Source organism: Hemitrygon akajei, chromosome 7 (genome assembly GCF_048418815.1).
Source record: "Hemitrygon akajei chromosome 7, sHemAka1.3, whole genome shotgun sequence".
Taxonomy (NCBI): Eukaryota; Metazoa; Chordata; class Chondrichthyes; order Myliobatiformes; family Dasyatidae; genus Hemitrygon; species Hemitrygon akajei.
In genome coordinates, this window is record NC_133130.1 from 14123840 (window position 1) to 14700555 (window position 576716).

General features: G+C 43.7%; 2 protein-coding genes across 4 annotated transcripts; one reads left to right on the forward strand and one right to left on the reverse strand.

Moving 5' to 3' along the window:
* Positions 1–3066: 3066 nt before the first annotated feature.
* On the reverse strand, positions 3067–62608 carry LOC140730241 (myc target protein 1 homolog). Its single transcript, XM_073050419.1, has 2 exons — positions 62358–62608; positions 3067–4284 (listed from the first exon to the last, which is right to left on the reverse strand). The coding sequence occupies exons 1-2, from the start codon at positions 62551–62553 to the stop codon at positions 3767–3769; spliced, it is 714 nt and encodes a 237-aa protein (XP_072906520.1). The 5' UTR covers positions 62554–62608; the 3' UTR covers positions 3067–3766.
* Positions 62609–101649: 39041 nt separating this feature from the next.
* On the forward strand, positions 101650–468804 carry col12a1a (collagen, type XII, alpha 1a). 3 transcript variants are annotated; one of them, XM_073050421.1, is made up of 65 exons: positions 101650–101824; positions 117041–117148; positions 127074–127190; positions 138849–138992; positions 141181–141237; positions 143930–144193; positions 147932–148096; positions 151375–151548; positions 154224–154514; positions 156146–156748; positions 158806–159078; positions 168433–168705; positions 185728–185997; positions 192074–192340; positions 195918–196110; positions 200605–200729; positions 208545–208694; positions 209295–209414; positions 211147–211311; positions 214128–214274; positions 221818–221957; positions 225218–225347; positions 227472–227617; positions 241609–241738; positions 245228–245367; positions 247354–247483; positions 250385–250524; positions 254513–254645; positions 256816–256842; positions 261603–261745; positions 274062–274191; positions 278925–279067; positions 290208–290337; positions 297819–297961; positions 299198–299327; positions 307329–307471; positions 310884–311013; positions 318329–318448; positions 321775–321921; positions 327033–327149; positions 336303–336455; positions 344176–344250; positions 345481–345620; positions 348606–348729; positions 352829–352972; positions 360398–360562; positions 361069–361107; positions 364436–364574; positions 373610–373752; positions 374119–374228; positions 405287–405445; positions 409063–409140; positions 410229–410315; positions 410786–410839; positions 415899–415994; positions 422403–422456; positions 423055–423108; positions 424878–424931; positions 428552–428623; positions 430307–430342; positions 439103–439169; positions 442254–442442; positions 444836–444913; positions 452474–452638; positions 465377–468804. In XM_073050421.1, exons 2-65 carry the CDS (start codon positions 117076–117078, stop codon positions 465385–465387), a joined length of 8949 nt encoding a protein of 2982 aa, XP_072906522.1. In that variant the 5' UTR covers positions 101650–101824; positions 117041–117075; the 3' UTR covers positions 465388–468804. The 3 variants fall into 3 exon arrangements, with proteins under 3 accessions (XP_072906522.1, XP_072906521.1, XP_072906523.1); XM_073050420.1 differs by having other exon boundaries at positions 467145–468804; XM_073050422.1 differs by lacking the exons at positions 127074–127190; positions 138849–138992; positions 141181–141237; ... (9 more) ...; positions 195918–196110; positions 200605–200729 and having other exon boundaries at positions 101669–101824; positions 467145–468804.
* Positions 468805–576716: the final 107912 nt, after the last annotated feature.

The following is a 576716-nucleotide window of genomic DNA, read 5'->3' on the forward strand; positions in this document are numbered from 1 at the left end:
AGAACTTCAATTTCCTTTACCTACAGAGCAATGGGAGAAAATTTTAGAGTTAGTAAACTTCTTTTCTATATGTGCCAAGCATGCCCTAATACAATTCAAGGTGCTACATAGGGTCCATATGTCCAAGGACAAACTTGCTCGATTTTATTCCCACGTTAATTCCAATCTGTGATAGATGCCATTCTGAAGTAGCCTCTTTGACTCACATGTTTTGGTCTTGCCCTTGCTTGCAAAAATACTGGAAAGATATTTTTGGTATAATTTCAACAGTTTTGAGTATTAATTTGCAACCTCAAGCAATTTCTGGCTTAGCAATGGTGGATAACAGTTATTTATCCCCTTCAGCTTGGCGGATGATTGCATTTGTTACATTAGTGGCTAGAAGATCCATTCTATTGAACTGGAAAGAAATTAGTCCCCCAAATACATTTCAATGGTTTTCAAAAACTGTATCTTGTCTGAGTTTAGAAAAAATCAGAAGTGTCATTTTTGACCCTTCGGTCAAATTTGAAGAAACCTGGAGACCATTTATTCAACATTTTCATACGAGTTAAATTGACCTTTCCCAAACCTTTTTCTTATCACCTTTAGTTATTTGGATAGAGGTGTAGAGTTATTGACACTACTGTGTATACCTGATATGATACAATAGCCCATGTCGGTTGGGTTAGCTGTTGTTTTTATTTGGGGGTTTTATTTTTGTAAATACAGTATGAGTCTGGGACGTTATTATATCTGATTTATTAACTTTTTGTATTTGCATTCCAACCTTATTAAATATGTACTCTCAAGCTCTCTGTATTTGTTGTTTTTTTCTTATGTTTTGTCTGAAAATTAATAAAAAGATTTAAAAAGAAAATGAAGTGAATTGGTTCAACTGGGACACACTATAAATGTCGCCTGCACCTGGGTGAATTTCACCTGGACCAGCATCCAGAATGGGTACAGGTTGAACCACAGGGAAAGTCAAGAATTATTTCCCTGCATATCACTTCCTTGGTGAAATTGTCTCAACTGCCAGCTGTTGAATATATACAATACAGTTCAGGGTGAGAGGTTCTGTTTTAGATCTGAGACCAACAAATGAGACCCCACTGGCATTACAACAATAAGACCATAACATATAGGAGCAGAATCAGGCCATTTGGCCCATTGAGCCTGCTCTGCCATTTCTGCATGGCTGATCCAATTTTCCTCACAGCCCCAATCTCCTGCTTTCTCCCCGTAACTCTTCATGCCCTGACCAATTAAGAATCTATCAACCTCCGCCTTAAATATACATAAAGACCCGGTCTCCACAGCTGCCTGTTAAAGAAATTGCTCCTTATCTCTGTTCTAAATGGATGCTCCTCTATCTGAGGCTGTATCCTCTGGTCTTAGACTCTCCTACCAGAGGAAACATCCTCTCCACATCCAGTCTATCAAGGCCTTTCACCATTTAATAGGTTATGTGAATTAGGTCACATCTCATCCTTATGAATTCTAGTGAATACAGGCCCAGAGCCATCAAACTCTCTTCATATTTTTAAAATTATTCAGTTATGGGTTGTGGGCATCACATACATTGCCCCTCCCTCGTTGCCCTTGAGAAGGTGGTGATGAGCTGCCTTCGTGAACCGCTGCAGTCCCTGAGATGTAGGTACACCCACAGTGCTGTTAGGGAGGGAATTCCATGATTTTGACCCAGCAACAATGAAGGAACAGCAATACGTTTCCAAGTCAGGATGGTGAGAGGATTTCCAAGTGGTGGTGTTCCCAGGTATCTGCTGTTCTCGTCGATCTAGATGATAGTGGTCGTGGGTCTAGAAGGTGTTGCCTTAGGAACTTTGATGTGTTGTTGCAGTGCATCCTGTAGATACTGTAAATGTTTGTCAGTGGTGGAGGGGATTGAATGCTTGTGGAAGGGGTACCAATCAAATGGGCTGCCTTGTACTGGATGGTGTCAAGCTTCCTGAGTGTTGATGGAGATGCACTCATTCAGGATTCCATTACACTCCTGACCTGAGCTCGTAGTTGGTGGACAGGCTTTTGAGAGTCAAGTGGTGAGTTACTTGCCACAGGATTCCTAGCCTTTGACCTGCTCTAGTAGCCACAGTGTTTATATGGCTAGACCAGTTCGGTTTCCTGTCAATGGCAACCCCTAGGATGTTGATAGTAGGGAACTGAGTGATAGTGATGCTACTGAATGTCAAGGGACAATGGTTAGAGCCTCTCTTGTTGGAGATGGTCATTGCCTGGCACTTGTGTGGCTCAAATGTTACTTGCCACTTGTCAGCCCAAGCCTGGATATTGTAAGGTCCTGTTGCATTTGGGTATAAACTGCTTCACTATCTGAGGAGTCAAGAATGGTGCAGAACATTGTGGAGTCATCTGTGAACATCCCCACTTCTGACCTTATGATGGAAGAAAGGTCATTGATGAAACAGTTGAAGATGGTTAATTCTAGGTCAAGCTATTCAATCCTGGATTCATTTTCTTTGAACTTTCTCCAGTTTCTGCACATCCTTTCTAAGATAAGGGACCAAAACCTTCTCACAGTACTCCAAGAAACAGAGTCAGCTAGTGGAAGACCCCAGAGGTCTTGCCATTTTACATCGGAGATGGAAAATGGAGGTCCCACTATTAAGCAGAGCTTACTTGGCTTGGGGATGAAGGGAAAGGAAGCTATCATGGAGTCCTGGCAAAATCTCACCCATCAGGATCCTGTAATGTGTTGGATTGTTCCTAGTTTTTCTCGGCATTTTCTGTATTTATTGTCTTGAATTTGTTGATCTTTTGTTATGTATTTTTGACAATATTTTTGTGTTAACCATCTGGTCCTGTTTTGCCACAAGGAACCACCTGATCTGGGGATAATAATAGTAATTATTATTTTTATTATTATTAATTTTTTCTCTTTCATTTGTACTTGCACAGGTTTTTTTTGCGTATTGGTTGTTGTTGGTCTTTCATTGATTCAATTGTCTTTCTCATATTTACTGTAAATGCCCACAAGAAAATTAGTCTCAGGGTTGTCCCTGGTGGCATACATGTAGTCTGAAAATAAATTTACTTTGAACTTTGACCTTTGAACATATTAGTGATGCTTTATTCACAATCCTTCTGTGGTACATTCTGACCAGACTAATTGAGTAGAACATCTACAATCTAATGAGAAATACTGTGGCTATACTTCATTAAGCATTTAATGAAACTGGGTATATCACTAAAGACTTGCAAATGTGCTGAGGTACCATGGAGAGCATTCTAACTGGTTGCATCACCATCTGGTATGGAGGGGCCACTGCAAAGAACTGGGAAAAAACTGCAGTAGGTTGCAAACTCAGCCTGCTCTAGACTCCCCAGCATCCAGGACAGCTTCAAAAGGCGATGCCTTAAAAAGGTGGCATCCATCACCCAGGATGTGTCCTCTCTTTAATGAGGTGGTCCAGGAGCCTGAAGACACACATTTAACATTTTATGAACAGCTTCTTCCCCGCTGCCATCAGATTTCCGAATGGACAATGAACAGATGTATGCTACCTCTCTATGTTTTTCTTTATTTGCTCTTTCCTTTTAGCACTACTTAGTTAATTTAATTATATATATATTTCTTATTGCAATTTATAGTTTTTTATGTATTGAAATGCACTGCTGTCAAAGAGTAACAAATTTCACAGCATAAGCCTGTCGTATTAAACCTGATTCTGATTCTGATTCCTAACGTTCAACGTCAGGGCACTGGGGGGCAACTGTGGTTGCTCATTCCTTGCTAGCTGAGAAGGTGTTACGCTAGGGTCCTCTTGGATGGCTCCACGACAAACTTGTAGGCAGGTGGCGGGGTCTGTGAGGAATGGCAACCATAGCTGCGGCCTTCCGAGCAGTGGTGTTCCTGTGGGCTGAAGCTGCAGTTCAGGCTGGAAGAGGTGTCGGTGCAGAGCAGGGCGGACGAGGATGGAATCCCGTCCAGCGGATCCTGGGCGAACGGGTGGAAAGTGGAGGCTCGGAAGTTCTGCTTCCTGTCATAGCTGTCGGCCTGGTCCTGGGACCACTGACGTTGGAAGGTGAGAGTGCTCGCCAAGGGCAGGTTGCTGTCTCCGTGCCTGTCGTAGCTGTTGGTGCGGTAGAAGCTGCTCCGAGTCAGCACCGCGTTGTGAGGAGACGTCCGGGAACGGCGGCTTGTGGTCTGGGAGATGGTGGCGCTCGCCTGCTTCTGGCAGGACAGGACTGCCAACAAGATCCAGATGAAGACGCCAATTACAATCCCGATCACCACCGACACCCAGAAGTACAGGATAATCCCATCTGAGTGAAAGAAGGACAAGACAACACCGTTATGAAAAAGACATGAGTCACTTCCTGCACTTTCCACAAAACAATCCATCTTTCACAGTGATCCCCAGCATTCCCTCCCTCCACATGTTCCGTTTCCCCTTCCCCCTACAGTCCGGCATAGTAGTGTAGCAGTTAGTGCAATGCTTTACAGTGCTGGTGATCAGGGTTCAATTCACACTGATGCCTCTAAGAAGTTTGTGCATTCTTCCTGTGACCTCTTCTGAGTGTTCCTCTTCCCTCCCACAATCCAAAGACGCACACGTTACTAGGTTAAGTGGTCACATCGTTGTAATTGAGCAGTGTGGGCTCGTTGTGCCAAAGGGCTTAGCACCACATCGTATCTCTAAATAAACAACTAAAACAAATAAATAGAATTCCCTCTTTTGCGGCGATCTCCACTCTTCCCTCCCTCCACGTGGTCCATTCCTCCCTCTCCCTACAGGGCAGTACTGCAGTGTAGCTTTACAGTGCCAGCCACAGAGCTTCAACTCCCACAGCTGTTTGTATGTTCTTGCCATTACTCCCCGCGTTTCCTCCAGTTGCTACGGTTTCCTCCCACATTCCAAAGACGCAGAGGCTAATTGGTTAGTGAGTTGTGGGCATTCTATCTTGGCGCTACAGGTGTGGTGATGATTGCAGGCTTCCCACAGCACAACCTTTTATTGTGTTGGTTGTTGATGCCATGAGATGCATTTCACCGTATATTTCGATATTTCAATGTACAGTGGGGACTCTAGAATTTTATTTCTGGTTTCAGATACTATGGTGGACCCAGATCCCTAATCTGAACATCTTCGAGGCTCTCTGGGATTACATGGAGTGACAGAAGCAAACGAGACAACCAAGGTCAGCAGAAGATCTGTGGCAAATTTTCCTAGATGTTTGAAACAACCTACCAGCCGATTTTCTTATAAAACTGCATGACTGTGTACTTAAGAGAATTAATACAGTTCTGAAGGCAAAGAAGGTGGCCACATCAAATATTGATAAGATTCAGTTTTTTTACTGTTTACTGCTCTTTATAATATTTTATTTTGATATTTAGGTAAATTTCAATCCATTATTTTTGACAGCACCTTCACTTGGCAAAATTTTTTTTTACATGTGCCTAAGGCTTTTGCATGGCACTGTACGTGGGATAATTAAAGGCAATCTGTAATCTTTAATCTTTCTTCATCATTTACTCTTCATTCCAGTGTTGGTTTGTTGCTGACATTCCCAATAATTTAGTACCTAGCAGTCAGGGTTCCTGGTTTTCACCCCGGTGGCCTCAGTCCAAGGCCTGGTATGGGAAAGGGGTGGGTTGGTAGCGTGATGATTAGAATAATGCAATTACAGCACCAGTGACCCAGATTCCATTCCGCCACAGTCCGTAAGGAGCTTGTAAGGATGCAGAGGTCCATAGGTTAATTGGCCCACATGGGTGTAATTGGACGGGTGCGGGAAGCATGACGACACTGGCGAGCTGCCCCAGCGCACCCTCGGACAGTGGTATTCAGTGACGTAAGCGCAGCATTTCACTGTATGTTTCAATGTTATGATGTGCACGTGACAAACAAAGCTAATCTCGAATGTTCAAGCTTCCTTTATTACTTAGTCTCCATGTAAAGTTTGGATTGGTGCCTGACATTACCAGTAATCCTAAAAATCCCAATAATTTACCATCTAACGTCATGGGTAGCTTTACACTATTGCAGTGCATGTGATCTGGATTCAATCCCTGCCACAGTTTGGAAGGAGATTTTATGTTCTCCCCACGACCGCATGGGTCACCTCTGGGTGCATTGAAAAGTGTGAATATAAGACTGAAGGTGTTATATTTGAATATCCTCAGTATACAGAATAAGGTAGAGAAATTGTAGCACAGTTACAGTTTGACATTTATGATGTTGTGGGCATCACTGCATTGTGGCTTAAAGACTAAAGCTGGGAGCTTAACAACCAAAGGCACACATTGTATCAAAAGGACAGGCAGGTAGACAGAGGGGGTGGCATGGCTTTGTTGGTAAAGAATGAAATCAAATCATTAGAGAGAGGAGACACAAGGTTGGTCGGTGTTGCATCATTGTGGGTAGAGCTAAGGAACTCCAAGGACAAAAAGGCCCTGAAAGGAGTATATACAGACCCCAAAACAGTACAAGGGACATGGTCTACAAGTTACAAAAGGAGATGGGAAATGCATGTCAAAAAGGCAATACTACAATAGTCATGGGGATCTCAGTATGTAGGTAGATTATGAAAATCAGAATAGGGCTGGAGCCCAAGAGGTGGGAGTTTCTAGAATGCCTACAAGATGGCTTTTTAGGACTGCTCATGGTTGATCCCACTAGGGAATCAACAATTCTAGATTGGGTGCTGTACAATGAATTACAGTTGATTAGAGAGATTAAGGAAAAGAAACACTTAGGTAGAGTGATCATAATATGATCAAATTCACCCTGAAATTTGAGAAGGAGAAGCTAAAGTCAGATGTACCAATATTACAATGGAGAAAAGGGAATTACAGAAGCATGAGAGAGGAATTGGCCAGAATTGGTTGGAAAAGAACATAAGCAGGGGAGACAGCAGAGCAGCAACAGCTGAGTTTCAGGAAACAATTCAGAAGACACAGGATATATACATCCTAAAGAGGAAGAGGTATTCTAAAGGCTAACAAGAGAAGTCAAAGCCAACATAAAAACCAAGGAGAGGGCATATAATAGAGCAAAGATTAGTGGGAAGCTTTTAAGAACCAACACAAGGCAACTAAAAAAGTAACTAAGCAGGAAAAGATGGGATACAAAGGTAAGTTAGCCAATAATATTAAAGAGGATACCAAAAGTTTCATCAGGTTCATAAAGTGTAAAAGCAATGTGTAAGTGGATATTAGACTGCTGGAAAATGATGCTAGAGAGGTAGTGATGGGGGTCAAGGAAATGGTGGCCTAACTGTAAAAATATTTTGCATCAGTCATCACTGTGGAAGATATTAACAGTATACCAGAAGTTTGAGAGTGCCAGGGGGCAAAAGTATGTGAATTTTCCATTACAAAGAAGGTTCTTTGGAAACTGAAAGGTCTAAAGGAAGCCAGGTCAACTGGACCAGATGGTGTACACCCTAGGGTTCAGAAAAAAAGTGGCTGAAGAGACTGTAGGGGCATTGGAAATGATCTTGCAAGAATCAATTAAATCTGGCATGATTATGGAGGAATGGAAAATTGCATATGTTACTCCACTCTTTAAGAAGGGAGAGAGGCAGTAGAAAGGAGATTATAGGCCTATTAGTCTGAACTCAGTGGTTGAGAAGATGTTGGAGTCAACTGTTAAGGATGTGGTTTCTGTGTACTTGGAGGCACATGATAAAGTAGGCCATAGTCAGCATGGTTTCCTCAAGGGAGAATCCTACCTGACAAATCTGTTGGAATTCTTTGAGGAAATAACAAGCGAGATAGACACAGAAGAGGCAGTGGATGTTGTGTACTTGGATTTTCAGAAGGCCTTTGACAAGGTGCCACACATGTTTAGAGCTCATGATATTACAGGAGAGATTCTAGCATGGATAATGCATTAGATGACTGGCAGGAGGCAAAGAGTGAGAATAAAGGGAGCCTTTTCTGACTGGCTGCCAGTGACTAGTGCAGACTGTTGGAAGAAATGTAAGTTTGTTACAGCAGGTGCTTTTAGCTTTCCATATATTGACTGGGACTCCTGTACAATAAAAGGGCTAGATGGGATAGGGCTTGTCAAATATATTTAGGAAAATTTTCTTCATCAGTACATATAATCCCAACTAAAGAGTGTGTCATACTTGACTTGCAATTAGGGAATGAGACAGGGCAGATAACAAAATTTGTGTAGTGGAACAATTTAAGTCTGGTAATCATAATGCCATTAGTTTCAAGTTAATATGGAAAATAATTGGTCTAGTCTGTAGGTTGAGGTGCTAAATGGAAGAAAGGCCAATTTTGATGATATCAGAAATGATCTGGCAAGTGTGAATTGGGGACAGGCTGTTTTCTGGCAAAGGTGTACCTGATAAGTGGGAGACCTTCAGTGAAATTTTGAGAGTACAAAGCTTGTGTGTGCCTGTAAAAACAGCAGTTTTAGAGAAGTTTGGTTTTCGTGTGATATTGATGCCCTGGTTAGATAAAAAGGGAGGTCCGTAGCAGGTATAGGCAGCTGGGTCAAATGAAGTACTTATGGCGTATAAGAAATGCAAACGAAAGAAATCAGGAAGGATAAAAGGAAGCATGAAGTTGCTCTAGCAGACAAGCTGATGGAGAATCCTAAAGGATTCTACAGACAGCTTAAGGGCAAATAATTGCAAGGGACAAAATTGGTCCTCTGGAAGATGAGAATGGTAATCCATGCATGGAGTCAGAAAAAATGGGGGAGACCTTAAATGGATTTTTTTGCATCAGAATTTACTCAGGAGATGGACACAGAGTCTATAAAAGTGAGGCAAATCAGCAGCGTGGTCATAGACTCATGTTCAGATTACAGAGGAGGAGGGATTTGCTGTCTTGAAGCAGATTAGGGTGGGTAAATCCCCAGGGCCTGACAAGGTTTTCCCTTGGACCATAAGGGTGCAAAGTACAGAAATTTCCAGGGCCCTAGCAAAGATATTTAAATTATCCTTAGTGATAGGTGAGATATTGGAAGATTAGAGGATAGTTAATATTGTTCCGCTATTTAAGAAAGGCTCTAAAATTAAAACAGGAATTTATAGTCTGGTGAGCCCGACATCAGTTGTGAGAAAGTTATTGAAAGGTATTCTAAGGGACAGGAGATGAAAGTATTTGGATAGACAGGGACTGATTAGGGATAGTCAGCATGACTTGGTGTGTGGTAGATCATGTCTGACCAATCTTATAGTTTTTTGAGGAAGTTAACAGGAAAGTGGATGAAGGGAAGGTGTGGCTGTTATCTATAGGAAAGACTACATGGAAAATTTACAAGGATGTTGCTGGGACTGCAGGGCCTCAATTATCCAGGAGAATTGATACTTAGAAGATTGAGGGGAGATTTGCTAGGGGTGTGATAAAGTATAAGGGGTATAGATAGGGTAAATGCAAAACTGCTTCGAGTTTCTGGGCATCATCCTCTGCCACTAAACCACAGCTGAATAATTTTTCGCTTTCCACCCTCTCCCTTACTTTCTCCTTGTAATCTTTAACAACCTGACTAATCAAAAATTTATTAATCTCTGCTTTAAATACATAAAGTGACTTGTGCCAATGAATTCCACAGATTCACCACTACCTGGCTGAAGAAATTCTACCATAATGATACAATGCAGATGATACAAAGATAGGTGGAGGGGCAGGTAGTTTTGAGGAAGTGCAGAGGCTACAGAAGAAATTATACAGATTAGGAGAAAGGTTAAAGAAATGGCAGATGGAATACAATGTAGAGAAATGTATGTTCATGCACTTTGGTAGATGAAATGAAATGGTTGACTATTTTCTAAATGGAGAGAAAATACAAACATTTGAGGTGCAAGGGGACTTGCAAGTTCTTGTGGAGGATTCCTGAAAGGTTAATTTACAGGATGAGTCTGTGTTGAGGAAGGCAAATGAGATGCTACCATTTATTTCAAGAGGACTAGAATATAAAAGCAAGGATGTAATATTGAGGCTTTATAAAGCACTGGTGAGACCTCCTTGGAGTATTGTGAGTAGATTTGGGCCCCTTATCTTAGAGAGGATGTGCTGAAAGTGGAGAGGTTTCAAAGGAAATTATTCTAAGATTAAACAGCTTGTCATATGAAGAGCGTTTGATGGCTCTGGGTCTGTATTCACTGGAATTCAGAAGAGTGAGTTGTGACCTAATTGAAACCTATTGAGTGGTGAAAGGCCTTGATAGAGTTGATGTGGAGAGGATATTTCTTATGGTGGGAGAGTCTAAGACCAGAGGACACAGCCTCAGAATAGAGGGGTGACCTTTTAGGACAGAGATTTCATCAGCCAGAGAGTGTGAATTTGTGGAATTCATTGCCACAGACAGCTGTGTGGGCCAAGTCATTGGGTATGTTTAAGACAGAGGTTGATAGATTCTTGATTGGTCACAGCATGAAAGGATATAGGGAGAAGGCAGGAGATTGGTGCTGAGACGGGAAAAGGGTCAGTCATGATGAAAAGGCAGAGCAGACTCAATGGACCAAATGGCCCAATGTGCTCCTATATTTTAACCATCTTATGGTCCTATAATAAAGATAATATTGAAATATCTTTCACCACGTACTTTATATTCGTAATAATAAACCTGATTCTGATTTTGATCTTTTCACGGGCATTTTGCAATTGGTAGCGGAGAGAGCCAGCAACTTTAATTTTCTGGGCGCTAACAACATTGGATGACCTGTCCAGGGCCCAGCTGATAGATGCAATTATCGGCAAAGCACGTTAGCATCTTAGATTTCTGGGGTTGTACAGCTTGTCACTGAACACACTAACAAACTTCTACTGTTGGAAGAGTCCTGACTGGTTTCATCGTGGTCTGGTACAACAATCACAATGCATAGGGACTTGTAAAGCTGCAGAGAGTACTGGTCAGTGTACAGTCTATCCAAGCTGACCACAGTGTCTTTTCTTATCCAGTCCCATTTGACGATGACTATCTATGACTGTAAACTGTGCAATTTGGTAAGGTTGTTCAGAAGGTGTATGGTGTGTTGTCGGGAGATTGAGTTCCAGAGCCCTGAGGTAAAGCTGCAACTCTATAAAAACCTGGTTAGCCAACACTGTGTTCATTTCCAGTGACTTCATTACAGGACAGGTGTGGTCACTTTAGATAGGGGCCAGAGGAGATTTACTAGGATGCTGCCTGGATTAGAGAGCATGTCCTATGAGGATAAGACCTAATAGAGTAAGCTGACTTGACAGAGGCATAGACCGAGTGGACAGCCACTTATTTCCCGGGGTGGAAATAGCTAATATGAGTGGGGATATTTTTGAGGAGATTGAAGTAAAGTATGGGGAAGTATGTCAGAGGTAAGTTTTTTTACGCAGGGAGTGGTGAGTGCATGGAACAGCCTGCCAGGAGTGATGATAGAGGCAGATACATTAGGGCCTCTTAGATAGGGTTAGGGATGAAAGAAAGATCAAGGGTCATGTAGGAAGGAAGTGTTAGAATAACTTCAGAGCAGGTTAAAAAGTCAACACAACATTGTGAGCAGAAGGATCGGTACTGTTCAATGTTCAGTGATTTATGATTCAGCACAATACACCACAGGCACATCCCTTCCTACCATCAGTAATATCTACATCAGGAAGGCAACATTCACGATCAGAAATTCCCACCATCTGGGCCATGCCATCTTCTTGGAGTTACTGAGGGGCAGGAGGTACAGAAGCCTGAAGTCCCACACCAGCTGGTTCAGGGACAACTGCTTGCTGTCAACCATTCAGTTATTGGATCAATTAGAAAACAGAAATCACTAGAGTTCAGCAACACTATAAACACAAGAGATTCTGCAGGTGAGAGGGAAGGTGGGTGGGTGGGGGAGGGGAATGAATTAAGAAACTGGAAGGTGATAAGAGATGATACCTCTTTCATCTATCATCTTTATCCCCTCTTTCCCACCCACCCATCTCCCCCCTCACTCAGTCTCAGCCATCACCAGCCAGCTTGCTCTCCTTCCTATTCCCAACCAATAAATTCTGGCTTCGACCCCCTTCTCTTCCAATCCTGATAAGGGGTTTTAGCCCGTGCTTTATTCCCCTCCAGAGATGCTGCCTGAGCTGTAGAGTTCCTCCAGCATTTTGTGTGACCACTATGACCACTCTGTACCAAAAAAATTAATAAAAAATCTCAATATTTTATAAAATTCTTTATTTGTCATGTTATTGTTGTATGTTATTGTTTTTTGTTGCATGTCACACCCTGACCAGCACACCACAGCAAGCTTCTAACACATGAAAATGAAAATAGCAAATACATTTGATACCCCATAAGGGCTATGGTTGAGGTGTAGGTCAATTGGACTAGGCAGAATAAAAGTTCAGTGCAGACTAGATGGGCCGAAGGGTCTGTTTCTGTGCAGTAGTGCTCTATGACTTTAATGTCATATTGACTAAGTTGGACTGGAACACATCATTATTCAGCCAAGAGACACTTGCTTCCCTGACTCCATGAGTGTTGCAGTCTTTGTGACACCAGTGAGTACGTATTCTTTTTCAGCCAGATCTTCCTGGAGCAGTTTTAAATCTTGTAGTTGAATAAAAATGCTCTGGTCAGTCTCAGTTTGTTCCAAAGCTATACAGATTGACACATTTGTGCTCAGCACAAACTGTCCTGGCCATTGCCCAGGAAGATTAAAGACCGTCTTTATTTGCACATCAAAACATACAGTGAAATGTGTTGTTTATAACAAGGACCAACACAGTCTCAGGATGAGCTGGGCTGGGTGCAGCCCGTACATGTTGCCATGCTTCTGGTGTCAATATAGCATCCCCGCAAATTACTGACCCAAACCCGTGCATCTTTAGTTAGTGTTTAACAGTGTAAACTTTCAATGTTACCTAATTATTGTAAGTGCTGGCATGGGATCTTGGTAATAGTCACTGTGAAAATGATTCTGTTAGCCCACGGTTTACCAACCTGTAAGTCTGAGGAATGTGGGAGGAAACTACAGCACCCAGAGGAAACCCACATGGTCATGGACAGAACATACAAACTCCTTCCAGAGAGTGGTGGCAATAAAACCAGGATTGTTAATGTTGTAAAGCATTATGCTAAGTGCTATGCTAGAGGTTATCTTGAATCCAGTTTCAGGATACTGAGGGCTACATGCCCAAGGGTTTTATAAGGCATTGGTCAGACTGCACTTGGAGTATTGTGAACAGTTTTGGGCCCCTTATCTAATAATAGATGAGCTGGCATCGGAGAGAGTCCAAGAATGATTCTGGAAATGAAAAATTACTGAATGAGCGAGTTTAATGGCTCTGGGTCTGTGCTCGCTGGAGTTTAAAAGAATGAAGGGGTATCTCTTGAAACCTATCGAATATTGAAAGGCCTAAATAGAGTGAATGTGCAAATCATGTTTCCTACAGTCAGTAAGTATAGGACCAGTGGGCACAGCCTCAGAATAGAAGGAGCAGAGATGAGGAGGAATTTCTTTAGGCAGAAGGTAGTGGAATTCATTGTCACAGATGGCTGGGGAGGGTATATTTAAGGCAGAGGTTAATAGATTCTTAAGGAAAGGTTATGGGGAGAAGGCATGGAAGTACAGTTGAGATGGATATAGATCAGCCATGATGGAATGGTGGAGGAGACCCAATTGGGCTGAATTGCCTAATTCTGCTCCTATATCTTATGTTCTTAAGAGGGTGAACATGACAACACCTGACACAAACCATGCCTCTTACCCATCTTGCACAGGATACCTAAGGACTCTGAACATTTAAGTAGCTAACAAACGATGTGAAACCTCAATGTAAGTGTGTAAGCACATTCCATCACATCCAAATTATTTAAATTAGTATAAATTGAAACGTGGCAAAATAGAGCCAGGGTAGCAGGGTGGAAATAGGTCTCAAACAAAAGACGTGTAAGGTGCTCCTTCCTCCGCTAGCCTGTAGGTCACCCTTGGGCAAGGTGTAGCACCTACTTAGCCACCTGATCAAAGTCACATGAATCCATGGGAGCAGGTGGGAATGGTCATATAAGCAGCTGGTGCATATCACAAGTCTCAGTTATGTGAGCATTGACACTAGGCAGGCAATATCTTAACAATACTGATAAAGGTTGGGGTCACCCACCCATCTGCCCAGATGAAGTCAATGGCAAACCACTTCTTTAGAAAGATTGGTGAAGAACAAATATGTTCATGGAAAGACCATGATCGTCTGCATCATATGACATGGGACATAAGGAATGAAATTAGAGCCAACTATAAATACACCGTTTGATTTGATTATATACGAACATAGGTAGAAGATTGGTCAACTGACAGGAGGCAAAGAATAAAAGGGTCCTTTTCCGGTTGGCTGCTGGGACTCAGTGTTCCGCAGGGATTCATTCTGGGATTGCTTCCTTTCATACTACATGTCAATGATTTGGATGACGGAATCGATGGCTGACAGAATTAGCCATGATAGAATAATGGGGCAGACTCGATGGGCCAGATAGCTTAATTATGCTCCTATGTCTTATGGTCACATGACTTTAGATTTAGAGATCCAACATGGTAACAGGCTCTGCGAGCCCAGTGAGTCTACTGTGCCCAGTTACACCCAGGTGGCCAATTAACTGACTAACTGGTATGTCTTTGGAATGTGAGAGGAAACTAGACCCCCCCCCCAGAGGAAAACCAGATGATCACAGCGAGAATGTACAAACTACTCATAGATGGTGGCAGATTTGAACCCAAGTCAAAGGTGCTTTAATAGTGTTACGTTAACATCTATGCCACTCCTTTGTTTATGGGAGTTGGTTATGACAAGGTGCTCCAGATGAGACAGTTGTGTAGCTGAGGAGCCAGATGTGAAGTTCATCCTGTCCATGGTGAAAACCTGGATAGCATGGATTCAGTGCAGAATAGGGAAGTGGGCCTGCATCGTGTATGATGCTAATGGTTTATAACATCATGAGGGGTAGAGCCAAGATGGACAGTCACAGTCTTACCCTGCATACTGGAGGCTAAAGTGAGAGGGGATAAGTAGTACAGTGGTTAGTGCAACGTTTTACGGCACTGACTGTAAGATCAGGGTTCAATTCTCTTCGCCATCTCTATGGAGTTTGTACGTTCTCCCTGTGACTGTGTAGGTTTCCTCTGGGTGCTCCGGTTTCCTCCCACAAATCAAAGACATACAAGTTAGAAACATAGAAAACCTACAGCACAATACAGGCCCTTCGGCCCACAAAGCTGTGCCGGACATGTCCTTACACATTTTGTAAGTTGTGGGCATGCTATATTGACAGGGAAAGTGTAGTGACACTTGAAGACTTACCTGAGCACATCCTTGCACTGCATTGGTTATTGACATAGAAGATGTGTTTATTGTAGATGTGATAAATAAAGTGAATTAATCTTTAATTGTTACATTTGGACTTGAATCACCAAGGTACTACAGAACTTTGGTGGGTAAATAGTTTTAGAACATAGTACAGCACAGTAGAGGCCCTTCAGTCCATGATGTTGTACTGACTGGTATAAACCTACTCCACAATTAATCTAGACCTTCCCTCATTCAGAGCCAATAAACCTCCATTTTTCATGCATACAGGTGCCTATCAAAGAGACTCCTAAATGTCCCTAATATACGGTATCGGCCTCTACCACCATCCTCAGCAATGTGTCCCTGACAGCCACCACTCTCTATGTAAAAAACACCAGCCTCTGACACCGCCCGATACTCTCCTCACTCACCTCAAATGGAGAACCCCTGGGATTGGTTATTGCGGTAACGGCAGGATTCTCAGCAGTGCCACAGACAGTATGCTTGAGGAACTCAGCAGGTCAGGAAGCATCTGAGAAGGTTGCCCTTGGTGGGATCATGCAGAAAGCCATGAAGCGTGAGATCCACAGAGACAAGGCTGCATGGATTTGGAAATGGCTCACTCACAGAAGGCCGAGGGTGGACATAAATGGAGTATATTCTACATGGAGGGTGGCAATGTTGCTCCATTGTTCAAGAAGATAATAGGAATAATAGGTAACACACACAAAATGCTGGTGGAACACAGCAGGCCAGGCAGCATCTATAGAAAGAAGCACTGTTGACATTTTGGGCTGAGACCCTTCGTCAGGACTAACTGAAAGAAAAGATAGTAAGAGATTTGAAAGTAGAAGGGGGAGGGGGAACTCCGAAATGATAGGAGAAGACAGGAGGGGGAGGGGTGAAGCTAAGAGCTGGAAAGGTGATTGGCAACAGGGATATAGAGCTGGAGAAGGGAAAGGAGCATGGGACGGCAGGCCTAGGGAGAAAGAAAGGGGGAGGGGAGAACCAGAGGGAGATAGAGAGCAGGCAAGGAGTGATTGTGAGAGGGGCAGAGAGAGAAAACAAAAAGGAGAGGGGGGAGAAATAAATAAATAAGGGATGGGGAAAGAAAGAGAGGAGGGGCATTAATGGAAGTTAGTGAAATCAGTGTTCATGCCAACAGGTTGGAGGCTACCCAGACGGAATATAAGGTGTTGTTCCTCCAAATAATAATAATATTATATTATATTAGGAATACTAGGTAGCTGGTTGTATTCCATTGAGATCCCTCCTGGAACCCCTGCTCTCTGTGGCTTTTAAAGATGATTGAGGAAAAAGAAGGGTGGGTCAGTAAGTTTGCAGCTGACGTGAAGCTTGGTGGATTTGAAATTGTCTTAAGTTGTTATAGATCACAATGGGATATAGTCCCATTTTAACCTATGACAACATGGGACAACCATAGCTGACATGGGAGCTGCGTAGCCTTGGTTGCAATGAGAACAAGGCCACAAGCCTCGGGCTTGCCTGCCACTGCACAGCAGGTGAGAGACGTGGAAGTTGAACAACATAGTTGAGCTTGGCTGGGGCTCGGCCTATCCTATCCTTTGGTGCTGCCCTCCTGTGTTCGAGCAGTGTAATGACAGGCTGAATTGCATGCATTTGTACACTGCCGGGAGACCGTACCATCAATTGCCGGACAATGTCGCTCAGGGCTCAGGGTCTTGGACAATATATATGCATTCTTTTATAAAATGAATATGCTTCTTTGAATTTGTTGCTCGCTTTTTTTTGAATGTTCACTTGCTACTTTTGTATGTTTAGCACCTTGGCCCCAGAGGAGCACTGTCTCATTCAGCTGTATCTACGTATGGCTTGAATGATAATTGAACTTGATTTGATTACTCAGGATGCAAAGCTGGGCTGAGAAGTGGCCGATGGAGGTCAATCTGGATAAGTACAAGGTGATACACTTTGGATGACCAGACATGAATGTAGGGTACAGGGTTAAGGGCAGGATTCTGCTCAGTAGCATACATAAGGTTTTGGAGGATTTCAACACATCTGGCAGCATCATTGGAGGGGACTGAAGAGTCAAAGCTTTGAGCTGATACCCTTCAATGGACCGGATGCAAAAGGGAGCATCTCCCTTTCAAAGTAAGTTGCAGGAACTTGCCAAATTAGTCAGCACCATCATGAGTACTAGTCTCCATAATATCCAAGATATCTTCAAGGAGTGGTGCCTTAGGAAGGCAGTGTCCATTATTAAGGACCCCTTCTCTCAGGACATTCCCCCTTCTCTTTGCTACCATCAGAAAAGAGATACAGAAGCCTGAAGGTACACGCTCGGCGATTCAGGACAGCTTCTTCCCCTCTGCCATCCAGTTTCTAAATGGAAATCGAACACTTCTTATTTTAACTACAATAGACAAACATATACAGTACTTACTGTATTTCCACTTTTTTCCTCTATTTTATTTATTATGAATTTATAAATAATAAATTTGTTAAGTTAACAAATTTCATCACAAATGCCGGTGATATTAAACCTGATTCTGACTCTGATTCCTTTGCAGGTGAAAATATCAAGGGGAAGTTCACCAGTGAATACTTAGCAGAACAAAGGTCTTCATAACCTGCAGAGGGATCCTTCCCTTTACTTGATGAACTAATACTAGGTCATTGAGTAGAAGTTTCCAATTGAGGAATAGGTGTAGGAACTGTAGGGAATGACTGAGCATGGAATGTTTAGTCTATTTGTATCTTTAAGGAGAGTTGGCCCAGTTTTGGATTAGACCATACAACCCTAGGACATAGGAGCAGAATTAGGCTATTGGGCCCATTAAGTTTCCTCTACCATCATCATGGCTGATGTATTGTCACTCTGAACCCCACCCACGGTAGCATAGTGGTTAGAGTGATGCATCAGGGTTCATTTCTGATGTTATCTGTAAGGAGTCTGTATGTTCTCCCTGAAGAACGTGTGGGTTTTCTTCCGGTACTTCGTTTTCCTTCCTCTGTCCAAAGAGTAGATTCATTGGGCATTGTAAATTGTCCTGGGATTAGGCTGGGGTTAAATCAGGGGTTTCTGGACGGTGTGGTTTGGAGGGCCAGAAGGATATATTCCATGCTATATCTCAAAAAAATAAATATTTAAATTCTCCTGCCTTCTCCCCATGACCTTTGATGCCTTAGCTAATTAGGAACCTATAAAGCTCCACTTCAAATATACACCATAACTTGGCCTCCACAGCCATCTGTGGCAACAAATTCCAAAGATTCACCACCACTCCCCAGACTAGGGTCTCTCAGGCTGGCCCATTGCCTCTTGAGTCCTTGGAGTGTCCCTTTTCCTCCAAACCTACCTTCTCTGAATACCCCAGCCCTCCCCCTCCTCTAACACCACCAACTCTTTCTCCTGTGATCCCAGTCCAATCCCTGCCATGTCTTCACCATTCTCTCTTACCTTCCCCTCTCTGAGGTGAAACGTTCTGTCCTCAGCAAGGGCCTTACCTTTGTCCCCTTTGCCTGCACCTCAGTGAGTTCCACGACCGCCATGACACTGAGCTCTTCTTCCATTGCCTCTGGCTCTGAAACCATTGGCAAAAACTCTCCAGCCCTCACTGATGAACCTTTCTCCGTCCCTCTTAGACACCTCACTCTGGAGGTGGCAGCATTTCTCTGCTTGGCTCTATATCTTTTCACCTCTACTTGCCAATGAGACATCAACCATCTTGAATTCAGCACTCCTCTCTCCTCTTTGAAACTTACCTCCTCTGAACAGACTGTTTTCCACTCTGTCCTCAACAATGCCAATATCAAACCCTCAGACACAGGGAGTGCTGTTGTAGTGCGGTGGACTGACCTCTACCTTGCTGGCCTCTTGGAAAGGACTCCATTCAGAACCATCACGACATTGTCTCTGACAACATCTTCAACCTCATAATTTCCGGAAATCTTTCATCCATAGCCACCAGACTCATTTCCCTACTTATTTCTACCTCCTACCCAAGATCCACATCCTAACTATCCAAGTAGGGCCATTATTTCAGTTTGCTCCTGCTCCTCTGAACTCGTGTCCTTATACCTCAACTCCATTTTATCCTCCTTGGTTCAGTGCTTTCCCACCTACATCTGTGACACTTCACATTCTCTCAATCTCCTCAACAACTTTCACTTCCTTCACCCTGATTGCTTCAGTTTTCATCAAGAGTGACCAGTCTCTATACACTTCTAATCTTATCAAGAAGGCCTTAAAACTTTTCTCTTCTTTCTTGACTAGTTTCCCTCCACCGCCACCCTCCTTTGTCTGGAAAGTCTGGTCTTAACCCTCAACAATTTCTCTTTCAGCATCTTCCACTTTCTCCAAACTCAAGGGGTAACCATGGGCACCCACATGGGCTCCAGCTATACCTGCCTTTTTATTGGCTACATGGAACAGTCCACATTCCCTGGTAATGCTCCCCAACTCTTTCTGTGCTGCATTGATGACTGCATTGGTGCTACTTAATGCACCGATGGCTTCAGTTTCATTAACTTTGCCTCCATCTTCAACCCAGCCCTTAAATTTACTTTGTCCATTATTGACACTTCTCTCCCGTTCCTTGATCTCTCTGCCTCCATCACTGGAGGCAAATCTTTTCTCACCCTGTCCCCTGTGAAAATACCATTCCACTTTCACAGTTCCTTCGTATCTGTTTCCAGGATGAGGCTTTCCTTTCCAGGACATCAGGGATAACCACCTTCTTCAAAGAAAAGGGTTTCCCTTCCTTATCCATTGATTTATCCCTCACCCACATCTCCTCCCTTTCCTAGACATCTTCCCTCACCCCATCATCCTGCCACCTGAACAGGGATTGAGTTTCTCTTGTCCTCACCTACCAACCCACCAGCCTGCACATCAAACACATCATTCTTCACAACTTCTGCCATTTTCAACAGGATCCTACCACCAGATACATCTTTACTCACTCCCTCTCGGACTTTCTGCTTTCCACAGGGATCGTTGCCTCTGTGATATCCTTGTTCGCTCAGACCTACCCCCCTCCCCCACTTAATCTCCCTCATACTACTTATCCCAGCAAGTGGCAGAAGTGTTACCCCTCCCCATCCACATCCTCCCTCACCTCCATTCAGGGCCCCAAACAATCCCTCCATATGAGGCAACAATTCAGCTACAAATCTACCAGGGTCTTTTATTGTGCCCCCTCTACATTGGCAACCTGATATAAATTGGGGAACTGCTTCGTCGAGCACTTTTCCTCCATCCACCAAAAACTTAACTCCCTGGTGGTCAAACATTTTAATAATGATTCCCATTCCTGTTCCAACATGTTGGCCCATGACCTCCTCTTGTGCAAAGAAAAGACCACCCTCGGGTGAAGAGGCGACACCTTATGCTCTACTTGGGCTACCTCCAACCTCATGGCATGAATATCGATTTCTCCTTCCAGTAAGAACTAATTCTTTCTCTCTCCCCTCTTCCTCTATTTCATGCTCTGACATTTTACATCTTCTCACCTGCCTATCACTTCTCCCAGCACTCTTCCTCCTTCCCTTTTTCCCGTGCTGCATTCTCCTCTCTGATCAGATTCCTTCTTCTCCAGCCCTTTATCTTTCTCACCCACCCATCTGGCTTCACGGGTCACCTACCAGCCAGCCTCCTTCCCCTCCTTCCACCTTTTTATTCAGGCATCATCCCCCTTCCTTCTCAGCCCTTATTACTTTCTTAACTTGCCGAGTTCCTCCATCAGTTTATGCGTTGCTTTGGATTTGCAGATTTTCTCAGGTTTATGATATGCAAGATCTCTTGTGTTTAAGAGTCATCACCTTCTTGCTAAATAAATTCCTTCTCCTCTCCATTCTAAATGGACATCCACCTATTCTGAGACTGTGCCTCTGGTCCTAGACTCTCACTCTGTAAAAAAACATCCTCGACACATCCACTCTATCCTGGCCTTTCAGTATTAGACAGGTTTCAATGAAATGCCCCCCCCCCCCTCCCCATCCGTCTAAACTCCAGTGAGTACAACCCGGAGCCATCAAACGCTCCTTATACATTAACGCTTTCATTCCTGTGAACACTTTCTGGAACCATCTCCAATATCAGCACATTGTTTCTTAGGTTAGGGGCTGAAAACAGCTCACAATTCCCCAAGAGCTCTCCGACCAATGTCCTATTAAGACTCAGCATTACTTCCTTAGCTATATGGCTGTGGAGGTACAGCTGGTAGTGATAGAATTTGAATGAACGAAGTACCATTAATAATACAGAACGTCCTTGCTCTACTCTGTACTTCATATCTGCACATTAAGTAATAAAAGCAGTAAAGTGGCTTTTGGATATAATTTAAACCACGTGATTTAATAACATTTTTACTAATCAAATGACTGAAAAGGAAATGATTTTAAAAAATTGGTACAATCACCATCATACTAGCAATTTCAACACAGTACTTTTTGTAGAAATTCCTGTAGACAGTCTTCCAAAAAATGACTTTCATATTTCTTAGACTTAATTGCAGGGCAAAAATTGGATAATTTTGATGAATTACCAAAATACTTGCAAATTGTTTTGGCTACTGTGAAATCAGAGACCAGCACTCTAACAAACCTTTCCCAACAGGCCTCTCTATAATTTGTTGCACAAATCAGGATTAGATCCAATTTGTTCATCCCTCCTATTGTTGGTGTTTATCTTTGGATTATGCTCTGAATAAAACTTAGAACACCAGAAAATTTGGCCCACAATGTTGTGCTGACATTTCAATCTACAGTAAGGTCGACTTAATCCTTCCCTCCCACTTAGCTCTCCACTTCCTGTCATCCATGTGCCTATCTACGAGTCTCTTAAATGTCCCTGAGGTATCTGTATTGACCATCATCCTTTGCAGTGTGTTCCATGCACTCACTGTTCTCTGTGTAAAAAACTTACTTCTGACATCCCCCCTATACTTTCTTCCAATCACAATAGTGTAAGGATTAGTGTAATAATATAGCAACACTGGTAACCTGTGTTGAATTCCTGCTGCTGTCTATGAGGAGTTTGCATGTTCTCCCTGTGACCATGTGGATTTTCTCCGGGTGCTCCGGTTTCCTGCCACTTTCAGTAAACGTACGGGTCAGTAGGTAAATTGGCCACGTGGGGAAAAGAAGTCTGTGCTGGAAGCAAGTGAGGTCAGCTGACACAGCACACTATTCCAGAAGTTCACCAAGAGATTAAGGTGAGAGACACCGAAAATCCCCTTAATGGATACCCTAAATCCTCCAGCACTAATGCAATTTACTGGCAATTTAACAGGTAACTGGAAATGCTTCAAACAGTGAATCAATATATATTTAGCAGCAAGCACAGCTGGACGGGTGGAGGAAAATTGGAAGTGTCTATCTTCCTACACGTAATTGGTGAAGATGCTTTGGACATCTACAGCTGCTTTCAATATTGATGAAACAGCCACTACATTGGACACTCCGATGACAACATTTGAGGAGTATCTTGTCCCAAGTAAAAATGTCATGTTTGAGAGATGCAAGTTCTTATCCTGTGACCAGAAACAAGGTGTTAACTTTGACCAATACTTAGCTGAGCTTCTCACTCTAAGTCCTGTGAGGTTGGAGACTTGAGAGACATACTAGTCAGATACGAACAGTTTGTGGAATTCTAGTACTGGGCTCAGAGAAAGCTTGCTCCATAAAAAAAATGCTAGAAAAGGCAGTGAATACAAGGGAACATGAACCAATCCTTATAGAGGGATCAAGAGTGGAGAGAGAGAGCGAGCAATTCTAAGTTTATGGGTGTCAAGATCTCTGAGGATCGAACCTTGTCCCAACATATCAATGCAGCTATAAAGAAGGCAGGACAGCAGCTATATGTCATTAGGATTTTAAGAGATTTGGTTTGTCAACTAAAACAGCACCAATTCAACGTAGACCAACAGGAGGAGTTGTTATCTATGGTATGCTGCCAACAGTGGGAGCTCTCTGAACTGAGACAAACTCATGTGGAACTTGTGCAAAGATCACATGGATGTAGTCCAGGGCCCCACGGAGTAAATAATGGCCACACAGCAAGAACAATAACTGAGACTGACCAATAGCAGACCAAAGGGGATCATTAAACCACCGAAGAGGTGGATTGAAAGTAGGTGAGTGAATAGTGACTGCTGAATTTACACATTACAATAGAAGTTCATGTAAACATCTTTGCTGGAAAGCATTTTTGTGTCTTGCAGTTTTATGTGGACATACTATTATGTCTGTTTTCATTAAAGGGGAAGATGTGTTACTATGTCTGTACATAATAAAGAATTTGAGTTCCCGGTGTGTAATGCAGGTGGTTCACCCAGAACTGGAAGTAGCTTTGGTGAACAGGAGACATGCTCTTGGCGAGCCAAAGTGTGTCCAGAGTAAAATGTGGTTGAGCTAAAGCCACTCTGTTAATCTGTAAGTAAAACAGTCCGTGTTTTTACCCATGCAAGTTTGTCTTTGTTAAAGAACACACATAACAAATGTCAGAGATAGTCTTCTTTGCACAAAATGTGATGGATACATAGATAACACTGCCTGGAGTGGTGATAGAGTGGATATTAAGAAACCCTTACATGTACACTTGACTGATAGAAAAACACAGTGTTGTTCTGCATTTTTAGATTGTTTCAGTTTGTACTACCTCAACGTTGTAATGAGTTTATCAGTCTGAACAGTACACAAGACAAGTTTTTCACTATATCTTGGGATATGTAACAACCATAAACCAATTTTCCAATTTAAATTTACCAATTTACCCTGAGAAAAAACATTGTCCATTTTCAAGACCATGTCAGTGGTGATTTTTTATTTTATTTTATTTATTTATTTATTTATTTTTACACAGGAAAGCACTACCAGGAGTGGTGGTAGAGAGATACTTTCATCATCATCTTCATTATGTGTCCTGTCATATGGTGGTTTGCCGACTCCAGCCATTGTTAATACTCTTCAGAGATTGTCGGCCTGGTGTCAATGGTTGCGTAACCAGGACTTGTGATATGCCCCCGCTGCTCATCACCTGCTCCCTTGGATCCATGTGACCATGATCGGGTGAGGGCAAGGGGATAAGCAGGAGCTACTCCTTGCCCAAGGGTGACCTGCAAGCTAGCGGAGGGAAGGAGCGCCTTATACTGTCATGGTCCGGTCCGTAAACTACTCATTTCAGTTAATTTCCCTTTCCCGTGTTCCTCTGGGCTCCCTGATTAGGGCACCTGATCTTCATTCGAACCGGCAGCATATAAACTCCGGCTGTCATCTACTCACTGCTGGTTTGTCATCTCAGCAGAGCAGCTTTGCTCATTCCAAGCTGCCGAGAATGGGTCGAATTGAGAGCCTGTTATCCGCAGTTCCTGGGTTGAGTTGAGAGCCTGCTGTTCGCAGTTCCTGGGTCGAGTCGCGTGCCTGTCATCCAGCTGAGTTTTGCCGGCCATTTGCCACTTCCTGTGCCACCCAGAGTCGAGATACAAATGAATCTTTGTTGTTTGTTCCTGTCGGCTTGTGTCTGGCTGAGTATTGCAAGCCATTTGCTGCTGCTCCGAGCCGCGATACATATTGTCTATCGTTTGTTCGTTCCCAGCTGAGTAGGTCCGGCCATTTGCCGCTACTCGGAGCTGGGAATTCTGTCTCTTCGTGTCTAGCTGGGGATTGCTGGCTGTTTGCCGCTCCTCCGAGCAAGATACAAATCGTCTGACTTTGTTTGGTGTTGCCGTCTCTGGGTTCCAGTCAAGTCCAAGACCAGGCTCCGAATCTGAGTTCCAGTTCCCGGCTCTGTGTTCTGAGTCCCGGCTCGGAGTCCAAGTCAAGTTCGAGTCCCGGCTCGGAGTCCAAGTCAAGTCCGAGACCCGGCTCGGAGTCCAAGTCAAGTCCAAATCCATCTCCATGTCAAGTCTCTGTGCCTGTGTCCCGCACTTGGGTCCGCTTCCCACTGCTCCCTACGCTCCATTGTAACATACACCTCCTTAGGTGGAGACGTATCTCCACCCCACCACCCAGGCCAATACATTAAGGACATTAAAAACATTAATAAGAATAGATACCTTAGGAGATGAATATGTAGCTGAGGAAGTGGTGCAGGGGACAGCTCATCAGATTCCTGCATCACTGGGATCTCTTCTGGGGAAGGTATGACCTGTACAAAAGGGATGGATTATACCTGAACCCGAGGGGGATCAATATCCTTGTGGGCAGGTTTCCCAGAGCTGTTGGTGATGGTTTAAACTAATTTGACAGGAGATGGGAACCAGATTGATAGGGCTGAGGGGTGGGGCATTTAGTCTACAAGCAGATGCAACATGTAGTGAGACTGAGAAATAACAGGCAGATCACAAACAAGAGAAAATCTGCAGATGTTGGAAATCAAAGCAACACACACGCTCCCTACGCAATTCCCTTGCCCATTTGCCCCTCCCCACTGATCTCCCTCTTGGCATATATCCTTGTAAGTGGAACAAGTGCTAAACCTACACACCCTCCATCACGACCACTTGGGGCCCCAAACAGTCCTTCCAGGTGAGGCGACACATCACCCTGAGAGTCTGTTAGGGTCATATACTGTGTCCGGTGCTCCCAATGTGGCGTCCTGAACATCGGTTAGACAGAACGTAGATTGGGAGATGGCTTCACCGAGCACCTGCCTCCTGTCTGCTGGAAGAGGCAGGATCTCCCAGTGGCCACCCATTTTAATTCCACTTCCCATTCCCATTCCGATATATCTATCCATGGCCTCCTCTACTGTCGTGATGAGGCCACGCTCAGGTTGGAGGACAGGACCTTGTAATCCATCTGGGTAGCCTCCAACCGGATGGCATGAACATCGATTTCTTGAACTCCTGATAATGCACCCTCCCACTCCCCTTCACCATTCCCCATCCTCTTTCCCCTCTCTCACCTTATCTCCTTGCCTGTGCATCGCCTCCTTCTGGTACTCCTTCTCCCTTTTTATTCTCTTTGGTCTTCTGTCCTCTCCTGTCAGACTCTCCCTTCTCCAGCCCTGTACCTCTTTCACCAGTCAGCTTCCCAGCTCTTTACTTCATCCCTCCCCCTCCTGGTTCCACCTATCACCTCGTGTTTCTCTCTCCTCTCCCCACCTTTAAAATCTACTCCTCATCTTTTTTTCTTCAGTCCTACCAAAGGGTCTCGGCCTGAAACATCAACTGTACATTTTTCCACAGATGCTGCCTGGCCTGCTGAGTTCCTCCAGTGTTTTGAATGACAGGCAGATGATAGGGCAAAATTGAAGTTAGTACCGAGAAGCTGCTTAGCAGGCTGAAAAGTCTGAATGTCATAAAGGGGGCGTTGGGAACGGACCCAAATGCAAGACACAGACACTGAACCATGAGGGTCAGGACTAGGCATGAGAAGGAAGCAAGGGGAGTGAGGAAGAAAGGACAGTGGACATGACACAGGCCCCTAGACAAGACAAGGATTCCAGGCCTGGGCTAGGACTTGACAAGGATAGGGAACCAGGACATGGAACTGGGAACTAGAAGCCTGGGCTTGGACTCTGAGCCAGAGAATGGACAAGGACCCAGAACCTGGTTCTTGACTTGGGCTCGGACCCCAGAACTAGGCAAGGACAAGATGAGGCTACAGGATAAGGAGAGGCATAGGACTGGATGAAAGACTCCTGGACAGGACAAGGGAACCCCAGCACCCAGCTGGGCAAGGTACTCCTGGGCTGGGTGAGGCACATGGACAAGACGAGAACAGGAGAATGAGAAATGGCTTGGACAGGACAATGTTCTTGGACATGGCTAGGACTGGACGAGACCCTGAAGCCTTGACTTAGTCGAGGAAGAGACAGGAACGCAGATCCTTGGTCAAGGGAGAGACAGGAACGCAGAGCCTTGGTTGAGGGAGAGACAGGAACATGGAACGCAAAGTCAGGACCCCTCCTTGGAAACAGGACATAGGGGCGGGACTCATTACACAGAACACAGAGCCGGGACGCTTCATTGGGTACAGGACATAGGGCCAGGACTCATTACACAGAACACTGAGCTGGGACGCTTCATTGGGTACAGGACATAGGGCCGGGACTCATTACACAGAATGCAGAATACAACAAGACTGTTCCCAACACAAGGTAGCAGCAGACAGCCAGACCTACCTAGCAAAGGCGTGGACACAGAGACAGTTCAAAACAATGAAAGACAGTTCCTTATCTTGCTTCAGTGGTAGAACTCAACAGCGGTGAAGGCAAGGCTCCAGGCGAGGCTCCAGGCACAAGGCACGAGGCGAGGCAAGGCTCCAGGAGGAAGGTGAAGGGAAGGGATACAGACAGGGAGTTAGGCCAGGAACAATCCAGCAGCCAGAAGCTGAATCCTGAAGCTATTTATGAAGCCAGTTGAAACAAGAATCAGCTGGCTCAACAGAAACTGGAGAAACCTGGAAAACCTGGAATAAAGAGCATGGACCAGACTGTGAACTGGAATGTGGATTTTACGGACCGGACCATGACACTGAAGGCAGATAGGTCACCAGGACCATATGGACTACACTTCAGGGTTCTGATTGAGGTAGCTGGAGAGTTTGTGGAGGCATTAGAAAAGATCTTTTAAGAATCAATCATTTCTGGTATAGTTTTAGAGGAATGGAAAATTGCAGATATCAACTCCATTCTTTTGTAGGCAGAATAAAGGAAATTATAGGCCAGTTAACCTGACCTCCATTGTTGGGAAAATGTTGGAGTCAATTGTTAAGGATGTGGCTTCAGCGTATTTGGAGGCACATGATAAAAAATGCCAAGATCAGCATGGTTTCCTTCAGGGGAAATCTTTCCTGACAAATCTGCAGGAATTCTTTGAGAAAATAACTAGTAGGACAGACAAAAGAACATCTGTGAATGCTGTGTACTTCAATATTCAAAAGACCTTTGACAAGGTGTCACACATGAGGCTGCTTAACAAAATAAGAGCCCATGGTATCACAAGAAAGATACTAGCACGGTTTGGGGATTAGCTGATTGTCAGGAGGCAAAGAATAGGAATAAAAGGAGCCTTTTATGATTGGCTACCGCCGACTAGTGGTGTTCTGCAAGGGTTGGTGTTATATGTCAATTTTATGTTGTATGTCAATGATTTGGATGACAGAATTGATGGTTTTGTGGCCAAGTTAGTGGACAATATGAAAGTAGGTGTAGTTTTGAGGAAGCAGGGAGGCTACAGAATGATTCAGACAGATTAGGAGAGTGAGCAATGAATTAGCAGATGGAATACAGTGTCAGAAAGTCACCAGCTGAGATTCTACCTTTGGACAGAAATGTGAGGGAATTAGAGAACCGGCCGGAGTCTTAAATCTCTGTCCTCATGTCCAAGGCCAGTGAAGCAGACAGTGGACATTCACAAGCCAGGCCTGGATGTCCAGCCAGATGTTGGTTCAGCATAGATAAAAGCTGGTGGCTCCGTCAGTGTCAGAGAGTTGTTGAATGGTTCTGGAGTCGGTGTTCTGTGCAGGCATTCTGAACGAGGTCCATTCACCTCCTTGGGGTTCATGAATTGGAGGAACTGTAGCTCAAGACCTAGTGTTCAGGGTACTGCCATCGGGGCTCTGGAGCTTGAGATCTGATGTTCAGTGAGGTCGAGGATCGAGGCCTGGGTGGTCAAATTGGAAGTCCAGAAGTTGTGGCCATTTTGCCAAATACGAGGTCTGCAAATCTCTGCAAGACAACCGGGGTAGTTGGAGGCCCAATGTTTCTGTGTCCTTTGGAGGCTGGAGGCCCAAGAAGACGGCCTGTGGTGGGGTTAGAGGACTGGGTGGGCAGGAGGAATGGTGGAATTTTCCTGTTGCTTGTTGTGCTCTCTGTTGTTCTGCAGAGCATTATGGATATGCTGTATTGTTGATGGAATGTGTGGCAACACCTGTAGCTACCCCCCAGCACATCAAAGGCTGTGTTGGTTGTTAACGCAAATGACACATTTTGCTGTATTTTTTGATGTACACCTGATAAATAAACTCGAATCTTGAATCTTGAATTACGTTATTGCTATCATAAGACCATTCATTCCATCGAGCCTGCTCCACGATTCCATCATGGCTGATTTACTATCACCGTCAACCACATTCTCCTGCCTTCCCCTCATAAATTTTGATGCCATGACTAATCAAGAACCTATCAAGCTCCGCTTTAAATATACCCAATGACGCAACCTCTGCAACTGTCTGTGGCAATGAATTCTATAGATTCATCACCCTCTGGCTAAAGAAATTCCTCCTCATCTCTGTTCTAAATGGACATCCCTCTATGCTGAGGCTGTGCTCCTAAACTCCCCACTATAGGAGTTATCCTCTCCACTTCCACTCTACCTAGACCTTTCAATATTCAATTGGTTTCAATCAGATCACCCCTCATTCTTTCAAACTCCACCAAGTACAGGCACATAGCCATCGATCACTCCTCATATCCTTACCCCTTCATTCCCAGAATCATTCTTGTGAACTTCCTCTGGACCCTTTCCAATGTCAGCACGTTTTTTCTTGGATAAGAGGCCCAAATCGGCTCACAATACTCTGTGGAGTCTGACCACTGCCTCAGCATCACACCTTTGCTCTTATTTTCTAGTGCTATTGTGGTGAACTACAAATACCTGTCTGGACACCCCCCCCCGCTGACTGCTCCTGTGGCTCCTCCCACAGACCCCTGCTGACTCCTCCTGTGGCTCCTACCACAGACCCCTGCTGACTGCTCCTGTGGCTCCTCCCACTGACCCCCGCTGACTGCTCCTGTGGCTCCTCCCACAGACCCCCTGCTGACTGCTCCTGTGGCTCCTCCCACAGACCCCTGCTGACTGCTCCTGTGGCTCCTCCCACTGACCCCTGCTGACTGCTCCTGTGGCTCCTCCCACAGACCCCCTGCTGACTGCCCCTGTGGCTCCTCCCACTGACCCCTGCTGACTGCTCCTGTGGCTCCTCCCACAGACCCCCTGCTGACTGCCCCTGTGGCTCCTCCCACAGACCCCCTGCTGACTGCCCCTGTGGCTCCTCCCACAGACCCCCGCTGACTGCTCCTGTGGCTCCTCCCACAGACCCCCTGCTGACTCCTCCTGTGGCTCCTCCCACAGACCCCCGCTGACTGCTCCTGTGACTCCTCCCACAGACCCCTGCTGACTGCCCCTGTGGCTCCTCCCACAGACCCCCGCTGACTGCTCCTGTGGCTCCTCCCACAGACCCCTGCTGACTGCTCCTGTGGCTCCTCCCACAGACCCCTGCTGACTGCTCCTGTGGCTCCTCCCACAGACCCCTGCTGACTGCCCCTGTGGCTCCTCCCACAGACCCCCGCTGACTGCTCCTGTGGCTCCTCCCACAGACCCCTGCTGACTGCTCCTGTGGCTCCTCCCACAGACCCCCGCTGACTGCTCCTGAGGCTCCTCCCACAGACCCCCGCTGACTGCTCCTGTGGCTCCTCCCACAGACCCCTGCTGACTCCTCCTGTGGCTCCTCCCACAGACCCCCGCTGACTGCTCCTGTGACTCCTCCCACAGACCCCCTGCTGACTGCTCCTGTGGCTCCTCCCACAGACCCTGCTGACTCCTCCTGTGGCTCCTCCCACAGACCCCCTGCTGACTGCTCCTGTGGCTCCTCCCACAGACCCCTGCTGACTGCTCCTGTGGCTCCTCCCACAGACCCCCCGCTGACTGCTCCTGTGGCTCCTCCCACAGACCCCCCGCTGACTGCTCCTGTGGCTCCTCCCACAGACCCCTGCTGACTCCTCCTGTGGCTCCTCCCACAGACCCCCTGCTGACTGCTCCTGTGGCTCCTCCCACAGACCCCCTGCTGACTGCTCCTGTGGCTCCTCCCACAGACCCCTGCTGACAGCTCCTGTGGCTCCTCCCACAGACCCCCTGCTGACTCCTCCCACAGACCCCCGCTGACTGCTCCTGTGGCTCCTCCCACAGACCCCTGCTGACCCCTCCCACAGACCCCCGCTGACTGCTCCTGTGGCTCCTCCCACAGACCCCCGCTGACTGCTCCTGTGGCTCCTCCCACTGACCCCTGCTGACTGCTCCTGTGGCTCCTCCCACAGACCCCCTGCTGACTGCTCCTGTGGCTCCTCCCACAGACCCCCTGCTGACTGCTCCTGTGGCTCCTCCCACAGACCCCCGCTGACTCCTCCTGTGGCTCCTCCCACATACCCCCCTGCTGACTCCTCCTGTGGCTCCTCCCACAGACCCCCTGCTGACTGCTCCTGTGACTCCTCCCACAGACCCCCTGCTGACTCCTCCTGTGGCTCCTCCCACAGACCCCCTGCTGACTGCTCCTGTGGCTCCTCCCACAGACCCCCGCTGACTCCTCCTGTGACTCCTCCCACAGACCCCCTGCTGACTCCTCCTGTGGCTCCTCCCACAGACCCCCTGCTGACTGCTCCTGTGGCTCCTCCCACAGACCCCCTGCTGACTGCTCCTGTGACTCCTCCCACAGACCCCCTGCTGACTGCTCCTGTGACTCCTCCCACAGACCCCCTGCTGACTCCTCCTGTGGCTCCTCCCACAGACCCCCTGCTGACTGCTCCTGTGGCTCCTCCCACAGACCCCCGCTGACTCCTCCTGTGACTCCTCCCACAGACCCCCTGCTGACTCCTCCTGTGGCTCCTCCCACAGACCCCCTGCTGACTGCTCCTGTGGCTCCTCCCACAGACCCCCTGCTGACTGCTCCTGTGACTCCTCCCACAGACCCCCTGCTGACTGCTCCTGTGGCTCCTCCCACAGACCCCCTGCTGACTGCTCCTGTGGCTCCTCCAACAGACCCACTGCTGACTCCTCCTGTGACTCCTCCCACAGACCCCCTGCTGACTCCTCCTGTGGCCCCTCCCACAGACCCCTGCTGACTCCTCCTGTGGCTCCTCCCACAGACCCCCTGCTGACTGCTCCTGTGGCTCCTCCCACAGACCCCCTGCTGACTCCTCCTGTGACTCCTCCCACAGACCCCCTGCTGACTCCTCCTGTGGCCCCTCCCACAGACCCCTGCTGACTCCTCCTGTGGCTCCTCCCACAGACCCCCCGCTGACTGCTCCTGTGGCTCCTCCCACAGACCCCCCGCTGACTGCTCCTGTGGCTCCTCCCACAGACCCCTGCTGACTGCTCCTGTGGCTCCTCCAACAGACCCCTGCTGACTGCTCCTGTGGCTCCTCCCACAGACCCACTGCTCCTGTGGCTCCTCCCACAGACCCCTGCTGACTGCTCCTGTGGCTCCTCCCACAGACCCCTGCTGACTCCTCCTGTGGCTCCTCCCACTGACCCCTGCTGACTGCTCCTGTGGCTCCTCCCACAGACCCCCTGCTGACTGCCCCTGTGGCTCCTCCCACAGACCCCCTGCTGACTCCTCCTGTGGCTCCTCCCACAGACCCCCGCTGACTGCTCCTGTGACTCCTCCCACAGACCCCTGCTGACTGCCCCTGTGGCTCCTCCCACAGACCCCCGCTGACTGCTCCTGTGGCTCCTCCCACAGACCCCTGCTGACTGCTCCTGTGGCTCCTCCCACAGACCCCTGCTGACTGCTCCTGTGGCTCCTCCCACAGACCCCTGCTGACTGCCCCTGTGGCTCCTCCCACAGACCCCCGCTGACTGCTCCTGTGGCCCCTCCCACAGACCCCCCGCTGACTGCTCCTGTGGCTCCTCCCACAGACCCCCCACTGACTGCTCCTGTGGCTCCTCCCACAGACCCCCTGCTGACTGCTCCTGTGGCTCCTCCCACAGACCCCCTGCTGACTCCTCCTGTGGCTCCTCCCACAGACCCCCTGCTGACTCCTCCTGTGGCTCCTCCCACAGACCCCTGCTGACTGCTCCTGTGGCTCCTCCCACAGACCCCCCGCTGACTGCTCCTGTGGCTCCTCCCACAGACCCCCCGCTGACTGCTCCTGTGGCTCCTCCCACAGACCCCCTGCTGACTCCTCCTGTGGCTCCTCCCACAGACCCCCTGCTGACTGCTCCTGTGGCTCCTCCCACAGACCCCCTGCTGACTGCTCCTGTGGCTCCTCCCACAGACCCCTGCTGACAGCTCCTGTGGCTCCTCCCACAGACCCCCTGCTGACTCCTCCCACAGACCCCCGCTGACTGCTCCTGTGGCTCCTCCCACAGACCCCTGCTGACTGCTCCTGTGGCTCCTCCCACAGACCCCCTGCTGACTCCTCCCACAGACCCCCGCTGACTGCTCCTGTGGCTCCTCCCACAGACCCCTGCTGACTCCTCCCACAGACCCCCTGCTGACTGCTCCTGTGGCTCCTCCCACTGACCCCCTGCTGACTGCTCCTGTGGCTCCTCCCACTGACCCCCTGCTGACTGCTCCTGTGGCTCCTCCCACAGACCCCCTGCTGACTGCTCCTGTGGCTCCTCCCACAGACCCCGCCCCCCGCTGACTGCTCCTGTGGCTCCTCCCACAGACCCCTGCTGACTGCTCCTGTGGCTCCTCCCACAGACCCCGCCCCCCGCTGACTGCTCCTGTGGCTCCTCCCACAGACCCCTGCTGACTGCTCCTGTGGCTCCTCCCACAGACCCCGCCCCCCGCTGACTGCTCCTGTGACTCCTCCCACAGACCCCTGCTGAGTGCTCCTGTGGCTCCTCCCACAGACCCCTGCTGACTGCTCCTGTGGCTCCTCCCACAGACCCCCGCTGACTGCTCCTGTGGCTCCTCCCACAGACCCCTGCTGACTGCTCCTGTGGCTCCTCCCACAGACCCCTGCTGACAGCTCCTGTGGCTCCTCCCACAGACCCCCTGCTGACTCCTCCCACAGACCCCCGCTGACTGCTCCTGTGGCTCCTCCCACAGACCCCTGCTGACTGCTCCTGTGGCTCCTCCCACAGACCCCCTGCTGACTCCTCCCACAGACCCCCGCTGACTGCTCCTGTGGCTCCTCCCACTGACCCCCTGCTGACTGCTCCTGTGGCTCCTCCCACTGACCCCCTGCTGACTGCTCCTGTGGCTCCTCCCACTGACCCCCTGCTGACTGCTCCTGTGGCTCCTCCCACAGACCCCCTGCTGACTGCTCCTGTGGCTCCTCCCACAGACCCCGCCCCCCGCTGACTGCTCCTGTGGCTCCTCCCACAGACCCCTGCTGACTGCTCCTGTGGCTCCTCCCACAGACCCCGCCCCCCGCTGACTGCTCCTGTGGCTCCTCCCACAGACCCCTGCTGACTGCTCCTGTGGCTCCTCCCACAGACCCCGCCCCCCGCTGACTGCTCCTGTGACTCCTCCCACAGACCCCTGCTGAGTGCTCCTGTGGCTCCTCCCACAGACCCCTGCTGACTGCTCCTGTGGCTCCTCCAACAGACCCCTGCTGACTGCTCCTGTGGCTCCTCCCACAGACCCCTGCCGACTCCTCCTGTGGCTCCTCCCACAGACCCCCTGCTGACAGCTCCTGTGGCCCCTCCCACAGACCCCCTGCTGACTGCTCCTGTGGCTCCTCCCACAGACCCCTGCTGACTCCTCCTGTGGCTCCTCCCACAGACCCCCTGCTGACTGCTCCTGTGGCTCCTCCCACAGACCCCTGCTGACTGCTCCTGTGGCTCCTCCCACAGACCCCCTGCTGACTGCTCCTGTGGCTCCTCCCACTGACCCCCTGCTGACTGCTCCTGTGGCTCCTCCCACAGACCCCCCCCCCGCTGACTGCTCCTGTGGCCCCTCCCACAGACCCCCGCTGACTGCTCCTGTGGCTCCTCCCACAGACCCCCTGCTGACTGCTCCTGTGGCTCCTCCCACAGACCCCCTGCTGACTGCTCCTGTGGCTCCTCCCACAGACCCCCTGCTGACTGCTCCTGTGACTCCTCCCACAGACCCCTGCTAACTCCTCCCACAGACCCCTGCTGACTCCTCCCACAGACCCCTGCTAACTCCTCCCACAGACCCCTGCTGACTGCTCCTGTGGCTCCTCCCACTGACCCCCTGCTGGCTCCTCCCACAGACCCCCTGCTGACTGCTCCTGTGGCTCCTCCCACAGACCCCGCCCCCCGCTGACTGCTCCTGTGGCTCCTCCCACAGACCCCTGCTGACTGCTCCTGTGGCTCCTCCCACAGACCCCGCCCCCCGCTGACTGCTCCTGTGGCTCCTCCCACAGACCCCTGCTGACTGCTCCTGTGGCTCCTCCCACAGACCCCGCCCCCCGCTGACTGCTCCTGTGACTCCTCCCACAGACCCCTGCTGAGTGCTCCTGTGGCTCCTCCCACAGACCCCTGCTGACTGCTCCTGTGGCTCCTCCCACAGACCCCTGCCGACTCCTCCTGTGGCTCCTCCCACAGACCCCCTGCTGACTGCTCCTGTGGCTCCTCCCACAGACCCCTGCCGACTCCTCCTGTGGCTCCTCCCACAGACCCCCTGCTGACAGCTCCTGTGGCCCCTCCCACAGACCCCCTGCTGACTGCTCCTGTGGCTCCTCCCACAGACCCCTGCTGACTGCTCCTGTGGCTCCTCCCACAGACCCCTGCTGACTCCTCCTGTGGCTCCTCCCACAGACCCCCTGCTGACTGCTCCTGTGGCCCCTCCCACAGACCCCCGCTGACTGCTCCTGTGGCTCCTCCCACAGACCCCCTGCTGACTGCTCCTGTGGCTCCTCCCACAGACCCCCTGCTGACTGCTCCTGTGGCTCCTCCCACAGACCCCCTGCTGACTGCTCCTGTGACTCCTCCCACAGACCCCTGCTAACTCCTCCCACAGACCCCTGCTGACTCCTCCCACAGACCCCTGCTAACTCCTCCCACAGACCCCTGCTGACTGCTCCTGTGGCTCCTCCCACTGACCCCCTGCTGACTCCTCCCACAGACCCCCTGCTGACTGCTCCTGTGGCTCCTCCCACAGACCCCTGCTGACTGCTCCTGTGGCTCCTCCCACAGACCCCTGCTGACTGCTCCTGTGGCCCCTCCCACTGACCCCTGCTGACTGCTCCTGTGGCTCCTCCCACAGACCCCTGCTGACAGCTCCTGTGGCTCCTCCCACAGACCCCCCCCCCCTGCTGACTGCTCCTGTGGCCCCTCCCACAGACCCCTGCTGACTCCTCCTGTGGCTCCTCCCACAGACCCCCTGCTGACTGCTCCTGTGACTCCTCCCACAGACCCCTGCTAACTCCTCCCACAGACCCCTGCTAACTCCTCCCACAGACCCCTGCTAACTCCTCCCACAGACCCCTGCTGACTCCTCCCACAGACCCCTGCTAACTCCTCCCACAGACCCCTGCTAACTCCTCCCACAGACCCCTGCTGACTCCTCCCACAGACCCCTGCTAACTCCTCCCACAGACCCCTGCTGACTGCTCCTGTGGCTCCTCCCACTGACCCCTGCTGACTGCTCCTGTGGCCCCTCCCACTGACCCCTGCTGACTGCTCCTGTGGCCCCTCCCACAGACCCCCTGCTGACTGCTCCTGTGGCTCCTCCCACAGACCCCCTGCTGACTGCTCCTGTGGCTCCGCCCACAGACCCCTGCTGACTGCTCCTGTGGCTCCTCCCACAGACCCCCGCTGACTGCTCCTGTGGCTCCTCCCACAGACCCCTGTATAAAGGCGATTGGAGACACTGCTCCTCCCTCAGTCTCCAGGATGTCGTGTGGGGATCTCTTGCTGCTGACTGCTCTCTTCCAGCGAATAAAAGCTTATATCTCGCCTCACATCTCCGAGAGTTATTGATGGTGCATCAATTTTATTCGCTGGAAGTTTTAAAACATGGAGAGTATTTTACGTCTGGAAAAATTGGACTTGGACCCCCAAGCTCCAGAAGCAGCTCTTGCCTTTGAACTTTGGTTTGCATGCTTCCAATCATACTTGGAAGAGATTCCCGTGACTGAGCCTGCCACAATGCACAAAATCCTCCTTTCCAGAGTCAGTCCGAGGGTATTATCCCTTATCAGGAATCTGCCGACCTACCAAGGGGCACTGGACGCCCTCAAAAGACAGTACCTGCGGCCGGTGAACACCGTCTACGCAAGACATCACTTAGCAATGTGGCGGCAGCGGGCGGGAGAGTCGAGCGCTGGGTTTGCCCAGGCCCTACAGACACTCACGACTGCAAGGGACTGACGGCGGAACAGCATGCGGAGCTCCTGGTACGAGACACCTTCGTTACGGGGATCAGGTCAGTGTACGTGCACCAGCGGCTGCTGGAAAATGCTGATCTTACCTTACGCTCAGCGATCGAGCTGGCCGACACGCTGGAGGCTGCTCTGCACAACATTGACGCTGTCCAGCCGCGCGATCTCCCGCCGGTCCCATGGACACTGCAGACCCCGCCACCCGCCGGCAAATCGACCACGGCTGCTGCCAGTCGCAAGCCCGCGCAGTGTTACTTCTGCGGACTCGAAAAACACCCCCGAAAACGCTGCCCAGCCCGAGAAGCTACCTGCTCCAGCTGCAGAAAGAAGGGCCATTTCGCTAAGGTCTGTAAGTCTGAACCACGAGCGGGGTCAAGCAGTGCCGCGTGTGAGGCATGGGGGCTGCCATCTTAGTCGCCGCCATCTTGCCTGCCCACCGCGTGCGAGGCATGGGGCGGCCATCTTTGTCGGCGCCACCTCGCCCCGCCCCCGACCCACGGGTGCTTACCGGGCACCAAGATGGCGTTTCAACTCTGGCCTCCATGACCCTCGACCAAAGCGCCCCACACCAGCTTGCAAGGTCAATGATGGGCATCCTGGTGGAGGGGCACAGGACGAGCTGCCTGTTTGACATGGGCAGCACTGAGAGTTTTATTCACCTGGACACGGTGCAACGCTGTGGACTCGTGACACGGCCGGTAAGCCAGAGGGTCACCATGGCTTCTGGGTCGCATTCCACAGACATCCGGGGGGGTTGTGTAGCGACATTGATGGTGTAGGGCACAGAATATCGGAACTTTGCGCTACTGGTCATGCCTCAACTGTGCGCGTCTGTGCTTTTGGGGCTGGACTTCCAGAGCCACCTAAAAAGTGTGACAATGGCGTATGACGGGCCCCTCCCACCACTCACTGTCAGGAATCCTCAGTTTTGTGGGACTTCGTCATATACCCCGCTACTGACCACACACACACACTGACCCCCACATCCCACCCAGCACCATGCCGACAGCTGCGCTACTGACACCACTTGCAGCCTCTCCACCCTCAAGATCCCTCCCCCACCGCTGTTCGCCAACCTGACCCCCGACTGTAAACCTGTGGCAACTAAAAGCAGGAGGTACAGCGCGGGGGACAGGGCCTTCATTCAGTCGGAGGTGCAGTGGCTGCTCAGGGAAGGGATCATACCAATGCCACCCCTCATGAGCACCTCTTCTTTTCCCAGGAAGTCTGCCACTGGGACCACCCTACCGGCTTGGCTGACGTCCCCAGGGCCAGTGCTGCTCCGGAAACATGCGAGCAGCAATAACTACTCCCTGATGGTCGAGACGGTTCACCTACTACATGCGAACCCCCAGTATGCCTACGTGGTCTTACCTGATGGGCAGGAGGACACGGTCTCCATCCGCGACCTGGCGCCCGCAGGAGCACCAGACCCCTACCCCGAACACTCCACGGTGACTATGAACCCCGTACCCACCGAGGTGTATACCCACGAGACACCGTGCACACCAAGCCCTACACAGACTCCTCACGACACTCCCATACCGGGCGCCACGCACACGCATGAGGGATTACTGATGCCTAATGGGCTGGCACCTCAAGTCAGGCCGGAGCCAGCACAACCACCGGCACCTGTGCAATCACAGCCGGTGCTACGTAGATCGCAGCGACAGATTCGACCACCTGATAGACTTAACCTGTAAATATACTTGTAAGAAACTTCGCCCCATGTGGACTCTCTTTTAAAACAAAAGGGGGGGGTGAATGTGGTGAACTACATATACCTGTCTGGACACGCACCCCCCCCCCCGCTGACTGCTCCTGTGGCTCCTCCCACTGACCCCGGTATAAAGGTGATTGGAGACACTGCTCCTCCCTCAGTCTCCAGGATGTCGTATGGTGATCTCTTGCCGCTAACTGCTCTCTTTCAGCGAATAAAAGCCTATATCTCTCCTCACATCTCCGAGAGTTATTGATGGTGCATCAGCTATATGTGGTAACTAGAACTGCACGTGTGTAGTCTCACCAACAACCTGTACAGATATGCCTGATGTTCCAACTCAATATTCCGACTAATGAAGGTAAGCCTTTCTTATGCCTGTCTATCTATGTTGCCACGTTCAGAGCACAATGTCCATTTACCCACAAGAGACTCTGTAGATGCTGGAAATGCAGAGAAACACGCATAAAATGCTGAAGGAACTCAGCAAGTCAGGCAGCATCTATAGTGGAGAATAATTTTTCATTTCCAAGCAAGAGTTAGCAGATGATCGGCAGATTAGAGTTGCTTGCTTGTTGCAACTTGAGAAGAAAAGTCAGAAATACTGCAGAGTCTGCTTTTTATTTGAGTTGATTTAGTTCGAGATGATTTGAAAAGAGGATCAGACAAGTGGCTTCCTTTCAAATCTGGCCTTGTTTTAACAGCAGTGAGCAGTTCTTTTATTGAGGATCAATTTCCATAAATGCACACACCGTCACACCTTCTCCATTGCATAATGCGAACAAGATGCAACTATTCAGTATTTTTTTCTGCAAAGCTGAAGACAGACATGTCTCTGCACCCTGGTTTTCATTGAGGCAAAGGTACATAGCAACATAATGATTAATCATGGACTTTCAGTGTTGTGTGACATCGCCGTTTTGCTAATGTGGGTAAACCAGAACAGAAAGAAGGCAATAGAATGAGAGACTATAAGATACAGGAGTGGAATTATGTCACTCAGTCCATCCAGTCTGATCCGACTTTACATCGTGGCCAATTTACCTTCCCCCTCAACCCCATTCACCTGCCTTCTGCCTGTTACAATTGGAATTTAATAGAACTTAAGTCCATTAGACCTAGGAGAAGAATTAAGCCATTCAGCCCTTCGAGTCTGCTCTACCATTCAAACATGACTGATTTATTTTCCCTCTCAGCCCCACTCTCCTGCCTTTGCCCATAACCGTTGACACCCTGACTACTTAAGGATCTATCAACCTCTGCTTTAAATAAACCCAGATGCAAAGAGCGATGTGATATGGACCATACAAACATGTAGGGTAAACTGGCATTGAGGTTGGCATTGATATTGTAGGCCGAAGGGCCTGTTCCTGTGTTACACTGTCCGATGAAGTCATAACAAGTGAGGACATATTTGCTATTGGTGTATTTTAATTTGTTATTGTTACGTGTATCAAGATGCCATCCTAACCATCATTCCAGACATAATGATACCAAGGTAGCCAAAAGACATCAGAGTACATAGTGAAGTGTTACAGTTACAGAGAAAGTGAAGAGCAGAGAGACAATAAGGTGCAATGGGCATGATAAGGTTTGAGAGATACAGGTTTCACCTTTCGCATATGAGAGATCCATTCGAGAGTTAGAAAGCCCTCCCTACTGTTGAGCAGACCTGCATGGAGAACTGCCAGAAGAAAGCAAAATCCATCATCAAGGATGGTTTCCCACCATTCAGGCCGTGCACTCCTCTCTAAGGAGGTACAGAAGCCTTAGGTCCCACACCGCTAGCTTCAGGAACAGTCACCACCCTCCAACAATCAGGTGTTGGAATCAGTGTGGATAATTTCACTCACCTGATCTCTGAATTGATTCCACAGCCTGTGGGCTCACTTTCAAGCACTTAACTACAGGTACTCATGTTCTCAGCATTATTTCATTATTTATTTGCACAATTTGCCTTTTTTGCACATCGGTTGTTTGTCGGTCTTTGTTTATGTATAGCTTTTCATAACTTCGATTGCATTTCTGTATTTGGTTGTGAGTGCCCACAAGAAAAATGAAACTCAATGTAGTATATGGTACACACACTTTGACAATGACGTTCCTTTCACTTTGACTTGACTTTATATCCTGAGCATCGCTGGAGCACAATAAGTCCAGACAGAGCCACAGGACCAAGATGCAAATGATGACAGAATTAGCCCATCGAGTCTACTCTGCCATTCTATCATGGCTGATCCAGTATATGTAACCTGTGACACTCTAACTAATCAAGAACCTCTCAACTCCCTTTTAAATATAATCAAGGACTTCACCTCTACAGCTGTCCATGGCAACAAATTCGATAGATTCACCTCAACAAATTACTCTTCATCTCCGTTCTAAATGGAGGTCCTCTGTACTGAGGCTGTGACCTCTGGTCCTAGACTCCCCCACTATGGGGAGCATCCTCTCCACTTTCAGTCTATCTCGACCTTCCAATATTTGATAGGTTTCAAAGAGATCCCGCCTCATTCTCCTAAACTGCAGTGAGTACAGACCCAGATCCATCAAACATTCCTCATATAATAAAAGACTTTTAATCCCAGGATAATTATTGTGAAGCACCTTTGAACCCTCTGCAACGTCAGCACATCCTTTCTTAAATAAGGGCGCCAAAACTGCTCACAATATTCCCAGTAAAAATATATATATGAAATGAGACCTCACCAGTGCCTTTTAAATCCTCAACGTACGGTATAGCCTTGCTTTTACGTTGTTGTGAACCTCCTCTGGACCCTATCCAATGCCAGAAAATACTTGGTCAGATCAGAGGCCCAAGATGATGTGGAGGATGTCACACCCATTCCTGAAAGCAATCACGGCCATTCCTGAACGATAGACACATGAGAGCTCCAGTGTGATACAACTGGGAAGACCAGACCTGAGGCTCAGGCTGTGCAGAGGCAGATAGCCGTCATGGAACAGCACAAATGGAAGTACTACGATAGAACAGTACAGCACAGGAACAGGCCCTTCGGTCCACAATTCAACCATCTAGTTCAAGTTGACAGGAAAAATCTGACAAAGTCCATCACCGAGGACATGCCCTCTTCTTATTGCTGCGATCAGGGAGGAGGTGCAGGAGCCTGAAGGCACACACACAGTGATTCAGGAACAGCTTCTTGCCCCTCCACCCCTGACATCAGATTTCTGAATGGACATTGAAGCCATGAACACTCCCTCACTACTTCTTTTTCTCTTTTTCCACTCATTTAATTTGTTTTTTAATATATATCTCGTTTCTTGGGTGGCGGGGTGGAGACGCTCCTTTCCTCGGCTACCCTGCAGATGACCCTTGGGCAATGTGTAGCACCAGTCAGGGGCAGGTGAAGTCATGGGAGAACCTGTGGATGGTCGTATGAGCCACTGGTACATATCACAAGTCCATAAGACTATAAGGCATAGGAGCAGAATCTGGCCATTGGGCCCATCAAGCCTGCTCTGCACCCATTGAGACCTAGCAATGTGACCACTGATGCCAGGCTGATGGTCTCTGAAGAGTATTGATAATGGTTGAGGTCACCCGTCTGGTAAAGGCATGCCCGGAAGGCGTCAATGGCAAACCAGTTTAGTAGAAAACTTTGCCAAGAACAATCATGGTCATGAGGCCATCATCCGCTCTGTCATCCAACACAGCACATCATCGTGATGATGATACCTCTTACTGTAATTTACAATAATAATGATGTTTTTTATTATTATGTGTTGCAGGGTTCTGCTGCTGTAAAATAACAGCTTTCATGTCATATGGCAATGATATTAAACTTATTCTGATGCTGATTCAAGATTGAGATTTACTTATCACACGTGCATCAAGACACAGAGTAAAATGCATTGCTTGCGTTAACAACCAACACACCCAAGCTGTCCCAAGCACATTCTTGGGTGGCGTTGGTTGCTGATTGAAACCCATTGGTTGGTGAAAGTCCTTGATAGAGTGAATGTGGAGAGGATGTTTCTATGGTGGGGGAGTCCAAGACCAGAGGACACAGCCTCAACATGGAGGGGCATTCTTTTAGAATGAAGATGAGGAGGAATTTCTTTAGCCAGAGAGTGCTGAATCTGTGAAATTCTTTGCCACAGGTGGCTGTGGAGGCCAAGTCTTTATGTATGTTTAAAGCAGAGGTTAATAGATTCTTGATTGGTCAGGGCATGAAGGGATGTGGGGAGAAGGCAGGAAATTGGGCCTGAGAAGGAAAATGGATCAGCTATGATAAAATGGCAGAGCAGATTCGATGGGCCAAATGGCCTCATTCTGTTCCTATATCTTATGGTCTTAATGCAAGCAACACATTTTACTGTATGTTTTAATGTACGCGCGATAAATCAACCTGCATCTGGTTTGTTATTGTCACAAGTACAGCGAAAAATTTGTGTTTGCGTGCCACCCAGACAGATCATTCCATTCATGAGAACACCGAGGTAATACAAAAAGAAAAATGCATAGAAATGAGTTGGACTCTGAGATAATAGCCCCAGGAAACACATCTACTCCCTGTGAATCCTGTCTGAATTGCGTTGAATAAACACGATGCAAACAGAAGATTTGGACATAGATGGAGCCACTGCCTTATGGTAACGAAAGAAGATTGTTTGCTCAAACCAGGAAGAAGGGAAGTTAACAGTACAATATACTGAGAAAATGATTTGGTCGTATGGGGTTTTATCTGGAGAAGAATACTATATCAGGTGGAATCCAGGTCAAAGTCAAGTTACATAGAATATAAGACAAATGAGTAGAATTAGTCCATTTGGCCCATCGAGTCTAGTCCACCATTCCATCATGGCTGATCCATTTCTCTCCCTCAGCTTCATTGTCTTGCCTTCTCTTTTTACACCCTGGCTAGTCATGAACCCATCAACCTCAGCCTTATATGCATCCAGTGACTTGGCTTCCACAGTCAACTGTGGCAATGAACTCCACATATTCACCACTCTCTAGTTAAAGAAATTCCACCTCATCTCCGTTCTAAATGGACTCTGCTCTATTCTGAGGCTGTGCCCTCTAGTCTTTGACTTCCCCACCTTAGGATGCATCCTTTCCACATCCACTACATCCACCTTTCAACATTCGATCGATGTCAATGAGATCCCCCCCCCCCCCCATTCTTCTGAATCCAGCGAGTACAGACCGATAGCTATCAATTCGCTGCTCATATGGTAACCCTTTCATTCCCAGTAACATGTTTGTGAGCCTCCTCTGAACGGTCTCCAATGCACATCTTTTCTGAAACAAGGGGCCCAGAACTGCTCACAATACTCCAAGTTATGCCTCACCAGTGCCTTATACAGGAACATAGAGTACTACAGTGCAGTACAGGCCCTTCAGCCCATTATGTCTGTGCCTAATACGATGGCATATTAAGATAGTCTCTTCTATATGCACATAGAACATACAACAAAGAATATTACAGCACAATCAGACAACGGCCCTACAGACAACAATCCTGTGTCCTTTTAACCTACTCGAAGATCAATCTGACACTCTGCTCCTACATAGCCTTCCATTTGTTTATCATCCATGTGCCTATCTAAGAGCCTCTGAGATGCCTCTCATAAATCCTTCTGTACCACCGCCCACAGCAGGGTGTTACACACACCCGCCACTCTCTATGTCTCTACGTAGACTCTCTACATCCGACATGGAGTCTAAAGTGGACAATGTTTTCTTCCAGGGCAAGTTGATAAATCTATCATGTTATTGTCACACGTACTGAGGCACAGTGCAAAACTTGCTGTTCATGCCGTTCATACCGATCAATTCATTACAACAGTCCCGGGACGCCACTAAGAAGGCAGTATGTGCGAGCAACTCAAATCAGAATCATCAGATATTCACGTTTTAGACCACTGCAGTTGAAATCCGCAGCTACAGCCATGGACAATACAGTGAGTAAGATTTACCAAAAACTGACGATTCAGCACTTCTTTTAATCCGGATGAAATTACGTGGCCAAGTAATTGCCCACTTTTCATGAAACGTCTCTTGGATGAGGTGAATGCTGGCAATTCTGTACAGACATTTATTAAAGTATTTAACATGACGGATGTTCTTTAGTGTATTGCTCAAGGGTGGGAGAAGGTAGAACCTTCAACACCAAAGAACGGCTGGCATAAGTTATGGCCTGCCTTGATGTTTGATCATGCACTCAAAGAAAAGCTTGACGATAATTGTACAGGATTCCGTGTACCAAAGGAAAAAGTAGTTGTTCATGATTTGCTTGTGTGTGCAAAAAGTGTTAGAGGACTTGCTTTCAAAGGTAGAGTAAGTAGTTGTAATGAAGGAAATCTACAGGAGTGGATGATTGTCAACGATGAAACACCAGCTGTGCATCACCTTACAGACCCAGAAATGACGGACAATGATGAAGATGGCAGTGATGATGATGGAACGGATGAAACTGAAAGATTGACAAGCTAATTGAGTTGCTGGGTGATTTAATCAAAGGGTTAGGGAAATGTATCTTCATGACGGAACAAGAACTAATGAATTTTTATTTGATGCAAGAGAAGTTACACAGGGAGATTTCAAAACACATGAAACAATTTCGCCTGGGTGGAATGTTTAAAAAGATAACTGAGAAGCAACATTCTTTGTGAGCACAGTAATTACTAAACACAGTAATTACTAAATTTACATTTAATGTTTTTTTAGTTAATGATCTTTTTTAAGCTTCTGCAGTCCACTTTTGCCATTATTATTGCGTGACCTCTTTTAACCCAGCAAAAACATTAATCCAGCAAGGCTCAGGAACCCAGGCTGCCAGAAAATTGGTGGACAACCTGTATATACTTACTGTCATTCACAGATTTTATTAGTATGTATTGTAATGTTAAGCTGCCACAGAACAACATATTGCATGACATATACCGGTGATATTAGACCTGATTCTGGTCCAGATAATAGCAAAGTGTAAAATGAAGTGTGAGAGCGTGATGTAGAGGGGTAATAGATAGAGGGGGTGGTGCTAACTAGAAAGGTGTGAGATTAACCATCTACAGGAATAAATGTCTATTTATTTATTTGTTTGTTTATTAATTATGCATTTTTACAATGCATCAAAACAAAAAACAATAAAGAAAAAGAGGTTTATACAGTGCAAAACAAACATATCAAAGTACAATTCATAACAATTAAGCAAAGCACCCACAGTAGAATCCTGTAAAGTTAGTTACCACCCCACCCTCCCACTACCCAACTCCAAGCCAACCTTACAATATATGAAAAAGTTGATCAGAACTATATCACCACAGGGCTGTATTTATAAAAAGGTGTATTGCCTACTACCTAAAAAACTCTAATATGTTTACACATCAAAAAACCCCATAAATCTTAACAGTAAGATGTATTTAATAAACCGTAAATTTTATTTATTTATTGAGATACAGTGTGGAATAGGCCCTTCCAGCCCTTCCAGCCTCTCCGTGGAGCAATTTCCTAATTTAACCCCAACCTAATCATGGGATAATTTACAATGACCAATTAGCCTACCAATTGGTATGTGTTTGGACTGTGAGAGGAATTCGATCACAGCAAGAACATACAAACTCCTTACAGGCCGTGGCGGGAACTGAACCCGAGTCACTGGTAAAGCATTGTGCTAGCCACTACGCCATCGCGTCATGCAGATGGTGTGAAGTTTTTGTTTTAATAGTTGAGTAGCATTTTCCAGAAGTGAGCTTTTAGAAAAGGTAGTGTTCAGGGTGGGTGTGTCCACAATGATTTTCTCTGCCTTCTTCTTTGCTCTGGACCTGAGGTGATGGTAGAAGGCAGCTAATGCCCGTTCCCAAAGAGCCAACAGTTCACTGTAGTTTTTATACATAGTAGGGGGATACTGTGCCAAATCAGACAGTAATGGCTGATCTGATCCAACAGGCCTGTTCCTCTCCTATACCATCTCATGATTCTGTGACTTCTATCACTAACTCTCTACATTTTACCCACCATTCTCAACACGCTGTGGCGCTCCTGCGCCTCCCTTCAAACTGCCTCTGGAGTGCAGGTTTTCAGCATGCCTGGAAGGGCATTCCAGTCCCCATCACTCTATTAAACCGCAAAGTTCCTGACAGCAAAACAGCTGTAGAATGAGTTCCTTGAACGGCACACCCGAGTTGATTTTGTGTTTTAAGGTGGGGTCAAGTGTTGAGCATTGAAATCTTCAGAACTCACATTTTTGTGGTTTTCAAAACAAGGAAATAAATGATAAAGATCAGAAATGTAACCAGGACTGTTCTGTCTGACTTATGAAATCAGTTACTTTCCCATTCTATTGGAGATGAACTTGCTAATAAGCCCCAAGGTTTATTTCTACACACTGAGTCTGTTCTCCTGTAATTTAAGAGGTCCCACCTTCTTTGTACTTGGAGGGGGGGGGGGGGCTGTTATTATAGCTTGATGTATTTTCAATAGTTGAAGACAAGTTGGAAGCACTTCCATGCAAAAGCACATTTTTTTGACATAAACTGTGTCACTGTTGATATACAATGGAGTACACAGAAAATTTGGGTAGTAATCTCGGGATTACTGCCTGTGCCACGCGACAGTGAGTATTGGAACAGAGTGAGGTGGAGGATAAATGCATGGCTGAGGGATTGGAGCAGGGGGCAGGGATTCAGATTTCTGGATCATTGGGACCTCTTTTGGGACAGGTGTGACCTGTACAAAAAGGACGGGTTGCACTTGAATCCAAGGGGAACCAATACCCTGGCAGGGAGGTTTGCTAAGGCTATTGGGGAGAGTTTAAACTAGACTTGCTGGGGGGTGGGAACCAAACTGAAGTGACGGAGGAAGGGGCAGTTGGCTCACAAATAGAGAAAGCTTGGAGACAGTGCGAGAGGGAGGATGGGCAGGTGATAGAGAAGGGATACACTCAGACCGATGGTTTGAGATGTGTCTATTTTAATGCAAGGAGTATAGCGAACAAAGCGGATGAGCTTAGAGCGTGGATCAGTACTTGGAGCTATGATGTTGTGGCCATTACAGAGACTTGGATGGCTCAGGGACAGCAATGGCTACTTTGAGTACCAGGTATTAGATGTCTCAGAAAGGACAGGGAGGGAGGCAAGAGGTGGGGGCTTGACACTGCTGATCAGTGATAGTGTCGCAGCTGTAGAAAAGAAGGAAGTCATGGAGGGATTGTCTACGGTGTCCCTGTGGGTGGAAGTTAGAAGCAGGAAGGGATCCATAACTTTATTGGATGTTTTTTATAGACCACCCAATAGTAACAGGGACATCGAGGAGCAGATAGGGAGACAGATTCTGGAACAGTGCAGTAATAACAGGGTTGTTGTAATGGGAGATTTTAATTTCCCCAATATTGATTGGCATCTCACTAGAGCAAGGGGTTTAGATGGGGTGGAGTTTGTGAGGTGTGTTCAGGAAGGTTTCCTGACACAGTATGTAGATAAACCTACAAGAGGAGAGGCTGTACTTGATCTGGTATTGGGAAATGAAGCTGGTCAGGTGTCAGATCTCTCAGTGGGAAAGTATTTTGGAGATAGTGATCATAATTCTATCTCCTTTGTTATAGCATTGGAGAGGGATAGGAAAGACGAGTTAGGGAAACATTTAGTTGGAGTAAGGGAAAATATGAGGTTATCAGGCAGAAACTTGGAAGCATAAATTGGGAGCAGATGTTCTCAGGGAAAGGTATGGCAGGAATGTGGCAAATGTTCAGGGGATATTTGCATGGCATTCTGCATAGGTAGGTTCCAATGAGACTGGGAAAGGATGGTAGGGTACAGGAACCATGGTGTACAAAGGCTGTTGTAAATTGAGTCAAGAAGAAAATAAGAGCTTACAAAAGGTTCAATAAGACTAAGTAATGGTTGGGATCTTGAAAATTATAAGGCTAGTAGAAAGGAGCTTAAGAATGAAATGAGGAGAGCCAGAAGAGGCCATGAGAAGGCCTTGGTGAGCAGGATTAAGGCATTCTACAAGTATCTGAAGAACAAAAGGATAAGACATGAGAGAATAGGACCAATCAAGTGTGACAGTGGAAAAAATATGTACGGAACAGGAGAAGATAGCGGAGGTACTTAATGAATACTGTGCTTCAGTATTCATTATGGAAGATAACCCTGGTGATTGTAGGGATGACTTACAACGGACTGAAAAGCTTGAGCATATAGACATTAAGAAAGAAGATGCGCTGGAGCTTTTGGAAAGCATCTAATTGAACAAGTCTCCTGGACCAGATGAGATATACTCCAGGCTACTGTGGCAGGCGAGGGAGGAGATTGCTAAGCCTCTGGCAATGATCTTTGCATCATCAATGGGGATAGGAGAGGTTCCAGAGGATTGGAGGGTTGCGGATGTTGTTCCCTTATTCAAGAAAGGGAGTAGGGAAAGCTCAGGAAATTATAGACCAGTGAGTCTTCCTTCAGTAAGTTGATGGAGAAGATCCTGACAGGCAGGATTTATGAACATTTGGAAAGGCATAATATGATTGGGAATAGTCAGCATGGCTTTGTCAAGGGCAGGTCGTGCCTTACGAGCCTGACTGAATTTTTTTGAGGATGTGACTAAACACATTGATGAAGGTAGAGTAGTAGATGTAGTGTATATGGATTTCAGCAAGGTATTTGATAAGGTACCCCATGCAAGGCTTATTGAGAAAGTCAGGAGGCATGGGATCCAAGGGGATCTTGCTTTGTGGATCCATAATTGACTTGCCCACAGAAGGCAAAGAGTGGTTGTAGATGGGTCATATTTTGCATGGAGGTTGGTGACCAGTGGTGTCCCTCAGGGATCTGTTCTGGGACCCCTTCTCTTTGTGATCTTTCTAAATGGCTTTAAGTGGAGGGACGGGTTAGTAAATGTGCCGATGACACAAAGGTTGGGGGTGTTGTGGATAGTGTGGAGGGTTGCTGAGGTTACAACAGGACATTGATAGGATGCAAAACTTGGTTGAGAAGTGACAGATGGAGTTCAAGCCAGATAAGTGTGAGGTGGTTCATTTTGGTAGGTCAAATATGATGGCAGAATTTAATATTAATGATAAGACTCTTGGCAGTGTGGAGGATCAGAGGGATCTTGGGGTGAGAGTTGATAGGACACTCAAAGTTGCTACGCAAGTTGACTGTATGATTAAGAAGGCATACGATGCATTGGCTTTCATCAACTGTGGGATTGAGTTTCGGAGCCGCGAGGTAATGTTCCATCTATATCAGACCCTGATCAGACCATACTTGAAGTACTGTGCTCAGTTATGGTCGCCTTCTACAAGAAGGATGTGGAAACTATAGAAAGGGTGCAGAAGAGATTTGCAAGGATGTTGCCTGGATTGGGGAGCATGCCTTATGAGAATAGGTTGAGTAAACTTGGCCTTATCTCCTTAGAGGATGAGAGGTGTCCTGATAGAGGTGTATAAGATGATGAGAGGCATTAATTGTGTGGATAGTTGGGGGCTTTTCCCCGGGGCTGAAATGACTAACATGAGAGGGCACAATTTTAAAGTGCTTGGAAGTAGGTACAGAGGAGATGTCAGGGGTAGTTTTTTTAATGCAAAGTGGTGAGCGCATGGAATGGGCTGCCGGCGACGGTGGTAGAGGCAGATACGATAGGGTCTTTTAAGAGACTCCTGGATAGGTACATGGAGCTTCCAAAACAGAGGGTTATGGGTAACCTGAGGTAATTTCTAAAGTAAGTACATGTTTGGCACAGCATTGTGGGCTGAAGGGCCTGTATTGCGCTGTAGATTTTCTATGTTTCTAAAATAAAGAACAACTTAGGGATAGAGCATTCATCCCTTCACGCCTGTGTCAATCATGAGGCTATATTAATCTAATCCCATCTGCCTACTCATACCCTTCCATCTATGTTTTTTTAAGGATCAGCTTTACTTGCCAGATATCTTCACGTGTATAGGAATTTGCTGTGGTGTGTTGGCACAGCATACAACAAAAAATAACATTCAACAATTATAAAGAGTAACAAATTATAGAGAAATAAAAAAAATGTATGTTTCCAAGTGCCTCAGACATTGCTAACGTGGACTCACTGGTCACTTTATTAGGTACCTCCAGTACCTAATGAGCTGGCCATGGGGTGTATGCTAATGGTCTTCTGCTACTGCACCCCATCTACCTCAAAGCGATGCTCTTCTACACATCATGGTTTAAAGTGTGGTTAGTTCAATAACCATTGCTTCCTGTCAGCTTGAACCAGTCTGGCCATTCTCCTCTGACCTCTCTCATTAACAAGGCGTTTTTGCCCACACAGCTGCCATCCACTGGATGGTTTTTGTTTTTCCACACCTTCTCTGTAAACTCTACAGACTGTTGTGCATGATAATCCCAAGAATTCAGCAGTTTCTAAGATACCCAAACCACCCTGTCTGGCACCATCAATCATTCCATGGTCAAAGTCACTCAGATCACATTTCTTCCCCATTCTGATCAACAACTGAACCTCTTGACCATGACTGCATGCTCTTACGCATTGAGCTGCTGCCACTTGATTGGCTGATCAGATATTTGCATTAATGAGCAGGCTTACCTGGTAAAGTGGTCACTGGGTTAATGTTAAAAAAACAGAACGGCATAGAAAAAGTACATAACTGTGTCAGTCATGAGGCTACATTAATCCAATGACATCTGCCGTTCATGGACCAAATGGATTCAAATGGTTTATGGATTAGGAACCAAAGATTAACTTTATTCATCATATACACTTACACGTATTAGGAATTTGATGTGTGTTAGCATGACATTCAACGATTATAGAGAATAAACAATTTCATAGAAACAAAAATGTACCTGTCTAAATTTCTCTAAATCACTGCTAGACAATCCACCTTCCACAGAACCCCAGACCTCACATTGCAGGCACCCACCACTCTGTGTAAAATAATCCAATATTCAACGTAATTCATTATCAAAGTACATAGATGTCACCATATACAGCCCTGAGATTCACTTAATTATGAGCATTCGCAGTAAGTGCAAAGAAACAACAAAAAAAGCAAACAAAATAATAATAATAAATAAATAAACAATAAATATTGAGAACATGAGATGAGGAGTCCTTGAAAGTGTGTCCGTGAGTTATGGGAACAGTTCAGTGATGGGGCGAGTGAAGTTATCCCCTCTGGTTCGAAAGCCTGATGATTAATGGGTAGTAACAGTTCCTCAAACTGGTGATGTGGGTCCTGTGGTACCTCCTTCCTGATGGCAGCAGCGAGAAGAGAGCTTGGCCTGACATGGTGGGGGTCTTTGCTGATGGATGCTGCTGTCCAGTGACAGTCCTCTGTGTAGATGTGCTCAATGCTGGGGAGGGCTTTACCTGTGAAGGACTGGGCTGAATCCACAAATTTCTGCTTCTTGTCTTAAACCCAGACTCTGGTGTTTATATTATGTTCTATGTTCTGTGATAAAGGGCATAGATAGTATGGTGAGGAGGGCATGGCTGATATATTTTTTCCACAGTTGAATTATCTATTGCAAGAGGGCATGTATTTAAGGTGAGAGGGGTAAAGTTCAAAGGAAACGTCTGGGGCAAGTTGCTTTTTTTTTTAACAGAGAGTGGCAGGTGCCTGGAACCCGCAGTCAGGGATGCCGAGAGAGGCAGATATGATAGAGGTGCTTAAGAAACTCTTAAATAGACCCATGGGAGGTATCTGGAGCACCTAGAGGAAACCCACATGCACACATGAAGGACGTATAAACTCCTTGCAGAGGACACCAAATTCCAACGCCCCGACCTATAATAGCATAACACTAACTACTAGGTCACAGCAGTTCCCTATGTTGCATGTTCTATAATACAAGCATAACACTCTGCGTCTGTGGAGCCAGAAAATGAGCTAATATTTCAGGTCCAAGGTTTATATTTTGAGGCTTGAGGTTTAAATTGGAGCTCTGGAAGTCAAGGCCCATTGGCTGGAGCTTGGAATCTGTTTATCTCTGAATCTCTGTGAGTCTGAGGTGGTGAATCTGTGGAATTCATTGTCACAGGCAGCTGTGGAGGTCAAGTCATTGAGTATATTTAAAGCGGAGTTTGATAGGTTCTTGATCAGTCAGGGTGTCAAAGGTTACAAGGAGATGGCTAAGAATGGGGTTGAGAGGGATAATAAATCAGCCATGATGGACTGACGGGGCAGATTCAAAGGGGTTAATCGTCTAATTCTCCTCCTATGTCTTATGGTTTTAAGGAAGTTAATAGCTAAATGTCTGTGAGCCTGAGTCCACTGGAAAATGGAGGCCTGTCCTAGGGCTGGAAGTGTGTGTGTGTGTGTGTGTGTGTGTGTGTGTGTGTGTGTGTGTGTGTGTGTGTGTGTGTGTGTGTGTGTGTGTGTGTGTGTGTGTGTGTGTGTGTGTGTGTGTGTGTGTGTGTGTGTGTGTGTGTGTGTGTGTGTGTGTGTGTGTGTGTGTGTGTGAGAGAGAGAGAGAGAGAGGGAGAGAGAGACAGAGAAAGTAGAGGAAAGGAGATTATTTTGTGGTTTTGTTGTGTTGGTGCGTGGCCAAGTGGTTAAGACATTGATCTAGTGATCTGAAGGTCGCTAGTTCGAGCCTTGGCTGAGGCTGTGTGAGTGTCCATGATCAAGGCACTTCCATGATCAGGTCCATGATCAGTTGCCCTCCCCTTGGGCAAAATCGGTGGTGTGGAGAGGGGAGACTTGCAGCAAGGGCAACTGCCGGTCTCCCATACAACCCTGCCCAGGTCTGCGCCCTTTCAAGGTGCAAATCCATGGTCTCTTGAGACTAACGGATGCCTATTGTTGCTTATTGTGTTCAGTGTTGTTCTGACGAGCATTATGGACAGGCTGCGTGGCAACACTTGCGGGCTGCCCCCAGCACATCTGTTGTTTGTTGATGCAAGTGACTTATTTCACTGTATGTTTTGATGTACGTGTGATAGATAAACTTGTATCTTGAGTCTTGGAGCCCAAGGTTGAAAGCCCTTCAGTCGCACTGGAGTAGTACCGTTTACCCTCCATACTGGCTTTCCATAACTAGTGTTAAGAGCACCCAGGACTCTGAACAACAGTACTTCCTAGTTTTTCATTATTAGAACATTCAGCATTTTCTCTTTTTTCCCTACCAATTTGTTGGTCAGTCTGTTTATGTATGCTTTCTCAAAAATGGTATTTATTTATTTAGAGATGTAGTCTAGGCACTTCTGGTCATTCACACTGCGTCGACAGCAATCCACTGATTTAACACTAACCTAATCACGGGACAATTTACAATAACCAATTACCTACTAACTGGGACATCTTTGCATGATGGGAGGACCTGAAGGAAAGCCACACACACACGGAGAGAATGTACAAATTTGCCTACAGAGGACAACATAATAGAGCTCCAGGCTCTGACACCCTGAGCTGTAATAGAGTCGCACTAATCTTGATGCTATCATTGCTCCAAATTACTAATGCCTTTCTTTCGCTATGGTTTGCATATGTCCCACTTTAATCTCTAACAGCCCTCCACACTATCCACAACACCGCCAATCTATGTGTCATCAGCAAACTTACTAACCCATCCCTCCACTTCCTCATCCAGATCATTTATAAAAATCATGAGAAGGGGTGCAAGAACAGATCCCTGAGGCACACCACTGGTCACCAACCTCCATGCAGAATATGACCCATCTACAACCACTCTTTGCCTTCTGTGGCCAAACCAGTTCTGGATCCACAAAGCAATGTCCCCTTGGATCTCATGCCTCCTTACTTTCTCAATAAGCCTGGCATGGGGTACCTTATCAAATGCCTTGCTGAAATCCATACACACTACATCTACTGCTCTTCCTTCATCAATGTGTTTAGTCACATCCTCAAAAAATTCAGTCAGACACGTAAGGCATGACCTGCCTTTGACAAAGCCATGCTGACTATTCCTAATCATATTATGCCTTTCCAAATGTTCATAAATCCTGCCTCTCAGGATCTCCTCCATCAACTTACCAACCACTAAAGTAAGACTCACTTGTCTATAATTTCCTGGGCTTTCTTTACCCCCTTTCTTGATTAAGGGAACAACACCCACAACTCTCCAATCCTCTGGAACCTCTCCCATCCCTACTGATGATGCAAAGGTCATTTCTAGAGGCTCAGCAATCTCCTCCCTCGCTTCCTACAGTAGCCTAGGGTACATCTCGACCGGTCGCGGTAACTTATCTAACTTGATGCTTTCCAAAAGCTTCAGCACATCCTCTTTCTTAATGTCTATATGGTCAAGCTTTTCAGTCTGCTGTAAGTCATCCCTTCAATCACCTACATCCTGTTCTGTAGTGAATACTGAAGCAAAGTACTCATTAAGTACCTCTGCTACCTCCTCCAGTTTCATACACACTTTTCCACTGTTACACTTGATTGGTCCTTTTCTCTCACTTCTTATCCTCTAGCTCCTCACATAATTGTAGAATGCCTTGGGGTCTTCCTTAATTCTGCTCGCTAAGGCATCCTCATGGCCCCTTCTGGCTCTCCTAATTTCATTCTTAAGCTCCTTCCTCCTAACCTTATAATTTTCTGAATCTCTGTCATTACCTAGTTTTTTGAACCTTTCATGAGCCTTTCTTTTCTTCTTGACTAGATTTACAACTGCCTTTGTACACTACAGTTTCTGTACCCTACCATCCTTTCCATCTCATTGGAACGTACCTACGCAGAATGCCACGCAAATATCTCCTGAATATTTGCCACACTTCTGCCGTACATTTCCCTGAGAACATCTGTTCCCAATTTATGCTTCCAAGTTCCTGCCTGATAGCCTCATATTTCCCCTTACTCCAATTAAACAATTTCCTAACTTGTCTGTTCCTATCCCTCTCCAAAGCTATGGTAAAGGAGATAGAATTGTGATCATTATCTCCAAAGTGCTCTCCCACTGAGAGATCTGACACTGACCAGGTTCATTTCCCAAAACCAGATCAAGTACAGCCTCTCCTCTTGTCTACATACTGTGTCAGGAAACCTTCCTGAACACACCTCACAAATTCCACCCCATCTGAACCCCTTGCTCTAGTGAAATGCCAATCAATATTGGGGAAATTAAAATCTCCCATTACAACAACCCTGTTATGACTGCACTGTTCCAGAATCTGTCTCCCTATCTGCTCCTCGATGTCCCTGTTACTATTGGCTGGTCTATAAAAAACACCCAGTAGAGTTATGGATCCCTTCCTGCTTCTAACTTCCACCCACAGAGACTCCATAGACAATCCCTCCATGACTTCCTTCTTTTCTACAGCTGCGACACTATCACTGATCAGCAGTGTCAAGCCCCCACCTCTTGCCTCCCTCCCTGTCCTTTCTGAAACATCTAAGTTGTCATTGCTGCCCCTGAGCATCCAAGTCTCTGTAATGGCCACAACATCATAGCTCCAAGTACTGATCCACGCTCTAAGCTCATCTGCTTTGTTCATGATGCTTCTTGCATTAAAATAGACACATCTCAAATGATCTCTTCAAGAGCGTATCTCCTCTCTATCACCTGCCTATCCTCCCTCTCTCTCTCTACAAGCTTTCTCTATTTGTGAGCCAACCACACCTTCCTCTGTCTCTTCAGTTCAGTTCCCACTCCCCAGCAATTCTAGTTTATATTCCCCGCCAGGATATTAGTCCCCCTCGGATTCAAGGGCAACCAGTCCTTTTTGTACAAACCACTGCCCCAAAAGAGGTCCCAATGATCCAGAAATCTGAATCCCTGACCCCTACTCCAATCCCTCAGCCACGCATTTATCCTCCACCTCACTCTATTCCTATACTCACTGTCACGTGGCACTGGCAGTAATCCCGAGATTACTACCTTTGAGGTCCTGCTTCTCAACTCCCTTCCTAACTCCCTGTAGTCTGTTTTCAGGACTTCTTTCCTTTCCCTGCCTCTGTCATTGGTACCAATATGTACCACGACCTCTGGCTGTTCTTCTTCCCACTTCAGGATATTGTGGATGCAATCAGAAACATCCCAGACCCTGGCAGCTGGGAAGCAAACTACCATCCGTGCTTCTTTCCGGCTTCCACAGAATCGTCTGTCTGACCCCCCTAACTGTAGAGTCCCCTATCACTACTGCCACCCTCTTCCTTTCCCTACCCTTCTGATCCACAGGGCCAGACTCTGTGCCAGAGGTGCAGCCACTGTTGCTTCCCTCAGGTAGGCTGCTCTCCCCCAACAATACTCAAACAGGAGTACTTACTGTTAAGGGGGACAGCCACAGGGGTGCTCTCTGGCCTCTGACTCCTGCCCTTCCCTCTCCTGACTGTTACCCACTTACCCGTCCTCCCGAGGCCCCGGTGTGACTACTTACCTATCGCTCCTCTCTAACACCTCCTCACTCTCCCTGACCAGACGAAGGTCATCGAGCTTCATCTCTAGTTCCCTAACCCTGTCCCTAAGGAGTTGCATCTAAATGTATGTGGTGTAGGTGTGGCTGTCCGGGAGGTTGTGAGTCTCCTGGACATCCCATGTCCAACACCCAGTACAGAACACTGGCCTCATAAACGTACTTCCTATTCCTATTCTTCACAAGTAACCTACCTGGCCTCGACCCATTATCACCAAAGCCCTCCTACTCTGACTCCCTCTACTCTGATGCCTGCTCCTCCAATGTCTGCTCTATAAAGCTGTCTTCCTTTTAAATGCTTCCCACTGGTCTAACTCTCTGACGTTCACGTGCCTGCACAGTTGTCCCTCCATCAAACCGCTGAAGAAAAACTGCTCTCCTTTCAAATTCTTCCTGCCAGTCTAACTCACTGGCTCCCACGCGCCTGCGCAGTCGTGCCTTGAACTAGATAACCTCAAGCTAGGTTCTGTCTGCCACATCATTATCCTGTGTGCATCCCATGAAGCCACTCACATAACAAGTTAGTTTCATAACATCAGCAATTTCAAGATCCCGGGTGTTAATCTCTCTGAGGATCTAACCTGGTCCCAGCATATCAATGCAACTATAAAGAAAGCAAGACATCAGCTATATTTCATTAGGACTTTGAAGAGATTTGGTATGTCACCAAAAACACTCACAACTTTCTGCATATGTACTGACGAGCGCCTTCTGACCGGCTCAACCTCTCTCTGGTATGGGAGACGAACGCACAGGATAGAAGCAAGCTGCAGAGAGCGGTAAGCTCAGTCAACTCTATCATGGGTACTAGCCTCCATAGTACCATAAGATATAGGAGCAGAAGTGGGCCATTCGGTCCATCGCGTCTGCTCCGCCATTCCATCATGGGCTGATCCAATTCTTCCAGTCATCCCCACTCCCCTGACTTCACCCCATACCCTTTGATGCCCTGGTTAATCAAGAACCTACCCATCTCTGCCTTAAATGCACCCAATGATTTGGCCTCCACAGCCACTCGTAGCAACAAATTCCACAGATTTACCACCCTCTGACTAAAGTAATTTCTCTGCATCTCAGTTCTAAATGGATGTCTTTCAATCCTGAAGTCGTGCCCTCTTGTCCTGGACTACCCTAACATGGGAAATAGCTTTACAATATTTAATTGGTTCAGGCTTCTTAACATTCGGAATGTTTCTGTGAGATCCCCCCTCATTTTCCTGAACTCCAGGGAATACAACCCAAGAGCTGCCAGACGTTCTTCATACGGTAACCCTTTCATTCCTGGAATCATTCTCGTGAATCTTCTCTGAACCCTCTCCAATGTCAGTACATCCTTTCTAAAGTAAGGAGTCAAAACTGCACACAATACTCCAAGTGTGGTCTCACGAGTGCCTTATAGAGCCTCAACATCACATCCCTGCTCTTATATTCTATACCTCTAGAAACGAATGCCAACATTGCATATGCCTTCTTCACAAGCAACTTAACCTGGAGGTTAAGCTTTAGGGTATCTTGCACAAGGACAACCTGGAGGTTAAGCTTTAGGGTATCTTGCACAAGGACTTCCAAGTCCCTTTGCATCTCTGCTTTTTGAATTCTTTCCCTATCTAAATAATAGTCTGCCCATTTATTTCTTCCACCAAAGTGCATGACCATACACTTTCCTACATTATATTTTGTTTGCCACTTCTTTGTCCATTCCCCTACACTGTCTAAGTCTCTCTGTAGGATCTCTGTTTCCTCAACACTACCTGCTCCTTTGTATCATTGGCAAATTTAGCCACAAATCCATTAATACCATAGTCCAAATCATTGACACGTGTGCATCCAGGATGCCTTCAGGGAGTGGTGGCTCAGAAAGGCGACATCCAACATTAAGGACTCCCATCATCCAGGGCATGCCCTCTTCTCATTGATACCATCAGGAGTGATGTAAAGAAGCCTAAAGGTACACACTCAATGAACTGGGGACAGCTTCTTCCACTTTGCCATCTGATTTCTGAATGGACATTGGACCCATGAACACTTCCTCACTACTTTTTATTATTTCCTTTCTTATGCACTACCTATTTAACTATTTAATAAATATATATATTTACAGTAATTCACAGTTTTCATTTTTTCTCTATTATCAGGCATTGCATTGTACTGCTGCCACAAAGTTAACAAATTTCACGACACTTTCATGGTGAATTGAGCCTGATTCTGAAACTCTAAACCTGACTTACAAAAGAGATGATCATAGATTGATCATATGAAGTTAGTTTATGGATCTATATTTTGCCACTATAGGTACTGAATTTGTATCCCCTACTTTATGGGAAGAGAGAGGAAGGAATATCTGGGGTCATGGAGATAAAGTAGGGGTTGTAACTGCGTCCCAAGCAATAGAGTAGAACTTAATTTCCACAAGGGCCTCACAAATAACTTCCAGCTTCTCACTACAACTCCCTTCCCCATCCACCCAGCTTCCCATTCGTGTTTCTTCAAATATCACTTGCCAGCTTGTACTCCTTCCCCTCCCCCATCTTCTTATTCCGGCTCCTTCACAATTCCTTTCCAGTCCTGATGAAGGGGGCCCCAGCCCAGAATGTCAACTGCTTATTCCCCTCCATCAATGCTGTCAAACCTGCTGAGGTCCTCCAGCATTTTGTGTCCGATTCCCAGTAATTTCATTTCTTTTCTCTCCGTCTAGAGGGCAGAGGTTCAAGGCAATGGGTAGGAGGTTTAGAGGGGATTTGAGGAAGGTTTTTTTTTTAAATCTAGAGGGTGGTTGAGCCTGTAGGGGTGGCAGAGCAGGGACTCACATGCCCAGTCATTCATGTGTAAAGCTGTCCCAAATATTGAGCACACCTACAAGGGACACTGCCACAGGATAGCAGCATCCCACAACATCCAGGCCATGCTCTCTTTTCACTGCTGCCATCAGGAAGGAGGTACAGGAGCCTCAGGTCCCACTCCACCAGCTTCAGGAACAGTTGTTACTCTTCATCCATCAGGCTCCTGAGCCAGGGTGGAAAACTGCACACACTCATCACACTACAAAACTGATTCCACAGCCTACAGATTGGCTTTCAAGGTCTCAACAGCCGATATTCTCATTGTTTAGCTTTGTTGTTAATATTTTGTTTTACTTTTGCATTTGCACAATTTGCACATTGGCTGTTTGCCCGTCTCTGTCGTGTGCTGCTTTTCATCGATTCTGTTGTGCTTCTTTATATTTACTGTGAATGCCCACAAGAAAATGAATCTCAGGGTTGTATATGGTGACATAGATGTTCTTTGATAATGAATTTACTTCGAGATCTTTGAACTTTTAACGGTTTAGATAAGATCTTGAAATGCAATGACATTGAGGGCTATGGACAGAGTGCTGAAAATGGGATTCATATGGGTAGGCGGTTGATGGCTAGTGTAGATAGGATGGACTGAAGCACTAGATTCCATGCTGTAGGATCGTAGGACTCCAGGGCTCTATACAATTGAGGGATGCATGCAAGAAGCATAGAACCTATGGATATTCAAGAAACTCGAAACTCATTTCAAACTTCAGTCATTCTCGATTGAATTCTGAAACATCTATCAAAGCTTTCAATAAAGAACAGAGCATCTGAGAGAAAGAGGGAGAGAGAGAGGCAGAGAATGGAAAAGAGAGGGGGCAGAAGATGAGGGAAGAGAGAAAAGAGAGAGGGGGAGAGAGAAAGAGAGAGGAGGGGAGAGAAGGAGGAGAGGGGAGAAATAAAGGAGAGTTAGAGAGTAAGGGGAGAGGAAGAAAGAGAGAGAGAGAAAGAAAGAGGGAGACAGAAAGAGGGGAAATGGAAAAGAGAGAGGCAGAGGGGAGGGAAGAAAGAAAAAAGGAAAAATAGAAAGAAACAGAGAGGGGGTGAAGGGGGAGGGAGAGACAGACAGACAAAGAGTGAGAGAGAGAGATAGAGTAAGTGAGAGAGAAAGAGTGGGGGTAGAGGCGAGAGGGGGTTGATTGTGGTGTATGAGAGAGAGATAGAGAGAGGGGAGACAGAGAGAGAGAAACAGAGAGTGGGAGACAGACAGAGAGGGAGGGGAGGAGAGTGAGAGAGAGAGGGGGGAGATTGAAAGACAGGGGAAATGGAAAAGAAAGATGTAGAAGGGAAGGGAATAAAGAAAAAGAAAGGAAGAGAGTGAGGGAAAGGACAGGAGAGGAGGAAGGAGGGGAGGAAGAGAGAAAGAAAGGAAACAGAGAGGGGGAAAGAGGGGGGAGGGAGAGAGATGGGGGAGGGACAGAAGACAGAAAGCGAGAAGGGGACAGAGGGGGAAGGGGAGAGAGAGAGCGTGGGGAGGGAGGGACAGAAGACAGAAAGAGAGAAGGGGACAGGGAAGGGAGGGAGAGAGAGGGTAGAGAGTGTGTGTGAGAGAGAGGGGGAGAGAGGGGGAGGGAGAGAGAGAGGGTAGAGAGTGTATGTGAGAGAGGGGGAGGGAGAGAGAGAGAGGGTAGAGAGTGTGTGAGAGAGAGAGAGGGAGAGAGAGGGGGAGGGAGAGAGAGAGGGGGTAGAGAGTGTGTGTGAGAGAGAGGGGGGAGTGAGAGGGCAAGACTGTGGAGGATTACAAGAAAGACAGAAATAGAGATTGAGAGAGCGGGGAGACGGGGTGGGGGGGGAGAGTGGGAAAGGACATTGGACAAGAAATTCAGAAAGAAAAGTGAGCAGAGAAGTGAGAGATCCACCACAAGACAGAAAATGAAGCAGAGAGATCAAGGATAAGAGTGAGAGGAGTGAGCTGGAAACAGAGCAAATGTGGAATTTGACGAGAAGTGAGAGGAAGAGGGAGAGGTGAATGGGCAGCCAGAGAGTTAGTGTAAAATGACAGCGTAGGACTGAAGAGGGGAGAATGTGTGTGAGAGAACAGGAGGATGAATGAAAGAACAGGATAGAATGATAAACAGTGTCAGGGTATAGAGTAAATAAGGACAAAAGAGAAATAGAGGAAAGGGTCTTCACAATACAGCTGAAACTCTTGAATCAAAACGATAAAACAAGATTATTTCTCATCCCTTCAGCCTACTCATAAAGATAAAATGTGTGCATCTTACCCATGAGAGCGTTACGTAGCTCCTGGATCTGTAAGATGGCTGTAGTATTGTTGTAAACCATTGTTAACTTAACGGAGACGGTCCCTCCAAGTAGCTCGAGGACTGAGCACAAGACAAGCAGCCGTGAGGTGGTCACCCCTCTCTCTCCCTTTCTCACAGAATAAAATGTTTCTTTTTGAAAATTCCCTTGCACCATTCAGTGAAGTGGAAACGGTTCTGTGTCAGACTTCCTGCTTTTGTACTTCAGTTTGTATCTGGCTCCTTATCAGCACACAACACCAATGTCAGTGAATGAAGCTGTTTCCTCACCACCATTTCCTAGAATAGAAATGCAGACAGGATGGATGGAAAGGGATAAAATATCGAGGTGAAGTGGCTTTTTCCACCAACTGTTCAGTAAACAGGCCAAGCATGTGCATGGGGTATTAGTATCAATACTCAGGTGGCTACAACTGACCATGAATTTCCCAGTCAGATGGCATCTTGGGAGAGTTCCACCCTTAGCCATTGTGAGAGCTAAGAATAGCGGAGAAAATTAAATGAATGGGAAATAGAAAATGAAGATCGATACCGGGACTGAATAAATAGGATTAAAGTCAAATTTATTATCAAAGTGTGTATATGTTACCATATACTACCTTGAGAGTCATTTTCTTGAAGGTATTTGTAGAAAAACAAAGAAATACAGTAGATTTTATGAAAAACTATAATAAAAGCTGAAAACAACTGACATGCAAAACAAGATAAATTGTGCAAATAAAATAAATAAATAAGGAATACTGAGAACACGAGTTGCAGAGACCTTGAAAGTGAGTCTGCAGGTTGTGGAATCAGTTCAGTGTTGAAGTGAGTGAAGTTATCCACACTGGTTCAGGAGTCTCATGGTTTTAGGGTAATAATTGCTCCTGAACCTGGTAGTGTGGGTCCTGAGGCTCATGTACCTCCTTCCTGATGGCAGCAGTGAGAAGAGAGCACGGCCTGGGTGGTGGGGGTCTTTGGCGATGGATGCTGCTTTCCCGCAGCAGCTCTTCTTGTAAATGTGCTCAATTGTGGCAATAGTTTTGCCCGTGATGGACTGGGCTGTATTTTTGTGTTTCCATACCAGGCCATGTCACAACCGGTCAGGATACTCTCCACTGTGCATCTATAGAAGTTTGTCAAAGTTTTACAAGACATGGCAAATCTGCACTAACCTTGAAGAAAATAGAGGCACTGTTGTGCCTTCTTTTTAATGGCACTTATGTGCTGGTCCAAGGACACCTCTGATATAACAACACCAAGGAATTTAAAGTCACTGACCCTCTCCACCTCCAGACCCCTAACGAGGCCTGATTCATGGACCCCAGCTTTCTTCTTCTGGAGGTTAATACTCAGCTCTTGGTTTTGCTGACGTTGAGTAAGAGGTTGTTGCTGTAGCACCATTCAACCAGATTTTCAATCTTGTTTCTATATGTTGATTCATCACCAACTTTTCACACAATAATACAACAGTTAGACAATAAGGTATAGGAACAGAATTAGGCCATTCGGCCCATTGAATCTGCTCTGCTGTTTCATTGTGACTGATCAATTTCCCTCTCAACCCCATTCTCCTGACTTCTCCCCACAACCTTTCACACCCTGACTAATCAAGAACCTATCAACCTCCACCTTAACTACACCTGGCCTTCACAACTACTTGAGGCAACAAATTCCACAGATTCACCACCCTCTGACTAAACCAATTCCTCCTCATCTCTGTTCTAAATGGACTTCCTTCTATTTTGAGGTTGTGTCCTAGACACTCCTACAAAAGGAAACATTCTCTTCGCTTTCACTCTGTCTTGGCCTTTCCACATCCGATAGGTTTCCGTGAGATCCCCACTCATTCTTCTAAATTCCACCGTACAGGCCCAGAGCTCTATCGCTGCTCGTTTATTAACCCTGTCATTCCTGAAATAATTCTCGTGAACCTGCTCTGAACCCTTTGCCAATGTCAGCACATTTATTCTTAAATAAGGGGCCCAAGGCTGCTCACGGAAACACCAGATGAGTCCTCCAGTGACATGGGAGTGTGCTGAAATTGGGTGGAGTTTTGTACATTCTAGCTGTGACCCTATGGGTTTCCCCGGCTCTCTCCTGTTTCCTCTTCATTCTCCAGTCATGCTGGGAAATTATGTGTCACTACAAAGCTGCTACCTCACACCTTCAGTGACCGTGAGATCTGGTGTCTGCCGTGTGTAGTTTGAGTGTTCTTGACAGGAGTCCAGTGATGGTCTATATGTGGAGAGAGAGAGAGAGAGAGTTAGTGAGAGAGTGAGCAGGAGCGAGAGGGAGAGAGAATTAATGAGAGAGAGAGAGAGAGAGAGAGAGAGAGAAAGTGAGTGAGAAGGAGAGGGAGAGAGAATTAGTGAGAGAGAGAGAAAGTGAGTGAGAAGGAGAGGGAGAGAGAGTGAGTGAGAGAGATAGAGAGAGAGAGAGATATATAGAGAGAGTGAGCAAGAGGGAGAGGGAGAGAGAATTAGTGAGAGAGTGAGTGAGAAGGAGAGGGAGAGAGAGTGAGTGAGAGATAGAGAGATATAGACAGAGAGTGAGCAAGAGGGAGAGGGAGAGAGAGATGGAGAAAGAGTGAGTGAGAGTTAGTGAGAGAGATAGAGAGAAAGAGTGAGAGAGAGGGTGAGACTGAAAGAGAGAGAGAGAGAGAGAGAGAGAAATATATTTATATTTTTATATATATATAAAACTAAAGCCTGTCGTGGAGTCTGGCGGTGCCTGTTCCATTGTCAGTGTGGCTCACATATCCTGCTCTCAGAGGCCGGAAGACAGGAAACCCACAAACTGATAACTTGCAACATTCCTCAGGCCTTCATTGCCCGGACTCCAACTGGGTTTGCCCACTGACCAAAATCAGTATTAAAGTTTCAAAGTAAATTTTATTATCAAAGTACAGAATTGTCACCATATACTACCCTAAGATTCATTTTCCTACAAGAGTACTCAGCAAATCAGAGCAGTGGATAGCCAGAGGCTATTGCGTCCCAGCTGTCTATGTGATACGCAAGCCAGGTCAGTCCGATACGGAGAGCAAGCTGTTGCCCATGTAGCAAGCTCCCCCTCTCCACACAGCTGATGAACCCAAAGGAACGGCAGAGAATAATATGGTTTGGTACCAGCAGCGTCGTGGGAGTTGCCAGTCAGCATTGAAATTCAATGTAGGACCGCGTTAGGGACTACAATTCCAGATTTTTCCCTTGGGGTTTACTCTCGATGCCTTCTCCGTGGGTGAGTATTGGCACAAGGCAGTAAACGTTTGAGATCAGTTTTCCTTCTCCTAGATGAGCTGTCAACCATGGATGATGACTGATTTTAAAGCACCAGTAACCCGCCTTTGCCACTTCTCCTGTCGGTAGAAACAGTTCTGCCAGGCTTGGTCACTAAGCCACACGTGAAGGCCAGGAGCTGGACTTGGTCATCAGAGGCTGTTTGAGGCACACGCTGCTGGGAGCTTATGACCAATACCACCCTGGCAATAACGACTTAAAGGAACCATGATGCATGAAGTTACAATATAACAGAGTCCTTAAATGAGGGTAGTTATCCCCTTTTGTTTAGGAGCCTGAGAGCTGAGTGGTGGTAACTGGTGCTCTGAATCCTAAAGCGTGTTTTACTTTCTACCTGACAGCAGCAGTAAGAAACATGGCCTGGGTGGTGAGGATCTTTGATGATGCATGCTGCTTTGTACTCAGTGCTTGGGAGGGCCTCACACTTCACACAGGTCAAATCCACTACCTTTTGTAGGATTTTCTATGCAACGGCATTGGTGTTTCCATACCAAGCTGTGTGCAGTATGCAGACGACTGTGCTCTTGTGGCCCAAACTCCAGAGGATCTTCAGACTGTCCTTGTTGTGGCGGTGAGAGCGTACAGCAGGATGGGGCTGACCGTCAATACCACCATGACAGAAGTGGTTTGCCAGTGGAGTACCAGTGTCCCACCCACCCTACCTGCCTTCACTGTTGGTGATGAAAGGCTGTCTGTCGTGCCACCTTTCAAATATCTGGGGAGCATTCTCTCTGAGGATAGCGGCATTGACAGTAACATCCAGAGCCGCATTAAACAGGCATCAGCTGCCTTTGGGAGACTTCGGTGTAGAGTCTTTCAGAACAGGAGCCTTCGTCCCTCCACAAAGGTCGCTGTAGACCAGGCAGTCTGTGTCACCACCCTCCTTTATAGCTGTGAAGCTTGGGTAGCCTACAGCCGTCACATCAAGTCCTTGGAGCACTTCCACATAAGCTGCCTTCAGCGCATCCTGGGAATTACTTGGCGTGAGCGGGTGCCTCACACTGAAATACTTGTAAAGACCAACTGCAGTAGTATTGAGGCCATGATCACCCAGCGTCAGCTGCAATGGCTGGGGCACGTGATAAGGATGCCCCCATGTCGGCTACCCCGCAGAGTGTTATACGGCCAGCTACATCATGGTCAACGCTCAGCTGGAGAGCCAAAGAAGTGCTATAAGGATCAGATGAAGAATGCTTTAAGGAAGTGCAAGATCAGACCCGAGGACATGGAGGATGTTGCTGCTGACCGTAACACTTGGCGACAGCTGTGTAGGGATGGGGTTCGTATTCTGGAGATGGAAAGAACAACTAGAAGACAGCAGAAGAGAGCCAGGAGAAATGCAGCCATGGTTGCCATCACTACCACATATACATGTCCCACCTGCAGTAGAGCTTGTGGGTCCAGGATAGGTCTGTATAGTCATCAAAGATCTCACCGTTAAAGGAGTGGACGCTGTCATCGGATTCCGATGGACAACCGAGGAAGAAAAGAGAGTGATGCAACCAGTCAAAACATTCCTAAAACTAACGCCGTCACTGTGACTCAAAAGCAGTAAGCTGAGACTAAATTAATACCGTCCTTGGACAGAGTCTGTCTGAACCACTAACCTCTGTTCCCGGAACGTGGACCGAGGGAACCAGGGAGCGTTGTCACTGTTCTGCTTCGATGAAGACTTGACAACACTGAAGCAAAAGGAAGGGAGTTACAGTGAATAAAGTCATAAAGAAACCCTGATTGGCTGGAATATGTGCACTCTCACGTGTGTGATTACTGTGTTCTTTCAGCTGCCCGCCTGCGTGAGCCCAGGTTGTGGCCATACTTATGGTTCTTCATCAGCTACTCCAGCTTCCAGCCACACCCCAAGTACAACACTGTGCGAAAGGCTTAGGTACATGTACATAGATAGGATGCCTCAGACTTCAGCACAGATCCAGAGTAATTCTATCTTTTGCACTGTAGTACTGCCACAAAAAAATACAAATGTCATGACACATGAGAGTGATGATAAACCTGATTCTGATACAGGTCTCTAGCGTGGACTGAGAGGGAAAGGGACAAGGGAGAGGGGAGGCACTAGAGACATACGTATTCTATAATGATCAATAAAACTATTGATTGAAATCAAATGATTTTGCTTGGGTGTCACCACAACTGCATCACCCTCCACCCCTGGCACCCCTCACCTTCACCTACCCACACATGGTGCTCTACCTTCACCATTCCCAACATCCTTTGCTCCCACCAGATTTACAAACTCATTCTCTGCTTCACTTTGACAAATACAGTACTGTGTAGAAGTCTGAGGCACCCTAACTATATATATGTGCCTAAGACTTTTGCATGTGTGGGTTGATAGGATTGTAGGTGAAATGAAACTTCGTTTAGGCCACACTTGGAGTACTGTGTGCAGTTCTGTTTGCCCCATTACAGGAAAGATGAGCAGGCTTTGGACGTTTTAGGAACAGTTTTCTTCCCTCCACCATCAGATTTCTGAATGGACAATGAACCCATGTTCACTACCTCACTATTTTTTCCTCTCTTTTTGCACAACTTGTTATTTCTTCCTGTATTCCTGATTATAATTTATACCGCATTTTATGTAGTTCTCTGCCTGGCTGCCGCAAAATTCTGCTATGGTGAGATGGACTGTTGGCCTCACTTCTTTATGATCTTGCACCTTACTGGCTGTCTACAAAGGTCAAGGATGTCTGTTTGTAACAGAGATGAGGAGGAATTTCCTTAGCAGAGGGCGGTGAATCTTTGGAATTAATTGCCACAGACAGCTGTGGAGGCCAAGTCATTGGGTATATTTAAAGTTGAAGTTGATAGTTTCTTGATCAGTCAGGGTGTCAAATGTTATGGGAAGAGGGCAGGAGATTGGGTTTGAGAAGGATATAAATCAGCTGGGGTGGAATGGCACATCAGACTCAATGGGCTAAATCTGCTAAATGTCTTCTGGTTTTATGTTCTATGTTCTTAACTTACCAACCTCCCTTCAATGCCATTGCAATTTTCCAACAGTCTCCCTGCTGGATTCTGTCGAGGCAGGTCTCAATACAGCTTCAGCTACAATTTTGTGGTGCAGATATGCATCGTGGACTAAGCTAACTGTTCTGTAAGCTGTCCAGACAGTGAAGGATTTATGCATTATCTTGGTGTATATCCAACTGCAGTGAGCTGGCTGCCTTCCGCGCACACAGACCGGAGCTTCTCTCCGAGACACCTGTCAGATCGCTGCATGCTACTACCTGCTGGTTTGTGTTTGCCTCTTCTCCTCTGACTTTGACATCCTGAATATCACAGTCTGGGTTTTTCATTATGGCCAGCCGCTGTCTGAACCACAGCATAACGCGGCTAGTCTACTCACTCAATTCAGTCATTATTACTTTGCTAGAATCTCCCCATTAACGACTGAACTGACCAGGGGTAGTGAAAGATAAAGGGGGTGATCTGCCTGAAGTGCTTCAAATAATGAATGTTTTGTTGGAGTTGGTGTAGAGAGATCTTCCAGCTACTGGAAGACAGAATAGGGTCTGTCCGTATAAGACAATTTCCCAGAACTCCAACAGGGAGTTATTTTTATTTTATTTATTAATTTTAGGCCGTAAGACATAGGAGCAGAACTAGGCCATCTGGCCAATTGAGTCTGCTCCGTCCTGGCTAGCTTATTTAGGTAAAGGTATAACAGACCCTTCCGGCCAAAAGAGCCATGCTGTCCAGAAGCCCACTTATTTACCAGGACAAAACAGAGTGTCCAATCACCGGACAATAGACAGTGACCAATTGTATGCCTTTGGACTGTGGGAGGAAACTGGAGCACTCGGAGGAAATCCACATGATTCCCAGGGAGATCATCCAAACTTGGCATTAAATATACCCAATCACTGGCCTCCACAGCCATCAGCAGCAATAAACTTCACAGGTTCACCACACTCTGACTAAAGAAATTCCTCGTCATCTCTGCTATAAATGGATGTCCCTCTATCCTGAGGCTGTGCTCTCTGGTCCTGGACTGCTGCAGCATAGGAAACATCCTCTCCATATCTACTCTATCCAGGCCTTTCAAAATGAGATAGGATTCAATGAAATGCCCTCAACACACAAGTTAACCTTTATGGAATCCTGCACAAGGGCTCCCAAGTCCCTTTGTGCCTCTGATTTCTGAATTTTCTCCCCGTTTAGAAACTAGTCACACCTTTATTCCTTCTAGCAAAATGCATAACTTCCCTGCACAATTTTCCATCTGCCACTTTTTTGACCTTTCTCCTAATCTGTCTAAGTCCTTCTGCAGACTTCCTGCTTCCTCAGCCTTACCTGCCCCTCCACATATGTTTGTATCATCTGCAAACTCGGCTAATGAACTTTCACATTCCAGCTATATAAAGCCTTGTTTAGGTCGCACTGGGAGCATTGTGTGTCGTTCTGATTGCCCCATTACAGGAAGGGCATTGAGAATGTAGAGAGGGTGCAGATGAGGTTCACCAGGATGCTGCCTGGATTAGACGGTCTGAACTATATAAGAAAAGGTTGGAGAAGCTTGGGTTGTTTTCGGCCGGCTGAGAGGAGACTTAGTTTTTCAAAAGATAAAAATTAGCTTTAATTGTCACATGTACAGCGAAACATTGAAACATACAGTGAAATGCATCAAATCAAATCGGCAAGGATTGTACTGGGCAGCCTGCAATGTTGCCACGCTTCTGATGGCAACATAACATGCCGACAACTGACTAACCCTAACCCAAGCAACACACACAAAATGCTGGTGGAACGCAGCAGGCCAGGCAGCATCTATAGGGAGAAGCACAGTCAATGTTTTGGGCCGAGACCCGAAACGTTGACTGTACTTCTCCCTATAGATGCTGCCTGGCCTGCTGCATTCCACCAGCGTTTTGTGTGTGTTGCTTTAATTTCCAGTATCTGCAGATTTCCTCGTGTTAACCCTAACCCAGACGTCTTTGGACTGTGGGAGGAAACCAGAGCACCCAGAGGAAATCCGCGCGGCCACAGGGAAAACGCACAAACTCCTTACTGACAGCGGCAGAAATCAAGGCCCAATCGATGATCACTGGTGATGTAATAGCGTTACGCTACCTTTTTGCAAAACTTAACCGATGGGAGGCATGGTAGTGTTGTGGTTAGCACTACGCTTTACAGTTCCAGCGAGCCGGGCTCAACTCCCGCAGCTGCCTGCTTGTACATTTGCCCCCTGACCATGTCGGTTTCCTCCCACAGTCCAAAGGCGTCCAGGTTGGTAGGTTAATTGGTCGCTGTAAGTCATCCCGTGATTAGGCTAGGGTTAAATCGGGAGTTACCGGGCAGCACGGCACGAAGGGTTGGAAGGAACTGTTCCACACTGTATCTCAATAAACGCAAATGTAAAATGAAATGAAATGATGAGAGGGTAGACAGTCAGAATCTCTTTCTCAGCGTAGAAATGTCAAATATTAGAGGACCTGCATAAGACATGGGAGTAGAATTTGGACATTCAGCCCATCGAGTCTGTTCCACCATTCTATCTTGGTTGATTTATTATCCCTTTCAATCCTATTCTCCTGCCCTTTCTCTGTAGCCTTTGACACTCTTCCAAATCAAGAACCTATCAAGCTCCACTTTAAACATGCCAGATGACTGAGCCTCCACAGCTCTCTGTGGTAATGAATTCCACAGATTTACCACAGTCTGGCATATGAGGTGAGAGTAGTAAAATCCAAAGGGGACGTGCGGAGCAAAATTTTTACCCAGAGTGGTGGGTGCCTGGAACAGACTGTCGGGGCTGGTGGTGCAGGCATACACGATAGAGGTGCTTAAGAGGCTGTTAGACAAGCGGGTGAATACGCAGGGAATGGAACATGTACGGACAAGAACAAATTAGTTTAATTCAGCATTGTGTTCAAGGGGCATCAGGCTGTCCCTGTGCTGTACTGTTCTGTGTTCTATGTTCTAGGGTGCACTTAGTCCACCTGATGGAATCTCCACATACCATCTCACAAATTGCCCGCCGTTGTTGTAATTGTTAAATTATGGATGCCACGGTAGAATAGCGGTTAGCGGGATGTTATTGCAGCTCAGTGCATTCCAGAGTTCTAAGTTCAATTCCAGCGCTGATCTATAAGGAGTCTTTGTGTATCCTTCCTGTGGAAGGTCTGGGTTTTCCCTGGGTGCTCTGGTTTCCTCCCGCAGATCCAAACACGCTGGGTGTTTGTTGATATATTGACATACAGCATGGAATAGGCTCTTCCAGCTCTCTGAGCTGCGTCACCCAGCAATCTCCCTCCCCCACAGCTAACAACATAAGAACATACAAAATAGTAACAGGAGTCCAACATCTGGTTTGTCGAGCCTGCTCCAACATTCAATAAGATCATGGCTGATCTGGCCATGGACTCATCTCCACCTACCTGCCTTCTCCTCATAACCCGTAATTTCCCCTACTTTGCAAAAATCTATCCAACCTTGTCTTAAATATATTTACCAGGTAGCCTCCACAGAGAATTCCATGGAATCACCATTCTCTGGGAAAAGCAGTTCCTCCTCATCTCTGTCCTAAACCTACTACCCCAGATCTTGAGGTTATGTCCTCTAGTTCTAGTCTCATCTATCAACAGAAACAACTTTCTTGCCTCTATCTTATCTATCCTTTTCAAAATTTTATATGTTTCTATAAGATCTCCTCTCATCCTTCTGAATTCCAGCGAATACAGTCCCAGACAACTCAATCTCTCCTCATAGTCTAACCCCCTCATCTCTGGAATCAACCTGGTGACCCTCCTCTGCACCGCCTCCAAAGCCAGTATATCCTTCCTCAAGTAAGGACTGGAACTGCGTGCAGTGCCCCCACCCTAGCCTAATCATGACACGACTTACAATGACCAACTAACCTACCAACTATTATGTCTTTGGTCTGTGGGAGGAAACCAGAGCACCTGTTCATGGGGAGAATGTACAAACTCCTTGCAGGTAGCAGCGAGAATTGAACCCCGTTTGCTGGTACTGTAAAGCATTGTCCTAACCACACATTACCGTGCCGCCCTAGGTTGTAAATTGTTAGGGTTAAATGGGGTTCAGGGGTTGCTGGGGTGGGACGGCCCAAAGGGCCAGAAAGGCCTACTCTGCACTGTATCGCGAAATAAAATGAAATAAATAAAAACATATTTTATTTAATTATGCAAAGCAACAATTATTAAAGGAATTCTACACGGACCAATTAAACATTTCAGCCGGAGCTTTTTAAGCCTCTGAACTTTACATATCTGTTCTGCTTGTCTCTGTGAGAGACTTCTCCCTTTCCTTGGCACGGAGGCTTCAATATATCTCCGGGCTATTTATAATTCCCCGTGATTAGACGCAGCTCACTCCTCCCTTACCTGCCCAAACAACAGCCCTAAATACTGGTCCTCCTAGGCTGGCGGCTACAAGTAGTTATATGTGTGATTAATTATCATGTCTATTTCTTTTTGAAGATTTCAACATGGAGTGGGAAAAGACCTGTGTTTCTTGAGCGGTTCTTACCGTCAATCTTACAGTTCCGGTGTTGGCCAACCTTGGTGATTATCAGACGTACGGTACATAGAACATTGAACGCGGACTATTACCGCACAATACAGGTCCCTTCGGCCCACGATGTGCTGACCTCGTAATCTACTCAAAGGTCACCCTAACACTTCCCGCCTACATCCACATGCATATCAATGACTCTCCAAAATGTCCCTTATGCATCTGTCTCTACCACCACCGTTGGGTTTTGGCAGATGGAGCGGAGGTGCTCGACGAAGCAGTCCCCCCATTGACGACGGGTTTCTCCAATGTCAAGGAGGCCACACCGGGAGCTCTGGACACAGGAGACAACCCCAGCGGATTTGCAGGTGAAGTGTTGCCTCACCCAGAAGGTCTGTTTGTGGCCCAGGATGGAGATAAGGGAGGAGCTGAATGGGCAGGTGTAGCACTTCGGCTACCTGCAGGGATAAATGCCGGGAGAGAGATTCATGGGAAGGGAAGAACATAGGATATAGAACAGTACAGTATAATACATCTCTCATCCACGTGCCTATGTAATATGTCCCTAATGTATCTGCCTCTAGCACCATACCTATAAGCTGATTCCATGCACCCACCACTCTCTATATAAAAAACCTACATCTAGCATCTCCCCCTATCTCCTCTTTCAATCACCTTATAAAATTATGACCTTTTGTATTAGCCATTTCAACCCAGAGGAAAAGTGTCTGACTGTCCACTCAGTCTATACTTCATATCATCTTATAAGACCATAAGATATAGGAGCAGAAGTAGGCCATTCCACCCATTGAGTCTCCTCCGCCACTCAATCATGGGCTGATCCAATTCTTCCAGTCATCCCCACTCCCCTCCGTTCACCCCACACCCTTTGATGCCCTGGCTAATCAAGAACAAATACACCTCTATCAAGTCCTCTCTCATCCTCCTTTGCTCTAAAGACCCGTTTGTTTCTTAAAAGTCCCTGATGCATCTGCCTCCACCACCACCCCAGACGGTGTTCCAGGTGCCCATCGCTGTCTGTGTAAAAAAACTTAAGAGATTTACAGATTAGCAGGCTGTTTCCTCAACACTGCCCGCTCCTCCACCTATCTCTGTATCGTCGGCAAATTTAATCACAAATCCATTAATCCCGTAGTCCAAATCATTGACATACATCATAAAAAGCAGCGGTCCCAACACCGATCCCTGTGGAACTCCACTGGTAACCGGCAGCCAGCCAGAATAGGATCCCTTTAGTCCCACTCTCTGTTTTCTGCTGGTCAGCCAATGCTCCACCCATGCTAGCAACTCCCCTGTAATTCCATGGGATCTTATCTTGCTAAGCAGCCTCATCTGCGGCACCTTGTTAAAGGCCTTCTGAAAATCCAAGTACACTATGTCTACTGCATCTCCTTTGACTACCCTGCTTCTCATTTGCTCAAAAATGGCAGTAGGTTTGTCAGGCAGGATTTTCCTTTCAGGAAGCCATGCTGGCTTTGGCCTATCTTGTCATGTGCCTCCAGGTACTCCGTAATTTCATCCCTAACAATCGAATCCAACAACTTCCCAACCACTGATGTCAGGCCAACAGGTCTTTAGTTTCCTTTTTGCTGCCTCCCATTCTTCTTAAATAGTGGAGTAACATTTGCAATTTTCCAGTCATCAATTACAATGCCAGAATCGATTGATTCTTGAAAGATCATTGTTAATGTCTCCGCAATCTCTCCAGCTGCTTCCTTCAGAACACAAGGGTGTATTCCATCAGCTCCAGGATATTTATCCATCCTCAGATCATTAAGCTTCCTGAGCACCTTCTCAGTCATAATTTTCATACTTCCCTGACACTCTTGAATGTCCAGTGTACTGCAGACATCTTCCACTGTGAAGATTGATGCAAAATATGCATTCAGTTCCTCTGCCATCTCTGCATCTCTCACTACAATATCTCCAGCATCAGTTTGTATTGGTCGTATATCTACCCTCGACTCTCTTTTACCCTTTATATACTTAAAAAAAAGCTTTAAGTATCTTCTTTGATATTAGTTGCCAGCTTCCTTTCATTATTCATCTTTTCCTTCCTAATGACCTTCATAGTTTCCTTCTGCAAGTTGTTAAAAGCTTCCCAATCCCCTATCTTCCCACCAGCTTTGGCTTCCTTGAATGCCCTCTCTTTTGCTTTTACTTTGGCTCTGACTTCACTTGTCAGCCATTGTAGTGTCCTTCTTCCATTCAAAAATTTCTTCTTATTTGGAATATACTGTATCTGTTTTGCGCTTCCCTCATTTTTGATTTTTTAATCTTTTTATTGATTTCCAGTAAAAAAAATATACAAATCAGAGAAGTTTAGCAAACAGATAATACAAAAGACATATAAACAGCAATAAAGAAAAGAATATATTGTCAAAATCAAATAGGTATAATGTTATGCTTATACAAATATATATATATATATATATAATCAAAAAAACCACAACTCCTCTTAACAAATCATTAAAAAAATTGGAAAATTTTATTTATATAAAGGGAAAAAAACCCTAAATTGGAACAAAAAAAAAGAAAAGAAGGATTGGGCAGTCCATTTGAGGATAAAATTAGAAGAAAAAAGAAAGAGAAAAAAAAACATCCTTCCAGTCACCTCCAAACCTTCATGGATAAGGATTTTCCCCAAAGAGAATAAAGAAAAATAAATAAATAAAAATAAGTTAAGTCATCTGAAAATATTGAATAAAGGGTTGTCAGACTTGCTCAAAATTAAAAGATGCATCAAATGTCCGGCTTCTAATTTTCTCCAAGCTTAGACATGACATAATGGAGGAGAGCCAATAGAAAACAGTAGGTGGGTTAGATTCTTTCCAGTGTAACAAGATGGCTCTCCTGGCCAGTAAAGTTGAAAAGGCTGTCACATGTTGAGCGGAAGCAGATACTCTACCTACTTCCTCTGGAATAATCCCAAAAAATGCTGTAAGTGAATTGGGTTGAACATCCACATCTATAACTTTAGATAGTATTCTAAACACATCCCTCCAAAAATTATTTAAGCTTACACAAGACCAAAACATATGAGTTAGAGTAGCCACCTCTACTTTACATCTGTCACAAATAGGGCTTATATTAGGAAGTATATGCGCCAATTTATCTTTAGACTTAAGACTTTATGTACTATCTTAAACTGAATTAAGGAATGACGTGCACAGATAGATGAATTATTAACTAGATAATAAACTTTACTCCATTGATCATCTGAAAGTGAATGTTGAAGTTCTACTTCCCAAGTGCATTTTAAGTTTAAGAGAAACCGTAACAACTCACTTTACTGTCAACCGAACACAAAACATGAGGCATGGTAAAAGCTCCACATCACTACCTCATCACATCAGACTCGCCCTTTAAAGTGAAGTCCAACTCATGCATACGTTGCCACCCATTACACTACCCTGCACATTACAGTCACAGAGGAGGTACAGGAGCCCGAAGACACACCCTTCATGTTTTAGGAACAGTTTCTTCTCCTCCATCATCAGATTTCTGAATGGACAATCAACCCACTCACACTACCGCAGTATTTTTTCTCTTTTATTGCACTGCTTATTTAATATATACTGTATATTCTTATTTATTCCGATAACCACCACAGTAGCGTAGCACTCAGTGTGATGCTATAGCATTTCGGGGCTTTCCGGAGTTCTGAGTTCATCTCCGGTGCTGTTCCATAAGGAATCCCTGTACCTACTCCCCGTGGAATGCCTGAGTTTTCCCCAGCTGCTCTGGCTTCCTCCCACAGTCCAGCCAGTGGATATTGTAGGTTAATTGGTCATTGTAAATCGTCTCGGATTAGATCAGGGTTAATTGGGGTTGTGGGTTTGCTGGGGTGGCGCAGATCGAAGGGTGTACCTGTATGGTGTATTGCTTAGTAAAAATAAAAATAAATTAGATATTTGATTTGTATATAATGCCCTGGTTCACATCTTTACTGTTATGCTGCAGGTATCTCATTCTGTGCAGCTCTGTCAGAGCAGTTTGTTCTGCATTCAACCTGTTTGGGTTATTGTTGAAGATGAGGGATGGTGTGGAATGTGTGCCATCCAATTAGTGGGAGGTTTTTCTTGATGAGGGACAATAAGGTTGGTCTTGGGCTTGTGTTTGGGGGGAGATGAAGAGAGAAGTGCTGGGGGAGAACCGGTCGTAGCGTACGATCCGGTGGGAGACCTGTTAGTTCGAGATGGATTGCGATCAACGTTCGGAGGGCGGTGTGTGCTTTCACGTTGACCAGCGCGTGAGTGACAGAGAAGTTCAAGATGAGCCCCAACTTGTGCACATTTGACTGTTTAATTAGAATGGGTCCTTTTCTTTTTGTTATTCTTTACCAACCCTTCAGTTAAGATTCATAAATATAATTCCTTCAATCGTACGCACTGTACTGTCTGTTATTTCGTGGCATTAATTTGTAACGGGGTAGCAAAACACACAGCATCCACACAAACCGAGGTTTTGTGAGGGGGCAAAGATATAAAATAAGTTATATGTTTCTTATTATAATTTATTGTATATTTTATGTATTGCACTGTACTGCTTCTGCAAATACTTGAGGCTTCAGTGATAATAAACCTGATTCTGATTAGAAGTTGAGGGAAGGGTGTAATGCTGAATCTTTATAAGGTTTTATGGTCAGACCGCTTTTGGAGTATTGTGAGCATTTTTGTTCTCTTTATCTAAGACAGGATGTGCTGGCATTGGAGAGGGTCCAGAGGAGGTTTACGGAGATCCTACTGGGAATGATCGGGTTAAGTATGCCACCCAGCTTTCGGTACTGATTGTGGAGAGTAGACACACCCCTTGGCCAGGAGCACAGGAACTGGGTGGATCGTACTTCCTCACAACACTCGGAATGAGCTGGATCAGAAATGCATCCATCCCAGTCAGCAGCTCCGGAACGGAAACTTGCAGAGAGCAAGGGGAAATTGAGTGTCCTGGAGTTCCCAGTCCCATCAAGTGTCATTCTTGGAAAATCACTTTCATTGGCATAGAGTGGCAGAACATAGGGCATAGAAAATGAAGCATAGAACAGAGAACATAGAACAGTAAAGCTGAGTACAGACCACTCAGACCTTTTTATCCACTCTAAGGTCAATCTTACCCTTCCCTCTCTAATAGCCCTCCATTTTTATATCATCCACATGCCTATGTAAAAATTTCTTAAATGTCCCCAGTGTACCTGCCTCTAGCTTAATACCATAAGACCATAAGATATAGGAGCAAAATTAGGCCTTTTGGCCCATCGAGTCTACTCCACCATTTCATCATGGCTGATCCAATTTTCCTCTCAGCCCCAATCCATATCCGTATATCTCAGCCTTTTATCCGTATCCCTTCATGCCCTGACCAATCAAGAATCTATCAACCTCTGTCTTAAATATATATAAAGACTTGGCCTTCACAGCTGCCTGTGACAAAGAATTCCACAGATTTACCATTCTTTGGCAAAAGAAATCCCTTCTCATCTCCATTCTAAAAGGAAACCCGTCTCTTCTGAAGCTGTGTCCTCTAGTCTCAGAATCTGCCACCATAGGAAACATTCTTTCCACATCCACTCTGACAAGGCCCTTCACCATTCCATAGGTTTCAATGAGGTTACCACTCATTCTTCTGAATTCTAGTGAGTACAGGCAAACGCTCTTCATATGACATGTAATTCAATCCTGGAATTATTTTCATGAACCTCCTTTGAACCTTCTCCAGTTTCAACACATCCTTTCTAAGATAAATGGCCTAAACCTGCTCACAATCCTCCAAATGATGCCTCACCAGTGCTTTATGTAATAAATGTTTAATTAATGTTTCAACATCACATCCTTGTTTTTATATTCTAGTCGTCTTGAAATGAATGATAACATTGGATTTGCCTTCCTCACAACAGATTCAACCTGCAAATTAACCTCTAGGGAATCCTGAGCAAGGACTCCCAAGTCCCCTTGTACCTCAGTTTCTTGTATTTTCTCTCCACTTAGAAAATTATCACTCTTTCATTTCCTCAAAGTGCATGACCATACACTTCCCAACGCTGTATTTCATTTGACATTTTTTTGCCCATTCTCCTAATCTGTCTAAATCCTTCTGTAAACTCTCAACTTCCTCAAAACTACCTGCCGCTCCACCTATCTTCACATCGTACAAGTGACAAATAAAGCTAACCTTTATCACCCCTAGGTAAGTTTTAGACAGGTTGTCGAAGAAGGCAAGAATGCTTTTGCACTCTGGCCTTCTTCAGACAGTGCAATCTGAAGAGAGGTTGGGATGTTATATTGCAATATTTCAATTATACTATACATTAGTGAGACCATTCGTAGAGTATCATGTACAGTTTTGGTCGCTGGCTTATAGGAAAGATTACTAGTCAGAAAAGAATGCAATGGAATCAGGGTCTGGGGTATAGGGAGGGGTTGGGCAGGCTAAGACTTTAACCCTTGAAACGTATGCGAATGAGGGGTGACCATACAGAGTCGTATAAAACCATGAGGATAGAGAAAGGGATCTGACTCTGCAGCTGTGGCCTGCCTTCATCAGCACTCGCCTCAGCGCTAAACTGACTCTGTGGCCATTGGGCTACTGGACTGGCTTCACTCTCAGGTTCATGTTCCCTTTGATATTGGTTTGCTTTTCGTTCTTTGCACGATTAGTTCTTTTTTTCCCCACACACTGGGCATTTGACAGTCTTTGTTGTTTGGGTTTCTAGTGGGCTCTGTTGTGTTTTGCTGTTTTGTGGCTGCCTGTAAGCAGATGTCTGTGTACAGTATACATACTTCGTTAATTGTACTTTGAAAGCCCACGTGTTTTTTTTCCCAGAAGGTGGGAACTAAAGAGGGCAGGGATGGGAGATGAAACATTTAAAATGGACCCAAGGGGCAAATGCTCTGGGAAAGGGTGGGGAGGGGCGGAGTGAGGAGTGAGCTGCCAGAGGAAGAGATTGAGGCAGGTACAATAATTATATCGTGGGGAACAAGTGGCGTAGCGGATAGCGTCACGCTACTACAGGAACTGCACCTCAAGCTCATTTCCCGCTACTGTCTGTAAGGAGCTTGGACGTTCTCCTTGTGACCATGTGGATTTCCTCCGGGTGCTCCGGTTTCCTCCCACAGTCCAAAGACGTTCTGGTTAGCAGATCACCTGGGTGTAATTGAGCAGCTTTGGGCTGGAAGGGCTTGTTAACGTGCTGTATCTCTAAGTAAATAAATCCATACACACTGTATATACACATAGGTACAATAAAATTAGAAGTCGAACCTTCAAACCTACGTTTGATTTTGAGAAAAGATGGGGTTCATCTGCTCGTTACTACCATTTGAGTTCATTGATGGATTTTCTCCCGGGTCTAATTGTAAATTTTGGTATAATTTTTTTTGCTGGCGGTTTGATGTTACAAGGATTACATTCCTTGACTTCTCTAGTGCCTTTAACACCATCCAGCCCAAGATCTTAAAGCACAAACTAACGGAGATGGGAGTAGACTCTCACATGGTGGATTGGATAGTGGACTACTTGACAGATAGACCTCAGTATGTGCGGTTGGGAGACTGTAGGTCTGACACAGTGGTCAGCAGCACAGGAGCGCCACAGGGAACCGTACTCTCTCCGGTCCTGTTCACCCTGTACACATCTGACTTCCAATATAACTCGGAGTCCTGCCATGTGCAGAAGTTCGCTGATGACACGGCCATAGTGGGGTGTGTCAGGAATGGACAGGAGGAGGAGTATAGGAAACTGATACAGGACTTTGTGATATGGTGCAACTCAAACTACCTGCGTCTCAATGTCACCAAGACCAAGGAGATGGTGGTGGACTTTAGGAGATCTAGGCCTCATATGGAGCCAGTGATCATTAATGGAGAATGTGTGGAGCAGGTTAAGACCTACAAGTATCTGGGAGTACAGTTGGACGAGAAGCTAGACTGGACTGCCAACACAGATGCCTTGTGCAGGAAGGCACAGAGTCGACTGTACTTCCTTAGAAGGTTGGCGTCATTCAATGTCTGCAGTGAGATGCTGATGATGTTCTATAGGTCAGTTGTTGAGAGCGCCCTCTTCTTTGTGGTGGCGTGTTGGGGAGGAAGCATTAAGAAGAAGGACGCCTCACGTCTTAATAAGCTGATAAGGAAGGCGGGCTCTGTCGTGGGCAAAGTACTGGAGAGTTTAACATCGGTAGCTGAGCGAAGGGCGCTGAGTAGGCTACGGTCAATTATGGAAAACCCTGAACATCCTCTACATAGCACCATCCAGAGACAGAGAAGCAGTTTCAGCGACAGGTTACTGTCGATGCAATGCTCCTCAGACAGGATGAAGAGGTCAATACTCCCCAATGCCATTAGGCTTTACAATTCAACTGCCAGGACTTAAGAACTTTTTTTTTTTTTAAAGCTATTATTAATGCTTTTTGAGTTAGTGATTTAGATGCATATCATATTATTACTGAGTTAAGTATTGTATGTAAGGAGTTTTTGCTACAACAAGTGTATGGGACATTGGAAAAAATGTTGAATTTCCCCATGGGGATGAATAAAGTATCTATCTATCTATCTATCTATCTTTAGAAGCTTTTTGTGTGACACACGGCTCCGGGGTTGAACACCTAATGGGTTCTTTTTTTCTCTCACTTTGCTTTAGTAGGGTTTTTTCTTTTTTTTTGTGTCACCATATTTTTCAATCCTTAATATTGTTTTTTTTTCCCTTTGAGACATTGTAAGTGTTACCTACTTCGATGTACTCTTGTTATTTTGGTTAATAATAATAATAATAAAAAAGATTTGAAAAGAAAAGAATATACATAGGTACAGTATATACATACATACATACTATACATGCATACATATAGTACATACATACATAGGGCACAAAGATACATACATACTGTACGTACATACATCTCTTCTCCTTAAGCCCACAGGGGTCTTGGTCGCCAACAGCAGCTCACCAGAGTGCTGGGCCGGTCTTTCAAGTTGTTCCCAAGTGTAGCCCATCTTGGAAGATCCCTTCTCTCCCAGGGATGAGGTTATTTGGAGCTTCTGTTGCTGTTTCTGTAGAACTGGGCTTTTACAGGATGGGGTTGCTAGTCCCATGCCCAACCCTCTTCGTTTTGTAGCTGAGCTTGGGACTGTCCGTGGCAGAGTCACATACATACACACACAAATAAATAACAGATCGATAAATAGATAAAGGTAGAAGAAGGCAGGCAAAATTAAGATGGCGCTAAACGGCGACACCTTTGCTTGCTTCTTTGGAAACAGCTTTATTTCTTTCTTTGTTACATTTTTTTCCCTTTTCAGGGTGTGGTGTGGGGGGGGGTTCTTTTGAAGACCCCGACCTGGAGTTACACTCTGACTTGGGTTCTTTGTGGGAATGGGACCCGCTGTCAGGGGCCTCACGACCGGCTGCTTTTTGATATCCCAAGGACCCGGCCTGGAAGACTCGTGCACCCTCGGGGTTCCAGGATCTCTGTGACTCTGGGGACGTGCTGATTCTAGGCCGGTGCCCCTGACTGAAGCGCCGCGGGAGAACACGGAACAACAGGAGCAGCAGGCTAGCTGCCGTGGGCTGAGTGTCCAGAGTGCTACACCTTTTTTGGTGCCAACTCTCTGGGCGCAGAGTTCGGAAAAAATGACACGAGACTTTTAACATCGTAAATCAGTGAGTTGTTTGTTACGTCTCCCATCTCGCTGTGAAACGAGGACATGTCTTTATTAGGGAGAGAGAGCCTGTGGTATGTCGAACACCAGGTGAATGAGTAGTCTTTGGGGTACTGCAAGTCTATGTCTTTATTGATGCTTTGCTGCATGCTTGAGTGCTCGGTGGGGGGTGCTGATGCTTTTTTTTGCTGGTGGGGGTTGGGGGGTCATTGTTCTACTGCTGCTTGTGTGTGGGGGAGCTGGGGGGTTATGGGGTTCTAATGTTTAACTATCACTCTTTTTTTGGGGCACTTCTCTGTTTTCATGGATGTCTGCGAAGAAGAAGAATATCAGGATATATATTGTATACAGTTCTCTGACATTAAATGCACCCATTAAACCTATTGAAATAGATAGATAGGTAGAATATAAATAAATACAAATTAAAAGACATCTGGCGAAGTAAAGTTCAAAGTAAATTTATTATCAAAGTATGTATATATCACCATATACAACCCTGAGATCCAGTTCCTTCTGGGCATACTCAATAAAGTTATAGAATAATAACCATAACAGAATCAATGAAAGACCGCCCAAATAGGCTGTTCAACCAGTGTGCGGAAGACAACAAACTATGCAATATAAAAAGAGATATTAGTAATAAATAAATAAGCAATAAATATCGAGAACATGAGATGAAGAATCCTTGAAAGTGAGTCCACAGGTTGTCAGAACATTTAGAGATGGGAAAAAGCGAATGTGAGTGCAGTTATGAACATGGGTAGGAGGGGTTCGGAGGGAAATGCAGACAGGGTAGTCTAAAATGGTGAACACCTTGTGGGCGTGGATCAGTTAGACCCGCTTCTATATTGTATGCCTCTATGGCAATAACTTCTAATTTTTTATAGGAATTCCTCTCATCTTCTTTCCTTTACTTGCAGTTCATCCTGTGGCCCATAGATGGAGCCCCTAGCCTGTGGTATTCCTCACGGAAACCAGGCGTCCAACTGTTGGCCAGCTCTCCATGACTTGGAAAGGGGCTCACTGAGGACAAGCTGTTCCTCATTACCTGCGGTGCAGCAGCACCGAATCCAACAGAGTTAGAGGTGATCGGGACACCCCCTCGTCACCAAGTACCTGTTCTGTCTCTGGCAGAACTCTAGTTCTGTTTCTGGTTCATGAATTGCCCGAGTGGTGGTGAATAAGATGTCTGGACGGTGTTAGGAAATGAATAACTCAGACTGCTGATCTCCTGTGATTTTCATGCACAGCAGTTTACTGAGAATGCTGTGAAAAACAAACAAAAATATCCAGCGAGCAGCAGTTCTGTAGACAAAAACTCCTTGTTCGAGAGAATGGCCAGACTGATTCAAGCTGACAGGAAGGTGACAGCGACTCAAATAGCCGTGTGTTACAATGGTGGTGTGCAGAGGAGCACCTCTGAACGCATGACGTGTCAAGCCTGGAGGTGGATGGGCTACAGCAACAGAAGATCATGAATTGGCCACTTTATTAGGTACAGGAGGTAGCTAAGTGGCCACTGCATGTATAAAATAGCCCGATTCAAGTGTTGTGGCACCTGCTGCAGGAAAACTATGAAACTTCTACAAAAATGCAGGATCAGTTATATTCCATCACGGCTGACTTACTAACCCTCTCAAGCCTATTCTCCTGCCTTCTCTCTGTAATCCTAGACACCCCAGCTGATCCAAAACCTATCAATTCCCGCTGTAAATATACCCATAATGTGACTCCCAGCATCCCAAAGATAGACAGTTAACCTGTGAGTTAACACAGTCAGAGAATCATAGAAAACTACAGCATAGAAACATGTCCTTCAACCCGTCTGGTGTGTGCTGAACCATTAAACTGTCTAGTTCTATTAAACTGCACCCAGACCATAGCCTTCCTTAACTACATCGATTTACCTACCCAGGCTTCTTTCAATACTCTCACCATCCTCTAAGTAAAGAAGTTTCTCCTTATGTTCCTGTTAAACATTTCACCTTTCACCCTTAACCCATGACCTCTAGCTCTGATCTCACCCAAACCCTGTGCTAAAAGCCTGCTTGCATTTACTCTATCTATACCCTAGGGAATAAAGATTTTTAAAATTTTATTTTATTGAGACACAGCCTGGAATAGGGCATTCTGGCCCTTTGAACTGTGCTGCTCAGCAACCCCCGATTTAACCCTAGCCTAATCACAGGACCAATTAACCTTCCAACCGATGCGTCTTTGGACTGTGGGAGGAAACTGGAGCATCTGGAGGAAACCCATGAAGTTATGGGGAGAACATACAAACTCCTTACAGGCAGCAACAGGAATTGAACCCAGGCCTCCTGTACTGTAAAGTGTTGTGCTAACCACTACGCTACTGTGCGGCTCTAGGTTAATTGGTCATTGTCGAGTTCTAACCTATTGAATCTTTCCTTATAACTCAGCTCCTCCAATCCCGGCAACATCCTCGTAAATTTTCTCTGTACTCTTTCAATCTTGTTAGCATCTTTCCTGTAGAAAATTGCACATAATACTCCAAATTAGATCTCACCAATGCCTTACACAACTTCAACATAACATCCCAACTCTTGTATTCAATACTTTGATCTATGAAAGATAATGTGCCAAAATCTTTCTTAATTAACCTATCTACCTGTGATACCACTTTCAATGAATTATGGTCTTGTATTCCCAGATCCCTACACACTCCCCACTGCCTCCTGCTCACCTTGTATGACCTAACCTGGTTTCTCCTACCAAAGTGCAACACCTCACAATTGGTAGCATTAAATTCCATCTGCCATTTTCAGCCCATTTTCCCAACTGGTCCAGATCGTTTTGCAATCTTTGATCATTTTCCTTGCTGTTGACTACACCCCCCCCCCCCCCACCGACCTTGGTGTCACCTGCAAATTTGCTGATGGAATTAACCACATTCTCATCCAGACTGTTGGTACAGATGACGAACACAATGGATCCGGCACCGATGCAAGCGTCACTCCTCTAGTCACAGGCTTCCAAGCAGAGAGACACCACCTATTACCACTCTCCTGCAAAGACAATGTCTAATCCAATTTACTACCTTATGTCTGAGAGAACACCATGTCAGGCCCTGGGGATTTGTCCACTCTGTTTTGCAACCCCTCCTCCACTGTAATCTGTACAAGATCTATGACCTCGTAGATGCTCAGTCTCACTTCTATGTCTCCCGAGAAAATACAGAAAAACATACTTTCTAGATCTCCTTCATCTCCTGTGGCTCCACGCATAGATCACCATTCTGATCTTCCAGAGGGCCCACTTTGTCCCCTGCAATCCCTTTCCTTTTAACATTCCTGTAGAATCCCTTAGGATTCTCCTTCACCTTGTCTGCGAGAGCAAATCCACGCCTTCTTTAAGCCCTCCAAATTTCCTTCTTAACCCTTCTCTTACATTTCTTACACTCCTCAAGAACCTCAATTGTTCCTACCTGCCTATACCTGTTATACACATTTTTGAAACCAGAGCCTCGATATCTCTAGAAAACCACGGCTCATAAAACTGTCATGCTTCCTCTTTTTTTCTGACAGGCACGTACAAGCTTTGTACTCACAAAATTTCACTTTAGAAAGCCTCCCACTTGCCAAGTACACCCTTTGCCAGAAAACAGCCTGCTGCGATCCACACTTGGCAGATCATTTCTGATACCATCAAAATTGGCCTTTCTCCAATTCAGAGTCTGAACCCAAGGACCAGACCTGTCCTTTTCCATAATCACCTTGAAGCTAATGGCATTGTGACCACAAGCAGTAAAATGTTCCCCTACACAAACTTCTGTCCTGCCCTGTCTCATTCCCTAATAGCAGCTCAAGAATCACACAATCTCTCATTGGGACTTCTAGAACACACTTGACAAACTCTCTCTTATTTACACAAAATGCTGGTGGAACACAGCAGGCCAGGCAGCATCTATAGGGAGAAGCGCTGTCCTTGAGTTTGCTCTCTCCTATTTAGTCCTTTTACAGTATGGGAGTGCCAGTCAATGTGTGGAAAGTTAAAATCACCAGCTATCGGAACCGTCTGTTTCTTGCAACGGTCTGCGGTCTCTTTACAAATTTGTTCCTCTAAGTTCCATGAACTATTGGGTGGTCTACAATATAGCCTCATTTACATGGTCATAACTTTGTTATTCTTCACTTTCACACATAAAGCCTCACTAGACGAGTTCTCCAGCCTGTCCTGACGGAGCACTGCTGTGACATTTTCCCTGATTAGTAACACCACCCCTTCTCCTTTAATCCCTCCTGCTCTGACACATTTAAAACAACAGAGCCCCAGAATAATGAGCTGCAAGTCTAGCTGCTCTCCAACCAAATCTCACTAATCAGAATTAGAATCACCGGCATACGTTGTGAAATTTGTTAACATTGTGGCAGCAGCACAATGCAACACATGATAAATATTGAAAAAAATTGAATTACAGTGAATGTATATATGTATATTAAACAGTTAATTTAAAATAAGTAATGCGAAAACAGAAATGAACTTAAAGCAAGTAGTGAGGAAGTGTTCGTGTGTTCAATGTCCATTCAGAATTTGTATGGCAGAGGGGAAGAAGCTGTTCCTGAATCGCTGAGTGTGTGCCTTCAGGCTCCTGTACCTCTTTCGACACAGTAACAATGAGAAGAGGGCATGCCCTTGGCGGTCGGTGCCCTGAGGCATCGCTCCTTGAAGATGTGTTTTTTTTTATTAAGTGCAATTGTGAACAATAGCCAGATCAGAAATGCTGATCAAGTCAACTAGTCCCCAAAGAGAAGTCTGATAGGCCAATCAGATGGTTCACGTTACTCAGCAATAGAACATAAAAAAATCATATGTACAATTAAGAAACATTAAAAAATAGTAGAAATACTGGAGTCATGATGATCATGATGAAGTCTGCTGGAGAGAGACATTTATACACATGCTGTCCTCCATAATTCAGAGAGATTGAAGGAGAAGGTTACAGGGTGACAAAACTAAAAACTATAAAGCACTTGGAACTAAAATCTAATCCCTACCGGGAGAAAGCAGCTCCTGATCTTCCCGCAGTATTCCCCAGCAGTTTAAGAGCACTTAACTGACCTTTCTCCAATTCAGAGTCTGAACCCAAGGACCAGACCTGTCCTTTTCCATATGTCTCCACAACCACTCTACCATCTGTTGTGGCACACTGGTTCCCATCTCCCGCAACTCTCACTTAACCCCCTCATGTGCAGTACTAGCAAACTTCCCACGAGGATATTAGTCCCCCTCCAGCTTAGGTGCAAACCTTCTCTTCTGAACAATTTCAGCCTTCCCTGGAATCCAATGATCCAAACATTTGAAGCTTCCCCTCCTACACCAACTCCTTAGCCATATGTTAAACTCTACGATCTTCATAGTTCTAGCATCACTAGCGCATGCCATGGGTGGCAATCCTGAGATCACAACCCTGGAAGCCCTGCCCTTTAACTAAGCACCTAACTCTCTGAGCAACACACACAAAATGCTGGTGGAACACAGCAGGCCAGGCAGCATCTATAGGGAGAAGCACTGTCGACGTTTCGGGCCGGGACCCTTTGTCAGGACACGAAACAGGGTCTCAGCCCAAAACGTCGACAGTGCTTCTCCTTATAGATGCTGCCTGGTTTGGTGTGTTCCACCAGCATTTTGTGTGTGTTGCTTGAATTTCCAGCATCTGTAGATTTTGCTTTACCTAACTCTCTGAGCTCACTTTGCAGATGCTCATCCTTCTTCCTTCACGTGCATGTGATTGGTATCCATATGGACCACGACCTCTAGGTGCTCACCTTCCTACCCAAGAATGCTGTGGACGCAGTCTGAGATGTCCTGGACCATCAGTCCATTGATTCAATCACAAGGAAGGCATGCCAGTAGCTCTACTTCATTAGGACTTTGGTAAGTGGCCAAAGACTCTTGCGACTTTCTACAGATCTACTGTGAAGATTGTGGTGACTGGTTCCATTACCAGTGTGGATGCACCAATGTGCAAGGTTACACGGGGATGCAGAGGGTTGTAGACTCAGCCGTTCCATCAGGTGTGCAGCCCTCCTGACCATCGAGGACATCTTCGAAAAGTGTTGCCTCGACAAGTGGCCACCATTATTAAAGACCTTACCATCCAAGACAAGCCCTCGTCTCATAAGGGAGGGGGTACAGGAGGCTGATGGCATACACTCAGAGTCTCAGCTTTTTCTCCTCCGCTATCAGATACCTGAACAGTCAATGAACATTACCCCAATCTTTTTGCACTTCCTATTTTTTAATTTCCTATTGTAACTGATATTTTTATATATTGCAGTGATCTACAGCCAGAAAACAAGTCCAAGACATGTCAGTGATATAAACCCGATTCTGATTTTAGTCATTAAATGCGTAACAAAACTAATCCCTTCTGCCTGCTCAATATCCATGCCCCTCCGTTCTCTGTAATTTCATATGCTTATCAAATAGCCTCTGAAACACCTCTATCGTATTTGTCTCCAACACCATCCCTGGCAGCATGTTCCAGGCACCCATCTCCTTCTGTGTAAAATAACTTAGCCCACACATCCTCTTTAAACTTATTCCCGTTCACCTTAAATGCATGACCTCTTGTATTAGACATTTCGTCCCCAGGGAAAAAGATACCAGTTATATACTCTGCAGTACTGTGTCTCTCATAATCTTATAAGTTTCTGCCAAGTTTCCTTTTAGCCTTCATCACTCAGGAGAAAATAACCCTGAGTGTCTAACCTCTCTGTATAGCTCATATCCTCAAATCCAGGCAGCATCCTGGTGAACCTCCTCTGCGCCCTCAACAAAACCTTATCTGGTACATCATCTCTGGACATCGTCTGGAAATAGTGATGTCACTCTGATCCAGTTACATCGTCCAGAGATAGTGATGTCATCATCTGCAGCCAGTAATGTCACTTAGACCCAATGACATAATCTTAACCCAGTGATGCCATCCGACTCTGTATCCAATGGCAATACTTGGACCCAGTGACATTGTCTGGAGCCAATAATATCATTCTGACTCAGTGACATCATATGGAGACAGTGATGTCACTAGGATCAGGTGAAATAACTCCAACCAGGTGATGCCATAACTCCCACACCCCATGTCTGATCACATCTCGTAGACAGTCTGTATTGTATCGGACAGGAAGTTTTACCAGCAAAATTATTAACTTAAGTTAACCAAATTAAGTTTAAATGATAAAATGCAGATGGTCTAATCATTTTTGTAGTCCATTCAAGTTTTAAATAACATCAGCCAAAACACCAGATCGGGTTAAAAGTCTCAAGCATCTGTTTTGTCTTCCACCAGCAGATGGTGCTGTCGGTCAACAAATAGCCTCTGACGGTCAGACAGTCTTCAACAGGTAGGACAGGGACCCAGTACTAAAATGCTGAAGGAATCATTCATAATCCAACAAAGCAACTTCTAGTAATTGAAATAATTGGAAAATACTGTACTTGGTTTCCTTAGTTTTCATTTTATAAAGGGCCAGTTTAATTACAATGGAAATAAATTACTGAAAATTCCACCATGATAGACAAGAAGCTATTCTGTGTATTGTGTGAAGTACCCAGCTTTGCTGTGAAGTATTTTATTTTGTTGTCATGGTGCAACGTAGAAAGTGCGCCACTGAACAGGTGCACAGCGAGCTGCCGCAAAGACACCTGGGATAGGTTGACCAGGTGATCTGTTTTCGTGGCATTGATAATGGATTACCAGTCACACAATATCCACATCCCTCCATTCTCTTTAAATCCACTTGGTTATCAAATAGCTTCTAAAACACCTCTGTCATATCTGTCTCCACTGGCAGCACTACCCTCTGCGTAAAACAACTTAGCCCACACATCTTCTCTAAACTTATCTACTTTCACCTTGCTAACTCTGACCTATTTTGCCATGAGTCCTCAAGTACCCAGGAAACATTTTTAATAACGGACTCCAACATCTTCCCAACTACTGAAGTCAGGTTAACTGGTCTATAACTTCCTTTCTTAAGAACTGGAGTGACATTTGCAATTTTCCAGTCCTCCAGAACCACTTGGAATCTAGTGATTCTTATAATATCATTAATAACCCTCAACAATCTCTTCAGCTGCGTCTTTCAGAACCCCGGGGTGTAGTCTATCTAGTCCAGGTGACCTATCTACCTTCAGACCTTCCAGCTTCCCAAGCACCTTCTCCTTAGTAATAGCAACTACACTCAATTCTGCCCCCGACATTCTTGAATTTCTGGTGTATTCCACAAGTAATGACGGGTAAAATACTCACTGAGTTTACCCACCATTTCTTTGTCCCCATTATACCTCTCCTGCATCATTTTCCTGCAGTCTGATATCCACTCTCACCTCTCCTTTACTCTTTAGACAACCTTTGTATCCTCTTTATATTATTACCTAACTTACCTTCATGTCTCATCTTTTCCTTCCTTGTGGTTTTTTTTAGTCACCTTCTATTGGATTTTAAAAGCTTCCCACTCCTCTAACCACTCACTAATTTTTTTCTCTGTTTCACTTTTTCATTTATGTTGCTGTTGACTTCGTTTGTCAACCGTAGTTGCATCATTCTCACTTGAGAATATTGCTTCATCTTTGGGATATATCTATCCTGCACCTTCTGAATTGCCCCCAGAAACTCCAGCCATTGCCCTGCTAGAGCCCCCTTCCAATGAGCTCCTCTCTCAGGCCTCTGAAATTCCCTTTACATCACTGTAATACCGACAAATCTGGGTTTAGCTTCTCCTTCTCATACTCCAAGGTAAATTCTGTCATATTATGATCACTACCTCCTAAGAGTTCCTTTACCTTAAGCTCTCCAATCAATTCTGGTTAATTGTACAAGAGCCAATCCAGAATTGCCTTTTCCCTAGTGTACTCATCCAGAAGCTGCTTTAACAGGCCATCCGATAGACATTCTCCAAATCCCCTGTCTTGGGATCCAGCGCCAACCTGATTTTCCCAATCTACCTGCATATTGAAATTCCCCGTGACAATCATAACATTCCATTTTTACATGCCTTTTCTACCTCCTATCATAATTTGTGGCCCACATCTTGGCTACTGTTCATGCCTCTCATATTTTAAAAACTTATTTCAGGTTTAACCCTTCACTCTGTCTCAAGAGAATGGAGAATAACCATGGGAGAATAAGGCATAGCCTGCTCTGGGTGTTTGCAACGTTGGAGTCTTTAGGTGGACCACTACAGAATACTTAGAGAATGCATCCATATTTATGTTCATTTTCTCTGGCACGTTGGTTGTTTGTCAGTCTTTGTACTTAGTTTTTTCATTGATTTTATTGTATTTCTTTGTTCTACTGTTAATGCCTGCAAGAAAATGAATCTCAGAATCAGAATCAGGTTTAATTTCACAGGAATATATCATAGAATTTGCTGTTGTTTGTCAGAAGCAGTAGAGGGCAATACATAATAATTAAATAAATAAAATTATAAACTACAATAAGTATACGTATATGCTGGGTGCATGTTCAGGAGCCAATGCAAGTCCCTCTTGTTTGATCCAACATCCCACAAAGTGCCTTTAAACTACTGAATGAAGCTGTCAGTGCCTCCCAGGCAATGAAGCTATGAATAAAGGGTGTTTTCCTGCCACTCAGCCAGCCTTTCCTTGTGATCCTTCTCCGAAGGGGATGTGTAACATTTCTATAAGACTAGAAGGTACGATCAGTAAGCATGTTACACTAACGTAAATTTTTTCAAAATGGCAGCAGACACTGAAAACCTAAAATAAAGAGAGCAATAGAAGGGTATTTGGTGATACATGCATACTTTGATCATAAATTTACCTTGAACTTTGATATGGGAGGTTAAAAGAGGGATGAGCTTATTTTCAAATGAAAGAACAGGAACAGCTTCTATCCCACTGCTGGGAGACTCTTACTTAAAGATTAGCTTTATTTGTCGCACACATTGAAATGTCAAAACGTACAGGGAAGCGTGTCATTTGCATCAACGCCCAACACAGTCTGAGGATTTGTTGGGGGCAACCCGCAAGGTTTATAATATCATGAGGGTCTTAGTTAAGGTGAATAGTCACAGTCTTTCACCCAGGGTCGGGAAGACTAAAGCTAGAGGTTTGAGGTGAGAGCATAAAGATTTAAAAGGGTCTTGAGGTCAACTTTTGCACTCAGAGTCCAGTGAATATATGGAACGAGTTAGAAGAAACTTTAAAGATAGCTACAATTACAACATTTAAAAGAGACTTGGGAAGACACATCTGTTTTTAAACTGCTATTTTTAATATTTCCTGTTGTACTCAATGGTTTGGAGGGTTTTACCTGTGACGGGCTGGGCTGCTCCCGTGCTTTTTACAGGATTTTCCAACCAAAACCCTTGAATGGAAAATTCCACAAAATATATTGGTTACAGCTCAGTCCATCATGGAAAAAGCCCTTCTAACTGTTGAGCTCCTCTGTTCTATGTTCTATATGGATGGGAGGGGTATGGAGGTCTATGGTTCAGGAGAGGGTCGATGGGACTAGGCAGAATAATAGTTCAGAATGGACTGGATGGGCCAAAGGGTCTGTTTCTGGGCTGTAGTACTCTATGAACAGTTTGCAAGATAAGCTTTTCACCATATCTTGGTACATGTGACAATAATAAACCAATACTATTACTAAGTATCAGTACATTCCTGCTTCGGAGAGCTTGCCATACACAGACTGACTGCCATGTTCTGATTGTAATTGCACTGACAACATTTCAGACATCCCTCCTCTGAAGTGCTTTGGAGCCGGTACTGATCATGCTGGCCGCTATAGAAATCCAGATTCCTCCATCCCTTCCTGCCAGACAAGAACCCAGAGGGATTAAAAAAGCAGTTGGAGATGAAAACCAATGGGGAGCAGGGTTACAAACTACTTTTGTTCCCAAGTTGTGTTTTTTAAAAGGAGCTTTGTTGATTTGTTTTTTTTTAAAAAACTATGGGAACACTTGGTTAGGTTTTAATGGAACCTCATGTCTTTAAGAGGGAGGTTGGAAAGGTTAAATATTAAAAATAAGTGCAGAGAGCAATCTGGATTCTTACAACAAACAGCATGAGTGTATAACTTCATCTCCTCTCATTGTCATCCAACTAAGGAACAAAGGTCAGCAGTTATTTTTCATCAGGAGTTCGAGGAGGTTGGTATGTCACCAAAAAACCCTGGCAAATTTTTACAGATGTTCCGTGGAGAGCACTCTGATGGGATGCTTGACCATCTCGTATTGTGGGGGCTGCTCCACAGGATCGGAAAAGGCTGCAGGGAGTTGTAAACTCAGCCAGCTCCATCGTGGACACTAGCCTGCCCAGCTCTGAGGACATCTTCTGAATGTGATGGTTCCTGAAGGTGCTATCCATAATGAAGGACCCCCGTCACCCAGAACATGCCCTCTTCTCATTGCCACCATCAGGGAGGAGGTACAGGAGCCAGAAGGCACACACCGTACACTTTAGGAACATCTTCCCCACCACCATCAGATTAAATGGTCCTCATTATTTTTCTCTATTTTTCCACTACTTTTTTATATTTCTTATTGTATTTACAGTGTTTTTTATGTCTTGCACTGTACTGCGGCCACGTTTCACAACATGTCACATGCCAGTGATAATAAACCTGAATCGGATTCTGACGCTGATTAACGATGAGCTTGTTTGGAGCAACAGGATCATAGAACCGAACTCTAATGTGTCTCTTTCGGTTGTCTGTGATGTTTTTGCTGTGGACGAGCCTGAATTTTTGTAGAGCAAATAAAATTGATCAGAGTTTGTGAGTTCGAGTCCCGACTTGGTGCTTCCAACAATTAGAATTAGAGCTAGAGTCATGGAACAATGTAGCACAGAAACAGGCCCTTCAGCCCATCTAGTCCATGCTGAAATGTTGTTCTGCCTAGTCCCATCGACATGCACCTGGACCATAATCCTCCATACCCCTTCCATCTTTGTACTTGTCCAAATTTCTCTTAATTGCCGAAATCGAACCCACTTTCACCACTTCCACTGGCAGCTCATTCCACACTCACACTGCCCTCTGAGTGTAGAAGGTGTCCCTCATATTCTTCTTAAATGTTTCATCTTTCAGCCTTTAACATATCACCTCTAGTCCTGATCTCACACAACCACAATGGAAGACACCTGCTTGCATTTACCCCTCATAGTTTTGTATGCCTCTATCAAATCTCCCCTCAGTCTCCTACGTTCCAGGAAATAAAGTCCTAATCTATTCAACCTTTCCCTATAACTCAGGTCCTCAAGTCCCAGTAACATTCTTGTAAATTTTCCCTGCACTCTTTCAATCTTGTTGATATCTTTCCTGATGATAGGTGACCAGATCTGCACACGATAGTCCAAATTAGGCCTCGGTGAGCTCTTATACCAGCTTCAACACAACATCTTTGGGAGGTGGGAAGAAACCAGACTACTCCAAATTTGGCCTCACTAACATCTTATGCAACTTCAACATGATATCTCAGTTTTTACAAAGTAGTGGAGGAACCCAACAGGTCAGCAGCATCTTTGGAAGGAAATAAGGAGCTGAAGTCAAACCGTCAGAAATTTATTCCTCTCCATAGATGCTGCCTGACCTGCTGAGTTCCTCCAGCATTTTGTGTGTGTTACTCTACATTTCCAGCATTTACAATGTTCTAATATTCTAGCATTCTCAGCTCAAAAAGCATTAGTTCTGAGAGCATCTATACAGTGTGGGAGAAGGCCCTTCATTCACAGCCACCATTAGGTCAGTCCCATTTCCCCATTTATGTGTTCAATACTATACAAAAGTCTTAGGCACATACAGGTTATATACTGTAGCTAGGGTGCCTAGGACTACTGTACAGTACTGTACTTGTCGACGTGGGGCAAAGGAAGAGGGCCAGGGGCGGGGGCAGGGGTGGTGCAGGTGCAGACGTGGGACACCAGGCAAGGTCATTTGATTCCAAACAAATGGTTTACTGATCATTACAGAATGTCTCTCTGGTGCTTCCCCTCTCCCAGCCCCCTTCCAATTCCCAGTCCACGATAGAGACCTATATTAGAATCAGGTTTATCATCACTCACATACGGTATGTCATGACATTTGTTTTTTGCAGCAGCGGTACAGTGCAATGCATAAAATTTCTACAGTACCGTGCAAAATGTCTGAGGCACCCTAAGCACTGTGTGTGTGTGTGTGTGTGTGTGTGTGTGTGTGTGTGTGTGTGTGTGTGTGTGTGTGTGTGTGTGTGTGTGTGTGTGCATGCGAGTGCGACTGTGTGTGTGTGTGTGTGTGTGCATGTGTGTGTGTGCGTGTGAGTGTGTGTGTGTGTGAGTGTGAGTGTGAGTGAGTGAGGGTGCGTGTGTGTGTGAGTGTGTGTGTGAGTGTGACTGTGTGTATGAGTGTGTGTGTGTGAGTGTGTGTGTGTGAGTGTGTGAGTGTGTGTGTGTGTGTGTGTGTGTGTGTGTGTGTGTGCGCGCCTAACACATTGCACAGTACTGTATATCAGCATACACTACCTTAAGATTCATTTTCTTGTCAGCATTTACAGGAAGATCAAGAAATACAGTAGAATTTATCAAAAATTATGCATAATCCTTACACCAGAAACAGTCACAGTCCCTTCAGAACGTTGAAATCAGAGGACGGGGCCAACATCTGGTGGTGACAACTCTAGGGAGGTGCCAGTGACCCTGGCGAGTGATTGATAAACACACACTCGTTAGTGGGCGGGTGCTATAATGAGAGTTTGGACAAACTTCACTTGTTTTCTCCAGAGCAGCGGAGGCTGAGGAAAGATCTGACAGAGGTTTACAAGATTATTAGAGGCATAGATAGACAGAGTAGAGAATGGAATGGAATCCTCCCCAGAAACAAAGTGGGGAGCCATACTAGCCATACTATCTGTGGCGTTCCCATCCTCACCAACTTATCCATTCAAAATAATGCCATGGAGTCTGTTATCTTAACAACCTTCTGTCATTTCCCTTAAACTGATACCAGTTCCACCAGCCTAACGTCCTTGTCTTCTCTCGTGTTTCCATGAATAGCATTTCCTGCCCTTTCATCCTTGGGGGCCATTCTAGAAAAGGGGAGTTTTGGGAGGCTACACTACATCACAAAAACAGGACCTTTGACTCATCCAGCCCATACTGAACTATTAATCTGTCTAGACCCAACAACCCACACTCAGACATTAACCCTTCATACCCCTCCCATCCATGTAGCTATCCAAATTTCTCTTAAATGTTGAAATCAAACCCGCATCTAAAGTCGCATTTCTTCACTCCGCTTGTACCTTGGGTTCCACGTGGCAGTCGATTTTCCTTCATGCCTTTTACTGCAAAGTGTCAGGCAATTGTCAGTCTCCAGCCAGCTAATAGTATTTACCTGCCGCTCACTCCAGACTCATCACCTGCAGCCTATTTAACTCTGGACTCATCCGCAGTCCTTGCTCGCTCAGCGGAGCAGATGCCCTCGACCAGTTGCCCCTAGCTCTCACTGTCACTGTCATAGTTTACATTGTTGCCCATTGTGGCTAGATTCTGTTCTCTCTCTCTCGTTTTGTTGCCCCTCTTGGCTTGATCTTTTGTGGTCTCTTACTGAGGCTATTGTTGATCACTGAAGCATCTCTGCTGATCTGCATTTGGGTCAAGCCTCCTGCACGTTCCCTGACACAAAGTGACAAAATAATTGTTTGGCCTTCAGATCACTATTTCCCCAGTATTGCCTTGACAATATTCTACAAATTTTAGGGTCGTAGTCATAGAGACCCAGAACACTATAGCTCAGCACAGGCATTTCAGCCCATGCCATTGTGCTGGCCCTTTAACCTACTCCAATCTATCCCTTCCCTCCCACCAAGCCCTTCAGTTTTTTTTATCATCCATGTGCCCATCTAAGAGTTTCTTAAATGTCCCTAATGTATCTGCCTCTACCTAAACCCTGGTAAGGGTTTCAAAGCACCTACCCACTCTCTGTATAAAATAATTTACCTCTGACATCCCCCTGTACACTTGACGCTTACTTGGTGTCCTAAATGCACCTCATGCTAAACGCCAATGCTCAGGGATATATTTTGTATATTAATTTACTAGTGGTGATATTACTTGATGTGTGGTTTGAGAGTTATATGTCCGGTGTTGTGCAGCTTGGTCTGGAGGATTGTTGTTTCGTGTGGTGGTATACTCCTGTGCGGCTGAATGACAATAAACTTCAACTACCCTATTTCTCCCCATTTGGAATGGCCCCCTTCTGTTAGCCATTTTTTGCCCTAGGGAAAAAGTATCTGGCTATCCACTCAATCAACGTCACTTATCATCTTGTCTACCTCCGTCAAATCACCATTCATGCTCCTTTGTTCCAAAGAGAAAACCCACAGTTCACTCAATCTTTCCTGATAGGGCATGCTCTCTAATCCAGACAGCATCCTGGTAAGTCTCCTCTGCACCCTCTCTAAAGCTTCCACGCTCTTCCTTTAATGAGAACTAAGCACAATCCTCCAAGAGTGGTCCAACCAGAGCTTTACAGATCTGCAACATTACGTCACAGCACTTGAACTCAATCCCTCATGTTTCAGCACAGAATCAGACCCTCCTGCCAAATTCCATGTCAAAGTTCATGCTCTGATTTATCTTAATAATTTCAACCAATACTGGGAATGCAAGGTATCCGACGGCAAGACGCTCCAGAGGATTCTGAGGGATGTTGGGAGGACCATTGGGGGCTTCTCTTCCACCCATCAGAGTTATTGATCAGGAGCGCCGCATACACAGGGTCCTTAGCATTGTTCCCGTGTATCCAACAATCCCTGTGCCATCAGGCAGCTGCTGAAATAAGGACAAGAACTGTTCGGATGGAAAGCAGCTTCCTCCCCCGAGATGTGTAGCTACTGAATTCCCTGCCAGCACCATGTATGAAGCACCAGGGGCGTAATACTATTTACCTTTTAACTTATAACCATATAACAATTACAGCAGGGAAACAGGCCATCTCGGCCCTTCTAGTCGGTGCCAAACCCTTACTTGTGTCCTAAATGCACCTCATGCTAAATGCCAATGTTCAGGGATATATTTTGTATATTAATTTACTAGTGGTGATATTACTTGATGTGTGGTTTGAGAGTTATATGTCCGGTGTTGTGCAGCTTGGTCTGGAGGATTGTTGTTTCGTGTGGTGGTATACTCCTGTGCGGCTGAATGACAATAAACTTCAACTATCCTATTTCTCCCTGTTTGTGTCAAATATTAGATCACGAAATCTGCTGGTTACTTTTCCAAAACTCTTCAATTTCCTACAACTTTTGTGGGCTACATAATTGCCTCCTTTATTTATCTTTAATTACTCCGGTTATGGGATGCCCAGTGAGGGGTAGCACCTCTGGTGAAGTCTTTAACTTCGGATTGCGCCGGACACTCAGCTCTCACCTCTGGCTCCAAGTGGCTGTTTGCTTGCGACGTCAGCTGAACCGTGACACTGTACACCACTAGGACAGGCGAGCTAAAACGGGGGGTACCCCGGTGGGACAGGGTCACGCCTGCCCTCGCATGTGAAGTCATTTCCGGTAGATCGGCCGGCTGAGATCTCATCGCCAGAGGAAGGCGGTTCTGCAAGGCCTCAAGGGGGAAGCAGTCGTGGTCATCCACTACAAAACGGCAGACCCCACTTTGTGATGACTATTCGCATCACTGGATCTGGATTTCCGAGTTCGAGAGAGTCCGACAGCCCCCGTACCACTTTATAAATTCTCCCGCAAATGACTCCTGACGTTGTTGGATAAAACAGACAACCAACCTTCCAGTTATCCGTGGCCAGATTATTCTCTTTTTTTAAAAATCTATAAAAATGTGTTCTCATTGCGTTAGAAATTGTTTCATTAAACACATGCCGTTTAATGAAATAGGTTTCGTCAATCATATCAATTTCCCAACCCACCTACCTTGGTTAGATTGGCTCTTTTACCTGTGCCATGCTTAAACGTACCTGGATTAGAAAGTATATCTTTTGGTGATAGGTTGAGCAAGCTCTCTCTCTGGAGAGGAGGAGGATGAACGGTGACTTGAGAAGTACAAGATGATAAGAGGCTTTGAAAGAAGGAACAGGCGGGGACTTTTTCCCACGGCAGAAATGCCTAATGCGGGGTGGGGGGGGGGATAAGGTGATTAGAGGAAAGTATCGGGGGGGGGGGGGTGGTGACAAGAGTAAGTTTTTTACACAGATGCATAGAACGCCTTGCCAGGGGTGGTAGTAGAGGCAGATGCATTAGGGGCATTTAGTTAGGAACGTGGATGTTAGGAAAACGGAGGGCTCTGTAGGGTTAGATTGATTAAAAGGTTGGCACCACATGGCGGGCTGAAAGACTTGTGCTGTGTTTAATGTTTTGTATTTCGTGTTAATATCCTGATAGAGAGATGAAAAACTCCTCATTAAAACAGCCCCTAGGTGAGAAGTTGATTCAAGCTAACAGTAAACCGTAAGTTATGAAATATTCTTAAAACTGAGGTTTTAAAAATTACAAATTCCGAGAAAAGTTTTTAAATTCTCAGCTTCCGGTGGAAATCTGTGTAAGTGGACTACTTATGAAGTTATAAAACAATAATTTTACATTAAGTTTGACAGCAAGCCACCTCGCCGTTTAAGAGAAAAACCTCCGTTCGCTTTCTCCCTCTGCGGACTTCCTCCTCACAGAATGTATAATATTAGATTAACAATAGAAGAAACTATCTTTCACCCCCTCCCTAAAAAAAAATCAGGTGGGAAAAATAGGCGGGGAAGATGCGCGTTAAACCGACCTACTGTTCGGTAGCGCGAATGCCCCCCCGGATACACACAGATTGAATTATCCCGATTAACTGCCTTTAGACTTTTAAACTTTCTCCAATCTTGCTTCATTCTCCAACAGCCTTGTCTCGCCAGGGATGGAACATGAGAAAGACATTCAAGGCTATTGCGGCTTAGAAAAGAATGCGTCGAACATAATTTCAGTAGAGCCACTGTGCTAACAGTTCCCCTGACAGATGACCCCACGAAAACCTCCGAGCCTCCTGACCGACTGTGATTAATGTCCAGTCCTGCGTGCTCAGCGTTGAACTCTGACCAAGCAGTTCATCCAGGCAGACGCACTAACACATGCTCCGAGACTGGCAGCTTCCAACTCGGGCAATTCGTACAAAATGTCTTAACGTCGGCCAGAGAGAAATAAGGAAGGGGTGTGTGTGTGTGTGGGGGGGGGGGGGTGGTGGGCAGAATTCACATTTTTCCCCCTTCCACTTTTACACAAGGGCGAACGGTGTAGGGCGAATTTGGTTCAAACCGGACGGAAGACACCATCGCGCACAAAAGGGCGCTAAGTTCCTTCAAAGAGAAAGGGGGGCTGTTAAAATGAATTCTGATCCCGTCGCCCGGTCAGGCGTCCCCGGAGAGGTTAACTCCGGTTTCCCCGACGGAATAAAGCGCCCAGTAATAGAGAGGCGGCTGGGAAAGACAACAAAGAGCGTTCGCGCTCTCTCCTGCCCCACCAGGTGACACCCGTTCTAACCCAGGATGCTCCCGACGTCTTTAGCGTTAACCCGAGCTGTGACTTTGGAGTATGAGATTTCTTTGTTCCCAGAGGAGTGAGTGAATATAATGATCTTATGAGAAATGGAATGTGGTTACGTTAGACAAAAATGCTGGTGCTGGCAGTGATCGCTCTCAAATGAGATATTACATGTGTCACATCATGACATTAATTTCCCTCTTTCCGTCCACCCCCCCCACTCCTCCCTCCCTCCCTCCACTAGACCCATGTCGTAACACCTTACGAAAGCTGCATTTTTTTGCTATTACACGGGCTGCGGAATAGGTCGGTATTAAGCTGGGCTTTCCTAGTTAGGATCGCCCCACTCTCACGGAGAGAGAGAGAGAGAGCGGACTTCGGAACAATTTAACTAGCACTGGGATACCCCCCCAAAGACCAGAGACTCAGTCACTTCCCAGCGCGGCAGGATTCCCCTCTCAGCGCAGGTTTGCACTCAACGTCTTTTCACTCCGGACTTGTACTGTAATCGAATTTCTCTTTCGTAAGGTTTAACGCGAAAACCTTAGACTATTTTCCACAGAATATCGTTGCATTGTTCATTTTGATATACACTTTAACAGAAGCTCGGTGAGTGCCCTTGTTACTCTGAGTGCTTTTAATGCACCCGTGCGTTTGCTTTTATTTTGGAAAATAGTGACAACCGAGGTAGGGTTGTAATTAGTGAAGTACTCAAAGTTCAAAGTCAATTTATGTCAATAGTCGATTGTCCCGATGTCTTGTCCCGTGTTAGCTTAAATTTAGCCCGTGCACATTCGTGGCTTTGAGAGAAACTCGTTGCGTTTGTTCAGCTGCTCGGGGCGCGCAGTTTAATTTTCCGTGGAGTTGCGAACCAGTTGCAGACGCATTGTTTGGGATAAAGACTTCCTGGGGATATTCCCAGGTGAGGACTGGTGTGGAACGTAGCGTGCGGAGAACCAATGCTGTCCCGCGGTGACATCTCAGCAAAGTGAGTGCGGCAGAGGGCGCGGGGACGTGATGAGTGTTACACCTCGGCGGGGTGGGCTGGCGGGACGGCGAGGCAGAACTCGGCTCAAAGCTCAATAGCGTGTGTAAGGCACGCCGGCGTCTATATTCGTGTGCAGGTGGTGACCAAAGCCCCGCAGACGTAGGGTAGGGCTATCCGACACAGGCACACGCGCTCCCCGCAGAGCAGGTGCGCACACGCACATACTCAAACACTTATCCAAACACAAGCCCACAGCGGCATACACGCCGGCATTTACATTTCTTGGCAGAAATACACACACAGTCGCGGGTGGACTCCTGTCTAATGAGAAATATATTCTATTCCCATGTAAAACCATCTAAATATATACTTTAGTACGTTAGCAGTTAGCGCAACGCCACACCAACTCGGGGCGTTGGAGTTTTAAGTTCCGTCCCGGTTTCCAATGTAAGAAGATGGTAATACGTGGGTTTGCTCCCGGCGCTCGGGTTTCCTCGCACAACACAAAGGCGTGCCGATTAGCAGGGTAATCGGTCATTGCAAAGTGTCCCGTGATTAGGATAGGGTTAAATCGGTGGGTGGGTGGGTTTCTGACAGCGCGGATCCAAACGCCTGTCCCGCGCTGTATTTATAAAATAAGTAAATGAAAAAGAGCAAGAGCTAAAATTAATACTTTTCAAAAGTTCTTCGAAATCTGCAAAAGCAGAATGAAGTGGATTGCCTTAAAATGCCTTGTTGAGGGGAGACTGTACCTTGTGGGGGAGAGATAGTTATTTAAATGGATCTCCGGTTCCGCCTGGTGTTGCGGGCTGCGGGGAGTGCAGTACTTGGGGCTGCACACAAGGGTTGTAGACACGCTATCAGACCGCCAGGCGGCGGTCTAGCTCCATTTTGGACTTCGCCTCAGGCTGTACTCTCTTAGTTTCGAGGGTTTTTTTTCACGTGCACCCTCTAACATAGCGAAAACACAGCGCCGACTTTCACCGGGCAAAGAGGAATTCTGTTTAGTTTGCTATTTCCATTGTTTAAATATTTCTTGAAGTAATTATCTAACGAGGAAAGAAATATTTTATTTCTAACGCAGTGCGTGCAACAGTGTGTAATGGAAAGAGGCAGATTCAACCGCCGCGAGAAGAATACCTGGAGAGTGCGGTGTGGGCGGGGGAATGGGCTAGGTGGAACCGACTGGCCGAATGGGTTCCTTGGGTATCTGTTCCCCTCCTAAATACAAGAGTAACACACACAAAATGCTGCAGGAACTCAACGGGCCGGGCAGCGTCCATGGAGAGGAATAAAGAGTTGATGTTTCGGGCTAATACCCTTCAGCAGGACCGGAAAGGAAGGGGCAAGAAAAGAAGCCCGCCGTGATGAAGGGTCTCGGCCCAAAATATCGAATTGAGCCAAAATCAAGCTAAAGATTAGCTTTATTTATCACGTGTGCATCGAAGCAAGTCCCGATGAAGGGTCTCGGCCCGAAAGGTCGACTGTTGACGCTGCCTGGCCTGCTGAGTTTCTCCAGCATTTTTGCGTGTGTTACTTGGATTTCCAGCATCTGCAGATTTTCTCTTTCAGCGAACTAACCGTTTTGCGTCAACGACTAACGCAATCCAAGGGTGGGGGGGTGGGGGGGGGGCAGCCCGCAAGATCCACCATGCTTCTGGCGCCAACGCAGTAACCCAGACAATAAGTAGTTACCAACCTACTGACCGTAGGGCTTTGAAATGTGGGAGGAAAACGGGAGCCCCCGGAGGAAACCCACGCGGACGCGAGGAGACTGGGGCGGGAATCGAACCCCATCTCTGATCGCTGGCCCCGCTAAGGGTCGATTCCGCGCTGCAGCTCAATAAATGTAAAAATAAATAATTAATAAACTGGATCGTTGTAGACTCGTTCGTGGCGTTGCGTCCGTTTGTGCGTGGTGGAAGAGCGTGGGGTCGCGCCACGCAGCATTGAGAGGCTGTTCGGGCCATTGGACCCGACCGAACATCAGTTCACTCTAACATCGAAGGCCACGGATATTGCGGTCTCGCTGTCTAGGAAAGTCAGGGCAAACCGTTGCCTGTGTAACAGGCACCCCCTCTCCACGCAGCTGAGAGTTACCAGTCAGCATGGAACTCACCGTACGGACTCCAGCTCCGGAGTGTCCTCGGGGTTCACACCTGAAGCCTTCTCCATGCGCGGGGTACGGCCGCAAGGCAGGGGAGGTTTAAGACCAAACATGGCCTTCTCCTTGATGAACTGCCAACCACGGCTGGCGAGCCCCATCCGCCCGGAAGATGATCCTCAGATCCCCTCGATACCTCTCCCCTTGTCCTAAATCTACGCCTTCTCGGGTGGGTGCGGGGGTGGACTCGGTTTCTGGCGGCGCTGGATGTAGCAGCCGGCCGGTGTTTGAGCGCCATTCCCCCAGGGTGTTGTATTGCGGAATTCAATACAACACGCAAATGATTGCACCTTCTGATTTCAGACCCCAGTCGCGATGAAGGGTCTTAGCCCGAAACGTCGACTGCTTATTCCCCTCTTTAAATGCTGCCTGCCCTGCTGAGTTCCTCGGGCATTTTGTGTGCGTTACTGTGGATTTCCAGCATCAGCAGAATTGTTTGTATTGATGACTGAATGATTGCAGGGAGTCCCGGGAGAGGTGAGGTGGGGGGGGGGGGGGGGGGAAGCAAATTAGATACTAGCAGATTTATTTAGCTATGTACAGTATACCTTTGGGGCGCAACGGCAGCATAGCGGTTAGCCCCACGCTATTACAGCCGGAATTCTAGCCCTGTCCTTCCCCGTGAACCGCATGGGTTTCCTCCGGATGCTCCGGTTTCCCCTCACACCGGTTAATTGGTCATTGTAAATTGTCTCGTGATTGGGCTAGGGTTAATCGTTGGGCCGGGAGGGACTGGTCCGCGCGGTATCTCTAAATAAATAAATATCTATATATTTGAAACGACCACGAAGAGGAGAATTTAGCACTTGATTTCAACTTTGACGAATGGATCTTGCCGAAAGATATCGATATCTCCTGTGATGAGGCCGCGGTTAGCGGTCCGCCCCGTCATCTCGGCGCATATTTCTGTTTAACCCGCAGGAAAGAACAGATACTTAACCGAAATACTGTGTGGATCTGGCTTGCCGCAGTGTGTAAGAGAGGGACCGCGAGTGTTGAAGGATTCGGCCGTCTCCGCTTGCAGGACATTTTATATTCTGGTCCTGATATGTTCTAGGCTGCACTTGGAGTGATTTGGCCGCTTACCCAAAAAGGGATGTGCTGGTATTGGAGAGGATGCGAAGGAGGTTCACGAGAATGATCCCGCGAATAAAAGGGTTCACGTATGAAGAGCGTGTACTCGCTCGAGTTCAGGAGATCTCATTGAAACCTACCGAATATTTAAAGACCGAGACAGAGCGGATGTTTCCTGCAGTGGGGGAGCCTCAGAATAGTCGGACTTCCATTTAGAAGAGAGACGATGAGGAATCTGCAGAACTCATCACCATAGACGGCTGTGGAGGCTGTCGTTGAAGCGGAGGTTCTTGATCATTCAGTGTCAAAGGTCACTGGGAGAAGGCAGAAGAATGGGGTTGAGGGGGATAATAAATCAGCCACGATGGAATAGCAGAGCAGACGCGACGGGCCGAATGGTCTGCTCGTGCTCTCCTATGTCTTAGGGTCTTATGGACGTGGGTGAGTCACTGACTCCACGAGAGCGGACGCCGAAATCCGCTCCGCTGGCCGATCCCCGGAGGACCATAACCAGAGAGCTGATGAGACGAGGGTCACTTCGGGCAGACACGAGACTGGGACCGCGTCGGAAGCAGAAATTCCTGCCGAACTGATCGAAGACATTTCCCGTGACCGCATGTGTCTGGTCAACACGCACGTGCACCCAGATCCATAGCGCCGTTTAATATATATAATATATTTGCTTGTTACCTTATGCACTATCTTATTAAACACAAATGACGTATATGTAGATATTAAAATCGAGTTTAATATCACTGGGGTATGCCGTTGTTTATACATTGCTGTTTATAGTTTTATTGTGTATTATAATAAGTACGGTACATAAAAATCAAAGTAAATATGTAGTGCAGAAAAGAGAGGGAAACATTAGTGAGATGGTGTTCGTGGATTTATTCCCCATTCTGAAATCTGCTGGCGGAGGCGAGGAACCTTTTCCTGAAACGTTGAGCGTGTGCCTTTCAGGCTGCTGTACCTCCTCCCTGACGGGAGCAATGAGAAGAGGGTGATGGGGGTAATTAGTGATGGATGCCGCCGTTTTGAGGCATCGCCTTTTGAAGATGTCCTCAGCGCTGGGGAGGTTAGAGCTCATGATGCAGCTGGCTGCGTTTGCAGATTCCTGTAGTTCTTTTTTCCGATCCTGTGCGGCGGCCCCTCCGAACCAGACGATGATGTCAGCGATTAGAACGATCTTCGCTCTATAGATAGTTGTGGTGATTGCACTGCGTTGCTGCCGCAAAACCACACATTCCACGACCTGTGGGTCGACCATTGTGTCCCAGCTGCCTAGATACATAGGCCTGGGCAGTCCGATACGGAGAGCGAGCTGTTGCCCATGTAGCAAGCTCCCCCTCTCCACGCACCTGATGAACCCAAAGGAGCGGCAGAGACCGATACAGTTTGGTACTAGCGGCGTCACAGGAGTTGCCAGTCAGTGTCTAACCCAGCCTTATAGACTCCAGCTCCGGATTTTCCCCGGGGATTTCTCCCGAAGCCTTCCCTGTGAGTGGGTATAGAGTGCTCCTTCTCCTAGATGAGCTGCCAGACGAGACTCGTCCACCCGAAGCGACTGGCTAAAAGGCGCCAGTGATCCGCCTTTGCCCCGTTCTCCTGTCCGTAGAAACGGTTCTGCTACGTTTAGTAGCTAAGCCATACACGAAAGCCAGAGAGCATGACATGGTTACAGAGGCTATTTGAGATGCACGCCATTGGGAGCATTTAATAGGTGGTGGGAGCTTGTCCCCATTACCACCCCCGGCTATAACAACCTGACGGAACCATTTCACTACGTGTATCAACGAGAATCAAACCGATACTGGTTTTGATTTTGTTTCAGGTCCCAGCGCGCCGTGTTGCGCACTGGCGGTTCAACATGGTTCATTTGAAGAAAAGGGCATACCAGAAGCCTCGCAAGGCATTTCTGGAAACATCCCCAGTTTCCTTCACCTTACTGACTATTAACCCCACCTCTGCCCCCTTTCCACCCAAAGCCCCCGAAAATCCGATTCATGGCGTCGTAGAGCGCCTCAGCGCAGAAACAGGCCCGTCCTTTTAATACTATCCCGCACCGGTCGCATTTATTTCCAGAATTCATCTGCGCACTGATAGTTTGCGTTCTAAGTGCAGATGAGGCGGCATTGAAACATCGGCTCCGAGGAGACAGCCAGCCCATTCAGACCAAGGGGGCCGCGCTCATCGCTCTCGCCAAAACTAGGCAAGGTTTCGATTTCAGACAACCTGCCCTGGCGACAGATCAAAACGGCCGCGTTTTGGGGGAATGATGTTAATTTATAAAGACAGCAAAAGTTAGGGGATTTTCCGCATAACGATACTTGAACCAAGACCGCCCACCCCACCCCTCCGTATAAGTTTCAAGCTAATTACACTCGGTGTCCTCTTTATTAGGCACCTCCTGTCCTTAGAGAAGTGGACACTGAGTGTATGTTCATGGTCTTCTGCTGCTGTAGCCCGTCCACTTCAAGGTCCCACGTGTTGTGCGTTCAGAGATGCGCTTCTGCAAACCAGCGTTGTAACTGTGATTATTTGAATTACGGCTACCTTCCTGTCCGCTTGAACCACTCTGGCCATTCTCCTCTGACCTCTCTCGTTAACGAGGTGATTTTGCCCGCGAAACTGCCACACACTTGAAGTCTTTTTTTTAAATTTTGTTTTTTCACACTGTTTTTTGTAAGCTCTAGGTTTGCGTGAGAATCCCAGGAGATCAGCAATTCCTGATTTATCTGTACCACCCCATTTGGCATCAACAGTCATTCCACGGTCACATTTCTCCCCCCTTCTGATGTTTGGTCCGAACAGGTGAACCTCTGGACCATGTCTGCATATGCACTGAGTCGTTGCCACGTGATTGGTCGATTAGATATTTGAATTAACGAGCAGGTGGACAGGTGTACCTAATAAAGTGGCCATATGTTACACCGTGAGGGAAGTTCCGCTGATGAAGGAAGATTTCTCTCCTTCCGTTTAAAAAAAAGGCCTGGACAAATCCCACTCCTCGGGTGTCCCTGAAGGAATTGTTCCCTTAAAAGCTCCGCCCCCATTTCTCCAGAACCCGATATGGCCAATTCCCCATACACTCTTGTCCACCCTCCACTCGACCTCTAACAGTTTTTTTTTCTAAATTCTGTACCCTCTGGTTGTGTAGCCCCCACTCCTCTCCAGCGGACGGTGGGGGCAAAGAGCGGGGGGGGGGGGTTGAGAGTGGAGCTGGGACACTGGGAATTCACGTCTGGCTCTGGGCTTAACTTAAACAGGCGCCTGTCTACCGCTGACATTTAAAATATTATTTAAATAAGATTTAAACGCATTTAAAATCTTACTTATACGATTCGCTTTTTTGGTGCACAGTCTGTGAAAGTTTGCAGAGTCTCGGCACGAAACGCCGACTGTACTCTTTCCCATAGATGCTGCCTGGCCTGCTGAGCTCCTCCAGCATTTTGTGTGTGTGTTGCTTGGATTTCCAGCATCTGTAGATTTTTTCTTGTTTGTGTCTGTAAGTTTCCTTCTGGGTTACAATGAACCTGGTTTGGGTTTAAAGACGAAGGCGGAATGAACTGGGAACAGGCTACGCAGGCTGTTATTTCTCATGGAGAGGGGATTCAGGCTGGTGACGGACTTAGTTCCTACGGCCTCTTCAGAAGCAGGCTACATATCGGATACTGAATATTTAATATCTTTTCGCGACTATGCCACGACAATTGTCTATTCGGAAATCTGATGGCGGAGGGGAAGAAGCTGTTATTGAAATGTTGAGTTTGTGTCTTCAGGCTCCTGTACCTTCCCCTTGGTGGTGGCAACGAGAGGAGGGCATGTCCTGTTTGATGGGGGTCCTTAATGATGCGAGTTTTCTTCTGCACCGTTCCATTCTTTCGGTGGAAATTTCCGGAAAGCTACGGGTTCGTGTCCCACCACGGGGACCTGAGCGTGTCCTCTCGGCCTACTCTTCCAGTGCGGGAATGAGGGGAGACGCCAGGGTCAGTGGCGCGCGAAACCCAAATTCCATTGCTCCGGGACCATTTGAAACTACACAGGACATAGAGCAAAGCTTCACAGTACAGCCCCTTCGGCCCGCAATGTTGTGCTACCTTTTTAACCTACTCTACCATCGATCTGACCCTTCCCTCCTACACAGCCCGTTACACCCTCCCCGCTGATGAAAAATCTCCCCCTTCCATTAAAAAAATGGGTATGTCTCACTATTCCAATGTCCCTAAAGAAATTGTCCCCTTAACTGCTCCGCCCCTTTCCCACCCCACTTTGCAACCCTTCATGGCCCTTTCAAGATTGTTGAATGGCATTTCCCGTACACAAGTGTAAAGGGGAATGAAAGAATAGTTACTCCCAATCCGATGCAGCACAAGAAAACACAATAAGTAAAGAACTCAATACTTAAAAAAAACCCAATAAATATAAATCCGCAAGTTAGCTTATATACGTAGATTGTTTGTATGTCCATAAAGTGACGCTAGGCACGGGCTGACAGGAAGTGATTAAGCGGTGGTGGGAGTGTGTTGAGGTGAGTTAGTGGTGCAGGTGTTGATCAGCCTTAACTGTTTTTGAGCCTGGTGGTCCTGGTGCGGATGCTAGGTAGCCTCCTCCCCGATGGGAGTGGGATAAACAGTTCCCGAGCAGAGTCGGTGTGATCGTTCATGGTGTTACTGGCCTTTTTCTGGCACCTTCCTTTATGTATATAACATGCAAAGAGCAAAGGTCTCTACATCAAAGTGCTCATCTCAATCAGCTGCTATCGCGGCCCACTCTGGCAATGAATCCCAGGCTCCAGAGTGCGGGGATCTGTGTAAAAACACTTACCTCTAACATTCCCCTAACTTCCTCCACTCACCTTTAACGGATGTTCAGATGAATTCTGATGTCCGGGATGAGTGGTCACCAGGCCATCCTGCTACCGTAACGCTGTTGTTCGTGGAATCTTGCTGTGCTTAAATGGGTCTCTGTGCTTCCGATGTTGCCGTAGTGACTGCGCTCTGGAATTGGCTGCGGCGCCTCTTAGCCTGGAAGAAAGTAATATAACCGCAATTGTTAGTAATTAGCATGTAAACTAGGCACTCTCAAAGTGTCCCAGATCTCCGAACAGGTCTGGGAACGAGAAGGGTGAGGACTGGGCAGGGGTTTGGGGGGAAAGTTGCTGTTCCTGATCGGGAATTCAGATGGCTGTCTGTTAAACGCGTGTGCTGGGGTCCTTGCAAAGTAAGTGTGTGTGTGTGTGTGTGTGTGTGTGTGTGTGTGTGTGTGTGTGTGTGTGTGTGTGTGTGTGTGTGTGTGTGTGTGTGTGTGTGTGTGTGTGTGTGTGTGTGTGTGTGTGTGTGTGTGTGTGTGTGGCGGGGGGGAGAGGGTCTGTGTGTTGTTAGGGGTTTGTGTCTGCGTGTACGTGGGCTGTGTATCTGTGTGTAAATGTAGGTGTGTACCTGTGTGTAATCAGATACTGTAGGCTTTCATCTGGAGGTATGTTAGCTTGAAAGTTGGAGCTGTGTTTGTACATATTCAGACATGTATGAATGTGACATTTTGTGAATGTGTGTGAGTATATGGATCACATTTCCTCTTCTTCCCTCCCACATTCCCTCTCACCAGTCTGCATTCCCTCTCACCTGTCCATGATCTCTATCAGCTCCCCTCTCAACCGTCCGTATTCTCTCACACCTCTCCACATTCCCTCTCACCTGTCAGCATAACCCCTCACCTGTCCACATTCCCTCTTACCTGTCAATATAACCCCTCACCTGTACAATTCTATCTCACCTGTCAGCATAACCCCTCACCTGTTCACATTCTCTCTCACCTGTCAGCATTCACTCTCTAATTCTCTGATTCTGATTCAAATTCCAATTCCAGTTCCAATTCTAATTCTCAGAGTGACAGCCTCCTGTAATGGTAATGATAATTGAAGTCCTGCCTTGCTATAGTTCCTTGCTCTATTTTGAGGTCCCAAAAGGTTTTACAGAAATGGAGAACAATCCCGACCTGCTCAGACTCATGCCCTGGAGCCCCAGTAACATCCTCTCATACTGGGATGCGGCCTGGATTAGTAGCGGTTGTCTGCTGAGTGTGACGACGTGCGGGACAGTTTTTCTTTAAAGTGGAAAAGCCACTAGAGTGCGGCAGTTTCACTCTCTCGACCTCAGAAGTCTGGGTCCAGTGGTACGAACAAGTGCATCAAACTGGGACTTTCCTTGGTCACGGTGGATGACCATGCTGTGCCTTGTCATTTCCATCACTCTCCATGGAGCACGGCAGAACCACCTTCCTGGCCGTTGGATCTCACTGTAGATCTCATGTGCCTCGTCCACCGGAGCTGAATTCACATGCTAGGACAGGCATGTTCCTAACTCGTCGGGGTAGGAGGCCACCAGCTACCCTCTCCTGGTTTAGCCTGGTGTGGCTGCTGTTGCATGGAAACAACTACTTTGAAACCATAGAGGGAACTGTGTCGGTGGAGAGCAAAAGTGAGTGAGCTGCACCAGAACAGACATGACAGGCCTTCACTAGAGGTGCTACCCCTCCCTGGACACCACATACACCCCACCTATTTTAGAGAGCATGTCTTATGAGGATAGGTTGAATGAGCTAGGACTTTCCTCTTTGGAGTGAAGGAAGGTGAGAAGTGATTTAATAGAGGTGAACAAGATGATAAGAGGCATAGATCAAGTGGATATCCAGAGAATGTTTTTCCCCATGTTGGAATTGGCTAATATAAAAGGGATGATTTTAAGGTGATTGGAGGAAGGTAGAGAGAGAATGTCAGATGTGAGTGGTGGGTGCGTGGAGTGCTCTGCCAGAGGTAGTGGTAGAGGCAGATGCATTAGGACATTAATGAGACTCTTAGATATGCACATGGATGAAAGAGAAATGGAGAGCTACAGTATGTCTTAGAGTAAAAGTTACGCATAACATCGTGGGCCGAAGGATCTCTATTGTGCTGCAATGTGCTATATTCTATTTTCTAAATCTTCTCTGCAATCTTTACAGCTTAGTGACATCTTTCCTATAGCAGGTAACCAAAACTGTAAGAGAATATCTCTTATTACTGTTTTTTTTCCTTTCCATATTATGCACCACGGTGCAAAGAGTAGAATCTAATGGATTTGCACCGGAGGTAGACTCCTGCCAATGTATTAGGGTTGCTTCACATTCCTTGGTATAAGACCATAAAACACATGAGCAGAATTAGGCCGTTTAGGCCATTGAGTCTGCTTTTCCATTCCATCATGGATGATGAATTATCCCTCTCAACCCCATTCTCCTGCCTTCTTCCTTTGACACCCTTAATGATCAAGAACCTATGACATCCGCTTTAAATATATCCAATGACAAATGACTCCCCAGCCATCTATGGCAATGAATTCCACAGATTTGCCATCCTCTGGCTAAAATTCTGTATCTCCTTTCTAAAGGCACATCATATTCTGAGGCTGTGTTCCCTGATCATGAAAGGAAATGTCCTCTCCATCACCACTCTATCTACGCCTTTCAATATTTGACAGGTTTCTATGAGATCCTCCATTATTCTTTTAAATACCAGTGAGTACAGGCCCAGAGCCATCAAATGCTCCTCACACGTTAACCATGTCATTCCCGGGATCATTCTCATGTTTGTGGTGGTGATGCTGTTCATGTTGGCCTCGTCCAGGTGTTAGGGCATCTATCCTTCCAGTGATCCTTAAAAGATTTGAGTCATACAGCATAGAAACAGGCCCTTTGGCCCAACAGGTCCATGCTAACCTAGATGCCCCTTCCAAAATCAATCTATCTGGCCCATAGCCTTCTACACCTTTCTAATCCATGCAGTTTTCCAACTGTTTTCTAAGAACTCTTCCCAGTTGCATAGCAACCATGCCGCAGAGATTAATTTATGGTGGCTCCAGTACAAATGAGAGGAGCTGGCAGTTCATATATAGTGTGTAGCTGCCAGCTGGAACATGCTGAAACTCCCCAATCTTGTGATATAGACAGAAACCTCTCTGAGACAGACAGCCATTGACCAGAGAGCTAACCTATTTTGGTGACATTGCTTGTTCAGAATAGAAGGATGTCCCTTTAGAACAGAAATGACGAATTGGACAGAGGGAGGTGAATCTGAGGAATTCATTGCTACAAACAGTTCTGGAGGCCAAGACATTGGATTCATTTAAAGTGGAGGTTGATAGGCTCATGATTAGTCAGGCCATCAATGGTTATGGGGGGGGGGGATTGCGGGAGGTTGAGAGGGATAATAAATCAGCTGTGATGGAGTAGCAGAGAAGACTCGAAGGGCCAAATGGCCTAATTCTGCTCCTATGTCTTATGGTCTTATGGCAATTGTTAGCGGTGATTGTGGGCATGCTATGTTGGCACCAGAAATGGCTGCCCCCATCCAGCATAATCCTCAGCAATCTGATTTGATGCAAAAGTAATTTTATGTTTTGATGATTCAATCTGTATCAACAAAATACAAGACAAGGTTTCACTGTATCTCAGTGTATGTGACAATAATAAGCCAATTCCAATTTTTTGCCAGTTTGCCTGCTGGCTGGGCTTGGGCTGATGTCGGAGGTTCTTCCAGATGTCCTGACCCATCCTACTACAGACCAGATGTTGTGCCCCTCTGTTCCCACCCACAGGCTGGATCCTGATGAAATGAACCCCTTCCCACGCCAGAAATTACAATTGGTATTGGAACTGGTACAGAGATGCTGTGGAAAGCTTTGGTTTGTCTGCTATCCAGGCAGAACATTCCATACATTGAGGTTGTGTTTGCTGAGGAAGCCCGTCAATTGTTGTAGGAATGTATTGCTGCAGGGAGCCACACGAGTGGTAACAATGTTCAAACGCGAGGAAATCTGCAGATGCTGGAAATTCAAACAACGCCCACAAAATGCTGGTGGAACACAGCAGGCCAGGCAGCCCCTATAGGGAGAAGCACTGTCGACGTTTTGGGCCAAGACCCTTCATCAGGACTAACCGAAAGGAAAGATAGTAAGAGATTTGAAAGTAGGAGGGGGAAGGGGAAATACAAAATGATAGGAGTAGACCGGAGGGGGTGGGATGAAGCTAAGAGCTGGAAAGGTGATTGGCAACAGGGATATAGAGCTGGAGAAGGGAAAGGATCATGGGACGGGAGGCTTCGGGAGAAAGAAAGGGGGAGGGGAGCACCAGAGGGAGATGGAGAACAGGCAGGGTGATGGGCAGAGAGATTTGCTTTAAGAAATGAAATTGAACATTATTTGCACTGAAATGGCTAGTATGAGCTGCCTGTTTTAAGGTGATCGGAGAAAAGTATAGGGGTTGTCAGAGGTATTTTACACTGAGAGTGGTGACTACATGGAACGTGCTGCCCTGAGGGAGGTAGATGTGGATACTGAGAAAGCCGCCTCCTTATTGCCTTACACCGTAGTCTACCAGCATCAGAATCAGGTTTGTGTTCACAGACACCTAGGACCATCAAACCGTAAGATATTGGGGCAGAGCAAGGCCATTGGGCCCATTGAGTCTGCTCTGCCATTTCATCATGACTGACTTATTAAACTTCTCAACCGTATTCTCCTGCCTCTCCCAGTAGCCTTTGACACTCTTACTATTCAAGAACATATCAAGCCTCCACTTTAAATATACCCAGTGACCTGGCCCCCACAGCTGTTTGGCATTGAATTCCACAGATTCAGCACCCTTTGGGTAAAATTCCTCATCTCTGTTCTAGAGGGCCCCCCGCTGTTCTAAGGCTGCTTTCAGCAAGCCACGTTCAACTTCTTCGGGCTGGTTTTGATGTTTTCATCAGTCACTGGGGGAGGGGATAGGGCTTTAACCTTTTAATGACCCGAATGTTGCGATGCCGCAGTTATTCGAGGGACGGTTAAAAGTATTACAGCGGAGAGCGCAGCTGATACGAGTTTCCCTCACGCCCAAACCAATTCTGGTCATTGAAAATTCCCTCAACCTTTAAGTTTTCCAGTACAAAATCCCACAGTCTGCGGTGGAACTCAGTAATCCAGACACCACCCATGAAAAAGAGTAAACAAGGTACGTTTCGGCCCGTGACCCTCCATCAGGCCTGAAGAAGGGTTCCGGAGGGAAACGTCGTCTGTTTTCTCTTTTCCATAGACGCTGCCCGACCTGCTGAGTTCCTCCAGCATTGTGTGTGCTGCTCTGGATTTCCAGCACCTGCAGATTTTCACCCGTTTGCCCCACAGACTCCGGACATTGGGCCGCTGACCCCAACACTCGGGTCTGTAGTTCGAACTTTCGGGGGCTTGAAGTAATATGGTTTATATATTGTTCCATCCAACTCTCTCCTCTCTAAGAGGCTTTGTGCTTGGTGGGGTGGGGGGTGGTTTAAAATGGGGAAGGCAGGTCAGTTAGCATCTATGGTGGGAGGAGCGGTGCCGACGTTAAAGGTCGGTGACTTTCACTGGGACATATTTAGGGTGTACATCTGTAATAGTGACTGGAGGCTAATCTGTAGTTTGAATGGCTGTTCCATTGGGGCGTGCCGGTATTTGCACGTTTGTTTGTGAGAGAATGTGTGTGTGTGTGTGTGTGTGTGTGTGTGTGTGTGTGTGTGTGTGTGTGTGTGTGTGTGTGTGTGTGTGTGTGTGTGTGTGTGTGTGTGTGTGTGTGTGTGTGTATGGAGTACTCGAGTGCGCGCCTCTTTGTTTATATCAGAGCTACCTCAAACATAAAACGAGCTGCTGACGGAGATCAGTGGGTCAGTCGCGTTTCGGGTCGAGGCCCTTCATCTGAGCAATCTATGAACAGATCTGGTTGTACAGTATATGCGGGCGCGCGTGTGTGTACCTATTTATTTATTGAGATACAGCGCAGAATGGGCCGCTCTGACCCCTCAGGCGGCGCGGCTCGCAATCCCCCGACTTAATCCTCGCCTAATCAGGGGACAATTCACAATGACCAATTACCCTACCTTTGGATTGTTGAAGAAAACCGGAGCACTCGGCGGAAACTAACGCGGTCACTGGGAGAATGTAAAAACTTCTTACAGGCAATGGTGGGGATTGACCCCGGATCTCTGGTACTGTAAAGCGCTGTGCTAACCACCGTTATATATCTGCGTGATTAATGTGCGTGTGAATATGTTGTGTTCCTCTATGCGTGACTGTGTGTATGAATGTGTTCTGTGTATGGGTGTGTGTACCTGAATGGGCCCTGTATATAAACAGTACGCCTGTGTGCATGTGCGTGTCGTATATGTCGAATATGTTATATGGTGTTGTGTATGAATGTTACGTGTGTTGTATGCATGTTATCGGTGTGAATGTGTTAAGTTTGTGTTATATGTGTGCTTTGTTGAGTGTGTTGCGTGTAGATGTTATATGTGTTTGTATACTGTGTGTGTGTGTGTGTGAAGTTCACTTTGACCCCTCACCCCTAAGGCTGCTCCTCTATCCGGCTGCCTCTAACCCGTCGCTGATACGATTCCTCTTCTCTTTTCAGAGATATTCATGCTCCCGTGAGCGCTGCGGGCGAAGATGAAGAGCAGGCTGTGCCTAGCGATCGCTGCCGTCCTGGCAGCTCTGTTTGCCGTGTCCGTGGACGCTCAAGGTAAAACTTTCTGCCCCAGCTCGTCACTCCCGACGGAGATGGCGCGGGACCGCTGCTGTTGGCGAGTCAACGCCTCCCGCACACCTGGCGTCATCTCTTTCCGGAGGGGCAGCTGATTAACCTTTCTTTCGATAGGTACAAGGAACGTGTATCTTAATACCTGAACAATTTAACTGAATTGCTTATCTTTCCGCTGTTGGTTGAACTTTGATGACGATACAATTATTCCTAGCAGGATGTTAATCTCCAGTTCATCGATACCATCGCGTTAATACTACTTAATACTTCCTAACAGTGGCCCCCGCTGAGAAAGCCGCAACTTCAGTCTTTCCGCTCCCACATACAGCGGTTCATCTCAGAATTACATTCAAAAGATGTTTTGGTGACTTGCAATTTATTTCCTCTCCATTTTATCACAGGGATTCCACAGGAGCAGGCAGCAGTCGAACTCGACGAAATTATTCTAACGCTTTTTTTTTTACCTTTGCAAAGTTTCTGGAAGCACCGTAGACGGAAATCGGAGGCATTGTTGCGGTGTAAAACTATTCAAATTGATCACAGTTTAGTCATCATTTCCGAATCAGAATATGGTTTAATATCACCGGCATAAGTCTTGAAATTTTTCAACTTTACGGTAGCAGTGTGATGAAAAACATGATAAATAAATACAGTGAGAAAAAATGAGATACATTATAGTTCAGTTAGTAGTGAAAAAATACAGAAATAATAGAAAAGTAGTGAAGTAGTGCTCACTGTGGGCTCACTGTCCATTCAGAAATCAGATGGCAGAGGGGAAGGAACTGTTCCTGAATCGGATTTCACGATGCATTTCAACTCTGCATAGAATACCGAGCATGAGATGCACACAAATATGACCGAAATACACGCATTTTTAGAAAATTAAATCCGAATAGTGATAGAAACGTTCAGCAGGTCAGGCAGCATCTGCGGGAAAAGGAACTGAGCTCAATGACACTTCAAATATATATTCCTTTGGTATAATGAATGTTCTTTAAATATAATTAATGACATTAAAGTGGCAGTTTCCGTTTCCTAGATATGAAACGCAGAGTGTTAGTCTGAAATGAGTTCATCTGGAGAGCAGGTTTGACCAATCCCGAACATGGGGAACCCGACATTTTGTTCTCCGTCTGCGTTCTGTGGCTGGGAGACGGAAACGGAAAACGCCTCTCTATTTTCGTTAATAATAAGTCACCCTGACCCAAGGACTGTGAGGTGCGACCCCTGCGCCCAGCCAGTGACCCAGGGAGCAAAGTCCTTGCTTGTTACGGGGAAATAGGTGAAGTCAAAACTTCATCTGGTTCTTAGATTGCATCTGATTGGATTAGTTTTTAAAACACCATTCTGTTTTGAGCGACGTATCTTTTGGCTTTCTATTGCATAGGGACCACTAACAATTACATGTTGCGTTAGTCTCGACATATATTAAATAGTCCCACGGGAGTGCAGTAGTGCTGTCGTCCAGCCGATCCGGTGACCCGGGTTTCATACTGATTTCGGGCGCTCTCTGTACGTTCTCCTGGAACGGTACGTTTCAGATTTCAAATACTTCCTTCGTTTAAAAAAAACCCCATCTTCCTCAATCCTCTCTGAACCTCCTGCCCTTTAAGCACGTGCCCTAGTTCGAAGTAAATGTATTATGATTATCTTCGGTTATTAACACTATTTCCCCTATAGAGTCCAAGCTGCCAATGCTGAACAAGTTTGCCACCCAGCAAGACCCAAATCCCTGCATTCAACCCAAATTCCTCTAAGTCCTCACCCCCCTCCATGTACCTGATCAAGTACTTCCTTCCTCCAGCAGCTCGTTCCAAATACACACCACCCTCGAAAAACGCGCGGAAAATGCCTCTCAGATCACTTTGAAATCTTTTCCCCTTCATCCTAAATCTATGCCCCCCCCCCTTAGTTTTGGACTCTTTTATCCTATGTTACCTTATCCACCCCATTCGTAATTTTATAAACCTATGTAAGGTCCCCTCAGTCTGGTCAATCCCTCTCTATAACTCAGGGACACCCGTCCAGGCAACATCCACGGAACTCTTCCCGGTTTAGCCGGGTCTTTCTTATAACAGGGCGACCAGAACTGTGCACGGTACTCCAAATGCGGCCTCACCAATGGGCGTCACGGTAGCGCAAGCAGTTAGCGCGATGCCATTACAGGTCGGGATGTCGGAGTTCCGAGTTCAATTCCGACGCTCTCTGTGAGCAGTTTCTGCCTCCTTCCAGTGGCTTCGTGGGTTTCTTCCGGATGCTCCGGTTTCCTCCCACGCTGGTAGGTAAATTGTCCTATGATTAAGTTAGGGTTAAATAGAGGTTTGCAGGGCATACGGCTGGTTCAGCCGGTAGGACCTGTTCCGCGCAGTATCTGTAAGTATATATAAAAAAACAAATAAAAATTATAAGGGCCGGCAAGGCCCTTATGATTTTGCAACATAGGGTCCTTTGATAGCCCTTATAATAGACCCTCTCCTTCTCCTACGTCCCAACAAAACCAATCTTCTCCCCAGTCCCTTATGACAGCTGACGCGTTAAACCCCAGGGAACATCCCAGCGGAATGTTCACCAGTCAGTCCATCCCAGCACGATGTACTGACTGGTGGGTTAATCAGGTAATCCACGTACTCTGGTGATTTTAGTGGTTCCTATACAATCGGATCTTTTATAAAATATTTGCGTTTTGTACAGGTGGCTGGTTGGTGCAATCACCCGGTAACTTCCACAATGCAAAAGTAAAATATACTAGACGTTATATAAATAGGCTAGGGGAGGGGGAGAGGAAGAGTCAGATGGGAAAGTGTGTGTTTATTTGTGTGCGTGAGAGGGACAGAGGAGTGTGAGGGGGGAGTGAGAGTGATAGAGAGGGAGAGCACGATAGAGTGAAAGTGAAAGAGGGAGAGAGAGAACTCCAGAAGTAGGTCGGACAATAAGCTTTGTTGACTCTGAGAGCCAAGCGGCCTGTTTCTCTATAGGAGAAAATATTTTAAAAATACATTTCACAGCGCACAGGACATTTGCTTATTGTGCCCGGTCAGCTTTTGAAGCCTTTTTTTGTGTGAAATTTTCCTATTTCACGTATTGCTATCGAGCCTTGTTTCCACGCCCCTCCCAAAACAATGCAAAGTCAGATCACTACAAACTACCCGGCCGGCTGCTTTGCACCCTGTGTCCTCCTGTTACTGACCATCCCGCTGGACCGAAGCCGAGAACACGTTTTCCCTTATTTACTCTTTGATCTCCCCAACAAAGTAAACAAAGTAACAGCTCGGAGGCCGAAGTCGAACCCAGTGAGGCAGCAGGAAAATTTGGAGGACAATTCTGTTTACCAAGAGTTTGGAGAGTAGCTGCAATTTCCTTCCCCCTTATAAAACACAGGTTAATTTTCTGTAAGAGTCCCAGAATAGGATTACAAACAGAAGAGATTCTGCAGATGCTGGAAATCCAGAGCAACACACACACACACAATGCTGGACGATCTCAACAGGTCAGGCAGCATCTATGGAGGAAAACAAACCGTCGACGTTTCGGGCCAAGACCCTACATCAGGGCTGGGAGTTATTGTCACAGAGAGCTGCGGGAGCTAAGTCGTTGGGTATAATTAAAGCGGAGGATGTGAAAGCTCTTGATTAGAAAAGGCATCACGAGTTACCTCGAGAAGACCTAACATGTCCTCCACCAGTGTCGCGCGGAATCGAAACCACCGCCATCTGTGGCTGCGGAGGTGAACAGCACCCCCTCGAAAAAAGTGTCTGAGCTAGTAGGGTGTGTGGGAGGGAGGGAGGCAGAGAGTCAGAGGATTGGTCCAAAAAAAATTTCCGAAGAAGCACCGAATAAGATGCTGGATGAACTCGGCGGGTCCGGCAGCATCTGTGGAGGGAAATGGCCAGGGTGCAGCATCTGCACCTGAAACGTTCAGTCCATTTTTGCTCTGCATAAGCTGCCCGACCCACTGAGCTCCCCAGCATCTTGTTTCTTGCTCTAGATTCCGGCATCTGCACGTCTCCCGTGTTTCTAACGTAGCGCCTCTTAGACCAGGGGTTCCCAACCTGGGGTCCACCGAGCCTGAGCTAATGGCTGCAAAGAGGCTGGGCAGCTCCGGCTTAGAGTGAAATAAAAGCCACGGCATGTGTAGTGTGGCGGCAATGAATAGCCCAAATCAGGCGGATGATTAGTTGGATTTTCGCAGCCGTGAGCTCCTTATTTTTTAAAAAAGAGCAGTTAGGCGCTGAGTTGGTAGAATCGGAATCAGTCTTAATATCATTGGCACATGTCGTGAAATGCATTTTCTATTGCGGTGGTAGAACAGTATAAATATAATAATTAAAAAATCTACACATTCCAATAAAATGTGCTGTATATATTAAAATAAATAAGTAGTGCAAAAAGAGCAAAATAAACAGCGAGGTAGTGTTGCTGGATTCATTGTCCGTTCAGAAGTCTGATGTCGGTGGGGAAGAAGTTCTTCTAAAGCGTTTGGTGTGTGTTTTCAAGCTCCATTTATACGTACGGGAAGAGGGCATGTGATGGGTGATGGGGGGTCCCGCATGACGGGTGCTGCCTCTTTAAGGCATCGCCTTTTGAAGGTGTCCCCGATGGAGGGGAGGCTGACCGAGTTTGCAACTCTCTGCAGCTTTTTCCCCGATCCTGTTCAGTAGCCCCCTCCAAACCAGACAGTGATGCAACCAGTCAGTACGCTCTCCATAATACATCTGGAGAAGTCTTGTGGAAAATCGTACGTCTGCTCAGGGGCCATCCCGGCAGAAAACTCCGAACCTGTCACGAGTATTCCAAGTGTGAATTCACGCACGGATCGACGCGCAGCAACAGTATGAAGTCAGTAGTAGAAGAAACAATCTCCTGCAACAGCAATTCAATTATTTATTTTTCTCTAGAGCGCACTCAACACACTAATTATTTGCTTGATTCGTTAAAAAAAAATACAAGTGACACGAATCTTCAGGGAGACATCCGCAAGCCAAGTTGCCCTGATTTTTTTTTCAAGGGGGCGTTTAGTTATCAGAAGTGCGTGTGTGTGTGTGTGTGTGTGTGTGTGTGTGTGTGTGTGTGTGTGTGTGTGTGTGTGTGTGTGTGTGTGTGTGTGTGTGTGTGTGTGTGTGTGTGTGTGTGTGTTATATGGGGTGGGTGACGGGGCGAATCGAACAGCGATCTTACCCAGCACAAAACATCCGCCGGATTTTCCTTCGCTCCGGGGAACGCAGACTCACTCACTCCGCTCCATCGCCGGGAAACTCGAAAGGTCTTCGGCAGGACTGACACTGGCCGGGCTGAGGGCGACCAGCTCTCTTTCCGGTCAACGACAGGACTCGGTGAAAATTCGGATACACTGACTGACTCTCGTCCCTTTCTACGACACATTTCCCCCAATTTAATACCAAAAAAAAACCCAGGTTGGTAATAATCCTTTTTTTCCACCTAACGATATCTTAACCAAACAAAAAATGCTAATCAAAAATAAAATATACACCTGCTCAATGTGTGCGACTTTGCATTAAATTTGTCCAGATCTTGGAAACAAGAAGAATATTTTACAATGGTATTCTACTTTCCTTAGAGCCGACACACTAACGCAAGAATGGATTTGCAAGTGACATTTATTTAGATAACCTAAGATTTTAACCCGGTCTCACTCGTGCATGATGCTTGGAACGAATTTTCCCGCTCAGAGTTCGCAACGCCGTCAGAAGTGCACTCCGCGCCTTCAAGTTGCATGTTAACTTGTCACTAAGAAGGAAATAACAGAATTACTTATCAAGCTTATTTATATTTATCAAGCTTTTAAAAAAAAATTAAAATAACATTAGAACCGTTGAACTAAAACCGAACACGCGTATTTTGAAGCTAACAACCGCAGTCAACTGAGACAGTTGAAGGGCCACACACCACGCATGCGCACTAAGCACGAGAATATCATTATAAAATATGGCGAAGAAGTCTTTTGTGTCGAAGCTTTCAATGTGCGAGGGTGGAAACTCGGGTTGCTCCAACTCAGTTTCGATCTGCATGAATATGTGAGGCACTAATTACTGTGACCGATCATCCCTCTAAGGTCAGAACGTTTTACTCCTGTATATTTTGTCACTGTGCTCCTGTATGTAAAGGGAAGCCTGTATTTTATGAGTGTGGGTTGGATTACCTCGGGGGAATGGTTCGGCACTGTGGGCAATTTGAACTAATTTTATCTCCACCCCCTTCCTTTTACATTCCCATCAACCCCCCCCCCCCCGCCCCCGCCGCCAGAATCAACCACTCACCGACATTCAAGATGGTCAATTTGCTCCCTACGGGTTGCTGTTTATCCCGGGAGTAAGGCCAGTTCCATTTACCCTCCGTTTATCGTAATGTTTCCATCTGTAATGCCTTCATCATTAAACGTCTTGAATAATAGTGGATTAGAGAAATACAGCATAGAAGCAGACCCTTCGGCCCACATCGTCCATGCTAGCCAAGATATCTAGGCAACTAACTTTATGAGGGGTATGGATAAATGCAAGCAGGCTTTTCCCATTGAGGTTGGCTGAGACTAGAACTAGAGGTCGTGGGTTAAGGGTGTACGGTGAAATGTTTAAGCGGAACATGAGGGGAAACTTCTTCACTCAAAAGGTGGCAGAGTAATGTGCAACCAGCGCAAGTGGTGAATGCGGGTTGGATTTCAAGAGCAAATTGGATAGGTACATGGTGGGAAAGGAGGCGGGGTGGAGTTACGTCTCTATCAAAGGAGGCGTAAGGTGCTCCTTCCCTCTGCTAGCCTGCAGGTCACCCTTGGGCAAAGGTATAACACCTGACTAACCCCTGATCAGGGTCACGTGGGAGCAGCTGATGGATGATCCTATGAGCAGCTCCTGGTTATGTGACCACTGACGCCAGGCAGACAATCTCTGAAGAGTATTGAGAATGGCTGGGGTCACCCGTCTTGTAAAGACACTGCCCCGAAGGCGGCAATATAGAAAACAATTACCAATACCAATCATGGTCATGGAAAGACCACGATCGCCCATGTCGCATATGACACATAACGGACGAAGGAATATGGATGGAGGGCTGGGGTCTGGAGGACCACGGTCTAGGTGCGGGTCAATGGGACCAGGTAGAATAATAGTTTGGCATGGATTAAATGGGCCAAATGGCCTGTTTATGAGATGTAGTATTCTGTGACTCTATCCGAGCTGATCACATTTTCCCGTGTTTGTCCCGTGTCCCTCTAAATCTTTCCTATCCACGTATATTTTAAAAGTTGTAATTGTCCAGACGTGGACCGCTGCCCATCGCAACTTGTCCGTAAACACAGCATCCTCTGTGTGAAAAGTTGTCCATCAGGCCCCTTTCAATTCTTTCTCCTTTCATCTTAAATTTATACCGTCTTGTTATAGATTTCCCTATCCCGGGGCGATGAATCATGACCATCGTGACTCGTGATTTTATGAATTTTTAACATAAAACCATTGGAGCAGAATTAGGCCATTTCGCCATTTATATCATGGCTGATTTATTATCCCTCTCGAACCCTATTCTATAAGAATTGTTCGCTCCACTCTGCTGTTTGCTCAAGCCCTCTAGACCCGGTAATATTTTCGAGAGTTTCTTTATTTTTTTTAAAACATTTACTGATACAGCACAGTAACAGGCTCCTCCAGCCCAACGAGCCCGCGCTCCCCCAATTACACTCATGCCACTAACCACTAAGTCTTGGAAATATTGGAGGAAACCGAAGGCCGGGAGGAAACCCACGGGGGCAAGGGGAGAACGGACACACTCCTTACAGGCAGCGACAGGAATTGAACCCATGTTGCTGACGCTACGATAGCGTTACACCAACCGTGCCGCTGTAATCTCTTTAGCTTGACGACAGTCCCAGAGATATTGCGCGATAATTTCCCTGTCACTCTCACACCTTCCCTTGAGGTCACCCAGTTGAGCGTCAACGCCTTACATCAATTCCCATGAGTTTTCATGGAGCCAGCCAATCTGGGGTGGCACGACACAGGTACAGTGAAATACAGGTGGATTCTGACTATTATACAGGAGCACGTTTGCTAGTAACACTTGCCGTTTCTCTGTGAAGGTCCCGTGAACGTCTTGCACTGTCTCTACCTGTGGCGTTGACAATGAACTTGTTCGTTAAGATGTTGTGACTGTTACAGTAACTCCAGCTGGGATCTTACGCAAACACCAGTGCGTGTTTTGAAGATCGCCCAGAGTGACCTGGTGTGCAGATTAACCAAATCATTGCCGTGATTTGTTTCAATACAGAAGCTATCGCAAATTATCAGATGACCACGCGGTCCTGTTCCGATCTTTTACGCAGCGTTTTCTTCAAGGTCTTCCTGCCGGTTTAGCACAGAGGCCAATTTCTGTTGGTTGGTTAGCGAATCACATTTTTTTAATCAATGGGTTAAATTTTATATTTCATTTTTCTACGACGTTAAAAGGTAGTTTTTAAAAAAATGTTCCAGCTTAAAGCCAGACCTAAAATGCCAACACACTTTATTACATGTTTACTACATTTATATAAACATTTATATAAACATCTATAAAACCAGAAGACATAGGAGTAGAATTAGGCCGTTCAGCCCATCGGATCTGTTCCACCATTCCATCGTGGCTGATTTATTATCCCTCTCAACCCCATTCTCCCGCCTTTTCCCCATGACATTTGACAGCCTGACTAATTAAGAAATTATCAATCTTCACTTTAAATAGAGTATACCCAATGACTTGGCCTGTGCCAATTAATTCCATAGATTAACTACCACTTGGCTAAGGCAATTCCTGTTTATCTCTGTTCTAAATGGACATCCCTCTATTCTGAGGCTGTGCCTTCTGGTCCTCGACTCCTCCACTATAGGAAACATTCTCTCCAAGTTCGCTCCATGTCGGCCTATCAATATTTGATAGGTTTCTATGAGATCCCCTCCTCATTCTTCCAAACTCCAACGAGTACAGACATCTAACACTCCTCATAACCCTTTAATTCCTGGGATCATTCTCATGAACCTCCTTTGAATCCTCTCCAGTGCCAGCACATTAATTCTTAGATAAAGGTCCCAAGACAGCTCACAATATTCTAGGCATGGCGGACTTGGGTCGGAGAACCTGTTCCCGCGCTGGGTAAATCGATGTCTTGTATATGAAAACTATACGGACGAATTCCACCGCCGCTAATTTTTAAGTCCTTGATATTTTAAAATGACTTTTTCCACTTCTGCTGAAAAATAAGTAATTCCAAAACATTTTAAAACGAAATTAAACACAGATATTTTATTGATAATTCACAATTTTATCACATGCGATAAAATAAGCTTTTGTTTTTTTAATTGACCTCTTTTTTGCTCGGGCCACGATTTCCCCTCTCCACCCGAATTGACACAGCGACATGCAATGTGCAGCGTGAGTCTTGTAACGAAGGAGAGTAATTTGACCGGCTTTGTGTATTGAGTGACAACAGCATGCGATGTAATCAGAACCCGTCTTCACTGTGAGATGTTTGGTCTGTGTATCCGCTCCTGGTTTGTTGTTCATCGTGTTTGACCTTTTGTTTATCGCTGTGCACTGACCAGACGGCGGAAAGTCCAGCGTGTGTGTTAGCCATGTGCTCTTAATTTACCCTCGTCATGATTTCTCTGTGTTCCCGCCAGCTTCTCACACGTGTTTATGGTTGTTCCCACTTGCTAACAATAGACATCAAACCTCAAAATGTCTATTGTTGAAAGCAAATTTATGCAAAGATTCTGTGTGGATCTCCAAACGCTTAGCTGATTCGACTCCTTCTTGCTTTTAACTATTGCGGCGTGAACAAACTTTACCGCAAAATATTTTTTTAAAAAAATTCACAAACGGGGATCCGGGCCGAGACTAACGTCCTTTTCGCAAACTTATCTCTCCGCAGTGGAGTCTCCCTCACAGCTCAAGTTTAAAATTTTAACGGAAAACAGTGTTCAAATGTCATGGAAGCGTTCGCGAGGCAGAATCGAAGGCTACAAATTGACAGTAACACCCACAACTGGTGAGTATAGTTTACAGTGTCTGGTTTACAGCAGAACAAAGACACACGCCAGAAGGCCCTTGGTTGATTCAACATAGAATCAGATTTAAAAGTTCGAAGTAAATATATTATCTAAATACATATATGTTGCCTAATACAACCCCGAGATTTATTTTCTTGGGGGAATTTACAGTAAGTAGAAAGAAACACCACACACAACAGGACAGACAGATAACCAATGTGCAAAAGCTGCGCGAAAACAGTACAGAATTCCTGTAGTTGGGGCTACAACTAGCGGTCATGAGATAAGGGTGCAATGAGAAAAGTTTAAGGGGAACATTTGGGGAGAATACTTTACCCAGAGGGTCCTGAAAGCGTGGACTGAGTTGCCAGTTCAAGTGGATCCATGCCAGAATTCAACATTTAGAACATGTATGGATAGGAACCATGGGCATGGAAGGCTAAGGTCCTGGTGCAGGTCAATGGGAGATGGCAGATTAAATGGCTCTGCATGAATTAGATGGGCTGAAGGGCCTGTTTCACTTCTGTATTTTTCTATGACTATAAAATGAAAACCAACAACAACAACAACAACAACAACAATAATAATAATAAATAACATGAGATGAAGAGTCCTTGAAAGCGAGTCCATAGTTTGTAGGAATCATTCAGTGTTGGTTTGTGTGAAGTTGAATGAAGTTATCCCCTCTGTTTCAAGAGTCTGATGGCTGCGAGGTAATAACTGTTCCTGAACCTGGTGGTCTGAGTCCTGAGGCTCTTTTAGCTCCTTTCTGATGGCAACAGTGAGAACCAATCATATCCTGGAAGGTGGGAGTCTGTGATGATGGATGCTGCTTTCCCGTGACAATGCTCCATGTAGACGTGCTGATTGGTGGGGAGGGCTTTACCCGTGAGAATGGGCAGCTTGGGTTATTTTCTCTGAAGCAGTGACAGATGTTTATAGGATTATAAGAGGCATAGATCGAGAAGCCAGACTGTATGTTTCTCCCCAGGATTGAAATATTTAATATCAAAGGGCATACTTTAAAGATGGTGGGGCGGGGCGGGGGGTAGCTTCAAAGATGATGTGTGGGGTGGTACTGCCAGGGGTGGTGGTGAAGGCAGATATTGTAGAGACATTCAAGAGGCTCTTGAATAGGCACGTTAATGTGTCAGAAATGGAGGGTGTGGACATTGTGTAGGCAGTGTGCAGAATCAGAATCAAGTCTGTTATACACGCATTGTGAAATTTGTTTTATGGAAGCAGTATAGCGTAATACAAAAACTATGCTATAGAAGAGCTATATAAGTAAGAGAAAATAAGCATCACAAAAAGATCAAAAATAGTGAAGTAGTGTCCATGGGTCTGTTCAGAATTCTGTCGATAAGGGGAAGATGCTGTTCCTAAGCATTGAGTGTGTGTCTTGCAACTCCTCCACCTCCTCCCTATCTGTAGTAATGAGAAGAAGGCATGTCCTGGGTGTTGGAGGTCCATAGTGATGGATGCCGCCTTCTGGTTGGGCATTTGATTGCTAATTTAATTAGCGTGGCATGTGGTACTATTCTGTGTTCTCTCAACACTATCTTTCCACTGTCTTCCTGTGGCCTTTGATGCCCTGGAGGAGGGTTGAGGGCCTCCCGTTGTGGGGCAGGAGATGTCTGACAGGAAGGGTAGGTGATGTAGCCTTCTGTTGCTAATGCAGGGGCCCTCTGTGCTGCTGATGCAGGGACTTGCGATGCACATGTTGTGCACAGCCACTGCTCTGATTGACTTTATAGTTAACTCACAGAAGAGCAGGGACCAACAGGCAGACATCTTCGGCTTGTTTAGTTGGTATGCTCAAGGGAAGGTGTGCAGTGGAAAATATTTCTTTTTTTTACAGCACAGTAACAGGCCCTTCCAGCGCAATCAGCCTGTGCTGCCTAATTACACCCATGTGACCAATTAATCTACTAATCTGAATGTCTTTGGGATGTGGGAGGAAACCTACATGGTCACTGGGAAGATGTATTGCCACCCTGTCTCTTGACATATTCAGTATTCAACAAGCAGAGTTCTGCTGGTTCCTGAGGGAAAACCGAGCACCTTCAGATATCTCCTATTATCATTTAATCATATATGAATACAACCAAATGAAAGAGCATTCCTCCGGGGCAAAGGTGCAAAAATATACACAGCACATTCAAGATAGCGAGCAAGCACAGAGCCACACAATGTTGCCCAAGTCCCTGAGTGGCATGTCCCACAAGTTAATGATGCCGTTCTCAGCAGTCCGCAGACGAATTCATGCATGCAATCCAATTATCATTCATTCCACTGTTAAGTTTAGCTTATCTTACGTACAGTAAATGCAGCCACACTCAACGATTACTTGCGTAGACTGTTTTATAGGATTGCTTTTATGTTTATGTTGGTTGTGTTCATTATGCCTATTGTGTGTTTTTTTTCTACTGCATTGTATCTGGAGTAACAATCATTTCATTTTCCAGTACACTCGTGTACTGAAGTATGACAATAAACAATCTTGAATCTTGAAACTCCGTTATATCCTTAATGTTCCATGAAAATCCTGAGGATGGAATAGTAATCCAAGCCTTTCTGTGTAAAAAAAACACAGCAGCATTTTTCTGCTAATGAGAGATGTGGAACAATGTATTGCTTGTCTATATTAACTTCCATGCTATTTAAATACAGGTGTTAAAATGATTAATTTGGGCCGACAACCCCTAACTTAAAAAAATATGTCAAGCAAATCGACTTAGTGCACAGCTGTTGTTATCATTGGCAGTTCTTTTCCTCAGGAGTGGCCGCTGGTGGCAGAGGAAGATACATTAGGGGCATTTCAGAAACTTTTAAAGTAGGTACATGAATGATTAGAAAAATGGAAGGCTATGTAGGAGGGAAAAGTAAATTGATCTTGGAGTAGGTTAAAAGCTTAGCGCAATATTGTGGGCCAAAAGGCCTGCACAGTGTTTTACTGTTCTTTGTTCTATGTTCTGTATTCATCACAGCTACTTCTCAGTTGAAGTCGCATTGGCCGTAAGTTAAAATGTTCGACCTTCCTAACCTTATTTCAATATTAAAAATCGCATCCCATTCATTGTATATAACCAGTTCCTTTTCATAGCCCTCAAATAGTGGAGGAACCCAGCAGGTCAGGCAGCATCTGTGGAGAGGAATGAATAGGCAACATTTGGGCTGAGACCCTTCATCTACAATGCTCCTGGCAAATGTCACAAATAGGGGAGAGGGCGACCCTGGTGATCCTCTTGACATCTTTTACAAGAGGGCACCCAACTTGGAGGTATGTGCGGGGGGTGGGGAGTGACAGAGGTAGGTTTTTTACACAGAAAATGGTGGGTACGTGGTGGTGCTAGAGGCAGGTACACTGGGGACACTTAAGAAACTCCTAGATATGCACATGGATGAAGATCAAATGGAGGGCGATGCTGGAGAGAAGGGTTGGATTCATCAGAGTAAATTAAAAGGCTAGTGCAACAGTGTGAAATGAAGACCCTCACTGTGCTGTTGTGTCCTGTGTACTCAAGGGAAGCCCTGGTGTTCACAGAGAGTGGTGGGTGCCTGGAATGTGCTGTCAGGGTGGTGGTGAGGCAAATGTGATAGAGGTGCTCAAGAGACTCTTAGATAGCCACACAAATGCGAAGGAAATGGAAGGATGTGGACATCGTTTTGGCAGAGGGATCAGAAGCAACGAATCATAGAGACACAAACCAGAAACAGGCCCTTCAGCCCATCTAGTTCATGCCAAACCTTTTATACTGCTTACTCGCATCGACCTGCATAGGGACCATAGCCATCCATGCCCCTACCATCCATGTACCTCTCCAAACTTCTCTTAAGCATTGAAATCGAGCTTACATTTATCACTTGTGATGGCAGCTTGGTCCACACACCGTCCTCTGAGTGAAGAAGATTGCCTTCACGCTCCCCTTAAACTTTTCACCTTTCACCCTTAACCCATGAACTCTAGTTGTAGTCCCACCCAATCTCAGTGGGAAAAGCTTGCTTGCATTTACTGTATCCATAACCCTCATTATTTTATTATTTAATTGGTTTGCTCAGCACTGTGGTCCAGAAGGCCTTTTCCTGTGCTGTACTGTTCTATGTTCTAAAATTCTAGCATTCTCAGCTCAGAAAGTATTAACTCAGAGAGCATATATAGAGTAATGCAGTTTGGAAGAAGGGCCTTCGTTCACGGCAACTATTAGGTTAGTCCCATTTTCCCATTTATATGCACAGTACTGATCAAAAGTCAGGCCCATGCAGGTTATATACTGTAACCAGGGTGCCTCAGACTCCAGCACAGTATCGTACTTGTCAATGTGGAGCGGAGAGCGGGTTTGTAAATCTGGTGGGAGCAAAGAATGGTGAGAGTGGGCCATCAATGGAGCAGCCTGGGATAGGTGGCAGAGGAGGAGTGCCAGCCCCGAAATGCCAGGCAAGGTCATTTGATTCCAAACAACTGGTTTACTGAACATTGCGGTGCTTCTCACATCCCCCTCTCTCCCCCTTTTTCCAACTCTGCCCCCTTCCCACTCTCAGTTCACAATGGAGAGCCATATCAGAATCATTTTTATCATCGCTCACGTGTCATGAGATTTGTTTTTCTTTTGCAGCAGCACCAGTACAATACAAAACATAAAATTAGTATGGTACTGTGCAAAAATCTTAGACACCTTAGCTCTATATATATGCCTAAGACTTTTGCATGGTACCGTATATGTGGAAAGTGCTTTGGAGAAAATCTTTGGAAGCATCTGTATTTCTTAGAATGATCTGTCATTAAAGCAGGGAAGAACAAGAGGCAGATAGAGTCGAGATTGTCTGTCCTAGAATGGTCAGTTCATATATGTGTCAACGTCCATCTGCAGAGTAGTAACGGTACAGTGCAATAGATAAAATTACTACAGTACTGTGCAAAAGTTTTAGGCTCAAAATTGCACACAATATTCTGAAATGTTAACAAAAGCTTAACAAAATGTGAAGATCTTGTCTTTAAGTTCCATGGGGATCATCACAATATGGATGTAATAGTTTAGAAAGATCATTTCTAACTCAACATTGGACAGAGTCAGAATCAAGTTTATTGTCACTGGCATATGTCATGAAATGTGTTATTTTGTGGCACCAGTACAGTGCAACACATAAAATATTATTATAAGTTACAATAAGAAATATAAAAAATAAAAAAGTAGTGTAAGAAGAGAGCAAATAGTGAGGTAGTGTTTATGGGTTTATGGACTGTTCAGAAATCTGATGGTGGGTGGGAAGGAGCTGTTCCTAAAATGTTGAGTGTGTGTCTTCAGCCTCTTGTACCTCTTTCCGGATCGTAGCAATGAGAAGAGAGTACGCCCTGGCTGATGTGAGTTCATAATGATGGAGTCTGCCGTTTTGAGGCACCACCTTTTGAACACACCTTTGATGGAGACTAGTTCCCATGATGGAAATCAGTGAGTTTACTGAAAACTCCTGCAATCCTGTACACTGGGCCTTGATGCAACCTGTCAGAATGCTCTCCGTGGTACATCTGTACCAATATGTTGGAGTCTTTGGAGACATACCAAATCTCCTCAAACTCCTTTACTGCATGACATAGAAACATAGGATTTAAATTATTGATGGGAAAGTTACAGGGAAATAGAAAATTCGATGCATATAATCCCATAATTATAAATAGAACATTGAAGGTAAGACAGTACAACACAGTATAGGCGATTCATCTCCTGATGTTGTGCCGACCTTTTAATCTCCTCTAAGGTCAATCTAACCCTTCCCTCTGACATAGCTCTCCATTTTTCTATCATTCACACACCTACCAAAGAGTCTTTTAAATGTTCCTAATATATCAGCTTCTACCACAACCCCTGGTAGTGGGTTCCATGCACCCACCACTCCCTGTGTATAAAACCTAATTCTGACCACCCCCCCCATACTTTCCTCCAATCACTTTAAAATTATACTCGTAGCCATTTCTGCCCTGGAAGCAGACTCTGGTTGTCCAGTTGATCTAGGCCTCTTATCATCTTGTACACCTCCGTCAAGTTGCCTCTCATCTTCCTTCTCTCCAAAGAGACACTCCTTAGCTCGGTCAACCTTTCTTCATGAGACATATTGAGGTTACACCTCAAACAGCACCCAAAACCCAAGACCAACTCCCTTCTTCTGAAGCTAAAGTTGGGATTGCCCGCATGTGAAGCACTTGGCAATGCCTCTGAAACAGGAGGACTCCCTCTGCATATCAGTGCCCAGGCGTGGGGTGAGTTGCCAGCTCTCGGTGCCAACATTTCCCATGCTCTGCCTGGTCTGAAAGTGGGAGGGGGGAGTAAAATTGCCGAAATCATCAATCATGTCTAAGCCTGAAACAGCCACCGGTGGAGCCAGGACTGCCAATGTCTAGACAGACTTCAGGGGATGATCATCCTCTGGAAAAATACTTTGCAGGCCATATCCTGGTAATCACCACTGACGCGAGATCTGCGATGTACTGAGGGACCTGCTTCTTTTCATGGCTGCCTTACATGTGGTCTCCAGCGAGGATCCGCGTGAGCCTTGAGAAGTAATGGAATTTTGGCAGCGTTCCGTCATCGCCCTTCCTAATGCATATTCCTTACAGCACTATGCTGCCTTGTTGGTTGGGGGTGGAGATGAGGGAAGGTACTAATCCTTTCCAGATGTTACTTTTTCCACTGCATTGGCAAAAAAAACACTGAAAGGTCTTCATCGTGAAATGTAGTCAGATGCAAAAGAAAATGATGAGAGAAGCTGTTTGGCCTTTGAATCTCACTGCTCCACGTCAACTCCCTTAATATTTGCACTGTTAGATTTGGAATATTGTGTGTAGCTCTGGTCACCTACCTACAGGAAAGATACCAGTAAGATTGAAAGAGTGCAGAGAATATTTACAAGGATGTAGCCAAGCCTTGAATACCTGAGTTATTTATTTTTTAAAAAATTATTTAGAGATGCAGCATGATAACTAACCCTTCTGGCCTAATGAGTCTGCGATACCCAATTATACCCATGTGACCTATTAACCTACTAGCCTGTACGTCATTGGAATGTGAGATGAAACACACATGGTCACAGGGAGAACATACAACTCCTTATAGACAGCGGTGGGAGCTTAACCCAGATCGCTAGAGGGCAATAGAATTACACTAACTGGTGTGTTACTGGGCAGCCCAAAGTTAATAGGGATAGTTTGGATAGGTTAGGATGTAAAAAGCAGTGACACAGGTAGATAGGGTTGTAAAGAGAGCTTTTGACACATTGGCCTTCATGAATCAAAGTACTGAGTACAGGAGTTGGGATGTTATGTCGAAGCGGTTTAAGGCTGCAGCTCTGCTCAGCTACCTACAGGAAAGATGTAAATAAGATTGGAAGAGTATAGAGAAAATTTGCAAGGATGCTGCTGGGACTTGAGGACCTGAGTTACAGAGAAAGGTTGAATAGGTTTGGACTTTATTCTCTAGAATGTAGAAGACTGAGGGGAGGTTTGATAGAGGTATACAAAATTATGAGGGGTATAGATCAGTAAATGCAGGCATTTTTCCACTGAGGTTCGTTGAGTCTAGAACTAGTCTTAGGTTAAGGGTAAAAGGTATATTATTTAAGGAGAACCTGAAGGTGAAGTTCACTCAGAGGGTGGTGAGAGTGTGGACGATCTATTCATTTCCATAGATGCTGCCTGACCTGCTGAGTTCTTCCAGCATTTATTATGTTGTTCTAGATTCGATGCATACAATGCAGATTGTAGCATTCATAGAGCAGAGTGCATAGACTATAGCAGCACTGGATAAGGCGTTTGGCCCATGACGTTCTGAATCAGAATTTGAATCAGGTTTATCATCACTAAACACGTGTCGTGAAATTTGTTGTTTTGTGGTAGCAGTACAGTTCAATGAATAAAAGATTCCTATGATTTGCCATGGTTGCAATTGGTCATGTGGGTGTAATTAGGTGGTGTGGGCTTGTTGGGCTGGAGGGGCCTGTTATTGTGCTGTATCTCTAATAATAACATGATTAAAATACATAAATTCTGCAAAAGGGGAATAATGAGAAAGTGTTCACGAATTCACAGACACTCTGAAATCTGATGGCAGATCTTGATGCCAATTTATACTAAATATCCTCCTCCTGTGTCTCACCTGTACCGCTCCATTCCCTTCAGATTCATGTGTCTGTCTAAAAGCCTCTTCAACTCCACCAGACTGTCTGATTCCACTACTACCCCTGGTAAGGCATTCCAAGTACCCTCCACTCTCTGCATAATTAAACTTGCCCCTTCCCTTACTTTTAAACTCTCCCCCCCACCCCAAACTTGAAAGCATGTCCTGTGGTAATTGACATTTCTAACACTGAGGTGAAGATTCTGAGTTTTACTGTTAGGTCTCTCCTCAGCCGCTGATGGTCTAGGGAGAACAACCCATGTTTTTCCAACTTCTCCTGATGGCTCATACCCTCTAATCAAAGCAGCACCATCTCTGTCCAGTGTCTGGTTGGCATTAGGCTTCAGCAAGGTCTGAAATGTCTAGAGCCTGGTTGCCATTATGTTCAACAAGGTCCAATTAGACAGAGATGTCCAGCATCTGGTTCCAACAAGGTCTGATTGGTCAGAAATGTCTGGTTGCCATAATGCTTCAGCTTACACAAGTGTTTCTTCAGTTACCTGGCCAGCCTAGACTTTCCCGTCTCAGCTCATAAGTAGTTTGGGGAGCCAACGCTGTCGGGAAACTTCTGGTGTAAGCCGGCTAGCATTTACTGATTGCTTATGGAGTGCTACAAAACAAAAGCTTTCAAATTTCTCCTGCTGGCTTCTGCCATACAAGGGATACCCATACTGAGAAAATTGGCCTTAATCACTCTCCCTTCTTAAATGGGAGGGTGAGCAGCCAGAGGTCATGGTCCCTGTCGTGCTAGTGACATAAGGGTAGCCGTGTGGTCACTCGAGTTGAGTATGATGTTCTCCTAAGCGGTTTTCTACTGGTGGTTCCTCAGGTGGCTGGAGAGATTGAGCTGGGATATACATAGTCTGATAGAGTGTGGGCGAGGGTAAGTGGTGGCTGTGGTGAGTGGTCGGGTCTTTTGGTTGTTCCATCTCTCCTTTCACAGCTGCCACTGTTCTCTGTAGCACAGTACAGATCATTCTCTTGTAGCCCAGTTCCCTCTCAAACAGAGTTCCTTCAGATGCAATGACTTTGTAACTTTTAGGTGTACTGTTGAATCAGGTTGATTTTGATATTATCTTTAATAACCATGTTTTAACCAACGACATAGGCAGGATGGGCTAGGGTCCAGGTGCAGGTTGATGGGGCGCAGAATCAGAATCTGGTTTATTATCACTGACTTGTCATGAAATTGGTTGTCTTGCAGTGCAGTGTAAGACTTAAAGTCGATGATAAATAGGTAGTGCAAAAATAGTGAGAGTAGTGAGGTACTGTTCAACAGTGAGGTAGGTGACTAGGTAGAATGATAGTCTGGCACGGACTAGATACAGTAGGTCAAAGGACTCTGGTGCTCTGTGACTCTATGACCCTATAATAGACCTCAAAGTGGACAGAGGATGAAGTGGATTTGTGCAACACAGGCAGGAGGCTGGGCTGTTGTATCACTGTGACTACTTTGAGTCTACGCAGCTGGATTTTACAAGTTCAAGTTTATTGCCATTCAACCATGGACATGTATATGGCTAAATGAAACATTGTTCCCCTGGGACCGAGGTGCAAAACCCAGAACGTACAGTACACACAGCACATATAGTTACAACTCAGTGCATACAGTCGCAAAATAATATTAGCACAAGTCCCTGATTGGCATGGCCTGAGGATGGTTGGGATGACATAAAGTGCGTGGTGCACGTTCATCTAAGACAGTATGATGTTACTGACATTATCACAATAAAACTAGCAGTTGTATAAATATGTGACACAGCAGCAATAAAAGATGAAGAGTGACCAGTGCAGGATGAGAGTGTGTCCATGAGTTGGGGAGTGATGAAGGGGTGGGGTGATAGCTGGGCATTCAGGCAGGGAGTACATATGTGCTGGGTGTAATTATTCTACAATAGGTGACTGATAATGAACATTCGTTGTGTTATTCTCTCTGTGTTGAAAGCTTGGGTCATTTAAACACAATTCAGCCACTAGAAAGCTGCTAATCTCTCAATAGTTTGACCTTCTACCTCCTCCTACTTCGGGTATGTCATCCAGTGAGGAAGAAACTCTATCCCCTCAATCAACACACACAAAATTCTGGAGGAACTCAGCAGGTCAGGCAGCATTAATGGAGGGGAATAAATGTTGACGTTTCAAGCTGAGACCCTTCATCAGGACTGGAGAGGAATTGGGAAGAAGCCAGAATAAGAAGATGAGGGAATGGGAAGAGTACAAGCAGACAGGTGGGTGGGTGAGGGAGAGGGGATGATAGGTCGGAAAGATAAGGAACTGAAAAGGAAGGAATCTGATCAGAGAGGAGAGTGGACCATGGGAGAAAGGGAAGGAGGAGGGGCACCAGAGGGAGGTGATGGCAGATGATGCAAAGAGAAGTGGAACCAGAATGGAGAAAGGAAAAAGGGGGAAAGGGATGGGGCAAGATTACCAAAAGTTGGAATGTGTGGTTCTGGTAACCCACTACAAGATTGAAACAGTACAGAGAAAATTTACAATGATGTTGCCAGGACTTGTGTGGTCGTCCATCTTTTCTGACAATGACCAAAACCTGTGCGGGAGGAGTTTTACAATGAAAAAGCTGTTGCACTGGGGCAGTTCCACTCTCTCGGCCTCAAAAGTCTTGGTCAAGTGGTATGAAAAATCATCACATCTGGAGACTTCCTTGGCTGTAGTGGATAGCCGTGACGCCTTCTGTGTCTTGTCACGCCCTTCGCTCTCCACGAAGCGTTGCAACATTGCCTTCTTGGCCGTTGGATCTTGTAGTTAATCTCATTAAACCCAGTCCGCCGGAACTTGCTTCTCGTGCTGGTGTAGGCATGTCCTTATCTCACTGGGGTTGGAGGCCCCTGGTTATCCTCACCTGGTTTATTCTGCCTCTTGAAGCAGTGTAGTAGGGTGTCGCATGCAAACAGTTACTTGGAGACACAGGTGAGAGCTGGGTGGCAGGTGGGGCAAATGTGGACTAGCTTCCCCTGGGTGGAGCACGGCAAGCCCACCAGCAGAGGTGCTGCCCTTCCCTGGACACCTCAGGGCGTCAGGACTTGAGGGCCTGAGTTATAGGAAAGGGTTGGATAGGTTAGGACTTAGAAAGTGGTGTCACAGGTAGGTGGAGTCAAAAAGAGAGCATTCTGCATATTGGCCTTCATACTGAGTACAGGAGTTCCCATGTCAGGCTGGAGAAATCGGTGTTGAAGCTGTCAGTTTGAAGGCTACCCATGAGGAGTTGCTCATCCAACCTGAGTCTGGCCTCAAAGTGCCAGCAGAGGAGGCCATGGACCAACATGTCGGAATGGGAATGAGAAGAAGAATTAAAATGGGTGCTCGCTGGAAGATCCCACTTGTTGTGGCAGACAGAGCGAAGGTGCTTGACAAAGCACTTTCCTTTGCGTGCATAGGTTAAACTAACCAGTGAAGTTTGGTGCTTAAGTATCAATTGCAGGGAGCTTTACTTTTGAACATGCTTTCTGATTGTCTTCTGTTCTACTCCAGGAGGACCTGTTAAGGAAAGTGTATTGCCCCGAGGTGCAAGCAAAACAACATTAACGGACCTCAGTCCCAATGTAGAATACAGCGTAACGTTGATTGCCTTTTACGGCTCATCGGAGAGTGACGCAGTTTCTGGTAAAATCACGAGTAAGTATGGGCTGCATTCTGAAAGCTTCCACTCGTTCCTCATTCACACTTTATTTACCTGTGCACAAGGAGCGCTACACAAGGTAATAGACCATAAGATATAGGAACCGAATTAGGTCATTTGGCCCATTGAGTTTACTCTGTCATTTCATCATGGCTGATCCGAATACTTTCTTAGCTCCAATCTCCTGCCTCCCCCTGTGTATCGCTCATGCATTGACCAATCAAAAATCTAGCAGCCTCTGCCTTAAATATACATACAGACATAGCCTCCATAGCTGCCTGATTCACCACTCTCTGGCTAAAGAAATTCCTCCTCATCTCCATTCTAAAACAGTGCCCCTTTATTCTGAAGTAGTGTCCTCTGGTCTTAGAATAGGAAGAGGAGAAGGCCAGTCGGTCCTTCAGGCCAGTCCTACCGTTCCACATGACCCATAGTAAATCTGCCTTGGGTTCAAATCCATTTCTGTACCAATTATTAAAATTAGAATCAGGCTGAATATCACTGACATACAGTATGCCGTGCAATTTGTTGTTTTGCGGCAGCGGTACAGTGCAATACAGCACATAAATACTATAAATACCAAAAGAATAACAGAATTTACAAGAAGTGCATATATATCAATTAAAATAAATTATGTAAGCAGTGGGAAAGAGAACAAAAATAGTGAGGGTGTTCATGGGTTGGTTCATTGTCCATTCAGAAGTCTGATGATGGAGGGGCAGAATCTGTTTCTAAAATGTCGAGTGTGTGTCTTCAGGCTCTTGTACCTCCTCTCTGATGGTAGCAATGAGGAGAGGGCATGTCCTGGGCGATCGGGGTCCTTAATGATGGATGCCATCTTTTTGAGGCATCTCTTTCTGAAGGTGTCCTCGATGCCGAGGAGACTAGTGCCCATGAAGGAGCTCGCTGAGTTTACTACTTTCTGCAGCTTTTTCCAATCCTGTGCGGTGGCCTCTCCAGAGACAATGATGGAACCAGCCGTGGTATACTTGCAGAAATTTGCAAGAGACAGCAAGATCATTGCTTGTATTCTTCAGTGAACTTTGCAGAGATGACTCGATGGGCTGAATGGCCCTATGCTCCTATGTCTTATGGTCTTAGTCTTTGGCATAGAGTCAATATTGGCATATTTGAAGTAATTAAGTCTGGGCTGGTGCTACAACAAAACAAAAGACCTTGTATCTAACTAATGTAAAAATCTTCCCTTCTTCAGAAGTATTTTTAGCCAACCCAGACTGTCACTTGTAAGGACACCATTCCCCTTATTCAGTTCCTCCGTCTCCTTTAGATCTGTTCTCCATAAGGCATAACACACAGAAACAGATTTAAGCTTTCTGTCCCATCAAGCTGCTCTGCCATTCCATCATGGCTAATTTATTATCCCTCTCAACCCCATTCCCCTGCCTTCCGCTTGTAACCTTTGACGCCCTGACCAGTCAAGAAACTATCAACTTCCTCTTTAAATCTACTTCATGATTTGGCCTCAGATTATCCACAGATTATCTACCCTTTGGTTAAAGAAATTCCTGCTTACCTCTGTTCTAAATGGACGACTCTCTATTCTGTGGCTGTGCCCTCTGATCCTAGACCATGCCCCCCCCCCCACCGAATTATAGGGAACATCCTCTCCAAGTTCACTGTATCTAAGCCTTTCAATATTCGACAGGTTTCAATGAGATACCCTCTCATTCCTCTAAGCTTCATTGAGGACAGGCCCAGAGTCATCATAAGAACCTCAGGTGTTAACCTTCGAGTCTTCTCTCCCATTTAGTAAGATCATAAGACATAGGAGCAGAATTAGGCCATTCATCTCATCGAGTCTACTCTGCCATTCCATCATGGCTGATTTATTTTCCCTCTCAATCCCACATGCTTCTCCAGGGCATTCAACATGTCCTCCTTTTGTAGAAATCTGTTCAACTCCAGTTTACAGCACCTACAGTTTCTTTTAAGTTGCTGTTATAAAACCCTGCCTGATGTCCTCATCTCCCTCAGAAAACAAGGTGGTGGTCCTGAATAATTCTTGCAGTGTCAGTGTACTTGCTAATTGCCACCCATTCAGTTCTTTCTAATCCCTTCATTCATTCTCTTAAAGTGCGCTATTTCATGCCCCTCTGCAGTGGCTCAACGATTGAAATCATAATGAACTTATTTGCTGATGCACTTTTTCTATTTCCTTCCCAGTCCAGTCAGCCCGCATACCAACAGTCAGGCCAGAGAGAGTCGAGAAACCTTCCCAGAGTAAGTGTGATATGTTTAAGTCTTCTCACTTCCTTGTCTGCTTGAAGTATAGATAAATCAGTGTTACAATCAGGTTTAATATCACCAGCATATGACATGAAATTTGATGTCTTTGCGGCAGCAGTACTATGTATTACATATAGAAAAAAACTGTGTTTGTACGTATATATAGTGAGATAGTGTTCATAGGTTCAATGCCCATTCAGAAATCATGGCGGAGGGGAAGAAGCTGTTCCTGAATTATTCAGTGTGTGCCTTCAGGCTTCTTTACTTCCTTCCTGATGGCAGCAATGAGGGTAAGGCATGACCTGGGTGATGAAAGTCCTTAATAGTGGATGGCACCTTTTTGAGGCATCACTCCTTGACAATGTCCTGGATACTACGGAGGCTGGTGCCTATGATGGAGCTGAGTTAGTTCACAACTCTCCACAGTGTGCCGTGCTCCACCCCCTGCACATACCTGATGGTGTTGCAGAGAGCTAGAATACTCTCCTTGGTCCATATGTAGAAATTTCCGAGTGGCAACAACAATTTGAAATAACGCCCAGTCGATTGACCCTTCATCAATCTTCCTGTTTGCTGGAGGTCAAAGTCAGCCTGTTCTGGGGGGGGTTTGAGAACTGTGTATGTGCCCGTTGGAAGGAGGAGCAGGGCTTGTTTTGCTGCTGTTGGTTCATTGCTTGTTGTGTAGTGTTTTGTTGTTCTGCCGAGCATTGCGGGCACGTTATGCTGGCGCCAGAAGATGTGGTGAAACTTGTGGGCTGCCCCCCTCCACAGCATATACTTGGGTGTGTTAGTTGTTAATGCAAACGACTAGCATTTCGTCTAATGTCTCGATGTGCATGTGATTAATCTGTATCTGACTCTGATCCTGTTGGAGACAAGTTGATAATGAAATCACTTGGGAATTTAAGCTCTACATGATCTGATAGCGATAGGAGAAATCAGTGGCAAAATTGGGATTGATCAGTGAGCTAGCATGGGCTCAATGGACCAAGTGGCTTTTATTGTAGAGGTTAGATTTATATGTCACATGTACATCGAAGCGTAGAGTGAAACGCGGTGTTTGCGTCAATGACCAACACAATCTAAGATGTGCTGGGGGCAGCCCTTGAGTTTTGTTAGTTTTCTGGTGCCCACACAGCATGTCCACAACTCACTGACCCTGACCCTTATGTCTTTGGAATGGGGGAGGGAACTGGAGCATCTGGAGGAAACCCACACGGTCATGGGGAGAACATACAAACTGTTTACAGCCATCATCAGGAATGGAACCCCTGATCTGTGATTGCCTATGCCATAAAGCATTATGCTAACTGGTATGCCACCTAGCTGTCTGTGTTGTGAGGAATAATGGAAGAAATAAGGAAAATTCCAGTGAGTACACTCCCAGAGCCATCAAATGCTCCTCATATGACAAGCCTTTCAATCCTGGAATCTTGGAATCCTTCTTGTGAACATTCTTTAAACCCTCTCCAATGATAGCATATCCTTTCTAAAATAAGTGGCCCCAAACTACTGACAATACTCCAAATGAGGCCTCACCAGTTCTTTATGAAGGCTCAACATTACATCCTTCAATGGGTGTGCTCATGGGACTATGTTATAGGGAGAGGTTGAGCAGGCTAGGACTTCATTCCCTGGAGTGTAGGAGATTGAGAGGTGGTCTGATGGAGATGTACAGCATGTGAGGCATGGATAAGGTGGACACAAGATTCTACAGACGCTGGAAATCCAGAGTAACGCTTAGAAAATGCTAGAGGAACTCAGCATCTATGGGAAGGAATCAACAGTCAATGTTTTGGGCCGAGACCCTTCATCAGGACTGGGTGAATGAATAGGTTGAGTGCCTTTCTTCCCAGGGTTGGAGAATCAAAAGCTAGAGAGCATAGGTATAAAGCAGGGGTTCCCAACCTGTGGTCCAGGACCCCTTGCTTAATGGTATTGGTCCATGGCATAGAAGAAGTTCAGGAATCCTGGTTTAAAGTGAGAGGGGAGAGATTTAACAGGAAACTGAGGGGTGAGGAGTGATCAGCATATCGAATGAGCTGCCAGAGGAAGTGTTTGAGGCAGGTACTTTAACAATATTTAAAAGTTACTTGGCTGGGTACATAAATGGGAAGTGTTTAGAGGGATATGGCCCAAATGTGGGTGAATTGGGCTTGCTTGGATGGGAATATTGGTCAGCATGGATGAGATAGGCTGAAGGGCCATTTCTATACTGTCTGACTATGACTCTGTGAGTCTCTAATTAAGCTAACAGCGACAGTGTTCCACCCCTTTAAAGATTAGCTTCATTTGTCACAGGTATGTAGAAACTTACAGTGAAATGCATTGTTAGTGTCAAATCCATTCAGTGGAGATTGTGCTGGAGCAGCCTACAAGTTTTACCATGCTTCTGGCATCAATAGATCAGGCTAACAATTTGCTAATCCTAACCTGTACGTTGTTGGAATGTGGGAGGAATCTGGAGCACTTGGAGGAAACCCACTTCGTCACAGACAGAACGTATACATTCCTTACAGACAGTCGTGGGAATTGAATCCGTATCTTATAGCCAGTGCTGTGAAGTCTTGTGCTAACTATGCTGCCCTATGTATCATATGTATCTGCTGTGTGTGCTTGCTGTTTGACGTCCTGTTGTCAATCCACATTATTTCCAGCTGTTAATGACCTCGCTTTGTCCTTCCAGAATGTTCCGCTATTGCTGTGGCTGATTTGGTTTTCCTGGTTGATGGATCATGGAGTGTGGGGAGAGCCAATTTCAATAGGATCAGGGAATTCATCTACTCCCTCGTATCTGCATTCGAGATCGGAGACGACAAGACGAGAGTTGGAATTGTGCAATATAGTTCAGACACAAGAACAGAGTTCAACTTGAACACATACAGTCAGAAGTTGGATGTACTCAACGCTGTGATTGGTCTTCCCTACAAAGGAGGAAATACCATGACTGGTAGGTGAATCCAATCCTCTTCTGCTTCCAGACTGCTTCATGTCTGTTTCACACTGAGAACAGTCAGGTGATTGATGAAGGTAGAACCGTAGATGTTGTCTGCGTGGATTTTAATAAGACGTTTCACAAGGTCCCTCATGGGAAGCTCATCCAGAAGATTAAGATAATGGGATCCATGGTGAGGTGGCCATTTTGATCACCCATAGAAGGCAGAGGGTGGTGGTTGAAAGACTGATTCTAGCTGGAGTCTGCCGTTAGTGCTGTTTTGCAGGGCTCTATACTGTACCTCAGCTGTTTACAATGTATATAAATGACCTGGATGAAAATGTAGATGAGTGGATTATAAATATGCAGATGATATGAATATTGGTGGTGTTATGATTAGCATACTACAGATGACTGGCAAAGAATACAGTGCAATGTAGATCAGTTGCAGATGTGGGCAGAGAAATGGCAGATGGATGTGGAATGTTGCGCCTTGGTAGGTGAAATGCAAAGAGATAGTACGTTGTTAAGGGCAAGACCCTTAACAGTGTTGATGAGTAGAGGGATCTTGGGGTCCAAGTTCATAGCTCCTTGAAAGGGGCTACACAGGTTGATCGGGTATTTCAGAAGGCCTATGGCATGTCTGCCTTTATTAGTTGAGGGACTGAGTTCAAAAGTCTGGAAGTTCTGTTGCAGCTTTATAAAACTCTGTTTAGGCCGCACCTGATGTATTGCAAACAGTTCTGTCCACTAATTATAGGAAGGATGTCAAGGTTTTTTAGAAGGTGCAGAAGAGGCTTACCGAGATACCTCCTGGATTCGAGGGCATGTGCTATCACAAGAGGTTGGACAAACTTGGGCTGTTTTCCCTGGAGTGGCGGAACCTGGGGGAAGATCTGATAGAGGTTTATTAAGATTATGAGAGGCATAGAGAGAGAGTAAACTGACTCTTTTCCCAGGTTTGAAATGTGTAATACCAGAGCATATGCATTTAAGGTGAGAGAGGATAAGTTCAAAGGAGATGTGGGGGGCAAGTTTTTTACACAGAGACTGGTGGGTGCTAGGATGGTGGTATAGGCAGATAGACGGGAGACTTTTCAGAGGCATTTAGATAGGCACATGAATGTGAGGAAAATGGAGGTATATGGACATTGTGTAGGTTGAGGGGATTAGTTTAGTTGGCCATTTGATTACTAATTTAAATGGTTCCTGTCAGCAAGGACCTGCTTCTGTGCTATGGGTTTTTATCGTCACCTGTATGGAGGGAGGGTGAAGTAAGAAGCTGGGAGGTGATAGGTGGAAGAGGTAAAAGACTGAAGAAGAAGGAATCTGATAGGAGAGGAGGTGGACCATGAGAGGAAGAGATGGAGGAGGAGAATCAGAGTGAGATGATTGGCAAGTGAGGAGAAGACAATGGGTAAGAAGGGAGTCAGAATGATGAATGGAACTGGAGAGAAGGGGGAAGGGGGAGAAGTTACCTAAAATTAGAGAAATCAATGTTATGCCATCAGGTTGGAGGCTACCCAGATGAGATATGAGTGAGGCCATGATGACAGAATATGAGATGTTGCTCCTCCAACCTGAGTGTGGCCTTATTATGGCAGTAGGGGAGGCCATGGACAGTCACGTTGGAATGGGAATGCAAAGCGGAATTAAAAGTGGCAGCCTTTGGGAAATCCCCCCCAGCCCCCCCAGCTGTGGTGGAAAAAGCGAAGGTGCTCAACGAATTACCCCTCCCAAGCAGAATAAAGAGTCATGGAGAAAGTGCAGTGCAGACAGACAGTCAGGTCCAAGGTAGACTGTGAGGTCAAGAATCCACCTTATTCTACCAGGGAACTGTTCAATAGTCTTAGAGCGCTGTCCTTGAGCCTGCATTCATTCAGGCTTTTAATATCTTCTTCCCAGTGGGAGAGGGGAGAAGAGAGAACATCCGGGCTACTAGCTGCTTTACTGAGGCAGCGAGAAGTGTAGGTAGAGTCCATGATGTGCTGAGCTGTGTCCATAAGCTCTGCAGTTTTGACAGTTCAAGGCAGAACAGTTGCCGTACCAAGGCGTGATGCACCATTTGAAGTTATCTCCAGTATGCCTGCTAAATATGAAATGGATTTCAGACACAGAGTAACGGTACTGCTGTATTTTATGTTCAGTGCTACTGGCTGGGTGTGTTCAAGTGGAAGTTACAGGAGCAGCTTGAGAATATAATGAAAACTGGGAGGGAGGGAGGTGAGGGGTTACAAGCTGAAATTGAAGCAGGAATCAGAATCAGGTTTAATATCTCCGGCATATGTCGTGAAATTCATTGTTATGTGGCAGCAGTACAGTGCAATACATAACGATAATACTTGCAATTGGCAGTAAGTGTGTGTGTGTTTATACACATATATTTAAAAAGTTAATTAAGTTAATTAATTAAGTAATGCAAAATCAGGAAGAAGAAATAGTAAGGTAGTGTTGAACGTCCATTCAGAAAATGGATGGCAGAGGGAAAGAAGCTGTTTCTGAATTGTTGAGTGTGTGCCTTCAGGCTCCCGTACCTCCTACCTGATGGTAACAGTGAGAAGCGGGCATGTCCTGAGGGATGGATGCCGCCTTTTTGAGGCATTGCTCCTTGAAGCTGTCTTGGACGCTGGGGAGGCTGGTGCCTATAATGAAGTTGATTGAGTTCACAACTTGCTGCAGTTTATCGCGATTCTGTGCAGTTCGCCCCTTCCCCCCACCTGAGGACAAAGGATCAACTTCACTCTCCGTACGCATTTCTATGTATTAGGGATTTGCTGTGCTGTGTGGGTCAGGTTTAAGGTTTAAAGTAAGTTTATATTCAAAGTGCATAGCTGGAGGGAGAGAGTGTGGAGGAAGCAGAGTGGCTGCAGAAGGACAGAGTAGGAGAATGGCGGATGGAGGGATGTTGATTTAGAACAGGCATGAGGAGGAATCCCGTTAGCCAAAGTGTGGTAAATCTATGCAATTCATTGCCACATACGGCTGCGAAGGCCAAGTCACTTGGTTACATTTAAAGTGGAGGTTTATTTGTCATAATATTATATGTTACTGAGAGATCTTTGATGCCCTGATGGAGAGAAGGTAGGAAAATGGGTTTCAGAAGGATAATAAATCAGCTATGTTGGCTTGGTGGAGCAGGCCCAATGGGCCAAAAGGCCTAATTGTGCTCCTGTGTTACGGTCTTGACTAGTAGTGGTCATAGTTTCATGGACCATTCTGAAATCTGATGGTAGAGGAGAAGAAGCTGTTCTTGAATCATTGAGTGTATGTCTTCATGTTCCTGGAATTTCCTTGATGTAGGAATGAGAATAGGGCATGTTCTGGATAGCGAGGGTCTACAATGATTTTGCCACTTTCTTTAAGGCACTGCCATTCTCCGTAAACTCTAGAGACTGTTGTCTGTGAAAATCCCAGGAGATCAGCAGTTTCTGAGATAGTCAAACCACCCATCTGGCATAAACAATCATTCCACGGTGAAAGTCACTCGGATCATATTTCTTCCCCATTCTGAAGTTTGGTCTGAACAACAGTGGAACCTTTCAATCATCTGCATGCCTTTGTGCATTGAGTTGCTGCCACATGATTGGCTGATTTAGTATTTGATTAATGAACAGGTGCAGAGGTGCACCTAACAACATAGCCACCAAGTTCATAAGGAACAGTTGGAAAAGTAGGAAGATATAAATGTCTCATCAGTTTGATTAACCATTGTTCAAATAAATGAATTGAAATTGATTTATTTTCTTTCCAAAGGTGATGCCATTGATTTCCTGATAAAGAATACCTTCACTGAAGATGCTGGAGCAAGGAAATCCTACCCAAAAATAGCAATAATAATCACCGATGGAAAATCCCAGGATCCAGTGTCAGAAAATGCTGAAATCCTTCGCAACATTGGCGTTGAAGTGTTTACTTTGGGTGCGTTACTCTCAATCGAAGCTCTTGCTTTTTTAATGAACAAAAATGCACGTGCTCTCCTCTAAGTGGTTCAGTGGCCTAAGCCTCATAAAGAAGGTGGTTCACCACTATCCTTTCAAGGACAAATCTGTTTGTGAAATTACTTTTGGCTTTAGAAATGATGCTAATGAGGAGTAAAGCAAAATTCTCATTATTTATGGGAGGATAAGATCTATCTGTCTGGTCCTACCAGCATTCTCGTCCATCTTATCCTCGAGATGGCACATTTAGTGTTGTGGTTAACGTAATACTATTATGACACCAGCTGTAAGTTTGGGATTTGATTACCGCTGCTGTCTGTAAGGAGTTTTACATTCTCCACATGACCCTCTTGAGTTTCCTCCAGATGCTCCGGTTTCCTCCCACATTCCAAAGATGTACAGATTAGGTTGAGTATGTTGTGGGCATGCTCTGCTAGTGCTAGAGCCGTGACAACACTAATGGGCTGCCCGGCTCATTTGATTTGACACAAACGTCACATTTTGCTGATGTACTCTTGACAAGTAAATCTTCAATCTATTTCCTTTCCAAACTCAAACCAAAATACACTCAGTGTCCTGTGTGGAAAAAAATTCTGCAATGTGTATCTCACTTCTGGCCTCAGCAAAGAGACCAAGATGTACCTTTAGTCTTAGCTTCAAGAGCTGGCATTTATCTATAATGTCCAAACCTATGCAAGAATGGAATACATCTGAGGAGAACTTCTGGCATGGCGTTCTTCCTCACATCTGGTCAGAATGATTTTCTTCTTATTTGAAGACTTCTTTTTCCCTGCAGCCTCGATCATTTCTCTCTCTCTAATAGAGTCATAGAGAAGTACAGCACAGATATTGGCCCATCTCATCTAAGCCGAACTGTTTAAACTGCCTGCTCCCATTGATATGCACTGGGGCCATAGCCCTCCATACCCCTACCATTCATATATCTATATATCTATACACAGAAGATCCTGGCAATTCTGAACAATGTTTCTCACCCTCTGTATGCCACCTTGGCTGAACACAGGAGCACTTTTAGTAACAACTGCACTGCTCCAAAGAGTGCTATATGAGGTCATTCTTACCCTTGGCCATTAGACTCTATAATGAGTCAACCTATAGCCGGGGAAGTGATGACCTGCTCCTGTTAGACTGTTTGTAGTAACTTATTTTTTATTCTTCCTTACTTCTCTTCTAATATTTATGTCTGTGCACTTGTAATGCTACTGTGACACTGCAATTTCCTTTGGGATCAATAATGTATCTATCCATCTATTTATCTATCTATATATCTATCCAAACTTCTCTTAAATTTGGAAATCAAGCTTGCATGCACCACTTATGTTGGCAGCTTGTTCCACACTCTCATGACCCTTTGAGTGAAGGCATTTCCCCTCATGTTCCCCATAAATATTTCACCTCTCACTTTTAATCCATGACCTCTGTTTGTAATCCCACACAACCTTTGTGAAAAACGTCTGCTTGCATTTACCCTATCTATTACGCTCATAATTTTGTATACCTCTAACAAATCTCCCATCAGTCTATGTTCCAAGCAGTAAAGTCCTAACTTATTCGACCTTTTCTTATAACTCAGGTCCCCTAGTCCCGACAAATTCCTTGTAAATTTTCTCTGTGCTCTTTCAAACTTATTTACATCTTTCTTGTAAGTAGGTGACCAAAACTACACACAATATTCCAAATTAGGCCTCACCAACGTCTAAAACACCTTTAACATAACATCCCACCTCCTGTACTCAATATTTGGAGTTATGGAGGCCAGTGTGCCAAAAGCTTTATTTTCGAGCCTGTGACATCATTTCCAATGAATTATGGACCTGTATTCCTAAATCCCTTTATTCTACCATATTCCTCAGTGCCCTGCCATTCACCATGTAAAAGACTGCTACTCCCGTTTATTCTAACTCCAGATATAACATCTATACTTTGGTTTTTCATGCTTCTCTATGTGAAATTGTCCTATCACAGAAGTAGTATGTGGTGAAACTCCCAAATCTTACTTCCAGAGCAATGCACACAAAACGGTGAAGGAAGTCAGCAGGTTAGGCACACTCCACTCCAGCCCTCACACTCCAATCCTCTCACCTTGCTCCGCCTAGTTTACACTTTCTTTCCCCTCTCTCTTTCGCCCGAAACCAGACACTAGCACTGCGGCGCGCAAGGCAACCAATGGGAAAGGGCGGCTGCATCTTTTGAATGAGCCAATTGCAAACTGGGGTGGCAGAAGCATCTTTTGACCCACAAGAAAATTAACTCTTTGCATTATACCACTGCCCCCTATACTGGTCATCTCATCTCGCCAATCTCCCTCCTGATGCAGTGTTTCCTTCCCCCCAGCAAATGCTGTTTGACCTGTTGACTACATCTAGCGGATCAGTTGTTGCTCCATGTTCCAGCATCTGCAGGCTCTTGTGTCTCAACTATAAGTTTTCAGTAATTTATTTATGCTTGTATTTTTACTTAGAGATGCAGTGTGGAAAAGGCTTTTCTGGCGCTTCAAGCTGCATTGCCAGCAACTCACCAATTTAACCCTAACATAATCACAGGGCAATTCAAAATGACCAATTAACCTACTAACCAGTCCATCTTTGGACTGTGGGAGGAAACTGGAGCATTTGTTCATGATGTGCTGTGACATGGGCGATCATGTTATTTCCATGACCATGATTGTTCCTGGCAAATTTTTCCGCAGAAGTGGTTTGCCATTGCCGCCTTCTAGGCAGTGTCTTTACAAGACTGGTGATGCCAGCAAATATCAGTACTCTTCAGAGATTGTCTACCTGGTGTCAGTGGTCACATATAACCAGAACTTGTGATATGAACCAGCTGCTCCGATGGCTTCATGTAACCCTGTTTGGGGGGGGGGGGGTGTGGTTTGGGCAAAGCAGGTGCTCCAACTTACCCAAAGGTGACCAGCAGGCAGGCGGATTGAAGGAGTGTCTTGCACCTCCCTTGGTAGAGACGTCTCTCCGACCTGCCACCCAGGAAGCTGGAACATCCAGAGAAAATACACCCAGTCATAGGAAGAAAGCACAAACTCTCTTACAGAGGATGCCAGAATTAAACTCTGAACTGTGACGCCCTGAGCTGTGATAATGTCGTGCTAACTGCTGTGCTACATTGAAGAGGCTGCACCTGCAGTACTGTGCACACTTTTGGTCGCCCTGTTATAGCAAAAATGTGGTTAAACTGGAAAGAGTGCAGAGAAGAGTTCAGTAAAGTTTGCATTTCTTTCCTCAGGTATAAAGGGAGCAGAATTAGAAGAATTACAAGCCATTGCCTCCCCTCCTTTGGAGAAGCATGTTTTCAAAGTGGCAGACTTCGACAGGATTCAAGATGTCCAGAATGAGATAATAGGCCGGGTGTGCTCCGGTGTTGAGGAACAACTTAGTGAAATAGTCAGCGGAGAGGAAGGTGAGAACTTTTTTAACAGGATCATAAGAATCAGAATCAGGATTAATATCACCGGCATATTTTGGGAAAATTGTTGGTATGTGCCAACAGTTCAATGCAATACATAATAATTTTAAAAATGTATAGTAATAATGATGTTCTTGCACTACCTATTTAATTTTGTTTTATTAATTTTAGTTCTATAAAAAACTAAATTAAATAAGTAGTGCACGAAGAGTAAAAAAAAAAAGAAGCAACATGTTATTCATGGGTTTAATGTCCATTCAGAAATCTTTTGTCGGGGGGAAGAAGCTGTTGCTGAATTGCTGAGTGTGTGCCTTTAGGCTTCTGTATCTCCTTCCTGATGGTAGCAATGAGAAGAGGGCATGTCCTGGGTGATGGGTGGTGTCCTTAACGATGGATGCCTGCTTCTCGGGACATCGCTTGTTGAAGATGCCCTAGATGTTGTGGAGGCTGGTGCTGACTGAGATGACAAATTTCTGCAGCTTATTTCGATCCTGTGCCGTGCTCCCACCCCTCCCATCCCCAAACCAGTTAGAATGGTCTCCATGGTACATCTGTAGGAAGGCATCTTCCCAGTCATAATTAATATCCCTTGCCAATTCTTTAATGGACGTTTTGCCAGGAACTTATTTACAATCAAGGGTTGGTGGATTGTGCTCTCAAAAAAAGTTGAGAGGAGATTTGATTAGCAATGCACAAGGTCATGGTGAATCCAGGAAACCAATTCTCATTTATGAATGAATCAAGGAGTGGAATACATTGGTTCAAAGTGAATTGGAATTGGAATTCAAAGTTCAAAATAAATTCATTATCAAATTACTTATATGTCACCATATACAACCCTGAGATTCATTTTCTTGTGGGTGTTCCAGCAAATACAAAGAAACACTACAGAATCAATAAAAAACTGCACACAACAAAGACGAACAAACAGCCAATGTGCAATGATAACAACTTATGCAAATACACACAAAAAGGAGAAAAACAAATAAATAAATCATACATCGACAACCTGAATGTTAGAGTCCTTGAGAGGGATTCCATAGGTCTCAATTATCAATAATATTAATTGATTTATGATTGCTACATGTACGGAGATGCTAAAAAATGTTGTTTTGCATTTTTCAGTATTTATGGAACATAGAACATTGAACAGTACAGCACAGTACAGGCCCTTCAGTCCACAACACTGTGCTTAAGAGTTAAATGCCCCCAATATATCTGCCTCTACCACTGACCTGGGCAGTGCTTTCCAAGCACACACCACTCTCAGTGTTAAACAAAAACTTCCTCTGACATAACCCCCCCCTCCACTCACCTTTAAATTATGCCCCCTCATATTAGCCATTTACAGAAACATTACAGAGACATTAGGGACATTTAAGAACTCTTAATAGGTGCATAGATAATAGCTAAACAGAGGGCTATGTAGGAAGGAAGAGTTAAATTGATCTTAGAGTAGGTAAAATTGTTGGCACAACATCGTGGTCCGAAGGGCCATTACGGTGCTGTTCTGTCTTCAATCATGGATAAATAATTTCTGCTGACAAAACGGTCAATTAATTCAAAGTTCAAAGTTCAAAATAGATTTACCATCAAAGTACGTACATTTTATTGTAGGTATACTCAATAAATCAAATAACCATGATAGAATTAATGAAAGACCACACCAACAGGGCGGACTACCAGAGCAAATGACAACAAACTGTGCAAATACAGAAAGAGAGAAAATAATAATAAATAAATAAGCAATAAATATCGAGAACGTGAGATGAGGTGCCCTTGAAAGTGCATCCATAGGTTGTGGGAACATTTCACTGTTGGGGCAAATGAGGTTGAGTGAAGTTATCACATCAGGTTCAAGAGCCTAATGACAGATGATCAAGGTCACTGATGACAGATGATGCTTTCCTGCGGCAGTGTTCTTTGGAGATGTGCTCGATGTGAGGAGTGCTTTTCACATGATGAATGGGTCCATATCCACTACGTGGTCCCAGAACATATTCAAGAAAGCTCATCACTGCCTCTACATTATGAGGAGGCTGAAAATAATTGAACTAAGCACATTTATAGTCATTTCATTCTATAGATGCACAGTAGAGAGCATCATAACTTTCTGCATCACTACTCGGTACAGAAACTGCACTGTGCCAGACAGGACGCATCTACAACAGGTAGTCAGAACTGGCCAATGCATCACCAGCACCAGCCTACCCACCATCAAGGACAATATATACATCATAAGTGTTCCCATCCACTCTGCTTATGGACAGTTTGCCCCATTCACATCAGGGAGGAGATTATGTCACATCCACACCAGGACCACCGGACTCAAAAACAGCTACTTTCCCCAAGCAGTGAGGCTGATCAACACCTCCACCCACTAACCCACCCGTCCACACCCCCAACCACCACTACTTTATCATTTCCTGTCAGAATCACCTGATGTAGACACCCCTGTGCCTGGAGGCATTTTATGGACATACAATCAATCTACGTATATAAACTCCCTTATGTGTTTTTTATTGTTGTGCTCTTTACCTTATTGTATTTTTCTGCTGCGTTGGATTGAGAGTAACAATTATTTTGTCTCAATTACACTTGTGTACTGGAAATGACCGTAAACAATCCTGAATCTTGATCCTGTGGCTTGTTCTTTCCCCAAATCACAGTGGTTGAACCTCCTTCCAACATGCAAGTCTTGGAGGTTGCGTCAAATTCCATGAAGATCATTTGGGATTCATCGGTTGGCCAGATCACCGGCTATAGGCTCCACCTTGTTCCCATGGTGGCTGGCATCAAAGAGCAGAGTGTCAATGTTGATGCTGGCACCAGGATGGTGACTGTCAAAGACCTCACCCCTGCCACAGAGTACCAGATTAAACTTTACGCCATGCGAGGGCTGACGTCCAGTGATCCGGTGATGCTTATGGACAAGACGAAGCCCACGGAGGTGACAGTTGGTAAGTTGGTATCAGTGCTCTGCTTGTTCCAATATGTACAGAGCTCAAACGGCAAGTAATACAGGTCACAGTATAGCACAAGAGCAGGCCATTCAGCCCATTAATGCCTGTGATGAACATGCTGCCAAATTAAACTAAACCCTTCTGCCTGCACATGATCCACACCCATCCATTCATGGGCCTATTTAACGGCCTCTTAATGCCCCTACCACACCTGTCTCCACCACAGCCCCTGGGAGCACGTCACAGGCTCCCACTACTCTCGGACCAGACGGCACAACCTTCAGAATAGAGAGGCATCCATTTAGAACAGAAGTGAGGAGGAATTTCTTTCACCAGTGGGTAGTGAACCTGTGGAATTCATTGCCACAGGCGGCTCTGGAGGCCAGGTCACTGAGTATATTTAAAGCAGAGGTTGATAGATTCTTGAGCATGTGAAAGGTTACGGGGAGAAGGCAGGAGAATGCGGTTAAGAGGAAAATGGATCAGCCACAATGAAATAGCGGAGCAGACTCAATGAGCCAGACGGTCTAATTTTGCTCCAATGTCTTAAGGTCTTCTGGTCTAGAACATAGTATATAGAACACTACAGCACGATATTGTGCCATCCTTTTAATCTTCTCTAAGATCATATAACCCTTCCCTCCTACAAAGCCCTCCATTTTAGAATAAAGAGATTCATTGATAGGCACATGGGTGAAAGAACAATGGAGGGAAGGGTTAGGTTGGACCTGGAGTAGGTGAAAAGGAGGGTCCAGCATTGTGGGCGAAAGGATGCTGAACCTGAATGAAGCTGAGAAAGGAAGGGGATGGAAGTCAGAATAAAAAGATGGGTGGGGGAAATGACAAGCTGGCAGGTGATAAGTGTGACCAAGAGAGGTGGATGGGTGGGACCTCTAAATCTCTTGGGATGTTATGTTGAAGTTGTACAAGATGTTGATAAGGCCTATATGGAGTACTGTGCATTTCAAGTCACCTACCCTCAGGAAATATATTAATAAGATTGAAAGAACAGAGAGACAATTAACAAGGATGTAGCAAGGATTGGAGGACCAGAGTTATAGGGTAAGGGTAGGACTTTATTCCCTGGAGCCTAGGAGAATGAGGGGAGAATCTATAGAGGTCTACAAAATTATGAGGTGTATAGATTGGGGGTAAATGCAAAGAGGCTTTTTTCCATTGGGGTTGGGTAAGACTAGAACTAGAGTTCATAGTTAAGAGTGAAAGGTGAAATATTTATGGGAATCTGAGGGAGAACTTCTTCACTCAGGCTAGTGAAAGTGTGGAAAGAGCTGCCAGTGGAAGTGGTAGATATGGATTCGAGTTTAACAGTTTATGAGAAATTTTGGTAAGTACATGGATGGGAGAGGTACGGAGAGTTATGGTCCTGGTGCAGGTTGAGGGACCAGGCAGAACATCCATTTGACATGCACTAGGTGGGCTGAAGTGCCTGTTTCTATGCTGTAATGGTCTGACTTTGTGATGGTAAAGGGTAGTCAATAACTTATTCTGTTAATCTGACAGTTCACTGTAGGCTTTGTATATTGTGAGAGGATGCTGCAGCAAATCAGGTCAATGAAGCTGTTGTTTTAAAAGGTGACGATATATTTGATCTCTTTTGACTCCTATAGAATGTACCCTGGACGACAATGCGCAGGCTGATGTTGTCCTCTTGGTTGACGGCTCCTACAGCATTGGCCTGAGCAACTTCGCAAAGGTGAAAGATTTCCTGAAGACCTTGGTTAAGACCTTCCAAGTTGGTCCGAACCGTATCCAGATTGGACTGGTGCAGTACAGCCGGGACGCAGTGACGGAGTTCACCCTGAACAGGCACTCATCGCTCCAGGCTGTGCTGGAAGCCATCCGCAACTTCCCCTACCGCGGCGGCTCAACCAACACAGGCCGGGCCATGACCTACGTGAGGGAGAGGGTCTTCGTCAAGGAGAAGGGCGCCAGGACCAAAGTGCCACGGGTGATGGTGCTAATCACTGACGGCAAATCCTCTGATGCCTTCAAGCTCCCAGCTGAGAGGTTGCGAGAATTCGGCGTGGAGATCTTTGCCGTGGGTGTCAAGGATGCAGTGTTCAGCGAGCTGGTGGCCATTGCCACGGAACCCGAGAAAACTCACGTGTATCAGGTGGACGACTTTGATTCCTTCCAGAGGGTATCGACGAAGCTCACGCAGACGCTGTGCCTCAGGATTGAGGAGGAGGTGAAAGCTATCCGAAGCCGGAGTGAGTAAGACGAGGCTAGGGACTTTCAACACATATGCACTTTCAATTCCAAATGGAAGCTTAGAGCTTAGAATTGGAGAGGGTCCAGAGAAGGTTTACCAAAATGATCCAGTGTATGAAAAGATTAACATATGAGGTGTGTTTTCGCTGAAGTTTAGAAGAATGAGGGGAGATCCCATTGAAACCTATCAAATATTGTAAGGCCTAGATAGGGTGGATGCAGAGAGGGTATTTTCAATAGTGAGAAGGTCTGAGACCAGAGGGCACAGCCTCAGAATAGGAGGACACCCCTTTAGTACAGAGATGAAGAATTTATTTAGCCAGAGAGTGGTGAATCTGTGGAATTCATTGCCACAGACAGCTGTGGAGGCCAGATCATTGGGCGTATATTTAAAGTGGAGGTTGACAGCTCCTTGAAGGGCATCAAAGTTACAGGGGAAGCAGGAGAATGGGGTTGAGAGGGGAAATAAATCTTCCTTGATGGAATGACAGTGCAGGCTCAATGGGCCAAATGGCCTAATTCTGCTCCAATGCTTTTATGAATTCGAAATCAGGCAACGAGGCATTCTCCCCCTGACCACAAGACCTCCCTCATCCCAATGAGGGGCTAATGAGTTATCTGGGGACTGTAATGTATGTATTTTATTTATCCGGAGGACAGTGTGGTACAGGCCCTTCCAGCCCACAGAGTCACGCCGCCCAGCCCAGCAACCCACCGACTTCACTCTAATCACAGGGCAATTTACAATGACCAATCAACCTACTAACCAGTATGTCTGTGGACTGTGGGAGGAGACCGAGGCACCCGGAGGAAACCCACATTCACACGGGAAGAAATGTACAAACTTGCTTACAGAGGATGCCGGAATTGAACTCTGAACCCCAGCACACTGAGCAGTAACAGCATCGTGCCAACCACTACGCTGCTGTGGCACCCTATTAATTCCTCAGTGTCGGATCAAAAGTGGAGGGGGGTGGGGGCTTGATGGACGTGTGAGACTGACTATTCTGGAGTGCTACACGAGAGATTGGGACTGATGGCGTAGTTCTCATTGGAGCTGTCATTAGACCAATGGGTTTTAAAGTCACTTAAACCGGACAGTTGGCTTTCTATTGTTACATGCACCGAGGTCAAGTGATAAAACTTCATTTTGCACAGCCATCCACACAGATCATTTCATCACATCAGTGCATTGAGGTGATAAGAAGAGAGAACAGAATGTGGAACAAAGTATTGCAATTGCTGTGCAAGCAGGCAATGAGATACAAGGCTGTGCTGAGGTAGATTGTGAGATCACAAGTCCATCTTATCAGACAAGAGGTCTGTTCAGAAGTCTGAAAACAGCGAGCTAGAAGCTGTCCTTGAGTATGGTGGTACGGGCTTTCAGGATTTTGTATCTTCTGCCTGACGGTAGGGGCGTGATGGGAGAATGTCTGGGTATACCGTATTAAAATCAATTGTGAATAGGTGGAAGGGTTGCACATGGCCAGTTGATCACGCCTTGAATCAATTGGGCCTCTTATGCATGCAGAGCTCTCTCTTTTGGTGTGGGCTTTCATCTCGGCAGTTGTCCGGTGTGTACCTTTGCTAACATGACTCAGTTAAAACATTTACTCCTTTTCTCCTACGGCCTACTCTCCTCTCCAATCAGATTCTTTCTTCTCCACCCCTTGACCTTCTCCACCCACCTGGCTTCACCTATCACCTTCCAGCTAACTTCTTTCCCCTCGCCTCACCTTTTTATTCTGGTGTATTCCCCCTTCCTTCTCAGTCTGAACGAGTGTCTCAGCCTGAAACGTCGACTGTTTACTCTTCTCCGTGGAGGCTGTCTGACCTGCTGGGTTTCTCCAGTGTTCTGTGCACATCGCTTTTAATCCACCTACCCTGTCATTCTTGCTGGCTGCTTTCTCAAAACTGTATTAAATGTAGATGGAGTCAGAGGAGGGAGGCTCGTTTTCCTGATAGACTGGATTATGTTAAGGTATTTAAAAGAGGAAACTTGGTTGCCTGGCCCAGAAGAATTTCTGATAATCAGTGTCCATTTTCCTGACCACAGCCTTTTCCTCGATCAAGGACCTGACAACATCCGAAGTGACCTCTCGTAGTTTCCGGGTGAGCTGGACAGCTGCTAGCCCAGACGTCATCTCCTATCTACTGAGCTACAGGATGGAAGCTGGGGGTGACATCATGTCCATACGGATGCCTGGCGACCAGACAACCAGAGTACTAACCGACCTCCTGCCAGATACACCCTACCGCGTCACTGTGGTCGCAGAGTATGTTGATGGGCAAAGTATGCCTATGCATGGAAGCAATACCACCCTTGAAGGTATTGTATCATGGTGGGTTATGCTGGACCTGTGGTTGCCTCACTGGTTACCCATCCGAAAGTGAATATCGAATGTAGAAAATTACAGCACTCTGCAAGCCTTTGGCACGTGATCTTGTGCCGACCTTTCAACCTATTCTATGATCATTCTAACTCATCCCCCCCATGCATGTAGATCTCCATTTTTCTACTATCCATGTTCCTATCTATGAGTTTCTTAACTGTATCCTCCTCTACCACCAACCCCGGGCTGGTGTAACGCACAACCACCTTCTCTGACATCTCCCCTATACTTTCCTTCAATCACCCCTTGACCCCTTGTTTTTAGCCATTTCTGCCTTGGGGAAAATGTCTCTGGCTGTCCACTCGATCTCTGCCTTTTATCATCTTGTACACCTCTATCAAGTCACCTCTGATCCTCCTTCGCTCCAAAGAGAAAAGCCATTCAACCTATGCTCTCCAACCCAGGCAGCATGCTGGTAAATCTCCTCTGCACCCTCTCTTAAGCTTTTACATCCTTCCTGTAATGAGGCAACCAGAACGGAACAATATTTAACAATATTTCCTAATTGTTGCATCCATATTAGAAGGAATAAAGGCATAGACTATTTTCTAAATGGGGGAGAAAATTCAAAAATCAGAGGTGCAAGGGGACTTGGGAGTCCTCATGGAGGATTTCCTAAAAGCTAACTTGCAGGTTGAGTCGGTGCTGAGGAAGGCAAATGCAATATTCGTATTCATTTTGAGAGGAGCGGAACATAAGAGCAAGGGTGCAGTGCTGAGGCTTTATATGGCATTGGTCAGGCCACGCTTGGAGTATCGTGAATGGTCTTGGGCCCCTTAACTAAGAAAGAATGGCACATATCTGGTATTAGAGAGGATTTAGAGTGGGTTAAAAGGTTAATCTTAGGAGCATTTGATGGCTCTGGGCCTGTACTTGCTGGATTCTGTAAGAATGAGGGGGGTGGATCTCATTTGAACCTATCAGATATTGAAAGGCCAAAATAGAATGGATGTGGAGAAGATTTTTCCAAAGGTGGGCTAGTTTGGACCAGAGGTCACAGCATCCGATTAGAGAGATGTCCTTTGAGAAGGACAAATCATAGACATTATTTAAAGTCGAGGATGATAGATTCTTGATTTGTAAGGGTTTCAAAGGTTATGGAAAGAAGGCAGGAAAATGGGGTTGAGAGGGACGGTAAGTCAGCTGTGATAGTGTGGCAGAGCAGACTCAATGGGCCAAATGGCCTAAATCTGCACCTATGTCTTATGGTCATTAAGGTCCTCTGCATTAGTCAGCAGGTATACAGTGGGTGCTTTCAGTAAGTGGTGACTAGTGTTCAAATCAAAGAACCAAGCAATCTCTCAAGCTCTTGAATGTCATCTCGAGAAGCCTTTACAGAAATTGTGTGTGTGTGTGTGTGTGTGTGTGTGTGTGTGTGTGTATATATTTATGTATTTGTGTGTGTGTGGGTGGTTTGTGTCTCTATTTTATTCTTCAATCTCAGTTCAGGATTTGAAGTGCTTTTAGAAGTTATGAGGGGTAGAGCCAGGGTAAACCAAACTGCACACTGATGATGGCTTCTTGATTGGAAACGTCTGCAAACATTTTGCCAAGCTCAGCAATCAACCAAACTTCAAACAGTCAACCCGAGCTACCAATATACTGCAAAATTTCAAGCAGGCTTTTTCCATTGATGTTGGGTGAGACTAGAACTAGAGGTCATGGGTTAAGGATGAAAGGTGAAATATTTAAGGAGAACCCGAGGGGCAACTTCACTCAGAGGGTGGTGCGACTGTGGAACAAGCTGCCAGAGGAAGTGGTGGATGTGGATTCAGTTGCATCATTTAGAAGTTTGGATAATCTAGAAAAATATCTTGCACTGGCATCTTATCAATGAGTCATTTCAGTATTTATTCCATGATGAGTAATTACAGCTTGTGAGACACAGACTGTCTGTCTCTCCTTTGTTACTCCGCAGTCGGTTTGTAAAAGTCAGTGTGGTGTGTTACATGGACTCTACCAATCAACTCTGTACTGAAGTGTAGGGCTGTTGGTTTGCCCACACCAAGAAGGTGGTATTTGAAGTGGGTGTTGCCTCAAGAGAAGCAAGCTGGTGAAATTAAAGTTTATTTTCTGCAGCTGCCTGGCAAAAGAGAAAGATGACACATTGGAGAATAATCTGTAGCTAGTCAGCAGAGCTTCTGTTGGATGTTGGCTCTGGTATAGTATTGCTAAACCACACAGCCACTAGATTTCACCTACCACCTGCTGGCTTCTGCTCCTTCATCTCCACCATCTCCCCACACCATCTCATTCTGGCTTCTGCCCCCTTCCTTTCCAGTCCTGATGAAATGTCGTGGCCCAAAACATTGTCTGCCTATTCCTCTTCATGGATGCTGCCTGATCTGTTGAGTTCCTGCAGCATTTTAGAAAGAGGTGACATAGGATCGGAAGGTGTAAGATTGTTATGGGTAGTGCTAAGAATCTGCAAGTGTAAAAAGACCCTGATGGGAGTTATATCCAGACCTCCAAATGGTAACAAGGAAGTGGTCTACAAGTTACAGCAGGAGATGGAAAATGCATGTCAAAAGGGCGATGTTACGATTGTCATGAGGGTTTTCAATATGCAGGTAGATTGGGATATTCAGGTTGGTGTTGGATCCTAAGAGGGGGAATTTGTAGAATGCCTATGAGATGACTTTTTAGAGCAGTTTGTGGTTGAGCCCACAAGGGGATCAGCTATTCTGGATTGGGTGTGGTGCAATGAAACAGAATTGATTTGAGCGCTTAAGGTAAATGAACCCTCAGAGAGCAGGGATCATATTATGATAGAATTCACACTGCAATTTGAAAAGGAGGAGCTCAAGTCAGATGTATTCATGTTACAGTGGAGTAAAGTGAATTACAAAGGGATGAGAGAAGGGCTGGCCAAAATTAATTAGAAGGGGACACTAGCAGCAATGACATCAGAACCGCAAAGGCTGGAGTTTCTGGGAGTAATTTGGAAGGCACAGGATAGAAGAGAAAGTATTCTAAAGGCAGGATAGATAGATAGATAGATAGATACTTTATTCATCCCCATGGGGAAATTCAACTTTTTTCCAATGTCCCATACACTTGTTGTAGCAAAACTAATAACATACAATACTTAACTCAGTAAAAAATATGATATGCATCTAAATCACTCTCTCAAAAAGCATTAATAATAGCTTTTAAAAAGTTCTTAAGTCCTGGCGGTTGAATTGTAAAGCCTAAGGGCATTGGGGAGTATTGACCTCTTCATCCTGTCTGAGGAGCATTGCATCGATAGTAACCTGTCGCTGAAACTGTTTCTCTGTCTCTGGATGGTGCTATGTAGAGGATGTTCAGAGTTATCCATAATTGACCGTAGCCTACTCAGTGCCCTTTGCTCAGCTACCGATGTTAAACTCTCCAGTACTTTGCCCACGACAGAGCCCGCCTTCCTTACCAGCTTATTAAGACGTGAGGCGTCCCTCTTCTTAATGCTTCCTCCCCAACACGCCACCACAAAGAAGAGGGCGCTCTCCACAACTGACCTATAGAACATCTTCAGCATCTCACTACAGACATTGAATGACGCCAACCTTCTAAAGAAGTACAGTCGACTGATTCAATCGTGGCTGACAAGAGAAGTCAAGACCAGCACAAAGGCCAAAAAGAGGGCATACAATAGAACAAAAATTCATGAGAAGTTACAGGATTGGGAAGCTATTAAAAATCAGCAGAAAGCAACTAAAAGAAGTCATAAAGAAAGAAAAGATGAAATATGAAGATGCTAGCCAAGAATATTAAAGATGATCCCAAAGGTTTCTTCAGATATATAAAGTGTAAAAGAGAGGCAAGAGTAGATATCGGACCACTGGAAAATGAGGATAGTAATGGGGATAAAGATGAACTAAGTAAGTATTTTCTGTCATTCTTCACTGTGGAAGACACTAGCAGTATGCTGGACGTTCGAGATTGTCAGGGGGGCAGAAGTGAGTTTAGTTGACATTACAAGAAAGAAGGTTCTCGTGAAACTGAAAGTTCTGATGGTAGGTAAGTCACCTGGAACAGATGGTGTACACTCCAGGGTTCTGAAAGAGGTGGCTGAAGAGATTGTAGAAGCATTAGTAATGATCTTTCAAAAATCAGTTGATTCTGGCATGGTTCCAGAGGAGCGGAAAATGGAGAATGTCACTGCACTCGTCAAGAAGGGAGAGAGGCAGAAGAAAGGAAATTATAGGGCAGTTAGTCTGACCTCAGTGGTTGGGAAGATGTTGGAGTTGATTGTTAAGGATGTGATTTCAGGTTACTAGGAGGCACATGATAAAATAAGCTGAAGTCAGCATGATTTCTTCAAAGGGAAAATCTTGCCTGACAAATCTGTTGGAATTCTTTGAAGAAATAATGAGCAGGAGAATTGGTGGATGTTGTGTACTTGGATTTTCAGATGGTCTTTGACGAAGTGCCACACATGAGGCTGCTTAACAGGATCAGAGTCCGTGGTGTTATGGGGAAGATAATAGCACAGATAGAGGATAAGTTGATTGGCAGGAGGCAAAGAGAGGGAATGAAGAGAGACTTTTCTGATTGGCTGCCAGTCACTAGTGGTGTTCCATAGGGGTCTGTGTTGGGACTGCTTCTTCTATGTTATATGTCAATAAATTTGATGATGGAATCGATGTCTTTGTGGGCAAATCTGCAGACGAAACAAAGATGGGTGGAGGTGCAGATAGTTTTGAGGAAGAAGAGAGGCTACAGAAGAACTTAGACAGATTGGAGAATGGATAATAAAGTGGAAGATGGAATACAGTGTTGGGAAATATATGGTCATGGCACTTTGGTAGAAAAAAATAAATGTGTAGACTACTTCTAAATGGAAAGAAAATTCAAATATCTGAGGTGCAAAGGGACTTTGGAGACCTTGTGTAGGGTTCTCTGAAGGTTAATTTGCAGGTTGAGGTTGTGGTGAGGAAGACAAAGGCGATGCTGGCAGTAATTTAGCAAGGACTAGAAAAAAAGCAAGGATGTAATGTCGAAGCCTTATAAAGCAGTGGCAAGGCCTCATTTGGAGTATTGTGAGCAGGTTTGGCCCCCTTATCAAAGAAAGGATGTGCTAACATTGGAGAGGGTTCAAAGGAGGTTCATGAAAAAGATTCCAGGATTGAAAGGCTTGTCATCTGAGCAGCATTTGATGGCTCTGGGCCTGTGCTCACTGGAATTCTCTGAGCATTTCCAGCTACCTTCTTCTTCGTCCTTCTGGCTCCATCTGCTTATTCCTCTGACCTTTCTTCATCACCATAAACTACATCAGGGTGTCCTTCCTGTTGGGAGGAGTCTCCAGTGTTTGGCCACTGAGTGGGCACCATGGTGGCATAGTGGTTAGCGTGATGCGATTACAGCTTGGGGCATTCTGGAGTTCAGAATTCAATTCCAGCGCCGTTCTACAAGTTATCTCTGCAAATTCTCCCTGTGGAATGTGTAGCTTTTTTCCGAGTGCTCCAGATTCCTCCCACAGACCAAAGACGTACCAAGTAGTTTAATTGGTCATTGTAAATTGTTCTGTGATGAGTTTGTAGAATGCAGAGTGAGCTTCTAAATCTGCTGGGAGCAAAGCATGTTGGGAATGGCAAGGGTGGAGTGCTGTGGGAGGAGTGTGGGACCGATGGCAGAGAAGGAGTGCTGGGGCGGGGAGTGGTGCTACTGTAGACAGGCAAGGTCATTTGATTCCAAACAACTGGTTTATTGATCATTACAGAATGTCTCTCTGGTGTTTCCCACTCCCTCCCTTCTCCCTTCCCCTTTTCCCAACCATGATTCCCCTCTCCCTGCCCCCTTCCCACTCCCACTCCCACAATAGAGACCCATATCAGAATCAGGTTTATGGCCACTCACATATGTCATAAAATTTGTTTGTTTTTGCATCAGTAGTACAGTGCAATACATAAAATTACGTGTTGTCTATACAAGCATACAACACACACACACACACACACACACACACACACACACACACACACACACACACACACACACACACACACACACACACACACACACACACACACACACACACACACACACACACACACACACACACTTACTTTCCAGCTGGAACCTATTAAATATTGACCAACAATAGGAAGCTAATGAGTTACTGTGTTTCCATGGCTACCCTGAGATGTCAAGACCAATTTTAATGCTCATAACCAACTTGAGTGAGATATTTATACACTAAGGTATAAATAAAACCATCAACTTTATCTAATCTGTGTATCTCATCAGCAATCCAGTGTTCATAGGCTATTGCAGAAAGGGTTCATTGTTACTATCTCTGTTGTTGGTTTCTTTAACTGTCAATTTTGGCACCAACTTAAACTTGGTGTCTAGGGGACCATTGGATTTTGCTCTGTCAGGTCTCCTGGGTCTCCTGCAATCATCTCTTGGCAGCCTGTGATAGGTAGCATTGACCTGTACAATTACAGTAACACATTTTCTGGAATCTGCCCCTGTGCCCAAGACACATGAATCTCTTATTTTTGGAAATGTGGATGAAGTTTGCAAATGAAGTGAGGTCAGGCATGCGGTTGGGGAAAGAATTGATGTAAATTCTCTCATCATCAGAAGTGTGAAGTGATCTACTTTGAAAGGTAAAATTTGAAGTTCAAGTTGAAGTTTAATTGTCATTCAACCATATATGAACACCCATGAATACAGCCAAATGAAACAGTGTTCCTACGAGGCCAAGGTACAGAACACAGCACCAACAGCACACGGCATATAGTACATATAACTACAATAGCAGTAAACATGCACTCACACCAAAAAAATATATAATATAACCCAAGTCCCTGAGTCCATGGATGTTGTTGGCAAAAGCAAGCCCATTGTAATCAAGCTCGTCTTCCATTTAGCAAACACTGGAGGGCAGCATTGAAGGGAGGGGCTACCTCCCAATCCAGTACGAACGGCGCACCACTTTGCCTCTGTACTACAACTAAGGCCACATGGTTCCCCACCATTGGCCTTGCTCTAACTCAGTCTATTGGGCCTGCAGTATTCTACATTACTAATGTCCAACATGCGATACTCTTCTATCTTCCATGTTCTATAAATTTATCAGATATCGGAGCAACTTACACATGGCTTGTGGATTTCTCCAATCAGCTATCCACACTGCTGTGTCACCTGCCTTGCTGAATTTTTTTATTGATCCCACAACCATTGTTTTAGATGACAGCATTACAATGAATCACCTAAGGCCTGAAGTTGGAAGCCCAACTGAATGCACATATCATTCTGCGGAAACAGCCTGTCCATCAGAGCACAAGTTTATAAGACGCAGGAGCAGAATTCGGGCCATCGAGTCTGCTCCGCCATTTCCATCATGGCTGATTTATTATCCCTGTCAACCCTAATCTCCTGTCTTTGACATAACCTTTGCCACACTTACTAATCAAGAACCACCAATCTCTTTTTAAATATACCCAATGACCTGGCACAGACTCACTGCCCTCTGGTTAAACAGATTCCTTCTCACCCCCATTTGAAATGGACGTCCCTCTATTCTGAGGCTGTGCCGTCTGGTCCTAGATTCCACCCACTCACTCTAGGAAACATCCTCTCTACACAACCACTCAATTTAGGCCTTTCAATATTCAATATTTTAATGAGATCCCCCCCTCATTCTTCTAAACTTCAGTGAGTATAGATCTAGAGAGCCTCAGAATTTAACCCTTTCATTCCTGGGATTATTCTCATAAATCTTCTCTGGAAATTTATACAAAGGTATCGCAGTTCATTACAAACCCGAATCTACCCAGTTAATTCAGTTTCTTGCAAACCCATTTGTAGAGAGAGGAAAACAAAACCCAATAGAGTCTCTTTTTGTTTTTTAATAGAGAAATATGTTAAAGTACTTATTGCTGCTGGCTCTTGCACAAGTAACATTAACTTGGCTCCAGTTTTAGGTATCTTGGGGGTCTGCAAAATATTTTTGCCAAATGTATCATGAGATGTATCACACATAAATCATGAAGCAGTCAGTGATTGAGCACCGGAATGTGTACCTTGACACAAGGGCAAAACTGTTCAATGTATTTTTCCGACAAAATTTAGCTCTGGGGTACTCTTAAGGCCTTAGGGGAAAAGTTGTCAAGCACATTGCCAGCATCAGAAGTATAATGTAATGTCCTAAGATCATAACTGAGGCCTCCATCTATGGATGCTTCTTAGTTCTTACTTCATCCCCACTCCCTCATCCACCCCTCAGCTGGTCTCACCTATCATCTACCAGCTTGTATATCTCCTTCTCCTTCACCCACTTTCTTATCCTGGCTTCTTCTTCCTTCCTTTCCAGTCCTGATGAAGGGTCTCTGCCAACAACATCAAATATTTATTCCACTCCATAGATCAGGGGTTTTTAACCTGGAGTCCATGGACTCTTTGCTTAATGGTATTGGTCCATGGCATAAAAAAAGGTTGGGAACCCCTACCATAGATACTGCCTGACCTGTTATATTCCTCCAGCATTTTGTGTTTGTTGCTCAATGTTTCCAGCATCTACAGATCCTCTATGTTTATGATTATCTAAGTGGAAAGCTGAGACAGTGAAATGTTCAGGAGTGTTTCTGAGTATATCGACCATATTTTCTTCTAGGTAATTGAAGGAATAATTGGCAATGTCTTGGAAGCAACGATTTTCTTTGAATATATTTGAAAGTCTATTTGAATGCTTTGAGATCTGTGAATTGAGGTAATTGGATTGGGCAGTCAGGGGATCTTTCCTGAAGTCTCATGTTTGAGTATCTTGAGTGGGAAACAGTCATACAGAATTACAGCTAAGTAGCATTCAACTGAAAATAGAAACGCTTACCTGTTATTAAAGTTCTGCCTCTTTGCTCCATCTGGAACATCGTAAAACATAAGTAATTGTTTTTGGTTTTATATCAGAGCTTAAGTTCTCAGTCTGTGAATATTTTATGTATTGAGATAGCGCACAGAATTGGCCCTTCCAGCCCTTTGAGCTGCACCATCCAGCAATTTCCGATTTAACCCTAGGCTAATTCCAGGTTAATTTACAATGACAAATTAACCCTCAAACTGGTATGTCTATAGACTGCATGAGGAATCCGGACAAAATGGAGAAAACCCATGCATTCCTCGAGGAGGACATACATACTCCTTACAGATGATGTTGCAATTGAACTCTGAACTCTGACTTCCTGAACCGTAGTAGCAACACGCTGATTGTGACACTACGGTGACACCCAGAGGACATTATTCTTTGGTTTCAAGTTTTGTTTCCAGTGTAGCTAATAACAGTACATTTGCTTGTCCCCCCGCAGAATCTGGGTCACCAAGTAACCTGGAGATATTTGATGAAACGGCGGACAGCTTCAGGGTCAGCTGGTCACCGGCGCCTGGTAACGTTCTTCAGTATAGGCTGCTGTATGTGCCAGAACTTGGCGGGGAGATCAGAGAAATAAGCGTCGATGGAAGGGTGACACAAACAGTCCTTCAGAACCTGCTCCCAAACACCAAGTACTCTGTGAAGGTTCTGCCGCAGTATCGAACACTGATTGGTCAACCATTGGTTGGAGAAGGCACAACCAAAGAAGGTAATATTTGCACCTTAGAAGGTAATATTGATAAACTAGTTCAGAACTGTTCAGTAATCCTGTTATAATACCACTGAGTAATCCCACAAACGTCACATTCCATACAATATTAGGTAATGTTGCAGCTCTTTCAGACCTGGGTTACAACACACTTGGAGTATTATGTTCAGTTCTGGTCGCCTCATTATAGGAAGGATGTGGAAGCTTTAGAGAGGGTTCAGAGGAGATTTATCAGGATGCTGCCTAGTTCCTGAAAAATGTTGTCTTGTTTTTACTGTGTACTGTACCAGCAGTTATGGTCGAAATGACAATAAAAAGTGACGACTTGACTTGATTAGAGGGCATATCTTATGAGGACGAGTTGAGCGAGCTAGTGCTTTTTTCTTTGGAACAAAAGAGAATGAAAGTTGACTTGATAGAGCCATAGAGTGGATAGCCAGATTCATTTTCAATTTGCATAAATGCTAATACAAGGGGGAATAAACTTAAGGGGATTGGAAGAAAGTATGGGAAGATGTCAGATGTAATTTCTTTACACAGAGAGTGGTGGGTCTCTTATGAGGAAAGGTTGAATGAGATAGGACTTTTCTCTTTGGAGCCCAACATGGAACTGATTCAACAACCCATTGCATGGACTCACTTTCAATAACTCTACAACTCATGTTCTCAATATTTAATGTTTATTTATAAATTATTATTATTATTTTGTTTAATTTTGTATTTGCACAATTTGCTGTATTTGCACACTTATTGTTCGTCCATCTTAATTCTTGCAAAAAATGCCCACATAAAAATAACCGTCACGGTAGTATATGGTGACATGCATGTTCTTTGAGAATAAGTTTGCTTTGAACTTTGAAAATCTGGAAAATCTTGTCCTGCAGTCAGCTGCTCAAAGAGAAAATGAAGCAGAATGTCTGGCAGTGCATCTCGCGCTAGACCACAAAGTTTTCATCCTCACCTTTCAATGCCTAGGAAAATAGGCATGATAATGGGTCATTGAAGATCCCTAGAGAATACTAGCTCAAGACTATTCAGGCAGCTGAATCAGGATCTCATGATGATTGAAACAGTGCCATGGGAAATAAAGAACAACTAATTTATTCTACCCACATCCAGCAGGATTTTCCTGTGACAACCTGTTTTAATTCTTCTTCCTATTCTTATTTCGGCATGTCTCTCTATGGCCTCCTCTAGGATCACGATGAGGCCACTCTCAGGCTGGAGGAGCAAAACCTCATATTCTGCCTGGTTAGCCTCCAACCTGATAGCACGAGTGTTGATTTCTCTAACTTTCAGTAATTTCACCATCCTCCCCCTTCTCTCTTTTTCTATTCCCCACTCTGGTTCCCATCTTAGTCCTTTCCTTCTACTCACCTGCCCATCACCTCCCTCTGGTGCCCCTCTTCCTTCCATTTCTCCCATAGTCCAGTTTCCTCTCCTATCAGATTCCTTCTTCTTCAACCCTTTACCTTTTTCACCTGTCACCTTCCAGCTTCTTACTTCATCCCCTCTCCTTCACCCAACCAACTTCACCCTCAACTGGTACCTGCCAGCTTGTACTCCTTCCCCTCCCCTTCTCCCCACCGCCTTATCCTGGTTTCTTCCAACTTTCTTTCCAGTCCTGATGAAGGGTCTGAGCCTGGAATGCCGACTGCTTATTCCTGTTCCAAGATGCCACCTAACCTGCTGAGTTCCTCCAGCACTCTCTGTATGTTGCTTTGCATTTCCAGCAACTGCAGAGTCTCATGTGTTTACAAAATTATTTCTAGACTGTTTTCTCATCCCTGGACATTACACACCACTTAAATTACATTCCTGCCCCTTCTGACAACAAATACACATCCAAATTAAAAATCCTGCACTCGAATCATCCCCTGGATCCAGTGATTATCTGTCAGTATGTAACGTGTGTGCAGGAAAGACGTCTGTTTGCAGTGAGTAAATCCAACAGATTCTACAGATGCTGGAAATCCTGAGTAACACATACAAAATCTTGGAGGAGCTCAGCAGGTCAGGTGGCATCTATGGAAAGGAATAAAGAGTTGATGTTTCGGGCCTTATGGTCTTAGATTAATCATTCCTTTCCGTGAGTGCTGCCTCATCTGCTGAGTTCCTCAGCATGTAGTGTTGTTTGAGATGAGTGCCTGTTTCAAGTGATGTGCAGAGATTTTTGCCTAATTCCAGGGACTTTAAACCTTTTTCTCTCTCAAGAGATGCATTTTCATCACTGAGGAGCAGGCTGCAAGTTTCAGAATGTGAATGTGGACAATGATATCAGGGAAGAAAAGAATTACATCAGGGCAGATGGTCTTGACCTGAATTGTGACTGTCCATTTCCTTCCCAAGATGCGGCCCGACCCTTGGAGTTCCTCCAGGAACACACACAAAATGTTGGAGGAACTTATGAGTTTAATGCATGAGGAACATTTAATGGCTCTGGGCTTGTACTTGCTGGAGTTTAGACGAATGAAGAGGGATCTCTCTAAACCTTTCGAATATGGAAAGGTATAGATAGAGTGGATGTGGAGAGGATATTTCCTGTAGTGGGGGAGTCTAGGACCAGAGGGCACAGCCTCAGGATAGAGGGACATCTTTTTAGAACAGAGATGAGGAGGAATTTCTTTAGCCGGGGATAGTGAATCTGTGGAATTCCTTTAAAGCAGTGGTTGATAGATTCTTGATTAGTCAAGGCATCAAAGGGATGAAGACAGGAGAACGGGGTGGAGCAGGCTTGATGGGTCAAATGGCCTAATTCTGCTCCAATGTCTTTGAGTCTTACGGTCATGCAGCACTTATGGAGAGGGCAGAAGAATTTTGATTCTTTATTCCTCTACCTCGAGTGAAATGCATTAACAACCAACACACCCAAAAAAATGAGAATCAGGTTTACTATCACTGGCATATTTGTGAAATTTATTGTATGTGGCAACAGTACATCGTAGTATACAATAACATCCGTAAATTACAGTATGAAGTGTATGTATTTAAGAAGTTAAACAAGCAGTGATAAAAGTAGTAAGGTAGTGTTTGTGGATTCAAGAAACACACACAAAATGCTGGAGAAACTTGACAGGCCCTTTCACTGGTCATTTAGAAATCTGTTGGCAGAGGGGAAGAAGCTGTTCCTGAATCATGAGTGTGTGTCTTCTGGCTCCCCTACCTCCTCCTTGATAGTAGGAATGAGAAGAGGGCATATCCTGGGTGATGGGGCTCTTTAAGGATGGATGCCACCTTTTTGAGGCGTTGCTCCTTGAAGACTGCTGCCCAGGATTGGTGATGTAGCCAGTTAGAATGCTCTCCAAGGTACATCTGTAGAATGTGGGATGGGTAGGGGGCAGTCTGCAAGTGTCATTGCATGTTCTGGTGTGGACATGGTGTACCCATGGTGCTCAGCAGAACAACACAGAACCACAGAACACAACAAAGCAGAACGTACCCAGCAAAAGAACAAAAACAGTGAAAGAAACCTTGTTTCTCCATTCCACCCGCTCACCCACCCACATACACAGTCCACTAATCCTAGGCAGGGAAAACTTTTCAGCCTCCAGTGAACTCGCGGATTCACAGGCACTAGGTCTTAACTTCCCAGAAGACTCGAGGAGTTTCACAGACCCAAGCTCTGGCCATTGGGCTTTGACTCCCGATCGACCTTCAGTCTTCGATCTGGATCTCCAATCTACCTTCAGTCTTCGATCTGGATCTCCAATCTACCTTCAGTCTTCGATCTGAATCTCCAATCTACCTTCAGTCTTCGATCTGGATCTCCAATCTACCTTCAGTCTTCGATCTGAATCTCCAATCTACCTTCAGTCTTCGATCTGGATCTCCAATCTACCTTCAGTCTTCGATCTGGATCTCCAATCTACCTTCAGTCTTCGATCTGAATCTCCAATCTACCTTCAGACTTCGATCTGGATCTCCAATCTACCTTCAGACTTCGATCTGGATCTCCAATCTACCTTCAGTCTTTAATCTGAATCTCCAATCTACCTTCAGTCTTTGATCTGGATCTCCAATCTACCTTCAGTCTTCGATCTGAATCTCCAATCTACCTTCAGTCTTCGATCTGGATCTCCAATCTACCTTCAGTCTTCGATCTGGATCTCCAATCTACCTTCAGTCTTCGATCTGGATCTCCAATCTACCTTCAGTCTTTGATCTGGATCTCCAATCTACCTTCAGACTTCGATCTGGATCTCCAATCTACCTTCAGTCTTTGATCTGGACCTCTGATTAAACTTTGGGATTTGATCCAGATCTCTGATTGACCATTTGGGCTTCAATCTGGACTTCTGGTTGACCTTCTGGCTTTGATCTGGATCTCCATCGACCTTCAGTTCTGATCTGGACCTCTGATCAAAATAAGCTTTGATCCAGATCTCCAATTGACTATTGGGCTTCAATCTGAATTTCCAATCAGCTTTCAGGCTTCGATCTGATCAGATTTTTGATCGACCATCAGGCTTTGATCTGGATCTCTGATCGACTTTTGGGCTTCGATCTGGATCTGCAATTGATCTTTGGGCTTCGATCTAGATTTCAGTCTCCTATTAGGACTTCCGAATGAACTTCAGTCTCTGATTCATCATTGGGCTTTGATCTATAATCTTTATTAATTTGTCATGGTCTTTAATGCATTGCCTGAACTCAGAGGTGGACATGTTTCCTGTTGAGTTACATGTGACATCATTTTAGTGTTATCATTGTACTGTTGTTTAAATAATACATCTGTTAATTGGCTGTGCAAGTGACTGAACAGAGGGGACGGTAAACTGAATATGTCGGTGCCAGGGTTACTCTACCCTGCTATCGTGGCCCATTGCAATTAGAATTACTGCAGGAGATGCAATCAGGGCTCAAAGAGACTGTGACCAAAAAAAAAATTTCAACCGAAATTTTATCTTTAGTGAAAGCTGGGCAAGTGAAGCTGCATGCTTTGTGCATATTCCACTGATCAGAAGGGTATATAAATCTCCAGGAATCAATAAATATCTCTGGTCTTGTCACACGGGTATGTTGTATGCGGGGAGTTTGTATTCTCATGCCAAAATTCGTCCTTTGAAAGCATACTCCTGGGGATCATCACAACTTTGCTGGGAAGTCAGTGAATGTCTGAATGGAAAGTGCCTGGGGAACACTGAACACATAATGAGCTCAACAGATTACAACAGTGTGAAAGTAGAGACTGACCTCCGTACCAAGTGGATTCTCTGCTTACTCTTGCCTGGCAAACAGCACTGTGCAAATATCTTAGGCACGTTTACCTAGCTAGAGCGCCAAAGAGTTTTGCGCAGTACTGTATTTGTCAACATGGAAGGGAGAGCAAGTGTGTAAGTTTGGCAGGAGCAAAGGATGTTGAGAATGGTGAGGGTGGGGCACTGTGGGAGGGGTGTGGGACAGGTGGCAGAGAAGGAGTGCCAGGGGCGGGGGAGGGCAGTGGTGTGAGTGCAGACACACCCAGCCCTAGGACACTAGGCAAGGTCATTTGGATACAATAGGTTGTTTTAAGAGACTCTTAGATAGGTACACAGACCTTAGAAAAATAGAGGGCTATGCAGTAGGTTAATTCTAAGCAGTTTCTAGAGTAGATTACATGGTCGGCACAACATTGTAAGCCAAAGGGCCTGTAATGTGCTATAGATTTCTATGTTCTATGCCCGTTTGTTTATTGATCAATTGGTTTATAGATCATTACAAAATACCTCTCTGGAACTTCCTACTCCCTCCCCTCTCCCTCCACTTTTCCCAGCCATGGTTCCCCTCTCCTGCCTTCTTCCCCCTCTCAGTCCACGATAGAGACTCAAATCAGAACCAGGTTTATTGTCTCTCACATATGTTATCAAATATGTCTTTTTGTAGCAGCAGTACATTGTAATACATAAAATTACAATAAAAATATAAATCCATTTATATATTTATTCAGATACAGTGCTGAACAGGCATTTATGGCCCTTTGAGCTGCACTACCCAGCAACCCCCAATTTAACCCTTCCTTCATCACGGAGAGTTTACAATGACCAATTTTGGAGATAGAGATCACAATTCTATCTCCTTTACCATAGCATTGGAGAGGGATAGGGACAGACAAGTTAGAAAAGTGTTTAATTGGAGTAAGGGGAAATATGAGGCTATCAGGCAGGAATTTGGAAGCATAAATTGGGAACAGATGTTCTCAGAGAAATGTACGGCAGAAATGTGGCAAATGTTCAGGGGGTAATTGCATGGCATTCTGCATAGGTATGTTTGAATGAGACGGAAAGAATGGTAGGGTGCAAGAACTGTGGTGGACAAAGGCTGTTGAAAATCTAATCAAGAAGAAAAGAAAAGGATAAGAATACGAAAAAAAGAAATAAGAAAAAAGAGAAGAATAAGGCTTCATGGGAGAAGTCAGAGAGTGGTAGTGGAGGATTGCTACTCTGAGCGGAGGACTGTGACTAGCAGTGGGCCACAGGGATCAGTGGATCAGTGCTGGGTCCATTGTAATTCGTCAGCTATATCAATGATCTGGATGATAATGTGGTAAATTGGATCAGCAAATTTGATGATGAGGTGTAGTGGACAGTGAGGAAGGTTTTCAAAGCTTGCAGAGGGATTTGGACCAGCTGGAAAAATGGGCTGAAAAATGGCAGATGGAGTTTAGTACAGACAAGTGTGAGGTATTGCACTTTGGAAGGAAAAACCAAGGTAGAACATACAAGGTAAATGGTAGGACACTGAGGAGTGCAGTAGAACAGAGGGATCTAGGAATACAGATACAAAATTCCTTAAAAGTGGTGTCACAGGTAGATAGGGTAGTAAAGAGAGTTTTTGGTACATTGGCCTTTATAAATCAAAGTATTGAGTATAAGAGTTGGAGTGTTATGGTGAGGTTGTATAAGACATTGGTGAGGCTGAATTTGGAGTATTGTGTGCAGTTTTGGTCACCGAATTACAGGAAGGATATTAATAAAGTTGAAATAGTGTAGAGAAGGTTTACAAGGATGCTGCCAGGACTTGAGAAACTGAGTTACAGAGAAAGGTTGAATAGGTTAGGACTTTATTCCCTGGAGTGTAGAAGAATGAGGGGAGATTTGATAGAGGTATATAAAATTATGATGGGTACAGATAGAGTGAATACAAGCAGGCTTTTTCCACTGAGGCCAGGTGAGAAAAAAACCAGAGGACATGGATTAAGGGTGAAGGGGGAAAAATTTAAAAGGAACATTGAGGGGGCTTCTTCAAATCTGAGTTTTCCTCCTCCTAGATGAGCTGCCCACCACAGTTGACGAGCCCCATCTGCCCCAAGCAACTGATTTTAAGGTGCCAGTAACCTGCCTTTACCCCTTTTCGTGTCAGTAGAAACTGTTCACCCCGGCTTAGTAGCTGAGCCACATGTGAATGTCATGAGCTGGATTTTGTTGCCAGAGGCTATTTGAGATGCTTGCTATTGGTGGCATTAAAAAGGTAGTGGGAGCTTATTCCCCACTCCTGCCCCTGGCTATAACAATGTTCACATAGGCTATCATGGTCTCATGACCGTGATTGTTCTTAGCAAATTTATCTACAGAAGTGGTTTGCCATTGCCTCCTTCTGGGCAGTGCTTTTACAAGATGGGTGAGCCCCACCATTATCAGTACTCTTCAGAGACTGTCTGCCTGCCGTCATTGGTCGCATAACCAGGACTTGTGATATGCACCGGCTGCTCATACGACCATCCACCACCTGCTCCCATGGCTTCATGTGATCCTGATCTGGGGGTAAGCAGGTGCTACACCTTGCCCAAGGGTGACCGGCAGGCTAGCAGAGGGAAGGAGCACCTTACACCTCCTTTGGTAGAGATGCATCTCCACTCCACCACCCAACCTTAAGGAACCTAACTGATCTAAATCAACCAAGGAATTTCTGCACCGGTAACTTCCAAGGAGTACTCACAGAACACAAGATTATAACACTGCTCAGATTCCCTTTAATACAGAGCTGTTTGCTCCTGTGTCAGACTGCAGGTGGCCTGGAGACCACAATGCTGTAACCGTGGGGTCCAACGTCTGTCCCAAATACATTCTTTGCGTATTCTGTTTATCGCTCTTTGGGAGTGGTGGCTGTTAGGTGGGAGGCAGTTGACACATCTTTAGGGCGGAAAATTCGGCTGTGGACTGCGACACAATCTTACAATTTGCTTGCTCCACACTATTGTCTTTAGGAGGTCTTTGTTTTGACTGATGATACTGCAATAGTCCAGTAAATGGATTTTACAGGTTCTTTTCTCATCTCTCGAGAAGACGTTCTGAAGGTTTTGGCTGCTGTTCTGGTTGCTCACAACCCTGATCTCATTTCCTCCTCTCGGCCCCCCACCGTGCCACCTACCCACAGCTGCCATTCCAGTCCTTCTGACGGACAGATGCGTGGCTAAGAATTTCCAAATCCTCTTTTTCCTTTGTTCGGGGAGGTTGGTGGTGAGCTACGTCAGGAAAACAAAAACCCTGTACAGCCCCCGGGGATGGAATGTACTCAATCGCACATGGGGGAGTCTAAGGTCAAGACTCCAACAAGTAGCAGCAGTCATGCGACCTGCTTCTCCCCCACCCTCTTCCTCTGTTTCTCTCATCTTCTGCTGGCAGATGTTGGCCCCAGGGAGGAAGCTCCATGGGACTCTTCTCTCTTTCTTTTAAACCATGTAGCAGAGCAGATAATTGGAGGGGGAGTAAATTGGATCTCACAGTTCATCCTCCCCCACCATCCTGCTATGTCCCAAGGACATTGGCCATGTAGTGTTAAATTAAATTCAGAGCAAGCCTCACTGGTGAATCAGATTCAGAACCAGGTTCATTAATTTACCACATGTACATTAAAACATACAAAGAAATGCGTCTTTTGCAACACAACCTAAGGATGTGGAGCTTGAGGCCTGTTGTTCAGGGTCCCATCATTGCAGAGCCTGGGGTTCAAGGCCTGGTGTTTGGTAATCAGTGGTTCCTGGGGTCAATGCCAAGGTTCGAGGCCCAAGGGACGAAGTGGACGTCTGGAAGCTGAGGTCTGTTGTCTGGAGCCACGAGTCTGCGAATTTCTGAGTCTGCTGAGAAAATCAAAAGCTGCATGTCTGGGAGTCCTTGTCCAATTCTGAGTCGTCTGTGCACCAGAGGCCAAAAAATGCGGCCTGTCTTGGGGGTCAGAGGACTGTGTGTCCGTGGGTGGGAGGGGGGATCGGGGCTGGTCTTGCTGTTGTTGCTTGCAGTGTTCTGTGTTGTTCCACTGAACAATTGTGGAGATGCTGTGCTGGCACCAGAATGTGTAGCAATATTTACGGGCAGCCCCTGTACATCCTTTGGTTGTGATGGCTGTTAACGTAAACGACGCATTTCACTGTATGCTTACCGATAGATAAACGTGAATCTTGAATCTTTTATCATAAATCTTGTGCTGGGGTCAGCCAACAAAAATGTTGCCACACATTCTAGAGCCAAAGTAGCACGCCCACAGTGTTCACAGAATAACACAAACAACAACGACAATAGATCAACAGCAATAAAGCAGCAACAGTGAAACAAGCCCCATTTTGAGTCCTCTAAACCCGGGTCAGGCCTACAGCCTCAAGTGGACTTGTGGTCTTGCAGACTCAGGCCTCCAGCCATCGGGCCTCAGCTCCCGATTGACCTTCGGACTTCAATCTTTAGTGTCAACCCAGGACTAGCCCATGACAACGAATGAGGACCAAGAACTCCAGGCTTCGAATATAGGGGGCTCTCCGATAACCATGGCCCTGAACATTAGGCCTTGAACTCCAGCCTTCTCTGACTTGCATACCTAGGGGTTCACTGGCCCTCGTTCATCCTGTCTTCATGGAATTCTGGTACCAGAAACCACTGATGATCAGACTCTGTACTCAGTTTATATCTAATCCAGTTAGTTCCAAGCCAGGGTCCCTGACCTTTCCAAACAGTTCCATCTACTTTTAGCCGTGGAACAAGACACAAAAAGCTGGTGAAGTATTCAAGGGGAACATGAAGGGGAATTTCTTTACTCAGAGGGTGGTGAGAGTGTAGAACAAGCTACCAGTGCAAGTAGTGGATATGGGTTTGATTTCAACATTTAAGAGTAGTGGACATGGATGAGAGGGGTATGGAGGGCAATGGTCTGGGTGCAGGTAGATGGGACTAGGCAGATTAAGAGTTCAACACAAACTAGATGGGCCAAAGGACCTTTTTCTGTGCTGTAGTGTTCTATGACTCTATAACTCGGAAGACTTAGTGGGCCAGGCTGCATCTGTGGAGGAAAATGGATTGTCGATAATTTCATTAAGAAATGTCTGTATTCCTGAAAAAGGGCCTCAGCCTGAAATGTTGACTGTTTATTCCTCTCCATAGATCTTGCCTGATCTGCTGAGTTCCTCCAGCATTTGGTGTGTGTTGCTCTGGATATCCAGCATCTGCAGAATCTCTTGTGTATCCTGTTTTAGTCTTGATTGTCCTTACAGCAGTGACTAGGATATCAGTTGAAAATATATCAGCCAGGAATTAAAATGTTGGACCTTCCCGATGTTTGTAGCTTATTCCAGTATTAAAAATTGCATTCCAATCCGTCTCATTTTGTGGCACAAAAGCAGTTTGTTTTCATAATCTCAAAATGCCGGAGGAATTCAGAAGGCCAAGCTGAGAAAGAGGAATAAACAGCTGATGTTTCAAGCTGAGACATTTCATCAGGACTGGAAAGGCAGGGGACAGGAGCAGGAATAAGAAGTTGGGGGAGGGGAAGGAGGACAAGTTAGCAGGTGACAGGTGAGACTAGGTGAGGTGGAAGGTGGTTGGGTGGGGTTGGGGGAATTTCAGAGGCAGAAGAGGAAGAAGGAAATCTTCCCGAACTATCCTGCTACCAATACTGGACAGTCAGAAATTTCCTACTGAGTCCCTGAAATGTTATTCCTTTCCATAGATGCTGCCTGATTAGCTGAGTTTGCTGCAGCATTTTGTGCGTCTAACTCTGGACTTCCAGAATTTGCATAATCTCTTGTGTTTATCTTCTCATATCCCCTTTAGTTTTGAAACGAGTTATGCTAAAACTATCTTCCTTGGTAGCTTATCAGGGAATAAAATTGCTCCATATTTATTCTATCAAAGCCATATATTATTTTGAGAACCTCTGAGAGCAATTCCATAAGATCGTAAGACACAAGAACAGAATTAGACCATTCAGCCCGTCAAACTATTGCACCGTTCGATCACGATTAACTTAATATCTTTCTCAACCTCATTATCCTGCCTTCTCCCCATATACTTTGACACCCTTAGTAATCATGAACCTATCAACCTCTGCTTTTAATATACCCAGTGAACTGGCCTCCACAGTTGTACGTGGCAACGAATTCCACAGATTCACCACCCTCTGGCTAATGAAATTCCTCCTCATCTCTGTTCTAAAGGGACATCCTTTATTCTGAGGTTTTACCTTCAGGTCTTAGACTCCTCCATTACTGGAAACATCCACTCAGTCCAGGCCATTGTTTGATAGGTTTTAATGAGATTCTTCTAAACTCCAGTGAGTACAGGCCCAGAGCCATCAAGTGCTCCTCATATGTAAACCAGTTCATACCTGTGAACCTCCCCTGGATCCTCTCCAATACCAGCACATCTTTTCTTAGATAAGTCTGACCAATGCTTTATAAAGCCTTAGCATCATATCTTGCTTTTATATTCCAGTCCTCGCACAATGATTGTTATCATTGCATTTGCCTTCCTCACATCTGACTCAACCTGCAAACTAACCACTAGGGAATTCTGCATGAGGACTCCCGAATCCCTTTGCACCTCTGATTTTTGAATTTTCTACTTGTGAATCTGATTGATTCCATTTGGACTCTCTGGCCGATCATTCCCAGTCTCCTAACCAAGGAGGTACTAGCCAAACATCAGCTTCTGCCCATATAGATGAAGATGCTCATCTTTGGTCTGTCAAAGGCCTTGATATCCTTCCAGCTGAGGTTTTGTAAGTGATTTATATCAGCGCCAAAAATATTAGCTGAAGAACTTCAGAACTGCTTTATTCAATAAACTGCTGTTTCCATCTCATAACCGAGGGCTAAAAAATTCTAGAGCATTCATATCTCATATTGTGCAGATACTCTGAAGGGAATTGAAGGGGAAGTGGGAAGAATAAATAAGGGACTAGACTAAAATTATTGTATACACTCTGTGGCCATGTTATTAGTTATCTGTTGTACCTAATCAGGGAACACTGAGTGTATGTTTGTGGTCTTCTGCTGTAGCCCAACCACTTCAAGGTTCGACATGTTATGTGTTCAGAGATGCTCTTCTGCACACCTCTGTTGTAACACATGGTTATTTAAGTTACTATCACCTTCCTGTCAGCTTGAACCAGTCTGGCCATTCTCCTCTGACCTCTCATTAACAAAGTGTTTTCACACACAGAACTGCCGATCACTGTTCTTTTTGTTTTTCACACCATTCTCTGTAAACTCTGTTGTGTGCGCGAAATTTCCAGGAGATCAGCAGTTTCTGAGATACTCAAACCACCCCGTTTGGCACCAACAATCATTCCGTGGTCAAAGTCACTGAGGTCACATTTCTTCCCATTCTGATGTTTGGTCTGAACAACAACTGAACCTTATGACCATGTCTGCATGCTTTGATGCATCGAGTTGTTGTCGCATGTTTGGCTGATTAGATATTTGCCTGAGCATACAGGTTAATTAACTAATACTATCTGTAAGACTGCCTAATTTAACTGTGCTAAGTTAGCTGTGGCTAATAAAGTGGACACTGAGTGTACGTGCGTGAGAAGGTAAGCATGAGTTAGAATGGCCAAAGGATCTGCTTGTGTGTGGTGCAACTCTGTGACTGTAAGTGGTTGCTTTCGATTTTAGAGCATAGAATATAGAACAGTGCAGCATAGTACAGGCCATTCTGCCCACAATGTTGTGCCGTCTCCTTAGCCTACTCTATGACCAATCTTACCCTGCTGTCCCACATAGTCCTCTAGTTTTTCTCATCATTCATGTGCTTATCTGAGAATTTCTGAAATGTCCCTAATATATTGAATTATTACAATACATTGGCAAGGCCTAATTTGGAGTGTTATGTGCAGGTTTGGTCAGCTACCTGCAGGACAGATGTAAATACATTTGAAAGAGTGCAGAGAAAGTTTACAATGATATTGCTGAGTCTGGAGGATCTGAGTTACAAGGACAGATTGAAAAGGTTAGGACTTCATTTCTTGGAATGTAGAAGAATGAGGTGAGTTTTGATAGAGGTATACAAAATTATCAGGGGTATAGAGAGGGTAAATGAAAGCAGGCTTTTTCCACTGAGGTTGGGTGGGACCAGAGGTCATGGGTTAAGGGTGAATGATGAAAAGTTTCAGGGGAACATGAGGGGAAACTTCTTCACTCGGAGTGTTATGAGAGTGTGCAGCGAGCTGCCAGCGCAAGTGGTACAGGCAAATCAATTTCAATGTTTAAGGGAAGTTTGGATCGGTACGTGGATGGTAGGGGTATGGAGGGTTATGGTCCCGGTGCAAGTCAATGGGAGTAGGTAGTTTAAATCTTTCAGCATAGGCTAGATGGGCCAAAGGGCCTGTTCTATGCTGTACTTTTCTATGACTCTATGACTATCTGTGTCTGCCACCACCCCTGACAGGGCGTTCCATACATCCACCATTTTGTGCATCTCTGACATCCCCCCTGTGCTTTTATCCAAATACCTTTAACTTACGTCTCTTCGTATTAGTATTAGTTTTATTCTGGACTAAGCTAGTTTACAATCTCTGACAAAAAGCAGTTTTATGAGATTGAATTCCTGGGCTACTGAGATTATATCAGTAACTGAAATATTACTTGGCTGCCTTTTTTTGTCAAATAAATCAAAAATCAGCCAGTAGCCCATTTTCCAGAACATTCCTGGATCATTATTTAAAGAAAAGAAAGCCTATCTTTTATCCTGGCTCTGACATAATGTTGGCAAGGACAAATGATGCATTTAAAAATTGACATGGGTTCGAGCAGGGTCGGAACTGATATAGAGCACTGCTCATCAGCTTTACTGGAGTAGACATGATACTGCTGGCATTTAGTGGTGCAGTGAAAGATAGCCCAGGGTTACCCCCCTGATGCCCCTCTTCCTTTCCTTTATCCTGTGGTCCACAACCCTCTCCTATCAGACTCCTCCTTCTTCAGCCTTTCATCTTTTCCACCTATCACCACCAAGCTTCTTACATCATTCCCCCCCCCCCCCCCCCACCCAGCTGGTCTCACCTATCACCTTCTAGCTTTTACCTCTTCCGTCCTCTGCCACCTTATTCTGGCTTCTGTCCTCTTCCTCTCCAGTCCTGATGAAGGTTCTTGTCCTGAAATGTTGACTATACATTCATTTCCACAGATGCTGCCTGACCTGCTGAGTTCCCCCAGCATTGTGTGTGTGTTCCAGCATCTGTTGAAACTCTTGTGTTTATGATTTACCATGAGGCTGCTGTGTTGTGGGATTTCAGTCATAGATTCATATTCATTTATTTATCATAGGTACATCAAAGTGTACAGTGAAATACGGCATTTGCGTTAACAACCAACAGAGCTTAAGGATGTGCTGGGGTCAGTCTGCAAGAGTCGCCACACATTCCAGCACCAACAGAGCATGTCCCACAATGCACAGCAGAACAACACAAACAACAAGATGCTGTCTGGATTAGAGAGCACGTCTTACGAGAGCAGGCTGAGTGAGCCAGGGCTCTTCTCTTTAGGAATGAAGGAAAATGAGAGGTGATTTGAAGATGATTGGGTGGATGGCCAGAAACATTTTCCTGGCATGGAAATGGCTAATACAAGAGGGCATAATTAAAATGCAATTGGAGGAAAGTATGTTAGAGGAAGTTTTTTTACATGGAGAGCGGTCAGTGTGTGGAACACCCTGCCAGTGGTAGTGATAGAGGCAGATACCTGAGGGCATTTAACGGACTTTCGGTAGGCACATGAATGGCAGAAAAATGGAGGGTTATGTGGGAGGGTCGGTTAGATTGATCCAAGAGTCGGCTAAAATTTGGCCCAGCATCATAGGCTGAAGGGTCTATGTTCTAACATCAGCAGGAAAGAAAGAGCAACAGCAAACCAAGATGCTTTCCTCCATAACACTGAGTCCACACAGACATGAAGTGACCAACGACACTAAATCTCACTTTGCCTGCATTTGTCCTTACCCCAGCTCCCCATTGCCAATGTTTCAGAGGTGCTCGGATGGGCACTTCGGAATCAGAAGTAGGTTTAATCACAGCGACATATGTCATGAAATTTGATGTCTTTGGGGTAGCGGTACAATGCAAACATAATATTAGAGAAAAAACTGTGAATTACAGTAAGTATAATGTGTAATAGTTAAATCTAAAATGTGGTGCAAAAAATTAGAAATAAAAATGTAGTGAGGTGGTCATGGGTTCATGGTTCTTTCAGAAATCAGATAGCAGATGGAACAAGCTGTTCCTGAATCGTTGAGCGTGTACCTTCAGGGTTCTGTACCTCCTTCCTGATGTTAGTGATGAGAAGGAGGCCTGGCCTGGGTAGTGGGGATCCTTAATGGTGGACGCTGCCTTTATGAATGATCGCTCCTGGTGAGGCTAGTGTCCATGATGGAGCTGACAGAGTTCAAACTCTCTGCAGCTTATTTTGATGCTGTGCAGTGCACGCCCCCCCCCACCCACCATACTAGGCGGTGAATGCTAGCCACAGTATATCTGTAGAAATTTGTGAGAGTCTTTGGTGACATGCGCCGGCTGGTGGCGTAGTGGCATCAGCGTCGGACTTTGGAGCAAAGGCTCCTGAGTTCGAATCCCGCCTTCACTTCAAAGAGAAAAACCTTGGCTTGCACAGTCGATCCCCATGAGACATGCTTTCTAATCCAGGCAGCATCCTGGTAAATCTCCTGTGCACCGTCCCTAATGCTGTCACCTCCTTCCTACAATGAGATGACCAGAACTGAACACAATACAAGTGTGGTCCAATTGGGCTTTTGTAGATTTTTCATGAAAGTGAATGTAATGGCAATAGAAGAAGTTGGTTCAGAGTGAGACTGAATCACGATAGAGTACAACTGCTGTCTATCTCACTCAACCTTTCCTAATATGATGTGGTTTGGCATGAGCTGCATGGGATGAAGGGGTTGTGTCTATGCTGCCATGCTCTATAACTCTATAACTTTATGATATGAGATCCCAGTAGAAGATTAGGCCATAAGACCCTAAGACAAAGGAGCAGAATTAGGCTATTTGGAAAATCGACCCTGTTTTACCATTTCATCGTGGCTGATTTATTTTCACTTCTAATCCCATTCTCCTGCCTTTTCCAGTAACATTTGATGTCCTGACTAACCAATATACCCAGTAACTTGACCTCCACAGTTCTCTGTGGCAATTATTTTGCTGAGCCTGTGCTCTCTGGTCCTAGACCACCCCCCCCCCCCCAACTATAGCAAATATCCTCTCTGTGTCTACTAGGTGTGGCCAAGTGGTTAAGGTATTGGTCTAGTGATCTGAAGGTCGCTGGTTCGAGCCTCAGCTGAGGCAGCGTGTTGTGTCCTTGAGCAAGGCACTTAACCACACATTGCTCTGCGACGACACTGGTGCCAAGTTGTATGGGTCCTAATGCCCTTCCCTTGGACAACATCGGTGGCGTGGAGAGGGGAGACTTGCAGCATAGGCAACTGCTGGTCTTCCATACAACCTTGCCCAGGGCTCAGTCATCATCGAAAATCGATGGAAGATCTAGGCCTTTTAATATTCAATAGATTTCAGTGAGATCCCCCATCATTCTTTTAAACTCCAGCGAGGACAGGCCCAGAGCTGTCAAACGCTCCTCGTATGTTAACCCTATCATTCCTGGGAGCATTCTCATTTATCTCCTTTGGACACTCCAATAACAGTGCATCCTTTCTTAGATAAGGGCCCGAAACTGCTCAAAACATTCCGAGTGCTGTCTGACCAATGCCTTATAAAGTTACAAAAGACCGACGAACTGAAAGCCTCCAATTACTCTGTTCTTCCTGTTGCCAGAACGTGGTTCTCCTCGTGACCTTGTGACCAAAAATATCACACCCACCACAATCGATGCTTCGTGGACACCAGCCCCGGGCAACGTCCGGAGTTACCGCATCACCTGGAAGTCGCTCTTTGATGATGACAGAGGAGAGAAGATGGTCTATGGCTACACCCCGTATACAACGCTGGACAACCTGCAGCCAGAAACTAGATACCAAATCCTTGTCTATGCCACTTACGATAGTGGGGAAGGAGCTCCACTGGAAGGAGAGCAGATCACTGAAGGTAATGTACTGATGGCATGAACAGTCATTTCTCCCCCTCTCGTTTTTCACTTTTTCCATTCTCCATTCTGGTTACCTCTTTACCCCCTGTCTTCTCCTCACCTGCCCATCACATCCCTTTGGTTCCCTTCCTCCTTCCCGTTCTTCCACGGGCTACTCTCCTCTCCTCTTTGGCCTCTTCCACCCATCACTTCCCAGCTACTCACTTCAACCCCTCTCCCCCACCCTCCCATTTCCCCCCCTCACCTGATGGCTTTGTTGCAAGGTTTACAGACAATATGAAGATAGGTGGAGGTCCAGGTCATTTTGAGGAAGTAGAGAAGGACTTAGACAAATTAGTAAAATGGGTCAAGAAGTGGCAGAGGCCAAATCTGTAAGTATATTTAAGACAGATGTTAATAGATTCTTGATTGGTCAGGGCATGAAGGGATACAGGAGGAAGGCAGGAGATTGGAGCTGAGAAAGAAAATGGATTGGCCATGATGAAATGGCAAAGCAGGCTCAATGGAGCACATGCCTAATTCTGCTCCTATGTCTTATGGTCTATTGTCTTATTGTGCCAGGTCTGATTATTTTAATATTTAAATTTTAACTCTGCTTCTCCTCCCTGTGGAATATTTCAGGCATTACCTGTTTTTACTTACAATTTCCAAAAGCTGCAGATTTTTCCAATCCTTCAGTTCTTTCATTTTTACTTAGTGATACAGCACAGTAACAGGCCAATGAGCCTGAACTGCCCAACTACACCCATGTGACCAATTAACCTATTAATCTCGTACATCTTTGCAATCTGGGAGTAAACCAGAGCCCACCCAAAGGAAATTCACGGGGAGAACGTACAAACTCTGTACAGACAGCTGTGGGATTTGAAACCAGGGTACTGGCGCTGAAATAGTGTTACACTACCAAGTCACAGTTATTTTCCCCACGTTCCTACCAACTTCCCCAACTAGACTCAAGCACCCCCTCCCACACTTGGGACAGTTTACAGTGGCCAATGACCAAAGTAACCATTAATTAACCAACTGACCCGTGTGTCATTGGAATGTGGGAGGAGTACAGAGGAAAGTGAGGTGGTCACGGGGAGAACATAAATCTCCTTACAAACAGTGCTGGGAATTGAACCCGGGTACGCTAACCACTGCACTACTCAGCCATTCCTTTATATTATTCCATGTCAAGAATAAAATCCAATTATCAACCAGTCACTAAGCCTCATCACTCAAGGTACAGTTCTTCTGGCCCAATGAACCTGCACCACTGAATTACACCCGGAGGAATCCTATGTGGTCACAGGGAGAATGTGCAAACTCCTTACAGACAGTGGTGGAACTGAATCCAGGTCACTGGTGCTGTAAAGTGTTGTGCTAATTCATTTGACTCCCAATTGGTGATAGTTAGATAATCCAACCAGTTGATCCTTGTGGATTCTGAGTGCTCTGTGCAGCTAGAGCAGGGGTTCTCAATCTTTTTAATGGCGTGGACCCCTTACCGTTGATTGAGGGGTCAGCGGACCCCAGGATGGGAACATCTGAGTTAGAGATTGACAGGTATGACCTTATGGGTCTGAGTCATGATTGAATGAAGGTCATAGTCGGGAGCTTATCAAAAGTTCAGGCAGGTAGGCAGAGGGGATGGGGTGTTTCTAATGGTATAGAAAGTTCTTAGAAACAGGCGACATAAGATCAGAAGATGTAAAATTCTTGAGGGTAAGAAGACCATTATGGGAGTTAAATACAGGTCTCTAAACAATAGCCAAATGTGGGGTACAAATTACAACAGGAGATAGAAAATTCACCTAAAAATTGCAATGTTATGTATATCATGGAGGATTTTAATATGTAGGTAGATTGGGAAAATCAGGTTGGTGCTGGATCCCAAGAAAGTGAATTTGTAGAATGTTTATGAGCTGGCTTTTAGAGCAGCTTGCGGTTGAGCCCACATGGGGAATTGCAATTCTGGATTGGGTGTTAGATGTGATTAGAGAGCTTAAGGTAAAGGAACACTTAGGATACAGTGATCATAATCTGATAGAATTCACCCTGCAGTTTGAGAAGGACAAGCTAAAATCAGGTGTAACAGTGTTACAGTGGAACAAAGGGAATTACAGAGGCATGAGGGAGGAGCCCGCCAAACTTGATTGGAAGGAGACACTGGCAGGAGTGACGGCAGAACAGTAATGGTTGGTGGTTCGAGGGGAAATACAGAAGGTACTAGAAAGATACAACATCCCAAAGTTGAAGCAGTATTGTAAAGGAAGAATGATGCAACCATGTTGACAAGGGAAGTCAATGACAGCACAAAAGCAAATGAGAAAGTATATAAAAGTGCCGATGAATGGGAAGTTAGAGGATTGGGAAGCTTTCAAAAGTCCAACAAAAGGCACTGAAAAAAGCCACAGAGGTAAGATGAAATATGAAAATAAGTTAGCCAATAATATAAAAGAGGACCGGAAAATTGAAAACGACACTCCACTCTTTAAGAAGGGAGGGGGCCAGAAGAAATGAAATTATAGGCCAGTTAGCCTGACTTCAGTGTTTGGAAAAGTGCTGCAGTCCATTATTAAGGATGAAGTTTCAGGGTACTTGGAGGCACATGATAAAATAGGCCAAAGTCAGCATGTTTCCTTAAGGGGAAACCTTGCCTGACAATTCTATTGGAATTCTTTGAGGAAATAGCAGACAGGATAGACAAAGGGCAACTGGTTGAAGTTGTGTACTTGGATTTTCAGAAGACCTTTGAGAGTCAGTGGATGAGGTAGATGCAAGGAAGTTATAAGCCATTTAGCTTTGCTTCGGTGGTTGGCAAGACATTGGAGTTTATTACTACGGATAAGGTTTTGGAATACTTGGATGCACATGATAAAATAGCCCAAGTCATTATGGTTTTTTAAAAGGGAAATCTTGCCTGCTAAATCTGTTAGAATTGCTAATGGAAGTACCAGGCAGATAAGAGCCCATGGTATTACAGAAAAGATACCAGCATGAACCATAAGATTGGTTGACTGGCAGGAGACGAAGAATTAGAATAAAGGGGACCTTTTTCTGATTAGTTGCCAGTGACAAGTGGTCTGCAATAGGGGTCGGTGTTGGGACCTCTTCTTTTCAAGTTATATATCAATGATTTGGATGAGGGAATTGATGGCTTTGTGGCCAGCTTTTTCGGGTGGATATGAAGATAGATGAGTGCAGGTAGGATTGAGGAATCAGGGAGGTTGATGTAGGACTTAGAATGGGGGAAAGGCCAAAGAAGTGGCAGGTGGAATATAGTGTAGGGAAGTGCATGATTATGCACTTTGGCAGATGGAATAAAGGTGTAGACTTTTACCTAAGTGGGGAGAACATTCAAAATTCAGAGGTGCAAAGGGTCTTGGGGGTCCTCGTGCAGGATTCTCTAAAGGCAAATGCAATGTTACCGTTTATTTTGAGAGGACTAAAAGACAAAAGCAAGGATGTAATGCTGGGGCCTTGTACAGCATATGTCAGACTGCGCTTGAAATATTGTGAGCAGTTTTGAGCCTCTTATCTAAGAAACAATGTGCTGGCACTGGAGGAGGTCCAGAGGGGTTCACGAGAGTAATTACAGGAATGAAAGTGTTAACATGAGCATTTGTTGGCTCTGTACTCACTGGAGTCTAGAAGATTGTGGTGGTGGGGGGGCATCTCTTTGCAATCTATTGAATAGAATATTGAAAGGCTTAGATAGAGTAGACGTGGGTTGGATGGTTCCGATAGTGGGAGAGTCTCTGATCAGAGGGCACAGCCTCAGAATTGAGGGACATCATTTAGAAAGAAGATGAGGAAAAAAATTGTTTAGCCAGAGCAAGCATGGTGAATCTGTGGAATTCATTGTCACACATGGCTGTGCAGTTCAAGTCTTTGCGCATATTTAAGGTGGAGGTTGGGAGGTGTTTGCTTAATCAGGGTGTCAAAGGTTACAGGGAGAAGGCAGGAGCATGGAGTTGAGAGGGATAATAAGTCAGCCATGATGGTTTGGTAGAGTAGATTTAAGGGGCTGGATGGTCCAGATCTGCTCCTATGTCTTATGGTCTTATTGTCCAATGTTCTCATAGAAGTCAGAAAAGAGGCATAAAACTTGTTACTTTGTGATTGTTTTATTAAGAGTTGATAGAACAAAGAGAGATTGAAACTCAGAGTGATGGAAGTCAACTAGTTAATGAAAAGAAAGCAACTAAAGATGGCACCTGGCACAAAGAGCTATTTTTATACTACCAAGATAAGAAAAATTCCATTCAAATCTGCAGATTAAGAGACAACCATTTAGACAGTAGTCATTCAAATACTGCAGTGCCAAGTTAACCAATGAGAAAGCACTTGTTCACTTAATGCAGAATAGAGAAATTCCCAGAGTTTTCCAGAATTATATTTTGTATAACCACTAGAGCCATATTAACCTATTATGTACAGACTCTAGCTACTAGGAATCATAATAAGCAGTATACTTGTATACAAGTAATTATGTAAACTACAAGCACATAATTAATTGTTAAACTGGAAAGAAAAGAATAATTAAATAGTTGAATCTAAAAATTAAACAGTTGGATCCAACAGCAAGTTGTACAGCTGAGTTGCTGCTTTTTCTCTGCTTTGCAGAAGTGGGTTGGAACAGTAGTGTGATGGTTAGTGTAACGTGATCAGGGTTCAATTCCCACTGCTGTCTGTAAGGAGTTTGTACATTCTCCACTTGACCTTGTGGATTTCCTCCAGGTGCTCTGGTTACCTTCCGCATTCCAAAAATGTATAGGTTAGGGTAAATGATTTGTGGGCCTCAGAAACAGAATCAGGGTTAACATCACTGACATCTGTCATGACATTCATTGTTTTGTGGCAGATTTAGAGTGCAGTATAAAAATACTATCTATTACAATTACGTCTACACAATACTGTACATGTACTGTATATGTAGCTAGGGTGCCTGAGACCTTTGCTCAGTGCTGTAGTAATTTTATGTATTGCAATATACTGCGAATGCAGTAAAAACAAATGTCATGACATATGTGAGTGATGTTGAGTTGAGAGTTAAGGGGAAGAAGTTTAGGTGTAACACGAAGGGGAACTTCTTTACTCAGAGAGTGGTAGCTGTGTGGAACGAGCTTCCCATAGAACTGGTAGAGGCAGGTTCAGTATTGTCATTAAAAAAAAAATTGGATAGATATATGGACAGGAAAGGAATGGAGGGTTCTGGGCTGAGTGCAGGTCGGTGGGATTAGGTGAGAGTAAGTGTTCGGCACGGACTAGGAGGGCCGAGAAGGCCTGTTTCTGTGCTGTAATTGTTATATGGTTATGTGATAAACCTGATTCTGATATGGGTCTCTATTGTGAACTGAGAGTGGGAAGGGGGCAGGAAGAGGGGAATCATGGTTGGGAAAAGAGGAAGAGAGAGGAGAGGGAGCAGGGAGCACCAGAGAGACATTCTGCACTAATCAATAAATCAGTTGTTTGGGATCAAATGACCTTGCCTAGTGTCCCAGAGCTGGGGGGTCTCCATCCACACCACCCTTTGCCCCAGCGGTACTTCTCTGTCACCTGTCCAACACCCCTCCCACGGTGGTCCACCCTCACCATTCCCAACATCCTTTGCACCCACCAGATTTACAAACTTGCTGCTTGCTCCACGTTGACAAATACAGTACTGTGCAAAAGTTTTAGGCACCCTAGCTGTATGTATATATGTGCCCAAGACTTTTGCACAGTACTCCATATATTTTTTTCTTCGTCCATCATCCCTTTTGGGGCATAAGTGCCTACAGCGGCCCAAGAGTTTTACACAGTACTGTACCTATAAATTAAACTAAATAAGTAATGCAAAAAGAGAGCACAAATAGTGAAAAGATGTTCATGGGTTGGTTCATTGTCTGTTGTGTAGCATGTCATGTTGGGTCTGGAAGCGTGGTGGCACTTGTGGGCCACATCCTTAGACTGTTGGTCATCGATGCAAATAACACATTTGACTGTGTGTTCTAACGTTTGGGTGTACATTTGACAAGCTAATCTAATCTACTCAAAGTTGTCAAGGAAGGGGAAGAAAAACTATTGTTCTCTCCCGTTGTTGTGCAGCTACCCCAGAGGGCAAGGAACTGGTCGTAAGGGATAAAAAACTCAACAGTTTCCGAGTGCATTGGAAGCCCGCTCCAGGCAAAGTACTGAACTACCGCCTCACTTACAGGCCCACAACTGGAGGTCGACAAATTACCACCAAGATACCAGGTCATCTGACCAGCACTGTCCTCCGACGGCTCAGTCCCCAGACGACGTACAATGTCTCTGTCATTCCCTTTTACAGAAAAGGTGAAGGCAAAGTAAGATGGGGACTAGGAACTACAGGTAAGGTTATGATACTTGTGAAACATTTGCTGAGATTTCAATGTTTCTTATTCTTAATCAAAGCATAAGTCTCTTCTGTTTTGCTGTTTCATCGAGTTTTAAAGTGTAAAATACACTGTGTGTATGCTCATGGTCTTCTGCTTCTGTAGCCCACCCACTTCAAATTTCAACATGTTGTGCATTCAGAGATGCTCTTCTACACACCACTGTTGTAACGTGTGGTTATTTGAGTTATTGTCGCCTTCCTGTCAGCTTGGCCATTCCCTTCTACACTCTCTCATTAACAACGTGTTTTCACCCACTGAACTGTCACTTACTGGCTATCTTTTGTCTTTCATACCATTCTCTGTAAACTCCAGAGATTGTTGTGCGTGAAAATCTCAGGAGGTCATCAGTTTCTGAGATACCGCTCTGCCTGGCGTCAGTGACCATTCCGTAGTCAAACTAATTGAGCTCACATTTCTACCCCATTCTCATGTTTGTTCTGAACAACAACTGAACCTCTTGACCACGTCTGCATGCTTTTATGCATTGAGTTGCTGCCACATGATTGGCTGATTAGATATTAGCATTAATGAGCAGGTGTACAGGTGTTCAGGTGTGCTTATTAAAGTGACCAGTGCACTTAATAATAATAATAATAATAATAATAATAATAATAATTATTATTATTATTATTATTATATAGACATAGAAAACCTACAGCACAATACAGGCACTTTGGCCCACAATGCTATGCTGAACATGTCCTTACTTTAGAAATTACCTAGGGTAACTCATAGCCCTCTATTTTTCTAAGCAACATGTATCTATCCAGGAATCTCTTAAAAGTCCCTATTGTATCTGCCTCCAGCACTGTTGCCCGCAGCCCATTCCACACACTCACCACTCTCTGCGTAAAAAAACTTACCCCTGACATCTCTCTGTACCTACTTCCAAGCACCTTAAAACTGTGCCCTCTGGTATTAGCCATCTCAGCCATTTCATATCATATCATATAGAGGTGGTGAGATGCACAGCAGGTAGAATGGCTGTCCAAAGTTCAAAGTTCAAAAGTTCAACATAAATTTATTATCAAGGCACACATGCAGTTTGATGCCATATACTACCATAAATATAGAATGTCAAGCATTACAGCAGAGTGCATGATGCTGTGAAAATCTTTTAATATTAATATAAATATCAATAATATATAATATAATATCTCCAATATTAATCTCGCTCTTCCCTCCAACACAACTCTCCATTTTTCCATCATCCTTGTTCCTCTATAAGAGTCCCTTAAATGTCCCTAATGTATCTGCCTCTCCCACTGCCCCTGGCAGGGCATTCCATGCACCCACCACACTCTGGAAAAAACATATCTCTGATATCCTCACTATACTTTCCTCCAGTCACCGTAAAATTATGCTGCTTTGTGTCAGCAACTCTTGCCCTGGAGAAATGTCTCCGACTGTCCTCTCTGTCTATTGTTCTTATCATCTTGAGCACCTCTATCAAGTCACCTCTCATCCTGCTGCATTCCAAACAGAAAAGCCCTGGTCGCTCAACCTCTCCTCATAAGACGTGCTCTCTATAATCCAGAGAATGTGCTGGTAGATCTCCTTTGCACCATCTCTAAAGCTTCCACAAGCTTTCTGTAATGAGGCATCCAAAACTGAACATAATACTGGATTTGCATACCATTATAAGAACTTAAGACCATAAGACATAGGAGCAGAATTAGGCTATTTGACTATGATTGCACATTGCACATTGCACATTTAGATGGAGATGTAACGTAAAGAATTTTACTCCTCAGGTATGTGAAGGATGTAAGAAATAAAGGCAATTCAGTTCATTGAGTCTGTTCTGCCATTCCATCATGGCTGATTTATTAGTCATCTCAACCCCATTCTCCTGCCTTCTCCCAGTAATCTTTGATGCCCCGACTAATCAAGAACCTATCAACATCAGTTTTAAATATACCCAATGACTTGGCCTCCACTGCTGTCTGTGGCAATGAATTGCACAGATTCACCAATCTGAGCTGCAAGAAAATGCAATGCCAGTTGAGTGGGTAACCCCAGATGACAGCTCAGTGCAGTTTTGTGGACATGATGCCTAATCAGAAGTGCCCGCTTTCAAATAAGCTATTAATCTGACATACAGACTTGGCTCTCCAGGGTTGTTTCAACAGACCCAATGGTACCATTTGGAAGGGAAATGGGAGAGCTCTCCCCAGGTACTTATTTACTTAAGCCCATCACCCTTACTGGGGCATAGGCTGCCAACAGCAGCTCACCAGAGATCTCTGCCCTGGGCCAATCTATCAAGCTGCCCCCAGTTGATTTCAACTTCGAAAATCTTTCCTCTCCCAGGAGTGAGGGCTATGGAGCTTCTCTTTGCGTTTCTCTGTCTCTGGGTTTTTACAGGATGGGATTGCTAGCCTCATGCCCGATCCTCCTCCTTCACAGCCAGGCTTGGGACTATCCATGGTGGAGTTTCCCCATGTTATAGCCAATATTTAATCACCAGCCACCCCGGTCATCTCTCATCTCCCCTGTCCCTTTGGACAGAAGGCACAAACATTGGTCTCCCTGTCTTGCCATGGGAACTTCCTTCAATCAGAGTGTTTTTGGAAATGATTTTGAAGAATTTCAGGATGTGTATTGTGTACATTTCTCTGACACTAAATGCACCTATTGAAACCTATGGATGAGGGGTATAGATTGGGTAAATGCAAGCAGGTTTTTTCCACAGAGTTTGGGTGAGACAGGTTAAGGGTGAAAAGCAAGATATTTAAGGTGGGGGAAACATCTTCACTCAAATGGAGGTGAGAGTGAGGAATGAGCTGCCAGCAGAAGTGGTGAATGCAGGGTCAGTTGCAAGATTTAAGAGAAGTTTGGATAAATACATGGATGTGAGGGGTATAGAGGGCTCTGGTCCAGCTGCAGATCAATGGGACTTGGTAGAATAATGGTTCAGCATGAACTAGATGGACTAAAGTTTCTATTTCTGTGCCGTGGTGCCCTATGAGTGTAATGTATTACAGAAATTCATTTTTTCCTTATGCTAGCAGCCAATGCATTAATATAACACACACAAAATTCTGGAGGAACTCAGCAGCTCAGGCAGCATCTATGAAAATGAATGAACAGTCGAGGTTTCGGGCTGAGACCCTTTAATGGTTCTTTATCTTACTTGAGTTTGGAGAACTGCCACAATCTGTTGATAATTTGCCTGCATAACTCGCCCATTACTGTTTCTGAAGACAGTGAACTGTGACCAGGTCACTGTCCACACTGGAAAACTACGAAGCTGAAGTCTTAACAGTTGTAGATAGCTCAGCCACATATTGGCGCAGTCATAATTAATTGATGTTGGATTCTGCTTGTTTCTCTATTGTTCCGGATCGTGTGGTTTTAGGATGAACAAGGAACATCTGTGTTGTGTTCATTAGATGTCCCAGCCATGTGGAGCCAATGTAATGTTATTAGTTGAATGATAAACTACTTCTTACCTGTATTTATATCTGCATTCATGGATGTTCATGTGTTGAAGACTCAGCTGGGATATTTCTGTTCTTCCCCACCAGTTTCACCATATAAACCTCCCCAAAACTTAACAACCTCTGATGCCGCAAAAACAAGTTTCAGAGTGACGTGGGAGCCTTCCCCCGGGGAGGTAACAGGATATAAAGTCATCTACCATCCAAGAGGAAGAGAAGAACAACAGGGAGAATTGGTAGTAGGTCCGTATGATACTACCGTGGTCCTGGAAGAGCTGAGGTAAAGTGCTAAGCATTGAACTGGATAATATTACGTTCTTATCGGGGGAGTGAGAAATATGAGTTTGAACAAATCTGATTGACTTTTCGTTCAGGAGACTGGTTCGTGTTCTTCAGATAACCGTCCCTACCTGGCCTTTTACATTTTGGAAACTTTCAAAGTTCAAAGTAAATTTACACCAAAGTACACGTAGACTCAATAACCACTTTATTAGGTACCTCCTTACTTAATAAAGTGGACACCGAGTGCATGTCACCATATAATGTCCTAAGATTCATATTCTTGTGGGCATTCATAGTAGACATCAATGAATCAATGAAAATCTACACACAAAAAGTGACAAACAGCCAATGTGCAAAAGAAGGCAAACTGTGCAAATCCAAAAGAAGATATCTAAATAGGTCAGTAAATGATACTGAGAACATGAGTTGTAGAGTCCTTGAAAGTTAGACCATAGTGTTGAAGTGAGTAAAGTTATCATTAATAAACATTGGTCATAGTCAGCTAAGGATGGTCAATCTTCTTTCTTGATGAGAAGCTTTGACTTCCCAACTCCGTAGTGACACATTTTGAATCAGGAGATTTATGGATTGAAATCATGTGCCACCATAAGAGCGTATGACATAGGAGCAGAATAAGGCCATTTGGACCATTGGGTCTGTTCTGCCATTCCATCATGGCTTTTATTATTGCTCTAAACCCCATTCTCCTGTCTTCTCCTCGTAACCTTCAATACCTTTGCTAATCAAGAAACTTTGCTTTAAAAATATCCAATGTCTTGGCCTGCACAGCCATCCATGGCAGTGATTTCTTCAGATTCACCACCCTCTGGCTAAAGAAAGTCCTGATTTCTATTCTAAAAGGATGTCCCTCTATTCTGAAGTTGTGCCCTCTGATCCAAGACTCTCCCACCATAGGAAACATTCTCCCCATATTCACTCTACTTAGGCCTTTCAATATTTGTGGCTCAAAGGTAGATTCTATCCGGGTCAGTGGAAGACAAACGGCCAAAGTAAATTTCTTATCAAAGGACATAAGCAGTATGTCATCATATACTACCCTGAGATTCATTTCCCTGCAGACAGTCACAGCAGAACAGAAAGTACAATAGAATGAAGGAAAAACAATAGAATAAATGATTATCTGCTGAGAGAGGCACAGAATCTGTGGAAAAGCAGTGTAAGCTCTGCTTGTTTTATTCTTCCAAGATTTCCTCCACTTTCTGCTGTAGGGAATGATTGGGGGAAATGCCTAAATATGCTGGATTTATTTTTCCATTTTCATGATCAATTCCTGTTCCTAGAATTTATAATGTAAACTGTCCATGTAAACATGTCACACGGAAACTGCACTCATCTGTTAGTCCTGAGCATTCGAAACTCAGTTCCAAACATCTATTGTCGGAATCTTAAATAAATCATCTGAACTCCTTGACTGGATTCCAACTACCTCACTCCTCAGTGTCTACTACTCCATTTAAAACATTTGAATCCCTCAGTTAGTTTCTTGGTTGCCATATTCCCTGGTGTCCAATGTGATACAGATCCATTATTCTCCATATAAATCATTTGAATACAATCTCATTCCAGTCTGTAACTTACTCCAGGGAATCCATTATTCCACATTTAGCCTACTTGAAACAAGGTTTTCTAGCACCTTATTTCCCAGTCTCAATGGAACAAGTTTTGGAAGTTGATTCTGATATGGGAAAAAACAGGTTTCCTCCCTCAACTGCGAACTGATACGTTGATTTGTCTTAATAAAAATGGTTGACTTTTTGCCCTGGATTCTACTGACTTCTGTTTACTTAAGCAAGTCTTTGAACCTCTGAGCCTTTTGCTTTCCAAATTCTTCCAAAAGTCTGTGAAGTCTGTCATCATAAAAAAAAATGGAACTGCTATAATTTTCTTGAGAAAAATGTAGTTATTGTGGAGAAAGTTATGTCTAAGGCCAAGGATTGCAATGGAGCAAGCTTGGGTGGGTGGTAGTTTAAGGACAAACTTGGGTGAGGTTGGAAAGGAATGATTAGACAGAGGATGGGAGATAGCAGTTAACAGAAAAGGCTCAGTGGGGGATGTACTTGGGTCAGTTGGTAAAATTTTATCTTCCCCAGAGCATACTGGGGCAATTCTACACTGCCATCATAGAGAACACCCTCACCTCTGCCATTACTGTCTGGTTTGGTGCAGCTTCCTCTCAAAATATACAAAAACTATCAGATCAGCAGAAAAGGTCATTGGCTGCAGTCCATCAGCACTGCAGGACAAAGTGTCCAGGACAAAGAAATGGACAGGAGAAAACATTCTGGACACTACTTGTCCAGCAAACTGCCCTTTCTTCAAGCTCCCTACTGGAGAGCACTATAGGGGTATTGAAACAAAATCTTTACACCATCTTACATGTTTCTTCCCACAGACAGATAATCTAATCAACTATTCTAGATATGGTTGACATCCACATTCTAGACATCCACATCTCTCTCTCTCTCTCTATTACCCGTTACTGTAAACCACTTTTCATAATGTTGAAGTACAGTACACGCTGGTATTTATATATTTAAGCACATTTTATTCCATGTCCTTACTTTAACCTCAGACTTTATTTTTATATAATTCTTTATTTGTTGTAACTCTTGAAAGTTGTTTTTCATTGCATGCCAACACATCAGAGCAAATTCCTAATACTAGTAAACGTATATGGTGGATAAAATTGATCCTTAATTCTTGAAGGACATCAAGCTTGGGTGAGATTGAAAGAGCAAAAGCCAAAGGTTTTGGGACTTGAGGACCAGAAGACATTGGAACAAATTAGCCATTCAGCAGATCGAGTCTGCTCCGCCTTTCCATCGTCTGATTTGTTGTCCCTCTCAACCCCATTCTCTTGCCTTCTCCCCATAACCTTTGACGTTCTGACTAATTAAGAAGCTATCAACCTCCGTTTAAAATATACCCAATGATTTGGCCTATACAGGCACCTAAAAAAAATTTCCTCTTCACCTTTGATCTAAAAAGGTGTCTTGTATTCTGATGCTGTGCCCTCTGGTCCTAGTCTCTCCCACTGTAGGAAATATCCTCTCCACATCCACTCTGTCTAGGCCTTTCAACATCCAGTGAGATCTCCCCTCATTCTTCTAAACTCCAGTGAGTACAGGCCCAGAGTCATCAAATGCTGCGGATACGTTAACCCTTTCATTCCTGGGATCATTCTCATTCACCTCCTCTGGACTTTCTCCAATGTCAGCACATCTTTTCTGAGAAAAGGGGCGAAAGGCTGCTGACCATGTGTTCACAATGATTTCCATGAAGAAAGTAATTTTCCTGAGCAGTTGGTGTGTTGATGTTGGGGAAAAACACCAAATATTCAAGTAAAATTAGGAAGTTTTGGAAGAGTTAATTTTTTGATGGTAAATTAGCAACAACAGAATCCAATCAGAAACGTCATCAGTGCTTAGAGTGGAGTCAGTGTGATTACAGGCCAGTCTGGGGTTTGCAGTGGCTGCTTTGCGTTACTTACTCTGCAGGCACATCTTCTTCTCATTACAATCTGATCGACTGAGAGGCCCCTCAGCTAGACATTTGTTGTCAGTCCACCTGCCCACGAGTGCCCAGTATTTCCCTGCATTGGCTGTCTGAGCCCAACTCAGACTGAAGCTCAAGGATTACCATCTGATGTAGTTTCCTTCTGCTTGAATCGGAAGGAAATCTCTGCAGATTGCTTTATCTGTTGCCTATTAAGCCATGACGAGACTGTTTATTATGAGGAATGTTTGATGGCTCTGGGCCTGCACTCACTGGAATTCAGAAGAATGAGCAGTGACCTTATTGAAACCTACTGAATATTGAAAGGCCTCAATAGAGTGGATGTGGAGAGGATGTTTCACATGGTGGGAGAGTGCAAGACCAGAGGACACAGCCTCAGTATAGGGGAGGGGGTGTCCTTTTAGAACAGAGATGAGGAAGAATTTCTTTAGCCAGAGTGGCAAATCTGTGGAATTCATTGCCACAGGCATCTGTGGATGCCAAGACTTTGGGCATATTTAAGGTGGAAGTTGACAGATTCTTGATTAGTCAGGGCATGAAAGGTTATGGGGTGAAGGCAGGAGACTGGGGCCATGATGAAATGGCGGAGCATTCTCAATAGGCAAGTGGCCTAATTCTGTTCCTGTATCTTACGGTCTTCTGGTCTTATAGATGACAGAAAAGTGGAGGACTTTGTAGGAGGGAAGGGTTAGATTGACTCTTAGGTGGGCACATGGATAACAGAAAGTTGGAAGTCTGTGTAGGAGGGAAAGGTTTCATTGACCTTGGAGGGGGTTAAGTTGCATTGATTTCAGTGGATGTAGGTGAGAATATTGAGCAGCTGATGCTTTCATCTCACGGGGCAAATGATAAATTTCTCCCCCATTAATGTCATTTCACAATAAAGAAGCTGCATCCTTCATTTTGATTTTTATTTTGTCTAATGATGATGTCACTGTGCTTTTTCATCTTTCAGGGCTGGCACCACCTACAAAGTGGCTGTGTCTGGGATGTTTGAAGATGGTGAAAGTGTGCCGTTGCTGGGAGAGGAACAAACAACTCTGCATGACGTTAATCCAGTGTTGCCTTCGGGATCTCCAGGTAACCAGTCCATTGGCTAATCAGTGTTGAGCAGGATGTGTTTTCTCTCCAGCCAGTGACATATTAGACATTGGTGTTTACAGCAAAATAGAGATAGAGATTATCACAGCATAGATAGAGAAGCTTACAGAATCAAAGAAGGATACAAGAGCAACATAGAAGGTACAGTTGATCACAACGTGGGAGCAAGAGTTTATAGCTACGTAGAGGTAGAGCTTACTGCAACAGACAAGGAAGAAGATAGAACTGGGACACAAAAAATGTACAGCACAGCAGAGGTCCTTAAATCCAGGATGTTGTGCCAATCTTTCTACCTACTCTAAGATCTATTTAATCCTTCCCTTCTGTATAGCCCTCAGTGGCTATCTATTAAATGTCCTTAATATACCTGACTTTACCATTACTTCTGGTAGCATGCTTCATGCAACACTACTCTGTGAAAATACCTATGTCTGACATCCCCCCCCCCCCCCCATACTTTCCTCCAATCACCTTAAAACTATGCCCCTTGTATTAGCCTCTTCCACCATGGAAAAAGTCTCTGACTGTCCAGTCGGTCTATTCCACTTGTCATCTTGTACACATCCATCGTGTTACATATCATCCACCATTGCTTCAAAGAGATAAGCCCTAGCTCGCTCAGCCTATCCTCATAAGACACGAAGAGCTGTGAAGACCTGAAGACATAGAAGAAGGAGTTTATCACGACCTACAGCAGGAAGAGCTTACAGCAATATGGAAAATAAAGAGATTATATCAATTATAGGAGGAAGTGCTTACAGTAACGTAGAAGGCAGAGATAACAGCAATGTAGAATTTACAGATAACAGCAACATAAAAGGCTGAGAGTACACCAACGGAGAATTTAGAGATAACAGCAATGTAGAATTTAGAGATAACAGCAATGTAGAATTTACAGATAACGGCAACATTACAGAAACGTGAAATTTAGAGATTATAGCAATGTCGAAGGTAGAGATAACAGCAACGTAGATGGAATTGCTTATAGGAACAGATTGTAGAAGGAAATGCTCTAAGCACATAGAAAAGAACACTCAGTCTTTGAAACCTGTCACATACTCATTTATACTCGCATTCAGTTAAATTGTCTGATTTGTAGCATATCTTTGTTACCTTAAAACCCTGAACAAGCAAAACAGATTTTCAAATAATGCCCTGCCTTAGCAACATTAATAATTGCCTGCATTAGACTTATTCCTGTAAATGACTACCTTTCAATGCCTGTCACAATGGTTCTATTTCCTACCAGTCCGTTTATCTGTAGCTAACATTGATGTTAGAATAAATTAAATGTTGTCTTTTTATTTATTTAGAGATACAGTGTGGAACAAACCCTATTGACCCAACGAGCCAGAATGCCTAATGACTCACGTACTTAACCCTTATGTTAACAGGACAATTTACAATGACCAATTAACCTACTAACCAGTACGTCTTTGGATGTCTTTTCTGTCCCCCAACTCTCTTGAGGGTGTTCAGACAGTGGCAGCATGTCAGAGGCTCTACATTGACTGTAGGATTTGTATTGGCTGTTTATAGGAGCATTCCAGCTTGTTTCAATCTCTCCACCCCTTCCCAATGTCTCTGTAAATTCTTCCCTTTCACATTACCTATTCAGATTTCCTAGATCACTACAGTGAAATCTGCCTCCGCTACATCGATGGAAGAATTATCAGACCCTTCCAGACCCTAAACAGTCACCGCATTAAATATTTTTTCCTGTTGTAATTCTTGATCGACTCTGTACTTATTGCCCAAGCACTTAATTAAATTAAAATCAAAACATTAAATGCTGGGAACTGCCAGCAGGTGAGGGAGCACCTGTGGGAAGAGAATATTTCGGGCTGAAAGGCTTTGGATCAAATACTAAACTGTTTGCATCCTTGTCATTAAGTTCTGGGATTTAACCCTTCAATCTTACTGTCTTTCACAATACTTTTGAAGTAAGTCTATAATGCCTAAATCAGAATCAGGTATATCATGAAATAATTTCACCAGTAAATGTCATGAAATTTGTTGTTTTACAGCAGAAGGCATTGCAATACATAATAATTTTAAAAACTATAAATTACAATTAGAATTTTTTTAAAAATTAAATTAAAATTCAATTAAATAAGTAGTACAAAAATAAAGAAAAGTAGTGAGGTAGTGAAAATGGGTTCATTGTCCATTCAGAAATTTGATGACTGAGGTGAAGAGGCTGATCCTAAAACATTGAGTGTGAGTCTTCAGGCTCCTGTACCTGTTCCCTGATGGTAGCAATGAGAAGAGGGCATGTCCTGGGTGATGGGGTCCTTAATGATGGATGCTGCCTTTGTGAGGCATTGCATTTCGAAGATGTCCCGGATGTCGGGGAGGCTAGTGCCCATGATGGGACTGACTGAGTTTGCGAACTTCTCCAGCTTTTTCCAGTCTGTGTCCTTCCATAACAGATGGTGTGCAACCTGTAAGTTTGGAAACACTATCGAATGAGATTGCTAGACGTGACTTCAGTCCTTATCTGGTTCCAAAAATTTAACACGTTTGTTTTGACTCTGAGGGACTGTGGAAAGAGAGCAAAAGGCATCATTGAGCAGTTTCCTCGCAGAAATTACCATCTCCTCTCTGATAATCCAGGGAGGTAAGAACACAAGTACCTAAGAAATTGAAGCAGGAGTAGCCATTGGGCCTGTTGAACTTGCTCCACCATTCAATAAGATGATGGCTGATCTGGCCGAAACTCAGTTTATGTTAATTCTAGTAAATGAAAAGCCATAATTTAAAAGGAAATATTGTGGTTGGAAAATAGTTTTGGTGCAGTTGCAAAATTGTGTCACTGACTGGCATCTTAAAATTATTTCTAAAATAATTTTGTTACCGAGTCATGGAGCATAGAAACCGGCCATTCGGCCCACTATGTCCATACCAGCTAGTGGGCTCCTCTGAAATAGTTTATCAAGAACATTCTAAACTACTATATATATTTTTTATTTTATTGACACATAATGTGGAATAGGCCCTTCTGGCCAATTGAACCATGCCACAATCCCCTAATGTAAACCTAGCCAAATCACAGGACAATTACAATAACCAAATAACCTAACAAACGGTATGTCTGTTGACTGGGAGAGGAAATAGGAGCACCCGGAGGAAACCCATGTGGTCACGGGGAGAACATACAAACTCCTTACAGGCAGTGGTGGGAATTGAACCCAGATCGCTGGTACAATAAAGCATTGTGCTAACCACTACACTATCATGCTACCTTCTATACCAGAGACCTCAGAACTCAGAGCAGGAGTCTTAATTTTAAGATTCCTAAGAACTACGAACTAAATTCTTAGTTACTTATCATCTGGCCCACTGAGCTTGCTCTGCCATTCAATAAGATCATGGCTGCACTAGCCACACGGACAACAACAATTGATGAGGATTGTGGCCATGCGATGTTTGTGCATGGCAGGTATGCTATGTTGGCGCTGGAATGTGTGGCTACACTTGCGGGCAGTCCTCATACCTCTTGGGTTGTGTTGGTTGCTCACACAAGTGACACATTTCACTATGTTGCAACATACATGTGATAAATAAATCTGAAACTGCGTTTGAAGAATAGCAGAGGGATTATATTACAATAGTCGTAAGAGCAATGTGGATCTATTTGAGAATATAGCACCAAGTAGCTAGAATAGAGAAATGTAGCGAAGGACGAGCAGCATAGGCTGTTTGACTCTTTATACAGCACGATTGAACCCCCGGCACAATGCCTTATTCCGATAGCCTTCCAATTACCCATCAAATCCAACTTTCCCTTTTCTCTTCCAAAGTGGATAACATCACGATTGTCCCTGTCTGTCTTTCTTTCTTCCTTCTTTTCTTGCTTCTTTCTTTCTTTTTTCTTTTTCATTCTTTTTCTCTCTTTATTTTTTCCTTTCTTTCTTTGCCTTCTTTCCCCCTTTCCTTCTTTCCTCCTTCCTTCCTTCCCCTTTTAACCCACCGAGTCGTGCCACCCAGCAGCCCCCAATTTAACCTTTAGCCTAACAATAGGACAATTTACAATGACCAATTAACCTACTAACCAGTATGTCTTTGGACTGAGAGGAAACGCATGCATTGATGTATTCAGCCTTGCTATTTTGTCTAAAAGCCTCTTTGCATCTCCTCACAACTCACAAGGTGGTGAGCCAGTTTCATAATGTCAGCAAATTAGAATCATTACAGAAACATCGACTCAGCCCTAATGAAGGGTCTTAGCATGAAATGTCAGCTCTTTACTCTTCTCCAGCATTTTGTGTGTGTTTCTCTGGATTTCCAGTATCTGCAGATTATTTTGTGTCCATGTCCCTCCACAGATGCTGCCTGAACTGTTGAGTTTCTCCAGCAATACTCCCTCATCCAAGTCATTGGTCTAAACTACAAATAACTAGAGCCCGGCACTGATCACTGTGCTACCTGCCCGGCTGTCTGGCTCCTGTGTATTCCTGTTTTCAGTTTCCTGTCTATTAACCGATTTTTAATCCATACCAGAATAGTGCTCCTAATCTCAAGGTGTGCCACAGTAATGTAGTTAGCCTGACTAACTTCCGGAGTGCTGAGTTCAATTCCAGTGGCATCTGTAAGGAGCTTAAATGTTCTCCCCGTCACTGCACGGGTTTCCTCCCACATTGCAGAGACATACCGTTTAACCGGTTAAGGTTGATTGGTGATTGCAAATTGTCCTGTGATTAGGCTAGAGTTAAATAGGTGGGTTACTGGGCGGTTCGGCTCAGTGAGCCATAGGGGATTGTTCTGCACTGCATCTCTAAATAAAATAAGTCCCTTTATGCACTGTAGTAGTGCCTAACGTCAGACAATATCAAATGTTTTCTGAAAATCCTAGTGCACCACATCCATTGGCTCTCACTTATCTGTTCCACAAGAAAACCCAGGTTGGTTTCTTAAGCATGATTCCCCTTTTGTAAATCTGTCCCTGACTAATCAAGAATCTATCAACCTCTGCTTTAAATATACCCAGTGACTTGGCCTCAAGCTGTCAGTGGCAATAACTTCCACGGATTCACTACTCTCTGGGTAAAGAAAGAAATTCCTCCACCTCTCTGTCTATAGGGACATCCTTTTTTCCTGAGGCTGTGCTCTCTGCTACCAGATTCACTAGGAAACATCCTCTCTACGTCCAGTCAGTCCAGGCCTTTCAGTATTCTATAGGTTTCAATGAGATTCCCTCATTTTTCTAAGCTCCAGCGAGCACAGACACAGAGCCATCAAACACTCCTCTCAAATTAACCCCTTCTTTCCTGGAATTGTTTTCATGAACATCCCCCGGACCCTTTCCAATGTCAGCACATCCTTTCATGGATAAGGGTTGTTTCTGTAACCACTTGCCTTACATGTAGATTTGAATCAGTTTAAACATTGTCAGTGAATGGAAGCAAGACTAATTGGAATATTTGTTGTAAAGTACTCTTTTCCGGCTTCAAGTGTTCCATTTACATGTCTGCATTGAGCCCATCTATTTGAATGAGTTTAAACAGGTCAGACAGAACTGGGCGCACTTAGTGTTCATTTGAGTGGCATCAAGTGTTCCATTTATATGCCTGCATTGAGCCCATCTATTTGAATGAGTTTAAACAGGTCAGAGAGATCTGAGTGTGTTAAGTGTTCATTTGAGATCTTCAATTGCACTGTCACTGGGTTTAAGTGCAGTTATTTTCCTGTTCCCTGCATGCACTTTTTTAAGGATGCCCGCTGTTGATTCAAATGTTGAATTTTGCATTTGTGGTCATAAGTAGCACTTAATTATGTATAAAGCTTAATGATTATTGATTATGAGTCATATGTCTGTTTGCCTCAAATATCAATTTTGGTTATTTATAGAGAGCAACACATACACACACACACGCACACACAAAATACTGGAGAAAGTCAACGTGTCAGGCAGCATCTATGGAGATGAATAAACGGTTGATGTTTCTGGCTGAGACCCTTCATTTCTCTCCATTGATACTACCTGACTTGCTGATTTCCTCCAGATATTTTGTGTGTGTTTGTGTGTGTTGCTCTGGATTTCTAGCATCTGCAGAATCTCGTGTTAATATGGAAGAAGCTTTCCATTCTCCTCCACCCCCCTCCCTCATGTTTTACTCTGCTGCATTCAGAACTGTATGCCTGCTTAATGTCTTTTGCCCATTTAAAGCAGGCGCCTTAACAAGCACGGGAAAAACACACCAAAGGACTCCTCTGGAAATCACCAAAGAGTCATGGCTTGGTACAAAGCCAGCATCTGCGTGGATTTTCATGAGATCTGCAAAAATAAAAAATCAGTTATGTTCAGACAGACGCAAGCACTCTGCACGTTTAAATAAAGAATCTTTTCAAGTCTTGCCCGTGTACTGTGGTCTTTGGCATTTCAGATATTTGTGCGGTGTGGTCTTCCACAGTTTGGTGCTATAGGAGTTTGTACAATATTTTTACATAGGTAGATTGAGAAGTATCAGTGCAATATTTTCAGTTTATAACTCAACCGTGGAATGTTTGTGTGATGATGTTGAGTTGATGCTTGATTGACCAGTGTTGAAAGTATGGCGTCTCAGCCATCACTCTTCCAGGCTTCTTCTCCAGAGTCCTCACATTTCATTTGGTATTGGATGTCTGAATTTGAAGGATCTTCAGAAATGTTGGGCTCTTTAGAAAATAAATGATGCCGAATCCTGACAAAAGTAAAGCACTTAATCCAGAATGACTTGGCAAATGACAATCCAAGTGTATTTATCTTAAACTTCTTTGAATCATAAGTATGCACTTCAGACAAGAGGAAACCCAGGCTTGATGGTAATTTGTTTATCTGACAATATTCCTGTTCTTTTGTGGTCATAATTCTTTTCCTAATTAATCAACTAAATTAATTATTAATATTAGAATGCACTGTTATAACTAAATGCTTGATCTTGCTTTATCCAGCATTAAGAAGGAACAAACTTCATCTAAATCGCTGTTGCCAAACTTTTCTTTTTGCTTCTGTAGCAATAACTGACGTAGAGTATTATTGTTAATGTACCGTAGTACAAATTGGTTTAAAAAACAATTTACCTATTTAAAGGTAGTAAGCTATGTGGAAAGATATTGTTATCATCTACAAGAGGTATCTTTGTTACCTTTTACAAAGATATCTTGAACATCACATCATCCAAATAAAAAAGTGTGCAGGAAACAAAAAGTCCTTTCTGACTTTTCTCCCTCGAACTAAAAGAGAAGTTTGGTCAAACAACCACTGTTCCTTTAAGTTGATAAGGTTTTATATTATGTCTCCAAACACAGAGAAATGCTTCAGGTGCTGAGTTTAAAATATTGTTGATATAGTGATTTGTGTCTCAGCAACTGGTGAGAGTCAGACGAGCAAAATAAATGGGCGTAAAATGAAAGACAATAGAGGCATGAGGTTAAATTGGACTCAGAGACATACAATTGGCTCAATTTTGTTTCTGCTCAGCATAAGTAAAGACATTTGTAAGAAACCATTGTCTCTTATCATACTGTGTGCAATTTCATCTCCTTCACCTTTCCTGTGATGAAGTTGCATGAATACCCTTTGAGTTTAGTGATACTTTTCTGCAGGGTTACTACCTCAGGAAGGTCACATAGGTGAGTATTACAGGGAGGCTTCAAAGTTCATTTTATTCTAGAACAAATTATGTTTTTTTCCATCGTTAAATAATTGTAACTTCAGTTGCTCCTTAACGCACAGGGCTCCTTCATGAAAGTATGCATGAGGTTTGTTTGAAGGTCTGGTCCTCCACACTGACTGTTTTCTGATCGTGGCAGGGCTGCAGTGTACCACAACGGCAGCTGCAGACATCGTGCTGCTGGTAGATGGCTCCTGGAGCATTGGGAGGCTAAACTTCCGCCAGATCAGAAGCTTCATCGGCAAGTTGATCCAGGTGTTTGAGATTGGCCCGCGAAGAGTGCAATTCGGTGAGTTTTAGTGATATGTGGTGAGGCTTCAGTGGCTTTATTTACTCCTTCATTTTTGCTGCGATAATGAAGCCATCCTCAGGTAGGAGGAGTAACACCTCCTATTTTGTTTTCCCTAACATCCGATAATTTCTCTCTTTTCTTCCCTTCCCCACTCTCGCTCCCCTCTTACCCCTTCTTTTCTCCTCACCTAACTATCACCTCCCTCTGAAGCCTCTCCTCCTCTTTTTCCCATGGTCCACTCTCCTCACCTATCAGATTCCTCCTTCTTCATCCCTTTACCTCTTCCACCTATCACTTCCCAGCTTCTTAACTCATCCATCCACTCCCACTCACCCACCTTCCACTCACCTGGTCTTACCTATCACCTGCCAACTTGTACTCATGCCCCTCCCCTCTAATTCAGGCTTCTGCCCCATCCTTCCCAGTCCTGATGAAGACTCTTGGCCCAAAACGTCGACTCTCCATTGATGCTGTCTGATCTATTGAGTTCCTACAGTATTTTGCATGTGATTTCCAGCATCTGCAGAATCTCTTGTGCTGTTGTTTAATTTTCCTAGCTTCTGTTGTTACTTACTCATTGGTTTTTCGGTTGTTAAGGTCTGGCACAGTACAGTGGCGACCCAAGGACCGAGTGGAACCTTAATCAATACAAGGACAAGAAGAGCCTACTGGATGCTGTGTCTTCCTTACCTTACAAGGGTGGCAACACTTTAACAGGTAAGGTATTTTACCTGCTGTATCAGACTAGGTCATGCAGTTCCCTCAACCTCAAACTCAAAAGTCAAAGATCCAACGTTAATATCAAAATTCAAAGGTCGAGGTCAGATTCAGAATCAGGATTACTTTATTGCCAGTATGTGAAAAGAATTGATTGAGGTTTGGTGCCAAGCATAAAACAGGACAATACCATTACAGACAACACGACAGCAACCAACAATTTACAAGACAACAGTACAAACAGCCATGAGCAATCAACAATTAGCAGAATGGTCACATGCATAAATGTCAATAATCATACTTAAATAAATGTGAACACATGAACAGACTCTGTCAAACTGGATTAACCCTAATCTAAATCACGGGACAACATACAATGACCATTTTTGGACTGTGGGCATAAGCTGGAGGACCCAGAGAAAACACACATGTTCCACGGGGAGGACTAACAGAACAGCACCGGAATTGAACTCCCTGAGCTATAATCGTGGCATGCTAACCATTACACATACTGCATTATGAAGGATTCCACCCACATTGCTCATGGACTGTTTGTCCCACTCCTATCGGTGAGGAGCCTAGGTAGCATCCACACCAGGACCAGCAGGCTCAGAAACAGTTACTTTCCCCAAGCAATATGGCTGATCAACACCTCCACCCAACTAACTCCACCCCTCCTACTTATCATTTCCTGTCAGAGTCACTTTACATACAAACACTCCTGTGCATAGTCACTTTATACAATCAATCAATATATATATTATCTTATGCATTTAATTTATTGTATTTTTTATTAATGTGGTTTTATCTTCTTGCATTTTTGTGCTGCTTTGTATCTGAAGTAACAATTATTTCATTCTCCTCTACACTTGTGTACTGGGAATGAAATGTGAAGTGCATAGTTGAAATTTTGAAGTCTGACAATACAACCAAGGAGTGGGTAGTTCCAATGGTTTTCTGTTGCCTCTATTTTGTTATATTTTAGTTGTATCTTCTCCAAGGTTGGATGCAACAATAAGGAATCTGATCATTTGAGATTGCTATTGAGTAACCAAAAAGATTGGTTGCTCAAAGTCAACTGAGCCCTGCTGTCTGTATGAGAGGCCAACCACTCCATTAGGTCAAGTCTTAATACGAAACTCTTATCAGAAGCCCAATTCCAAGTTTATGTCACCATTAAAGAGGAGAGAACCAATTAGACATTTAAGTCAATCAGACACTTTAATTGAAGATTGTCCATCACAGCTGATGATTGTGATGATGATTGATCATCACAACTGATGAGTGTGTTTGTTGACACATCATGCCAATTGATACTTATGATTAATCATCCACAAATAGTGGTTGTGATTGATAATTGATGATCAACAATTGGTGATTGTGGATCATGACTGATTATCAACAATATAGCCAGTTGTAATCAATTGGAGGAAATGTTGATTGTGAATAGATCCTATCCCCACCCTACCCTGCCCCGCCCCACCCCAATCTCCTGCATGAGACGCTTTGGGCATTACTGCAGCTCTTCTGCCAGTTCTATCCCCCATCTTGTGGTCACTCCATTTGGATGAGTTCCCCACTGAGTGTAGGTTTTAGATTGGGTGGGGAGGTTGGGATTGGATGATTTGGAATATAACCAAGAACTTTCTCTCCTGTTACTAACTTTATCTCCCAAGGAAATTGTCTTTGGTAACTAATCTGTTAAATTTCTTTTTCCCACTGTAATTCAAAGGCATGGCTCTCAACTACATTTTGCAAAACAACTTCAAGGACGACGCTGGCGCCCGGCCAAATGCACGCAAGATTGGCGTCCTCATCACTGACGGGAAATCGCAAGATGATGTCATTAGTCCTTCGGAGACGCTGCGTAACATTGGGGTGGAGCTCTATGCTGTTGGTAGGTTGATTTGGCAAGTGAAACTGAGCCATTGAGAAATTAGAAAAGGTATTGTAAATACATACTGGTTCGCTTTATTAGGTATAGGAGTGGGGCCCAATGTGGCCTTTCAATACCGTGGTCCATCTTCCTCAAGGTTTGATGTGTTTTACATTTAGAGATGCTCTTCTGCACACCAGTGCTGTAACATCTGGTTTTTTGAGTTACTCTTACCTTCCTGACAACTCGAACCAGTCTGATCATTCTCCCCTCATTAACAAGGCATTTTTACCCACAGAACTGCTGCTCACTGGATGTTTTTTTTTCTTTGCACCATCTCTGTAAATTCTAGAGACTATTTTGTGTGAAAATCCCAAGAAATCAGTTGTTCCTGAGATACTCAAACCACTCTGCCTAGATCCGACAATCATTCCATGGTCAAAGTCAGTTAGGTCCCATTTCTTTCCCATTCTGATATTTGATTTGAATAACAACTGAACCTCCTCCTCTTCTTCTATTTCCAGCAGTTTAGAGACAGCTAGGTGTATTACTGCCCTCTGCAGGATGTACAATTAATTATAGAATTTCATGAAACTCAAATTCTCAAATATAAACTAGTTGCACGCAGAAACAGAATAGTAAACTTTTCAATCAGATGGTGGTTCTCTTGGTGGCCAAACAAACATTTAATAGAAAAACAAAATATATTTAAGACTGAACCTGTGGCTGTGTGTTTTTATGCATTGAGCTGCTGCCACATGACTGGCTGATTAGATATTTGTGTTAATGAGCAGGTGTACCTAATAAAGTGGCCACTGAGTGTAGACTGGGTACTCAAGGAAATTGAGCCTTGCAGTTTGTATGAGTGGCCAACCATTCCATAAGGACAGCTATTAATGTGAAATTTTTGTCACAAGACCAATTCCAAATTAATGTAATCACGTAAGATTAGCAAATCTGTTAGAAATTTAAGTCTATTAGTTGTGACTTTTCATTCCCATTTTTGTAAAACTGAATACAAATTTCCTAATGGAGGAAAGTATAGAGTGGATGTCAGAGTTAAATCCTTTACATGGAGAGTAGTGGGTGCATGGAATGCCCTGTGAGGGGTTGGTGGTAGAGGCAGATACGTTAGGGACGTTTGAGAGGCTCTTTTGAATGATGATATCATCACATGGATGATATGAAAATGGAGGGCTATGCAGGAAGGAAGAGTTAGATTGATCTTAGAGTAGATTGAAAGGTCAGTAGACAATTGTGGGCCGAATGGCCTGCAGTCGGCCATAATATTAATTGGACATCCCTTTAGGATAGAGATGAGGAAGAATTTCTTTAACCAGAGGGCCGTGAATCTATGCAGTTCCTTGCTATAGACGGCTGTGGAGGCCAATTCATTGGGTATATTTAAAGCAGTGATTGTTAGGTTCCTGATTAGTCAATGCTTCAAAGGCTACAGGGAGAAGGCGGGAGAATGAGGATGGGGCTCACAGGGGAGATAAGTCAGCCATGAAGGAATGGTGGAGCAGAGTCGATGGGCCTCGGGGCCTAATTCTGCTCCTGTGGCTCATGCGTGTTGGAGTATGCTGAAGGAAATCAGTAGGTCAGGTTGCATCAGTGGAGGGAAATAAACAGTCAACCTTTTCACCCGAGACCTTTCGTCAGGATGCCTCGGTCAGAAATGTTGACTCTTCAAAGGAGATGCATGGAGCAATTTATTTTTTTTTTTTTTGCAGAGTCCCTGGAAAGTTCAAAATGTTGTGTTGGTAGAGGCAAATATAGAGGTTTTTTTTAGAAGATTCTTGGGTCAGAGAATGGAGGGATGTGGCTTTTTTTGTTGTTGAAGGGATTAGTTTAGTTTGCCATTAATTATTAGTGAAATAATTCAGCCACAACAAAATGTGCTTCAGGGCCTGCTGCTGTTCTTTACTGTTTTTCACTCTATGCAGGCAAATGGAGAGATATAATTGCAAGACACGGGGAGAGCTGGATTGGACAGAGCTGCAGGTTTTATAGAACTGAAAGATAATAGAGGAGTTCTTGGTGAGAAAGGACGATTCAAGTTTATTGCCAGTCAACCACACACATGTATACAGCTAAATGAAACATCGTTCCCCTAGGGCCAAGGTGCAAAACACAGAACATAGTCACACACAGCACACATCGTTACGATCCTGTGCGTACAGTCACAACAATTAATGAGCTAATTATTATTAATTGCTGCAAGTCCCCGATTGGCGTGACCTGGTTGGCATAAAGTGTGAGGTGCATGTATATGTGAGACAGTATAATGTTACCGACACTGTTATAATACAAAAAGCAGTCGTGTAAATATGTGGGACAGCAGCAATAAGAGATGGAAAGTGACCAGTGCAGGTTGAGAGTGTGTCTGAGTTGGTGGGAGGGGGAGGCAGAGTGTACACGTGTGCTGGGTGTTAAGAAGTTTGATATCTGGGGGAGCAAGCTGTTGCCCAGCCTGTAAGTTCTTGCACTGTGGTACCTTCTGCCTGATGGCAGGACGTCAAGGAGATTGTGGGAAGGATAATACTGGAAACACTGTGAATACAGCACTTTTGAGTAGGGGTGGGGTAGAGAGACCCTGATGACGCTTTAACTTGCCCTCAGGATCCAGAATCAGGTTTAATATCACTGGCATATGTTGTGAAATTTGTTGGCACGTTGCAGCAGTCTATTGCAATACGGATAATAAAAACGGTAAACAATATGTAATATGTGTATAATAAAAAGGTTACGTGGCAGCAGTCCATTGCAGGGTCTTGCCAATTGGTTGGATTTTCCGGTATATGCTGATTCTTGTCAATTCTGATGGTTTTTTTTAGGTATTAAGAATGCGGATGAAACCGAATTGAAACAGATCGCCTCCGACCCAGACAGCATTCACATGTACAACGTGGCTGATTTCTCCCTGCTGTCCGAAATCGTTGATGACCTCAGCATAAACCTTTGCAACAGCGTGAAAGGACCAAGTACGAAACACTCTTCAGTCTCTTCTTTAATTAGCACTGCACATTGGAGCAGTATCAAGGACGCCTATTAACAATGGGTCACTAGCTTAGCAGTTCAGGATCCGAATCGGGTCCAATGTCACTGGGATATGTCAAGAAACTTTTTGTGGCAGCAGAACATTGCAATCCATAATACTAATAAACTATAAATGGCCAGAAGTATATATATATATATATAACAGAAAATTAAATTAAATAAGCAATGCAAAAACAGAGGAAAATACTGATGTAGTGTTCATGGATTCAATGTCCATTCAGAAATCTGATGACGGAGGGGAAGAAGCTGTTCCTGAAATGTTGAATGTGTCCCCTCAGGCTCCTGTACCTCCTCCCTGATTGTAGCAATGAGAAAAGAGCACGTCATTCTCCTTCCTTGTCCTCATAACCATTAACACCCTTACTAATGAAGGACATATCAACCTCCTTTTTATATACCGAATGACTTGGCCCCCACAGCTGTCTGTGGCAATGAATTCCACAGATTCATCACCTAGCAGAAGAAATTCCTCCTCATCTCTTTCCAAAATGAATGCCCTTCTATTCTGAAACTCTGCATTCTAGCCCTAAAATTCCTCACTGTAGGAAACATTCTCTCCACATCCACTCTATCTAGGGTAGAGTGGATTCATTATTTTTCTAAACTGCAGTAAGTCCAGGCCCAGAGCCATCAAACACTTTTCATCTGTTAACCCTTCTATTCCTGAGATTCTCACAAACCTCCTTAGACCATCTCCAATGCCAGCACACCCTTTCTTAGATGGGGGATAAAAATGATTCACAATAGCCCAAGAACAGCCTGACCTCAGCCTTACATCCTTGTTTTTATATTCTAATCCTCTCAAAAATGAATGCTTACATTGCATTTGTTCTCCTTATCGTCGACTCAACCTGTAAGTTATCCTTTAGGGAATTCTGCACGAGGACTCCCAGATCTGTTTGCACCTCTGTCTGAGCTGTCCCATACCTGGCCTGATCCTCAAATGGTACTTGGACCCAGAGGCAAAGCTGCTGGACTTTACAGTGTTTGCTTTATTTCTGTCTGCAATGCTTTCATTTGCCATAGGACCCTCTGTTGGTTGGGATTGACCATTGCATCCTATCTGTCAATCTTAATGATATGTATGTACGATATGGAGAGCAAGCCGTTGCCCCTGCAGCAGGCTCCCCTCTCCATGCGGCGGAAGAATCCAAAGGAACGGCAGAGACCGATAGAGTGTGGCACTAGCGGCATCGCAAGGGTTGCCCGTCAACATTGAACTCAACGTAGCGCTGCCTTAGATACTCTAGCTTTGGGTTTTTCCTTGGGGTTTACTCCCGTGGCCTTTCCCATGACTTAGTGTGGCCACAAGGCAGCAGAGGTATGAAATGAGAGCTTTCCTCCTCCTACATGAGCTGCCAATCATGACTGATGAGCCTCATCTGGCTGGAGAGGCTGGTTTAAGCTGCCAGTAACCTGCTTTTGCCCCGTCTGTCAGTTGAAATGGTTCCATCAGGCTTGGTGGCTAAGCCCATTTGAAGACCAGGAGCTGGACTTGTTTATCAGAGGCTTTGAGATGTGCCCCATTTAATGGGTAATGGGCATATCACCACTAAACCCCACCTCTGGTTATGGCAACCTTATAGAACCCATTAGACTTAGATGTTGAGGAAATGCTATGTCCGTTTTTCAGAAACAGTAGTTGCACTGTCTTGTACTCTATTCCAACTGATACACCCATGAAAAAAGATCTATTTTGCATTTAGAACCTCCCTCAGCATTCTAGGCTGTTATCCATGTTGTGGCTGCATCTATCTGGCTTAGAATTCTTCTGCTGTAATCCCAGGAGAGGAGACTGCGATGGGAAAACAGTATCTTGTTACTTCACGTACTTTCCAAGAGCAGGATTTATAGTTTGTCTCAGGTTACCCAGCATTAAAACTGGTCTGCAGCCTGGACTCAATCAGTGGTCCCTGCATGACCGCAGACCGCTGCTTCCTCTGGGAAGGCCGGTGGGGGGGTGTGGAGGAGGACAGGAAAATAGTTAGTTGCCAGAACACACACCTGTGTTCTTCAAGTGGGGGCCATTTTGTTTTAACGAGAGCCAATTCATTGGCTTTCTGCTTTTTATAAATTTTTTGATTCTCAGCTCACAGCCTCTGCGGTCAGAATCTTTCCAAGCAGCATTTTCTAAATCGGAGAATTATGTGTTTCTGTGGCAATGGGAAACACGATGAATGCCCCACGTGAAATTTGACCACTTAGTTTCTGCCTCAGGACAAGGTGGATGTGTAGAGAATGCTTCCTCGTGTGGAAGGGTCACTATCAGGAAGGGGGTCACTTTATTATCAAATGTTCACAACTGTGGCAATGTGCTTCATAATAGGGGCTCGTGAGTTGGGGCAGCACAGTGGCATAGTGGTTAGCACAATGCGTTACAGCACCAGTGATGGGTTCAATTCCCGTCGCTGTCTGTAAGGAATTTGTACATTCTCCCTGTAATTGCATGGGTTTCCTCTAGGTGCTGCAGTTTCCTTCCACAATCCAAAGAACGTACTGGTTAGTGGGTTAATTGGTCCGTAAAGATTGTCCTGTGATTAGGCTGGAGTTCAATGGGAGTGTTCCTGGGTGGCACAGCTCATTGGGCCGGAAAAGCCTGTTCCACACTGTATTTCTAAATAGGTAAATAACTAGAAAGCACTACCCTCATTTGTCCATATCCCACTAAACCTTTTCTTATCCATGCACTGCACCTGTCCAAGTGTTTCATAAATGTTGCTGCTGCAGTCACCTCAACCACATCTTCTGGCGGCAAATTCAGTTTAGTGATCAACTTCTGGGTATTGGGAAATGAACCTGGTCAGGTGTCAGATCTCTCAGTGGGAGAGCATTTTTGGAGATAGTGATCATAATTCTATTTCCTTTACCATAGCATTGGAGAGAGATAGGAACAGACAGGTTAGAAAAGTGATTAATTGGAGTAAGGGGAATTATGAGGCTACCAGGCAGGAAATTGGAAGCTTAAATTGGGAACAGATGTCCTCGGAAAAGTATGGAAGAAATGTGGCAAATGTGCAAGAATATTTGGAGTTCGGCATAGGTACATTCCAAGGAGACAGGGAAGTTATGGTAGGGTACAGGAACTGTAGTGTACAAAGGCTGTAATAAATCTAGTCAAGAAGAAAAGAAAAGCTTACAAAAGTTCAGAGAGCTAGGTAATGTTAGGGATCTAGAAGATTATAAGGCTAACAGGAGGGAGCTTAAAAAGGAAATTAGGGGAGCCAGAAGGGGCCATGCGAAGGCCTTGGTGAGCAGGATTAAGGAAAACCCCAAAGCATTCTACAAATATGTGAAGAGCAGAAGGATAAGACGTGAAAGAATAGGACCTATCAAGTGTGACAGTGGAAAAGTGTGTATGGAACTTGAGGAAATAGCAGAGGTACTTAATGAATACTTCAGTATTCACTATGGGAAAGGATCTTGGTAATTGTAGTGATGACTTGCAGTGGACTGAAAAGCTTGAGCATGTAGATATTAAGAAAGAGGATGTGCTGGAGCTTTTGAAAAGCATCAAGTTGGATAAGTCACTGGGACCGGATGAGATGTACCCCAAGCTACTGTGGGAGGTGAGGGAGGAGATTGCTGAGCCTCTGGCAACGATCTTTGCATCATCAATGGGGACGGGAGAGGTTCCGGAGGATTGGAGGGTTGTGGATGTTGTTCCTTCTTTCAAGAAAGGGAGTAGAGATAGCCCAGGAAAGTATAGACCTGTGAGTCTTATTTCAGTGGTTGGTAAGTTGATAGAGAAGATCCTGAGAGGCAGTATTTATGAACATTTGGAGAAGTATAATATGATTTGGAATAGTCAGCATGGCTTTGTCAAAGGTAGGTCGTGCCTTATGAGCCTGATTGAATTTTTTTTGAGGATGTGACTAAACACATTGATGAAGAAAGAACAGTAGATGTAGTGTATATGGATTTCAGCAAGGCATTTGATAAGGTACCCCTTGCAAGGTTTATTGAGAAAGTATGGAGGCTGGGATCCAAGGGGGCATTGCTTTGTGGATCCAGAATTGGCTTTCCCACAGAAGGCAAAGAGTGGTTGTAGACGGGTCATATTCTGCATGGAGGTCAGTGACCAGTGGTGTGTCTCAGGGATCTGTTCTGGGACCCTTACTCTTTGTGATTGTTATAAATGATCTGGATGAGGAAGTGGAGGGATAGGTTAGTAAGTTTGCTGATGACACAAAGGTTGAAGGTGTGGATAGTGTGGAGGGCTGTCAGAGGTTACAGCAGGACATTGATAGGATGCAAAGCTGGGCTGAGAAGTGGCAGATGGAGTTCAACCCAGATAAGTGTGAAGTGGTTCATTTTGGTAGGTCAAATATGATGGCAGAATATAGTATTAATGGTAAGACTCTTGGCAGTGTGGAGGATCAGAGGGATCTTGGGGTCCGAGTCCATGGGATGCTAAAAGTAGCTGCACAGTTTGACTATATGGTTAAGAAGGCATATGGTGTATTGTCCTTCATTAATCGTGGAATTGAACTTAGGAGCCGAGAGGTAATGTTGCAGCTATATCGGACCCTGGTCAGACCCCACTTGGAGTACTGTGCTCAGTTCTGGTCATCTCACTACAGGAAGGATGTGGAAACCATAGAAAGGGTGCAGAGGAGATTTATAAGGATGTTGACTGGATTGGGGAGCATGACTTATGAAAACAAGTTGAGCGAACACGGCCTTTTCTCCTTGCAGTGATGGAGGATGAGAGGTGACCTGATAGAGGTGTATAAGATGATGAGAGGCATTGATCGTGTGGATAGTCAGAGGCTTTTTCCCAGGGCTGAAATGGTTGTCACAAGATGACAGGTTTAAGGTGCTGGGGAGTAGGTACAAAGGGGATGTCGGGGTAAGCTTTTTAATCAGAGTGGTGAATGTGTGGAATGGGCTGCTGGCAACAGTGGTGGAGGCAGGGGTCTTTTAAGAGACTTTTGGATAGGTACATGAAGCTTAGAAAAATAGATGGCTATGGGGAAGACTAGTAATTTCTAAGGTAGGGACATGTCCAGCACAACTTTGTGGGCTGAAGGGCCCGTATTGTGCTGTAGGTTTTCTATTTTTTTTTCTGTGTTTTTTATTCTATGTAATGGCACCCTACATTCTCCTATGCTGCATTCAATAAAATCCCAACTGCTTAGCAACTCAATCACTTAAGACCAGCAACAGCCTTGTAAATCTGCTCTGCACTCTTTCCAGTTCAATGGAGTCTTCCCTATGGCAGGGCAAACAAAAATGAACCTCAGGTGTGACCTCTTCAACATCTTGTACAACTGCAACATAATGCTCCAACTTTTAGAACATAGAACACTACAGCACAGTACAGGCCCTTCAGCCCTCTGTGTTGTGCTGACCCACATAATCCTTAAAAAAAAGTACTAAACCCAAACTACCCCATAACCCCCCATTTTTCTTTCATCCATGTGCCTGTCCAAGAGGCTCTTAAATACTCCTAATGTTTTAGCCTCTACCACCATCCCTGGCAAGTCATTCCAGGCACTCACAACCCTCTGTTTAAAAAAAAACTTACCCCTGATGTTTTCCCTAAACTTCCCTCCCTTAATTTTGTACATATGCCCTCTGGTGTTTGCTGTTGGTGCCCTGGGAAACAGGTACTGACTATCCACCATATCTATGCCTCTCATAATCTTGTAGACCTCTATCAAGTCCCCTCTCATTCTTCGACACTCCAAAGAGAAAAGTCCCAGCTCTGCTAACCTTGCTTCATATGACTTGGTCTCCAAACCAGGCAACATCCTGGTAAATCTCCTCTGCACCCTCACCATAGCTTCCACATCCTTCCTGTAATGAGGTGACCAGAATTGAACACAATACTCTAAGTGCGGTCTCTTTGTACTCAATGAATTAAACATAATTTAATATTTTAAACTAATTGACTCTCCGCTCCCCTCAAAAAATTATGAAGTGTACAGATAGAGAATGGATACAGATTTTTTTCCCCCTCTGGTTGGTAAGACTAGAACTAGAGGTTGTAGGTTGAAGGTGAAAGGTGAAATGTTCAAGGGGAACCTGAGGGGGGACTAATTCACTCTGAAGGTGGTGACAATTTGGAATGTATGAGCTGCCAAAGAAATGGTAGATGCAATTGTAACATTTACGAGAAGTTTGGATAAGTACATGGATGGGAGGGGTATGGCGAGTTATGGTCTGGATGTAGGTTGAGGGGACTAGGCTGGAAAATAGGCCAGCACAGTTTGAACGGGCCAAAAGGCCTGTTTCTGTACCGTAGTTTTCTAGGACTATGAGAAATAATGCAAGGGTGACTGAGAATTTGTGTTAAGTGGTTTGTAAAATGCTAGAGGTGAGCACTGAGAATTTCCCCTGATGTGATGTCTGGAATGACCTATTACGAGGTTTTGAGACATAACCTGCAAAAGTCAAGTGAGAAATATTTAAAGATCTGTCCTATTATGTAGCCATAACCCTTAAATATTATTTTGATCAAAATTATCCATTTAAAAGTATCTAGGGAATTTAACACCGAGCCCTGAGACACCAAACCAAGGTCATTTGATTCCAAACGATTGGTTTATTGCTCATTACAAAATGTCCCTCTGGTGCTTCCCAAGTCCTGCTCCAACCCCTCTCGCTTCCCACTCTAAGTCCACAATAGGGAATCGGATTAGAATCATATATGTCATGAAATTTGTGTTGTTATTTTATCTCCAGTGCAATACATAAAATTACTACAGTACTGTGCAAAAGTCTTGGGTACCCTTGATACATGTGCATAAGGCTTTTGCATGCTACTGAATGTGTGGGAAGCGCTTTGGAAAAACTTTCCAAGCATCCATGATTCTTGGAATGATTCCTCATCGGGGGGGGGGGAGTGGGAGAACAAGAGGCAGATAGAAACAAGAGTGACATTCCAGAGTGGTCAGTTCATACGTCTTGAGCTGTGTCTTCCTCTGTGCTCAGAGTAAAGTCTACAGAGTGTGGTGGACACGACCCAGTACATGATAGGCAAAGCCCTCCTCACCACTGAGCACATTAACAGGGAGAGCTGCTGCCACAAGGAAGCAGCATCCATCATCAAAGACCTCCATCATCCAGGCCCTGCTCTCTTCTCACTACCACCATTGGGCAGGAGGTGTAGGAGCCTTGGGTCTCACACCATCAGGTTCAGGAACAGTTATTATTCCTCATCCATCAGGCTCCTGATCCAGCATGGATAATTTCACTCATCTCCCTGACTCTACAACCTACTGACACACTTACAAGGACTCTACAACTTCTACATATCATCAGTATTTTTTTTTTGGACAATTTGTTTTCTTTGGCAGATACGTTGTGTGTCAATTTTTCTTTATATATAGTCTTTCCCAAATTCTGTTGTATTTCTTTATTTCCTGTGGATGCCTGCAAGAAAGTGAATCTCAGGGTAATATGTGGTGATGTATCAGTACTTGGATAATAAATTTACGATGATCTTTGACTTTGTTGCTGTAGCTGGAGTGGATCCTCCAAGAAACCTAGTGACCTCTGAGGCCACCCATAACTCCTTCCGTGTGACGTGGGAGCACTCGGACTCGAGCGTGGATCGGTACAGAGTGGAGTACCATCCTGTGGGCGGAAGCAGGACAGAAGAGGTGAGTGGCTTCCTTCTGTCTCCATTGTGTGGGCTTCTTGGCATCATGATTAGCTTGCCTAAGAAGTAACTAGAGGCAGGGTGTCATTGATCTAAAGAATCCCACCAAAGTACGAAGCAAACTTAATCTGATTTCATGTTGTTGAAAAGAAAAGACCTACTAGATGTAACTGTGTTTCTGTCTTTATTTTGGGAGGCTTGTATGTGACTCCAGATCTACATTCAAGTCGCTGTCTAAAATAGCCCATCAACTTCCCAAATCTTAACCTGCATTATAGTATAATAATGGAACTACACTTGGTGGTTACTGTATTAAACACCTCCTGTACCTAACAAAGTGGCCACTGAGTGTACGTTCATGGTCTTCTGCTGCTGTAGCCCATCCACTTCAAGGTTCAATGTGTTGAGATGTTCTTCTGCACATCACTGTTGTAACACGTAGTTATTTGAGTTACTGTCACCTTCCTGCCAGCTTGAACCAGTCTGGCCAGTCTCCTCTGAGCTCTCTCATTAACAAGGCACTTTCACATACAGAACTGCCATCCACTGGATTTTTTTTTGTTCTTCACACCACTTTGACTCTGAGTGTGAAAATCCCAGGAGATCAGCAGTTTCTGTGATACTCGAACCACCCCGTCAATGGTCAAAATCACTTAGAATGGGAAAGAGATGCGATCTAATATTTGGTCTGAACAACAACTGAACCTCATCTGCATGCTTTTATCCATTGAATTGCTGTCACATGATTGGCTGATTAGATATTTGCATAAGTGTGCTGATATAGCTAATAAATTGGCCACTGTGTGTAGAACAGTATAGCATAAGAACAGGCCCTTCGGCCCATCGAACTGTGCCAAACTAATTTAATTAACAATTAAACACCCTCCTGCCTACACTATGTTGGTTATCCTTACATTCCCTGCATATTTATGAGCCTCTCTCATACTTAGCTGTAGCACCACTCCTGGCAGGACGTTCCAGATACCCACTGCTCTGTGTAAAGTAACTAGGCCCACACGATACACTGCTTTTCTTTTTATCCGTCAAGGTGGATTATCTCCCAGATTATTTTTTTGTGATACAACGTGGAGTAGGCCTTTCCGGCCCTTTGAATCACGCTGCCCCAGTAACCCCCGACAGCCCCAAGTTTAACCCTAAACTAATCACTGAACAATTTTCAATTAACTTACCCGGTGTGTTTTTTGGACTGTGGGAGGAAACCGGAGCTACTGGGGAGAATCCACGCAAGCCTCAGGGAAGACATACAGACTCCTCATAGACAGTGCCGGAATTTAACTGGGAACTCCAACGCCCCAATCTGTAAGAGTTGTGCTACTGTGGTGTCCTTCATGTCCACTCAGTCTGTCTACACACCTTTGCAGATGTTTTGGCTCCCCGTCACAACTTAAGGTCCCATCAGCCCTGTGTGCTGCCTGAGACCTACCAAACACAATCTACGTGTGACAATAAGCCAATAGCACTCACTGTTAAGAAGATTAAAAATAAATCCTGAAAGCAGGTACACCAGGTTCAAGGGCAGTTTCTACCCCTCTCTTATTAGAGAGTAGAACAGACCTCTTTTACGTTAAGATGGTCTCTAGGGTTCCTAATCTACCTCATGTATACCAACTGGTAAAACCCAAATCATTACAGTTTAGAAACACTATTGATTACTTTGAGTACTTTGCACTAAAATCGACTTCCTTTTTATCTACTTGTTTTTTCTTTTTAAAAAATTGTGCATTTGTTTTTCTCATAAATGCTGCTTACCTGATGCTACGTGCCTGGGATGCTGTGGCAAGTAAGTTTTTCATTGCACCTATGACATGCGGTCCGACGAACACCTCATAAAGCCTCAGCATTACACTCCTGGTTTTATGCCCTGGTCCTCTGGAAATGCTAATTAAATAAATGAATCTTCAGCGGTTGATTTTACATTAGGTCATTGGTAATGGATACACCAGACATTTGTCTCAAATTTCATTGAAGTCATTCAAATGGTTTCTTAACAAGCTGCACACTCTGTTGAAGAGGTGTATTGGCTATCTACATTCTACTGGTAAAAGTGTTTTGAGTGGCGGTGGGGTGGGAGGAGGATGAATTATACCCTGTCTATGCATTATTCAGTTCCTTTAGGACTATTATTTCTACAGTACATCTGTTAAGCAACCTTCCTATCATCTCCCCCTGGGTCCCCTCCCCCTTCCCTTTCTCCGATCGCCCGCTCTCCTCTCCTATCAGATTCCTCCACCTCCACTTAGCTGGCTTCACCTATCACTTTCTAGCTTGTTCTCCTTCCCCTCCCCCTGCCTTTTATATTCTAGCATCTTCCCCTTTCCTTTCCAGCGCTGGTGAAGGGTCTCCGCCTGAGACGTCAACTCTTTATTTCCTTCCATACATGCTGTCTAACCTGTTGAGTTCTTCCAGTATTTTGTGTCTGTTAATCTTATTTAGATGTGGCCACGTTCAACATTCGCTTGTAGATTGTGTTTTATAGGATTGCTTTTATATTTATTATGTTTTTTATTGTGTGCTTTTTTTTGCTGCATTGGACCCACAAAAGAACTTTTGTTCTCTTTTACTCTTGTGTACTGAAGACTGACAATAATCAGTCTGAATCTTGAATTTTGAACCACCACCTATGTGAAGAAAATCTCTCTTGGATTCCCTCAAAAGCTCCCATTTCGCACCTTCTACTACGCACCCTTCTTTTCCTCAGAACCTACTCCACTCCGGGTAAAACAAGCTCAGCCTGTCCAGTGTCTCTTTATAACTGTAATGTCCTGCTGTATGCAGCCTTGTGGTGAACCTTCTCTGCAACCTCACCAGTGCAACCTCATCTTGATTTATGTGGCGACCAGGGCTGTGCACTACGCTCCAGTGTCTGGTTTAGTTTCAGACTCCCATTCAGGTTCATTTATCACATAAACATGGAAGCATACAGTGAAAAGTGTCACCTGATAACAACAGCAAAACAAGCCCCTTTCCTCCGTCCCAACCACCCCCATGCACACATGGACATGAACAGTCCTCCAGACCTCCTAGTGATAACGTTGTGGACAAGTCGATGTACAGTATATAAGCTAATCTTGTGTGTTTGCTAAGTGTTTATTGTTATTTATGCTGGTTGTGATTTGTGCTCAATCAGATCGGGAGTAACAATCACTTCGTTCTCCTTTACTCTCGTGCACCGAAGAATGGCAATAAACTATCTTCAGCCATGAATCTTGATACTATAATTGTGCCGACGTGCTGTTGCAGGTTCTTGTAAGTGGGAGAACAAGGACTGCGGTGCTGACGAACCTGCAACCTAACACGGAGTATGTGGTTAGAGTGTACGGACTGCTGGAGGGTGAAATCAGCGAACCACTGGAAGGGGTGGAAACCACTCGTGAGTCACCTACTCTCTTCTTTCTTGTACAGAAACATAGTCATACAGCACAGAAACAGGCCCTTCGGCCCTACTTCTCCATACTGACTGTGTTCCCAGAGAGCCGACCCATTTAATCACGTCTGACCCACAGCACCCTCAACCCCTCTTGTCCACATAACGAGTGCTTCTTCAACGATTGGGGGCACCACGACAGTGTAGCGGTTGGCACGATGCTGTTACAGCTCAGAGTGCTAGGGTTCAGAGTTCAATTCCAGCATCCTCTGTACAAATTTGTACATTCCTTCCCGTGTGAATGTGGGTTTCCTCCGGGTGCCTCGGTCTGCTCCCACAGCCCAAAGATGCAGTGGTTGTTAGGTTAATTGGTCATTGTGACCAGTTCTGATTCTGGTCAGAATAAGAATCAGAATTAGGTTTAATATCACCAGCATATGTTGTGAAACTTATTAATTTTGTGGCAGCTGTACAATGCAATACATAATAATAGAGAAAAAAATGGAATTACAATAGGTATATGTATGTATATATTAAATAGTTAAATAAGTAGTGCAAAGATTAAAAATAAAAAATGTAGTGTAGTGGTGTTCATGGGTTCAATGTCCATTCAGAAATCAGATGGCAGAGGGGAAGTAGCTGTTCCAGAATTAAGTGTGTGGCTTCAGGCTCCTGTATCTCCTCCCTCATGGCAGCAATGAAAACAAGGCATGACGTGGGTGATGGGGGTCCTTAATGATGGATGCCAGCTTTTTGAAGCATTGCTCCTTGAAGATGTCCTGGATACTATGTGGGCTAGTGCCCCTGATGGAGCTGACTAAGTTTCCCTCTCTCTGCAGCTTGATTCGATCCTGCGCAGTGCCCCCACCCCCAATACCAGATGGTGATGCAGCCAGTTTGAATGTTTTGCATGGTACATCTGTAGAAATTTGTGTGTGTCTTTGGTGGCATACAAGATCTCCTCAAACTCCCGTGATTAGGCAAGAGTTAAATCGGTGGGTCGCTGGGTGGTGCAGCTTGTTTGGCCAGAAGGGCCTGTCCTGCAACAATATAAAGACAGCTAGCTCAACCACTTCCTCTGGCAATTTGGTCCATGTACCCCCCCCCCCCACCCCCCCCAACACCACCATCTGCTTTTTCAAACAAAAAAGGAAAAAAAGATTGCTTCACATTTCATTCATTGATTGTAATTTATTTTTCATATGTAACATACCATAAAGTACAGCCAGAACAACCTGAGGATGTGCTGTGAGGGAAATTAACTGTTGCATGCCTACAATGCTCAGCAGAACAACACGGAACACAACTAGTGACTCAATAATAAGAGCAAAAGAAGCCCCCTGTTCCTCCCCCCGCCACCCACCTACATGCATACTTGGTCCTCCACCCCAGGACAGGCTGTCTGTGGCCTCAGGCTCTGACCCACACTTGGCCTCCAGCTCCTTTTAAATCTTTCTGCTCTCCCCCTAAACCTATGTGTTCAAGTTTTAGACTTCATTCCCTCGAAGAAAGAAAAACTGTCACCATCCACCTTAAGCACAGGAGATTCTGCAGATGTTTGAAACCCAGAGTTACACACACACGATGCTGGTGGGGAGGGTTGGGTCAGGAAGTTGGGCAGCATCTATAGAATGAATAAACAGTCCATATTTCGGACCTAGACATTTTTTGTGCATGTTACCCTCCACCTTATCTAAGCCTGTGCTAATTTAAAATTCTTTGCTAAGGTTGTCCCTCATTCTCCTGTGTTTCAAGGGGGGAAAAAAGGTCCTGATCTGACCAACCTCTCCCTTTCGCTCAGCCCCACTAGGCCTGGCAACATTCTTTATCGTGACTGTGAGTTCATGGATCAACAGACCAGTATCACTCCTTGTACCTGTTGGGTGACTCATGGCGTCTCTTCAGTTTATTCCGGAGAGATTATATTTTTTTAAATATATTTATTGTAACTGAAGACCATAAGATATAGGAGCATAATTAGGCCATTCAGCCCATCATATCTGCTCTATCATTCTATCATGGGTGATTTATTAACCCTCTCAACCCTTCACTTTGTTGACCAGAAAACTGAAAGTAGTTGTTTACAGATCTGTTGTTTGATTATAATTTTCGATGATTTTCTTTTGGCAGTCCCCATCCCTTCTGTCAGGAACATGAATACTTATGCCATTACTCCAACCACGATGAACGTCAGATGGGAACCAGCCAGCGGAGCCTCAGGATATATGTTACTGTATGCACCAATTAATGCCACCACACCTGCTGCAGAGAAAGAGGTAATGGGAAGCATATTTCATTTTTGCATGTCATTATGAGAATTAAAGACACACAGGGTGGAGGAGCAACACTTTCAACCTGATGGCATGAACATCGATTTCTCTTTTCTGTCATATTTTTTCCATTACTCTCCCCTCTTCAGTTCTCCACTCTAGCCCCCCTCTTATCTCATCTCTTTTTTCCTTTCTCCTATGGTCCACTTTCCTCTCCAGCTCTTTACCTTTCCACCTACCTGGTTTCATCTATCGCCTTCTAGCTATCTTCCTCCCAGGCCCCCCACCCAACCTCCTTTTTATTCTCGCAAACGCGAGGAAATCTGCAGATGTTGGAAATTCAAGCAACACACACAAAATGCTGGTGGAACGCAGCAGGCCAGGCAGCATCTATAGGAAGAAGTACAGTCGATGTTTCGGGCCGAGATCCTTTGTCAGGACAGAAGGGTCTTGGCCCGAAACGTCGACTATACCTCTTCTTATAGATGCTGCCTGGCCTGCTGCGTTCCACCAGCATTTTGTGTGTGTTGCTTTTTATTCTGGTGTCTTCCCCCTTCCTTTCCAGTCCTGAAGAAGGATCATCTCTGAAAGGTCAACTGTTTATTCATATCCATAGATGCCGCCTGACCGGCATTTTATATGTGTTGCTCTGGATTTCCAGCATCTGCAGAATCTCCTGGGTTTACAAAATTATTGCCAGACTATTTTCTCATCCCTGGACATTACAAAACATTTCAATTGGCTTCCTATTCCTTTAGACAACAAATCAACTTCCGCATTAACATTAAAAATTAGGCTTAAAGATCTATGATTGGTTAAATTTATTAATTTTAAGATTATTGAAAATGAGTTTAACATTATTTTTTCACTGATTCTCCAAATCATAGAACATAGAACAGGAGAGCACAGTCCATGCCCTTTGCTTCATGACATTATGCTGAACTTTTCATGCTGAGTTGGCTGTCCATGATGAAGAGCCTGGTTATTGTTGCTTCCCAAAATGTCATCACTAAGGGCAAGACCAATATGTGTTGCCTGTGCCCTGACTGATGTAGTGATATTGGGTGGTGAGAAATTTTCATGGAATTTACAAGGACATTGTTAAGATTTAAGTTATAGGGAAAGTTTGAATATGTTAGGGCTTTATTCCCTGGAGGGGAGTTTTGATAGAGGTATACAAAATGATGAGAGATATAGATGGGGTAAGTGCAAGCAGGCTTTCTTCTGAGGTTGGTTGAGACTAGAACTAGAAGTCATGTGTTAAGGATGAAAGATGAAATGTTTAATGGGAGCCTGAGGGGATTTTCTTCACTCAGGAAGGTGAGAGTGTGGAATGAGCTACCAGTAGAAGTGGTGGATGCAAGTATGATTGCAACACTCGAAAGAAGTTTGGATAAGTACATGGATGTGAGAGGCCTAAGAGATAGGAGTAGAATTAGGCCACTTGGCCCATCAAGTTTGTTCTACCATTCCATCATGGCTGATTTATTATCCCTCTCAAGCCCATTCTCCTGCCTTCTCCCCATAACCTTTGATGTCCTTACTAATCAAGAACCTATCAACCTCCACTTTTAATATAGTCAATGCCTTGGCCTCTGCAGCCATCTGTTACAATGAATTCCACAGATTCTCCAACCTCTGGCTAAAGAAATTCCTGCTCATCTCTGTTGTAAATGGATGTCCCAATATTCTGAGGTTGTGTCCTCTGGTTCTAGACTCTGCCACCTCTCCACATCCACTCTATTGTGGCCTTTCAATATTCGATAGGCTTCAATGAGATCCCCTTCTTGTTTTTCTAAGCTCCAGCAAGCTCCGGCCCAGAGCCATCACACACTCCTCATACATTAACCTTTTCCTTCTCAGATTCATTCTTGTCGCCATTCTCTGGAGCCTCTCCAATGCCAGCAGATCTTTGGCCCATCGAATCTGCTCTGCCATTTCATCATGGCTGATTCATTTTCCCTCTCAACCCCATTCTCCTGCCTTTTCCCCATATCTCTTCATGTTCTGACTAGTCTGACATGCTCTAGATAGAGTTGACGTGGATAGGCTTTTTCCATTGAGAGTAGGGGAGATTCAAACAAGAGGACATGAGTTGAGACTTGGGGGGCAAATTTTAAGGGTAACATGAGGGGGAATTTCTTTACTGAGAGAGTGGTAGCTGTGTGGAATGAGCTTCCAGTAGAAGTGGTAGAGGCAGGTTCAGTATTGTCATTTAAAGCAAAATTGGATAGGTATATGGACAGGAAAGGAATGGAGTTTTATGGGCTGAGTGCGGGTCAGTGGGATTAGGTGAGAGTAAGCGTTCGGCATGGACTAGAAGGGCCAAGATGGCCTGTTTCTGTGCTGTAATTGTTATATGGTTATAGTCAAGAATCTATCAACTTCTGCCTTAAAGATGCCCAATGATTCGGTCTTCACAACTGCCTGTGGCAAAAAATGTCACAGATTCACCACTCTTTGGCTGAAGAAATTCCTGCTCAGCTCTGTTCTAAGTGGATGTCCCTCTGTTCTGAGGCTGTGCCCTCTGATCTTAGACTCCTTCAATCTAGGAAATATCCCCTTGATACCCACTCTAGGCTTTTCAATGTTCGATAGGGTTCAATGGGATATCTCTCCCCACCCCCCCGCCACATTCTTCTAAAATCGAGTGAATACAGGTCCAGAGCCAACTCCTCATACGTTAACCCTTTCATTCCTGGAAACATTCAGCATTGAGTCTGCCAATTAAGGAACAGACTAGGTCTTGATAACAATAACATGATTATCCACAGGTCCAACAGTAAATCCAGTTTTGTATTACAAAAGTGGGTGCACACTATAATTAATGAAGTTCCTGAAATTCGGGTGTTATCACTGCTGTATTCCATTTCTCCATTTTGAGGCTTTGTCTGCAGCTCCCATCTTACCACATTAGCACAATCCACCCGTTACTACCACTCACCATCCTTTCCTTCTGTAACAGGGAGGCAGTGACATATTAATCACATCGGTGTGTGACCTGGGTCACTTATAAGGCAGGCCAATTGTGTAAGAATGTCAGATTTCTTTCCCCGGAGGAGCTCATAGAACCAGATGAATTTTACAACCCACTGGCAGCTTCCAGACTGTGTAAACCAAATTCAGTCCGCAATGGAATGTTGGAATTTCATCAGTGTATTGGTTTGGGCTTCTGGGTCACAAGCTGAATAATGTAATCATTAACACACACAAGATGCTGGAGGAACTCAGCAGGACAGGCAGCATTTGCGGAGAGTAATAAAGAGTTGGTCTGAGAACCGTTGTCAGGACTGGAGAGGAAGCAGGCAAAAGTCAAAACAAGAAGGTGGAGGGAGAGTAAGGTGCAGAATGAGACTGAAAATCACTGGCATATGTCATGGAATGTGTTGTTCTGTGGTAGTGATATATTGCAGTACATCAGAAGTTCAAAGTAAATTTATTATCAAAGTACATATTGTCATCAAGGGTTTCAAAGGTACATTTAATGTCAGATAAATGTATACAATATACATCTTGAAATGCTTTTCTTTGTAAACATCCATGAAAACAGGAATGTTGCAAAGAATGAACGACAGTTAAATGTTAGAACCCCACCAGCTCATCTCCCTCCTGCACGTAAGCGGCAGCCAGCAACGATCTCTACAGTAAAAACACAGACTTGCAGTTACCCCAAAGACTATATTGTTTATACAGCATTCAACATACCACAGGCACTCTCTCGTCATCATTATGTGCCATGTCGTATAATGTGGGTATCATGGTCCCATGACCATGATTGCTTTTGGCAAGTTTTTCTACAAAAGTGGTTTGGCATTGCCTTCTACTGGGCAGTGTCTTTACCAGACGGGTGACCCCAGCCATTATCAATACTGTTCAGAGATTGTCTGCCTGCTGTCAGTGGTCGAATAACCAGTACTTGTGATATGCATCAGCTGATCATACGACCATCCACCACCTGCGCCCTGATCAGAGGAGGCTAAGCAGGTACTACACCTTACCCAATGGTGACCTGCAGGCTAGCGGAGGGAAGGAGCACCTTACACCTCCTTTGGTAGAGACGCATCTCCATCCCACTGCCCAAAATGTACACGTGCGTCACCATATGCAACCCTGAGATTTTCTTGCAGGCATTCACAGTGAATACAAGAAACACTATCGAATTAGTGAAATTCCACACCCAACATGACAGACATACAACAAAGGTGCAAAAACCCCCAGCAAACTGTACAAAAAGTGGAAAAAGTAATAATTTTTAAATCTTTAAATTACATTAAGATATACATGTTAAAAATAAGTAAGAAGTGCAGAAAGAGAGTGGAGAAAAAAACAATGAGTTAGTGTCCATGGGTTGCTTGTCCATTCAGAAATGTGTTGCCGGAGGTGAAGAAGCTGTTGCTGAAATGTGCATGCTGACATGCACAAAGCCACTCAATTATTTCTTGTCTTATCTCTGTGGTTGTTTATTTTTATTAGACCTAGCTGTTGCAGTTTTGAAAATAAATCTTAGAGAGTTACTTATTTTTCTGAAGTGTTAAGATTTCTGTATAATTGGCTGGGTTTCGCCTGATCTGTTGATTGAAAACTTCAGCTTGTGTTTAAATGGGCTTGACAAATGAAGACTCTCGGATGGACTGAGACGCTGGAGACTCCTTGTGTTATTTATTTCTGTGTATGCAACCAGTGCCAAAAGATTTCCAAAGGGTGACACTGATTCTGGGCTTGTCACCAATAAATATTAGTCAGCAGAATGTTGCTGGCACACATGGACAACAGCATTGCATTAACACTCAGTGGTTAAACAAGATTATAATCAGCAGGCAGCCTCAAAGACCATCCTTTAGAACACAGAACATTATAGCATAGTACAGGCCCTTTGGCCCGCAATGGTGTGCCGACCTTTTGAGCTTCTCATAGATCATTCTAACCCTCACTCAATCTACCCTCATAAGATGTGCTCTCTAGTCCAGAAAGCATCCTGGTAAACCTCCTCTGCACCCTCTTTAAAGATTCCACTTCCTTCCTTTAATGAAGTGACTAGAACTGAACACAATACTCAAAGTGTGAGTATTGAGTGAGCTAGGCTTTTTCTCTTTGGAGAGAAGGATGATGAGAGGTGACTTGATGGAGCGGTATAAGATGATGAGAGCCATAGACAGAGTGGACTTTTTCCAAGACTTTTTCAGTACCAGAACGAAATCTGCTTCAGATGAGTGGGACAAAGTTTAAGGAATATGTGAGAGGCAGGATTTTTTACACAGGGAATGGTGGTTTTCAGGGGTGGTGGTAGAGTCTGATACAATCGGGACATTTACAAGGCTCTTAGATAGGTACATGGATGAAAGAAAAATTGAGGGTTGTGGGCCATTTAGGAGGGAAGGGTTAGATTGATCATGATTTATAATGGTTAGACTAATAGGTTGAAGGGTCCATACTGTACAGAAACCCCTCTATATTCTATGTATCTGCAATCTTTCTTGTGTCGACTGTTATAGGGGAGTCACTTGCTTCAGCATCAGCACTGACCATACTTGGCGATAGAGTCGCACATCACAGACCTCTGTGCTGTCCACCAAGGATCCCCAGAAACTATTCGTGAAATGTTGAGTGTGTGTCTTTAGGCTCCTGTACCACCTCCTTGAGAGTAGGCATGTCCTGGATGATGGGAGTCCTTAATGACGGATGTCACCTTTTGAAGGTGCCCTCGATGCTGTGGACGTTGGTGCCCATGATGAAGCTGGTTAACTTTGCAAACTTCTGCCCTTTTTCTCAATCCTGTGTAGTGGCCCTTCCATACCGGATAGTGATGCAACCAGTCAGATTACTCTCCATGGTATATCTATAGAAATTAGTGAGTGTCATTCCTACACACACCCCATTTTATCACTTTCAATAACTTCTCTGGTTCTGCCCTTCTTGGGGCTTGCTGACCCATGAGAAACAAAAGCAATAAAAAATGACAGTAGGAATAGGGCATTCCACCCTTCAGCTCTGCTACACCACCCAATATGTTGATGAGCAGCCCTTTATTTTAGTGCAGTATTCCATTACACTCCTTGTACTTCCAGGGAAAGATGTGCTGGCATTGGCTAGGATCCAGAGGATATTCACGAGAATGATTCCAGGAATTAAAGGGTTAATGTACAAGGAGCATTTGATGGTTCTAAGTCTGTACTCAGTGGAGTTTAGAAGAATCTCACTGAAGCCTATTGAATATTGAAAGGTGTGGATAGTGGATGTAGAGGGGACATTTCCTCAAAATCACTGGCATATGTCATGAAATGTGTTGTTTTGTGGTAGCGATACATTGCAATACATCAAAAGTTCAAAGTAAATTTATTATCAAAGTACATATTGTTATCGAAGGTTTCAAAGGTACATTTAATGTCAGATAAATGTAAACATTATACATCCTGAGATGCTTTTCTTCATTTCAACCATCCATGAAAACAGGAATGCAGCAAAGAATGAACGACAGTTAAATGGTCAGAACCCAAAGTCCCCCCCCCCCCCCAGTTCCTCCCTCCCGTGCGTAAGCGGCAGCCAGCAAGTGGGGGACTCCAGGACCAGAGAGTACAGCCTCAGAATAGAAGGACTTCCCTCTAGAAGAAAGATGAGGAAGAATTATTTAGCCAGAAGGGTGGTGAATCTGTGGAATTCATTGCCATGGACTGCTGTTGAGGCCAAGTCATTGGGTACATTTAAAGTAGAAGTTGATAGTTGAGGAATTAAATGTTTAAGGGAGAAGGCAGGAGAATGGGTTTGAGAGGGATAAGAAATCAACCATGATGGAAAGATGGAGCAGACTCGATGGGTTGAATGGCTTTATTCTGCTCCCATATCTTAGGGTCTTGTACTCTATGATGCCTTTTGAAAAGGACAAAAGAAATGTTATTCATTGCTGTCCATAACTCAAGAAAAGCTGTAGAAGGCATTCACAGAGGTCTTCTGAAAAGGATATTCAAAAGACTAGTAGACTGAATCAAACCTCAGATTTGCTATCTATTGCAAAGCCAAAGTAAATTTATTATCCCAGGTGTGTATATGTCACCATATACTACCCTGAGATTCATTTTCTTGCAGGCATTTACAGGAAAATAAAGCAATACTATGGAGTTTATGAAAAACTACACTTAAACTAAGACTGACAAACAATCCATGTGCAGAAGAAGACAAATTGCGCAACAGAGTCATAGAGCTATAGAACAATACAGGACAGCAGCAGGCCCTTTGGCCCATCTAGTCCATTCCAAACTATTACTCTGCTTTGTCCCATCAACTTGCACCCGGCCCATAGCCTTTTCACATTCAATCCTACAGAACCCCAGAATATTGAGCTGCCAGTCCCGCATCCTCCTGCAACCAAGTCTCACTCATGGTGACAGTGTCATAATTCTTTGTGCTGATCCATAGCTTAAGCTCATCTGCCTTTCCTATAATACTCCTTTCATTGACATATACACAGCTCAGAATGTTAGTCCCACCCTGCTCACCGTTTCAATTCCTGACTTTGTATGTAGATAGATAATACTGAGGAAATGAGTTGTTGCGTCTTTGGGAGTGAGTCTGTTGGGTCTGGAATCGGTTCAGCATTGAGGTCAAGCTGAACCAACAACTTAGCTCTTTTCCCAAGTATGTTGATTTAGTGGGCTCTTCAGCTCTGTTCACATCCATTCATAAATAAAGTGCACTTGAAGTGGCTCATTTAAGCTGTGGAATCCACAAAGGAAAGCCCTATTTAAGGATCTTTTTCTGCTTTCAAACTCAGTGATGTGATACAAACCCACGGTATCTGTCAGGAAATGTGGAGAGTCAGGTTAGAAGTTGTTTACTAATGAGCCTGTAATTAGATATCTGTGAGGACCTCCATTGGTCTGGATTGGCCATGGATGTTGTGTCCCAGCTGTCTATGTGATATGAAGCCAGGATCCAGACCCAGGCAGGATGATATGGAGAGCAGCAGACTCCCCCTCTCCACACGGCTGATGAATCCCATGGAACGGCAGTTTGGCATCAGGAGTTGCCAGTCCGCTTTGAACTCAGTGAGGGACTCCACCTCTGGCTGAAGTATAGAGATAGTGAATGCATGCAGGCTTTTCTCCCCTTGGCCTGGGTAAGACTGAAATGGGGTATTGGCTGAGGGTGAAAGGTGAAATGTTCAAGAGGAACTTGAGGGAGAAACTCCTTCACACAGAGGATTGTGCGAGTGTGGAATGAATGAACTGCCAGAGAAATGGTAGACTCAATTGTAACTTTTAAGAGAAGTTTGGGTAAGTACATGGATGGGAGGGGTATGGAGGGCTATGGTCTGAGTGTAGGTCGAGGGGACTAGGCAGGAAAATAGGCCAGCACAGACTGAATGGGCTGAAAGGCCTGTTTCTGTGCTATAATTTTTTAAGACTCCTTGAGGCATAACCCAGGGTGACTGAGAATTTGTATGGAGTTGTTCGTAAACTGCTAGAGGTGAGCACTGAGAATTTCCCCCGATGTGATCTCTGGAATGAACTACAAGGAGATTTTGAGAGACATAACCTGCAAATGTCAAGTGAGAAATATTTATGGGTCTATCCCGTTATGTAGCCATAACCCTAATCAAAATGATCAGTTTAAAAGTCACCAGGCCAAGGTCATCTGATCCCAAGCAATTGGTTTATTGCTCATTACAGAATCCGACTCCTCTCTCTTCCCCTTTTCCCAGCCATGATTCTCCTCTCCTTGCCCCCTTCCCGTTCTCAGTCAGAGACTCGTATCCCAATCAGTATTATCATTACTCATACGTCATGACATTTGTGTTGTTATTTTTTTGCAGGAGTACAGTGCAATACATAAAATTACTACAGTAATGTGCAAAAGTCTTGGATACCCTTGCTATATAAATGCATGAAGCCTTTGTATGGTAGTGAATGTGTGGGAAATGCTGTGAAAAATAGAGGAGATATTAGATCAGAGTTTTCCTTCTCCTAGATGAGTTGCCAACCACGGCTGTTGACTTCCATCTGCCCAAAGAAATCATTCTAGTGGTTGCCAATACCAATACTATTAAATTTCACACACGTTCATTCTCATATGCGATAACTGTTTGATATACATTTAATTTTGTAATTAACAATAGTTGAAATAGGTTGGAATTTGTAAAAATGTGCAAAACAAACAGAGACTAATCCATTGTAATGCAAGAAATGGTCTGTAGTGTTCCATTGCTGAGGTAGGGTTGGGTTATGCAATTTGGTTTGAGAAACTAGTGGCTGTGGGAACGTAGCTGTTCCTGAACTTGGTGCTGTGGGACTTCAGACTTCTGTATCTCATGCCTGATGTCAGCAGAGAGAAGAGGCTATGATCTGGATGGTGGGGATTTTTGACAATAGACAGATAACCATCACCTTCTTGAGGCAGTGTCTCCTCTGGATGGTAGAGATGGCAGTGCCCATGATGGGCCAGGCTGTGTCCAGTACTCTTTGGCCTCTTGCATTCCTATGCATTGGAACTGCCATGCCAGACTGTGGTGCAACCAGTCGGGATACTTGGTCAAGTATTTGGTGACACGCCAAATCTCTTTCAGATTCTAGAGGGTTTGTACATTCTCCTGATCATGTGGGTTTTCTCTTGGTGGCCTTGTTTCCTCCTATACTCCAAAGTCAAACAATTAGGGATAGTAATTTGTGTGCTTGTTTTATTTGCAACAGAGGTCAGTATCACTTGAACCAGATGGATTATATCCCAGGGTTCTGAAAGAGGTAGCCACAGATATTGTTGAGCATCTTTCAGGAATCACTAGATTCTGAAATGGTTGTGGAGGACTCAAAAATTGCAAATGTCACTGTACTCTTCAAGAAGAGGAGGAGGCTGAAGAAAGGAAATCATAGCCAGTTAGTCTGACCTCAGTGGGTGGGAAGATTTTGGAGTCAATTATTTAGGATGAGGTTTTGGAGTACTTTGATAAAATAGGCCATATTCAGCATGGTTTCCTCAAGGGGAAATCTTGTCTGAGAAATCTGTTGGAATTCTTTTTGGAACTAACGGGCAGGGTAGACAAAGTAGATGTTGTTTGCTTGGATTTTCAGAAAGCCATTGACAAAGAACTGCACGTTGAGGCTGCTTAAAAAGGTAAGAGCCCATGGTATTACAGGAAAGATACTAGTATGGATAGAAAATTGGCTGACTGGCAGGAGGCAGGAAATGGGAATAAAGGGAGATTTTTTTTTGTCAGCTTCCAGTAAATTGTGGCATTCTGCAGGGGTTGGAATTGGGACATTCTGCAGGGGTTGGAATTGGGGCATTCTGCAGGGGTTGGAATTGGGGCATTCTGCAGGGGTTGGAATTGGGGCATTCTGCAGGGGTTGGAATTGGGGCATTCTGCAGGGGTTGGAATTGGGGCATTCTGCAGGGGTTGGAATTGGGACATTCTGCAGGGGTTGGAATTGGGACATTCTGCAGGGGTTGGAATTGGGACATTCTGCAGGGGTTGGAATTGGGGCATTCTGCAGTGGTTGGAATTGGGGCATTCTGCAGGGGTTGGAATTGGGGCATTCTGCAGGGGTTGGAATTGGGGCATTCTGCGGGGTTGGAATTGGGACATTCTGCGGGGTTGGAATTGGGACATTCTGCAGGGGTTGGAATTGGGACATTCTGCAGGGGTTGGAATTGGGACATTCTGCAGGGGTTGGAATTGGGGCATTCTGCAGGGGTTGGAATTGGGGCATTCTGCAGGGGTTGGAATTGGGGCATTCTGCAGGGGTTGGAATTGGGACATTCTGCAGGGGTTGGAATTGGGGCATTCTGCAGTGGTTGGAATTGGGGCATTCTGCAGGGGTTGGAATTGGGGCATTCTGCAGGGGTTGGAATTGGGGCATTCTGCGGGGTTGGAATTGGGACATTCTGCGGGGGTTGGAATTGGGGCATTCTGCGGGGTTGGAATTGGGACATTCTGCGGGGTTGGAATTGGGGCATTCTGCAGGGGTTGGAATTGGGGCATTCTGCAGGGGTTGGAATTGGGGCATTCTGCAGGGGTTGGAATTGGGGCATTCTGCAGGGTTTGGAATTGGGACATTCTGCAGGGGTTGGAATTGGGACTGCTTCTTTTCACGTCTATGTCAATGATTTGGGTGACAGAATTGATGGTTTTGTGGCCATTTTGCAGATGATAAGGTTAGGGGGAGGGGCAGGTAGTGTTGACGAAACAGGGAGTCTGCAGAAGGACTTAGATTGGGAGAATGGGCAAAGAAAAGACAGATTGAATATAGTGTAAAGAATGTATGGTCATGCACTTTGGTAGAAGAAATAAAGGCATAGACTACTTTCCAAAGGAGGAGAAAATTCAAAATCAGTAGTGCAAAGGGATTTGGGTGTCCTTGTGTGGGTTCCCTGCAGGTTGAGTTTGTGGTAAGGAAGGCAAATGCAATGTTCACATTCATTTTGAGAGGACTAGAATAGAAGACAGAGATGTAATATTGAGGCTTTATAAGGCATTGGTCAGACCACACTTGGAGTATTGTCAGCAGTTTTGGGCCCCTTATCTGAGCAAAGATGTGCTGGCATTGGAGAGGGTCCTGAGGAGGTTCATTAGAATGATTCTGTGAATTGAATGGTTAATATATGAGGAGCATTTGATGGCTCTGGGCTTGTTCTCTCTGAAGAATGAGTGAAACCCATGTTACCTTGAAAGCCCTAGTGGATGTGGAGAGGATGTTTCTGATAGTGGGTGAGTTTAGGACCAGAGGGCATGGCCTCAGAATAGAGGGACTTCTACTTAGAACAGAGATGAGGAAGAATTTCCTTAGAAAGGGGGTGGTGAATTGGTGGAATTCTTTGCCACGGACAGCTGTTGCGGCCACATCTTTAAAGCAGAAGTAGATAATTTTTTGATTAGTTGGAGTGTCAAAGGTTATGGGGAGAAGGCAGGAGAATGGGGTTGAGAGGGACAATAAATCAGCCATGATGGAATGGCAGAGCAGGCTCAATGGACCAAATGGCCTAATTATGTTCCTATGTCTTAATGTCTTCTGGTCTTATGGAAGTTTGGTAACACTTGTAGGTTGTCTCAAGCACAAACTTTGCTGATTTGATTTGATACAAACAACATATTTCACTGTATGTTTTGATACGCATGTAACAAATAAAACTAATCTTTAATCTTTAAAAAGGCCAAATGTAATGAAAGGTGAGCTCAGAGATGAGCTGTCTATTGTGTCATTCTGTTTTACCTTCTGCATTGTCTGCTTTATAGCTCTGTCACAGAGTGTTAACACCCATACTTCCCCAGAGTTTTATGCCACAGTGAAGGGCCAGAGGGACCTACTCTGCACTGTATCGCTAAATAAAATAAGAATAAAGTAAATAAATACTTTGTAGCTGTATCATTCTCTTTGCTTGTAAATTGTGGAAAAAATATAGAAATCATGTTAACTCACTAAATCTGCACCAAAACATTGAAAATCAAAATGGCTGTGCCTTCTGAGACATGCCCTCTTCTCACTGCTACCATCAGATGCACACTCAATAATTCACGAATAGCTTCTTCCTCTATCCCATCACTTTTCTGTCTGGTTCATAAATCCATAAATTCAATCATATTATTGCTTTCCTTTGCACTATTTATTTAACTTTGCTATTTATAAATCATTTAAAGGTGTGTTGGTGAGGGGAAGAAGTTGTTCCTAAAATGCTGAGTGTGTCTTCAGGTTCAGATACCATGTCCCCAATGGCAGTAAGGGGAACAGAGCATGTCCTGGTTGGTGAAGGTCCTCAATAATGGGTGCTGTTTCTTGAGGCATTGCCTCTTAAAGATGTCCTCGATGATGGTGAGGATTCTGCCCACGATGGAGCCAGCTGAGTCTATAACCCTCTGCAGCCTCTTTTGATCTTGTGTATTGGCACCTCTGTGCCAGACGGTGAAGCAACTAGTCAGAATGATTTCTATCGTACATTTGTAGACATTTCCAAGAGTCTTTGGTGATATACTAAATCTTCTCAAACTCCTAATGAAGCATGGCTGCTGGAGAAATACAGGGGCAAAGTTTTGGTCCATTGATCTACAAATGGATTTATCAGCATTAGAGACTGTCCAAAGGAGATCTAGCCAGTCAGTCCCTGAGATTTGATGGTTGCCAAACCAGGAGAGGCTGGACAGTCTGGGCCTGTGTTCCTAGAAGTTTAGCAGAATGAGGGATCAGCTTACTTAGATATACAAGTCAGAAGGGGACCTGACTGGGTAGATGCCAGGGGAGTGTTACAAACTTGGGAACATATTTACAAAATAATGCTGGTCATTTAAAATGGAGGTGTCCGGAAAGATATACGACCAGGATTAGATCAATTAACTTGTCAGTTCTGCTTCAACATTTTAATGTGGCTGATTTCTTTCAACCCCAATCTGTTGCTACTGTCTTGGAACTCTTAACCCACCCATCCTCTCTGTAGCAATCAAGAAACTATCAATATCGGCCTTAAAAACACCCATTTACACTTTGATTTCTGGCAGGGTGGGGTAGAGCTTAACGCAGCCACTTTACAGCACTGTAACAGCGAGGATTGCGCTGGGCAGCCCGTATGTGTTGCCAGGCTTCCGGTGCCAGCGTAGCAAGCCCACAACTTACTAACCCTGAGCCATACGTTGTTTGGAACGTAGGAGTAAACCAGAGCACCCGGAGGAAACCCATGCGGTCACGGGGAGAACGTATAAGCTCCTTACTGACAGAGGTGGGAGTTGAACCCTGATCACTGACACTGTAAAGTGTTGTGCTAAACACGAAGCCACCGTACTGCTTGCATGAGAAAGAAGCAGGGTTAATGTTTTAAGTAGGGCACCCTTTATCAGAACTTACTTTTCTTTTGACAAGTGTCGTTGGGGGTCGAGGTAAGTATTTCTTACAAGCACATGTAATTCTTCACAACGAGACCAACGTAGATAAAGATTTGACTCTGATCTGTTTCATTGTATAATTGTCGTGATATTTGCAGCGCAACGGTTCACTTTTACTTACAGACGTTTCTTTTTCTTTCAGGTGAAGGTTAACGCAGACGTTACTGATGTAAAGCTGACTGAATTATCTCCAAATACTGAATACACGCTTTCAGTCCATGCCTTGTATGGTGATGTCCCGAGTGATCCACTGAGCATGCAACAAGTTACCCGTAAGAAACTTTCTCAATACTTCCAGAATTATTCACTTTCATACTCATCTCTGAACTTTGCTGAGGGGAAGTGTGAGATCAAAGGGGTTGAATCTGTCTTGACAGCTTTAATTTATTTTGAGATAAAGTGTGGAACAGCTCCTTCTGGACCAATGAACTGCACCACCCAGCAAGTCCCCAATTTAACCCTAGCCTAATCACAGGACCATTTACAATCACCAATTAACCTACTAACCAGTATATTTTAGGAGTGTGGGAGGAAACCAATGCAGTCACAGGGAGAACGTACAACCTCATATGGACGTCACAACTCCCCGAGCTGTAGTAGTGTCACTCTCACAATTACATCACCATTGCACCCCTTAGAACAAGTTCACAATAAGTGGGTGAATTGAAATTAAGTAAAAAAAGGCCTGGCAGGAAATGATCTTCTCCGCCAAGGGGAATGCTTGCTGCAACCTGGACTTGGAGAGGGAGGAGGCAGCAGGAAACCAAATGGTGAGAGACATGGTCACAACACGCCTAGTGATAGCTGAGTAAAAATTCAGCAGGACACTGTATGCCCTGAGATATCGTGCAGGTAGACAATAAGTAGTGAGGGTCACGACGAGGTGGATTGTGAGGTCAGTCACTTGCAGGTTGTGGCAAAGAGCCAGTGGATGTTTGCTCTGAATGTAAAAGAGTGTTGAGAGGTGAAGCTGAAGGTCGACTAATGGCTAATATGAGGGGGCATAATTTTAATGTGACAGTAGGGAAGTATAGAGGTAAACTTTCTTCTATGCACAAAGCGGTGGGTGTGTGGAATGCCCAGCCAGGGGTGGTGGTAGAGGCAGATACATTAGGGGCATTTAAGAGATTCTTAGAAAGGCATGTGATTGATAGGACAATGGAAAATCACGTGGGAGGGAAGGGTTTTAGATTGATCTTGGAGGTTCAGGAACAGTTATTACAGAAATTATTAAATATGATTACTATTATAAAGAAATAAAATTTTGAAAAGGCCAAAGCAGATTCCTGTGGGAAGAATCGCACTGTGGAAAAAAAAGATAATTTCATTGTTATCCTGGAGTTTTTAAAGCTGGATTCAAGATTCAGGATTGTTTAATGTCCATTCCAGTATAAAAGCGAGAATGAAATAATTGTTACTCTAGTTCCAATGCAGCATAAAAATCACAATAAGATAAAGGACATAATAATAATAATAATAAAGGCACAATAAGTATAAATACATGTGATAGTGTATATTCATAGATTAATTGTACGTCTATAAAGTGACACCAGGCACAGGGGTGTACATAGGGCGACTCTGCCAGGAAATGATAAAGTAGTAAACATGAGGAAATCTGCAGATGCTGGAAATTCAAACAACAACACACACAAAATGCTGGTGGAACACAGCAGGCCAGGCAGCATCTATAGGAGAAGTACTGTCGACGTTTCGGGTCGAGACCCTTCGTCAGGACTAACCGAAAGGAAAGATAGTAAGAGACTTGAAAGTAGTGGGGGCGGGAGGGGGAAATGCAAAATGATTGGAGAAGACCGGAGGGGGTGGGATAAAGCTAAGAGCTGGAAAGGTGATTGGCGAAAGTGATACAGAGATGGAGAAGGGAAAGGATCATGGGACGGGAGGCCTCGGGAGAAAGAAAGGAGGGGGGAGGGAGCACCAGAGGGAGATGGAGAACAGGCAAACAATTAAATATGTCAGGGATGGTGTAAGAAGGGGAGGAGGGGAATTAACGGAAGTTAGAGAAGTCAATGTTCATGCCATCAGGTTGGAGGCTACCCAGCCGGTATATAAGGTGTTGTTCCTCCAACCTGAGTTTGGATTCATCTTGACAGTAGAGGAGGCCATGGATAGACATATCAGAATGGAATTGGGACGCGGAATTAAAATGTGTGGCCATTGGGAGATCCTGCTTTCTCTGGTGGACCGAGTGTAGGTGTTCAGCGAAACGGTCTCCCAGTCTGTGTCGGGTCTCACCAATATATAAAAGGCCACACCGGGAGCACCGGACGCAGTATACCACACCAGCCGACTCACAGGTGAAGTGTCGCCTCACCTGGAGGGACTGTCTGGGGCCCTGAATGGTGGTGAGGGAGGAAGTGTAAAGGCAGGTGTAGCTCTTGTTCCGTTTACAAGGATAAGTGCCAGGAGGGAGATCGGTGGGAAGGGATGGGGGGGATGAGTGGACAAAGGAGTTGCGTAGGGAGCAATCCCTGCGAAAAGCAGAAAGGGGGGGAGGGAAAGATGTGTTTAGTAGTGGGATCCCGTTGGAGGTGGCGAAAGTTATGGAGAATTATACGTTGGACCTGGAGGCTGGTGGGGTGGTAGGTAAGGACAAGGGGAACCCTATCCCGAGTGGGGTGGTGGGTGGATGGGGTGTGGGCAGATGTGCGGGAAATGGGAGAGATAAAGTAGTGGTGGTTGGGAATGTGGGGGGATGGGTTAGTGGGTCAAGATGTTGATCAGCCATACTGCTTGGGGAAAGTATCAGTTTTTGGGTCTAGTGGTTCTGGAGTGGATGCTATGTAGCCTCCTTCCTGATGGGAGTGGGACAAACAGTCTGTGAGCAAGGTCGGTGGGATCCTTCATGAAGTTACTGGCCCTTTTCCAACAACTTTCTTATGTATGTCCTTGATGGTGGGTAGGCTGGTGCCAGTGGTGCATCAGACAGCTTTGACAACCAGTTGTAGAGCCTTCCGATCTGCCACAGTGCAGCGATACAGCGTGTTTGGATGCTCTCTACTGCATATCTGTAGAGGGATGTGAGTATAAATCTGCGTAGTCCAGCTCCCTTGAGCCTCCCCTAACAGTAGAGGCATTGGTGAGTTTCCCTGACTGTGTAAGATATGTTCTGGGACCACGATAGGTTGTACGAGATGTGCACTCCCAGGAGATATTCAGACCAATGATAGATCACAACGAGCATCACTTTCAAATTTCATTTCACATGGAAACCTGCAGCATATTATAGACCATTCAGCCCACAGTGTTGTGCTGACCATGTAACCTCCTATAGAAACTGCCTAGAATTTTCCTACTGCATAGTTCTCTATTTTTCTCAGCTCTGTGTACCTATCTAAGAATCTCTTAAAAGACCCGATTGTATCTGCCTCTACCGCCATTGCTGGCATTCCATGCACCCACCACTCACTGTGTGAAACTCTTACCCAGACATCCTCCTTGTACCTACTTCCACGAACCTTAAAACTATGCCCCATCATGTTAGCCACTTCAGCCCTGGGAAAAAGCCTCTGACTATCCACGTGATCAATGCCTCTCATCATCTTATACACCTCTATCAGGTCACCTCTCATCCTCCATCACTGCAAGGAGAAAAGGCCGAGTTCACTCAACCTATTGTCGTAAGGCATGCACTCCAATCCAGGCAACATCCTTGTAAATCTTCTCCTCACAACTTAATTAATGGAGTTTATTTTGCACCTGTGTCTCTTAGTTGAGCTCTTTTGTTCCATTCTGTTGGACAGTGCCTCTGCGTGGACCCAGGAATATCCGTTTCTCCGATCTCACTCACAGCAGCATGAGGACTCACTGGGATCGAGCTCCAGGCAGGGTCCTGAAGTACGTCATCCGCTACGCTGAAGTGGGAGATGAGATCACCAAGGAGGTGAGCTTACTTGTCCATTGCGGAGTGAGAAACGTGACCTAGTCCTCATTTTCAGCACCTGTTAATGAGTAAGTTTCACGGAGTATGAACCAAACTGAGCGACTCATTCAGCTCTTTCATGAAGCAGTCACATTGGCTTTGAAAGACCTAAACTGTTGTAAATGCAGCCAGCTCCATCATAGGTCCTAGAATCCACGCCATATGGCATCAGAGCAGAATTAGGCTTTTCAGCCCATCAAGTTTGCCCCAGCATTATATCATAGCTGATTTATTAACCCTCTCAACCCCATTCCCCTGCCTTCACCTGTAACCTTTGATACCCTTATTAATCAAGAACCTATCAATCACAACTTTAATTACACCCAGTGGCTTGGGCTGCACAACTATCCCTGGCAATGAATTTCACATGTTCATCATCCTCTGGCTGAAGAAATTCCTCCTCATCCCTGTCTGAAATGGATGTACACTGAGGTTGTGCCCTCTGGTCCTCGTCTCACCCACTATAGGAAACATCCTCTCCTGTCTAGTAGCTTAATTGGTCACTGTAAATCGTCCTGTGATGGGCAGGGGTTACTGGCCAATTAAAAATATTTTAAAACAGTGCTGTTACCAGAAGGTTGAGCATCAAAGGCTTGGATCATCTTTCTCAGAACATTTACTCTTGCAGCATCCGCACTAGATTCAAAAACAGTTACTTCCTTCAAGCTGTTAGGCAGATTAACACCTCCAGCCATTAACCCACTCCACACATCACCCAGCATCACTTTATGTATATACAATCGGCCTCAGTTACTTGTACATTCTGTCTTATAGAAATGCTTTTATATTTGAGTCATAGAATCAGAAAACTACAGCACAGAAACGAGCCCTTCAGCCCATCCAGTTCGTGCTGAACCAATTAATCTGCCTAGTCCCATTGAGTAGCATGCAGACCATAGCCTTCCATACTCCTCCCATCTATGTACCTGTCCAAACTTATCATAAGCGTTGAAATTGCATCCACCAGTTGAGCTGGCAGCTCATTCCATTCTCTCACTATCCTCTGAGTGAAGAGGTTTCCCCTCAGGTTCCCATTAAACATTTCACCTTTCACCCTTAACCCATGACCTCTAGTTGTGGTCCCACCCAATCTCAGTGGAAAAAGTTTGCTTACATTTACCCTATCTATACCCCTCAGAATTTTGTATACCTCCTTCAAATCTGCCCTCAGTCCACTGTTCCTGGCAACATCCTTGTAAATTTTCTCTGGCCTCTTTCAATCCTATTGACATCTTTTGTTATTGTGCTGCTGCAGATCTGGAGTAACAATCATTTTGTTGTGTAATGATGAATGGCAATAGAATGGTAAGACCATAGGACATAGGAGCAGAATTAGACCATTCTGATCTGCTCTGCCATTCCATTCAGGCTGAACTTTTATCCCTTTCCTACTCATTCTCCTCCTCCTCTCTGTCATCTTATGAATCAAGAACCCCTCAACCTCCAAGTTAAATACACTCAATGACTAGGTCTCTATTGCCATCTTCCATCCATGCTAGTATCTTTCCTGGAATACGATGGGCTTTTGTCTTGTTTAGCAACCTCATGAGGGGCACCAAGTGAAGGCCTTCTGAAAATCCAAGTAAACAATATCCACAGATTCTCCTTTGTCTATCCTGCCTGAAATTTCTCCGAAGCAATCCAAGAGATTTGTCAGGCAAGATTTCTCCTTAAGGAAACCATGGTGACTGTGCCCTGCTCATCATGTGCCTCCAAGTACCCTGAAACCTCAACCTTAATAATGGATTCCAGCGTCTTCCCAACAAAGTCAAGCCAGCTGGCCTATAATTTCCTGTCTTTTGCCTCTCTCTCCTTTAAAGAATGGAGTGATATTTGCAAATTTCCAGGCCTCTGGAACCATTCCAGAATCTTTACTCTTACTATTATAGTTTAGAAGAAATATACTTCATTATCCATACAAACTGTACTTTTTTTCTAACTTGACAGCTGGAAGTGTCTGGCAGCGAAACCTCGGTGCCCCTCACAGGGCTGGTGTCCCAGACAGAGTATGATGTTTCAGTGTCAGCAGTGTACGACGAAGGGGCATCCACTCCTCTGACTGGCCGGGAAAGCACCAGTAAGTAGGATGTTTCATCTTGTGTTCACCGCTTCACTTTTGCGTGTCACCCAACCTCAAAACCGTGGTAATGTGGAGAGATTGCAGAGTCCGGAGTAATAATGGGGCAAAGGGAAGAAGTGAAGTGCTGTCTGCTTGCCCTCAATGGGCAAAATGGCCCCCTTCTGTACTGTAACGTTCCATGATTTCTGTGCAGGGGCAGCATGGAACTAGATGTAGAGTCGTAATAAGATATAATATGGAATTGATAGTACAATCTGGCCTACTGTCAGTACCTCAGGACGCTGGAGCAGGGATCCAATCACAGACCCAGTACTGTGCACACAGTGATATTAATTGAGTAACAAATCCCGACGTGCAAACAAAGTTGATGTCGAAGTTCAGTCAGAGATCAAAACATCCAGAGAAATCCAAAAACCGGAATCGGGAAACAGGCAGAGTCGATATTCTGACGGGCAGAGTACAGATATGAATGCTGGAAAGGCTCAGGAAAATTCACGGGCACAATCTGGCAACAAACAGGTGAAAACACAGGACTGAGATACACTGAGCAATAAACAGAGAGGCAGATGATAGGTGGAGCACAATGAGACACGGGTGGCAGCAAAACAGGTAATAATGAGAAACAGGTGAGAGACGGAGTACTCAGTGATACAGGGGTCGGAGTAGAGCAGGAGTGGGGACAGGAGCACATGGCAATACAAAACCACAGACTGACAGCTAGGGGAAAACACAGAAAAAGACAGAGTTCAACTGCAGGTACTGACACACTTTCTATACAGTTTTTCAGAAATGTTATTGTATTTCTTTGTTCTACTTAGAATCTATAAACTAAACCTTAGGGTAGTATATATGTTCTTTGACAATAAACTTACTTTGAACTTAGGTTGATTTGCTCCTTCCCTTTCTCCCATGGTCTACAGTCCTCTCTTTTGGGATTCCTTCTTCTTCAGCCCCTTACCTTTTCTCAGCTCCATCCCATCTCCGCCACCCACCCATCTTCCCCCTCAGCTGGTCTCACCCATCACCTACCAGCTTTTTCTCCTTCCCCACCCCCTTCTTCTTACATCTTCCCCTTTCCCTTCCAGTCCCAATGAAGGGACTCGGCCCACAACATCCCCTCCGTAGATGCTACCTGACTTGTTCAGTTCCTCCAGCATTTTGTGTGTCATTGTTCAATGTTTCCAGCATGTCTGGTGTTTTTTTTAAAAAAGAGAATTATTATACTCGGCTCTCTTTTCAATTGCATTTAACGGCATACCTTTTGAGAGTTACTGATTCTGTGATCTGCCTCACTGACTCAGCAGGTAATATTCTGTGCAGGTTGGTGCAGCACAGCGAGTTTCAAACCACATCTGTACTCCATCTCAGAGCCAAAAGAAATACACACGGTTTAAATTAGGTGCTTGGAATGTCTAACGATTCCATTTTCCTGTTTCAGCCATCATTTCTTTCGAATTATGCAAAATAAACGCTGAGATGACAGTGCTTTCAGGAAAAATAATTCCCTGCTTTAAGCAAACATGTAGATTTTCCCAACAGAGATTGGAAAATATTCGGAGCAAAGAGGTGCAGAGTAACTGTATGATGTGTGTGACATTGTGTCTATCCCTGAAGGGCAGTAAAAGCAATAAAGATGCCCATTAAAGCTTTTGGTATTCATCCAGATATGTGGTGATATCAGATTCAGTACAGCTAGGAAATAAAGTGTAAGATGGAGACCGGAACCAGACCCCTAAAAAGCTTGCCAGACGGTCTGCTAAGAGTCAAGGCAAGAGATGAAACACAGTGTTTAATTGCTTCTGATGTCTTGCGGACCAGCTAAGAGAGGATAGTGTAGCCTTTCCTGCAGAGATTAAGAGTTGCTTCAGATGGCTCAGCGATGCACAATTATAAATCATTTTGATCAAATGGCACATGTATGAAAAAAAAATGGAGGGCTATGTAGTAAGGAAGTGTTATATTTTACTCCAGTGAGTACAGGCTCCGAGCCATCTAACACTCTTAATACAATAACCGTTTTGTTCCTGGACTCGTTCTCATTAACCTCCTCTGTCCCCTCTCCAGCGACAGCAAGTCTTTTCTTAGATATGGGGCCCAAAATATTTCACTTTACACAATTCTCAAAATGGCAGTGATCTGGACATTGAAATCTGGGGGTTCTGATAAGAGGCCTGTTCTTTCCAATGGAACTTGCTGTTAGTCTGGGAAAAGCCTGCTCATCCAACCCAGGCACAGTCAGTGACTTCAGAAAAAGTGCTCTGCACAACAATCATCTGGGACGTGGGAAGAAAGATCACTTAGAGTTCCTCATTCTGATACTTCTCTTATGCTCAGGGTTGTATATAAGACATCAGAGCAGAATTTGGCCATTTGGCCCATCGAGTCTGCTCTGCCATTTAATCATGCCTGATCCACTTTTCCTCCCTACTGTTCTGCCTTCTCCCCATATCTCTTCATGCCCTGACTAATCAAGAATCTATTAACCTCTACCCTAAATATATATAAAAAGACTTGGCCTCCACGGCCTCTTGTGGAAATTAGTTCCGCAGATTCACCACTCCCTGGCTAAAGAAATTCCTCCTCATCTCTGTTCTAAAAGGGTACTCCACTCTTTTGAGGTTGTGTCCTCTGGTTCCAGACTCCCCCACCATAGGAAACATCCTCTACACATGCACTCTATTGAAGCCTTTCAATATTTGGTTGGTTTCAATGAGGTCACTCCTCATTCCTCTGAACTCCAATGAGTGCAGGCCCAGAGCCATCAAGCACTCCTCATATGTCAACTGGATTAGGTATCTGTCTGAGATTTGCCCCACTATTTCTTCAGGGCTGTGTGCTGTGGTGTTAATGACATTGTGTTTTTGTGTAGCTTCATTCTGCCTCTTCCTCCTTCTGCAGAGGTGGTCCCAGCACCAACTAATCTTCGCTTCTCGGACGTCGGGGAGATGCAGTTCCGCGTTCACTGGAGCCACGGAGCACAAGATGTGGCCCTCTACAGACTGACCTGGGTTCCGTCGGGTAGAGGCAACAAGGAGGAGGTAGAGGAAACAATTCTGTTGTGACCTCAACTGCAGTTTTAATTCTTGTAAAAAGAGCATGTGAGGTGTCATTGTCAAACTGTCCTGCCTATACGGAATCTGATCTTTCCTTTGTCTTCCAATTCAGTTGTCATCCCTTCCACCTCTTGCTGACGTTGCTAATTCATCCACTTAAATAGATATTATAATGTATGCATTGAATCAATATATTTGAATGAATTTTCCACTTTGAGTCCACATCCATAGATTTCTAACAGTATTAAGAATGGGCAATCCCTCCTCTCTCTGATGAATGGCAGTAGCCATTCTCTGAGATTAGCTGGTATCTGGCAGAGGCCAAGATCGGTTTCTGGTGTACACGGAATCTCACTGGAGCTTTGGGAAAAAGCCAGTGGCTTTTATTTTTAAACCATCATAGCTTTTCAGATGATATTAGACAATAGAACAGCACAGGAACAATCAAATTCAAGTTGGTTGTCAGATTCAGAATCGTTTTCAGCTTTATTTATTATATAGGGTGGCAGGTTGGAGATGTGTCTCTATCAAAGGAGGTGTAAGGTGCTTTTACCCTCCAGTAACCTCTGGGTCACCCTTGGGCAAGGTTAACCCACTCAGTAAGGGTCACATGAAGGTGGTGGATGGTAGTGAATATTACAAGTCCTGGTTATGTGACTACTGATGTCAGGCAGACAATATATGAAGAGTATTGACAATGGGTGGAGTCACCCATCTTGTAAAGACACTGCCCCGAAGAAGGCAATGGCAAACCACTTCTGTAGAAAAATTTGCCAAGAACAATCAAAGTCATGAAAAAACCCATGATTGCTCATGTCAAATGATACGGCACATCATGATGATGACAATGACATTGAAATGTCCAGTGAGATGAGTCTGGCCGAACAACACAAAGCATGATGAAATAGAACACAACACAGTACACAATGAACAAGACCCTTCCCCCCCCCCCCCCCCCCACACTCACACTCACACTCATTCACTCACTCCTCCAACCCAGATATCTGCCATCGTTGGCCCACAGGGTCTTGTAGATTCACGGACATTCTGTTTCAGCTTCCCCAGTGCACTCACAGAAACTCATAGAGCCGTGCTTCTGCGGACATCCAAACAATGGAATTTAAGCAGACAAATTTTTATTTACAATTGAGGCTATATGCCAGATGAAAGATGATACTTACAAACTCCTCAACTGGGTCTCCGACTGTTGGAGCGTATACAATCCTGTACTGTTGGACCGGCCCTTCCGCGTGGTCCCAGCTCACACTCAGAGTGTTGGTGGTCGCATCGTACACCCTCATGTTTCGTGGCCCACTCCGGCTCACTGCAGAGAAATAAATATATTCAGAATACATCGAAGCAGAATTAGACCATTGGGACTATCGAGTCTGTCCACCGTTCCATCTTTTATCCCCTTCAACTCCATTCTCCTGTGCTCTCTCTGTAACTTCTGATGCCCTGACTAACCTCTGCTCTAAATATACCCATTGCCTTGGCCAGCACGACTGTCCGTGACAATGAATTCCACAGACTCACTACCCTATCAGCAAGGGGTTAGAGGCAGCTGGATAGAGGAGCAGCCTTAGGGGTGAGGGGTCAAAGTAACCCTCTAATCCCAGCAATGCCCTGGTGAACTCCCTCCAAAGTCTCTGCATGCTTTTCTTGTAATGGGGAAGTCAGAACTACACAGACAACTCCAAATAGGGGCTAACCAAGATGGTAAAACATGATGAGTAGTTTTAAGAGCCAATGTTTTTGCTGTAGACGTTCTAATTATGATGAAGTCCACCGTCTCTCCTCCACCTCACCCTTAGCTTCTCCTCCCTCAAGGAAAAGTGCTTCGTCCAAATAGTAGGGCGTATGTCTGGCATAACCTCCCCTGTAGGTATATGGTAGATGTTGATTAAAGTACTTATTCAGTTCAGAGTAGTTATGAGTGAAGTTATCCATGCCAGTTCAGGAGCCTGATAACTGTTCCTCAACCTGGTGGTGTGGGACCTAAGGCTCTGGACCTCCTGCATAAATGGCAGCAGTGAGAAGAAAGATGGTGGGGGGTTCTGTTTGTTAGTGGCAGTGCTCCCTGTAAATGTCCCAGTGGTGGGGAGGACTTTGCCTGTGAAGGGCTGGGCTGTATCCTCCACTTTCAGTAGCCTTTTCCATTCCTGGGCATTGGTGTTTCCATACCAGGTCATGATACAACCAGTCAGGATCATCTCCGACTCATCTGTAGAAGTTTGTCAAAGTTTTAGGTGAAGTGCTGAATCTGTGCAAGTCTCTAAGAAATTAGAGGTGCTGTTGTGCCTTTGTGATGGCACTTGGCAATTCAAACACATGGTATTGAGCTGCCAGGATTAATTAATTAACCCAATTAAAACACAATACCTGCTTTTCCAAAACAGAGGAAGAACATAGAACAGTACAGCACAGGAACAGGCCCTTGGGCCCACAGTACTGTGCAGAATCAATTAAATTAGTAATCAAATGGCCAACTAAGTTAATAGCCTACACAATGTTGATATACTTCCATTTTCCTCACATTCATGTGCCTATCTGAACGTCCCTTAACAGTGCTTAATTTTTCTGCTGTTACCACCATTCCAGTCAGTGCAATCCTGACACCCACAACCTTGTGTAAAAAGAAACTTGCCCATCACATCTCCTTTGAAATTAACCCCTCTCAATTTAACTGTGTGCTCTCTGGTATTGTACATTTCAACACCTGGGAGAAAAAGTCTATTCTGTAATCTTATAAACCTCTATCAGATCTCCCCTTCAGCCTCCTCTGCTCCAGAGAAAACAGCCCAAGTTTGTCATTGTAGCACATGCCTTCCAATCCAGGCAAAGAGTAAACCTCTTTGCACCTCCTTCAAAGCCTTGCATCCTTCCTATAATGACAGTCAATCACGATTGGACAGCTTTTGTTAAATTTACTGCAGAAACATTCAACGTGGGCACCGAGAAATGACACAAGCAAGTGTGATAAGCTAGCCAGTGTTGAATTTGTGGGATTGAGTTTTCTTGTGTTGGATTTTGTTTTTATATAAAGTTCTTTAAGGAATCAGGAAATAGGCATAAAACTTGTTGCTTCATGATGGTTTTATTAAGTGTTGATAGAAGAGAGTAAAGTTGAATAGACAGTGATAGAGAAATCTACGATTAAAGAACTAAGAAGATTACGATGGTGCTATTTTATACCCACAGCGATATGGAAAAACTCCATTCAAATCTATGGAATGCAGAACACAGAAGCTTCCAGAGCTTTCCAAAATTATACCCTATAATCACTAGAGACATATTAAACTTGCATGAAAAGCAAGTGGATAATTAATTGTTGAACTGCAAAGAAAATAACAATTTAACAGTCAGATTAGCACGTAGACCATAAGATATAGGAGCAGAATTAAGCCATTTGGCCCATACTCTCTGCTCCACCATTTCATCATGGCTGATCCAATTTTCCTCTCAGCCCCAATCTCCTGCCTTTTCCCGGAGCCCTTCATGGCCTGACCAACCAAGAATCTATCACCCTCTGCCTTAAATTTGCTTAAAGACTTGGCCTCCACAGCTACCTGTGGTAAAGAGTTCCACAGAGTCAGCACTCTCTGGCTGAAGAAATTCCTGTTCATCTCTGTTCTAAAAGGATGCCCCTCTATTCTGAATTGTGTTTTCTGGTCTCAGACTCTCCCATGAGAGGAAACGTCCTCCCCACATCCACTCTATCAATAGGTTTCAATGAGGTCACCCTCATTCTTCTGAATTCCAGTAAATACAGGCCTAGAGCTATCAAACTCTCTTCGTATGACAAGCCATTTAATCTTGGAATCATTTTTGTGCAAACACTTGTTTCATGCCAATTGCTCACTATATTGTTCAAGATTTACAATTTGCTTAGATAATGTTTTTATTTAAGAATACAGTCCGATTTCAGGCACTGACCCCTCTTTGACCATAGCTTTATGCGTATTCTACTCAGATGATCTTAAATGGCCAAGATACCAACCATCTGTTAGAGGGCCTGAACCCTGACACTGTTTACGATGTATCTGTGACGGCCATTTATCCAGATGAAATGGAAAGCGAAGATCTCTTCGGTTCCCAGCGAACATGTGAGTGTATATTTGCTTCATTCCATCAATCTTTTCTTTCCCAATGCAAACTCCATTGTCTTTAAACATTGAAAGATTGCTGAAATCCAGTGAACAACTTACATTCTGAATATGCAGAGGATTTGTGTGTCCTTCTGAGGACAGGGTCTTGGGGACTTTCCAATGTTGTACTATTTCAAGATGTAATTTTAACTGGGTCTGTATTGGACAACAAGATCAAATAAGGCATCAGACATAGGAGCAGTCTGACTAAGCAAGGACCTGCCCGAGCTCTGCTTTAAATATAACTAATGACTTGGCCTCTACAGCTGTCGTAGCAATAAATTCCACATATTCACCACCCTCTGACTAAAGAAATTTCTCTTCATCTCTGTTCTAAAGGGACATCCTTGCATTTTGAGGCTGTGAGACTGCCCCACGACAGAAAACATCCTCTCCATGTCCTTGCTAATTGGCCCTTTCAATACTCTGTAGATTTAATTGAGATACCCACTCATTCTTCTACACGGAACTGACAATATTATGCTGGTGTAGGGGATGCCATTCACACCTGTTTTGTAAAATGCCTGCAATAGAAATGAAATTGACTAAATAATGGAACCTCTCTCATAGGCAGTGCAGTATGCATGCTGATTATTGAACTAAGTCTAATGAATTTTTTATTCTTAAATATTGAAGAATATACTAAAATAAGGTCATCAGAAGCGATAAGAATCATAGAGTTTTTGGATCACATCTGACAGAACCCAAGGACCAGGAACACGATTTGACCATCTGGCCCATTGAACCAGGCCCACCACTCATAAGATCATGACTGATATGGCCATGGACTCAATTCTACCTATTTACTATTTCCCCATAGCTCCTAATTCCTCTACTATGCAAAAACCTATCTAACCATGTCCTAAATATATTTGATTTGCTGCTCTCTGGGAAAAGCAGGTTCTCCTTATCTCTATCCTAAATCTACTCCCACAATTCCTGAGGCTTTGTCCCTTAGTTCCAGTCTCACATACCAGTGGAAACAATTTTCCAGCCTCTATATTATCTACCCTTTTCATAGTTTTAAATTTCTTATTAAGGCAAGAAATTGCTGGGAACACTCAGCTGGTCAGTCAGCATCCATGGTGAGAGAAACAGATAAGGGTTCAAGCTGAAGACTCTGTTTCTCTCTCCAGAGCTGCTTCCTAATAAAACTGATAAGTTTTTTCAGCAACTTCTTAAATTGCTAAACTTCTTTGAAACTTTGTGTACCCACTGAATCACAGAATCTCCCCTCAAACCTGTGTATCAACTGGTCATTTACGTTCCTGGTTCAAAATCTACAGCTTGATCAAGTTTTTACCCTATCTTTGTTGGGGATGAATGTTGAATCAATCCTTGTCTCAACAACAGAAGTTCACTCCAAGTCAAAAGTCAAGTTCAAGTTTATTGTCATTTAACCAATATACATGTATACCACCAAGCGAGACAACGTTCCTCTGGGTGAAGGTGCACACCACAGTACATATAACTTACATACAACACATAAAGTAACATTACCACAAATAAATTAACAAATAACAAAGTGCAAGTCAAAAAGTAAACAGTCTATCACGGGTAAAGCTGTCCCCACCATTGAGCGCATCTACATGAAACAGTCGCAGAAAACCAGCATCCATTATCACGGACTCCCACCACCCAGAACATGCTCTGTTCTCGCTGATGGCTTCAATAAGAAGGTACAGGACTCATACCACCAGGTTCAGGAACACTAATTACCCCTGAAAAATCAGGCTCTTGAATCAAAGGGCATAACTTCACTCATCTTCACTCACCCCATCACTGAAATGTTCCCACAACCCATGGACTCTTCATCTTATGTTCTCTGTATTTATTGCTTATATTTTATTATTTCTTTCTTTTTGTGGTTGCGTAGTTTGTTGTCCTTTGCACACTGGTTGAGCTCCCAAGTTGGTGTGGTCTTTAATTGACTTTATTTTGGTAATTATTCTATAGACTTATTGAGCATGTCCAGAAGAAAATGAATCTCAGGGTTGCATATGGTGATATGTATGTACTTATATAATAAATTTACTTTCAACTTTGTATATCCATGAATTTGAGTCTGTGAAGGAATCCATTTTAGTCAATCTTCTATGCTAATGCTTCTTTTGTTTTAATTTTCCAGTGGTCAAGGTAGTTTCGACCACTCCAGGTAAGCATATGCTTCTGATATTCCTTGTGGGATATCCCTACTCCTAAGTAAATAGGGTCAGACTTCGCTGTTTCCAATGTTTATGCGTATTGCTGTAAGGAACATAGAACATGGAAAATTACAGCGCACCGTGGCCTATGATGTTGTGCTGTCCTTTTAACCTATTCTGAGATTAATCCAACCTTTATCTCCCATATAACTCTCTATTTTTCTATCATCCATGTGCTTATCTCTTAAATGTCCCTACTGTATCTACCTTTACCACTGCCCCTGTCAGGGTATTCTAGGCACCCACCACTCTCTGTATACCTCTGACCTACCCCTATTCTTTCTCTGAATTTTGAGTGCCTTTTTGGGTTCACCCTGGACGGCAGTTAGCGTCACCCTAGTACAACGCCAGCGACCCATCTTCAATTCCCGCCTCTGTCTAAAGAGTCTAACTCACTTTCAAAATATATATTATTTCTGATTTTTGCATGATTTTAATCTATTCAATACATGCATACTGTAATTTATTTATTATTGTTTTCTTCTATATGCATTATGTATTGCATTGAACAGTTGCTGCTAAGTAAACAAATTTCATGGCAGTGATAATAAACTGGATTCTGATGTTCTCCCCACGACCGTGTGAGTTTCCTCCGCGTGCTTTGGTTTCAAAGGCATACCAGTTAGTAGTTAATTAGTGTAATTGGGCAGTGTGGGCCGGGTGGGCCTGATACCGTGCTCTATCTCAGAACAAAACTTAGCTTCACCCTTTGACTGAATGTGTTGATCAAAAGAAGCCTTTCTCAAAATGGAGGCTCTGACGTTGTGCAAAAGTATTTGCAACCTTTCCTTTACAAAATGATGGAACTGCCAGTGAGAGGGAATAACCAACAACTGTGGAAAATTTCTCCTGTTATACGTGGAGGGTATTCTGACTGGTTACATCACTGCCTGGTATACATTCTCCAATATGCAGCATCGGAAAAATCTGCAAGCTCAATCAGCTCCATCATGGCACTAGCTTCCCCACCACCAGGAACACCTTCAAAAGCAGTGAGTGCTTCATAAAGGAAGCATCCACATTAAGGACCCTTGCCATCTGGGACATGCCCTCCTGATCCTTTGAGCTCCACCCCACCCATTCCTGATTTAACCCTAGCCTACTCACAGGGCAGTAGACAGTAGCCAATTAACCTATCTACCGGTACATTTTTGGACTGTGGGAGGAACCCGGGGCACCTGGAAGAAACCCACATGGTGACGGGGACAATGTACAAACTCCTTACAGACAGCAGCAGGAATTGAACCTGGGTCGCTGGCACGGTAAGGTGTTGTGCTAACCACTACGCTATCATACCGCCCGATTGCTACCATCAAGGAGGACATACAGAAGCCTGAAGATGCACAGTCAAAGTTTTAGGAACAACTTTTTCCCTTCTGCTGTCAGATTTCTGAATGGTCCATGGACAGTAATACATTTTTGCTCCTCTAGCTATCAAGTATTATTATTGCAATTTATAGTTATTTTATTGCACTGTACTGCTCCTACAAAACAACAAATTTCACAACATACTCTATGTCACTAATAATAAATCTGATTCTAAAGTCATGGACATTTGGAGCATTATTTGGATTATTTTGCCTTCATCAGCTGTTTCAAAGACCTTTGTAAGATGTTCCCATTTCTGTATTTGTCTGTATATAACTTTCAATGTTCTATCCTTTAGATATTTAGGCAATTTAAAGGTGCATAAAATATTCTAGCAAAATAACAAAGTTGTCTTAACAGCTCAAAGAGCCTCTACCTATTTGTTTTGAGCTCAGTGTATCACATTTGGGTGGAGGGGTGGAGATACATCACTATCAAAGGAGGTTTCAGGCATTCCTCTGTCCGCTAGCCAGCAGGTTACCCTTGGGCAAGGTGTAGCCCCTGCTTAGCCCCTCAATCAGAGCCATGTGAAGCCATGGGAGCAGCTGGTGGACGGTCTTATGAGCAGCTGGTGTATGTCACAATTCCTGGTTTTGCGACCACTGCTGCCTGGCAGAAAATCTCGGAAGAGTATTAATAATGGCTGGGGTGACCCGTCTTGTAAAGATGCTGCCTAGAAGGAGGCAAAGACAAACCACTTCTATAGAAACATTTGCCATGAACATTCGTGGTCATGGAAAGACCATGATTGCCAATGTCATACAATGTGGCACGCAATGAGTGAACGAACGATATCACATTGGCCTTCCAGAACCAAAATTAAACATTTATCAAGTTGCCCTCCATGAATTTAAATATTCAAATCTCTCAGATGCTCTTAATAAGGTTATTGCTGAAATTTTATTACTAGTGGTCGCTAAGGGAGGGAATGGTTTGATGGGTTGAGAGGTAGCCAGGGATCTGTTGGATGAGAAAGGCTAACGCAAATAAGTTCAACTGGCTGCAGTCCTGTTACCAATGAGCACGATCCCCTTGCATAATAAATCCTTTTAGACAGACAGACAGACATACTTTATTGATCCCGAGGGAAACCGGCACAAAATTCAGCTACAGACTATTGGAGATGCCGCAGAGACGGGTGGAGTGCTATGATGGCACAACGGAGAAACTGCTGATGACCCGTGGAAACTAACAGCTGTGTATGGGAACTGCCATCGTGGAGCACCACCCCTAGAGTGGTGTTAATAAAGCCATGGATTGAGGGAAATCTGTTAGTGATAACACTGTCCAATGGAATGAGGGAGCTCTGACCGTCAGTGAGGACATTGTGCAATGGAATGAGGGAGCTCTGACCGTCAGTGAGGACATTGTGCAATGGAATGAGGGAGCTCTGACCGTCAGTGATGACATTGTGCAATGGAATGAGGGAGCTCTGACCGTCAGTGATGACATTGTGCAATGGAATGAGGGAGCTCTGACCGTCAGTGAGGACATTGTGCAATGGAATGAGGGAGCTCTGACCGTCAGTGATGACATTGTGCAATGGAATGAGGGAGCTCTGACCGTCAGTGAGGACATTGTGCAATGGAATGAGGGAGCTCTGACCATCAGTGAGGACACCGTCCACTGGAATGAGGGAGCTCTGACCGTCAGTGATGACATTGTGCAATGGAATGAGGGAGCTCTGACCGTCAGTGAGGACATTGTGCAATGGAATGAGGGAGCTCTGACCATCAGTGAGGACACCGTCCACTGGAATGAGGGAGCTCTGACCGTCAGTGGTGACATTGTGCAATGGAATGAGGGAGCTCTGACCGTCAGTGAGGACATTGTGCAATGGAATGAGGGAGCTCTGACCGTCAGTGATGACATTGTGCAATGGAATGAGGGAGCTCTGACCGTCAGTGATGACATTGTGCAATGGAATGAGGGAGCTCTGACCGTCAGTGAGGACATTGTGCAATGGAATGAGGGAGCTCTGACCGTCAGTGATGACATTGTGCAATGGAATGAGGGAGCTCTGACCGTCAGTGAGGACATTGTGCAATGGAATGAGGGAGCTCTGACCGTCAGTGAGGACATTGTGCAATGGAATGAGGGAGCTCTTAACATCAGTGATGACACCGTCCACTGGAATGAGGGAGCTCTGACCGTCAGTGAGGACACCGTCCACTGGAATGAGGGAGCTCTGACCGTCAGTGAGGACACCGTCCACTGGAATGAGGGAGCTCTGACCGTCAGTGAGGACACCGTCCACTGGAATGAGGGAGCTCTGACCGTCAGTGAGGACACCGTCCACTGGAATGAGGGAGCTCTGACCGTCAGTGAGGACACCGTCCACTGGAATGAGGGAGCTCTGACCGTCAGTGAGGACATTGTGCAATGGAAGGAGGGAGCTCTGACTGTCTGGTGAATGATGCTGCTTAAGGAGGCATAAGACTTTGCATGGATCAGTCTTGAGGTGATCATGGAGCCATAGAGCCCTACATTACAGAAAAGGCCTTTCGGCCCATCTATTCATTGCTGAGCTATTATTTCACTCAGTCCCATCGACCTGCACTTGGACCTAAGTACTGTATGGCCCTACCATCCAGGGTAGGTAGATCAGATGTTATCTCTTCCGTGTCCCCATGACAGTGGCAGAATGGAAAAACTGCTGATGAGGCCTGGCTTGAGACAGAGCTGGCAATGAGAAACAGTGCTTCATCACAGAGCCCTTAATCCAACTGACGTTAACAATACAACCAGAATGAAGGAGCACTGCACTGTAGAAGTGTTAATATTGTCGCTTTTCCTATAAGTCAGGTCCTCAAATCCTGGCAACGTCCCTGTAAAATATCTGTGCACTTTTTCAGTCTTGTTGACATCTTTCCTGTTGGTTGGCGATCAGGACTGCAGTGGTGATTGGGCTTACTGTCTCTGACATGTGTTGTAAAATTTATTGTTTTGCAGCAGCAGTACAGAGCAAGACATAAAAATTACTCCAAAGTTACAAAAATAAGCTAGAGTGCGAGAATAAATAACAACATGATATTTGTAGGTTCACGGACCATTTAGTAATCTGATGGTGGGAGGGGAGGGGGGGAAGAAGCTGCTCCTAAATGTTGAGCTTGGGTCTTCAGGTTCCTGTAGCCCTCCCCAATGGCAGTAATGAGAGGAGAGTGTATCCAGGATAGTGAGGGTCCTCAGTGATGGATGCTGCCTTCTTGAGGCATTGCCTTTTGAAATGGTAATGATGTTCCGATCCTTAAGCAAGAGATATAATATAGAAGCGGAATCTTTCTTTCTGTGCATGCCTCATTAGAAGGAAATGGCTCTTCTGATAATGTTCTTTAATCTTCAGTTCCCTTGACGCCTCCTCGCAACCTCCAAGTGTACAACGCCACCTCACACAGCCTGACTGTGAAATGGGATCCGGCCAGTGGTCGTGTCCGAGGATACAGGGTTATCTATGCTCCAATGACTGGGGACCCCATCGAAGAAACGGTAATCTAAATTATTTTGAAGCCACCGTGTTATCTTGTACTGTTGTACATATTTAATAGAAGCCAGTGTCCAGATCTGTTTTCTTTAGAACGTTTAGCAAATTCTGACTCCACGCGGCCAAGTTTCCCTGCATCCAGTGCCTCTTGATTTTCTGAATGGTCCTACCATGGGGAATCTTAACACATGGCTAATGAAAATCCATATACACCACATCCACAGCTTTACCCTCATCAGTGTGATTAGTCGCAACATTGATGTCTCATTTTAAAATATTTTAACCTGCTTATTGGGTGTGCACCGATAAAAGTTACCAAGATCAAGGATTGGGGTCGTTTGCAATATGTGATATCTGTAAGCGCCAATGAGAAACAAGAGGTGTACATCCCAACTAGACACTTGGCCTGGCTCCACTATAGAATAGCTCAGACAGGTGGATACACAGAGATGCTGGAGGAACTCAGCAAGTCCATAAGACCATAAGATAGGAGCAGAATCAGGCCATTCAGCCCATTGAGTCCTGCTGATTTGTATTCCCTCCTAAACCCATTCTCTTGCTTTCTCTCTGCAATGTTTAAAGCCCTTTCTGATCAAGAATCTATCAGGCTCCACTTTAAGTGTACCCAAGTCAGGCAGCATCTATGGAGGGGAATAAACAGTCAACTGAGACCCTTCTCCAGGACTTGAAAGAAAGGAAGGAAGAGCCAGATATTCAATGTGAGAGAGGGGGAAGAGTACAAGATGGCAGGTGATAGCTGAGATCAGGTGAGGCAGAAGGTGAGTGGGGCGCAATGAAATAAGAGGTTGGGAGGGGATAGCTGGAAGAGGTAAAGGGCAGAAGAAAGAATGTGTTGGGAGAGGAACGTGGATCATGGAAGAAAGGGAAGGAGGAGACCATTTCTCCAGCCACCTCTCTTAAGTTATACGGCTTTGTGGGAGATAAAAACAGCTTCAAGATATCCAGCGGATGTCAAATAAAGAGTTGTAGATTTAAAAGATGAGCTTTATTTTTCACAAGTACATCGAAATGTACAGTGAAATGTGCGGTTTGCGTTAATGACGAACACAGTCTGAAGATGTGCTGGGGGTAGCCTTCAAGTATCTCCATACTTCTAGCACCAACACACTAACCCTAAGCTATACACCTTTTTGGGAATGCGATAGGAAGCCAGAGCGCCCGGAGGAAACCCATATGATCACGGGGAGAACAGTGACAGGAGTGAAACCCTGGATGGTTATCACTGGCTGTATAAAGCCATTGTACTTTAAATCTACCCGGTGACTTGGCCTCCACAACCATCTGTAGCAATGAATTCCACAGATTTACCACCCTCCTGCTGAAGAAATTCCTCCTCATCTTTGTTCTAATGATACGTCCTGTTCTGAGGCTGTGCCTTCGAGTCCTGGTCTCTCGCACAGTAAAGCTCGCTCCCCAACACTCTCTCCTACTTTTCTGTTTTAGTTTTTTTCAGTTGGCAGACCAGTAGATCTATATCATCAAAAGATCCGAGCATTTCTGCACGGAATCATCACTGGATAGAGAGGTGAGCTGCAGAATTTCTTTTAAAGTAATATCAGAAAAATTGTGACAAACTTCAGGCAGCTTCTGTGGAGAGAGAAACAGGGTTATTAACCTTTCCACAGAACGATTCTGATGACAGCTCAGTACTTCTTCAGAGGAGCACGCACAAAATACTGGAGGAACTTAGCAGATCAGGCAGCGACTACGGAGGGGAATAAACGGATGATATTTTGGGCTGAGACCCTTCATCAGATATTACCTGACCTGCTGAGTTCCTCCAGCATTTTATGCGACTTGCTCTGGATTTCCAGCATCTGCAAAGTCTTTTGCTCTCATCGTTATAAACACAGCCTCTCCCTCCCCAGATGCTGCCTGACCTGCTGACTATTTTCAGCATTTCCTTAGTTAACTACAGATTTCAACATCTGTACCTTTTTGATCACAATATTTTGTTAGTTGGTGGTGAGAACTGGTTGGATAGGAAGATAGAAAAAATTAGCTCCATTCTTAAGGTCTGGGTTCATTTCCCACTGCTGTATGTAAAGAATTTGTATGTAGGATTGTAGTCATAGAAAAGTACAGCACAGGAACAGGCCACTCGGCCCATCCCATGCGTGCTGAAGCAAATAAATTGCCTAGTTCCATTGACCTGCCGTCCAACACCTCTACCATCCATGTTCCTGTACAAACTTCTCTTAAACGCTGAAATCAGGCTCGCATGCATCATTTGTGCTGGCAGCTTGTTCCATCCTCTCCTGACCCACTAAGTGATGAAGTTTTTCCTCATGTTCTGCTTAAACATTTCACCATTCACCCTTAACCCATAACCTCTGATGGTAGTCCCACCCCACTTCAGTGGAAAAAGCCTGCTTGCATTTACCCTATCTATAACCCTCATAATTTTGTATACCTCTATCAAATCTCCTCTCAAAATTCTACTGTTCAAGGAATAAAGTTTAAGCCTATTCATTCTTTCCTTGTAACTCTGGTCCTCCAATATCCTTGTAAATTTTCTCTGTACTCTCCTAAACTTATTTACATCTTTCTTGTAGGTAGGTGACCAGAACTGCACATGATAATCCAAGTTAGGCCTCTCAAATATCTTGTACGTCTTCAACATAACATCCCGTCTCCTGCACTCAGTATTTTGATTGATGAAACCCAACGTGGCAAAAGCTTTCTTTTCATGACCCTGTGGATTTCCTCCAGGCGTGCTGGTTTCCTCCCACATTTCGAAGGTGTACAGGTCAGGGTTAGTGAGTAGTGGGCGTGCTAGGTTGGTGCTGGAAGTGCAGGCTGCCCCCAGCACAACCTCGGACCACGTTGGTCGTTGATACAACAAAGTGTTCCACTGTACGTTTCGATGTGTGTGTAACAAGTAAAGCCAACCTTAAAAAAAAAGCCATAACTTGTAATTCTACATCCACTGGGTATCTTGATGTTGTTATTATCCCCCACAAAGCCATATAAATTAAGAGAGGTGGCTGGAAATGCAGTCTGTCAAATCGACTCTCATGCAACATGCTTACAGCAACCTTTTCTGTTTTGTTAACCGAGACAGGAACATCTGTGAAAATAGAGAAACCTGATGCAGATGTGTTAAGTATCCACTCAACAATAGTGCCAACAGTTTTGCTTTGAATATTTTTGAGTAATTATATTGAAACCTTATATTTGCAGACCATTAACAAACTCCGGAATTTCACAATGAGGTCTGTACTGAAGGTCAGGTTAAAAATTCCGAGCAGCGGCAGGAGTTGTTTTTTGAACGTTAAAGCAGCTGCAGATAGTTTTGAGAGTGAAACTGTTTCCATGAGTCTAATGTCCTCACCTCCATTCACACACGCACTCGTGCCCTGTGGGGATATTTGAATGAGGGGGTATCTGACTGCAAGCTTTAACTCTTTGCTGCCAGAACACATTTCAAATCAGACTGCAAACATCCAGCTGGATCCTGCTTCAGTACATCATTCTCCATTATCCAGCCCCCGCCGTCACAATCCCAGTAGCTATAAATCCAGTGGCCACACGTTTTAACTCCGCTTCCCATTCCCATTCCAATATGTCCATCCATGGCCTCCTCCACTGTCGTGATGAGGTCACACCATTTGACAAGCCACTCACCCTCGTCTCTGTATGCCGACTCGTCGTTGTTGCTGATGAGGCCGACCACTGTAGTGTCATCAGCAAACTTGATGATGAGGCTTGAGTTGGATCTGGCTGTGCAGTCGCGAGTCAGCAGCGGGCTGAGCACGCAGCCCTGAGGTGGGTGCCAGTGCTCGGCGTGATGGAGCTTGAGATGTTGCTGCCAACTCGGACTAACTGGGTCTTTCCATCAAGAAGCCCAGTATCCAGCTTTAGAGAGGGGGTGCTGAATCAGAACGAGGATAGTTGACCCATCTGCCTCTGAGGGATGGTCGCATTAAATGCTGAGCTGAAGTTGACGAACAGCATTCTGGGTGTGAGGCACTGTTTTCTAGGTGGAACAGGATGGAGTGAAGGACTGAAACTATTGCAATATCAATGGCCTGGCTTGAATGTTAGGTAAACTGGAAGGGATCCAATATGGTTGGAAAGTGTGCTTTTTTTGCTATCCATTACAGTACAGAGAAGAAATTTGTAGAGATGTTACAAGGCAAAGATCGAGTAAACAACCAGAGACTTTTTTCCCGGGGCAGAAATGGCTAACACCAGTGGACATAATTTTTAAGTGATTGGAGGCAAGTATGGGGGGGGGGGTGCAATGTCAGAGGTATTTTTGTCAGAGGTATGTTCTTTACGCAGAGAGTGGTGGGTGCCAGGGGTGATGGTACATTAGAAACTCTTAGATACGCACATGGATGGTGGACAAATGGAGAGCTATTTGGAAGGCAGGAGTTAGATGGATTTTAGAGTTGGTTCAAAGTTTGGCACAACATTGTGGGCTGAAGGGCCTGTACTGTGCTGTATTGCTCTATGTTCTAACATTTAAAAATTGCATTTCTTGGTTGCAGTTTAAGTTGGGTCACGCTGTAAGAATACAAAACACCTGCTGCCTGCCAATAAAATGTTTTTGATTAAATTAAATAATTGTTCCTTTGCTGTGGTCGACCCTTTTGGCAAGTTTCTTTAACCAGCGCCTAATCCGTGAAGACGAATGAAGACGTTTTTATTGATCCTTTGTCCTGGTTTCTGTTACTTTATCAGAAGCAGACTTTTTTTGTTGTAAACAAAGTCATCCAAAAATTTTGTAATCGTCAATTTCTATAAAAATGATTAATATATATATGCACAGCTTATTGGAAAAAGTTATTTCTTTGAAAATATTTACAATGTACTTTTATTGTATTCTGCTGTTGTTGGTGAAAATTTAATGTGGAATGTATTCCACACATTTAGGACAAAGGAGGAACATTTTGAGCTGCATTTAAACATATCCTTTCTGTGGAGGAGCTGGCGCCTCCGTCGGTTAGGGTTGACTGTAGATGTTGAGTCCAAGCTGTCTAGATATGCAAGCCAGGGCAGTACAATAGATAGATAGATAGATAGATAGATAGATACTTTATTCATCCCCATGGGGAAATTCAACATTTTTTCCAATGTCCCATACACTTGTTGTAGCAAAAACTCATTACATACAATACTTAACTCAGTAAAAAATATGATATGCATCTAAATCACTAACTCAAAAAGCATTAATAATAGCTTTAAAAAAGTTCTTAAGTCCTGGCGGTAGAATTGTAAAGCCTAATGGCATTGGGGAGTATTGACCTCTTCATCCTGTCTGAGGAGCATTGCATCGACAGTAACCTGTCGCTGAAACTGCTTCTCTGTCTCTGGATGGTGCTATGTAGAGGATGTTCAGGGTTTTCCATAATTGACCGTAGCCTACTCAGCGCCCTTCGCTCAGCTACCGATGTTAAACTCTCCAGTACTTTGCCCACGACAGAGCCCGCCTTCCTTATCAGCTTATTAAGACGTGAGGCGTCCTTCTTCTTAATGCTTCCTCCCCAACACGCCACCACAAAGAAGAGGGCGCTCTCAACAACTGACCTATAGAACATCTTCAGCATCTCACTGCAGACATTGAATGACGCCAACCTTCTAAGGAAGTACAGTATGCAATATGGAGAGCAAGCTCCCCCTCTCTACACGTCTGAAGAACCCAGAGAGACTGATGAGAGGTTATAGCTGCAAGGCGGCAGAGGTTTGAGATAAAAGTTTTCCTTCTCCTAGATAAGGCGCCACAGTTAAAAGTATACAAAGAAAGTTCAGGTGACATAGTACCATAGTGGTAATGCCATTACATCACCAGAAAACTGGGCTCAGTTGTGCTACCATCTGTAAAGAGTGTACGTTCTCCCCTGAACAAGGGTTTCCTCTGGGTGCTCCGGTTTGTTCCCATTGTGCAATTAGTTTAATTAGTCACAGGGATGTAACTGGGTTGCGAAGGCTCATTGGGCCGGCAGGACTTTCTACAGTGCTGTATCTCTAAATAAAAGTTATAAATTGGAAGCAGACTCCTTTTGTCGGAAGTAAACCCATCCAACATAATTGTTTAAAGTCTTCTGTAATCACTAATTGCCATAAAAATGATTAATATATTTCCGCACAGCCTTTGGAAAAACTAATTTCTCCAAAATATTTACGATGTAGTTATGTTAAATAAATATAAAAGCAAAACATTGCTGGCAATCTGAGATGAAGCAAAGATGGCTGTAGGTACTAAAGCCACATCTGTCAAGAGAAGTAGAGAGTTCACACGCCAGGATGGTGAGCTGCAACTGAACTGAAAAATGAAGAATACGAATGATTTCAGTGTTAATATTGCAATGGATAGTCCTCAGGTCAGATCTTAGCTCAAATTTTCTTTAGAGGTACAGCGGGGTAACAGGTCCTTCCGGCCTAACAAGCCTGCACTACCCAATGACACACGTGACCAATTAAAGATCTTTAAAGCTTAGCTTTATTTGTCAATGTTGAAGCTTAATGAGGCACTGAGGAGGCCTCACTTGGAGTACTGTGAATCGTTTTGGGCCCCTTATCTAAGAACGGATGTGCTGACATTGGAAAGGCTTCAAAAAAGGTTCATGAAAATGATTCCAGGATTGAAAGGCTTGTCATATGAGGATCGTTTGATGGCTCGGGGTTGGGGGGGGGGTGATTCCTGTGGTGGGGGGAGTCCAAGACCAGCGGACACAGCCTCAGAGAAGAGATTTATATAGAACGAAGGCGAGGAGGAATTTCTTGCACCAGGGAGTGGAGAATCTGTGGAGTTCATCGCCACAGGCGGCTGAGTCATTGGGTATGTTTTAGCAGAGGTTGATAGGTTCTTGATTGTCAGGGCATAAAGGGTTATGGAAGAATATAGGAGACTGGGGCTGAGAGGGAAGTGGATCAGCCATGATGAAATGGTGAAGCAGACTCAATGGGCCAAATGGCCTAATTCTGCTCCTATATCTTAGCATCTGATGGTCAGATGTGGCTTGACCAGCGGAGTGCTTTATCTCAGAGTGCAAGGATTGTGCTGAGGGCAGATCACAGGTGCTGCCATGCCTCCGACAGCAACATGGCGCGCCCACAACTCACTGACAATGTCCCATATGACTTTGGACTGTGTGTGGAAACCAGAGCAAGTGGAGGAAACCCACACGGTCATGGGGAGAATGTACAAAGTCCGCTCAGACTGTGACAGGGATTGAACCCATATGTTCTAATCAGTGGCACTGTAAAGTGTTACATGAGCTGGTACATCTTTGGAATGTGGGAGGAAACTGGAGCACCCGAGGAAACCCACGTGGTCATAGGGAGAATGTACAAACTCCTTACACGCAACAGCGGAAGTAAACCCAGGTCGCTGGTGTTGTAATAGCATTATGTTAGGTGCTATGCTGCAATCCCACCCTAAATACTTTTGCCCCTGAGTTTTTGCCTTCATATTCTATTTCATCAAAAACCATTTACGACCTTTCACTTGTCCCTTATCCCGGGAATGAAAGGTTAACGTATCAGGAGTATTTGATGGTGCTGGGCCTGTATTCACTGTTGAGATGAATGAAAGGGGGTCTCATTGAAACCTACCAAGTACTGAAAGGCATCAATAGAGAGGATGTGGAGAGGATGTTTCCTAAAGTGGGAGACTCTAGAACCAGAGGGCACTGCTCAGAATAGGATGTCCCTTCAGAACAGAGATGAGGAAATTTTTTAGCCAGAGGATTGTGAATCTGTGGAATTCATTGCCATAGACAACTGTGGCGGCCAAGTCAATCTAATCAAAGAACCCTTCTTCCTATGGTTACTCTGATATCCTCCCAAGTTTGGTTTAATAAGACGTAGAAGCATAGACATTGATCATGGCTGATTTATTAACCCCCTCAACCCCATTCTCCTGTTTTCTCGATGTAATGTTTGATGCCCTTATTGACCAAAACCCTATCAATCTCTGCTTTAAATATACTCAATCACTTGGCCTCCACAGCTGTGTCAATAAATTCCACAGTTTCTCCACTCTCCGGCTGAAGAAATTTCTCCTCGTCTCTGTTCTGAAGGGATGTCTTCTATTCTGAGGCTGTCTGAGAGTCCCCCATTATCAGAAGCATCCTTTCCACTTCCGCTCTATTTAGGCCTTTCAATATTTGATGGATTTCATTGGGATCCTCTTCCTCATTCTTCTAAACTCCAGTGAGTACACGCCTAGGGCCATCAAATGTTCCTTGTACATTAACCCTTCCATTCTGCAAGTTGCCCTTCATATATTTGGATGATCAGGGAGAGCTGATAGGCACATGAGAGAGATCATGTAAAATAGTGTGGGATGCTAGGGAATACCCTCAGAGCATTAATAGGCCAAGTAGTCATCTTCTGCACCTTGAAATGTAGACTTCAGCTTTTGCTTCCAGAGGGGCTGCCTGCCCCACTGAGTTCTTGCAGTATTTTGTTTAGCTCTGTAGATTCCAGATGGTGAGGTCGAGATATGCCTCTACCAAGGGGGATGTAAGGTGCTTCTTCCCTCTACTAGCCTCTCATCATCATCAGGTGCCATGGCCAGTTTGAGCTTTGACTGCCATGGCCCACACACTCCTGTTTCGGGTCAAGTGGATCAATTCATTGGTATTCATTGCCAGTTCTCTGGCTGCTGTCTCCATCATCATTTGTCTTTGCCCTCCTCTTGCTTTCTCCCCTTCAATCTTTCCCATAATCACCGTGCATTCTATCTCCTCTTTCCTAATCACATGTCCGATGAAGTCACGTTGCCTTTCCATGATCTCAGACATTATTTCTCTTTTTGTGCTTGCTCCGTTCATGACATCCTTGTTAGATATTCGTTTTGTCGATGATGTTCTTTGCATCCTCAAAAAACACATCTCTGCTGCTTCAGTTCATTTCCTCGTGTTACTAGATATTGTCCATATAACATAACTGGATAAACGTAACGTTTCAGTACTCTGAGGCGGGTTGACATGCCTAGTTTAGTGTTGGTCAGTATACACTTCATTCTTGTAAAGGAGCCTTTGGCCATCCCTATTCTTCTTTTGATGTCCATGTCGTACCTGCCATCTGATGTCACCCAGCTTCCTGAGCAGCAAAAGTTCTGTACTTGTTTTATGTCTTCCTCGTTTATTCTCAGCCTGTAGATAGGATTCTCCTTTTTGGATATCACCATACATTCTGTCTCTTTGCAATTGATAGACAGACCCATTTTTGCACTTTCTTCAACAACTGTATCGATTAAGTTTTGTAGTTCTTCCTCCGTACTTGAAATTAACACAGTTTCATCCGCATATCTGAAATTATTGATGTTTTCATCGCCAACTTTGATTCCCAGGATGTCTCTTATTTTTTGTAATATTGTTTCACTGTACACATTAAACAAATCGGGAGAAAACACACCCTTGTCTAACGCCTCTCTTGGTTTTCGTAAACTGACTCACTTCTCCATCTATTCTTACAGGGGCAGTTTGTTCCCAGTACAGATTTCTCATTAGGTGGAGGTCTTTTGAATCTAGATCTAGAGTTTCCTGTAATGTTTCAAATAAGTTATTGTGCTTCACTTTATCAAATGTTTTTGTGTAGTCGATAAAACAAACAAATCTTTTTGCACTTGAATAGCTCGCTCTGATAGTAGACTTAACATCAATATCACATTTCTTGTACCTTCATCTTTCACAAAACCACATTATTCTTTACCTATTTCAGCTTGTATTTTACTTTTAGCTTGTGTCATCAAAGTTCTTAGAAGTATCTTGGTGATATGACTCATTAAACTCATGGTCCTATGTAATTCACATTCTGTTGCTCCAGGTTCCTTAGGAAGAGTGATAAATACTGATTTTTAAAAAAAATCTCTTCTGGTATTATTCCAGTCTCATAAATGTCATTGATTAAATCAGTAAGTTTTCAATTCCATAATTTTCAAGGGTGATAATTTGTTCTATCACTAATTCATCAGGACCTGCTGCCTTTCCTTCATCTTATTTATTGCATTACCAACTTCAGATTTTAAAATACTTGGACCTTCAATGTTCTTCTTAATTTCTGGTTTATCGCTTCTATCGTCTTCAAACAATTCCTGAACATACTCAGTCCATCTGTTCATAATCTCATCTTTTTCCATGATAATGGTGCCGTCCTTTGTTTTCAAACATCCACCTGAAGAACAGAGGAGCTTTTTACCAGTGATATTCTTAATTTGTTGATGTAACCTTTTTGGATCAGTAATAGGGATTCTTTCTCAATGCTCACATTCCTGGTTTAATCATTCTTTGGCTTTTTGACATAAGCTTTTAACTTTTTTATCTAAGGACTTGTATTCTATAGGATTTGCTTTCTTCTGTCTCCTTTCTTCCATTAGATTTTTGATTTTATCTGTCATCCATTTATTCTTTGTGCTTTTTCTTTTCCTATTAGCCTCTGGGCCACCCTTAGGCAAGGTGTAGCACCTACTTAGCTCCCTCCTACTTAGCTTCAGGGTCACGTGAATCCAAGGGAGCAGGTGGTGGATGGTCGTACAAGCAGCCAGTGCATATCACAAGTTCTGGTTATGTGACCACTAATGCCAGGCAGACAAGCTCTGAAGAGTATTGATAATGGCTGGGGTCACCCATCTTGTAAAGACACGGCCCAGAAGAAGGCAATGGCAAGCTACTTCTGTCGAAAAATTTGCCATGGTCAATCATGGTTAAAGACCAGGATTGCCTGCTTCATACGGCACAGCACATAATGATCATGTCATATGACAGGGCACATAATGATGATCTCATATGACAAGGCACATAATGAAGATGATTCCTGCATCTACTGTCACGAGTTCTTCTCTTCAGCATTCTCCGAAGTCCTAAGTGAATATGGGTAGTGCAAGGCAGTCTTTGCAACCCACAACAGAAGAGCAGGCGATTATCGCATGCATTCTGGTCCATACTCAGCTTATATGCGACATGGTAGCGCAGTGATTAAAGTAATGCTTTACACCACCATCAATTAGTTCTCCGTTCAAAATAAATTTATTATCAAAGTACGTTTATGTACCCTGAGATTCATTTTCTTGCCGGCATTTAGAGTAGAACAAAGAGGTACAGTAGAATCAATGAAAAAATGCACACAAAGATGGACAGCCAATGTGTAAAAGAAGACAAAATGTGAAAATACAAAAAAAAGAATAATCATCATAATAAATCAACAAGTAAATAAACAATAAGAAGAACATGAGTTAAAACGTGAGTCTATAGGTTGTGGAATCAGTTTGGAGTTGAGGTGAGTCAATACTTGTTCAGAAGCCTGTTGGTTGAAAGCAAATAAAGTTCCTGAGGGTTCAGTTACTGTGGCTGTGTGGAGGGAGTTCTCGCCCTGCCCACGCGCTTTGCTTCGTCCCACATTCCAAAGACTTGCAGGTTAAGTTGAGTAAGTTGTGAACGTTGTACATTGGTGCCAGAGGCATGACAACATTTGTGAGCATCCCTCAGGACAATAATTGGACTGTGTTGATTCAGATGACACATTTCACTGATTTTTAATGTACAAATGAAACTAGTATATTAAAGAAAAATCAGCCACCAAATTTCTTCCACTCCAACCAACTCTTCCTTGTGGAATAACAAATGCTATGCACTTTCAGACGCAGACAAAATATATTTCTTGAGGATTATCAATCATTTTGTTATGATTAACTGATCACTTTGCTCTTGTTGTGAGCTTTCCCAGTCAATTTACTCTGTTTCTGACATCACATCTGTAGTAAGTCTCCAAAGTCACTTTATCAGCTATAAAGTTGTGAATTGACTCAATAGGCTAAATGGCTTAATTCTGTTCCTATCTCTAATGGTCTTACTAGGTTCTTGATTGGTAAGGGTGAGGAGGTTACAGGGAGAAGTCAGAATAGGGTTGAGAGGGATAATAAATCAGCCATTATGGAAAGGAAGAGCAGACTTGATGGGCTGAATGGCCTATCTCTGCTACCATGGGCACTATGGTAGTATAGCGATTGACGCAATGCTATTATAATGAGGGACATCAGAGTTTGGAGTTCAATTCCGATATAATCTATATGTCTTCCCGTGGTACGCATGGGTTTCCTCTGGGTGTTCTGGTTTTTGCCCAAAGTCTAAAAATGTGCCGTCAATGTTTCAATGTACCCATGATTCAGTGGGATTGCTGAACTGCACAGCTCAAAGGGCTGGAAGGGCCTACTCATGCCGTATCTCAATAAATAAATGTCTTGTAGGTTTATATCAATAGGGAAAGTATCGATGCTCTGGAAATACAAATCCTTATTTGGTTCGGTACACCTATTACTTAACAAAATGCTCTTTTTTTCTCTTCAAGGTCACAGTGGGTGCAAGAATGAACAGTGTGGTGTTGCAGAAGCTGGATCCCGATACTCCGTACTCAATCAGAGTTGTGTCCGTTTCCAGAACCGGAGATGGGGGACAGATAACTGGCAATGGCAGAACAAGTAGGTTTGATGTCCTATTCTCTTTTTGTTAATGCTGTTATTGTGATTGTGGAGCATTACAGTAGAGTAGCGGTGAGGGCGATGCTATTACAGGTCGGGGTGGTGGGCTTTGGAGTTCAGTCCTGGCGTTGTCTGTAAAGAGTCCGTACGTCCTCCCGGTGGAATGAGTGGGCTTCCTTCCACAGTGCAAGGACATACCAGTTGGTAGGTTAATTGGTCATGGCAAATTGTGCTAGGGCTAAATTGGTAGGTTGCTGGAAGGTTTGGAATGGCCTACTCCATGCTGTATCTCTAAATGAATAAATTCTGAATGACATGGTCAACTAGTTTATTATTGTTGCGTACCAATTACAGTCAAAAGCACCTTTCATTCCTTTTAAACTGATCAGTTCATTACAGTGGTGCATTGAGGTAGTACAACAAAATTAAAACAGTAACAATGCAGAATAAAGTGTCACAGTTACAGAGAAATGTAGAGCAGTTGGATGCAAGATCATTATGAGGTAGATTTGAAGTCAAAGTCCATCTTACAGGGAGCCATTCAATAATCTTGTAAGTGTCTTAAAGCTTAAAAGGCTGGTGTTCCATGCTCTGAGACTTTTGTATCTTCAGCCTGATGGGAGAAGAGAGCACCTTGGGGGTGGGTGGGGTTGTTGACTATGCCAGCTGTTTTACTGAGGCAGTGAGAAGTGTAGACAGAGTCCGCAGGGGAGGCTGGTTTCCATGTCACGCTGGGCTGTGTTCACGATTCTCCTGCAGTGGTCTAGACACGGAAGTCATACAAGCTGTCAGTTCCACTCCACCTCTTTGTTAGCCTTGGTAATCATTTCAAGACTCTTGGCCTCACATAATAGCCCTAAAGATGTACTAAATGCCCCTGACTATGGAATCAGAATCAGCTTTATCATCCCTAACACATATCGCGTCTCTTTGTAATAGCAGTATAATGTAATAAATAAAAATGCTATAAGTTATGAAAATAAATAAGCAGTGCAAAAATACAGCAAATTAGTGATGTAGTGTCGATGTGTTCATGTCCGTTCTGATATCTGAAGAGATGTTCCTAAAATGTTGAGTGTGTGTCTTTAGTTTCCCCCATCTCCTCCCTATGCTGAGGCCTTCCGTTGGTTGGGGCTGACCACGGATGTTGTGTCCTAGCAGTATATACAAGATACAAGCCAGGGCAGTATGATATGTTGGGCAAGCTGTTGCCGATGAAACAGGCTCCCCCTCTCCATGCATCTGATGAACCCAAAGGAATGGCAGAGACCGATACGGTTTGGCACCAGCGGCATCGCAGGAGTCACCAGTCAGCGTTGAACTCATTGAAGAACTGCCTTTGGGACTCCAGCTCCAGATTTTTCCCTCTGGTTTACTCCGACGCCTTCCCCATGAGTGTGTAGAGCCACAAGGCAGCGGAGGTTTGAGATCAGAGTTTTCCTTCTCCTAGATGAGCTGCCAACCACAGCTGACGAGCTCATCTGCCCGAAGCGAGTGGTTTTTAAGGTGCTAGTAACCCACCTTTGCCCATTTTCCTGTCAATCGAAACTTCCACTGGGCTTAGTAGCTAAGCCGCATGTGAAGGTCAGGAGCTGGACTTGGTTGTCAGAGACTATATCAGATGCATGTCATTGGGAGCATTCAGCAGTAGTGGGAGCTTATCCGCACTACCGGCCCTGGTTATAACAACCTTATGGAACCTCCTCTGAGGTAGTGATGAGAAGAGGGCATGTCTCAATTGATGATGAATGCTGCCTTTTTGAGGCTGTGCCTTTTGAAGATATTCTGATGGTGGGGAACATTCTTGCCATGATGGAACTGGCCAGGTCTACAACCCTCTGCAGCTGTTTTTGTTCAGTTTATTCTGCATTCTGTTATTGTTTTCCCTTGTGCTACATCAATGTACGGTGGAATGACATTATCTGTATGGAATGCATGCATGATAAATTTCATTGTACCTTGGTATTTGCGGCCAGAATAAACCAATGTGTCAATTTACCTTTAACCCAATGTTAATGGAGCCCATTCAATTTGGTTTGGACCTATTGAGTGTTTCCAACAATATCTATTTTAGCTTTTAGTTCAATGTGGGCTGGCAAAATGCAATTCCCCTTTCTCTATTGTCTGCCAGCGCACTGAGTTTGGAACTGTTGAAATATACTTCCAATAGGGTGGAAATCCATCATACAATTATTAATTTGGCCTGAACATCTCGACCTCCTTCAAAGAGACAACAGGAAAATAATTTGTTTGAAAAATGTAGAACTGATTAGCTAGGGAGCAAGAAGGAAAATAAAAGAAAAACAGAATGTACTTTGAAAAGTTCAGTGGTTGAGTGAACTGATTGGGAAAGGGGTTCAAGGATTATTGTGGAAAGGGCTTTGAAATCGCTCCCTTGCCGCTCGGTTGCTTTCAGACAGGAGAAAAACAACATTCCTCAACAGTATCACGGCTTAAGGAAAACATAAGACAGGAGCAGAATTAGGCAATGCAGTCTATCAGTCTGCTCCACCATTCTATCATGGCTGATTTATTATCTCCTCAACTCCATTCACCTTCCTTCCCCCCCCCTCCATAAATTTTGATGCCCTTATTAATCAACCCATGCTTTAATGACTTTGCCTGCACAGCCATCTATGGGAAAGAATTCTGCAGCTTCATCACCCTCTGGCTAAAGAAATTTCTCCTCATCTCTGTTCTAAAGGAACATTCCTCTTTCCTGAGGCTGTGCCCTCTGGTCCTAGACTTTCCCACTATTGGAAGCACACATTTCACATCCACTTTATCTAGGCCTTTCAAAATTCAGTAGGTTTCAATGAGATCTTCCATCATTCTTCTAAGATCCAGTGAGTACAGGCCACAAGACATATGCAGTAACGCTCCTTATACATTAACACTTTCATTCCCTGGATCATTCTTGTGATCCTCCTCTGGACCCTTTTCAATCCCAACACGTCCTTTCTTAGATATGGTCCTACAACTACTCACAATACTCTTAGTACAGTCTGACCAACAATGCTCCCTTAAATTTGTAATGACCAGTTTGCAGAAAATCTTGTGCTGTGCAGATTTTTGCCCAGTGACAGCAACGTGTGCACTGAATAATTTTTCAATAAAACAGTATAAATAAGCCAGTTCCAAAATCTGAAGACAAATCTTTACAAACAATGTCAACACTGCATCAGAAATCAGAAAAGGAAATGTAATTGTTTACAGTCATGAAATATACTTAACATGTCAACAAGGAAGGGGTTGACAACCTTTTGTGCGCAGTTTAAATTCATTTGTGTGCTAATAGCAAAAGATGTGTGCATGAATACACACGTATTAGAGGGAACATTGCCTTATAAAGCCTCAGCATCACATCCCTGCTCTTACATTCCAGTCCTCTTGAAATGAATGCTAACTTTGCATTTGCCTTCCTTACTCAACATGTAAATTAACATTTAGGGAATCCTGCATGAGGACTCCCAAGTCCCTTTCCAACTCAGATTTCTGAATTTCCTCCCCATTTATAAAATAGTCTATGCCTTCATTCCTTCTAGCAAGGTGAATAACTATGCATTTCCCGACACTGTATTCCATCTGTCACTTCTTTGCCCATTCTCCTAATCTTTCTGCACACACTTTGTTTCCTCAACACTACCTGTCCCTCTACCCATTTTCATATCATCTGCAAAAGTGGCCACAAAGCTATCAATTCCATCATTCAAATCGTTGACAAAAATGTAAAAAGAATTGGACCCAACAGTGACCCCTGTAGAACACCCTGGCAGCCAATCAGAAAAAGCTCCTTTTATTCCCCATTCTTTGCCTCCTGCCAATCAGCTGATGTTCTATCCATGCTAGCATCTTTCCTGTAATACCATGGGCTTTTACCTTGCTAAGCAACCTTGTGGCACCTTGTCAAAAGCCTTTAGAAAATCTAGGTTGTTTACCTGACTCTCCTTTGTCTCTATCCTGCCTGTTATTTTCTCAAATAGTTCCAACAGCTTTGTCAGGGAAGATTTCTCCTTAAGCAAGTCATCCTGACTTTGGCCTATTCTACCATGTGCCTCCAAGTACCCCAAAATCTCATCCTTAATAATAGATTCCAACATCTTCCCAACCATTGAGGTCTGACTAACTGGCCTATAATGTCTTGTCTATTATCTCCTTCTCTTCTTAAGGAGTGGAGTGACAAATACCTAATCAGCCAATCATGTGACAGCAACTCAGTGCATAAAAGCATACAAACATGGTCAAGAGATTCAGTTGCTGTTCAGACCAAACATCAAAATGGAAAAGAAATGTGATCTAAGCAACTTTGACCATGGAATTATTGTTGGTGGTTTGAGTGTCTCAGAAACTGCTGATCTCCTGGAATTTTTATGCAAAACTAGAGTTTACAGAGAATATGGTGAGAAATGAAAAGAAATGTCTAATGAGTCACAGTTCTATGGTGTTATTGAGGGAGGTCAGAGGGGAACGGACAGACTGGTTTAAGCTGACAGGAAGGTGACAATAACTCAGATAACTATGTGTTACAACAGTGGTGTGCAGAAGAGCATCTCAGACCTTGAAGGAGATGGTCTACAGCAGCAGAAGACCATGAATGTACACTCAGTGGTAAAAAAATCCTGATTCAGAGGGTAAAGCTGGGTTAGGAAAATGCACGAACTGGTCAGAAGTTGAGCCTTCATGGCGACCTCTGAGAGGGCATTTAATAGAACTATCTGCTTTTTGTCTTCCAGAGCCGCTTGCTTCAGTCCGCAACCTAAGAGTGTACAACCCAACAACTAGTTCACTGACTGTGAGCTGGGATCCCGCCGAAGGTGTGGTACGACGCTATAGGATTCGTTACGTTCCATCCACAGGGCCTGGAAATGAGGAAGAGGTGAGTTCTCCTGCATTTGCTCCTGAAGGAAATCCCGTGTTACCTGAGGTTTGGTGCAGTGGGAGCCAACAACAGCAGCTTGTGGTTATGCAGCGACGTCCCAAGGAATGTGCGCAAAAAACGCAAAGCTAGGAGCAGGCCATTTGGCTCAACAAGCCTGCCTTACCGTTTCATCTTGTCATGGGTGATCTGCTGTGGGTCTCATCTCAATGTACCTTTCAAAGTTCAAACCATATTTTGTGTGTGTTCCTCTGGATTTCCAACATCTGCAGAATTTCTTGTGTTCAGTAAATAGAAATGTGGATTTTTTTGTCATTTAAAAAAGAGTTGGATAGGTATATGGACAGGAAAGGAATGGAGGGTTATGGGCTGAGTGCAGGTAGGTGGGACTAGGTAAGAGTAAGCGTTTGGCACGGACCAGAAGGGCCGAGATGGCTTGTTTCCATGCTGTAATTGTTATATGGTTATATGATTTTGGAACTGCAGTCAAAGCCTAGACGTAGAGTCATGGAATGCTGCAGAAAGAATTCCCAAGGACATAGAACACGTGATGATTATGAGTAGTCATCGCATACTACCCTGAGATTCACTTTCTTGTGGGCATTCGCTGTAAATACAAAGAAGTACAATAGAGTTAATGAGAAACCACACTGCAAAAGGCAGCAAGCTGTGCAAATACAAAATGAAAAAAAGAAATAATAATAAATATATAAGCAATAAATATCGAGACCATGAGTTGTCAAATCCTTGAAAGTGAATCCATAGGCAGTGGGAGCAAGTCGTTTGGGGTGAGTTAAATTATCTTCTTCGGTTCGAGAGCTTGATGATTGAAAGGTAATAATTGTTCCTAAACTTGGTGGTGGGTGTCCCATGGGTCCTGCACCTCCTTCCTGATAGCAGCAGCTAGAAGAGAGCCTGGCCTGGATGGTAGGGGTCCTCGATGACAGATGTTGCTTTCTGATGACTGCGCTCCATACAGATGTATTCACTGGTGGGGAGGGCTTTTTGTGTCGTGGTCCACTACTTTTTGTAAATATCTCTTCTGTGCCAGTTCTTTGTGGGACCAAACTAAACGATCACACAGAGTTGGTGTTCAAAATGGAGGGCAGTTTATTCAAAAACTGTCACACACCAGGAGAACAGCAAAATCTGATCTACCTGAGCATGAATTTGGTACAGCCTTTACAGTCTCAGTTGATGAACTTTGTTTTCAGAAAGACTTAATTTAGTAAAGGACTAGGTCTAACAGCAAATCCGATTTTCCATTACAACAGTGGGTGCATGCTAAAACATAAAGAAGTTACTGAAATGTGGACATTTCTTATAAGGACAGATAGAGTGAGCCAGGGCTTTTCGCTTTGGACTGAAGTTGGGCGAGAGGTGACTTGATGAAGGTTGCTATGATGATCAGAGGCATAGATCGAGTGGACAGGCAGAGGCCTTTTCCTAGGATGGAAATGGCAAATACCAGGAGGCATAATTTTAAGGTCATTGAAGAAGCATATGGGGGATGGGGAATGTCAGAGGTTGGTTTTTTATACAGAGAAAGGTGGGTGCATAGAACATCCTGCCAGGGGTGGTGGTAGAGGCAGATACATTAGGGGGATTTAAGAAACTTTTAGTTAGGCACATTGGAGGATAGAAAAATTGGGGGCTAGGTAGGAGGGAAGGGTTAGATTAGGTTAAAAGTTTGGCACAGCACTGCTGGCAGAGGGGCCTGTACTGTATTGTAGTGTTCAATGTTCTGTGCTCTTGGGAACGGTTGCTGCTGCATTCCATTTCTCCACTTCTAGCCTTCGACCGCAGTTCCAAAATCCACATTCCCATTTATTGAACACAAGGTTCTGCAGATGTTGGAAATCCGGAGGAACACAAACGGACTGCTGGAGGAACTCAGCAGGCCAGGCAGCATCTATGGAAAAGAGTAAACAGTTGACATTCCGTGCCAAAACCCTTCATCAGGACTACTTACTAGTTCTATCCACTCCCTATTTATCACGTACTAGCCTTCACTATAGTTACCCTACAAAAACATGTTCAAAGTAAATTTATTATCAAAGTACGCATATATCACCTTATACAACCCTGAGATTGATTTTTTGCAGGCATACTCAATAAATCCAGAATAGAATCAGTGAAAGATCACACTAAACTGGGTGTTCAACCAGTGTGCAAACACACACACACAGAAAGAAAGAAATAATAATAATAAATGAGTAAGCAATAAATATCGAGAATATGAGATGAAGATTCTTTGAAAGGGAGTTTGCAGGCTGCAGGGACACCCCAATGATGGGGCAAGTGAAGCTGAGTGAAATTATCCATTTCCAGATCTTTCAAAGATGTTTCTACCTCCTCATTAAATACCCCCCAACCTCTGGGGTAGAGACTTCCTGAGATGCCCCTACACACTTCATTTTTAAAAGGACAGTCCCTACAGCTGTGTCTCCTTGTTTGAGACCCTCTCACTAGTGGACAGATCACAACATCTACTCTCCTGTGTCCCTGAGGATCTCATGTTTTTTTTTGACATCACCCCCATTCTTTTATACCCCAAAGAATAGAATTCCAGCACCCTGTCGGTGTGGAGATACTTAAAGAGCTTTGGGGAGGCGATTAAAATGTGGGAAAGTGGTCATTTTTAGGGGTTGCCCTGAAGCGGAAGGAAAATGTATAGAAACAGGGAAGTTTTACCTCCCTTCCACTCTCTCCACTTTCCACAGGGATTGCTCTGTCTGTGATTCTCTTGTCCACTCATCCTTCCCCACTAATCTCCCACCTACCTCTTATCCCGGCAGGTCGAAGAAGTCCTACACTTGCCCATTCACCTCCTCCCTCACCTCTATTCAAGTCTTTCTGAGTGAGGCAAAACTTCACTGTGAGACTGTTGGGGGTCACCTTCTATATCCAGTGCTTCCGATGCAACCTCCTCTACATTGGTGAGACCTGATGTAGATTAGGGGATTTTCGCTCTGTCTGCAACCAGCAGGATTTCCTGGTGGCCAGCCAACCATTTTAATTCCAATCTCCATTCCCATTCAGACATGTCAGTCCATGGTGTCTTCTGCAGCCATGATAAGGCTACTTGGATGAGCAACACTTCATATTCCGTCTGGGTAGCCTTCAACCTGATGGCATGAATATCGATTTCTTAGTATTTTTCCCCCTTCCCCTTTCCTTTTCTTCCATTTCCCACCCTGCCTCGACTTTTACCTCTTCTCTTCTAACCAGATGCCTGTCACCTCCCCCTGGTACCCTTCCTCCTTTCCTTTCTCTCATGATCCATTCTCTGCTCCAATCAGATTCCTTTTTCTTCAGCCTTTTACCGTTTCCACTTATCACCTCCCAGCTTCTTGCGTCATACCCCTCCCCCACCAACCTGACTTCACCTACTGCCCTCCTACCCCTCCCCCAGCCTTCTCATTCAGGCTTCTGCTCCCTTTCTGGTCCTGATGAAGAGTCTCGACCGCCCAAGACATTGACTGTGTCTTCCCCTGCAGAGAAGCCCAAGTTGCTCAGTTGCTCCAGCGTTCTGTGTGTGTTTCCATCAGGGTTTAGGAGGGAACTTAAAACTCAGCGTTAAGTTGATTGAAGGCGCATCACCAACAACACTGTGTTAATTTAAAAAAAACAATTGGGTTGGAGCAAGAATATCTAATATCAGCTGAATAGAAATTGCGGTTGAGGTTTCTACCTGTGACTTAAGCCTACCCTTGTGCCAATAATTGAGAGCTGCAAAGAAATAAACCAGTAGGCAATGAGAAATAGCTCACTACTGCCCGCGGCATAAGTGAATTAAGTCATCATTACTCCGACAGCATGGGCTTCCCCGGGTAATTAATGCTAATGTGATGCAGAAAACATTCAAGATGAATTATGCCCCGCAAGTTTTGATTCACAGAAGTAAGGTCGAAGAAACTTACTGTCTTGTACGAAAGAAGCTACGGGTGGCAAAGTAGCGTTACGGTTAACATAACGCTATTACAGCACCAGTGACCCAGGTTCAATTCCTGCTGCAGTCTGTGAGGAGATTGTGGGGTTTCCCCGCGACCACATGGTCTTCCTCGCACATTCCAAAGACATGCAGGATTGGTCGGTTAATTGGTCACAAGGGTGTAATTGGGCAGCACAGGCTCACTGGGCCGGAAGGGCCTGTTATTCTGCTGGATCTCTAAATAAACAGTAACAAAATCCTTTTGTGTTGTCTGGAAGTGAAACCCTGCTGCTTTCCTTGGCTGCACAAGCCTGGGGAAGACTCCAGTCCCGTCAAACCGACGAGAGTGAGACGGCTCTCCCACCCCAAACCCTGGTTTGTGTGGATGCCGTGTAATTTGCAACCCTGTTACAAGTCATGGAACAACAGATGGTGCACTGCATCCGATTAGAGGAATTATATTTATGAATCTTCGCTAAAGGGTTAGTAAAGAAAAAGGGCCCATTATAGTTAAACAGTCCAATGTACACCGGTTGGAGCTCAATTCACCGCTCCTCAGTCGATTTCGCCGTCGACTCACGATGCCTCCACCGGGTCGTATCTTACAACTGGTTCTCTGTCCATCTCACACCAAACTAAAGACCCAGCTCACATTCCAAAGCACCCGTTACCTCTGACCACTGCTCCTACAGAAAGACCATGACATTGGCAGTGAAGCCCTTCCCTGGGTGTTGCAAAAGGAAAGGTTAGTGATGAGGGTGGAAGGGGCCACAGTGGGCTTACAACACACAAATAGGTAAAAGATTGAATTGACTTATTTATTGAGAAGCAGTGTGGGTTAGGTCCTTCTGGCCCTTCAAGCTGCACCACCCAGCGGTTACCCCCCCCCCCCCCCGATTTAATCCTGGCCTAATCACGGGACAATTTACAAAGACCAATTAACCCACCAACTGGTATGTCTTTGGACTGTGGGAGGAAGCCAGACCAGCCGGAGAAACCCACGCAGTCATGGGGAGAGCGTACAAACTCCTTACAGATAGTGGTGGGAAATGAACCTGGTCTCTGGTTCTGTAAGGCACTGTGCTAACCACTACACTACTGTGCAGTATCTAAATCAAAGGACAGGGATGTGGCGAAGTGGAAGAATGCATGCTTTGCATGTCTGGTCTTAGAGTTGTAGACCCTTATAGCTTTTTGATCCATCCAGTCAGTTCGAAATTATTACTTTTCTGACCCACACCTGCACCATAGCCCTCCATATCCCTCCCATCCATGTACCTATCCAAGCTTCTCTTAAAGGGTGCAGTCAACCCCGCGTCCACCACTTCTGCTGGTGGCTCGTTCCACACTCGCACCAGCCTTTGAGTGAAAAATTCACCCCCCCTCCCAAGTTCCCCTTAAATATTTCATCTTTCACCCTTAACCTATGACTTCTGGTGCTCATTTCACCCATCCGTGGGGGTAAAAGCCATGTTTCAGTCTTTCAGTGTGCACATTAAAATATCGAAACATGCAGTGTGATGTGCCATTGGTGTCAAATGCAACCAACGGAGGTATCCAATAAAGTGGCTGAGTGAATTTCATCGGCTAGGGCTTGTGTGACCGACTGGGTGAATGTGGGATCTATACATCCTGCGGCCTTTGTTGCCATGGCAGCCAGTGTGTTTGTTGTTGCTGTGGATAATGTCCTTTTAAGGACCAATGCCTTCTCTGAATGTTACCGAGCAAAGGATTCAGAGATGTGTGGAACAGCTTCAACTGTTTGATGGCCATATAAAGCCATGATTTAATCTACCAAAATCGATGCAATCCAATTGCTGGACATCTGTTTCACATGAACTAGTGCAGTATAATCTCTCAATATATCCACGTTTAACTTTGTCTCACAATTCTTCCTTCTTTCAATATGCGCAATGCATCACTGGCACCAGCCTCCACAGCATCAAGGACAAATGTAAGCTGCTGGAGAGGGGCCAGTGATGACATGAAGGATCCTATGCACGTTTTGGATGTTTTGTCCCATTCCCATCAGAGAGGAAGTTACGTAGCATCCACAGCAGGACCATCAAACCTAAAGCCAATTACTTTCCTCAAGAAGTACGGCTGATCAACACCTCCAGCCAGTAACGCACCCCTCCACACCCCCAGCCACTACTATTTCATCATTTCCTGTCAGTCACCTTATGTACAGACATCCCTGAGCCTAGCGTCAATTTATGGATATATAGTCAGTCTATGTATTTTAGCTACCTTATGTAGTTACATTGATAGAATTTTTTTTATTGTGTTTTTATCTTATTGTGTTTTTTTGTGCTGCATCAGATCTGGAGTAACAATTATTTCGTTCTCCTTCACTCTTGTGTACTGGAAATTACATGAAATAATCCTGAACCTCCTGAATGTTGAATGCAGGCCCTTTCATGTTCCCAACTGCATTCGATCTGCCACCTTGCTCACTTGCTCAACCTGTTTACTTTATTTGAAAGCTCTTTTCTATCAGAAAGGCTTGCTTTCCACGTGGCACTGCACCTATCACTGGAGAGGCTGATATTTAATTTTGATTCTGAACAATGGAGCTGGTTGCTAAGCTACCTTAGAGAATAATTAAGAATCAAACAAGATGACAGGAGTTACATCTGAAGACTGTGACCCAACAGGTATAAGCAAACCTTTTGGTCTATAGAGCAGCCATTCTTCCTGTGTTACTGTATGGAACTGAATCATGGACCACCTACAACAGACACCTAAAAGCCCCAGAAAAATAACACCAAAGAATCTTATGAAAGACTTTGAAGATCAGCTGGAAGGAGAGATGCACTAACACCAGCATACCGGATGAGACCAACATGAAAAGCATCTCCACCATGATAAAGCAACACCAACGTCGATGGAGAGGTCATTTCAGCCGGATGCTTAACGCACATCTCGCTAAACAAATCCTTCACTCCCAGTTGAAGAAAGGTCATTCAGACTCTACAGCAGAAAAGAAGTGGCTCAAAGAAAACATCAAAATCAGCCTGAAGAAATTCAACAGGACTTGTAAAAACTGGGAAGACATTGCACTCAATAGATACGCCTGGAGGAAATCTGTTCAATTTGGAGCTGCGTTGCATGAGAGTGACTTCCGCTTCACTGCAGAAAACAAGCAGCAGCTGCAAAGGGAGAGACTGAACAACCAAAAGGCCCGACCACTAACCATAGCCACCACTTACTCGTGCCCACATTGCAGCAGAATATGTGGATCTCGGATCAGCTTCTACAGACAACTGAGGACCCCTCATAGACAACCCCTCAGGTGAATGTCATACTTGACTTGAGTGACCACACTACTACTATTACATGATGGGGTTCTTTCCAAACACACTTTAGTGAGTTGTCTGGGGTACCTGATGATAATATGACACTAACATAATCAACTTTACTGACACAACCTTCTTTTTCTTTCTTTTTAAATCTTTTTATTAATTTTAAACATGAATACAGAGAGTTTGAGAGTACATAATTAATAGGTTAAAGTATAAATACAAATAGATGATAATCCATATATAATAACCTCCCAAACTCATAGTAATTACGAAGAGTGGAGTAAATAAGAAAAAAAAACCTAACCAACGTGGGCCATTGTATTATGTCAAATATACACAGTAGCCTCAATAACTCCGTACCTCCATCCAAATAATTAAGGATAATAAAAGTAAGGTTTAGCTCATATGAAAATGTTGAATAAATGGTCTCCAAGTTTCTTCAAATTTAACTGAAGGGTCAAAAACAACACTTCTAATTTTTTCTAAACTCAAGCAAGAAATAGTTTGAGGAAACCACTGAAATATAGTTGGAGGATTAGTTTCTTTCCAGTTCAATAGGATAGATCTTCTAGCTATTAATATAACACATGCAATCACCTGCCGGGCTGAGGGGGATAAACAACTATTATCCACCATTGGTAAACCAAAAATTGCGGTAATAGGATGCGGTTGCAATTTGATATTCAGAACTGTTGAAATAGTACTGAAAATATCTTTCCAATAATTTTGCAAGCAGGGGCAAGACCAAAACATGTGGGTCAATGAAGCAACTTCAGAATGACATCTGTCACAGGTTGGATTAACATAAGAATAAAGTCGAGCAAGTTTATCCTTGGACATGTGACCCCTATGTACAACCTTAAATTGTATTAGGGCATGTTTAGCACAAATAGAAGAAGAATTAACTAATTGTAAAATTTTCTCCCCCTGCTCAGTGGGTATAAGACAATGAAGTTCTTTTTCCCATTCCTTCTTAACTTTTTTCTGATACTTCTGGCTGTATTTTCAAATCATATTATAAATGATGGCTACTAAACCCTTCTGGCAAGGATTCAGAGCTAAATTTTTTTCCGTAATGTTAATTGGACATAATTTCGGAAAAGACTGTAACATATTATTCAGGAAATTTCTAACTTGCAAGTATCTAAAAAATGAGTTTTAGGCAAATTATATTTATTAGATAGCTGTTCAAAGGACATAAAACTGTTGTCTAAAAATAGATCACGAAAACATGTTATACCTTTTGTTTTCCATAATACAAAGACTTGATCCATAAAAGAGGGCCAAAAAAAAAGTTAGATATAATAGGGCTTGATAAGATAAATTTATTCGAGCCAAAGAATTTACGAAATTGAAACCATATTCGTAACATATGTTTAACTATAGGATTAGTTATTTGTTTATTCAATTTAGATAAAGCAAAAGGAAGTGAAAATCCTAAAATTGAAAACAATGAAAAGTCTTGTACAGATTTACATTCCAAATTTACCCATTGTGGACAAGATGCTATAATCGATTCTTGTGTCCAAAATATTAAATATCGAATATTAACTGCACAATAGTAAAATCTCAGGTTTGACAAAGCCAAACCACCCTCCTTCTTAGGCTTCTGTAAATATTTTTTACTTAATCTAGGATTTTTATTCTGCCACACATACGAGGATATTTTAGAGTCAATAATATCAAAAAAAGATTTAGGAATAAACAACCTTCTAATTTCCATTTTTACACCATAAGACCTTAAGACATAAGAGCAGAATTAAGCCATTTGGCCCATTGAGTCTGGTCCACCATTCTATCATAGCTAATTTGTTATCCCTCTGAAACACATTCTCTTGCCTACTCCCTATAATATTTGATGCCCTTACTAATCAAGAACCTTATTCAGATTCAGATTCAGTTTATTGTCACTTAGAAACCATAAATGCAATGCAGTTAAAAAATGAGACAACATGCAAAACAGACTACACCAGAAAATCCACATAACGTTTGGCAATCCCCAATCCAGAGTCCGGAGACGCTGCTGTGTATTAATATCGCGCTACCATCTTAGCGTGTTCCCCGGAAAGGAGCACCAAATCCACCAGACAAAACAAGACCGAAAACTAAAGCTACAAGACCTGCACAAAACCACATAGTTACAACATGTAGTTACAACAGTGCAAACAATAGCATAATTGATAAAAAACAGACCATGGGCACAATAAAAATAGTCCAAAGATGTTAAAGGACTATAAGTTGAAAAGAAATCACCACACAGTTTCCACAAGTCCCCAGGGTCCCGACAGACTCGCCATCCCATGCCGGCGGCAGAAGGGAATCCCCCCCGCTATGGACTTCCACGGTACTGCCCGACTCAGCCTGGCAGACGCAGCACACAATTGAAGCTCCGTCGAACCCAGCCTCGCAGACGCAGCACACACTGAAAGCGACCTGACCGCAGCGGACTCCGAGCCGACGACCATCCCCTCCAGCACAGCTTCTCTGAGCACCATCCTCTGCCAAGCATATTAGGACGGCCCCGCCAACGGCCATCGGCAATGCGACCCCGAGGACCGGGGGCCTGTTCTTCCCAGCAGAGTCCCGGACCTCACAGCAGCAGCAGCAACAAAGAAGGTCTTCCTGGAGATTTCTTGATGTTCCTTTGTGCTCCCACGTCCGTTTTCAATCAATGATGATTGCGCACAGCACCCCACTTCACAAATAACAGATAATCATATAATTTTAAGTATACTCAATGATGGCCTCCACAATGTATTTCATAGATTCACCATACTCCTCCAGTGTTCTGAGGCTATGCCCTCTAGTCCTAGACTCCCCCTGTGGTGAACTACATATACCTGTCTGGACATGCCCCCCCCACTGACTGCTCCTGTGGCTCCTCCCACAGACCCCTGCATAAAGATGATTGGAGGCACTGCTCCTCCCTCAGTCTCCAGGATGTTGTTTGGTGGGCTCTTGCTGCTGACGGTGCTTTCTTCCAGCCAATAAAAGTCTACCTTGACTCACGTCTCTGACAGTTATTGATGGTGCATCACCCCCATAATAGGGAACATCCTTTCCACATCCACTCTGTCTAGACTTTTCATTACTTGATAGGTTTTAATGAGACCCCCCTTCATTCTTCTAAACTCCAGCAAGTACAGGCCCATTTAATGCTCCTCGTATATTATCCCTTAATTCCCAGAATCATTCTTGTGATCCTCCTCTGTACCCTCTCTAATTCTAGCACACCTTTTCTCAGATAAGGGGCCCAAAACTGCTCACGGTACTCCAAGTGCAGTCTGACCAACTCTCAGCTTTATAAAGTCTCAACATTGCATTCTTCCTTTTATATTTTAGCCAGCTCGAAATGATTAACAATTTTGCATTTGCTTTCCTCACCACCAACTCAATCTGTAAAGTAAACCTTTCAGGAATCTTACACAAGGACTCCCAAGTCCCTTTGCACTTCTGATTTCTGAATTTCCTCCCTGTTTAGAAAATACCCTATGCCTTTATTCCTTCCCCACACTATACTCCATCTTCCATTTCTTTGCCCATTCTCCTAATCTGTCTAGGTCCTTCTACAGATTCCCTTCTTCCTCAAAACTACCTGTCCTTCTGCTTAACTTGGTATTGTCCACAAACCTGGTTATAAAGCCATCAATTCTACCATCCAAGTCATTGACATACACTGTGAAAAGTTGAAGTCCCAATGCCAACCTCTGGTCTCCAGCAGCCCACCAGATTTTAGTTTTAAGTGGTTGTGAAATAATTCATTGTGGTATTTGAACTTGTGTTCGAGTAGATTCTCAGTCCAGGCCATCAGATTATTGAACCAGTATCTTTACCAGTGTGATATTGTAATCCATCTCAAAGGATTGCCAGTTAATGAGATGTTTTGGATTTTTATTGACAGGTCATAGTCTCAGGAAACACACACCATACAATCCTCAAGAGTCTGCATCCTGATACGCCTTACGATATTTCAGTGGTCCCCATGTACCGGGAAGGTGATGGGGCTCCAAAGTCCAGCAGTGGGAGAACATGTAAGTCCTCAGTAAGAAGAGCATTTAAATTATACAGTCTTAATTAGCTCCATAAGAATCAAAGCTGTTTTAATCCAAAGAACTCTGTCTCAACTTCTCATCTACATGGTAAAGCAGCCAGCAGGTTATTTAATCATTTATTTGTTGCTATTATTATCATTTTTTTTGTATTTGCACAGTTTGTCTTCTCTTGCACACTGGTTGCTTGTCAGTCTTTGTGTGTAGTTTTTCATTGATTCTATGATACTGCGTTCTACTGTGAATGCCCACAAGAAAATGAATCTCAGAGTAGCATATGGTGACATCTTGAAATGTGGTGATGATCTTGAAATTCAGTGACAAATTGGCAAGTATGACGTTGTGGCCATCTCTGAAACTTGGCTAAAGGATGGCTCCCTTTGGGAGTTGAATGTCATCAAAGGATATACGGTGTATCGGAAAGATAGGTTAGTAGACAGAGGGGTTGGTGTAGCCTTGTGTATAAGAAATAATATTAAATCATTAGAAAGGGATGACATAGGATCGGAAGGTGTAGGGTCTCTATGGGTTGAATTAAGAAATGGCAGGGTAAAAGGACCCTAATGTCAACTGTATACAGGCCACTAAACAGCATCCAGGATGTGGATTATAAGTTACAGTAGGAGATAGAAAAGGCGTGTCAGAAGGGCAATGACATGATAACCATTGGGGATTTTGGATTTTAACATGAAAATGAATTGGGAAAACCAGGCCAGTACCAGACCTCAAGAGAGAGAATTTATAGAATGCCTAAGGGATGGCTTTTTAGAACAGCTTGTTGTTGATCCCACTAGGGATTGGCTGTGGTGCAATGATCTGGAGGTGATAAGAGAGCTTAAGGTTAAGGAACCCTTAAGGAACAGTGATCACAGTATGATCAAGTTCACTTTGAAATTTGAGAAGGAGAAACTAAATTCCAATGTGTCAGTATTTCAGTGGAATAAAAGAAATTACAATGGCATGAGAGGAGAACTGGCCAAGGTTGACTGGAAAGAGACACTAGCAGGAAGGACAGCAGAGCAGCAATCGCTGGAGCTTCTGTGAGAAATGAGGAAAGTGCAAAACAGATATATTCCAAATAAGAAGAAATTTTTGAATGGAAGAAGGACACTACCATGGCTGACAAGTGAAGTCAGAGCCCAAAGTAAAAGCAAAAGAGAGGGCATACAAGGAAGCCAAAGCTGGTGGGAAGATAGGGGATTGGGAAGCTTTTAAAAACTTGCAGAAGGAAACTAAGAAGGTCATTAAGAAGGAAAAGATGAATTATGAAAAGAAACTGGTGACTAATATCAAAGAAGATACTAAAATCTTTTTTAAGTATATAAAGGGTAAAAGAGAGTTGAGGGCAGATATAGGACCGATATAAAATGCTGCTGGAGATACTGTAATGAGAGATGCAGAGATGGCAGAGGAACTGAATGAGAAGGTGCTCAGGAAGCTTAATGGTCTAAGGGTGGATAAATCTCCTGCACCTGATGGAATGCACTCTTGGGTTCTGAAGGAAGTAGCTGGAGAGATTGTGGAGGCATTAACAATGATATTCCAAGAATTGATAGATTCTAGCATTGTACTGGATGACAGGAGAATTGCAAATATTACTCTGCTATTTAAGAAGTGTGGAAGGCAGCAGAAAGGAAACTATAGACCAGTTATCCTGACATCGGTGGTTAAGAAGTTGTTGCAATCAATTGTTAGGGATGAGATTACAGAGTACCTGGAGGCACATGACAAGATAGGCCAAAACCAACATGATTTCCTGACAGGAAGATACTGCCTGACAAACCTACTGCAAATTTTTGAGGAAGTTACAAGCAGGGTAGACAAAGGAGATGCAGCAGATGTGGTGAACTTGGATTTTCAGAAGGCCTTTGACAAAGTGCCACACAGGAGGCCACTTAGCAAGATAAGAGCCTATGGAATTACAGGGGAGTTACGAGCATGGGTGGAACAGAGAGTGGGAATAAAGGGATCCCATTCTGGCTGGCTGCTGGTTACCAGTGGAGTTCCACAGGGGTCGGTGTTGGGACCGCTGCTTTTTACAATGCATGTCAATGATTGGACGATGGGATTAATGGATTTGTGACTAAATTTGCCGATGATACAAAGACAGGTGGAGGAGCGAATAGTGTTGAGGGAACAGAGAGCCTGCAGAGAGACTCAGGTATCTTAGGGGAATGGGCAAAGAAGTGGCAAATGAAATACAATGTTGGAAAGTGTATGGTCATGCATTTTGGTGGAAGAAATAAATGGGCAGACTATTATTTAGATGGGAAGAGAATTCAATATGCAGAGATGCAAAGGGACTTGGGAGTCCTTGTGCAGGATACCCAAAATGTTAACCACCAGGTAGAGTTGGCGGTGAAGAATGTTGGCATTCATTTTCAGAGGTATAGAATATAAGGGCAGGGATGTAATGTTGAGGCTCTATAGGGCACTTGTGAGACCACACTTGGAGTATTGTGTGTAGTATTGTGGGCTCCTTACTTTAGGAAGGATATACTGGCATTGGAGAGGGTTCAGAAGATTCATGAGAATGATTCCAGGAATGAAAGGGTTAAGTTACCATATGAGGAATACCTGGCAACTCTTGGGTTGTATTTCCTGGAGTTCAGGAGAATGAGGGGGTTCTCATAGAAACACTCCAAATGTTAAAAGACCTGAACAGATTAGATATGGCAAAGATATTTCCCATGTTTAGGTGAGTCTAGGACAAGAGGTCCCAACTTTAGGATTGAAGGATGTCCTTTTAGACCAGAGATACAGAGAAACTACTTTAGTCAGAGGGTGGTAAATCTGTGGAATTTGTTGCCACAAGCAGCTGTGGAGGCCAAGTCATTGGGTGCATTTAAGGCAGAGTTAGATAGGTTCTTGATTAGCCAGGACATCAAAGGGTATGGGGTGAAAGCAGGGGAGTGGTGACGACTGGAAGAATTGGATCAGCCATGATCGAATGGTGGAGCAGATTTGATGGGCTGAATGGTCTACTTCTTTTCCTATATTTTATGGTTATATATGTATCCTGATATGAAATTTACATTAAACTTTGATGCATAATCAAGGACCCTACCCACTCCCAACATTATCTTTTTTAACCCCATCCCATTATAGAAACATAGAAACCCTACAGCACAATACAGGCCCTTGGCCCATAATACTGTGCCGAACATGTACTTATTGTTGACATTACCTAGGGTTACCCATAGCACTCTATTTTTCTATGCTCCTTGTACCTATCCAGGAATCTCTCAATAAACCCTATCCTATCCACCTCCACCACTGTCGCTGGCAGCCCATTCCACGCACTCACCACTCTCTGAGTAAAATACTTACCCCTGACATTTCCTCTGTACCTATTCCCAAGCACCTTAAAACTGTGTCCTCTCGTGTTAGCCATTTCAGCCCTAGGAAAAAGCCTCTGACTATCCACACTATCAATGCCTCACATTATCATATACACCTCTATCAGATCACCGCTCATCCTTCGTCACTTCAAGGACAAAAGGCCAAGTTCACTCAACCTGTTTTCATAAGGCACGCTCCCCAATCCAGGCAACATCCTTGTAAATCTCCTCTGCACCCTTTCTATGGTTTCCACATCCTTCCTGTAGTGAGGTGACCAGAACTGAGTTCAGTACTCAAAGTGGGGTCTGGCCTGGGTCTTATATAGCTGCAACATTACCTCTTGGCTCTTAAATTCAATCCCAAGGTCGATGAAGGCCAATGCACCATACGCCTTCTTAACCACAGAGTCAACCTGCGTAGCAGCTTTGAGTGTCCTATGAACTTGGACTCCAAGATCTCTCTGATCCTCCACATTACCAAGAGTCTTACCATTAATACTATATTCTGCCATTATATTTGACCTACCACTATGAACCAAATGTTCATAAATCTTGCCTCTTGAGATCTTTTCCATCAACATACCAACCACTGAAGACTCACTGGTCTATAATTTCCTGGGCTATCCTACTCCCTTTCTTGAATAAGGGAATAAAATCTGCTAAACCTCCAATCCTCCGGAACCTCTTTCTTCCCCATTGATGAGGCAAAGATCATTGCCAGAGGCTCAGTAATCTCCTCCCTCATCTTCCACAGTAGTCTGGGGTACATCTCTATGTCTCGTCCGATCCCGGAGACTTAACCAACTTGATGTTTTCCAAAAATTCCAGCACATCCTCTTTCTTTATGTCTATATGCTCAAGCTTTTCAATCCACTGTAAGTAATCCCTACAATCACCAAGATCCTTTTCTGTAGTGAATATTGAAGCAAAGTATTCATTAAGTACCTCTGCTATCTCCTCTGGTTCCATACACACTTTTCCACTGTCACACTTGATTGGTCTTATTCTCTCAGGTATTGTCCTCTTGCTGTTTACATACTTGTAGAATGTCTTGGGGTTTTCTTTAATCCTGCTCGCCAAGGCCTTCTCATAGCCTCATCTGGCTCTCCTAATTTCATTCTTAAGCTCCTTCCTGCTAGCCTTATAATCTTATAGATTATAAGATTTACGTAGTTTTTTCAACTTTCTGTAAGCTTTTCTTTTCTTCTTGACTAGATTTACAACAGCCTTTGTACACCACAGTTTCTGTATCCTACCATCATTTCCACCTCATTTGAATGTACCTACGGAGAACTCCACGCAAATATCCCCTGAACATTTGCCACATTTCTGCCATACATTTCCCTGAGAACATCTGTTCCCAATTTATGCTTCCAAGTTCCAGCCTGATAGCTTCATTTTTCCCCATACACCAATTAAACGCTTTCCTAACTTGCTTGTTTCTATCCCTTTCCAAGTAAAGGAGATAGAATTGTGATCACTATCCAAAATGCTCTCCCACTGTGAGAGCTGACACCTGACCAGGTTCATTTCCTAATACCAGATCAAGTATAGCTTCTCCTCTTGCAGGCTTATGTACATATTGTGTCAGGAAACCTTCCTGAACACACCTAACTCCACCCTATCTAAACCCCTTGCCCTAGGGAGATGCCAATCAATATTGGGGAAATTAAAATCTCCCATAACAACCCTGTTATTATTACACCTTTCCAAATTCTGTCTCCCTATCTGCTCCTCGATGTCCCTGATACTATTGTTAAAGTCTGTCCCGAGCCTTATAGGCTCATCAGGCTAGTGCTTATGCTGGTTTCCGTGGCATGAAGCGACTGAGAGTACGAGACTTTCCCCTGGTTAGGACACCAGTCTATCGTGAGGTTAATCCCCAGCATTTTGCTGGTACCCATTTTCAGCTGGGTGGACTGGAGCAATGTGTGGTTAATTCCCTTGCTCAAGGACACAACACACTGCTTCGGCTGGGGTTCGAACTCACGACCATCAGATCGCTAGTCCAATGCCTTAACCACTTGGCCACGCACTATTAGGTGGTCTATAAAAAACACCCAGTAGAGTTATTGACTCCTCCTGTTTCAAATTTCCACCCAGAGAGACAATCCCTCTAAGACTTCCTCCTTTTCTGCAGCCGTGATACTATCTCTGATCAACAGTGCCATGCCCCCACCTCTTTTGCCTCCCTCCCTGTCCTTGCTGAAACATCTAAAGCCTGGCACACTAAGTAAGCATTCCTGTCCCTGAGCCATCCAAGTCTCTGTAATAGCCACAACCAAATAGCTCCAAGTCTGATCCATGCTCTAGGCTCATCTGGTTTGTTCATGATGCTTCTTGCATTAAAATAGACACACCTCAAACCATTGCTCTAAGCGTATCCTTTCTCTATCACCTGCCTATCCTCCCTCTCACTCTGTCTCCAAGCTTTCTCTATTTGTGAGCCAACCGCCCCTTCCTCTGGCTCTTCAGTTTGGTTCCCACCCCTCAACAATTCTAGTTTAAACTCTCCCCAGTAGCCTTAGCAAACCTCCCTGCCAGGATGTTGGTCCCCCTCGGATTCAAGTGCAACCGGTCCTTTTTGTTCAGGTCCTGCCTGCCCCAAAAGAGGTTCCCATCAGGCAGAAGATACAAAAGCCTGAAAGCACATACCACCTGGCTGAAGGACATCTTCTATCCCATTGTTATCAGAGTCTTGGACTGTCTCCTAGTTGAATAAAACAAAATTTTAACATTCTGACCTTATTGTCTGCCTGCACTGCACTTTCTCTGCAACCTTAACTCTTTGTTTTACATTCTGTTCTTAGATCATAGAAAAATACAGCACAGGAACATACCCTTTGTCCATCTAGTCCATGCCAAACCCTTTAAACTGCCTACTCCCATCGACCTGCCCTCCACAATACTACCATCCAAGTACCTATCCAAACTTCTCTGAAATGATGACATCAAGCTCGCATGCTCCTTTTGTGCTGGCAAATCGTTTTACACTCTCATGACCCTCTGAGTGAAGAAATTTCCCCTTGTGCTCCCTTTAAACTTTTCACCTTTCGCCCTTAACCAATACAAACACCAGTGTCAGGATGCTGTTAGTTGACTGTAGCTCAGCATTTAACACCATCAATCCTACAGTCTTCATCGATAAGCTACAGAACTTGAGCCTCTGTACCACCCTCTGCAACTGGATCCTCGACTTCCTAACTGGAAGACCACGGTCTGTGCAGATTGGTAATAATATCTTCTCCTTGCTGATGATCAGTACTGGTGCACCTCAGGGGTGTGTGCTTAGCCCACTGCTCTACTCTGTCTACACCCATGACTGTGTGGCTAAGCACAGCTGAAATGCCATCTACAAATTTGCTGATGATACAACCGTTGTTGGCAGAATCTCAGATGGAAATGAGAGGATGTACAGGAGTGAGATGTGTTAGCTAGTTGAGTGATGTTGCAGTAATAACCTTGCAATCAATATCAGTAGGACCAAAGAGCAGATTTTCAGAAATGGCAGGACAAGGGAACGTAAGCCAATCCTCATAAAGGGCTCAGAAGTGGAGAGAGTGCTGAATTTCAAGTTCTTGGGTGTCGAGATCTCTGAGCTGGCATAGCAGTGTAACCTTCAGCAGTATCATTGACCTGGGTTCAGTTCCTGATGCTATCTGTAACGAGTTTGTACATTCTCCCCGTGACCATGTGGATTTCATCTGGGTGCTCCAGTTTCCTCCCATGTCCCAAAAAAAAATTACCTACAGCTACTATCATGTGGGCCTGCGAAGCTAGCCCAGGAATAGTGAGACAATTATGGGCTGCCCTCAGCACATCCTCATCTATGTTGGTTGTTGATGCAAATTGCATGTTTCTCTACATGTTTTGATGTACCTGTGACATATAACCAAAATTTTTTTATCTTATCTTACCCTACCATATAACACTTTTGCTGAATTGATTTATCCTCCAAATATTCTTCAATCTGATGCGTCAATTAACTCTACACCAAGCGTTGTATTCGGAAGGTTTTGTTGGGATGGGGAGTGTGAATGCTGGCTTTGTTACATCTGTCACTCTGAATCTGCTGCTTTCCCTGAGAACGTAATGGAGTCTCTCCTTGTGTTCTATGCTCAGTAATCCGTGGGTCACCCGGTAACGTTCAAGTCTACAACCCATCACCGAACAGCCTGAACGTCCGCTGGACCAGCGCTCCAGGTCCCGTCCAGCAGTATAGGGTGGTTTACGCACCTCTGACTGGGACTCGACCCTCACAATACGTAAGTCACTGTACTCCAGCCTATATCAGTCCTGTAATAAAAACTTCCAACTGATTATCTTGTAGCCTTATGGAAAGCTTTGGCTAACTAAAGCCCATCTACACAAAACATAACATCTGGAGGAACTCAGCAGGTCAGGCAATATCTATGGAATTTAATAAACAGTTGACGTTTTGGGCTGAGATCCTTCAAGACTAGAAAGGAAAGGTAAAGAACTCTCCCCCCCCCCCCCTCACTTTCCAGTCCTGTTGGAGGATTTTGGCCAAACATCGAAGGTTTATTCATTTCTGTAGATGCTGCCTGACCTGCTGAGTTCCTTCTGCATTTTGTATGTTGTTCTGGATTTCTGGCATTGCAGAATCTCTTGAGGTTAAAACATAGTATCTGTCATCCACTGGCTCTTCTCTCACCCCTTTTCCTCACCTGCCCGTCACCTCTCTCAGTTGACTCTCCTCCTCCTCTTTTTCCCATGGTCTACTCTCCTCTTCTATCAGATTCCCTCTTCTACAGCCATTATTTTTTTCCATCTCTCGCCTCTCAGCTTCTCACTCCATTGCCCTGCCACCCACCTTCCCCCTCACCTGGTCTCACCCATCACCTGCTAGCTTGTACTCCTTCCCCTCCCCCCTTCTTACTCTGGCTTCTTCCCCCTTTCCATCCTGATGAAGGGTCTCAACCCAAAACGTCGTCTGTTTATTCCCCTCCATAGCTGCTGAGTGAAGGAACATAGCAGGTCAGTTCAGCACTGTACAGGTAATGGAGGGAAAAAGCCTGTTGGAGAGCACTCTGGAGTTATTTAAATATAGCAGATATTAATTCAAGCAGGAAGTAGTCTTCAGTTTTTACTGTAAATTGCAAGCAGTAAATTGAAGTTTCAACCACAGGCTGGCCAACAAAAAAAGGGTACCATATACCATAGTAGTGTAGCGGTTACTGTGACGCTGTTAGAGCTTGGGGGACTGGAGTTCGTAGTTCAATTCCGGCATCCTCTGTAAGCAAGTTCATACATTCTTTACTGTGTGCACGTTGGCTTCTGTTGAGTGTTCCGGTTTTCTTCACAGTCCCAAGACGTATTGGTTAGTGGGTTAAACGGTGATTGCAAATTGTCCTGTGATTTGGCTAGGGGTTAGTGGCCAGAATGGCTCGGAAGGCTGGGAAGACCTGTTCCGCACTGTATCTCGGAATCAAAAAAATATCTTGAACGTGCTGACGTGGATGCGTTTTTCTGTCGAGCAGATGGTGGTACCAGGGAATGCCAACAACGTGCTTCTGGAACGCCTGCAGCCAGACACGCCATACTCCGTGAACGTGGTGGCCCTGTACGCCGACGGGGAAGGAGGCCAGCTTACCAGCGACGGCCGAACATGTAGGTTGAGTACCAGTGATAGAATGTGTGAGTGTGCGGGTCTGCACTAACGTGCAAACATCAGGAATCTGGTTTATTATTACTGACATGCAGTACTGTGCAAAACTCTATCTATAGCTCGGGTGCCGCAGACCTGCACAGTACTGTATTTGTCAATGTGGCGTTTGTGAATCTGATGGGAGCAGAGGATATTGGGAATAGTGAGGATGGAGCACCACAGAAGGAGTGTGGGACAGGTGGCAGAGCAGTGCCACGGGCAGGAGGTGGTGCTGGTGTAGACTCTCCCATCCCTGGGACTCTAGGCAAGGTCACTTGATTCCAAATAATTGGTTTATTGATTATTACAGAATGTCTTTCTGATGCTTTCTGCTTCCTCCCCTCTCCCTTCCCTTTTCCAAACTATGATTCCCCTCTCCCTGCCCCCATCCCACTCTCAGTCCACAACAGACCCATATCAGAAACAAGTTTATCATCACTCACATAGATCATGAATTTTTATATATATATGTGTGTGAGTGCCTAAGACTTTTGATTTGTATCACAAGATCTGTTGTTTTACAGCAGCAGGACGGTAGAATATGTAAAGTACCAGTCTACCTGCCTTTAAGGACATAGAGATGTTTACAGAAAGGTGCCAGAAAAGGGCCAGTAACATCATGAAGGATCCCACCCACCCTGCTCATGGGCTGTTTGCCCAACTCCCATCAGGGAGGAGGCTGCGTAGCATCTATGCCAGGACCACTAGACTCAAAAACAGTTACTTTCCCTAAGCTATCAGACTGATCAACACCCCCACCCATTAACTCACCCCACCACCACTCAATAAATAAATTTATATATTTTTTGTGTTTTTCTTTGTGCTGCATCGGGATCCGGGGTTACAATCGTTTTGTTCTCTTTTACTTTTGTGTACTGAAGAGTGACAATAAGCAATCCTCAATATGGAATCTTAAAATATTGCTATAAATTACAATAAGATATAGAGAAAGCAAATAAATAGCGCGCAAAGAGAGAAAAAAAATAGTGAGGAAGTGTTCATGGGTTCATTGTCCATTCAGAAATTGAATGGCAGAGGGGAACAAGCTGTTCCAGAAACATTAAACGTGGGTCTTCAGGCTCCTGTACCTCCTCCCTGATGGTAGCACTGAAAAGGGCATGTCCTGGGTGATAGGGGTCCTTAATGATGGATGTCGCCTTTTTGAAGCATCACCTATTAACGATGTACTCACTAGTGGGGAGACTAGTGACCATGACGGATCAGGCTGAGTTTACAACCCTCTGCAGCTTTTCCCAGCCCTGTGCGGTGGCCCCTCCATACCAGACAGTGATGCAACGAGTCAAAGTGCTCCCCACAGTCCATCTGTAGAAACTTGCCAGCGTCTGGTGACATAACAAAATAAGTTAGCACATTCCTGCAATATTGCATCTATTATTTTCATGTTTTCATTTCTCCCAGTGTAATCATTAGAAAGGAGTGAATCCTCGCTTGGTGAGGAGAAGATGGAGGCATATTATAGATGTATACAAGTACATCTGCACCTTCTCCCCCACCAGTTTGGTGCCAGATTTAATAGAATCACGGCTGACTAGATTACAGCCTCGATTCCTCTCATACATTGAAAGACTGTTCTTGCACCGCCCTTTTATAAAAGACCGATCCTGATTCACAAATCCTGGAGAGAAAAAAAGACATTAATGACCAGTATATCCAGGTATGATTCAGGAGAAACACACACTCAACATGCTGGAGGGACTCAGCAAGCCAGGCAGCATCTATGGAGGAGAGTAAACAGTTGATGATTTGGACCAAGACCCATCATCAGGACTGGAAAGGAAGGGTGCAGAAGCCAGAATAAGAATGTGTCGGGGAGGGGAAGGAGTACAAACTGGCAGGTGATAGGTGAGACCCAGGTGAGGGGGAAGGGAGGTGGTTAGGAGACGGGTGATGAAGCAAGAAGCTAGATGCTGATAGGTGGAAGAGGTAAAGGGCTGAAGAAGAAGGTATCTAATTGGAGAGGAGAGTGGACCATGGGAGAATAAAGAGGGGCACCAGGCAGAGGTGGTGGGCAGGAGAGGAGAAGAGAAGGTGCGAGAGGGAACCAGAATGGGGTATGGAAAAAGAGAGATGGGAAAGCAAATGATAATTTATCAGAAGTTCGAGAAATCGATGTTCATGCCTTTAGGTTGGGTGTATGGAACTAAGTAGATAGGAGATGTTTCGAGGGCTATCAACTAAAGATGGGTAGATCGAACAAGCTGACTGGGCAACAATGTCCTCTCCCTCCCCTCAACTTCTTATTCTGGCTTTTGCCCTCTTCCTTTCCAGTCCTGATGAAGGGTGGCCAAAAATGTTGACTGTTTATTTCCCTTCATAAATTCTGCCTGACCTGCTGAGTTCCAACAGAGTTTTGTGTGTGTGTTGCTTGAGATCTTTAGAATATCTTTGTGTTTAGGAACCAGGTGAAACTTTTCAACTGAAAGTAATTCTAATTCAAGCAAGGGATATTCTCTTTGGAGTGAAGGGGGAGAGGCAACTTGACAGCAATATATAAGATTATGGGAGTCATAGAAAGATAGAAAGCCTACAGCACAATCCAGGCCCTTCGGCCCACAAAGCTGTGCCAAACCTGTCCTTCCCTTAGAAATTACCCAGGGTTACCCATAGCCCTCTATTTTTCTAAGTCATTTTTGGAAAGGAGAGCCAACAACTTTTTCCCAGGGCGGCACTGGCCGAACCCAGAGGACATTGTTTGAGGTGAGTGGAGGAAAGTTTAGGGGAGATGACACAGGTAGTTTTCTTGACAGGGAGTGGTGGTTGCTGGGGGTCATGGTACAGCTGAACACATTGAACATCGAACCAATACAGCACAATACAGGCCATTTGGCCCACAATGTTGTGCCAACCTTTTAACCTACTCTAACATCAATCTAACCCTTCCCCCTCATATAACCCTCCATTTCAACTCATCCATATTCCTATCTAACAGTTTCTTAAATGTCCCTAATGCAGGTACCTCTACCATACATCCACCACTCTCTGTTTAAAAAAGAACTTACCTCTGATGTCCCTCCTATACTCTCCTCCAATCACCTTAAAATTATGCTCCCTCATTTGTACTCTTGGAAAAAGTCTCTGACTGTCCAATCTATCTATGCCTCTTATCATCTTTTGGTTGGTTATCCACCATATCCAATGATGACTGAAAGGACCTATGGGGGAGAGATTTTAAAGTTGAAGATCTGTGGTATCATCTTGTACACTTCTATCAACTCACCTCTCACCCTCTAATTATGTAGATTTGGGACGTTAGAGACATTTAAGAGACTCAGATAGGCACATGGGTAAAAGAAAAAAAGGTGAGGCTGTGAGCTATGTGGCAGGGGAAGGGTCTGATTAATTATAGAGTAGCTTTATATAGATCAGCATAACAATGCAGGCCAAACGGTTCTGTACTGTTCTATGTTCTTTGTTCTACTTGCTAAGAGTTTTAAAAGATTCACTTGTTGTTCAGACCAAACATTACAATGGGGAAGAAATGTGGTCTATGTGTCTTTAGCCATGGAACGATTGTTGGTGCCAGATGGGGTAGTTTGAGTATCTCAGAAACTATTGATCTCCTGGGATTTTTACACAAAACAGTCTCTGGAGTTTATATAAAATATAGTGAAAAACAGAAAGAAAAATAGCCAGTGAGTGGCTATTAAGTGGGAAAAAATGCCTTGTTAATGAGAGAGGTCAGAGGAGAATGGCCAGTCTGATTGAAGTTGACAGGAAGGTGAGAGTAACTCAAACAACCACGCATTACCACAGCGGTGTGCAGAGGAGCATCTCTGAATACACATCACATCGAACTTTGAAGTGGATGGGCTACAGCAGCAGAAGACCATGAGCTTACAGCAATGCACTGAGTGGCCACTTTGTTACGCACAGGAGGCATCTAAATAAAATAGGCACAGAGTGTACAATTTCCCCATTCCTCCCTTCACTTTCAATAAAGACAGTACGTTTCTACTTCTGCCCAGTGACCAACAGAACAAATAAAAGATTCAAAGTACGTTTATTATCAAAGTAGGTCTACAGTATACAACCCTGAGATCTGTCTTCCCACAGACAGCCATGAAAGAAAGAAACACTGTGAAACCAGTTCAAAGAGAACATCTCACACCCAACGCGCGAGAGAAAGAACAAATCTTGCAAACGGCAAAAAGCGAGCGAATAACCCACAGGATATTAAACATCAGGCCGCAGCGTACTTCAGACAGACTAGGAATATCCAGTTCGGCCCAGTTCATTTTAGTGCTGTCATACGTTAGCTGCAGAGCCAATCTGCCCCCATCAAAAATCACACAAAATAGCAATAAAAGAAGGAGTCACCAGAAAAACATGGTAACATGAACCGCACAGTCCTCTAAAAATGAGTCCAGTCCACAAACCGAGCAGATTAAGCCTTGCCCAAGACCTAAAAATCCGGCACCTTCCTCCAGCAGCAGCGAGGGAGAGGGAGACCGGTCAAACACAGGCAGAAAATCAATCTCTCTTGGAGCTAAGAGAGAGATTAGTACAGACACAGCAAGAGCTTTCTCTGCGTCCTACCTGCACTCATAATATCTTGGAGCAAGTGATTGTTTTACATCTGCTGAGGAGGTCTCTTCTCCTCTATCTATGTGGTGAGGCAGGCCAACTGTACTCTCCCATGTCTCCAACGAGGTGCCAAATGCCTGATGGTGCAGTTAGTATTGGCGAGCTCAGGAATAATATTCCTATCACGTTCTGAATCTGTCTAGGTATGTGGTAAATATATCTGAGTTGTTAGTTTATTTAAAATGAGGGGTCTCACAGCCTGGGAGGATTTTCATGGTAATGTTATGCTGTTTGTGCTTCTCACAGCCCTGGTAAAAGAGCCAATGTAATCAAAGGCCCCGCCAACCCTGGACATACTCTCTACTCCCCTCTCCCATCAGATAGAAGATACAAAAGCCTAAAAGCACGTACCACCAGGCTCATGGACAGCTTCTACCCCACTGTTACAAGACTCTTGAATGGTCTAATAACAGGGGGTAATGGTCTGAAGCAATTACAAAGAAGGCATGACAGTGGCTATATCTCATTAAGAGTTTGAGAACTGGTATGTCACCAAAGACACTTGCATCTTTCTACAAATGTACCATTCTGACTGGTTGTATCACCATCTGGAATGGAGGGGCCACTGCACAGGATCAGCAGATAGTTGTAATGTCAGCCAGCCCCATCTCAGGCACTGGGCTCCCCAGCATCAGCATATTTTCAGAAGGTGATGCCTCAAAAAGGGGTTATCCACAATTAAGGACCCCCATCAACCAGGACTTGCCCTCTTCTCATTGCTACCATCAAGGAGAAGGTACAAAAGCCTGAAGAGACACACTCGACATTTCAGAAACATCTTCTTCCCTTCCGCTATCAGGTTTCTTAATGAGCAATGAACCCATGAAAAGTACCGCAGTATATTTGTTCCTCTCTTTGTGCTACTTGCTTAATTTGTGGGTGTGTAGCTGTGTAGGTCTAGGGAAGACAATCAGACAATCTCTGGCTCCATTAGTTTATGAGATTGAGATGCAAAACCTCCTGATTGTGTGGATGCTGTGTGATGTGTTACCCTGTTACAGATCAGTGCCATGAATTAACAGATAGTACACCATATGCAATTAAGTGATTTAGCTTCATAATTTTTAATTTGACTAAAGGGTTAGTAAAGTAAAATTAAAAGAAAAGGGCCCATTTTAATGACACAGTCTAATGTGCAAGTTGGAGCTCACAGTTTCCCTTCTGCTGGTCCTTCATCGATTTCTCCAGGCTTCATCAACTCCCGGCCTCACTCCGAGTCCACTCCTTCCCGGTGTCTACGACCTCTCCATTCTGGCATCTTCTCTCTCCACCTTCCACCAAACAAAAGACCCAGATCACCTCAGTCGCAGGCACACAATAAGAGAAAAACACTCCCTTCATTGGACAGCGCACATTCTAAGCCCCCGTTATCTCTAGCCATAACCCAAAGTCCAATCCTGGTGTAAAAGGCAGCGATATAGCTCCCCAAAGTGGCAGAGGCCATACTCTGTTGATAAAAACTGGGACACCTCAGTTCTCAACTCTGCCACGATCTCCTCTACCACTCCCCGAGGCAGGCTATCTGTGGACACTTCACTGCAGGGAACAACTACCGAGGAGTGTACCCTGCTGGCGGATAACACTGCATGCCCATAATTCACTTACCCTAACTACGTCTTTGGAATGTGGGAGGATCTGGAAGAAAGCCATGGCATCGTGAGGAGAACCTGCAAGCTCTTTACAGGCAGCAGTGGGAATTGAACCCGAGTTATTGATCACTGTCAAGTGCAGTAAACCAATTGTGCTAACCACTACACACCATGCTGACATCCCCCCATATGTCCTCAGTGGTAGAGATTATTTTGTATGGATGGCGTCCAAAATGGTTTTTCACTGTACACAGTGCATGAGACAATAATATAATAAATCTGAAATAATAAACCAATATTCTTCAACCCCTTGGTCAATATATTGTCACATCATGGAAAAAGCATCATCCAGTGCGGTTATTATACAAAAGACACCCTGATGTGATGATAGTTAGGAATTGAATCTTCATGGGCCAAAGAAATATGTTTCACTCAGACAGGGATGTGGATGTTAATACATAGAACTCAAAACTCAACGGCATAGCACAATGGATATTGACGACTTCTTCTGGTGAACACATTTCACCCCTTCCTCTATTTCCCTCTCTGACCTTTCACTTCTTCTCACCTACCTATTACATCCCCCTGGGTCCCCTCCTCCTTCTCTTCCTCCTGTTGTCCACTCTCCTCTCCTATCAGATTCCTTCCTCTCCTGCCATTAAGCTTTCTCAGCCACCTGGCTTCACCTATCACCTTCCACCTAGCATCTTTCCCCTTCCCCCACCTTCTCATGTCTTAAATACCTCTGATGTATCTGCCTTGGGAGTGTGATCCATTGACTACATCTCTCTCAGTGTAAAAGGATTACCTCTGACATCCCACCATCCTGGACTTACCTACAATCAGCTTGAAGTTAAGTCCCCCTTGTGTAAGCCATTTCAGCCCCAGGGAAGAGTCTCTGGCTGTCCACTCCGTCAATGCCATTTCCAAGAGATGATGAAGCAGGCTGAGATTTATTGGGAGCCGCACCATTACCTGTGGACATTGAAAATTCAACCCGTGATGCTTTTATGTTTGCAAAGAAACTATCCAGCCTGACTGCATCTTCCAGACCTAATTCCTACTTAATATGCAACATATTTCTCCGATGAGTTAGCATTCTTCAACATGGTTTATTTTGCATAACGTCCCTGTGTGAGAGCACCTACACATTTTCATTTGCTGTGAACCAGAGGGGGCTCACGAGAATGATTCTGGGAATGAAAAAGTTAGCGTATGAGAAGCGTTTGATAACTCTGACCCTGTATCTGCTGGAGTTTAGAATAATGATGAAGGATCTCATTGAAACCTGCTGGGTATTGAAAAGCCTAGATAGAGTGGATGTGGAGATGATGTTTCCTATAGTGGGGGAGTCTAGGACCAGAGGGCCCAGATAGAGTGGATGTGGAGAGGATGTTTCCGATAGTGGGTGAGTCTCGGACCAGAGGGCACAGATAGAGTGGATGTGGAGAGGATGTTTCCGATAGTGGGTGAGTCGAGGACCAGAAGGCATAGCCTCAGAATAGAGGGATGTCCTCTTAGAATAGAGATGAAATGGAATTTCTTTAGCCAGAGGGTAGTGGGTCTGTGGAATTCATTGTCACGGACAGTCGTGCTGGCCAAGGCAATGGGTATATTTAGAGCAGAGGTTAGTCAGGGCATCAGAAGTTACAGAGAGAGCACAGGAGAATGGAGTTGAAGGGGATAAAAGATGGAACGGTGGACAGACTCGATAGTCCCAATGGTCTAATTCTGCTTTGATGTATTCTGGATATATTTATTTCTCTGCAGTGAGCCGGAGTGGGCCACGAAACATGAGGGTGTACGATGCGACCACCAACACTCTGAGTGTGAGCTGGGACCACGCGGAAGGGCCGGTCCAACAGTACAGGATTGTATACGCTCCAACAGTCGGAGACCCAATTGAGGAGTTTGTAAGTATCATCTTTCATCTGGCATATAGCCTCAATTGTAAATAAAAATTTGTCTGCTTAAATTCCATTGTTTGGATGTCCGCAGAAGCACGGCTCTATGAGTTTCTGGGAGTCCACTGGGGAAGCTGGAAAGTGTGTGTGTGTGTGTGTGTGTGTGTGTGTGTGTGTGTGTGTGTGTGTGTGTGTGTGTGTGTGTGTGTGTGTGTGTGTGTGTGTGTGTGTGTGTGTGTGTGTGTGTGTGTGTGTGTGTGTGTGTGTGTGTGTGTGTGTGTGTGTGTGTGTGTGTGTGTGTGTGTGTGTGTGTGTGTGTGTGTGTGTGTGTGTGTGTGTGTGTGTGTGTGTTATATATATATACACACACACATATAGTGGAGGAATGGAGTTGTTTCGCTGTGATTTAGGCAGAGTGGAATGCTCCATGTTCCAAGCCTTCCACAGTAATGCTCCCCAACTCTTCCTGTGCTACTTTGACAATGCATCCATGCTGAGCTCATCAACTTTGCCTTGCCGTTAAATTCACTTGGTCCATTTCTGACACCTCGCTTCCCTTTCTCAATCTCTATCTCCACCTCTGTCTACCGATATCTTTTATAAACCTACTGACTGCACAGCTATCTGGACTCTTCCCACCTTTTCTCCTGTAAAAATGTTATTCCTTTTTCTCAGTTCCTTTATCTCCACTGCATCTGTTGCTAGGATGAGATTTTTTATCCCAGAACATCAGAGATGCCTCCTTCAAAGAACAGATTTCCACTATTGATGCTGTCTTCCATTTCCCAGACATTCACCCTCATCCCATTTTACTGCCACCTCAACAGGGATAGAGTTCCTCTTGTCCTCACCTACCACCCCATAACCTTCCTCATCCAGTACAACATTCTCAAAGAAATTCATAAAATCATGAGGGTTATGGATGAGGTGAATGGTCATAGTGTATTCCCCAGGATTGGGGAGTCAAAATTGAGTGAGCACAGGTACCTGATAAGAGGGGAGAGATTTGAAAGGGTGCTGAGAGGTAGTTTCTTTATACAGAGGGTGATGAGTACTTGGAACAAGCTGCTGGAGGAAGAGTTTGAGGCAGTTACAATTGCACATTTAAGAGGCATTTGAATAGATATATGGAGAGCAGGGGCTTGTAGAGTTCTGGGCAGAAGTGGGCAACTGGAACTTGCAATGGGTGGCATGGTAAATTGAGCTGGATAGCACGTTTCTGTGCTGTGTTCTGTAGCTCGATGACTGACTGTGTTAGGGGTAAGATGCTGGCATAGACTTATGTTTATATACTTACAGACAGAAAATGGAGATAATTAAAAACTGGGTCCACATTTGAGTGCTGTGAGGCAGTGAACAGTAGGATATTATTGGGATCAGTATATGGGCTATATCTATTCTCAGTCTATACTATTGATTATTAAGGGGAAGTTAAGGTAATACACTGATGTTTGCTGCCATTATAAAGTTAGGTGGCAACTAACACTGTGAGGGGAACTTGGAGGAGCTTCACCGGTCATATTAACAGGCTAAGGGAAAGGGCAAGGACATGACAGATGGAATATAACATGTTCAAGGTCAAGGACAGCTTCTATCCTGTTATCAGAGACTTGAACTGACTTCTTATAGATGAGTCAATCTCTAAGCTCAGTTTACCTCAACCATATAACCATATAACAATCACAGCATGGAAACAGGCCATTCCAGCCCTCCTAGTCCATGCCGAACTCTTAATCTCAGCTAGTCCCACCTACCCGCACTCAGCCCATAACCCTCCACTCCTTTCCTGTCCATATACCTATCCAATTTTACCTTAAATGACACAACTGAACTGGCCTCTACTACTTCTACAGGAAGCTCATTCCACACAGCTATCACTCTCTGAGTAAAGAAATACCCCCTCGTGTTTCCCTTAAACTTTTGCCCCCTAACTCTCAAATCATGTCCTCTCGTTTGAATCTCCCCTACTCTCAATGGAAACAGCCTATTCACGTCAACTCTATCTATCCCTCTCAAAATTTTAAATACCTCGATCAAATCCCCCCTCAACCTTCTAAGCTGATCTCTGTATATACTTCCAGCTGTCTGAGTAAAGCAGCCAACTTAAACAAAGACCCAATCCACCTTGAACATCGTCTCTTCTCCCCCATTCCCATCGGGCAGGGAAAATAAAACCCTGACAGCATGATCACTAGGCTCAAGGACAGCTTCTATCCTGCTGTTACAAGAGTATTGATGTCCTCTAGTATGATAAGATGGACTCTTTTACCCTGTAATATCCTTGCACCTTATTATTTGCTTGCAGTGCATGGTATTAGACCATAAGGTTTTTAGATATAGGAGCAGAATTAGGCCATTTGGCCCATCAAGTTGCTCCACCATTTCATCATGGCTGATCCAATTTTCCTCTCAACCCCAATCTCCTGCCCTCTCCCTGTATCCCTTCATGCTGTGACCAATCGAGAATCTATCAACCTCTGCCTTGAATGTACATAAAGACTTGGCCTGTAGCAACAAATTCTACAGACATACCACTCTCTGGCTAAAGAAATTCCTTCTCATCTCCATTCTAAAAGGACGCCTCACAATTCTGAGGCTGTGTCCTCTGTTCCTACACTCTTCCAACAAAAGAAACATCCTTTCCACATCTACCCTATCAAGACCTTTCACCATTTGATAGGTTTCATTGAGGTCACCCCTCATTCTTCTGGATTCAAGTGAATACAGGCCCAGAACCATCAAATGCACTTCATATGACAACCCATCAAACCCAGAATCATGTTCATGAACCTCCTTTGAACCCTCTCCAGTTTCAACACATCCTTTCTAAGATAAGAGGCCCAAAACCTGCTCATAGTACTCCAAGTGAGGCCTCACCAGTGCTTTAAAAGTCTCAACATTACATCCTTGCTTTTATATTCTAGTCCTCTTCAAATGAATGCTAACATTGCATTTGCCTTCCTCACCACAGATTCAACTTGCAAATTGACCTCTACAGAATCCTGCACAAGGACCCCCAAGACCTTTTGCACCTCAGTTGTTTTGTATTTTCTCTCCATTTAGAGAATAGTCAAACCTTTCATTTCTTCTACCAAAGTGCATGACCATCCACTGTGTTCCATCTGCCATTTCATTGCCCATTTTCCTAAACTGTCTAAGTCCTTCTGTAACCTCTCTACTTCCTCAAAACTACCTTTCTTTCCACCCATTTTCATTTTGTTTGCAAACTTTGCAACAAAGCCACTAATTCTGTCATCCAAATCATTGACATATAACACTAGTTACTGGCAGGCAGTCAGAAAAGGCTCCCTTCATTCCCACTTTTTGTCGCCTGCCAATGAGCCTCTGTATTTGTCTAAGTTGTGACTCTGATCTGCTTTGTTGTTTGTTAAAGAAAAGTCTTGCTCTCTTTTTGTTCCAGACCTATGTTCCTGGGAGAAGAAACAACGTGATCCTACACCCTCTCATGCCTGACACTCCTTACAGAATCAATGTGGTGGCCATGTACGATGATGGGGATGGTGGACAGCTGACAGGAGATGGCAGGACAGGTGAGCACCTTCTATTTAATGGTGCAGAACCAGAACCGGTTTATCATCGGTGACATATGCCATGACTTTGTTATTGCGTTGCAGCAGTACAGTTCCAAGACGTAAAATTCAACTTAAGTTTCAGGAATGTATCAATAGTATGGGAAAGGAATCATGAGGCAAATGTTCATGGACCGTTTTGAAATCTGATGGCTGAGGGGAAGAAACTATTCTTGGATCTTTCAGTGTGGGTCTTTGGGCTTTTGTACCTTTCCCCTAATAAGAGGTCACCTCCCAGGTGCTGAGTAACAGATGCTGCTTTCTTGATCACCACTTCCTGAAGATGTTCTCGATGGAGAAGAGCGTTGTTCCTGCGATGGAGCTGGCTGAGTCTAACAGCCTCTTCAGCCTCTTTTGACCATGCGTATTGGATTCTCCACGCCAGCCGGTGATGCAACCACTCAGAATGCTCTTCATGGTACATCTTTAGCAATTTAAAAGAGAAGAAGGCATATCCTGGGTTGTGTGGGTCCTTAATCGATCCCAGTTTCTTGAGGCATCAGCTTTTGAAGCTGACCTTGACGGTGTGGAAGCCGGTGCCCACGTTGGAGGTGGCTGAGCTTGTAACCCACTGCTGCTTTTTCCGATCCTGTGCAGTGGTCCTCCATCCCAGGCGATGATATCTATATATCATATGCCCACTGTATGTCTATAGAAATTCACAAGACTCTCTGACGGCATAACAGATCTACTCAATCTCCTAACAAAGTAGAGCCACTTCTTCGTGATTGAGTCCGGGATAGATTCTCTGATCTACCTTGCAGTTTTGCTTCTAATCCTCTGATCAAGAGAAATGAATGATAGGTCTTTGTCAGGTTATTAGGTTATAAACTGTGGGGGAGTCGAAGTCCAGAGGACACAGCCGCAGAAAGGAGAGAGTTGAATCTGTAGAATTTGTTGCAACGGATGGCTGTGGAGGCCAAGTTGTTATTTATATTTAAGGCAGAGATTGATAGGTTCGAGATTAGTCAGAGCATGGAGGGAGGTGCTTGACAAAGTAGTCCCTCAATTTATGCCAGATAAACAGTATATATATCGTGGATAAACTGTCTTCCTCTTTGGTTCTACTGATATTTCAATGTATTCCTTACTTTTGTGGCTTGACAATTAGAATGAGATAACATATGATAATCAGGCTTATTGCCACTGATATATGTAATGAGGTTTCTTGTTTTGCAGCAAAAACAGTACAATGTATGAAATATGCTATTAATTATCTTAAGAAATATGTATAAAATAATTCAATAAGTAGTGCAAAAAGAGATCAAAATAGTGAGATAGTGTTAATGGACTCCCAGGCACCAGGGTCAGTGACATCTTGGATCAAATCCACACATTCTTAAGTGGGAGGGTGAGCAGCCAGAGGTCGTGGTCCAAGTCAGTACAAATGACATGGGTAGGAAGGGTGACGAGGTCCTGCAATGTGAATTCAGGGAATTAGGTGCTAAGTCAAAGGACAGGACCTCCAGGGCTGTGATCTCAGGATTGCTACCCGTGGCACGTGCTAGTGAGGCCATAAGTAGGAAGGTTATACAGTTTGACATGTGGCTGAGCAGTTGGTTTAGGAGAGAGGGCTCCAGTGTTTTGAATGATTGGATTCTCTTTCAGGGAAGGTGAGACTTGTACAGAAGGGACAGTTTGCGCCGGAACTGGAGGGAAACTAATACCCTTGTAAGAAGGTTTGCTTGTGCTGCACAGAGGTTTAAACTAGAGTTGCAGGGGGATGGGATCCCGAGCGCCAGTGGTTGGGGGAAAGATGTTGTAAGCCTGCATACAAAGTCAGGAATCAGAAAGTCATGCATGGCAGGACTAACGATCTAAGTTGTGTATATTTCAATGCAAGGAATATTGTAGGAAAGCTGGATGAGCTTAGGGCATGGAATTATTACATAGGTACATGGATGGGAGGGTTGCAGTGTGGGTGCAAGGCAATGGGACGAGAGAGATTAATAGTTCAGCTCAGGCTACATTTGCTGAATGGTGTGTTTCTGTGCTGCAGTGTTCTGTGACTCTGACTGATTAGAAATCTGGTGGCAGAGAGGGAAAAAACTGTTCCTAAAGCATTGAATGCAATTTTCTTTAGCTTTTGTTATTTATTCCTCTTGTCAAGATGCACGTGTATTTAATCATGGTATCAGTGAACCATGTGAAGAGGCCACTTGATCGGTTCTTTGAAAGAAAAACTCAATTACTTCCACATTCTGCTCCTTCCTGTACTTTTTCCAAGTACTTATGCAATTTCCTTTTGAAAGTCTCTTTCGTGCGATATGTTCCATAGCATCAGAGCTCTCTATGTAAAAGGTCTCCTCCGCAGAATTATGCATCATTCAGCATAAGAGGGGACATTCAGCTTACAGCCCCTCTGCCAGAACATTGAAGAACTTCTCCAATGTTAACCCGAATCTGACTTTTCTCTTTATGGCCTCTTCAAGACCATAAGACATAGGAGCGGAATTAGGCCATTCAGCCCATCAAGTCTGCTCCGCAATCCTTGCAATTGCACTGCTTTTGTCTCATGTGCAGCATGCTGGGATTGGAATTGGTTTATCATTATCAGATATACCAGGTTACTGTGAAAAATTTGTCTTGCATACTATTCATGCAGATCATTTCATTACACTGTATTACACAGTACATTGAGGTTTTAATAATAGGCATCCGTTAGTCTTGAGAGACCAGTTTCCAGGTTTCCAGGGCACAGGCCTGGGCAGGGTTGTATGGGAGACCAGCAGTTGTCCATGCTGCAAGTCTCCCCTCTCCACACCACCGATGTTGTCCAAGGGAAGGGCAAGGGCTGATACAGCTTGGCACCAGTGTCGTCGCAGAGCAATGTGTGGTTAAGCGCCTTGCTCAAGGACACAACACGCTGCCTCAGCTGAGGCTCGAACTAGCGACCTTCAGATCACTAGAGCAACGCCTTAACCGCTTGACCATGTGCCAACATTGAAGTAGAACAAGGGAAAACAATCACAATGCAGAATAAGGTGTAACAGCTGCAGAGAGAGTGCAGTGCAGACAGATAATGAGGTGTAAGGTCAGAACAAGGTTGATTGAAAGGACTGTGTCCATTCTTTCGTACTAGGCGACCACTCAGTCATCATGTAACAGTGGGGTAGAAGCTGCCTTGGATCCTGCTGGTACATGCTTTCAAGCTTTTGTATCTTCTACCAATTGGGGGAGGGGAGAAGAGAGAATGTCTGGGATGGGGACGGTCTTTGATTATGCTGGCTGCTTTACTGAGGCAGCACCAAGTATAGACAGAGTGCATGGAGAGAGGCTGGTTTCTGTGTTGTGCTAATAGAAGTTGGGAAGAGTCAGTGAGTTGGTGCCCATGTGATTGCCCATTTGGGTACAGCCACTGTTGTGTTGCTGGCTATGCCAGCCCAGGCAACATGAGAGGAATTTGTTTATGAAAACCAGTAGTCAACTGGCACAATTTTCTCTTGATCTGTTCCACGTCCAGAACATTCCAAAGGGCTTTCTTCCACTTTAACACATCCTCAGGTGCACCCTACCAAAACTCTGAGTCCTGATGTAGCATCTCAGCCTGAAAGTTTGCCCAGTCCCTTTGTCTCCAGAGATACCTCTCAACATGATGAATTCTCCAAACTATTTACTTTTTGCTTCTGATTATTTTGTTTTATTTAGAGATACATACAGCCCTTTGAATAATAGACCCTTTCAGCCCTTCGAAGACTCCAAAGGGTTTCAGCCTGAAACGTCAACTGTACTTTTTTTCCATAGATGCTGCCTGGCCTGCTGAGTTCCTCCAGCATTTTGTCATGGTGGAGCAAATTCAACAGGGTTAATGGCCTAATTCTCCTGCTGTATCTTATGTCTTATGGTCTCATTCATGTACCTATCCAAATTTCAGTTAGATGTCACCATTGAACTTGCATCTACCAGTTTTGCTTGAGGTGAAAATTCCGTTAGTACTTTGCAGTGCTGAACTGCAAACAGACTGGGTTCTTCTGGAAGTCAAGAAAGAGGCAGAACTTGTTGCTTCATGATCATTTTAATAAGTGCTAATAGAACAAAGGGAATTGTAAACATAGAACTGCAAAAGTCCAGTAGCTAAGAACAAAGAACAAAAATAGAATAAAGAAAGATGGCTGGGCAATTTGTTCAGCTCTTTTTATATGCAGGTCCCATTCAAATAATGTGATACTAGAGAACTTTCTAGAATGATACAGAATTGGAACCACAAAGGGACACATTGAACAACTGCAAATACATATTGTGACCACTAGGAAATATACTAAGCAGTTACATGTACATAGATGTTATACAAAAAACAAGCAGGCATAAAAGTTAGGCTGTGAAGAAAATAACAAGTTTGCAGTCTAAATGAATACGACTCAAGCTGGCCATGACCCGGAGCTGATAAAAGTGAAGCAGGTACTATAAGACCAGAAAATATAGGAGCAGAATTAGGTCATTTGGCCCATCAAGTCTGCTCTGCTATTTTATTGTGGCTAATCCATTTCCATCTCAGCTCTAATCTCTTTCCTTCTCCCTATATCCCTTCATGCCCTGCCTAATCAAGAATATATCAACCTATTCTTTACATATACCTGACGACTTGGCCTCCACTGCTGCCTGTGGCAGCAAATTCCACAGATTCACCACTCTCTGGCTAAAGAAATTCCTTCTTAGCTCTGTTCTAAATGGTTGTCCCACTGTTCAGAGGCTGTGCCCTTTGGACTTGGACTCCTCAACCCTAGGAAACATTTGCTCTTCCACTGTATCGAGGCTTTTCCACATCGATAGGGTTGCTTAAGTGCCTTTTGCTTAAGACCATGTGTGAATTTGGTTGTAGAGCAATATCTCTGGCTTTGCAAGAAATCCATACATCATGATGAAGTTTGATTTCTCATATTACTTTAAGGGATTCTGAACTCACATCTGAACTGGATGCCACTTTATATGGTACATTTGTGCACCTGCTCATTAATGCAAATATTTCTTCAGCTAATCATGTGCAGCATCTCAAGGCATAAAAGCGTGCTGTCATGGGCCAAGAGGTGTGAGTATCAGAAGCTGCTGATCTCCTGGGATTTTCATGCACAACAGTCTCTAGAATTTACAGAGAATGGTGAGGGAAACCAAAAGCATCCAGTGAGTGGCAGTTCTGTTGGCAAAAATGCTTTGTTAATGAGAGAGGTCAGCGGAGAATAACCAGTGTGGTTCAAGCTGACAGGAAGGCAACAGTAACTCATATAAACATGTGTTACAACAGTGGTGTACAGAAGAGCATCCGTGAATGCACAACTTGTTGAAACTTGAAGTAGTTGGTCTACAGCAGCAGAAGACCGTAAACATACACTCAGTGGCCATTTTATTAAATACCCTCTGTACCTAATAAAGTGGCCACTGAGTGTAAATCTGCAGGTCTGGATTACTAGCCCAGTAACATAACTACTTCAATATCACATTGTCCTGCTGAGTCTGTTGGCATTGAAGTCAATTGTAAAGTCTCCAAATGCTGCCTTCTGTTGAGATCAACTAACTGCTTGCAGTTGACTTTTCATTAACCCAGATCTTCTAGGATTATTTCTATTAGTTTATAGCCAATAAGTAGTACAGTCCTATGTTTTAGAATCTGGCCAAGAAAAGAAAATCAAGAATTGGCTTCTATCACCAAACCTCAAAGCTGTAAGCTTACTTGCAGAGGATTAGTTTAATTTTAGTGATCAGGAAAGCATGCAGATGAATCCATCCACATTGCTTCCACATTGTAGCTAGCTACGAGTTGTGTCTCAAGCCAACTAGAAGTCAAAGATTCAAGATGCGGTTCAGAGGCTCTCTGCATCATGGCCTAGTATGAAGATACCAAAATGCCAATGCCCTTGAATGAGAAGGCCTACAAAGAGTACTGGATACGTCCCAGTCCATCGTAGGCAAAGCCCTCCCCACCACTGAGGTTCTCCACATGGAGCTCTGTCGCAGGAAAGCAGCATCCATCATTAAAATCCCCCATCATCCTGGCCATGCTCCCTTCTTGCAGCTGCCATCAGGAAGGAGGTGCAAGAGCCTTGGGGCCTACACCACCAGGTTCAAGAACAATTGTTTCCCCTCAACTATCAGGTTCTTGAACCAGAGGGGATATCCTCACTCACTTTCACTCACCCCAACACTGAACTGTTCCCACAGACTATGGATGCACTTTCAAGGGCTCTTCACCTCATATTCTTGATATTTACGGCTTAATTTTTATTCTTACTACTTTGTTTTTATTTGTTTCTTTGTATTGTGAATGCCTGCAAGAAAATGAACCTCAGGGTTGTATATGTACTTTGATATTGTTTATTTCAAACTTTGATCTTTTGGATGTGATGTCAAAATGTGGCTTACTCAGTCCTCTCAGGTGAAGGTAGAAGATCCCAAGTTAGTTCTCGTAGGCAGCCCCTTGGGCACAAGGGAGCTTTTGATCTCATGACCTCTGTTATGGTAACCATAGCAATACTTTCCAGTGTTAAAACATAGGTGAAATATGTTTTCTAGGTTTGTTGGATTCTATGTGTCATTTTGTCTTCCTGTTTTGTGATTTTGAATATTCAGCAACATAGATTAATAAATATCAAGATACAGATCGCTTTCTGTGTAAGAGGAGATAGTTTCCTGCCAGGATGTGCACCCACTCTTTAACCAAAAGACCATAAGACATTTGGAGCAGAATGAGGCCATTTGGCCCATCGAGTCTGCTCTGACATTTCAACAAGGTTGATTTACTATTCGTCTCAACCACACTCTCCTGCCTTCTCCCTGTAACCTTTGACACCCTGACTAATCGGAAATCTCTCAACCTCCACTTTAATATACCCAGTGACTTGGCCTCCACAGCCATCGCTGGCGATTAATTCCCCAGATTCACTGCCCTCTGGCTAAAGAAATTCCTCCACACCTCTGTTCAAAAGGGACACTCTTCTAAACATCCTCTGCATGTCCACTCTCTCTAGGTCTTTCAATATGTGATAGGTTTTAATGAGATTTTCCCCCATACTTCTAAAATCAAGTGAGACCAGGCCCAGGACCATCAAATGCTCCTCATACATTAACCCTTTCATTTGTAGGATCATTTTCCTGAACCTCCCCGAACCCTTTCCAACGTCAGCACATCCTTTCTTAGGTAACGGGCCCAAAATTGCTCACACTACTCCAAGAGTCAGTGCCTAATGCCTTATAAAGCCTTAGCATTAGAACCTCACTTTTAACCTCAAGTCTTCCTGAAATGAATGATGAAAATGAATTAATCTCGTCTGCTTCTGCTCTTCAGTGGGCTTGCTGGAACCTCGCAATCTTCGAGTGTCTGATGAGTGGTACACACGTTTCCGTGTCACGTGGGACCCTGCTCCAGCACCAGTCCTGGGGTACAAACTTGTTTACCAGCCCACAGGTAAGTAAATACCAGCTTCTGTGCTCTATGTACCTCCAGCTCCTCAGAGTTATGGCACTTATCTGTCTATCTACCTACCTAAATATTTATTTAAATTTACAGTGCAGAACACGCCCTTAAGGCACCGCCACCAAGCCATATCACCCAGCAATGCACCGATTTAGCCCTCACCTAATCACAGGGCAGTTTACAATGACCAATGAACCTACTAACCAGGACATCTTTGGCCTGTGGGAGGAAACGCACATGCACCCAAGTTGTACGCACAAACTTTTCTAGAGAGGACGCAGGAATTGAACTCCAAACTCTGATGCCCCAACATTAGTGTTGTGCTAACCACTCCACTACCCCTCAATGTATTCCATTTATCTTTATACCTTTGTGGTGAACTAGATATACCTGTCTGACTGCTCCTGTGGCTCCTCCCACAGACCCCTGTATAAAGGCGACTGTGGCCTGCTGCTCTCTCTCATTTTCCCCAGGATGTAGTGTTGTTCTTAAGTCAATAAAAGCCGATATCTCACTTCCTAAGTCTCGGCGTGAGTTATTGATGGTGCATCAACCTTTTAAATGTATTTTTGGCCCTCTCCTGTGCCTGTCCAACAGTTGTTGTAGCAAGTCTTGTATACAGAAATATTGTACTGGTGGAACTCGACATATCTGACAGCATCTGTGGAGGAAAATAAACAGTCGATGTTTGGGGCTGAGACCCTTCATCAGGACTGAAAGAGAAGTGGGAAAATTCAGAATAAAGAAGGTGGGGGAGGGGAAGGATTACAGGCTGACAGGTGATAGGTGAAACCAGGTGAGGGGGGAGGTGGATGGGTGAGGTAGAGGCGATGAAGCCTGAAGGTGATTGGTGGAAGATGGCTGGAGAAGTAGGAGTCTGATAGGAGAGAACAGTGGACCATGGAGAAGAGGAAGGGGTGTGGCCACCAGAGGGAAGTCATGGGTAGATGAGGAGAAGAAAAGGTGTAAAAGAGGAAAATAGGGAATGGAAAAAGAGAGAAGAGAAAGGGAGAAGAAATTAACAGAAGTTAAGAGAACTCCATGTTCATGCCATCAGTTTGGAGGCTACCCAGTGGGAATATAAGGTGTTGCTCCTCCAACCTGAATGTGTCCTCTTCATGGCAGCGGAGGAGGCTGTGGACAGACATGTCAGAATGGGAATGGGACTGATTACTGTGTTGCCTAACATTTCTGGCATCTGCAGAATCTCCTGTGTTTACAACTGAATGGGATTTTGGAGGACTAATTAAGGAAAATTGAAGGGATGTTGTACCACATTCAGTGCAATTTCCAGTGAAATAGAGCTAACATTAAGTACAGTAATGTTACTGGGTTTATTGTCTGCAAAGTTATAAATTCAAATGAGGAACTTAGCCCTATCGGATATTAATAGCCATGAGTGCCCTCAAATAATGGGAGGCTATACTGCAGCTATCCAATCTTCAAAGACTAGTTCACTTCCCTGTTTAATGTCCACAGTGAATTTAGCTGCCAATACTCACTGTATGAATGGTTGGTCCCGCTTACTACCAAGGAGAAGATATCAACCACAGTTCATCTATTTTCAGTTATATATTTTTAAATTAAAAAGTCCAATCAAAATTTCCAAATAACAAAGCATTTCTAAAACTCAGAGGGTTTCCGAAATACAGGTGCAATTCTTCAGGTTAAAAAGATGAATGAATTGCCCAGAGCAGAAATCGAAGCCAGAGGAATGGATTCTAGTTCACCCCATGTCACTTTTCTTGAATTTCTTTAACTACTCTTAAAAAGCCTGAGCTTTTCCTTACATATGTACCTTATTTTTCTGCACTTGGCTGACTTCACAGATATATATTTCCTCAGGTGCCCTTGTTTACACAAGTGGTCTAAAACCTTTTTGGAAGCATAGCTCCCAGGCACCAACTAATGCTGTGAATATTCCAACTATTAAAGCGTCAGCGGTTTGATAAGCTGAGTGATATTGTCCAAATGGTCTGCAAGATTCCTTGAACTAAATGACTTAGCCGGCATTGTCTGTTTTATTTAATTATTGAGATACAGCGTGGAACAGCACTGCTCCCCCCCACCCCCCCGATTTAACCCTAGCCTAATCATGGGAAGTTTACAATGACCAATTAACCTATGAACCAGTACATTTTTGGACTGTGGGTGGAAACTGGAGTACCTGCAGGTCACAGAAAGAACATACAAACTCCTTACAGACAGTGGTGGTAATTGACCGGTGGGTCGCTGGTACTGTAAAGCGTTGTGCTAACAACCTTGCTACCATGCCACCCTACTTGAAACAAGTCCAATTAACACACCTATTGTCTTAGAGCGCACCTCTTGTGAAACTAGTCCAGTTGCTAGAACCAAGCATCCTGCTTCCTGTAGACAGTGCATCTGTTTGCAAAGCTGTGCTTTCAACTTCAAATGGATTATTGCTGGTTATTTACATTAAAAACTGAAGACTGGCTGCCATTTACAACCAGAAGCTAAACAAAGAATATTAGCTTTAAGTTTTATCTTATTCAGAAACAACCTTTTGATCTCTAGAAGTGTCAGCTGATTAGAAGTGAAAGCTGAGCTTTGCAAAAGAGGAAGGGGTCCCTGACCCATGAAGTAAACATCCATCACGGTACAAGTTTAGGTTCATTTTGAGGCTGGCCTTTAAACTTCCTGTAGCTGCACTTAGAACTAATTTTCACCAGTCTGAGGTTGTAACATAGATTTTCAGCAAATCCAAATAGTTGTTTCCCTGCATGGTAATTTTATTTCAACCAAATATACTGAATAAACTTCCTTATGCTCCCTTTACCCTCCATATTGATATCATTATTGCTGTGTTTTACGGTGCCCTTGACTTCCCTTGTCACCCGTGGTTGCCTTGTCCTCCCTTCTTTGGGATGATTCTATCCTGCAGCTTTCAAATTGAATGAATGATCTTTATTGTCATTATACATAGGTACAATGAAACTCTGTTTGGCGTCCTCTCAGGCAATCAAACAAAGCGGTAGATAGAAACAAGACAGTAATACAAAAACAGTATTAAGTAGATAAGTAGCAGAAAATAAGTTGCAGCAGCTCCAGAATATCACAGTAATGCACAAAGTGCCGTTAGTGCGAGTATTTGAGTCCTTGTGTGTGCTCACAGTTTCAGTCATTGTTCTGTGGGAGTGGTGTGATGGAGGCCACAACTCTGGATCTCCCAGAATCTATCCTGCACCTTCTGAATTGCTTGCAAAGTCTGTTCCGAGACACAGTGAAGAAAGAATAAAAGCAAGGCAGACAGATGTGAAGTGAAATTTGACATGGGCAACAATTGACTCTTTCAGGCACCAATGAGAAAATGGAAGTGTTTGTGGGAGACACGACGTCCTACACACCACAAAACCTGAAGCCTGGCACAGCGTATGATGTCATGGTCTATGCCACCTATGAATCTGGAACCAGTGAAGCTTTGACAGGCCAAGGAACTACCTGTGAGTTGAGAACATTTTATTGACAGCTGCCAGTGGGCCCTTTGCTTTATTCCACCTAAGTCTATGCTCACTTTCAGTGTTTTATACAGTACACTCAATAACAGTGAATTACTTTGACATTGAAGATTGGAAGTTAATATATGTTTTTTTTTAATATTTGTTAATTAATGTTTTGGATACTGTTGGGGGAGATGTCTCATCAGGGGAAGGCAGCAGCAGCCGAGTTCATTGCACCGTGGGTGGCTCTGCGGCACAGGAGGGAAGGAAAAGGAGTGGGAGAGCTATAGTGATAGGGGATTCGATTGTAAGGGGAATAGATAGGCATTTCTGCGGCCGCAAACGAGACTCCAGGATGGTATGTTGCCTACCTGGTGCAAGGGTCAAGAATGTCTCTGAGCGGCTGCAGGACATTCTGGAATGGGAGGGTGAACAGCCAGTGGTCGTGGTTCACGTAGGCACCAACGATATAGGTAAAAAACGGGATGAGGTCCTACAAGGTGAATTTAGGGAGTTAGGAGATAAACTAAAAAGTAGGACCACAAAGGTAATAATCTCTGGATTACTACCAGTGCCTCGTGCTAGTCAGAGTGGAAATAGGAGGATATTTCAGATGAATATGTGGCTTGAAAAATGGTGCAACGGGGAGGGATTCAAATTTCTGGGGCATTGGAACCAGTTCTGGTGGAGGTGGGACCGGTATAAACAGGACGGTCTGCACCTGGGCTGGACTGGAACCAATGTCCTAGGGCAGAGGTGTTGAACTCAATTGCACATGGGGCCAAAACTCAAAGCACACTTTAGGTCGTGGGCCGAACAGGATAAACGTTTATTGAACACACTAAAGCTAAACATTTTTTGAACATAAATATGGATAAAAACAGACAGGAATATTATTCCAGAAAAAATAAACTAAAACTTTAAATAACTTAAATATTTTGCTCTCCATAAAAATATCTCCTGTCAGTATTATACAAGTTAGAAATATGAGCATGCTGCAAAAAAACCCTGAAAATATAAATAAAATTTGTGCTTTTCAGCAAAAATTAAAACAACAACAAATCAAAACACTCAGTTTTCTTTGCTCTTATGCCATTTTAAAACGTCTGCTGAGATGTCAGATTCTTCTTTAACTCTTCTACTTTCTGTAGCTTCTGCTCTGCATTCAGGTTTTTCAGCTTATCCTGATGTTATGTCTCGTAGTGCCGTCTGAGATTAAATTCCTTAATTACAGCCACATTAGCTCCACAAATAAGACACATGGGTTTACCGGCAATGTCAGTAAACATATACTCAGCAACCCATCGGTTTTGAAAGACTTTTTTTTCAGAATCAACTTTTCTCTTTGCCATTGTTAGGGGTTGGCTTTGACTTCAGAATAGCGTTGTATACAGCAACAGACGCTTGACGCGGGAATGTTCCCGGGTAGCCTATCGGCAGCTGTTGCGCTGCATTATGGGATCTGTAGTTTGTGTGTTATCAGCGCTTCATATCGCCGGGCCATTAATAATTAAAATAATAGATCTATCTAAAATGATCTCGCGGGCCGGATATAATTGTACGCCGGGCCGGATATGGCCCGCGGGCCTTGTGTTTGACACATATGTCCTAGGGGGAACGTTTGCTACTGCTGTTCAGGAGGCTTTAAACTAATGTGGCAGGGGGATGGGAACAAGTGCAGAGAGACAGAGGGGTGTAAAATGAGGGTAGAAGCAAAAAGTAGTAAAAGTGGAAACAGGCAAATCCAGGGCAAAAAGCAAAAAGGGCCACTTTTCAACATAATTGTATAAGGGCTAAGAGTGTTGTAAAAACAAGCCTGAAGGCTTTGTGTGTCAATGCGAGGAGCATTCGTAACAAGGTGGATGAATTGAATGTACAGATAGTTATTAATGAATATGATATAGTTGGGATCACAGAGACATGGCTCCAGGGTAACCAAGGATGGGAGCTCAACATCCAAGGATATTCAATATTCAGGAGGGACAGACAGGAAAGAAAAGGAGGTGGGGTAACATTGCTGGTTAGAGAGGAGATTAATGCAATAGAAAGGAAGGACATTAGCCTGGAGGATGTGGAATCGATATGGGTAGAGCTGCATAACACTAAGGGGCAGAAAACGCTGGTGGGAGTTGTGTACAGGCCACCTAACAGTAGTAGTGAGGTTGGGGATGGCATTAAACAGGAAATTAGAAATGCGTGCAATAAAGGAACAGTAGTTATAATGGGTGACTTCAATCTACATATAGACTGGGTGAACTAAATTGGTAAGGGTGCTGAGGAAGAGGATTTCTTGGAGTGTATGTGGGATGTTTTCTGAACCAACATGTCGAGGGACCAACTAGAGAGCAGGCCATTCTAGATTGGGTATTGAGCAATGAGGAAGGGTTAGTTAGCAATCTTGTCGTGCGAGGCTCCTTGGGTAAGAGTGACCATATTATGATGGAATTCTTCATTAAGATGGAGAGTGACATAGTTAATTCAGAAACAATGGTTCTGAACTTAAAGAAGGGTAACTTTGAAGGTATGAGACGTGAATTAGCTAAGATAGACTGGCAAATGATACTTAAAGGGTTGATGGTGGATATGCGATGACAAGCATTTAAAGATTGCATGGATGAACTACAACAATTGTTCATCCCAGTTTGGCAAAAGAATAAACCAGGGAAGGTAGTGCACCCATGGCTGACAAGGGAAATTAGGGATAGTATCAAGTCCAAAGAAGAAACATAAATTAGCAAAAAAAAGCGGCACACTTGAGGACTGGGAGAAATTCAGAGACCAGCAGAGGAGGACAAAGGGCTTAATTAGGAAAGGGAAAAAAGCTTATGAGGGAAAGCTGGCAGGGACCATAAAAACTGACTGTAAAAGCTTTTATAGATACGTGAAAAGAAAAAGATTGGTCAAGACAAATGTAGGTCCTTTACAGTCAGAAACAGGTGAATTGATCATAGGGAACAAAGACATGGCAGACCAATTGAATAACTACTTTGGTTCTGTCTTCACTAAGGAGGACATAAATAATCTTCTGGAAATAGTAAGGGACCGAGGGTCTAGTGAGATGGAGGAACTGAGGGAAATACATGTTAATAGGGAAGTGGTATTAGGTAAAATGAAGGGATTAAAGGCAGATAAATCCCCAGGGCCAGATGGTCTGCATCCCAGAGTGATTAAGGAAGTAGCCCAAGAAATAGTGGATGCATTAGTGATAATTTTTCGAAACTCCTTAGATTCTGGATTAGTTCCTGAGGATTGGAGGGTGGCTAATGTAACCCCACTTTTTAAAAAAGGAGGGAGAGAAAAACCGGGGAATTATAGACCGGTGAGTCTGACATCGGTGGTGGGGAGAATGCTAGCATCGGTTATCAAAGATGTGATAACAGCACTTTTGGAAAGAGGTGAAATCATCGGACAAAGTCAGCATGGATTTATGAAAGGAAAATCATGTCTGACGAATCTTATAGAATTTTTTGAAGATGTAACTAGTAGAGTGGATAGGGGCGAGCCAGTGGATGTGGTATATTTAGATTTTCAAAAGGCTTTTGACAAGGTCCCACATAGGAGATTAGTGTGCAAACTTAAAGCACACAGTTTTGGGGGTATGGTATTGATGTGGATAGAGAATTGGTTGGCAGACAGGAAACAAAGAGTGGGAGTAAACGGGACCTTTTCAGAATGGCAGGCAGTGACTAGTGGGGTACCACTAGGCTCAGTGCTGGGACCCCAGTTGTTTACAATATATATTAATGATTTAGACGAGGGAATTAAATGCAGCATCTCCAAGTTTGTGGATGACACGAAGCTGGGCGGCGGTGTTAGCAGTGAGGAGGATACTAAGAGGATGCAGGGTGACTTGGATAGGTTAGGTGAGTGGGCAAATTCATGGCAGATGCAATTTAATGTGGATAAATGTGAGGTTATCCACTTTGGCTGCAAGAACAGGAAAACAGATTATTATCTGAACGGTGGCTGATTAGGAAAAGGGGAGATGCAACGAGACCTGGGTGTCATTGTACACTAGTCATTGAAGGTGGGCATGCAGGTACAGCAGGCGGTGAAAAAGGCAATTGGTATGTTGGCATTCATAGCAAACGGATTTGAGTATAGGAGCAGGGAGGTTCTACTGCAGTTGTACAAGGCCTTGGTGAGACCGCACCTAGAGTATTGTGTGCAGTTTTGGCCCCCTAATCTGAGGAAAGACATTCTTGCCATAGTTCACCAGATTGATTCCTGGGATGACAGGACTTTCATATGAAGAAAGACTGGGTCAACTAGGCTTATACTCACTAGAATTTAGAAGATTTAGGGGGGATCTTATTGAAATGTATAAAATTCTAAAGGGATTGGACAGGCTAGATGCAGGAAGACTGTTTCTGATGTTGGGGAAGTCCAGAATGAGGGGTCACAGTTTAAGGATAAAGGGGAAGCCTTTTAGGACCGAGATGAGGAAAAATTTCTTCACGCAGAGAGTGGTGAATCTGTGGAATTCTCTGCCACAGGAAACAGTTGAGGCCGGTTCATTGGCTATATTTAAGAGGAAGTTAGATATGGCCCTTGTGGCTAAAGGGATCGGGGGTGTGGAGAGAAAGCAGGTACAGGGTTCTGAGTTGGATGAACAGCCAATATCATACTGAATGGCGGTGCAGGCTCAAAGGGCCGAATGGCCTACTCCTGCACCTATTTTCTATGTTTCTATATACAAAGCTGGTTGCAGGCACATTAACAGTTTTCAACAAGGGTTTCACAGGCCTAGTGCTTCACCATGCAAAGTTTAAAGTGATGAATATCACAAGGCTGGGTTGCAAGGATTCAAAGATCAACTTTATCTGCAAATACATGTATAAGGAATTTAGTTTGGTGTGGATGTGCTGGGGATAGCCCGCAAGTGTCACCCCACATTCCTGCACCAACATAGCGTGCACACAGTGCTCTGCAGAACAATACAGAACGCAACGTAACAGAACACAGCTTCCTCCAGCCACTGCCTTCCTCAACATGTTTAGCGAGGCTTCAACACAAATCTTCATCTGGTCGGTAATACATCAACTGCATTTGATTTTGCCTTGACAAGGAATAAAATGATGAATTTTATAAAAACTCTTTCTCTCTTTGACTAGTGTACCTGAACGTGACAGGAATAAGTACTTACAATATCGACTGGGACACCTTCTGTATCCGGTGGAACCCTCACAGGGAAGCTACCTCCTACCGAATAAAGCTGCGACCTGTCGATGGTAAATATAACCAAACGTGAAAGTATTTCTAATTTTAACAAGTGTAGAATTGTACAGTATCAAGAGCTCCCCTGCATGTACGACCATTCAATAGAAGAATACATTCTGGCCTGGGTTGAGTTGTTCTCTGATCTTGCCAAATTACTTGCAATCATTTCATCACCATACGAGGAGACATCGTCACTACGATACGTTTGCAAGTAAATTGCCATTATCACAGAACAACTCAACCCAACCATCAACCACCCGAGTTACACATCTTCCGAATTATTTCTAACAATCTGAACTGTATGGTGTCCGGTCCCAGTGAAAAATTCAGTTGAAAATTCTTGCTTGTGTTTTTGATTCAAGATTCTTTATTGTCATTCTTTAGTGCACAAGCATAAAGGAAAATGAAATGATTGTTACTCTGGATCCCATACAGCATAAAAAAACACTATAAGCATAGAAAAACAAAACAAGTATGAATATGGAAGCAATCCTATAAAATTCAATGTACAAGTAACTGAGTTTGGCCGTATATATATCAGATTAGCTTATATCCATAGACTGATTTTATCTACTTAAAGCAGGGGTGTCCAACTCATTTTAGGTCACGGGCCGGATTGAGCAAAATGCAGCTTCATGCGGGCCGGATCAGTCGGACGCGTGCGAACGCAGCTTTCGTTGCCTCCGTTTTTTCAGCCTGTTCTCATGTGTCTCAGTCTCTGCTATAACTACAAAGTGTTTCACTTTACAAATTCCGTTTCTTATGAAGAAGACTGCCGAGCAAGACTGCCGAATAAACACTAAAAACCCTGAAGACCCGGTACCTGAATAAACTCAGCATTAGCCATATCATACGCCATAGGCGCTTCGATTACTGGGGCCAGCTTTAATAGTAATTAGATATTATCTCGCGGGCCAAAGATAATTCCACCGCGGGCCGGATTTGGCCCACGGGCCTTGAGTTTGACATATATGACTTAAAGTGACTCTGGGTGTGGGAGTATCTATATAAAGTGCCTCTGACAGGAACTGGTAAAGTGACCCTTGACAAGAGGAACTCCTCTAGGTAGCAGCAGGGCATCTGGAGACACAGTTGGAGTGTAAGTGCCATGGATTCCTCTATTACAGCCAAATGAGCAGAGTGGCAGGAAGGGTACAGAATAGAACAGAGACCATTTTTGATTGTTGAACTTGCACTAACCTGACATAACAGGAATCCATGAATCTCACTCGCCCACCCACAACCCTGCATATTTTTGCTTATCCAGTTCTCATAGTCTGTGATCACCCTGCAGCAGACATTGCCTCTCACTGCAGGAAAAGCTTTGGATCTTTGAACTCACCATAAGACATAGGAGCAGAATTAGGCCATCCGGCCCATCGAGTCTGCTCCACCATTCAATCATGGCTGATCCTCTTTTTTCTCCTCCTCAACCCCAGTTCCTAGCCTTCTCCCCGTAACCTTTGATGCCATGTCCAATCAAGAACATATCAGTCTCTGCCTTAAATACATCCAACGACCTGGCCTTAGATAGAGCTGTTCTAGATAGCGGGGTCAAGGGATATGGGGAGAGGGCAGGAACGGGGTACTGATTGTGTATGATCAGCCAAGATCACAGTGAATGGCGGTGCTGGCTAGAAGGGCCGAATGGCCTACTCCTGCACCTACTGTCTATTGTCTATTGCCTCCACAGCTGCACGTGGCAATAGATTCCACAAATTCACCAGCCTCTGGCTGAAGAAATTTCTCCGCATCTCTGTTTTGAAAGGATGCCCCTCTATCCTGTGGCTGTGCCCTCTTGTCCTAGACTCTCCCACCATGGGAAACATCCTTTTCTCATTTACTCTGTCTAGGCCTTTCGATATTCAAAAAGTTTCAATGAGATCCCCCCCTTATCCTTCTGAATTCCAGCAGGTACAGACCCAGAGCCATCAAACGTTCCTTGTATGATAACTCTTTCATTCCTGGAATCATCCTTGTGAACCTCCTCTGGACCCTCTCCAATGCCAGCACATCTCTTCTAAGATGAGAAGCCCAAAACTGTTCACAGTACTGAAGGTGATGCCTCACCAGTGCCTTATAAAGCACATCCTTGCTCTTGTATTCTAGACCTCACCTTCCTCCTTTGTCATAGAATCCTAGAACACTACAGCAGCACAGAAGTGGCCCTTCAGCCCATTTAGTCTGTGCTGAACAGTTACTCCACCTCGATCTATTGACCTACTCCCAAACCATAGCCTTCCATCCACTTGCCTATCCAAACTTGCCATCTGACCTGCTGTGCTCCTTCAGCATTTTGTGTGTGTGTTGCTCTCAACTTCTGGCATCTGCGGACCCTTTTGTGTTTATGATTTGCTGCTCCGCCATGAATCGTTGTGCGATCTAATGTGATAAAATGGCAATCGTTATCTTTATGGTTTTATCAATTGGAGGCCCCAACTGTGGCTCAACTGAAGCCCACGTTATGTTTTGACAGTGACTCAACATAACTGAAACAGACTAATAAGATATTCCAATAGTGGAAGTAAAAGGAAGAGGATCAAATAGATTACGTTCTGGTGCCACTTTTCATTCCCAGGGACCATGGCTTGACTCCAAACCAGCTGAAAATCTTCTTTGCCCATATATGATAAATATGTTCTTTAGCTGGGTGAAGTCCCAAGGGCAGTTTGGATGCCTCTCGATCTGGACTCACTCCATCACAGTAGCCGCTTTCACAAGAGAAAAAATAAGTATACCTAAATAACAGAAATTCCAGCATCCATCTAATTTTAGCATCTCCTCTCTCAATCGTATCTCAACCCGCCCATAGGACAGTTACTGCCGGCATCTGTCCAAGCCCAGTCACCATGACTGACAAAGAATAAATATAAAAATTCTGCACTAGAAAGACTTCCGACCTTCGAGACCATCTGCTAACAGTCAAGAGGACTGTACAAAATTTTAAGGCTAGGATGGTGACTCACATAAGTGGGTCCACTTTGGAATAGTGTGGATGTTATGGCAATTAATCGTTGAGTCACAGACCATGAGAAATGTCACATCCATTAAAATGCTCTATAAATTTTACCATATGAGGTAGAATCATAGAGTCATTCAGAGCTACAGCAGAGAAAGGGGCCCTTTGGTATGTCTAATTAATGTCAAACCGTTACCTGTATCGTGATATGGTGTGGAACAGGCCCCTGTAGCCGTTCGAGCCACGCCGCCCAGCGATCTGCCAACTTAATCCTAGTCTAATCATGAGATAATTTACACCAACCAATTAAGCTACCAACTGGTACATCTTTGGACCGTGGGAGGAAACCGGAGCATCTGGAGGAAACCCATGTTGTTACGGGGAGAACAGGCAAACTCGTTACAGGCAGCAGCAAGAATTAAATCGTTATGCTAACCACTATGCTACCATGCCTATTATTCTGTCTAGTCCCATCGAACTGCACCCGGACCACATATCCCCTTACCCCTCTCATCTGGGTGCTTATACAAACGTCTTTCAGATGTTGAAATTGAACCTGCATCCATCATTTCTGCTGGCAGCTTGATCAACGCTCTCACCACCTGCTGAATGAAGAAGCTCCCTCTCAGCTCCTGCTTAAATATTACACCTTTCACCCTTAACCTGTTTCATCTAGTTAAGTGCCTGAACAACTTAACCTTGTTCCTGCAACTAAGAGCTTGACATTAAAGTTAATTCCTGCCCGGTACTGAAGGCATTAAACTGTCAGCGAAGTTATAAATGATCAGCCCACGCAGATGAATTTATGGAAACTGAATCAAAGTTTATTAAATTAAATACATAAATAAAAGAAAGCCACAAATAATTTGGGAGGAGGTTGAGGAATTCGATTGGATCAAAATGATTACGTGCGGGTAATCAGAACCACAGATTTTGTTGGGTCAAGTAGGCTGTTTCCATGTTCTAACAGAATAAGTCTGTTGGTCCCTGGGGAACGACCGGGGAGTAGGACAAATTGAAGATAATGTTCCAAGAGCAAGGCTAAACACTGGGCCAGTTAACTTTGTTTTCTCTGTGAGTACCCTTCAATGTAAAACCAGTCTGGAAACATTTGTTCGGCCTCTGATGTGCCTTAAATGATTGTGTTAAATGTGTCCTGAATTAGTCTTAAACAGACCGTGCCACAGAATTTCACGGGTATAACTCGAAAAGTTCTGAGATCATATTTGTGCTGCATGACTAGTGACCAATCAGTGGCCACTTTATTTGGCACACCTGTAAATCTGCTTGTTAATGCAAATACCTAATCAACCAATCATGTGGCAGCAACACGATGCATGAAAGCCTGCAGACATGGTCAAAAGGTTCAGTTACTGCTCAGGCCAAACATCAGAATGAGGAAGAAATGTGATTGATGTGACTTTGCCTGTGGGATGATTGCTGGTGCCAGACGGGGTGGTTTGGGTATCTCAGAAACTGCTGATCTCCTGCTATTCTCATGAATAACAGTCTCCAGAGTTTACAGAGAATAGTGCAAAAAAGAAAAAAAAAAATCTAGTGAGCAGCAGGTCTGTGGGTGAAAATGCCTTGTTAATGAGAGAGGTCAGAGGAGAATGGCCAGACTGGCTCAAGCTGACAGGAAGGCGACTGTAACTCAAATAAGCACACGTTATAACAGTGGTGTGCAGAAGAGCATCTCTGAATGCACAACATGTCGAACCTTGAAATGGGTGGGTTACAACAGCAGAAGACCATAAATATATCCCCTGATCACTTTATTAAGTATCTCCTGTTCATGATAAAGTGGCCACAAAGAGTATTTGAATAAGATTAATTGGGATTCAGTGAATTTTAGAACTTGGGCGGTAAAGTTTTTGGTGGGCTTCAGTTGAGCCACGTTCGGGCCTCCAGTCTCCAGTGAAGATTCAAATGGTTGAAGGGAAGTAGCTGTTTTTGAACCCGGTGGTGTGAGATTTCAGGCTTCTGTACCCCCTGCCCAAAGGAAGCTGTGAGATGGTGGCATGGGCCAGATGGCGGGGGTCTTTGATGATGGATGTTGTCGTCTTGAGGCAGCACCTACTGTAGATACCACCATTGTTGGAGAGTGATGTGCCCATGATGCATTCGGCAAGGTCCACCACCCTCTGCAGCTTCTTGCATTCCAGTGTATTTGAATTGTTTTACCAGACCAGATTCATTGAGGCATGTTCCTATCTCACTGGGGTATGAAGTTTACTGTCCCTGGAGTGATGGAAGGTGAGAGGTGACCTGATAGAGGTGTATAAGATGATGAGAGGCATTGATTGTGTGGATAATCAGAGGCTTTTCCCCAGGGCTGAAATGGCTAGCATGAGAGGGCACAGTTTTAAGGTGCTTGGAAGTATGTACAGAGGAGATGTTAGGGGTAAGTTTTTTACACAGAGAGTGGTGAGTGTGTAGAATGGGCTGATGGTGAGATGGTGGAGGTGGATATGTTAGGGTATTTTATGAGACTCCTGGACAGGTACACGGACCTCAGAAAAATAGACGGCTATGGGTAGCCCAAGGTAATTTCTGAGGTAGGGACATGTTCGGCACAGCTTTGTGGGCCAAAGGGCCTGCATTGTGCTGTAGGTTTTCTATGTTTCTACCCTCAGCTGGCTTAGCATGCCTGTCGAAGCTATGTACCGGGGTGTGATTGCATGTGAGAAATCCCGAGGACAACACGACAAACCCTTTAACCACAGGTACTACTGCCTAGTACCTCTCTAGACATCCAGAACACCCCATCAGAATCATTGGCTGTTTAGTATTTATATGCTAAACTGAAAATGACCTGGACAAAGATGTAACTCTCAGGCAGTAAATAGAAACTCAAACTTCAACTAACCTATGTTATCTTCGTATGCACTTGGAATGTCTGGAGAGTTATGTTACTTCCATATGGTCTCAATTTACAAAAAAAAAAGCCTATGGAACGTTCCAAACAGGAAAATGAACTGTGCCCTGAAAGCTATAATTATATTAGCTTTCATTAGCATAGTCTTTTGACATTTGCCAACTAACTTGTTAACCAATATAAAGGAAAGATGCTAATGGTATCAGAAAAGAATGCTTCATTTTGGGCTTCCATTTGAAACAACCAATTCCCACACGTGTGGGCATATACACTCAGTGAAGACTTTATCAGTTACCTCCTGTACCTAATAAAGTAGCCACTGGATGTACGTTCATGGTCTTCCACTGTTGTAGCCCATCCACTTGAAGGTTTGACATGTTGTGCTTTCAGAGATGCTCTTCTGCACACCACCAATGCCACACGTGGTTATGTGAGTTACTGTCGCCTTCCTGTCATCTTCAACAGTCTGGCCATTCTCATTAACGTGTTTTTGCCGACAGAACTGCTGCTCACTGAATGTTATTTTGTTTTTTGCTCAGTTCTCTGTGAACTCTGGAGACTTTTGTATGTGAAAATCCCAGGAAATCAGGAATACAGGGCTTGGAATGTTATGTTGAATTTGTGCAAGACATTGGTGAGGCCTAATTTGGAGTATTGAGTACAGTTTTGGTCAGCTACCTACAGGAAGGATGCATATAAAGTTGAAAGAGTACAGAGAAAATTTACAAGGCCTTTGCCGGGTCTGGAGGACCTGAGTTATAAGGAAAGGTTGACTAGTTTAGGACTTTATTTCTTGGAAAGTAGAACACTGAGTGGAGATTTGATAGAGGTATAAAAATTATGAGGGGTATTTATGGGGTAAATGCAAGCAGGCCTTTTCCACTGAGGTTGGGTGGGACTACAACTGGAGGTCATTGGTTAAAGGTTAAAGGTGAAAATTTTAAGAGGGACATGAGGGAAATCTTCACTCAGACAGTCGTAAGAGCGTGTAATGAGCTGCCAACACAAGTGGTGTGTGCAAGCTCGCTTTCAACATTGAAGAGAAGTTTGGATATGTACATAGATGGTAGGGGTATGGAGGGCTACGGTCCCAGTGCAGATCAATAGGAGTAGGCAGTTTAAATGGCTCATCACAGACTGGATGGGCCAAAAAGCCTGTGCCTGTGCTGCTGTGCTTTTCTATGACTCTATGACTGTGTCAGCAGTTCCTGAGATACTCAAATCAGCCAGTCTGGCACCAGTATTCATTGCATGGTCAAAGTTACTTGGCATTTTTTCCCCATTCTAATATTTAGTCTGAATAACAACTGAACCTCTTGACCATGTCTGCATGCTTTAATGGATTGAGTTGCTGCCACATGTTTGGCTGATTAGATATTTGCATTAATGACAGGCGCACAGTTGGACCTATTAAAGTGGACACCGTGTACGTGTATACACATACATGCAGATGAAGCAGACATCTCCACAAGGACACATAGAATTACACAGAATTTTTTAGCAATGAATACATACAGAGATGATTCATGAAATATGTAGAACAGTTCTCCAGAGCCCTGGATTTATAATCCAGCTTTCCCAAAGTGTGCCAAATATAGCTAATGATCTTGGAATATTTATTTATATATATAATTAATATTTATTTATTTATATAGCTTCATACCCTGACTTAAATGTAAATCAAAAAAAGGCTGCAAATTTGCTGATTCAGCTTGTTGATATAAATGACAAACAACAAAGGACCCAGCACTGATTCCTGCAGTACACAGTCCTCCAGTCAGAGAGGCAACCACCTATGACCACTCTATGGCTTCTCCCGTGAAGCAGATGTCTAATCCAGGGGATCCCAACCTTTTATATGCCCTGGAATCCTACCTTTAATCGAGGGATCTGTGCACCCCAGGTTGGGAACCCCTGCTCTAATTCAATTTACTAACTTGTCCTGAATGCCAAGTGACTGAACCTTCTTCACCAGCCTTCCATTTGGGACCGTCAAAGGCCATGTTAAAATCCACATAGACAATATCCGCTGCCTTTCCTTTGTCTGCTTTCCTGGTAACCCCCATGAAAAAAACTATAAGCTTGGTTAAACACAGCCTCCCATACATAAAGCCATGTTGACTTTCCCAAGTCAATCCCTGTCAAACCAAACCTCGATGTCCTGTCCCTTAGAACACTTTCCAATAACTTACCCACTACTAGCTTCAGGCTCAGCGGCCTATGATTTGCCAGCTTACTTTTAGAGCCTTACATGATAAAGGGAACATTAGGTATCCTGCAGTCCTCAGGCACCTCACCGTTGACTAAGGACAGACTGCGAAGTAATAAGGACCCAATTTTGCAACTAATATATACAACCCTGTGGATTTGATATAGGATACTACATACAAATATGAGCCTGCAGTCTTGTCACATGAAAGAAAACTAGGCCAATCCTCTTCTTGTCATTGATTATGGATTTGTTAAGAAGCTGATATATTTTACCATAACACGTAGCGTCATGGAGCGCTAGAGCACGGAAACGTGCCCTTTGGATAATCTAGACCATGCTGAACTCCTAGTTTGCCAAGTCTCATCAACCCACACCTGGAATATAGTCCTCCACACCCCTCCCATCCATGTACTTATCCAAACCCATATCCATCACTTTCACAGGTATCTCGTTCCACGCTTGCACCACAGTCTAGTTGAACAAGTTCCAACTCAGGTTCCCCTTAAGTATTTCACCTTTCACCCTTGGTGGTGGCATCCATCGGTCTCGAGAGACCATGGACCTGCACCTGGAGTTTCCAGGGCACAGGCCTGGGCAGGGTTGTATGGGAGACTGGCAGTTGCCCAAGCTGCAGGCCTTCCCCTCTCCACGCCACTGATGTTGTCCAAGGGAAGGGCACTAGGACCCATGCAGCTTGGCACCGGTGACGTCGCAGAGCAATGTGTTGTTAAGTGCCTTGCTCAAGGACACAAACACGCTGCCTCAGCTGAGGCTCGAACCAGTGACCTTCAGATCACTAGACCGATGCCTTATCCACTAGGCCACGCGCCAACACCCTTAACCTATGACCATTAGTTCTAGTTTCACCCAACCTTAGTGGGGAAAAACCTGCATGACCTTACCCACTCTATACCCCTTATTAATTTTTTATACCTCTGTCTAATCTCCTCTAATTTTCCTGTGCTTCGGGGAATAAGGTCCTAACCTATTCAAACCTTCCCTACGATTCAGGCCCACGAGTCCTGGCAACATCCTTATAAATTCTTGCTGTCCTGAGTGCTTTCGCACTCCAGATACAGTGAGTGATTATTCTTTGCTTCAATTTGTTTCTGCAGTTTATGCTGGTGGACATCAGGACGTTACGATCAATGGTGCTGATTCTAGTTACTGCTTCACTGGGCTCTCCCCGAATACTCTCTACGATGCCGTTGTATACACTCAGCTTCCAAACCTGGAGGGTCCTGGAATCAACGTGCAAGAGCGTACATGTGAGTACATGGATGCAGAGTTCAGCAGACATCAGCGACGGATCAGCCAATAAGCTGTCAGGTTAAAGGTGGGAATTAGATTGGTGTCAGTACAGATGCAGTTGGGGTATCGCTAGGACAGCGAACTGATTACTGTTTAGCGGTGCTGTACACTTCACGTGAAATTTGAATAATATTTTATTATCTTATTTGTGGTATTATTTTGATGTACCTTGTGTGATTAAAGTTGCACTGTGGTTTGGAGACACATTATGTACAGTCAGATGACAATAAACTTGAACTCGGATACTTGTTGCAAGGGGAAAGTGATTACTGATTGATGGTATGAAAAAAAGTGGATCACTGTTGGCAAAGTTACAATTTATACTAAGGACTTTGTTCAGAATAAGAATCAGATTCATCATCACTGACATATGTCATGAAGTTCTTATAACTCAACAAGACCTCATAAAAAGGTCTTTGTTTATAGATAAATAAACAGAGACCCTTTATGATGCTTGCATGGTACACCCCCCCAGGGAATTGAGTGTTTTATTGGTAATACCAGCCATATATTAATATGAAGTTTGTGAATCCCCAATGCTTGTATTTTGTGTATTTTCTGTGTGAATACTTTTTTCAGTTTTGTTAAAAAAAAAAGGGTGGGATTTCTCCATGACTCAGCTCTTGAAGGGCTGTCCCAGAGTAAACAGATCAGACAAATTCAGAACGGGACAAAACAATGGTGGTGGTAGGAAGCATTTCTCTATCAGAATCAGGTTAAATATCACTGGCATATGTCATGAAATTTGTATTTTTCAGCAGTATTACCATCCAATACATAAAAATGTGCCCAATAAATTTCAGTAAGACGTGTTGTGGCCATCACTGAGATGTGGCTAAACGATGCATGTCTCTGGGAGCTGAGTGTCGAAGGATACACAGTGTATCGGAAGGATAGGCAGGTAGGTAGAGGGGGTGGCGTGGCTTTAATGGTAAGAAATGATATTAAATCATTAGAAAGAGTTGACATAGGATCAGAAGGTACAGAATCTTTACGGGTTGAGCTAAGAAATTGCAGGGGTAAAAGGACCCTGATGGCAGTTATCTACAGGCCTCCAAACAGCTGCAGTGATGTGGACTACAGATTACAACAGGAAATAGAAAAGGCTTGCCAGAAGGGCAGTGTTATGATAATTGTAGGGGATTTTAACATGCGAGTGGATTGGGAAAATCAGGTTGCACTGGATCTCAAGAGAGCGAATTTGTAGAATCTCTACGAGATGGCTTTTTAGAACAGCTTGTTGTTGAGCCCACTAGGGGATCGGCTGTACTGGATTGAGTATTGTGTAATGAACCAGAGGTGATAAGAGAGATGGAAGTGAAGGAACCCTTAGGAGGCAGTGATCACAACATTATTGAGTTCACTGTGAAATTTGAAAAAGAGAAGCCGAAATCCGATGTGTTGGTATTTCAGTGGAGTAAAGGAAATTACAGTGGCATGAGAGCGGAACTGGCCAAGGTTGACTGGAAAGGGACACTAGCGGGAAGGACAGCAGAGCAGCAGTGGCTGGAGTTTATGCGAGAAGTGAGGAAGGTGCAAGACAGATATATACCAAAGAAGAAGACATTTTCAAATGGAAAAAGGATGCAACCGTGGCTGACAAGAAAAGTCAAAGCCAAAGTAAAAGCAAAGCAGAGGGCATACAAAAAAGCAAAAATTAATGGGAAGACAGAGGATTGGGAATTTTTTAAAAGCTTACAAAAGGAAACTAAGAAGGTCATTAAGAGGGAAAAGATGAACTATGAAAGGAAGCTAGCAAATAATATCAAAGAGGATACTAAAAGCTTTTTCAAGTGTGTAAAGAGTAAAAGACAGGTGAGAGTAGACACAGGACCGATAGAAAATGATGCTGGAGAAATTAAATGGGAGGTAAGGAGATGGCGGAGGAACTGAACGAGTATTTTGCATCAGTATTCACTGAGGAAGACATCAGCAATATACAGGACATTCAAGGGTGTCAGGGAAGAGAAATATGTGCAGTCACAATTACGACAGAGAAAGTACTCAGGAAGCTGAATAGTCTAAGGGTAGATAAATCTCCTGGAGCAGATGGAATGCACCCTCGTGTTCTGAAGGAAGTAGCAGTGGAGATTGCGGAGGCATTAGCAATGATCTTTCAAAAGTCGATAGATTCTGGCCTGGTTCCAGAGGACTGGAAGATTGCAAATGTCACTCCGCTATTTAAGAAGGGGGCAAGGAAGCAAAAAGGAAATTATAGACCTGTTAGCTTGACATCGGTGGTTGGGAAGTTGTTGGAGTCGATTGTCAAGGATGAGGTTACGGAGTACCTGGATGCATATGACAAGATAGGCAGAACTCAGCATGGTTTCCTTAAAGGAAAATCCTGCCTGACAAACCTAGTGCAATTTTTTGAGGAAATTACAAGTAGGCTAGACAAGGGAGATGCAGTGGATGTTGTGTATTTGGATTTTCAGAAGGCCTTTGACAAGGTGCCGCACATGAGGCTGCTAAACAAGATAAGAGCCCATGGAATTACGGGAAAGTTACATACGTGGATAAGGTGTTGGTTGATTGGCAGGAAACAGAGAGTAGGAATAAAGGGATCCCATTCTGGTTGGCTGCTGGTTACCAGTGGTGTTCCACAGGAGTCCGTGTTGGGACCGCTTCTTTTTACGTTGTATATCAACGATTCGGATTATGGAATAGATTGTGGCTAAGTTTGCTGATGATACAAAGATAGGTGGAGGGGCCGGTAGTGCTGAGGAAACAGAGAGTCTGCAGAGAGACTTGGATAGATTGGGGGAATGGGCGAAGAAGTGGGAAATGAAATACAATATTGGAAAGTGTATGGTCATGCACTTTGGTAGAAGAAATAAACGGGCAGACTATTATTTAAATGGGGAGAGAATTCAAAGTTCTAAGATGCAACTTGACTTGGGAGTCCTCATGCAGTATACCCTTAAGGTTAACCTCCAGGTTGAGTCGGTGGTGAAGAAGGCGAATGCAATGTTGGCATTCATTTCTAGAGGAATAGAGTATTGGAGCAGGGATGTGATGTTGAGGCTCTATAAGGCAATGTTAAGATCTCACTTGGAATACTGTGTGCAGTTTTGGGCTCCTTATTTAAGAAAAGATGTGCTGACATTGGAGAGGGTTCAGAGAAGATTCACTAGAATGATTCCGGGAATGAGAGGGTTAACATACGAGGAACGTTTGACCGCTCTTGGACTGTACTCCTTGGAGTTTAGAAGTATGAGGGGGGACCTCTTAGAAACATTTCGAATGTTAAAAGGCATGGACAGAGTATTTGTGGCAAAGTTGTTTCCCATGGTGGGGGAGTCTAGTACGAGAGGACATGACTTGAGGATTGCTGGGCGCCCATTCAGAACAGAGATGCGAAAAAAATTGTTTTAGCCAGAGGGTGGTGAATCTGTGGAATTTGTTGCCACGGGTGGCAGTGGAGGCCAAGTCATTGGGTGTATTTAAGGCAGAGATTGATAGGTATCTGAGTAGTCAGGGCATCAAAGGTTATGGTGAGAAGGTGGGGGAATGGGACTAAAGGGGAGATTGGATCAGCTCATGCTGAAATAGCGGAGCAGACTCGATGGGCCGAATGGCCGACTTCTGCTCCTTTGTCTTATGGTATATATTACAATAACTAGTGCAAAAAGAGAGCAAGGAACAGTATCAAAAATAATGGGGTAGTGTCCATTCAGAAATCTGAAGGCAGTGAGGAAGAAGCTGTTTCTAAAACGTTGAATGTGTGTCTTCAGGCTCCTGTACCTCCTCCTTGATGGTAGCAATGAGAGGAGGGCATGTCCTCGGTGATGGGGTTCCTTAGTGACAGATGCCACATTTTGAGGCGTTGTCTTTTGAAGATGTCCTTGATGCTGGGAGGCCAGTGCCCATGTCACAGCTGGCAGTGTTTACAGCCTTCTGCAGCTTCTTCCAATCCCGTGCAGTGGCCTCTCCATACCTAACAGTGATGGCTCCTCCATGTTGAAATGAAAACAGGCTTGATGCTTAGTCCTGTCAACTTGCTTCTGCACTTGAGCAGTAAACTGTTCCTAATCCATGGTCTGAACCATTCCACGTTTGCAACAGGCACTACTGTGGCATCCCCATCTGAACATTTCATGATCTGAGTAAAGGAGAATAAGAAGTAACTTGTCAGGGGTTGATAAGAGGCATAGATCGAGATGACAGCCAGCAAATTTTTACTGGGTGGAAACAGCTAATACAAGGGGGCAAAATTTTAAGGTGATTGGAGGAACGTAGAGAAGGGATGTCAGAGGTAGGTTTTTTACAGAGAATCGTTGGTGTGTGAAATGCCCTGACATCGGTGATGGTAGAGGCAGATACATTAGGGGCATTTAAGATACTCTTAGATGGGTGCATGGGTGAAAGTTAAATAGGGGGTTATGTTGGAGAGAAGGGTTCGATTGACCTTGGAGCAGGTTTAGCAGTCGGCACAGCTACCTACTCACCTACTGCCCATTACACCACTGGCATTTAGGGCAGCAATGAAGGTCCATCATCTCTGGCGGTGCCCAGGACTTCCTTCGTTGTGTCAGTAGCTTGGTTTTCACTACTGTGAATCATGCAAGTCCCAGGTGGAGTCTCAGGAATACTGTTGCATTCAGATGTAGAAGGATTCTTCATTGCTGTTTCCATAACAGTTTTGTTTTACCAGGCAGGGTTGTTAGCCCTAAGCTGAACCCCTGAACCTGGAGGACCGTTGGATCACTCTTGGTCTGGCCTCTAACCTTTGACCTGTTTGGCATGAGTGACGTGACCCAGAGCCAAAGCATAAAGCCCTGACTCCAGCCAACATAGCTCTCCGGGTCATTAAGGCATGCAAGCCTCCAAACCATGGCAAGATTGTGGTCCTCTTGGGGAACGTGTTCTATGTCTATCTGCAAATAGTTTAAGAACTGTACAGTATCAACGATAAGGAGACATTTTATGGAGATAAGGAGACTAATCAAGAACTTATCAACCTCCACCTTAAATGAACCCAGTAACTTGGGCTCTGTAGTCATCTGACACAGATTCACCAAAGAAATTCCTCATCTCTGTTCTAAGTGGACATTCCTTTATTCTGAGACTATGATCTCTGGTCCTAGATTCACCCACTATAGGAAACATCCTCTTCACATCCACTCTATCTAGGCCTTTCAACATTCAATAGGTTTCAATGAGATCCCTCCCCCTCATTCTTCTAAATTACAGCAAGTGCAGGCCCAGAGCCTTCAATCAATGCTCATATGGTAACCCTTTCATTCCCAGAATCATTCTCGTGAACCTCTTCTGAACCCTCTCCAATGTCAGCACGTCCTTTATTAACTGAAAAAGGAGCCAAAAACTGCTCACAATACTTCAAGTAAGGCCTCTCCTTTATGGAGGCTCCATAAAGCCTCAACATTACATCCTTGCTTTTACATTGCAGTTCTCTTGAAATGAATGCTAACATTGCATTCTCTTTCCTCACCACCAAGAGTGGTTGAACTGCGCCTTCCTGAAGGATTATGGAAGTATCATGATTTAGAAATGAAACTAGTGAATAGATGTAGGGTATTTCACCCATTGCTAAACCCACTGAGTTTCTCCAGCAGTTTGATATTTCACTACAAGATCCAGCATCTGCAGTCGCCTGTGTCTCCAGGGTGAAGGAACAAATCAGTTGCTATTGAATTGAAAAGATCCAGCTTTACATATTTAGAGTCAGAGGAGTGAGCAGGTGATGGAGTTTGAACTAGACAACAAGCAGTTGGAGGAACTCAACAAATCAGGCAACAAATGTAGAGAGAAATGGACGGTCAACATTTTGAGTTGAGACCCTTCACGTGATCTGGAACAAAGAGTGGTTTTGAGCCCCTTATCTAAAAAAAGCTATGCCGGCAATGGTTAAAGTCCGGAGAGCTTCACAAGAATGATTCCAGGAATAAAAGTGCTAACGCACGTATGAGAAGCTCTTGGTGGCTCTGGGCCTGTACTCGCTGGATTTTAGAAGAATGAATGGGATCTCATTGAAACCTATTGAATATAGAAAGGACTAGATAGAGTGGATGTGGAGAGATTCTTTCCAATAGTGGATGATTCTAGGACCACAGGGCTCAGCCTCGGAATAGAGGGACATTCCTTTTGAACAGAGGTGAAGAGGAATTTCTTTAGCCAGAGGGGTGTGAATCTGTGAAATTCATTACCACAGATGCCTGTGAAGGCCAAATCATTGGGTATATTTATAGACATAGGCATCCGATAGTCTCGTGAGACCATGGATTTGTGCTTTGGAAGGTTTCCAGGGCGTAGGCCTGGGCAGGGTTGTATGGGAGACCGGCAGTTGCCCAAGCTGCAGGCCTTCCCCTCTCCACGCCACCGATGTTGTCCAAGGGAAGGGCACTATGACCCAAGCAGCTTGGCACCGGTGTCGTCGCAGAGCAATGTGTTGTTAAGTGCCTTGCTCAAGGACACAACACACTGCCTCAGCTGAGGCTTGAACCAGTGACCTTCAGATCACTAGACCGATGCCTTATCCACTAGGCCACGCGCCAACACATTGGGTATATTTATGGCAGAAGATATAGGTTCTTGATCTATCAGGGCATCAAAGGCTATGGGAAGGCAGGAGAATGGGTTGGGAGAGATAATAAATCAGCCATGATGGAATGACAAAGCAGATTCAATGAGCCAAATGGCTTAATTCTGCTCTTATGTCTTATAGTCTTATGGTAGAGGGAAGGTAGCCAGTCTATAATGAGGTGGGATGAAGGAATCGAGCAAGAGCTGGCAAGCAAAAAGATAAACTTGTTGAGGAAAGGTGAAGGAGGGAAGAGTAGAAATAATGAAGGAGGTTGGGAAGTGAGAATGGAGGGGACAAAGGACTGCAGATGGAGAAATCCGATAGGAGAGGAGGTGCAGCATGGAAATGAGTGAGGGAGGTGGGGTGGGCAGATGGGAAGAGTGGGGAGTGGGGACCCAGTGGGAAGGGTGTATGGGTGATGGGCAAGACAGAGTGAATGGAGGAGGGGAGTTAACAGGGAGCTGGAGGGCTGAAAACATTCCTGTACCGATTTAAATCTGTCCCTATGGGGCAAGAATAAGGGGCATAGTTGGGTCTTCTACCAACCCACCAATGTGTTGGAAAAAGAATACATTCCTATTGGAGGAGACTGTAAGCCCATAATACATCAGAACAGAATTAGGCCATTCAGCCCAGCTGTTCTGTTCCGCCTTTCCATCATATCTGATTTATTACCCATGTCAATCCCATTCTCCTGCCTTCTCCTCATAACCTTTGATGCTCTGTCTCACCAAGAACCTGTCAACCTCCACTTTAAAAATACCCAATAACTTGTTCCTCTATACGTTAACCCTATCTTTAGGGTTTCTGGTTTCCCTTACAGAAGGGCAGATGTAGATATGACTGTGAATATACTTTGTTGAAATGACTGGTATTTTCCCGTCTGATCTTACGGAGAAAGATTGCCATGTTTTCCATGATGACCTTCTGCTACTGACGCTACTGTTGACGATGGTAGAAGGAATGAGCATCTCCGCCAATTCCAAGTGGCCATTACGTGGTACTTCTCTGTTTGTATTGGCCGTCTCTCTGGACTTTGTGACTCGACCCAGAAACTGCCATGTAAAGCTATTAATTTTATGACCTGCTTAAGTTTAATATAATTCACAAATGCCTGTCTGATTCCTTTGCAGTGATCCGCCCAACAATTCCGCCAACAGAGCCACCTTCTCCTCCCCCACCACCGACTATCCCACCTGCTCGGGAAGGTGAGTTTTTTTTTCAACTTTGTCTGTACCGACAGCCCATGTGTACATATGCAGAAGCAAAAGATTGTATTTCAATGGCTGATTATGAATTCTGTATTTTGTCTAGACAAAAATACAACAGGTCAAAGATATCTGAACAAAGAAAGATAGGTTCAACCTTCCAAGACAAAAGCTTGTTAACTCTGGTTAGGCTTTATTCTGGATATTACATCACATGACACATTCCAGACCGGTTACCACAGGACCCACCATTGAGTTTGGTGCATAGAAATTCATTTTTGTGCAGGCTTTTACAGGAAAATAAAGAAATGTAATAGAGTTTATGAAAAACTATAAATAATAAAGACTGGCAAACAGCCAATGTGCAAAAGACAAATCATGCAAATAATTTTTTTTAAAGTAAATAAATTATACTGAGAGCATGTGTTATAGAGTCCTTGAAAGTAAGTCCATATGTTGCGGAGTTAGCTGAGCATTGAGGAGAGTGAAATTATCCACACTGGTTCAGGATCCGGATGTTTGTAGAGTAATAATGTTTCCTGAACATGGTGGTGTGGGAACTAAGATTCCTGTACCTCCTTCCTGATGGTAGTGGCAGGAAGAGAGCATGCCCTGGATGGTGGGAATCCTTGATGGTGGATGCTATTTTCTTGTGACAGCTCTTCTTGTAAATGTACTCCAAAGTGGGGAGGGCTTTCCCTATGATGGACTGGTCTGTATCCACCAATTTCTGTAGACTTTTCCATTCCTGGGCATTGGTGTTTCCATACCAGGCCATGAAGTAACCTGTTCGGATAATCTCCGCTGTGCATTGGTAGAAGTTTGTCAAAGTTTTAGGTGACATGCCAAATCCGCACAAACTTCTAAGAAACTAGATGCGCCGTTGTGCCTTCTTGCATGCTGGTCCCAAGGCAACCATTCTGATATAATAATGCCTCGGATTTAAAGTTATTGACCATCTTCACCAGTGATCCCCAAATAGCGATTGTCTCATGGACCGCGGTTTCTTCGACCTGTAGTCAATAATCTGCTCTTCAGTTTCACTGATGTTATGTACCCCCTTGGCCATTTGACAGTCTATTTCCAATGAGCATCTTAACCATCTGTTTTTTGAAGCATGTATCTTTCAATAGAAATTTTCCAGTGAACTTTTAAAATATTTCCACAGAGGGAGATGGGGGAAAGAGCTGATGTTGATTTTTTGTTGTGCTTTTTTTGTTTAACCATCAGTCTGCCTGGGTGCAAAGGCTGACTTGGTGTTCTTGGTTGACGGCTCCTGGAGTATCGGGGACGAAAACTTCCATAAGGTCTTGCAATTCTGTTTCGACACTATTGGGGCTCTCGATGAGATCAGCCCAAATGGAATGCAGGTGAGTGCGAGTCTTCACTCAATCGCTGTCTTGGAAAACAAAATTGACTTTGTTTCTTATGCAGTCAGATACTACCGCCATTGTGTAAGAGATGGTAATTTCATGTTCAAGTTCAAATTTATCATTCAACCATACCCATGAGTACAGCCTAACAAAACAGTGTTACTCCGGGGCCAAGGTGCAAAACACACTACCAGCAGTCACACAGAGCACAAGGCCCATGTAGCATATATAAGAGTGGATTCAAGACTTGCTGGACAGCAGTGAGACATTGAAACATTGCCCCATTAGAGATGTTATCTATTGGGACCATTCAGAAATCTGCTGGAGAGGGGAAGAAGCTGTTCTGAATTGCTAAGTCAAGTCAAGTTACTTCTATTGTCATTTCGACCGTAACTGCTGGTACAATACATAGTAAAAATGATACAACGTTTTTTCAGGACCATGGTGTTACATGACACAGTACAAAAACTAGACTGAACTACGTAAAAAAAACCCACAGAAATAAACTACACTAGACTACAGACCTACCCAGGTGTGTCTCCAAGCTCCTGTACTTTCCACCCTATTCATAGTAATGAGAAGAGGGTATGTGACAGTGAGAACCCTTAATGATGGATGGTGTCTTCTTGAGGCATCAACTCTTGAAGTTGGGGAGGATTGTGCCCTTAATGGAGCTGACTGAGTCTGTGACCCTCTGCAGCCTCTTGTCATCCTGTGTATTGGAGCTTCCATTCTAGGCTGTGATGCAAGCAGTCAGAATACTCTTCACGTAGAAGGCCTGTATACATTAAAGTTTGCTTCCTGGGTCAGAGAGCATGTCTTATAGGTTGAACAAGATAGGCCTTTGCCTCTTGGACTGAAGGAGGATGAGAGGTGACTTGACAGAAATGTACAAGATGATAAGAGGGGACAGCCCTCAGCAGAGTGGAAATAGCTAATATGAGAAAACATGAATTTCAGGCGATTGAAGGAAAGTATAGGGAGGGAGTAAAGTCAGAGGTAGGTTTTTTATCCAGAGAGTGCGAGGTGATTAGAATGCACTGCCATGGTGGTAGTCGAGGTAGACACAAATACATTAGGGACTTTTAAGAGATGATTAGATTAGGCTATGTGGGAGGGAAAAATAAGATTGGTCTCAGAGTAGGTTAAAAGTACCTTAAAGGTGAGGGGATTGATTTCAAACGAGATGTGAGAGGCACGTTTTCTACACAGGTAGATGCCTGAAATGTGCTGCCTGGGGAGGGGGTAGAGGCAGAAATATTAAAGCAGGAGTTCCCAACCGTTCGTTTATGCCTTAGACTTGTTACACGGGGGCGACAGAGGAGAACCCAAGTGTAGGACACTGGCACGTCAACTCAGTTGGGGAGGCTGGCGTAGACCTGAACGTATAGCAGGAAACCAGAGGGATCTTGACAAGGAGACGGGATTCACAGGGACTCTGTAGAAACTAGAGCGGAACTTAGAACTAACGGTTCTAATCGGAACAGGGAACGAAGTATCACATGAGAATTGACCAACAAACTGGCAACCTGTGATAGAGTCGTCCTCGTATTTATTTCCCAGTCTCTGATGAAGGCCAGGTGTACGATTATTGGGTAACTAGCAGCGATTGACTGAAATTGGGGCATGATCAGGGAGAAAGAAGTGTTAAAGGGGACGGCCAACCGGAACCATGACAAGACCAATACCATTAAGCCAAGGGGTCTGTGGACCCCAGGTTGGGAACCCCTGTGTTAGAGATTTTAACGGACATTTAGATAGGCAGAAGAATGTGATGAAAATGGGCAGCACGGTAGTGTAGTGGTTAGCACAATGGTTTACAGTACCAGCGACCGGGGTTCAATTCCTGCCACTGCCTGTAACCCCATGACCACATGGGTTTCCTCCGGGTGTACTAGTTGGTAGGTTAATTGGTCATTGTAAATTGTCTCATGATTAGGCCAGGGTTAAATTGGGGGATTGCTGGGTGGCAATAATAATAATAATAATTCCAAACACACATCTTACAGAAATCAATAAGTGAAAACACCAGAAATATGCTGAATCAAAAGAAGAAATTGAAAGAGTGTGCATTGTCCTGATAGTAGTATCATCCCAAAGTCACTACACAACAGCAAATATTCAGAAACTAGAATAGTCCGAAAGTTCCTAGTAATTGATAATTGGCTGTGCCCATGCCTCAGGTTTTACTAGCTTGAGCGGAGAGAAAGTAAATTGCAATAATAATTTGATTACTAATTTACGAGGTTTGGCCCAATATTGTGGGCCGAAGGGCCTGTTCTTGAGCTGTACTGTTCTATGTTTTATATTCTAAAAGTCTGGCTCAACTTTGAGGGCCGAAGGGCCAATGCTGCACAGTCCTGCTCTATGCTCTCTGTCTGTGTATGTTCTGGATGTCTATGGTGGTGAGTTACCAGTTTGTATGAAGTGGTCACCACTTTATAATCATGCAACAGCAGTGCACATCATTAATATGAGATGTTCTGAAAGATGTTTTAAAATATTTGTGTAAAATACATTGTTCAAGATTCAGGACTCAGGATTGTTTAATGTATTTTCCTGTACCCGAGTGTAAAGGAGAACAAAATAATCGTTACTGCTGATCTGATGTAGCACAAAAAAAAATTACTGAAGATAAAGAACACAATAATAATTAAAACACAACAAACATAAAAAATAAGATAGCTTATTTCCATAGATTGATCGTATGTCCATAAATTGACACTAGGCTGTACGTAGGTGACTGATAGGAAATAATAAAGTAGTGCTGGGTTAGTGGGTGGAGGTGTTGATCAGCCTTACTGCTTGGGGAAGGTAACTGTTTTTGAGACTGGTGATCCTGACGTGGATGTTACACTGCTTTCTCCCTGATGGGAGTTGGACAAACAATCCATGAGCAGGGTGGGCAGGACCCTTCATGACGGTACTGGCCCTTATTGTGCATTCCTGGCAATTTAAAGTCTGGTTTCTCTTTGTGTGCAGATTTCACTCGTTCAGTTCAGTGATGATGCGAAAGCTGAATTTAAGTTGAACACTTACCATGACAAAGGAATGGTTCTTGCTGCTCTGCAGATGATTCAGTACAAAGGAGGAAACACAAAGACAGGTACTAATTAATACTGCTCTTTATTTTCCCAAGAGCTTTATGCATTGTTTACAGTGTTCTTAAGCCTGAGTTATGATTGGAGTGGGGCTTGGCCCAGGATGGCAATGGGTTCAGAAGACCATCAAGCTCCCAGCTTTGTAAACACAGGAGATTCTGTAGATGTCTGAAATCTTGAGCAACACACACACACCCAAATTGCTGGAGGAACTCAGCAAGTGCCGCAGCACTTGGTAAGTCTGAAGAAAGCATGTTGCAGAAATACCTGGTCCCAATGAAGAGTCTCAGCCTGAAATGTTGACCGTTTATTCCCCTCCATAGATGCTACCTGACCTGCTGAGTTCCTCCAGCATATTGTATGTGTTACTCTGGATCTCGAACATCTGCTGAATTTCTTGTGTTTCACGTTGCAGAAGCCAGCCTCTGCTCCATGGACTCTGTCTACACTTCTCACTGCTTCAGTAAAGCAGCCAGCATAGTCAAAGACTCCTTCCCAGTTTTGTATAAGACCATAAGACACAGGAGCAGAATTAGGCCATTTGGACGATTAAGTCTGCTCAGCCGACCCATAACCTTTGACACCCTTACTAATCGAGAACCTATCAACCTCTACTTCAAATATAATCAATGACTCGGCCTCCACAGCAATCTGTGCCAATGAAATCCACAGATTCATTACCATCTGCCAAAGAAATTCCTCCTCATTTCTGTTTTAAATTGATATCCTTCTATCTGAAGCAGTCCCCCTGGTCCAAGACTCCCCCATTGTAGTAAGCATCATCTCCACATCTACTGTATCTCAGCCTTTCAAAATTCAAGGTATCTGCTCTGTAAGGTGTGTTCCACCTCCTTTGATTGTAACCATTCTTCAAAACATTCACAGTGCACGTCTTTGTCCAGCACAAAATCAAGCGGACATGTCAACACTGAGCAAAGGGTGTCGAGGGACAATTATCCATTATTTCCAGTGCTCCACTAACAAATTACATCAATTTTCCTATCTCAAGGAGCCACAGGGATACAAATCTTCATGTTTGTTTGCAACCAGTCACAGAGCTCTCGTGTAATCTAAGTGGAGGCCATTAGCATTAGGGCTCAGATATCCTGCCCTTTGTAGAGTGAGTCACCAATGTACTATGTCTGAATATTTGTGTGACAGACGAGAAACATCAACTCCCCATGGGCTTTGAGTTTACTTTCCACATCCTGCAAGTGGAGAATTTCTGGCCTGGGAACATGGGTCTTATTAAATGGACCGTTTTTCCAATGCTACTGTTAAAGAGAAAATGTACACTTTTTAAAAAAAGTATGAGATGAAGATTACAAACACAAGAGATTCTGCAGAAATCTAAAGCAATACAAACAAAATGGTGGAGGAACTCAGCAGATCAGGCGGCATCTATAGAAATGAATAAACAGTCAATATTTCAGGTGGAGACGCTTCTTTAGCGCAGGAAAGGAAGGGGTAGATGCCACAATAAAATGTTGGGGGAGGTGAAAGAGGCTAGCTGGAAGGCGATAGATGAAGACAGGTGAGTGGGAAAGGTCAAGGCCTCATCTCCCCACTTCTTTTTCAGTCCTTTAAGTACATTAAGACATTGAGACATACAATGAAATGCAGTATTTGCATCAACAAACAAACCAGTCCGAGGTGTGATGGCGGCAGCTTCATGCTTCCAGCGCCAACATAGCAAGCCTACAATCGGTTAAGCCTAATCTGTACGTCTATGGAATGTGGGAGGGAAGCCCCCTGGTCACAGGGCGAACATAAGAACACCTGACAGGTAGCGGCGGGACTTGAACCCGTTCACTGGCGCTGTGAAATGTGACGCAAGCCACTATTCTCCAAAGCGGAATGGCAGATATACACACAAAGGCAGTGGTGGGCTCCATGGAGACTGGAGACTTAACACAGTGCCTTAGACTGCCACAGGACTTTATCAGAGTACACATACTGTATACAAAATGTCCTCTGTTACCATAATTTTCATAATAATGAGTGTTGTTTTAACTTGATTTTGCCAACAATGAAAACAGTCTTTTCATTTATATCTTGAGGGTAATCCTCTTTTGAAAGACACTATTCAAAACAGAGCATACTCAGTGTCCATTGAGGGATTTGCAAAGACAGAATCTCTTAGTCACTTCCTCTAATGTTTCCAAAGTGCGATCTTATCTATATTGAAATTTATTAAATGCTGGCAGCTGCAAATGACTGTTTCTGGATGAAATTACTGATACCGTTAAAATTATGAGGAGATAAATGTGAAGATGCTTCCACTTCTGGGAGAGTCTAAGACTAGAGCAATAAGCCTAGCAACATCACTATTAAATCTAAAAGGCCAGTTTACAATAGTATATGCATTTGTGTCATAGAACACTATAGCACAGAAAGAGGTCCTTCAGCCCATCTAGTCCATGCCGAACTGTTATTCGTCCCAGTCCCATCAACCCACTGCTGCACCACAGCCCTCCATACCCCTCCCACCCTTGTACCTTCTTATAAATCTTCTGCGCTTTCCAAATCGATCAATCACAGGACATTACAACACACCACGGGCCCTCCGGCCCACAAAGAGCGCTACAATAACGTAGCGGTTAGCGCAATGTTACTACAGCTTGGGGCAACAGAGTTCCGTTCCAGCATCTTCTCTGGGGAAGTCTCTGTGTGACCTCCCTGTGGAATGTGTGGGTTTTCTCCCACAGTCCAAAGGCATACCTGCTGGTTTAACTGGTCTGTAAATTGTCCCGTGATGAGATCTGGGTTCCATCAGGGTGGTTGGGGGTTGCTGGGAGGTATGGCTTGAAGGTGCTATTCGGAGCTGTATCTCTAAATAAAATAAAATAGAACAAAATAAGTAAACTGACTGCCTAACCTCCTCCGAGACCAATCTAACCCTTCCCTCTTACACAGCCCTCCATGTGTCTATCTCAGAGTCTCTTAAATGCCCCTAATGTATCTGCCTCTACCTCCACCCCTGGCAGGACATGCCACACACCTGCCACTTTCTTTGTAAAGAACCTATCTACTTTCCTCCAATGACATTGAAAATATGCTGTCTCATATTAGCTATTTCCATCCCTGGAAAACCACACTGGCTGCCCACTCTATCTATGCCTCTTGGCATCTTGTACACCTCTATCAAGCCACCTCTTGTCCTCCTGCTTCAAAGAGAAAGCACAAGCTTGCTCCACCTACCCTCATACGACATGCTCTTCAATCCGGGCAACAGACCTTAATAAATAATATATAGACAGCCCTTTTATGTGGAGAGTATTCTGTATGGAGGCTCCAAAGCACAGGATTTCAAAAGGCCTCAGAGGGTCATAGACCTTCTGTGCTAATACGCAGACTAGAAAACAATCAACACTCTCTAATCCATACTCAGTCTCTCCTTTAACATCTGACCTCAGTAGTGTACTTTGTCAACTTTGGGTTCGAATTTCACAGTAAATTTATTTTCGAAGTATGTATATATCATTGTACACAACCCTGAGATTCATTTTCTTGTGGGCATTCACAGCTGATCAAAGGAGTACAGTAAATTAATTGAAAAACCGCACACAAAGACACAACAGCCAATGTGCAAAGGAAGACAAACAGTGCAGCTACAAAATATTGTACAAATAATACACAAGCAAACAAGCAAATAAAAAAAAATAAGCAGTTAGATAAATAAAAAAACACTGAGAACGTGTTGTTGAAAGTGAATCCATAGTTCGTGGAGTCATTTCAGTGTTGTGGTGAGTGAAGTTATCCAGGATGTTCAGGAACCCAAAGGTTGAAGGATAGTAATTGTTCCTGAACCTGGTGGTGTGGGTCCTAAGGCTTCTAAACCTCCTGGGAATGGCAATCAGTGAGCATGGCTGGATGGTGGGGGTCCTTGATGATGGATGCTGCTCTCCTGTGGTGGCACTTCTCGTGGATGTGCTCCATGGTGGGGAGCGCTTTTCCTGTGATGGGCTGGGCTGTATCCACTACTTTTTGTCGGCTTTCCCATCACATCTGATCTGTGACTGGCACAATGAGACAAAGCGCTGAGCAATCTGCTGTTTGGTTTAGCAAGATACAGACTCACTGCATTTAACTTTTATATTCCAGGCCAAGCTCTCAAATATATGAACGACAATGTCTTGGTTCATTCGAATGGCATGAGGAGGGGTGTGCCCAAGGTGCTCGTTGCGGTGACCGACGGACGCTCACAGGATGAGGTTAAGAAACCTGCACTTGCGTTGCAAGAAGCTGGTGAGTATCGCGTTTGGAGAATCTTCATGGTCAATATTTACTTTATTTTACTGTGTGTCAGCTAAATTTGCATGTTCCCATCTGAATAGTAAGTTTCCTTCCACTTTAAATCATAGGACATAAATATTACAACAAAGTACAGGCCCTCTGGCTCGCAATGTTCTCCTGAGCTTTTAACTCACTTCAAGATCAATCCAGCCTTTCCCTCACACATAGTCCTCCATTTTTCTTTCAAAGGTTCAAAGTTCCATTTTATTATCAAAGTATGTACGCAGAATACAACTCTGAGATTCGTCTTCACCAGACAGCCATGAAATATAGAAGAAGCATGAACGTTACTGAAAGAACAGACATCAGCCCCCTCCCTCCACAAAAAAGAAAAAGAAACAGAACTCTCAAACCTCAACCCCCCCCCCCCCCATCCATCTTTCAGCATTGTGCCTATTGAAGACTCCCTTAAATGCTACGACATAGGAGCAGAATTAGGCCATTCAGTCCATCGAATTGGCTCTGCCATTCCATCATGCCTGATTTATCTCTCTCATCCCCATTCTCCCAGAAACCTTTGATGCCCTGATTAATCATGAACTTATCAGCCTCCGCTTTAAATACACCCAATAACTTGGCCTCCACAGCTGCCTGTGGCTATGAATTCCACAGATTCACCGCCCTCTGGCTAAAGAAATGCCTGATGTATCTGCCTCTACCATGTTTTGCAATGTCCACATAGTTTGTCATGAATGTGTTTTAGGAAGTGAGATATTTATGTTCCTATTGTTCTACTTGTGACCATTTGACTTCCTCCTGGTGCTGCAGTTTTCTGCCAAATGACGATAGGTTAATTGGCTGCTATTCATTGCCCCCCACCCCCCGTGTGGGTGAGTATAAAGGAATCCAAAGGGGTGCTAAGGGTCAACATCAACTTCAAATATAGTGCTCAGTTCTAGTTGCCTCGTTATATGAAGGATGTGGAAGCTTTAGAGAGGGTGCGGAGGAGACTTCCCAGGATCCTGCCTGGATTAGAGAGTATGCCTTACAGTAAAGTAAAATCTGTCATGAGACTATGTACTGTACAAGTCGCAATGGACAAAACTGAGATTCTTTTTCCTGCGGGCGTACTCAGCAAATCTATAGAACAGTAACAGTAAACAGAATCAATGAACAACAAACTGTGCAAATGCAAATAAATAGAAATAAATAACGGGAGTATGAAATGACAAGGTAAGGAGTCCTTAAAGTGAGACCATCAATTGTGGGAACACCAGAGTGTAGTTATCCTCTTTTGTTCAAAAGCCAGATGGCTGAGGGGAAGTAACTGTTCTTGAACCTGGTGGTGCGAGTCCTGAGGCTCTTGTACCTTCTTGCTGATGGCAACAGCAAGAAAGGAGCATGACCTGGGTGGTAAGGGTCACTGATGATGGATGCTGCCTTTCTATGGCAACGTTTCATGTAGGTGGGCTCAGTGGGTGGGAAGGCTTTACCCGTGATGCATGGGCCCAATACACTACTTTTGTAGGATTTTACCCTCACAGGCATTGGTGATCCCATACCAGGCTGTTATGCAGCCAGTTCAGCACACTTTCCACCACACATCTATAGACGTTTGCCAGGGTTTGTGATGTTATGCTGAATGTGATGTGATGTCTCTGCTGGCTCCTGAGGAAGTAGAGTGTCTGTTGTGCTTTCTTTGTAATTACATTTATATGAAGGGTCCAGGACAGGTCTTTTGAGGTAGTGATACACAGGAATTTAAGGTCACTGACCCCCTCTATCTCTGCTCCTCCGATGAGCACTGGCTCATAGACCTTTGGTTTCCCTCCCCTGAAGTCTACATTATTTCCTTGGTCTTATTGACACTGAGTGAAAGTTTGTTGTTATTAACCAATCTCCCTCCTGTATGCTGATTCATCACCACCTTTGATATGGTGGTGTCAGCAGCAGACTTGTGTATGGTGTTGGAGATGTACTTAGGTACGCAGTCATAGGTGTAAAGCAGGGGCTGGGCACACATCCCTGTGGTGCACAGGGTTAGGCTGAGGATAGCTTATATCATATAGGATATGAGGATAAGCTGAGAGAGCTAGAGCTTTTCTCTTTGGGGCAAAGGAGGATGAGAGATGATTTGTTGGAGGTGTACATGGTGAAAAGAGGAATAGATTGAATAGCTACCCAGAGACATTTTCTCAGGGTGGCAATGGTTAATGCGAGGTGGCATAATTTTAAGGTGATTGGAGGAAAGTATAGGGAGGTTGTGAGAGGAAATTACTTCTCATAGAGAACAGTGGGGGGGGGGGGGTGAGCGAGATGGAACACCCTTCCGGGGCAGTGGGAGAGGTAGATACGTTAAGGTCACATAACACATTCTTAGATTGGCACGTGCATGATCAGAAAATGGAGGGCTGTGTGGGAGGGAAGGGTTAGATTGATCTTAGAGTAGGTTGGTTGAAGGGTCAGTACAACTTTGTGGGCTGAAGGGCCTGTACTGCTGTTCAGTCTGTTCTAACTTTATTCACCATATGGTACCTATACACATGTTTGGAATTTGCTGTGGTGTGTTCGTCAGTGCACGTGTAACAAGAAGCAACATTCAACAGTTAAACAGAATACAGAATTGTCCTGCAGTGATGGTCGACTGCAACCAACCATCAAGGAAATAATAAGAGAAATAATGGAACAGACGTGATTACTGAGCATGGATCTGATGGGCCAAAATGTCATAGGGTCATAGAACATACAGTACAGAAGTAGACCCTTCAGCCCATCTGGCCTGTACTGAACTATTAATCTGCCTAGTCCTATTGACCTACATCTGAACTGTAGACCTCCATACCCCCCCCCACCCCCTTCTCCTAAATGTTGCAATCGAACCCATATCCACCACTTCCACTGACAGCTTGTTCCATACTCTCACTACCCTCAGTAAGGAAATTCACCCTCTTGTTCTCCTGAAACGTTTCACCTTTTACCCTTAAACCATAACCTCTAGTTGTAGTCTTACCCAATCTCAGTGGAAAAAGCCTGCTTGCATTTACCCTATCTCCTCCATAATTTTGTATTCCTCTATCAAAATGTCTCATCATCCTCCAACATTCTAGGGAATTAAGTCCTATCCTGTTAAACCTTTCCCTGTCACTCATGTCCTCAAGTTCTGGCAACATCCTTGTAAATTTTCTCTGCATTCTTTCAATCTTATTGATAACTCTCCAGTAGGTAAGTAACCATAACTGCACACAGTACTCCAAATTAGGTCTCCATTCCCCTCCCTGAATCACAATATATATGTTAAAATTTGTTGGCCAAACTAATTTCTCTGAAAACATGAGTGAAATATGGTCCATCATTCTGGGACAGGAATGCAAACAGGCTTTCTCCACTAAGGATGGATGAGACTTGACGTAGAGGTCATGGGTTAAGGGTGAAAGGTGAACATGAGGAGGAACTTATTGACTCAGAGGGCGGTGCGACTGTGGAATGACTAGCCAGCAGACGCGGTGGATGAAGTTTCAATGTCAACATTGAAGAATAGTTTAGATAAGTTCATGGATGGGAGGGGTATGATCTAGGTGCATGCTGATGGGACTAGGCAGGATAGCAGTTTTGGCATGGATTAGATGGGCTGAAAGGCCTGTTTCTGTGCTGTGGTGCTCTATGACCCGACGTGTCCACCCTTTCACAGCTGCTGGAATTGACTGTGCTCTGGCAGGGTTCCTGGTTTGTGACGTGATTGACAGTCACAGACCGTGCTCTGTAACCACGGCAGTGAAATTAAACACGTTTTTACTGACGGGCCGCGTGGGCAGCATTGATCATCTATGTAGCCCAGGTCATTCCCATTTCATGCATTCTTGAACAAGGGCTAACTGTTTATCATCGTGGGAGGTTTGCGTGCTAATTTTTTTTATCACAAACCTGCTTCTGAGCTCCCACACAAGAAGTCGGAGCTGGAATTAGAATGTCTGTTTTCCTAAATTATTCAGTCTGACTTCTAATTATTGAATTACCATTCACACCAATCAGCATACAGACAATCGCAAGTGAACGAAAATGCTGAAACATTCTTGGCAAAGGGTATCAAATGGCTGCCTGAGACTGAGGAGTCAAATTTAAGCCCGGTCTGCTGGCAAGTCCTTCACAAACAGACTTTGAACCACTGATTGTTCTCAGACGATGGGATGGTGTGTATTAAACTGGAGGTGTGGTGAGGTTAAACACAGTATGATAAATAACTAGGCATCAGATTGCAGACTGATAAGTAAATCACATGATCAATACCTTCTTAACTAAATTGAAAATGTTACCCCACTCTTTAAGAAGAGAGAGAGGCAGAAGAAAGGAAATTACTGGCTAGTTCGTCTGACTCCAGTCGTTGGAAAGATTTTGGGGTACTTAGAGGCGCATGGTAAAATAGACCAGTTTGGATTCCGAGAGGGGAAATCTGCCCGACAAATCTATTGGAATTCTTTGAGGAAAGAACAGACAGGATAGACAAAGGAGAGTCGGTGGATGTTGTTTACTTGTGTATGAAGAAGTCCTTTGACGAGGAGCTGCATGTGAGGCTGCTAAGCAAAGCAAGGGGTCGGCATGGTAGCATAGTGGTTAGCAAACACTTTACAACACCAGCAGCCGGTTCAGTCGCCTCTGCTGCCCACGACCATGTGGGTTTCCTGCGGGTGCTCCAGTTTCCTCCCACAATCCAAAGGCATTTCGGTTGGTCGGTGTCCCGTGATTATGCTAGGATTAAATCGGGAGATTGCTGGGCCCCACACCTCCTCCCTCACTACCATTTAGGGTCCCGGAGAGCCCTTTGGGTGGTGTAATTGATGGCTTTGCATCGTCCGCAAACCTGGAGTTTTGAAGAAGACTTAGATTGGGAGAATGTGCAAAGAAGTGGCAGTGTATGGCTGTGCACTCTGGTAGAATAAACAAAGGCATTCTCCAACTATAGTCTGGTAAACTCAGATTACACTCAGTGGTCACTTCATTAGGTATGCTGTACACCTGCTCGTTAATGCGAATATCTAATCAGCCAATCATGTGCCAGCAAGTCAATGCATTAAAAACAGACACGGTCAAGAGGTTTGTTTAATGTATCGACCAGTGGTCCCCAAAGCATGCGCTACCGGGCCGCGAGGAAACGATATGATTTGGCGATATGAGTCAGCTGCAGACTGAACATGAGAATGAGAAGAAATGTAATCTAAGTAACTTTGAGGCGTGGAATGATGGTTGGTGCCAGACGGGGTGGTTCGAGTATCTTAGAAACTGCTTATCTTCTGGGATTTTAACGCTGTACAGACAATGGTGCAAAAAGTTTAAAAAAAATACAATATCCAGTGAGCATCAGTTCTGTGGGTGAAAATGCCTTGTTAATGAGGGAGGTCAGAGGAGAACGGCCAGACTGGCTCATGCTGACAGGAAGGCGACAGTCACCCAAATGACCACACGATACAAGAGTAGTGCGCAGAAGAACATCTTTGAATGCATAATGTGCCAAGCCTTGAAGTGAATGGTCTACAGTAGCAGAAGAAAACAAGCATACCTAATAAAGTGGCCACTGAGTCTATGTCAATTATACCTTTAGATTCATTTTCTTGTGGGCACTTCCAGGAAAATAAAGAAATGCAAAAGAATTCAGGAAAAATTTGTGGGGATTTCCAGGTTGTGTGCCTTTGCCTATTTTAGTGCATGCTGTCTCGGAAGACTGACCTTGGATTTCCAGACTTTCCATCTAATTATGTTGCCGGGTCTCTACTGAAAGATGTAATTATTTAACCGCAATTAAATTATGAACACGGGAGGGCCAATTCAGCCATTACCAACATTCCTCCCGCACCAGTAGTTCATGGGTTGAAGTGATCCATGGTGGATCCATTTACACACAGTGATACACGTAGTTTCTCCCAGTCACCACAGTGTAAATGCTCTGTTAATGTGGGATACCACATCCCTGACCAAGTCAAACGACATAGAGCACTGACTCATTCACATCTATCCAAAGACTACAGAGTATTGAATACAGAACGGAATGGCACAATACAGCCCATGATGTTGTGCTTTTTAACCATCTCTATAGAATAGCAACTATACCAGGATCAGTGAAAGATCAACCAGAGTGCAGAAGACAACAAACTGCATGTGCAAATAATAAATAGCAATAAATAACGAGAACATGATATAACATGATAAAGAGTCCTTAAAGTGAGATCATTGATTGTGGGAACATTTCAATGGATGGGCAAGTGAGTGTTGTTAACCCCTTTGTTCAAGAGACTGATGGTTGAGGGGTGGTAACTGTTACTGAACCAGGCGGTGTGATTCCTGAGGTACCTGTGCGTTCTACATGACAGCAGCAGCGAGAAAAAAGAATGACCTAGGTGCTGAGGATCTCTGATCAGTGTCAGAATCAAGTTTATTATCACTAGCTTTTAGGATATGAAATTTCTTATCCTGCAGCAACAGTACAGTACAAAAGGATACCTTTATGATAAGTTAGAAAATAAATAAATATTGCAAAAAAAGAATAACAACATAGTGTGCATGGGTTGATTGTCCATTCAGCAATCTGATTGCAGAGGGAAAGAAACTATTCCTAAAGGGTTGAGTGTGTGTCGTCAGGCTCCTGTACTTCCTCCCTGACAGTAACAATGAGAGCAAGTCATGACCTGGATGGTGAGGGTCTTTAGTGGTGGATACTCGCTTCTGGATGCATCACCTACTGAAGATGTCCTCAGTGGGAGAGGGCTGTGTCTGTGATGGAGCACTGCGTGCGATTTGGAATGGGTCTTTTGTTATACAAGTTGTTCCCCGTTGAGGACTAATGGGTAAGTATCCAGGACATCTTCAAGAAGCAATGCCACAGAATGGCTGCATCCATCACGAAGGACCCCCATCACCCAGAACATGCCCTCTTCTCATTGCCACCATCAGGGAGGAAGTACAGGAGCCTGAAGACACACACTCAACAATTGAGGAACAGCTTCTTCCCCTCTGCCATCAGATATCTGAATGGACATTGAACCCATGGACACTACCTCACTACATTTTTTTTCTCTTTTTGCACTATTTATTTAATGTAACTATTTTATATGTATATACTTACTGTAATTCACAGTTTTTTCTCTATTATTATGTATTATATTGCACTACTGCCACAAAGAAAACACACTTCACAACGTACGCCGGTGTATTAAACTGGATTTTGATTCTGTTTCTGATAAATGCTGGTAGTGAGGAGAGGGAGAGAGACGGAGAGAAAAAGGGGAAGAGGGAGAGGGAAAAAAAGCAATTCCCCATGGAAACAGGCCTGTCAGCTCAAATTGTCCACACTGACCAAGATAGCCAACTAATCTTGTCCCATTTGATTGAGTTTGGCCCATTTCCCATCTCCCTTGACATCTTTCCCACAATATTGTCTTTTCTGTGCAGGTTACAGTGTGTTTGTCGTGGGGGTGGCTGACATTGACATCAATGAGTTGAAAAACATTGGCAGCAAACCCAGTGAGAGGCATCTCTTCTTTGTGGATGACTTTGATGCCTTCGAGAAGATTCAGGATCAGCTCATCACCTTCCTTTGTGAAACAGCAACTTCAAGTGAGTTGTTCCTCTCCATGTCACCGATGGTCAACGCTTCCCTCCTCTGATGAAACACTTCAGATGCTGGAAATATGAAATGAAAACACTAAACTCCAGATATATTCAGCAGGTCAGGCAGCATCTCTGGAGAGAGAAACAGTTCAGTGACATTTATAACTGGAAAATGTGGGGAAGGAAGACTGCAGATGAACGGGTTGGTGCAGGCAAATGGGATGCCTCTAAAGGAATGTCCAAAAATGCCAGGTGACACAGACAATGCTGGTGTAATAGTGAAATGTTACTATTAATTCAGTAGGTCAGATAGTATCTATGCAAATGAGTTGAAATTTCAGGCTGAGACCCTTCACAGGAAGGAGACCTGAAGAAGGGTCCTGACCCAAAGATGTTGCCTGACCTGCTGAGTCCGTCAGTGTTTTGTGCGTGTTACTCTCGATTTCCATCATCTGCAGAATCTCTTGTGAATTTCTTTTCCTATTAATGTCTATTTTTTTGTTTTATTGCAGCTTGTCCACTGATATATCTCAATGGATTCACAACACCAGGTAAGGGGACATTGGTATGATTTTTGTTTCCTTGCCGAAAAGGCAAGAGAATGGGGCTGAGATGGAGAGTAAATCAGTCATGCTGGAATGACGGTGCAGACTTGATGGGCAGAGTGACCTAATTCTGTTCCTCTCTCTTATGTATTATGAGACCGACATTACTAAGAATGAGGGTGACAAAGTAGTGTAGCAGTTCATGTGTGGTTCCAGCAAGCTGGGTGCAATTCCCACCACTGTCATTAAGGAGTTTGCATGTCCTCTCCGTGACCGCTAAGGTTTCCTCTGGCCACATTGCAAAGATGCACAAGTTAGTAGGTTAATTAGTCAAAGTATATATTACCATGCTGTATCTCTAGATAAATAAATATATGTGATCTGGTACTGGAGTGTGGCTTTCAAAATTTGGTTAAATTATTGTTTATACAATATTCTTCTTAAAATTACAGCCTTGTAAGGCTGTATCAGAGGTCATCTCTCCACTGCATGTTTACACTACCCCTCATGAGTCTTTCTCATGATCATTATTGTTGTCACGTTTCAGTGAAAAGATTCTCTTGCATATTAGTCATATCGATCAACTACCCATCCCTGCACCCCTTCCTATTTTCTTCTCTCCCTCTCACTCTCCCACTCTCCCTCACACACTCTCTCTCTCTCCTCTTTCCTTCTCTCTCCTCCCTCTCTCTCTCCCTCCCTCACACCCCTTCTCTCCCCCCTTCCTCTCCTCCCTCCCTCTCTTCCCTCTCATCCCTCTCCCTCCTTCTCCTTCCTTCCTCTCTCTCCTCCCTATCCCCTCTCCCTCCCCTCTTTTTCCTTCTCCCTCTCCCTCCCTCCCTCTCCCCCCTCCCCTCTCCCCCTCTCTCCACCACCCTCTCCCCACTCCCCCTCTCCACCTTCTTCCACTCTCCATCCTCTCCTGCTCTCCTCCCCCTCTCTCTCCCCCTCTCTCTCCCCCTCTCTCTCCCCCTCTCTCCCCCTCTCTCTCCCCCTCTCTCTCCCCCTCTCTCTCCCCCTCTCTCTCCCCCTCTCTCTCCCCCTCTCTCTCCCCCTCTCTCTCCCCCTCTCTCTCCCCCTCTCTCTCCCCCTCTCTCTCCCTCTCTCCCCCCTCTCTCCCCCCTCTCTCCCCCCTCTCTCCCCCCACTCTCCTCCCTCTCTCCCCCCTCTCTCCCCCTCTCTCTCCCCCCTCTCTCCCCCTCTCTCCCCCCTCTCCCTCCTCTCCCCCCCCCTCTCTCCCCCCCTCTCTCCCCCCCTCACTCCCCCCCTCTCTCCCCCTCTCTCTCCCCTCTCCCCCCCTCTCCCCCCCCTCCCCTTCTCCCCCCCTCTCTCCCCCCTCTCCCCCCCCCTCTCCCCCCTCTCCTCTCCCCTCCTCTCCCCCCTCTCTCTCCCCCTCTCTCTCCCCTCTCTCTCCCCCTCTCTCCCCCTCTCTCCCCCCTCTCCTCCCTCCCCCTCTCCCTCCCCCTCTCCCTCCCCCCCTCTCTCCTCTCCCCCTCTCTCTCCCCCCTCTCTCTCCCCCCTCTCTCTCCCCCCTCTCTCTCCCCCCTCTCTCTCCCCCCTCTCTCTCCCCCCTCTCTCTCCCCCCTCTCTCTCCCCCCTCTCTCTCCCCCTCTCTCTCTCCCCCCTCTCTCTCCCCCCTCTCTCTCCCCCCTCTCTCTCCCCCTCTCTCTCCCCCTCTCTCTCCCCCTCTCTCTCCCCCTCTCTCTCCCCCCTCTCTCTCCCCCCTCTCTCTCCCCCCTCTCTCTCTCCCCCTCTCTCTCCCCCTCTCTCTCCCCCTCTCTCTCCCCCTCTCTCTCCCCCCTCTCTCTCCCCCCTCTCTCTCCCCCTCTCTCTCCCCCTCTCTCCTTCTCCCTCTCTCCTTCTCCCTTTCTCCCCCCCTCTCTCCTTCTCCCTTTCTGCTCTCCCCAATGGAAAAGTTTCAGATGTGTGTGAGCATTTCCAGACATGGTCTGGCAGCTCAGTGAACTGATCTGAATCATGTTCATTCTCACTGGTCTGTGTCATAAAAATTGTTCTTTTTGATACCAGCACAGTGGAAGGATAAGAATATTGCTCGAAGCTACAATAAAATAAATAAATAAAACCGTGTGAAAAGGGAGCAGAGTAGTGAGGTAGTGTTCATGGACCAATCCGATAGCGGAGGGGAAGAAGCTGTTCCTAAAATGTTGCGTGTAGGTGCCTTTGGGCTCCGTGACAATGTGTGTGGGAGGGTGGGAGATCTAGATACAGATTTAATTATCACATCTACATCGAAACTTACAGTGAAATGAGAGCAAAAGGTGGGAGGAATGGGGTTTGCTTTGTGCTTTGCTGTGTCCTGTGTGGTCCTGCGAAGTACTGTGGACATGTTATGTTGGCACCGGAATGTGTGATGGCACATGTGGGCTGCCCCCAGGATATCCTTGGGTCTCACAGTCATAGAGAAGTACAGCACAGAAACAGGCCCTTTGGCCCATCTACTCCATGCTGAATCCATTTAAACTGCCTACTCCCATCGACCTGCACTGGGACCAGAGCCCTCCATACCCCTACCATCCACGTACCTATTCAAACCTCTCTTAAAAGTTGTGCTACACCTCATTCCACAATCTCATGGCCCTCTGAGTGAAGAAGTCCCCCCTCGTGTTCCCCTTAAGCTTTTCATCTTTCATCCTTAACCTCTGACCTCTGGTTATAGACCCACCCAATTTGTGTTGATTGGTTGTTATTAGGTCTTGTTGGTTGTTAATAGATATGTTGTATTCCATTGTATGTTTTGATGTACCTGTGTTAAATAAATCTAAATTTGAATCCCGTCACTCATCCTTAGTGGCAGTTAACTCCTTTATTGCACAGGAAGAGCTTGATCTTCCTACTGGAGTAAGTCAAGTGGACACATGCCAACTTGAGGCACCATGTCACTCAACTGACAGACCATAAAACCATAAGGTATAGGAGCAGAATTAGGCCATGTGGCCCATTGAGTCTGTTCCGCCATTTCATCATGGCTGATCCATTTTTCCCTCACAGTCCCAATCTCCTGCCTTCGTCCTGTATCCTTTCATGCCCTGACTAATCAAGAATCTATCAACCTCTGCCTTAAATAAAAGCAGTGACTTAGCCTCCACAACTGACTGTGGCACCAAATTCCACAGATTCACCACCCTCTGGCTAAAGATTTGAATAGTTATTACCACACATTCCGGCGTCAACAAAGCATGCCCACAATGCTTGGCAGAAGAACACAGAATGCAAATCCAACAGGATTTCACTACTCTGCCATTATATGATACAGAGTTTACATTATATAGGAGACTGGATGTCTAATATAAAGTTTTTATGGCCTTTTTTTAAGGTTTCAGAATGCTGGAGGCGTTCAATATGACAGTGAAAGATGCCGCATCTCTCCCTGGAGTGTCTATGGAGCCGGGGACATTCAACAGCTTTACGGCTTACAGGATTCATAAGGATGCAAGCCTTCAGCAACCTACAATGTAAGTTAGCAGTGCTCACAGCTTGATTACATTTTACACTATAATACCATAAGATATAAGAGCAGAATTAGGCCATTTGGCCCATCGAGTCTGCTGCGCAGTTTCATCTTGGCTGATCCAATTTTCCTCTCAGCCCCAATCTCCTGCTTCTCCCCGCGTCCCTTCGTGCCCTTGGGGCCATGGGTCAAAGCTCTATTTTGTAGTTGGTCCTGAGTAAACCTCTTTCTGTGTCTAGCCTGTGGAATCATAAGACATAGGAATAGAATTAGGCCATTCTTCTAAACTCCAGTGACTACAGACCCAGAGCCTTCAAACACTCCTCATGCATTAATCCTTTCATTCCCAGAATCAGTCTCATGAACCTCCTTTGGATCCTCTCCAGTGCCAGCATATCCCTCCTTAGACATGAGGCCCAAATAGATATCCTTGGCTGGAAATTGATATCATTGTTTGAAATCCCTGTTGGCCATAGTTCAACAATGAAGTTTCTGGCTCTGTATGTTAAAGTTGTCAAGAACCACCTCAGAGACTAGAGTAAAGAATTAAAGATGGCATCTTGATGCAGTGTTGAGGGCCCCCGAGGGAGTTATACACTTAAGTCTGAATTCCAGTATTATCTGCTGTACCTAAAAGTAGTTGTCTAGCAAGTACAACTATCACATAAGCTTCCTTGAAAGTGAAGCAGCTGGATTAGCATGCAACACACACAAAAAACAGCAGGTCAAGCAGCATCTATGGAGGGCAATAAACAGCCGATCCAAAGCAGAGTCCGTTTATTCCCCTCCTTAGATGCTGCCTGACCTGCTGAGTTCTTCAAGCATTTTGAGGGTGTTCTTAAGCCTAAAATTTTGAGGGCATTTTCAAGGTGACATTCAAGATCCAAGATTGCTTAATGTAATTTCCAATACACAAGTGTAAAGGAAAACAAAATAATCGTTACTCTCGATCCAACGCAGCACAAAAAAAATGTAAGGTAAAGAACATAATAATGATAAAAACACAATAAATATAAGTACTTAAGTTAGCTTATGTACACAGATTGATTATATGTCCATAAAGTGACACTAGGCACGGGAGTATCTGTACATAAGGTGACTCTGATAGGAAATGATAAAGTAGTGGTGGGAGGGGTGAGTTAATTAGTGGAGGTGTTAATCAACCTTACTGCTTGGGGAAAGGAACTGTTTTGGAGTCTGGTGATCCGGGCGTGGAAGCTACGTAGTAGCCTCCTCCCTGATGGGAGTGGGACAAACAGTCCGTCAACAAGGTGGCTGGGGTCCTTCGTGATGTTACTGGTCCTTTTCTGGTACCTGTTCTTGGTGGTGGGGAGGCTAGTGCCGGTTACGTGCTGGGCAGTTTTGACTACTGGCTGTGGAACCTTCCTGACCGTCACAGTGCAGTTTCCATACCAGAAGAAGGAGCTCTGAGGGGCCCTTTTTTCACTCAGAACACGATGAGTATGTGGAAGGTGCTGCCAGAGAAGGGGTGGAAACAGATACAGTTACTGAGTTTTAAGGCGATACAGACCATTAGTAAATGCTACTGCTAGGCACACAAAATTAAGTATTCGCTCACTTTGCTGACTCCCTGAAGGAAGTGCCTTTTCTGATTTATTTCCACAGCAAGACATGTTCTCATTTTCCAGTGACTGATTTATATTTCCATTCGATGACTTAATTTTACTGTGTAAAAAGTGTATATCAGAAAGGGCTACAGTTTTTTCAAATATCGTTGGGAGACTTTGTAGTTTCAACGTGGTTTTTCAATAAATGGCAGTTTATTACCCAACGTTTACATACTGACCTACCACTGAACTGACAGATTTTCTATATTGTTAGAACTGCAAAAAAAAACAAGAGTGAATCGAGTAGAAACATAAAACTTTAAGAGGATTGAACAGACTAGAACTCTGGAGCGCAATCCGCCCCAGAAGATTTCATTTTCCACATTTCCCAAGAAAGACTCTCTTGTGTTTATGATTTGCTGCTCCCTGAAGAAGTTTAAATCTTCTCTTCGACAGGGATTCAGTGGCAACCCCTCTCATTGCTGCCCCCTCTCTGGTCTCAGCTGCTCTCTAACTCTCTGATCACAGTACTCATCCAAACTCCTCCTTCCGCTCCCCCCACCTTTTTTTCTGGCTCCTGGCCCTTTTTTTCCAATCCTAGTGAAGGGTCTCGGCCTGTAATGTCAGCTCTTTATTGCCCTCCATAGAGGCTGCCTGACCTGCTGAGTTCCTCCAGCACTTTGTGTGTGTTGCTCTGGATTTCCAGCATCTGTTGTGTTCAAAATACTCGCAAGAAAGTGATTCTCAGGGTACTATATGGTGACATATGTGGACTTCGATAATAAATTTACTTTAAACTTTGAACTATGTCCACCCACTGAAAAAGATACAGAGAAGAGTTATTGGCGTTGTGTCAGGGAAGAGGTATTTTTCTCCAGTCTCCAGTGATACCTATACTTCAATATCTAAATTATTTTTATATAGCTCTTCATTCTTTCTAACTATTGGATGTTGCTTTTAGTTGTATACACAAAGTACGTATTGCTTTTGGTTGAATGTTGCAACAGCATTTCACAACAAATGTATATGGTGACTAAAGCTGATTATTGATCCCATTTAGGAAGTCAGTAAGGTTGAAAGAGAACAGGGAAAATTTAAAGGGATGTTGCCAAGACTTGAGGACCTGAGTTACGGTATAAGGCAAGGTTGAGTAAGTTAGGACTTAATTCACTAGTGTGCAGGAAGTTAAGGAGAGATTTGATAGAGGCATACAAAATTATGAGGGGTAGAGATAGAGTAAGTGCAAGCAGGCTTTTTCCACTGAGGTTGGGTGAGACTAGGACTAGAGGTCATGGATTAAGGGTGAAACTTGAAATATTTAAGGGGGACATGAAGGGAAGCTTCTTCATTCGTAAGGTGGTGAGAGAGTGGAACGAAATGCCTGTGAAATGCGGGTTTGATTTCACCATTTCAGAAGAATTTGGATAAATACGTGAATGAGCAGGAGATGAAGGGCTATGGTTTATGTGCAGGTTGATGGGAATAGGCAGAGAAATTGTTTGGCATGGACTAGATGGGCCAAAGGGCCTGTTTCCATGCTGCAGTGCTCTATGACTCTCTTCAAATTACTGGATTGATATTCAAATGTCTGGACTATTGATCTGGAGACATTAGATGGTGTCCTGTCAGGAGCTATATTCTGATGATGAGGATAATCTGGAATTTGAATAGAAACAACAAGATCAGTGACAGTGAAGGTATTGGGTATTGTAGAGACCCATCTGAGGCACTAAAGTCTGTAAGGGAAGGACGTCCACCAGTTGAACTGCATTGGCTGATTTCTAAACCACCAATCATGGATCCTCCAGTCAGGTCTCATATATTAGAAGGAAGCAAATACGGGATTACAAGGTGGCGTGGTAGCGTAGTGGTTAGCGCAGTACTTTATAGCAGAAGCGCTAAGATCAGAATTCAATTTGCACCACTGTCTGTTCAGAGTTTGTGCATTCTCCCCGTGACCCTGTGTGTTTCCTCCAGGTGCTCTGGTTTCCTCCCACCTTCCAAAGACACACGTGTTAGTAGGCTAATTAGTCACATGTGCAACCAGTTGGTGCGGGCTAGGGCTGGGAGGGATTGTTACATGCTCTATCTCTAAATAAATTAAAACTTTAATGGCTGACTCATACCTTCCCTCCAAAGTGACCCAGCAAGCCATATGTTATTTAAATGAACATAGGACAAGGATATAGAACAGTACAGCACAGTATGGCCCTTCAGCCCATCAGGTTCTGCTGACCTATATAGACCTACTTCACGAAGATGGTTATGTGAAAGACTGTTATCCCCAGAGGAGAGAATGTAAAAAGCAGGTGACAAGAGAGGGTCCAAAGGAGATTCACAAGAATGATCCTGGGAATGAAGTGGTTAATGTATGAGGAGCGTTTGATGGCTGCAGTTGCTAGAGTTTAGAAGAATGAGGGGGATGTCATTGAAACCTATTAAATATTGAAAGTCTCAGATAGAGTGGATGAGCGGATGATGTTTTCTGTAGTGACGGAGTCTAGGACCAGAGGACACAGTCTCAGAATAGAAGGTTGTCCCTTTGGAACAGAGATGAGGTGGAATTTTTTTTAGCACGAGGGTATTAAATCTGTGGAATTCATTGCCATAAATGGCTCTGGAGGCCAAGCTATTGGTTATATTTAAAGCAGAAGATGGTAGTTGCTGATCAGTCAGGGTGTCAAAGGTTACAGGGAGAAGGCAGGAGAATTTGAGAGGGAAAATAAATCAGCCACGGTGGAATGGTGGAACAGACTGATGGGCAAATGGCCAAGTTCTGCTCTTGTGTCTTATGGTCTTATGGACAGATATGCTGAAAATCACGAGGCTTTTTTAAAGTGAAAAAATGAGAGGAGGCTATTCAAACCTCTGTAGTGCTGGATGGTGCTCTATCCAACAGAGGAGGTTTCAGATAAAAAGAACATAAATAACTTTTTTGTTGTGAACTGTAGTGTAACTGAAAGGAGAGTGGACACAGATGAAATACAAACTTTCTGAGAGAGTTGGCGACGGGATTCAAAAGGAAAAATTTTCATACTTGGTGAAGCGTAGAGTCGGGCTTAACTGAAATCTTTTTCGGAGTACTGGCACAAACACTAAATGTTTTATAAATATTAATAATGGTGCTTTTCTCAGTCTTTCCGACATTTAGTATTAGAGTTGGAACTGGTTTATTATTGTGACATGTTCCGAGATACAGTGAAAAGCTTGCCTTGCATGCTGTTCATACAGATCACATGGTTACGCAGTGCATTGAGGTAGAACAAGGTAAAATAGTAATAGTGCAGAATAAAGTGAAACAGATACAGAGAAAGTGCAGTGCAGGTAAACAAAAGGGGCAAGATCACAACGAGGTAGGTTGAGGCCAAAAATCTGCCTTCTTGTACAAGAGGCCCATTCAAGAGTCTGATGACTACGAGATGAAAACTGTCCTTGAGCCTGCTGGTACGGGATTTCAGGCCTTTGTAGGTTCTAGCTGATGGGAGGAGGTATAAGAGGGAATGTCTGGGTGAGTTACTGAGGTATAAGAGGGAATGTTTGGGTGAGTTACTGAGGCAGCAAGAAGTGTAGACAGAGATCATGGAGGGAAGGCTGGTTCTTGTCATGTGCCGAGCTTGTCCACAACTCTGAGCAGTTTCTTACGGCCACGTGCAGAACACCTTCTCTACCACTAGATGAAAAATCTCTCCACATCCACTCTATCTAGACCTTTCAATATTTGATAGATTTCAGTAAGATCCTTCCTCTTTCTTCTGAACTTGAGCAAGTACAGGTCCAGAACCATCAAATCCTCCTCACAAATCAACCTTTTCATTCCTGAGATCATTTCCAGGAACCTCCTCTGGATGCTCTCCAATGCAAGCACGCTTCACCCTCCTAACGAAAAAAGAGGTGCTGTCTCATTACAATTTTTTCTAAATCTAGGTGTTGAATAATTTGTTTAAAACTAGTCTGTTAGTACAATGTGGGTCCAAACATAACTAGAGTCCCAGAAAAGTACAGAAAAGAAACAGGCCCTTCAGCCCATCTAGTCCATAGTGATCCATTTAAACTGCCTACTCCCATCGACCTGCAGCTGGACCATAGCACTCCATACCCCTTCCCATCCATATACCTATCCAAACATGGAAATCATATGCACCACTTGTTCTGGCAGCTTGTTCCACATTCTCACAACCCTCTGAGTGAAAAAGTTTTCCCTCAGGTTACCCCTAAACTTTTCACCTTTCATCCGGATATCAGGGAACTTTGGCAAAATCGATGGAAGAGCTGTAATGAAATGAAGAGTTAAGTTTATGAGCTATTTATGGAGAACTGAATTTACATTTTGTAGATGAGAACAGTACTTCAACTGGGTCTTGGTCAGTGTAGTATTACTGTCTAACTTTAACCTCTAGTTCAGACTTGGTAAGGTAAACCACAAGGAACAAAGCAAGAGAGACTGGGAACTCAATCAGGTGATGTCAGTTTTTTTTTCTGAAGGGAGATGAAGGTGTCTATATCAAACAATCTCCTGGAAGTCTAGACGTTTCCTGATGTGGGTGAGTCTAGGACCAGCGGGCACAACCTCAGAATACGAGCCAGAGAGTGGTGAATCTGTGGAATTCACTGCCACGGATTGCTGTGGAGGCCAAGTCACTGGGATACATTGAATTTTGTTTAATTGGGCCATCTGTAATCAGAGCAGCCACTAATTTGGGGCAACTCTTAAAGAACAGAATAGCTGGGATTTGTGTTGCTTATTTGGGACAGTATGATGCTTAATTGGGACAAGAGGCTGCTGCTGAACAGTTTCTAATGAGCATCAGTCGTGTGCACTTGTTTGGCTGTTAGACACCACACAGTGCTTAGAGTGAATAGTTTCTAAATAGCGTCAGATGTGTGTGTTTCTGTTCAAAAATCACTGATTTTTGTCACAGATGTTGGCAAGAAATAAGTGGTAAGACAATTCAGAATAGTTTTACTCTCTGTGGTTTTGAGCATTCAGGCTTGGAGATGCCAGAAATGGCAGGGAATGAAAATAAACTGATTTCACTACTTCAACAAGTTAGAAATTACAAAGACTTTGAAGGTATCGTAACTCATTTTGAATGAGGATTTGGAAAACATGATCTTTGATAGCATTGTATGAAGGCAGTCCATTATCTGCACTGATTTTGTTCATTTGCAGTCCAGCAAAAGAACACGGCAGTGTACACTAGATGAGTTCCTCTGTTAACAATCAGCAACTAATACATAGTTTTATGGTACTGTAATGTTATTAGTAGTATTCTAATTTGTTCTGTATTTCATTTTAATACACAATTTGTTACTCAGTTAAATGGTGGTTTATCTTTTTGTACATTTGTAACTATTTCCATGAAACTTTGGCTAATTGGGGCAGCCACTTAATTGGACCAAAATGTGCTGGTCCTGATGTGTCCCAATTAAATGTATTGTATTTAAAGCAAAATTTGATAGGTTCTTGATTAGTCAGAGCATCAAAGGAGAAGGCAAGGGAAAGGGGTTGAGAGGGATAATTAATCAGCCTTGATTGAATGGCAGAACAGAAGCAGTTGACTGAATGGCCTAATTCTGCTCATATATCTTACAGCTTTATGATCTGACTCAATGGGTTGAGCAGTATTTGAGGGAGTAAAGGAGCTATTGACTTCTGATGCACCTTCCAGGGTTTCAGTCCAAAACATCGACGTTTCCCTTCCTCCGTGAAGGCTGCTTCCCACTGAAATTTTCCAGAGGATTGTTAGCTCAGACTGCAGCATCTGCAATCCCTTGTGTCTCCAAGGATTCTTCCGTCACTGAGGGACAGTAGAAGCATTTGCTTGCAATCCTTGAGATACATCAGCAAGCAGAATCACAGAATGGTAATACCACTGTGACCAGTATGTCTTCATAAGAAAGTAGGAGCTTGGCTTGTCTGGACACCATTAAATATAATCATAACTCTTAACTCTTCAGTACCACATCACCATAACCACCGTACTGCAATCTTCCAAGTATTTCTTGAGTAAGATCAGTGATCTAGCTGGACTCATTCACCCACTTGCTCTACATAAACTTGCAGTTTATGGATTATTTTCTTTAGAAGAGAGGAGGCTTGAGGGAGAATTTAATTGACTTTTCTCAACTTAGAGGAGCCTTAGTAAAGTAAATAGGAAATATATTTTTCCTCTAGCAGAAGGGTCAAAAACTGTTTGGAAAAATGTTAGAGTGGAGATGAAAAACTATGTTTTCATCTTGGGGGTTGATGAGGTCTGGAACTCATTACCTGTAAAGGAGAAGGAGGAGACAGAAACTTTATGTTTTTAAAAAATGTGTGGGCATACTTGAAGGGTCTGTAACCTGTGCATCTATTGCTCCATTGCTAGATGTGTGATTTAGGTTGGAGAATATTTTTCTTGTCAGAAGAAATACAATGGAATGAATGGACTCCAGCTGTGTTATACAGTGCATTTTCAGAATTTCTATGCTGGTTTCATCCAAATTCAAGTTCAAGCTTAATTATTATGCAACCATTCAGAACTATAGCCAAATGAAACAGCATTCCTCTGGAGCCAAGTTGCAAAACACATCACCAAAAGCACACTGCACAGAGGATAAATAGAACATACGGTATCCAATTTCAGAAAAAAGATACAGTCACCAAGAGAGAAAAAAATAATATACGAGGGGTGATTGATAAGTTCATGGCCTAAGGTAGAAAGAGTCAGTTTTAGATACGCTAGCACATTTATTTTCCTACATTTACACACTTAGTCCAGCGGTTGTGGAGCATACGGATCCCTTCTTTGTAGAAGTCAGCGATTTGGACCTCCAATAGTGATCCACAGCATTGGGTGATTGATAAGTTTGTGGCCCAAGGTAGAAGAAGACGAGTTATTAACTTCAAACTTCCTGCATCTTCACTCAAAGAGTTGAACTGTACGTGCATGTAACGAGAGCTGTATAACTCATCACTTTCTACCTTAGGCCACGAACTTATCAATCACCCCTGCTGTGGACCACCTGGAGCTCCAAAACACTTTTGTTACATACACATGCAGTTCAACTCTGTGAGTGATAATGCAGAAAGTTTCGAGTTAATAACTCACCTCCTTCTACCATGGGCCACGAACTTATGAATCAACACTGCTGTGGACCACTTCTACAAAGAAGGGATCCATATGCTCCACGACCGCTGGACTAAGTGTGTAAATGTAGGAGGGGATTATGTTGAAAAATAAATGTGCTAGGTTTGCTAAAATTGACTCCTTCTACCTTAGACCACGAGCTTATCAATCACCCCTCGTAGCTCGAGACCCTGTGAGGCATGGCTAGATTGATGGTATGTTGTCCTGGTCCAGTTTGATCTTCCACTGAGCAAACACTGGAAGGCAGCATGAATCAAACATCGAAGGGCATCCATGCTTCCTTTTGATCAGTTAGGTTCTGGGTTCTGGATGGCCAATTAACTCTGTTTATTGTCCAACAGAGACATCCATCCAAGTGGCTTGCCGTCAGCCTACACCATTATGATGCTTTTCCGCATCCTCCAAACCACCACTTCTGAACCCTTTACCATCTGGCAGATAGTCGACGAAGACTACAAGCCAGAAGTTGGAGTTCTTCTAGATGGTAAGTTGCATTTCTCATTGTAAGTTGCAAGGATAACTTGTAAGAGCAAGAGAGGGGGAAAATTAGCGAGGTAGTGGACATAGGTTCATTGTCCATTCAGAAATCTAATGGCAGTGGGGTAACAGCTTTTCCTGAAACATTGAGTGTGTGTATTTAGGCTCCTTTACCTCCTCCTTGATGGTCGCAATGAGAAGGGAGCATGTTATGGATGATGGGGGTCCTTAATGATGGATGCCGCCTTTTTGAAGGTGTCATGGATGCTGGTGAGGCTAGTCCCAATGATTTTGACACTCCAGATTAATGGAGTGTACTGTGTATTTCATCAGTAAACTACATCTAGTAATCATTTGATTCCTCATGTTACAGGTAACAGCCAAACACTATCATACTTTAACAAGGATGAGAGAGGAGAATCTCAGACTATCACATTTGATAATGAAGATGTAAAGAAACTATTTTATGGAAACTTCCATAAGGTCAGTCTTTGTGTTGTTTTTCTTGATGGATTTTTATATACTCGTGGATAAAGCATGTCTCTTGTCACTGGATAGCTACTTGGTCCTTGAGACGTTGGGAAGGCAGTGTTTGCAAGAATGCAGCCTCTAGGGCAGGAATTCCCATCCCTTTTTATGCCATGGATTCTTAACCATTAACAGAGGGGTCTGTAGATCCCATATTATGAACCCCTGCTCTAGAGCAAAGGTATAGGCCATTTCAAGGTTATACTTTAATAGAACATAATACATTAGGGCCATTGGCTCACGATGTTATGCCAACCCTTTAACCTACTGTAAGGTCAATCTAACCCTTCCTACATAGCCCTCTATTTTTCTATCTAAGAGTTTCTTAAGTGCTCCTAATGTATGTGGCTCTTTCGCCATCCCCTACAGTCCATTCTGCACACTCACCAGTCTCTGCATAAAGAATTTGTCTCTAACATCCCCCTGTACATTTCTGCAATCACTTTAAAATTATGTTCCCTTGAATTAGTAATTTCTGCCCTGAGAGAAAGTCTCTGGCTATCCACTCTGTTTGAAACCTCTATCATGTCACCTCTCATCCTCCTTTACTCCAAAGAGAAAAGGACTTGCTTGTTCAGTCGTGCTCTCAAATCCAGGCAACATCCTGGTAGATCTCCTCTGCATTCTCTCTAAAGCTTCAGACAGACAGACAGACATACTTTATTGATCCCGAGGGAAACTGGGTTTTGTTACAGTCGCACCAACCAAGAATAGTGTAGAAATATAGCAATATAAAACCATAAATAATTAAATAATAATAAGTTAATCATGCCAAGTGGAAATAAGTCCAGGGCCAGCCTATTGGCTCAGGGTTCTGACACTTCGAGAGAGGAGTTGTAAAGTTTGATGGCCACAGGTAGGAATGACTTCCACATCCTACTTATAAAGAGGCGACCAGAACTGAACACAATACTCCAAGTGTGGTCTAGCCAGGGTTTTATAGAGCTGCAACATTACCTCACGGCTCTTGAACTCAATCCCCTGACTATCGAAGGCCAGCACACCATACTCCTTAATAACAACCATATCAACATGCACAGTAACTTTGAGGGATGTTTGACTTGATTTCTTTAACTTTCAATCTACCTCTCAGTGAGGAAGACCTCATTATGTCCTGACGTAGACATCAAGCACCAGTACAGGTCACAATGGGTGAAGGAATCCTGATCAAATATAATGACACTTCAGTTTAACAACCAGTCATACAGACGTAGACATGTAGTAAAGAGGTGCAACCTGCTTTTTACCCAAAGGCCTGCTCTATTTCATGCGAGTAAACACCATTATGTCCAAATCAGCTTTAATATTACTGGCATATGTCATGAAATCTGTTATTTTGTGTGAGCAGTACATTACAATGCATAATAAAAAGAGCTATAAATTACAGTAAGAAATATATTGTATTTTGTATGGTGAGGCCTAACTTGGAGTATTCTATGTAGTTTTGGCCATCTACCTGCAGGAAAGATGCAAGTAACTTTGAAAGAGTACATAGAAAATTCACAAGAACAAGAATATTGCAAGGACTGGAGAACAAGTTATGAGGAAAAACTGAATAGGTTAGGATATTAGTCCCTTGAATGTAGAAGATGGTAGAAGAGCGTAGAAGGTGCCACACATGGGCTGCTTACCAGGTTAAGAGCCCATGGTATTACAGGAGAGTTGCTAACATGGCTAGAACATTGGCTCATTGGAAGGAGGCAGCGAGAGGGGAATAATAGGATCCTTGTCTGGTTGGCTGCCAGTGACTAGTGGTGTTCAACAGTGGGCGGTGTTGGGACCACTTATTTTATGCTGTATATCAATTAGTTAGGTGATTGAATAGATGGCTTCGTTGCCAAGTTTGCAGATGATATGAAAATTAGCGGAGGGGCAGGTAGTGTTGAGGAAACAGGCAGGACGCAGAAGGATGTAGACAGATTAGGAGAAGGGGCATGAAAGTAGCAAATGAAATACAATGTTGGAAAATGCATGGTCATGCACTTTGGTAGTGGAAATAAATATGCGGACTATTTTCTAAACAAGGAGAAAATCTAGGAATCTGAGAAGCAAAAGGACTTGGGAGTCCTTGTGCAGAACACCCTAAAGGTCGAGTCAGTGGTGAGGAAGGCAAATGCCATGTTAGCATCCATTTCAAGAGGTCTAGAATACAAGAGCAAGGATGTGATGCTGAGGCTTTATGAGGCACTGGCCTTGAGTATTGTGAACAGTTTTGAATCAGAATCAGGTTTGTTATCACCGGCATGTGACATGAAATATGTTAACTTAGCAGCAGCAGTTCAATGCAATACATAATCTAGCAGAGAGAAAAAAAAATACAACATAATAATAATGAATAAACAAGTAAATCAAAGATTTGCTGGCATCAGAAAAGATTTTCTGGCATTGGAGAGGGTCCAGAGGAGGTTCACAAGGATGATTCCAGGAATGAAAGGGTTATCATACGAGGAATGTTTGATGGCTCTGGGTCTGTACTCACTGGAATTCAGAAGGTTCATAACCTTTCGAATGTTGAAAGGCCTAGACAGAGTGGATGTGGAAAGGATGTTTCCCATGGTGGGGGAGTCTAGGACAAGAGGGCACAGCCTCAGGATAGAGGGGTGCCCTTTCATAATTAAATAAGTAGCACGAAAGGAGAGCAAAAAAATTATATTGAGGTCGTGTACATAGGTTCAGCGTCCATTCAGAAACCTGATGGTGGAGGGGAAGAAGCTGTTCCTGAAATATTGAGTGTGTGTCTTCAGAATCCTCTGCTTCCTCTCCAGTGGTAGCAATTAGAAGAAGGTATTTCCTGGATGATAGGGGCCCTTAATGATGGATGCTACCATCTTGAGACATCGCCTTTTGACGATGGTCTTGCTGCTGGGGATGGAGCTGGCTCACAGTGCAATTTTCTGCTGCTATTTTCAATTGTGTGCAGTGGCCACTCTGCACAAAATTGTGATGCGACCAGTTAGAACGGCCTTCGTGGTGCAACTGTAGAAATTTGCGAGCACCTTTGGTGACATACTAAATCTCTTCAAACTCTTCTCTGTTGGGCAGTTTACTGTTAATGTTTTTGCTTCCCCTTTGCTTCTACTTGTGGTTCTTATCAGCAGTTGAATGAGCTCTCAAAAAGTAAGAAACAGGATTGTCATTGATCACAAACAAAGCAAAGTATTGTGGCTGTTGAAAACTTTAAATATTGACCGAGGACATTGGGATAAACATACACACTGCCTGTGGAGTGAGAAGTAAGATTAATATTTCATGCCAACAACCAATTGTCAAAGATGATGGACACATATTCCAATTTATTTGCCAGAATATCCAAGTGACATCCAGGAACAGGCATTAGATCAGATAATTATCAAATTGGCCTTGACATCATGACTCATAGTCAAAAGAAGATCGGTCACTATATAGAGACACAAAGCATTACAATATAGAAATAGGCCTGTAGACCTTCTAGTCCATGCTGAACTGTTATTTTGCACATTCTGCTGTTATTCCCATCAACCTGTATTTGGACCATACCCCTCTGTACCTCACATCAGTGTACCTACCCAAACTTCCCTTAACTAATGAAATCATACCTGCATCCACTGCTTCCAGTGGCAACTCATTCCACATTCACATCACCCTCTGAGTGAAGTTCCCCCTCAGGTTCCCCTTAAATATTTCACCTTTCATAGGACCTCGAGTTCTATTCTCACCCAACCTCTGGAAAAAATCTTCATGAATTTACCCTCTCTAAACCCCTCTTAATCCTGTATACCTCTATCAAATCTCCTATGCTCCAGGGAATAAAATCCTAACCTGCTGAGCATTTCCCTATAACTCAGTTACTTGCATCGGATGACACCCTTGTAAATTTTCTCTATACTCTTTAAAACTTATTGATATCTTTCCTGTAGGTAGGTGACCAGAACTGCACATTATACTCCAAATTAGGCCTCAACAACATCTTATACAAATTCAACATAACATCCCAACTCCTGAACTTAATACTTTGACTTATGAAGGCCAATGTGTCAAAAACTCTCTTTACCTGTGGCATCGCATGTTATAGATCTGTAATCCCAGATCAATAAGGCCATTGAATGTAGTAGTAGAATTAGGCCATTTGATCCACCAAGTCTGCTCTGCCATTCCATCATGGCTGATTTATTATCTCTCTCAACTCCATTCTCTTTTTGATGCCCTGACTAATTAAGAGCCTATCAACCTCCACTTTAAATATACCCAATGTCTTGGTTTCCACAGCTGTCTGTGGTAATGAATTCCATAGATTCACCACACTCTGGCTAAAGAAATTCCTCTTCAACTCTGTTCTAAAGGGACTTCTCTTCTGAGGATGTGCGTTCTGCTCCTTGACTCTCCCACTACAGGAAACATCTTCTCCACATCCGCTCTATCTAGATCTTTTAATATTCGATAGATATAATTGAGATCCCCTCCCCCATTACTATAAACTCCTGGAGAACAGGTCCAGGGGCATCAAACTCTTTGTTCTACTTCCCAGATCACTCTGTATACCTTGTCTTTGGTCACATGAGGTGACATTGAATCCTATAATACCAGGGAATCAGACTTGCCCCTTCTTTGGCTGGCCAAAACCCTGCCTCAGGTTAAAGTTCACAAATATATCTCTCCTAGTCACGGATTTGAACCCATCACGGAACAATGTGTGGTATAAACACTTTCACCTCCACTCCTCCACTGTATCGGGTGTCATTCATCGAAGTGCTCCCTTAATCTACGTCTACACAGTCTGAAGAGGAAATAAAATTGACCTATTGGCCGAAGCTTTATAGGGCATTGGTCAGACTGCATTTGGAGTACTGTGAGCAGTTCTGGGCACCTTATCTAAGAAATCATGTGCTGACATTGGAGATGGTCCAGACCAGAGTGCCCAAACTTTCTTGTGCAATGGACCCTTGTCATTAACCCGAGGGGTCCATGGACCCAGGTTGGAAACCCCTGGTCTAGGGGAGTTTCACTAGAATGATTCCAAGTATGGAAGGATTAACTTATGAAGAGTATTTGATTACTTGAGGCCTGTACTCGCTAGAGTTCAGAAGAATGGAGGGGTGGGGGGTGCGCGGGATCTATTGAAACCTATCGAACATGGAGAAGCCTTGATAGAATGGATGTGGAGAGGATGCTTCCTGTAGTGGGAGAGTTTAGGACCAGAAGGCACAGCCTCAGATTAAAAGGACATCTCTAGAATAGAGATGAGGAAGAATTTCTTTAGCAGAATGTGTGAATTTGTGGATTACATTACCACAGGCCAAGTCATTGGGTATATTTAAAGCACAGGCTGACAGGTTCCTGCTTAGTTAGGGCGTCAAACGTTATGGGGAGAAGGCAGGGGAATGGGGTTTTAGAGGAGTAATAAATCAGCCATGATGGAGTGGTGGAACAGACTCAATGGGCTGAATGTCCCCACTCTGCTCCTATATCGTACAATCTTATGGTCTTATGAAATAGTTGAGCAGCTGACTGAATTTGAGTTCATGTCATTTCCTGGTCTTCAGGCTCAGATCTCTGGCCCCTGTCCAGTTCCCTCCAGCAAACGGCTTCCTTCATCCCCACTGAACCAAAAAATTCTGGCTGACTTTATAAACTCTCGCTTACAAGCTGATGATGAAATATTAAAAGAGTATTAATATGGGCTTGCATTTTCACTAGAAATAGCTCAGAGACAAATTAATCCCCCATGTAGTCTTCGGAACAAGGACCAGGAATCAATGTTATTAAGAAGCTGTGAATTTTGGACACACTACTTACAAAACAAAGAGCCCACTGTTATGCATCTTTCAAAGTTTTAATACCAATCTTTATATGGTTACTTGATTTTCCTCCCACTGGACACTCACAATGCCAAATGCAAATTAATAGCACAGGTATTGCTGTATATATTATGTAGAAAGACAGTTGCGGCAATATATTAACTATTTGTTTGCACAATTCCATTGGCACACACTCAGCAATTCAGGAACAGCTTCTTCCCCTCTGCCATACGATTCCTAATTGAACCCATGAACACTACCTCACTTTTTTTTAATACACATTATTTCTGTTTTGCACTATTTTATAATCTATTCAATATGCATATATAAATTGCTATAGTCATTATTTATTTATTTATTTATTTATTTATTTATGTTTCTGTATTACCAGTTATTGCTTTTAACTGCTGCTGCTAAGTTAACAAATTTAACAACACAGGCTGGTGACAATAAACCTGATTCTGATTCGGAATCCATTAGTAACCTGATCAGATCTATTGTCAAAGACTCAGAGTACGTTTATTATCAAGGTATGTATGCAATATGCAACCCTGAGGTTTCTCCTCCCACTTATGTACTGTATGTCATGAAATCTGTTGTTTTGTGGCAGCAGTACTGTGCAATGTATAAAATATACTATAAATTACTAATATTTATTAATTTATTTGTTGAGATACAGCGTGGAGTAGGCTCTGCCAGTCCTTCAAATCACGCCCAGCAATCTCTGAGTTAACCCTAGCCTAATCACAGGACAATTTATAATGACCAATTAACCTATCAAACCAATCCATCTTTGGACTATGGGAGGAAAACCCGAGCACCCGGAGGGAACCCTCATGGTCACGGGGAGACGGGAGAACATACAAACTCCTTGAAGGTGGGAATTGAACCCAAGTCATTGGTACTGTGAGGCGTTGTGCTAAAGTCTACACTATTGTGCCTATATATATGTGTGTGTGTGTGTATATATATATACACACACACACGGTATATATATATGTAAATTAAGTAAGTTGTGTACATATAGTGAGATAGTGTTCACAGGTTCATTGTCCTTTGGTGGAGGGGATGAAGTTGTTCCTAAAATGTTGAGTGTGGGTCCTGAGGCTCCTGTACCATCTCCTTGATCTTACAATGAGAAGAGGACATGTCATGGGGGATGGAGGTTCTTAATGATTGATGCTGCTTTTTCAAGGCATTACCTTCTGAAGATGTCCTCGATGGTGGGGAGGCTAATGCTCATGGTGAAGCTGGCTGAGTTTACAGCCCTCTGCTACTTTTTCTGATACAGTGTAGTGGTGCCTCGATACCAGACGGTGACGCAACCAATTGAAATGCTCTCCATGGTAGAGCGGTAAAAATTTTCTAGAGCCTTTGGTGGCATACCAAGCCTCTTCGATCTCCCAATGAAATACAGCCACTGCCGTGCCTTCTTTGTGATTGCATCAGTTTGTTGGGCTCAGGGTAGTTCTTCAGAGATGTTGATACCCAGGAGCTTGAAACTGTTCAGTCTTTCCACCGCTGACCCTTCAATGAGTACTGGTGTGTGTTCCCTTGAGTTCCCCTTCCTGAAACCCGCAATATTTGTCAAGATATTAATTAGACTTATAATAAATAGGAGCATTCATGACTTGAGTTGATCCCAATTAACGAAACATTTCTGAAATATAGTCACTACTAGAAGCCGCAGATTTAGACACAGCAAGCTTCTACAAACTCTGCAAGCTGCTGACCAAGTATACAAGATGATAAGAGGTGTACGTTGAATGAAAAGACAGAGACTTTCCTCCAGAGCAGAAAGGGCTAATACCAGGGGCCATCAAATCTGCATGAGACATTTACTTGAAGCTCTCCTTATTGTATCAGATTCTGCATTAGTGAGTCTCAAAGAGATCATAAGACATGGGAGCAGAATTAGGCCATTTAACCCATCGAATCCACTCCACCATTCTCTCATGGCTGATTTATCATTCCTCTCGATCCCCGTCTTGTAACTTTTGACACCTTCACTAATGAAGAACCTATCAAACTCTGCTTTAAATCTCCCCAATGCATTTGACAGGTTCACCACCCTCTGGCTAAAGAAAGTGATGACCCTGTGGATGCCCTTCTATCCCAAAGTTGTGCCCTCTGGTCCTCACTATTGGAAAAATCCTCTCCACGTTCCCATTGGCACAGCATCGTGGGCTGTACACTGCTCTAATGCTTTATGTTCAAGTCATTTTCTTCAGGGACAATCAAGATACTTTAATATCAAAGAGAATTTTCTCTTTTATGTACAGCTGAGAGGGCAGACCAAGGGTCAAGCTAACATCTGGTTGCTGATCCTATAACTTGACCAGTCTGCCCAGGAGAAGAGGCATGCTCCCCAATCCAGGCAACATCCTTGTAAATCTCCTCGGATACCCTTTCTATAGTTTCCGCATCCTTCCTGTAGTGAGGTGACAAGAACTGAGCACAGTACTCCAAGCGGGGTCTGACGAGGATCCTTTAACATTACCTCTTGGCTCCTAAACTCAATCCCAAGGTTGATGAAGACCAATACACCGTATGCCTTCTTAACCAGGGTCAATGTGTGAAGCAGCTTTGAGTGTCTTATGGACTTGGTCCCCAAGATCCCTCTGATCCTCCACACTGCCAAGAGTCTTTCCATTAATACTATATTCTGTCATGATATTTGACCTACCAAAATGAACCACATCACATTTATCTGGGTTGAACTCCATTTGCCACTTCTCAGCCCAGTTTTGCATCCTATCAGTGTCCCACTGTAATCTCTGACAGCTCTCCACACTATCCACAACACATCCAACCTTTGTGTCATCAGCAAATTTACTGACCCATCCCTCCACTTCCTCATCCAGGTCATTTATAAAAATCAGGAAGAGTAGGGATCCCAGAACAGATCTCTGAGACACACCACTGGTGACCGAACTCCAAGCAGAATATGACCCAGCTACAACCACTCTTTGCCTTCTGTTAGCCAGCTAGTTCTGGATCCACAAAACAATTTCCCCTTGCATCCCATTCCTCTTTACTTTCTCAATAAGCCTTGCATGGGGTACCTTGTGAAATGCCTCATCTCTGTTCCAGAGGGATATCCTTGTATTCTGAGGCTGTGCCCTCTGGTCCTAGACTGCATTCCTGACTTGTGAATCTTGCTGGCAGATGCTGTGCAGTTTCACAATCTCAACAGAAGTCTACAGCTATAATGTGAGCGAGAGAAACACAGTACAGGGTTTCTGAGTGCGTGGTACATATGAAGCAAGTTTTAACATTGAGATGAAACAATTCCTATTGGAATAGGTGGAAATTTAAAAATTTGAAAAGTGAGTCATAGAATCATAGAGAAGTACAGCAGAGAAACAGGCCTTTTGGTCCATCTGTACCATGCTGACGCATTTCAACTCCCTAGCCCCATCAACTTGCAGCCAGACAATAAGTCTCTATGCCCCTATCATCTGGGTACTTATCCAAACTTTTCTTAAATGTTGAAATCGAGCTTGCGTGCACCACTTGTGCTGGTAGCTCATTCCACACTCTCACAACCCTCTAGTGAAGAAGTTTCCCCTCATGTTCCTTTAATCACCTCACTTTTCACAACCTATAACCCTATGTATTCCACTCATAATTTTGTATACCTCTGTCAAATCTCCCCTCAATCTTCTACACTCCGATGAATAAGTTCCTAACCTATACAGTTTTCCTCATAACTCGTGCTCTCCAATCCTGGCAACACCCTTGCATATTTTCTCTGTACTCTTTCCTGTAGGTAGGTGACCAAAACTGCATCCAATTATCCAAATTAGGCCTCATCAACATCTTAAACAACCTCAAAATAGCACCCCATCTCCTGTACCAGTACTTGAGGCCAATGTGCTAAAAGCTTTCTTCATGATCCTGTCTACCTGTGATGTCACTTTCAATGAATTATAGACTTGTATTCCCAGATCCCTTTGCTCTACCACTCCCTAGTGCTCTACCGTTGACTGTGTAAGACCTACCCTGGTTGGTCCTCCCAAAGTGCACCACCTTGCACTTGCCTGCATTAAATTCCATCTGCCATTTTTCAGCCCATTTTTCCAGCTGTCCATTTACACCCCTAGGCTTGGTGTCACTTGCAGATTTGCTGATCCATAAAAACCCATTATCACCCAGATCATTGGTATAGATGACAACCAACAAAGGGCCTAGCACCGATCCCTGTGGCATACCACTAGTCACTGGCCTCCAGTCAGAGAGGCAACCATCTCCTACCACTCTCTGGCTTTTCCCTCAAAGCCAATATCTTCTCTAATTGCTACCTCATCTTGAATGCCAAGCAACTGAACGCTTTTGATCAACCACTCATGCGTGACCTTGCCAATGCATTTGTCTCACTTCTATAGTCTCTGTATTCATCTTCCAAGTAATTACAGATGCAAACAATCCATTTAAGATCTCCCCCATCTCTTTAGGCTCCATGTGTAGATTACCATTCTGATCTTCCTCGGATAAATTTTGACCCTTGAAATCCATTTTCTCTTACCATAGGATTCTCCTTCACCTTATCTGCTAGGGCAATAAGCAGACATTGCCTTTATCGGCTGATAATGAACTACTAATTCCATCATTTTTGTAGCTGGAGACTAATTCCATGTTATTGTTTTCCTGGAAGATCCATGGTTGGAAAATATCGATGTGGTTGAATTTTTATTCTGAAACTTGGCCGTGCCTCTCAAATATGTGAGAAATAAAATGTAGCACATTTGCTTTTTGAACCTTCTTGGATTAGTAGGGTGTTGCTGGCCTTGTTGGAATCCTGAAAGTACACTCTAATGCCAAGCTTAGTCTAGTTATTACATCATTTGAAGCTCACAACAGTGTTGTTTCTTTGCACAAAGAGTGATCAACATCTGAGAAAGATTACTAAAAAGTGTGGACGCAGCCCAGTTCATCCAAGACAAAGCCCTCTCTCCACTGAGCACATCTACATGGAGCGCTGTCACAGGAAAGCAGCACCCATCCTTATGGATCTCCACAATCCAGGACATGCTCTCTTCTCACTACTACCATCAGGCAGGAGGTACAGGACCCTTAGCACCCACACCACCAAGTTCAGGAATAGCCATTACCCTTCAACCTTCAGGCTCCTGAGCCATCATGGATCACTCACCTCGACATACATGTATTGGGCTTGAATGGTGGAACAGACTTGATGGGCCGAATGGCCTAGTTCAACTCCAATATCTTGTGGTGTTAACAGGGAATCTATCAAGATGTGTGCAGGAAGTCTGTTGCATTTAATTATAAAAGATTTAGGAGCTTGTAATACATGCGTCCAATGTTTTCTGTTTTGAATAATGGATTGCCAGAAATTGATTAACAGCACATGGTGCCAACTGAGGGGATTCAGAAAATAATTAGTTACTTTGTATTTTCTGATGGTATCTGCCCCTACTGCATGTTAAAATCCATGTGCCAATCAAGGATCATGGTGAGAACATTCATTTCGCACTTTGCCGGTTATGGGTTTGTCCCTCTCCATGGACTTGTTGACTGAATCTTGTGGTGTTGTGCAGAGAGAAGAGTGCAAAGCCAGACTGACTGCCTTTTGGATGAGACATTAAAGCAAAATTTTGTAGCCCTCCTTAGCAAAAGATCTCACAACAATGTCTGAACAAGAACAGGAATGATTTCCAACCATCTCTGTCAATACATCTACCTCTTGAGGCCCTCCATCGGTCAGGTCGACTGGGGATATTGTGTCCTAGCTGTCTACATGACATGCAAACCCGGGCAATACAATATGACATGCAAGCTGTCACCCATGCAGCAAGCTCCCTTCCTCCACATAGCTGATAAACCCAAACAAATAGCAGAGCCCGATACAATTCAGCACCAGCGGCATTGCAGGAGTTGCCAGTCATTGTTGAGCTCAATGTAGAAGTGCCTTCGGCACTCCAGCTCCAGATTATGCCTCGGGGTTTATTCCCAAAGCTTCTCCCGTAAGTAGGTACAGCTGGAAGGCAGCGGAGGTTTGGGATCAGAGTTTTCCTTCTCCTAGATGAGCCGCCAACCACGGCTGACAAGCCCCATCAGCCTGAAATGACTGATTTTAAGGCACCAGTAACCCACCTTTGCCCCTTCAGCTGTGTGAAGAAACAGTTCTGCTGGGTTTAGTGCAAAGCTACATGTGAAGGCCAGGAGCTGGACTTAGTTGTCAGAGGCTATTTGAGATGCACGTCATTGGGAGCATTTAATAAGTAGTGGGAGCTTATCCCCACCATCATCCCTAGTTGTAATGACCTTAAGGAAGTACATTGTACCTGATGACCATTAACTCATCGTCATTTGTGAATGCCTGCAGTGCCTGGGGAATCAGCCTGGAATGTTCATTATAAGACCTATTGCAGGTTGATGAAGGAGATGTAAATGAAAGTTTGCTCTTTTTTTTCTCTCTGATTCATTCTCCCTCTTGCACACTTGGACCACAGACATGTTTTGCCACAACAAGTTGAACTTATTCGGTTAGTTGTGGAAAACTGAAAAACAAACTGACAAGTTAACGGGGCGCCACAGTAATGTAGCGGTCAGGGTGACACTATTGCATTGGAGCTCGGAGTTCAGTTTTACAGTCCTCTGTAAGGAGTTTGTACATTCCTTCCTGTGAGTGCGTGGGTTTTCTCTGAGTGCGTGGGTTTCCTCCCACAGTCCAAAGACATACCGGTTAGTATGTTAATTGGTCATTGTAAATAGTACAGTGACTAGGCCAGGGTTAAATCAGTGGGTTGCTGGGCAGTGTGGCTTACTGGGCTGGTAGGACCTGTTCCACGCTCTATCTCTATATGAATAAATAACACAAATACATTGGGATCCACTTCGTCGAGCACCATCACTCCATCGGCTACAACAGGCAGGATTTCCCAGTGATCACCCATTTTAATTCTGCTTTTCATCCCAATTTTGACATGTCGATCCACAGCCTCCTCTACTGCTGCAATGAGTCCACTCTCAGGTTGGCACAACACTTCATATTCTGTCTGGATAGACTCCAACCTGACAGCATGACCAACGATTCCTCTAACTTCAGGCAATTCTTCACCCTCCTCTTCTCTCTTCTTTTCCTCATTATGCCCCTCCCCTTACCGCTTCCCTTCTCCTCACTCGCCCATCACCTGAGTCTGCTGCCCCTCTTCCTCCCCTTTCTCCCATAGTACAGTACACTTTTCTCTCCAATCAGATTCCCTCTTCTTCAATCCTTTTATGTCTTCCACCTATCACATCCCAGCTTCTCACTTCATCCCCCCTCCCCCACCAGTCCGCATTCCCCCTCACCTGCTGTCACCTTCCAGCGTGTGCTTCTTCCCCCTACGACCACCTTCTTATTCTGACTTCTGCCCCCAGTGCTAATGAAGAATCTTTGCCCAAAACGTCAACTGTCCATTCGCCTCTGAAGATGCTGCCTGACCTTTTGAGTTCCTCTAGTGTGCTGCTGTCAGGAAGTGTAACTGCTCTCTTCAACATGAGTTCAGTGAGACCCCCCCCCCTCACTGCACCCCCACAGTGATCTCTGCTGCTCTCTGACCCTTTGCCTTCCCTTGCCTCACTACCTTTTTCTGGCTTCTGCCCCACTTTCTTTACAGTCCTGGTTAAGGGCCTTGGTCTGAAACGTGGACTATTTATTTCCCCCTATAGATGCTGCCTGACCTGCTGAGTTCCTCCAGCATTTTGTGAGTGTTGGTCTTGTACAAAGTTACAAGTTCAAAGTAAATTTATTATCAAAGTACATATATGCCACCACATGCAACCCTGAGATTCATTTTCTTGTGGGCATTCATAGCAAATACAAAGAAACAATAGGATCAATAAAAAAACAACACATGATAGAGACAGACAAGCAACCAATGTACAATAGACAACAAACTGCAAATACAATAAATATTGAGAACGCGAGTTGTAGAGTTCTTAAAAAAGTGAGTCCATAAGTTGTGCAGAGGTTGTCCATAGTGTTAGGTTGAGTGAAGTTATACCCTCTGGTTCAATAGCCTGATGGTTGAGGAGTAATAACCATTCCTGAACTTGGTGATGTGGGGTTTGACACTCCTGTACTTTCTCCTTGACGGCTGCAGTGAGAAGAGAGAATAGCCTGAATGGTGTGGGTCTTTGATGATGGAAGGGGTTCAGCAGAACCTCAGGTCAATATCATTTTGTCAGATCTGCAATTTCTTCAGCAGTGTCTAAAAGCTTTTGCGGGTCTGCCTGTTTAGAATGCCCCTTCTTCAGTAGAACCAGCACAAGCTACGGTTCAAGTTCAGTTCATTGTCATTCAACCGTACGTGTGTATACAGTCAAAGGAAACAACAATCCTAACACACACACACAACACATAAAGTAGTATTACCACAAATAAATACAAGTTAAAAAGTAAACCGTATAGTGCTACTGGTCTTCAAAAGTGATGAGAACTAGGTGGTGGCATCGAGTTCAGTAGTCTTAGTATCTGGGGGAAGAAGCTGTTTCCCATCTTAACAGTCTTGTCCTGATGCTCTGGTATCTCTTGCCTGATGGTAGGGTGGTGGGGGGGGGGGGAGGGTGGTAAAAGAGATTGTTGGATTGATGGGCCAGATGGCCTACTCCTACTCCTATTTCATTATTGACAATACTAATAGCCCTGCGTATGCAATGCTATCCCTAACATGTGAGAGAGACTCCAATGATCTTCTCAGCAGTCCTCCAAACCTTTAAAGGGACTAGATTTCAGATGCAGCTCGTCAGGGCTCTCTATGGTGCTTGAGCACAAATGTTTGAGATAAAATAATTTTTATTCTGTACATTATAAACACTCACTAAATTGCTATCATTTACCTGTCGAGGAAAACAATATTTATGAACTCAAGCCTCCCAGTTTGGTCGAGTGCTATCCAATAATTTTCCAAGAATCTGGATGGCTACAGAATTCTCAACTTTGTCAGTTACAGTAGCCAGACTTGGAACTGATGTAACTTCAACTGTCCTATAAACTTTTCAGGAAACTATTGAACTTAAATGATAAAACAAATTAAAACTAAACTAGCTCTCAAGGTCCAAGTATATATAAATGTCTGTCTCAGAGTCACAGTCTAAATGCTAGAAGAACTCAGCAGGTCAGGCAGTATCTATGAAAATCAATGAACAGTTGAATTTTCAGGCCGAGACCCTTCATCAGGACTGGAAAGAAAGGGGGAAGGTGCCAGAATACAATGTGGAAAAGAGGAAGGAGGACAGCTTGACAGTGATAGGTGAAGCCAGGTGGGTGAGAAGGGTAAAGGGCTGGAGAAAAAGGAATCTGATCAGAGAGGAGAGTGGTCCATGAGAGAAAGCGAAGAAGGAGGGGTGCCAAAAAAAGATGTTAGTCAAGTGATAAGAAGGGATAAAAGGCGGGAGTGAGGAATAGAAAAGGAGGGAAGGGGGATGGAAAAGTTTTTTTTTAAAAAAGGAGAAAAATTTAAAAATACCAGGAGAAATCAATGTTCATGCCATTAGGTTGGAGGCTACCTAGACGGAATATGAGGTGTTGTTCCTCCATCCTAAGAGTGGCCTCGTTGTGGTAGAAGAGGAAGCCGTGGACCTGTCAGAATGGGAATGGGGATTAGAATTAAAATGGTTGGTCACCATGAAAATCCGCTTCCGGTGGATGGAGCAAAGGTGCCTGATGAAGTGGTCCCCCAGTTTACGTCAGGTCTCACCACTGCAGAGGTGGCCACATCGGGACCACTGCAGACAGTAGACAACCCTAACTGAGTCACAGGTGAAGCTGACTGTCTCAGCACTAGTGCTATTCTGTATTTGTTTCATTAAGCCTGCCACAAAGCTCATGGTTACCGGGTAGAAGAAATGTCTGTCCTGTGCACCTCAGAGATAAGGATACCAACAAAAGCATCTTAAAACTCTACAACATTACTACCAATGCTGTCCCACAAATCCACTACCTGGATGAACCAGCATCCTTTCCCATGCCAACGTTCTCATTCTTGAGACTTTCTCCAGTGTGCTGGCGGCTCATTCTCATGTCCAGCGCTATACTTTGCTCCGAGGTGGTAATGCTTCAAGGATGCTCTCAGAGCCTGCCTGGAAAGGTCCTGCCTCCCAAACTGCCCTCGCACTCAATAAATCAAGCTAAGCTCTGTCCCGGTCCAACCACCTAGATGCCATGGCCAAGAAAGCTGACCAGCATCTCTACTTCACCAGGAGGCTAAAGAAATTCAGCACTCTGTCCTTCACCAAGTTTTATCAATCCGATCCGGGTACATCACAGCTTGATAAGGCAACTGAGTGCAAATAGACCTGCAGAGATTTGTGGACATTGAAACCAGTTCTTTGTGCCCATATACTACTCTTATCTACACTTCTCCATGTCTGGGTAAAACAGCCACCCCACCCTGCCCAGATATCTTCTCTTCTTCCTCCTCCCAGAAGATAAAAAAACATGAAGCATGTACCAAACTGCTCGAGAACATCTTCTGTTCCACTGTTGTAAGACTATTGAACAGTTCCTTTGATCAATAAGATGGAATCTTTACTTTGCAATCTACCTCATTATGATCTGGCACCTTACTGGCTACCTGCATTGCCCTTTCTGTGCAGCTCTAACACTTCATTCTGCATTCTGTTATTACTTTACAACATAGAACATGACAGCTCAGGAAGAGGACTGTTGGCCCATAATGTTTTGCCAAACTTTCAGAACATAAAACATAGAACACTGCCCTTTCTCTGCAGCCATAACACTTTATTCTGCATTCTGTTATTATCTTACAACATAGAACATACCAACACAGGAACAGGTCCTTCGTCGTGCTGAAGGAACTAAATTAATTATCAAATGACCAATTAAACTAATCCCTTCTGCCTGCACACTGTCCATGTCCTTCAGTTTTCCTCACACTTATGTGTCTATCCTTTCACCTCGTCCTAACTCAATGTACTGTTGTGATGGATTGTTGTGTATGAACAGCGTGCAAGAAAGATTTTCCCCTCAATCTCGGTACATGTGACAACAATAAACCAAATTACTAACTCATCAGATCCAGCACTGGCTTCATCAATCACCTCGGATCCCACAGAGCTGAATTAGATGAAGTCACCCTCATCCTCAAAGATGTTTATAGATTCAGTGTTATGGCAAACTTTGTGTTTGCTCATCAGGCCACTCGTGATAGACATTATAGGAAATATTTGTTTTAAGAAAAAAGTTATATCCCTGTTGGTTTCATTCCAAACATTATGTCACCAATGCAGTAAGTCTTGGCAGAATGGGCAGAATGGGGGGAAACATTAATTGTTTGTTTGGAGATTGGAGATACCATGGATTTATGCCTGTATGAGTAATGATGTCTTTGGAATCATTTCCAAATGTTCCTGATGGGATTTTATAAGTTTGTGTGTCAGAGATGGACAGAAAAAATACAGAGGAGCAGCTTGAAAATGTGTCACAGATTTCTACTCTAGAACAAAGCTAATCAGCTGCTTCTGTTTTCATTTTATGGTTCAGTGCGATAACACCTTAAAAGACGGAGTTGCATTTCAGCTGTATCAGATCGATTGCAAAACTATGTCACTTGCGCATGTGGCTGATTGTTTGTGCAGTGAGTCAGTTAGGCCATCTACGTGCCGTAAGCCCCTCACTTTTTGTGCCACCTTTTGTGTGCTCATCTTGGCGGGCCTGGTACAGTGGAAGTTTACAGTGCGTAACACAACTCACTTAAAAATGTTCAGTCTTACTGCTCAGTTATCATTCTTGCTCCATGGATACCTAACTGTATTTACATAGAGTCCCTCAAAATTAGGCATCCGTTAGTCTTGAGAGACCATGGATTTGCTCTTGGAAGGTTTCCAGGGTGCAGGAAACCCATGCTGCAAGTCTCGCCTCCAATGTTGTCCAAGGGAAGGGCAACGGCCGATACAGTTTGGCATCGTAGAGCAATGTGTGGTTAAGTGTCTTGCTCAAAGACACATCACGCTGCCTTAGCTGAGGCTCGAACTAGCGACCTTCAGTTCACTAGACCAACGCCTTAACCACTTGGCCACACGCCATATGGGAGGTATGAATAGGGCAAATGCAAACAGGCTTTTTCCACTGAGGTTGGGTGAGACTAGAACTGTTCTTGGTCAAGGGTGAAAGGTGAAATTTTTAAGGGAACATGAGGGGGAACTTCACTTAGAGGATGGTGCGAGGGTCAGCAGAAGCAGCGGATGTGGGTTTGAATGCAACATTTAAGTGAAGTTTGGATAAGTACTGTACATGGATGGGAGGGAAGTCGAGGGCTGTGGTCCAGGTGTGGGTCAACGGGACTAAGCAGAATAACAGTTCAGCATGGATCAGGTGGGCTGAATGGCCTGTTACTGCGCTGCAGTGCCCTACGAACCTATGTCAACCTCAAGTTGCCTCAACAAAGTTCTGCAATTGAAGTGCAGAGACCGTTCTAACTGTAAGGAGCAAAGCTGCCAAATTGTACGCTGGCAGCCCTGACATTTGCATTATAATGAGGGGTTGCTTCAGGGGATCAGGCCGAGAGCTATGAAACTCGGCAACAGTCTGCAAAACAACATCAATGGGAAATCTGCATTTCAGAAAGAAACTATTTTGTCTGATTGAGATCTGAATGTTCTTGTTTATTCTTAATTATTCCTCTTCCTATATCTCCCTCAAAAGCTCCCAGCAGAGGATGAACTTCTTGAGGGAGTTGTTAAAGTTCTAACGCTTCCAGAATATATTGGTGTAATTCTTGTGACACAGTCCCGCTTGGTGGCGCAATAATGTCAGCACCGGACTCCGGAGCAAAGGTGCCCGAGTTCGAATCCAAATCGGGTTGAGCGGCGAGTTAGCAACTCAGCCTTGTAAAATCAAGAATAGCTGGCTACGGAAACATCATCCTGACGGTGCCCCGATAACTCCACTGCTGAGTTAAGGGCTATTCTTCTTCTTCATATGACACAGCATATAATGAACGAGGGAATCATAAATAACCTCACATCAGCCGTTACGTCTACTTTGGTTCAGCATCCTGTCACAATATCCAAAAGCTACGCATTTCCTCAGTCCTTCCGGAAAGAAAGACCTTCACACCAGGGCCTGCATGTTTCCAGGACAAAGAAGCCGGCAGGAAATAATGAATGAGGACAGGAAAAAAAAGTCATTGCAGACTCTGTCCACCCTGCAGAATGCCTTTTCCAAAAGCTGGCTTCTGGAAAATGCTATAGGGCTATTAAAACAAAAACATCGCACCATTTCAACCACCAGGCTGTTAATCTGATCAACCATTCTAGCAGGACCCCTCCCCACCCCATCTATCTATTACCTCTATCACCGCTCTGCACTGTAACCACTTTAAATCATTTTTATAATGCTGTTTACTTGTAAATACATGCTGGTATTTGTGCACATTTGATCCATTTACATACATGTAAATTTTTGAGGTGTCCACTGGTCAGGGTCGACCATGGATGTTGCATCCTAGCTGTGTAGATACACAAGCCAGGGCAGTCCGATATGGAGAGCAAGCTGTTGTCCACGCAGCAAACTCCCCCTCTCCACACGGCTGATGAATCCAACGAAACGGCACACACCGATACAGTTTGGCACCTGCAGTGTCACAGGAGTTGCCAGTCAACGTTGAACTCAACATAAGATTGCCTTAGGGACTCCAGCTCCTGATTTTTCCTCGGGATTTACTCTCGAAGCCTTCCCCGTGAGTGGGTATAGTCTTAAGGCAGTGGAGGTTGGTTTGAGATCAGACTCTTCTGTCTCCTGGATGAGCTGACAAGCCCCATCGGACCAAAGTGACTGGTTTTAAGACACCAGTAACTCGCCTTTGCCCCATCTCCCATCAGTCGATGTGAGTCTGCCGGCCTTGGTAACTAAGTCGCACGTGAAGGCCAGGAGCTGGACTTGGTTGTCAGAGGCTTTTAGAGGCAACCACCACTGGAAGCATTTAATCGGTAGTGGGAGCCAGCCCCCATTACCACCCCGCAGCTATGACAACCTTAAGGAACCACGTCTAACTTTATTTTAGTATAATTCTGCATTTGTTATAATTGCTGAATGTGTGGCTTTTTGTTGCACGTCACACCCTGACCAACACACCTCAGCAAATTCCTAATACATGTAAATGTATATGGTGAATAATGTTGATCCTAGGTCCTGAAGTTTTCAGGAGACAGCCAGTGATAAGAACATAGATCAGTACAGCACAGTACAGGCCCTTTGGCAAGAACTGCTGGCATTTCAGGGCTTTGAAACTTAGAAGGACGTTGTGATGGTTGGAAGCAAAGCGAACATACACCTTGTTGAGGATGAGCTAGATAAACGCACCGACTTGTAAATCCTCGCTGTCCGAGTGCTGACAGAGCAAATTAAGAAGTCATCAGCTGTGTAACATTTAAAACATTCACGTATTGAAAAACTAGCTAAAGTTAGTAAAAATAATTGAAGTTTAAACAAGCAAGAACTCCCGAAGAAAAATAATGAGAACATGTTGGATAAAGAATTGTTTGAAGAAGGCTTAGTTGAAAAACAGAGAACATAAGAAGACTAATAGTAATGTTGATAAGAGAATGTGAGTGTGGAGTGTTCAAATAATCAAGCGAGTGGACTGGTTAAACAAATTCAGTGCCTGTGAGGCATTTCTTTTTTGGAGAGATTTGAAAATTACAAGCTCCTTCACTCTTTGCAGTCTTAAACCAAATCCCAGGGATAAACATTCATTTATTCCTGGATTATGACTTTGATGAAGAGGCTTCAAGCCAGAAAAATGATGAAGCCTCCGTCAGTTAGGGTCGAGCATGGATGTTGCATCCTAGCTTGGGCAGTACGATATGAAGAGCAAGCTGGTGCTCCCCCTCTCCCACTCACCTGATGAACCCGAGGGATCAGCAGAGACCAAAACAGTTTGGCACCAGCAGCACTGCATGAGTTGTCAGTCAGAATTGAACTCAACGAAGGGCAGCCTTAGGGGCTCCAGCTCCCGATTTCTCCCCCAGGATTTACCTCTGATGCCTTTGCCGTGAATGGGTATAGTCAGAAGGCAGTGGAGATTTGAGATCGGAGTTTTCCTTCTGGATGAGCTGCCAACCACGGTTGACGAACCCCATCGACCTGAAGTGACTGGTTTTAAGGTGCCAGTAACATGCCTTTGCCCTTCTCCTGTCAGTAGAAATGGTTCTGCCTGGCTTAGTAGCTAAGCCACACGTGAAGGCCAGGAGCTGAGCTTAGTTGTCAGAGGCTGTTTGAGATGCACGCCATTGGGAGCATTTAATAGGTAGTTAATAAAGAGCTTATCCCCATTCCCCCCCCCCCCCCCCCCCGCCTCCACCGGCTGTAACAGCCTGCAGGATTGAAGCCAGAAAAATAAAGTTAGTTAATCATTCCTTGGTAGAATTGGAAATAATAGGGATGTATTCTGATGGCACTTCTCCATTTTATACTGAAAACAAACAATAAACAACGGTTAATCTTGCCATCTTTTTCCCTCAGTGCCCACGGATAATTCTCCTTCTGCAGCCTCTGTGGTTAACACAAACTGGTCAAAGTCACTGACTTTGGTGGGATCTGAATTCAGGCTCTAATTTTTTAAACAGAGTTGTTATGTGGCCTTTGAACGGACCTAATACTTACGGCCTGTGACTAGTCCAATTCACCCAGTGCCTTGTGGGCCACTTTCAGAGAACTTCAATCACATTTGGAATCAGAATCACTGATAATTAAATTATTTTGTGATACAACGTGGAGTAGGCCCTTCCAACCCTTTGAGCCTCACCACCCCAGCAACGCCACCACCCCGATTAACCCTAACATCATCACGGGACAATTTACAATGACCAATTCATCTGCCCCGTTATGGGAGGAAACTGGAGCAGCCACCCAGACTAAACAACACGCATTCCATGGGGAGGACATACAGGGACTACATACAGAATGAAACTCTGAACTGTGGAGCACCAGGAGCTGTAATAGCGTCACACTAACCACTACGCTACCGTGGCACCCACGTGCTCTCAGCCGCAACCTTTTTAGGTACACCTGCTCACTAATGCAAATGTCCAATCAGTAACTCATGTGACAGCAACTCAATGCATGTAGATATGGTCAAGGATGGTCAATGCATAAAAGCATGTAGACATTGCTAAAGGATGCATGTCTCTGGGAGCTGAGTGTCCAAGGATACACGGTGTATCAGAAGGATAGGTAGGTAGGCAGAGGGGGTGGCGTGGCTTTAATGGTAAGAAATGATATTAAATCATTAGAAGGAGTTGACATAGGATTGGAAGGTACAGAATCTTTATGGGTTGAGCTAAGAAATTGCAGGGGTAAAAGGACCCTGATGGCAGTTATCTACAGGCCTCCTAACAGCTGCAGTGAGGTGGACTACAAATTACAACAGGAAATAGGAAAGGCTTGCCAGAAGGGCAGTGTTAGGTTAATTGTGGGGGATTTTAACATTCGAGTGGATTGGGAAAATCAGGTCGGCACTGGATCTCAAGAGAGAGAATTTGTAGAATGTCTACGAGATGGCTTTTTAGAACAGCTTGTTGTTGAGCCCACTAGGGGATCAGCTGAGCTGGATTAGGTATTGTGTAATGAACCAGAGGTGATTAGAGAGATGGAAGTGAAGGAACCCTTAGGAGGCAGTGATCACAACATGATTGAGTTCATTGTGAAATTTGAAAAAGAGAAGCCGAAATCCGATGTGTCAGTATTTCAGTGGAGTAAAGGAAATTACAGTGGCATGAGAGAGGAACTGGCCAAAGTTGACTGGAAAGGGACACTAGTGGGAAGGACAGCAGAGCAGCAGTGGCTGGAGTTTATGCGAGAAGTGAGGAAGGTGCAAGACAGATATATTCCAAAAAAGAAGAAATTTTTGAATGGAAAAAGGATGCAACCGTGGCTGACAAGAGAAGTCAAAGCCAAAGTAAAAGCAAAGCAGAGGGCATACAAGGAAGCAAAAGTGAGTGGGAAGACAGAGGATTGGGAAATTTTTAAAAGCTTACAAAAGGAAACTATGAAGGCCATTAAGAGGGAAAAGATGAACTATGAAAGGAAACTAGCAAATAATATCAAAGAGGATACTAAAAGCTTTTTCAAGTATATAAAGAGTAAAAGACAGGTGAGAGTAGATACAGGACCGATAGAAAATGATGCTGGAGAAATTAAATGGGAGATAAGGAGATGGCGGAGGAACTTCACTGAGGAAGACATCAGCAATATACTGGACATTCAAGGGTGTCAGGGAAGAGAAATACGCGCAGTCACAATTACAACAGAGAAAGTACTCAGGAAGCTGAATAGTCTAAGGGTAGATAATTCTCCTGGACCAGATGAAATGCACCCTCGTGTTCTGAAGGAAGTAGCAGTGGAGATTGCGGAAGCATTAGCAATGACCTTTCAAAAGTCGATAGATTCTGGCTTGGTTCCGGAGGACTGGAAGATTGCAAATGTCACTCGGCTGTTTAAGGGGGCAAGGAAGCAAAAAGGAAATTATAGACCTGTTAGCTTGACATCGGTGGTTGGGAAGTTGTTGGAGTCGATTGTCAAGGATGAGGTTACGGAGTACCTGGAGGCATATGACAAGACAGGCAGAACTCAGCATGGTTTCCTTAAAGGAAAATCCTGCCTGACAAACCTAGTGCAATTTTTGGAGGAAATTACAAGGATGCAGTGGATGTTGTGTATTTGGATTTTCAGAAGGGCTTTGACAAGGTGCCGTACATGAGGCTGCTAAACAAGATAAGAGCACATGGAATTACGGGAGAGTTACATACATGGATAGAGCATTGGTTGATTGGCAGGAAGCAGAGAGTGGAAATAAAGGGATCCTATTCTGGTTGGCTGCCGGTTACCGGTGTTGTTCTGCAGGGGTTCGTGTTGGGGCCGCTTCTTTACCATTGTATATCAACGATTTGGATTATGGAATAGATGGCTTTGTGGCTAAGAACAGAGATGCGAAAAAAAAATTTTAGCCAGAGGGTGGTGAATCTATGGAATCTGTTGCCATGGGCGGCAGTGGAGGCCAAGTCATTGGGTGTCTTTAAGGCAGAGATTGATAGGTATCTGAGTAGTCAGGGCATCAAAGGTTATGGTGAGAAGGCGGGGGAATGGGACTAAAGGGGAGATTGGATCAGCTCATGATGAAATGGCGGAGCAGACTCGATGGGCTGAATGGCCGACTTCTGCTCCTTTATCTTATAGTCTAAGAGGTTCGGTTGTTATTCAGACAAAACATCGGAATGAGGAAGAAATATGATCGAAGTGACTTTGAACTCAGAATAATTGTAGGTGCCAGATGGGATGGTTTGAGTATCAGAAACTGCTGATCTCCTAGGATTTTCATGCACAACCGTCTCGCGAGTGTACGGAGAATGGTGTGAAAAATTAAAAAAAATACTTTCAGTGATTGACAGCACTGTGGAGAAAAATTCTTCCTTAATGAGAGAGGTCAGAGGAGAATGGCCAGATTGGTTCAGCTGACAGGAAGGTGATAGTAACTCAAATATCCACAGGTTACAGCAGTGGTGTGCAGAAGAGCATCTCTCGAACCTTGAAGTGAATAGGTTACAACAGCAGAAGACCACCAATATATATTCAGAGCCCACTTTCTTAGGTACAGGAGATAAAGTGGCCACTGAGTATGTTGTGAAATTTGTTGTTTTGTGGTAGATATAAAAATTACTTAGAGTTACAAATAATTACAGAGATAGACAGTACAGAAGGAGGAATCATGTTGTTGTGTTCCTGAATTCATGGACCACTCAGACGGAGGGGCAAAATATTGAGTGTGGGCCTTCATGCTCCTGTAACTCCTCCCCAAAGGTGTTAAGAAGATGATGTTTTGGTCGCTTGGTCAAATTCTCTGCTATTTTTCTCCATCATCTCTTTAGCATTCTGTCTTTGGCATTGTCTTTTGTGTTATGTTTTGAGTGCTTCAGAAGGGACGTTTTACCCCGTTCAACATCTCCGTGACACTTGCACTTTATTTGCCCACACGCACTGCACTTTCTCTGTAAGCATAATGCCATATTCTGCATTCTGTTTACCTTGCTTTCCTTCAGGGGGCAAAGAAAATTTATTATCAAAGTCCATATACAGTACATCACCAGTTACAACCCTGAGATTCATTTTCCTGTGGGCATCCTCAGCAAATCTTTAAAATAGTAACAATGAAAGGGCACTCAACTAGGGCACTCATCCAGAGTGCATTAGAAAACCAACCGTGCAAATGCAAAAAGAAGAAGCAATAATATGAATAAATAAGCAATAAATGTCGAGAACATGAAATAAAGCCTCCTTGAAAGTGAAAGGGTATGTTTCAATGTTGAGGGGTAATAACTGTTCCTGAACCTGGTGGTGTGAGTTCTGAGGCTCCTGTACCTTCTTCCTGATGGCAGCAGCGAGAAGAGAGCACGGCCTGGGTGGTGGGGGTCCCTGATGATGGATGCTGCTTTCCTGCAACAGTATTTCACATAGATGTGTGCAATGGTTGGAAGGACTTTACCCATGATGGACTGGGTCATATCTATCACTTTTTGTAGGATTTTCTATTTAAGGCTGTTGGTGTTTCCTTACCAGATTGCTGTGATATGGTTGTTGATCTCTTAATTGTTTCTACTTTTGTCAAAACTCAGTCGACTTTGTTCACTCTGTGGAATTGGTTTTGGAATTTGTTTGTTCTTCTCACATGTACCGAGGTACAGTGAACAGCTTTGTTTGCCTGGCATCCAGACATTATGGATTGTCCTGTGGTTAAGTTTCCAGATGATACTAAGATAAGGAGTGGGTCTGGTAATTTTGAGGAAGCAGGGAGTCTGCAGAAGCACGTAGACAGATTAGGAGAACGGGTAAAGAAGTAGCAGATGGAATACGGTATAGTGTCATACACTTTGATAGAAGAAATAAAAGAGTGGACTACTTTCTAAATGGAGACAAAATTCAGAACTGGCCTTGTGAATCCTAGTGCAGGTGAGCTTGCAGTGAAATGTGTCATTTGGTCCTTAAGGAAAAGGAACCTTCAGGAGGCAGAGGTCACAATATGATTGAGTTCAGCTTGAAATTTGATAGGGAGAAAGTAAAGTCTGATGCAGCAGTATTTCAGTGGAGTAAGGGAAATTACAGTGGTATGAGAAAGGAGTTGGCCGAAGTCAATTGGAAGGAGATGCTGGCAGGGATGACAGCAGAACAGAAATGGTGTGAGTTTCTGGGAAAATGAGGATGGTGCAGGATAGATGTATTCCAAAAATGAAGAAATACTCAAATGGGAAAATAGTACAACCGTAGCTGACGAGGAAGGTCAAAGCTAATGTAAAATCAAAAGAGAAGGCATACAACAAAGCAAAAATTAGTGGGAAGACAGAGGATTGGGAAGTTTTTAAAACCTACAGAGCGCAATTAAAAGAATCATTAGGATGGAAAAGATGAAATATGAAAGCAAGCTAACAAACATATCAAACTGGATAGTAAAAGCTTTTTCCAGAGATTAGAGTGGATATAGTATTGCTAGAAAATGAGGCGCGGAGAAATAATAACGGGTGACAAGGAGATGGCAGATGAACTATATGAGTAATTTGCATCAGACTTCACTATGGAAGACACTAGCAATCAACCAGATATTGGAGGGTGTGAGGGAAGATAAGTGAGTGCAATTACAATTACAAGGGAGAAGATGTTCAAAAAGCTGATAGACCTGAGGGTACATAAGTCCCTTGGACCAGATGAACTGCATACTAGGGTTCTGAAAGACAATAGACAATAGGTGCAGAAGTAGACCATTCGGCCCTTCGAGCCTGCACCGCCATTCTGAGATCATGAGATCAAAGAGGTAGCAGTAGAGATTGTGGGAGCATTAGTAATGATCCTACAAAAATTATTCGACTCTGGCATGGTGCCAGAGGACTAGAAAATTGCAAATGTCACTCCACTCTGTAAGACAGGACGAAGGCCATGGAAAGGGAATTACAGACCAGCTAACCTGACCTCAGTGGTTGGGAAGATGTTGGAGGTTATGGAGTACTTGGTGACACAGGAAAAGATAGGACATCAGCATGGTTTCCTTAAAGGATTATCTTGCCTGATGAACCTGTTGGAATTCTTTGAGGAGATTACAAGTGGGATAGATAAAGGGGATGTAATGAATGTTGTACATTTGGACTTTCAGAAGGTATTTGACAAGGTGCCACAAATGAGGCTGTTTACCAATTTAAGAGACCGGGGTTTATAGGAAAGTTACTAAACATGGTTCGAGCATTGGCTGATTGGTAGAAGGCAGCGAGTTGGAATAGAAGAATCCTTTTCTGGTTGGCTGCCAGTGACTAGTGGAGTTCTTCGGGGGTCGGTGTTGGGACCACTTCTTTTTATGCTGTATTTCTATGATTTAGGTGATGGAATAGATGCCTTTGCTGCCACGTTTGCAAATGATACAAAGATTGGTGGAGGGGCAGAGAGTATTGAGGAAACAGGCTGTAGCCGGACCTAGATTGGATGAATGGGCAAGAAGGTGCTGAATCAAATTCAATGTTGCAAAATGCATGGTCATGCACTTTGGTAGTAAAAATAAATGTGCGGACTATTTTCTAAATGGGGAAAAATCCAAAAATCTGAGATGCAAAGAGACTTGGGAGTCCTTGTGCAAGACACCCTAAAGGTTAACTTGCAGGTTGAGTTGGTGGTGAAAAAGGTAAATGCAATGTTAGCATTCATTTCAAGAGGTCTAAAGTATAAGAGCAGGGCTGTGATGCAAAGGCTTTATAAAGCACTGGTGAGGCCTCACCTTGAGTATTGTGAACAGATTTGGGCTCCTGATCTAAGAAAGGATGCGCTGGCATTGGAGAGGATTCAGAAGAGGTCCACAAGGATGATTCTGGGTATGAAAAGGTTATCATTGGTTATGGCTCTGGGTCTGAACTTGTTGGAATTTAGAAGGATGAGTGGGATAGAAGGTCGTCCATCTAAAACAGAGCTGTGGAGAAGTTTCTTTAGGCAGAGGGTGGAGATTTTGTGGAATTTGTAACCACAGGCAGCTTGTGGAAGCCAGGTTGTTGAGAGTATTTAAGACAGAGATTGATAGGTTTTTCACTGGACACGGCATCAAAGTTTATAGTGAGAAGTCCAGAGACTGGGGCTGAGGAGGGGAACAAGGGATCAGTGATGATTGAATGGTGGAGCAGATTCGATGGGCCAGATGGCCAAATTGCCTAATTCTGCTCCTATGTCTTATGGTCTTGAGAGAGAGAGAGACATTCCACTGGTCATGGTTGACCATGGACGTTGCATCCTAGCTGTCTGTATACAGTTGATGCAGAAACCAGTGCACAAGACTGGGCAGTACGATATGATGAATCTCTACTCAGCTGATGAATCAAAAGGAATGGCAGAGACTGATAAAGTTTGGCACCAATAATGTCGCTTGATGTGCCAGTCAGCTTTGAACTCAACAATGCACTGCCTTTGGGATTTTTCCCCTGGATTTACTCCCAAAGCCTTCTCAATGAGTTGGTGTATCCACAAGGCAGTGGAGTTCTGAGATCAGAGGCTTGTTTCTCCTAGCTGAGCTGCGGACCACAGCTGATGAGGCCCATTTGCCTGAAGCAATTGGTTTTAAGCTGCCAGTAACCCACCTTTGCCCCTTCTCCTATCAGTAGAAATGGTTCCACTGGCTTAGTAGCTAAGCCACATTTGAAAGCCAGGAACTGGACTTGGCTGTCAAAGGCTATTTGACAACCATGCCATTGGGAGCATTTAATAGTTGTGTGAATTTATCTCACACTCCTTGGCTATGACAACTTTCAGGAACCAAGTGCAGCTTGTTAACCAGAGGGAGATAAACTTGAAAAAGCAAGTAACAGAAAGTCTGTGGAGAGGAAGGCAAATGTGATGTTAACATTCATTTCAAAGGGACTAGATTATAAAAGCAAGGATGTAACCTTGAGACTTTATAAAACACTGGTGAGGTCTCAGTCGAAGTACTGTGTGCAATTCTGGGCCCTTTAGAAAGGATGTAAAGGTTCAGGAAAATGATTCCAGGATTAAACAGATTGACATATGAAGAGCGTTTGATGGCTCTGGGCCTCTGTTCACTGGAATTCAGAAGAATGAGGGATGACCTAATTGGAACTGATCATATGCTGAGAGGCCTTGATAGAACGGATATGGAGAGAAAGTTTCCTGTGGTGGGAGAGTCTAAGACCAAAGGACACAGCCTCAGAATAGAGTGGCATCCTTTTAGAATGGAGATGAGGAGGAATTTCTTTAGTCGGGGAGTGGTGAATCTGTGGAATTAGTTGCCACAGACAGCTGTGGAGGCAAAATCTTTACAGATATTTAAGGCAGAGATTGACAGATTCTTGATTGGTCACAGCATGAACATGAAAGGATACAGGGAGAGAAGGCAGGAGATTGGGGCTGAGAGGGAAATGGATCAGTCATGATGAAAAGGCAGAGCCAACTCGATGGGCCAAATGGCCTAATTCTCCTCCTATGGTCTTATGGTCTAAAAAAAATTGTTCAAGGACTGTTGGGTTAAGAATAATGATCTTAAATAAGAGGCAAACACATTCAGAAACTAGAAGTAAAAGCAGATTTGTGGCAGCATGTTAGCATAACACTAACACTGTTACAACGCCAGCAACCCAGGTTCAATTCCTGTCATTGTCCGTAAGGAGTTTGTACATTCTCCCCATGACTGTGTGGGTTTCCTCCTGGTGCTCTGGTTACCTCCCACAGTCCAAAGACCTTTGGGCTTTGAGGAAATAATAAGCAGGATAGGCAAAAGATAACTCAAAAGCCCTTTGACAAGGCGCCGCACATGAGGCTGCTTAGTTAGGTAACAGTATTACAGGAAGGATACTAGCATGGATAGAGCATTGGCTGATTGGCAGGAGGCAAAGAGTGGGAATAAAGGGAGCCTTTCTGGTTTGCTGCTGGTGACTAGTGGAGTTCCACAGGGGTCTGTGTTTGGAATCATTTCTTTTTACAATGTATATCAGTGGATTTAGATGATGGCTTTGTGGCCAGGTTTGAAGACAATATAAAAATAGGTGGAGGGGCAGGTTGAGGAAGCCGGGGAGCTGCAGAAGGACTTCGACAGATTAGGAGACTGGGCAAAGAAGTGGCAGATGGAATACAGCATCAGGAAGTATATGGTTATGTACTTTGGAAGAAGGAATAAAAGCATTAACTATTTTCTGAATGGGGAGAAAATTCAAAACTCCAAGATGCAAAGGGACTGGGAGTCCTTGTGCAGGATTCCCTAAAGGTTAATTTGTGGTGAGGAAGGCAAATGCAATGTCAGCATTCATTTCTGGAGGACTGGAATATAAAAGCAAGGATGTAATGCTTAAGTTTTTAAAGGCACTGGTGGGGCCTCACTTGGAGTATTGTGAGCAGTTTTGGGTATCTTTTCTAAGTAAGGACATGTTGACATTGGAGAGGGTTCAATGGAGGTTCAGGAAAATTATTCTGGGATTGGTATGCTTATCATATAAGGAGTGTTTGATGGCTCTGGGCCTGTACTCGTTGGAATTTAGAAGAATAGGGGGACCTCATTGAAACCTGTCAGATTTTGAAAGGCTTCTGTGGAGCAGATGTGCAGAAGTTGTTTCCTGTAGTGGGAGAGTCCAGCACGAAAGGGCACAGCCTCTGAATAGAGGGGTGTTCATTTAGAATGGAGATGAGGAAGAGTTTTGTTAGCCAGAGGGTGGTAAATTGGTGGAATTCATTGCCAGGTTATTGACTGTATCTAAGGTGGAGATTAGTAGATTCTTGGTGAGTTTGGGCATGAAGGTTTATGGAGATAAGGCTGGGGAATGAGGTTGAGAGGGAAATGGATCAACCATGATCAAAGAGTGGAACAGACTCGATGGCCCAATTCTGCTCCAGTGCGTTATGTCTTATAAGTTACTAGGTAAATTGGTCACATAGCTGTAATTGGGCTGTGCGGGATTGTTGGGCCAGAAGGGCTGTTACTGCCCTGAATCTCTGAATAAAATTTTAAAGTAAAATAAATTTACCAGTGGTGGAGCAAAAGAAAATCTGTGACTACAAAAGCGAAATATGATATTGTAATTGCAGAGCTCAGGGCAAAGAATGATTAGCTGCTGAAAATTAAAACCCCATGGGATGAAAGGAACATAGACTTCAATTAATCTGTCATCGTGTAACTGCAAGAAAATTTTCCAATTAACAATGTGGAAGATGTACCCAACTAACTTTTTTCTTTACTATCTCCTTCACAGGTTCATATTATGGTGAATCAGAACAGCGTTAAATTGATTGTGGACTGTCAAGAGATCGAAGAGAAGCAGGCAAATCCTCCTGGCAATATATCAACCAGTGGATATGAAAACTTCGGGAAAATGGCTAAAGCCAGAGGTCCAAAGGGCAAGTCTGCTGCTGTAAGTCACAATCACACCAAACTGGAAATCCAGAAAAATCCACAATCACACCAAACTGGAAATCCAGAAAATCCACAATCCACAATCCACAATCCCCAATCACACCAAGCTAGAAATCCAGAAAAATACACAGCAAAATACTGGAGCATCTCAGCAGTTCAGGCAGGGAAATAAACAGTCAAACTTTTGGGCCGAATCCTGATGAAGGGTCTCGACCTGACACATTGGCTGCTTATTCCAAGCCTCCTGTCTTTAGTGTGTGCTGCTGCTGTGCTGTAATGTAAATTTCAGTGTTAAAAGCATTGGGTGACAGGCTGAAGGTACAGTGCATCTCTACCAGAGGGTGTGTAAGGTGCTCCTTCCCTCCACAAGCCTGCAGGTCGCCCTTGAGCAATCTGCTTAGCCTCCCGATCAGGGTCACGTGAAGCCATGGGAGTAGGTGGTGGATGGTCAGATGAACAGCTGGTGCAGATCACAAGACCACGATATGTGACCACTGACAGATGTTAGACAATCTCTGAAGATGTTCCAACATGTCAATCCATGGCCTCCTCTTGGGGCTGAGGCCAGCCCCAGGGTGGAGGAGCAAGAACTTATCTTCCGTCGGGGTACCCTCCAACCTGATGGCATGACTATCGATTTCTCCTTCCAGTGAACAATTCCCCCCCACCCCTTTCCTCTAATCCCCACTCTGACCTTTCACTTCTTCTCACATGCCTATTACTTCACCCTGGGTTCCGTCCTCTTTCCCATTCTCCTATCGTTAGCTCTTCTCTCCTATCAGATTCTCTGTTCTCCAGCCCTTGGCCTTTCCCACTCAACTGGCTTCACCAATCACCTTCCAGCTAGTCTCTTTCCCCTCTCACCATCTTTTTACTATGTATCGTCCCCCTTCCTTCTCAGTCCTGAAGAAAGTGTCAGCCCAAAGCTGTTTTGTCATTTCCATCGATGCTGCCTGACCTGCTGAGTTCCTCCAACAATTTGTGTGTGAATCTTTGAAGAATATTGATAATGTCTGGGGTCACCCATTTTGTGTAGACACTGCACAGAAAAAGGCAACGGCAAAACATTTTTAGAAAAGTTTGCCAAGAACAATCATGGTCAAAGACCATGATCACACATGTCATATGACACGGGCACATAATGATGGTGGTGAATAGCATTTATCTCCAGATTTCATTGCTCCAGCCCATATGGATTCACACTTACTATTGTATTTAATCCTCAGATGTCAGCAACCCCTCACGGCCATAGATTTACATTTTGTTTCTTAACAATTGTGGAAGCTTAAATGACATCTGAGGGAAGTTAGGTCCTTTCTCCTTACCTTCAGTTTCAGATTCAATACCTACAGAGTATCCATCAGTGATTGATATCAGATGGCAGGTTTGCTCCCTCCCATACTGAAATCTTCTTCATTACTCTCATTTCTCCCTGTGGCTCACACTGTATTAGCCTAGAATTCCTGGTGGCCAACTATTTTAAATCCTATCCCCATACCAGCTGCGACATGTCAGTCCATGACCACCTCTTCTCCCACGATGGAAGGTGGAGGAGCAACAGCTCATATTCATTCTAGGTAGCCTCCAACCTGAATATCAATGTTACCTTCCTGTAATTTTTACCCCTTCCTCTCTTCTATTCCCCAATCTGGTTCTTAACTCACCTGCCTGTCACCACTCCCTGTTGCCCCTCCACTCCCCTTTCTCCCATGCTCCACTCTCTTCTCCAATCATATTCCTTCTTTTCCAGCCCTTTACCTTTTCCAGTTATCACTTCCCAGTTTCTTGCTTTTTTCTGCTTAACCGCCACCCACCCCCCCAGCAATCTGGCTTCACCTCTTCTCTCCATCCCCTTCTTACTCTGGCACCCTCTCCCTTCCTTTTCAGTTCTGATGAAGGTTCTCCGCACAAAATGTCAGCTGTTTATTCCCCTCCGTAGATGCTGCCTGACCTGCTGGGTTCCTCCTAGAATTTGAGATGTTACTTTCAGGAAATTGGAACATCTAGAATAAGAATAAAGGCTGGATTAGGGTTTGGAATTGTTATTTTCCTTATAGTTTAACTTTCATTCTCTTGCTTGTACTTTTATATAATTACCAAGATGCCGGTGAACACTGGAATCTGACTCTTCTTGTAGGTTAATTGTTATCAGAGGAATTTTTTTTTGCCTCAAGTTTGACAATGAGATGACCAGGACAGCTTTTTCTTTCTTTTTCTTTGTTCTCCTTGCTTGGCTCCTCTTTCTTGTTCATTTTCTGCTCTGTATCTCTTCATCTTAAGCAACGAGTTTTCAGCCTCATTCTTCACTTTGGATCGTATGGGTATCAAGATGCAACACAACTCTACAACTCTCTACCCTTTTTATCAAAGCTTTCTTGCTTTGTCTCTTCACTGTTAGCTCACTCAGTGTCCACAGATAAAACCAAGAGGAGGTTGAATGAGATGGAGCAGATCTACAATGTGCCTCTATGCATTAGTGGTAATGGGTGGTGATATATGCGTAGAAATTTTTTAGATTAGATTATCCTCATTTGTCACACCAAAGCATATAGTGGAATTGTCATTTGCGTCAATCACTAACACAGTCTGCGATGTGCTCGACAGACCACAAGTGTCACCGTGCTTCCAGTGCTGAAATAGAACATAGAATAGTACAACACAGGCCCTTCAGCCCACAATGTAGTGCCTACCCTTAAACCTACTCTAAGGTGAATCTGACCCCTCCCACCAAACCCTTTAGTTTTCTATTATCCATGTACCTATTCAAGAGTCTCCTAAAAGCTGCTAATATATCTGCCTCTACCACCACCCATGGCAGGGAGTTCCACCCACCCATCACTCACTTATCTCTTACATCCCCCTTATACTTTCCTCCAATCATCTTAAAACTCTGCCCTTTGTCTTAGCCATTTCTGCCCTGGAAACGCGATCTATGGCGCTTATCATCTTGTACACCTGTCCTCACCGTACTAAAGCGTATGTCTTTTCAACGTGGGACAAAACCGAGCACCCAGACGAAACCCATGGGGAACATGTACAAACTCCTCACAGAGAGCGACAGGAGTTGAACCCTAATCGTCAGCGCTGTAAAGCGTTATGCTAGCTTACGTTACCGTACCGTCCTTTTATTTCACAGCACAAAATGTTCCTTTCCTGAATTCCCCACCAACATCCACGTTCAACGTTTTATAACGTTGTGATCAGAACTGCATACAATACTCCAAAGGTGGACTAATCAATGCTGCAATTTGGGGCACCACGGTAGTGTAGAGGTTAGCTGGATGCTGTTAGGGCTCACGGTGTCAGAGTGTGGAGTTCATTTCCATCATTTGTAAGGAGTCTGTACATCCTCCCCATGACTGCATGGGTTTTCTCCAGGAGATCGTTTCCTTCCACACAGTCCAAGACCATATGGTTTAATAGGTTAATTCACCTACTAGAATTGTAAATTGACTTGTGATTAGGCTAGGTTTAAATAGGTAGGTTGCTGGGCAACACAGCTCCTTGGACTGGAAGGGGCTATTCTGCACTGTATCTATAAATAAATACATTTTATAGAGCTATAACAACTGTGTTTGACGTCATTAAAATAATTTTTATCTCTCTCAATTCTAGTTTGAGATCCAAAGTTTTGACATCATCTGCAGTCTGGGTTGGGCCATGAGAGACAAATGCTGTGACATCCCATCTATGGTAAGTAGCTGCTAACATGCAAGCAACAGAATCTGGTTACTTGCTGCCGTTTCTGTTTTCTACAGACCAACATTAACCTAATCTGATCTCTAACTCCCCTACAAATCTATCCTTAAACCCTAACCTGACACCTAATTTCCCTCTCTGTCCCTGAAACCATCCCTCAAGCTAGGGCAGTATGATATGGAGAGCAAGCTGTTGCCCAGGTAGCAGGCACCCCCTCCCCGCACAGCTGATGAATCTAAAGGAATGGCAGAGGCCAACACATTTTGGCACCAGCAGCATCACAGAAGTTGCCAGTCAAGATTGAACTCAATGCCTTAGGGACTCCAGGTCTGGACTTCTCCTCCCGTTTTATTCCCAAAGCTTTCCCCATGAGAGTGTCTAGTGGCAAGCCAGCAGAGATTTGAGATCAGAGTTTTCCTTCTCCTCGGTGAGCTGCCACCCACAGCTGATGAGACCCATCTGCCTGAAGCAACTGGTTTTAAGGTGCCAGTAACCTGGCTTTGCCCCTTCTCTTGTCATTAGAAGCGGTTCCTATCAGGCTTAGTAGCTAAGCCACTCGTGAAGGCCAGGAGCTAGACTTGGTTGTCAGAAGCTATTTAAGTTACATGCTACTGGGAGCGTTTAATAAGTAGTGGGAACTTATCATCACTGCCACCCCGTATCTCAGCTATAACACTCTTAAGGAAGCTTCTCTTTGTACTAACTGTGAGGCACAATCTCAATGGAGACCACCGTCTTGGCGCCATCTTGAGCAGAAGCTAGAAGAGGAATTAGCTGTCAGTGGCATAATTGTCGTTGATTCGGTGATAGTGTTGACCTCAGTCTTTTCCTTGTGGCTAAGGATGACTTGATTCTGTGGCTTTGTAAGTGATTAAAGCATTATGGAGGATCCACAGACTCAGCCACAGGCAGAGCGGGGGTGAAGTTAACTGATGGGTCGTCTAGCATTATGCATGCTTCTTCAAGTGGTTGTTTGACTCACTCGTGATCCCATGTGTTCCACTTGATTGATTATTTTTGTGAAACTTACTGTTTTGCAATGCTTAATGCCATAATTGGATGGTGTCTATTTTATTTTACAGCGAGATGAGGCAAAGTGCCCGCCCCTTCCTCATGCCTGCACGTGTTCTCAAGATAGCATTGGGCCTCCAGGACCACCCGGACCAGCTGTAAGAAAATATTTGTTCATTTCTCATCCTCCTTATATTATCAGAAGATCTCACATAATCCTGACGATACATGGGAAGACAGGGGGGGTGGGCAGAGGGGAGAGGGAGAGAGAGCATGGGGCAAAGAGACAGTGGGGAGAGATTTCCAACACAATTATCATGAGAAATGTCTTGTAAGGATTTCTAGACAGAAAAAGATATAGCATTGAACTTAACTTACATTTAAACAGGGAGAGTATTAACCATAATAGTTCTATAGTTAAATAAAATTAATATATTGATACAGCAGTTTTAGACATAAAGTATGTCTGCAGTTATTAATTGTCCTGCTGTGTAAAGAAATAGACTTCTGTCTAACATATCAAACTTACTATTTCAAGTGTTCCCATTACTGGCAATCTTTATGAGCCGGGGTAAGAGAGAGAAAAATAAAAACAGAATGATTTTGTGATGTTTTCTCTCATTGACAGGGTCAAGTTGGTAGCAAAGGACCAAGAGGAGAAAGAGGCTTAAATGGATTACCTGTAGGTATTTTTTAAAAAAAACTTCTATCTTTCTTTTCATCTCTCTGCTTCAGATACCAAATGATGCTGACTTTAGTTCCAGGGCACTCAGGAGTCTTCTGTGTTGTATTAGAATGCATATTTGTTATTTTCTTTGCAGTTTAACAATTTATTCCTGCTTGTATTTTATATAACTTCCGATATACATATAACTATTTAGTATGCTCCTTAGTGGTCACAGTATGTATATACAAATGCTCAGTGTGTCCTCTTGTGGTTACAGTTCTTTGTGTCATTCTGGGAGCTTCTCTGGTGCTGCAAAATCTGAATAGGGGCTAAACGATTGGTTAACTCTGAAATGAAAATTTGAATAGAATGTCTCTTATCTATGGGGAATAAGAAGAGATGTTCCCATTATTGCCCTAATCCAATTCTTTTTGTTCTGTTAGCTCTTAATAAAACAATTGTAAAGCAAAAGGTTTTGTGCCTCTCTCCTGACTTCTGAAACAACTTTGGATTAAAAACATCAGATTCCAGCATCTGTTGAGCATCAACAGACAATTTTATTTCAGCTAACTTTACCACCCAGTTCCATGTAACTGTAGTTGATTGATATCACTGATAACCTAAGAACTTGATTTAATAATCTAAATGCAAATCCCAATCCTTCTACGATAGCTATGAACTTAACTTCAGCCAATAATCTGGATTTTGGAGAAATCTAAGCATGCCCACAACTTACTAAACCTAACTCCCTGTGTCTTTGGATCTTATGTTATCTGCCCTATGTGTGACTCCAGATCCACTGGCATGATTAACTTCGACCTGCCTCCTGAATATAGCTGAGTGCACTATTCAGTTGTACATGACATACCTTCTCAACTGCAAATAGATATGACCAGTGACTATCAACCTTGTCAGCAAAGGCCAAATCTTGCAGAATGAATACCAAAAATACAAATCCCAGCCCAGCCAAAGATTCAAATTTTAGTAGGAAGAGCCTAAAGCATTGTTGAGGATATCTACCACCTATCCCGCAATCGCTTTGACCCACTACCATCAGGAAGGAGGTACAGGAGCATCAAGACTAGAACTTCCAGACCGGTAACAGCTTCTTCCCTCAGGCTGTGAGACTAATGAATATCCTGTCACCAACCACGGTCTCGTCACTAGGACAGTGAGGTGTTTACGGTACAGAAGAGCTCACTTTACTCCATGCATTTTGAATAATATTTTATTAATCTATTTGTAGATGTAATATATTCTGTTTTATGCACTGTGTGTGGTATATGTTGTGTGGGTGCACCATGGCTTCATTTGGTTATATATACGTACAGTTAGACAACAATAAGCTTGGACTTGAACTGAACCAGTATGTCAATTAATGTTATACAGAGGCAGATGTGGTTTCTAATCTTCCTCCATAATTCAATGGTGTGAAGTTTCAGACATAGTGGAGGCAGGAACAGTAACCACACTTAAGAGGCATCTAGACAGGTGCTTGAATGATTAGGGCATAGATCGATGTGGAATTAAAGATGGAAAGTAGGATTGGAAAAGATAGGTGTGATGGTCACATTGACATGATGGGCTGAAAGGCCTGCTTCACTGTTGTCCAACATTGACTCCATAGAGTCATTGTCATAGGGCATCAAGTTCATACTGAACTCTTCTTCTACCTAGTCCCACTAACTCGCCCTGACACCATAGCCCTCCATACCCCCTCTATCTATATACTTACCCAAATTTGCCTTCAGTGTTAAAAATCAAACCTGCATCCACCACTTCTGCTGGCAGTTCATTCCACACTTTTATCATCCTCTGAGTGAAGTTCTCATGTTTCCTTAAACATTTCACCTTTCACTCTTAACCCCTGGTTCTAGACTCATCTAACTTCAGTGGGAAAAGCATGCATTTTCCCTATCAATACCCCTCATATTTTTGTATACCTCTGTCAAACCTCCTTTCATTCTCCTATGCTCCAAGGAATAAATTCCTAACTGTTTCCTATTACTCAGACCCTCAGGTCTTGGCAACATCCTTGTAAATTTTCTCAATACACTTTCAATCTGATTGATATCTTTCCTGTAGCTAGCCAACCAGAACTGGACACAATACTGCAAATTAGGCCTCACCAATGTTTTATACAATTTCAACATAACATCCCAACTCCCGTACTCAGTACATTGATTTATAAAAGCCAGTGTTCCAAAGGCAACATATTTTCTACCTGATCCATGGAGTGGAATCTGTAGTTGAGGCTCCTATCTTCCCCATTCATTGAACCTAGAACTAAGATCAGGAGAAATGTCTTCACCCAGAATATGGTGAACCCTTTGAATTCTCTACCACAGAAGGCAGTGAAGACCAAATCACAAATTACACTCAGTAGCCACTTTATCAGAATACTCCTAAACCTAATAAAGGGGCCATTGAACATATGTTCATAGACTTCTGCTGTTGTAGTCCATCCACTTCAAGGTTAATGTGCCGTGTGTTCAGAGATGCTTTTCAGCACACCACTGTTATAATATGTGGTTATCTGAGCTACTGTCGCCTCCCTGTCAGCCTGTCACTCTGGGCATTCTCCTGACCTCTCTCATTAACAAGGCATTTTAACCCACAGCAGTGCTGCTCACGGGATGATTTTTGTTTCTCACACCATTCTCTATAAAGCTCTAGAGACTGTTGTGTGCACAAATCCTAGGAGATCAGCGGTTTCTGAGATATTCAAACCACCCCATCTGGCACCAACAATCACTCAAAGTCACTTAAATCACATTTCTTCCCCATTCTGATGTTTGGTCTGAACAATAACTGAACCTCTTGACCATGTCTACATGCTTTTATGTATGGAGATTCTGCTACATGATTGGCTGATGAGATATTTGCATTAATGAGCAGGTGTACGGATATACCTAATAAAGTGGCCCCTGAGTGTAGAACAGTACTGGCCCTTCAGCCCAGGATGTTGTGCCAACATTATAGCCTACTCCATGAGCAATATAACCCTTTCCTCCTACATTGCCCTCCATTTTATATCATCCATATGCCAATCTAAAAGTTACTTAAATGTCTCTATGAACGTCCTGAACGTTCCACACACCCACCACTCTGTGTAAAAAGAACTTAAATCTGATATCCCCCCCGACACTTTCCTCCAATCACCCTAAAACTGTGCCCCTTGTATTAACCATTTCTGCCCTGGGAGAAAGTGGAAATTCATCATCAGTTTCTCTGGACATCATCGGGAGAAGAGAAGAACAGAGTTACACCACGCTGCTGGAAGTGGTGTAATTGGATGAGGCATTAGACCAGTCTAAGGTTGCTGTCTTCACTGGAGGCTGGAGGCCGAATACAGCTGTCCTGCGATTTGGAGCTCTGCGTATGTGCATGTGTGTTTAGGTGGTGGGAGGGAGGAGCGGGCCTTTGTTGTTTTGTTGTGCTCTGTGTTGTTCTGCCGAGCATTGTGGTATGCTGCGTTGGCGCCGGACTGCGTGCTGACCCTTGTGGGCTGCCCCCAGCACATCCTTGTTCACACAGACACATTCACTGTAAGTTTCAATGTACTGAGAGGGGGATCTCATTGAAACCTCTTGAATGTTGAAAGGCTAGATGGAGGATGTTTCCTTGGGTCAAAGAGTCTAGGACCAGAGGGCACAGCTGCAAAATAGAGAGGCGTCCATTTAGAACAGAGATGAGGAGGAATTTCCTTAGTCAGAGGGTGGTGAATCTATGGAGTTCATTGCCACAGGCAGCTGTGGAGGGCAAGACATTGGGTACATTTAAAGTGAAGGTAGATAAAAAGCAGAGGGCATGAAAGGTTATGGAGAAAAGGCAGGAGAATGATGTTGAGAAGGAAATGGGTCAGCCATGATGAAATGGTGGAGTAGACTCAATGGGCCGAATGGCCTAATTCTGCTTCAATATCTTATGGTCTTAAGTGTAATAAATAAATCTGCATCTCCCTCAGTGAGATGTAAAAGATTTCACAATGCTGTCCAAAGGAAAGCCAGCTATTCCCTTTGGCGGCCTGGCTGATATTTATCCCCTAATTAAGTTCATGAAAACAAAACAACTATTTGCTTGTAGTAGAACAAGTTCAAGTTTATTGTCATTCAACTGTACACATGTGTACCACTGAATGAGATAATATTCTTCTGGGCCATGGTGAACAACACAGTACATAAAAATCACACGCAACATTTCAAATTATATTACCATAAATAAACTAACGAAAAATTATATTGCAGAAGATTGACAATTAGCATAAGAGGCATTTGTGACACAAGTCACAATGTATACGGTATACTGGTTCAGGGAGTTCAGTAGTCTCACAGTGTGGGGAAGAAGCTACTTCCCATCTTGATAGTTTTTGTCCTAATGCTACGGTACCTCCTACCTGATGGTTGGGGGGTCAAAGAGATTGTGGGATGGATGGGAAGGGACTCTTGACAATGCTAAGGACCCTGCGTACACTGTGCTACTGATAAGTATCTCGGAAGGTTGGAAGAGAGACTCCGTAGTCCTTGCAATCCTTGGTGGGGTCTTGCACTTAGATGCCTTAGAATTCCCGTACCAAGTGGTGATGCAGCTGCAGACTGTAAAAATTGGTTGGGGAGGGTGTCGGGGAGCCTTGCTTGCCTCAATCTGTTCAGGAAGTGGAGATGCTGCTGGGCTTTCTTGACTAAAGAAGTGGCATTGAGCGACCAGGTGAAATCATCTGTGATGTGTACTCCCAGAAAATTGGTGCTCCTGAGTTTCTTTGTGGAGGAGCCTTTGAGTGTGAATCGATTTCAGCATTTTCTCATAATAGAAGCCAATCAGTGAACTCACCACAGATCATGGATTGATTCTGGTTAGCTGGTTCTGTTCAGCATTGATTGACATACTTTCCTCCTGAGCCGTTAGAATTTCTATGTGCTTGATGGATAGCTGGGTGAAATTTATGCATGTTTGCTTTGGATCAATTTATGCAATTATGTAATGGATACAGATGGCTGCAATAACAACAACAGATTTATTTTTGTTTGCCATTCAGAATTCAAAAATAATAAAATTCTTAACTATCTTTCCACAGGGTCCATTAGGTCCTCGTGGTGAGCCAGGTCCTTCAGGTCCACAAGGACTGCCAGGTCCTCAGGGTCCTAATGGACTGTCACTCCCAGGAGAACCAGTAAGTCTTCTTTCCTATTCCTACCTCACTTAGAGATTGCTGGCAGCTTATGATGTTGTAAACTGATTAAATCTGCATTATTGTATCAATGCCATTACTTGTAATAGAGTTTGCTTTCAAACCTCACCAGCCTTGGAAGGATATTACAATCTTTGTTGATGTCGCAAATGTTCAAATTGAAATATTGTCCAGAAATTCAAATGTGTGGCTGCACATTTTTCTGTGATAAAGTGTTGATGAAATATAAATTTTGAATGAAAATTGAGGACTTATTGTGTGGCTTGTGAAGACCACAATTTCAATTTTGTATTTGTCCATTTTCATGTTGACTAACGGGTGGAGAATTACAACCATACACTGGGCATTCAGAATCAGACCATCAAAGATGCACAGTATGTACAGAGCAGTGCCAGAGAAAAAAGCCAATCACATCATAAATGATCCCACCACCCTGCCTATGGACTGTTTGTTCCATTCCCATCAGAGGAGAGGCTGAGTAGTATCAGCACCAGGGCTACCCAACTCAAAAATAGTTACTTTCCCCAAGCAATAAGGCTGATTAACACCTCCATTCACTAACCAACCCCTCCACACCCCAACTACCACTACTTTATCATTTCATATCCCTCACCTTCTGTACACACCCCTGTGCCTGCCATCAGTTTATGGACATACAATCAGTCTACATATAGAAGCTATCTTATGTATTTATATTTATTGTGTTTTTTTATTATTCTGTTCTTTATTTTATTATGTTTTTTTTCTGTTCTGCATTGGATCCAGAGTAACAATTATTTCGTTCTCCTTTACATTGGTGTGCTCGAAATGACATTAAACTGTATTGAATCTTGAATATTTGTTTTGTTGCAGCAGTACAGTACATAAACATTTACTGTAAGCAACAAAGAACCCAGAACAGTACAGCACAGAATAGCCCCTTCAGCCCACAATGCTGTGAGACCTTTTAACCAACTCTAGCGTCAATCTAACCATTCCCTGCTACATAGTCCTCCATTTTTCTAAATGCCGCTAATGTATTTGCCTCTGACACCACCCTGACAAGGTGTTCTACACACCCACCACTCTGTATAATGAACTTGCTGCTGATACCCCCTGTGCTTTCTTCCAATCCCCTTAAGATTATGACCCCCTTCTATTAGCCATTTCCACCCTGGATAAAAGTCTCCGCCTGTCTACTCAATCCATGGCTCTTATTCTCTTGTATAACTTTATCAAGATATCTTCCATCCTCCTCTGCTCCAAAGAGAAAAGCTCTTTTCTGTAGAAATCCTTCCTACAATTATATGTATGTGTGTGTATCTATGTGTATATATGTGTGTCCCCAACCAGAGGCTGGCATGGTGCTACCAGCCTAACTAAGACAGCTCAAAGTTCAAAGTAAATTTATTATCAAATTACATATATGTCACCAGATACAATCCTGAAAGTCATTTTCATGTGGGGTTACGCAATAAATCCACAATGGAATAATAACCATCATAGAATCAATGAAAGACCACACCAACCTGGGTATTCAACCAGTGTGCAAAAGTGAACAAATTGTGCAAATACAAAAATAAAGAAATACCGGTAATAAATACATAAATAGATAGATAGGTAAATAAGTGATAGATATTGAGAATGTGAGATGAAGAGTCCTTGAAAGTGAGTCCATTGTTTCTGGAAAACTTTCAATGATGGGGCAAATGAAGTTGAATGAATATATCCCCTTTGGTTTAAGAGCTTGATGGCATAGGAGTAATAACGTCTCCTGAATCTGGTGCTCTGAATCCTGAGGTTCCCGTACCTTCTTCCTGATGGCAGCAGCGAGAAGAGAGCATGACCTGTGTGCTGGGGATTTCTGATGATTGCTGCTTTCCTGCAACAATGTTTCATGTAGATGTGTTCAGTGGTGGGGAGAGCTTTACCCACATTGGACTGGACCAGATCCACTACTTTGTAGAATTTTCCATTCAAGGGCATTGGTGTTTCCATACCAGGCTGCTCCACCACCCCTCTATAGAGGTTTGCCAAAGTTTCAAATGTCATGTCAAATCTTTGCAAACTCAAGGAAGTAGAGGCACTGTTGTGCTTTCTTCATAACTGCACTTACATGTTGGGTCCAGGACAGTTCCTCCAAAATGATAACACTGAGGAAGTTACAGCTGATGACCGTCTCCCCCACTGATCCTCCAATGCCTGCTTGCACTTAAATTGTCTATACCCCTAATAAATTTGTATACCTCTATCAAATCTCCCTTCATTCTCCTACACTTCAGGGAATACAGTCCTACCCTCTTCTCCCTCTGGTCCTCCTCCCTGTCCCTGTCTCCCATGGTCTTCTACCCACGCCTGTCAGATTCCCCCTTCTCCAGCCCTTTATCTCTTTCACCAATCAACCTCCCACCTCTTTACTTCACCCCTTCCAGTTTCATCTATTACCTACCAACTTGTACTTCTTCCACCCCTCCCCCCACTTCTCATCTTTTCTTTCCAGTCCTGATGAAAGGGCTCAACCCAAAACGTCAACTGTTCACTCTTTTCTCTAGATGCTGCCTGGCCTGCTGAGTTCCTTCAGCATTTTGTGTGTGATCCTCTGGATTTCCAGCATCTATAGCATCTCGTGTCACCCTTAACCTATTCCGTCTTTCCCTATGTACCTTGAATGTAGTGAGTTGCGAATAGATTTTAAAACAAAATTGGCTTCAGGGTGGATTTTACAGTATGTCGATTCGTTGCTCCATCCACTGCAAAAGAAAAATGTTTTGCTGCCTTAGGCTTTTTAGCAACTTTGTAAGGTAGAGTTTGGCTGGGTCTTGACTACTTTACCCCTGAGCTTCAGTTAATCTTTCAACAATCTGCTACTTCATCCATGGCTCTGCTCCATGGGCTTTGAGGCTTTAGTGAGACAAGATCTGTTGGCAATGAAAGACACAAGTGAAAGCCGGGCCAACAAACTAATCTCAAAGATCAGAGCAGCTTATTCTGATTGCTAACTTCTCACAAGTGTAGCAATAATAATTTAGGTACAAACTGGCTTGCCTAAAGTGACCATATATGTTAACTAGAGTCAGGTTTAATATCACTGGTATATGTCATGAAATCTGTTTTGCAGCAGAAGTACATTGCAATGCATAATAATGAACACTATAAGTTACAGTAGTAAATAAATATAAATAAATAAAATGAATATAAATACATAATAAAATAAATAAATATAAATAAATATGTGTGTGTGTAAAAATTAAGTAAGTGCTGCAAAAACAGAGGAAAAATAGTGAGGCCGTGTACATGGGTTCATTGGCCACTCAAAAATTTGATGGCTGAAAGGAAGAAGCTGTACTTAAAGCATTGAGGGTGTATCTTCAGGCTTCTGCACCTCCTCCTTGATAGTAGCAATGAGAAAAGGGCATTTTCTGGCCAATGGGGTTCCTTAATGATGGATGTTGCCTTTTGGAGATATCCTGAATGCCAGGGAGGCTAGTGGAGTGATGGAGCTGACTGAGTTTACAGCTTCTTGCATCTTTTTCTGATCCTGTGCAATGGCCCCTCCCTCCATAGCAGACGGTGATGCAAGCAATCCTAAAATCACTTTTAAGAAATTTGATATGCCACATTATTTTTAAAGGTCACAAAATTTATCTTTACCCCAGTATTATCAACCCTCCTCTTTAAACAGAATCATTTCTAACAACCTGGAACATGCTTGTCTTTATACCAACATTGGGATGTTACCGTATGAGACCATTTGAACAGGCAAGAATAGAATAGAATAAAGGGAATAGTGCATTCACAAGCCGAGAAACTTTTTATCTGAGAAATCATAACAAGTAAAGTCAAAATGTTATGGCCTCCTCCATTTATTTTAAAGTACTCTTCCCACAACCTTCAGTACGGACTCACTTTAAAGGACTCTACAACACCTTCTCAATATTTACACATCAGTTATTTATATTATTATTTTGTTTGTTTTTTATTTGGTAAATTTGCCTTTTTGCACATTGGTTGCTTGTCTGTCTTTCCTATGTGCAGTTTTTCATTGATTCTATTATATTTCTTTGTACTTACTATAAATGTGCATCTTGATCTTTTTTTTTTGCTCTTTGGGTGCTTGACGTTTTCTTTGAATGGGCTCCATGGTGTTGTTTGGTGTCTGTCTGCGGGCAGGAGAATCTCTGGGTTGTATACTGCATACATTTGATAAGAAATGTACTTTGAATCTTCAAGTGACCGTCTGAAAACAAATCTCAGGGAAGTAAATGATGACATATACTGCATGTACTTTTCACAATAAATGTACTTTGAACTTCCAACTTTATAGAAAGGATTATTTTAGTCTTCTCTACAATTCGAAGTATTGAGTACAGGTGTTGGAGTTAATGTTGAAGGTATTGGTAAGGCTGAATTTGGAGTACTCTGTGCAGTTCTGGTCGCCTACCTCCAGGAAAGATAGTGTATCAACAAGATTGAAATGGTAGAGAGAAAATTTACAAGGATGTCTTGAGGACTTGAGCTTTTGGGAAAAGTTGAATATGTTACTCTCTGGAGCATAGGAGAATGAGGGGAGATTGTATACAAAATTACGTGGGCATAGCTCGGGTAAATGCAAGCGGGCTTTTTCCATTGCGAATGGGTGAGACTAGAACTAGAGGTCAGAGGTTAAGTGTGAAAGGTGAAATATTTAAGGGGAACAATGAGGAGGAATTTCTTGAGTCAGTAAGTTCTTCACACAGAGAGTGAATGCTGCTGAGCTGGTGTTTGAGGCTGGTACATTAGGGATATTGAAGAAACTCAGGCACATGGCTGATAGAAAAACAGAGGGTTGTGCAGGAGGGAAGATCTTAGAGGAGGTTCAAATGTTGACACAGCATTTTGCAACAAAAGCTGTACTTTTCAATGTCTTTTGTTGTAAAGCAAGACAGAATCAGAATCAGGTTTAATATCACTGACGTACTCTATGTCATGAAATGTGTTGTTTTGCAGCAGCAGTACGTTGCAATACATAATAATAAAACTAAATGAAATTAAGAAGTATATTTCAAAAACAAGAAAGTAAAATAATTAAGCCATGCAAAAAAGGAGGGAGACAAATACCGAGGTAGCATTTGTGGGTTCATTGTCTGTTCAGAAATCTGATGGCAGTGGGGAAGCAGCACTCATACTGTAAATATGATCATAGTTTATGTAAATAGAAGCAGCAATCTCACATTTGGAAAGTGTCTTTAAGTTTTTAAACCATTGCCAGATGTTTCAAAAGGATACAACAGAATGATAGTAGATAATATGTTGACTGACTGCATGATCAGCAACTAAACAAGACTTATTATGTAGTCTTTATTAAATTGAATTATTTCTTCTGATGACAAAATCCCAAGGCAGGATACAGAATATTAAAATTCACATAAGGCATTTGGAAGCAATTTTAGAAGCAATTCTGGAAACAATAAGGCAATTTAGAGCTCTTATCTCTAAAAAACAGTGACAATGCTGAAACACTTGGGATTGGGATTGGAATTGGTTTATTATTGTCACATGTACTGAGATGCAGTGAAAAGTTTGTCTTGCATACTTGTCATACAGATCAGATCATTACATGGTGCTTTGAGGTAGAACAAGGTTAAACGAAAACAATACAGAATAAAGTGTTACAGTTACAGAGAAAGTGCAGTGCAGGTTGACAATAAGGTGCAAGATTATAATGAGGTAGATTGTGAGACAAAGAGTACATCTTATTGTACGAGAGGTCTGTTTAAGAGAATGATAACAGTGGGATTGAATCTGTCCTTGAGCCTGGTGGGACGTGCTTTCAGGTTTTTGTATCTTCTGCCCAATGGGAGGGGGAGAAGAGAGAATATCCTGGGTGGGTGGGGTCTTCGATTATGCTGGCTGCATGACTGAGGCAGTTTCAAGTGCAGACAGAGTCCATTGAGGGGAGGCTGATACCTGCAATATGCTGAGTTGCTTGAGCAGTGTTGTGCTGGACTTTCATGATGAGAATGGTAATGGTAATGGAGAATGGTAATGGTAATGGAGAACGGTGATGGTAATGGAGAACGGTAATGGTAATGGAGAACGGTGATGGTAATGGAGAACGGTGATGGTAATGGAGAACGATGATGGTAATGGAGAACGGTAATGGTAATGGAGAACGGTAATGGTAATGGAGAACGGTAATGGTAATGGAGAATGGTAAGAGGTTTAAAGGCAAGTCAAATAAATGTATTGTAGATAGAGACCAGCCATTGAATGAAGGGACAGATTTGACTGGGTGAATCTCATCCTTGTTAATTCTATCAAACCCCCTTCCTGTAGAGTTTACTAGTGGGACCGCAGTGACCGCAAGGACCAATTCAGGGCGATTTTGTTTTTCTTACTGATGTGATTGTTTTTTTTTTCTCTCTGTAACAGGGACGTCCTGGAATGAAAGGCGACGCAGGTGAACCAGGGTTGGCAGGACGAGCAGTGAGTATTTTCTGTCTCCCTTTCCCTTGGTCCTAATTATGCAAAAGCTGGCGAGCCTGCAACACAGAACTACTGACAAAATAGATGCACACTTAGGAGTATTTATTTGCAATAACTTTTGTAATCTTTGCTTGAAGTTATTTCAAGTTAAGAACTTCCGTACGGCATAGGTGGGTACAATAGTTCAGTATGCTTCACAGCCACAGTCTTAAGTTATTGCTGAACTCTTACATTCACACATCCCCTAACCTATTACAATCCATTGCAAAGCTGAGTCCATGAAACAGCTTGAAACACATTGTACACAACATAGAAAGCACTAGAATATTTTAGATAAGTTTATTGACAACTCACTGTACACCTGCGAAGGTTGGAGGTGGAACAATGCGAAGAGCCCATACCCTCGGGTATTCAGTTTGTGAGGAAAGGTGGTGTCAGTGTTTGAAGAAGGAAGGTCTAATGTATTACTGTGTTTTGTGCTTCTATAGTCTTATGCTCTATATCAGATGAATAATAGGGAGTACAGGAACTACTTTTTTTTTGAATTAGGGCTTACTTTACCGGCAAAGATTGATTGAAGCATTTGTTTGTTTCATAGGGATTAATTGGCCGGCCTGGCCCATCAGGTACACCAGGATCAGATGGCCCACGGGTAGGTGCCTTTGCAGTTCATTAAAAACTCTCTGAATGTTCGCTCGCTGTTCCAGTTTATTTGTTGATGTTGTTACATAATGGGAGCGCTCAGATTTTCGCCAGGGTTTAATCCAATCGATACTGACCAGGGAAGAAGAAACAGCCATGAGGCAAATCAGGCTCTCAGGTTTCTTCATTTGCTCCTGCATCGTTTCTGCATCTGCACATTACTGCCAACATCTTAGGCGCTTCCAACACATCTGAACTTCTGCTCAAAGTAGATCTGAATAATATTAATGATGGAAAGCTTAATCACTTCAATGCTAGTTCCTAGGCATCAATCAAGGGAGGATGGGAAGAACAGGGACTAAAGGAGTTAATTTGTTACCTGCTTTTGAATAGGGCCATTTGGCTTCAAGCACAAGCTATGATGGGGGAGGAGGGGAGAGTGCGGGCCGATAGACCATTAGATACAGGAGCAGAATTAGGCCATTTGGCCCATCAAATCAGCTCGGTCATTTCATCACGACTGATCCATTTTTCCTCTCAGCCCCAGTCTCCTGCCTTCTCCCTGAATCCCTTCATGCCCTGAGTAATCAAGAATCTATCAACCTCTGCCTTAAATGTACCTAATATTTTGGCCTCCAAAGCTGCCTGTAGCAATGAATTCCACAGATTAATCTTGTTAAAGAAATTCCTCCTCATCTCTGTTCTAAAAGGATGCCCCTCTACTCTGAGGCTGTGTCCTCTGGTCATAGACTCCCTCAAAATAGGAAGCATCTGCTCCACATCCACTCTATCGAGAGGTGGAGTGTAGAGTTTTTGCTAGCTGCTTGCTGTGCAGAACCTAATTTCTCCCTGGCACTATGGGGCTGAAAAGAAAAGAGCGTCAAGACCATTACAGAGCTGTTGAGTGAGCCTCCAGACGGCCATGGATCAAGAGGTGTTATCCGTGGATCAATGCTGCTGGGCCACAAGCCAGGGCCTGATCAACCATGGCTGGGTCAGATGGGGGAGGGTTTCTGATGTTGAAAGACCCTAAACCCCCGGAGACCCTAGGTTACATCACTGAAGTTGTATCCCAACACATCCAGCATCATGAAGACGCGTTGTTGCTCTGATTTTGATTGGGTCTGTATGCCAGCGATCTACAGGTAGGCTCCCTAGTTCCCACTGAAGTAATAGATACTAGGCCTATCTAGGTATGTGTCCACTTGCTAACGATCTCTGCCTAAGTTTAACCCTTTCCTTTGTCTTGGGCAATGAGACAAGTAGCTAGAAGATCCAATACGATTCTCCAAAAAAAAATCGTGGTTCTTTTTAATGTACATCCAATTTCACCAAAAAAATAATTTTTGTGACTTTACTAAATACAGAATTATGAGGGTTATAGATAGAGTAAATACAAGCAGGCTTTATCTGCTGCGGTTGGGTGAAAGGAAAACTAAAGATCATGGGTTAAGAGTGAAAGGTGAAATTTTTAGGGGCAACTTCTTCACTCAGAGGGTGGTGCGTGTGTGGAACGAGCTGCCAGCAGAAGTTGTGGAACCTCTGCTAAATTTAAGAGCAACTTGGATAAGTGCATGGTTAGGAGGAGGATGGAGGGCGATTCTCCAGCAGCGGGGTGATGAGCTGGGCAGAAAAACAGTTCTGCGTGGACTAATGAGCAGAAGGACCTGTTCTGTGCTGTAGTGCTCTGTGACTCTACTTTTAGTGGGTACTTAATGCTAAAATAGTGAAAGATCTTATTTTGATATTATCCAAATTATATATATTTCTATTCCTTAGGGCTTCCCAGGTAAAGACGGACCAATTGGTCCACGTGGACCACCAGGGCCAATCGTAAGTCATGTCTTAAGAATTACTGTAACTACAGTGGTTTAATGTCTTTACGTTACACACTGACAATGTGACTCAACCATTCTCACATTAAAACAATTCAAGTTGTAATAGCAGTAATGAACAATTAGCCAAGTGTGTCTGCCTTACCTCAAATCATCAATGCAAATCCACAACACATATCTCTACATACATTGGAGACATATGGTGAATAGTTCTGGTGAAAAATAAGTCAAAACAAAGTCGTGAATGCTGAAAATATGAAACAAAAACAGAAAATACTGGAAAACCTCAGTAGGTCAGGCGGCATCCATAGAAGGTGAAACTGGGTTTCTGATCAAAGATTGTTCATGTGATTGGCAATAGAGAGGTTTGTCCAGGCAGTAGAAAATGTGGCAGTGAGCAACAAGTACAATAAATGGTTGCATTACTTCACCAAAAGCAGAATTTCCTGGTGGCCAAACATTTTAATTCTGATTCCTGTTCCCATTCTGATATGTAGGTCCATGGCTGCCTCTTGTGCCAAGATGAGGCCACCCTCAGGGTGGAGGAGCAACACCTTGTATTCTGTCTGGATAGCCTCCAACCTGATGGCATGAATATCGATTTATTATTCCAGTAAAAAAAAACTCCCCCCTCCCCTCTTCTATTTCCCACGCTGGCCTCTTACCTCATCTTCTCATTTACCAGTCACTTCCCCCGGGTCCATTTCTCCTTCTCTTTCTCCTATGGTCCACTCTCTTCTGCTATCAGTTTCCTTCTTCTACAATCCTTTACCTTTCCCATCCACCTGGCTTCACCTATCACCTGCTAGCTATCCTCCTTGCCCTCCCCCCATCTTTTTATTCAGGCGTCTTCCCCTTTCCTTTCCTGTCCTGATGAAGGGTCTGGGCCCTGGATGTCGACTGTTCACTCTTTTCCATAGATGCTGCCTGGCTTGTTGAGTTCTTCCAGCATTTTGTGTGTGATGTTTGATGGTATTTCAAAATTGTTTAATGTCATTCCCTGTACACAAGTGTAAAGGAAACAGTTAATCTGGATGCGATGCAGCACAAAAGGCAGAAAATATAAATATCAGAATAAAAATACCAAAAAGCACAATAAATATAAATCCATGAGATAGCTTATATTACATAGATTAATCATATGTCCATAAAATGAGACCAGACACAGGAGTGTTTGTACTTAAGGTGACTGACAGGAAATGATAAAGTAGTGGTGGTTGGGGGTGTGGAGGGGTGGGTTAGTGGGTGGAGGTGTTGATCAGCCTTACTGCTTGGGGAAAGGAACTGTTTTTGAGTCCGGTGGTTTTGACATGGATGCTACACAACCACTTTTCTGATGGAAGTGAGATAAATAGTCCATGAGCAGGGTGGGTGGGATCCTTCATGATGTTACTGGCCCTTTTCCAGTATCTCTCTGTATACATGTCCTTGATGGCAGGAAGGCTGGTGCCAGGGATGCGTTGGGCAGTTTTGACTACCTGTTGGAGAGCCTTTGCATCTGCCACATTGTAGTTTCCGTACCAAGCAGTGATGCAGTTTGTTAGGATGCTCTCTACTGCCTTTCTGTAGAATGAAGTGAGTATGGATGTGCAAAGTCCAACTGTCTTCAGCCTCCTCAGGAAATAGAGGTAGTTTGTCTGGAAACCTTTCCTCGTGCCATACTGTGGGCGAATCCATACCAGTTTTATTTAAGACCTAGGAAATAAATGATACCCTAGCATTCTCAGAATCCAGTGCATGTGTTGATTATCAGGAATTCTGAACCTTGTTTGGAAATGTGCATGTGAAATGAGTGGGATTGGTAAAGGTGGCTTGGCTCTCAGATAGTGCGATTTGCTGTTGGAGCTGGAAGAATCAATGGAAAAGCCGGGTGGGAGAGTGAGGAAGCTGGGTATGGGAATGCTGATGCACCATGCACTTCTGACAGGGAGTGGTACCACCCACCACACACACGAAGAGGTAAAGAACAGGAAAAGAACGTAGAACATATAGAACTGTACGGCACAGGCCTTTTGGCCCACCATCTTGTGCTGTGCTTTTAACTTACTCCACAATCAATCTCCGACACAGACCAAAACCCTCCACTTCTCTTTCACCCATGTACATATCTAAGAATCTGTTCAATGTCTTTCCACCACCTCCTGCAGTGTAGAAAATGAACTACATCATCCAATTTCCAGGGAAGTACGTTGATCCACTGCGGACCTCCTATCTTTAGCTTAGAACATAGAATGTGGAATATTACAGTACAGGCCCTTTGGCCCACGATGTTGTGCTGGCCTCTAACCTGCTCCAAGATTAATCTAACCTTTCCCTCCTACAAACCTACTTTTCTTACATCCATGTGGCTATCTAAGAGTCCCTTAAACGTCCCTCATGTATCGGCCTTTACCAGAGAAAAGCTAATTTTTCAAAGTGTGAACTTGGACACATCCTCACAGCTGCTCTCCTCAGGAATAGTCCAAGTAGAGCCGACACTTTCGCAGGTGCAGGCCTTCAGCCTCTGATTGCTTCCAGATGGAAACCAATTCCATTTACATTAATGTTCATAAAATGCCTCACAGCTTGGTGGAATCTCGAACACAGTAAGTCTACAGAAAAGAAAGAAGTATTGAGCATATCATATTGCTGGAAGAACTCAGCAGATAAGGCAGTATCCGTGGAGGCAGAGGGATGGTTAATGTTTTGGGTTGAAGCCCTGCCATTTGTCTTTGCTCTGGGTTACTCCATCTGCAGTCTCTGGTATCCATACAGAATACCCTGACTGAACCAACCCTGCCAAGCAAAATTCATGATTAACTATTCTGTACCATATTATTCCCGTGGCTTTGAATTAAACCTCAAGTACCTATTCAATTCTCCATTAAGAAATGCAGTCAGCTGTGCCTCACTAGACCCTCCATGATCTGACAATAAATTTTGAAAGTCAAAGTCAAATTATATTTTTTATCAAAGTATGTATATGTCACTATATACAGCCCGGAGATTTATTTTTGTGTAGACATTTACAGGAAAGTAAAGGGATACAATAGAACACATTAAAAACTATACATAAACAAAGACTGATGGACAATGTATGTGCAAAAGAAGATACGTTGTGGAGATTTAATAATAAATAAATAACACAGAGAGAATGAGTTGTAGAGTCCTTGAAAGTGAGTCTGTAGCTTGATGAATCAGTTCAGTGTTGAAGTGAGTGAAGTTATCCCCACCCGTTCAGGAGGCTGATGGTTGTAGGGTAGTTACTGCTCCTTTACCTGGTGGTGTGGGACTGAGGTTCCTGTATCTCCTGCCTGAGAAGAGAGCATGGCCTGAATGGTGAGGATCTTCAATGATGAATGCTCCTTTCTCGAGGCAGCACTCCTTGTAGATCTGCTCAATGGAGGGGAGAGCTTTTCCTGCGATGGACTGGGCGGTATCCACCACTCTCTGTAGATGTTTCCATTCCTGGGCATTGGAGTTTCCATACCAGACTGTGATGCATAGGAAAACCTTTAAATCTGTGATTTCTCTGTCCGTAACTTTACATTCTAGTTACTTGCACATACTTAACTATTTTGAACAGAGCAACCATCTTCATTCCAGATTGCTAAAATTCACTGCTTCTTTGTATTTCAGGGATCTCCAGGTAACCCAGGTTCCCCTGGTCAATCTGGTATTCAAGGAAAGCAAGGTGTCGCAGGAGCACCGGTAAGTGGTCCTCTTAAGTAATCCAATATCCTAGCCCAGACTGAGCCTAACTCATTTGCAGCAGATTTGCTATATAGGAACTGTGAATCTTCTGTCTTCAACAACTTTGCTTAAATTCTATGCAGAAACCTGAGCATAACTAACATTCTACAAACATCCCAGAGCTCTCTGTACTTTTAGCAGACAGACAGGAAAGAATTATTGATTTAATCTTTTCTTGTGTCAAATGGCAAGAGATTGAACTTAACACAAAGTTCAAGATATTTTGTGGACATTCTGATATTGTTGTGTGATCAGAAGACATAGGATCAGAATTGGGTCATTTAGATAATCGAGTCCGCTCCACCATTCCATCATGGCTGATTTATTTTCCCTCTCAATTCCATTCTCCTGCCTTCTCCCACTAACCTCTGTGGTATTTTATATGACGTTCTCAAAGTCCCTGCTGACATTTAAACATTTTCCAACATGCATTTCTCCTCAATTAAATATTTAGCCATAATTCTGTGATTATAATGATTTAAAAGCTTAATATTTAATGTTAAGTACAATAAAGGAGAAATCATTTTGAAATAGAACATTAAACCTGATTCTGTTCAAATAGTTAAATATTCTCCATGTACTTTCACTGCCTGGTATTTCAGTCTGGGTGTTAGCTTTAGATTTCTACATATGTGCAGATGTTGGACGAATTCACTAAAGACTCCACCTCGATACTGAAAATAATTCCGAAGCCTTTATGATTCTCACCTTTCACAGTTTCAACGTGTGTGTGTGTGTGGAGGGGGGGGGGGAGGGAGGGGGGTGGTGTGTGTGTTCAAACTGTTTCGAGCTGAATTATTCTTGGTAGCTTGACATGGTTGGATCATTGTGCTCTTTCCCGGGAAGGTGGGACCTGTACGAAAGTGGCAGTTTGGAACTAATATCCTAGTGGGAAGGTTTGCTAATGCTGCACAGTGGGGTTTAAACTAGAGTTCCAGGGGAATGGGAACCGGAGTTAGTGGTGGGGTTATGGAGACAGATGTTGGTCAGACCTCATTCAAAGTCAGGAATCAAAAGGCTGAGCATGGTGTGACCAGTGTCCTGAACTGCATATATTTCCATGAAAGAAGTATCATAGGAAAGGTGGATGAGCTCAGGGCATGGAGCAACACCTGGGATTATGATATTGTAACCATTAGTGAGACTTGTTTGCAGGAGGGCAGGACTGACAGCTCAATATTCTGGAATTCTGTTGTTTTAGACAAGACGGGAGTGATTAAAGGATGAGGGGTGACATTATTAATCAGGGAAAATATCATGGCAGTGCTCAGTCAGGACAGACTGGAGAACTTGTCTAGTGAGTGGAACTGAGGAATAAGAATGGTATGACTACATTAATGGGGCTATATTACAGACCATCTAACAGTCCACGAGATTTAGATGAACAAATTTGAAGAGAAGTCGCGGACAGTCTAAGAGTCTCTTACGTGTCCCTAATGTATCTGTCTGTACCACCACCCCAAGCAGCGTGGTCCATGCGTCTACCACTCTCAGTGTAAAAAATCTACCTCCGACATCCCTGCTACACTAACCTCCCAATTATGCCCCATCGTATTAGCCGTTTCTGCTCTGGCTGTCCTCTCTCTGTTAACTCTGTGCCTCATATAAGGACCTTCAAGTGAGTTTCTCTTTGCTTTTCAGGGACAAATGGGACCAAAGGGCGATAAAGGCGACCGGGTAAGTGCCAACTGGGTGTTGTACGTCAATCATTTAAATTGCAGCGTCTTGAAAGCTGACGGCTCATTTCAACTGACTGAGTCTGCTGCTGCGTCTGACACGGATTTATGAGTAGAGCACCTCAGAATGTGGTTATGGGCTATATCTTAATGAAAAGGAGAGGCTGGAATGAGCTGCAAGCTTAAATATTGTGTTGCCTCATCAAAGAGCTATTGAAAGCCATGTGTTAATGGTTGTTATTAGTCCCAACACTAATCAGAATCAGGTTTATCATCTCCGGCATGTGACATGAAATTTGTTAACTTAGCAGCAGCAGTTCAATGCAATACATAATCCAGCAGAGAGAGAGAAAAAATAATAATAAAATAAATAAATAAATTACAGTATATGGATATTGAAGAGATTAAAAATTGTGCAAAAAACAGAAATACTATACAGTATATTAAAAAAGTGAGGCCGTGTCCAAGTGTTCAATGTCCATTTAGGAATCGGATGGCAGAGGGGAAGAAGCTGTTCCTGAATCACTGAGTGTGTGCCTTCAGGCTTCTGTACCTCCTACCCGATGGTAACAGTGAGAAAAGGGCATGCCTTGGGTGCTGGAGGTCTTTAATGATGGACACTGCCTTTCTGAGACACCGCTCCTTGAAGATTTCCTGGGTACTTTGTAGGCTAGTACCCACTATGGAGCTGACTAGATTTACAATTCTCTGCAGCTTCTTTCGGTCCTGTGCAGTAGCTCCCCCACCCCCCCCCCCCTCCACAATACCTGACTGTGGTGCAGCCTGTCAGAATACTCTCCACGGTACATCTATAGAAGTTTTTGAGTGTATTTGTTGACTTACCAAATCTCTTCAAACTCCTAATGAAGTATAGCCACTGTCTTGCCTTCTTTATAGCTGCATCAATATGTTGGGAACTGTATGGGGTGTCCAGGGAGGGGAGCACCTCTGGTGAAGGGGCTTGTCATGTCCATTCTGGGGCAGCTCACTCACCTTTGGTTCTCACTCATACTCAGCTCTCACCTATGTCTCCAAGTAAGCGGTTTGCATGCAAGACCGCCCACTTCCCTGTAAACTGCTTCGACAGGCACGCTAAACAAGGTGAGGGTAACCGGTGAGATGCCTGTCCTAGCATGTGAAGTCAGCTCTGGTAGACTGGGAGCATCATATCTAGAGTGAGACCCAACCGCCAGAAAGGTGGTTCTGCAATGCTCCATGAAAAGCAAAGAGCAGGACAAGACACAGAAGATGTCATGGGCATGCACTGCAAGCAAGGAACACCTCAGTTTGTGACTCTTGTTTGTACCACTGGCCTCAGACTCCTGAGGTCCAGAGAATGGAACTGCTGCAGTACATTGGCTTTTCAACATTAAAAACCCTCCCACACAGGTTCCCTTGTCATCCGTGTGGTAACACACTAATCACAGCCTCTTACCTCTTCTCCTCTCCTGCCCTTTGCTTTTCCACATCTCAGCTCCCAGCTTCTTACTTCATCCCTCCCTCCGCCACCCACTTGGCTTCACCTATCATCTTCTAGCATCTCCTCCTTCCACTCCCGCCAGTTTCTTATTCTAGATATTCCCCTTTCCTTTCCAGTCCTGATGAAGGGTCTCAGCCCAAAATGTTGACTGTTCCTCCAGAATTTTGTATGTGTTGCTCTGGATTTCCAGCATCTGCAAAATCTCTTGTGTTTATAATCACAGCTGTTTTCTTTTTGTCAGCTGATCACTCAATTTCCCCCCAGCGAGAGAAGCTTCGCTGCCAGGTTAAAAATTTGAAACTTGCTGTCCCAAAGCCGTTCAGAATACTTTTACAAGAAGAAAATACATAAAATGAATGGCAACTCAACAACGTCTCAAAAATAATTAAGTAAAGAACGTTAACTTTGCCAACATCCCCACACCTCGTTAATGGATTTAAGAAATAGTGTCAGCGTTAAGTATTTTCCCAGATCTCTCAAGCAGGCTTTGAAATCTCAACCGCTGACTCAGGGACAAAAGCAAAGTAAATCAGGGGTAAAACCAAATGTTTATCCATGGCAAAATTAATCTCCCAAGATGAATAATTCCATGGTAAAAAGATCCAGGGATCCAGATCGTTTTATGTAATTTCCTGTACACAGATATAATGGAGAATGAAATAATTGTTACTCCAGATCTGATGCAGCACAAAAAACAATAAAATAAAAATCACATTAATAATAAAAACATAATAAATACATTTACATAAGATACTTAAGTAGTGGTGGTGGTGGTGGGGGGGCATGGAGTGGCTTAGTGTGTGGAGGTATTGATCAGCCTTACTGCTTGGAGAAAGTAACTGTTTTTGTAGCTTTGCATCTCTTGGTAATTGTATAACCATATAACAATTACAACACGGAAACAGTCCATCTCGGGTCTTCTAGTCTATGCTGAACGCTTACTCTCACCTAGTCCCACTAACCTGCACTCAGCCCATAACCCTCCATTCCTTTCCTGTCCATATACCTATCCAATTTCACTTTAAATGACAATATCAAACCTGCCTCTACCACTTCTACTGGAAGCTCGTTCCACACAGCTACTACTCTCTGAGTAAAGAAATTCCCCCTCGTGTTGCCCCTAAACTTTTGCCCCTTAACTCTCAACTCATGTCCTCTTGTTTGAATCTCCCCAACTCTCAATGGCAAAAGCCTATCCACGTCAACTCTATCTATCCCCCTCATAATTTTAAATACCTCTATCAAGTCCCCCCTCAACCTTCTACACTCCAAAGAATAAAGACCTAACTTGTTCAACCTTTCTCTGCAACTTAGGTGCTGAAACCCAGGTGACATTCTAGTAAATCTCCTCTGTACTCTCTCTATTTTGTTGACATCTTTCCTATAATTCAGTGACCAGAACGCTACACAATGCTCCAAATTTGGCCTTGTACAATTCTAACATTACATCCCAACTCCTATACTCAGTGCTCTGATTTATAAAGGCCAGCATACCAAAAGCTTTCTTCACCACCCTATCCACATGAGATTCCACCTTCAGGGAACTATGCACCATTTTCCTAGATCTCTCTGCTCTACTGCATTCCTCAATGCCCTACCATTTACCATGTATGTCCTATTTTGATTAAATCTCTCTGCAAGCTTTGAAAACCTACTTCATTATCCACAACACCACCTATCTTAGTATCGTTGTGAATGCTTATTTAAAGTCACAGCCCATTATGCCCTTTGCCCGTCTACTTGGTTTGCTGGCATTAGGACCACATTCTGCTGTGCTGTGTCTATTTAAATGTTTGCTGAAATGTAGTAGTTCACATTCAAGTTTAATCATCATTCAACCATACACGAATACAGTCAAATAAAATAGTGTTTCTCCAGGGCCAAGGTGCAAACCACAGCACCAGCAGCACACAGCACGTCTAGCACATACAAGGCAGCAAGTAAACATAAAGCCAGGCAAAAAAAAAATATATACTGTATAATCCAAGTCCATGAGTGACATATCTGAAAATTGATGGCTCACAGCATTAAAAAGCAGTTCCGAGCAATCTGCAGACGAATATACGCACGCAGGAAAACAATCCAGCTTGTCCTTCCACTGATCGAACACCAGAGGGCAGCACTGATGGAACCAGCTCCCAGCCGAGTGTGGATGCATTGCTACACTGCCACTGGCATCTCTTCTCCTGAACTGCTGCAAAAAGCAAGCCCAGTACAACCGAGGTCACACAGCTTCCCCGCCGCCCCTCGCGCCAGTAAAGAAGGGGAAACAGGTTTTCAGGATTTTACATTATCAATGTCCAGCAGGGTCTTGTGATCACAAGACAATCACTTACCGTTAGACTGCACTGGGATTTTGCGCATTGACTCCAGCTCCTGTAGCAGGCAGTAACAAGGACTGCACCCAGCCCCTGTGTGATCGAGCAGCTTACTGATGGGGTTGACCTGCAGTACCAGAAGTTCTTAACGTCCAGCATTGTCCTACTATCATGTTTAAAGAAGATGTTTAAAGAAGTCAAAAAACACCTTTGGTTGGCCCCAGAGAAGCCACTGCACCCGATCACCCTGCTCTCTTATTGGAAATTGGAAGAAGTGCACAATCTTATGGGCTGTATCCGATTCCATCATCTCCAGCGACCAATCACACTCTGTGCAAATGAAGAACTTGCCTTCATATTCGATTTAAATCTCTTAGCTCTCACCTTGTTCTTGTTTATTGATATCCCTGTCATGGGAAAAAGGAATTTGACTACCCTCCCTACTTGTGCTAATCATTGCAGAACATGAAGGCACATTATTGGCCATTTGGCCAACAAAATTGTGTCAAATCTCACCCTTCCCTCCTACATAGCCCTGTATCACCAACATGCCTATCTAAGATTTCTTAAATGCCCCTATGGTATCTGCCTCTACAACCACCCCTGGCGGGGCATTCTGTAAGTGGAGCAGAGTCACTCTTCACCACAAGGCATTCCACCTGGGCCGGTAATGGGGTACTGTTCACCACAAAGTCACACACTCCAGAGACCCCTGACAGCCGCCCTATACTTCCCTCCACTCACCTTAAAATTATGCCCCCTTGTATTATCCATTGCCTCCCTGGCAAAATGATCCTGTATACTTTGATCTGGTCACCCCTCAGCCTCCCTCACTCCAGGCTAAACAAAGCCAACCTGTCCAGTCTCTCCCCAAAACTAAATTCCCCCAATCTCCTCTGCATCTTCTCCAGTGTACTCGCATCATGAGAGCATAATGGTTAGCATGACACCATTATAACTCGGCCGGCAAAGATCAGAGTTTAGTTCCAGCACCCTCTGTGAGGAGTTTGCACGTTCTCCCTGCGACTGAGCGAGTTTTCCTCCAGGTGCTCTGGTTTCCTCATGCAGTCCATGGTCATGCTGGTCAGCAGGTTAACTAGTCATTGTAAATTACCCTGTAGTTAGCCTAGTGTTAAGTTGGTGAGTTGCTGGCTGATACATCTCAATGGGCTGGTAGGGCCTGTTCCAAGCTGAATAACCATATAACAATTACAGCACGGAAACAGGCCATCTCGGCCCTTCTAGTCCGTGCCGAACTCTTACTCTCACCTAGTCCCGCTGACCTGCACTCAGCCCATAACCCTCCATTCCTTTCCTGTCCATAAACCTATCCAAATTTTTTTTTAAATTACAATATCAAATAAGTAAAACAATAAATAACCAATAAACAATAAACTGTCCTGCCTGGCATCCCTGTTACTCTAACTGTGCACGTATAAAGAAGAAAGCAATAAATAAACTATAAGGAAAAAATTCTACCTACAGCTTTTTCAACTACGCTGACTGAAGCCTCTCCTCACTGAAGCCTCAAAGAGTTAAGGCCTCAAAATCCTCACGCTAGCTCTGTCCACTTCTGCAAAGCCCACTCCAATGAAGCCTGTGCCGCTTGTCACTGCCTTGTTTTAACTTGTCCTTGCCAATCAAACCCAATCACTGATTGGCTGCTGCTCAAAACAGGAAACTGCCGTGAACTGATGCCTTATGTACTCAAGTGGTGAACTTCAGTGGGCTTCTCCTACTTCAGGTCATTGGCTTGCTGCACTACAAAGCACCAAACGGCTACAAATAGAAGCATTCTGTACTCAACTGGCGAACCTGAGTGAACTACATCATATCTTGGAGAGGTTCCCCTGGACAGGTCATGGATCTATCTATCTATGGAGAGAAATGGACTGTCAGCAAGTCACGGAACAATCTATGGAGAGAAATCGAAAGTCAGCAGATCATGGAATGACCTATGAAGAGAAATGGACTCTCCGCAGGTGATGGAACTATCTATGGAGGGAAATGGACTGTCATCGGGTTATGGATCTAACTATGCATGAAAATGGACAAGTCATGGAACTATCTATGGAGGGAAGTAGACTGTCAACAAGCCATGGAACTATCTATGGAGGGAAGTAGACTGTCAACAAGCCATGGAACTATCTATGGAGGGAAATGGTCTTGTCAGTAGGTTATGGATCTATCTGTTCACGAAAATGGATAAGTTATGGAATTATCTTTGGAGAGAAATGGACAGTCAACAAGCCAAGGAACTGCCTATTAAGGGAAACAGACTGTCAATAGTTCATGGATATATCAATGAATGAAAATGGACAGGTGATGGAATTATCTATGGAGAGAAATGGACAACCAGCAGGTCATGGAATTATCTGGGGAGAGTAATAGACTATCAGCAGGTCATGGATCTATCTGTGGAGGGAAATGTACAGGTTAAAGAACTATCTATGGAGAGAAATAAACTGTCAGCAGGTCATGGAACTATTGGTGAAGAGAAATGGACAGGTCATGGAGAGAAGTGGAGAGTCAGCAGTCCATGGAACTATCTATGGTTTGAAATGGACTGTCAGTAGTTCATGGATCTATCTATGCATGAAAATGGATAGGTCTATTTCTAAGTAAAGAAATTGATAGGTCATTAAATTTCTATGGAGAGAAATGACGAAGCCATGAAACTTTCTATGGAGAGAAATGGATAATCAGCATGTCATTGGAACTACCTGTTGAGAGAAATTAAAAATCAGAAGTAATAGATCTAACTGTGGGGGGGGGGGGAATTGGACAGGTCATGACTGTTTGTGGGGGGAAAAGTACAGTTATCAGGTCATCAAACTATATATTGAGAGAAAATGGACATGCCTTGGAACTCACTGTGGAGAGAAATGGAAAGTCAGATGGTCACAATCTATCTATGGAAGGAATAGACAGTTAGCAGGACATGGCATGATCTATACAGTGTGATGGGCAGGTCATGGAACTACCCATGGGGAGAAATGAGACTTTGGTCACAGATCATGGAACTTTGTATGGACTGAAACTATCTGTAGAGTGAAATGGACAATCAGCAGTTCATGGAAATATCTGTGGAGGGAAATGTACAGGTCATGAACTTTCTATGGAGAGAAATGGACAGGTCATGAAACTGTCAATGGAAGGAAATGGGCAGCCAGCAAGTCATCCAAACATCTATGGAGAGAAGTAGAGAATCAACAGGTCATGGAACTATCTATAGAGAGAAATGGACAGTCAGAAGATCATGGGCTATCAGTGGAAAAGAATCGACATTCAGCATGTTTTGGTACTGTCTGTGGAGAGAAATGAAAAATCAGCAGGTCTTGGAACTATCTGAGGAGAGAAATAAACAATCTGTAAAACATAGAATTATCTAAGGAGAAAAATAGACAGTCAGCAGGTCATGAGGCAATCCACAGAGGGAAATGGACAGTCAATTTTTCACACTGAGACCTTTCATAAGGATGCTTGCTCCAGATTTCCAGCATCTGTAGTCTCTTGTGTTTTTATTGAACTGATTTACTATGTGAATAGTGGCAAATGGACATAATAATAATTTACTTATAGGGTTCTTTTTGGACTGATGACACAGTTCAAAATGTGTTCTTTATCAATGGGATAAAGGAGAAACATGAAAATAAAAGACGAAAGGACATTAATTAAAAACAAGTTTAAATAACTAGGTTTTGAGCTGGCTTTCAACTGAGTCTGCATCCATTATAGTTTTAGGTATTGAATTCCACAGTAGGAGCATAGTTTAAAAAAGCTGACCTGCCAATTATCTTTTGGGGGAGATTGTTTAAATTTAAGAGAGTGGTAGAGGAAGACCTGAGAGCTTGAGCAGGCTTATAAAACAACAACGATTCTGTAATGTTGTCTAGTCCTAGGCCATTGAGAGCTGTAAAAATAAGTAAGAGAACTTTAAAATCAATTCTGAAAGATACAGGAAGCCATTGCAGAGTAGGTAGGAACTATGCAATAACAGTGCGATATCAAGGAAGGAATAAGCATTGATGAAGTAGCTGAAGACAGCTGCATCCACAGCATTCAGTTATTATTTTTTAACCCTCTCAGGAGGATGTAAAACATCTCAGAATATTATTGAACAATAGTAGTGGGCTTCTTAGTGGAATTTACATTTATCTTTCAATCAATAAGTAAAAGGTGACCCGGAGCACAAATTCAAGATTGTTTACAATTGTGTAGAGTAATTCATTTCCAGTACACAGGTGTAAAGGAGAATGAAATAATTGTTACTCCAGATCTGATGCTGCACAAAAAACACAAAAGATAAATAACACAATAATGAAAAAACACAAAAAATATTAATACATAATATAGTTTCTATACATAGACTGATTGTATGTCCATAAAGTGACACTAGGCTGTACATGAGGTGACTGACAGGAAATAATAAAGTAGTGGTGGAGTTACTGGGTGGAGGTGTTGATTGGCCATATTGCTTGGGGAAAGTAACTGTTTTTGAGTCTGGTGTTCCTGGTGTGGATGCTACGTAGCCTCCTCCCTGATGGGAGTGGGACAAAAGTCCATGAGCAGGGTGAGTGGGAACTTTCATGATGATACTGGCCCTTTTCTTGGCACCCTTCTGTATATATGTTCTTGATGGTATTTGGGCTGTTTTGGCCTCCCATTGTAGAGCCTTCCTATCCACCATCTTGATCTTTATCTTGTGTTTTTTTTTTGTGCTGCATTGCATCCAGAGTAACATTTACTCCATTCTCCTTTACACTTGCGTACTGGAAGTGGCATTAGATAATCTTGAATCTTGTATTACAACCAACCATGATTTTATTGCAGAAGTACTTCCTGGCAGCAAAACACTTGTGATTTTCTTTTAGGTTTTGGAAGATTTTATGGATACCGATGTCTTCCTTTGATTTTTACCTGTATTTAAGTAAACGATTAATGTTTTGTTCTATCTTTCCAGGGAGACTTTGCCTCTCAGAACATGATGAGAGCAATTTCAAGACAAGTCTGTGAACAGATGATGAACAGTGAGTAAGCCTGCAAGATACCATGGGCAAATGTAGGACTTTGGTAGTTGGAAGCCGAGTGATTTGCTTGCAGTGCTCTTAGGTTCCTGCATTTGAGACAGCAATGAGTATTAAGTCTCCTATTTGATGTACTTTCTCACGGTTCAGTGGTTGGAGCGGGGAAGGCAATGAAGTATACATCAATCACCAGCTGGGCTCAGACTTTCCATCTTCATTGCCATGTGACAAAGACTTACTGCTGGTTTTCTATGTTTCTATGGTCTCCTGAAGGGAACGTTGGCAGTATTCTCACTAAACTAACGCCACCCAAGCCAGTTATGTCATTCTTGCTAATGGCTGAAGCTTTTCCAACCAGAATTCAATAGTGGGAACCTTTCCCTAAAAGCAGTTGCCATAAGACGTAGGAGCAGAATTAGGCCATCTGGCCCATCGAGTCTGCTCCACCATTCAATCGTGGTTGATCCTTTTTCCTTCTCCTCCTCAACCCCAGTTCCTAGCTTCCTCCCTGAAAGCTTTGATGCCATGTCCAATCAATCTCTGCCTTAAGTACACCCAACGGCCTGGCCCAGCTGAACAAATTCCATAAATTCACCACCCTTTGGCTAAAGAAATTTCTCCGCATCTCTGTTTTGAAAGGATGCCCCTCTATCCTGAGACTGTGCCCTCTTGTTCTAGACTCTCCCACCGTGGGAAACATCTTTTCCACATCCACTCTGTCTAGGCCTTTCAACATTCGAAAGGTTTCAATGAGATCCTCCCCTCATCCTTCTGAATTCCAGCGAGTACAGACACAGAGCCATCAAACATTCCTCGTATGATAACATTTTCATTTCTGGAATCCCTGTGAACCTCCTCTGGACCCTCTCCAATGCTAGCACCTGATAGGTCAGGGGTAATTTTTGTTTTTCCATGTGTAGATTGATATTGTACAGTGTCAACAGCTATACTAGGGAAGAGCTAAAACAATGTATACGTTGTACTTTTGAAAAATACAGTGGAGTCTGATTAATTGGGACACATTGGGACCCATACATTTTTGTCCAATTAAGCAACTCTCAATTAGCCAAAGTTGCAAGGAAATAGTAAAAAAAGACAAGCTATCATTTAACTGATTAACAAATCATGTATTTAAATGAAGTACAGAATAAATTAGAACGCTACCAATACTACTACAGTACTATAGAACTGTGTATTTCTGATAGTTATCGACTGAGCAATTCATCCAGTTGTACATTGGCGTGTTCTTTTGGTTGATTAATTGTATAATATCAGCATAGACATCTAGTGTGGATAACAGACTGCCTTCATACAATGCTACCAATGATTGCATCCTCCAAGTCTTTTGCATTGTAACATTCAATAAAATAATAATAGTAAATAAATAAACCATCAATATCAAGAACATGAGACGAAGAGTCCTTAAAAGCAAGTTCATAGGTTTTGGGAACAGTTCAATGATGGGGCAAATGAAGTTAAGTGAAGTAATCCGCCTTGGTTTAAGAGCCTGATAGCTGAGGGATAATAACTGTTCCTGAACCTGGTGATGTGGGACCTGAGGCTCTTGTACCTCCTAATCTCAACCTTGCTGTAATGCCAGAGGGTTAGTCGCCATCCCTGATGCACCATCAATAACTCACTCTGAGACATAAAAGCGAGGTATCGGCTTTTATTGACTGGAAGAAGGAACAAGCAGTGAGTGACCACCATACTACATCCTGGAGAATGAGGCCGGGCTCAGGCCTCAATCGCCTTTATACAGGGGTCTGTGGGAGGAGCCACAGGAGCCGTCAGCAGGGGTCTGTGGGAGGAGCCACAGGAGCAGTCATCAGGGGGCGCGTCCAGACAGGTATATGTAGTTCACCACAATCCCTGCATTGATGACGCTGCTAACAATATTCCTGACATTCCTAAACAAAACCAAAGACCTGCTAGAAAGACAGAAACCTAACCTGAACACATTTTATTGTACAACTCTTAAACTAACTTATTCAAAATATTTCTGCAGTCAATCCAGTGTAGAAATTATATGGAGAACATTCTAATGTTGAAAAGGGCTATCCATGTATCATATAAAGGGATCTGGGAATACAGGTTTATAATTCATTGAAAGTGGGGTGACAAGTAGATAGGCTCATAAAGAAAGCTTTTGGCACACCCTTCATAACTCAGTCTATTGGGTACAGGAGATGGGATATCATGCTGAAATTGTGTAGGACATTGGTGAGGCCTAATTTGGAGTATTGTGTGCAGTTTTGGTCACCTACTTACAGGTGAGATGTAAATAAGTTTGAAAGAGTATAGAGAAAATTTACAAGAATGTTGCTGGATCTGGAGGACCTGAGTTACAAGAAAAGATTGAACAGGTTAGGACTTTATTCCTTAGAACGTAGGAGAACGAGGGGAGATTTGTAGAAGTATAGAAAATTATGAGGGTAATTACAAGCAGGCTTTTTCCACTGAGGTTGGGTGGAACTACAGCCAAAGGTCATGGGTTAAGGGTGAAAGGTGAAATGTTTAAGGGGAACATGAGGAGAAACTTCTTCATCCCAGAGAGTGTTGGGTTTGGAATGAGCTGCCAGCGCAAGTGGTGCTTCAATGTTTAAAGGAGGTTTGGATAGGTACATTGATGGTGGGGGTGTGGAGGGCTATGGTCCTGGTGCAGGTCAATGGGACGAAGTTAGCGGTTCAGCATGCATTAGATAGGCCAAAGGGCCTGTTTTCATGCTGTACTTTTCTCTGTCTCTATATTGATAAAGGTTCATAAATTAATTATGAAGTATACCTGAGGTAAGCACCAATTTTGGACAATAATAACCTAATGATTATTGTGAGGGAAAAAAACAGATGGTAATGTTACATTTAGTTTAATATTGAGTTTTCTCTCTTCCAATACTGGACAGGAGAAGGAGACATGACAGTATGAGAAGTATTTTGTTTTTTTTGCTGGATTAATGGCACAACCATTCTGGTAGCCTGATGTCTTGAGACTGGCTTGACACAATTGCTGTCCTAAGCTATCAGGAACATTGGAGATAATAGACAATATACATACTACTATGAAAAGAATGTCTTTTTTTTTTACAGACCAAATGAGAAGAGTAAACTCACTGATAAACCAGATTCCTAATGGTTACCAGAGTAGCCGTGCAGTTCCTGGACCACCCGGTCCACCCGGACCAGCAGGTAACCCTGGACCAGTGGGAGAAACAGGTCCCCCAGGTGCAGCAGGTTTCCCAGGCACACCTGGAATTCAAGGAAGAGTTGGTGAAAGAGGTATGGATTGTTAATTCTGTACTTTTCAATTGCACTCAATCTCTTTCCCATTTCAGTGTACTGTATTCCAGTTAAGATAACAGATAATCATAATTTTGGGATGAGCGTTAAAAGATTCAGCATTTCATTTGTGTGACAGTTGGTTGCTGGGTCTTCAAATGAATGGAAGCTTGTATAAACCACTTGTATTATTTAGAGATAAAGCGTGGAACAGCCCCTTCCAGCCCAACGAGCTGTGCCGTCCAGAAACACATCTATTTAACCTTGGCCTAATCACAGGACAATTTACAATGACCAGTTAACCTATTAATTGACGTGTCTTTGGAATGTGGGAGGAAACTAGCAAATCCAGAGGAAACTCAAGGGCACACAAAAAGAACGTACCAAGTTTCTTCCAAACTACTGATAGGAATTTGAAAAATATACAATAAGCTTGAACAACGGGCTCTGCTTTTCTTAGTCCTATTTGTCACCTCCTGCAATGTTGCTAACTACCTACAGGAGTTGGACTGGATCACTCTGAGCCTGAGGCACTCCATCTTACTTCCTATGTTTGTTAACAGCTCTGAGGCTGTCCGTCTTCTTTGGAATATTTCCAATAAACCACAGTGTCAATACTGTTCCGCATTAATTATCTAAGGCAGTAGCTGACAAGTGTCTCCAACTGCAACTTCCATCTGTTAATCCTTGACTAGAAACACAAATCCTCTGACGTGCATCATCGTCTCACGCCAAGAGTTATAGTGCCTGTGTCCATGAGAGTTTCAAGATGTGCATATCCCAAAGCCCAGAGTCAGCAAAATGCACAGACTCCCATATATTCAACAGTACCAGCAAGAGCACGACCCATTAGTGCTGCTGAGATTTTGGGTTACATGATAACAAGGAGAATTTGTGGACCTTTAGCCTTTGAAAGACAGTGATTGTATAACACATCAACCCTTTAATGGGCCTTTAGCTTTAAATTTAAAGTTTCAAAGTACTAATGTTTGTACATTCCAATCCACTTTTAAGATCAGAGTATGTATACAGTATGAAAATTGTCTTCTTCGGACAGCCACAAAAACAAAGAAACCCCACAAAACAATAGAAACATCGAAACCCCAAAGCAAAAGTAGCACCATAAACTTTGACCCTCTCCCCACCCACCCCAGCCCAAGCGCTAACACTTTAAACCACACCGAGCAAACAGCAGCACAAGCACCAAAGAGTCCATTGATCCAGAGTCAACGATAACATTATTATGGTAAAATAGGAACTTGTGAGAAAATTTCATTTTATTGAATCATAGAGCATTACACCACAGAACAAGGCCTTTTGACCCATCTCGTCTGTGATGAGCTATTATTCTAGTACCACTGACACACACCCCTCCCATCCATGTACATCCAAACTTCTCTTGTGTGTTGCAATCAAACCCACGTACACCACTTCCCCAGACAGCTCGTTCCACACTCTCACCACTCTCTGATTGAAGAAGTTCACCCTCATGTTCCCTTTAAACATTTCACCTTTTGTCATGACATTTTGGTCCAGTTACGGATAGTATTATCAACACAAAAGATTCTATAGATGCTGGAAATCTTAAGCAACATCCACAAAAGGAACTCTGCAGGTCAGGGATCATCTAAGGAGAGGACTAACCAGTCAAAGTTTCAGACTGAGCCCCGAAGATGGTTCTCAGCCTGAAACTTTGTTAGATTCAGGGTTCAAGGGTGCAAGGGGTATTGCAGAAAGACACTAACATTATCAGTGTAGAATCAATTCAAAGTTTATTAAGTGACAAAAATATGTATAATACTCATCTAGAAAGATGAGCTCTCTATACATCAGCATATCTGTCCTTTTGTTCTGACCCATGGAGCTGGCTGCAGTCCAGCCTAGAGCAGAAGCCCAAACAATCTCCCCAACACCGCCCCCCACCACTGCTCATTGCTCAGGGGGGATTTATACCTCTCAGTGAAGGGGTATGGTTAGATAAGTATATGTTCAAAGTCATATATATGGTGGTATATGCTCAAAGTCATGTCCCAAGCCCTTGGTCACTATGTCGCCCTACGGTCAATCCTAGCTACACACATGTCGGACGATTCGCAATCTGTGTTCTCGTCCTACAAAGGTTGACTGTTTATTCCCCTCCATAGATACTGCCTGACTTGCTGAGTTCCTCCAGCATTTTCTGGGTGTTGCTGACAGTGTTTTCAGCTTCTTCAGTAGTATAGAGTCATAGAAGAGTATAGTGCAAAAGCAGGCCCTTCTGCCCATCTAGACCATGCCAAAGAACATGTCAAGGAAGGAATCACTGAGTGAAATATACATCTCTACAGTGTAATAATTTAATGTGTGTCTGACTCTCGCAGTGCTGTAAAACTGAGCTTTTTTCTCTTTGACAGGACCTCCAGGAGAAAAGGGTGAACGAGGTAGTCCTGGTATTGGGAAGCAAGGATCACCAGGTTTACCTGGACCTCCTGGTATGTGGTTTTATTCTTTTACAAATATTTTTATTGAGGAAGGAATGCAGTTCACATGATGCAGATTTTACTGCTCCACATTGGTTGGGGAATCGAGAATTAAAATCACATTGTTCTACTGGACTTGATTCCGGTGCCAATATCATCGAATTGCCTCTACTTTGGGAGTTTGTGTAAAATGGGTAACAGTGATTTGGCTTGCCTTCATGTGCCCTGTATGAATTTGATTCAACATCAATTAAATTTTGGAAAATTTTATTTTCAGTTTTGAGCCATTGCACGGGGAACTTTTGGCATGGTATTCCCATTTTTCCTAACAATAGTGTGGGAGCCATGTATCTATTTTCTGTCTGTCTGTATTGCATTTTGTGTTGTGTGTTTTCACTATAGATAATGGAAATTTGTCATGTGGTAGAAGCAAATGAGTATAGTTACATGTTCACGTTTTGTGCCGCTAGTTTTAGTTCGAGAGAGACTTGGTAGGGACGTGGGCCACTATCTTTGCTTATTTCACTTGTTTCACTGATTTCACTATTGCTAGTTTTGTTAGTTTATTATCACTACAAGATCATTTGACTTTGCTGGTTTCATAATAAAGGATCAGGTTGGAACGTACTTTTTTTCAACTTGGAACTCTGTTGTTTGGAAGCGTGTCATACAGTGCCCAGTCTCTGACTCAGTCTCTCAGCAGTTTTTGGCTTGTTTTTGAAGTAACCACTACAGATAGTGCTAAATTCCTATCTGAATATTTTCCACCTCATAATTAACAAAGATTCATTTTGTCAAGACTGAAATAACGCTGTGCCAGTCTTGGCTATCGGGGTAGTAAAAAAAAAACTAAAGAGCTTGTTGTTTCACTGAAAACTAACTTCTCCAAAGGTGTGGAATGTTTACAAAGGAGAATGGTATTTACCTGACTTTTCCCCTTGGTTGCTTTCAGCAGCCTCCCAGATAGAAACATAGAAAACCTACAACACAATACAGGCCCTTCGGCCCACTCTGCTCTGCCAAGCGTGTACTTACTTTACAAATTACTTAGGGTTACCCATAGCCCTCTATTTTTCTAAGCTCCATGTACCTATCAAAAGTCTTTTAAAAGATGCCATCATATCCGCCTCCACCACCTACACCAACAGCCCATTCCACACACTCACCAGTCTCTGTGTAAAGACCTTACCCCGACATCTCCTCTGTACCTACATCCAAGTACCTTAAAACTGTGTCCCTCGTGTTAGCCATTTCAGCCCTGGGAAAAAGACTCTGAGTATGCACGCGAGAAATGCCTCTCATGATCTTATACCCCTCTATCAGGTCACCTCTCATCCTCCAAGGAGAAAAGGCCAAGTTCACTCAACCTATTCTCGCATGCTCTCCAATCAAGGCAACATCCTTGTAAATCTCCTCTTGCACCCTTTCTATAGTTTCCACATACTTCCTGTAGTGAGGTGATCAGAACTGAGCACAGTACTCCAAGTGGGGTCTGACCAGGGTCCTATATAGCTGCAACATTACCTCTCGGCTCTTGACTTAATCCCATGGTTACCTAATGCCGATACACTGTATGACTTCTTAACCACACAGTCAACCTGCACAGCAGTTTTGAGTGTCCTATGGACTCAGATCCCAAGATCACTCTGATCCTCCACACTGCCAAGAGTCTTATCATTAATACTATATTCTGCCATCAATTTGACCTACCAAAATGAACCACCTCACACTTATCTGGGTTGAAATCCATCTGCCACTCCTCAGCTCAGTTTTGCATCCTATCGATGCCCTGCAGTAATCTCTGACAGCCCTCCACGCTATCCACAACACCCCCAACCTTTGTGTCATCAGCAAATTTACTAACCCCTCCCTCCACTTCCTCATCCAGGTCATTTATAAAAATCACAAAGAGTAAGGGTCCCAGAACAGATCCCTGAGGCACACCACTGGTCAGCGACGTCCATGCAGAATATGACCCATCTACAGCCACTCTTTACCTTCTGTGGACAAACCAGTTCTGGATCCACAAAGCAAGGTCCACTTGGATCCCATGCCTCCTTACTTTCTCAATAAGCCTTGCATGGGGTACCTTATCAAATGCCTTGCTGAAATCCACATACACTACATCTTTGGCTCTATCTTCATCAATGTGTTTAGTCACATCCTCAAACAATTCAATCAGGCTCGTAAGGCATGACCTGCCCTTGAAAAAGCCATGCTGACTATTCCTAATCATGATATGCCTCTCCAAATATTCATAGATCCTGCCTCTCAGGATCTTCTCCATCAACTTACCAACCACTGAAGTAAGACTCACTATAAGTTCTGGGGCTATCTCTATTCCCTTTCCTGAATAAGGATCTGCAAACCTCCAATCCTCCAGAAACTCTCCTGTCCCCATTGATGATGCAAAGATCATTGTCAGAGGCTGAGAAATCTCCTCCCTCACCTCCCACAGTGGCCTAGGGTACATCTCATCCAGTCCCAGAGACTTATCCAACTTGATGCTTTCCAAAAGCTCCAGCACATCCTCTTTCTTAACGCCTATATGCTCAATCTTTTCAATCCGCTGAAAGTCATCCCTACAATCGCCAAGGTCCTTTTCAGTAGTGAATACTGAAGAAAATAATTCATTGAGTGCCTCCGCTATCTCCTCCAGTTCCATACACACTTCTCCACTGTCACACTTAATTGGTCCTATTCTCTCACATCTTATCCTCTTGCTCTTCACGTACTTGTAGAATGCCTTGGGGTTTTCCTTAATCCTGCTTGCCAATACCTTTTCATGGCCCCTTCTGGCTCTCCTTATTTCATTCTTAAGTTCTTTCCTATTAGCCTTATAATTTTCTAGAACTCTATCATTACCTAGTTTTTTGAACCTTTAGTAAGCTTTTCTTCTTGACTAGATTTTTAACAGCCTTTGTACACCATAGTTCCTGTACCCTACCATTTCATTGGAACGTACCTATGCAGAATGCCACATGAATCTCCCCTGAACATTTGCCACATTTTTGCCATACATTTCCCTGAGAACATCTGCTCCCAATTTATACCTCCAAGTTCCTGCCTGATAGCTTCATATCTCCCCTTACTCCAATTAAATGTTTTCCTAACTTTTCTGCTCCTGTCCGTCTCCAATTCTATGGTAAAGGAGGTAGAATTGTGATCACTATCTCCAAAATGCTCTTCCACTGAGAGACCTGACACTTGACAAGGTTCATTTCCCAATACCAGATGAAGTACAGCCTCTCCTCTTGTAGGCTTATTTACATATTGTGTCAGGAAACCTTCCTGAACACATCTAACTCCACCCTATCTAAACCCCTTGCCCTAGGGAGATGCCAATCAATATTGGGGAAATTAAAATCTCCCATAACAACCCTGTTATTCTTGCACTGTTTCAGAATTTCTCTCCCTATTTGCTCCTTGATGTCCCTGTTACTATTGAGTGGTCTATAAAAAATACCCAGTGGAGTTATTGACCCCTTCCTGTTTCTAACTTCCACCCACAGAGACTCCGTAGACATTCCCTCCATGACTTCCTCCTTTTCTGCAGCCATGACACCATCTCTGATCAACAGTGCCACACCCCAACCTCTTTTGCCTCTCTCCCTGTCCTTTCTGAAACATCTAAAGCCTGGCATTCTAAGTAGCCATTTCTGCCCCTGAGCCATCCAAGTCTCTGTAATGGCCACAAATTCACAGCTCCAAGTACTGATCCACGCTCTAAGCTCATCTGCTGGTTCATGATACTCCTTGCATTAAAATAGACACATCTCAAACCATCAGTCTGAGTGTAACCCTTCTCTATCACCTGCCTATCCTTCCTCTCACACAGATGTTTAATTCCACTGACCCACCAATCCCCTTTCAATCTGTTCTTCATAAAACTTCACCTGCGCAACGTTCCTTGTGGGAAGATAGGATTGAGCACTGATGAGCAACAATTCATAAAACCACAAGACATAGGAGCAAAAGTAGGCATTTGGCCCATTGAGTCTGCTCCACTGTTCCATCCTGGCTGATTTGTTATCCTTCTCAACCCCATTCTCCTGCCTTCTCTCATAACCTCTGGCACTCTGACTAATCAAGAACCTTGGATTTGGACTATATTTCTTCTGTGAATGTGTTTTACTAATATCTTAAGTGTGCTTGCTATCTTATACGTGGTCTGTGTACCTCGTGCTGTGTGTGACTGTCGTAGTATGTTTTACACCTTGGCCCCAGAGTAACACACTTTCCTTTGGCCGTATTCATGGATATTCATATATGGTTGAATGACAATTAAACTTGAAATATGAAATGTGAACATATCAACCTCACCTTTAATATACCCAATGACTTGTCCTCCACAGCTGAGGAGGATTCATATTCCATGAGAGTATTCCTCCTCATTTCTGTTCTAAAGGGACACCCTTCTATTCTTAGGCTGTGTTTTCTGGTCCTAGATTCCTCCACTGTAGGAAACATCTTCTCAGTCTCTACTCTATCTAGACCTTTCAATATTTGATAGGTTTCAATGAGATTACCCCTTAATGCAGCAATGAAGCACACTGTGAATTCGGAATTCTAATTCTCTTAGACCATAAGATACAGGAGCTGAATTAGGCCATTTGGCGCATCGTGTCTGCTCCACCATTTCATCATGGCTGATCCATTTTCCCCCTCAGGCCCAATCTCCTGCCTTCCGCCCTGTGTCCCTTCATCCCTTAACCAATCAAGAATCTATCAACGTCTGCCTTAAATACACCCAATGACTTTGCCCTCCACAGCCACCTGTGGCAACAAATTGCACAGGTTATCCATTCTCTGGCTAAAGAAATTCCTCCTCATTTCCATTCTAAAAGCACCCCCCTCTATATCGAGGCTGTTCCTTCTGGTCTTTGACTCTCCTACCATAGGAAACATCCTCTCCACATCCACTCTATCAAGGCCTTTCAACACTCAATAGGTTTGAATGAGGCCACCCCTCAATCTTCTGAATTCCATTGAGTAGAGGCTCAGAGCCATCAAACTCTCCTCATATGACAAGCCTTTCAATCCTGGGGTTAAGCATATTATTCATTGTGATGAGAAACACAAGATCTATAATCCATATGGTTTGCTCAGTCTTCAGCAGGAAGAAGTTGAGTTATTAAGTTATCCACGAGTCCAACACAAATATTACATCACCCCTTTTGAGTCTTGGAAGGCAATGGTGGCCGCTTGCTGTACTTGTTTAAGGTGGGCCACCAACTGAAGTATCAGAGTCAGGTTTAATGTCACTGGTATATGTCGAGAAATTTGTTGTTTTGTGGCAGCCATACATTGCAATACGTAATAATAAAAACTATACATTAAAATAAGTATATATAAAAAAGAAAATTAAATTAAATAAGAAGTGCAACAAGAGAGAGAACAATACTGAGGCGGTGTTTGTGGGTTCATTGTACATTCAGAAACGTTCCTGAAATGTTCAGGCCACACTTGCTTACCACCAGAGAGCTGGCTGAAGAGGGCAGTTTTTGGTTGTGGCCGAGCAGGAAGAAGAGATATCGGGGGACTGACTAAACCCACTGAAAGCTGCACACACGGAGACCTCCCTGCTGCGGCTCTGCCATCAGGAGATGTACCAGGGCTAAGGGAGTGAACATCAATGAATGATACCCCCTGACTGGAGACCCTGCAGCTGATTTAAGGGCAGGCAAAGCAGGAAACAGCATCTTCCCGTAAATCCCTCTGCCCGTTCAGTTTAGTGCTAACTGCCCTGAATGGTCAAAAAAAGTTGTTACAGAAACAGCAATGAAGACTCCTTCAGGCCACAGTGCGCACTTTAATTTGCTTTCGTCTTCCAGCTATTAAGAGTTTTTGGTTTGGCAGGTATTAATTAGTAGCACCAAGCCTCCACGCCCAGGGAGAACAATTTGATCATTAAATGGGAGTCATTTGATCTCAAGAAAGAAAGAACAGCAAACTATGAGTCACCTTAAAACCAGTGTTAACAAAAATCACTTTTCTTTTCAGAAGCAAAGCCATAAGGGGAGTCCCCCGGGGGGGGGGGGGGGGTCGGGGGAAGGTTTGTTAATTTTGTGGTTTCATTTGAAACACGTGTGGAAAGTGACAGAAGACAGTTCTTGAATTACATGGAGACAGTCTAGACACTAAAAGTAACAGCTGCCAGACAGTTCTGGGGTGAGATATGAGTTTTTCAAGTTAGTGAACAAAAGAGGAAGAGAAAATACTGCAAACCACCTCTGTTTCAATGCACACGACCACAGATTTCATTTTCTGTTCTGGATTTGACATTATCCTTTCCAGCAAAAGTTTAAAAGTAAGATGTGGCTCTTGTATTCTATCCAGTGCTTAATCAGGAATATTACAGGTTACGCCTGAGTCTGCGATCTGTGCATAAGTACTCAATTAATAACATTACAGTGCTATATTAAGAAGTGAGTTATTCTGTATAGTACTGCACAAAAGTCTTCGGTGCACATATGTAGCTAGGGTTCCTAGGTCCTTTGCACAGTACTGTATACGTCAACATGGAACAGAGAGCGAATTTGTAAATCTGGCGGGAGCAAAGGATGTTAGGAATGGTGGGGGTGTGTGGGACAGGTGGCGGAGAAGGAGTGCCAGGGGCGAGGGATAGACACACCCAGCCCTGAGACACCAAGCAAAATCATTTGATTCCAAACAATTCATTTATTGATCATTGCCAAATATCTCCCTGGTGCTTCCCGCTCCCTCCCCTCTCCCTTCCCCTTTTCCCAACCACGATTCCCCTCTCCCTGCCCCCATCTCACTCTCAGTCCACAATAGAGAACCATATCAGAATCAGGTTTATCAACACTCCCATATGTCATGAAATTTGTTTGTTTTGCAGCAGCAGTATAGTGCAATGCATAAAGTTACTATAGTACTGTGCAAAAGTTTTAGGCACCCTAGCAGTCATATGTTTTAGAGTGTGTGAAACTGGATAGAGTAAGGCGTGTGTGAGGACAGGCGCACAACAATCTTTCCTCCAGTGCAGTGTCCAGCGGTCTCTCAAAATCCAGGTTCTTATAGAAGGAACGGCAACATGGGTGTTGTGTACTTGCAGAGCTATTAAGGGGCGAGATAAAACAGTGATCAAATGAAATTGGAATTTTAAAAATCACAATTGTAGTCACAATTGGAATCAGTTGTACTATCACTGATAAATGTTGTGAAATCTGTTTTTCTTCTGCAGCAGTAGTTCAGTGCAAGACTAAAAAGAAATGTCTTTAAGTTACAAATATAAATAGCAGAAAAGATGAATAACAATTGTTCCCAGGTTCATGACAGTGCAGAAATCTATAGCAGTGGGGAAGAAACAGTGTGGGTCTTCAGGCTCTTGTACCTCTTCCTTGATGGTAGAAGGCCAAACAGGGCATGTCTTGGATACTGATGGATGCTGCCTTCTAGAGGAACTACCTCCTGAAGATGTCCTCAGTGGCAGGGAGGATTATTCCTCTGATTTAACCAGATGAGTCGACAACCCTCTGCAGGTTTTTTGCAAACCTGTGCAGTGGAAACTCTATATTAATACGTAATTTCTTTATCTTCACTTTACAGGCCCGCCAGGAGCATCAAGGACTGGCCCAGCAGGAGCCCCAGGTCCAAGGGGGCCACTTGGGCCCCCTGGTCGTCAAGGACACTATGGGATCCGAGGTCCAGCTGGCCCTCCTGGTTACTGCGATACCTCAATGTGTGCAGGCATACCTTACAATGGATATCCAAGTAGGTTATACTTTCCGGAATCAATTGTGCAATTCACTGAGTTTTAACATCATATAACTGACTTATTTTAAACATCTGCTAAAGTGATAAATACCTGCTGATGTGGTACATTTAGACCTTTTTAACTGCTTTTATAATTATACTATAAACAATTTTTAAATATATCTTTTATATTAAAATAATTTTAACAGTAATTAACATGATTTAAATGAAGGTGCTAAAAACTAATCAGCTGCTTGTGTAGCTTGTAAACTAACCATTCAGTTGACAAATTAACGTTTACCTTCTGTCTTGTACTTTGCAATGTATTTAATGTTAGTTGGTCAGAACGCACAAATATCCATTGCAAAGTGCTATAAGATCAATAACTATATTTTTAAACATAAGAAATGACTGAACTATTTTCTAAATACTCCATTTCTGAGTTTAAACAGATGACTAAACCAATAAGTAAATGAAGCTACACATTCTGTAAGTTACCTTAATGCCAGGGTTGATTATATGGCCTAAAGGAGTGTGCAAACCACAGTGAGGGTTGCCAAGGTGACATGGTAGCCTCGCAGTTAGCACATCACTTTACGGCACCAGTGGCATGGGTTCGATTCCCACTGCTGCCCGTAAGGAGTTTGTATATTCTCCCTGTGACCACATGAGTTTTAAAATAGATTATAGCTCCCAGATTGCTTGGGGGCAAATAGTGGAGGAATAAAAAGCAAAATGCCCAGCTGAATATACTGTTTAAGGAAATGTGCAGTTAAGTCAGTATTATTCAGTTGAAAGTATAGACTAGCTACTGGTATGTTCATATCTAGTAACATTAATAAATTTTAGTGCAATGTACTGTAGTTTGGATTATTATTGGGCCCTCTGTTGGTCGGTGCTGACCATGGATGCTGCGTCCCAGCTCTCTACGTGGAGTGGCATTGTAAATTGTCCCGTGGTTATGGTAGGATTGAATCAGGAGATTGCTGGGTGGCATAGCTTGAAGAGCCTATTCCACACCTATTCTCAATAAATAAATAAATGTGATACGCAAGCAAGGGCACTATAATATGGAGGGCAAACTGTTGCCCACGCAACAGGCTCCCCTCTCCATGCAGTTGATCAATCCAATGGAGTGGCAGAGACCGATACAGTTTGGCACCAACGGGAGTTGTCGGTCAGTGTTGAACTCGATGTAGTTGCCTTAGGGACTCCAGCTCCGGGTTTTCCCTTGGAGTTACTTCCAAAACCTTCCCCATGAGTGGGTGTAGCCGCTAGGCAGCAGAGGTTTGATCTGAGAGTTTTCCTTCTCCTGGACAGCTGCCTGCCACAGCTGATGAGTCCCACCTGCCTGAAGCGACGGGTTTTAAGGCGCCAGTAATCCGCCTTTGCCCCTTCTCCTGTCAGTCGAAAGGGTTCTGCCAGGCTTAGTAGCTAGACACACATAAAGGCCAAGAGTTGGACTTGGCCGTTAGAGTCCATTTGAGATGCACACCATTTGGAGCATCTAATAGGTACTGGGAGCTTATCCCCACTACCACTCCTGGCTGTAACAACTTTTAAGGAATTCCACCTTGGATACATTCACACAACTATAGTAAATGTATTTCAAATTTACATTTATCACAATTCAGTAACCATGGTGATATAAAATGGACAGTTATGTAGCAGTTATGTCGTGGGCCAAAGGGTCTAAACTGGTCTGTACTGTTCTATTTGGTGAAATTATTATGGACATATGATAATGTCTTTAAACATCATCACATGTCCATAATCAAAAAACCAAACGTTGATATTTTTGGGGAAGTTGGTATTAAGAAAGAGGAGGTGTTGTTGGGTCTGGTGAAGAGCATCAAGGCCCCTGATGGAACCCAGGTTAGAGAGAGAAGAAAGATTTCTGAGGCCCTGACTGAGGTGTTTGCATTCTGTTTAGTGACAGGCAAGACACGTCGGTCTGGAGAATAGCCAATATTGTTCCTCTGTCTAACAGGAGCAGTATATTGTAGATTAATCAAGAAATTATAGGCCAGTGGGTCTCAGTTCAGTGCTAGAGAAATTACTGGAGAAAACCCTTACAGACAGGATTTACTCACATCTGGAAAAGCATTGACTTATTGAGGATAATCAACATGTTTGTTTGCAGGGGGCGTCACATCGTCAAAACCCAATATTTTTGAGCAGGTAACGAAGATAATGAACTAGGGCAGGTAGTGGATGATGCTTATATAGACTGCAGTAAACCTTTCCACAGGGTTGCACAAGCTAGGATGATTCAGAAGATTTAGGTATTTGGAATCCATGAGGACTTGGTAGATTGGATCAGACTGGCTTGGCCATGGAAGACAGAATATAGTAGTGCAGGGTTGTTACTCTGACTGAAGGACTGAGGTGTACCTGAACCATTCAGTAAGGTTTGATGCTCTGTTATTTTTTATATTATATATATATATATAATTAATTAAGCAGCTACCCCAATTAGCCAAAGTTTCTTGGAAATAGAAAGGTGGAAAAAAGACCATTTAGCTGAGTAATAGATTACGTATCTAAATGAAATAATGAAATGAAAGACAGAACAAATTAGAACACTAGCAATACTACTCCAGTACTATAAAACTGTGTATTAGTTCCTAACAGTTATCGATGAGGAATTCATCCAGTGTACAGTAGCGATTCTTATGATTGACTGTAAATGAAGGAAGTCAGTGCAGACACCGAGGGTAGATATTGATTGCCTTCATACAATGCTATCAACAAATGAGAAAGCCACGGTGAGCAGGATTAAAGAAAACCCCAAGGTATTCTACAAGTATGTGAACAGCAAAAGGATAAGATGTAAAAGAATAGGACCAATCAAGTGTGACAGTGGAAAACTGTGTATGAAATCGGAGGTGATGGCAGAGGTACTTTGCTTCAATATTCACTATGGAAAAGGATCTTGGTGATTGTAGGGATGACTTACAGCAGATTGAAAGTCTTGACCATATAGACATTAAGAAAGAGGATGTGCTGCAGCTTTTGGAAAGCATCAAGTTGGATAAGTCACTGGGACTGGACAAGATGTACCCCAGGCTACTGTGGGAGGCAAGGGAGGAGATTGCTGAGCTTCTAGCAATGATCTTTGCATCATAAATGGGGACGGGAGAGGTTCCTGAGGGGATTGGAGGGCTGCGGATGTTGTTCCCTTATTCAAGAAAAGAGTAGGGATAGCCCAAGAAGTTATAGACCAGTGAGTCTTACTTCAGTGGTGAGTAAGTTGATGGAGAAGATCCTGAGAGGCAGGATTTATGAACATTTGGAGAAGCATAATATGATTAGGAATAGTCAGCATGGCTTCATGACAAGCCTGATTGAATTTTTTGAGGATGTGACTAAACACATTGATGAAGGAAGAGCAGTAGATGTAGTGTATATGGATTTCAGCAAGGCACTTGGTAAGGTACCCCATGCAAGGCTTATTGAGAAAGTAAGGAGGCATGGAATCCAAGGGGACATTGCTTTTGTGGATCCAGAACTGGCTTGCACACAGAAGGCAAAGTGGTTGTAGACAGGTCATATTCTGCATGGAGGTCGGTGACCAGTGGAGTGCCTCAGGGATCTGTTCTGGGACCCTTACTCTTTGTGATTTTTATAAATGACCTGAATGAGGAAGTGGAGGGATGGGTTAGTAAATTTGCTGATGACACAAAAGTTGGAGGTGTTGTGGATAGTGTGGAGGGCTGTCGGAAGTTACAGCAGCACATTGATAGGATGCAAAACTGGGCTGAGAAGTGGCAGATGGAGTTCAACCCAGGTAAATCTGAGGGGGTTCATTTTGGTAGGTCAAACATGATGGTAGAATATAGTATTAATGGTAAGACTCTTGGGGTCTGAGTGCACAGGACACTCAAAGCTGCTGTGTAGACTGACTCTGTGGTTAAGAAGTCATATGGTGCATTGGCCTTCATCAACCATGGGATTGAGTTTTAGCCAAGAGGTAATGTTGCAGCTATATAGGACCCTGGTCAGACCCTACTTGAAGTACTGTGCTCAGTTCTGGTCACCTCACTACAGGAAGGATGTGGAAACTATTGAAAGGGTGCAGAGGAGATTTACAAGGATGTTGCCTGGATTGGGGAGCATGCCTTATGAGAATAGGTTGAGTGAACTCGGCCTTTTCTCAATGGAGCGGTGAAGGGTAAGAGGTGACCTGATAGATGTGTATAAGAAAATGAGAGGCATTGATTGTGTGGATATTCAGAGGCTTTTTTCCCAGGGCTGAAATGGCTAGCATAGGAGGGCACAGTTTTAAGGTGTTTGGAAGTAAGTTCAGAGGAGATGGCAGGAGTAAGTTTTTTACTCAGAGAGTGGTGAGTGAGTGGAATGGGCTGCCGGCGGCGGTGGTGGAGTCAGATACGATAGGGTCTTTTAAGAAGCTACTAGATAGGTACATGGAGCTTAGAAAAATAGAGGGCTATGGGTAAACCTAGGTAATTTCTACAGTAAGTACATGTTCGGCACAACGTTGTGGGCTGAAGGGTCTGTATTGTGCTGTAGGTTTTCCATGTTTGTAATTGCATCCTCCAAATCTTCATTTTCATTTTGAGATTCAAAATGATTATCGATACCTTCAAATCCTTCATAGTGCCTAACTTGTTGAAGTAGTGAAATAGTTTAACTTTCACTTTTGGTTCCTTTGTGCATCTCCAAGCCTGAATGGTTGAAACTGCAGTGAGCAAAACGGTTCTGAATTGTCCTCATGCTCATTTCTTGCCAACTGTCAGTGACAAAAATCACTGATCTCTGAACACAAGTGCACACGAATGGCACTATTTTAAAACTGTTAGCTCTAAGCATGGTGAAGTGTCTAACAGCCACACAAGTGCACGAGTCTGAAGCCAGTTAGAAGTTGTTTGGTAGCAGTCCACTCTCCTAATTAAGAGGCATAATGTCCCAAATAAACGAAGGGAATCCCAGCTATTTTCTTGATTGATTTTTGTTTTTTAAGAGTTATCCCAAATAAGCTGTTGCCATGACTAACTGATGGCTCAATTAACCAGAATCGATTGTATATCTCTCTAATGACACAAAGGGCTGTACTACAAGAGTGTCATAGCAAAGAATTCTACACTAGAAATTCAATCACATTTTTATGGGCTTTTACTTTAGAGTATGTGACTGAAAAATTATCAGTATAAAAAGTGACGTCATTCATTTCAGGATCATGTCAGGTCAGTCTCGAATTTGAACCAGGCACTTCCTGGAGTGATTCAGTCTGTAGCTCCATTCCTGATTTCCAGAGCACTTTTGCAAGCTATGATCTCATTGTGAGTGCAGTGCCCCTATTGGAACACTACGTATAAAACTGGAGCAAGGTGGCGGTAGAAACTATTGTGGAGTAATTCCAGGTCAATCAGGATGAAGCAATGCACTACCGAATTGAGAAGTCGCTAAAATAATTCAGTGCCAACCCTGACTACCAAGGCAGTAAGAACTAAAGAGCTTGTTGTTTCATTGTAAACTAACTATCCAGAGGACTAAAATGTTTACAAAGGAGAATGGTTGGTTTTTCTCCTTGGTTTCTTGCAATGGCATCACAGATTTTTAATTCCACTGACTCACCCATCCCCTCTCGACCTGTTCTGCATAAGAGTTCACCTACAGGACGTTCTTTGTGTGAAGAAAGGTGTCAGTCAGCTTCTGATGAGCAACAGTTCGTAAGACCATAGACATAGAAGCAGCATTAGGCTATTTGGCCCATTGAGTCTGCCCCCCATTCCATAATAGCTGATTTATTTTCTAAACCCTATTGGCCTGTCTTCTCAAAATGACTTTGTGACCTTACTTAGCACCCTCCCTCTAAATATACTTAATGACATGACCTCCACAGCCATCTACAACAACGAATTCCACAGATTGAACACCCTCTGCTAAAGAAATTCCTTCCCTTCTCTGTTCTAAAGGGAAAAAGCCTTGTATTCTGAGGTTGTGCCCTCTGGTGCTAGACTCCCCCACTATAAGAGACACCCTCTCCAGTTCTAGTTTCTCATTAAGGTCTTAGTAATTCCTTTGATTCTTCAGGCTGTACCTACTCCTTCCCTAATTGACTTACCCCAACCCTTACTATCTCGTCCCTAGGCTCTGATTCTTAACATACTGAATCCTGATCCATTGACCACCCAGATACAACAATGCTTTCAATCCTCCAATCCACTGACTGCCCTCCGCACCCCTAGGTAGCCAATTAAAACCCATGCCTCTCTTCGGCAATGTCCTGGCTACTGATCTGATTGCCAAACTGTTGCACAGTGATTCACTTTACCTCCGCCCTGTTTAGCCACCTGAAAGGTCTCCTGGTAACAATCTTTGTGCCAGAAATCCCTTCTGGTCTCTGCATCAGAGATACTCCCGCTAACTTTAGCTACTTATCTTACCTGCTAACTTGTGTTTACTCATTAATCTTCCTGGATGAGGCCTTATTCCAAGAGGCACTTTTTCAAATCCAGCCTTTTGGCAGCATCCAGGGTCTTTACGTTTGTAGTTTGCATCAAGAATGGAACAGTTTCAGAAACGATCATCTTGTGTTTTGGGAAAGCTAGAAACTTTAGTAAACTAAGTCTTATAAATTACTTGCACAGCTTTATTTAGATTTTTATACTGCCCAGGTTATCTCCTTTCCTCATTATGAAGTTCAGGAACTAGAGTACTGAGACATTTGGGACAGGTAGTCTTCATTCACAATATGAAGTTTGGAAACTAGAATATTGGGGCATTTATGGTCATTTCAAAAATGAACAAAATCATTATTCCTCTGGTAACCAGCCTAGGAAATCAAATGATTTAGCACTGACGTTTCTGCCCTAAATGAGCCATGATGGATAGTATTTGGCCTGGTTAATGAACAAGGATGGGTTATCCCGTGAACAACACACTAAATGCTGGAGGGTAACTCTTCTTCTGCAAGGGTGAACTGAAAGAGGAATTCCATCTTCATGGATTGGTGTGGGAGGGGCTTGCTGGGGTTTGTCCAGCACAGGGGTTCCCAGTCTGGGGGTCCACAGACTCCTCGCTTAATGGTATTGGTCCATGGCATAAAAAAAGGTTATGAACCCCTGGTCTAGCATCTTAGTGACTTTCCTATTGGAGAAGTTGTGACTTACTCTAACATAGAACCAGCAAACTATGTTTAAGAGTGTATGTGTTTAAACGCCGAACGGCAGGGATAACGCTAAGCAGGACATCTTCTTCAACTTTGAAAAACCTTTTGACTTTTACCCAAGAGAAAGGCAAACTGGCCCTCATGCGTGACTTCAAAGCCAAGGTCAAAAAAAGATGCAATCTCTGGAAAGAGATGACTGGCAAGATGGGAGTGGGGAGAGTGAACTCCAGCAGTTCCCTTCCTGCTGATAAAATGCTTGGAGCATGTTCTTGTTACAGATATCATCTTCTGTGACCCAAGGAACAGATAGTTGATGAAAATAATATGTAAAATCTAGCAACTTCCTAATAACCTGCAACACATTGCAGACTCGTCTACACGCCATATCAAAAGTATCTACTGCCCAAACACACAAGACGCCAACTCTGTTGAAAAACAAGAACAGAAAATGAGTCAGTAAGAGTGAAAGGAGCACTTCAGGCTGCTAAACAGTGTCTTTGACATGCGTGTCCTTGCATCTGTTCGATAGCAAATACTAGCCACATTACCAAAATAGACCAGCAAAACATGATTAAAGTGCCAACAGAAACAGAGGGTCTTGGGAACAGATGGTATTCCTTGAAGTTCTAAAACATGAGAGATGGCAAATGGCATTATTTTACAACCTATTCTCCCACGTTTGAGAAAAGAGGAGGATATATCAGAGGACCTCATAAATGTCAGAATCATTACTGCCTTCAAGAAAAGGGACCAATCCAAATGAAGTATCTACAGAGTAGTCTCTTCGCTATCTGCCACTGGTTCCTCCTCAGCCATCTCTTCATGCTGACCAGAGAGATGCCCCCCAAAGCACTCTGGTCACTGTAGGGAAGATGGTGAGGCTTTGGAGAAGGTGCAGAAGAGGTTCACCGGGAGGTTGGTCGGATTGGAGTCTACTAACCATAGTGAGAGGTTACATAAAGTTGTATTGTTTGAAGTGAAAGGGAAGATTGGTTGTTCAGGTCGGCTGTTTACTTTTAGGGTTGTTTGCAGAGCCTGAAGATTAGTTTGCAAGCATTCATCACCGCTTGAGGTGTCATTATCAGTGGAGTGTGGTTTCTGCGGAGAGCTTGTGTTTATATTGGATGAGTCAGGCCAACATAAACATGAGCTCTTTGCAGAAACTAAACTCAATTGCGCACTGATGATGTCACCAGCAATCTAACTTCCAAGCTCAGTGAACAACCTTACAAACTTGGACAGCTTTAGCTGAAGTGCCAGAGGCTAGGGGACAATGTGAGAGAATTATATAAAATTGCGAGAGGGGTTGAAATGTCAAGAATGAGGGCCCATCGGTTTAAGAATGCACTGAACCGGACATGAAGGTGCATGCACAGGCAGGAAATGGAAAGATACAGGCAATGTGCAGGCAGATCTGATACTGAAGATTTCAGGATTGAGCCTGGAGAGTTGTAATATGCCTAATCAAATGATGTGGTGATGCTCTTCAAGATCATGGGACGGTCATTACAAAAATATGAGAGGTCCAAGGCATAAAGTGGGAGTGGTTGTAAAATTAAAATACCAAGCATCTCGTTCTAGCTAATATTGAACTCAAACATCTTAGATCAGGGATTTCAACATGGGGTCCATGGACCCCTTGCTTAATGGTATTAATCCATGGCATAAAAAGGTTAGGAAACTCTTTCTTAGATAATCAGTCTGTAACATAGCTGGCCAGTCTTGATGAAAGGATATTAACCAACATTAACAGTGCTGTCTGACCTGCTGAGTACATGCAATAAACAACTGCTGTGATTTGCACCTCAAAGATTAAATATTTATTTTATATTATCTTCCATTCTCATTCATTTTCTATTTTTATTGCTTTCTCTACTTGCTCTCAGCTGGCACCACCACTTGCTCTTCACCCATTACTTTTGTCCTCTGCAGTGTTTTTATTTTTCTGTAACTTAAGACAACTTGATTTCTAATTTCTTCAAATTTTGTTGATCTTAAGTCCCCCATCAAACCAAAGCATCCTCCTCTTCTACACATGTCTCATTTTACTTCTGACAACACCCACAAAATGCTGGAGGAACTCAGAAGGTCAGTCGACATCTATGGCAATGAATAAAGTTGATGTTTTTGACTGAGATCCTTTATCAGGACGGGTTATTCATCTCCATAGACGCTGCCTGATCTGCTGAGTTCCTCCATCATTTTGTGTGCATTGTTCTGGATTTCCAGCAACTGCAAAATCTCTTGTGTTCTTATTTCTAATATTTTGTTTTTATGTTTGATTTTTCACATCTGTTGTTGTTTTTGATCGCTCCCAAATTAGTAAAGATTTAATTGTGATGTTAAAATTCTTTTAACCAAAGCCTCAATTAAATATCTTCAGAAATGCAGATTTCACGTTTCTTATCCAGAAATAATTCTAACCTTATTAAATTTAATGAAATATAAACACTGGTTTAAATAGAGCCTCACTTTAATTTGCTAAAAATAATAAATTATTGTTTAAATGAATTTGAGGGGGGACCAACAAGGGGAGATCACACCACAGCAATGTAACAAGAAGTTAATCTGTATTGCTTCTTTGAGCTAAGAAAATGCTCGTTACACCAAATCTAATTTAACTTTATGATTAGGACAGGAAAAAATGAAAATGGACGTGGCTTTCTAAAGTAAATGCGTGGCATCCCCCCCCCCCCCACCCACTTTGGTATACAAATGCATTATTAAGTAACCTAAATTGTACTTTTGGTGAAATCAATATATTTCACTCTTGGCTTCCTTTGCCTCATTACCTCCTATTCAATGAATATAACGTGTGCAAGGTGTATCTGTACCAGTCTTTTACAGTAATCCCCACTGCCCACATTAGATTCCTCATCAAGGGAATCTCATGGTTCTATTTGCCTATCAATGTCATATAGAAACATAGAAAACATACAGCACATTACAGGCCCTTCAGCCCACAATGCTGTGCTGAACATGTACTTACTTTAGAAATTACCTAGGGTTACCCATAGCCCTCTATTTTTCTAAGCTCCATGTACCTATCCAGGAGACTCTTAAAAGACCCTATCATATCCGCCTCCACCACCGTCACCGGCAGCCCATTCCACACACTCACCACTTTCTGCATAAAAAAACGTACCCCTGACATCTCCTCTGTACCTGCTTCCAAGCACTTTAAAACTTTTTCCCGGATCAATAACCTTTGCTTTCCGAAGTTCCCTAATCATGTCATCTTTAACTTGCACCAGAACACGGTGGCCCTGAATTTTTGCTAACTCTTTTTAGAGTTAGATATTGTCAAAATTAGCCCATCCCCCATACAGTTCTGAAACTACGCTCCCTGATGAAGTGAAGCATCAGTTATAAAGTTGACCAGTACAGAAACAGGCCTTTCAACGCAGTAGATCCCCGCTGATCATTGTGTACATCTTCACTAATCCCATTTGCTTGCGCAAGCTCCATATCCTTCTATGCCTCTCTTATTTACCCGAGTATCTGTATAGATGCCTCTGAAATGACGTACTGCATCGACTTCCAACAGCATGTTTCAGATTTAGAGTCATAGAAAAGTGCAGCACAGAAACAGGCCCTTTGGCCCATCTAACCTGTGCCTACTCTATTGACCTGTACCCAGACCAGAGACCTCCTTAAACCTATTACCCATATACCTATCCAAACTTTTTTGAAACATTGAAATTGAGCTCGCATGCACCACTTGTGCTGGCAGCTCGTTCCAGCCACATCCACTTACCAGCAGCCCCACTATGATTCAATGAGATCACCTGTCATTTTCCCAAGCTCTAATGATAATGGGGTTCAGCTATCTTGTTCCTTTAAGTCAATGACAAAGTACAAATAGGCGACAACTTAATGTCTTCCCATCACCGACTCAGTGCGGTACTTTATCATTGCTACCTTATTCCTACTAACCATGTGCTCCCCTCCCCCCCCCCCCCCCCCCCCCCGCAAGTTCCATGGGTACAAAGTTTCCCTCACTGCAAAATATTTGTATACAGTGCATCTCCTCCCCTGCTAACTCTATGCATACAGGACTTCCTTACACTACTATCCAAATAGGTCTTTCTGTTTCTCATCATCCTATCTCCAAACTAAGCTACAATTAATTTCTTATTAAGGCTTTAGAAGTAAACATGTAAGAGGTAGCAGGCAACACACACAAAATGCTGGTGGAACGTAGCAGGCCATGCAGCATCTATAGGAAGAAGTAGTCCTGACAAAGGGTCTTGGCCTGAAACGTCGACTGTACTTCTTCCTATAGATGCTGCCTGGCCTGCTGTGTTCCACCAGCATTTTGTGTGTGTTGCTTGAATTTCCGCGTCTGCAGATCTCCTCGTGTTTGCGAAGAGGTAGCAGGACTGGGTGTTAAGCTTTTTTTGAGTCAGTCCTCATGCCATATGAGTGTGGCAGATTCTTCAAGCAGCCTTTCCCAAATAATTTGGTTTCCCTTAGGGTCCAAAGAGCTCTTGATGTTGGTTCTATAAGGGGAGCATTCCCTAGAGTAGAAAATTCCAGAACTGATAACCCTCTGAGAGAAACCAGTTTTCCTCTCCTCAATTCTAAAAGCCTGTCCCACAGACTTAAACATGTTAAGAATTTTCCCTTCCCTGTCCACTTAGTTCAGGACTTTCATTTCCCTGATGCCTGACCTCCCTCAAGCAAACAAACAGTGATACTCTAGGTCAAAGAGGGCACCACCGTAGTGTGAAGCTCTTACAGCTCGGGGTGTCAGGGTTCAATCCCTATGTCCTCTGTAAGGAGTTTGTATATTCTCCCCATGGAATGCCTGGGTTTTCTCCTGCGCTCCGGTTTTGGCCCACAGTCTAAAAAACATAACAGCTGGTAGGTTAATCGGTCATTGAAATTGTCCTGTAGTTATGTTAGGGTTAAATTGGTGATTGCTGGATGACATGGCCCAAAGGGCCAGAATGACCTATTCTGCACTGTATCTCTGAATAGATAGATGGGTAGGTAAACAGATTGATAGATATGGCTGAATGTGATCTATCCATCAAAGAAAGCCATGTCCATTGTGAAAAAATAATGGAACTTTACAGATAAATTCCTAAACAGACATTAAAACATATTTGCCTTACAGCTATAATCACTCCTAAGAATAATAAATCTAACACAAAAGTAGTAAAGTCTGTGTTTTTAAAAGTATAACTAAAATATAACCAGATATTGTAAACAAATTAATTTATAATTTCACCAAAAACAGATCTAACCAAGTTGGCAGCTTTCTCATGTAATATCAATAACAAAAATAAGATTGCAATTTAGGAAATAAATGCAATCAATACATCAATAAAAAGGATTTTAATTTTCTCAGTGCAATACTTCTACTGAGTTTGTGATACAAGCCAATCAGTGCAGATAAAAGACTGACTGGAATTATCACCCACAGAGAAAATTAATCCTCCTCCCAAATGTGATAAAGGTCTAAATGTTGTGAAGTGATGTGTTTCATTTTTTTCTGAATAATAAATTAGAAACAACTTGTTTATTCACCACTGCAAAACAAAAAGAGAAAACAATATATGGATATATATCTAGTTCTTTTTCCCAAAACTAACTTCATTCTTAACCTGTTTCAGGTTCCGGATAAATTTTACTAGATACTCATGACGCTTACAAAAAACCGAAAAGTCCTGTTTCTGAAATATTTGTTCCCGATCTTAATAAGAAATGAGCCTTTTTGGAAAATTCACCAGGAGTTGATTTAACGAACTCTGTTGATCACCAGTTCTTCATAAGGAGAGAGAAAAACACACCTACTAAACTAAGCGAGTTCGCAGTCCTATACATGAAACAGACGCCAGAGATGCCTGCCCATTTAAGACTGTTTCATCGCGAAGCAAACAAACAAAAAAAGAAATTTCACACACGAACAAGGCTTAAACTTTACAACCAGCCCTATGAGGGTTGTATTATTTTCCAAGCAACAAACAAAAAAAAAACAGTTTCTTAGCTCGGAATGTTCAAATTATTTTGTCGTATTGTTTCTGTAAATAACTAATTATGGCATTTAAATGGTTCAAACTGAATCACGTCCAACACGAGCTGTGTCGTGTATTAAATGTCTAGGCCTACTACATGCTATCAGCTTTAGAAAGTAACCATCTTTTGTATTAAAGGACATCGCCCAAAACAAATGATGCAATAATGGAAAGAATCATAGAAGTGTAGAGGGGTGTGAAATTTGTCTTTGGTAGTCCATGATGAGCAGTCACTTATCGGCGGTGCAAGAGAACTTTGGATGGAACATAAAACAGTCTGCCGATCAGTTAATGTCAGTATTTGTTCCTGGCCTAGACAAATTTCGTATCAAAATCTTTCTGAGAGTGGGTGGTGGACCTAGGGGCACAAGGGGGTGGGGTGCAGTGGGAGTGAGGTAAAAATAACTTATTTCAGATTTCATGAACGTCACAATATATATATATGTATTTAAAATTTTATGGTTTAGCTAGATAAAGTTTGCATGCTTGTAGGTGCTGCTCACAAGATCAACAGGGAAAAGAAATCAAGTGGCTTGGCTGTTGTGGTTTTTCCAACTGCACAGTTGGGAGTAATCTAGCAACGTACCACAAATTCTCAGTCTGAATTTTCAATTCCTGCTTTCTGGTAGGGAGCCATCCGCAGACAAACCGTAGGTCGAGGAGTCACTCCTTCCTCTCAACTGTGTTCCAGTTCAGCTAAGTTCTCACCGGATAGCAGGATTTGTGAAGTTATACCCCCAGATTTTAGCAAAGGATCCAACACTGTTCCTACTTTCTGTCCGCTCTTTTATCACAGCTGCATTGCGTTTCTTTCCGCACCCCACCCCCTTTTTCCCCATCAGAGTCATTATTTAAAACTGCTATCATCTTCATGTTGCCTTTATTGGGTTTTCTTTAACAGCCTTGGACAATTCAAATCAGACTATTTGTTATTAGCATTGACTATGCTGAAACGTACGTAAAGTGGTTAACTTTCAAAATCTTAGATTATTAATACTGCATCGCATGATTTAAGCTGCCCTAGCTTAAAAACGCAGCATTGGTTACGCTTCTTGTTCAGTTCCTATTTCTACAAATTCATTTATTTTGCAAGAAAGAAGTGTTTTAGCAAATCTTATTGATAATTTTTAAAAAAGCAATTCTCTTATTCCCCAATGCTTTGTGAGAAAATAGTATAATTGTGCAAAAGACTCATTTTCAAGGGATGTAAATCAAAATATGCAAAAAAATGTAAACATATATATATATATAAAAATGAATGTGTTGTAAGATTTTGTGTCCAACATGTTGTGTACACGTGTAAGCATGAGGACTGGTAGGCTGCCAATTATAGTGTTTGATATATGAGACCCATATTTCCAACCAGGACAATACAGACAACCTTACCGTCCAGAAACCCATGTTGTTCCCATAGCAAGGGAAGAGGATGAAGAGATCGACCAAATTGAAAGTGAAATTCACTCGCCTGGATTTAGTCGAATGCAATCATGAGGACCGTCCATCTTTGTTCAAAAAGAAAGGAGAGGCATGAAGAGGCATTAAATCTGGTTGAATTTACAAACTGTGCCTTATTACCACAACCACATCTGCAGAAGCTTCTGTGTTTTTGATCGTTTAATTTTGAATGATTAACTAGAGAGTATTCATGGCTTGATATATGAATGTTCAGTAATGGGTTTAAATCTGACAAAATTATTTCACAAAAAAGCAAAGATTTCTGCCTCATTGAAAGGAGTAGATACATCGTAAATCATAAGATCATAAGATATAGGAGTAGAATTAGGCCATTCAGCCGATCAAGTCTTTTCTGCCATTCCATCATGGCTGATTTATTATCCCTCTTGACTCAATTTCTCTCACTGTAACCTTTGACACCTTGACTAACCAAGAACCTATCAACCTCCGCTTTAAATATACCCAATGATGTGGCCTCCAGAACTACTGACCAACGCGTTGTTATCAGCATCATGTGACATATATCACCCTATATGTCAAATCTGGGACTGTTTTACGTGACATCATGTAACATTATGGTGTTGGAGTAGCTGGAACCCACACAATGATTTCCACTACATAATATGCATTAAAGCTTACTCTAGAAATTATATTGTTAAAAACAATGGTAAGCTTTCTTATTATGTTGTAACCATGGCAACGATATTAGCCCTCCCTATCTTCCTTGTCATCATTTGTAAAGCGGCATTCCTGTACACAAGACTAGCAAACAAACTTTTTGCACTCACTTACCTGTTACTTTCATCTAACTGTGTATATGCTTTTGCCTTCTAACACATCCTTGCTGATATTCTCAGCCTGCATACATTGGTTTTAACTGCATCCCAGTTCATTCTAAATCACCCAAAAAAAGTTTTCTCAAAGTATTAAAACAAAATCCAAAGCATTTTTCCTCATTAATCCACACCACAGTCTCTTTCCCATTTTCAACTGCCCCCATTATGCCCACATTCACAATGGTTACTATGAGCCTTTACCCCAATGTTAGCACTTCTCGTGCTGTTTGAACAATAGCGACAATTAACTAAAGACAAGCTTGTCAATACATTCCAGTAATTATTTAGTGCACCTGTATTTTAAGTTATAAGCTTATAGGAGTATTTTACTTTATCTTACAAGTGTATCGGCTGGTTACATCAAAAGTTAAGAGCAACACACTCTTAAAGAGGGTACCGCTTAGATTCATTGTACCTACCAGACAGAGTACTTAACACTGCTTACAACTATTTGTTACATTAAGACTTTAATACTTTTAAGTGTAAATGTGCTGGTTCTCAGCAGAATTGTTACAAAAGATGATGGAAAAGCATGTCTGATGTATATTTAGTATGGAACTTCTACCGGAATATAGTGTTTTCGGAAACTAGAATGCAGTTGGAATCTTTGCAAGCCTATGGATATAGATTTGCTGCTTCGTATTTGTAACTGCAGATTGTGAATTTCACAGCCTAAATTTCCTATTTATTTCTGAAACAAAAGAGGCATTTTTCAATAAAACTACTGAAATTAAACTAATTGGTCTGTAGTTTTCTTTTAACACTTTTTCTTGAAGAAGTAATTATGAGAATGAGAGGCTAAAGCCATGTCTGGACGGTCCAATCATCCTTGAAGATCAAAGCTCAAGAGGAGATTAAGTGTCTTAATCAAAGTTATTACATTATAAGGGGTTTTGATAGGAATAGGGAGAAACTACATTTACTGATTCAAGCAGCACTAATCAGAAATAAGACAAAGAAGCAGAATTAAGCAATTCAGCCACAGAATCTGCTCCACCATTCCATCATGGCTGATTTATTTTCACTATCGACACTGTTTTCCTGCCATCACCCCATAACTTTTGATTACCTTACTAATCTGACAACCTCCCTTCGAAATATAACCCAATGACTTGGCCTCCTACACTATCCTTGGTTGGTGCGACTGTAACGAAACCCAATTCCCCTCGGGATCAATAAAGTCTGTCTGTCTCCACAGCTGTCTGCGGCATTGAGTTCCTCAGATTCACCAGCCTTTGGCTAAAGGAATTCCTCCTAATCTCTGAGGCTGTACCCTCTGGTTCTAGACTCCCAGAAACATTCTCTCCACATCCACTCTATCTAGGCCTTTCATAATGCAATAGGTTTCAATAACTTTCTCCCTCGTTCTTCTAAACTCTAGAGAGTACAGGCCTAGAGCTCCTTGTGTGTTAACCTTTTCCTTCCCTAAGTCATTCCTGTGAACCTCCTCTGGACTCTCTCCAATGCCAGCACATCCTTTCTTAGACACTGGGCCCAAACCTGCTCACAGTGCTCCAAGTGTGATCTCACCAGTGCCTTATGAGGCCTCAGCATTACATCCTTGCTTTTGTAGTCCAGTCCTCTCAAAATACCAATATTGCATTTGCGTTCCTGACCACCGACTCAACCTGCAAGTTACCCTTTAGAAAATCCTGCATTGGGACTTGCAAGCTCCTTTGCACCTCTGATTTAAAATTCGCTCCCTGTTTAGAAAATAGTCTATGCCTTTATTTCTTCTACCAAAGTGCATGAGATATCCTTTCTTAGATATATAGTAGGAAAGTGTGTGCTATTCCCATTCTCCTAATCTGTTTAAGTTCTTCTGCAGACCCGTGCTTCAGAAACATAGAAAACCTACAGCTCAATACAGGCCCTTTGGCCCACAAAGTTGTGCTGAACATGTCCCTGCCTCAGAAATTAATACGCTTACCCATAGCTCTCTATTTTACTAAGCTCCATGTACCTATCCAAAAGCCTCTTAAAAGACCCTATCGTATCCGCCTCCACCACCGTTGCCAGCAGACCATTCCACGCACTCACCACTCTCTGAGTAAAAAGCTTACCCCTGACATCTCCTCTGTACCTACTCCCCAGCACCTTAAACCTGTGTCCTCTTGTGGCAACCATTCCAGCCCTGGGAAAAAGCCTCTAACTATCCACACAATCAATGCCTCTCATCATCTTGTACACCTCTATCAGGTCACCTCTCATCCTCCTTTGCTCCAAGGGGAAAAGGCCAAGTCCACTCAACCTATCCTCATAAGGCATGCTCTCCAATCCAGGCAACATCCTTATAAGTCTCCTCTGCACCCTTTCTATGGTTTCCACATCCTTCCTGTAGTGAGGCGACCAGAACTGAACACAGTACTCCAAGTGGGGTCTGACCAGGGTCCTATATAACTGCAACGTTACCTCTCAGCTCCTAAATTCAATTCCACGATTGATGAAGGCCAATACACCATACGCCTTCTTAATCACTTTCTCAACATTACCTGCCCTTTACCTCTCTTCGTATCATCCACAAACATTGCCACAAAGCCAGATCATTAGCAAATAACATGCAAAATAGCAGAGCTAACACCGACCCCTTTATCACTGGTAGGCAACCAGAAATTACCTCACTTTATTCCCGCTCTTTGCTTTCTGCCAGTCACCTGATCTTCTATTCATATACTTGTATCTTTCCTAATAAACCATAGGCTCTTAGCTTGTTTAGCAGCCTCAAGTGCAGCATCTTTTGAATATCTAAGTAAACACATCCACTGATCCCTTTGTCTATCCTGCCTGTTATTTCTTCAGTGAATTCCAATGACAGGAAGAATTGCTAAAGGAAACCATGCTGAATTTGGCCTATTTTATCATGTGCCTCCAAGTACCCTAAAACCTCATCCTTAATCTAACACGTTCCCAATCACTGAAGTCAGGCTAACTGGCCTAAACTTTCCTGTCTTTTGCCTCCATCCCTTCCTAAAGAGTGGAGTGCCATTTAGGATTTTGGGAAAACCTGGGAAAATGATCAGAAGAAAGGTGATTTTTTTCCCCCCCCAAGTGGTGAGTTGTAACCTGTGATTAAAAAAACCCTATTTATTTGTAGTCTTCTGTTCATGACTATCATCTTGGGTGCTTTGGAGGCATAACAGTTAGCGGGGGAGCTCAGAGTTCAATTCAGGCTTCCTCTGTAAGTATATTCTTCCCTTCTGCTTGTGGGTTTCCTCTAGCTGTTCTGGTTTCTTCCCTTGGTCCAAAGATCTTTGAAAATTGTCCTCTGATTAGGCTAGAGTTAAATAGGTGGGTTGATGGGGGGTGTGGCTGGGTGGGTCAGAAGGGCCTGTTCCACACTTTATCTCTAAATAGGCAAGGATAATGTACAACCCATGTCAGAATATTAACTTTAATCCCATATGCTTTAATTTTAGATATTAACTTGTAGATGGGATTTTTATCAAAGGCCTGGATCATATGCACTGGTTCTCTAGCCTTGATGAAGCGTCTCGGCCTGAAACATCAATTCTCTATTCCTTACCATAGATGCAGTCTGACCTGCTCAGTTCCTCCAGCATTTTGTGTGGTTTTCCCTTATCTATTCTGCCCATTACATCTTCCAAAACTTCCAAAAAGCGGGTCGAATACATTTTATAAAGACACAAAATCTTCAGATGCTGGAAATCCAGAGCAATGCACAGAAAATGCTGGAGGAACTCAACAGGTCAGGCAGCATCTATGGGAATGAACAGTCAATGTTTTGGCCAAGACCCTTCTTCAGAACGAGAGAGGAAGGGGGAAGACGCCAGAATAAAAAAGTGGGGTGGAGGGGAAGGAGGATAGCTGGAAGGTGATAGATAAAGCCAGGTAGGTGGGAAAGGTAAAGGGCTGGAGAAGAATGAATCTGATAGGAGAGGAGACTGGACCATAGGAGGAGGGGCACCAGAGGGAGGTGATAGGCAGGTCAGGAGAAGAGGTAAGAGGCCAGAGAGGGGAATAGAAGAAGAGGGAAGGGGGAGGGGGGAGGGAAAAATACAGGAAGGAGAAATCAAAGTTCATGCCATCAGGTTTGAGGCTACCTAGACGAAATATGAAGTGTTACTCCTCCACTCTGAGGGTGGCCTCTTTGTGGGGATTGGCATTAATATGTTTGGCCACCGGAAAATTCCACTTTTGGCAGATGGAGTGAAGGTGCTCGACAAAACGCCCCCCCCCCTCCCCCCGATATAGGTTGGGTGAATCATCATCCAGTTAGCCCTCTTTATAAATCATCTTCTGATTCAAGCCTATGGTCAGATACTCATTTATCTTCTCTAAATTTCAGATACTCATTTATCTTCTCTAAATTTTACCTTCGTTCCGCACAACTGGGCAGTAAAGCGGTTAACGCAACATTATTACAGGTCAGGGTATGGGAGTTCGGAGTTCAATTCCAATGTCCTCTCTAAGGAGTCTGCACATACACCCTATGGAATGTGTAGGTTTTCTCTGGCCCACAATCCAGGGATGTGCCAGGTGGGTTAATTGGTCATTGTAAATTGTCCTACGATTCGGTTAGGATTAATCAGGGTTGTGAGGGGTTACTGGAGTAGTATGGCTTTAAGGGTCTATTCTGAGCTGTATCTCTAAATAAATTTTTTTTAAAAAACAGGTTTTAGCTTCTAAACTTTAGAACAAGTACCAAACGTTGAAGTAGCTCCAACAGAAATTATCACTCACAGAAGCTATTTGTTCCAATGGGAAGATCCTTTAAGAGTGCTCAATTTTATTTTACGTAGCTAACATGAAACAGACTTTTTTCAAACAACAATGGCATGAAAGGAAGGCAAGATCACTTGGTTATTATATGTTAATGTGTCATGCCAAGTAATATGGTGGAAGAGAATTATAAACTCTTCATTGTACGCCCTCCCCCATATAGCTATTTTGTTAATAATGAAGAGGCCAGTGTGGTACTTAAATGAACCAATCAGCTAACTGGGTGCTGTAGTAGCGTAGCAGTTAGTGTGACACTCTAACAGAGAGAGGGGTTGGAGGTCAGAGTTCAATTCTGATGTCATCCATTAGGAGTCTGTACATTCTCTCTCTCTGCAACGTGTGAGCTTTCCCTGGGTGCTCTGGTTTCCTCCCACAGTCCAAAGATGGATAGTAAGTTAATTGGCCACTGTAAATTGTCCTGTGATTAGGCTAGGGTTAAATTGGGGGTTGCTGGTTGGCCTGGCTTAAAGGGCCAGAAGGACCTGGTCACACTGTAGGTAGAGGTAGATAGATAATCAAATAATTAATTAATCAATCTAGGACAGAATCTCTTTCTCCAGTTACATTTTGGGAATGTCATAGAGCAATCACGTGGAATGAGATTTATTTTCCGCTGATGGTATTCCATTGAGACTTGGCAATAATCTCCGGGAATCCATGAAGAAGGCCGTAACTTTTTAAGAGGGGCAAGCCATGATGTCATCATTAAGTGACGAGAAGGCTGAAGAGTCAAGGTACAGTGCAGCTCGACTTCTTCCCACTATCTCCCTGGTGCTCAGGACATAGAAGGCCTGGATGCACAAAGCCTAAACAAATCTGAGCTTGGTCCTGGGAAACCCTCTCCATGCCAAATCTGGATCATTGGGCTCTCCTGACAAGGGCCTCAGTGTTCATTCAAAGACAGGCCTCAGACCAAGTACCTGACTGGCCCCGACACAGGGACCCAGGGATGAGATATTGACCAATAACCTCCTGTCGTGTGCAAGGTAACACAATCTAACCAATTTCTCATTACTGAAATGCTCCAGTGCAGGCAACATTCTGGTGAATCTTCTCTGCACCCTCTCCCGCACTATCACATCCTTCCTATGCAATGGCCCCCAAAAAATAGCATGCAATAGTCCAAGTGTGGCTTAACCAATCAGAGAGCATCCTCACAAGTTGCACCACTGCTTCATATGGACGCTGCACCGTGGCAGACGGGAAGGCTCTGCAAAGGGTCGTCAAAACTGCCCAATGCATCACTGGCACCAGTCCACCTGCCACCTGGTGCCGGGAAAGGGCCGGTATGAATGATCCCACCCACCTGCTTATGAACTGTTGTCCCACTCCCTTCAGGGAGGAGGCTACACAACATCCACGCCAGGACCACCAGACTTAGAAACAGTTTTTTTCCCCAAGCAGTAAGGCTGATCAACATCACAACTACTTTATTATTTCCTGTCAGTCACCCTATGTACAGCCCCTCATCACGTTATGGACAAAAATCAGAATCAGAATCACTCTATTGCCAGTCTGTGAAATACAGTAGAACTGATCGTGGTTCCAAGCCAAGCATAAAGCACAGGACAACACCATTACAGACAACACAACAGCACCCAACAATTTACAAGACAACAGTGCAAACGGCCATGAGCAATCAACAATCCACATGTGAAAACATCAATAATCCAACTTAAGTAAATGTGAACATATGAACAGACTCAATAACTATCACAGAACACGGAGGGCAGGAAGACCATCCAATGGGTGTTGTGCCAGGGCAATTGGGGGTATTACACCTGAGTGAAGAACACCAGCTTCTTAGTTGAGAAGCTGCATAGCGACTGGAAAGAAGCTTTGGAGATGACGTGTAGTCCTGGTGGTGATGGATTGTAGGCAATTTGGTGAATAGGTGGCTGCTAAGGTGGGTGGAGTCAGCAGTAATTTTCCAGCTCCTTTCTTGGCTCTGGCGATGAACAGTGATTTTAACGTCAGTAGCTGTCAGACAGTGATCTTCTCCACTGAGTGGACCACTCACTGCTATGGATTTATATACATTGTGTTTTAAAACATATTATTATTTGTTCTTTTGGGTAGTGGGGTGGGGATATGTCTCTACCAATGGAGGTGTAAAGCACTCCTTCCTTCTGCTAGCCTTAGGCCACCCTCGGGCAAGGTGTAGCACCTACTTAGCCCCCGATCAGGGTCATGTGAAGCCATGGGAACATGGTCGCATGAGCGGCCGGTACATATCACAAGTCCTGACTATGTGACCACTATTTTACAATAGCCCCCTAATCACTGAGGTAGGGTATACAGGTCTACAATCATATGGCTTATCCCTGCTGCCCTCTTGAATAAATGAACAAGTTTACTCTTTCCAATCACGTGTATTTAATGTAGATGTTAAAATCTCCAGAGCCCCAACTCTTGCTACCCATAGAAGCCCAGGACATGTTTCATCAAGCCCTTAGTGATTTATCTATCTTTAGGATTCAAAAACATCTACTATCTCCTCTTTTTTTTATGCTAATATGCTCTCAAACAGACGTTCCCACCACAGACATGGACCACCTGGTTAATGGTGTAACCCTCAGGTTCCGTTGGCTGTGTAAGTCTGGGGAAGACAATCTCTGGCCCCGCCAAACGGGTGAGACTGAGATGTGAGTCCACCCCAAAACCCCTCTGTTTGTGTGGATGCTGCGAGATTTGTCACCCAGTTACAAATCAGTCCCACGAAATAACAGACAGTACGCCGCATACAATTAAAGGATTTGGCTTTATAAGTCTTAGTTTGATTGCAGGGTTAGTGAAGAAAAAGCAAAAAAAAAAAAGGGCCCATTTTAATGAACAGTCTAACGTGCACAAGTTGGAGCTCACGGTTTCCCCTTCACCGATCCTCCTTCGATCTCCCCGGCCTTCGTCGGGTCACAGCCCCGTTCCGGCATCTTCTCTCTTCATCACCCACCAAACCAAAGACCCAGATCACCCTGGGGTCAGGCACACAGCACGAAAACAACCCTCCTCACATTCCAAAGCACCCGTCATCTCTACCCATAACCCAAACACTGCTTCTACAGAAATACTATTACATTAACAGTGAAACCTTTCCCAGCGTGTTATGATGGTAAGACTCCATGGCGTACAAAAAGTTGAAATCCCTGCTCTAGAACATCACTGTCTCTCACTCTGAACTTTCCGCCCATTTAATATTTCCTTACACACAATAATTTTGTTTCCCCACTGGACACTCAGTTCTCACCTGCAGCTCCAAGCAGCAGCTATACCCTGGTGTGTTGCCATGACAGGGAGGCTAAACCAGGTGAGGCTGGTCGGTGACCTCATAGAGTTAGAGATATGTCTGACCCAGACTGAGAAGTCAGCTCCGGCCACCTGGGTGGCTGGGATCCACGGTGAGATCCGATGACCAAGAAGGTGGTACTGCAACACTCCACGGAGAGCAAAGGGGCAGAAAACAACATGCTCATCCACAGCAACCAAGGAAGACCTCAGATCGTGATGCCAGCTCGTACCACAGCACTTGAACAGAGCAGAACTGCCCCAGTACACCAGCTTTTCCGCTTGAAACACTCACCAGTGCACAGTAGCATAGCAGTTGGCATGTCACCATTACAGACCGAGGCGTCAGAGTTCACAGTTCAATATTGCTCACCTGTAAGGAGTCTGTACGTCCTCCCCATGGAATGTGTGGGTGGGTTTTCTCCAGTTTCCTCCCACAGTCCAAACGCATAGCGGTGGGTAAGTTGATTGATCGTTGTAAATTGTCCCGTGATAGGGCGAGGGTTAAATCGGGGTTGCCGGATGGTGCGGTTCGAAAGGGTAGACTGGCCTGTTCCATGTTGTATCTCTAAATAATAGATGATTAATTGATTAAAGTAAACAAGGCATCAAGACCAGATCAGTTAAATTCAGTACTTAATGCAAGAGCACAATTTGATCTATGCTTGTCACAACCGTTGACACTGCCGTGGAGACAGGGCTGTCTCGCAGGTGGGCAGCTGAAAGAAGATGGCAATCTCGCGAGTGAGAATCACCACATTCCAGCCAAATAGAGTTTCTTCGTAATTGCATTTACTTCTTTTGATTTCAATCTTGGAATTTCAATCTTCATTGAAGCCTGCAAGAACAACACTCACTGCTTACCTTCATCTGTATTCTGGGAATCAAGATTAGTGATTCAGATAGACACTGTTAAAGGAGCAGTATTAATTTAATTCTTGGATACTGCTTTCGAGCCGCAGTGACGGCGTTAGTTTTCAAAGAATTTAGTTAGCCGACCTGTTGGCCTAACATTTATTATTTTCCTTTGTTCTGTACGTTTCTAATTAAATCTCAGCAAACTGTTCATTCCATCTCTGTTTCTCTGTCTGCACTTGGAGCATCACTGTACTCCTGCCAATGCTGTTCCTAAATTCAACACAAGCATCTGATTGCTTGTGCATCTGAATTTCACTTCACTTTCTTTGAAATAATTTTCCCTTTAAACTCATATTAAATTGATTTTTTTGAACACAAAGCATCCATTTTAGTTAAGCAACATTTCAAAGTTCCGAATCAGAATTAATATCTGTTATGTGGCCGCAGTACATTGCAATACAACAAATTTCCACAAATATCCAATAAATATGATCTAGGTTAAGAGTTTACATCTGTGCTTCAAACATTTCTAATTTTAACATTTATTTGAGGGTAGGAAACAAGAGTCAAGTGATCTATTAAACCTTGGCATAAAGGAAATCCTTTAAAAATTAAGTAATCATATGAAGACCTTTGCAAAGATGGTACATACTTAGTTAGAAAACAAAGTAGGCATATGGAACTGATAGCAATGAACTTGCATCTACTGATAGCTTGTCAGGTCAAAGCAAAATACGGTGGAATCCAGCTAATTGGGACATGTCGAGACTAATACATTTTGGCCCAGCTATCCCAATTAATGGAAGCTTCATGGAAATAATTAAAAAGGTATAAAAAAAATAAAAGCTACCATTTAACTGAGTAACTGAGTAACAAATTAAGTATTTAAATGAAATAGGAGATTTTGTGGGGAAGATCAGGAGTCTCGGATGGTATGTTGCTTCCCTGGTGCCGGGGACCGAGATATCGCAGATCGGGTGCAGGTTATTCTTGAGAGGGAGGGCAAGAATCCAGATGTTGTGGTCCATGTAGGGACCAATGACGTGGGTAGGATGAGTGAGGGGGTCCTGCGTAGGGAGTTCAGGGAGTTAGGTGCAAAGCTGAAGAGCAGGACCTCCAGGGTAACAATCTCAGGATTGCTACCTGTGCCACGTGCGAGTGAGGCAAGGAACAGAAATATTATAAAGATTAATACGTGGCTGAGAGGATGGTGCAGGAGGGAGGGCTTCAGGTTTTTAGATAATTGGGCCTTGTTCCAGGGAAGGTGGGATCTGTTCCGAAGGGACAGTTTACACCTGAACTGGAGCGGTACTAACATTCTTGCAGGGAAGTTTGCTAGTGCTTCTTGGGGGGGTTTAAACTAAATTTGCAGGGGGCAGGGATCCAGAATGTGAGAGAGGATAGCGAGAGGAAAAATAAAGGACAGGTGGGGACTACACAGTTCCAGAATATCAAGTGTGTAGTAGAGAAAGGTGAGGCGGAACAAGTGATAAGGAGGACACATGTACAGAGGGATGGTCTGACAGAACATGGAGTTAAATGTGCAGAAAGAATAAGTAAATTTAGGAAGGACAACAAAATTCAAGGGGCGTATAGCCCGATGGGAGTTCGGGGAGCTGGGTTAAGCACAATAGGCAGCGATTCAAACAGAGAGAGGAGAAATGGGCTAAAAATTCTATATCTGAATGCACGAAGTGTCAGAAATAAGGCGGATGAGCTTGAAGCTCAGGTGCAAATGGGTAAATATGATGTTGTTGGGATAACGGAGACATGGCTGCAGGGAGATCAGACCTGGGAAATGAATGTACAAGGGTATACGTGCTATCGTAGGGACAGAAATGTGGGCAGAGGGGGTGGGGTGGCCCTGTTGGTGAGGAATGAGATTCAGTCCTTTACAAGGGGGGACATAGGATCAGGAGAAGTAGAGTCTGTGTGGATAGAACTGAGGAACAGTAAGGGCAAAAGGACCCTAATGGGTGTTTTCTACAGGCCCCCAAACAGTAGCATGGATATTGGGTGCAAGTTGAATAGGGAGTTAACATTGGCATGTGGCAAGGGTAATGTCGCAGTAGTTATGGGGGATTTCAACATGCAGGTGAACTGGGAGAATCAGGTTGGTGCTGGACCACAGGATAGGGAGTTTGTAGAGTGCCTACAGGATGCATTCTTGGAACAGCTTGTACGAGAGCCAACCAGGGACAAGGCTATTCTGGATTTAGAGTTATGTAATGAACAGGATTTGATAAACGATCTTGAAGTAAAGGAGCCATTAGGAGGTAGTGACCATAATATGATAAGTTTTTATCTGCAATTTGAGAAGGATAAGGGCAGCTCGGAGGTGTCAGTGCTGCAGACGAACAGGGGAAACTATGGAGCCATGAGGGAGGAGCTGGCCAAAGTTGACTGGATGGATATCCTAGCAGAAAAGACAATGGAACAGCAATGGCAGGTATTCTTGGGAATAATGCACAAGGTGTAAAATCAGTTCATCCCCCGGAGAAGGAAGAATTCAAAGGGGGGAAAGGGGCCACAGTGGTTGACAAAGGAAGTCAGAGATTGCATAGCATTAAAAAAAAGGAAGTATGACAGAGCTAAGGTGAGTGGGAGGACAGATGATTGGGAAGTTTTTAAGGAACAACAGAACTTAACTAAAAAGGCAATACGGAAAGAAAAAATGAGGTACAAACGCAAGCGAGCCAGGAATATAAAGGAGGATAACAAAAGCATTTTTTAGGTATGTGAAGAGAAAGAAGATAGTTAAGAACAATGTTGGGCCCTTGAAGAATGAATTGGGTGAAATTGTTATGGGAAACAGAGAAATGGCAGAAGAATTTAATAAGTACTTTAGATCTGTCTTCACTAAGGAAGACACAAGCAATCTCCCAGATGTATGGATGGGCCAAGGGCATAGGGTAACAGAGGAAATGAAACAGATTGACATTAGGAAGGAAACGATGATGAGTAGACTGATGGGACTGAAGGCTGACAAATCCCCAGGTCCAGATGGTCTGCACCCTAGGGTACTAAAGGAGGTGGCCCTGGAAACTGCAGATGCATTGGTAATCATTTTCCAATGTTCCTTAGATTCAGGATCAGTTCCTGAGGATTGGAGAATGGCTAATGTTATCCCACTTTTTAAGAAAGGAGGGAGGGAGAAAACAGAGAACTATCGACCTGTCAGCCTGACATCAGTGGTGGGAAAGATATTAGAGTCCATTATTAAAGATGAAATAATGGCATATCCAGATAGCAGTGATAGGATTGGGCCAAGCCAGCATGGATTTACCAAGGGTAAATCATGCTTGACTAATCTGTTGGAGTTTTTCGAGGATGTAACCAGGAAGTTAGACGGGGGAGATCTAGTGGACGTAGTGTACCTCGATTTTCAGAAGGCATTTGATAAGGTCCCACATAGGAGATTGGTGGGTAAAATCAAAGCTCAGGGCATCGGGGTGGAAGACATTGACATGGATAGAAAACTGGTTGGCAGATAGAAAGTAAAGGGTAGCGGTGAATGGGTGTTTCTCGGAATGGCAGGTGGTGACTAGTGGGGTGCCACAGGGCTCGGTATTGGGACCACAGCTGTTTATGATTTACGTCAATGATTTAGATGAAGGCATTGAGAATAACATCAGCAAATTTGCTGATGATACTAAGCTGGGTGGCAGTGTGACATGTGATGAGGATGTTAGGAGAATTCAGGGTGACTTGGATAGGCTGGGTGAGTGGGCAGATACTTGGCAGATGACGTTTACTGTGAATAAGTGTGAGGTTATCCACTTTGGGAGTAAGAACAGGAAGGCAGATTATAATCTGAACAGTGTAGAGTTAGGTAACGGAGAAATACAAAGAGATCTCGGAGTCCTTGTTCATCAGTCACTGAAGGTGAATGAGCAAGTGCAGCAGGCAGTGAAGAAGGCTAATGGAATGTTGGCCTTTATTACAAAGGGAATTGAGTACAAGAGTAAGGAAATCCTCTTGCATTTGTACAGAGCCCTGGTGAGACCACACCTGGAGTATTGTGTACAGTTTTGGTCTCCAGGGTTAAGGAAGGACATCTTGGCTGTAGAGGAAGTGCAGCGTAGATTCACAAGATTAATTCCTTGGATGTCTGGACTGTCTTATGCAGAGAGGTTAGAGAGACTGGGCTTGTACACGCTGGAATTAAGGAGATTGAGAGGGGATCTGATTGAAACATATAAGATTATTAAGGGATTGGACAAGATAGAGGCAGGAAATATGTTCCAGATGCTGGGAGAGTCCAGTACCAGAGGGCATGGTTTGAGAATAAGGGGTAGGTCATTTAGGACAGAGTTAAGGAAAAACTTCTTCTCCCAGAGAGTTGTGGGGGTCTGGAATGCACTGCCTCGGAAGGCAGTGGAGGCCAATTCTCTGGATGCTTTCAAGAAAGAGCTAGATAGGTATCTTCTGGATAGAGGAATCAAGGGATATGGAGACAAGGCAGGAACTGGGTATTGTTAGTAGATGATCAGCCATGATCTCAAAATGGTGGTACAGGCTCGAAGGGCTGTATGGTCTACTTCTGCAGCTATTGTCTATTGAAATACAGAACACTAGTTAATAACTCCTTATAGTTATCGACAGAGGAATTCATCCAGTGCATGTGTTCTTTTGTTTGACTATAAATGAACAAAATTAATGCAGACACCTAGTGTAGATAATGGACTGCCTTCACATAATGCACCCTCCAAATCATCATTTTCATTGCAACATCTAAGATGATTGTCAACCCCTTCAAATTATTAGTTCCCAACTTGCTGAAACAGTGAAATTGTTTCATTTTCACTCCCGGTCACTTCTGAATGCTGAATGCTTGAAAACGCAGTGAGGAACAACAGTTCCCAATTATCTTACAGGTTATTTCTCACCTAAAATCAGTGACAAAAACCACTGATCTTTGAACAAAAGCACATGCAACTGGCATAATTTTAAAACTGTTCACTCTAAGCACGGTTCAGCGTCAAATGGCCGCACAAGGGCACGTGTCCGACACAAGTCAGAAACTGTTCGGCAACATTTGCCAGTCCTAACTAAGTGGTATGGTGTCCCAAATAAACAAGGAATCCCAGCTATTTTTTTCTATGGTTCAATTAACCGGAATCCACTGTGGAGTCATTTTTGGGCTGGGATGCTCTGACGTTGGGTGTTGCAGGGATCACTGCTGTGAAACAATCTTTATTAATGATTTGAATACAGGGACTAGAAATAATATATTTGATGCTGATGACAGAAAGTTGCTTGGCACTGGAAGTTGTGAATATGATCCAAAGAGCCATCAGGAGCGTATATATGGGCTATGAGAATAGGCGAGGACAAGGCAGATGGAATATAATGAGAAGAAATGAGGTCATCCCCTTTAGAAAGGAACAATGCCAAGGTTTTTCACTTCTATACCTTCTATGAGAAAAGAGCTGAAAACTGCCTGGATTGATTGTGAATATCATTTAAATCCTTTTGAGAAATTTCAAGCCAAATTTTCTAGCACTTATTTCTAACATTGTTTAAATATAAACCAGTAAACAGAGAAAACCTCGTTAGAAAATATGAAGGAAAAAAGTGAAGATGGATGTATTCCTCCTTTCCTTTCTCCTATGGTCCACACTCCTCTCCTGTCAGATTCCTTCTTCAGCCCTTTACCTTTCCCACCCATCACCTCCCCCTGGTGTCCCTCCTCCTTCCCTTTCTCCTATGGTCCACTCTCCTGTCCTGTCAGATTCCTTCTTCAGCCCTTTACCTTTCCCACCCACCTGGCTTCACCTATCAATTTCTTACTCCCCATCCACCCTTTCATTTTGGGGTCTTCCCTCTTCCTTTCCAATCCTAATGAAGGGTCTTAGCCCGAAACACAGAAAAACTACAGCACAATACAGGATCTTCGGCCCACAAAGCTGTACCAAACATGTCCTTACCTTAGAAATTATCTAGTGTTACTCATACCTCTCTATTTTTCTAAGCTCTATGTACCTGTCCAGGAGTCTCTTAAAAGACCCTATCGAATAGATTTACAAGGATGTTGCCTGGATTGGGGAGCATGCCTTATGAGAATAGGTCAAGTGAACGCTGTCTTTTCTTCTTGGAGTGACGGAGGATCAGAGGTGACTTGATAGAGGTGTACAAGATGATGAGAGGCATGGATCGTGTGGATAGTCAGAGCTTTTCCCCTGAAATGGCTAGCACGAGAGGGTATAGTTTTAAGGTGCTTGGAAGTAGGTACAGAGGAGATGTCAAGGGTAAGTTTTTTTTTTTACACAGAGAGTGGTGAGTGCATGGAATGGGCTGCCAGCGGTGGCGGAAATGATAGGGTCTTTTAAGAGACTCCTGGATGGCTACATGGAGCTTAGAAAAATAGCGGGCTCTGGGTAAAACCTAGGTAGTTCTAGGTAGGGACATGTTCGGCACAGCTTTGTGGGCTGAAGGGCCTGTATTTTTCTATGTTTTCTATGTTTCTATGAATCCACCTCCACCACCGTTGCTGGCAGCCCATTCCACGCACTCACCACTCTCTGCATAAAAAACCTACCCCTGACATCTCCTCTGTACCTAACTCCAAGCACCTTAAAACTGTGCCCTCTTGTGGTAACCATCTCAGCCTTGGGAAAATGCCTCTGACTATTCACATGGTCAGTGCCTCTCATCATAATAAATAATAAATAAACATTGACTGTTTACTTATTTCCATTGATGTTGCCTGATCTGCTGGGTTCCTCCAGCTTTTTGTGTGTTCTGCTTTGAAGATGTACAGATTTTAACTACTGGTACATATATTGCTCCAGGTTCCTAAACTCCTACTACCTATAAAGTGCTCCAAATGGCGTGTGTAGCTACTAGGCCTGGCGGAATTTTTTCTACTGACAAGAGAAGGGGCAAAGGCAGACTATTTGCTTTGGGCAGGTGGGGTGCATCAGCCCATCAGCCTTGCACAGCAGCCCGCCAAGGAGAAGGTAAACTCTGATTTTAAAGCTCTGCTGCCTTGTGGCCATACCCAACCATGGAAAAGGCTTTGGGAATAAACCCCGAGGAAGAAATCCAGAGCCGGGGTCCCTAAGGCAGTTTAACATTGTTCACAACTTCACTCTGGCAACCTCTGTGATGACATTGGTGCCAAGCTGTATTGGCACTTGCCCTTTCCTTGGACTACATCAGTGACGTGGAGAGGGGAACCTGCTGCATGGGCACCAACTGGATCTTCAAATCTTCCTGCCCAGGCTTGCACCACCAGAGGTGTAAACCCATGATTTCCTGGGATTGATGGCTGCCTATTACTTCGCCTTGAATGAATTCAGTGATTCCACCTGCACAACCCTACAGGATGGAGAATTCTAAGACACAACTCTAAAAGTCAAAAAATTCTCCTTAACTCCACCTTATATTTTGAAAATATGCCCTCAAGCTCTAGAAATACTTGGTGGTCACTTTACGAGGTACACCTGAAGACCTGCTCATTAATGCAAATATCTAATTAGCCAATCACTTGGCAGCAACTCAATGCATAAAAGCATGCAGACATGGTCAAGAGGTTCAGTTGTTGTTCAGACCAACCATCAGGATGGGAAAGGAATGTGATTAAGTGGCTTTCACCTGGAATGATTGCTGGTGCCAGATGGGGTGGTTTGCATATCTAGGAAACAGTTGAACTCCTGGGATTTTCACACATAACAATGTTTAGAGTTTATAAAGAATGGTGCGATAAACAAAATAAACTCCAGTGAGCAGCAGTTCAGTGGGAAAAAAGGCCTTGTAAATGGGAGAGGTCTGAGGAGAAGGGCCAGACCAATTCAAGCAGATAGGAAGGCAACAGTAACTCAAATAAGCACACATTGCAGAAGAGCATCTACGAATGCACAACACCTCAAACCCTGAGGCAGAGGGGCTTCAGCAACAGAAGGCCAGATTGGGTTTCATTCCTGTGCCTAATAAACTGGCTGTTGAGTGTATACTTAATAGAGAAAACATCCTGTCAGCTTCTAGCTGTTGGATCTTGGGATCTACGATGCCAGGAATGAACAGTGAGGCTATGAACTCTTTGTGGGGGCTTTGAGGTTCATGTGTATCTGGATTACGGTTACTTTTCCTGCTGTTTTTGAGCGCTTTAATGCAGACTGGCGTGCTGCAGTGCAGAATGGCTCTGCGTGCGGCCTGCTTTGGTAAGTAGCGCGGTGCTGAAATGAATTAAACTGAATGCCACTGGACTCCTGGTTTGATGATTGATATACTATCTGTCGTTCATCACTGTTTGCCATTTGCGCAATTAGTTCTTTTTCTCATGCATTTTTGATGCTTTCTTGAATGGGTCCTGTGGTGTTTCTTTGTTTTGTGACTGCCTGCGGGAGGGTGAATCCCAGAGTCGTATTCTGTATACATACTTTGAAAATAACTGTACTTTGAATCTTTGAATTTACCTTGGGATCTTCAGAAAATAGCTATCAAGAACATCACGTCTTCGTCCTCAACTCTATTGTAAATACCCCCCAACCTTAATATCACAAGACACAGGAGCAGAGTTATGCCATTTGGCCCTTCAAGTTTGCACTGCCATTTGATCATCCTTCTCATTCACTTTTCATCTTAGGAATCAACTAATTGAACCTTCTTTAACTTACCCTCAATGAAAATTTATTCATCCACGAAGGTGGAAACCAAACCTATCCACAGTACTCCAGGTGCAGTCATTTTCCATCGGTAAGACAACATCAAAAGATTCCCACCAATACACTAAGTTAAAATTATATTTATTATCACAGTATGTATACATTATACAAACTTGAGCTTCATCACCTTACAGGCAGCCACAATCAAAGGAGCCCAAAAGAACCCACTAAAAACAAAAGAAGATTGTCAAACACACAATGTGTAGAGAGAAAGCACAGATCGTGCAAATAATAAAAGTAAACAAATAGCATTTAGAACAAAAGTGAATCCACAGACATGAATCCCGGAGTGGCCAAAGCAGGCCCACAGGCACAGTTCCGCGTTGAGCCAAGTAAACATTGTGGAACATCTTTTAGAACCAACCAGACCCTCAACATTCCTTTACAATTATACTGGCTCAGTGTTTAAATCGACCAAACATTGGGTCATTCCTTGCACTGGGACCTGGGCCCTGTTGCGTCGATATGCTTTAGGCCTGGATACAGCTTCCACTTCTAGGCCTGTATCTGAACTTTCCAAATCAGCCTGGTACTTAAATCAATCAAACCTCGTGCTCGGTTTAGGTGGACACGCCTTAAATCTGCCTCACCTCCATTCCGTTCGGCACAACTTTTCCTTGAAATGCATTGACTCCGCCTTGACATTGCCTCGAATAGTCCTTCACCTTGCCTCGACTTCGTCTCACACTTCCATGCTTCAACCCTCAACTCAGCCACGTCTTTGCCTGGGGATTGTAGTCTGTGCTACAACTGAGGCCGCGCAGCTCCCTTGCTATCGGTGTTGCCAATAAAACAATGAATTGTTCGTGCCGTATTCTGCATTACCAATGTCCAACAGGTTCCAGGGCAGTCACTCGCTCTGTTTGTTGGTGGGCACACCGCCTTTGTGAACCAACTCTGATCCCTTCCTGTAGCATACACCAATGGTCTGCCTTGAGCCCAGCTTCAACGCTGATAGGGTACACCTGTAAAACTGGATGTTCTTGATAACCAGCAGTGTCTTGTGATTGTAAGAAAAAAAAGACATAACGGACGAACAATTGTAGCTTTGATTGGACCTGAAGTGACCGTTGTGACCATGCACGCTGCCATCCTACCAGAAAGAAAAAAAACAGCCCTCCTCACCATCGATCACACCTACAAAAAATATTGCCAGAAGAAAGCAGCATCCATCATCAAGGGCACTCTCTCCATGCATATGATGAAACCGAAGGAATAGCAGAGACCGATACAAGTTGGCAGCAGCAGTGTCGCAGGAGTTACCAGTCAGTGTTGAACTCAGTGTAGGACTGTCTTAGGGACTCCAGCTCTGGAATTTTCCCTTGGGCTTTTCTCCTGAAGCCTTCCCCATGAGTGGATATAGCCACAAGGTAGCAGAGGTTTGAGATTAGCATAATCCTTCTAAATGAGCTGCCAAACATGGGTGATGAGTCCCATCTGCCCGAAGGGACAGGTTTTAAGTCACCAGTAACCCGCCATTTCCCCTTCTGCTGTCAGCAAAAACAATTCTACTGGGCTTAATAGCAAAGCCACATTTGAAGGCTAGGAGTTGGACTTGGTTGTCAGAGGTTATTTCAGTTGCACACTATTGGGAGCATTTAATAGGTGGTGGGAGATTACCCCCACTACAACAATCCTAAGGAACACAACATCAGTCAGTGATAATAAAGCCAATTCTTGTTCTGATTCATCTTTCATTCTGGTCATTTTATCTGCTAGATGAATCAATACAGGAAGGATGCAATGCAAATAGAAGCACAGATGTACAGAAGAGATTGTCATGACCGTTTTATAGGGTTGGATGCATGAAACAGCTAAATATTACCAGAAGTGTTTCTAACTTGTATCTCAAAGTGTTTCATTCCCAACAATGTACTTTAGTGCAGTCTATACATAGATAGATAACACGAGCAACAAGAGATTCGGCAGATGCTGGAAATTCTGAGCAACACACACAAAATGCTGGAGGAACTCAGAAGGTCGGGAAACATCTATGGAAGGGAATAAACAGTCAATGTTTTGGGCTAAGACCCTTCATCAGGACTGCAAAAAAATGGGGAAGAAGCCAGAATTTTGTGGAAGATTGAAGGACGGGCAGGGGTACAAGCAGGCAGGTGAGATGTAATGGGAGATCATCCCCATTACCAGCCCTGGCTATAAGAATCTTAAGGGATTTTTCTTTCTATAAATATTTAAAATACACACAGATTTTAAGCCGTGTAAGTATTTCCTGCTCAGTGCAATGGCTGGTCCATGCAGCTGTACAAAAAAATATTGGAAATGCTGCTATTTAATTACTTGTTTATTATTGCTTGTTTCTTTTTGCATCTGCACAATGTAAGCTTTTCTGTGTGTAGTTTTCTATTGATTCTATTTTACTTCCTTGTCCTACTGTAAATGCCTGGAAGAAAATGAATCTGAGGGTAATATGTTGGGTGTGTACATCAGTCAATGAAAGCAAGCATGCAGGTACAGCAGGCAGTGAAGAAAGCTAATGGCATGCTGGCCTTTATAACGAGGAATTGAGTATAGGAGTAAAGAGGTCCTTCTGCAGCTGTACAGGGCCCTGGTGAGACCCCACCTGGAGTATTGTGTGCAGTTTTGGTCTCCAAATTTGAGGAAGGACATTCTTGCTATTGAGGGAGTGCAGCGTAGGTTCACAAGGTTAATTCCTGGAATGGCGGGACTGTCATATGTTGAAAGATTGGAGCGACTGGGCTTGTATACACTGGAATTTAGAAGGATGAGAGGGGATCTGATTGAGACATATAAGATTATTAAGGGATTGGACACACTGGAGGCAGGAAGCATGTTCCTGCTGATGGGTGAGTCCAGAACTAGAGGCCACAGTTTAAGAATAAGGGGTAGGCCATTTAGAACAGAGATGCGGAAAAACTTTCTCACCCAGAGAGTGGTGGATATGTGGACTGCTCTGCCCCAGAAGGCAGTGGAGGCCAAGTCTCTGGATGCATTCAAGAGAGAGTTAGATAGAGCTCTTATAGATAGCGGGGTCAAGGGATATGGGGAGAGGGCAGGAACGGGGTACTGATTGTGTATGATCAGCCATGATCGCAGTGAATGGCGGTGCTGGTTAGAAGGGCCGAATGGCCTACTCCTGCACCTACTGTCTATTGTCTACTGTGTGTGTGTGTATGCGCATGTGTGTGAATGATTGTGAGTGTGTGTGTGTGCGCGCGTGTATGAGTGTGTGTGTGAGTGTGTGTGTGTACATATACATACATACACAGACACACACACCATAGAACTTGAATGGAATCAGCTCATTCTCCAGTCTGAGGAAGAGCTTAAGAAGAGGGTACAGAGGATATTTAAGAATATGTCACTGTAACTGTATCAGGATTGGGATGGTACAGTAGCGTAGCAATCAGTGTTACGCTATTGAAGACCGGCCATCCAGGCTCAACTCTGCCGCTGACTGTAAAGAATTTACATTCTCCCCGAGATCAGGTGGGTTTCCTCCCATATTCCAAACAGGTACCAGTCAGTAGGTTAATTGGCCACCTGGGTATAATTGGGCGGCATAGGCTTGTTGGGTTTGGAGAGCCTGTTGTTATGCTGCGTCTCTAAATCAGTGTTTCCCGACCACTTTTTATGTCACGGACACTTACCATTAACTAAAGGTTCCATGGACCCCAGGATGGGAACCTCTGCAAAATAAAACAAAAATAGAAAGGAGCATAAAATTATTAGAGGCCTTGATAAATTAAAAAGGAAAGATCTATTTCCATAAAAATGTGGTTATAGCCAGGGGCATTGTATTATGCAACTCACAGGACAATTAAAAAATGATGTAGACAATATGTTTTCATGCAAAGGGTTGTATGGAGTATTGAAATGGAAAGTTGAAAGGGAGAGACACCACATGTAAACAATACTTGGATGTATACTCGAAGTCTCTTTTGAATATTGGACCTAGTGCTAGGATTATTTTGGATAGTATTTTTTCAACATCCAAGTCATAAATATCTTACGGTTTGACAAAACTGGCTCAGTTCTGAACAGGGGACCAGAACGGAAAGCCTGGATGTGCATTCACACACATCTTCAAAGGCAGCAGGGCCTGTAAAGCCGATGATTAATAATGCACGTGGAGCCCTGAACTCATAACAGAAGGAGCAAGTGTAAAAGCAAAGTAGTGAATCCAGATCAAGCAATGATTAACCATCCTACTCTGGTCACCACACTTGGGGAAGTATGTAAGGGGCCTAGAGAGGGTGCGGAAGAGATTTATGGAGAATGATGGAATTCAGCTGTAAGGTTAGTCTGAAAAAAAAGGGTTTGCTCCCTTGGAGAAAAATAGTTTGAGAAGAGATTTAGCAGAGATGTAGAAGATCAGAACTAATTTGGATAGAAGCTGTTCCCATTCATGGATGGCTTAGAACCCAGTGGATATGTAGAACAAATGAAGACAGTTGTTTTAACAGAGGGATGAACTCTAAATCTGCTTGCCTGCAAGGAGGTGAAATCAAAGTTCAAAGTAAGTTGTATTATCTATATCTCCATAAGCAACCCTGAGATTAATTTTCTTGTGGGCATACTCAATAAATCTAAAGAAAAATAACCACAGCAGAATTAATGAACAATCATCCAACCAGGGCTTTCAACCAGAGTGCAGAAGACAGCAAACTGTGCAAATGCAAAAAGCAGTAAAACAAACAAATAAATAAATAAATAATGAATATCAAGAACATGAGACAAAGAGTCCTTGAAAGTGAGTCCATAGGTCGTGGGAATGGGGCAAGTGAAGTTGAGTGAAGTTATACCCTTTGTTTCAAGAGCCTGATGGTTGAGGGATAATAACTGTTCCTGAGCATGGTGGTGTGAAATCAGAGCTTATTAGGGATTATCAAAAAAATTGTATCAGTATTAAGGGAAAATAATATGTCATGCTATGAGAAAGAGTGGTGGAATAAGATAAGGTTAACTTAATCAAGTGTACATCAAAACACACAGTGAAATGTAAACACGAGGAAATCTGCAGATGCTGGAAATTCGAACAACACACACAAAATGCTGGTGGAACACAGCAGGCCAGGCAGCATCTATAAGGAGAAGCACTGTCGACGTTTCGAGCCGAGACCCTTTGTCAGGACAGTGCTTCTCCCTATAGATGCTGCCTGGCCTGCTGTGTTCCACCAGCATTTTGTGTGTGTTACGCAGTGAAATGTGTTGTTTTCATCAAATCAAATCTGCAAGGATTGTGCTGGGCGCAGTCTGCAAGTTTTGCCACACTTGCAGCACCAGCTTAGCAATGCCCACAACTCACTAACTCCAACGCATGCGTCCTTGGAATGTGTACACGATTGTTGTAACATATGGTTATTTGAGTTACTGTCGTCTTCCTGCCAGCTTGAACCAGTCTGGCCATTCTCCTCTGATCCCTCTCATTAACAAGGAGTTTTGACCCACAGAACTGCCACTCACTGGATGCTTTGGTTTCCTCGCACCATTCTCTGAGCAGGGGACCCAATCTGGGGTCCACGGACTCCTCGGTTAATGGTAATACTCCATGTCATAAAAAAAGTTTGGGAACCCCTGCTCTAGAGACTGTTGTGTGTGAAAATCATAGGAGATTAGCAGTTTCTGAGATACTCACACCACCCCGTGTGGCACCATTCCACGGTCAAAGTCACATACATCACTTTTCTTCCCCATTCTGACTTATGGTCTGAACAACAGCTGGACCTCTTGACCATGTCTGCATGCTTTTATACACTGATTGTTGCCACATGTTTGGCTGATGAAGTATTTTCATTAAAAAACAGGTATACAGGTGGTACTTAATAAGGCGGCTGCTGAATGTAGTTGAGTTTCACACTATAAATTTGATCAACAAACGACAAGTTTCTAGTTATTAAAACTGTTTAAAATGATTTCCTGTTTACAAGGCCACTTGATATAGGTTAAGCAGAAAAAGTGAATGAATAAACCATCAGTTCACATTAGTTCAGAGGAAAACAGGAACTCCTGCTGTCTATGTCATATTAAGTTGCCTAGTAATTTAAAACAGTAAAACACCCTAATTGTAAGATTAAAGTCCAAGTCCATCTTTTATGTCGTGAATAATAGGTCCATCTGAACTTCATTGTGAAATGCCAAGGGCAAATCCACACATTTGCAATGCAGGGATTCAAATAAATCTTGCTAGCTGGAATTTAGTGTTGAATTCAAGGACTTTTTTGGAAAGCGCAGTTCAATCTTCGGTGCAGTATTTCCATTTTTGGAAGCATGGAGTTCTGAAATCTGGAAGCAGTTTATTACCAAGCCTCTCTGTTTTCTTGTTTATTGTCACCTAGCGTGCACATTAAAATATTTTCTGAATCTTGTGAGAGAAGCTTTTATTCAGGCACTTTGGGAGAATGTTTCGTGCATGAGCTTCAAGCCTGGGTGACAGAAAGTGTCAACAGCAAGGAAACAGATACAGCCCTAAATGTAAATCAAATGTGTTTTGGAAAGTCAAGATCTATGATCGAGACAGAAATTCAAGGTCATAAGACCGTAAGAAAAAGGCCATTTGGCTCAGTGTTTGTTCCTCCATTCCATCATGGCTGATTTATTTTCCCTCTTAATCCCATTCTCCTGCCTTCTCTCAGTAACTGTTGACACCCTGACTACTCAAGAACCCATCAACCTCAACTTTAAATATACTCAATCAATTGGCCTCCACTGCTGTCTGTGGGAATGAATTCCACAGATTCACCACCCCCTGGCTAAAGAAATTCCTACTCATCTCTGTTTTATAGGGATCCCGTTCTATTCTGAGGCTGTGCCCTCGGCTCCTAGACTCTCCCAGAATTAAAAACGTCCTCTTCAATTCCATTTTATCAAGGCAAGTAGTTAATGTTGTTCAATTATTCATGACTCTGGAATCTACGGACCAGTGAGTCAGTGCTGGGGAAGTTACTGGAGAGAATTTTTAGGGATAGGATTTATAAGCATTTGGAATGCCATATCCTAATTAGGGAGAGCCAGCATGGCTTTGTGCGGGTAAGTCGTGTCTTACTAACTTGATTGAGTTTTTTGACGAGGTGCTGAGGGTGATTGATGGAAGTTGAACTGTAGATGTCATCTACGTGGATTGTAGCAAAGGTGTTTGACAAGGTCCCTCATGGGAAGCTCATCCAGTAGACTGAGATACATTGGATTCATAATGGAATGTGCACTTGGATCCAGAACTGGGTTACACATAGAAGATGGAGGTTGGTGGTCAAAGGGACGTATTCTAGTTGGAGGTCTGTGATTAGCGGTCACAAGGATCTGTACTGGGACTTCTGCTTTTTGTGATGTATGTAAATAACCTGGATGAACATGTAGATGGGTGGGTTAGTAAGCTTTCAGATGATATGAAGATCGATGGTGGTGTGAATAGCGTAAATGACTGGCAATGAATAGAGTGCGATATAAATCTGTTGCAGATGTGAGTGAAGAACTCGCAGATGCAATTTAACCTCCTCAGATGTGAATTATTGTACCTTGATAGATCAAATGTAAAGAGACAGTACACTGTTAAGGACAAGATCCCCAGCTGTGTGGATGAAAAGAAGGATCACATTCCTACTTCATTATAACTTACATTAAACACTTGCTCAAATATCAGGCAGCATCCATGGTGATGAATAAACAGCCAAGAACACTTGTAGCAGTGGTCTAGGCTGTTTATTCATTACCATGGATGCTGCCTGATACCCCTGGAGGTACACATAATGGACTTCACCTGATCCCTCAACACCACTTCTTTAGTCAAGAAAGCACAGTAGCACTTCCACTTCCTGAGGAGACTGAGGTGATCAAGTCTTTCCCACCTTCTAACCAATTGCTACAAGACCACCATTGAGGGTGTCCTGACCAGCTGCATCATCGTCTGTTACGGGAACTGCAAGGCATCTGACTGCAAGACCCTACAAAAGGATTGTGAGGACTGTTGAGAAGATCGTCCCATTAGAGATATTTACCAGGAGCGCTGCATAGGGGCAGCACAAGAGTGCAGTGGCCACCACAACAATTCCCGCTGCGGCCGTAAGGAGTCTGTACATTCTCCCAGTGACCGTGTGCGGTTCGTCTGTGTGCTCTGGTTTTCTCCCACAATCCAAAGCCATACCAGTTAATAGGTTAATTGGTCATTGTAAATTGTCCGTCATTAGACAGGGACAACATCAGGGGTTGCTGGGCAGCACAGCTTGAAGGGCTGGAAGGGCCTATTCCATGTTGTATCTCAATAAAATAAAAGAAAACAATGAATATAAAAAAAAACATGAAAAGACCTCTGCACTGTCAGTAGTTTCTCCCATCAGTCCAATAACTCTTTGACTCCCTACCATTAGGCAGGAGGAGGGACAAGAACTGTTAGAATGGGAAACAGCCTCTTCCCACAGGCTGTGAGACTACTGAACTCTCTGCCACCACCCCGGTCTCTTCACGTATGAAGCATCAGTAACGTTATACTGCCTACTTTTTAACTTCTGTCATAAATGCACCTTATTGTTTGTTAACACGAGGAAATCTGCAGATGCTGGAAATTCAAGCAACATACACAAAGTGCTGGTGGAACACAGCAGGCCAGGCAGCATCTACAGGGAGAAGCACTGCTGACGTTTCGGGCCGAGACCCTTCGTCAGGACTAACCGAAAGAAAAGATAGTAAGAGATTTGAAAGTAGTGGGGGGAGGGGGAAATGCGAAATGATAGGAGAAGACCGGAGGGGGTGGGATGAAGCTAAGAGCTGGAAAGGTGATTGGCAAAAGTGATACAGAGCTGGAGAAGGGAAAGGATCATGGGACGGGAGGCCTAGGGAGAAAGAAAGGGGGAGGGGAGCACCAGAGGGAGATGGAGAACAGGCAAAGAGTGATTAGCAAAGAGAGAAAAAAAGGGGGAAGGGGGAATAAATAAATAAGGGATGGGGTAAGAAGGGGAGGAGGGGCATTAACGGAAGTTAGAGAAGTCAATGTTCATGCCATCAGGTTGGAGGCTACCCAGCCAGTATATAAGGTGTTGTTCCTCCAACCTGAGTGTGGCTTCATCTTGACAGTAGAGGAGGCCATGGATAGACATATCAGAATGGGAATGGGACGTGGAATGTGGAATTAAAATGTGTGGCCACTGGGAGATCCTGCTTTCTCTGGCGGACTGAGCGTAGGTGTTCAGCGAAACAGTCTCCCAGTCTGCGTCGGGTCTCACTAATATACAAAAGGCCACACCGGGAGCACCGGACGCAGTATACCCCACCAGCCGACTCTCAGTTGGTCTCACCAACGGGATCCGACTACCAAGCACATCTTTCCCTCCCCCCACTTTCCGCTTTCTGCAGCGATCGCTCCCTACGCAACTCCCTTGTCCATTTGTCCCCCCCCCCCATCCCTTCCCACCAATCTCCCTCCTGGCACTTATCCTTGTAAGCAGAACAAGCGCTACACCTGCCCTTACACTTCCTCCCCCAGACAGTCCTTCCAGGTGAGGCGACACTTCACCTGTGAGTCGGCTGGTGTGGTATACTGTGTCCATTGCTCCCGGTGTGGCCTTTTATATATTGGTGAGACCTGATGCAGACTGGAAGACCATTTTGCTGAATATCTATGCTCTGTCCACCAGAGAAAGCAGGATCTCCCAGTGGCCACACACTTTAATTCCACATCCCATTCCCATTCTGATATGTCTATCTATGGCCTCCTCTACTGTCAAAATGAAGCCACATTCAGGTTGGAGGAACAACACCTTATATACCGGCTGAGTAGCCTCCAACCTGATGGCATGAACATTGATTTCTCTAACTTCTGTTAATGCCTCTCCTCCCCTTCTTACCCCATCCCTTATTTATTTATTCCCCCCTTTCTTTTCTCTCTCTGCCCATCACTCTTTGCCTGTTCTCCATCTCCCTCTGGTGCTCCCTCCGCCCCACCCTTTCTTTCTCCCGAGGCCTCCCGTCCCATGATCCTTTCCCTTCTCCAGCTCTGTATCACTTTTGCCAATCACCTTTCCAGCTCTTAGCTTCATTCCACCCCCTCCGGTCTTCTCCTATCATTTCGCATTCCCCCCTCCCCCCACTACTTTCAAATCTCTTACTATCTTTTCTTTCAGTTAGTCCTGACGAAGGGTCTCGGCCTGAAACGTCAGCAGTGCTTCTCCCTGTAGATGCTGCCTGACCTGCTGCGTTCCACCAGCATTTTGTGTGTGTTATTGTTTGTTAAATTATTTGTGTTAGTATTACTTTGTGTGCTGTGTGTGAGTTATATGTACAGTGCTGTGCACCTCGGTCCGGAGGAACATTGTTTCCTTTGGCGGTATACACGATTAATTAACTGGAGGTACAGCACAGAATAAGCCCATCCTGCCCTATGAGCCACACCACCCAGCAACCCCCAGCAATCCCACCTCATCACAGGACAATTTACAATGACTAATTCACCTACCTGGTACACCTTTGGACTATGGGAGGACAGCAGAGCCCCTGGGGGATATCAGCATGTCCTACAGGGAGGACGTACAGAGACTTCTTACAGGGGATGCTGGGATTGAACTCTGAACTCCAGCGCCCCAAGCTGTAATAGCATTGCACTTACCACTATGCTACTGTGGTTCAACATGTATGCATTTCAACCTGTACACAGCTGAAAGGACAATAAACTTGAACTTCATTTAATATATACACAAGATATTGTGTGCATACTACATATCCAGATAACGTAACACAGAATGGCAGTGGATATATATATATTAGGGTTCAGTTCAATCACGCAGCCTATAATACTCCTTTCTCAATCGATAATGAACCCAATAACTCTACTTCTTTTGCACTACTTATTTAATTAATTTAAAAAAATATATATAATTATTGTAATTTATAGTTTCTATTATTGTGTATTGCAATTTACTGCTGCTGCAAAACAACAAATTTCACGACCGGTGGCCTGCTACGGTTGCTGCAGGCTTCGTGTCCATGGAGTCACTTTTCCTCTGAATGCTATTTACTTACATTTATTGTTGGCGCGATTTTGTTTTTTTTTCCTCTCTCTTTCTCCACACTGGCTGTTTGCCGCTCTTTTTTTTAATGGGTTCTTTCGGGTTGCCTTGTTTTATGGCTGCTTGTAAGAGACGAATCTCAAGGCTGTGTGATAAGTTTCTAGAGTCATATAGAGGTGCAACACAGGAAAAGGCCCTTTGGCCCAGCTAGTCCATGCCAAAACCATTTGAACTGACTACTCCCCTAGATCTGCACCAGGACCATAGCCCTCCATACTCCTACCATCCATGTACCTGCCCAAACTTCACCTAATTGTTGGCATCATGCTCACAGTATGCATACTTTGATAATAAATGCACTTTGAATTTTGATACTAAACCTGATTGTTATTTTGATAATTGGCAAATTGAGAGCTACTCCTAAATGATTAACTTTTTAGCTTAAGTGGAACTAGAGAACCGGATATTATAGTCTGGCAGATGGCTGACATTGGTCCTTGTTATTCCTAAATACTTGTTTTTTGAAGGAGATATGCGGAGGATAAGAGCAGGTCACAGTGACATTGACTATTATTTTTTGTTGAAACTTAATGGTGAATCCCAGCTGCTGTGCCTTGATAGAATACAAAACAATACTTTTAAGAACATTAAAGTTCCTTTTTCTTTCTTGTTTTGGATTTTAAAACAAGAGCCACTACAAAACAATTTGAGCTGGCACCCCCCCCCCCCCCCCGAAAACCTTGTTGGTTATGCAAGGAGCATGTCCAATCTATCCTCAAATTCGGTTTTATTTATTACATGCATATCGAAACATACAGTGAACTGTGTCATTTGCACTAACACCACATACAACCAGGGATGTGCTGGACGTGGCCTACAAGTGTCACCACACAAAGCAGCACCAGCATGCATGTCCACAATGCTCAGAAAATGGCACAGAACAGAAGGAAACAGAACATACCGAGCAACAAATCAACATCAGCAAAAGAAACCCATTTGTTCCCTCCAAACTCCCAACACACGCACACACATACACAAACATCACATATACACCAAACACACATACACAGAACACTACAGCATAGTGCTGGCCTTTCAACCTGTTATGTTGTGCTGACCTTTAATTACAAACTTTCTTACGGAGGATGCCAGAATTGAACTCTGTACACCGAGGCCTTGAAGTGTAATATCGTCATGCTAATCTTCTCCAAGATCAATCTAATCCCTCCCTCCTATATAGGCCTCCATTTTTGTATCATCCGTGAGCTTATCTAAGAGCTTCATAAATATTCCTAACGTGTCTGTCTCTGTCACCTCAACTGGCAGTGCGTTCCATGCACGCATCATAATCTGTGTAAAAAAAAAACTTACCTCTATACCTTTGTCCAGTCACATTAAAATGATGACCTCTTGTATTAGGTTTTCCTGCCTTGGGAAAATGTCTCTGCTTTTCAAAGCTTCTTATCATCTTGTACATCTCTGTCAAGAGACCTCTTATCCTACTTCATTCCAAAGAGATTAGAGGAGAGAGATCTGAAAGATTCCTGAGAGATAATTTCTTCACACAGAGGGTAGAGAGAAGCTGGAATAAGTCGCCAAGCTGGATACACTAGTAACATTTAAACAGCGTTTGGAAACTCCTCACTATATTGTATGCCAATGGTTTGGATGACAAAGTTGATGGCTTTGTGGCTAAGTATGTGGACAATACAAAGATAGGTAGAGGGACAGGGAGCTTCGAGGAAGCAGGGAGTCTGCAGAAGCACTTAGACAGGTTAGGAGAATGGGCAAAGAAGTGGCAGATGGAGTTCAGTGTCGGCAAGTGTGTGGTCATGCACTTTGGTAGGAGGAATAAAAGCATTGTCTATTTTCTAAATGTGGAGGAGAAAATTAAAGAAGTCTGAGGTGTAAGGGGACTTAGGAGTCCTTGTGTAGAATTCCCTAAAGTGGGGTGGCCAACATTTACATTCCATGCATCAATTTTTTCACGCACGAGTTCAGATGCGCCATGCAACTCTTGTATCCCCATTCAATTCTTGTAAAAATATGTTAATATAAACATATGTAGCATTTTTACATGATGTATTGATTTAGTATAAAAACAAGATAAGCATTACTTACCTTAATTAGACTTTTGAGTCTGTTTTGATTTCACCAGGCTTTTAATGTTTGGAGTTAAATTAGTTACTGAGAGCAGAAGAGAATTCTTCAAATTTGAATCAGTCAATCGCGACCTCATTTTGCTTTTAAGTCAATTTCATGGCTGAAAATGCTTGTTCACATCTGTACATCATTCTGAAATGACAGATACAATTCTGGGCAAATTTTCTTAGCTCTGGAAAATGTTCACAAGGTAATGATCGCCAGAAGTTAATCATGTCAGAAGCATTTGGGACTGAGGGATGCTCATCAAATTTCATGTTCAATAATGAATTTGTTTTCAAGTCAATAAGCTCCATTTGTATGTTACTATCCATCTTCATGATTTTTTGTTCACTAAGTGAAAATGGGTTTATAAATGCAGGTATGCAGTCTTCTTCTTTAGCAAAATCATGAAAACAACTTTCAAATGACTCTTGCAATAACCTGATTTTTTCAATATATTTTGTAAAATTGCCATTAACGTCAGCTCATTCACTCTGCTCTTTTAAGTGCGGGAACTGGCTCAAATCCTCATTTTCTAACTGAGAAGTGAACAGTTTTAACTTCATCTCGAATGCATTGATATAATTTACTAAGCTAGGAAACAGTATGTTCTTGCCCTGGAGTTTCAAATTTAGATCATTGAGATAGCTGGTAACATCAACTAAAAAAGCTAAATCAAATAGCCAATTGTTATCACATAAAAGGGTTCTTTTCTCAGGGAGCTTATTTTTCTCTTCTAGAAAGTTATGAACAGTATTTTCCAGTTTCCAGAGTCTACTCAGAACCTGTCCTCCAGAAAGCCAGCATACCTCACAATGAAGGGTGAGATCGCCGTATTGCAAATCTAACATTTCACAATACTCTCTGAATTCACCTCTGTTTAATCCTCTTGCTCTAATTTTATTCATGCATTTCACAACCTGTAACATAACGTGATGTAACATAACATAATGTAAAGTTTTTCCACACAGTGACTCTTGGTGTATAATGCAGTGATATTTTCGTAGAGGACGACCTAAAGTTGTCAAGCAAAGTTGAAGTCCCAGCGGTTTTACCTATCACTAACAACACTCCGTCAGTACAAACATCGATGAGTTTATTAGAATCCAGTTGTAGATTTTCTAGGCATGATTTTACTTTGTCAAATATGTCTGGTCCTCTTGTTTTTCCGTGAAGCAACAAGACTGATAAGTTCTTCAAAGATGCTAAAATTATCATCAATTCCTCTTTTAAAAATGCTTAACTGGCTACATTACATACGTCAGCAGATTTGTCCAAAGCTGAAGAAAGGAAGTACAAGCATGGACAAGGTCTTTCTGTTGCTCAGATACATCATGACGGAGTTCTTCGGTGTGTCTCGTAACTGTTTGCTTTGACAGAGTAATTTCGTCTACTATCCTTCTAATATTTTTATCACCAAGACATCTTGCAAATATTTGGAGACAAGGTTTAACAATTTCTTCTCCATCAGAGAAAGACTTCCATTCTTTGGCCAACACTAAAGCAATTTCGTAGGATGCTTCTGTCATCACCAAACTTTCACAACTTCTTCTAACAAATATATTTTGTTTCTTTTGATTTCTTCCTTTTTCTTAACTCAGACCCAAGCACTAGCTTCAGTTTTCCTACTATTTCAGTCTGATGTTGTGTTTTATAGTGTCTATTAAGATCATGTCTTCTATTATGTGAGAAAGTGTTTTCACAAACAATGCACAACGGTTTTCCTGATGGACCTGCTAGAAATAAGAACTCATTTTCCCACTGTTCATTGAATTCACGTTTACTATCACTTTCTGCTTTCCTTTTGATCATTTTCTTTTGCACTGTGATGGCTGGCTGAATGTAAAAACAAGGTGTAATTTTCGAAAAAGTACAAAACTGCAAGTGTTCACAAAGGACCAACAAAGCACAACTCCGTAGCGCACAAGTGTTAATTGTAAACTGACTGGCGAAAACCAGCGACGCACCACTGGTGCAGATGCCTGGCGCCTCAGGATCAAACAAGTATCAAACCTGTATTGAACAGTTATGGAACGACTGCAGAACAAAAGCCCTTCTTTCCTAGTTTGACTCATTGAACATTTTTTAAAATTGAAAACAGATTAATGTGAAAGAAGATAACATTCACCAAAAGATGTGCACAAAATAATAAAATCGCTAAAAATAATTGCTAAGTTTTAGATTTATTCTTAGTAAAACCCATTTCTAGCTCTAAGCTACTTGAATTCTTGTTATAGATTTTTTTTCCTACAAATTGGTTTTTGGTTAATACTTTTTGCATGAGTAGGCTTACTTTTTTTTAAAATTATTATCGCTGGTGTGCAATGCGCCACTTCTAATCATCCAATGCACCACTTTTGGCACATGCGCCGTAGGTTGGCCATCCCTGTCCTAAAGGTTTACTTGCAGGTTGAGTTGGTGATGAGGAAGGCAAATGCAATGTTAGCATTCACTTTGAGAGGATTAGGATATAAGAGGAAGGATGTGATGTTGAGGCTTTATAAGGCTCCAGTGTGACCTCACTTGAAAAACTGTGAACAGCTTTAGGCCCGTTATCTAAGAAAGGACTAGAGAGCCCTCAAAGGAGGTTCACAAAAATGACTCTGGGATTGAAAGGCTTTTCATATGTGGAGTGTTTGATGGCTCTGGGCCTTTACTTTCTGAAATTTAGAAGAACAAATGGGGATCGTTTTGAAATCTATTGAATGTTGAAATTTTGAGATAGAGTGCACGTAGAGAGGATGTTTCCTATAGAACAGAGGGATGTCCATTTAGAACAGAGACGAGGAGGAATTTCTTTACCCAGGGGGAGGTAAATCTGTGGAATTCATTGCCACAGACGGCCAAGGAGGATAAGTCATATAGTGTACTTAAAGCAGAGGTTAATAGATTCCTGGTAACTCAGGATATGAAAGGTGATGGGGAGAAAGCAGGAGAATGGGGCAGAGAGGGAATTGGATTTGGCATAATGAAATTGCAGAGCAGACTCAATGGGCTGAATAGCCTAATTCTGCTCCAATGTCTTATGGTTTAAGATTCAATGATTCAAAGTACATTTATTATCAAGGTATGTATACAGTATACATCCTTGAGATGTGTCCCCCTGCAGGCAATTGTGAGACAACGAAACACCATGGTACCCATTCAAGAAAACATCAACCACCCAAAGTGTGGGGAAAAAAAGACCAAATTGCAGAAACAGCTCAAAGCACATCAACAACAAAAAGAATATCAAATATCAAACCAGGAGTCAATTGGTATTCAGTATAGTTCAGTTCAGTGACGCCAGAAGAGTAACCAGAATCCAGGAGCACACATATAACACAGTGCCATGTTAATGATGTATGCCATTCATGCACTTCTAACAGATAACTCAGAGTGAAATATTGAACTAAATCATGGCTTAATCAAACAATATATTCACAATATTAGTAAGTTATTAAATACACCACACTCTCTGCCCACAGCCGCAGTTGTGTAACCCTATGAGTCTATGACACGATGGCAGCTGCCTCTCGGAACATGCTCCAGTTTACCCTGCAGTGCAGTTATCCTGTTAGTGATTAGGCAAACCAAAGCCTTTAAATTCAAATATCTCCAAATTATAAAAATGAATTCAACAAATTTGAAAATTTTGAAGATAGTGGTAGAGGGATAAAAAAAAAAGGCAGATGGGATTAATTAGATTAGGTAGGCTTCAAGCCCATAAGACCATAAGACATGGGAGCAGAATTAGGCCATTCAGCCCATTGAGTCTGCTCCACAGTTCCATCATGGCTGATAGGCTATCCCTTTCAACCCCATTTTCCTGCTTTCTTCCTGTAACCTCTGATGCCCAGACTAATCAAGAAACTATCAACCTGTGCTTTAAATACACCCAATGACTTGGTCGTGATACAGTGTGGAGTAGGCCTTTCTGGCCTTTCAAGCTGTGACACCCCAGCAACCACTGACAACCCCTTTGAGCCCTGATCTAATCCTGGGACAATTGACATTGACCAATTAACCTACCTGGTAAATATTTGGACTGTGGAGGGAAACCAGGCATCGGTGGGGGGGGGGGGGTGGGGGGACCATGCATTCCACAGGGAGGAGGTACAGAGACTCCAGACAGAACTCCATACAGAACTTGCCAAAATTGAACTCCGAACTCAGATGCCCCAAGCTGTAATAGCTTCACACTAATTGTTGTGTTACCATAGTAATAACCACTCTCTCAACCGCTTAGTCCATCTGGACAAATTCAAGCCTAGAACATACGGCTAACTCTCTGCCTTCAGGAGCAGCATTCCAGCTATGTAAATATTCAGCAAAGAAATACGGCAAAACTAGGATGAAGGATATCCTTAAAATTAAATAAGATATGTCATCAAATCATTCAGAAGGCTGGGGTTAGTAATGTTCCTCAGAATTTGAGTGCAGACCAAAATGGCATCATATTCACTCCATATCTCTTCACTTGACTCACATCCAAAACCAGCATCTTTATCTATATGTCATCACTCAAATGAATTCCAGACAGAAATAAGATTCTTTTCAGTTCTTGCCGGCTGCTATGTTTAACTGCTCAGTAGTATAAGTGGCAGAATGGTAATTTCCCCTTCCACACCTAACCATAATAGATTGAGATAATGTCTCCCTCATGATTTATTATATTATTGATACTGTTGGTAACTTCCATGAGCCTGACGACTTCTGCACACTTGACCAAGGATCAAAGCAGTAAGTGGTGGTTGGATCTGAGATGATAGATAAGATAGGACATTCAGTGCAAACGTTGCAGCATAGGATTTCACTCTGGTAAAATCCAGAATGTAAAATTGTAAATGAGATTAAGTGCTCATGATTCAGTTGAAATATTTACTTTTCTGGATAACATAATTGTTTACTTGTCTTCATTGTAGAGTCTGAAACACTGTTGTCTTGGTTACAACAATATTTGTGTACACAGTGGTTTATGGAATTAAAAAAAATAGGAAAAAAGGGTAGCTAATTTCCAGGGTAGGTTACGTCAGCTCACCAGCATTCTTTTGTAAGTCATGCACTGTAGTTAAACCTGCAGGAAAAAATTATCTCAATGTAAATCAATATTACAGCTGGCAATTGTTACCTTTACACCTAAAATTGACTAACCTGACTACCCCAGCACACCACGAGTAGCCACGTGACTTTTCAAAGGAATCTTAAATGACTGCAAGCTGAGGCAACAGGAGAAAGTGTTGTTTAAACAAAGACATGAGCAACACCATCTCAAGGACAATTTAACCACAAACTTCTGTAGTAAAGCTATCTGCAGAATTTAGATAAACACAAATAAAGTTTAATTCAACAAGCTGCTGTTAATCTTGCATCTTTACTCAGTATTGCGTTCAGTCACGATTGCCCCATTGTAAGAAGCATGTGGAGGTTTTAGAGAGGGTGCAGAGGAGAGTTACCAGGATGCTGCCCGGATTAGAGAGCTTGTTTTATGAGAGGGTAGGTTGTACGAACTCTGACTTTTCTCTTTGGAGTGCAGGAGCATGAGAGGTAACAGTAGCAATGTACAAGAGGCTTACAATTGAAATGGATAATGCAATTGTTATTACTAAGGAGAAGCTGCTTGGGAAGCTGGGAGATCTAAAGGTAGATAAGTCACCGGGACTAGATGGACTACACCACAGGGCTCTGAAAGAGGTGATTGAAGAGATTGTGGAGGCATCAGTAATGATCTCTTAAGAATCACTAGATTCTGGAAAGGTTCCAGAGGAATGGAAAAATGCACATGTCATTCCATTCCTTAAGGAGGGAGGAAGGCAGAAGAAAAGACAGCCATCCCGATCCAGATACAAACCTCAATGGAAAAAAACAAACAAGGATTTATTTATAAGTTATATCAGGGTGGAGCAAGCACTGAGTAGATTGACATAGGATTCAATGACAAAGGCCATTACTGCTTCTAATTTATAATAATTGCTGGGATTCTCTAATTAATTGTAATGTTGTCAGTCTTGAAGAGAACCCTAAACTTGGACTTAGAGCAGATCAAAAACTACAAACATAATTTAGAAGCAAAATGTGGAAAAAACAAAAAAATAAATATTCTCAACACATCATTTGGAGTGAGGAACAAATTTTTCAGGTTGATGACCTGTGGTAGATTCTTGATTAGTTGTGGCATGAAGGGTTGCAGAGAGAAGGCAGGAGATTTGAGCTGTGAAGGAAAATGGATCAGTCGTGATGAAATCGTGGAGTAGACTCAATGGGCCAAATGGCCTAATTCTTCTCCACTGTCTTATGGTCTGATGGAACTCATTACAATTCTGGTCACCCCCATAACAGGAGGGATGTTCAGGCTTTGGAGAGGGTGCAGAAGAGGTTTACCAAGATGTTGCCTGGTTTAGAGGTTGGATGAATTTCATTTCTTTCCCTGGAGTGGCAGAGGCTGAGGGGAGATCAGATAGAGCTTTATAAGATTATCAGAAGCACAGATAGAGTTGGAAAACAATATAGTTTTCCCAGAGTTAAAATGTCTAATACCAGTGGGCATGTATTTAAGGTGAGCGAGGGTAATTTAAAAAGAGATGCAAGAGACAAGAATTTTTACACGGAGAGTGCTTGGAGTGCAATTCCTGAGATGGTTATGAAGGCAGATAAATTATGGACTTTTAAGGGACATTTAGATAAACACATGGATGTGAGGAAAATGGGAGGATATTATTGGATCTGTTTATTTTTTGATCCTTTGGGTTCTTCCTCAGGTCAGGAATGAAAACCAGTCTTAATTCCAAGATTTCAGTTTACTTTAGAGTACAAACAAACATACAAACACTAAGCAAACCAAATAAAGAGCTGAGAAGTGATGCTACGAGTTGAATCGACAAGACAAAGGAATAAAGATGATGCTAAGAAGCCTCTGAAAAATTTACCACTTTTATAGATAAGTAAAGGAAATTCCTTAGATATGAATACACTAGTTAATAGGCTACATAATAAAACAATTACATCTCATGGTTGATGTGCTAATACTTAGCCATTGAAAAATAAGAAAGGTGATAAACTTTTAGTTCAACTGCCATATTGCTTTCTGCCAGTGAGTGTGAAAAATATATAGCATTTGCTAATAAGATTTGTTAATCTTATAAAATGTATTATTTAAAAAACAGTGGTTTCCAACAATATGGCACTGTGTACACATAAGGGATTAGTTTGATTGCTAATTTATTTGCTTTGGCACAGCACTGTGGACCAAAGGGCCTGTGTCCGTGCTGTACTGTTCTAAGATCTATAAAGAACCAAATGGTAGGGTTGAAGCTGTAACATTGTGGTTAAGCTATCTTGGAGCCAGAATGTGTGACAACATTTGCTGGCTGTCTCAGCACATCCATGGGTGTATTAGTTATTAATGCCAACAGTGTATTTCACTGTATGGTTTAATGCACATTTGATAAGTAATCTGAATTTGAATGTCTACAGCAGGTCAAATGTGAAGAACAAGCTGTTGTCCACGTAGCAGCCTCACACTCCCCACACAGCCAATGAATCCAAAGCAACGGCAGAGACCGATACAGTTTAGCACTGGCACATTGCAGGGATTGCCAGTCAGCCTTGAATTCAATGTAGGACTGCCTTATGGACTTTGGACAAAATGCTGGAGGAACTCAGCAGGCCAGGCAGCGTCTATGGGTATCATCTGAAGCGTCAACTGTTTACTCTTTTCCATAGGTGCTGCCTGATCTCCTGAGTTCCTCCAGCATTTTGTGTAATTACTTTGATTTCTCGCTTCTGCAGATTTCCTCGTGTTTATGGACTTCAGCTCTGGATTTTTCCTTGGGGTTTATTCCTGAAACATTCCCCATCAGTGGGGTATATCCGCAACAAAGTGGAGAATGGAGATCAGAGCTTTTCTTCTCCTAGGTGAGATGCCAACCACGCCTGATGAGCCCCGTCTGCTCTAATAACTGGTTTTAAGGTGCCAGCAACCCATCTTTCCCCTTAATCCTGGTTCTTCCTGGTTTAGTAGCAAAGCCAAATGTGAAGGCCAGGAGCTGGACTTGGTTGTCAGAGTTTATCTGAGATGCATGCCATTGGGAGCAGTTAATAGGTAATGGGAGCTTATCCCCACTGCCACCCCGGCTATAGCAACTTGAAGGACCCTTAGTGGATTGAAAATTGAAGTAGGAGATTTTCAGCCCTTTACCTTTTCCACCTACTCCTGCCCAGCTTCCTACTTAATCACCTGTCCCCCACCCATTCCATTTCCCCCCCCCCCCCCCCCACCTGGTCTTACCTCTCATCTGCTAGCTTGTACTTCACATCTTCTCACTCTGGCTTCTTTCTCCTTCCTTTCCAGTCCCGAAGAAGGGTCTTAGCCTGAAATATCATTATTTCTTATAGATGCTGCCTGACCTGCTGAGTTAGAACATAGAATAGTACAGCACATTACAGGCCCTTCGGCCTACAATGTTGTGCCGACCCTCAAACCCTGTGAGTTGCTCCAACTTTTGTCTGTGTTTCTCTGGATTTGCAGCATCTGCAGAATCTCTTGCAGTTATTTGGTATTCTGCTTTTCTTAAAGATGTTTAAGTTGCTTGTGGATTCAATAATATATGAACTGGATAAACTGCCAGATTGGTGTTCTGCTTTGCTTGACTACAGTGTGTGTAAAAGGCCGGTGATTGTTGTTCTTTGTCTATATCATTGTTTTGTGATTTGGATGAGGATATATAAGATGTGGTTAATAATTTTGCAGTTTATGTCAAGATCGCAGACTTGAAGAAGGTTGTTAAGAATTACAGGATGACTTTGATTTGTTGGGTATTTGGGACAAGCTGTTGCAAAGTCAAACTAGGATAGTGCATTCACAGCGAATGGTACGATCCTGAGCAATGCTGTAGGACAGATGGATCTAGATGGTTCTAGAGTCATAGACTCAAAGAAAAATACAGCATAGAAACAGGCAATTCTGATGATCTAGTCCACGCTGAACCATTTAGACTTCTCCCATCGGGCTGCACTGGATGATAGCTCTCCATACCCCTATCCAAACTTCTCTTAAACATTGAAATCAAGCTTGTATGCTCCACTTGCATTGGCAGCTCATTCCACACTCACAAGATCCTCTGAGTGAAAATAGTTTCTCCAAATGTTCCCCTTAAACTTTTTACCTTTCACGCTTAATATGTACAAAATTAAGGGAGGGAAGTTTAGGGGAGACATCAGGGGTAAGTTTTTTTTTTACACTGTGGGTTGAGGGTGCCTGGAATGACTTGCCAGGGATGGTGGTGGAGGCTAAAACATTAGGAGTACTTAAGAGCCTCTTGAACAGGCACATGGATGAAAGAAAAAATGGAGGGTTATGGGGTAGTGTGGGTTTAGTACTTTTTTAAAGGTTTATATGGGTCGGCACAACATGGAGGGCTGAAGGGCCTGTACTGTGCTGTAGTGTTCTATGGTTAACCCATGATCTCTAGTTGTAGTCCCACTTAACCTCAGTGGAAAAAAGCCTGTTTGCATTTACCCGTACACCCTCTTAATTTTATAGACTTCTTTTTTAGACCAACCAACATTATTTTAGATTTTCTCTGCACTCTTTCAACCTTGCTTACATTTTTCCTGAGGCAGGTGACCAAAACTCTATACAATACTCCAAATTAGGCCTCATCAATGTCTTATACCACTTCAACATGACATTCCATCTCCTGTACTCAGTATTTTGATTTATGAAGGCCGATCTGCCAAAAGCTTTCTTATGAACCTATCTACCTGTGATGCCACTTTCAATGAATTATGGACCTGTATTCCCAGATCCCTTTGTTCTACAGCACTCCTCAGTGTCCTGCCATTCACTGTGTAAGACCCACCCTGGTTGGCCCTACCGAGCTGCAACACCTCACACTTGTCTGCATTAAATTCCATCTGCCATTTATGAGCCTACTTTTCCAGCTGGTCCAGATCCTGCTGCAAGCCATGTTAGTCTTCCTCGCTGTCCCCTACTCTCCCGGTCTTGGTGTCATCCGCAAATTTGCTGATCCGGTTAACCGCATTATCATCCAGATCATTGATATAGATGTCAAAGAACAAAGGAGCCAGCACCGATCTCCGTGGAACTCCACTCATCACGGGCCTCCAGTCAGAAAGGCAGCTATCTACTACCGCCCTTCGGCATCCCCCATAGAGTTGGAAACTGTCCATGTATGTGCGTGGGTGGGAGTGAGGAATGGGGCTTGTTTCACTGGTATTGTTTTGTTGCTTGTTCTGTTCTGTGTTGTTCTGCCGAGCCTTGTGGTCACACTATGTTAGTGCCAGAAAGTGTGGCGACGCTTGCGGGCGGTCCCCAGCACATCCTCAGAGTGCAACCAATACATTTCACTGCGTGTTTCCACGCACACTGGATAAATAAATCTGAATCCCATTCATCTGCTGTGACCATTAATCCCAGGCCAGGAAATCCTGTCAAACCATTAAATGATCACACAGTCCTGACATCTGACCCCACGGGACTGGGAAAAGTCTGCTCCAGCTGCAGCTGAGGAAACTGTGAGTAAGGATTCAGAACATGCTGGGCTCCTACTCCGCATCGCTAGTGGTTCCGGAGGCTGTGACTACATTTATTTGCTTGTCTTTGATCAAAAGTCAAACAGAAAGAATTTGAGGAGCATGATCTGATGGAAAGTGAAGTTGGATGCTTCACAATTTGTGATCTCAAGCAGTTCTGTTCACTGAAGAATGTTCCTGATAGTATCACATACTATTTAGTGCACGAACAAATCGAGAGATTCAAGATTGTTTAATGTCATTTCCAGGACATAAATGTAAGGAGAACAAAATAATTGTTACACTCTGGATCTGATGCAGCACAGAAAAAACACACAGAAGATGAAGAACACAATAATAATAATTTTATAAGCCCACAATAAACATAACTACATAGCTTATATACATAGATTGATTGTATGTCCATAGATCAGTCTTACTGCTTGGGAAAGTTACTGTTTTTGAGTCTGGTGGTCCTGGTGCAGATGCTATGTAGCCTCCTCCCCGATGGGAGTGGGATAAACAGTCCATGAGCAGGATGGGTGGGATCCTTCATCATGTTACTGGTCCTTTTCTGACATCTTTTTGTATACATGTCCTTGACAGCGGGTGATGCATTGGGCAGTTTTGGTTACTTTATGTAGGGACAGACAACAAAATGTTCTCTGCAGCAATATGAGTATTTTTCAGTACAAACAGAAGAGGTGCTGCAAATGCTGGAAATCCAGAGCAACGTGCAGGAGGAACCCAGCAGATCAGGCAGCATCCATGGAGGGAAATAGACAGTTAATGTTTCAGGTCGAAAACCTTCATCAGGACTGGAAAGGAAGGAGGAAGAAGCCAGAATAGGAAGGTGGGGGAGGATTACAAGATGGCAAGTGATAGGTGAGTTAGAAGGTTAAAGTGAGAAGCGGGAGAAAATCTGTGTAAACAAATATCAAAATTCTTCAATAGATGCTGCCTGACTTGCTGAGTTTCTCCAGCACTTTGTGTATGCACTTTGTTTACCCACAACAGGACAAATGATCCAATTGTCTTCCCTCTACCAGCTCTTCTTTCAAAAGCAAGTGAACAACTACATCCCACAGCAAACCCAGACTCATCTTATCAGAAACATTGCCTTTTTATATCATTAAGAAAAACTGGTTTTCGCTATTTGCCACTTCTGACAAGCAGATATTCTCGTGTTTGTATTTCCAGGATCTGCCCATTTCTGGAACAACTTCATTGTCCTCACCAATCTTCATTGTTTTATCAAAAATCTCAAACAAGTTAAGCACGATTTGCTTTTTAAAATGGTTATTATCCAGATAATAGCATCCTACTAGGCTTATCCTTGAAGAAGGCTGTACTAATATCAATTCTTAAATCTACACACACCACTCTTAGTATTATGGACATTAAAAAGTAATGGCTATTAGACCATTAAGATATAGGAGAAGAATTAAGCCTTTTATTATCCCAGTTATTATCAACCCATTCTGCATTCTCCCTGTAAAATTTGATGGATTTACTAATCAAGGACCTATCAAGCTCTGCTTTAAATATGCCCAATCACTTGGCTTCACCAGCAATCTCTGGCAATGAATTCCACAGATTCATCACCCTCTGGCTTAAGAAATTCCTCCTCATCTCGGTTTTAAAGGGTTGTTCTTCTATTCTGAAGCTGCACCCTCTGGTCTTATACCGTCCACTATGGGAAACATTCTCTCCATATCTGCTCTGTTGAGACCTTTCAATATTCAATAGGTTTCAATGAGATTTCCCCCCCCCCCACTTTCTTCTAAACTTCACTAAGTACAGGACAGAGCTATCAAATGCTCCTCATATGTTAACCATTTCATTCCTAAGGTAATTCTCACCAGCACATCCTCTCTTAGATAAGGGGCCTAAAACAGCTCACGGTACTCCAAGTACGGTCTAACCAAAGTCTCACCATTACATCTTTGCTTTTATATTCTAGTCTTCAAAGTGAATGTGAACATAGCATTCTCCTTCCCCACACCAGGTGTCACCTATCTCTATCCAGCTTGTACTCCTTCCCTCCCCCTCCTCATACCATCTTATCTGGCTTCTACCCCTTCCTTTCCAGTCTTGGCAAGACCATAAGACATAGGAGCAGAATTAGGGCATTCAGCCCATCGAGTCTGTTCTGCCATTCCATCAGGGCTGATCCTGGATCCCACTCAACCTCATACACCTGCCTTCTCGCCATATCTTCTGATATCCTGACCGATCAGGAAATGATCAACATTCGCCTTAAATATACCCATGGACTTGGCCTCCACTGCAGACTGTGGCAGAGCATTCCACAGATTCACTACTCTCTGGCTAAAAAAATTCCTCCTTTCCTCAATTCTATCAGAATCAGGTTTATTATCACTGGTATGTGAGGTGAAATCTGTTAACTTAGCAGCAGCAGAAGAAAAATTAATAATAGTAGTAATAAATAAGTAAATCTTGTTCAGTATACTTTATACAGAATATGTATATTGAATAGATTAAAAATCATGCAAAAACAGAAATACCATATATTGAAAAAAGTGAGATAGTGTCTAAGGGTCGCCCCACAATTTTGAGGCTGTGCCCGCTCATTCTGGATATCCCCACCACATCCACCCTATCTAGTCCTTGCAACATTCGGTAGGTCTCAATGACATCCCTGCACATTCTTCTAAATTCCAGTGAGTACAGGCCCAAAGCTGCCTTTTATTCTTGGGATCATCCTCGTGAACTTCCTCTGGACTCTGTCCATTGGCAACAATGATGAAGGTTCTCGGCAGGAAACGTCGGCTGTTTACTCATTTCCATAGATGCTGCTTGACCTGCTGAGTTCCTCCAGAATTTTATATGTATTGCTAAAGATGTCCAGCAACTGCAGAACCTCTGGCTGTTTATGATCTGCCAGTCCCGCTCTCTTCACACATCCTTGTCAATCATTTCCTCTTCCCTGTCCATCCGCTCTTCTCCAGAACTGTTAATTATCTGGAAGCAGATGTGACGGCAGAGGAGGGAACCTGGAATGACCAACAACTTGTGAATCTGGTTATTATTGTCACCTGACAGAGACCAACGTCCGTTCACATGCCATCCAGATAGAACATACCAGTGGGGAGCTGGATAATCTGGGGCAAGGTTCACTCAGGAATGTTCTGGGATGTCTTGCTCCAAGGATAAACCCTTCATCTTGGATGCTGGATGTAAGACGGGTGCTGGTGTTGGAGTGCACAAGTTAGGATATTCCGTTCCTGCTGGACAGGACGTTGGTGGTCAAAGTTGAGTTTATTGTCTATACCAGGTCCAGTGATGTACAACTGTAATGAAAGACCTACTTACAGCTACATCAAAGGCAGATAACATCAGATAAGTAGGATTCACAAGCAAAATAGCAATATAACACAAGTTATAGAACATAGAAAAGTATAGTGCAGGAACAGGCCCTTCAGTCCCAAATGTCCTCAGTAGACCAGTTCCTTCTTCCTACACAATGTCCATATAAAATGGATTCTTATTGTTACATGTACTGAGGTCCAGTGAACTTGGTGCATATTATCCATAGAGATCATTTCATTACAACAGTGCCTTGAGGTAGTACAAGGAAGAACAATAATAGAATGCAGAATAAAATATTACTATCACAGACATGGAGATGAAATGCATCCCAGCAGACAATGAGGTGTAGTGGTCATGATGGTGAGGTCAAGTCTATCTTACTGTACTGAGGACAGTTCGATAATCTATAGAGGCTGTCCTCAAGCCTCGTAGAATGTGTTTTCAGGATTCTATTATCTTCAGCCCATTGGGGGAGGGAGAAGGGAGAAGGATGTGCCCTTGGTCCGAAACAAACAGGAGAAAATCTGCAGAGGCTGGAAATCCAGAGCAACCCACACAAAATGCTGCAGGAACTCAGCAGGTCAGGCAGCATCAATGGGAAAAAAAGGCTTTCGGCCTGAAACTTCAACTGTGCTGTTTTCTATAGATGCTGCTGGGCCTGCTGAGTTCCTCCAGCATTTTGTGTGTGTGTTGCTTTGTTCTGTGATGAGTAAGGTGGAGAACATGGGGGGGGGGGGGGGTTGATGAATGAGGTCAGGGAGCAAAGGGCAGGTCCAGACAATATTTTAAGGGGAGAGAGAGGTGTATAAAGTTCAAAGCATATTTATTATCAAAGTACATACACTTACCTTGTACAATCCTGAGGTTAATTTTCTTGTGGGCATATACAATGAAGCTGTGGAATAATAACCATATCAGAATCAATGAAAGACCACACCAACTTCATTCAACCAGATTCAGAAGACAAAAAACTGTGCAAATAGAAATAGACATAATAATAATAATAAATAAATACTTGTATTAAGAACATGAGATGAAGTGCCCTTGAAATAAGTCCATTGGTTCTGGGAAACTTTCAACGATCGGGCAAATGAAATTAAGTGGAAATATCCCTTTTTTGGTTTAAGAGCCTGAGGGTTGAGGGGTAATAAGTGTTCCTAAGTCTGGTGGTGCGAGTCCTGAGGCTCCTGGGCATTCTTGTTGGTACCCCTCCCCCTCAAGCCCACCCACCCTCCCGCCGATGACGTTACAAAGGGGTGTCTACCTCTCTGCGATGTCACACAGCTGACGTGCCCTAGCAGCTAGCAGTGAGGTGAAGTTCAGGACATGTTTTCAGGGAGAGCCCGGAGAGAGAGGAGCATCTGAGAGCCTCTCTTCGTCCAGCTGAGGACCAGCTTGGATATCGCCACATTAGACAGCAAACAAACTTATCTCTATTAGACCAAATATGAAACTGTGTAGTGATTCAGGAAGATGACAGATCCCTTCACCTGTCACCTCGTTCTCAACAAACGAAGCTCATCTCAGTTAGACTAAAATGACACCACGCACAGAACTGGTGATTGAGGAGGACAGCAGATCCCTTCACCTGTCACCTCATTCTTCAATGCATGAAGGAACGTTCTCTTTTGCTGATCACGCTGTTTGTCAGTGAGTTCTCTACCAAGGCTAAGCTTTGTGGGGAAATAAGAGCAGGAGGAAAAACTGCATCCTCTTGACTTTGCCCGTCCCCTCTCCTACACTCTCCGGGATTCTAATCATCCTCATCCAGGTAATTAACTCCACCCCACAAAGGAACTGTCAACACCTCGGGACTGATTTGCATGCACTCTAAAGTCTGCCTCTACTACAGGCTTACCCGAGTTCTGGTCCAAGGCCAAAAAGTTACACGGCAGCTGTAGAAAATTCTGCTTGGACACATCTTTCATTTCTGGTCGTCCCTTTATAGGAAGGATGTGGAGGTTTTGGAGAGGGTGCAAAAGAAGTTCACCAGGTGGCTGTTTGGACAAGAGGGTATTATCCATCAGGAAATATTGGACAACTTGGGTTTTCTCTCTGGAGCGACAAAAGCTGAGGAGATACCGAAAAGAAATTTATATGATTGTGAGAGGTGATGAAAACTCATAGATACGCATGTGAATGTGCAGAGAATGGAGGGGTATGGACACTGTTCAGGCTGAAGGGATTAGTTAGTTAGCTGTTCAGTTACTATAGTTGAATTAGTTCAATACAACATCATGGACTGAAAAGCCTGTTGCTGTTTGATGTCCTCTAACGGGACACTGGGATTAAATTAACGCACACAAAATGCTGGAGGAACTCAACAGGTCAAGTAACATCCATAGAAATAAATAGTCAACATTTCTGGCTGAGACCCTTCATCAGGCCTGGAAAAGGGGGAAAATGCCAGAATAAACAGGTGGGGTGAGGGGGAAGGAGGCTAACTAGAAGATGATAGGTGAAGCCAGGTGGGTGAGAAAGGTAAAGGGCTGCAGAGGAAGGAATCTGATGGATGAGGAGAGTGGACTCCAGGAGAACGGAACCCCAGGGTGAGGTGATAGGCAGATGAGGAGAGGAGGTAAGATGCCAGAGTGAGGAATAGAAGAAGGAAGAATGAGTGAAAAATATTTTTATTGGAAGGAAAAATTGATAATCATGCCATCAAATTGGAGGCTACCCAGACGGAATATAAGGTGTTGCACCTCCATCCTGAGGGTGGCCTCACCTTAGCACAAGAGCAGACCATCGACTGACATGTTAGAACATTAATGGGAATCAGAATTAAAATGTTTGGTCATCACGAAATTCTGCTTTTGGCGAACGGAGCGGAAGTGCTCGACGAAGCAGTGCCCTCAAGTTAAGTCAAGTCAAGTCGCTTTTTAATGTCATTTTGACCATAAACTGCTGGTACAGTGCACAGTAAAATCGAAATAACGTTCCTCCGGGACCATGGTGCTATATGAAACAACACAAAACTACACTAGAATACAGACCTACATAAGATTACATAAAGTGCACAAAACAGTGCAGGGCAGTACAATAATTAATAAATAAACAAGCCAGTAGGCACAGTAGAGGACAAATTTCAATATAATAATAAATGATGTAGATGTCAGTCTAGACACTGGGTATTGAGGAATCTACTGGCTTGGGGGAGGAATCTGTTGCACAGTCTGGTCGTGAGAGCCTGAATGCTTCGGTACCTTTTCCCAGATGGCAGGAGGGAGAAGAGTTTGTGTGAGGGGTACATGGGGTCCTTCACAATGCTGTTAGCTTTGTGGGTGCAGTGTGTGGTGTAAATGTCTGTAACAGTGGGAAGAGAGACCCCGATGATCTTCTCAGCTGACCTCACTATCCAATACAGAGTCTTGCGATCCGAGATGGTGCAATTTCTGAACCAGGCAGTAATGCAGCTGCTCAGGATAATCTCGATATATCCTCTGCAGAATGTGATGAGGATGGGGGGTGGGAGATGGACTTTCTTCAGCCTTCGCAGAAAGTAGAGACGCTGCTGGGTATTCTTGGCTAAGGAGCTGGTGTTGAGGGACCAGGTGAGATTCTCTGCCATCCAATTTGGTGCTCTTAACAGTCTCAACGGAGGAGCCGTCAATGTTCAGCAGGGAGCAGTCGCTCCGTGCTCTCCTGAAGTCAACAACCATCTCTTTTGTTTTGATTTACAATGGGGATTTGGGATTAAATTATAAAACCATAAGACATAGGAACAGAATTAGACCATTCAGCCCATCTAGTCTACTTTGCCATTCCATCATGACTGATCCTGGATCCCAGTCAACTCCCTACAAAGATTCAACACACTGAGAAATAGTGCCCTGCCCTTTGACATCCAGTGAGCAGTACTCAGTAAAACCAGTCTGCTTTACTGCATCATTTCCTGGTTATTTTTATATATTCCCCCAGTTTTCTCTTTAATCTTCCCTTGTGAGATTTGAGATAATACCAGCTCTCAGACCAATGTCAAACCTGTGCTTCTGAGAACACTGTGCACAGTTCTGATCCCCGTATCCCTGGGTCAGACCACGCCAGGAGCACAGTCCCGGCCAGCAAAGTGATTCAGAAACTTTCCAATCTCTTCCCACAGGGTTCCCAGTGCTGTTGTCCAGCAAGTTGTCCATCTGCAGTTAACCAGGATGAGCAGCAAGGAACTTGTATTAAAATGGGAAACAGAAGGAACATGCGCGCCCATTGAATATCTGTTCCAGATACTGAGATCTGGGCTGTGGGAGTGTCAAAAGTGAGCTAACTCCAGAAAGGTCTGGATTAAACCAATACCAAGAGTACCACGCACAGTTCCCATCTCTGAATCCTTTGGTCACTCCAACACAGTGAGCATCAAGCACGGTTCCAGCCTCCAAAAACCCGATTCAGACCTATTAGAGAACCAAACATTTTAATATTTTAATTAAACTTAATTTAAACAAGTCAAACATTTTAATTCCAACTCCCATTCCCATTCTGATGTGCACCAAGACGAGGCCATCTTCAGAGTGGAGAAGCAGCAACTTATATTTTGGGCAACACACACAAAATGTTGCCTGACCTGATGCGTTCCACCAGCATTTTGAGTGTGTTGCTTGAATTTTCAGCATCTGCAGATTTCCTTGTGTTTGCAACTTATATTTCGTCTGGGTACCCTCCAACCTGATGGCACAAATATTGATTTCTCCTTCTGGTTAAAAAACCCCTGCACTCCCCTCTTCTTCTGTTCCTCATTCTGGCCTCTTACCTCTCACCTGCCTATCCTTCTTCATGGCTCCCCTCCTCCTTCCCTTTCTCCTATCTCCCCCTTCCTTTCTAGTCCAGAAGATAGGTCTCAGCCAGAAATGTCAACTGTTTATTCATTTCCATTGTTGCTGCCCGACTTGTTGAGTTCCTCCAGCATTTTGTGGGAGAATATTACATGGTTCCCAACTCTATATCCCTGGATCAGAACCACACTGTAGTGCTGCGCACTGATCCTGTCTCCGTGTCCCCTGGGTCAAATCCACACCAGGAGTACCATTCACTTGTGGGAATTCTGGAATAACTTATTTTTGTTTGGACTTTCTAACCTTGCTCTCCTCTCCCCCCCACTCTCAGGATATGACATGCTACTCGGCCCAGCCTCGAGATCCGCGGTGTGGGATCATTCCCCAACTCAACTTGACTCTCCCACTAGGCTGCTGCTGGGTGGCCATGTTGTCAGCGGGTGCATCCAGATCATGGTTTTGGATCGCATTGTGGTGCTGCTGGGATCCCATCCCATGCCCTAGTGGGGAGGAGGACAGTGTTTCTAATTGGCTCCTAGGTCTTGGTGCTAATTGCCACAGACCAGGTCTCTGTATGCCTTCATCTTCATCATGATCCTCAGCAGATTCCTCTACGACGTGCACACACATACTGGAGTTCCAACACCTGTCTGCCATTGTTATGGTAACTGGTCTTTGACTCCTGCCATGTAATGGGAGGGGTCCCACTGAAATGCAAGGGGGAGGGCCGGGAGGCTGAATCCAAAATTCTTCTCCCTACCCAGTTCCGTACATCCAGCTGGTCTGCGTGCCCCAAAACAATCTTGAATATTGGGCCACCTTCCACCTCGCCAGAGGAATGGGGGCTTTGTGGAGGTCACTGAGGGAGTGCTGGCTGAAGGCCACAGCCCCCTGGCAGGCTGCCAAAATCACAGGTCACCATGGAGTCCAGTCATGAAGGGGCTGTTGTAGATTTTAAGAGGGCCGATGCGTAAGTGTTGGAAGCCGGATTGGAGCGGAGAGGGACCAATAGTGGAGATGGAGAGGGAGGACATAGCAGGAATGTGGAGGGAGAGGGGAGATAGAGAGGGAAAATAAAGCAGAAGGGGGATGGAGAGGGGGAGGTAGTGGTGATGGAGAGGGGATATATAGTGGTAAGATGATGGAAAGGGGAGATGCAGTGAGAAGAGAGATGGAATGGTAATGGCGATGGAACGGGGAGATATAGTGGGAAGGGGGAGGGAGTGCTAGTAGTGATGAAGACAGAAGATATAGCAGAAAGGGGGAGGGAGCAGGAACGGGGATGAAGAGGGGAGAGGGAATGGTAGTGGTGATGGAGAGGTAGGGAGAAGGGAGATGGAGGGGAGAGGGAAAGGGAAGAGGTAGCAGGAAGGTGGATTGGAGAGGGGAGTGGGAGATCTGTATTAAACAATAAAATAATTGTTTTGAAGAACAACCTTGCCTTTTGTCTCAGAGTTGAATGTATTTATAACTATCCCGCCCCTTTCTTCATTCCCATTCTTTCTGCGGCACTCCCACATCCCTCCGTCATTCCTGAGGAGCACCCTCCTTCCTTGCTGCCTCCTCCTTCTTCCTCCTTCCCTCTTGGCCACCACTCAGCTATGGGCAAGCACTGAGCGATTCTCCCTCTCTCACTGTAAATAGTGAGGGGTGAGGGTAGGAAGTGGATAATTCTCCCCCCTCCTTCCCATGCCCAAGTGGACCAGAGAGAAAGGGGCGGAACAAAACTGAGGCGACGAGTATGTCCCAGATAATCAGCATTGTGGGGAAACAAAATATGTCTACAAAAAGAATCCGGTTCCCTTCTGCAGTCACTGCGGAGAGGCATTGTGGAGTACAGAAATGTCGGCATTCCAGGGATTTCCCAATGGATGGAGTAGGCTCTGGTGGCACAATGGAAAGAGATGAAGACCCAAAAACTGGGCACCAGACTGGAACATCTTCACCCCACAGGTCATCCCAGAGATGGAGAGAGAGAGAGGGAGAGAATGGGAATTAGGGAAGGGAGGGAGAGCGAGAGGTAGAGAGAAGGAGCAGGAAATGGAGGAGGAAGAGTGAGTGGGAAAGGGAGAGTGAATGTTATAGTTATGGGGCCGAGAGTGAGGAGGTAAGAACGCACAACATAGATCATTGGGCCTGTTCCAATGCTGGACATCAGCACACAATGAACTATGAAACTCATCATTAAATGTCTAACAAAGCTAAACACCCCTGCCTCCACAATGTCCACATCCCTCCATTCTCTGCACATTAGAGTGTCTACAATTCCATAACCCTATCACCACAGACATATCGTCATGTGGACACCCCTGGTCCCAATCTTCACCACCTGTCCCACAGTCCACAACACTTGGAACTCCTGTCCTCTCATTTTTAAATCTTTTTTATTAATTATTATTGAAGATTAACAAAAAAAGAGATACATTAAGTCAATACGTCATTATGTACAATAAAGGATTAAATTAGCAAATAACTGATTAACAAAGCTAAGCAATGTATCAATAATCAGAAGAAAAATAAGGTGTTAAGAATATTTTTTGTTGTAAGAAAAAGATAAAAGAACCCCTACTAACTGAAAAAAGACAAAAACAGAAAAAAAAACCCCATTGGGAGCACAACCCCGGAGCTATACATCATACAAGCTTCCAAAAAAAACAATCCGCCAACTCAAATCCACTTAAACAAAAATCAGAAGGAAACCATATTAATTAACTCAAATCAGATGATAGTAGCAGGTGAATGAACCCCACCGTTTCTCAAAATCGAATTGAGGATCAAAAGTTCGACTTCTGATTTTCTCCAAACTAAGACATAGCATCACCTGAGAGAACCATTGTATCAAAGTAGGAGCAGAAGCATCTTTCCATTTCAACAAAATAGCCCTTCTGGCCAATAATGTAACAAATGCAATTACATGTTGGTCTGATGGAGAAATACCATGAATATAATGAGGAATTATACCAAATTCCTGTCCTCTCAATAAAGATAAAGGACAAAGGTTGGATCTCAATGAAGCTGGATCAGGGAATGAAAGTAAGTGAGAGTGTCTAGTGAGGCTGAATCTCCAGCAAAGAGAACAACAATCACAAGACAGGAAATTATTCCTGTTGTCCAAAAAAACTAACACGCTAACATAGAACGGTATAGACTAGTATAGGCCCTTTGGCCCACAATGCTGTGCCAGCCCTTTAACCTATGACAAGATCCATCTCACCCTTGACTCCCACAGAGCCCTCCACTTTTCTTCCACCCATGTGCCTGACAGGTTCCTAAACCTCTGTAATGTATCTGCCTCTACCACCACCTTTAATTTTGCATGATTTAATATAACTAACCATAACAAGTATGAACTTATCGATTTATTGCTTTACAAAGATTTGCAAAACTGTTTAACTTTGCAAACCTTGTATGTTTGGTTCTTGTTCTCTTTCCTGCTGGGGAAGTGATTCATGTTAGATGAGTTACTGTGGCATGGCAGTGTAGTGGTTAGCACAACGATTTACAGTATTGGGTTCATGGGGTCAATTCCTACTGCTGCCTGTAAGGAGTTTATACATTCTCTCTATTTCCTCCGAGTGCTCCAGTTTCCTCCCACAGTCCAAAGATGTACCAGTTAGTAAGGTAATTGGTCTTTGTAAATTGTCCTGTGATTAGGCTAGGGTTACATCAGGGGTTTACTGGGCAGTGTGGTTCGAAGGGCTGGAAGGGCCTATTTTGCACTGTAGCTCAATAAATTAAGTAAGTAAATCTCCGTCCTGAAGGAAAAATCTCTCCTTTGGAGACCTCCTTGAATGGTCAGCCAGAACTGATTTGAGAGCTTAAAGTAAAAGAATGCTTAGGGACAAGTAATTATAAGTGAAATTTGAGAAAGAGAAGCTAAAGACAGATGCATCAGTAATAAAGTGGAGTAAAATTACAGAGGCATGAGAGAGGAGTTGCTAGGAATTATCTGGAGAAGAACACTGGCAGGGATGATGACAGAGCAGAAATAGCTGGAATTTCTTGAGCAATTTGGAAGGCACGGGATATATACGTCTCAAAGAGGAAGAAGTGTTCTAAAGGTAAGATGACACAACCGTGGCTAACAAGAAAAGCTGAAGACAACGTAAAAGCCAAAGAGAGGGCATATAAGAGAGCAAAAATTAGTGGGAAGTTAGGGGATTGGGAAGCTTTTAAAAACCAAAAGAGGCCATCTAAAAAAGTTATTAAGGTAAGGACAGAGTACAAAAATAAGCTAGCCAGTAATATTAAAGCAAATACCAAAAGTTTCTTCAGGGCGGCGAGAGTGGATATCTGACTGCTGGAAAACGATGCTGGAGAGGCAGTATTGGGGAAACAACAAAACAGCGGATGAACTGAATTAGTATTTTGCATTAGTCTTCACTGTGGAAGTTTCAGGTATCAGGGATATAACTAGAGAACAAGTTCTTGGGAAACTAAAATATCTGAAAGTAGATAAGTCACCTGTATCAGATGGTGTACACCCCTGAGCTTTGAAAGAGATGGATGAAGAGATCACGGAGGCATTAGTAATAACCTTTCAAGAATTACTAAATTCTAGAATGGTTCCAGAAGACTGGAAAATTGCAAATGTCACCCCGCTGTTCAAGAAGGGAGGCTGATAGAAGAAAGGGGACTATAGGTCAGTTAGCCTGACCTCAGTAGTTGGGAAGACGTTGGAGTCAATTATTAAGGATTAAGTCCCAGGGTAGCAAATGCAGCACTCAAAGAGTTGCAGCTCAATGCACAGAGTATAAGAGATAAGATGGAATATCTTGTTATACACTTACAGATTGCCAGGTGTGATGTTGTGGCCATCACTGAATTGTGGTTGAAGGATAGTTGTAGTTAGGAGCTGAGTGTCAAAAGGCTACACGTTGTTTTGAAAGGGTAGGAAGGTAGGCAGAGGGGATGGCGTGGCTCTGCTGGTAAAGAATGGCATCAAATCAATAGAAAGATGTGACATGGGATCAGAAGTTGTTGAATCCTTGTCTGTTGAGTTAAGAAACTGCAAAGGTGAAAGGACCCTGATGACAGTTATCTACAGGCCTCCCAACAGTAGCTGGGATGTGGACCACAGATTACAACAGGAAATAAAAAAGGTGTGTCAAAGGGGCAATATTGTGATAGTCATGGGAGATTTCAACATGCATGTCGATTGGGAAAATCAGTTTGGAAATGGATCTTAAGAGAGTGAGTTTGTTGAATGCCAACGAGATGGCTTTTTAGAGCAGCTTGTCGTTGAGCCTACTAGGGGATCAGCTATACTGGATTGGGTGTTATGTAATGAACTGGAGGCGATTAGGGAGCTTAAGGTAAAAGAACCTTTAGGAACCAGTGATCACAATATGATTGAGTTCAACTTGAAATTCGATAAGGAGAAAGTAAAGTTGATGTAGTAGTATTTCAGTGGAGTAAGGGTAATTACAGTGGTATGAGAGAGGAGTTGGTCAAAGTAGATTGGAAGGAGCTGCTGGCAGGGATGACAGCAGAGCAGCAATGGCAAGAGTTTCTGGGAAAAGTGAGGAAGGTGCAGCATAGATGTATTCCATAAACAAAGAAATACACAAATGGCAAAATAGTACAACTGTGGCTGACAAAGGAAGTCAAAGCTAATGTAAAATTAAAAGAGCTCATACAACAAAGCAGAAATTAGTGGGAAGACAGAGGAGTAAGAAGCTTTTAAAATCCTACAGAAAGCAACTAAAAGAGTCATTAGGAGGGGAAAGAGGAAAAACGAAAGCAAACTAGTAAACAATATCAAAGTGAATAGTAAAAGGCTTTTCAAGTATGTAAAAAATAGAGAGATGAGAGTGGATATAGGACAGCTAAAAAATGAGGCCGGAGACAAATATCTGGGGTCAAGGAGATGGCAGGTGAACTAATTAAGTATTTTGCATTAGCCTTCATTGTGGAAGACACTAGCAGTGTGCCAAATGTTGTCTGGTGTGAGGGAAGAGAAGTGAGTGCAGTTACTATTAAAAGGGAAAAGGTACTCAAAAAGCTGAAAGACCTGAGGGTACATAAGTCACCTGGACCAGAGGAACTGCACCCTAGGGTTCTGAAAGAGGTAGCGGTGGAGATTGTGAAGGTATAAGTAATGATCTTTCAAAAATTATTGGACTCCGGCATGGTGCCAGAGGACTGGACTGCAAATGTCACTCCACTCTTTAAGAAAGGGCAAAGGCCGTAGAATGGAAATTATAGACCAGTTAGCCTGACCTCAGTGGTTGGGAAGATGCTGGAGTCAAATGATAAGGATGAGGTGATGGAGTACTTGGTGACACAGGACAAGACGGGACAAAGTCAGCATGGTTTCCTTCAGGAAAAATCTTACCAGACAAACCTGTTGGAATTTTTTGAGGAGATTACAAGTAGGATGGACAAAGGGAATGCATGGATGTTGTCTACTTGGACTTTCAGAAGGCCTTTGACAAGGTGCCACACGAGGCTGCTTACCAAGTTACGAGCTCATGGTATTACAGGAAATGTTCTGGCATGGTTAGAGCATTGGCTGATTGGTAGGAGGCAGTGAATGGGAATAAAAGGATCCTTTTCTGTTTGGCTGCAAGTGACTAGTGGTGTTCCCACAGGGGTTGGTGTTGGGACCACTTCTTTTTATGATGTATATTAATTTAGATGATGGAATAGATAACTTTGTTGCCAAGTGTCTGTACTTGCTGGAATTTAGAAGGATGAGTGGAGATCTCTCTGAAACCCTTCAAATGCTGAAAGTTCTGGACAGTGTAGATATAGAAAGGATGTTTCCCCATGGTAGGGGAAGTCTAGGACAAGACAGCACAGCCTCAGGATAGAGAAGCATCCATTTAAAACAGATGTGAAGAAATTTCTTTAGCCAGAGAGTGGTCAATTTGTAGAATTTATTACCACAGGCAGCTGTGGAGGCCAGGTCATTGAGTGTATTTAAGCCTGAGCTTGATAAATTCTTGATTGGATATGGCATTGAATGTTATGGGGAGAAGACCAGGGAGAGGGACTGAGGAAGGGAAGAAAAGATTAGTCATGATTGAATGGCAGAGCAGACTCGATGAGCCAAATGGCCTAATTCTGTTCCTATGATCTTATGATCTGATGATAATTTACAATATACAAGTACCTTTTCTTTTATAATTGCTCTAAATGCATCCAGCTACCAGCCATCAGGCTCATGACCCAGCGCAAATAAGTTCACTCAGCTCAACACTAAACTGGGCATCACGCCACGGCTGTGCTCCATCGTAGTGTAAGTGATTAGTGCAATGCTATTACAGCTTGGGGCATTCTGGAATTCAGAGTTCAATCTTGGCATCCTCTGTAAGTCCTCCCTGTGGGTTTTCTTCGAGTCCTCTCGTTTCCTCCCACACTTCAAAGATGTGGGCATTGGAAAGTGACCCATGCTTAGTTTAGGGTTAAATTAGGGTCTTCAGGGGTTACTGGATGGTTCGGCTTGAAGGGCTGTAAGAGCCTTTTCCATATAAATAGACAAACTGTTTTCACAACCTATGAACCAACCATTATCAGTATTATTATTTTTAATTTGCACAGTTTCTCTAATTTTGCACTTTGGTTGTTTGTCAGTCTTTGTGAGTAGCTTTTTATTGACTGTTGCATTTCAACTATGAATGCCTACAAGAAAATTAATAGCAAGGTGAGATATAGTTCCTCTGATAATAAATTTATTTTGACCTTTGACTTATCTGCACTATCATTTTTGTGTCTTTGCTGACATCTGGTGGCTTAACGATATTTTCTTTAACCATGCCAGCTCACTGGCATTATCTTGAGGTTAAGAAATCATGGCCAAGAAATTTCTCCTCTTTTTTTTTGGTGTCAAGTCAACATTGTGGGTCTGTGGACATAAAAAGTGAAACTTAACAGGCAAGGTCCATAAAAGAGGTTGGGTTTCCCTGAGTAACCATTGAAAACTGATGTTGGCATTTTCCGCATGGCATTCCTTAGTGATTTGGTGTAAACATTCACTGTTGTTATAACAGATCCCCAACGCACCCTCATCAACTAGATAATCCAACATCAGCAGTTTTAGATTGCCGGCAGACTATGGAATTATCTTAAAATAGGAGCAAGAGATTCAGAGATACGCACACAAAATGCTGGAGGAACTCAGGCAGTAATTTTGGAAAGGAATAAACAGTCAGCATTTCGAGCCAAGACCCTTCATCAGGAGTGCTTGCTCCTATTTGCTTTAAAAAGAGAACATTCTTTCCACAACCCTCCAGGTCACTCCTTATTTCCACTTATAAACATTCTATGACTCACAGTATCTATCAAAGGACACAGACAAATGAAACAAGCTGCAGTAATGTTGCAACTGGTAATGAACCTGAGGTCTCCATAAGCCAGGGTTGACCATGGATGTCGTGTCCTGGCTGTTTAGATATGCAAACCAGGACAGTACGATACGGAGAGCAAGCTGTTGCCTATGTAGCAAGCTCCCCCCTCTCCACGCATCTAATGAACCCAAAGGAACGGCAGAGTCTGATAAAATATGGCATAGCAGCATCACAGGAGTTGTCAGCCAGTGGACTCCAGCTCTGGATTTTCCCCCCGGGATTTACTCCCCAAGCCTTTCCCATGAGTGGGTATAGCCGCAAGGCAGCAGAGGTCTGAGATCAGAGTTTTCCTTCTCCTAGATGAGCAGCCACCCATGGATGATGAGCCCCATCTGCCTGAAGCAAATGGTTTTAAGGTGCCTGCCGGTAACCTGCTGTTGCCCCTTCTCCTGTCAGTAGCTAAGCCACATGTGAAGGCCATTAGCTGGACTTTGTTGTCAGAGGCTATTTGAGATGCACGTCATTTGGAACATTTAATAGGCAGTGTGAGCTTATCCCCATAACCGCCCTGCTATAACAAACTTAAGGAACTAGTACTACAGATACTGCAGTGAGCTCAGAGAATGCTTCTAGATGGACAGAAGGCCTTGGCCACACTGATGCAGGAGGAAGTTTCTTTATGAAAGGGAGGTCACATAAACACACTAGAGTTATAGCTGGATACAGTAGGCAAAATATGACCAAGGTCTTTGTAAAACATGATTGGAAGTGTTAAACGCCTTCTCTGCCAGCTCTATGATCTGAAAGAAAAGTCTTGTTGAAGTTCAGGTCTTTTTCACTGCCTTTGCTCAAATGAGCAAGATGTACAGTGTCTCTGAACTGTATTCACCCTCCTTGGAAGCTTTCCTGTTTTATTGTTTTACAACATTGAATCACAGTATATTTAATTTGGCCTTTTGTGCACTGATCAACAGAAAAGGGCCCTTTCTTGTCAAAGTGAAAACAGATCTCTATAAAGTGATCTTAATTAATTACAAATATAAAACACAAAATAATTAATTGCTTAAGTATTCAACCCCTTTAAATCAGCATTTCGTAGATGTACCTTTGGCAGCAATTACAGCCTTTTGTCTGTATGGCTGGGTCTCTATCAGCTTTGCACATCTGGACACTGCAATTTTTCCCCACTCTTCTTTACAAAACTGCTCAAGCTCTGTCAGATTGCCTGGGGATTGTGAGTGAACAGCCCTTTTCAGAGCCAGCCATAAACTCACAATTGGGATTGAGGTCTGGACTCTGACTTGGACACTCCAGGACACTAACTTTGTTGTACTTAACCATTTCTGTGTAGCTTTGGCTTTATGCTTGGGGTCATTGTCTTGGTGGGGGAAAAAAAATCTTCTCCAAAGTTGCAGTTCTCTTGCAGTCTGCATCAAGCTTTTCTCCAGGATTCCCTATATTTTGCTGCATTCATTTTACCCTCTACCTTCACAAGCCTTCCAGGGCCTGCTGCAGTGAAGCATCCCCACAGCACGATGCAGCCACCACCATGCTTCACAGTAGGGGTGGTGTGTTTTTGATGAAGTGTGGTGCTTGGCTTATGCCAAACATAGTGTTTAGTCTGATGGCCAAAAATCTCAATTTTGATTTCATCAGACCATAGAGCCTTCTTCCAGCTGACTTCAGTCTCCCACATGCCTTCTGGCAAACTCTAGCTGAGATTTCATGTAAGTTTTTTTTTCAAACAGTAGCTTTCTCTTTCCCATTTTCCCAAAAAGATGAGACTGATGAAGCACCAGGCAATGGTTGTTGTATGTGCAATCTCTCCCATCTCAGCCACTGAAACTGGTAACTCCTCCAGGTCTCGTGGTGGCTTCCCTTGCTAGTCTCCTTCTTGCACGGTCACTCTGTTTTTCAGCATTGCCTGCTCGAGGCAGATTTACAGCTGTGCCATATTCTTTCTATTTCTTGATGATCGACTAAACTGTACTCCAAGGAATATTCAGTCAACTGGAAATTTTTTTGTATCCATCTCCTGACTTGTGTTTTTCAATAACTTTTGCAGAGTTGCTTGGAATGCTCTTTGGTGTAGTTTTTCTCATGATTCTGACTTGCCAGCAGTTGGACCTTCCAGATATAGGTGTATTTTTATTACAATCAATGGACAGCACACAGGTCTCCAAAACCAGTTGGCTGCACCTGTGATGATTTGATGTGTCATATTAAAAGGGGGGAGTGAATCAACTATTTTGCGTATTATATGTGTAATTAATTTATATCACTTTGTAGAAACCTGTTTTCACTTTGACACCAAAGTGTCTTTTTCCTGTCGATCAGTCAAAAAAGCCAAATTAAATCAATGTGATACAAAGTTGTAAAACAATAAAACACGAAAGCTTCAAAGGTTGGGGGGGGGGGGGCGTGAATACTTTTTATAGGCACAGTACATTGCTTCATCATTGATGGGCCAAGATCTCGGGACTCTTCACCTGATGCATTCTGAGAAAGCCTTCGCAATAGAGTTTAAAAAGATGGCACATCATCACTATCATAATGGTAATGAAGATTGATAACTAATACAATATCCCATATTTCTAATTAAATTAGAAGCTCCATGACAACTGCAAACTTTCCTGCGCCCGTGGCTCTGGTTTTAGGCACTTTTTGCATAATATCCACCACTCAGAAAAATTTTGTCATTTGTAGGAGCTGAATTTTAACCATATAACCACATAACAATTACAGCATGAAAACAGGCCATTTCGGTCCTTCTAGTCCATGCTGAATGCTTACTCTCACCTAGTCCAACCGACCTGTACTCAGGCCATAACCCTCCATTCCTTTCCTGTCCATATGCCTATCCAATTTTTTTTAAATGACAATATCGAACCTGCCTCTACCACTTCTACTGGAAGCTCATTCCACTAGGCTACCACTCTGAGTAAAGAAGTTGCCCCTCGTGTTGCACCTAAACTTTTGCCCCCTAACTCTCAACTCATGTCCTCTTGTTTGAATATCCCCTACTCTCAATGGAAAAAGCCTATCCATGTCAACTCTATCTATCCCCCTCATAATTTTAAATACCTCTATTAACTTCCCCCTCAACCTTCTATGCTCCAAAGAATAAAGACCTAACTTGTTCAACCTTTCTCTGTAACTTAGGTGCTGAAACCCAGGTAACATTCTAGTTAATCTCCTCTGTACTCTCCCTATTTTGTTGACATCTTTCCTATAATTCGGTGACCAGAACTCTACACAATACTCCAAATTTGGCCTCACCAATGCCTTGTACAATTTTAACATTACATCCCAACTCCTATACTCAATGCTCTGATTTATAAAGGCCAGCATACTAAAAGCTTTCTTCACCACCCTATCCACATGAGATTCCACCTTCAGGGAACAATGCACCATTATTCCTAGATCACCCTGTTCTACTGCATTCCTCCATGCCCTACCATTTACCATGTATGTCCTATTTTGATTAGTCCTACTAAAATGTAGCACCTCACACTTATCAGCATTAAACTCCATCTGCCATCTTTCAGCCCACTCTTCTAAATGGCCTAAATCTCTCTGCAAGCTTTGAAAACCTACTTCATTATCCACAACACCACCTACCTTAGTATCATCTACATACTTACTAATCCAATTTACCACCCCATCATCCAGATCATTCATGTACATGACAAACAACATTGGACCCAGTACAGATCCCTGAGGCACACCACTAGTCACCGGCCTCCAACCTAACAAACAGTTATCTACCACTACTCTCTGGCATCTCCCATCCAGCCATTGTGGAATCATTCCCTAACAGGAGATCCAACACTGCCCCTTCTCTAGTTGGTACCTCTACGTATTGCTGCAAAAAACTATCCTGCACACATTTTACAAACTTGGAGGAGAATTTTGGAGGACATAATAGGTATATATGGTGGCGGGGTGGAGCTACCTCTCTAACAGAGGGGCAAGATGCTCCTTCCTTCTGCTAGCCTGCAGATCATCCTTGGGCAAGGTGTAGCACCTGCTTAGTACCCCCCTTCCCCAAATCAGGGTTAGGTGAAGCCATGGGAGCAGGTGATGGGTGGTGGTACGAGCAGCTGGTATGTATCACCAAGTCCTGGTTGTGCACTGACACTATGTTGACAATCTCTGAAAAGTATTGATAATGGCTAGAGTCACGTTTCTTGTAAAGACACTGCCCAGAAGAAGGTAATGGCAAACCTTTTCTGTAGAAAAAATTGCCAAGAACATTCATGGTCATGGAAAGACTGTAACAGCATTACAGTGAAGGGATTTACAGGTACATGAGGGAGAAGCTGGCCAGGATTAATTGGAAAAGAACAGTGGCTGGGATGATGGCAGAGCAATGGCTGGAATTTCTGGAAGCAATTTGGAAGGCACAGGATATGTCTAAATCCCAAAGAGGAGGAAGTATACTCAAAGAAAGTTGACACAACCGTGGCTAACGAGAGAAGTCAAAGCCAACATAAAAGCCAAAGAGAGAGCATATAATAGAGTAAAGATTAGTGGGAAGTTAGAACATTGGGAAGCTTTTAAAAACCAACAGAAGGCAACTAAAAATGTCATTAAGAACATTAAGACGGAATATGAAAGTAAGCTAGCCAGTAATATTAAAGAGGATATCAAAAGTTTCTTCAGATACATAAAGTGTGAAAGAGGCAAGAGTGGATATTGGACCGCTGGAAAATGATGCTGGGGAGGTAGTGATGGGGGACAAGCAAATGCAGAAGAAATGAATAAGAATTTTGCATCAACCTTCACTGGGAAACAGTCAGTAAGGTGGAAGTTCCTGGTGTCAGGTGGCATGAAGTGTGTGAAGTTACCATTATTAGAGAGAAGATTCTTAGGAAACTGAAAGGTCTGAAAGTAGATAAATCACCTGGTCCAGACGGTGTACACCCCAGGTTCTAAAAGAGGTGGCTGAAGAGATCATGGAAGCATTAGTAATGATTTTTCAATAATCACTAGACCCTGGAATAGTTTCAGAACACAGGAAAATTGCAAATGTCACTTCACTCTTCAAGAAGGGAGAGAGGCAGAAGAAAGGAAACTAAAGATTGGTTTTGAGGGGATGATAGAAACATAGAAAACATGGAAAACATACAGCGCAATACAGGCCCTTCGGCCCACAAAGCTGTGCCGAACATGTCCCTACCTTAGAACTACCTAGGCTTTTACCCGTAGCCCTCTATTTTTCTAAGCTCCATGTAGCCATCCAGGAGTCTCTTAAAAGATCCTATCATTTCCGCCTCCACTGCCACTGTCGGCAGCCTATTCCATGTACTCACCACTCTCTGAGTAAAAAACTTACCCCTAACATCTCCTCTGTACCTACTTCCAAGCACCTTAAACCTGTGCCCTCTTGTGCTAGGCATTTCAGCCCTAGGGAAAAGCCTCTGACTATCGACACGATCAATGCCTCTCATTAGGCCAGCTGGTCTGACCTCAGTGGTTGGGAAGATGTTGGAGTCGATTATTAAGAATGAGTTCTCAGGGTACTTGGAGGCACATGATAAAACAGGCCATTGTCAGCATGGTTTCCTCAAGGGAATATTTTGCTTGACAAATCAGTTGGAATTCTTTGGAGAAATAACAAGCTGGATAGACAAAGGAGAATCAGTTGATGTTGTGCACTTCGATTTTCAGAAGGCCATTGACAAGGTGCCACACGAGACTACTTAACAAGCTACGAGCCCATGGTATTACAGGAAAGATTCTAGCATGGGTAAAGCTGTGGCTGATGGCAGGAGGCAGAAAGTGGGAATAAAGGGAACCTTTTCTGACTGGCTGCCGGCAACTGGTGGTGTTCCACAGGGGTCTATGTTGGGATCGATTCTTTTTACTTTATAAGTCAATGATTTGGATGATAGAATTGATGGCTTTGTTGCAAAGTTTGTAGATGATATGAAGATAACTGGAGGGTCAGGTAGTTTTGAGGAAGTAGAAGGACTTAGACAGATTAGTAGGATAGACAAAGAAATTGCAGATGGAATACAGAGATGGAAAGTGTATGTTCACGCACTTTTATAGAAGAAAGGCCTGACAGTTTTCAAATACAAAAACGGAGACATAAAGGGAGTTGGGAAACCTTGTGCAGGATTCCCTAAAAGTTAATTTGCAGGTTGAGTCTGAGAAGAGGAACACAAATGCAAAGTTAGCATTAATTTCAAGAGGACTAGAATTTAAAAGCAAGGACATGTTGAGATTTTATAAAGCACTGGTGAGGCCTCTCTTGGAGCATTGTGAGCAGTTTTGGGCCCTTTATCTTTGAATGGATGTGCTGAAGCTGGAGAGGGTCAAAAGACATACACGGAAATGATTCCAGGACTGAATGGTTTGTCATTTGTAGAGTGTTTGATGGCTCTAGGCCTGTATTTGCTGGAATTCAGAAGAGTGAGGTGTCATCTCATTGAAACCTATTGAATGATGAAAGGCCTTGATAGAGTGGATGTGGAGAGGTTGTTTCCTATGGTGTAAGAGTCCAAGACGAGAGGATTCAGTCTCAGAATAGAGGGGTGTCATTCTAGAATGGAGATGAGGAGGAACTTCTTTAACTCAAGACTGGTGAATTCTTTGCCACAGGCAGCAGTGGAGGCCAAGTCTTTATGTATATTTAAGGCAGAGGTTGATAGATTCTTAATTGGTCAGGGCATGAAGCTATTCGGGGAAAAAGCAGGAGACTGGGGCTAAGTGGAAAATTGCATCAGCCATGATGAGATGGTAGTGCACACTCGATGGGCCAAATGGCCTAATTATGCTCCTATATCCTATGATCTAATGGTTTTACGATTGTCCAGGCCATATGACATGGGCACATAACAAATGAGTTAATAGGTATAAGGCAAAGTTATGTTTCGAAAGTTCTGAATTATAGATAAGCATTGAAGAAACTCAGAACTTATGTTTAAATTCTGATGTAAATAATAAAGTTCATTCAATATTGTGACTAACTTCCATTCTGAAATTCAAGTTCAATATGTTGTTATTCAGCTGTGCACATATATACCACCAAACAAGACAATGTTCGTCTGGAGCAAGGTTCACAACACAGTGCATAGAACTCACACATAACACATTAAGTAATGTTAACACATATAAACAAACAATTCAGAAGGTGGATATAAGATACAAGTTGTAAAGAAAACTGTTTAACACTACTGGTGTTCCATACATGATGAGACTGTATAATGAGATTCTTATGTGATGGCAGTAGTTCAGTTGTTTTACAGTCTGGGGGAAGAAACTGCTACCCGCCTTAACAGTCCTTGTCCTAATGCTATGGTACCTCCTGCCTGAAGTAAGGGCATCAGAGAGATTGCTGGATGGATGCAAGGGAACATTGACACTGTGAATGCCTCTCTAATGATAAATATCTCTAATGGATGGAAGAGAGACCCCAATGATCCCCTCCACAGTCCTCACAATCCTTTGTAGGGGTTCTAAGGTCATTCAATTCAATGGTCAGCATGACACTCCATTCTTCCATGGTAGATTTCCTTTTGACTTTTGCATTATACTTCCTGAGAATTTTTAAAACTTTGAACTTATTGGGGAAAATGGTTGAGTAGAATTGTAACCCCAGTTTATTGAATATTATGGAATTCTGACAGGGTTTTTTTTATTCATGCACTTGCTGAGATAGAGTGCAGAACAGGCTCTTACTAATTGCGTCACACAGCAAAACTCAATCTAACCCTCACCTAATCATGAGACAGTTTACCATCACCAATTAACTGTTACATTGTTGGACTGTGGGAGGAAATTGTAGCACCCAGAGGAACGCCATGGTGTCAGGGGCAGAATGTAAAAATTCCGAACAGTTAGCAGCAGGAATTGAACCCTAGTTGCTGAATCTGTGATTCATTGTGCTAACTACTACACTACTGTGGCGCTCCATGGTGAATGAAAAAATACTTCCAGTATATTACAAATCTGTCATCTCAATTGACATGGTTTCCTTCCAATCAAAAATTAACAGAATGTGTTTGATTACTTCACACATTTGGTTATTGCGATCATTTTGCAGGTGTGACATCCTCAGAAGATATTGACCATGGATGCCATATTTACTGGAATTTATAACATTCAGATATGAAAAGAGGCTGTGTATATTTGCATTATTTATGGAAGTCGATCGTTTTATATCACTCATCTTAATCTACCATTAAAATTACCACCGTTTATAAAGAACAAAAAAGAATAAATTTGTGTGGAGATAATATTTGGAATAAAATTAGAAACAGGTGGATATAACATTAAATAGAGAAGAGGAACAAGCCCTTATGTCTACAATTTCTGCACCGAACATGATGCTAGTTTAAACTGACTCTATCTGCCTGCACAGGGCCTACATGACAGGTCTGCACAGACAGGCACCTCCCAGTCTCTACCAAACCAACAGGAATCACCTGTCACTCATTTCCAACTCATCACCCGCAGCCTATTTAAACCCAGCTCTCATTCACAATCCTGGTTCACTCATCCTGTAGAGTGTAAAATGTAGAGGAGGCTTGCATTACAAACACAGTACAGTGGAGACAATTTAGCAGTGAGCGACAACTGTAATAATAAAATGCAAAACAACAAGCCCCAAATGGCTATAAAAAAGGAGAAAACAGATACTTAACTCAAGGTAACTGAAAGTTACGAGTAACTGGTTGAGGTTGGCTGGTTCACTCAGACTTACATCTCTTAAATGTTACCATCATATCTGCTTTCACTATGCTCCCAGGCAGCAAATAGTTGCTTGTGGGTCTAGAGGTGTAACGCTTGCTAAGTTGTGGCTGATAGTGTGGTGGTTAGCGCAATGCTGCTGTAGCACCAGTGATCTGGATTCAATTTGCACTGCTGTCTGTAAGGAGTTTATATATCTTCACCATGACCATGTGGGTTTCCACTGGGTATTTCAATCTCCTCCTACAGTCCAAAGAGTAGTTTAATTGGTCACAAGCGTTTAACTGGGTAACATGGGCTTATTGAGTCAGAAGTGTCTGTTACTGTACTTTCACCATCAGCATTGTGTGCCATGTCGTATGACATCATCATTGCGTGCCGTGTCATAATACATGGGCAATCATGGCCCTCTATTACCATGTTTGTTCTTGACAGTTCTTTCCACAGAAGTGGCTTGCCATGGCCTTCTTCTGGGTAGTGTATTTACAAGACAGGTGAGTCCCACCATTATCAATATTGTTCAGAGATTGTCTGCCTGGTGTCAGTGGTCACATAACCAGGACTTGCGAAATGCACCAGCTGTTCGTACAGCCATCTGTACATCTGTTCATCGTACGGCCAATGTACAGCTGTTCCTGCTCCAATGGCTTCACGTGACCCTGATCGGGGGCTAAGCAGGGACTACACCTTGCCCAAGGGTGACCTGTAGGCTAGCGGATGGAAGGAGCACCTTACACCCCCTTTGGTAGAGACATGTCTTCCACCTACTGCATCTCTAAAAAATAAGGATAACTTTCAAACACCCCTGAATGGCTGGACTAAGATGGCTAATAGCTACTCTTATTTGTAATTGTTTGTTGTTTTTGAGGTTTTGGTTAAGTATTTTGATTTTAGACAGAAATGGCTAATATGATGGGCATAACTTCAAGGCGATTGATGGAAGGTGTAGGGGGTATGTCAGAGATAGTTTTTTTTCACACACACAGTGGTGATTGTGTAAAACACAATGCTGGGCTGGTAGTAGACATAGATTCCTTAGACACATTTAACAGACTCTTAAATAGTGTCATGGATGATAGAAAAATGAGAGTAAGATGAGGGATGATTGATAAATTTGTGGCCTAAGGTAGGAGTCCATTTTAGAAAACCTAGCACATTTATTTTTCAGCATAGTCTCCTCTTACATCTACACACTTAGTCCAGCGGTCGTGGAGCATACGGATCCCTTCTTTGTAGAAGTGGTCCACAGCAGGGATGATTGATAAGTTTGTGGCCTAAGGTAGAAGGAGATGAGTTATTAACTTCAAACTTTCTGCATTATCATTCAAAGAGTTGAACTGCATGTGCATGTAATGAGAGCGTCTTGGACCTCCAGGTGGTCCACAGCAGGGGTGATTGATAAGTTTGTGGCCTAAGACAGAAGGAGATGAGTTATACAGCTCTCGTTACATGCACATGCAGTTCATCTCTGAATGAAAATGCAGAAAGTTTGAGGTTAATAACTCATCTCCTTCTACCTTAGGCCTTAAACTTATCAATCACCCCATGCTGTAGACCATTTTCTGGAGGTCCAAGAAGCCAACTTCTACAAAGAAGGGATCCATATGCTCCATGACTGCTGGACTAAGTGTGTAAATGTAGGAAAAATAAAGCTGCTAGGTTTTCTAAAATTGATTCCTTCTACCTTAGGCCACAAACTTATCAATCACCTCTCGTACAGGAGGAAAGGATTAGATTGACCTTAGTGTATGTTAAAATGCCAGCACAACACTATAGGCCGAAGGGCTTGTACTATGCAGTAGTGTTCAATGTTTTATGTTCTACTGAGAGATCAGTGCCTACATAATTAAACACTGTTTTCATAAATTCCCTAACTTGTAACTTTGAATAATGATTATATTTCCACTTCTATTTTTAGTAAAAACTGATCTAGAAATATGTATAAAAAATCTTAGCCTTCTGTAGGATTGAACTTTTTTTTTTAAAAGTAGGCTGAAAAATGTGCGTTACTGTAGTACAGTTAAATGACCACGAATCCTCACAAGAAATCACCTGCATTGCATCCAGATCATGCCCTCTTCTCATTGCTACCATCAAGGAGGAGGTACAAGAGCCTGAAGGCACCCACTCAATGATTCAGGAACAGTTCCTTTCCTTTCATTAGATTTCTGAATGTACCTCAGTATGCTTGCTCCAATTTTGCAGTAATATTTTATAAATCTTTTTTCATAACTTAATTTAAAGTAATATTTTAAATATGCATTGTACTGCTGCTGTGACATTAAACTTGATTCTGGCAATCATTATCACAGAATGAGAATGGACAAGTTGAATGGAATTTTCCCTGAGCAGATAATCAAACAGGGAAAAAAACTATTAATTTGGTTGTTTTGGATACTTTGAACTACAAGAGCTTGTGAAATGATGGATGGATGAATTCCCACGGGAGTAGGTTGAGCAGATGTCTCATTTCTTATTATTAGGCAATTATGGAGTATAGAGTTTTGCAACATAGACACTGGCCCTTCAACCCTAGCTTGTCCAGACTAAGATGTCCCTTGCACTCTCAGATAGTGTCATTGCCTTTCCAAATGTACTAAATCCTATCTCTTTGGGTTTCTCCAACAATCCCTTTACCACAATGCAAGGCCCATGAGCCTCTAGTTACCTAGAGTATCTCTACTGTGGCACCCTGTTGGTTGGGGTTGACCATGGATATTGCAGCCTACATGTCCACATGACACAGCCAATAAGCAAGCAGAGGCACTGCGATATGGAGAGCAAGCTGTTGCCCATTCAGCAGGCTCCCCCTTTCCACACAGTTGATGAATCCAAAGGAACGGCAGAGACTGATACATGGCATTGCAGGAGTTGCCAGTCAGCGTTGAACTTAGGGGCACCAGCTCTGGATTTTTCCTGAGGGTTTACTTCTGAAGCTTCCCCCCCGTGAGTGGCTGTAGCCACAAGGCAGCGGAGGTTTGAAATCAGAGTTTTCCTTCTCCTAGGTGAGCTGCCAACCATAGCTACACAAAGCGACTGGTTTTAAGGCATCAGTAATCCACCTTTGCTCATTCTCCTGTCGGTAGAAACCTTTCTGCCAGACTTCGAAGCTAAGCCACATGTGAAGGCCTGGAGCTGTATCTGGTTGTCTGAGGCTCATGCCATTGGGAGCATTTAATAGGTAGTGGGAACTTTCCCTAACCAGCTCCCCTGCCTAAGGCAATCTTCAGGAACCCATATCTACTGCCCTTCTTAAATAACAGAACAATTTTAACATAAAAAAGGTGATATTGTGGACAATGTGGAAGGTTACCACAAAATACAGGGATATCTTGATAAGCTAAGTGGACTGAGGATTGGCGAATGGAGTTTAGTTCAAATAAGTGTTAGGTATTGCATTTTGGGAAGACAAATCAGGAAAGAACATTCACAATGAACAGTAGTCCTTGAAGAATGTTGTAGAACAGCAGGACCTTGGAGTATAAGTAACATGAGTGAATCTGCAGATGCTGGAAATAAATAAAAAACACAAAATGCTGGCAGAACTCAGCAGGCCAGACAGCATCTATGGGAGGAGGTAATAACGTCGTTTCGGGCCGAAACCCTTCATCAGGAGTGATGAGGTTTCGGCCCGAAACGTCGTTATTACCTCCTCCCATAGATGCTGTCTGGCCTGCTGAGTTCTGCCAGCATTTTGTGTTTTTTATTCGAGTGTAAGTACATTGTTTCTTGAAAGTGACAACTGAGGTAGATAGGGTGGAGAAGGCAGCTTTTGGCAAACTGGCCTTTCTAAATCAGAGCACTGAGATTAAACGTTAGGAGGCCATGTGGTTGTACAGGACGCTGGTGAGGCCACACTTGAAGCCTACTCCATATTCATCTATTCCATCAGTATTCAAGAAAAAAAGCCTTTTGAATTTTCGGTTTAATATACTGATCAACAGAAGCTCTGCATAAAGAAATTTTATCTCTGTATTGTTATTTTAATCAGCGAATTGTTTTGTTATGAATCCCCTCTCGCTGCGAAATGGGAACACCTCTTTTTCCCTTATTAGGGAGAGAGAGCGAGCCTCAAATGTTGTATGTCAAATTACCAGGTGAATGAGTAGTCTTTGGGGTTCTTCAAGTCTGTGTCTTTATTGATGTTTGTTGCACACTTGACTTAGTGGAGGGTTCCGATACTTTTTTGCTGGTGGGGTCATTGGTTTGCTGCTTCTTGTGTGTGGGAGGGGGAGCTGGGGTGACTCTGGGGTTCTAGCATTTCATTGTCATTCATTCTTTGGAGCACTCTGTTTTCATGGATGTTTGCAAAGAAAAAGAATCTCAGGATTTATATTGTATACATTTCTCTGACATTAAATGTACCTATTGAAATTATTTTATATTGTTCTTCCTGAGTAGGGTTCCAGATCCCTTTGTTCTACCACACTCCTCGGTGCCCTACCATTCACTGTGTAATGATCTGATCCTGTATGAACAGTTCACAACAGAAGCTTTTCACTGTTTCTGAGTACACTTGAATTCAATTGAATTGACTTTATTTCTTACATCCTTCAGATACGAGGAGTAAAAATCTTTATGTTACGTCTCCATCTAAATGTGCAGTGTGCAATCATAGTAATTTATAATAAATAGAACAGTCAATGTAATATAGAGTACACTCAAATCAGTGCGAGTTCATCAGTCTGATGGCCTGGTGGAAGAAGCTGTCCTGGAGCCTGTTGGTCCTGGCTTTTATGCTGTGGTACCACTTCCCGGATGGTAGCAGCTGGAATAGATTGTGGTTGACATGGCTAGAGTCCCAGATGATCCTACAGGCCCATTTTACACACCTGTCCTTGTAAATGTCTCGAATCATGGGAAGTTCACAACTACAGATGCACTGGGCTGTCTGCACCACTCTCTGCAGAGACCTGCGATTGAGGGAAGTACAGTTCCCATACAAGGCAGTGATCCATCCAGTCAGGATGCTCTCAATTGTGCCCTTGTAGAAAGTTCTTAGGATTTGGGGGCCCATACCAAACTTCAACTGTCTGAGGTGAAAGAGGTGCTGTTGTGCCTTTTTCACCACAGAGCTGGTGTGTACAGACCACGTGAGGTCCTTGGTGATGTGGATGCTGAGGAACTTGAAGCTGTGCACTCTCTCAGCCCCAGATCCATTGATGTCAATAGGGGTGAGCCTGTCTCCATTCCTTCTGTAATCCACAACCAGCTCCTTTGTTTTTGTGACATTGAGGGAGAGGTTGTTTTCTTGACACCACTGTGTCAGTGAGATGACTTCTTCCCTGTAGACCACCTCATTATTGTTTGAGATAAGGACAATTAATGTAGTGTTGTCGGCAAATTTAGTTAGCAGATTGGAGCTGTGGGCAGCAATAAAGTCTTGGGTATACAGGGAGTAAAGGAGGGGACTCAGTATGCAGCTCTGAAGGGCTCCTGCATTGAGAGTCAGAGGGCTGGAGCTGAGGGAGCCCACTCTTACAAATTGCTGGTGATCTGACAGAAAGTCCAGGATCCAGCTACACAAGTCAGGGTCAAGGCTGAGGTCTCTGAGCTTCTTGTCAAGCCTGGATGGAACTATGGTGTTGAATGCTGAACTGTAGTCCAAGAACAGCATTTTCACATAAGCATCCTTCTTCTCCAGATGTGTAAGGATGGTGTGTAGAGCTGTGGCTATTGCTTCACCTACTGATTGGTTGTGCCAGTAGGTGAACTGTAGGGGGTCCAGTCTGGGTGGTAGCAAGCTGCAGATGTAGTCCTTGACCAGCCTCTCAAAGCATTTGCTTATTATTGAGGTGAATTTGACAGGATGCCAGTCGTTCAGACATGTTACCTTCGTCTTTGTTGGTACAGGGACAATGGTGGGTAATTTGAAGCAGGAGGGCACTCTACACTGGGAGAGAGAGAGATTAAAAATGTCTGTAAACACACCTGCCAGTTGTGCTGCACACATCCTGACTACTTGCCCTGGGATGCCGTCTGATCCCACAGCTTTGCGACTGTCCACTTGATGGAAACATCTGTGTACCTCAGCATCAGAGATGACCAGGTTGCAGGTTGTAGCGGTGGCTTTCCTCGGAGGCTCCGAGTTAGCGACATCGAACCCAGCGTAAAAGCGATTGAGCTCATCTGGGAGAGAGGCCATGATGTTGGTGGCATCACAATGTTTGGTTTTGAATTCTGCGATGGCATGCAGCCCTCGCCACAAGTCACATGTGCTATTTGTTGTGAATCTTGACTCAATCTTCTCCCTATATTGTTGCTTTGCAGCCTTGATAGCTTTGGTTTTCTTGATCTCCTGCTGACTGCTGGCGATGTAAGCTCGATGTTGCGCTGTAAGTGCTGCTCACACAGAACTATTGATCCAGGGTTTCTGGTTTGGGAAGACTCTGACCTATTCTGGGGGACAACATCATCGATGCACTTCCCGTGACTCCATCTGTGAACTCAGAGAAATCATCATCATGGAAGACATTCCAGTTGACGTCATTGAAGCAGTCTTGCAGCATGGAGGCCGATTGGTCAGACCAACAGTGGACGGCTTTAAATATGGCTGCCCCTTGTTTCAGCTTCTGCCTGTACGTTGGCAGAAGCAGGATTGAAGAGTGATCTGATTTTCCAAAAGCTGGGCGAAGGAGAGCTTTGTAAGTGTTGCGGAAGGGAGTGTAACAGTGGTGAAGTGTGTTATGTCCATAAGTGCTCATCTGGATGTGCTGACAAAACTTCAGAGAGACTTTTGTCCGTGACGCTCGATTAAAGTCACCAGTGATGATGAGGGCAGCCTCTGGACACTTGACAATAATAAACCGATTCCACTTGTAATTCTCAACTCTCTCCTGAATTTTTAACAGCTTGTAGTGAGACTGTTGCTCCTGATTCTGGACATTTGGTCCACTTATTTTTGATCATCAGCCAAATCGCAGTCCACCCTCTGCTATGCTATCCCACAGTCTGATGGAGGAACTCAGCCGATCAGGCAGCAATGAATAAACAGTCGACAGTTTGGTTTGAGACCTTTCACCAGGACAGAAAGGAAGGAGGAACATGCCAGAATAAAAAGGTGGGGGGGTGGAGGGGGAGGGAAAAGTAGTAAAAAGCTGTACTGTTACGATCTAGCAACAATGAATATATAATTTAGACAGGTTAAAACATTTATTAAACATTGCTAAAAATACCCAAAAGTAAACAAATGACTAACTTAACCGGAAGTCGGCTGCTATACGGCAGTTCGAACAGTTCTTAAAGCGAGAAATGCAAACTCAGTTCTTTGTAGTATTGTAAAAAGTCCGGATGATTCACACGGTCACTTAGGAGAGATTTTCCTTGAAGTAATAAATTCTCTTGCGTGACGTTGCTGCTGATCCCAGCCAAAGTACACCTTGTCCGAAGGATTTACAGTGGAGGAAATAAAACGGCTTAAAGGCACTGACCTTTCCTTGGCGAATAACTCACTGCCCCAGTCCTTTCTGCTCTTAAAGCAGGGACTAACGTGGGTGCAGGTTACTAATTCCTTCTGAATGAAGATCAAATAAGGTCAAACCTATTTCACTGCTGACATCATCAACTTCCCTTGATCCTTCAGCTTCCCGAACTTTGATAATTCTTCACTCTCTGACTGGACTTAGTGATTTTCAGAACTGCTGGCACAACGATTCTTACAGTAGAAATTAAAATTCCACTTTTAAAATGAAACTGCGTCATAAAATCAAATATGCAGCAGAACGGAGTCACTGACGAATTAAACCACAAACTGACCTGCGTCACAGGGAGGGGTCCTCTTTTTATATCCTGTTGAAACAGGCCATCACATGACCTCTCACTGGTGGGAAAATTACATCACTCCACCATCACAAGACCATTACATCATGCCCAGCAGAGCCTCAACTACACCATGGTCATGTGACAGTCACAAGATACCCACGGGGTAATGTAACAGTACTTAATAGGTGAAAAAGGGAAGAGGCTGGAGAAGAAGGAACCTGATAGGAGAGGAGAGTGAACCATGGGAGAAGGAAAGGAGGAGGAGCAGTAAGGGGAGGTGATAGGTAGGTGTGGAGAAGAGGTAAAAGGTCTGAGTTGGGAATAGAAGAGGGAAGGGTGAGGGAAAGAAAAATTACTAGAAGGGGAAGTAGATGTTCATGCCATCAGGTTGGAAGCTACCTAAATGGAATATGAGGTGTTGCTGCTCCGCTTTGAGAGTGGCCTCATCATGGCAAAAGAGGAGAATCTGATCTGTGACAGCCCTTCTACAGAAAATAAATCCACCAAAGCTGTGCACAATATTCTAGTAGCAGTCTCATCACATCCACTTTCATCCCACTGAAAATGGTCTTCCTGTAATTAATTGCTTTAATTTGGATTGCTCTGTTGTTCAGGATTGCAAGAGAATATCTGTACAAGACATTAAAACATGTTTTGGAGGAGGCAGATCAAAGAAAATTATGGCTGGTTCCTGGGCTCTGTTCCAGGAGTTTTAACAATGGATTGAAGCAGCCTGCAGCTGGCTCTGTTTGAAAGAAAGGTTAAATGGGGATATATATTTGCATTTAAACTTGTCAGCAAAAATAATGAGGACATTTTGAAGTTTGTTCGATATTGCAAAGAGCAGGGAACCATGGCCTGCCTGGTAATTTGCTAAGTGAGAGGCCTGGACTAACGATCCAAGTTGTGCAAGTTAAAATTCTAACATGGCATCGGTGGAACACCTCAAACACGTGCCAGATGTTGCACTTTGGGAGAACAAATGCAACAGGAGATGATCGAGCAAAGGGAAGGATCCTCAGATATACTAATGTACAGAGTGGTATTGGGGTGCAAGCCCCTAATTCCCTGAAAGTAGCAACACAGCTGTATGTGGTGGTAAAGAAGCCATACGGTATTCGTGCCATCAGTAATCGGGGCATAGAGTGTAAAAGTCATGAGGATGAGAGGTGACATGATAGAGTGCAACAGATGATAAGAGGTATAGATCAGGTGGACAGCCAGAGACATATTCCCAGGGTGGAAATCGTAATTTATTTTAATAATTTTAAAGTGATTGGAGGAAAGTATGGGAGGGGTGGGGAATGTAGGGAGGTTTTTGACACAGTGTTTGCTATGAGGAAGCAGGTTCACAGGTTTGGGAATTGAGACAGAGAACACAGTTTATGAATAAGCGCATTAACCATTTATTTTCAAACAGTAAAACATTCAACCAAACATCTAAGTCTTCCTAAGCTACAAAAATTCATTAACACTTTCATTCACATTCATTAACACTTCAAACTTAACAGGTACCTTATTAAGTTTTCCTCAAGTTCAACAATTACAAAACTAAACTTTCAACGGGTAAGTTGTGCGGATGGACTCTCCTAGATCTGAAGTGCGCTGTCCCAGTGGCTCTTCAGCACTGGTCACAGCCCCTGGAGACACAGGAAAGCAGGCCAGCATCTCATATACCCCTAAGACACCTGCAACCAGACAGCTAATCAATGGGAAAGAGTTGCTGCATTCTTTGAATGGGCCAATCAATGACTCTCACAGCAGAAATAGCCTTTGACCGACCAGTAAACTAACCCTTCACATTACGGAGTAGTGGGTGCTTGAAACACACTGCCAGGGATGGTGGGACAGACAGATTCATTAGGTACATTTGAGAGACACTTCGGTAGGCACATGGATGATAGACAAGCAGAGGGCTACGTGGGAGGGAAGGGTTAGATTGAAATTAGAGCACGTTAAAAGGTCAGTGCAGCATTGTGGGCCGAAGGGCCTGTACTGTACTGCAATATTAGTTGTTCTATATTCTAGTTTGGCCACTTTGGTATATCTTATAATTCTGGTTGCTAGACATCAGGTTGAACTTGGGGGATTTGGAGAGACTTCAGAGAGGTTCACCAGATTAATGAGTGTGCTAGTTATGTGGTGGTGGCATCCGTCGGTCTCGAGAGACCATGGATCTGCGCCTGGAGTTTCCAGGGCGCAGGCCTGGGCAGGGTTGTATGGGAAACCAGCAGCTGCCCAAGCTGCAGGCCTTCCCCTCTCCACACCGCTGATGTTGTCCAAGGGAAGGGCACTAGGACCCATGCAGCTTGGCACCGGTGTCGTCGCAGAGCAATGTGTTGTTAAGTGCCTTGCTCAAGGACACAAACACGCTGCCTCAGCTGAGGCTCGAACCAGTGACCTTCAGGTTACTAGTCTGATGCCTTGCCCACTAGGCGACGCGCCAACATGTGCTAGTTATAGGAGGGAGAAAAACCATGGATTGTTTTCTCTGAGTTTTGCAATTGAAGGGAACTGTAGTATATTTAATATTTCATTTTATTAGTGTTTATTGACATGCAGCAGGGAATAGACCCTTTGAGTCACGTCGCCAATCACTGGACAAGTTAAATGAGCAATTAACCTACAACTGGTACGTCTTCAGACTGTTGAAGGAAACCAGAGCAACCGGAGAAAATCAACGTGGTCACGGGGAGAATATACAAATTCCTTACAGGCAACTGCGGGAATTGAACCCAGGTCACTGGAACTGTAAAGCCTTGTGCTAACCACTACACTATTATTTCAGTAATATTTGAGCAATATTGTAAATATATTGTTTGAAGTATTCTTTGCTTATTTACATAATGGAAGTGGACCGCAGACTGCAGCAGAAAATGGAAAAGGTGTCAGACAGGCAACGTTTGAATAGTCGTGGGAGATTTCAACATGCAGGTTGACTGGGAAAAGCAGGTTGGTCATAGATCTTAAGGGAGTGAGTTTGCTGAATCCCTACAAGATGGCTTTATATAGAAGTTTGTTGTTGAGCCTGCTAGGGAATCAACAATTCTGTATTGGGTGTTATGTGATGAACTGGAGGTGATTTGGGAGCTTAAGGTAAAAGAACCCTTAGGAAGGCAGTGATCACAAAATGATTGAGTTCAGCTTGAAATTTGATAGGAAGAAAGTAAAGTCGACATAGCTGTATTTCAGTGGAGTAAGGGTATGAGAGAAAAGTTGACCAAAGTAGATTGGGAGGAGCTGCTGGCAGGGATGACAACAGAGCAGCAATGGGGAAATGGGGAAAAATGAGGAACGTGCAGGACAGATGTATTCCAAAAATGAAGAAGAAATACTCAAATGGCAAAATAGCACAACTGAGGCTGATAATGGAAATCAAAGCCAATGTGAAAACAAGAGAGGGCATACAACAAAGCAAAGATTAGTGGGAAGATAAAGGATTGAGAAGCTTTTAAAAACCTACAGAGAGAATCTAGAAGAATCATTAGAATGGAAAAGATGAAATATGAAAGCAAGCTAGCAAACTTTATCAACTTGGATAGTAAAAGCTTTTTCAAGTACATAAAAAAGGGAGAGACAAGAGAGATACAGGATGCTAGAAAATGAGGCCAGAGAAATAATAATGGGGGACAAGGATATGGCAGATAAACTAAATAAGTATTTTGCATCCGTCTACGCTGTGGAAGACACTAGCAGTGTGCTAAATGTTGTAGTGTGTGAAGGAAGAGAAGTGGGTGCAATTACTATTACAAAGGAGGAGGTGCTCAAAAAGCTGAAAGACCCAAGGGTACACAGGTCACCCAGACCAGATAAACTGCACCCTAGGGTTCTGAAAAAGGAAACCTTAGAGACTGTGGCAGCATTAGTAATGATCTTTCAAAAATCATTGGATTCTGACATGCTGCCAGAGAACTGGAAAACTGGAAGAGATGTACAGGAGAGATAGGTCAGATAGTTGAGTGGTGTTGTGAGAGAACCCTGGAATTAATGTCAGTAAGACCAAGCAATTGTTTGTGGACTTCAGGAAGGGGAGGTTGGGAGAATTTGTACCAGCCCTCATCGAGGGGACAGCAGAGGAAAAGGTGAACAGCTTCAAGTTTGAGGGTGCCAATGCCTAGAGTCATAGAATTATAGAACACTACAGCATTTCACCCATGATCTCTAGTTCTAGTCTCACCTAACTTCAATGGAAAAAGCTGCTTGCATTTACCTAATCTATACTCCTCATACTTTTGTATACCCCTATCAAAATTGTTCCACACATTACACTATCTATCTGTATTGCCATTTTCAAGGAACAGAAACATGGAAAACCGACAGCAGAATACAGGCCCTTTGGCCCACAAAGCTGTGCTAAAAAGGTCCTTACCTATCCAAGAGTCTCTTAACCACCTATTGTATCCTCCTCCACCACCTATTCCACGCACTCACCACTCACTGCGTTAAAAAAAACTTACCCCTGACATCTCCTCTGTACCTACTTCCAAGCAACTTAAAACAGTACCCTCTCGTGCTAGCCATCCCAGCCCTGCAAAAAAGCCTCTGACTATCCACATGATCAATTCCTCTCATCATCTTGTACACCTCTATCATGTCACCTCTCATCCTCCGTCGCTCCAAGGAGAAAAAGCCGAGTTCACTTGACCTATTCTCATAAGGCATGTTGTCCAATCCAGGCAACGTCCTTGTAAATCTCCTCTGCACCATTTCTATGGCTTCCACATCCTTCCTGTAGTGAGGCAACCAGAACTGAGCACAATACTCCGAGTGGGATCTGACCAGGGTCCTATATAGCTGCAACATTACCTCTCGATACTTAAACTCAGTCCCACGACTGATGAAGGCCAATGCACCGTATGCCTTCTTAACTACAGAGTCAACCTGCACAGCAGATTTGAGTGTCCTATGGACTTGAACCCCAGGATCCCACTGATCCTCCACACTGCCAAGAGTCTTACCATTAATACTATTTTCTGCCATCATATTTGACCTACCAAAATGAACCACCTCACACTTAACTGGGTTGAACTCCATCTGCCACTTTTCAGCCCAGTTTTGCATCTTATCAATGTCCCACTGTAACTTCTGACAGCCCTCCTCATTATCCACACCACCCCCAACCTTTGTGTCATCATCAAATTTAATAACCCATCCCTCCAGTTATTCATCCAGACCAGTTATGAATAACACGAAAAGAAGGGGTCCCAGAACAGATCCCTGAAGCACACCACTGGTCACTGGCCTCCATGCAGAATATGACCCATCTACAACCACTCTTTGCCTTCAGTAGGCAAGCCAGTTCTGGATCCAAAAGGAAAGGTACCCTTCGATCCCATACCTCCTTACTTCCTGAATAAGCCTTGCATGTGGTACTTATCAAATGCCTTGCTGAAATCCATATACACTGCATGTACTGCTCTACCTTCATCAATGTGTTTAGTCACATCCTCAAAAAATTCAATCAGGCAATTCAGGAATGCTGGATCCCTCTGTTCTACTGTACTCTTCAATACCTCACTGTGCAAGTCCTACCCTGGCCTGCCCTCCCAAAGTGCAATACCTCACACTTGTCTGCATCAAGTTCTATCTGCCATTTTTCCAACTTATTTTTCCAGCTGGTCCAGATCCTCTGAAAGTTTTGGTACACTTCCTTACTTTCTACTGCACCCCTAATCTTGGTGCCATCTGCAAATTTGCTGATCTCGTTAATCACATTATCATCCAGATCACTGATATTGATGACAAACACCGAAGACTCAGCACCGATCCCTGCGGCACTCCACTATTTAGTAAGACAGCCATCTACTACCACTCTCTGGCTTCTCCCACAAAGCCAATGTCTAATCAAATTCATTACTTCATCTTGAATGTCAATCTTCTTGACCAAATTCCCATGTGGAACCTTGTCAATGCCTTACTAAAATTCCATCTTGACAACATCCACTGCTTTGCCTTCAGCAACTTTCCTCAAAAACCTCCTCAAAAATCTCTAAGATTGGTTAAACATGCCCATCATGGAAAAAGCCATGTTGACTATCCCTAATCAGTCCCTGTCTATCCAAATACTCATATCTGGTCACTTAGATACCTTCCAATAACTTTCCCGCTGTTGATGTCAGGTTCACCAGCCTATAATTTCATGGCTTATTTGTAAAGCCTTTCTTAAGCAGCTGAGCAACATCTGGTATCCTCCAGACCTCTGGAACCATACCTGTGGCTAAGGACATTTTAAATATTTCTGCTATGGCCGTGCAAACTCTGCACTGGCCTCCCACAGGTTTTGTCAGGCTTTGGGGATTTATCCACCCGAATTTGCCTCAAGACAGCAAACACCCCCTCCTTGATAACCTGTATGTGGTCCATAACCTCTCTGCTGTTTTGTCTCGCTTTAATAGACTCTGTGTCTACCTCCCGAGTAAATACATGTGCAAAAGATCCATTTAGAAACTCCCCCATCTCTTTTGGTTCCATGCACATATGACCATTCTGATCTTCCAGAGAACAATTTTGTTCTCTTCCAGAGAACAACACCCCTTGCATTGAAACATACTCAACTGAGACATTAGTCACGTCATGTTCAATCTTACAATTTCTGATTTTGTATGTTGGCTCAATAACATCTTTCTCCACAACCACTTCACTATCTGCTCTAGGCGCTCTGAGGATGAATCCTGGGTTGAACATATTGATGCAATTACAAAGAAAGCATGCCAGAGGCTATATTTCATTGGGAGTTTGAGGAGATTTGGTATGTCACCAGAGACTCCAACAGATTTCTACTGATATACCATGGAGAGCATTGTGACTGGTTGCTTCACCATCTGGTATGGAGGGGCCACTGCACAAGATTGGAAAAAGCTGCGTGGGGTTATAAGTTCAGCCATCATACACAAAGTGCTGGAGGAACTCAGCAAACCAGGCACCATCTATGGAAAAGAGTAAAAAAAAGTCGACATTTTGGGCTGAGACCCTTCAGCAGAACCGAACAAACAATGTGCGAAGTCAGGGTAAGAAGGTGGGGGAAAAGGGGAAATAAATACAAGGTAGTAGGTGATAAGTGAAACTGAAAGAGGGTGAGTGATGAAGTAAAGAGCTGGGAAGTCAGTTGGTGAAATAAATGAAGGATTGGAGAAGGGAGAATCTGATAGGAGAGGGCAGAAGGCCATGAAATAAAAGGAAGGAGTAGGAAGGCCATTTGGAGGTGATGGACAGGTCAGGAGATAAGGTGAAAGAGGGAAATAGGAATGGGAGATGGGGAGGGTAAAACCACTGGAATTTTGAGAAATCTATGTTCACGCCATCAGGTTTGGGGCTACCCAAGTGGAATACAGAGTATTGCTCCTCCAACCTGAGTGTGGCCTCATTTCGGCAGTAGAGGAGGCCACGGACTGACATATTGGAATGGGAAGTGAAATTGAAATGGCTGGCCACTGGGAGATCCCACTTTTTCTGGCGGTTGGAGCATAGGTGCTTGGCGAAGCAGTCTCCCAATCTACGTTGGGTCTCGTCAATATACAGGAGGCCACAATGGGAGCACCAGATACAGTAGACGACCCCAACAAACTCACAGGTGAAGTGTCGCCTCAACTGGAAAGGCTGTTTGGTAGTGAGGGGGGTGGTGTAGGGGCAGGTGTAGCACTTGTTCCGCTTGCAAATATAAGTGCCAGGAGAGAGATCAGTGGGGAGGGACGAATGGACAAGAGAATTGCATAGGGAGTGATCCCTGCAGTAAACAGAAAGCTGGGGGTGGGGGGGGGGGGGGGAGAAGAAAGGAAAAGATTTGTTTGGTGGTGGGTTCTTGTTAGAGATGGTGGAGGTTATGAAGAATTATTTGCTGGACATGAAGTCTAGTGGGTGATAGGTGAGGACAAGAGGAACCATATCCCTGGTGGGGTGTTGGGAGGATAGGGTGAGGGCATACATGTACGAAATGGAAGAGATGTGGGTGAGGGTGGCTTTGATGGTGGAGGAAGAGTCGCCCCTTTCTATGATGAATGTGGGCATCTCTTCAGCTCTGGAATGTAAAGCTTCATCCTGAGAGCAGATGTGATGGAGACAGAGGAATTGAAAGAACAGGATGATGGTTTTACAAGTAACAGGGTAGGAAGAGGCATAGTCCAGGTAACTGTGAGAGTCTATGGGTTTATAATAGACATTGGTAAATAAGCTATCTCCAGAGATAGAGACAGAGAGATCAAGAAAGGGGAGGGAAGTGTCAGAAATGGACCAGGTAAATTTGTGCGCCGGGTAGAAGTTGGAGGCAAAGTTGATGAAGTCGACGAGATCTGCATGGGTGCAGGAAGGAGCACCATTGTAATTGTCAAAGCAGCATAGGAAAAGTTGAGGATGACCCACCAGTGTAGGCTTGGAACATAGACTCTTCCACATAGCTGACAAACAGGCAGCCGTAGTTGGGACCCATGTAAGTGCCCACGGCTAAACCTTTTGTTTGACAGAAGTGGGAAGTGCCAAAGAAGAAATTATTGAGTGAATACCAGTTCCGTCAAATAGAGGAAAATGGTGGTGGAGAGGAACTAGTTGGGTCTGGTGTCCAGAAAGAAATGGAGAGCTTTGAAGCCTTCCTGATGGGGGATGGATGTGTAGGGATTGAACATTGACAGTGAAAATAAGACAATCAGGGCCAGGGAACTTGAAGTCATTGAAAAGGTCAAGAGTGTCACAGACATAGGTAGGAAGGGACTGAACCGGGGGGATAAAACTGAGTTGAGGTATGCAGACGCAAGTTCAGTGGGGAAGGAACAAGCAGAAACAACAGGTCTACCTGGACATGCAGGTTTGTGGATCTGCAGATGGGAGGTGTGGAGAGAGGGAGCCATGAGTTTGGAAGCAGAGGAGGAGAGATCCCCAGAGTTAATTAGGTTGGTGATGGTGTGGGAGACAATTGGCTGGTGCTTCTCAGTGGGGTTCTGTTCGAGGAGTAATAGGAGGTGTTTCACAGTTGTCAGTCCACCAGACTACTTCAGCAGCCCCACCCCCCTTATATGCAGGTTTGATGGTGTTAGGATTAGTGCAGAGAGAGTGGAGAGTACAGCTTTCGGAAGGAGTGAGGTTGGAATTGGAGAGATGGAATTGGCGGTTGATGGTCCGTCAGCATTTAGCAATGAAAAGATCCGGAGCAGGCAGAAGACCAGAGCAGCATGTCCAGGAAGAGGAAGAGGGCTGAAGATGGGAGAAGGGGTCATTGGTGTGAGGTGGAGAGTCCCTGCCAAAGTAGGCACAGAGATAGAGGTGGTTGAAGAAGAGCTCAGCGTGGTGGTGGGTGCGGAACTCACTGAGGTATGGGCGCTGGGAAACTAAAGTGAGACCTCTTACTGAGGACAGAATGGCGGGTGTCTAGAATAAGAACATAAGACACAAAAACAAAATTAGACCATTCGGCCCAGTGACTCTGATCCACCATTCCATATTGGCTGATTTATTATCCCTCTCAGCCCTATTCTCCTGCTGTCTTCCTGTAACCTTTAATGCCCTGACTAATCAAGAAACTACCAAACTCCCACTTTAGATATACCCAAACACTTGGCCTCCATAACCTTCTCCGGCAACAAACTCCACAGACTCACCATCCTCTAGCTAAAGAAGTTCCTCCTCCTCTCTGTTCTAAAGGGACGTCCCTTTGGTCCTAGACTCCCCCACTATAGGGAACATCCTCTCCACATCCATGCTCTCTAGGCTTTTCAATAGCATTCAAAGAGATCTGCACTGTTTATTATAAACTCCAGTGAGTATAGGTCCCCAAAGCCAACAAACACTTATCATACATTAACCATTTCATTTTCAGGATTATTCTCATGTACCTCCTCTGCACTGTCTCCAGTTCCAGCACATCTTTTCTTATAAGGGCCCCAAAACTGCTCACAGTACTCCAAGTGCTGTCTGACCTATGCCTTCCTTATAAAGCCTCAGTATTACATCCTTGCTTTTCTATTCTAGTTGTCTTGAAATGAATGTTAACATTACATTTGTGTTCCTTACCAACCTTCACCATTTCCATCAATTGCACCAGTCTCATATTTATTCATTTATTTAGAGATTCAATGAGGAACGGGCCCATCTAGCCCAACAAGTTGCACTGCCCAGCAATCCCCCAATTTAACCCTAGCCTAATCACAGGGCAAATTACAGTGACCAATTAACCTACTGATTGGCACATTTTTGGACTGTGGAAGGAAACGTAGGAAATCCATGCTGTTCATGAGGAGGATGGTGCTGCAATTGAACTCTGAACTCTGATGCCTAGAGCTTTTCTAGTGTCACATTAACTACTCTGCTTCCGTGGCAACGCCCCCCCCCCCCCCCAACACACGCTCTTTTGTTTACTGCAGGGAGAACTCTCTTTATGACCCCCTCCTTCCCTACTCAATCCTCCTGTCCTGTGACAACAGTAGGAGGTGCAATAGTTCCTACATATTTTCCTTCAGAATCGGGTTTGGCATCACTGACCATTGTTATGAAATTTTTTGTTCTTTGGCAGCAGTACGGTGCAATACATTAAAAAAGCATGTTATAAGAAATGTTGTACATTAAAATAAATGGATACATAGATAGATAAATGGTGCAGAGAGAGCAAATCGTGATGAAGTGCTCATGGATTCACGGTCTGTTTCTAAATCTGATGGCAGAAGGGAAGAAACCGTTCCCAAAAGGGAGCTAGGGCTTTACTCTCTGGAGAGGAAGAGGATGAGAGGAGACATGATAGAGACATGAAAGGTAGATAGAGTGGACAGCCAGTGCCTCTTCCCCAGGACACCACTACTCAATACAAGAGGTAAGGGGAGGAAAGTTCAAGGGGGATATTAGAGGAAGGTTTTTCACTCAGAGTGGTCGGTGTGTGGAATGCACTGCCTGAGTCAGTGGTGGAGGCAGATACACTAGTGAAGTTTAAGAGACTACTAGACAGGTATGTGGAGGAATTTAAGGTGGGGAGTTATATGAAATGCAGGGTTTAAGGGTCAGCACAACATTGTGGGCCAAAGGGCCTATACTGTGCTGTATTGTTCTATGTTTTATGTTCTAAAATGTTGAGTGCGTCTTCAGGTTCTTGCAGCTTCTCCTTGATGTTAGCAATGAGAAGACATGTCCTGGGTGACGGGTGTCCTTGATGATGGATGTTGCTTTCTTTAGGCACCATCTTTTGAAGATCTCCTGGATGCTCGGGAGGCTAGTACCCATGGCTGAGCTTACAACTCTCTGCTGCTTGTTCTGATCCTGTGCAGTGGCTTCTCCATTCCAGACAGAGGTGAAACCAGTCATCAGCACCATCCAGACACCACAACAGCCATTTGCTTGCACCAAAATTTCTGCAGCAGCTTATCTGATCCTCTTACTTAGAAATGAACGATAAATGCTGTTCTTTTGCAATGTACCTACAACACACATTAGAACATCGAACATAGCACAGGAACAGGCCCTTCAGCCCATAATGTTGTGCTGAACCAATTAACTTAGTAATCAAATAGCCAACTAAACATCCCTTCCACCTATACAACGTCCATAACCTTCCATTCTCCTCACATTCATGTGCTTGTTTAAACATCTCGTAAGTATCCCTACTGTATCCGCCTCTACTACCACCCCAAGTAGTACATTCCAGGCAGGCAACACTGTGTAAAAACTTGCCCCTTACGTCTTCTTTGAAATTACCCCCCTCACCTTAAATGCGTACCCTCTGGTATTAGGCATTTTAACCCTGGGAAACAGATACTGTCTGTCTACTCTAACTATGCCTCTCACAGTCTTATAAACCTCTATCAGATTTTTGTCTCAGTCTCCACCACACCAGAGAAAACAACTCACTTTCAGGAAGCTACGAACTTGGACCCCAAGGTCCATCTGCTTATCAACACGGTTCAGGATTTTGCCCTTAACAGTGCAATGTCTCTTTACATTTGACCTACCATAGTATAACTCTTCATATTTAGGCTGGGTTAAAATTCTTCTGCCATTTGTCTCCACATATCTCCCACTGATGTACTACACAGCATACAATTTCATTTTTGATGAAGGATCGTGGGCTGAAATGTCAACTGGCTATTCCTCTCCAATGTTCCCCCAACATTTTGTGCTTATTGATCTAGGGGTGGAAGTATGGCTTAAGATGGTGTTGAACTGTGAATTCCATTGAGGATGAGGCTGAGTTTTCCTCTTTTTTTTAAAAAAAAGTGAATTTTTGGGTTTGTGGGGATGATTTGGGGGACCGAGAGGGGAGTTAGGGGTCACATTAGGGTTTTAGGTACAGGGATGGGGGGTGAATTAGAGGACAGGCCAGAGTCTTAAGTCTCTCCATTTCACATTTGAAGGACAGTGACATAGACATCTATGGACAGGGTCAGAAGGGTCCAGCTGGATGTCGGGCTGGCAGACCAGCATGGACGAAGGCTGGTGGCTCCTTCAGGGCCAGCGAGTAGTCAGCTGGTTACAGAGTCAGAATTCCATGTAGTCAGGAGGAATGAGTTTTGATGACACCCTGGATTCACGAATCAGTGAGAACAGAGCTCAAGGTACAGTGTTTGGGGTCCTGTCATCAGCAAGTCTGGAGTTTGAGGCCCATTGTTCGGTGACTGGGTGGTCCTGTGGCTGATGCAAAGAATTGAGGCTTGCGAGTCGGATCAGAATTCTGAAGGCGAATCTCTGCGAGTTCCCTGGGGCAGGTCAAAGGCCGAATATCGGTGTGGCTGCATCTCAGTCCGAGTCTGCTGCAGGCTGGAGGCCGGAAAAGATGGAGTATCTTGAGGTTAGAGGACTGTTTATGTGTGTGGGTGAGTCCGGGCTTATTTTGCTGTTATTATATTGTTGTGTGTTGCATTCTGTGTTGTACTACCAAGCATTGTGGGCATGTGGGTTTGTTTTGGAATGTGTGGTGACACCTAGGGTCTGCAGTGACACAACACATCCTTGGGTGTGTTGGTTGCTAACACAAACAACGCACTGCACTGTAAGTTTTGGTGCACATGTGATATAAAACATCTTGAATCTTGAAATAAACAGTTGATATTTCAATTCGAGATACTTCATCTGGACTGAAGCTGAGAGGGAAGATTGCCAGTATAAAGAAGTGAGGGGAAGGCCTGGAGCACCAGTTAACCAGGGGAATCCACGCGAAGAAGGGCGAGAAGCAGATGCAGGATGGAGAATCTGATAACATGGTGGAGGAGAGTGGAGAAAGGATCTTACAGTAACTTAAATAAATGTGAAGTGCAAGGACTTTGCATATTCAGACTGAGAATCATACTCAAAATGCTGGAGGAACCCAGCAGGTCAGGCGGCATCTAATGCTCCTCACTCATCTCTTCTCTTCCTCTCACCTGCGCATCACCTCAGTCTGGATCCCCTCCTCTCTCCCTTTCTGCCATGGTTCACTGTCTGCTCCTCTCAGATTGCTCCTTCTCCAACCCTTTACCTTTTCCATCTATCACCTTCCAGCCTCTCACTTCATCCCACCTCCCCCTCACCTGGGTTCACCTATCACTTTCTAACGTGCTCCTCCCCCCCCCCCCCCCCCACCCACAATCTTCTTATTCTGGCTTCTTCCCCCTTTCCTTCCAGTTCTGATGAAGGGCCTCAGACTGATACATTGACCTTTTATTGCTCTCCATAGATGCTGGCCGACCTGCTGAGTTCCTCCAGCATATTGCATGTGTTGCTCTGGATTTCCAGCATCTGTAAAATGTTTTGTTCCTTGTTTTATCCTTCTTTATACTGCACTAATGCTCTAAAGTACATTGTTGGGAATGAAACACTTTGAGATACGAGTTAGAAACACTTCTGGTAATATTTAGCTGCTTCGTGCAACCAACCCTATAAAACTGTCGTGACAATTTCTTCTGTACATCTGCGCTTCTTTTAATGTTGCCGTCCTTCCTGTATTGATTCATCTAGCAGATAATATGACCAGAACTAAAGATGAATCAGAACCAGAATTGGGTTTATTATCACTGTCTGATGTTGTGCTTCTTAAGGTTGTTATAGCCAGAAGTGGTAGGGTGAAATATGCTGCCACTACCTACTAAATTCTCCCAATAGCGTGGGCCTCAAATAGCCTCTGACAACCAAGTCCAGCTCCTGGTCTTCATGTGTGGCTTAGTTACTAAGCCCGGCAGAACCATTTCTACTGACAGGAGAAAGGGAAAAAGATGGGTTAGTGGCACCTTAAAACCAGCTGCTTCGGGCAGATGGTGCTCGTCAGCTCATCTTAGGAGCAGCAAAACTCAGCTGCCTTGTTTCAGGAGTAAACCTCGAGGAAAAATCCGGAGCTGGTTTCCTGCGCTGAGTTCAACGCTGACTGGTAACTCCTGTGATGCTGCTGGTGAAAAACAGTATTGGTCTCTGCCGTTCCTTTGGGTTCATCAGATGCGTGGAGAAGGGGAGCCCGCTACATGGGCAACAGCTCGCTCTCCCTATCATACCACCCTGGTTTGTGTATCTAAATAGTTGGGATGCAACACCATGGTCGACCCTGACTGATGGAGGGCTCACATGTTATGAAATTTGTTATTTTACAGCAGTACAGTGAAATACAAATATGTTACTATGTTAGAAGAATATAAAAATTAAGTTGTGCAAAAATGTGAATGTAAAAGCTCAATTTCTACAGTTTTTAGACCATAAGACTTAAGGTTTGTAACTCAAAAACATAAAAACTAATTGCAAGCATGAACAAGGAGCCAGGAGATAAACCTGCATACTTCATTTTCACTTCTGTGAGGTGCACGTCTGGCACAGAAACTTCACGATACTGTATATGCAATTCTGCATATAACCTGTAATGAATTATTTTACAAATATAAAGGATGCTTACTTAAACAATATTACTGAAACATTAAATACACTAAGACCATAAGGCACAAGAACAGAACCAGGCCATTCAGCCCATCAAGTCTTCTCCGCTATTCTCTCATGGCTGATTTATTATCCCTCAACTTCATTCTCCTGCCTTCTTCTTGTAACCTTTGATGTCCAGACTAATCAAGAGCCTATCATCCTCCACTTTAAATAAATTAAATGACTTGGCCTCCACAGCCATTTGTGGCTATGAATTCCACAGATTCACTACCCTTTTTGCTCCTTGTCTCTATTCTAAATGGGTATCCTTCCATTCTGAGGTTGTGCCCTCTGGTCCTAGACTCCAACTACAGGAAACATCCTCTCCATATCCACCCTATCTAAGCCTTTCAATATTTGATAGGTTTCAATGAGATCCCCCAAAATTGTTTTAAACTCCAGTGTGTACAGGACTAGACCTATCAAACGTTCTTCATATTTTCTCCAGTCCATCACTGCTTCTAGGCCATAGGTCACTGACTGCAATCCTCTTGAGGTCTTTGACCTCCTGTTGATGTTTCTGAAGCACTGGATTTTTTTTTTTGATGTGGTTGCTAGCCCATGTCCAATCCTCCTCCTGCCACAGCCGGGCTTGCACAGTCTGTGGAGGAGTTCAGTTTGCCAAAGTTCAACTTTATTATCAAAATACATACATGTTGTCATATACAACTGAGATCCAAGCACAGTACACGCGAGAAACCCAGTAAAATCAGTAAAAGACCCCACCCACCAGGATAGACAAAAAAACTAATGTGCAAATGTAAAAAGAGGAAAAAAAGGAAATAATAATAAATAAATAAATGTCGAGAACATGAGAAGTGCATCCATAGGCTGCGGGAACAGTTCTGTATAGGGGTGAGTGAAGTTATGCCCTCTGGTTCAAGAGCTTCACAACTGAATAAAGAGATATTTCAACACTATTATTTTAGAAACAAAATTAATTATTTACCAACTGTTTCTTCCACATGAAAGAGTCGTTTCTGTAGTAGCTATTTGTTTCTTAAATTTTTTTTTTAAATGGCACATTTTCACTCTGCTTCCCTTTATGTAATCTGATGTAGGAACTATGGAAACAGGAATATGTCTTTCAGTCATTTGGTTAGATTACACTTTGACTCTTACATATCCTTGCTCCCCCTCTCCTGATATTTAAATACCATCTGCAAGTATCGTCTGCTAATCTTTATCTTGACTGTTCAAGTTTAATTGTCATTCAGCCATACCCATGAACAAAAACAAGTGACACGGCATTCCTCTGGGGCCAAGGTGCAAAATACAACACCAACAGTCACACACAGCACAAGGTACACATATAGTTACAACAGCAGTAAAATATCTCGTCATAAAAAAGATATAGCCCCCAAGGCCCCGACTGTCATGGCTTGTGTATTCTAATCAGAATCGGGTTTGCTATCACTGGCATATATCGTGAAATTTGTTGTTTTGCATCAGAACATGAAAATATATAAAAAGCCAGAATTACAGTTATAGATATATAAATAAATATATTTATTAAATTAAATAAGTAGCACAGAAAGAGAAAAATTTCTGAGGTAGTGTTGATGGATTCAGTGTCCTTTCAGAAATCTGATGGCAGAGGGTAAGAAGCTGTTCCTGAATCATTGAGTGTGTGTCTTCTGCCTCCTGTATCTCCTCCCTGATGAGAGGAGGCTATGTCCTGGGTGATGGGGATCCTTAATGATGAAGATGGTGCATGGGATGTCGTCCTCCAACAGCAAGCATTGACAATGCTCCAAAGCACGTTTGAAACACAAGCACGTCCCCAGATAATATTATAGTTCAAAGTTAATTTATTATCAATGTATGCAGTATACAACCCTGAGATTTGCCTTCCCCACAGACATTCATGAAACAAAGAAATATTAAGGAAAACCGTTCAAAAGAAAACATTAACCCCCCCCCCACATGCGCAAAAAAAAAATCAAGACACGTCACTTTATTGTCATTTCGACCATAACTGCTGGTACGGTGCATAGTAAAAATGAGACAACGTTTTTCAGGACCATGGTGTTACATGACACAGTACAAAAACTAGACTGAGCTACGTAAAAAAAAACACAGAAAAAAATCGACACTAGACTACAGACCTACCCAGGACTGCATAAAGTGCACAAAACAGTGCAGGCATTACAGTAAATAATAAACAAGACAATAGGGGAGTAAGGCGTCAGTCCAGGCTCTGGGTATTAAGGAGTCTGATGGCGCAAACAGCAACAAAAAAAAACGATCGGAAACAGAATAGAAAACAGAAAAAGCATATTTCAATATAGGTCAGTACTATTAGATATTAGTAATATTAGGTAAGTGACCAAATAATTGCTCAAAGAGATATATGTTAGAACATTTGAAGTGCACCATGAGCTTAATTGCCTACACCAGGCGCATTGCTTTCACTCTCGGAGCTTATTATAACTGTGTAAGTGAACTAAAAGCGAATCTTTGCAAACCACTCCAATACCCACTGCAAGATTTATTTGCACACGGCGACCCATCCCTCACTAAGCAGCCCAGACATGTGGTATAGAAATAGTTAGAAAAAGAATGCAAGTGCTGAAAAACAATAAATTGGTCAAAGCTCTTCTGATGCATGGATTCCACCAACTCCTTTGATCTTTCAACACCAGATTGCACAGACTTCAAAGAAGCTCACAGATTGTTAACTGATAGCAGAGCAGAAATGGCACTTTGGAGTCACGACATAAATTAGAAGCAAACTTCAGAAATATAGAACTATTTTAAAGCATCAATCAAAATGAGAGTTATGTAGACCCAGGGAAAAGAAGGCCCTTGATTTGATCACAGGTCAAACAGTGCAAGTCCAGGTATACTCTTGATGGGTCACAGCATAAAACTTCCTCCACATAGCCTCAACAAATTGCCTTAGTGTAAACTCCCTCAGAACGCTCTCTTCATCATCTTTGTGACAGTTTCTATTCTTAGGTTAGCTGAGTTATTGGAAAAAGCATGCCAATTAGCAGTAAATATAATAGACTACCAAGAAACCTACATAGGTCTGTGGTTAATACTACAGACTACCCAGGAATTGGTTTGCATCTGGCCAAAATAATTATGAGAAACCTTAACTCTTGCAATCAGCAGAAGGAAAATGACATCACTTCATTGGTTTGGAGCAGATTCAAACATCAGGGGCACAGTTTGAATCAACTGCACCACCTAGTGGTGGAAAAACATGCTTCCCTACTGCAGGATTCTTGCAGAGCACCACTTTCAGTAGGATGCATGATACAAAATCCCTGAAAAATAACTTATTGGTAAAAAAAAAATCAGGATCCACTACAAGGTTCACAAGTTTGATTTTCATACCAACTGTCAATCTGTAACTGCTGGGCAATAGAGAGGAACGCCCAAATATAGGGTCATAGAAAGCTACAGCTCAGAAACAGGCCCTTCAGCCCATCCAGTCCATGCTGAACTATTAAAACTGCCTAGTCCTATATGGATAGAAGTACCTGGGAATGTGAAAGAACATCAGCTTCTGAATTTTCATTTTGTTCATGACCCTATTTTCCACTGTGGTTCCAATTGTATTTGGATTTTCAGAAGGCCTGTAACAGAGGCTGCTTAACAAATTAAGAGCCCATGCTGTTACAGAAAAGATACCATTATGGATAAAGCAGTGCTGATTGGCAGGAGGCAGAGAGTGGGAATAGAAGAAGTCTTTCTCTGGTTGGCTGAACTTGACTAGTCATGTTCCAGAGGGGTCCGTGTTTGGACTGATTCTTCGTCGTCAATGACTTGGATGATGGAATTGATGGCTTTCTTGCAAGTTTATGGATGATACAAAGATAGGTGGAGGGGCACGTAGTTTTAAGGATACAGAAGAACTTTGACAGATTAGGAGAATGGGCAAAGAAGTGGCAGATGGATTACGTTGTTGGGAAGTGTATGGTCATGCACTTTGGCAGAAGAAATACAAGGGTTGACCAATTTCAAAGCAGAGAGAAAATACAGAAAAACTGAGATGCAAAGGGATTTGAGAGTCCTTGTGCAGGATTCCCTAACTGTTAATTTGCAGATTGAGTTGGTGATGAAGAAGGTAAGTGTGACGTTAGCATTCATTTCAAGAGGACTAGATTATGAAAGCAAGGATGTAATGTTGAGGCTTTATAAAGCACTGCTGAGGCCTCATTTGGATTATTGAGAGCAGTTTTGGGCCCCTTATCTTAGAAAGGATGTGCTGACATTGGAGGGAGTTAGAAGGAGACTCACGAAAATTATTCCAGGATTGAACAGCTTATCATATAAAGAGTGTTTGATGGCTCTGGACACGTATTCGCTGGAATTCAGAAGAATGAGGGGGTGACCTCATTGAAACCTATTGAATGGTGAAAGGGCCTAGATAGAGTGGATGTGGAGAGGATGTTTCCTATGGTGGGAGAGTCTGGAACCAGAGAACACAGCCTCAGAATTGAGGGGCATCTTTTTAGAATAGAGATAAGAATGAATTTCTTTAGCCATAAAGTGGTGAATCTGTTGCTTCAGGAGGCTGTGGAGGCCATGTCTTAACCTATATTTAAGGCAGAGTTTGATAATAGACTCTTAATTGGTCAGGGCATGAAATAATACCGGGGGCAGGAGGCATGAGATTGGGGCTGAGAGGAAGAATAGATGAAATGGTAGAGGAAACTTGATGGGCTAAGCTAAATAGCCTAATTCTGCTCCTTGGTCTTATGGTCAATGAAAGCAGATTTTTCACAGCACTGTGGATGGTGCTGCAAGAACTCAAGATATTGAACCTCACCACTTTAAACCATTATATACAACACTCCCTAGAACTGTAAACACCAATGGTTCTGCAGATGCTGAAAATCCAGAGTAACACACAGAATGCTGGAGGAGCTCAGCTGGTTAGGCAGCATCTATGGAGAGGAATAAACAGTAGACATTTCAGGCCAAAACCCTGCAACTGTTATTCCAACATTTTGTGTGATATTAATTGGTAGAATTCATAAAGTAAATATGAAGCAGCCTATGCAAAAGAACACAGAACATAGAACAGTAAGTATAATACAGTCTCTTCAGCACACAATGTTATGCCAACCTTTTGACCTACTGTAAGATCAATCTAACCCTTCCTTCACACATAGGCTCATGGATGAAAGAAAAGTGGAGAGCCATCTCAGAGTTTCTTAAATGCCCATATCTGCTCTACCACCACCCTGGCAGAGTGTTCCACACAACTACCACTCTGTGTAAAAAATAAACTTACCTCTGATATCCCTCCATTTTCCCCTTTCCTGTCTGTGGATTGTCACCTTGTCTTGGTGGAGAAGCTTGTGTGGTCCTGAGAGCGATGCCGTCTGGAGCTATGTTCCTGGTAGGGTCACCCATGGCGGTAAGGTCGAGGGTGAGGTCCCTGACAAAGAACAATTCAACCATAACCTGAACAGTGGAACAGGCGGATGAAGTTACTTTGAACTCAATGGCTGTGAAGTCAGATGAAGGCTACAACAAATCCATCAGCTCCAATTGTCATAGCTTCCATGCCATTGGAATCAGTTGGTTGATTTGTGAAGTATCGTGTGCTTCTTGGAGTGCAACATCAAGTACGCGTTAAACAAACATACGCACAGACGTCTTCGCTCTGTGATAGATCAACGGAATGAAGACCATCATCCTCGACCTCGCGGGATAGCCACGACGATTCTTCCCTCTAACCACCTCTTGTATGCCCCCTCGTATTACTGATTTCCACTCTCAGAAAAATATCTTTAGCTGTCCACTTGATCGATACACAGTGAGCACTTTATTAGTTACCTCCTGCACCCAATAAAGTTGCCACTGAGTGTATGTTTATGATCTGTGGCTGTAGCCCATCCACTTCAAGGTTCAACGCGTTGTCCATTCAGAGATGCTCTTCTGCACCCCATTGTTATAATGTGGATTTTTTTTTGCTTTTCACACCATTCTCTGTAAACTCGAGACTGTTGTGTGTCAAAATCCCAGAGGGTCAGCAGTTTTATGAGATACTCAAACCATACCATTTGGAACCAACAATCATCCCACAGACAAAGTCACTTGGATCAAATTTCTTTCCCATTCTAATGCTTACTCTGAACAACATGTGACTCTCTTAACCTTATTTGTATGCTTTTATGCATTGAGTTGCTGCCACATGATTGGCTGATTAGGTTTATAGATTAACAAGCAATTGTACAGGTGTACTTAATAAAATGAGCTGTGGGCAGAGGTTTAAATTAAGGATCATGATTGCTCTGTTTGGAAGGGACTGTGGGACACACAATTGAAAGGGAGACATTTATATGAAATTTAGTAAAAGGTTACTGCACTTTGGAGGAGAGGAGGGCCCAGAAGGCAGGAAGTTAGAATTACTCACCTTAGACTTGGGCATACTGGTTTAAATGCCATATTGTTTAGACTTGGTAAGCATATTTAAGGTGAACGCAGGCAATGTTTATATTTTATTATTATTAGCATTATTTTGTCTTGGGGGTCATGAAAGTGCATGTTAGCACCAACCTCCTGAATTCTCCTAACACTCCACTTCAGTAGGTGGTCCTAATGCATCTTTTTTGTTAGTCTGGCAGCGGCCAATAAAAAGTCATAGAAGAAGAAGAAGGAGGAGTGTCCACTGAGTGTGTAGAGTCAAAGGAGCTTTGGTCCCAATTTGTCCATGATGATTGTGATATCTATCTCTGCTAATTCCAATTACTTGGATTAGGTCTAAGTCCCTCACTTGTCATCTACCGCATGCTTTGACCCTCTGCTCTGTTTCTAACCACCTCATACAACCTCTATGTGAAAACTTGTCCCTGAGATCTCCTTTAAATTTATAAGGATAAAAGGATACACAAGCAATAAGTACATTATAGTTAAGTCTTCCTAAATCATGAATGATACGAATATCATATAAATGAAACAAACCTCCATTTTCCTTTTATTAACCAAGGTTCCCCTTCCTTATCATCATCAGTTCTTGCCTGATGACTCTCAGCTTTTATTGTTTCATCTAAGGAGGTGGCAAGGTAGTGTAGTGGCTACCATGATGCTTTACAGCAGCAGTGATCCCAGTTCAATTCCCACCACTGTCTGTAAGCAGTTTGCATGTTCTCCCTGTGAGGGTTTCCTTATCAAAGTTCAAAGTACTCTGCTGTACTTTTCTATGTTAAATTTATTAGTAAAGTACAGAATTGTGCAAAAGTCTTGTAATAGCTAAGGTGTTTAAGTCTTTTGCATAGTACTGCATCAATTTTATGTACTGTACTGCTGCCACAAAAAAAAGAAATTTCATTACACGTGAGCAATGATAAACATGATTCTGATATGGGTCTCTATTGTGGACTGAGAGTGGGAAGGGGGCAGGGAGAGAGGGATCATGGTTGGGAAAAGGGGAAGGGAGAGGGGAGGGAATGGGAAACATCAGAGTGATGTTCTGTCATGATCAATAAACCAGTTGTTTGAAATCAACTAACCTTGCCTGGTGTCTCAGGGCAGGCTGGGCCCACCACCCACCTCTCCCTGCACTCCTTCTCTGCCACCTGTCCCATACACCTCCTGTGGCATCTACCCTACCCTCACCATTCCCAACATCCTTTGCTCCTACCAGATTTACAAACTTGCTCTCACCATCTCACCTGAGATTCATTTTCTTGTGGGCACTCACAATAAATACAAGAAACACAATAGAATCAATGTAAGACTGCACCAACAGGATGGAACAATAACCGATGTATATAAGATAAAAGTAGGCATCCGTTAATCACGAGAGGCCATGGATTTGCACCTTGGAAAGTTTCCAGCGTGCAGGCCTGGGCAGGGTTGTATGGGAGACTGGCAGTTGCCCATGCTGCAAGTCTCCCCTCTCCACACCACCGATGTTGTGCAAGGGCCGATACAGCTTGGCACTGGTGTCGTCGCAGAGCAATGTGTGGTTAAGCGCCTTGCTCGAGGACACACCACACTGTCTTAGCTGAGGCCCGAACTAGCGAACTTCAGATCACTAGACCAACGCCTTAACCACTTGGCCACGCGCCACATAAGATTAAAAATGGTGCAAATAAAAAAAAGATAATAACAGTAATAATAATAACAATCAGAAACAATCCAATACATTATAGGATTCTGTAGCAGTTTAACTTAATCTGATTACTTACACAGGCATAAGTGGAAAACATCATTTACCAAAATCTTGCTTTAAAATACAAACTCATAAAAAACACCATACCTCACTGTAAATACAACCCTGGTCCAGGTTTAGAGTCTGAGTTCCACATATTATATTATGACCAATCCATTATTACAGATAGGATAATTCATAATAAACATCTGGATATAATATTAGAGGCTAACCAAGCAGGAACAACTTAATAGAGATAGGCATTCCACGTATACATCAAGAAATCAATAAGAGAAACACACCAGAAAAATGCTGAATTAAAAGAGGAAGTTGAAAGATTCTGGGACCTGAACAAGTTATATGTACATTGCCCCAACAGTAATATCTACAATTGGTGTCATCCCACAATAGCATTAAACAATTAGGGCTACACAGCAATATTTACAGTATCTAAATCTTCAGTAAACCACAATACTAAACATCACTAGAATAGACCGAAAGTTGCTACCAATTGAGAAAAATGGGAGCTTTGCTATGCCTGGAACTCAGAATTTACCAGCTTAAGCTGAGAAAAAAAAATATATAAAAATAAATGAACAAGAAATATCAAGAATATGAGTTGAAGACTCCATGAAAGTGATTCTATAGTTTTTAAGAACATTTTAGTGTTGTGGTGAGTGGTGTTTTCCCCTCTGGCTCAAGAACCTGATGGTTGAGGGGCAATAATTATCCCTGAACTGAGTGGTGTGAGTTCCAAGGCTCCTGTACCTGCTTCCTAATGACAGCAGCGAGAAGAAAGCATGACGAGGGTAGTGATACCCTCCCTGAGTACTGCCATATGTATTCCCTGATTGGCAGTGTAACTCCTCTTACCTTTGTACCTGTCTCTGTCATGTGGGAAAGTTCTATCCTCCAGAATATTGAACTGATAGTTCTGCCTGTCTCTCAGCCACATTTCTATGGATGCAATTATATCATAAACCTTTGTGCTGATGCATGCCACAGGGCAAATGCCTGACTGCAAGGCTCTTTGCATTAAGGTAAATGCACTCAAGCTGTAGAAATCGGCTGAAAAAATGCCAGATGGAATTTACTGCAGGCAAGTGTGAGGTGTTGCACTTTGGGAGACCAACCAGAGTAGATCTTACATTGTGAATGGTAGAGCACTGAGGAGAGCAGTGGAGCAGAGGGATTTGGGAATACAATCCATAATTCCTTCAAAAGGTCATTACAGGTTGATAGGGTTGTAAAGAGAGCTTTTGGCACATTGGCCTTCATAAATCAAAGTACTGAGTACAGGAGTGGGGACATTATGTTGAAGTTGTATACCCCAAATTTAGTGAGGCTATATTTGGAATATTGAGTGCAGCTCTGGTGACATTACTGGCCTCATGCCAACAGGAAAGATATCAAGAAGATTGAAAGAGCGCAGAAAAAAAATTACATGGAAGTTGCCAGGACTGAGGCCCTGAGTTATCGTGAAAGGTACAGTAGAATTAGTTAGGATTTTATTCCCTGGAGTGTAGAAGAATGAGGGGAGATCATTTTTAGAGGTATAGAAAATTATAAGGTGTAGAAACAGGGTTAATGCAATCAGGCTTTTTAAACTGCGGTTGGGTAAGGCTGAAGCTAGAGGTTGTTGGTTAACGGTGAAAGGTGACATGTTTAAGGGGAACATGAGTGAGAACTTTTTCACTGAGGGGGTGCTGCAAATGTGGAGTGAGCTACCAGTGGATGCAGTGGATGCAGGTTTGATGGTACTCTTTAAGAGGAGTTTGGATAGGTACATGAATGGGAAGGGTATGGAGTGTTACCATCCAGGTGCAGGTTGATGGGACTAGGGCCATAAGATATAGGAGCAGAAATGGGCCATTTAGCCCATCGAGTTTGCTCTGCCATTTCATCATGACTGATCCATTTTCCCTCTCAGTCCCAATTTGCTGCTTTGTCCCTGTATCCATTCATGCCATGACCAGTCAAGAAGCTATCAGCCTCTGCCTTAAATATACTCAATGCCTTGGCCTCCACATCCACCTATGGCAAAAAATTCCACAAATTCACCACTTTCTGGCTAAAGAAATTCCACCTCACCAACATTATAAAAGGATACCCCTCTATCCTGAGGCTGTGTCCTCTGGTCTTAAACTTCCTCACCATTGGAAGCATCCTCTCCACATCCACTCTATCAAGGTCTTTCAACATTCAATAGGTTCCAATGAGTTAACCCCTTATTCTTCTGAATTCCAGTGAGTAGAGGCCAAGAGCCATCAAACACTCTTGATATGACAAGCCTTTCAATCCCTGAATAATTTTTGTGAGCCTTCTTTGAACCCTCTCCAATGTCAGCACATATTTTCTCAGATAAGGGACCCAAAACTGCTCACAATACTCCAAGTGTGGCCTCACAGTGCTTCTTAAAGCATTAACATTACATCCTTGCTTTTATATTCCAGTCCTCTTGAAATGAACAGTGGTGGTCTTTCTCACCACCGACTCAACCTGCAAATTAACCTTTAGGAAATCCTGTAGAAGGGCTCTCAAGTCCCTTTGCACCTCAGATTTCTGAATTTTCTGTCCATTTAGAGAAAGCATAAGTGTTTGGCACAAACTAGATGCATGGAAGGGCCTGTCTCTGTGCTGTAGTGTACTGTGACTCTATGACTCCACCATCTTTCTCAGGCTTCCTGATCTGTGTCTGTATCTTCTGCCCATTTGGTCTTCCTGCTCGATTTTCTCCATTAACTTCTATTTTTCCACCTGCTGATCTCTCACTATGGGTCTTAATCGCCTGGTTTAATAGTTCAAACCCTAATCCATTAGGCATTTCTCAAATGGTAGAAGAAAGTCAATAACTATCCAATTACTTATCTTTCATATGATCCAAACTTATTTTGTCCAGCTGAAAAGTGGAAGGGTATTAACAATTTGATCGAGGTAATAAGGCTAAGATACAACAGATGGATTTAAATGTGAAGTAATGAACTCACAAAGAGGAAACATGTGTTCACACTGGGTCTTTGAAATGAAAAGCTCATACTGATAAGCCTAATGAAGTACAGAAAGCATCTTGAAGACATTTGATCATGCATTTGAAACAGATTGAAGGGCACATTGCACATGCTATGAGTAGGATTCAAATCTGGAGTCTTCGAAGTGACATATGCTCAATATATGTTAGATGATAAGACATAGGAGTTGAATCAGGCCATTTGGCTCATCGATCACCGTTATTTCATCATGGCTGATTCATTATCTCTCTCAGCCCCAATTACCTGCCTTCTCCTCATATCCCTTCATGTCTTGACTAATCAAGTATCTATCAATCTTTTCCTTAAATATCCCCAATGACTTGACCTCCACAGCCACCTGTGGCAATGAATTCCACAGAGTCACCACCCTCTGGCTAAAGAAGTTCCTCCTCATCTCTGTATTAAAAGGACTCCCCTCTGCTCGAGGCTGCGTCCTCTGGTTTAGACTTCCCACCTTGGGAAACATCCTCTCCACATCCACTCTGTTGAGGCCTTTCAACGTTCAATAGGTGTCACTAAGATCACACTTCAGAATTCAAACAAGTACAGGCTCGGAGCCAGAGCCATCAATCTTCATATGACACGATACACCTTCCATACCTAATAAGGTGTCTACTGAGAGTATGTTCATGGTTTTCTGCTGCTGTAGCCCATCCACTTCAAGGTTCAACATGTCTTGTGTTCATAGATGTTCTTCTGCACACCACTGTTGTAACATATGTTTATTTGAGTTATCGTCACCTTCTTGTTAGTTTGAAGCAGTCTAGCCATTCTTCTCTGATCTCTCTCATTACAAGGTGTCTTAACACACAGAACTGCCACTCACAGGTTGTGTTCATTTATTGCCCGATTCTCTGTAAACTCTAGAGACTGTTGTGTGTGAAAGACCCAGGAGGTCTGCGGTTTCTGAGACCACCCCTTCTGCCCCCAGCAGTCATTCCGCATTCAAAGTAAATTAGATCACATTTTCCCCTCATTCTGATGTTTGGTTTGAACAACAACTGAACCTCTTGACCATGCCTGCATGCTTTGATGCATTGAGTTGCTACAACATGATTGGCTGATTCAAAATTTGCATTAATGAGCAGTTGTACCTAATCCACTGAGAGATTGTCTCTGGAAAGGGTAAAAGGGATTCAAAGCTATTTAATTATGAGGAATCAATCATTGAATCGACAGGTAGGTTTACAAAAGTAAAAAAGGCTAACTTGAACATATATAACAGGCACAAAATGCTGGAGAGACTGCAGGTCAGGCACCATAGATGGAGAGGAATACAAAGTTGATGTTTCAGGCCAATACCCTTCATCAGGACTGGAAAGAAGATCTGATAGGAGCTTATCCATATGGTGGGACTCATACTGACCTCAGCTGCTAGTGATTTTTATACAATGAAAATCCAAATTAGAAATTATTACTTCATTATTTCTATTTCCATTTACTTACACTGGACTGTAACATATCAAAAGTCATTTGGCTCAGTCAGTCCAGTTGTGTTAGATTAATAAGTGAGTGATCAAATTAGTAACAGATTTGCTGACAGTTTAACCCCAAGCACAAGGCCTCTAACTCTGGATTCTCCGATGACAGGACTCGAAGCACGAGGCTTCTACCTCTGGACCCACTGACACACATATCTAGGGTTGACTTCACATTGCCACACCCTTCCCCCAACTGATCTGCTGGCCTGACCACTGACCACATCCACTTCACTGGCCTTCGAATACAGAGCAGGTGTTTAGACTCTGGCCTATCCTCTTATTCACCCACATCCCTGCCTCTGTCACTCTCTGTCTGCAAAACCATTCCTATGAACCTAATAAACAAAAGAAAACAACAATGACTGCAGGCAAATGCATCATTTGCTTCAAAGCAAACCATCAAAGATTGTGTGGCGGGTACCCCACCTGCGCCATCACTCTTCTGATGCCAGCATAGCCTGCCCATGACTTACTAACCTAAAGCGGTATGTCTTCCAACTGTAGGAAGAAACTGGAGCACCCAGAGGAAACCCACACCATCACAGGGACAATATACGAGCTCCTTACAGACAGCAGTGGGAATGAAGCCCTGATCATTGATTGCTGGTGCTGAATTGAGAAATGCTCAGCCGGTCAGACAGCATATTTGTAAAGTGAAACAGGCTTGCATCTGTTTCTCCTTTCACAAACATTCCCTGATCTGCTGAGTGTTTCTAGTATTTTGTCCTTTCATTGCTTCAGATATCGAAGAGCTATTACAAGAGAGAGTCTCATGGGATACCCAGTGAACTGGTATGTTGGACTCAAAATTAGCTTTTGCTCATGGAAGACAGCGGGGGTTGATGGAAGAGTGTTTCCATGACTGACGATTGACTTCCGAATTTAAAAACTTGCTCCAAATTTTCTCAAGGATTTTTATCAAGTCTAAAATTCATCGTCTGCTCATTGATACGTACAGATGTCCATAAGGATTCAAAGATTCAAAATACATTTGTTATCAAAGTATGGCTGAAAGATTGCAACTGGGAGCTTAATATCCAAGGATACACATTATATCGAGGCAGTGGGGGCGATGTTGCTCTGATGGCAAAAAAAATGAAATCAAATCATTAGAAAGAGTAGACATAGGGTTGGAAGGTGTTGAATTGTTGTGGATAGCACTATGGAAATGCAAAGGTAAAAAGACCCTGATAAGAGTTGTATACAGACGAAACAGTAGTAAGAATGTGGTCTACAAATTACAATGGGAGATAGAAAATGCAAGCTAAAAGGGCAATGTTACAATGGTCAATGTAACAGTGTTTCAATAGTCAATATGCAAGTAGATTGGAAAAATTAGGTTAGATTTCAGGAGGGGGAATTTCTAGAATGCCTACGAGATGGCTTTTTAGAGCAGCTCATGGTTGAGCCCACTAGAGGATCAGCTATTCTGGATTGGATGTTGTGCAATGAATCAGAATTGATTAGAGAGCTTAGGTTCTTGTGTCAAGTGATCATAATATGATCAAATTCACCCTGAACTTTGAGAAGGAGAAGCTAAAGGCAGATGTATCAGTATTACAGTGGCGTAAAGGGAATTACAGAGGCATGAGAGAGGAGTTGGCCAGAATTGATTGGAAAAGAACACTGGTGGGGATGACGGCAGAGCAGCAATGGCTGGAATATCAGGAGCAATTCAGAAGGCACAGGATATATACATTCCAAAGTGGAAAAGTATTCTAAAGGAAAGATGACACAACTGTGGTTAACAAGAGAAGTCAAAGCCAACAGTAAAGTCAAAGAGAGGTCATATAATAGTGGGAAGTTAGAGGGACACTTTTAAAAACCAACAAAAGGCAACTATAAAAGTCATTAAATAAGTAAAGATAGAATACAAAAGTAAGCTAGCTAATAATATTAAAGAGGATACCAAAAGATTCTTCAGATACATAAAGTGTAAAAGAGAGGCAAGAGTGGACATTGGACCATTGGAAATCGAGGCTGGAAGGTAGTAAAGAGTGACCAGTGAATGGCGGATGAACTGAATAAGTATTTTGCATCAGTCTTCACTGTGGAAGACATTAGCAGTGTGGTGGAAGGGGGCATGAAGTGTGTGAAAGTTACCTTTACTAGAGAGAAGGTTCTTGGGAAACTGGAAAGTCTGAAGATGGATAAATCACCTGGACCAAATGGTGTACATCTCAGTGTTCTGAAAGAGGTGGCTGAAGAGATTGTGGAGGCATTAGTAATGATCTTCCAAGAGAATCACTAGATTCTGGAATGGCTCTGGAATAGTGGAGGTGGATATGATAGGGTCTTTTAAGAGACTTTTGGACAGGTACAAGGAGCTTAGAGAAATAGAGGGCTATGGGGAAATCTAGTAATTTCTAAGGCAGGGACATGTTCAGCACAACTCTGTGGGCTGAAGGGCCTGTATTGTGCTGTAGGTTTTCTATTTTTCTATGTTTCTAAATTACAAATGTCACTCCACTCTTCAAGAAGGGAGATAGTTAGAAGAAAAGAAACCATAGGCCAGTTAGTCTGATCTCAGTGGTTGGGAAGATATTGGAGTTAATTGTTAAGGATGAGGTCTTAGGACACTTGGAGGCACATGATAACAGATTATGTTTCCTTAAGAGAAAATCTTAACTGATAAATCTGTTGGAATTCTTTGAAGAAATAACAAGCAGGATAGACAAAGGAGAATCGGTTGATGTTGTGTACTTGGATTTTCAGAAGGCCTTTGACAGCCCCACACTTGAGGCTGTTCAACAAGCTGTAGCCTATGGTACTATGGGAAAGATTCTAGCATGGATAAAGCAGTGACTGATTGGCAGAAGGAAAACAATGGGAATAAAGGGAACCTTTTCCAGTTGCCTGCCAGTGACTAATGGTGTTCCACAGGGGTTTATGTTGGGACCAATTATTTTTACATTTTCTGATTTAAGAAAACTGATTACTTTGTTGCAGAGTTTGTCGGCAATATGAAGTGGAGGGGCAAGTAGTTCTGAGGCAGTAGAAGGACTTAAGTAGATTAGGAGAATGGGCAAAGAAATGGCAGATGGAATACAGTGTCAGGAAATGTATGGTCATGCACTTTGGTAGAAGAAGTGAAAGGGTTGACTATTTTCTAAATGGAGCAAAAGTACGAAAAAAAAAAACAGGAGCAAAGAGATTTGGGAGTCCTTGTGCAGGATTCCCTAAAGGTTAATGTGCAAGTTGAGTCTATGGAGAGGAATGCAAATGCAATGTTAGCATTCATTTCAAGAGGAGTAGAATATAAAAGCAAGGATGTAATGCTGAAACTTTATAAAGCACTAGTGAGGTGTTATGTACCCCTAGGGTTCATATTTTCAGTGGACAATCACTTTAAAATGTCGGGAGAATGAGACTGGCTTTTGGACACTGTTTGAGCTGTTACAAAGAGAGAGAGGGAGGTGTCCAACACAATGAGAGAGAGAGACAGAAACTGCTCGTAAGATTAATGTTATGGTTTCTCTGAAAGTTGTTTACCTTTCCACAAGGACACTTGCCTGCTTGTTGAAGCTCTTACAGAGAGAGGAGGGCAGAGCAGTTTGATGGACAGCTGGTGTTCAGCATGCTGAAATAAATACCAGGTCTGCTGCTGGACCTGGACACACACGGTTTTGGACACTGGACGAGCTTTGTTGTGCCCGCAGGAAGGTGGGGTTTTTGGAGGATTGTTCAGGAGAATCGATCAGTGGCTCTCACAGTGCAGAAAAGGTGTGACCAATGGGGAGTCATTTGTGTGTCCAACCTTGGCCTGGGTTGATAAATCTACCACAGAAGAACGGTCACCTTGGTTACAGTCACAGTCGGTGACTTTAAAGGAAGAGAAGAGGGGAGAAGAAAGTTTGAAACAGAAGAAACCTAGTGACAAAGAGGTCACTGTTTGGACTCTCTCCTCTGTAGCCCGTGAGGATGAGTTTGAGTTCCATTCGAATACGAAGGTGTGACTGTCACGTAGTTAATCCACAGGAGTCGGTTCTCTGGTGAGGGGGGGAAACCTTTGTGATTACCACTGTGTGTTACCCTTGTTTGGGTGTGGTAGTTCACTGAAGAAAGGCACCCCTGTGGCAAATCACCGTAGGAGTTATTTTGTATGTCGTGGAACTGGATAAGTGGCTATCACGTTGTGTGTTTGGGGAAACCTTGTGTGGAAACTACCTGTGTGTGATAATCCGGGCCCGGGTTAGTAGTTTTACCATTTGAAGATGGTACCTCAGTGATAAGCTACTGTTGGTGATAATCCATACGTGGATTTTGTTTGAGTATCCTGTGGCCACCACTTTGAGATGACCCGTAGCTGAATTTGGTTGTGGTACCACTTGTGTTAAAAGGATATTCATTGAAGATCACTGTCAGTGATATTTGTGTGTGGAGTGGAACAACTTCGGAAGATAAAACCTACTGTTATTGTTGTTTTGGAATATCAACATAATTGCCTTCTCACAACATATGCCCTTGGATTGCAAATCTCTCTCTCTTACCAACAACAGCAACCTCAAGCATTGAACTGACCTTTCTTACATATCATCGTAAGACTGTATCCATTTACCCCTAGGTTTGAAAGAGCCTAGTTTTGTTCCTATTTCCACACTTATGTATATATATGTCATTGCTAACCTGTTTAAGATATTTACATTTATAGTACTGTAATGTGTAGTTTACTAATAAACATTATTAGTTTGTAGCAATACCAGACTCCAGTGCGTTCTCCATTTCTGTTGGTTCTTTAACCCCGTCACGGGGTACGTGACAGAGGCCTCATTTGGAGGTTTGGGACCCTTATCTTAGAAATGATGTGCTGAAACAGTGAAGGGTTTAAAGGAGGTTCACACAAATGGTTCCAGGATTAAATGGCTCATCATATGAAGAGCGTTTGATGACTCTTGGCCTGTATTCACTGGAATTCAGAAGACTGAGGGGTGACCTCATTGAAATCTATCGAATGGTAAAAAGCCTTGATAGAGTGGATGTGGAGAAGATATTTCCTATTCCAGCAGATCCTAAGGCCAGAGGACATATACTCAGAATAGAGGGGTGTCCTTCTAGAATGGAGATGAGGAGGAATTTCTTTATCCAGAGACTGGTGAATCTGTGGAATTTGTTGCCACAGGCAGCTGTGGAGGGCAAGTCTTTATGTTTCTTTAAGGCAGATGTTGATAGATTCTTGATTGGTCAGGGCATGAAGGGATATGGGGAGAATGCAAGAGATTGTGGCTGAGAGGAATATTGGATCAGCCATGCTGAAATGGCAGAGCAGACTCGATGGGCCGAATAGCCTAATTCTGCTCCTGTATCTTATGGTCTTATGGTATGCAGAATACAACAATGCAGTTCATCTTCCTGCAGACAACCAGAAAGCAGAAAGCACCATGGAACCTGCCCAAAGAGTACATGAAACACCCGACATACAAATAAAATCTCTCAGATGGCAAAAAATGAATAAATAACTCACAGAAAATTGTGTGTATGTTGCTGTTATAGCCTTTTAAAAACCTGTTCTGCCGTGTAACAAATAGAGGTGATTTTAAAAAAATGTTGCATGATAGGGAAACTTTATGGCAATTTTCATGCTCAGCTGCCCAAATCCATAAGATACACCTGAAAGTATTCAGGAAGCAAATCGACTTGGGGCTGGATTTCACCGCCCATCCCAAAGCTGCTCTCAATTTCTTCAACTTGGCTCAGTGCCCAGAGTGATCTAACCTTGTGCCTGGGTCAGTTATACAGGTATCGGAACTTCTCTGCCTCGACTTCTCCTCTCCGAATGTCACTTCTCCTGCGTCGAATCTGCAATGTCCCAGCACGGTTCACTCGAATTCACTTCACCTTTACTCGCCTCTTCATTGTTTGCAGTGATAATTTACCAAGATTTGCTTTGAAAAGGTGTTACTATTAATGTTTTTAGTCAAATTTCTTGCCTTTTGAACTGCCAGTAAGTTGTCACACGCATTCGGTAGTGCCATTTTAAACCAGAAGTTTCTGACGGATCTTGAGATGCAAGTACATAGTTCTGAAAATGAGAACACACACGGACAGATAGAGTGGTAAAGAAGTTGTATAGCATGGTCAGTAAGCTGATTAGATTAGAGTTATTTGTCACATGTACATCAAAACATCGAAACATACAGTGAAATGCATCTTTTGCATCAACCACCAACACAGTCCGAGTATGTGCTATGGGGCAGCCCACAAGTGTCACCAGGCTTCTGGCAACAACATAACATGCCCACAATTTACTTATCCTTACTAACTGGAATGTCTTTGGAATGTGGGAGGAAAATAGTGCACCTAGAAGAAAACCATGTGGACACAGGGAGAATGTACAAATTCCTTATGGATCGTGGTGGGAATTGAATAATTGCTTCCTTATAGGAAGGAGGTGGAAACTTTACAGAAGATGCAGAAGAGATTTAGCAGGACACCGCCTGGATGGGAAAAGGTTTCTCAGGAAAGGTTGAGCGGAGTAGGGCTTTTCTCTTTAGATGGAAGGAGTATGAGAAGTGACTTGATAGAGGTGTAGAAGATAAGAGGCATAGATAGAGCAGACAGCCAGAGAACTTTTTCCCAGGGTGGAAATGGCGAATACAAGGGAAAATCATTTTAAGGTGATTGGAGGAAAGTATAGGGGTATGTCAGAGGGCATTTTCTTACACAGTGTTGAAATGCATTGCTGGGGTGATAGTTGAGGTAGATACATTAGCGACATTTAAAAGACTTTTAAATAGGCATATGTATGATAGAAAAATGGTTTGTTATGTGTGAGGGAAGAGTAGATTAAAAGGTCGGCAGAACTTTGTGGGCTGAAGAGCCTGTGCTGTTCTATGTTCTAGTAATGGAAGCAGAAGTATGGAAAACACCACCATGTGGACGATGCCATCCCGGCCACACAACATGGAAACCTAACATAGAAATACTGAAATCTAAAACACATTACAGGCCCTTCGGCCCACAATGTTGTGCTGACCATGTAACCTACTCTAGAAACTGCCTAGAATTACCCTACTGCATAGGCTTCTATTTTTCTAAGATCCATGTAAAAGAGTCTCTTAAAAGACCCTATTGTATCCGCCTCCACCACCTTCACTGGCAGTGCGTTCAGAATCAGAATCAGGTTTACTATCATCGGCATGGGCCGTGA

Excerpts from the sequence above, each read along its gene's own strand:
- col12a1a (XM_073050420.1), top strand. The coding sequence starts at position 117,076 with ATGAAGAGCAGGCTGTGCCTAGCGATCGCTGCCGTCCTGGCAGCTCTG. Across the intron at positions 138,993-141,180 it reads AGTTTCTGGTAAAATCACGA|TCCAGTCAGCCCGCATACCA; the intron begins GTAAGTATGGGC and ends TTTCCTTCCCAG. Across the intron at positions 352,973-360,397 it reads ACTTGCGTTGCAAGAAGCTG|GTTACAGTGTGTTTGTCGTG; the intron begins GTGAGTATCGCG and ends TTTTCTGTGCAG.
- LOC140730241 (XM_073050419.1), bottom strand. The coding sequence starts at position 62,553 with ATGGTGCAAGGGAATTTTCAAAAAGAAACATTTTATTCTGTGAGAAAG. Across the intron at positions 4,285-62,357 it reads GCTACGTAACGCTCTCATGG|ATGGGATTATCCTGTACTTC; the intron begins GTAAGATGCACA and ends TCTTTCACTCAG.